This window comes from Meleagris gallopavo, chromosome 2, assembly GCF_905368555.1.
Source record: "Meleagris gallopavo chromosome 2, MGAL_WU_HG_1.1, whole genome shotgun sequence".
NCBI lineage: Eukaryota > Metazoa > Chordata > Aves > Galliformes > Phasianidae > Meleagris > Meleagris gallopavo.
In genome coordinates this window covers 53,346,710-53,902,482 of record NC_139405.1, presented here as the reverse complement: position 1 = coordinate 53,902,482, position 555,773 = coordinate 53,346,710, and the positions used below count along the sequence as shown (strand labels likewise).

At 40.7% G+C, this 555,773-nt stretch overlaps 10 protein-coding genes and 2 long non-coding RNA genes across 43 annotated transcripts; 5 read left to right on the top strand and 7 right to left on the bottom strand.

Annotated features, from left to right (window-relative positions):
* Nucleotides 1-4,872: 4,872 nt before the first annotated feature.
* LOC146544982 (uncharacterized) lies at nucleotides 4,873-14,122 on the bottom strand. Of its 2 annotated transcripts, none has more exons than XM_085217209.1 (2): nucleotides 13,855-14,122; nucleotides 4,873-6,656 (listed from the first exon to the last, which is right to left on the bottom strand). In XM_085217209.1, exons 1-2 carry the CDS (start codon nucleotides 13,892-13,894, stop codon nucleotides 5,710-5,712), a joined length of 987 nt encoding a protein of 328 aa, XP_085073335.1. In that variant the 5' UTR covers nucleotides 13,895-14,122; the 3' UTR covers nucleotides 4,873-5,709. The 2 variants fall into 2 exon arrangements, 1 of the variants encoding a protein (XP_085073335.1); XR_014881384.1 differs by lacking the exon at nucleotides 4,873-6,656 and adding an exon at nucleotides 6,995-10,271.
* A 41,976-nt stretch (nucleotides 14,123-56,098) lies between these two features.
* On the top strand, nucleotides 56,099-80,627 carry TNFAIP3 (TNF alpha induced protein 3). Of its 3 annotated transcripts, XR_002112116.3 has the most exons (11): nucleotides 56,099-56,239; nucleotides 58,543-58,855; nucleotides 62,922-63,112; nucleotides 63,335-63,482; nucleotides 63,609-63,779; nucleotides 64,486-64,666; nucleotides 66,120-67,045; nucleotides 68,371-68,603; nucleotides 69,367-69,586; nucleotides 77,310-77,479; nucleotides 78,226-80,627. XR_002112116.3 is itself a non-coding variant. In XM_085217208.1 (10 exons), the coding sequence occupies exons 2-10, from the start codon at nucleotides 58,558-58,560 to the stop codon at nucleotides 78,240-78,242; spliced, it is 2,385 nt and encodes a 794-aa protein (XP_085073334.1). In that variant the 5' UTR covers nucleotides 56,099-56,239; nucleotides 58,543-58,557; the 3' UTR covers nucleotides 78,243-80,627. The 3 variants fall into 3 exon arrangements, 2 of the variants coding, with proteins under 2 accessions (XP_085073334.1, XP_010705556.1); XM_085217208.1 differs by lacking the exon at nucleotides 77,310-77,479; XM_010707254.4 differs by lacking the exons at nucleotides 77,310-77,479; nucleotides 78,226-80,627 and having other exon boundaries at nucleotides 69,367-71,091.
* Nucleotides 80,628-107,492: 26,865 nt separating this feature from the next.
* LOC100550023 (p53 apoptosis effector related to PMP-22-like) lies at nucleotides 107,493-127,839 on the bottom strand. Its single transcript, XM_003204168.5, has 5 exons — nucleotides 127,698-127,839; nucleotides 127,052-127,238; nucleotides 123,899-124,228; nucleotides 109,702-109,845; nucleotides 107,493-109,448 (listed from the first exon to the last, which is right to left on the bottom strand). The coding sequence occupies exons 2-5, from the start codon at nucleotides 127,077-127,079 to the stop codon at nucleotides 109,234-109,236; spliced, it is 717 nt and encodes a 238-aa protein (XP_003204216.2). The 5' UTR covers nucleotides 127,080-127,238; nucleotides 127,698-127,839; the 3' UTR covers nucleotides 107,493-109,233.
* A 3,795-nt stretch (nucleotides 127,840-131,634) lies between these two features.
* PERP (p53 apoptosis effector related to PMP22) lies at nucleotides 131,635-141,864 on the bottom strand. The gene is made up of 3 exons (XM_085217207.1): nucleotides 141,527-141,864; nucleotides 134,562-134,705; nucleotides 131,635-133,986 (listed from the first exon to the last, which is right to left on the bottom strand). The coding sequence occupies exons 1-3, from the start codon at nucleotides 141,735-141,737 to the stop codon at nucleotides 133,751-133,753; spliced, it is 591 nt and encodes a 196-aa protein (XP_085073333.1). The 5' UTR covers nucleotides 141,738-141,864; the 3' UTR covers nucleotides 131,635-133,750.
* A 22,776-nt stretch (nucleotides 141,865-164,640) lies between these two features.
* Nucleotides 164,641-248,288, top strand: ARFGEF3 (ARFGEF family member 3). Of its 6 annotated transcripts, XM_085217198.1 has the most exons (36): nucleotides 164,642-165,184; nucleotides 166,297-166,348; nucleotides 181,281-181,362; nucleotides 184,120-184,251; nucleotides 198,393-198,461; nucleotides 200,997-201,128; nucleotides 202,381-202,503; nucleotides 203,967-204,009; nucleotides 205,022-205,100; nucleotides 207,523-207,627; nucleotides 209,662-209,986; nucleotides 211,310-211,422; nucleotides 212,158-213,068; nucleotides 216,375-216,458; nucleotides 217,773-217,939; nucleotides 218,844-219,009; nucleotides 221,161-221,268; nucleotides 221,558-221,773; nucleotides 222,023-222,133; nucleotides 223,398-223,548; nucleotides 224,019-224,333; nucleotides 225,363-225,496; nucleotides 226,744-226,889; nucleotides 227,404-227,583; nucleotides 228,253-228,397; nucleotides 229,540-229,662; nucleotides 229,949-230,052; nucleotides 230,428-230,572; nucleotides 232,851-232,979; nucleotides 233,528-233,704; nucleotides 234,257-234,371; nucleotides 234,971-235,073; nucleotides 235,671-235,802; nucleotides 237,213-237,343; nucleotides 240,317-241,544; nucleotides 242,274-248,288. In XM_085217198.1, the coding sequence occupies exons 1-36, from the start codon at nucleotides 165,100-165,102 to the stop codon at nucleotides 242,463-242,465; spliced, it is 6,753 nt and encodes a 2,250-aa protein (XP_085073324.1). In that variant the 5' UTR covers nucleotides 164,642-165,099; the 3' UTR covers nucleotides 242,466-248,288. The 6 variants fall into 6 exon arrangements, with proteins under 6 accessions (XP_085073329.1, XP_085073324.1, XP_085073328.1 ...); XM_085217203.1 differs by lacking the exon at nucleotides 235,671-235,802 and having other exon boundaries at nucleotides 164,641-165,184; XM_085217202.1 differs by lacking the exon at nucleotides 200,997-201,128.
* LOC109366073 (uncharacterized) lies at nucleotides 184,229-185,849 on the bottom strand. Its single transcript, XR_002112117.3, has 3 exons — nucleotides 185,763-185,849; nucleotides 185,570-185,674; nucleotides 184,229-184,420 (listed from the first exon to the last, which is right to left on the bottom strand). It is a non-coding gene; the product is annotated as an uncharacterized LOC109366073 (long non-coding RNA).
* Nucleotides 248,289-248,439: 151 nt separating the features above from the next.
* SMIM28 (small integral membrane protein 28) lies at nucleotides 248,440-267,185 on the top strand. The gene is given in 4 exon segments (XM_085217206.1): nucleotides 248,440-252,174; nucleotides 256,147-258,599; nucleotides 263,089-263,463; nucleotides 263,465-267,185. Coding segments are annotated over 3 exon segments (531 nt in total). The 5' UTR covers nucleotides 248,440-252,174; nucleotides 256,147-258,488; the 3' UTR covers nucleotides 263,510-267,185.
* An 8,220-nt stretch (nucleotides 267,186-275,405) lies between these two features.
* NHSL1 (NHS like 1) lies at nucleotides 275,406-437,555 on the bottom strand. Of its 13 annotated transcripts, none has more exons than XM_085217187.1 (9): nucleotides 437,446-437,555; nucleotides 436,594-437,003; nucleotides 321,585-321,737; nucleotides 306,673-306,800; nucleotides 299,519-299,711; nucleotides 294,535-294,666; nucleotides 281,765-285,190; nucleotides 281,175-281,304; nucleotides 275,406-277,676 (listed from the first exon to the last, which is right to left on the bottom strand). In XM_085217187.1, the coding sequence occupies exons 2-9, from the start codon at nucleotides 436,943-436,945 to the stop codon at nucleotides 276,953-276,955; spliced, it is 5,238 nt and encodes a 1,745-aa protein (XP_085073313.1). In that variant the 5' UTR covers nucleotides 436,946-437,003; nucleotides 437,446-437,555; the 3' UTR covers nucleotides 275,406-276,952. The 13 variants fall into 13 exon arrangements, with proteins under 13 accessions (XP_085073313.1, XP_085073316.1, XP_085073320.1 ...); XM_085217190.1 differs by lacking the exons at nucleotides 436,594-437,003; nucleotides 437,446-437,555 and adding exons at nucleotides 370,140-370,562; nucleotides 370,810-370,915; XM_085217194.1 differs by lacking the exons at nucleotides 436,594-437,003; nucleotides 437,446-437,555 and adding exons at nucleotides 354,924-354,995; nucleotides 356,320-356,350.
* A 14,368-nt stretch (nucleotides 437,556-451,923) lies between these two features.
* Nucleotides 451,924-453,944, bottom strand: LOC146544981 (uncharacterized). The gene is made up of 2 exons (XR_014881380.1): nucleotides 453,051-453,944; nucleotides 451,924-452,916 (listed from the first exon to the last, which is right to left on the bottom strand). It is a non-coding gene; the product is annotated as an uncharacterized LOC146544981 (long non-coding RNA).
* A 67-nt stretch (nucleotides 453,945-454,011) lies between these two features.
* On the top strand, nucleotides 454,012-463,060 carry CCDC28A (coiled-coil domain containing 28A). Its single transcript, XM_010707259.3, has 5 exons — nucleotides 454,012-454,494; nucleotides 456,992-457,155; nucleotides 457,523-457,677; nucleotides 458,366-458,388; nucleotides 459,386-463,060. Exons 1-5 carry the CDS (start codon nucleotides 454,337-454,339, stop codon nucleotides 459,438-459,440), a joined length of 555 nt encoding a protein of 184 aa, XP_010705561.1. The 5' UTR covers nucleotides 454,012-454,336; the 3' UTR covers nucleotides 459,441-463,060.
* Nucleotides 463,061-468,716: 5,656 nt separating this feature from the next.
* On the bottom strand, nucleotides 468,717-533,554 carry REPS1 (RALBP1 associated Eps domain containing 1). Of its 12 annotated transcripts, none has more exons than XM_085217179.1 (20): nucleotides 533,138-533,553; nucleotides 515,653-515,776; nucleotides 511,647-511,843; nucleotides 502,241-502,394; nucleotides 496,992-497,119; nucleotides 496,381-496,543; nucleotides 496,018-496,081; nucleotides 494,633-494,787; nucleotides 489,779-489,900; nucleotides 484,583-484,663; nucleotides 481,570-481,657; nucleotides 480,674-480,775; nucleotides 477,975-478,044; nucleotides 475,601-475,719; nucleotides 474,827-474,891; nucleotides 473,363-473,548; nucleotides 472,438-472,548; nucleotides 471,733-471,881; nucleotides 471,131-471,236; nucleotides 468,717-470,032 (listed from the first exon to the last, which is right to left on the bottom strand). In XM_085217179.1, exons 1-20 carry the CDS (start codon nucleotides 533,288-533,290, stop codon nucleotides 469,964-469,966), a joined length of 2,406 nt encoding a protein of 801 aa, XP_085073305.1. In that variant the 5' UTR covers nucleotides 533,291-533,553; the 3' UTR covers nucleotides 468,717-469,963. The 12 variants fall into 12 exon arrangements, 9 of the variants coding, with proteins under 9 accessions (XP_085073305.1, XP_085073303.1, XP_085073304.1 ...); XM_085217177.1 differs by having other exon boundaries at nucleotides 477,975-478,047; nucleotides 484,583-484,660; XM_085217178.1 differs by having other exon boundaries at nucleotides 477,975-478,047; nucleotides 489,779-489,897.
* An 18,610-nt stretch (nucleotides 533,555-552,164) lies between these two features.
* Nucleotides 552,165-555,517, top strand: ABRACL (ABRA C-terminal like). Its single transcript, XM_085217175.1, has 3 exons — nucleotides 552,165-552,306; nucleotides 553,892-553,958; nucleotides 554,964-555,517. Exons 2-3 carry the CDS (start codon nucleotides 553,898-553,900, stop codon nucleotides 555,146-555,148), a joined length of 246 nt encoding a protein of 81 aa, XP_085073301.1. The 5' UTR covers nucleotides 552,165-552,306; nucleotides 553,892-553,897; the 3' UTR covers nucleotides 555,149-555,517.
* The last annotated feature ends 256 nt before the right edge of the window (nucleotides 555,518-555,773 follow it).

Here is a 555,773-nt window from a genome sequence, read left to right as displayed (position 1 = left end):
TTCTTGAACAGCTCTGGGGACAATGACTCTACCACTTGACTGGGGATCCTGTTGTTTTTCCCACCAAGCAGGCAAATCTAGCACCACCTGCTCATGTCATCTCAGTGTAATCGCTCCCAAGAACAGTTGTCAGCAGACAATGCAGACCCAGGCTGCCTATGTCTAAGAACTGATGCTCTCTGGGAGTTGTTCATATCTGTAAAAACTGATGTGTTCCCAGGGGAGCTCAGAGGGCTGCTGGGCAACCCTGCAGGCCACTCTTAAAACCTCACAGAGAAGGGATAAGTAACTTGGTATGAGACATGCTTAAAGAAGAACAAAATTCAGGGTGAAGAAAGGGTGAGGGGTGCTCTCAGATGGGGGGCTACTGCCCAGGGCACAGGCTCACGTAGCAGTGGTCTTGCCAGCATCACAGAATCACAGAATGGTCGGGGTTGGAAGTGACCTCAAGGATCATGAATCTCCAATCCCCAGCCACAGGCAGGGCCACTAACTTCCACATTTAATACTAGACCAGGTTGCCCAGGGCCCCATGCAACCTGGCCTTGAACACCTCCAGGGACGGGGCATCCACAACCTCTCTGGGCAGCTGTTCCAGCACCTCACCACTCTCATAGTAAAGAACTATGAAGCAAAGCGGCTGCTGACATTTCTGGGAAACCTCTTGTGAACCTGCATTTTCTGCCAACATTTTTCCACCAAGAAAAGCCTCACAGCCCTGACGAGCTTCAGCATTTCCTAGATCCCTCTGGAGCCAGGTTTTCATCAGTGTGCCTCATGTTCCAGAGCAGAACATTTTACTGCCTCAGAAACCACATTTCTCTTTCAGTTCTCTGTTAGGCTAATTAATGCCACATTACTAGATTTCTGGATTTAATTACAGCTATTTACAAGTATATTTAGGGCTAGTCTGAGGAGGCCAGATCTTGTTTTGGTTGGATTTTTGTTCTGCAAACACAGGGATGATTTGGCTGGCATGGGAACAAAATAAATTGAGCAAGGATGAAGGGGAGGTGAAGGGTTAGAAAAATGGTTGTTTTTTAGGATGCAATTTAACTGAGAACTGAAGTACTGCGCTTTAGTCCATCCCTATTCAGGCCCACATTCTGAAAAGCAATTAGGCACTTAATTAACTTCAAGCACACGGGCTGTTAAGCATGTGTCTAAGTGGTTTGTTGAAAAGGGATAGCATTAAAAGCATGCTTAAAATTAAGCACATACGCTCAGCTAATTTCCTTGCCAGCTAAGCACACTTTCTAATCATAATGGACCAAATTCAGCAACAGCAGAATGTCATAATTCAGAATTACAGCAAGGTCAAACTTGGCTTGTGGATTCCTGTCCTTTGAGATCGTGGGGAACTGAGCTTGTGAGCAAATAAGAAATGAGGCAGGTACTGTGAACTGCCGCCCCAGCGCCCTGAGGTGGTGTTGTGGGGGGGTTTGCACAGGTATTTATGGGAGCAAGGTATGTCTTTCCCATCTCATTAACACTGTCAAGAAATTTAATATTTTCCTGCTTCAGGACAGAGATTAGAAGTATAAATGGGAATGTTTCTGCTCAAAAAAAAAAAAAAAAAATTGAGTTTTATAATTGCTCAAAATGAAGGTGTGTGTTTTTTTGTTTGGTTGGTTGGTTGGTTGGTTTTTTTTTGGTTTTTTTTTTTTTCCTAAGAAAGACATTAAAGGCAATGAAAAATTTTCCATCAAAGCTTATAATTTTCCTGAAAATTATACTGGGAGAAATTAATGTTTTTTGAATGAAGTGGGCATTCCATTAAACAGAAAACCACTAATTTTCATTAAGTTCTATTTTTCAGTTCTCTTCATTTATTAACTGAAAAGAGAAACATAAGAGCACTGGAACACACCATCCCTTTTGCCTTCTTATCCTAATTTGGGCACTGTAGCTCCCTGAAGAATTTTGCCAAGAAAAAAAATCCCAATTCACAAATCAAAATCAGGTCAGCTGAGGCACTGGATCCTATGCATTTTCTAAAATTATGTGCATACCTCCAGGCACCAAAGGAAAACGATCCCAGTTCCTGAAAATGTAGTGATGCCTTATCCTCTCTGCCCCAGGCACCACAGCAAGGCTGAGAGCAAGGCTTTCCTTTGATCCAGATCTGATCTGCTGGATGTGGAGGGGATGGAAGGCTTTGGATTTGTTTCTCTCTCTGTGGTCCCCAGAGAAGGAGGAGTTGTGGCCCTGTGCCCGGAGGGGGCCAGGGGATGCCTGGCATAAGGGTACTGGGAAAGAGAGTGATGATGGCGTGAAATAGGCCATGGATGCATGGAAAATGCATGGAAACCCTACCTGGCCCAGGGGCATCCTGAGGTGAAAGCAGCTCAATGACTTTTGCTGTTTGGTCATCAAAAATCTTGATGTTTTACCTCCACAAACAGGCCTGGGTTTTAGTAAATTCCCTGGTTGTAAGAACACTGATACTGCAACTCATAACTTTTGAGGATCTAGGAAACTTATTTCCCAAAATCTGCAAAAGCTTATTTCCCAAAACTTTGGTTGTAGACATTTGTAGCCATTTATTAAGGCCTCATGTGATTTCGCTATCACATTGAACCTGTGATGTTAGTAAACCACAGTTCTCAAGACAGACCTAGACTTTAGCGAAAGGCCATTTTGTTCATACCTGTTAGCAGGGTATCATAAAATGATAGAATCATTAAGGTTGGAAAAGACCACTAAGGGCACCTAGTCCAGCTATCAGCCCATCCCCACCATGCCCACTGTGTCATGTCCCTCAGTGCCACATCTACTCATTTCTTGAGCACCTCTAGGGACAGTGACTCCACCACCTCTCTGGGCAGCCTGTGCCTCACCACTCTGACAATAATTTTTTCCTAATATTGAACCTAAACATTCCCTGGCACAACTGGAGGCCATTCCCTCTCATTCTATCACTGTTACCTGGGAGAAGAGGCCGACCCTCACCTCGTCACAACCTCTTTTCAGACAGTTGTAGAGAATGATAAAGTCTCCCCTGAGCCTCCTCTTCTCCAGACTGAGCAATCTCAAACCCAGTGTTTGCATCTCACCTGCCATACCACTGCCTGCAGACTCACAGATCTGCATGAGAAAGCCAAAAGTGGGGCCCTGCAACTGTTCTCTAACCCTGTTCCCTGCAAACCTCTGCTGCCACTGCACACAAACACTATCCATGGGTACACAGGGAAGGTCAAAGCTGCGTGATGCACCCGCAGAAAGTGAAAGTACTTGACAGTGGCATTGCCATTCGTTGTTAGTATGATTATTTAAAGCATAAAAACAAGCAGAACCATTAACAAGAAGAGAATATGTATAGTCCCTGTTGGTCTCCAGAGGGTGAACGCTGTTTTTTGAGGTGTGCCATTGTGCTAGTGCTGTCCCAGTTGCTCACACTTGAAATCCCCTGGAGTCACTCAGCAATGTTGTGTGGCTATCAGGAATGTCAGGTAATTTCAGGACTCCTGAGACACATTTTACTGATATCTTGGCTTCTTCTGGGAAAATTTACAGGTCTGTTACATGTTTCCACAAACTTTTATGGAAAGCACAAGGCTAAAACTGAGTGAATAAGCATCATTCTAATTAAAAAAAAAAAAATTACTCAAAAGTATGTTTTCTTTTGTTAATAATTAACACAGGAAGCTTAATCTTCTCTCATGGCAAGCAATAAAGCCAGGAAGTAAATGATAACTCAGAACTGTGCAAGGACAAGGTCAGAAATCTGCTGACTATCATTATAATGTCTTCAGTTTCCTCTGGGCATTCCTGGGGGAATTCTTTGGATCATACACTTCTTGAAAAGTGCCAGAGTTCTGGTGGCATCAGACATGGCAGTTGTGTTTGGGTAGGAAAATCAGTTAATGGCTTATTTAATACGGTGTTGGTCATGTATGTGACTGGAGTATGAGGCAACTTTGAGTTAGAAGTGATTTTTCATATTTTTCCATGTGAATCTCAGACACACACGCATTTCTTCTTGAAGTTACTTTTTCTGCAAGTCAGGGTCTAATGAGAGTTTTAGACTCATGTGACAGTATAATCTTTTAGTGCTGTCAAATCATATTGATATTCAGACTAACACGATGGATTTACAGCCAGAACATGTCTATAAAATATGATTTATAAGGGAAGGGAAAGTGGTTTCCAACAGCTCCTTGAAACTTTCTGGACATCATTGCTCTAACGATGGTAAGGGGGGAATTCTTGAGACAAGCAATTGTCTTTCCCCTTTAAGCAGTGACATTTATTACAAAATTTCAGCAATGTGGAAAAAAAAAAAAAAAACAACTGTCTGTCTCTAAAGGAAATGCTGAAACAGAGGTTACATTTCCATCTGCTTGAAAAGCTAGCTGCACGTGTTCCATATTTAGATACTACAGATCTGCAGCTCACGCTGCAGTGACACACAGATATAGGACCACACTTTTTTCTTCCTTTTTGAGAGAGTTTACAGTGTGAAGATGGAAAGGGCATTCTCTCTTCCAAGTTTGTTTAAAACGTTCTTTTCTAGAGAGAAGTGAAAATACTCAGCGTATGGTGGAGACACATCTTGGTTTGGGGCTGTTTGGAAATCTGTGTGTTACAGCAGAAGGCCCCTGCTGGTTCATTCAAAGTCCTTTTTGTGACAGATGCAGCACAGAATGTCCCTGATGGTTTGCTGCCAGCCCCATGGGAGGTAAAGAAGTGTGGATGGCTGGGATTGTCCTGGAAGGCCTCCAGGAGAAATCCCCGTCAAATGTGTGCTACTATTCTGGTGTTAATTGTTTGCAGTGGAATCAAGAGTTTACCGTGTACTTTTGTGCTCTATTGTTGACATAAAAGGAAGTATCAAACTTCCACTACTTATTGGCAAACTAAATAGAAATATTAAAGGGGAAGTCCAAGATGCTTTATTTTCTCCTTCAAAGTCATTACTCCATAGCCCAAACAAACAGCTCTCTGAGACAGCTACAGATTTGCCCGAGGATAAAAGTACATCTCTTCCCAGAGCAAAAGCAGCAAGAGCTGGTGTGGATTTTAATGGTGCCCTGCAGTACTGGGATAGCCACCTTCCCACCCCTTCCAGCATGTGTGTGGCTATGTCTGGGCAGGCTGATGTCTGCTGCAACACTTCCTGTGGCTGCAGCAGGGTGGCACAGGTCTCCAGGTATGCCGTAAGCAGATGATATCTGTGACCGTAGGGCAACCACTTAGGCAATGAAAGATAAGAACCACTCCTAAGGCTGCAAACAGTCCCTCTGCAACCAGTCCCTTAAAAAGAAGAAAAGGATTATTATACCTTCAGGAAGAGCAGGATCAAGCTAGATAGCCTTATAAAGTCCTATGGACCCTGACAAGAAAGCACCAGAGAACCAGTCCTTGCCAGCACGCAGGGTCAGTGTGCAGTCACTCCCCGCTGTTCTGGTCCATGGCTGGTTCAAGAGCTCTTGCTGGCCGGTGTAATGGTTGGAGCCAGGCAAGGGGAAGCACAATTATCTGTCTGTGGGGAGGGAAGGAATGAATTTGGTGCTCATGTCCTGGAGCTGGGTGTGGACCAGACCTGTGTCCCTTGGCAGTTGCCTGCCTTTGCAGGATGGAAAGTTCTGGTTCAGATCCTTTCTCCTCAGTTCTACATAGCCTAAAGGGAGGCTGAAGAGAAGTGCTGGAATCAGAAAGCAGTCACATGAGGGCATCAGTCTTCTCCTGGACCTGCACCAGAGGAAGTTATCTCTTCTCCAAAAAATCCAATAATAGCTGTTGCAAAAGGCTGTGCTTTAGTATCCAGTAACTGGACACTTTTGTGTCTGCTTTGCCCTGTTTCCTTTGGCGCACCAAAAGGGTCACCATAATGAACCATTTGTGCCATTTGCACCAGTGGGTCTCTTCCAGCTCAGAGCATTTTGTGATTCCATGGCAGAGTGGCTGTGGTTTCTTCAGGAGCTGGCAATGCACGTGTGCTGATCTGCGTGTGCTGAGGGAGCTGGCGGAGGTCATTGCTGAACTGCTCTCCATCATTTTTAAAGGTCTTGGATAACAGGGGAGGTCCCTGAAGGCTGGAGGATAGCCAATGTCACTCCGGTCTTCAAAAAGGGCAAGAAGGAAGATCTGGGTAATTACAGGCCTGTCAGCCTCACCTCTGTCCCTGGAAAGGTGATGGAACAGCTTGTGCTGGATACCATCTCCAGACAGCTGGGAGAAAAGGAGGTTATCAGGAGTAGTCAGCATGGGTTCACCAAGGGGAGGTCGTGCTCGACCAACCTGGTGGCCTTCTATGATGCTGTCACATGCTGGGTGGATGGGGGAAGAGCGGTAGATGTAGTCTACCTTGATTTTAGAAAGGTATTTGATACTGTCTCCCATGACATCCTTATAACAAAGCTGAGGAAGTGTGGGATAGACGAGTGGACAGTGAGGTGGGTTGAGAACTGGCTGACTGGCAGAGCGCAGAGGGTCGTCGTTGGTGGTGCAGAGTCTGGCTGGAGACCTGTAAGCAGTGGTGTCCCCCAGGGGTCTGTGCTGGGTCCGGTCTTGTTCAACATCTTCATCAATGACCTTGATGAGGGAATAGTGGCCACCCTCAGCAAGTTTGCTGATGATACGAAGTTGGGAGGATTGGCTGACACGCCTGAAGGCTGTGCTGCCATTCAGCGAGACCTGGACAGGCTGGAGAGCTGGGCAGTAAGAAACCGGATGAGGTTCAACAAAAGCAAGTGTAGGGTCTTACACCTAGGGAGGAATAATTGCATGCACCAATACAGGCTGGGGGATGAGCTGCTGGAGAGGAGCTCTGCAGAGAGGGACCTGGGCGTCCTGGTGGACGACAGGTTGGCCGTGAGCCAGCAGTGTGCCCTCGTGGCCAAAAAGGCCAATGGCATTCTGGGGTGCATTAAGAAGAGCGTGTCCAGCAGGTCGAGGGAGGTGATCCTCCCCCTCTACTCTGCCCTGGTAAGGCCTCATCTGGAGTACTGTGTCCAGTTCTGGGCTCCCCAGTACAAAAAAAGCAGGGATCTCTTGGAAAGAGTCCAGCGGAGGGCCACAAAGATGGTGAAGGGCCTGAAGCATCTCCCCTATGAAGAAAGGCTAAGTGAACTGGGTCTGTTTAGCCTTGAGAAAAGACAACTGAGAGGGGACCTGATCCAGGTTAATAAATATCTGAGGTGTGGCGGCCATAGTGGTGAGGCCAGTCTCTTTTCAGTGGTACGTGGAGACAGGACGAGGGGAAACGGACATAAGCTGCAGCATAGGAAGTTTTGCACAAATGTGCGTAAGAACTTCTTCACGGTGAGGGTGACGGAGCACTGGAACAGGCTGCCCAGGCAGGTTGTGGAGTCTCCTTCTCTGGAGATATTCAAGTCTCGCCTGGACGCCTACCTGTGCGACCTGGTGTAGGGAACCTGCTTTGGCAGGGGGGTTGGTCTTGATGATCTCTAGAGGTCCCTTCCAACCCCTACAATTCTGTGATTCTGTGAAATGCCACAGCCACAGCACTGTTAAACACAGCTCAGCTGGCACCATCATCTCTTGCACTCATCCCCAGTATTGCTCTGCATGTTATGCTGTGCCCATGACATTTAGTTCTGAGCTTTCTAGGAAAAAGCAGCTGGCAGTGGTGAAGCCCCAGAATGCTGGGAGGCAGGCTGGCTGACTCTGTGTGGAGAGATAAGGGAGAGCTGATGTGGTTAACTCCCACAGCAGCTCTGGGAGGGGTTAATTCCAGGCTTCCATGCAGAAACTGTATTACATTCAGATGTGAGGCAAACTTAAGGATTCTGTTTTCCAAATCTCCCACAAGGCTGGGAAGGCCCAGCCAGGGAGAAAGGATTCAGCAAGCTCGCAAAGGGGCTCTGGGCTTCTCTTGACCTTGTTTAGGGGCTTGCCGTTTCACCTGAGCACCTTGAGGCTCAGTAAGGGTACAGCCATTTGACCTCCCTTGAGTCTAGGTGCAATGTTAGACACCAGGATTCAAGTCAAAGCTCACTCCAGAAACAGATCAGGCACCAGCGCAGAGCCTGCAGCCCTCACTGTAGAGAACATGGTAGTTGCCCTTCCCATGGCTAGTGTCTCTTGTTGCTTGGCACCCAGCACCGTAGGGGCAGCTTAGCTCATCCCAGCCATGCTGTTGCATAGGCTGGAATACCAAGAAGCCACCATCTGCCAACAAGCTGTGGCAAGCTAAAAAGTAAAGAGCATTTCTAATTTTTCTTTCTTTTCCCAAACCCAGCTTCTCCTGCAAGCATATGTATTTTGGTGCTGTATGGGCTGTTGTTTAGACACTTGTATTAAACTATGTGCGGAGGCTCATGTTTGATAACTGTGCATTTTCCCTATTTCTGCTTCCTTCTTCGTGTTACACAGCCAGAAATAAAATGGGAAAAGTGTAGTTCCTAATGGACTCATCCTGGGTCTGCTGACATCCAGACAAGTGTCAATCTGTGCGTAGGAAGAAGTTCCTGAGGCTCTCCAAGCTGTGCAGGTTTCTGCTGGATATGGCAATGGCCCTGGCTGCAACCACCTCTCCCCTGCAGAGCTGTGGGAACCAGGGTCAGACCCAAAAAAATGTCAGCTGAGTGCTGGTGTAGAATGCTGAGAGCATTAATGAAGCATCCACTGCATTCCCCAGGGACTTGCAGCCACAGGTGCTTGCCTTGGAGTATGTCCTGTTTCCCTATAGGGGCCGTATTTGTAAGGAAACAGCTACACTTTGTTAACATGTCCTGTAAACAAGATTGTGGGGAAGAACCATAAAACATCTTTCCCTTTGATATTATGGCTGTGGAGCATGTCAGCTATAGGCAACACAATAACAGTAGCAATGTTGAGTATGTGGGATACAGCTAGCAGACTAAAGGGTTCGGGCTACAGGCAATGCAGCCCCACAAGCTCAGCCAGGCGTGCCTGGCCAGCACCTGCGTTTTTGTTTTGTTGTTGTTATGACGAACCTGAGTTAGCCAAACTTGCAGGGAGCTGATCTGCAACTGGACAAGGGCTTTAGACCCTGCAGAAAGAGCCATCTCAGGTTACAGCAATCATGGCCTCCCCTCAGATGTGAGATGTTCAAAGCGCTGAGAGTCCTGGACTTTCCCAGCAGATTCCTCTGGAATGTAAATAATCTTCAGATCCCCAACCAGGTGCCAGCAGACTCCTTGGGGTAGCTGAAGGGGAAGTCCTCATGACATATTCATGCTAAATAATAATAATAATGATGATTACGGTGCTTTTTTGTGTTTTGGTGCTTTTGTTGTTGTACTTTTTTTTCTTTTATTTCTCAGGGGGGTGCTAGCTTGGGAAAAGCAGGAGCTGTCAGTAAAGAATGTTACTGTAAACAGGTCAACTTAGATCGGGATTTGTTGAGTATTAGTAACATAGAGGTCTGGGCTATGACACAGTGACAAAATGCAGGAATGTTTCCTTTGGCTTGGAATGGTGATGTGAAGCAAATGTTTCAAATGAAGGCCCTGGCACTGCAAGTAGTGAGCACCTCCAGCTACGTGAGTACGAACGCTAGAGATTAATGCAGCCACATGCAGAGCTTTGGCTCTGTTTTTACCCTTCACACAGAGAGGGGACTCAGCACCAGGGCTCTGCTCTCAGTTCTGTCTTTGCCTTCCTGGCTGACCTCGAGAAAAACATTTCACCACTTATGCTTCAGTTTCTCCAGAGGAAAAACTGAGGCCAATAGGCTGGGTCCAGAGAGCAGAGGCAGCACTGTGATCTTCATCAGCGTCTTCCACTGTGGCCATGAGTGTGCTTACACTGGCACTGCTGTCTGCTGGGTGTGACAGAGGCATGCTGTGAGTGACAAAACAGCAGGGATGGGGTAGGAGTCCCTGCCAGCTTCACTCCTGCGCCTGCTGCAAGGGCAATGGAAGTGCTGCCTGAAAGATGTGCTGGCTGGTGCTGAAATGTGCCTCAGGAAATTCTTTGAATGTCATTCTTTATAGTGAAACACACCAAGCCTCTGTGTCTTTAAATGATTTCTGTGTTGTTCATCTCTTCCTTTTTTTCATTTTCTTTCCCTCTCCGAGCATTTCCTGTGGGCCTCCTGGTTGCTTCTTAGTCTCTCTGTCCTGCTCTGAGTTTTCCTTTGTCCAGTCCTTCCCAGCTAGTAGCCCTTCATAGCCATATCCCACATTCTGCAGCCCATTGGCCAAGCGTGGTCCCTCATCTGTAAGGATGATTCAAGTCCTTCATGGCACTGGAGTGCCACCAGGAACACTTCTTGCCCCCTGTGGGACAGCAGGGTGGTGGCTGAGCGCCCACTCTGGGCAGCAGTGAAGAGCACAGTCCTATGGCACAGGGAAATCACAAAGAGGCTGCAGTGAGCTTGCCAGGCTTGGGTGTCTGCCCCCGGGCTGGGCATATTCCCTACTGTGCCAAAGATGCAGCTCCTACCTGGTGATGGAGAAGTGCAGGGGGAATGCTGCCAGTGCTGCTGTGGAGGTGGTGGGGAGGAGGGAAGTATCCAAACTGTGAAGCCGGGAGGTGACATCCAGATCCCAGAACTGAAAGGGTCTGAGGGATTGCTGCTACAGGGAGCTTGGGAGCTGCACCTGGTCATGTGGGAAAAATGTAGCTCCAGCCCTGGTATTCATGGGGATGGGGTAGTGCTGGACTGTTGCAGTGCATCAGACTCAGAAAAACTGCCAGTCATATGTTCTCATTTTTTTTTCCCCATTTTTTTTTTTTAAATATAAGCAAAAGAGTGATTTTCTACTGAAGAAAAACATTAAAAAACACTAAAAGACCCAAGGCACAAAACAAAAGAGGGCACAAAAGGGTGTAAGAGGAAACATGTGGCAAGGCATGATGGGCTTTGATGCAAAGTTTCTATTTTTGAAGGCACTTGATATAGTCCTTAAAAAAAAAAAAAAAAAAGTCCTCATTCTTGCTGTCCTTAAAGACATCCTGATTTCATGGGCAGCTGAGCAGGGTGATCCTCTGATACCTAACAATGGTATTTCACTACCAGATCCCAGATATATCCTGTTACAGCTGGGATCAGTCTGTCCCTGAGCAAAACTCTTTCTGCCTGTGCTACAGAACGTGTTTTCTTCTCCAGAGAAAAGGCAACCGAAGCAAAGGTTTCTTGCCAGCAGGAGAGCAATATTTTTAGGAATTTGGAATCGTGATTGCAGGAGCTGAAGGAAGTTAAGTTATTTCAGCGTGAGTCCACGCTGGAGCGTATCAGTTAAAGAACTGGTAAGTACATGCAGAGAGATCAAAGTTTCCTTCTCAGATGAATAATCATGATTCACACAGCTGGGAGGTGCAAATAAATGATTCTACTAGCTAGCTATCACTTGTTAGGTAGAAAGAAAGCATTCTTTTACACTTAAATTAAGGTGTCCCCTTTGTTCCAGCAATGTTTAAAGCATTACCCCATAGCAATCCAATGACAGGTGAAGTAGGAAGAGGAACAACGTGTTCTTGACAGAACAAATAAGTCACAGTTCCCTCCAACCGTCAGAAAGGGAAGTAAGCACAGCTGGAATCACAAACAGAACCAGGGGAAATCACCACTGTGTTTCTACCTCCCCCTATCCCGCTTCACACGGGAGCAGGCCTGTGTGTGCAGGCCAAAGGGGAGAACCATGCACATGGGCTTTCCAGTTCATTCCGACAGATCGGCTGCTTGGGAAGGCAAAGCCAGGTCAACTTAGCCTTTGCTGTGTCCCAGATCAAAATCCTGTGGTGTTTCCGAGCTGCCCAAGAGCTGGGAACTCAATTTTTCCTGCCAATCTGTATAGCTGTGAGATTTCCCAAACAGTAGGAGCCTGCAGTAGGAGCCACCAGGGTATGATGGCCCACTGGTGACCAAGTGCCTTGCACGAAGGAAAGCTGTCTCGGTAACAAAACAGTGTGGCCTCAGCAAAACAGACAGTTCTGCCTCTCAGAGCCCTGGGCAAGACTGTGGTGGCCACATCCTGAGCGATCCTCCCATCGCCCACACGGGGGTGGACATGGGGCTCCCTCCCTCCCACCTCCCCTCAACCCACTTCCCAGGTGCTTCTTCAGGGGCTTCCCGGAGCTCCTCTTGTCCCACATCTGCTTTCCAACCCTCCTTGCCCTCCAGCTTTCTTTCTCATCTCCTTCAGCTCTTCTTAGTATGGCAGAGAAAAACCATGTGGAAAGTTAACAGCGAAGATGAGCAGGGCTGTGCTTTGGTTGTTACTCTGCTAGGGAACAGCGGTGAATAGCCTTTGCACCTCTAATCTATGTAAGGAGATAGGAGGCCTTGATGAACAAATGTTCAGGCTTTCACGTATCCCTCATCCCTCTGCTTTCTGCTAATTTAATTCCCTTCCATGTGCAAAGGGACTGCGACTATTGCTGTGCAAATGCAGATGCCCAGAACTGGAGATGATGTCTGACACCTGAAACATCAACCCATGATCAGTTGAGCTGGCTGGGCTGCCAGGCCAGGGCAGGACAGGAGGGATGTTCCCAAGGCAGCAGTTTTTTGTTCTGGGCTCTGAATTGTAGAGTAAATCAAGGCACAGCCTGCGATGCTCTGCGCTGCCACACAGGGTCTCTGGAGGCCTGGGCAGCCCAGAGTGAGATATACAGTCATCCCCCTCATATACAAGCATCCTCAGCAGCTCTTTTGTAGGAAAAAAAGCCATGTTTTCACAGTTTTTCTATAGTGCCAGCTGCAAACCCCTTAGCTGGGTTCTGCACAGATTGGTGCCAAACTGAGGTGCTTCTCAGAACATTTCAGAGAAAAATGAAGATATGAGAAGATGTACAAATGGTCCCAGCTTTGGGGCCTCTCTGCCATAAAGCCCATTCCTGCTGCCCCCACATCTGCCCATGGATACCAGGCCATGTGAGGAGGCAAGGCCTTGGTGCCCTCCCCTCACCACTCTGTAGAGCAGAGCAGGCACATACAGGGACAGGAGCTGAAGAGAAAGGCATGCACACTATGAAGTGAGAGGCCAGCAGCTGGGCTGCCCTGTAATGGAACCAGGACTGGCTCTCATTCCTCACCCAAGCAGTGCCAATTCCCCAAGCCTCAGGCACCTTGGCCTCCTCAGCATGTAAATAAAGGTGTTTATTTTATGTTTATTTCATCCTCAACCACACACGCCCTGCTCAGCTACCATGCTCCCACCCCTGCAGCAGACAAGATGGAAGGTTACTGATAGCATCTTCTTTCAGGCACCTGGCTGATGCACCACCCCAAATGTGGGAGCCTCTATGCTCTTTGCCATTGGGGGAGAGGTGATGTTTTCTCCCCTTCTGAGCAGACTCTTGGTCCCCTAGACCAGGCTGTCACCACCACCATGTAATTTCTTAGAGGGTAACACAAACAGCCTTCCCTTCTCCACATTCCTCCAGAGTGGCTGCAAGTGGCATTTCCCATTAATGAAGAAGGGGAGAAAAGAACATTTCTTCTGCTTTCCAGTATAATTGATATAGGTCTCCTGGCATTATCTGCTGATACCCTGTTAATGGCACACACATATGCAGCAGCCTTCTCCTTGACTTTACAGCCTGGGATGAGTAGTTCCTACATGCCATGTGGGTGTGAGCATAGGATGAGAGACAGAAGCAAAGATCATCATTGGTGCACTGGGTAACCCAAGAAATTTTACATCAGGAACATGTACAGATCCCCTTTGTGCTCAACAGGAGGCTCACAAAAATCTGTTGGTGCTCCCGTTGTTGCGGAGCCAGCAAGGCCTGTGCCTTTTCTATGTGCCTTCATGTAGAAACCCAATAATTGTGTGCACTCTGGGGTGCAGGTTTGGGAAGGAAGAGATGCAGTGGGAGAGAGCCCTGATGGGAAGGAGGAGAGACTTCTGGCATTCAGAAGCATAGTGCAGCTATAAAGCGGTATGGGAAGACATCTGCAAAAATCAGTCCTACCTGACGCAAAACTTCCAGCTTTCAGGTCTGGTCTTTTCATGCCTACGTGATAGCTTTGAGATGAGTTAGGAGCAAGGAGAAAACTGCAGCAGAAACCATTTCCAAGAATGAGTTTGAGCAATGAATGCTGTTTAACCTAGAATTTTGGCAGATGTCTTATTTTGGAAAAGCTGCAGTGCCCCAACATGTTTCAGCAGGGCTTCATATCTACTGGCTTTCAGTCAGAGAAGTGAGTTTTGCTGCTTTGGGAACAATTTGCCCAAATTTGGTCAAGTTACAGAAGCTTTTGGAGAAATTTCAGATCACATGCCTTCAGGAAGAAATTCACAGGATTTTCACATCTCAGTTCCCCAGGGATTGCCTGTACTGAGCATGCTCAGGACTCAAGGCCAATGCAGACTAGCACCAGATTTAAGCTGAGAGAAGGGGTGCCCACATCCATAAGGTCCTTGGCTCCTTCTGCAAGGCCTGGAGAGTACAAAGAAGACATCTCTGAATGCAGGTAGATAATCTCTGAAGTAGGCAGGGAGATGGGTGGAACAGGTACGGATGAAAGCCTAGGTGCCAGGACCAGGTGTCAGACTGGGACCACATGCAGTGACCACTGTAACTTCTCATGTGACAAAGACTAAGACTATTAATGAGAATGCTACAGCCTTTCACATAACCAAGTAAACTGCATCTGTCTTCCCTTTCCACTTTATCTTCCATTGAATTCCATTATTCATATATAAGCATTTCTGCATTTCTAACTCACATTTTTTCTTGCTTCTGTCCTCAACCTGCATGCATTCAGCCATTAAACAAACTGCTTATAAGAGCAGATTTTAGCTGCCTTTTTTCACCTCTTACCAATGATCCCAGTCTACCTCTCTGTGTCCACAATACAAACACGTGTCATTACTTTGCAGTGTCTCAGGCTGCTACTTAAGGCATTGGAGACAACCTAACACCTCAGTACTGTGAGCAGGGGGAGTCTCATCTCAGCCTGTCCTCTCCAGCAACTGCTTCTCCCCTCTTGAGTGTCAGGAGTTGATATCTCCCTGGATTTCTCTGTGGACCAGTTCAACTTACTAATTTTACAGAAAATATCTCAAAGCTTTTTGCAAGGGATGGAATACCTCTCCTGTGAGGACAGGCAGAGAGAGCTGGGGCTGTTCAGCCTGGAGAAGAGGAGGTTTCAGGCTGACCTGAGAGCTTTCAGTATCTAAGGGGGATAAGATAAGATAAGAAAGGGGACAGATTCTTTAGCAGGGTCTGCTGCAATAGGACAAAGGGAAATGGTTTCAAACTAAAAGAAGGAAGATTTAGTCTAGGCATAAGTAAAAAAGTTTTAATGATAAAGGTAGTGAGGCACTGGAACAGGCTGCCCAAAGAGGTGATGAATGCCCCGATCCTGGAGACACTCAAGGTCAGGCTGGAGAGGGCACTGAGCAGTGTGATCTAGCTGCAGGTATCCCTATTCACTGTGGGGGAGTCAGACTAGGTGACCTTTAAACTTTCCTTCCAACTCAAATGATTCTATGATTCTATGATTTAGCTCGCCTTCTTCCTGTGGGGTTTTATCAGGTTGAATTTACAATAGTGATTTGAAAACCAGAGGAATGGGGGCAGGGGCAGCATCTGGCTAAGAAGGAAGGGAGAGAGTGGGTGGAGAAGTGGGACCTTCCTCTTTCAGTGGCCATAAGCTATACGATTGGCTCAAACCATCCACTGTAGCTTACTTTCCTCTGTCTCTTTCCTTCGCACTATGAGTGTGCCTCCCCCTCATAGAACAATGGCCTTAACCTCTTTTGCTTTTTCAGTTAACACCTCCAGCTTTCTTGCCCTTTCAGCTTACTGGCAAATGGATTTACATTTAGTCCAGTTTGGACTCTCCAAACCCTGAATGGTTTCTGACTGCTTCCCTTGTAGCTAAACCTCACAGCCAAATATTCCTTCATAGGTACCTTACCTGCCCACCTGTCTGCATTCAACCAGCAAGCAGCCCTTTCCTCCAGCCTTTGCCAGCGTTTGTCTTCTCTCCCCTCTCAATCTCAGACACCATGAGTGACATTCAAGCATGTGATGTAGAGGATGTCACCACTAGAATGCTGTCCCCATGTTTCCCCATCAAAGCTAAATATGGATTATAGTGTGTCAAAATAGATGAATACTTAAATTCTTTTGCACCACAGTTTTATCAAGAATATGTCGGGGTACCCAGATGGAGGCTCTCATAGAAACTTGGTCAAAGAGAGACACAGATTTTGCTAAAATTTCTTCTAGTAGACCAAGATGATCAAGGGTTCCTCAGTGGGAACTGTATCTTGTAATATTGTAGAGTATCAACATCTTATTTCATTATAGGAAGCAAATCTAAGTAAAAAGTAATTTATACCAACATAACAAAATCTATACTAATGCTTTAAGTGGCATAACTATGTTAGGAAAAATAATTTTATTTCTAAATGACAGTATTGCTGGAAAGGTTTTACATGTAAGTTGGTCCTACAGATTTATTTGCCTACGGATTTATACCCACGTTTCTGGTTCTTGCTACATTGCACCAAGTCAGGTACATAGCATACCAAATTGCCCTGTTGCTGGCCTATGAGCCCATCTGAATACTCAGACACTACTGGGCACTCTCAGCAGAGCTTTGAATTCAGGTTTGGAAACCCACAGCCCTCTCTGGCACTCCATGGGACAATGCTTCAGAGAGTATGAGTATTCTTGCAGGGAAGCATACAATTTCTATACAGCACCAGAGTATCACATGGGTTCATGTATGGGCCTGACATTTCCTTTTTTTTCATCCTTCATTTGCCTCCCATACTTTTGGACCATTTAAAAAAAAAAAGGTCTTTGTATTTCCTCTCTCCATCATCACTGTGAATCCTGCTTGGATCAGCAGAATTTACACATCTATTTTAGACCATCTGCATTATCCTTCCACAGCAGGTGAAAAACACTGGTGAGCTCAGAATAGCAGCAATGGCTGAAGATTGACACAGCATCTCTCAGGAAAAGGCTCACTGGAGGCGTGGGAAGCAGCAGAGATTCACTTCCACGTAAAAAGATGAGAAATGACGGCTATACATGCTTCTGAAAGGGCAGCAGTAATTCTTCATAGCTGGGCTGAACCTCAGATGAAACCCAACCTTTCCTGTTATTGCAGAGTGCTGGGTACCAGGGCCGCTGTCTGAGGCACAGGTGAAGTCCTGGCAGAGAGACAGCAGGGAGGCATCCTGCCTGCTGAACTTCAGCTTGAAGCACTAAATCCAATTACAGAGCTGTTCACCTAAGTGGGACTGTCAAAGCCAGTGCTGTGTCCTACATTGTGGTTCTTCTTGTTTTAAGAACAAATGGAAAAGAAAACAAACATACTGTTACTAAGATGATTAGAGGGCTGGAGCATCTCTCCTATGAAGAAAGGTTGAGGGAAATGGGCTTGTTTAGCTTGGAGAAGAGAAGGCTCCAGGGAGACCTCATTGTGGCCTTCCAGTACTTGAAGGGAGTGTATAAACAGGAGAGGGAACAGCTGTTTATGAGGGTGGATAGTGATAGGATGAGGGGGAATGGTCTTAAACTGAGGCAGGGGAGGTTTAGGTTAGACATTAGGAGGAAGTTTTCAGAGGTTGGTGACGCACTGGAACAGGTTGCCCAAGGAGGTTGTGGATGCCCCATCCCTGAAGGCATTCAAGGCCAGGCTGGATTTGGCTCTGGGCAGCCGGGTCTGGTGGTTGGTGACCCTGCACATAGCGGGGGGTTGAAACTAGATGATCATTGTGGTTTTTTCAACCCAGGCCATTCTATGATTCTATGATTCTATATCTATTCCCAAATGCACTGATTTGTTTTACATCTTGAGAGAGACACATTTTCCTGCAGTTAGGAGAAAGAATCAAAGTGTACTGACTCAAAGCAGGAGTTCTTTTCACTCGATGGGAAGTACGTTGAGGTTTCTGTGGAGGCAGGAGGCTCCAAGGATACATTTCCCCTTTCTTTTGAACCTTGATTTGGGTAACTGTTGCAAGACTCTGAAAGCTGACCTACCCCTGAATACTAGTATTAGTGGGAAGAAACTCAAAAAGACATTCATATTTCAGTGGATAACAAAAGAGATGTGGTAGGAGCTCACTATAAAATACTTGCAGAAAGTGGCTTACTTTGGGACAGCAGTATAGCTACCAAAATGGCTAGTACAAGGGTTCATACAGCCCATCGTTTTGAGTAGAGGAAGCTGATAGACATGGTCTCAACAAGGAGATGCAGCAGTAATTTTAAGTACGCTTGCATCGCTCTTGGAGGTGATGAAGACCTACAGGAGGCAGACACTGTCTGTGGCTCTGGAGACTGTTGATACACAGCAGCTCACAGGGATGGTCCCAACAGAGCTTATCACAAAAAGCCACAGTTTGCTGGAAGCAGCCAAGTGAACTTCTTCAGCATCACAGAGAAAAGACCTAAAAATATCTTCCAGGAAAGAATGAAAAGATAAGAAGGACAGAAGGAGTATTTTTGCACATTTGGATGAGACATTTTGCAAGAAAGCAAGGAGAAAAGCCCACACATTTAAAAAGAAATCAGATAGCACTGCAAATGGCTCCCTCCTTGCTTACATTAGCCTTAGGACAGTCCCATAGTGTTTGAAAGACATTTTGTGTCTCCATAAGCTTCGTGTGCTTGTTTCATCAGAGCATTTTTGCCCTCCTCTTCACTACAGCCTTCAGAGGTTGCTACCTTGGCTCATGCCAGGTTTTTTGCAGTGACAGGTGGAGGCCCAGTTCCCCACACCTATTTCCACCCTCACTTATAATTTGTGCTCCCTCAGTCCCTCACACTGCATCTCAGCACTCTGCTGCTGTTGGCTCATGTCCCCAACCTCAACACCTGTGACCTGTGTAGCCCTGTAGCTAGACTCCCTTAACTCTTTCCTTCTGCAGGCTGAGAAGACTGAGGACACTTCCTGGTTGAGGCAGAGAGAGGAAGTTTAGGCAGTGAACTCATATTTTCTGCCTTCTTGGAAAGCTGGGCAGCAACAGAGAGGTTTCCAAGTATTAGCAAGTCAAAAAGAGGGATTAAAGAAAATAGTAAAGTATCTTGGCTGAGGTAACTGTGACCAGAACAGTCAACACTGCATGAAAAGTGGACAGCAAGATTGTGGCTGGACAACTGTCTGTACAGGCATCAGTCTGATGTCTCTACCCTGGCACTGTGCTGATAGCCAAAGGGGAAGCTGCACTTGGTGTTTTCCTGGGGTGTTTTCCATCAGCTGGCAGAAAGGTATCATTTTTCCAGCAGAAAGAAAATGTAAAAGTATGTACAAATACTTGTGTAAGTATGTTTTCCCCCAGTTTATGGTGCATTGGGTTCAATTTAGATAAGCTCTGCTTCTTTTAGTCCCAGAGAGGAGCAGTGATCGGTACCCAGGCACAGCTGGAGCTAGAAATATTGGCCCATGGCCGAAGGTCTCTGGCCCAAGCCTAAAATGTAAGTTTCTAGACTACTTTTAATTTTGCCTTTTTTTCACGTTACAGTCCGGGCAGGACATTGTTCGTACTGACAAGCCTATTACATGGTGAATCTCCATACTATTCCTGATTTACTATGAAGAACAAAACTGAAATCTGTCCGTCCATTCCTACTAAGGCTGTGACCCTTAAGCGGCATTTCTTAGACATAAGATTATTTGTGAGTATCTATTTTTTTGCATATGGAAGTGTCTGTGCAGGAAGGTGACTGCTGTTCAGTGTCTTTTCACTTGAATTTGGTAGTCCCCATTCATTCAGGTTTCTTTGTCAAAAGGCACAAAGTGAAAATTCCCCTTTCAGCCAGTAGCTGAAGACATACCTTGTAAGCTGGAAGTTGCTGTGCACTTAGATGAGGTGCCTCTTGCCCTCATTTGCACAACAATTATCAGGCTTCTTGCCTTCCATGAGGAAATTACTGAAGGTTTCTCTAGCTAGGGCTAGCCTGACACAGGGGAGTTAAGAAGAGTGGTAAAGATGTGAGCTCTGTTTCTGCAAGTAAAAGCATGCTTGGTGCCTTCTGAAAGGGGTGGGGTGCAGCCGAGTCACTTTCATTTCTGCAGAGATTGCAGTTGTAGCTGAGTCACCCAAGTGCTCCCACTTGTCCTTGGGTGGTGGTCCAGGGATGGCCAATCTCCCCAGTCTCCCTGCTGCATCCCAATGCTTCCCCATGCCCGACAGCTATGAGACACCTACCACATACCACACTGCAGTGAGCTGAGAGGAGGGGAAATTCCAGGAGTGATGTGGGAGAGAGCAGGACGGGGCATGCAGCTGGGTCCCAGGACAACCCTTCTGGCTCATTTCCTCCTGTGACTGAGGATTGGGGGTTGCTCTGAAATGGGATAGCTTGGCACTTGCCAGCCTGGCAGTGTTTCATTGTTGGAGTCTCTTTTGGGAAGATGGCTCCAGCCCAGTGGATGGCTGTGGGATGCTAAGAGTGCAGCAGGAAGGCCAGACAGGGATGGGAAGAAGCAAGACCTCTCCTTCCAGCAGTGTCCCATGTGGATATGCTGCATTCAGAGCAATGTAAAATTCCTCTGGGCCTAAGCCAAATGCAGGCTTCTCTCACATCCCTAAGCCAGTGAGAATTGGGGTCACGGTGCTATTTCCAGGAAGCTTTCTTGATCTTGCCCTTTGATAGTGAGATAAGATCACCGACACGTATGACAAAATCAGTGAGATCGGACGGTGTTCTGGCTGTGCTGTCAGCCCCTCATCTAGCCTGCGAACCAGCTCAGCAACTTCCATGACTCCCAGTCACTGTGCAATCACCCCAGAGAAGCATCAGTTCATTTGCTTTTCCTCTGGGTATGGGACAAGTGGTTTCCTCTGACACAATCCCAGGTGTAGTGGAGAGAACGGCTCATCCTGGACAGCCTGAGAAGGTGATATGGGCAATCTGCTCCAGGACTGGCTTCCTTCAGCCCACTCCATCCTCCAGCACTGTCCCACACAGGCACCCTCCGGCACAAGTTTCTGCATGGCCTCATCTGATTGGCTTGGTGTGTAGGGTATCCTCAGCTTTATGCTATCAAAGTAACATCCCTCAGCTGCAATGTGGTCCTCTTGTTCCTTCACTTTGAACTGAGGAAACACAGAAGAAATATTAATCATGTCCAGTTCCAGCTGCATTGCATGGAGTTGGGAGGACAGTCATGGACAAGCTCTCTGTGTCCTGCATACGGTCACCATGCTTTGGCTCTGTGCAACGTGCACACAACCACTGGCACCAGCTGGCTGGAGTAGATATCACACGTGCTGACAAAAATGCATTTAGCAGAACATCACAACATTGTCCCCAGAGTTTTTCACTTCTCTTTAGGAGACAGAGCAAGAGTTGTCAATATTTCATGACATCACCAAGTGCAATGCTGCTGCCTTCCAGATATAATTGCTGGTTGCATCTTTATAACCTGTAGGAACATTAATTTGCAGTTATTGGCAAAACTTAGCTCCTGATGAAGGGTAATTTTGACTTTGTTTGCTTTCACAGCCGTTTGCTTGCCAAAATTAATTTACCTCAGTACTATCTTCATTAACAGAGAGAACTTTCAAGATGACTGTCTGGAAGGTAAATCACCATTTATGCCAAGGAATACTGTCAGGGGGCACACCTTCACTTTTTTCAATATTTACCACATAGAAAAGGGCAGAACTGGCAATGAAAATAAGGGTTTGTATGTTTTCTTTTAAAGAAGACATTCTGCCCTGCAAACAGCATTTAATGGTGCTTATTTTAAAGTGCAGCACATAATGCCTCTCTGTGTGCGCAGAACTGCTTCGTGAACAACAAGAGGTATTTGTGTACACATGTGATACAAAAGAAAGCATTGGGGAAAAAAAAGAAGAAAAAAAAGAGAAAGAAGAAGGAGGATAATATATACCAGCTATCCATATCCTTCTGGTCTCTTTGCTTACTGCTGTGTCTACCACTTTCTTCATATCCTCTTCATGATTAGGGAAGCTTCCTTAAAATGATTGACTGGCACTGTGCAGCAGGACCTTGTGGTTGAGGTGCTGGGCAGAAGGTGGGCATAGTGTGGTACAGCTGTCTGCTCATAGCTCACCTAGGGGCTCAGGAGTTGTCTGTGCTGCAGCACATCTAGCCCAACTGAAAGCCTTCACCTTGCATTGAAGCATTGGTTGATCCTGGCTGAGATGCACCCAGAGGACAAGCTGGATGCTGGCAGCTGCAGGACACTGGGGGAATCCTGGGCCACTACTTTTATAGGCCTTTTTCTACAGAAGCCTTAGACGAAGGCGCTAAATGCTCTTATCCCCACTGTACTTGTGTGTGCATAGGGAGGTTGCAGAAACACTGAGCTACAGTGAAGTGCAGGACAACTGAAGGGCATCACAGAATGCTCAGAAAGTGTGGAAAAATAAATGCTACGGATAATAATTAAGAAATCTGGTCAAAATATCGTAACTACAAAACTAAACAGCCCTGATAATTGTGTATAATGTGTTATATCTGGAAAGGAGACATGGATTTCCTTTCCATGAAACCACAGCAGAATCTTCTAAGTCAGAAGGAAAATTCCCACCAGAAAGAAGGAAAGGTTTCCTAATGTGGGGCCAGAAAAGCATCCAAGGAAATGATATCAGATGACTCACAGAAATGTTAATTTTAAGAGACAGAATGTGCAGCCCAGCATCACCTCAGCAAGTTCAGGGCTGCAGTAATTTGACACTCCAAATTCATTTGTTTCTCTGTCACACATCCAAATTCCTTTGCCTGGTTTAGGCAGAACTTCATTTCAGCTCACCAGACGACCTTTTCATCTTTGTTGGTAAGATCTCCAGATTTTCCTCCTTGATGCTAAGGCCTTTGGTCTCCAAATAAATTCATCTGTCTGCAGAATTAAACTGAATAGCTGGTGCATGAATTCCTATTACACCACAAAAATTCTGCTTTCTTGGAGCTTTTCTGGGCCCTAACAAATAAAGATAGTATTTTCTTCATTTTTTAAAATCCCTGTATTTTTTTTTCAGAAGCAGTTAGTCTCTTTTATCCAGGAGATCAACCAGAAAAGCAGTCTATTTCTCCAAGCAAATATGAACATTTTCAGAGGAAATCTGCTTACTTCATGTTCTTCATACTTTGTATGTCCTACTGCTTAGTTAGTGCCGTGATTGGTAGAAAAAGGCATAGCCTGGGGAGAAAGCCTGTATGAGCATCTGTATCTTTTGTTAATAAACAACTGTGTGGCAGAAACTGAAGGAAACCTGAAAAACATATTCATTTACAGCAGCTGCTCCATAACCACTACTTAATTCTTGCCTCTTAGGCACAACATCAGATCTGGAGCAGCTGTGCTGAGGCAAAATGTTCAGTGATCCTGCAGATGGCATGATCGTGCACAGTGGAGGAAAGGAGTGTTTTTGGTGGTGGAGGCCCAGATGCTTGCTGATGGTCTGGGTTCGGATCCAGAGCTCCCCTGGCAGGGAAGAAGCATGAGAGGGGTTCCCTGCTTCCATTGCTTCTTTGGGGCAGCAGGACAAATGTGGCCATAACATCATTTTGCCAATACAACCCAGAATTGCTGTTATCAGGAAATAAGGGTGGTGACTGCAACGCTCCCTGTTTCACAACCAGAGAGAAACATTTCCCCCCACCTCTGACTAAAGGAAAACATATTTTCTGCTCTTGGGTGTGAGGCTGAACCAACATAACACTTGAAGACACTTTTTTCTGATCTCTCTTTCTGTGTGGGAGCAAACATCCTTCTATCCCTGGTGTGCCCTGCTCTCATTGAGCAACTCTCATGGACATCACATAAAGGATGGTAGGAAAACATATCTGACAAGGAGCTAACAATGTACTCCTGACTGGAACTCCTGGTGCTGGCAATGAGTGGTGAAGTGGAAGCAAAGAGGATCATTCTTGAGCCTCCAATTTAAAGCAAATTCTTTCAATTTAAAACAAAAAGTATAAATGTGATGGGTTTTACCTGTGCAGCTCACAGGATGCCAACCTCAGCAGTGACAGCCTTCCCAGGCAGCTGGCAGTGCCCCTCATCTATCTGGTGACTGAGTTGGAGACATCAAAGGAGAAAACGGATCTACAAGGCTGCTCCAGCATAGGTGATACAACAGCAGGCAAAGCTTCTGTCTGAAAATGTGAAATGTTAAAGAAATAACCTCACCAGGGAGTAGAGTAACTAGGTCCTGAAAACATTGGCATTTCTGTCCTGTGACACAGCATGTTAGGCAACTGATTCACCAGTTTTGAACTAACTTCTTCTACATACATTTCCAATACCATTTTGCAAGCCTGGCAATTCCATGCAGGCATAGGTAGACCATGGAGTTGGACACATCAGGTGGTGACTCCAGGCTCAGCTATTCTAGGAAAATGAAAGGGATGGGTGAAATTCTGAATCTCACTGGTCCCATGGGGCTGGTTTTTCCTAGAAGGTCTAAGATCAAAAAAAAGCTACAGTGAATTATTTCCGTTTCCCAGTTCTTTCTCTTTCTGTTTTCTATTCTGAGATTTTCTTCCAGTTAGACGGTCCTTAGTCACTGGAGTTTAGAAGGAATAATTTCTTAATCAAAAGGAGGACTTCACCTTTTATGGTACCCCATTCATGACACAGAGAATGAGGTCCCTTTCCAAAGAAAAGTAAAATTATCTATCAGTCACCCAAAATTTCCTGCAAAGGACAGGGAAGTGAGGGCCAAGGAAACAGAAAGTGGAAGGAGTTACAGGAAAGACAAAAGACTCAAAACAAAACAAAAATTGATTTTGCTGTGACAGTCTGCCAAGAAACATCAAGGTTACAGAGAATGGAAATGTATTTGCTGCTTTTCATAATGAGGCAGTTTTCTCCATTGAAAATGTTTTCTACCAGCCTTGGCTCTGTCTTTTTAGTCAACTGAGAATTTCATGCTACCTAACAATCACATTTTAATACAAATCTCACTATAATCCTCATTCAGATACTCAAGTATTCCAAAGAATCAGTGTTTCTTATGCCAGTCTGGAACCATTCCCACTTCCTATGAAGTGTCAAAAAATCTACAAATAAACAGAAAATATAGTATCCGTTTTCCCCATGAAAAGATGTGCTTGGACTACTGTTGCAATGTATTATTCCTTACAACCTCAAACTACACTGATCTAGAACACGAGCATTTTTACTTTCATTTGTAAACCCTGACTATACATTGCTGCTTAATTCATCATAACTTTGAAATTTTTTTTCATAACCAGAAAGGGAAAAAAAATGAAATATATATGATATTTCAAATTTTATTTAAATATTTGCCTAGTAAAAATTCCCAAATGCAAGGACTGATGTTGTTAAAATCTCATTTCTTATCAGGTTTATTTTTATGTGGGTGTATTTTGAGCTTTTTCATGGTGATTTTGGAATCAGTCTGTTTTTGGGGAGCAGAGTTAGCTGTGGGTAATGAAACAATCCTGAACAATTTTTAAGAAATGCATAGAAGGCAAGGTAGTCAGTGCTGTAACCACAGTCCCAGCAAAAGATGGATTACTCCACCACAACTTGCTATGAACCATATTATTGACAGTGCTTGTTCAATGTTGATTTCCATGACTAACAGGTGTAGCAACTATGGCCAGCTGTCATAGTACATAGGCTGCACAAGCAGCCAAAACAAATGCTTCCTCTTCTGCTGCTATGCTCTTTCCGTGTACTCTTCTTTGAATCCTCCACACAGCTCCTGTACCATATTCAGAACAGATCATATTGTCTCTGTTTGCATTTCTGGTTTTCCTTTTCTGCGCTGCTCTCCTCCCAGATCTTTTCTGAGGTCTTACCTCTCTGCACGACACACGCTTTGTCCTCCCTCCCTCACCTGGTTAACTTCAATACTTATCATCAGGGCTGTTCCTCTGGCACTCTGATGACTGCCTGCCCAAATTGCCTTCTCCACTCCTGGAGCTGGGCTGGGCAGGCACAGTAATAGCGGTCAGCATACCAGAAATGAGTAGAGTTTTACTGTCAATTGCTTGGAGTAGCTACCTCTTCAATACTTGAGCCATGGAACTTCTTCTGGCATCTTGGCACCGCCTTGAAAAATTCAGCACAGACCACATTCTCTACCAGAAATAACATCTGGACTTTTCAACCCTCTTTTCTACTTTGCAAAAGAAAGGATTGAACTCTCAGGAAGTTTGACAGTATAAACTCAAAGATGGGAAAATCTAGTTTCAATTCCACATAAAGTGTGTCCTTTTCAGAAGAAACCAGAGACATTTTCCAGCTCTTCAAGAAAAAAAATGAGTACAGAGGACAGGGCTTTGTAGGAACTAGTGGAAATTCTAGACCTTGCTCCTGCTTCCTTTTTAGGTCAGTACTGTAAGAACCTCAGGCCACATCTATACAGGGAAATTGTTCTGCTTTAGCTGAAGTCCATTTTAAAATTATTTTTAAGCTTGGTAAGCTCTGGAAAAATCCAGCCAGAGCAGATTAAGATGTTACTGACCTTTCTGGTTTCACCAAGAACCAAATCCAGAAGTTCCTCTATTCCCATAAGGGAGTGGGCAGAAGACAACAGTGCCAAAATTTGAGCACAAAGCTATGGCTCTCCACCCTTTAAGTACACTGGTATGACAAACGGTGACTCTCTAGGTATCCTGGAATATCAAGCAGTGACCTAGGATGCCTAAGACAAAAGCAGGATGCAGATCTGCTATCTCTGTGGAGTGGGAGAAAGGTCTGCTGGCGAAGCAGCGCAGAGAGTGCCGGCATCTTACACTGTTATGATGAATGTCATCAAGACTCAGTTCTCAGAGACTTCACCTTATTTAAAGTAAGATTTCTTTCTCATTCTCTTCTTAGTAGGTTAAATGTGGCTTGCACCAGTTTGACTTGCAAATCCATTTCACTGCAAAATTAAGCCCAGACACTGCTAACAGCAATTACAGTGATCACAACATCAAAGATGGAGTTGTTTTTCCCAGGAGTTTTGCATGTGAGTATCATTTACTTCCATTCTCAATCAGGCACTAAATCAACTTGCCCAGGGGTCCATTCAGCCAGGCCTTGAAGGCCTCCATGGATGGGGCTTCTCTAAGCAGCCTGTGCCAGCACCTCACCACTCTCTTAGTGAAAAAGTTTCCTCCTAGCATTCAATCTAAATCTCTTCTCTCTTAGTTTAAAGCCATTTCCCCTTGTCCTATCACTATCTACCCATGTAAAAAGTTGATTTCCCTCCTGTTCATAAGCTCCATTTAAGTACTGGAAGGTTGAAATAAGGTCACTCCAGAGCCTTCTGTTCTCCAGACTTAACGTGCTCAAATCCCTCAGGCTGTTTCTGTAGTTCTCTGATCATCTTCACTGCCTCTTCTGGACCGAGCTCAGAAGCTCCATGTCTTTCCTGTGCTGGGAGCCCCAGGTCTGAATGTAGTACTGCAGATGGGATCCTCATGAGGGCAGAGCAGAGAGTAACAATCTCCTTCCTCATCCTGTTGGCCACCCCTCTTTTGATGCAGCCCAGAATACCATTGGCTTTCCAGGCTGCAAGAACAGGCTGCAGGCTTATGTTAAATATTTTATCTACCAGGACCCCTAAGTCTTTCTTGGCAAGCTCTCAAGAAGTTCCTCTTCCAGTCTGTATATATATCTAAGATTGGCCAGAACCGGGTGCAATACCTTGCACATGGCTTTGTTGAACCTCATTAGGTTCACACGAGCTCTAGCACTAAGGCACACTCAGCCCAGCAGGAGAACATTCCATTACAGTTTGCACCTTTATGTTTGTTTTGGTCTTTCACAAACCCCGATTGCATTAACTATAAGCAGAATGTCTGTGCTTAAGCAAAATATTGACCTTCTAAGCCTTCTTCATAGTTAATGTGCCCACAGTATTTTTCATATCTTCTTTCTTATTAAGAAGAAACCATATTTAGGTCAAAGAAGCTTATCTGCTAGCAGTACACATGTGGCCACAGTAGCTTATCTGCTATCACTGTACATTTCCTTACAAGAAGGTGGAATTGATGACAGTCTATCTAACAGAGCAAGAAGGAATATTTTAGGCCAGTGGTTCACACTTACTTCACAGGACAACTGCCACAGGTGGCAATGGAGCCCCTGACAGAAGCACAGCAATACAGCAGATGATTTAAGCTGTCTCCTGAAGTTCAGGCACCACTTGAAGAGGAACTGTGGAATCAGCATGAGGGAGTTTCCTTTGTTTCTACCTTTGGCTTCTCTTCAGTCACTGCTTAATATTTTGCTTTTGATTAATAGACCGTTATGCCCTTGCAATCCATAGGACTCAATGAAAATGAGGAACTCCACTTCACATCCTGTACCATAAGTATTTTAGCTCTTCCTCTTTAATCATCTGCATACGTATTAAGGAGAAGTTTGAATGTTGTTTGTTTTTTTTTTACTCCATCTTACCCATTTAGTAGGTTGACAAATGTAAGCCAGTATTGGAGTTTCTTTCTGGCTTTTTGAATTATGGTGAAATGTCACTCCTTTTCTTTGTTATTCTTCATGCATTCATATTATTTTCATTCATTCTCTTACAGAAGTAGACATATAAGGGAAACAGAAGCTGTATTTTTTCAATCTTCTCCCCAGAACTTCTGACATACTAATTAGAGGATGATACAGCTCCTTACCAGCATAAATCCTGATGCAAAGCCCCAGCATTCAGAACATCTGCTGGGACAAGAAGAAGAAGAAGAAGTAGGGAGAGGGCTAAGACCTGTAAATGAAGCTTTTCAGTATTTTGATGCTTAGCATAGCAGACTGCAAGCTGGTTTCACATATCACCCAGGCTGACATGGGAACTGTGAGCACTGCTGCAGGCTGGATACTCAGCCTTTCTCTGGGCACCAGTACAATGGAATCAATGCACTTTGGAAAGACTATTCCCAAACCCATCCTCCTGGCCAATTTATAGAGATTATCCTCCCCAGCACAACACCAGACTCATAGTGTGTTCCAGAGCTTCCCTGGAGCTGAATCATGACATATCAGTGATGATGGTGACATGTGTGTAGCTAACCATGACAGCACTGCAGCTTTCCACATTGCTGTCCTGGCAGCACAGGCAGACATGCCCTAAAGGGCTCATGCCAGCAGTTCTGGCAGGGTCAGGCCCTGGGTTTCCTCAGAATTCTAGTGTTACTGTCTTCCTGAATGTCACTCACTGCAGTCACAGACCTGTCTGTTGTCAAGTCTCTGTACTTTTGGATTAGGCTACAGAATTCTTGAGTGTTGTGCTTTTGTGTCTGAAAAGGGAAACTGGAAAACAAACCAAACCAAAAAAAATCAAACATACATCCAGACAAATAGAAATTCCAGTTAGTCCCAATAAATCCAAACCAGCTAGTCCCTGCTTTCCCATACAGCCACCTCCCTTCTGCTCTCTCCTTTGCCTTCCCTGGCCAAAAAGCAGAAGCTAAGTGCAGAACCAGCTCCATTGCTCAGCATAAGGAGGCTTGCACAGCGCCTGCTGCAAGCTGCCTCACTCACAGACCTATGCTACTAACTCTTGATTTGATGAAATGCTGGATGTCTGTAGAGGTCAGTTTATTTAGAGAGTTGTTTTTATTTTTTTTTTTCTCTTACACTCTACACAAAAAAAAGTCATTCTTAATAGTTTCTATAGCTTAAATGATCGTCATGTGATGTAAACCACAGAAAGTATATGCCTAATTCTAAAAAATCTCCCTCTTCATATTCACAGATCAGTTACTATCACTGAAAAAAAGGAACACTGGATTATTTTCATCCCTATAAACTAGTGTCAGTTCCTTCTTTAAACTCCAGAGTTTTATGTCCTGTCCATATTAGGACAACCACTCAAGTGATGATTTAATCCATCTCACCTGAAATGTCATGATGAAAACTTGCCCCATGGTAGACATGTCAATGGAGCAGAGTAAAAACATCTGTGGGCCTCCACTGTGCTTCCTTATCAGGGTCCCACTGTGGGAAATGGAAGCACCCTGACTTCCATGGAGTAACTGGCACCATATACATGTAATCTAAGCAGAGTTATGCCAGCTGAATAGCACCTTTCTGCTGGAGAGAAGTGAGGTGGGTTTGCTGGCTTTTCAATAAACTCCTCTCACAAAAGCTTCCCCGTACAGACTCTACAGGAAAGGGGAAAAGCATTCAAAACTTTCTGCGCTGTTACACTCGCATAGAACTGCCCTTCCAAGGAAAAGAGAGATAAAACAATCTGCCTATGTCCTTTTCAGAGGCTTTGAATCAAAACTGAATCACTGTTAGGTTTAAATTATACCATGCTGAAGCCAAGATTTGCCTCAGAGTTTCCCTCAAAGTTTGAAACCAGGAAGGCTTTTTCCTGCCTCTGATGAATAATGTCTTCATCAGCAGGATCTGGGGCTGCGGGATTGTCCTCTTTGGCAGACCACAGCTCACCTGTAGCTAGAGACAAGTTGCATCCCTTCAGCCTCCAGCAGACCGGAGATCCTTCATTCCTTCATTCCTTACTAATGGGCATCTTCCTCCTCCAGCATCCCAAGGCACGTTGTTTCCAGCCGATGGGCCTCCTGCGGCCAGCAAGGAACTGTCCAGGGTGCTACAGGGTCTGGGAACTGCGTTGGGTGCTCCTCAAATTGGGTACGACAGACTATCAGTCAGAGCTCTTCCCACCCCAGACAGAAGCAGGGGGTCCAGGGGCACCAGGGCATACGGTTTAGTAGCTTGTGGTAGCCACAGGCACCCACCATCTTCCTAGGGATGGAACTTTGGCCTGTGTGTGGACACTAGGCCTGGTGAGTGGGATCATGGTCAGATATAGCCCTGCGATGTCCAGGCAGGGCCATGGTAAGGCTTGTTAGTGGTTGTCACAATATTTTGTCTTTCCATTGCTCCACACAAGCTCATTTTCTATGTTCACTCAGGAGTTTTAAAGGGCTTCCTGCTTGGGACCTAGAATACCCTTGTTTCTGAACCACAATCCCACAGCTTGGCTCTGTGTTTCAGGGTGAGGAAGAGTGCTGTGGAGGTAGACAAGAACTGCAGGCACTTATCTCAGCTGCCTTACTTCTAATAAGTCCCACTGTGTGTGTCTGTCTGTCCCCTCCCGCCTTCCCCTCTCAGAAGCATCCTGCTATCTCATATAAAGCCTGCCAACGAATGCCAGGCACAGCTCTCAGGAGGAGGAATTGTGAAGAAAATTAATTCTGAGCAATTTGTGAGAAAAGACAGTTAGTCAGCATGATCTAAGGGGCAGAGGGAAGCTGTTTCAGAATGGTGAGCCTCCTCAAGCACCTTTGCACTTGTGGACAAGAGGCACCTTAAAAACAAGCCAGTCACAGGATGAGCTCAGGACAGAGCTTATGGCCACAAGATCTTGCATCCCTGTACGGAAGGAAGTGTCACAAGCTCCGGTGCTAATGCACAGAACTGGCTACTTTAGCTACCCTTGCTTGCCCTTCTGAGCCCTCATACCACTTTATAATCACCGCATTATCCCTCTGGGTCTCCACCTCTTGTCTGCCAGAAAGAGGAGAGTAGGTTTGATACTCTAGTACTTATAGATCCTCAAAGAACAATGTGTATGCGAAAGGATTTAATGTCACATTTGTCGTACAGAGTTCAAGCCTTCAGAGACACCGTAGTAGCTCGTCTTCTGCCCCAATGCCCTCATGCAAGAGTAAAGGTGACTTCCCAGCACCAAGTACCCCCAAATCCCACAAGGAATTCAGAGTCACCGGTTTTTCTAGCCTTGTGACAGACAGACTGCCACGTCACTGCATGTCATCTTCTTTTTCCGGCGCACACTCAATTCGCTCTGTACTTTCCAGTTTTGCCGGGGCTGTCAGGCTCCTGCGCGCACTCTGTCAGCTGACACTGAGTCAGTTCGGGAGGCTGGGCAGAACTTTCTGGGAACGCCCACCAAAGCCTTGGCTAACGGCGAGTCCGGGCTCGACCTGAGAAGCCATGCACCTTTCCTTCCCGAGCTGCAAACTTTCACTGAGGACACAGTGACAGGCGCTGCCAGCCCCTCCGAAGTACAGGAAAAAAAAACCGATGTCCTCCCCTCCCCCTCCCTCAATAACAACCAAACCAAAACAGAAACTGACTTAACCATTTCCAAGAAAAACAGAGAAGCACTTTTCTTTTTTAATTCATCATTTTCATGAATGAGTTATTCATGCACTTGTGGTAATTCTTGCATTCTTAAAACAAACAAACAAAAAAACAATACGGTGAAATCCATTTGCTTTCAGTGGCACTGGGATCTAAAGGGAGGGGACAGGGCAGCCAAGAGCTTCTGAGTAGTAAGGAAGAAGCATGATACAACTGCACTATTCAGCACAGCAGCTGCCCAATAGACAACCTAAGCATTTTACTCTCTGAGCTAAAATTAAAATAATTTGCACACAAATAATCTCAGGCTGGAAACTGAAATTACCACAAGTAAGAGCAATTATTTTAACACTGTGGTATAATACTCACTTGATATTTGGCACTTCTGCTTGGTTGACTCCTGTTTTCATTTAACAGCAACAGCTCTTCAGGAAGGAGCTGCAGCATCCACAGAAATGATCCAAGGAATGGAACACCTCAACTATGGGGACAGGCTGAGAGAGGTGGGGTGGTTCAGCCTGGAGAAGAGAAAGTTTCAGGCAAACCTAAGAGTGGCCTTTCAGTGTCTCAAGGGGAGCTATTTGAAAGAAGGGGATAGACTCTTTAGCAGGGTCTGTTGTGATAACACAATGGGGAAATAGTTTCAAACTAAAAAAAAAGAGAGATTTAGATTGGATAGAAAGAAGAAGTTTTTTACCTTAAGGGTGGTGAGGTACAAGAACGTGTTGCCCAGGGAGGTGGTAGATGCCCTGTCCTTGAAGACATCCAAGGTCAGGCTGAACAGGGCTGTGAGCAACCTGATCTAGCTGTAGGCATTCCTGTTCATTGCAGGGCAGTTGGACCAGATGACCTTTTAGGGTTTCTTCCAACTCAAACGATTCTATGATCTTCTTTGCCCAGTGCTCCTTTCCTCCATCTGGTGCCTTGTGGATAATCATTTTTGCCTTAAGGTGTTTTACAGTGCCTTTTCTGGCTTCAGATGCTTCTTCTACATGGCAGTGGTCTCCCTGCCCACCAGTACTACACACGGATATCCTTCTTCATATATGTAAAAAACCTCCAACCTCCTATGTCCCTCAGGTCTTCCAAATGTACGTTTGTCACTCAGAAACTTGCAGTCATCCCAGTCACTCCCGCTTGGTTTGCATCCCCGCCCAGAAAGGATCCAGCAAAACTCACCAGTAGTATGAAGATGTTTCTTAACAGACCAAACAGTAACACAGCACATAAAATACAGGATTCACAGTCAATGTCCTCCTCCCATTGTCATAAAAAGCATTCTCAAGTAAAAAGGAGACAGCTTAAGATACTAAGTTGCCAAGTCAACACTTATGCAAGCCCACTGCATGATCACAAGAAGAGAAATCAGAGGAATAACACTGGTGCTGGACAGGAATTAAATCAGCCAGTCAAAAGTGGAAACAGGGATCTTTTTATCTTTTTAACTTATTACCCACTTCTGAGATTTTTCATGATGCTCAGAGGATGGGATGCCAGTGGTTAAGTGAGGTAAAGAGCCATGTGATCAAGCACAGCTGTCTCCTCCAGCTGCTCTAGCACAGTACTGCTCCTGCCAGGCCACTGGGGCTTTGCACAGAGCCCAGAAACCTGAGGCCTCTGCCCAAGGAGAACATCGCTGCTACTTTTCATTTTGCACATACTTGACTGTTCTCATGATGAACTGTCTCCTTATACCCAGTTTGAACCTCTTGCTTCCTTTTCTGCCCCGTTTCTCATCTTCCCCCAATATACCTCTGTAAAGATCCTGGCACCATTTTCTTGCTGACTTCCCCATAGATGCTAGGGCTGCTGTTAGGTCCCCCAAAGACGTCTCTGCTACAAGCTGAACCACACCCTGTCCTCAGTTTAGTGGCCCTCCATGGAACGCACTCCAACTTATCAATATGTTTCATGAATTTAGGAGGGAGAAGAGCGTACAAAACTGGACACAGTATTCTAGATCGGTCTGATGAGCACTGAGTGTATCCCTCCCCTCCATTTACTGGTTCTTCTTTTAACACAATGCAGGATGCTATAGGCCTCCTTTGCTGTGAACACATGTTGCTGGCTTGAGTATTCAGTAAGAAAGAAGTTTTTGCAGAAGAATAAAATACATGCCCCATCCCTGGAGGCATTCAAGGCCAGGTTGAACGAGGACCTGGCCAGCCTGATGTAGTGGATAGCAACCCTGCCCATGGAAGAGGGCTAAAACTGCATGATCTTTAATGTCTCCTCCAACCTAAGCCATTCTATGATTCTATATATTTTTTTCTCTTGCTTCCAGTGACAAAACACAGCACTGTTTCTTAATTATAGACAGCAGTGTCTATAATTTTGCAAGCAGTGCAGTCCACAGTTAACTGAAAATACTATGATTTATTTGTGTTGGGGAATTCTACATGAGTTTGTTACTAAAGCAGGGGGTAGAGAAGGACAGGCATGGAACACAGGGAGAAGCACTGTCTGCCCTGGTTTCCTCTGTATAGGCCACCTCCTTAAGTAATATTTCAAAAATAAAAATGTGGGCAGATAAGTCCCTTGTTTGTGCTCTCAGCCATTCTCAGAGAGATTCCTGGCAAGTGCATGGTTATTATTCTTGTCTTGCACAGGAGAACAGCTCACGTGGGCATGACCTTTACTTGGTATGGCCGTCCAACACATGCAATAGACCACCAGCTCCAACAACACAGTGACATGTTCTAAGCCTTTCAGTCTGGACATAGGAACAGTTGATTATATTCTCTGTGTTTATCAGAAAGAGGAGTGATCTGATTTAGCCATGCTGCTGCCCCCTCACTGATAAACTATCCACCTCAGAAGTCTGTGTTTATTTTTATAACATGCTCAGGACCTGACAGGATTCAACCCACTTGAAACCTAAAAGTTTAATGGTGAAAATGTGGGTGGAAACAACACCCACTAAAGTATTTCACGGTAGCAAACAGTACCTGAAATTTACTCCCTCTCCTCCTGCACATACTGACTTCACCCACTCTCCTGTGACCAAAATGGCTGCAAGGGGACATTCCCTTCCCACAGACGCTTCACACTGTGATCATGACCAAACCATACGCACATGCACACAGGACTGGGGGGAACAAAGCCAGGGGTTGGGAGTCAGACAAGTTGCTGATTACTTCTAGAGTAGAAGATCTGAATGCAGCCTCACCGAACAGGAAGCCAAACAACGTCAGTAGAGTTGTACTGCTGTAAAAACAATGTAAATGAGATCAGCGCCTGGCATCAGCTGCAGCAAGTGAAACGAGCCTTCTGGTGTGCAATCACTTAAATCACACATATGTTTGTCAGTTTAAAATGTGATAATAAAAAAAAAAGAGAGAAAAATCTCTTTTCTGATTAGAGCTGACATCTATACAAGCAAAAGTACATTTCCTCAAATGACATGATTTTATGATACTGCTAGAAGCAGAGCTACAGAAAATTCTTGCAATTCAGCAATTGTGGAACATTTGTCAAAACTGTAGAAAAGACAGAAAATCAGTGTGAAGTAAAAATAAGCAAGCCAACAATGATTCATTAAAATTAGCCACTATATGTCCAATCAGTTGCCATCAATTGCAATCAATAGCCACTTTTGCAATAAAGCTGATGACTTTTCTTAGTGGAAATGACCCACTTTGATCTGCCCAGTGTTGCTGGTCTTATGGTAAAGTCACCAGGATTCTCTGGTAGAAAATATCTTCATTTCAGATATTACAAAATCGTAGTTTTGAACTCTTTGTTGTTGGGAAATGAAAAGCGGCAGTGGCTTTCCCTGGTCATACAACTAAAAATCACTTTCAGTAAAGTGTCAGTTGATTCTTGTGAAATTGCCACATTCTTGATACACGAGATCTAGATGTACTATGGGGTATTGGTAGAAATGTAATATGAACAATTCAAGTGGTTTTGTTCTTTTTTCTCCCATTAAGTAATTTCAAAAAAAGATGTTGACTAATGCAAAATTCTTGATAGTTTACAGAGAGATACGGGAATGAATGAATATGAAGTGGATATGCAATGCATGCATCTCTATTCAAAGCTGGCGCTTGAGGACAACATTTTGCAGGGTAGGGAGAAGGTAAGGTTGCCACTTTGGAAAGAAAAAATAAAGGAGTTGCAATGTGGGCAGTGGCTGCAGAATACCAGCCACAGCAGCAAAAGGCACTGGCATATTTACACTGCCAAGACAAACTAGTCTGCTGGAATCTTTATCAGGAAAGGACAGGGTGAGAAAGTGAGAACCTCCATCATGAATTTATAACCAGGCAGATAATAAACTCATTTTCCATTTGGGTTCAGAACCCATGTACTGGTAATAAAATAACATAGCTGTGCTATTCACTTCACTTGATTTATTGAGGATCAGACTCTTTGCTTAAATGTGGTTGATATATGAAATAAAATATACATCTATGGACTAGAAGGTATATGGGACTACATCTTTCAAAAGAAACACTAACCTCACTTGTGCTTGTTTTTGTAGCAAACTAAGTTCTAACACATTTTGCTGGTATCACTGTGGCAGGAATGTGACTTCCCTCGCACCACTCCCAGCCTCACTATCCTGCTGTCCTTGGCTGTGGCCCAAATCTGCCTGGCGTCACAATCATGGATCCTACATGCCATGGGGCATGCTTGGACATCACCAAGTAGCTTGAGTGAAACTGACTGACACCCAATAGGAATTACTGTTTCAGCAGTTTGGCACGCAGTCCAAATAAGGAATATGCCAGATGTGTACAGTTCTCATCACCCAGGGCACGACAGGAGTGTTCGGGGATTGGCAGATGAGGATAAGGTCACCAAATGGGACTGCTGCCCTGCCACCACCCTCACAGTGACTCAGCCATCCACGTAAACTCTAAACTGTGCCCATCACAATGGCCTCAAGCTTCCCTGCAGGTCTACGAACCATAACAGTGAGGTGTTCCTGGGCTTGCAGCTCTCATAGCAGCAGTGGCAGCAGGAATCAGTGCAGGGAGTATATGGCTTGGTGCTGCTACTGGTCCTAAGTGCAGAGCAGGTGCATAGGGACACTTGTGACATTCTGCCCGCCCTGGTAGTATTTCTAGGCTGGTTTTGCACTATAAAGACAGAAAGCAAAGTCTGAAACTAGGTATTTGCATAACAAATACCTGATTTCTCCACATTTCTTTAACTGGAAAGAGAATTCTTCACTTTCTTCCTAAAAAGTAGAAATACAAAGTGATGCTGATACTCCAACTGCAGAGCACACAGGTTGGAGCTGCAGGTAAACATGAGGAAACACCTCCTCCAGCTAATAAAACTAAGCAGACACTGGAACAGCTAAGCAAGAGTAGAAGTGTTTTACAGGTAATATGGGTATCTGGGAGGAACAACAGAAGTGTCGTGCATCCTGCCTCTGGGCTGGGGTCAGACATCTAGTCTCTGAGAGGCTATCTAGCCTTTGAGTGCTGGGCTTCTTACCTTGTTTCTTATGACTCAATAAAAATTCCTGGTAACCTGCTACTGCAGAGTGTGCTGCAGCCTCCACTGATGCTGAAAAGTGTCAAAACCTCAGTTTTAAATATCACATGAAAGACGGTAATAATGCAGCAACACAGTTTCTTTAACATCAGGCAGAGGTAAAGGATGGACAGTGACTCAGATAAAATAACGCTGCTTCCTGAATCATTGCTTCCATCGCTGCCACGTTACCACCTGCAGCTCCTTGAAATTTCTTTCTCATCTCCCACCCCTCAGCAATCCCAAGGCCTGCTGCTGTGCGGTAGTACGAGGATCTAAGGCTCGGGACAGCAAGAGACAGTAGATTTGGCAGGGGTTTATTTCCAGCTACAAGTACTGTGTTTAATTGCAAGGGAATGCAATTCTCTGGCATGCCAAGAAGCATTTTCACTTCTCTAGGCAATGGTCACTTCTCTCGACATCAACCACAGGGATAAAAGCTGTGGTTTCCTCAAGAAGGCAAGCAAAGCAAGGGTTGCTAAGGTAACTCAGATTATGTCTCTCCTTATCTAAGAAGAATTACAACTGTCACTACATGTGTGTTGTTGATCCCACCCCCGGTGCATAGTAACACAACACAACACTACACTACACGTCAGCATACTGAAGATCATGGTGTGCTAGTATTGTGTTCTGCCCTCAAAATGCCTGCCAGTTCCTCTTCCTTGTGCACTGCTGTCATCCTCATTGCTCAGAACTCTTGATGAAGAGAGCAGCATCAGTATTTTCATTCAACAGATGAGGAAATTGAGTCAGAGAGATGCCAAAGCAGATCCAAGAGCACAACAAAGGTCTTGGGCACCAAGAGCTAGCTAGCAGGAAGAGTCCTCATGAAGATACATTGCCATATCACCATGATATAACACTGTCCCACTTTGGTGAAGGGGTTGAGCTGAGGAAATACAGCCTAGGGTTTAAGAGATAAACTACTCCTGTTGAAGCAGCAACAACCTCCTGGGGTTCTGTGCCTGCTCTGGGCAAGCAGATATGCTCAGCCCTGGGTAGCTCACTCAAATGCAAAAGGCATCTTCTGGCAGAATAAGCTGCTACCTGCTTTCCTAGTAGTAGGAGGGTAGGATGTGGAAGAAGGGCACATTCCTGGGCAGCTCTCTGCTTACTAAATCTCAGCTGTGGCACACCCTCCTTAGGACCACTAGATGTTGTCCTATATAAAAGCACAGCCTCAGGGTGGTCTCTTACCGATGCTAGGCCAGGCACAGACAACATTCAGCTTGGACTATAAAAGACAACCTCACACACTCATCAAGACACTTTTCCCTCTCCCACAAAGTCCAATGGACACAACCATTTTCTGTGCCTCCTATTGAGAGAGAGGCAGTGGTTTAGGCAAGACAGCTTGGTATCAACACTCATTTGTTTCTAGGAAAGCCATTACAGTAGTTGTAGAGCCTCATAATTCAGTTGAACTGCTTCACATCTGTTAAGATTCCTTTTTACCATGAGGACTAGAGAACACAGCATGTAAACAGTGGCCCACCCCTCACTTATCACTTTTTCTGCTTTACCCTCTGATTGTATCTTCTTTCTGATTAAGGTCTAGACCAATTCGTACGTGCTTATCTTTACATGATGTGATTAACAACTAAAAGCATGAAGAAAGTAGACATAGGGATCCTAAGTCCAAGACAGAATAGTCTGAAGACAGAACAGGTCTTCCTAAAGTATGTGAAAAGAACAAGCAGTTAGAAAGTATCCTTGATCCAGGATTCTTGGAAATTATTTAACAATTATATTTATTTATGCAGATGCTCCAAGTAGTCAATCAAATATTAATTTTCTGACAACTGTAGTAAATGCCTTAATCTGAGAAACCATCACATTCCTGCAATGGATCTGCATTACTTCGCCTTTCTGCAGCCTGTCTTTGCTTCAAAGATCTTCCAACACTTTTCTCAAAAAGATGTTATACTCAGCTGAAATCAGACCAGACAGAAAAGGTGGAATAACACCTTGAATTCTTGGGAGATTGGAACACTTTCCTCCTCTCTTTAGATTTTTGTGGGGTGCTGCACAGTTTTCTCTACTGAGAGACCACAAACATCTTTTGGAAGTAACTGAGAGGCTCTATTTCCAGGTTTTCCCGGGGACATTCTCCCCAAAATTTTACTTGTGTGTGACTGAAATTTGCATAAGAAAGTTTGAACTGTTTTAAAGGCTTTCCCTCCCCACTTGCTAAGCGGAGAGCTAGTGGCTTCCTGTTAAGGAAACATTTAGTCTGCTCGTCTTTGTTAGTCAAGTCTGGCATTCCCCTTAAAAAAAAAAAAAAAAAAAAAAAAGACTGAGAGAGAAAAAAAAAAGAAGATAGTGCTTAAAAGAAAGAAAGCACTCAAACAATGCTAAATTATCCTATACCTATGCAGCAGTTACCCAGTGTGGGCACATCATTCCACTCACGTCTGGTGGTATAATAAGTGGGCTGAGATAGCTGACCACTGACACCATTTCCAGATGTCATTTCTAAGAACATATTGGCTTTTATAGTTGCAGGGGCTATTCATTCCAACCCGCATCTGTCTTCAGTGCAGTTTTAGTCCAGAGCAGCCCAGTAAGAATGGGCCTTTCCGCTGAATGCATAGCAGAAGACAATAAGCATAACACACCAGTGACTTCAATCTTCAACTGGCTACACCAGCAAGTGAACCAAATACGTCTATTTTGGGGTGAAACTGATCATGTAACTAGGGTGAAGAAAATAGATTGGATATCAACAGCTGTTCCTAGCAACAACTGGTCTGTTGTGGCAACTAACAGGTATGAAAAGGATAATGAGTTTAAGAGAATTAACATCTGCAGCTGCAGAATTGTTGTTTGTGGAGAAAGTCAGTCACCAATATTTTATCATGCCAGTGTGCTGTGGAAACAAAGGGAGACAACAGGAAAGGATGAAAGTGGTTTGACTTTCTTTCTTACATCAGCATCTCTTACTTAACTATTTTAATTCCGTATGAGCACACCTGCCAGAAGAGCACTGTTTCTTGAAGCCACATGGTAAGTAACTTTGCAGCCAAGCCCATGTCACCATGATGCAGCATCCCCAACTTAAACCACTGTTCTACTTCAGATACTTCAGCAGCATGCAACAATAGCAGACTCTCCCCACTAAGGAAATAACAGCAGGATAAATATATATGTTCTTCTTCCAACTATGGGCCAGAGACAACCCTCACAAGGTGTCTTGACTGCTGGGCAGGCAAATGCCAAAGGTAGTAGCATTAGACTGAACTTGTGTTTGTTGACCATGGAGAGCAAGTACCTCAGAGACCCAGAAATAATGCTTGCCAAGGCACACTCTTGTCTTCACGGGGCAAAATATCCAAAATGACTATTCATCTCATTTGCTTTCATTTGGCAGTGTGCATTTGAGAGATATACTCAGACCAGATTCTTCTATGGTCCTGCTTGAGTTTCTTTTGATGCCTCATCCTTCAGTTTCTTTTGGGCGGCTAATGTATGGTACACATAAAATAAGACTCCGCAAAATAATCAGTAAACTCTGAAGATCTCAGTGGCAAAGGCATCTGTTTAAAAATAATTACTAGTTACAGTATATTAAAAAAGAATGCTTCTATATACCTCCCTAAAATTGCTATCTTTGTGCATGCAAAATTCAGTTAAAACATAGCTTTTCAAAAATGCTTGTTATATGATTTGGTCATTCTGAGTGTTACTGAAAGCGCGTGCAGTTTTCTTATGATCCACAACTGTGGATAAGGAAGCTTACCTCCTTCTCTTTGGAGTGGGTTAACACCATGCTTTGCCCTACAGGTGTTAAGAAACTGTGTATGTCTGTAAAGAAACTTTATATTCAGTATATACTCATACAGGTCTATTCTACCTCAGTTTACTGGATTTCAGGATGCATTTGAAATTTCCACATTCTAACAGCCCTCCACCTGATTGGAGTCAGTTTCAGCTTAAAAAAGTAAACAAAGATGAAAAGTGTCACTTTGATCATCAGACAACCACAGATTTTTGTCCAGTAACTATAAATGAGGAGTGTGATTTTTTTTAACTTTTTTTTTTTTACCCGAACTAGTACAATTCTTGTGTCAGATACAGCTTGTCATGAAAAAGCTAGTTTTTCTCAACGGATTTTTTATCCTTTCATGCGCTACAGAAGCACACAGCACCATCAACCCCTTGTCAATTTATCTGCAATGGAAGTAGATGACTCCCTGCCCTTAGCTGTACTACTGTGTATATATGAAGAGGGAACTGTTTGGAAGCACCAGTATGATTTTAAAGCTTACACCACATTTTTAAAATAAATACTGAAGACCTCCATTTCCTTTTCTATGTGTACAAACATGCTGATGAAAGGTGATTTTCTGACAACACAGTTGTGCTGCTGAGAGTTCTGGTAGTTATGATAAATACTTTTCATTAATTATCAGCTACTCAATGTAAGCAAGTTACACTGGTATTAAAAATACATTCTGTATGCATTTATTTATGAATAGATTTGTGTGTGTTTATGTGTAATGGTACTATGTATTAATACCATCACACCACCCAGTAAATAGTGTTTTGGTAACAGATATTCTTGAACTGTATCACCATTTCTATGTTCTCTTCAAGAACTGAACATACCCAGGCTCCCCACTTTCCTGTCCAGCTCAGGAGCTACTCACACTCATCACCTCCTCCACGTCACAGGTCCCTGTCCTGATGAACAGAGCTTGTTGCAAGCAAATCCTAATGCATCACCACAGCAAATACAGGAGAGAATCAGTCATCCAAATGAGATGCATGTGTTTGTGGGGTAAAAAATCACATGCCAAAGCCCACAGCATTTTCTACTCACAGCTGATATCAGACATTTTCACATAGTTGATCTCAGCCCCACAATTTCAGCTTTTGTTAGAATTGCATCAAAAAAGAAGGTAAGAGAAGCTCATGCCTGAGTCCAAGAGAAGTCCCCATTGAACAGTCAAGAAGCAAATAATGTATACTGAATTTTAGATGTTACTGATGAATGTTCCACATGATGTCAAATTCATTACTCTGAATCTATAGACTAAGAACATTTAGAACAAGATTTACTCCAATCTTATTTTCATGCTAGAGAAGGAAGCACAATTCATTCAAAGCTGTGGGAACTTTTTCAGTCAGAAATTACATCTCTGTACCCCAAAGAGTGACTGGATTACAGACCTATACTTGGTTTGGGGCTTTTATTTTTTCTCCATTGACTTTTTGATAATTAGCGACCCACATTCATGCAGGGTTTCATTTACTCCCCCTGCTGCCAACTGGCCTCACAGATTCCTGTGACTCACAGAAATTTTTAAAAAACAAACCATCAGATGTGTGCTTTTAGAAGTATCAGTTATGGTTTCATTATCAGTTATTAGAGGGGATTCCACACACCCTCAGTGTGACAGAAAGGAGTACCCCTTTGCTCTAAGGCACAAGTAAACGTCAGTTCTAGGAAATTTTCTTTCATTCCAAAGCTAGACCCCCAATCCTTGTCTCAGACTTGAAGCTGTTGTATTGACACCATAAATTCTTTCGATTACATCAGATCAGACCCATGCAAACTCCACACGTTTTTGAAAAAAATCATTAAGATTTCCTTCAGCATCAGGCCTGGATTTCTCCTCTAACATGCTAAGTGTTCACAAACAGCTATTCATCACAGACCTTTCCCTAATTGTGTCAAATAGCAAGCAGTGACCGAACTCCAGTAAACTGAAGAGTTGTGTTTATCTATGCAGTGTCCCTAATCCAGTGTGACTGGAAGCAAATGCACATCTGGTTTGATCTTTAAGGGAAAGAGCAATATGGAGGGATCTCTGGTGTATCTCAATTCTTCAATGCTTATTTCAAATCTTGATAGTTGTGTAAAATGCTTGTGATACCTGCCCACTTTTCCCAAATCCTGCTGTGAAACAGCTTATTAAAGCCAAGAATATTTATTAAAATTACTACAATAACAACATAATTATTCACCAACAGACTACACTATATTATGAAGCAAGCCTCACTCATCTTGTATTATAGTCAGAGAGAAACATCTACCTCACCAGAGCTTGCTAGCACAAGTTTATGTTGTACACAAAAATGTTCATCTGACATTTACAAACCTAACACTCAAGGTAGGAAATCCCAGAATCTGTCACCTTTGCAAGTCAGTTTTAGTTGCTCTGTCCCTTAGAACAAAATTGTTTTACAATTTCATAATAACTTTTTCCACCCTGTGTCATCCCTGCTGCAGAGGTTGCAGCCAGTCATTTGATGAGCTGCTATTCGGTCTTTTGCCTAGCCTCGTGCTTTACCCACTATTCAAAATTGGCTCTGAAAATAAAATTACTTGGAGTTGCTTGGTCTGGCTTCATCGCTACAGCATCCGAGTATTTCTGCATATTGGCTAATCTTTGTTTGTAAGTCCTGCAATGTGAGGGGGTGGGACAATCAACGTTTTACACATAGGGAACTGAAGCATAAAGTGATTAAGGTCAGAAGTTTCCATTACTTCTGTGTATTCCCTGGGACCTGAATTCTCAGTTTACTTGATACTATACTTTCTGCCTTAAAAGCACAGTATATGTTACCTCAGCTACAGCTGTGAGAACTCCACACTCCTTCACGTCAGAGCTGAAATCTCCACCCACACACGTGTAGGACGAGGAGCACCCAGTCAGTCACCACCTCTAACAAGGTAGGTTTCAAAAATTTGCCTGGTACCACACAGAAATTTTGTGGCAAAGAAGAAAAGTGCAATTTCCCAGGGCAGCATACAGCCACCTTCACCATAAGGCTGTGGTTAACTTCCCTGCACCTCAGGTGATGCAGCAAGCAAGAGAAAGGTCCTGAGCGCACAGAGGACGATGACCTGTTCATTCTGCCTCACAACCCTGAATTCCCGGGACAGATGTTTTAAGCACAGTGAAGGAGACAAGCACTCTCATGGATTACACCTTGTGACTTTAGTTTCTTTAACCTTTAACTCTCCACCAGCACTGGGGAAGGGTGGGACAAGAAAAAAAAGAATTCCATCATTCAACTTATATCAATCCCACCCTCTGCTCCAGATGGCTCACTTGTATGATTGCAGCCACCAGCCCATTGTGCAGATCTCTGTCCCTCAGGCTATTGGCCAGACTATCTGCCTTCATTGGACATGTCATCATGTCATCACCCAGCTGGCACCATGGACGATCTCTGTTGTAGGAATGGCAGAGCTCAGGGAGCTTGAACACCAGACCAGGTTCAACCACATATTGCACAGGGGAACACGTTTTTCTTCCAACTCCCTCACTTTTCTCTTTTTTATTCCTCATTCTTCCTTATATTTCTTTCTTTTCCCTCTAGTTACCTTCTCTTAAAGTTTCAGTCTCTATCCTCAGACTTCTGATCTCTGATCGCCTTGCTTTATCAAATTCCAGCTTTTTTTTCTAGCCATTCTGGTTTTCATTTATGCATAATATCCGTCATTTTGCCAAAGCTTCCACTTTCCCTGTTCTGTTTTCTGACTCCTCATCTTAGTTTCTTCCCTGGGCTCCTCCAAACACTTCCCCACTCAGTTCCTTGCTTTACTTGATCTTTTTTTAATCCAGTCACCTTGGAAACTTATCCCATATTTTAGCTCCTAGGAAGAGTTTATTCTTTTTCCATCACTGATTTCCCAGAACTCATTCTGTTCTAGTATCACTGATTAGTGAGTTGGTTGACTGCATCTCTTCCCTTATGCAGCTTCTCAGCTCCAGATACCCCATCTGCCACAGAAACCATTCAGCGTTTCAATTCACTTTCTCTAACTCTGAAATTCAGTCTTCGACTTTGGATACTGTCAATCACCACCAAATCTCAGCTAAGGCTCCAATAACACCAGACTCATCCCAGATCACAGACAGATATTCCCCTCTTCTTGCGGGCTGGCTAGCAAGATGAAAGCCACTAAAAGCACAAGAGAGCTCCCTTGTCTCATCTACATTTTCTCCCAACTTGAGGTGGACTAGTTGGAGCAGTCACTACAGTAGGCCCAGCCTTGCTGTACTGCTCTGAGCTGCAGCAAATCCTCTGGATTGCCCTGCACGGTGGCACCTTCTGGGCGACATGGGACCCATGAGGAGATGGCATAGTTCTGTCACACTGTGGGGAGCACACTGTTGCAAGATGGCAACTTGCTCAAGTGGCGGTTAAAGCTGGTTTGGAGGAAGATCAATGGAAAGAAAAAACAAAGAAAAGTGATTTGATCCAGAGGAAAATGCAGATATTTCTGTTTCTTTTATTAACCTGAATATTTACATTTACCTGAAAACCTGGCAAAGGTTGCCTCTGCCCTCATCTAGCCTTCTATGGCAGATTGCCAAGCACATTCTACACACGTCATGTCCCCTTGGGGAAATCACCACTTCCACTTACGTTCACCCTGAAAGATTTTTCAGGTGCAAGTGTTTGATTTGGCTTCTGATGGTTTCATTTTGACTAGACAACATTTCTTGGATAGCAGGCAAGCATGCTGTTCCCAGAAAGCAATATGGACAAGTCAAAACATGCGGTGAGCTCTACAGCACACCAGTCCAGAGACAACTCCAACCAGGAGGGAGGGAGGCTCTGTGGACCTATTCAGGTTCTGCATAACACAGAGAGCAGTTAAGGGAAAGGCAAGGCCACCTGCAACTTGCGTCACTGGAGTTAAGGGGAATTTATGTGCGGTCCTTCATTACATAACCACCTGAAACTTGATCTTAAGAAGTCTTTACTACAAGTGCAAATTGCAGTTGTCAAGCAATAGGTTTGGATGGACATTTCCTTGAGGTGCAAATAGCACATCCCATCCCTATAGAGACACATAAGTCTCTATAGAATCATACAATCACTAAGGTTGTAAAAGACTTCCAAGTTCATCCAGCCCAACTGTCCAGCTGCCATCAATATTTCCCAATAAACCATGTCTCTCAGTACAACATCTAAACGTTCTTGAACACCTCCAGGGATGGTGACACAATCACTTCCCTGGGCAGCCCATTCCAGTGCCTGACGACTCTTTTGGAAAATTTTTCCTAATACCCAATGTGAATCTTCTCTGGCATAACTTGAAGCCATTCCCTCCAATCCTATCACTAGCTACGTGGGAGAAGAGGCCAACACTCATCTTGCCATAACCTCCTTTCAGGTACTTTTAGAAAGCTATAAGGTCTCCCCTGAGCCTAAGTCTTCCTATTGCCATCTGTTTCTGCTCCAAAGAATGAGTCATGAGAGCAATTTAAGGAAAAAGTTGCTGGATTTTCTTTTTAAACAGGCTAAATGACATTTTTTCCCCCAAAACTTTGCCCTACAAAAGAATGAATTACTCTTGAAGCTTTCCCGCTTTCTCAACTCCCTTCTCAAATTCAGTGCAGAGACCAAATCAGACACTTCGTTAAAAAAAAAAAAAAAAAAGTGTTTTAACAAACATGGGGAAAAAAAAGGAAAATGCATTTAAACACCAATGATATTAAGAACTTTGATAAACTATTTTTGCCTGATCTTACTGAAACACATGCTTTAATTTCAGTAGGTAGATGCTGCATCGGTTTTCTTTAAGTAATTATTATAACGGCTTAACCCCAAGGAAATATGCTGAGTACAGAACTCAGGCAGAAATGGATAAATGTGTAGATGCCTTTACTCTGCAAAAATGTTCATGAGACAGTGAGTGTTCAATTAGGGGATTTACCTTTGATGACAGTTAGTTAAATTAGCTATGGGCTACAACAGCAGTGTGGGTTTTTTTTACACACAGTTCAGTGGAACTAGGTAAACTGCTGCAGAGCTTTGTTAGGATCATGTAGGACTTCATCAGAAGGAGTCACCTTCTCAGTCTGAGATTGCTTCCATTCCAGGAAGTTTCTCTAGAATGTGCAAGCTCCCATTTTGAACTTCGAAGTAACAGTGTTGCTTTACTTTGGCCTGCTGTAAATCCTTCCCCTTCTAGTGCCACCTGTTCTCTGAAAAAGAGAAGGTCAAAGGTAATCCTAGCATCATTAATTCCCAATTATGATATACATGTCAAGCAACCAGTGAAGGAGAACAGATCTTCCTTCTACAGCCTCTAAAAGAATCTGACACAAAAGCAGAGAATAGAGATTACTTCCTCCCTGCATCCCTAGGGATTCAATTTAGAGAGAGAAAAGAGAGACACCAGATAAATACTGCTCCTACAGTAGGTCATGTGCCTACAGCCAGAAGAGTAAACAGTCATAGGATTACATGGACTCTAAGCAAACATCATTCCAGGAGCCCAGCCCTGCTCTATGGGTAAGCATTACTCATGACTGCTCTTCCAGATGGAGGAATTTACAACACAGAACTGTTCAGTGTACTCTGGCTCACACAGACCAGATGCTGTGACCACACCACAATGTACTGAGCCAGCCAGCCAGACACTAAGATATTATCCCTAGAAGTGATGATCTTAAAGCATTGTAAGAACAGACTGAGGCTTAAAGCTCCATTTCACTTTCCAGCACACTGGAGTGAAAAAAGATTGCTCGCCTCCCAGGATGTGGATTCTGAATCACGGTTGTAAGCTGATCTCTGATCTCTTGCTAGATCTGCATGACACGCTGGAAGAGATGCTTTCCTGTTTAGTAGGAGGAGGACTGTTTAAGGGCAGTGTAGACCCTGCTCATGCTCACAGCCAGGAGCTCAAGGGGTGTGCAGTGGATTAACCCAGCAGCAGGTCAGCACCAGGCAGCCACTTGTTCACCCCTGGTGAGATGTAATTTACTTTTCCTCCATCAGGCCTTTCTAAACACCTTGACACTTAATTGTTGATGTTATTCAGTGTTTCTCAGCAGATGATGTGACACAAGGCAATGTCTTTGATACTCATTCTCTTTTTCTTCAGTCTACAATGCAGCCATTTCTTCATAAGAATATCACAGCTGCTCCTCAGTGCACACCTAGCTTTATTTAGTCAAGGAAATGACAGGATGCCATAAACCCACTGAAACTGCAAGGAGAAATATATGTAGGCAGATATAATTGGCCTTATCAAAACATGTCAAGCCAGCATAGCTAGTGACCTTCACTGTGGTAACAAATTCCACGGAATATTTAATAACTACAAGCTCCTTGTGTTTCTGCCTCATGTTTTCATGAAACTTCATGAGAATTAGCAATGTAATTAGTGTTTCCCTTTAACCTATTTTTAAAATGAATGAGTTCAAACAATATATATACAACCATAGAAAGGGAAAATGGCAGAACCCTATAATGAAGAGGCCAAGGATATCTGGATCAGCTGTGCAGCAGTCTTTTTGGATTGATTGACTGCTGGTCCACATGTCAGACATGACCCAGCTAGGATAAATCAGTATTTAAATTTCAGATTGAACTTTCAGTCTTCATCTTGTCTACTGGAGGATATTGCCTTCAATCTATCTGTGAAAGTACTTTGCTAGTTTTCTTATATACAACATCTATTCCTCAACACAGAAAAGACTTGAAGGGTAAAACTTATTTTGATCACTAAGAATAGGAATTGTTTAGCATTTCAGCAGCATTCCCATTTGAAAAGAAAAAAAAAAAAAGTGGAAAAGACAACATTCTGTAAATCTGGTCCACCAAATAAACACCTCCTCTAAAGATGCAGCTAAAGATCAATGCATTTACAAAGCACAACATACTTTTGGACAACGAACAGTTACAATAACACGCCAGAAATCAAAAATCTACAACCCTTAGGAAGCTCACTTTCCTGCATATTCTGGAGTATGTGACTCCATCTTGGAAAGATATGAAGCAGGCCAGTACACAGAGAGATGCATTTACTTGGTGCAGGTGATTCAAGTCAGGCAGTCCTCCATTTCAGTGTTCCAGGATCAAGAGAAATGAAACAAAGTTGCTCAGATTAGAGATGAAAAGTCTGCTCTAGAATCTCCTAGATGTGATACGCTACTTCTGTCTCTACTATTCTCTGCATAGGACTATTCTTACTTAGAATCATAGAATCCTTTGAGTTGGAAGGGACATTTAAAGGTCATCTAGTCCAACTCCCCTGCAATGAACAGGGAGACCACAGCTAGATCAGATTGCTCAAAGGCTAGTCCAGCCCAGCCTTGAATGAACCCAGGGAAGGGGCATCCAGCAAATCTCTAGGCAATCTGTTCCAGTGCCTCATCACCCTCACTCACTGTGAAAGATTATTTCCTTATATCCAACCTAAATCTACTCTCTTTCAGTTTGAAATCATTTCCCCTTGTCCTGTCACCACAGACCCTGCTAAAGAGTCTGTCTTTTCTATAGCTCTCCTTTAGATACTAAAGGCCACTATCAGGTCACCTCGCAGCCTTCATTTCTCCAGGCTGAACAGCCCCAGCTCTTTCAGCCTGTCCTTGTAGGAGAGGTGTTCTATTCCATGGATCAGGACTCCACCTCTGGATGCAGTACTACAGGTGAAGCCTCACCAGCATAAAGTAGAGGGGCAGGATCACCTCCCTTGACCTGCTGGCTACACTTCCTTTGATGCAGGCTGTTGGATACAGTTGGCTTTCTGGGCTGCAAGGTCACATTACTGGCTCATGTCCAGCTTGTTATCCACCAGTATCCCCAAGTCGTTTTTCGACTGGGTACTCGTCCATTCAAATCAGTAGTCAACAGTAATTCATGGTAAGTAGTTTTGGGACTGCTTTCTACAGCTACAAAAATTACAGAAGTGGGGGCATGTGACATGAAAACACATTCCCTGATGCACATGCTGGAAATCTTACGAAGCTCTCTCTCCTATATATATATATAGGAATAAATGATTACATTAGTGTTACCAATAAGTGCTGTCACTGCAAAAATGGGGAATCCCTTCTCTGTGAAATCACTATGAGTCAGAAGAAATTCCATGGAAAACAAGATAGTTCTTGAACTAAAACTTATGGTCAGAGTCACTTCACAGATATGGACTAATATCCATGTTTACAGAGTAAATTACCATTTTCCTGCTGGCAGCCAATTGCTTCCTAAAAACTAATAATTCTATTGACTATTTAATTTAGTGAATGCCAGTAAATTCTCATGCATAACCAAACATCCTTCTTTGGAAGAGCTTTTCTTGGGGAAATTCAGGCACTGTTAGTACAGGACAAACTGATTTTTTTCCACTTGGAAAGCTACTTTGAATTTCTGACCACTCATACATAATAAAGCTCTTACGTTATTCCCCGTGCACAGAATTTGCACTGCACAGAGGAAATGCCTTTCCTCTGCTTTCGAAAGTCACAATGTATTGTAGAAATGGATATTCCTTGTACATTTCTCTTCTTTCCTTCATGTTCTGTGACTGGGGCAAATAAAAAAATTACACAGAGAAATGACTAAGAAGTTTCATGCTCTATGATTCACGACCAAAGACTACCTTCACACGATCACTTTTTATTCACTTAGCAGTCCCTACATAATCCCACTGTTGAGAGTTGAGTATAGAAAACAATGTCTACAGTTCTCCCATGTTAGTAAGGAGTGAAACAGTCATTCACTCACATATTCAAAAAGCACATTGAAGTTAACCACAGTTTAAAAGAGCTTTATTAATTTTGAAGAATGTAAGGTTGGCTTAATAAGTGGAAACATACATAAGAAAATACATTACTGGAAATATCTAGAATAAATGAGAAAATGTTGCACTGACTTTTACTATGTGGATTTTATTTTCTGGGAGAAAACAAAAACTTCCCTGGTGACTAGATTTCACTGGGAAAAGGAGCTAAGATAGAGTGGCATTTCAAGGACCTATAATATGGGCAAGTCTGCTGACCTGCAGGCTGACTTATGACTGCAACTATGTGTTGAAACTGCTCAGGGAACAAAGAATGGAGGAGTAAGGGCCTTAAACTGGTGAGCAAGCATTAGTTAGCTCCATTCCCCCAGCCCTCCTCATTTACTCCCAGAGGACACAGCTCTGTTAAATGCTTACTTTAAGTTAGAACAGATGTTTATGTGATCACAGCAGAAGGGAATCTACAAGAAAGGAAAACAACGGTAGTTCCAATCAAAATACACACGAGGCATTGACTATTTATTTGTTAACCAATTGCTGACTTATAGATGCTGAACTGTTGACTGAAACAATTTGGAAGTTCAGGCTTTGCTTCAGATCCCTCTGCAGTGGTGCACACTATACAATTAGGCAACGCAGTTATCTCAGGCAGATTAAGGTAATGGCTAAAATAAGTGAGCTTGCACTACCTAAAGACAGCCACACGCTTTAAGGCATGCTGACTACTATGTTTAGAGAGAAGACCATTTCTGTGCAGGACTCATTCCTTCAAAGCATTATCTGTGCAATGCTTTACGCTTACAACCCTCAACCTACATCAAAGGCCATTATGATATTAACAGTTCACATCCAAGAGACTTGGTCAATAACTTTCTTGAAGCAGGGAATATGCTTTCTAAATGTGTGTGGCATCCATGCATCTCAGTGTTAAGACACGGCAAACACAACAGAAGACTCCCCTGAAGAGTCTGTAGCCAAAACAATAATATACATAAAGCTGAGAAATAAAAACCAACATTCTTAAACTTACTGTACAAACAAGAAAATGAGGCACTAGAATAAAAAGCGACAGACCAAAATCCCAGAGAAAAACTGTGGCAAAGTGCAGGTTGGAAAATTATTAGGAACAACCCATGCCATTTCTTCATTCTTTCCTAGGCATCTTCTTAACCGCCGTGAGAAACAACTCTAAGCTAGATGGGCCTTTGATTTGGCCTACTACAGCTGTTCTAATTTTCTTCAATTCAGCCACAAGCCCTGTCTCAGCCTGTTTCAATATCCACTGAAAGCACTCTGCTCTCCTAGGCAAAAATATTTTTGGTCTCTGTTTATTTCTTGTTGTGGGCTTAATAGAATTCTCTGTATTATACACTGCAGAGGGTCAGTCGCACCGAGTTTTGCTGCTATCTTATACACGTACACAGCTTATTGCTTCTGCAGTTTTCACAGGCCCTGAGGCTTGATCCAGTAGATATCCAGATAGATATCAGAGGAATGTATTATAGAAAAGAATCAAGCTGGAGAGATATTTCTATCACCACTGCAAACTTTTTCACACTTATCACAGAATGTCACACAACAATGCTGGAAAAACACTTCAAGATTCCACCTTGCCCACTACCTTCATGCCACAAGGCAGATACTTCTAGCTAAAATAATGTCAAATGTTTGCCTCCACAGGTAATATACTGGAATGTGTCACCAGCCTTAATGGTACAATATTATTCTTGGTCTTTAACCTACAACTCAACAGAAGTCACTAAAGCAAGGTTTGAATGCTCAGCTTCTTTGGAATCCATTGCAATACCAGCATTGCTATTTCTGATATTTTTAGCATGCAGATGAACAAGAACACACGCACACACCCACTCACAAAGCAAAAGAAAAGCAAAGGAAAGCTTGGTCCAGCGACATAAGTAAGACAGCACTTCCAGAGCTGTTCCTTGCCACAAAATATACTAGAGGTCTCCCTGGGAATCTGGAGTTTTTCTTACTGTATTTAGATGAGTGTAATGGAAAATTAATAAAACCAGTTTGGCTCTTTCTAAGTGGCAGAGATGAGTTTGAGTAATTTTTTTTTTTTCTTTAACCATCACTACTTAATTCAGTAGTTAGCACTAGTTTTCTGCCTGCTACAGGTTTAAGGGATTTTCCTCTCTGTTTCTCCTCTATACCAGCAATACCTTCTCATCACTCCTCCACCAGGAAAAGAAGTAATAAAAGGGCTCCTGGAAGCCAGAAGTGCTGAACTCCAGTGTGACCTCAAGCATTGCTATTGCAATAGTAGGGATTTTCCTTTTATGATCCTTTTCCTCCCTTCAAAATGAATCACACATCTTATAGAATTACCTGACAGTAAAAGACCTCGCTGGTTATCAAACTATTAAAGCCTGAATGACACTATCTATAAATATTATCATAATCATCATCCTGTGATAGAGTATTATAGAACTACCATTATGACCATCTTTCCTAATGAAATTTCTAAAACATTTGGTGACAGTGTTCTGAACACACTGAAGGCTTTGTACAATTTAGTAAGTGTGAGTTCCTTCCTCTTGAACAATAAGAAGTAGAATAATAAAATAATATAAAGAAACAGAGCTGAATGAGGCCTCTTGAGAGATTAATTCCTCTTTCCAGGCACAATACTAATAGTTGACTGATGTGCAAACGAATTACTTTAATATTCTCCTACGATGGATATTCTGCAGCTTCTATGGATAGCCTGCTCTGGAGTTATACTAACTTTGCCACATGTAAGCATTTTTTTTCCCCTTATACCTTACCAGAATATAGGTAGCTGCAACTTAAGCTCACTGTTTCTTACCTGTCTTCAATGGCAAGAAGTTCCCCATTCCCTATGATAAACATGTATATGTATATAGATGCATAAAAATATGTATTAAATACATGTATATGTGTACATGAACACACTTCAAAGAAGAAAAACGTCCTTCTCTCATACATACATATGTTTATATTTTGATATAATGTTTATATTCAGCGAAATGATGGGATGAACTATGGAGTATAATTGCAGCTCACAGGATTAAATCTGAAAAGAAGAATGTTTATTCATGCATTATTCAATAATTATTGATGAAGTTGATGTTTTTATGTGTATTGCTATATTGCCTAGGAGATCTGGTTGATAAGACTGAGATTCGTTTTGTGCTGTGCAAACTCATCAAATGAATTCCTGCCATCCTGCTCAGACCTGCATGATAAACATTAGCCTTAGCCATGTGCAATCAGCATTTAGTTTATCAAGGTGTAGATAGTAATTGAATACTCATAGATGCTCAGAGCTTAGAATAACAAAAATAAGCTGTTGTCTTTTCAGTTTTTCCTTGGATTAGGTATTTCCCCCATAGGCTCACAGCTATTACCTGCAGAACTTTTTACTCACACTCATTTTCCTTTTATTATGCTCGTTGTTACAACAACCTCTCTCTCTCCCTCTCAAAAAAAAAAAAAAAAAAACCACCAGAAGGGTCTAGAACCACTTATTAATCTATTTGCTGCAGTTTTACGCACAAAGTAGCACATACATCAGCCCATTTTACATTTCTTACCCTAGCTCCTCATTCCCACTCCATGGTGAAACCCACCGTCACTTTAAATGCTCTCTGTAAAACTGCATGAGTGACCTGTCATTGAATCACCAGGGAAAATGGTTTGGTTAAGTTATATATATATGTGTGTACGTATTTATACATACGTAAATACATACATATAGCTAGTTTCTAATCGGATCACTTCAGTAATCCAGTACCTCAGCATACATGAAGGTTACAAAGAAAAACATCCAGGAACAGGGAATGGCAAGTTTTTTTTTAAACTGACTTCACTGCTGCAGGAAACATCCACTCGGTAAACCACACCCCAGATGCAGCCCCAGTTATGTAAGTAATCACTCAGACCCAGTTCCTCAGGCACCCAGCCTTCCTGGATCTCAGTCAGCCCCTCAGACTATCAGTAAGTGCAGAGCCTTCCTACTTCTTCTTAGGCAGAGAAAGGACAACAGCAGACCACAGCGCCAAACACATGGCTTTCAGCAGTGAGAAGGAGCACACTGTCACAGAGTTGCACAGATGCCACAAGGGCACAGGCTGAGCCAGCTAAAGGAGACAAGGAAGCTCAGGTGTGAGCTCTCTCCAGATCCACCTGTTCTGTGACAGGCCAGATTTCAAGGCATGGGGAAACTCCAGCTTCTCATCCAGTCAGTGGACCTATGGTATTGGCAGGCGTTAAGCATCTGTAGAAAGCCTTTTAGGACTGAAAAAAAACTTTGTTGTACTTTATTTCTGTCTGCCTTTAGGTTACAAGTCTTGTGGGCAAGGAGCTGCCCATTTGCACTTGAGATCACATATGTAGGTTTTATTTAGAGGCCCTAAGTAAAGTGTTTTGTTCAGACTTTTTCCATTGTACAGGCTTTAGGATGCTATTTAAAGGTGTAAATTATTATATGTTTGCAGTATATGTTTGCAGTCATTAAAGGTACAGATGCCAGGTGTGGCCAGCAGCTATAGGACAAAGACCTCCATAGCCTCAGTCTGCAGTTCTGACCCTTGCCTTGAGCAGGGCTGGATGAGAGCCTGCTAACACAGGCTAGTGTACAGAGCTATGTGATTATGTACCGAGAGTATAACCTTTAATTAAAGGAGAGAGAAGAAAGAACTGCAGGGCAACACTGAGCCTCTCTCACTGCCGTTACAGCGCGGTGCGATTGTAAGGGCACTGCCGCGGGCCCAGCATGGCGCCTGCCTCCCTTGCATTAGCGTCCCATGCCCGAGGGCCTTGCAGGCCACTTTGCTGGCCCAGCAGCCTGGCCTCGCTGCCGCATCCACAAGTAAGAAGCTGCCCCTCTTCCAGCGGTACCGCGCTGCAGCCCGGTTGTGCGCGGAGAGAGCGCTGCGGCGCCCCCTGCCGACGGCACGAGGATCCGGCAGTGCCGGCGCTGCTGTTGTCACATGTCGGAAAGTCCCAAGCGCTGACGGTGGAAATCCCCGCTGGGGTTTTTTTTGTTGTTGTCTTTTTTTTTTTTTTTTTTCTGTCCAGGCGCTGAAACAGAAAGGGGAAAGAAAACAAGAGGCTGAGCTCAGCCCTTCATTCCGCGGCGGAGGCAGCGGCGGCAGCAGCTCCGCACCGGGGAGGGGGGGCGGCGGACGGGAACGCGGCCAGGTCAACCCGGGCCTGCTGCCGGCCGCTCGTTGATGGCGGCCGAGCCCGGCTGCGTGCCCTCGCCGCGGCCTGGCTGCTGAACGACATTCACCGGCGGATCGATCCCGTGCCCGGAGGAGCTCGCCGGTCGAGAGGTGAGCGCTGCTCGGGCGGGAAGAGGCTGCCCGACGGATTTCGGGAGGTTTTGTTAGTTCTGCGGCGGGCGGTGGAATTGTGCCCTCTGTTGACTGGCGGTGGGCCGGGGTTGCAGGAAGAGCGTGGGGCGGCGGGCTGCGCTTAGCAGCGGCGCGTCCAGCCGGCTGGGAGGCCCGGCTGGGGCTGCTGGAACCCGCGCCTCCGAGTGACGGAGATTGGAGGCTGCAAGAGCCTCGTTGCAGGTCTCGGCCGGCAGGAGTTTACCTTTGGCTTCTTCAGTTAGGGGACATTGCTGGAGCGCGACTCTGCCACACCTCAGAACAGAACGCAGATTTCCTCGAGTCCAGCATCTTCCATATTATATGCTGCGGAATTGTATGCTGCGCTGTTCCCAGCTTTTTTTTTTCCCTTTTTTTTTTTTCCTCTGGGAACTCAGTAATTACATGTTAAAAGTCGATAGTAGGGTGGCCGTGCAGTGAAGCACAGTGCAGTGAAAGCCAGTACAGCTTCTAAAGTCTTAATGTGCTTTGAGTTGTTAGCTTCTGTGGCTGCTGAGCTGCTTCACTGCTCTGTTTCTCACAGTCAAGGTTGTTCTGTTTTTGCCTTGATTGATGTTCGGCGTAAGTGGCACAAACAGTAGTTTCCACTTTTGAAGGGGAAAATGTGCCCGTAGAATAGAACAGAACATTGAATTCACAGTTCCAGTGAACGCTTCTGTAAACTCAGTACTTTTTGTTACCTAAAGCTGGAAATAACCACTTCAAGGGTCTGTGCCAGTAGTGATTAATCATCTGATAAGTCTTTATTTGGGTAAAAAAAAACTCATTGACTCAATCACTCTACTTACGTAACTTAGGAATTCAGTACTCTGGCCATCTCTGTGCAAAGCAGAGCTGTGGTTATTAGGTTAATATGTTTATATGTCATTCCTCAATCTTATGTTTAAATGTATGGATGATTTATGTGAGTGGTGTGTATGAAAATATATTGGTTAAGACTAGATGAGAAGCAGCTGTTAAGAAGCTTTCTCTTGGTTCTGGTCACCCTATACTTGACGTGGCATGTATCAAGGTCTTGATATATACCTGTGATTTGGTATTTGTCCCTAAATTCATAATTCTCGCTCCTGGTGTAACCAACTGAATTCTAAATGTTATATATGCAAACCTTTATTTTGCTTGATAGAAATTTGGCTTTGTGAGCAGAGCAGTGGTCTATGTGGACAGCACGTACTCTCTCCATATAAAAACAAAAGCTCATGGTGTTACTGCAGTGCACAGGAGGATGTGTAAATGCGGTCCCTGCATCTGGCTGCAGCTAGCCACAGAGTTAGCGTGCCCAGAATGAGTATTTCAGACTACAGATACTTTGAGGTTATGGGTTTTTTTTTGTTGTTCTTCCTGCTGTAGCCCATCAAGCCAGAGATACTGAAGAAAGGGATACGGGGCATTAAACACTGCTTGTCCCGCTATGGAAAAATATTGGGGTTTTTGAGCCAAGTGGAAATGCTTTTTCAGCGATGTTGACTTATCGCTGAGTAATAGTGGCACCGCAGCTTGCACCCCCACACACTGCACGAGCACCTCTGCAGTGCTATTCTGCTCACAAAACAGAAGGAGCCTCCAGAAGAGTAACACAGGTCTGTCCTTGGGTGTTTGGTCTGCCACTAATACCTCCTTTACCATCTTCAGCCAATGTAAGTATAGGACAGAGTCTAGCACGGCGTGTGATATCCAGGCTCTTTTTATACTGTACCCAGCATCACTTAGCAGAATGCATGGGCTGCGGAAATCTGAAATGGACATTATCTGGTTTTTTGGCATGTCATCAAAACAAGAGTTTGGAACGTGCTGAAAGTTCAGCAAGTATGGTATTACACTGTGCAATTATCAATTAGTCAAGTTTCCAAGATAGTTTTCCCTTCTCTTGATCTTGCCTTTTTCTATCCTTGCTTTCATTTGACTGCCTTTTTTTGTACAGTGATGTAATCTCCTTAGTGATGAATGAACACTCTTCAGTAGTTAATAAATGATCACAATAAATGGGTGGGATAAGCTCTTCAGTAGTTATCTCTGAGTAATGCAGAGAGGCTGACGGAGGTGAACTTTAAAAATAATAGTCTATATAAGTCTCAGTGGATGGTATCCACTCTATGTACTTTACAGTCAAACCAGCAACTAGAATCCCACACATGAAAGTGTGTTCTCATTCTCTGCAGAACTGATTCTGCTCTGCAGAACAGTGCTGCAGAGCAAGGGCAATTAACAAGTGAATAAGAGAATACTTTTCTTTTTCATTTCAGATTTTGTCTAGGAACATGGCTGGCCAACACATCCTTCCTCAGGCTTTGTATCAGAGCAACATGCTGAAAGCTGTGAAGATTAGAGAGAGGACACCTGAAGATCTGATCAAACCTCCCAGTGGAATAATTCACCACTTCAGGACTATGCACAGATACACTATAGAAATGTTCAGAATGTGCCAGTTTTGCCCTCAATTCCGGGAAATGCTTCAGAAGGCCCTGACTGACCAAGCCACCCAGACTTCGCTGGAACGCCAGAGGAAGCTGAACTGGTGCATGGAGGTCAGGAGACTTGTGCCTTTGAAAACTAATGGTAAGTTGTGAGCAGGTCTTTGCACTCACTTTAAACTAGGTAATACAGATCTGCCGTTTTATCTTAGTTGTGTAAGCTAAAATTCTCTCCGGGTGGCATGCTGTCCAGAGTCTATAGTAATCACTCGCCCATCTCGTGGCATGATGAGTGGCCTGAAAAATTCTCAGGTATTTTCAAAACATCAGTAACTTCTGGTATGTCAGAGGAAAAATAGCATGTATGGACACTGTTCCGTCGTTGTTCCATGGACCTGACTCTTGATGGGTCAGCTCTCCTATTAGAAGCAGTGATCAGCCCTTAATGCTGGGCAGGTGGAGGTTTGGGATGCTTTGAGCAGCAGGGATTTGTTCTCTTCTATACAGGCCAGATGGTAGCAGCCTTGTGGAGCTCTGCCAAGCTGACCTCGCTTGCAGCAGGCTCAGCTCTACACGCAGCCAGCTCCCTGGTTTTCAGCTACCTAGCAGGGTCTGTGAGGTTCTGCCTTTCCTTAGGGCTTGACAGCCATTCCTCCACATGCCTCAGGCAGCAAAAATTGATGGCCTTTTCTCTCAAGGGTTGGTGCTGGCTATAGGACTTCTCTTCAGGGTTACTTTATGCTTTTTGTGTCAGGCGCTATAAATGAAATAGAGGTAGTACAAATATTTCTTTGTAGGGTACAAGAAGCCCTATTGTCACACAGGAAAATTTAGCACATGACTGTGAGAATTGCTAGGATTTCACATTCAGTGCAGGAAAGATTTGGTAACAGTTATGAGTTATGATCATGCAGCTGCAAACTCAGACTCAGGATTCTCTGCTATATAGAGTGCCCCAAACTGGGAATGTAGACTGGTAGAGTGATGAATCCAAGAACATGGGAAATAGGTATTTTTTGTTCAAGGAGCAGGTGACACTGGTGGTAGAAACACTGAGTGTGGTGGACCTTCAGCCTAGTTCAAGTCCCAGCATCATGCTCTTTGGGTGTTTGTTTTCTGATCTGTTTATATACACATAGTCCTTGTCTTTCTAGACCAGTCTTTTCTCCCCTGTCTGATTGTACACAGCTGTGCTTCACAAAAGCTATAAAAACAGAACCACCATGTAGATGCAACTGCTCTGACCTTGAAGAGCCCAATCCAGATGTACTCCTCTGTCATTGTAATAGAAGCATGAACTTTTGGTGGGCTTTGTGGGCTGCATCTGCATTTGGCTGTAGTTGAGCGCCCTCATAGGCTGCGTAATCTTGAACTTCCAGGAGGACTGGGAATTCTAGAACAGCCAGTGCTTGGCAAGTCCCAGGAGGGTGGCATTGCTCCATATGTGGAGCCTTCAAAGTTTTGCTCCAAGAGATATGCTTTAACAGATGTCCTATGAAAATGGTCAATGTACATAGGTTTTGTCTGCAGCAAAGTGCATAGGTTTTGGAATCCCACATCTGATAGTAGTAGGAATTCTGCAGGGTTCAATAACTGACTGGGCAGGCAGTGAATGGGGTCCGTTGTGTCAGGTCCTTGTGTCAGGAATGTACACCGGTGTTACAAATTTGTGGACTGGGATTCCATCTAGTGAGTAGGTGTTCCAGTATATAGGGTGCTGAAATATTGGGGCTGGCTTAGGAATGGCGAAGTCAAAGGGTTGATTTGTGTTCCCTCCCATACCTCACGCAGCCAGTGCAGTGCACACGGTGTGGGTTCGGTGCTGTAAGGTCGCTGAGGGCATGGAAAGGAGGGAGGAGTGGCTCTGAGAGCCTGTGGTTTATGCAAAGTAGTCACAGCTTTGCAGGAGGAGAAAGGTAAACTGGGCTGAAGGAGTGATCCCTGAAAAACAGGACAGAAGCCTGGAGAATCCCTGTGCTAGCCTATAAAATAATGTTATTCAAGTGGAAAAAAAATGTGAGCTTTTTTTTTTTTTCCCCTCCACGTGGTGTGAAGAATATTTTAAAAGCATTCAACTGCGTAACCTGAAGATGTGGGAGGAATGCTTTAGTTCCTTCAGTCACTGATCACTGACGGGTTTTTCTAAGAAAAATCTGTGTTCTTTCTTTCTGACAGTTTTGATTGTTCAAAACAAAGAAAGCGATTCTCCTGTAGGATCTTTTAACATATATTTTTACCTCATACGTACGTGAGCTTCTGGCGTAAGAAAAACCCCAACTTTCGAATCGCTACACGTTTATTTGCGGACGTGTGCAGGGAGAATAGAAGGGAAGGCGGTAGGTGGTACAAAAATGGAAACTGCTTTTTTAAAAACAACACACACAAAAAATTCCATCATCTATTGGCTGCGGCGATTTCACTTGTATAATGAATAGGCATTCATTCCAGTTCACCCAGCCACACCCCCGGGAAAGTCCGAAGGAGGCTTCGCTGTTCAGCTGTGCAGGCAGCAGAACAAAAAGTACGGCTGTTGCTCAACTGCTAGTCAAATAGTGCTGGGGAATTCCAAGTGCTGTGTAAGGAATTTGGTGTGGCGTGCTTCTCAATAAAGAACTGAAAGTCAGCTCTGAAAGAAAAAAAAAAAAAAAAAATCTTATCTTTGCTCTAGATTTTGCGAAGGGAAAATTTTACTGGGATTAATATCTCATCTCTCTTGTTCAGAAGGAAACCCAGACAGTTTTTCTATATTATATGTTGCTCCCTGAATTTTTTAGCTCAAACAGGCAGGCTGCAGACTTTAGGTAAGCTGTGCAAGATGTCATTCAGAAACCAGAAGGCAGTGTAAGGAACCTGGTGTGCAAGGAGTCCATAACAGTTTATAAAGTACCTCTCAAGTGATAGCTTTGGTGTTTGTTGCAGATCTTTCTCTGACATATCAGAAAAAATAGCAGAAGTGTTCATCCAATGACTTACTTGAGCCCGTTATGCATAATGCATGGTTTCAAGTGTGTGTGTGTGGTGGTGGTGTTTTTGTTTTTTTTTTTTAACTCCTATATGAGAAAAATCTTGCAGTTCTATGATAGTTAATGTCCTCTATTCCAAAGAAATCACTGTGGTTTCTTAACTTTTGATGAAACTGCTTCTCCCTGTATTAAACACCAGACCTAATTTTGCATCTGGGGCCATGACATGACCAGACTGGATGTGGCTCTAGGCAGCTTGGTCTAGTGGTTGGTGACCTGCACGTAGCAGGGGGGTGGAAACTAGATGATCATTGTGGTTCTTTTCAACCCAGGCCATTCTATGACAGTAATGATTCTTGGTATTTCCCTTTCAAAAGGCTATTGAAGAGGATGGGTAGAAGCAGAATTTGAACCCCAGCCATAGGCATGCTTAGTCACACCTTTCAATTAAGTTAATTAACCAATCTGATTCTCAGTTCCTCCCATCTGAAACTGCAGAACACTGTTTTTCTTCCTACATGTAGGGAGGACTTTCAATTGAAGGGATTGTCTGAATGGAAAATAAATCACTGTTTTTCATTTAGCTAATCTTAATTCTGTGTTTTAGGAAAGCAAACCTTAAACATTCAGCAGTGCAGCATACAGCTGTCAGTACTGAGAGGAAGGAAAGAGGTGTTCCTACAATTACTTTACATAAATCTCTTACTGTCTCTCAATCTTTGTAATTCCTCTACCAAGCAAAGCCTATCGCTGCAGCCCTTGTCAGAGGAAGTGAAGCTTGCTGTTACTATAGGATATTCTTAGTGTTTTCCATTATCTCAACCCTGTGCCATCGGGTGTATACATTAGTGTAAGCATTGGTGAAGGAGATTTACACATTCTGTTGTACTTTTAATGTGACTCAATTATGTTTAAAAGCTATTTCAAGTATGTTTGACATTTGCAGTCAACCCAAAATTTAGTTTGTGGTATCAGTCCAAGTTAAATAAAGAGCAGGTTTCCTGTCACTGCTGAGTGACAGCTTACCGAGCAGTGAAGGGACAACCAGAGGAAAGGAAACCACTTGCTTTATTCTCCTGAGCAGAGCATTCCTAGCTGTGATCTGCTTGTGAAAAGCCTTCTGGCAGAGCCTTAGAGGGAAGTGCACTTGGAATATGTGTATATGCTGCGTATTCCCAGATCTCATGCGTTGGTGAGATTGTATTTAAGTAGCCGTTTAAAAACAATTTTTATTTTTTTTTTATGCAGGTGATGGAAATTGCCTCATGCATGCTGCATCGCAGTACATGTGGGGTATTGAAGATGTTGACCTCGTCCTAAGGAAAACGTTGTTTAGTGCACTCAGGGAGATTGACACACAGAACTTCAAGCTGCGCTGGCAGCGGGAGGCTATTAAATCCCAGGAGTTTGTGCAAACGGGACTCCACTTTGACACCCGGGTAAGGAGGCCGGAGGGATCATGCTGGTTCCTGAATGCTTGTCAGTGTTGCCTTGCTGATTTTCTTTCATTTTTGGCTTCATGTATTTCACTGTTAGTGGAGAGCAGAAATATTGTTCTTTTGGAGAAAATGGGAAAACCTAAATATTTTGCGTGCTGCAGTTGGTTCCTGACCCCTGTGTCTTTGGACTGGTTTTGAACTGATGGATGTTTCTTTTCTCAGAACTGGGAGGAGGAGTGGGAGTATCTCATAGAAATGACCTCCCCAGAAACATCTGGGGCTCGAAACAGACTTCCTTATAATGCACTGGAAGAAATCCACATCTTTGTTCTTGCTAACATCCTCAGAAGACCAATCATTGTCCTTGCAGGTGAGTTGTCCAGCATGTCATCTCTCATTAAGAACTGCATTAGTCTGTGCTTTATTAGTAATCTGATCTTGAGTTTTTTTCTTTTTGCCAATTGCCCCGACTTAATAGATTTTCTTCCCTATGTAGATAAAGTTGTGAGAAGTTTAGAATCAGGCTCCAGTTTTGCTCCTCTGAACGTTGGTGGTGTTTACCTGCCACTCCTTTGGCCAGCTGAAGAGTGCTACAGATATCCAATTGTGCTCGGCTATGACAATATGCATTTTACACCACTTGTGACCCTGAAGGACAGTGGGCCAGGTATTTTTCAAGTACATTGTTTAGTATTTGCATAGGGTCTTCAATTTTGTTATGCTGCTAAAACATTTAAAATACAACCTGGTTTATATTTATCTTTTGAAAGTTAAAATTGGTGTAGAAGATTTCTTTGGAATACATTGTTAAAATTTAAACAGAAACAGTTGTGTCTGTAAATCTGAGTAGAAAACTAAAGATTGTCTTCAAAATGCCAGCTGAAAAGGGAACACAGCTCACCTGCATCAAGGCTTGGACAAGTCAGATGGTGGCCTCTGCTTTGCAGTGCTCTGGCCTCCTTTTCATGCCCCTCCATGAAGAGCTTTGAAGGACATGGTCTCACACCTGTGGGCTGCTGCCTAGTAGGTGTGATGAGATGCTTTAAAGATGGCAAAGTATGTATTTCTTCTGAATGGATAACAGTTCTCTAGGTTCAGGTTAGGGCATCATCCCATGAAAATATACAGTGAAATAAGATCTATGATACTTCCAACAGTGAGAAGACAATTATGCTGTGGGAACATTAAAATTGCAGTGGGATGGGGTTTGATCTGTAGTAGGGGCATGTCTGCCTCCTCTCTCAGTTGTGCTCTTTAGAAACCGACTGGTCTTGCCAGCTATTCTCTTGTCTCCCCAAAGTTCAGTAGCAGTGTTGTATCTCATACTCTCATCTGATAAAATATCTATGCTAAACCTTTATGTTTCCACACAGAAATCCGGGCTGTCCCTCTGGTCACCAGCGAACGAGGCAGATTCGAGGATTTGAACGTGCACTTTCTGACAGATGCAGAGGAGAGGGAGAAGGAGCAGCTGCTGAAGGACTACTTGATAGTCATAGAAATTCCAGTGCAAGGCTGGGATCATGGCACAACTCATTTAATTAATGCTGCAAAGTGAGTGTCATTCCTGTTTCCACAGTTAAGTTGTTTAAGGTAGTGGTAGGATCCAGATAGCCTTGTGTGCTTTTCATCTTTCCTTTCCTACTTTGGCAGTATACTTTATCCTCTGCAATAAAAAATACTTGGCATTTCTGTTGATACAGTTGTAAGTGGTATTGAGCTCTAACCACGTTCAAAGGCAAAAATATCTTCAGACTTAGCAGCTTGAGCCTAATATTTTAGAAAAGTAAAACCAATGGATTACTTTCTGACTTTCGTTGACTTTTTAGATTGCTCAGGAAGTGGCTGGAAAGCAGTTAAAACCAGGAACTGGTTACACAGAACCGCTGCACTTTATGCAAGGGAAAACTGCCTAAAGTGTACATAGTATAGTTCTGTCTATGCTAGCGAAAATATTTGGCAATCTTTTTGAAGCATAGATGCCTTGAAAGTTCCTGTTGTGGTGCAGCAGGCAAGAAGCTGTGGCCAACGAAGGAGCTGGCATCTGCCCTCGTGCCCCTGGCAGTCAGTAACATGTTGAGCAACTGACTGCAATCACCAGCTTCTTGCATGTGGGGATCACTGGCAGTGGTGTCTGCCTGCCCCTTTATGACTATCATTACTTCCATTGCAGCCTGCAGAGATATCTCTGTGCTGTCAAGTTCTGTTTTGGGGGCCTTCTATCCAAAGGTTAAATGCAGTAGTAATCGAGCTTCTCCTGTTGCCCCAATAGGTAATACAATAGGTAATAGTAATGCAAGCAACACTAGCTCCTCGTTCTCCAAAATATTGTATGGTAAAGCTGCAATGTGGGATTTTCCCTGCTGTCAGGGTTCGGGTAGGGATTCTGCTAGGAGTACTAGCAGTGCACATGGTGAACTGAAGCCACCTAGTTTGTTTGAATAATTTGACTAGTAGCTACAGACCCCAGAGAGCAAAAACAGGAGCAGGTTTTGTAATGAAGTTTATCATGAAGTACTGTGTCTAGAGTATGGAAGGTTTGTTTTTAGTAGGGGCTGGTAAAGAGGGAGATCTGACACTCTAGTTTCAACTCTACTGGGCACTGGTCTTCAGACAAATTTAGAATTTGGGGGATTTTCTTTTTATTTCTGAAAGATTATCCGATTATTCTTCCCACAAACAACTTTCAGAGACAGAAAAGCCTCACCTTGAAAATCCTTTCAAGAATACTTCCGTTTAGCACTGTGTGAGACCATTTCTTTAGATGTGAAAGTCTCTATTTGACATCACTGAACACCTGCTTTTCAAATTATTTCCATTTACAGCAACAGTTTAACATCCTGGATCTTCTAGCTGAGTAATATGGATGTATATTAAATCTCCATTTCCTCCCCATGTGGCTTATATTTGCCTCCACCCCTACTGTCTGCCCTTTTCAACCATATATATTTTTTGTGTATGTATATATTATTTATTTATTTATTTATTTATTTATTTTGTCTGTCAGGTTGGATGAAGGCAACCTGCCCAAAGAAATAAATCTTGTGGAAGACTACTTTCAGCTGGTGCAGCATGAGTACAAGAAATGGCAGGAGCATGCTGAGCCTGCCAGAAAAGAGGCCTGCTCCAGGAACAGACAGGAACTGTCTTTTTCCCAGCTCTCCCTCTTACAGGTGAAATGTGAAACTCCAAACTGCCCTTTCTATATGTCTGTGAACACCCAGCCCTACTGCCATGAGTGCTATGAACGGAGGACACAAGGAAGCAAAGGAAGAAAGCAGGTCTCTGAAGCAGCACCTGAGAAACTGAAGGCAGCTGGGTCAGGCTCCTCCTGTGGTAAAGCTTGTGAACCTGGGGGTTGGATGTCTGAGGAGGCTGTAACAGGGCCTCGCTCTGCACCCCCAACTGCTCCCAGCCTTTTCCTCTATAGTGAAACCACTGCCATGAAATGCCGGACTCCAGACTGCCCCTTCACCTTAAACGTGCAACACAACGGACTTTGTGAACGCTGCTACAATGCCAGACAGCTTGCTCCTTGTAACAATTTAGATGACCAGAGATGTTTGGACTATGCCACGTGTAAAGTCTGCCTTCAGAAGGCCAACAGGACATTTAATGGCATCTGCAGCACTTGTTTCAAAAGGACTACAGAGCGCTCCTCGAATGGCAGCCCTGGTTTTGTACCTACATGCCATCAGAGATCTACATCTGACCCATCTCAGATCCCACAGAGCCTCCTTCAGCATTCCTGCCAGCAAGCTCCTAACAACAACTGTGATGAGCTGCCGTTGGCTGCGCTGCCTCATGCCCCACACGCTTTGGAAGAGAAGAAGGGAAGTAAGCTCTGCAGGAAGCCTGGCTGCAAGTTTTTTGGAACAGCTCAGAATGAGGGCTTTTGCACGCTGTGCTTCTTTGAATACAGGGAAAACCATGGTAAGTGAAGATGTGAGGTTTGTCAGATGTGGTGCAGATGGTGAAACTGAAGTTTTGCACATGCTGTGCTCTAAAAGATCAAGAGGTGACAAACACTGTGTAGCAGAAGCATCAGTGTGAGGAAAATGTGCTTTATTGGCTGTTATTATTCCAAAAGGGAGGCGTGCAATAACAGTGTGGGATATGTGAAATCTTGTAAAACTTTCCATTGGCTTCCATGAAAGAAAAACTTGGTCAGTCAAGCACTATCTTTGATGCCTTCCAACCATACACTGCAGAAATGTTTAGATATAAGTCTTCTCAGATTAAACATCATCTTAACTAGACCAGTTGTAAGAACTGGTGATGGAAGTGATGTCGTATTGAAAACCAATTGTGTTTGGAACGCTTTTTAAAAACTTGGCATGAATTTGAAGATCTATATCCATTCTGGGTTTAACAGATGTAACACTGGAGTAATGACTGAAATCTCCATGATAAACAGAGCAAGCAGAATTTGTCTGTGGTTAATGTGCAAATATAATGTGTAGATAATCCAAAATAAGTATTTGATAGTAACATAGAAGTATACTGTTATAATGTACCTTGACATGTTTCTTGATAGTCTATACATATGCTTAAAATTAAGCCCTAAAATAGTCTGTAAATAAATCATGTTGTGAAATCTTCAACTTCTATGCTGCTGCTGTTACACAGGCAAGTGCCTTTGGATACAGGGGGTGGAAGGCATATGAGATAAGTGTTATTTTCCTCTCACAAGACAGTTTTGTTGCTGACAAGCATGTCAGTGCTACACTTTCCATGAACTTTTACATTAAGGACCTATTATGCTAGCTTGCAAAAGCTTATTTTTGAATGTTCACAAGGAAAACTGTTATGATTGCGGAATATATAAGATTGCCTCATTAGATTAAGAAGTATAGGGTGCATTAACCTATTAAGCTCTGTGCTACTGTACTTCCACTACCCCATGTGATTGAAATGAAGGAGGACAGAAGGGAAGAGTTGGGATATATCGCAGATGACATTCTAAAACCAGTGGTGATTTTCCTTGTCTTTAGTGAGATCCAGTTTCCATGCTGTGAGCAGGTTGTTCTTGAATCAGCTGTTTGATGTAAAGATCAGTCTGTACTAGCCCTTTGTTTATGTAAACTGAAGGAATGTGCTTTGACTGAGAGGTATCAGGGTTGTCAAAATTCAGTGTTTGAGGCGAGTCAATTTTTTGGTTTTTTTCTTTGCAAATTGAGGAGCTTCTTGTAGTTACTTTGGGCCGTAGCATCTGTTGGGTTCATTCACATTTCCCCTGTCCTTTCTTTGCATTACAGACAGTGCTTCACTACGCCATCAGAGGAGATCTCAGAGGAATTCCTCAGCAGCTGGTCAACAGGGGAGCTCAGCTGCCACTTTCCACAATACCATGTCCTGCCAACAGCAGAACTGTAGCACCCTGGGTAGCACCATGCTGGAGGGTTACTGCCAGAACTGTTTCATTAAAGCCCAGAGCCAGCGATTTCAGGAAGCCAGAAGGACAGAAGAACAGCTAGTGAGACAGCCTGAAGTAAGTATGAACTTTGAAAACCTTCCTTTTGTTTAGCATGTTTTTCCCTTGTGAGGGTGACTCAGAGCGTGTAATAGGATGCAGCAACATGAGAATTTTCTAAGTGTCATGGGAAGACCAGTGTAAGGTATCTCATGATTTCCACTTGTTACAACTGAGCAGTACTTCTGATGGTCATTTGCAATTTAGGATTATTGTGGCTATCAGTTCTTAGTTTTACCCACTTGGAATTTGACCAGCAATTTCAGTGGAAGCAGCTGGACCCACAGTTTGCTTTGTTTGCTGTTTGTACAAGGATTTTCATTCATCCCTTGAGAGCTATGTAATTGCATCAAGAGGTTTAGTCTGCTTCATGTTGCTTTTTTCATTGAGCGCATTACAGATTTTCTTTTGCGGGCTTTTTCACTTGGTTTGTTTTAGTTTTAGAATTGAGAATCACCAAAGATACAAAACTATTTTTCTAGGAGGTGACAGAACCTTGCTATTCCTGGGTAAAGCCTGAATTGTCTCTTGGTATTTTACTCTTCAGAAGAAGTATGTGTCGTTTTAGGATCTGGAAAGCCCAATAGCTTCAGTGTGAATTTTCTACTTTGCAAAGCAGTCTCCCAAAGCTCTTGCAATTTTTGCAGCGGTGTGTGTTGTTTGTGATTGCTAACAGCCTCCCAGTGGTCCCGTATACAATACATTAGCACAGGTGAAAGTAAATGAAATGCCACTTGTGCTACCAGCATGACAACTGACAGCATTTTTAATGTGTTTCAAGAGAACAGGACAGCGCAGAGATCTACAGCGAGCAGCACTGACTAGCCAGAAGAGACAATGTGCCGTGGCTTCATGTCGAAACAACCTGGCCTGCAGAAGCAGTGAGCTGTGCCAGCAGTGCCAGCGCCTTGGCCAGCTTGTGCAGCTGGGGGGTCCCAGGGAGCCAGCTGCAGATGAGCCCCCGAAGCAACGCTGTCGAGCCCCTGCTTGCGACCACTATGGTAATAACAAGTGCAATGGTTATTGCAATGAATGCTACCAGTTCAAACAGATCTACGGCTAGCAGAGAGGAAGAGTTGGTAAAGAAGAAGAAAGTGATACCAGCTCCTTCCTAAACTGAAATGGTGCTATGTCCAAAACACTTACCAGTCCTGGGAGCAGGGGCTAGGGGGGAAATGTAACCTGTCTGCCCTTGTTCCTGTTTATTCCCAAGAATGGGAATAAGTATGTACTTCCTCTAAACACTGCATACAAGAACTACTAAGGAGGGCCGGTTGCTTTCTGCACAGAGCTGTCTTTCATGAATAAGCTCCTGTCATGCTGTATTTAATTCTTGGACTTTCCAGTTGGAAGTTTGAAGCATTTCATTCCAAAGAGCTTCCTGGTTCTGCCTCTTTCTCAGTACCTCCCCAGCACCCATACAAGGAGGACTCACATCTCATCTCGCCAGTGTGGGAAATCTGTATTGATGTATACTGGTCAGAGGCGAGTCTTTGCTGAGAGAGATCCCCCAGGACAGACTGATGTGACTTGCAGTCAAAACAGAGTGAGGTTGTCTGAAGAAACTTGCTTTGGTTTGCTCACTTCCTTGCTTCTGTTTTTGTGGAGCTCAGCAAGGCTGGAGCTTGTGCGGGCATTTAGGATGATATCAGTGAGTGGTTCTGGGTTTGCAGAGCCCTTGGCAAACTGCAGTCTTAATGAACAAGACAAGTAGTGGTCAGCATTTAGATCCTTTCTCAAAATCAAAGATAGCTGGAAAGATAATGTGATTACAGAAGTAACTTTTACACGTATGTGATGGAAAGTCTGAATCCTGCAATTCCCCTCACGTATGGCAGGAATTGTCTTCAATAGAAGAAAAAACAGACACAAAAGGTGTTCATCTTAGGCTCCAGTTGAAGCCAAAGCAACTTTCTTCTCGTCCACTATCACTGTCAGAAATACACATGCTGCTGTTCACGCCCCCACTCCCTATTTCTCACTTTTTCTATCATCCTTAATGTGATTCTGACATCGTGCCTAACAGCTTGGAGCTTGGCAGTGGGGTGCGTTAGGATCAAGACTTCTGGAGTTCATGTATTTACTTCTCAATCTGCAGTACTTCAGCAAATTTACCTTTACTGTTGTGCCTGATACCCTCTTTTCTCCTTTCATACCTTTTAAGTTTTCAGTATCTGTTTTGCTGCTGCTGTTCTGGAGATGATACCTTTTCTAATTTCCTTGTCAAGTTCAGAATCTTTTTTTTCTAGATATTAAAAAAAAAAATTAAAAAGAAGCAAAAAGTTAAAATAACTCAACTTATTTCTGTTAAATTTTATATATTTTTAATGTTAATGTGAACATATGTTTATTAAAATATTTATATTATTTCAAACAATGCAACTTGAAATTTGCACATCTAGGATTTTTTTTACGTATATTTACTCTTGTGTTGAAATTTGCAAACTTAAATGTATGATGGAAAAACATTCTCAGATATAAAGAAATAAATTATTGAAGGATTGAATCTGGTTTTTTATACTGATGAGAGGGAGCACAGTTGAGCACATGGCACCCACTGCAAAAAAATTTCTATCCAGGATAACCATTGAGCATGCCACTGATGTCCTCTGTTTCAGGTTGTGTAGCCAAGCATTTTCAGAAGGCAGTAGATTGTTGTGAATCTCTGCAGTCTCTCAGTACCTCATTGTACTCTCAGGAAGAGCTCTTGGTACTTTGTGGGACACCATGCAGTCAGTGTACATCAGGACTGAGCTCCTGTGTGTACTCAGTCTTCTGTTCCCAGAGCTGAGTGCAGCCAAGTAAGGATGGGGCTGGACCAGGCTACAGGGGAAGCTAAGCCAGGCAGACCTGACTTTTCTTTCTTCATTCATCTCCAGTTACCCTAAGGATTCCCAGCTGGCTTGAGTGACACCTTGGGAGGTGGTGATGGTCATGAGAGCTCTCTATGTGTGCAGGAGCAAAGGCCCAGGCTGGCCCTATTACCTCCTCTCTCTGGAGAAGCAGGGAAGGCCTTCAGTTTTTTGCTCTTGGCATCTGGCTTGCTCAGAAGCTGCTGATAAGCAAGTTGCTAATTGCTCAGCTGAAAAATACCTGAAAGGGTTATTTTCTTGTCATCGCAAGTTCATACAAACCCAGCCAGGTTTCCAGGGGCTTTCTGAGCCGTACACTCCCTCAGCATAGCATGAGGATGCCTGCACTGGTGCTCCAATATTCCAGGCCTCTGCCTAAACAGGCAGCACTGCATCCCACCCTGAATTCTAGATGCTGCCCGCAGTCTGAAGGGAAAAGTAGAAGGGGCTGCAAGCCTCTCTGTGTGTGCTCTGACAGAGGAATCTCTCCTATGAGGTGATCCTGCCCACCCTGTCTCCTGGTTGGCTGCTCTCTATCCTAATTGACCCTTTCATTCTTCATTCAAGAGCATGCTTTAGCACATCACCTTCAGTACCTTCCTAGTTGAAGCCACATAGGTGCTATATTCTGAAGTATGTTTGTGATAGCTAGTGTTTGTAATTCTCACAGCTCGCTCACATACCTGAGTTCCTGCCAATCTTCCTCATACAGAGTTTAGCTCACCTCCCTTTGAATGGTGTGCCACATCCTTTCAAAGCAGAGAACCTGAAGTCTGTCTGCTCCCTCAAGGCAGAGCCTCTCAGGCCTACCAACCCAATCTCTACAGTGTATTCCTATTCTTCGGATTCTGACGGGGAGCTGGGAAGGGGGAGGTTGTTTAGCTCTGGTTGCCACTGACTGCAGCCTCTGCACAGAAAGGTTTCAGCTGAAATGCCTGAATCCCCTTGATTTTCTCTGCTGCTTTCTGGGCCTATTAGTCATAACTTTGAAGTCACATGTGGCTCATCTCATTCTGAAGCTGTATGTAAATGAGCGCCCAGCCTGTCTCTTGTGACTGACTCGTGTGGGAACTTTAAAGATATTAGTGCCTTTTTTTCTTTTTTTCTTTTTTTTTTTTTTTAATACTTTGGTATTTCCCTAATGCCCTGAGGGGATTTTGACCCTCTCATGCTTTCTGTTGTCTGCACAGCTCCTCAAGTATTTTTTTCCTTCCTGTTCCGTAAGACGGAACTTTCATTTGGATTCTCCCTTTTGGAGACCACTTACAGAAAGAAGCCTCTTTGCTGAGACACAAGGGTTTCCTAGATTCTTTTTTGAGTGGAAATTCCTTATAACATGGTGCAGGAATGGATCGTTTCGCAGGCTGTGCTTACATGTTCATTAATAAAATGAATCCCTAAATAAAGGAATACGTGTAGATAGACTCAGTAATTCTTCCTGACTGAGAAGACAGATGATCTAAATGTTATCTGTTAGGCAAAACATGGACCTTTGGAGCAGTTGTGCACCAGTGACACAGCCAGCAGGCTGTGATCTGAAGAGTGACAGGCCAGCTGAGGCCCTATTCTGGCCACAGATCTATATTAAAATGTTTCAAACTTCCCATGGGGAATGACCCTGGACTAGGCACCAGGGCAGTTCACAAGGACACAAACCAGTGAGTTGAAGTGGTTTTAGGACTCAGCACCCATAGCTTGGGTCAGCATCCCTAAGATATCTCAAATGCTTTTGGTTGCATAAAGCAAATTCTTGGGAATTGCTGTCATTTCTTCTGGGAGCAAGAAACAGCAGGTGCTCGACAGAATTGATATCCATCTCTTTTTTCCTGTAGTAGTTCCCAACGTTTTTGGATTATGGATCGGCGTGTCACTGGTACATTTTCAGTGCCTATAGTAAAGCATTTGTAACAATTTCTTTGGCTCACACATTGCTCAGTGTTGTAAATGCAGCTACACAGCTCTTCAGCTAAGTCTCAGTGACTTTATCTGGAGCTGTAGTTTGGCAACTTTTTGTTCCAAAAACCAGTTATAACATCCATATCTGGGATGGCCCATACACTGACTATGATAGGAATAGGAGAAAAGTCAGTTCAGCAATTTGGATACATACATTAAAAAGATCCCAGTGTGAGACTCAAGCTCTATGGATACATTTAGAGTCTTTCTCAACCAGGATTGGGTGAGAAAGCTCTAACTCCTCTTCCACGGAGGTGCAACAGGGACTTTCAAGTGGCTTTGTGAGGGAGGTCTACTTTACTGAAATAAGTAAACATGCTTGCACGCTTAATCCTTGTAAAATAAGTGGCTTAGCACAGTGATATGATGCAAGTTTTGCATGGGGGGAATAGCAATTACGTAATTTTATCCAGCATACTTGAGTAGGACTCAATAGTATAATATGCAAAACACCAAAAAAGAAAACCACAATGCTGAGCAGTTACGATTTCAGTTTATATTAAATGTAAAAAAAGAAATAACACTTTTCAGTTGCCTGTATTTAATGAGCAGTGCAGCAAACTTGTTCCAGATGGGAGCAGATTCAGTGTGCTCGCATGAGCTTGGTCAGTAATCTCTGTGCTGCTGCTGTCTCCCATATTGGTGATAAATGCTGGTAATACCAATGCTTGCCTTGTTCAGAAGAGTTGGAAGCACAGGAAGAAAGAGAAAATGCTCGGAAGTGGCTTAACTGAGCTGCCACTTTAATTCCCCTTGCCTGGGTCAGCTGTGGTTATTTTGGAGAAGCCCACCGTAGTCTTCCCAAGGAATAGTGGAGCTGAGCTGGTCAGTCCCCTGCAGTCCCCTACGTCCTCTGCCACTTCCCTCTGCCAGTGAGCTGCTGCTATAGACAACCTGATGAGCACAATCGAGCAGCAGCATCTCAAGTTACCACGACATTCATTTAAAAAAAAATCCTTTATGTACATATATTAGAATGTCTTTAATGTTGGTCAAACAGAAACCTGAAATAAGAGCAGGTAATTTTGCTTGGGAGTTTTATGATGACATCTTTTTGTACTGATGCTAATTTTCAAAAAACTCCCTGTGTCTAATATTGAAAGACAGCCTACGGCGTGCTACGCAGACTGCCCCCTCCTCCGGCCTCACTAAACTGAACACGGTGTACGTAATCTCGCCCCCTCCCACTGCCCTTGATCTCTGACAGCAATGATTCTTTATGTTATTTATTCGTGTTTTTCCCCCCCACCATCTTTTTTTTTTTTTTTTTTTTTTGTAAGGGCCTGGTACAAATACATGATGTTGGGCAGGAAGTAAGATTTCCCCTGGTGAATTACCATGGGGGAAACTTAGGTTTTATCCTCTGCTTATGGCTTCGTTTCAAGGGATTCATATGATCTAATACAACTGCATATGGTGAGTTCATCCAATTCCCACCCCATTCTTTTTTTCAAAGCTGCTGCTCAGTGGCATGTCACAAGGAGGGGTCAAAATTCCCTTCTCACTTACAATGTAAAGCCCAGCTGGTGAGCTGGGGCACTGCTCCAAGCATGGCAGCCCTGTGCAGTGTTCCTCACTTTGAAACAAGCACCTCTGCCACTGGCTGCTCTCAGGTACTGTGGGACACGGCCAGGCCGTAGCATGAAGTGCTGTGCAGCCTGAGAACATGTTGCCAGAATTCCCACTCACTAAAATTAATGACTGAAGCAATCATTTCATTTCCTCTTTTCTGATATTTGTGACAAAAGAGCATGCACCGAAGTGATGGCTGGTAAACATTTTGCTGTAAGATCTGATAACATTTATACTATATATGTCAAGCCTTAATAATTTGATGGACTTCAGCAACTTTACTCTAGATTTTCTGTAGGATAATTAGGATGGGAATTTGGCCAGGTATCTTACACAAACAGTCTCTAACTTCCTTTTATGTGTTCTGGAGTGAAAAAAAGAGGCATTCAGTTGCTGCTGTTGCAACCCACATGCCGCAAAGACATCCCTAAGTAAGCAGACCTCGCTGTTAAGTCCTCTTGTAAATAATGACACACCTTGCAGTAGCTGCTCATTACAACGTAATGGTAATTAGGCATCTCAGCCTTTTCTGTGGTCCTTAGTGCACAATCACTTAAAAAGCAGGAAAAGTAGCCTGACCGATGTCCCAGCAGGATAGGTTGTAGCTTACTTACCCTCTAACTTATAGCCTGCAATGAAGATAAAACATTTTTACCTGAGGGAACAGATCACATCATTTTTCAATTACATGTTATTGATACACAGCCAGCAAAAAAGATGATGTTGCACGCTGTTTCACAATCACGTGCATGTCTAGACCAGCCTACATCTACTGCCTAAAAGAAAAAAAAGTCATCATTTCCAGAGACTTTTTTTTTTCTTTTTTTTTTTTAAAAAGGGGAAGTTTTGGGGGTGGTAATGGAGCCACAAATGCTGACCCTCAGCAGAGCAGATCTCTTTGAAGGCTGGTGCTGGGGCAGGTGCTTGGATCCTCCAGTGCTTGCCAGTGCTCCTGTGCGTCTGAGTCATATCAGTCGTGTGCACCACAAAAGTTCACAATGCATTACTCAGAGCAGGCATGTAGCTTGGGCTCTGCCAAACCCGAGGCTACATGAATGTTAAATTTAACATGTTCATCATCAGAATTTTCTTTCTCTCACTCTTTTTTTTGGGCACTCAGCAGGGAAGACTTACTAAGGCAGAATTTCATATTGTTGGGATTTCATTATATAATTCACTGACTTTCAGTTTGCTTTGCTGTTACTTCAGACATTTGAGCTTTGCTTTTCTCTCCTGCACTGGGCTTAAGTCAGACATCCACTCTGGGCTAGACAGTGCGTTCAGTCCTCCTCGAGGCTTTGGTTTTCCTTGTGTCCTCACATTATAAGGCCACTACAATGTTAAGTTACCTCACTGTCACGTGTACTTTGATCCAGGCTGGCTTTCCTCTACCAGAATAGCAACCCACCAGCAGCTGTGACCAAGAACAAGCTGATCTGTGTTGTACAGAGCTTCATGATAATTTCCACCACAGCTACACGTGCACTTACAAAAGCGCCTACGCATGCTGTAGGTTTCCAGCTTCAGCTCCCCAGAGTGCTTCTGGTGGTCTCCCTTTGTCTCCTGGTGAATTCTGTCTTTTTGTCTCCCACCCCCACACCAGTCAGGGTGCTCCTGGGTCAGTTTTTGGGGAGGATGTGTTCCTCCACTCTGTCACTTTGGAGAAGGTGAGAGAGTGTGAAGTGCAGTTTGCTAGAAACGTCCAGCCTCTAAAACTCCTCCTTGCTTTTGCCTTCTTCATTTTGTACATGGCTTCTTCTGTAAAAATGCAGAAGTCTGGCTGAGCTCTGCTTTGGGTTGACCTTCCATATTTCAGTTTATACCTTTTTGAGTTGACAGTGCTTCCTAATTGGAAATAACTTTGAATTAAACTCATCAAATTCAGCTGCAAATAGAGATAGGCTTTATCTCTTTTTTTTTTTTTTTCTCCCCCACAATGAAGTTTCAGCTTGTACTAGTAACATCTATCGTACAGCTGCCAAAACAGTGTTTGTTCTTCACCTCTTTTTATTAGCATGCATTTTTTGTTATGTTTCAGGGTGTAACTAAACATTATCACTGCTAGGGAAAGCGTATCTAAACCATTTTGGTCATGATTTATTTTTGCTCGGTTAAAAAGGAACAAGATACTTGAAAGCACATGCTAATTTGTAAAAATTGAACAAACCTGTTTTAATACTGCAATAGGGGAAATATCATCAATATATAGCATGAATCCAGCAAAGCCTGTAATAAGTGGAAAATAATTGCAGGACATCAGAGAGGACAGCAAAAACAGGAGATGATTACTTCACAGGCATGTGGAACCAGAAAGTGTTTAATCTGTAAACTTTCTTGTTTTCAGCTGAGTGAAGCAGAGACAAGTAGACACAAGAAAAAGTACAAACAAGTTCTTTATTCTGCAACTCCATTTGAGCACTCTAAAGATAGCATCAAGGACTGCATGGAAATCCCCTGGATACACTTTGTAATTTTTTCCGGTGAATTTCGGGATAGCAAATATGAAAGGCGAGGGTAAGTGGATGACCACAGCTGGTGTAGGCTGCACTTTGGTATTCCGCTTTTGCAGTGCAGACACCCAGGGTGGAATTAATCTCAGCTGTCTTTCCCTCACTTGACTATCAGGGGCACCCAGATGACTAGCTCAGATGTAGATGTTTACTCTGCAAAGGTGACACTGGAGTAGGTGAATCCCACACACCATTTCGAAGTTGATGTTTCCTCTTGAAGAAAGCTATAAAATTAGGGCAATATGCAGATTATCTTTTACTTTGTAACTCACTAACTAATCAGATTTTGATGCTGAACAAGCCATGAAGATACTTACAACTTATAGCAACTAATGCCTCCCAAAATCAATGGGTATTAGGCAATTAAATGCCTTGTGTCTCTGAGGCACTTAACCATCTATGAATATATATTTGTTTTGCAAGAAATTAAAGAAGTAACACTCCTAACTCCTCTCAATAGTTATGACATTTAATTGATTAATGATTACAATATGCGCTGACATCACAGAATTACAGAATCATAGAATCACAGAATGGCCAGGGTTGGAAGGGACCTCAAGGATCATGAATCTCCAACTCCACCCAATCCTGGGGTGAAATGTCTGGTACTTAAATAATTATACTTAATGTTTCCATCTGTATTGATGATGTACTTGCTCCCCTCCAACAATGTAATTTTGGGACCAATTGAGGCTCAACTTTAGAAAATCTTTCATTTTTCTGAAGTTAAGTTGTTATGTTTTCTTCCAGATACTCTTTGGACATAGAAGAACCAGGATGAAACTTGCCCAGAGGAAGCACGTGGAGCAAGATACATGTCCCTGCACTAAACAGTTACCTAAATAAAAAGCTCACTATGTTACCATTTCCACAGTTACTTTGAGTGTTAAAGAAATGTATTTGAATTCCCAAAAAATTTCCAGCTCAGGCCCTGTATGTTTCCAGCGTAGAAAACCAGTGTAAGTGCAGTAATATGAAGGCAGGACTGTTTGGATGGAGTGTTAACTGCAAAACACTTGGCACTGTTACCAAGGACAATGTCTGCTTGCATTAATAATGCATTCCAAGAAACAGGCTTTCCCTTTGCAGTAGATGGAATTGCATCATAGAACCACCTGTCTCTATCATCAGTTCTCCTTCTAACAGAGTGTCAAACTACAAGCTAGAGCAGTGGGCATAGTTCTGCATATTACTTCTGGCTGGCTACTGATCGTTACGTTTAGCTTCTTTGAATCATAAAGATACAGACGTATGCAAGAGTTTGTATCCGGCTTACGCAGTGATAAGTGTTATGAATGGGGGGATATAATTGACCATTTATTTACTCTGAGGTTTTCAAAGTTATCAAGGGAGATGAAAATAAACCACTGTGGTGTGAACAAGGAAGCGAAGTGAGAAGTTCATCTCCTCTCTAGTTGGCTGTTACCTATTACTGTGGTGATATATTGCCATAATCAAGGAAGAAACACCCTCCTTGCAGTGGAAAAATGTTCCTAATAAAGATAAAATTGTGATCTCAGTGAGAATTGGGAAGTACCAGTAAAAGCTTACAATTATTACCATGGAAAAAAAATCTCAGCAATGAGAAATACAGGGGAAAAACTACTTCTAGCTTGTTTATACATCCACAAACTGCACAATTCTTTTTTACTTCTGCAACAAATGAACTCATGTTAAGATATTTGCCCGTTGTGCCCTCCTACCTTCTTTGTTGTTTTCAGGTTATAATTCTCCTGTATTAAATGTGTTTGTTTCAGTGGGTCTAGACTACTAATCCATCTACTTTATACTGTTTTACAGACTCTTCTGTCTCCTTAATTTTTAGCATTCTATTAGTCTTTCTCTTGTTTTGGTTTATCAGTAACTTCTTATTATTTTTTTCCAGGCCCACAGAAGAAAAAGCTGAATTAGATCAAATCTGGCACGGATCTCTGCAGAAAATAAGTAGAGAAGCCATGTGCTGAAGATTACTTACTGCCAACCTACTTACAATTTGTCCATTTCAAAGTGCACACTGTTTTTTGCAGCGAGAGTTTCTGTATTTTTCTGACACAACATTGTACATTATTGAAGCAAGTACCTCACAGAAGTCTACATTATTCCTTTTACAAATCATACTAGAAACTGATGTCAGAAAAGCATGGTTTTTATTAATTAACATGGACTCACATGAGCAATTGTCCTTCATCTTTAAGCAACTTTTGCAGGATTTGTGGGTGTAAGTTGGATTTGGGAAAAGTGATGTTATTTACTTATATCACGTAAGAACAGCACTTTCCATTACACTTATAGGTAAGACAAATTAAAAACAAAAACAAACAAACAAACAAAAAAACACAGGAAGTTTACAGAACACTTTTCACCTCTGCATTTAGAATTGTTTATCTCCAGAGGAGATGCTAACTACTTCTAAGTTGAATTTGATGCTAAAAAATCTTTATTGCCTTTAGCTTTGCTAACCTTTGATTTTCCCTCAGTGTGATTGCAAGTTGGACAAGTGAAGAAGTTCAAAATATTCCTAAGTTCCTCCTACAAACGTCCACGTGCTGTTTTTGTGAAATGAAATTGTATTGAAAAGATCTAATCATTTTACACAGATCAAAATTGACCTATAGTGGTATCACATGGTGTAAAAGTTCTCCAGTAACATTAACCTTTATTAGTCCCTCTATATCCACCTAAACCCCATGAAACATAAACAAAATTACCCTTAGAAAAGTTCCATACCAGGCAAATTTTTTTACCTATCTCTGTCCCAAACATGCAAACTACCATATCTTCTGCCATCCTGCACTAGTCTTTGGGGAGTTTCAATCCCTGTATGTGGGTGAGAAGTGGTCACACCATAAAAAACAACTCAGATGTCAAATGAACTAATGGATGACACATAGTGCGTACTGGCTTACAGTTTAACCTTCAGGTTTTGGCAATATGTGGTAATGCAGAAAGTTCTCTGCTCCTACATGTCTGCACAATTCATCCAGCTCCACTGCCATATTCCTGCTGCTGAGTTGTTCCCACATAGCAGAGAAAAGGTTCCTTTTCTCTCAGCCTGGAAAATGTGATGACTTTTATTTATAGTTCCACTCAATCACTGTGTTGTACCAAGGCTAAACAAACTACAAACATGATTAAAAGCAATTTTTATATTATTCTTTTCCTGTGTTAAATAAGAGAAAATGATGTGTTATGGATTTCCTCCACCAGGATGCTGAAAACTTTCAAGAGGAAAGCATTAATTTAAGAAATAGTAATTCATTTTTTGCACAGAGATTTACCTAGGAGCATAAGCAAAAGAGCGAGGGTTTTCTGCCTCCACTCCCATGTGGATAAAGCACAGAATAGTGCATCCCTAAAGTAGAAACAAAAACTACTACTTTTACACACATTCACTCTATTAACTTCTTGCGTAGTGGATATTTCTTTGGTTCTGCTCAGTGGTGGGGTTGTGTCAGATCTGTGATTGGAAACAACCCAAGGGAAGCCTTTTTTCAAGAGCAATGTCCATTTATCTGATTTCCCCGTCCCCCTCATCTCCAACATGACTCTGTGTTGGGGCTCTCAGGACTGAGGACATCCCAGGGCCATTTTTCCACCAGACTATTTATATCTAGTAGGTCTGAAGAGTAACTTTTGTCTCTTCATTCTTCTATTGGTCTCACGTGGCAAGGTTTTGTTATCAGGGGGGCTGCAGGGGTGGTCTCTGTAAAGAGAGCCCAGCAGATGCCCCATAGCAGACAAGAGCCTGTTACAGCTGGCTCCAAAGAGGCCCACTGCTGGTTTGGGCATTTGCAAAAAAAAAAAGGTTTGTATTTATGACTACATGAGATTAATGTGTTGTCTCTTTAAACAAAATTAATTGCCAAGAAGAACCACACAAGCTGACAAAAATAGTGATCAAAATGAAGAGAGAAAGCAGAGGGGTTTTGCTGACTTTTTTTTAAAGGGACGCTGCTTCTGCCCATTTGTAAAGTTACCAAAACAACATATGACTTTTTCAATATCATTGTACGTTATGTCAAAATCTTAACCTAGAATTGTTGTCTGGCACAATACAATGTTACTGAAAGCATAGGTAAAACAATGGACAGCATTTACTTACATTCTACCTTGCTTTCTTCTACAAATAACAGGTTACTTAACCAAAGCAAATAGTGAGGGGAAAATGAGATCTTGCTTGCAGCTATGTTTATTTTGTCACCAGAATTAAGTTTATCAAGTTAAGTTAATCACTGAAACTAGAAGACATCATCTCATTGAAAATGGTGAGAAACAGGAAAAGTCATACCACACCCAGAAACCATGCTTGCATTGTCACAGAATAACCTGACTTTCCTCAACAAGTGACAGGTGATTTTTTCCAACCTACAGATGATTATTTTTGTCCTCCCACTTCTGGCTTGATCAAAAACCACACATCTCAATAAAAGATCTTAATAATAAATCCACATTTAAATACTCACCTACACTGGATGAGTCTGGTCTTTATGCCAACTGGCAGTACAGGGGCTCTTCCTCTGTCTCTCTTCCTTCACTCCCCAGGGATGCTGTGGTGTACCACTGGGCCACCTAGCAGCACCTCCACTTCTTCTTCTTGGACCATGCCCATACTCTGCTATCCAGAGGAATGTGACCACAAAAACAGATTTGATGTCATTTGATCAATACCCCTGTGAAAGAAATCAAGGATGGTTTTGACAAATGTCTCCTAGTTGTCCTCAGCCTCGTAATTATACAGACTCCTCCTCCCCAGTGACATGAGGGAAACAAGCCACTTGTGCTGACTTATCTGCACAGATTTAATGTGGCTTATCATTACAAGACTGAGTTAAGCAGATCATACAGATGTTTTGCTAAACAAAGTGGTTTATTCAGACTTAGATAACTTTTTTTTTTTTTTTTTTTTTTTTTTCTGGTCCTGGGTATAGCATTTCCACAGACATGTTTCAAGAATAAATTCTACCAATTTACAGATGGTATCTCCCCTCTCTAAACTATCACTACTGTAAAATCTAAGTTGGAAGCATGGTGTGATTCATGCAACCTCTTCCTTTCCCATGTGAAAATAGTTCTTGCTCCTCAGATAACTTTATCTAAGAGTCTCTCACACATCCATATAGGCGAGGATCAAATGTTTGTACATAAATCTCAATTGTTCTTTATTTCAGTTCAGCTTGAGTTGACTCAGATGTAGCTCACATTTCCAACCACATCTTTCCAAGCAATGTGAAAATATTGTCATATTTTTCCAAAGTGTCACAGGGTACTTCCATCCATTTCTTAAGCAAAGAAAACATCAGACAGGAAGCAAGCCTGTGTCTGGAGTCAGCACACCATGCACATTCATCTGATATCCCCCCAAGGCACCTTTTGTTCCCACCACTCTATCATCTTCCAGGGGGTGACAGATCTCCACAGCTTCCCTGTACACATGGTCTCCCATCTGTTTTGGAGTCCTGATATCTTCACCTCTGTGCTTTCCAGCGTCAGAGGCTCATTGCTGCCTGTCCATGCTGGGAAGGTGTTGTGAGTGCTGTGGACCTCGAGTCACTAGTTTGTGGTTGCACAGCCGCCGTCTCACAGTGAGAGTGCTGTGACACTGCCAGCTGTGAAAAGTTTCCCTGTGGGCAGATTCCCCTTCCCAGTTCCTCTTTTAGCCACTTTTTGCCTCCTCCTCTCTCACCGCAGCCTACTGGCTGCTTGGCCAACAGCCGGCTGCCTGCTGTCATCTTTGCAAACAAGCACCACAATTGATTTGCGAAACTTGCAGGACTTCACAGCTCCCAAGGAATGAACCTAAATGTTTGAAAATATCTAACAGGGACACAGGGACAGACTTTTTTTGTGCCATGTCTTTTTTTTTTTTTTTTTTTTTTAATTTTAGTAATTTGCTAAGGTGCTTGGTGTAAGTATTTTTAAACACAGTTATACAGCAACAGCAGCATTTTGTCTTCAACTGACCACCATTCTGTACCAGATGAGAGACCAAGGATGAAATGTTGCAGATGCCCATGTTTCTGTTAATGTGCTGATGGGGACAAGTCACTATCAGTTGGAAAAGTGGTGGCACAGATGTGGCTGTTTGTCTGTGTTCTCTTGCATTGCTTCTCTGCCTCTAAGAAAGAGTGACACCAAGAGGGAAGAAGTTCTTGATTTTTTCTAGGAGGTTATTTAGGGCCACCTGTTGCAGATTTAAGAAATGTTTCCACCAAGAGATTAGCAGCCTACACAGCTGCAAGTAGCTTTAATCCACTTTGTGCTTGGGAGCACACCCAGGCACTGGGCTTTGTGCTGAGCTATTTTCACTTATTGCTGCATCTGTTTTCAGCGGAAAGTGGTGAAGACCTGCTTGTCCTCTGGGAAGAGCCAAGGGAGACTGCAGAAACAGCTGATCTGCATGAGCTGCACCCATCCCCTGCCTCACACAGTCAGACCCTCAGCTGGGTAAGGCAGATCTGGCATATGAGCTGTCTACATTTTGGAGAATGATGTGGGTGTACAGCCTAATCTTATCTCCTGCCAGTCAGAACAAGCTGCCCTGCTGCCACCCTGACACAAGCTAAGTTTGATTTGTAACTAACTAAAGAACACGACCAAATGGCCAATGACAAAAAGTACTCCTTATGTTTTCCAGAGAAACCACCCAGTCATCTTTGATACCTGTCTTTGCTGAGGAGGCACCTCCACAGAGGCATGCATTTCTGTCCCTCTAACTTGAACAGATGGCAGTGTGCCCCTATACTGTCCCACAGAGTTGTCAGCCCGTGAGGATTCTTCAAGACTTGCAGTGTTTTGCTTAGGTGAGCAAGGTTTAAAATGGCACAAGAGCCTGGGAAAATTGTTCCCTCAAGAACCACTTCCTGCCGTTACACTACACCGTTTTTGTTTTCAGCTTGAGATGTCACATAGGTACCATGTGTATATGTTGCCTCCCTTTTCAGTAATTTTCTGTTTTATAAAAGGAGATCCAGGTGAATCCAGTGTCTGTTGAAGGTGGAGAAAAGGCACAAGCTTCAGTAGCTGACTCTGCGTTATACAAATACCCCAAGAAGGACCAAAGCATAGAGTACTCTTCAGACCTTTGGGAGGGATTTGACCTATGTTTCTTTCTACAAGTGAAAAAGAGAGATAATGTAACTAGAATGAACCAAGTAAACAACTCATACTTTCCTGAGCACTGGAGGCAGTCAGTGACAGTTTTCTCTGTGAGCAGCATCCCTTGGCAGTGCACAGTTCTAAACCCTTTGCTGCGAAGGCTGAGTTACTAGCACAGCAGAGAAGGGTCTGTCTACTTAAGCATACTCACGAATTGATTAAAATAGCAAAAGAAGACCAGAGAAGAACCCCTTCTCAAGCTTCATGCAAATTACAGTGTTGTGACTGAAACTGACCTGAGCAGCCATTAAAATTCTTACCACTCTTGGGAGTATCACGAGTCAGGCAGGATGCTGGTCATCAATATCCTGCAATTCTCCCTTAAAGGAAGGCCCCAGAAAATTCCACTGCTATCTGCTGTATTTCTGCCACTTCCCTGAGGGAGGTGTCACCTCTACCTACTTGTGGAACACCATATAGATTTACGTGGCTTTGCATGTCTGCCAGAGGAGCACAGGGGTGCCCTGTGCCAGCAGCTTGAAATCTCTTGTTACCACCCCTGCAGATCTGAATGTGGGAGGTACGTCAGCATCTGGGTTAACACCACAAGCCTTCCAAGAGAGTTTCCTGGCAGCTCTTCACTTCGAAACTTTACTGATGCTGGGATTGCTGGTGAAAAAAATAAAAAAATCAAAAAACAACACACAAACCAATACCAAAGATAGAAAACTCTTGAAGCTAAAAATACAGAGTAACCATGGGTATTGTGTGCGGTTGAATAAGGGGAAGTACTTGACCTTGTGCCCTGGGTTCCAGATGAGCAGTCCTGAGCCTGTTGAATCAGTGTCTGACAGCTGGCTTTTTCATCTGTTTTAATCAATGATGTTAGTGCCACATCTTTAAAAAAAAAACCATACATAATTTCATACAAGAAAATGCCTATGGCAATTTGCTCCGGTTGCTAAAGGCACACACAACAGTCTGTATCTATGAGCAGCAAGGTACATTTTGTGTAGCACATTGAATGTGTACTACTTATAGCTACATAGACAGGAAGGAGGTGAACAAAATATTCAGTATGTGAAGAGAGGACTCAAGGGCATTAGAGTTCAATTACAACAACTTACTATTCATAGAATCATAGAATCACAGAATGTCTTGTGTTGGAAGGGACTGCAAAGATCATCTAGTTCCAACACCCCTGCCATGGGCAGTTGCCAACAACTAGACTGGACTGCCAAGGAACCCATCCAGCCTGGTTTTGAATACCTCCAGGCATCTACAACCCCTCTGGGCAGCCTGTGCAAGTGCCTCACCACCCTCTGAGTGAAGAATTTCTCACTAACATCTAATCTAAACCTCCCTCTTTCAGATTAAGTCTGTTCCCCCTGGTCCTACCACTATCTACTTGTGTAAAAAGTCAAACCCTTTCCTTCTTGTAAGCTCTTTTCAAGTATTGAAATATTGCGATGAGTTTCCCTAGATCCTTCTCTTCTCCAAGATGAGCAATCCCAATTCCCTCAACCTTTCATTATAGGAAGAGTGCTCCAGCCCTCTGATCATCTTTGTGGTCATCCTCTAGATCTACCCCAACACCTCCACATATTCAGATTGTCTGTGAATCTCTTCTGGAGTCTTGTAGCTGAATAAGAGAATTTTGTGGGTTATGTGGGAATTCCAGATAGATTAATTCTGTTCTTGAGCCTCCCACAAATTTCCCACATATCTTATACAAAACACGTGACCTATCAATGCCTCAGTTTGTTGGAGTATTTTGTTTGTTGATTTTATTTTCTTTTGTTTTTAAATAGTGTTCATAATGACACTGCTTTGTATAAGACTTTTGTATACTAGACCAGGTGTCTGAGACGTCACATAGAAGCACACATATCTAATGATGTCTCCTAGTGCTGGTGCGATGAACAAAAGACACCCTTATCCTTTGAAGGTAAGATATTTCCGTAAGAGAAAATGATGGTCAGAGCTAGGGTGATGATCAGCAAGCTCTAAAGAGACGCTCATAATCACAGCTCTCTTTCTATTTGTCATCACAACAGGCGGTTTCATCGAGTACTGACTAAACAGGGATGCAAGATTACCTTGGACTCTTAAGAAATCCCTCATTTCTCTATTTGAGAAAGCTGCAATCACGTGTTTTCTCCGAATTTGTATGAGTCCTGGTCATGTTATTAGAAAATACAAACAGGATTGAGACTTACTGGCAATCGATGTAAGTGCTCAAAAAGTTAGTAAATAAATCACTGTTCAGCATAAGAAAAGTCTCTGGAGTACGCTTGCGTAACTCTTTCTTTCATGGGAAATTTATACTCATTTCTATCACTATGACATTACGTCAAACAACAACAACAGAAAAAAAGAGTTTTACACACGAATTTATGAAGTTTTAAAAATAAATGTGCAGTCACCAATTTCACATGACTTACCCTAGAAGAACAGCCATACAGTTACTGAAAGACTAAGACGAAGGTATAAACTTGACTAAATCACTTCAGCCTCAGCTAAATCTCATCTCAGGTTCCCTCAGCTGACTCCAATAGTTTTGTTTTGGATGTATTATACAATATACAATATGCAATATACAATATACAATAATCAACATTCAAATTTCACTGCTGGAGTGGTGAAAAGCTGTAGAAAATTACCTAGACACTGTGTGAAAATTTGCTACAAGATTTTGAAGACAGCTGTCATGGTCAACAAGGTGAACCAATTCTCCCACTGAGGGCCAGTTATTTTGGTAGCTAGTGTGCAGCTTGGCTGCCACTCTCCATCACTGCTTTTTTCTTAATCCATGGCAGCACATAACAGATTTTCTAATCAGAAACCCAATCTGATTGGGCAGAGAGGTTTTTTGGTGCCACAGTACTGTTTCAGAATGCACCAGTGCTTAACCTGTCACTCTACCTAGTATTTACATTTAATTGCATTAGGTAAAGAAGTAACAACCTGTTTAAAAGTTTTTATCAGATATGGACACAGAAGTAAGAATTTCATATTGTTGTGTTCTGATAACAATGCTTAGTAACTGGGGTGCAGTAACACTTCAGAACTGCCTTGTACTTCTCCTCTTTTCAGATTTAGCCACAATTTTCACATTCTAAATGCACAGTGAACTGTTAAATACTTTCTATTTACAACAATAATAATAATAACAATAAAATTATCTAGTTATGTAGAAACAAATAAGCTGCTCTACAGAAAAACAGTAACAAAACAAAAAAATCACATCAATGGAAAAAAAAAAAAAAGTCCTTAAAACAAGCAATTTAATGGCCTAGCCAAAAAAAACAGGTGGAAAAAACTTGCTATACTCAAGAAAATAACAGATTTTCCTTGTCTGTTTGTAGAGGCAAGTTTCCCATTTCTGCCTGTAAAATCAGCCTGGATGTCATAGAGGCATGATGAAAACGCATTAAAAAAGGTAGTCACATCCAGACTGATTAAAAAAACAAACACTAACAGAACATTCTGAACTAAAAAAGCAGTGGTATCAAAGCAATATTTCACAATATCACATTCGTTTTGCCAAATACACTATTTTAGATAAAAAGGAGAGGAGAAATTCCTGATGATCTGATCTGAATTCCTGATCCAGATCAGATGATCTGTTGCAAGTCCAAGTTAGTCCAATTGCAGGTCTAATTTCTTTTGCCAAATTCCCATTGTTTGCCTAGTGACAATTCAAACATTCAGGTTTCAACAATTTCAGTATTCTTTACGAAAGTAGTTCTTAGCCCCTTTAAATGATTTTCAGTCTCCTTTCTTGAAGATTTTTTTAAAAAGTTTTGATTTCTAAGTGGCAAAAGAAACAAAACAGTATTTACTCTACAATGTTTCTTAGTAGATGAATATTATACGTAGATCACTCCAAAAGTAACACCTCCTATTTATTTCCATGGGAATCACAACAGTCTTCAGAAAATGCTAGATGGCAACACCTTGCACAGCCAAGATTGCATGCATGAGATTTTATTTTCATCCTGTTGTTCTGGGCCATGGTGTTCCTATTGTGCTTGGACTGCAGTACAGATGAGTGGGACCATCATAACTTATGGCCCTATTCTTGACAATGTGATCCTTACCCAACAGTCACTTCCTTTACTCTGGGATGCAGTGCTTCACACCGTGCTTGTCATTTGCTCAAAGTAGTATGGACACATTGCCAAGTCATGGGAAACCATTTAAGTAACTCACCTACAGGTAACTTGCATATGTTGTAGGCATAAGATTTCTTTTTTTTTTTTTCTTTTTTTTTTTTTTTACTTCCTATTTGCACAATTCACTGGATTCACTGCATCATTTCAAGTTTCACTGCAGATGTTTCAGGTTTCTAAGGTCCTAGTTCAGAAAGTACCTAGAATTGATGGCCTGACAGGATAAGTAACATTCAAAAGCATGTCATAGGCTTACTAAGTACAGACAATGTAAATGAACTGAAGTTGGACTTTCTAGGTTGTAGTGACCACAGATATTCTGATTCTGACTTTCACTGTAGTCTCAGTTGACCACAGTGGTACCTTTTTTGTTGGCAGAAAATATTTCTCCTTTTATTTGAGAACAAGAGTTTGCTGTGATTTTCTAGGCATGAGTCACTGGATTTTCTACACAGAAGAAGAGATATTACCTCACTGTAATATGCAGAAGCACCAAAAAGCTATCTTTACCTTGATTTGATAGTGAGACAAGGCCACAACCAGGCTTGGGAAATCAATGTTCCAAGATACAGCAACACTAAGGTGGCAAGTGAAATGTTATCCCATTCCCAAATTCCCTTTTGTCATCTTTGAAAAGACCATTCTATCATGCTAACCACATAGTATAACCACTATCCACATCATCAGAGATACACCGTGTCTCACAAAGCCCACCAGCTGCCTTCTCTGTTGTGATGGTGCGCAAAACTCAGGAACACAGAGCAAAGAAACATAGAGACCTTACTGTACAGATAGAAACAGCTACTAGCAAATAGAGATGCAACCCTGCCATTTTATCACTTGGACTATGAATCCATAGCTGCATGTAGCAAGAGATATAAGTCAGACACACCTTAAAATGTGGCTAACAAAGATCAACATGGGATTACTAAGTGAAATAAAATAATTTTTTGTTTACTCATGTCCGCAGAAGTACAATAAACAAATATACAGACAACCAGCCTTCTTTGACCTACCTTTCAGGAAACAAGTCTGCTTTTTGCATTGTTAAGCCATGCAAAATTTTTCTTGGTCACTATTTGCTAAAGCACACACACAGAGTGAAAGACAAAAAAGAGGCACTTCATATATACTGACTGTACAGTAGGGCCTCACTAAGAGATGTCCAGCAGCTCTCTTGCCCTGTTAGACATGCTGGATGAACTCCTCATCAGCTCAGGACTACCATCAGCAAGTGTGATCAGATAGCAGTTGTGGCAAACCACCCCAATGGCTCAGACTGTACCTCCCATGAGGAGTTCCACAGCTAGCTCCTGCTGGCATGATGCTTGGAGCTCCTGATCTGTGTACAATGGCCTTGCCAGGTTTCACACAAACCTAGATCTTCTAGTCTACTTCTTCCACATATTCTTTCAGAGATACTGAAGAGAGGTCAAAAGTGTACAGGATGCTCGCAGGGCAGTAGAAACTCTGGTAATTGACAGAACACTCGGGTGCCTTTTCCCAGCACAGCCAAGAACAGGCCCTTCCCAAATATTCATTGAAAGAAAACTCAAAGTTAGGTAGAAATAGTAAATATTTCATTTCTGTGATTTCTAGAGACTGAGGAAGAAGGAGAAAAGAGTGGGAAGCATCAGAGAGAACACCAAGGTCAGAGAAAGGAAGAGAAGGTGCTGGTCAGTGTATCAGATCTACACTGGAGCAGAGAGATATTCCTGAAATATTGCACCCCATGGAGAGCCCACGTCAGAAAAGATTTTCCTGATAGAATCAGCAGCCTGTGGGTAAACTCATGCTGGAGCAGAGGAAAAGTGTGAGGAAGAAGAAAGAGTGGAGAGTACTCACTGCATTGACCATGCTCCCCACCTGCCCTGCACCACTTATAGGGAGTAGAAGGGTCTGGAGTGAAGGAATAGAGCTGAACCTGGGAAAGGAGGGAGGAAATGTGTTCTTTTAATGTTTGTCATTTTGTTTCTTACTACTCAAATCTATTTTAACTGGCAATACATTTTCCCTAAGTTGAGTCAGTTTTGCCTGCTATAATAACTGGTAAGCAACCTTCCTGTCTTTACCTTGGCCCACAAGCTTTCTTATCCTATTGTGTTCAACTGTCCTCCCAGGGAAATGAGAAGGTAGAGAAGAGGGAGGAGGAGGCAGTGAAAGTCTCTGAGTGGACATGTAGCAGTTAGCCAAAGTTAACTCAGAACTGTCCTCTTTTGGTATCCATGGATTTCTCTTTGGTGGAAGGGATAGAGAGATGCTGCTTTTGCTCCAAGCCAAACAGCACGTCTGGACACAGCCACAGGCTGACCAGTAAGTATGCTGCAACTGAGAATCACAGCATCATCTCAAATGAGCCAAGAATGCCTCACTGTAGTCCAGCAGGGAATGCCTCGTTGAACACCTCAGCCTTCATTGTAATTAGTAAGGGTCTGGTACAAGAGGTCAGATGAAGATTTACTAGCTCAGGCTCAGTGCTGACCCAGCCATCCTGTTCAGCACAGTTTTGTGAAGAGCAGTTGCACAGAACTCTGCCCTGTGCTGCACCCCACAGCCCTCGTCATCTGCGGTACCCCAATACTAATACACAGAATAATCAAGACTGCTGATATAGACAATAATCCTGTCATGATAGGTTTTCCTGACTTATTATCCTGTCCACATGAATTTTTTCATGAAACAATCGATAGATCACGTAAAAATAACAATGTATTTTTGTGGATTTTAGCAGCCTAAGAGTGCATGAGCAGCCTTTTGTTACTAAATACGGCCATCTAGTGGTTCCTTCTTGTTTCTTGCTTACAATTTTTGAATTGAAATACAGTGTTGCTCTTTACTGTTGATGAGTAAAAGAGAGAAAGAGGATGCACAAACAAGAAAATTCCTTTCCTCCTTGTCCAGTGCACGAACATTAGTCTTATGTTTGACATGAAGAGGCCACTTGGCCATCTCAGCTTTTGGCTGTGGCTAAAGAGCAAGCATAGCGAGGCATGGATGCTGAACTCTCACCAGCACCTGATACCTAATTCCTGTTAGAATTGGCAGCAGTTACATTGCTCCTCATATTAATCCAGTGTTCATGTGCTTATGTGCCTACAGATATTCCGTACCCAAACAACCTCCTGGTGTATTTTTGGCAACTTTTTCTTCAGAAATCTATTTACATATGGGTTTATTTACTAAATAATATGTTTTTCTTCTTACTTTCTAAATAAGCTATTTTAGCATTTTTTTCTCTGGGTCAGAGAAAAGCTGATTCAAGCTGAAACAAAAATGAAGAACACACATATTTAAGGTTTCATTTAAATTGATTCATGTATCTGAAGGTTAGCACTTCTCAGAAAATGAATCGTCCAGTTTGGGAGAAAAGCTCACCTACCTCCATTATGAGGCAAGCAGTGCTGGTACATCCCTGCCTGGCACTGCCCGCACACCTCTGGCTGCCACCAGGGAGCAGGCGTGGGATGGCCTGATGTACTCCACAGCTTAGGAACTGCCCCAACAAAGGCTGAAAGCAGCACTTAATTCCAGCCTGGGGCACCCAAGACTGAGCTCACCACCTCAGTGCCACTCTGTGCTGGGTTGGCTGGCTGTATGCCCTCCAACCTGGGAGCTCCAAGGCATTACCTCTCCAGTAAATATGGCCGTCAGAACTAAGGGTGGCTGAGAAACTCTCCAAAAGCAAGTGAGGCCTTGCGTGGAGCAAAGTAATTCAGTTGGAATTGAGAAATAATCAATTTTACCCTGTTAGAGAATTGGCTGGAGTACTACGGGTTTAGCCAAGATAACTATTTTTCATGTAGTGTAAGCCCTCACGATCTCTGTCATATGTTTCTTAAGGTGAAAGAACTAATCTAGTTTTTTGTTGTTGTTGTTTTGTGGGGTTTTTTTTGTTGCTGTTGTTTTTTGCCAAATTCCAGTTTGGTGTCTAACTAGAAGTTACTCTGCAGGATCAAGCTGCTGCTAATGCAACAAATAAGTGCTTTCCAAACAGCTACGCACAACTGAGTGTGATGGAAATCAGCTCCTTTTTTAGGAACCAGGGAGTGAAATTATCATACAAAGAGGTGATACGGGGTTCTTTTGACAAAAAGCTATTAGAGATGGCACCTTTCTTTAAGTCCCTTTCCAAGAGATGTGCTGGTACAAAGTAGCCCTATTATGTGGTATAACTCCAGAGATTGCAGTGGAGCATGCCTTTCAGAATACAGGAGTAATCAAAAAGTATTTCAGGGCAGAATTGCAACGTTCTGTAATAATCCCTTTGATCTTGCCATCCTTCCCCTGTGTAGGCTGAGGCCACGCGCTATGAATGCAGCTTCAACAAAAGAAGACAGAAACTAATCTCAAATTGCTCAGCCACTTTACCTTTCCCTCCGTGCACAAACGTGCCTAACCAATTTGAGGAGACAGCAGCTTCCATCAAGTACCTAATCATGGGTAATTCCCTCGGTGCAAAACAGCTTAGCAGTTGGAGAGTTTTACACAATTTATGATTTTCCATGCATGCTGCGATGCAGGAAGGGCAGATTGGCAGGCACTGCCTGGCTGAAACCACCCAGTTTGGGTGGAGCAGGCTTCATGCAGCTCCAACTGACAGTTTCACTCTGTCACCACGCCAGGAGAAGAAAATTAAACTGCCTGGAGTTGCTACAATTAGGCATTAATCTCTGCCTCAATGCTGATTAACTCCTTAATGTCACCCTGCACACCAAGCTAGCTAGCTATTACTCAGCTGTTATCACGAATCTCCAGCAGAGATTACTGCCCCTCCTGCAAGCGTGCAAGCGGTGACTTCTTTTCCCAAATCCATAGGTTTCATTGTGGACTTGACAGACAAAAATGGGACCATCTCCTTATTCCTGGGTTCTCCCACCAGCAGAGCTTGCACGATGCTGCTGAGGACAAGAGCAGCAGCTGGAGAAAATGCCTGCTGCAAGAGAGAGGGAGCATTCAAAGACAGCATCTGAGTGTGATGGAAACTCCTATGGTGGACCTTAAAGCACTTTACAGAAAAAAGGTACTGTCAAAGTACTGATGACAATCCATGTTTCCTTTGTGTCTTCAGCAGGCCTCAGCAACAGCTAATCAAAATGCAGTTGTAATGCAGTGGCTGGATTGGAGCCAGAATGTATCTGTTCAAGCTAGAATTATTTGATTGTATATGATTAATGTTGGTCTTGCATTGGTTTGCAAGGAATCACATTGGTGACTACTTCATCCCTAACTCAGAGTACATGACCTGTTAAGCATTTTTCCCCATTATTCTAATATCTATAATCTCTTCATGTTTCAGTATATTTATGCCTGCAGTTTCCCGATAAATAGAGTATTCTCCTCCTTGCTTCCGTATTGGGCTTTCAGATAAAGATCTTGAAAAGACGCAGGGAATGAAATAGCGCACTGTCAAAATGAAACACAAAGTTCAGAACAAGCTCCTGCTCAGCTGCTGGCTGCTCCTGAATATTTCTAGGTGCCACAACTGCCTTGAACTTTGACAAATTCCAGCAAGCTGAGTAATCACAAGGCTATGGGTTCAGCTGCATCCCATAAAGACATGGCTATAGATCATTCTCTTCCCTCAGATAGAGTCTTATGGTTTTGCTTCTCACCGGGCTGTGGAGGTAGCATGCTTTTTGTGATAGAGAAGGGAGAAGACATGGGGAACTAGACTACAGCCTCCTCTATCAGTTACCATGAACACATACCTGTGTTTATATCATAGTTCTTAAAAGTGTATCTAGTACTTTAGGAAAAGGCAGAATCTCAGGACTCAACTCAGGTAACGTGTGCTAAGCTCTCAGCTCACGGCAATGATCCCTAGGTCTCTTGCTTTGCTCTTTTACTTACCTTTTCCTTTGTAGTCTCATACATCGTAATGGAGCACACAAGTGCCAGCGGGCAGAGAGAGCAGTGGGAGATCCAGGGTTTGAGCTCTTCAGGCAGCAGGGCAGATTGCAGATGGCTTCCCACCTTGGGAGCCATCAGCTCTCCTTCCTGCAGAATTAGTAAATGTAAGGGAGCTACCAGCTTCCTAAATGTCAGAATGACCACCACTGGGTAGCTCCTTGTATCTGTTAATGGACAGACTAGTATATAGGTCCCATGTGGAGAAAAATGCATTTCTCAGCCCCAAAGAATATCTAATGCTACAACAAAGGTAGTTTTTTAAGAACTGTTCTTGCCTTCAAACACTTCATACCTTGTTTACTTAAAAGTATAGCTGTCATTTACAGATCTACCCAAAGCAATTTCCCAAAGTGAAAAACAGTCAGAACAATTATCTTTCTCTTGGTCCTCTGAAGCCTAGGCTACTTGGCTGACTATACCTCTCTTCTCGTAGCTTTCTCAGAGAGAATATCTATTCCAGGACGTGAGACTTCTTTCTCAGTATGTTGCTGAGGGTTTATGATGGTGCAGTGCTGCAGTCGGTTGCAGCAGGCACTGAGCAGTGGGCACAGGGCACACCTCAACTGTGCTGGGGGCAGAACTTCATCAACAGGTACTGCAAGTGATGCAAACAACTCTGCCAGCACTTTGTCAGCCTTCTCCTAGTTACCTGGTTAGTGTTTTGGGACTGAGCTTCCTTTTCAACTAATCCTAATTTTTTATTTCTATTAATTCACTTTAGTGACACTGAATTATATCAGCCACTTATCTTCCTCCAGCAATTAGTATGCTTTAGTTGCTCCTATTGAGCATGATGCCCTATCAGCACCTAATGGACCATGATCATTAGCAGCACCAATCCAGTCACATCACTGTGTGTTTGTTCCCCCATAGGGCACTCTACTTGTACAATTACCTTCTGCATCAGCAGGTTTGGAAAATGGAACATTCTCTTCTCTTGTCTGCTAAATAAAAGCAGGTTGCTGAGGGGCTCTGTAGCTTTCCTCCCCAAGATTTTAACAGCTCCAAAAAAGCAGCAGCATCACTGCAATGTGACTCATGAGGGATCTCTGGTGTGCAACCCACAGTGCAAGTGACAGAGTCATCTTTCCTACCTCTTAGTCCCCTTTCCTAAAGGGTCATACACAGCTTGCTCCAGGAGGGGAAATCCTTGGCTTGCGTGGGCTTCCCTAGGTCAGGATGTCTCACAGAGATGCTCAGTCCTGACAGCAAAGTAGTAGGTAATATGGGCCCACATCTATATGGGAATTCAGACTCAAGCTTGTCAAATTTCAGAAGTACAAAAAATAGGGACTTAGTGGGAAAAAGTCTGAAATAATCCAACTGACTGTGCCTGGAACAAGTTTGGGAAAAATAACACAAATTATTCTGCAAATATGCCAGTGTAGTTATAAGATATGGCAGGAGACAGTGACAAAAAATGAAGGGGAGTAGTAAGAAATGAAATCAAAAGGGTATCCTCCACTGCAGGTCTGAATACAAAGACTACCATGGCTATTGCTAGGTCTGGGAAAGCAAGAGCTCTCATTGTGTCTTGTTTTCATGAGAGAAGTTTGATCAATGTTGATAAACGAGAAAACTTGAAAAACAGACAGACTCTAGTGTGAACAAAAATATTTGTGACTTAAGAAAGTTTTATTGAGAACAGGGATTCCTAGATGTTTAGGCTGAAGCTCAGTCAAATTTAAACTATGTCTGAAAAGAAACAGAAGGAATTGGCTGTTCAAGATACAGCCATTTTCCTTCGGGAAATGGACAAACTTTCAGTCTGTTACTTCAATATTCCCACCTGCATACTCCCTGATACTGAGGTTCGCCTTCCAAGTCAACTAAACCTACATAAAATGTATTGCTGTTTGCATAGCCTCTGGTTAGTAAAATTGTAGCTTTGCACACCTACTCACACAAGAACTGTTTTCATGGTTTGTTTTGCTTGTTTATTTACCAACCTTAGCAAACAGCATAGTTGATACAGCTTAGTCATTCATTATTACCTCTTTTACTAGTAGAAAATGCTAGCTATGGGACACAAAACTCTCATTAATCTGTTCAAAGTTAAAAGAAAACTTTACTGGGCAAGTCCATTCCTTAAGTCTGCCTATATTTTTGAATCTCAAAGGTGCTGGTTCTGTCGGAAGCAAGCACTAAAATCCATTCTCTCTCCTAAGCTGCTATCTTAATGCTGTTCATTTCTGTATTCACACTCATACAAGCATTAAGACCTTGCTTTTATACATACAAGACAGAGTAATCTTTGGGGGGAAAAATCAGAGTCAATGTAATTTGTTTTATGGTCATGAGGATCTCAAGATCGCTCAACTACCTGGCACCTCTGGAAGTGAAGGCAGGGTTTACTCTTGTACATCCTGCAATTTGTTACACATTTCAGTCCCTGAGAGGGACAGTGACAACATTAGTGTTTTCCTTGCTCTGTACTGGCTTTGTAAAGTTTCTTTGTTGAGGGCTTTCTCTGAGCTGAGGCCTGCTGAACCTGAACCAACACCCTCATGATTCATCATCCCCTCCGTGCAATAGTAATGTGTTGCTCAGCTACCAGAACAAACTGACATCTGCAGAAACAGCACCAAGGCACCTGAGCCAAGTGCTGCCACACCATAAACTGGGAGGAGAATCACAATGCCAGTACTGCTAATACAATGATCGCAGTTATCCCTGTGCCCTTGGCAGAGTGTAGTAACCCCCATTATGACAATGAATGGAAGGGAAGTGCCATCATTGCAGGTGACAGGGTGGTAGACTTTGTAGTCTCTAATATACAAACTTAAATTTGCAACTAGGCCTGCCAAAACAGCAAGAAAAAAATAGTGATGTTGTTTTCTGTTAGGACACATATGACTCCCTAATAGTTTGCAGGCTTTTCTGAATCATCAAAGTTAGTGAAAATATTCTGAGTATCCTGAATGTGCACCTACTGAAGTTATGTTGTACTGCCACAATTGCTCTTTCTCTAGGGCATGGGAAAGTACACAAAGAACAGTATTGCTTCATCTGCTTCAATCACAGTGGAGGCTGACGTGAGCAAATTGGGGTTTGGGGACACTGAGGAGTAAAAGGAAGGAAAACAGCTTCTTCATTTCTTTCCAGATCAGGGTGGTGGTGTTGCATTGGGTGTTGCCTTTGAGGAGTGGCTGCATTGGCATCCTGAAGAACAACAGGCTCAGATTATTTGCCAGTTTTAGCAATCAGTTATAGCTAGATGCAAAAACATCTGCAGACTCAATGTACCTTTCAAATATTCACACTCCCAACAACTCTACAAGACTTTATTTTACATGGAAACAGAAGCACTGAGGAGGTGAGAGGCTCTGAAGGATTACAGTGCTCCATACCAGTAACCTCTGGATTACTGGCCATGCTTGTAGGAAAAATTGAGGATTCCACTCAAGAAAATCACAGTTAAGCTCAACCCCATGTAGATTCCTTTTCCTCCTAACACTTCATACACAACAAACTATTAAAAGGTGGAGACTTTCATGAAGCAAATATTAACACTGAAGTACTTTTTGTACTTTTTCTGACACTACAGGTCACTAAAATCTTGCTCTGCTCTACTCTCAAATGCATTGCAAACTGCAGCAGTATCAAGATGTAACTGAAAAAGGAGAGCAATCCATTGCAGAACTTAGAATACTAGCATTTTGCATCAGGGTTAGTAGTCATTTCCAGCATCCTTAAGCTGCTTCCTTTCTGTCACTTCATCCTTTACAAATACTCCCCCAATGGCCATCTCCTCCTTCTCACCATTCACTACTTCCATAATTCGATTACCGACCTGGGCGTTCACAATCACTCAGCATTTCTTGAAAAAAGTAATACCTAATTTGTTTTATCTTTTGCATGGAAATTCAGGGTCTTCATTCCCTAGCATACCTAGCAAAAGCTTTCTTTGCACTATGGAAGAATGAGCTACCTTGAATTTCTGCCATCTAATGATTTCAAGAATAATCAGGTAGAAGCGGACAAAAATACATGTTAACACTAACTTGCTGAAGAGCAATGAAGAATCTTGTTTTGAGCATGCGTATTTGTTCTTTTCCCCTGCTTTCTCTTTGACTGCTTGATGGCTGGAAGATTTGCAGTTAGTGCAGCTGTTGGCCATTCCGACTGATCTTTGGTCCAGGGGAGCTTGGAAAAGCTTTAAAACCAACAGCTTTAAAACCAAAAACTGTTGAAGAGATAGGAACAGAAAGCTTGGTGTCTTCTATGTGAAACATGGCTGCTTGTTTATGCTGCAATAGAAGCTCTTACTAAATCAGTAATATTTCAGGTTAAATCATTTGCTAATTACATAATGAATAGCCTTCCCTTTGCTTGTAATCCAACTTGTACTACACAAGGAGCAAAGGAAATGTCATTGATGACTCTGGACCGAAGCAGAAGCCAATACTTTACAGTGCATTATCCTCAGTAATAGGAACTGCATTGGTCATAAAATAGTAAATGATTGTGATGCAACTTCTCCCAAACAAAAGAAAGAGGCAGACACCTGTCTCCAGTCCAGCAGAGCTTCCCTTGCAGTCTTGTACCAAGAATTTTCCTCAGGTAGGCCTAAGGAGGTCATAGAATCACAGAGTACAGGTTTGTTGGGAATTGAAAGGGACCCATAGGGATCACCATGTCCAACCCCTGGCTCCTCACACCACTACCCAAAATCCAAACCCCATGTCTGAGAGCACTATTCAAATGCTTCTTGAACTTTGGCAGCTTGGGGTGGTGCCCACCGCCCTCTGGTGAAGAACCTTTTCCTATCACCCAACCTGGCCTTCCCCTGACACAGCTCCATACCGTACCCTCAGCCCCTGTTGCTGTCACACAGAGCAGAGCTCAGCGCTGCCCCTCTGCTCCCTGTGAGGAGCTTCAGCCGCCATGAGGCTCCCCCTTCAGCTCCTCTGCTCTGGGCTGAACAAACCAAGGGACCTCAGCTGCTCTTCACATGTCCACCAAGTCCGTGACCATCCTCATAGCCCTCCTTTGGATGTTCTCTAATATTTTTATGTCCTCCTTATACTGTGGCAACCAAACCACACCCAGTGCTGGAGGTGAGGTCACACAGCGTAGAGCAGAGCGGGAGCACAACTACAGTGTCAATTTGAGTGTGGCTTCACACAAAGGCAGGTTCTAATCTATCCAAATAGGCTTTAGCCCCAGTTTTGCTTGAAAGACTTTATTAAATATAATTGACTCATAAAAATTGTTTTGACTTGGTTTTTTATAACTGTTTGTTTCCAGTGTGAGAGCTTTCCTAATGAAAATTTTTCACAATTCCTATTTCAGTGGTGAACCCAGTTGCAAAAACAAACAAGGAAACTGCTCAGTATAGAAAACAGAAACAGGTGGGGAAATGATTCAATGTAAGCCCATAAATCTCTAATTATATAAATTATATTTGTTGCTAGTAATACATTTTACTGGTGACAAATGCTAGAACAAGGACTATTAAAGTTAAAAGGAAACTATTACGCAGATGAAGGGAGAAACATCCTTTTAATATCATATTTGCACGTGTTTAATTCTTGTTATGAAGTTGGGTAAAGTTGTTGCTTTGAATTAACTCCATGTGGTTATGGTCTTTCCTTAATTTATGCCCACATGAAAAGAGTGGACCTCTGCAGAGTAAGGTCCTGTTGTTATGAAACCTTCTCATTCCACGAACAAATGAGCAGCAGACAGCTTCAGAGAAGGCATCTCTTGATAGACCAGTAGCATTTCCTTTACAGCTGCAACAGGCTGACCAAAAAACACAACCCAGCAAGGAAACCCTACCCATTCAGATTTGTTAAAAAGAGCACTTCTGGTAGTTACCTATACCTTTCTCATTAAAGTGGGTGGCAGCAACCTGCATCATGAAACCAATGTCATAGTTTCATTCATGCTGCTTGGCATTCAGAGCAGGTGAGCTGGTTATTTAAAGTTGTAAGAAAATATCTGTTGGCAAACCTTCAGAGTTGAAAATGGCCAAAAAATAAAAATCATAATTTCACATTTTTAATTTGAAATGGTAGATAAACTATTATTATACTGTTAATATATGTAAATAACATGTGCAAATAGCTTTGAATCATTTGTGTTCCACTACCATGCTGTTGCCATGTGTTTCCCTGCTCCTTCCATTCCCACCACATTAACCATTCCCCTCTGGCCATTTTCCCTCGTCGCTCTAACCATACCATCAGTATGATGAGACAAGAGACAATGAATTAAGACACACAGCTGAGAAACTGTGACTGGTGGTGACATAAAGTCATTTTTCCAGATTGTTGCCTGCTACTGACCCATGGGTAATGGTCCTTCCTGGCTTCCTTACCCTATTTGCAGGATGTTTGCAATCACCGTTTGTTTGGAAGGACACAACTGTTAATTGGAAATTAGAACAGGAGGGCGGAGGCTCCTAAAACATAATTACAAAGCACTGTGTGATGTCCCAGCACTGCCATGGGAAAGCAGCTTGTAACTTTAATTTCAGTGCTGCGATGGTACTCTGCCAGCTGTCTCATTGCCCTCAAGCAATCACAGAGGAGCTGCTCCCATATGAGTGGAAGATGGCTGCACAGCCTGTGCCTCATGCAGCCTCACCAAGGAGGCTTGGCGTGGCCCAGCCCTAGCCTGAGGTACATTTTCTGCCCAAGAACAGATACTGGATGTCTCATTGCCAGCATCTCAGCCCAGCGTTTTCTGCCGATTCAGCTTTACAGAGCTGTGCCGTGTATTTCTTAATCTATTGCGACAGGAGACATAAACTGGCTGCCCCATATCTGAAACAGAGGCTTTCTTTTGTTGCCTTGATTAACTCTTTCATGCTAAGCTTAACTTTTGAATTAATAGATATCAAAAACGCCTGGTATTTGCACCTACATGTTACTTTGCCAGTCCCAAACCCAGAGGGGAACTGGTATTTGAAGTATTTGATTTTTGTATTTGATTTTTATTTTTTACAAGAGTTGGATTATAGCACTGTCTATAATAGCAGTGAAGTGAGGAGGAAGCACGATGATGAAGTTCTGTAAGAAGGATGCCAACACTTCCTTTTAGGATAGTTCTTGCACGTTAGTTTTTTTCATTAACCTGCTAATTTTTATCAATAACTCACTGTACATCTTCATTTTATTAAAACAGATTAAGTGAGGCTTGATAAGTATTATATTTATAGCTGTAAATACCTGCAGAAGTACAGTGAGGCTTAAATTAAGCTTTCAGTGGCAAAAGTATGGCAGCAGCACTATAATTATTTGGCATTTATCTGCAGTTCCTCCCTGCCTTCAAAACTCTTTTCACAGGCTGTCAACAAGTCTTAGTGTTTGTATTTGGGTTGGCATTGACTCTCAAAACCAGGCGAGTGAGTGAGGAGGAGCTGCGTACAAGCCCAGTCATATGTAATTTTGCTCAGTCTTCTGTGATCTCTCAGCAGATAACCTTCAAAGCCCTGCCTTTCCCTATATTTCACTCAATTATCAGTATTGGCTGAAAGCAAGAGTTTGCATAGATTGCATTAGTTGTACTATTGTTTCTAGTAGCAAAACAGCTCCTATATTTACAACAGCAGAACCAGGGTGGTTTGGGGAAAAAGATTGCTCACTGAAAACAAATCAGATTTCAGTTTGACTTTAAACTCTCGGATTTGTTTCTTGTGAATATTTTCATCTATCATAGACAAAAATAAAATAGCTGAAATGTTGTACCTCCATACTTTTGAAATGATAAAATATTTCATTTCAAAATTGAATTATTCTGAACTCTGAAAACAATGTGCTGATAAAAGGAAATGAAAAAATAAATTTTGTTTTGGGCTGAACTCACAAAAGTAGCCAAGGGAAAAAAAAAAATCCAAAGAAGCAATAATTTGGGTTAATTTAGCATGAAATTTCTTGATTTTGTACATGTGGTTTAGTGGGAAATATTGGTAATAGGTGGACAGTTGGACTGGATCATCATGGAGGTCTTTTCCAACTTTGGTGATTCTATGATTCTATGACACAAAAAAAAAAAAAAAAAAAAAAAAAAGTGAAACTGTTTGGTAAATAATAATAACTGAGTTTGCTAAATATCAGTTCCCTTTTCCAAAGTTAATCCACAGTATCTGGAGCACTCTTAATGCCTCAGAATGAAGTAGCTTTCCCAAAACAGGCATAGTACATGATCTGTATGTGATCTGTAATATTCCATGCAAAATAACTTATCCAGGAGGGGACAGCCCACATTGCCACCTGAAGCAATCTTTACCCTTGGGAGATGTTCTGGTTTGATTGCTTTGTGTTATTTATACTTCCATTGCAATCTTTGAGTTTACTGCCAGGATGAGGTGGAAATGTGCGTGGAGAAACCCTCCTTCTTTCTTTGAACCTCTGGAGGACTCATTCCTGCAAGCACCACTGTTCCCCAGTGCCTCAGGGACTTGGGAGGTGAAAGCAGATTGTGTCATTTCAAGTCCACCGCTGCAAAAAGTGTTCTGGCAAGCAGTTCATCTGTCCTTATTTGTCTTGACTGCACAGATGGAAACTTAAAGAAGTTTGTTTTCACCTCATTCTTCATTTTCTTTCTGCAAAGCTCCCTCATGCTAACATAGATGCTGTTTAACCATACACTGCCAGAGATGAGCAAAGCTCCTCTCCAACCTGTTCAGTGATGAGGGCTGCTCCTTAAAAGGCTGCTGCATGGCCACTTCTCAAAACTTGTGCTCTAGACTGGGCAAGGGAAAGGAGGAACTCAAGGGACTGCCCAGGGGACTTCTCTAAATTATCCAGAGTGGCACTCATGACAAGCAAGGCAGAAGTCATGACAGGATTTGCTGATTTTATGAAAATATTTTCTGTCTTTGGCTAACCACCATCCATGAGTCATTAAGTCTCCAACATCTGTCTACCAACCACACAACCCTCTCAGCTGAGACTACACACTGATGTGAAGGTGTAGGCTGCAAGGGTAATTCGGCTGCTTATCACTCCAAACTACTCTACAGTCAGGACTGCAAATACACTTGAGGATACCATTTTCACACTAAACTGGGTTTTTTTCTTGAACCTTGATCCTTGCTATTGTGAGAGTCTAAAATGACTGGGAAAATATCCCTTTCTTCTAATTTGCCTAATGTCAGCAAGATTTTATTACTTCAAACCCTTATTTTTTAAGCAGAAAGGAGAAGGGTCTAGGGGATAAAACCTGGTTGCATTAATACTTCATATAGGCTTCAGATATGAGTGTGGAAAGCACAGATGTGCTTGCCATGACTGGGTATGGTAAAATAGACAGCTTACCAAGGAGTAGGAAAGTTTTAGAGAAGTGAGGTGAAAAAAAAAAGAACGAAAAACTGAAAATATCAGTGAAAGTCCAAGCATGTTTTACATACCACACATTGAGATTAACTTTAGAAAAGCTGGTGATACAAAGTATGTGTATATGTGTCAAACTTCATGTAATAATTTACCTTAACTAATTCCTTCATGAGAAATTGGGTGTTGGGCATGCAATCCAAGTCAAGAACTGATAATTGAGTGAATTTTCTTCCATTGGTTTTCCACTATTCTCTGGAAAAATCCTTCAAGGGACCTGCCACTCTCTCTGCTTGAACTGCATCTGAACAGTCAAGGGCAATTTAGAGTGATTTATGATGGGCCCTCCATGGATATCTAATGTAAGTTCATTATGATAGACTCATTAGAGTAGCCTTTTGCAAAACTGTTTTTACAGAAAAACAGATTGCTTAGGCAAACAGCAGCACAAGTAAAAGGATGTGTTATAAAGCTGTTCAGGAGAGGATATTTTGATCCAATCTCTTATCTTAAACAGTAAGGCTGTTTTGAAAGTTGTTCCTGTAAGCTCTCCTCACACCCAGAAGTTACACACAAAATTCTGTGATCCATCCACATTTTCATTCGGATTATATGAAAAAGAAAATTGAAAAGTGTTACTACACCATAGGCAGAAAATTTGTTGAGCATCCACCTCATTTGTTTTAGTGTGTATAGACAAGCACATGGGCCTTAATCTTTAAGTCACTTAAGGAACCATCTATGGAAGGATCAAGCAGAAATATCTGCAATCCTAAGGTTATCCATTTGTTTTCCTAGGTTTGGGCACTGAAGAACTTTGGAGGTAAAATTTAGGCCTAGTTGTTACAACACAGCTGTACCTGAATAGCAGCTTTTCCTCAAAACTAAAATTTCTGACAATAGCAGTAATTCACCAGCTGAGAAAATAGTAAGGGAAGATCTGTGTGACTTCCTCCCTCTTACTCCCTTATTAATTACATAGCAGTCTTTTGATTCAGTTGTCTTATTTTATCTTCCAATACAACTCAGAAGAAACTATGGTAGTTCTATTCAGTATCTCTAAAGCAAGAGCTTGATTCACTGCTTCCTGCCACAGTGTACAAATGGATCAGCTCACCTCCTAACCACGAGCTCTATTGTTTTATTCTTTTATTAAATCTACCCATCTTCAGAGCACAGAGAAGTTCACTATTAAAACATGCAAGGAAGTATTCTAAGAAATTAAATTATAAGAAGTAATAATTGTTGTAGAGCTAAAATCTGCCAATAAAGAAGATTCCTCTTTTTTACCGTGAACATGTGTATCTAAAAAATGTTATTCAATTATGATCAGATTTTGCAAGATTTGCACATATTAAATTGTCATTTTTCCTAGGAACCACCCTGCTTTCTGTAACTCCAGTTACTTACCTTGTACAGAACTGGTGTTGCACTCCAGAAGTGAACACAGCTGCTGAAATCAATGGAGCTGCCCACAGAGACGTTCATTTATTCCAAGCACATGTAAGAAATAGTGTTTGCTCTTCAAGAATGAAATGTCAGCCTCAAGAAAATCAATAATGGATTTGCAAGTGATGTCAACAGGGTCAAAATATCACTCATAGCATTAGTTCATACAACAAAATATGCACAACTTTAATACAGTCGCAAACTAGATTACATTTTAATTATTGATTAGGCAGGCTACATTTTAAGAGCAAATGGCAGGTGCCTGAAAAATGCATAGTGAAAGATGGAAATATCTGCAAAAGGAATCACAAAGACTAAGACACCGACATGCCACATATCCTCTGTAAGAAACACCATAAATTAAATGGAATATACTAACTTACCTTTAGAAAGATTTCATTAGTTCTTCTGCTTCAGTTTGTACATGGGAAGCTGCTTGACAATCTGCTTGTTTTCAGCACCATTTTTTCTTTCTTTTTTATTAGTAATATAGTTGAATTAAATGAAATGTGTTTGTTGGAGGTTGCTTTCCCAACAGTTAATTTGACAGGAGGAGCGGCAGTGCGTTTCACAGTCGTCTTTATTTCTGTTGCTGTAGCAGAGCTCGTGATCTCAAAAGACAAATCTTGCAGTCATCTATTCTTACTTGGTATCTCTTTAGCACTGTGATTGGGCACAAAGAAGTTCTAGGTCTTTCATTTTACTTATTTTAGTGGCTAGGAACCTTTTTTTTTTTCCTACAAGAGAGACATTAATTAAGAACCCTAACAAATGGAATCAGAACATCAGGGGTTCCTTCTCTTTCTCTTATTTCTACTTGGCTTCAAAATCCAGAGTCATATGTTGACTTTGTTCAAAATCATTCACCACTTTGCTTAGTTAATAATTTAGTTGACCTGGCTGAAGGTTAATTTAACTATTTAGTTGATAATTTAGCTAGATGATCACTTATCCAGTTTATAGTTACTAGATAATCTAGTTTAGCCACCCCCTTGGCTTCTGGATCCTGCACCTTCTTCTGTTAAAATCGATTGCATTTTGCATTCTGCTTGCACCATGCTCTCTCAAGTATCTGGTTCCACCATTGTGGCAGGGACACTTTGGACAGGGTACTATATAATCTTGTCTACATTCTCTTTTCCCATGAAAGACTGAAGTTTCGAGGTCCTTTTTAAACCAGACTATTCTATGATTCTATTCAATCACTGAAAACAAATTGTTTTAAATACAAGCACTTGAGCTCTACAACCTGTGGTGCTTCTGCATGTTGGATATCCACCTGCCCCCCCTCTTTTGTCTTGAATAAAGTCTTTCTCAATTTGGACATCGGGTTCTGTAGAGGGAACTGAGCTGGGCTCCCTCGGCTGTGCTAGGGTTGGCAATGCCACTTCAGCCCTCCTTAAAGTAGCAGTGGAGAATGGATGCTGGGACTGCATCCCACAGAGCCCTGATACTGCTTTGCTGCCTTTAGGGAGGAGGAGGGGGAGGAGGAGATGGTGAAGCTGCTGAGAGCAGCAAAGGAGAGAAGGGAGGAGGAGGAGGATCTGTCACTAAGATTTTCTTTGCCTTTTAATTACGCTCTGCTCTTACAGCAAGGTTGGAGTCATACTCCTAAACCTTGTTTTGTGCATCTTTCTCCACCTCCAGATATTGGGTCAACATTCAGCTAATGGGAAAGAAACTATAAATACAATCAGCGATTGCTCAAGTTCACCTTTGCTTCCTCAAGGGATTGACACATCCAGAAGCACTGAGCAGGACCAGAGTGCTTTCCTATTTGCTGAACACGAGAACATTGTCTCCCACACCAAAACAAGCTGTAACACACTGTAATACAGAACCATGCATATAGTTACTTGTCTCCATGTAGACCATAAACTCAACAGAGCAAAATCACTATTCTCGTATGAATATGAATGAGGCCCCAGGATACAGTCAACTGAAGAGCAGAACAAGATGGTCTTAATGTTAGATCTTTAAATTACTCTTCCCTCTCAAATCCAGCCAGTACACACAGATGCTCCAATATGGTGCCTTAGAAGAGAATACTTTGGGAGACTCCATGCTTTCTTCTTCTTGGCAGACAACAAAATTTAAGACTCAGTTTTGAAACAATGCATAGATACCATCATTTATTAGGTATAATAAGCATAATGAAAAGAGTTACGATTTTCTTTTCCTGGACAGGTAACATTACATAAAGAATTGAAAACCATTTTATACAAACTGTTATCCCAATTGTGTTTATTTTATTTTCATTTTCTTACGACTAGGAAATATCTTCTTAATGTATTTGCAAGCTTTTTTCTAGCCTTTCCCTGTCACATAGACACTCCATGTCAGCCTGATACATTTCTCATATTTATTGATCTAAGTTAGGAGTCACCCCATGAAATTAAATGGAGTTAATTGCATTAAAAAAAGAGGATGAATAAAATATATATTTTTAAAAAGATAAAAGAAGATTAAGGCCTGTGTCTTTATTAATTTTAGCTACCTAGAGGCTTTACTAAAAAAAAAATTCTATCTCATTCTTTGCAGTAAAGAACATTTGGCAGGACACTTTCCACAAAGTACAGTTACAAAATTGCACATGTATTACAAGATAATAATTCTATCTAGTTAAAGATTTCAGTAGGAGTTCTCTTTACAGAAAGCAAGATATTGAGTATTATAAAGCTAGGGTTAGCAATGCAGAAGCCATCAGTTTATTGAGTAAACCTAATTGCTTTCAATATACCAAGGCTTGCAGCACTGTAGAATATAAGATACAGAAGGGTATCTTATATGTGAGAGTCTTAGTATTAGTTGGTATTTACACACATTACAGTATACAATCTCTACTTTTAGAATACTTATAAACATCAAATTAATGAAAAAGGGCTTTTTGGCAAAAGTTCGATACCTAGAATCACACTGCTCCAGGCCCACACTTGATGTGTGCCCAGACTGCCGAGTGGCTTATACCTCTGCATAACTCCTTCCTGGCTCTTTTATCCTGGATAAAACATCTGAAACAGAGCTTCCTAAAGCCATAGATTTTGATACAGCTGATCAAAGGGTCAGAGGCCCATGAAAAAAAGTTGAACCAGGAGCCTCTTTAAACCAGATCTGTAGGTTGTAGAAATGTCTGGAAATCCCCTTTGCCTTTGCCTGCTCTGTGCTGGCACCAACAGAATGCCAGAATTTTTGAAGGTGCTTGGATTACTGATGGTCTTAGCTTACTGATGCTAACATTCAGAAATAAATACTTACATTCCAAATGGATGGGTGAAAATCAGGATGCTAGCTTTGGTAGTGGGTGTCTCTCCTGTAGCCCTACAGTTTAAGTGAATGAATGCAAAACTGGGAGTAAAGTCATGAAGTGCTGGCTGACTAATTTGCTGCTCCTGACAGTCAGTAGATTAAGGCATTTGGTTTCTTGAAAAATGCACAAAATCTTCAGGTTAGAGAAAATTGAAACATACAAAATGGGATTTCTGTGAGCTAATTTTCTTCAGAAAGACGGTATGTGTTGTTTTGTTTACTAATAGTTTCTTTCCTGAATTTAATTGGAAATGTAAAAGCATATAAGATTTAACGGAATCCATATGCACCAACATTCATGGGAATGAATGAGGAAACACAAGGATTTTTTAATTTTTAGAACTAATCTTCTAAGCAATCCACATCAGATACGAAGGTTCAGAAAATAGTAAATAACTTTATTGTAAAATGCCAGTACTGTTTTTCTATATGTATTTTAAAAGTTTCCAACTCTTTCTACTCCATCTGATGATACTATTCTGGAAAATGTAGATGGTCTGTCAGATATCTCTTGAATACAAATATATTTCTCTTGGTGTTTATGGGGAAGAGTAAAAATATGTGGGCTTCACATTACCCAAGATTTGATCTTCGTAGTTAGGAAGGCAGCAGAAGAAAAATCCCAAGCATATTTCCATAATGGCAGTGGTCCAGGCAAAGCCATAGGCCCAGCTGAACATATTGATTCCCGTCATTTCAATTTCACTGGAGAACTTCACTGGATAAATGACCAGGCCCATGACGGAGAACACAGCTGAAGAAACAGGAGGGAAAAAGTGGATTAACCTTACACCCATCACACTGCTCACCTCCATAACAGTTGCAGTTAAATCCTCCCACGTTTTGGAGGATTTAGAAACTGATCCACTGCCATGACTGATTTTATGTTATTTTTCATTGAGAGTTCAAATGCATGCTGACAGAGAACTGAGCATAGAAGCAGATAAGGAAAATACCAGTTCTAGTATATCTGCATGAGCTAAACTTTGCTTCACATATTGTCTTACCAGCAACAAAAAGCAAGCCTCCAATCCCTCTTATGAAGTTGAACCGAAGTGTATCAATGGCAAACGCTATGATGGCCAGAGCAAAACAGATGACAAGGAGAATGAAGCCAACAAGGTATGTGGCAGCTGCAGCTCTTCCCCAAGCTGAAATCAGAAGGAAAGCATATTAGAATGAATAAAAAGATGTGTTTTTCTCTAACTTATAATGAAAGGCTAATTTTAAACAAACACAAAAAAGAAGTCCCAAGAGGAAAAGCACGAAAACTTTCTTTCCTCTTGTAGATGAATATTTTAGACCCTACAGAAATCATTCATAAAGCACAAAGTCTGTAAGCACACCGTCTTTGACCTCTCTTACAGAAAGAAATGGGGCTTGTATATATGCTTCCTATAAAGGTTTAACAATTAAGAATTGAGCAAAAAATGACTGTAGAGATTAAATAGAGGACACTCCAAGAATAAATGTCATTACCTCAGCAGATGCTGTAAAACCAGCAGAATTCTGCATAAACCAGGAGAGTTAGACCATCCCTGAAATTAATTACGTTCTTCCTTAAAAAAATAAATACAAGCACTATCACTCTGGCATGAAAATTTAAAAGTATGGCAATACACCATAAATATCAAGATTCGGAAATTTCTGCCTTTTTATCCTTTATTTAACTCTGAGAAGCTAAGGATTTTGAGTCTGTTTTGTAGAAAACTTCAACCTCTCCTTTTGTTCCAAAATTAGAACTGTTCTATTTTCAAAAATCTGTTCAGGATAGAAATAACTTTGTTTTCAACTTATATATATTTATGTTACAACATGTCAGAGCTAAGCACATGGCTCTGGAATAACAACTGAAAAAAAAATTATTTTTTCACTATTTTAAATCTTGAGGGGTGATGACTGCTCAAAAAGATCCAAGTATCTTTTCATTGCACCAAGCCCACTTTGACACTTTTAAAATTGGGTATGTATATAGAATAAGCAGTTAAATTCTGCTGGGCATTTACGGACTTCATCCCCTCACCTACACTACGTGTTTGCAAGGTATTTGCTTCTAATCAAATGCATATAACATTAATGCTGTAAAATTACCACAACCGAAACAAGCCTGGTGATTGTTATAACTCAAATGTGGTGCTCATTGTTCACTAAAGATTAGTTATGGAACCAAGTTACTTGACATTTCTAGTATTCAAAAACTTACTAAGCTGACTGCTTCAATCAGAAGACTGTACTGAGTGTGCCAAACACTACCAGTTCACATTCTCAATACATACTCCATCAGTGCTGTTCATATTTCTGACATCAGAAGTACTGATCAGCAGCTTGACAGGCACCATTAGGCTGACAACGAAACAATAGTTTTGACTAATTCAACTTTCTAATGCACCGGTACTCTTTGAATCATGAATATACCATGTTGGAAGAGACCCACAAGGACCATTGAGTCCAACCCACAATCACTCAGCATTTCTTGAAAAAAGTAATACCTAATTTGTTTTATCTTTTGCATGGGAATTCAGGGTCTTCATTCCCTAGCATACCTAGCAAAAGCTTTCTTTGCACTATGGAAGAATGAGCTACCTTGAATTTCTGCCATCTAATGATTTCAAGAATAATCAGGTAGAAGTGGACAAAAATACATGTTAACACTAACTTGCTGAAGAGCAATGAAGAATCTTGTTTTGAGCATGCGTATTTGTTCTTTTCCCCTGCTTTCTCTTTGACTGCTTGATGGCTGGAAGATTTGCAGTTAGTGCAGCTGTTGGCCATTCCGTCTGATCTTTGGTCCAGGGGAGCTTGGAAAAGCTTTAAAACCAACAGCTTTAAAACCAAAAACTGTTGAAGAGATAGGAACAGAAAGCTTGGTGTCTTCTATGTGAAACATGGCTGCTTGTTTATGCTGCAATAGAAGCTCTTACTAAATCAGTAATATTTCAGGTTAAATCATTTGCTAATTACATAATGAATAGCCTTCCCTTTGCTTGTAATCCAACTTGTACTACACAAGGAGCAAAGGAAATGTCACTGATGACTCTGGACCGAAGCAGAAGCCAGTACTTTACAGTGTATTATCCTCAGTAATAGCAACTGCATTGGTCATAAAATAGTGATCATGGTGCAACTTCTCCCACACAAAAGATTGTCTCCAGGTCCAGCAGAGCTTCTCTTGCAGTCTTGTACCAAGAATTTTCCTCAGGTAGGCCTAAGGAGGTCATAGAATCACAGAGTACAGGTTTGTTGGGAGTTGAAAGGGACCCATAGGGACCACCATGTCCAACCCCTGGCTCCACACACCACTACCCAAAATCCAAACCCTATGTCTGAGAGCACTGTTCAAATGCTTCTTGAACTTTGGCAGCTTGGGGCCATGACCCCTGCCCTGGGCAGCCTGTTCCATGCCCACCGCCCTCTGGTGAAGAACCTTTTCCTAACACCCAACCTAGCCCTCCCCTAACACAGGTCCAGCAAGACAGGGGACCTTGGCTGCTCTTCACATCATATCCTCCAGACCCTTCGCTCTCTTCATAGCCCTCCTTTGGATGCTCTCTAATGTTTTTACATCTTTCATGTATGGTGGCACCAAAGCCTGAATCCAGTGTTGGAGGTGAGGTCAGATAGCATAAACCTGAGTGGGACAACAGCTTACCTCACCTGACTGGCAGCCCTTTTGGTTAAAGATTTTCCATCTTTACTTTTGTTTCCATTGACCCATCAAAACCAATTTATCTTTCTGTTGACTTTTCAACATTCTTTTCTACTCTATGACTTCCGTTCCCTTCTAGCCACTGCACTACATTTTCTGTTTTATGTTATGTCTCTTTTCTTCCTTATGCCAAAGGGTTTCCATCTGCTTTAGAAGACCTGTCAACTGTATTATTCTTCTCTTACACAGGCAGCTGCCTGAGAAAAAATGAAGAGATAGCAAAGCTGTGCCTGTATCTTAGTACCTAGCTTGGTGTTTTAGGTTAAACTCTTTACTTGGGGAATTTAGAGAAGGCACAGAGGTATAGCACACAGCATGGAAAAGGAGGGTCTAGCTTGGAAGAGGAGCACCTCAGCTGACCTATCAAAGCCTTGCTTCTTGAGCTGCTGACACTTACCATCCAGCAGCTGGCAGCATTCACCAGGCTAAGGACTCAGAGGGGACCTGATGGTGGCAGCAAAATGTGGTGGTACCATGCCCATGCTGTCATCTCACTCCTCTTTAGCCTTGCCCAGGTGTTTTTCCTGAAGTAGTATTACAAGTGCTGTGACTGTATGAAAGCACACTGGGTGTATGCCCAGCCTGCAGGGCACTGGATGTATTGTGTTTGCCACAGGATGCCTACATCTTTAAGACTCATTGCTTAATCATGTAACAGTCAATTTCATGACATTTTTTAAAAGAAAAAAAATGTAACTCAGAGTTGGAAGAAAACCAATATACAGCTCCTGTAAGGCAATAGGCTTCCATAGGAGATCCACAGTTATGGGTTGTTGTTGTTTTTTTATTGTTGTTGTTTTGTTTTTTGAGGAACCCGACTTCATATGGTCTTTTTAAGCAGTACTTTTTAGTAGTCTGACACCACAGTGTGCAAACACCTTACCTTCCTGAGGTAAAAGGTAGCAAAACTTTATGTGGGTACAGCTGCAACTGTTTTTGTTTTTGAGGTATTTATTTTTCCTTGTGTCAGACAGAACTACAGTACCTTAGTGTCTTTGCCAATATAGCTAGTAATTATAGTTCCTCAAAAATGCCAGAATTAGAAGAATTTCACTGATCAGAAAACACTGAAACAGACGGAGAATGTGCAATTCCAGCCATTACAACCACAAAATGTCTTCTGCATCTCCAGAGTAGTCTCAAAGCCTTAGCACAAGAATAGAATCCTTGTGACGCTGAGCAGCAACACCCTCCCCAAGCACTTTCTCCACGTGCTGCAAAATACTTTGTTCGGAATAGGCATTTTTAATAGGAATCACTTTTGAATGCATCTAGCAAATGATTTAATTGCAACCAAGCAGCTAAGCTGGTCCCAAATATTGACTTATTTTTCTTTATATTTTTCTTTAACATAAAGCAAAATTTAAAGCATAAATAATTTTTTATAACTGCAAATCTTTTTTCATGAAAATAAGAAATCCAGATCATAGAATTATCATGGATGCAATGTCAACTCAACGAACACTTGACTCTAGAGGGAGAGCACTTGAAAGCTTAAAGTCCCCGTCATAAAATCAGAAGGAGAGAGAAGGAACAGCAGGTTAAATGACATCAAGCTAGATCAGTGAACATATTCAGGAACTTGTGGGAACTGTTTTCTCATGTCCTCCAACTGGAAGTGACGATTTGGCAGTTTAATAGTTAAAACGTGCTAGTTAGAAAAGAAATGTGTATTTATGCAAGTGTCCCGGAAAACCTTCAGGATACTGCAACACTTGCATTTTCATCCTACTTCACCCTTTTTGCCTCCTCTGTCTGCTGAAAAAATGCAAATGAACACTGTGAGAGAGTTTGTGGGAGGTAATACACTATCCTCTCTTCAGCTCCTTTTAGTCGGCAATTTTCTGAGCAATTCTGTCTTACAGTAAAGGCCTTACAACAAGACCATGCAATCTAACACAGGCAAAACAGCCACCCATTTTCATGCCCATCTAAAGCAGAGGAAAAAGTGTTTCTGTGTACAGTGTCTTGTGCATGAGTCAGTAATGACTTCTGAGAGTCCAAACAACCCACCATGAATGCAACCATATGTGACTACTGGAAAATGAAAATAAGTGCCCTCCATCTAATACCCACTGCTGTGTGAGGAGAATCTCAGCTAATTTGGAGAACAGAAAGAGTCCACACATGCCCAAACAGATCTTGCTGTAGCTTATGAGCAAGATAATTAGCTGAGATTATTTAATAATTACTTTATTACAGTGCTATCAAAGCTAAGTTAGTTCAGAAGTAGCATGACTTCCTCTTGTATCCTTCCATCTAAACATATTTTGAATATCCTCTTGTTGATTGCAACCATATGGAAGCTGATGGACTATGAGAAATCCAGGACTAAGAGTGTCTCCAATTTCCTGTCTTCCTGATTTCACACTCTCATGCATTTTCCCAAAGTGCAAACACTACTCATGGTTTACACATAAAGTAGCAAACTTCCTTGCTCAGCAGTAAGCCAAGTCAAAACTTAGGACCACTAACTCTGCTCTTCTTAGCTTGCCATGTGTTTTGTGCTCCCAGCAGTGCCTTGAAAATAACATGTGCCTTGAAAACAAGCCCACTCATGATAACAACAAATTTCTCTGATTTCACTGTATATGCCTCATGAATGTGAGAAAACATTTACGATGTTGTTCTCATGTCTTTCTTGATTTGGTAACCCCCAGGTGACACAAACTACTGAGTGTCTCCGAGTTCATATTTTCTAAAAGGAACCTAGAAAGTTCAGGAGTACTTCTAGTCAAATCAGTAGGAATATGTTTATTCAAATTTTCCTCCTAGCTTGAATCTAAATACACAAATAGCATTAGAAAGAAAACCAGTTTGTTGTCAGCTTGCAGAGATCAACAAATTACTGACACATTCTTGCCAGCTGATCATGTTATCACATCAGCCTCTGCAGTGAATTGTGCAGAAATTTAAAAGATGACAGTTTCAATACAAAGGAGAGAAAAAAGCAAGATTGCCTTGAAAACAACAACATTTACTTTGTTATCCCTCACAGAATCAGGGAAGAGGAACACAAATCCTACTGTTCTAGCTCCAGTCTTACATAGCAATTCTACAAGAACTAAAATCTGCCATGCCGGTGACTCATCTCTGTGTTGTACGTAATGAGAATGTTTCTAGACTGAGTTTGTAGAGCTCAACCTGTTTTATGACTGTCTGATTAAAGGGAAAGAGCATTATTTTGAAAACAAAGCTGAACTCACTCGGATTTCTCAACCTGACATTTTTCATCAGGGTGTAGCGAACTCTGGACTCGTTGATTTGTTTCTATTGAAATGATAAATTAAATTGAAAGCGTTCTCCTAATTTATACCTCCTTAACTTCCATCTGACCCATCAAAGTCATTAATCCTAAACTCAGTTTATCAACTGAAGGGTTAAGAACTGTTGTTGTATATATAAACCACTGCCATATAGGACTCCAAGTTATGTGGCATGGTCAGAATTTCCTTTTAAAACTACACGGCACAAAATCTTGTCTTTTGACAGTTATAATCAGGCAAGCTGTAATAATCAAACTATAAGAAAAGTTGATGCTCTCTTTGAAAATGTTCTGCAAGCATCTGCTGATAACATGAGCTGATTATGAAATACTAGACTGTGTGTTTGTGTGTACGGCTAAAACTGAATCAAAAAGTTTTAAAAGTAGCTTCTTATAAATAAACAATATATGCAGACTGAAAGCTACTGACTGAATATAACTTAAAATAAAAACTATAAAAATGAAGAAAGTAACATATTAGCCAAGGATAATTTACAAATAGAATAAATGGGAAAAAAAAAAATCAAAGTATGATTGGATGTGTATTATTCTCTGAGCTTCTATCCTCTGGTGCTCTTCATTGCATCTGAACTGTTCTTAAAACAACTGATTTTTGTTGATCTTTCTCTCGGCAGGCCAGTACTGGTTGTTCTTCTTTGTTCTTTTGTGTGTGTGTTAAGTTTGAAGTAGAATACAAAATATGCAGTTTAGGTTCTTTTTGATACCCTTTTTAGTGACTCTGCTCTTTCCCTCAGCATTACTTCAGAATTTATTGGCAGTCAATACAGATTTCTCATTTAATAACAGAGTATTATCTTATGATATGCAAGCCATTTTTATGTGAGCAGGAACCATGTAAACCTTTGAGTTTGCCATTACTTAAGAGTCAACCATTGTGGCAGAGAATGACCTACTTAGATTCATTCTACATAATTCCATTGCTAAAGTTTCTCAATGGTTAGTAGCAGGTCCCATCATACAAATGGGAAAGAATATGGTCTTCCAATTATCATATAATAACATCTTTAAATGAAAACAGTAAGGTAAAGAACCTTCATGCACAGACCACACACCAGTAAAACACAATATATATTAGCAGAAGGCAGTATCTTAACCATAGCTTAGGGCTAAAGTAACATTTCAGTTTGGCTTGGTGGACTTTAACACATTTAAAGCAAATAACTATTAACTTCCAACCACTGACTTTGGTAATGAACATATACAGGCAAGACCTGTGTTCAAGGCTTTATGTACTTCTGAAAACCTCTTCTTTTACTGAGGAAAGCAATCCAGTTTAGGAGCTATCCTGACTTGGATTTTGAGGCGGGGAGTAGTTAGGCTTGAGGGAGTGGTTCAAATTCATCTTCTCATAAGATGAGACATGTACAAGCTTGACTTCGATGCTGGCTTCTGCAAATCCTATATTAATGAGTGTTTCTCCTCAGTGCTTACTTAGCGCTAGGGAGGCAGAAGTGGCAGAAGGTGTAGCACTGTCATCAAAGGAATCACCAAGTGAGTAAGTTAGCTATTAAATTAATGTGCACATAGTGTCTCAAAATTAAAGGTTTGACCAAGGGAGAGTCAGGGAATACCCCTAGCTCGCATTATCTTCAGAAGCAGTTGCATACGCTGCAAATATTTTGAGATCTCAGTTTAATTTTATACAGTTTAATACTACGATAGGTTTCCTCTTATTTTTCCTACTTATTTTAAACTAAAATAGGATGACTTAAACTTGAATGTGGGGTGGGTAAGGTCAAATAAATAATACAGGCAAGGTATTGATAAATCAGTACATATGCATAGCAAGATAAATCTGCTCCCTAACTACTCTTGAGCTATAATATGGGTTAAAAGATATAATGTGAGTTAAACAGAATAAATTTCTGTGACAACATAGGCTATGAACTAGAACTTGGAATTGAAACAGCAGGGTGGAACCTTTCCAAAAAGCTCCTTTTAGGTTTGATTGTCCCAAGACTATTTGAGGCTGAAAAACATTGAATTTATATCTCATTTCTATATGCACCAAGTATTGTTCTTCTTATGCTTAACCCCCATTTTTCATTGGACATGGTCAGAGACATCTGACAAAGACATAGACGTCCTCACCCCACAAACCAATTTGAATTCTGGGAATTTTTGACTGATGAGAGAGATCTTGTATTAGCGCTTAACAAAGAAGAAATGTGGCATTAAAACATTTTCTGACTGAACAAGTTCGAAATTGCTTAGAACAATACAAGCTGTCAGTGAGAAATGAAAATGTAAAAATAACAGTATTTAGAGAGGTTTGTTTCTTTTCCTGAGTAATTGCTTAAGTAATCTGGCTCTTTAATCCTACAGTAGAATTCATATTCAGCCTTGCAGCTCTTATCACCACTTAGACTACCGAGAGTACTTTAGCTTTGTTATATCAGATTACCTCAATAAGCTAAAGGAAGATATGTGCTGAAGAGAAATAAGAATATAGCCACAATTTTCAGCAGAGATACTTTGTGTGTGACTGAATGGTATGCACTCAATGACTTCAATCCTGACTACTCAAAACACTGAGGATTTTTGCAAAGTCCTCAACACCAGTAGTTCACTCCTCATGGGGAGATAAGAACCCTCCACACAACTGATATTTTCCCACCCAATTTAACTGTAATTGTTAAAGTGCAGGCTGGATGATAAACAGTGGGATGCCATCTGCAATTGCTTCTGTAGAGTTAATTGCTGAAGAGTATAAGTACTATTTAAAATGAGTCTGATTAAATGAATTCGCCACTAAATATATAAAAGAACAAACCCTAAAATTACAAGGGAAAGCATATTTGCAATTGCAGTTAAGGAATGAAAATAGTCATGCTAATTAAATGCTCTGGGGTTGATTCCTTTCTTTATACCTCTATAGTAACAATGGAGTCTCTCCTACAAACTGAGGAAAAATCAAACATTTTCTTTTGTTCTTCCATCAGAGTCACTTAAATATATTGCTGTTTAACACATTTAATTCATGTTGTATTTTCTAGCATTCTAAGTTTTGAATAACTATTGAATATTATGGGTTATTAAGTAACTAATCTTGTCATTGCCTTTTTCACTTGTTAGTCCAAAGTAATTAGTAGGAGATTGGTGATTTAGGAAGTGATGTGCTACCCTTCACACTGTCAGTAAAATTACTCACTATCAGTGTATGCAAATATAAGTGTTTCACACTCACGTGAAGTAGGAACATTTTCATTTTCCCCTGTACCAAAAGAGTGAAGACTTTACCCTGTAAATCAGATAATGCATAGAGAATATAGCTGGCTGCAGCTCTCTCATGGACTTTTTTGGACTGATCAGAAACCTCCCCAGCCTTTGTTTCCCATATTTAAGGGCACGTTGACAAATCTATCTGAATATCGCTGTCATCTAGAAGAGTTGAAGCGCAGAACTTTGGCTTCAGGGAAAGTTTGCAACAATGGCCCTTCGACTTGGAACAGGCCCTGCTTCAAAGCAAAGTTATATGCTTGCTTCACTCCTCTTCTACGTGCATACACCCCTGCCAAGCAACAATCGAGACAGGCAGCTTCTCCTCTCAGATCCTGCTAGGTGGGCTATGTCTCACTCCAGCTCTCTGGAAATGTCTCTGTACCATTCTCCTCAGGGTACCTGCTTGAGCCTGAGCCAAGCAAGGGCTTCCCTGTGCCTGGCTGTCAGCCCTGCTAGGCATGTGGGAGAAGGCAAAATAATTTCATGTAGGCAGTGCGGCAGCAGGGAAACTTCTGTCTGGTCTGTCCTGTGCCCTAGGTGTGATGAGTCACTGGCTGAAGAAGGTAATTTCCCAGAAGGAGATGTGGGACCAGGCCATGTACCTCATCGCTGTATCATTAGCTAGGGGGAGGTGGCAAGTAATTTCCACTCATGCATGCTGCCTCTGGAATACTAAATGGAGCTTCAGTGTGACAGAAGTTTCTCTGGATCCAACAGCTTGATACAGGCAAAACAGAGAAGAAAATCTACTTACCGGTATGGTCCTTGTGGATTACAGTAGAATATTTATTTCTTTGAGTGAAAATGCTGCCTTTTGCAGCATTCCCTTTCTTCACTTACACTGTAGACATAATCATCTCTTGTCATATTTGAACGAATGTTTTTCTATTATTATACTATACTAGCCATCCTATCTTGTAATATTGCACTAACATTCATAGTCCAAAATAATACTGGAGTGAGATAGAACACTGTTAATCGCTATCTAGGAAAACAAGCCAAAGAAATGTCTCCTCTCCAGATGGGAAAATCATTCAACCTTCTCCTACTCTCTACAGGCAATAAACTCCAAACATTGTAGGAAAAGGTTGGGTTTGGATACTATAATGTGAAAATGATTGATGATCTGGATTTCATTTGTCATGCAAAAATGCCTTTTTCTAACGTTTTTCCAAGACTTCTATTTGCACTATCCAAATGAGTCAACTACTTCAGAGGTCTGAGCTTGCAGTTATTTTGAGGGCAGCATCTGCACGCATACAAGGGCTGCAAGGACAAGTAAAATGTGAGATGGGACAAGTACCCCTAAGTTTTTCATCTTATTGTGCATCATACTGAGACTAATAAGATCAGTTATTCCTCCCAACCAAGAATGCACATGTTTAAACATCTTCAGAGCCTGCAGTGGAATAAATTACACACTGAAAAACGGTCTCAGGTCTGAGACACGCCTTGTACAAGAGAGGTACTGTAGCCAAAAAATCAAGAAAAACAAAGGAGTGCCATGGCAGCTTCATGAAGGGATTTAACTTCTGCACTTTCTTTGCAAGCTCAGCCACGTCCCAAATACTTACATTCCATAGTGTGCCTGTTACCAATCCACAAAGTCTAAGTCTTTGTAACAGTCTAGTGCACAGAAGCTTAATGCACCAATGAAGCAGTTACTCTGGCTTTCCAAAAAAGCACTATTGTGTAGGCCTCTTGTCCTCCCTGTGATGTTCTGAATTCTGTCAGCTTAAACAACTCAGGAGATTCCAAATGTTCCTGATGGTGCCACTGAAGTGACAATGAAACATTCAGCTTTTTTTTTTTTTTGTCTAAGCTAAACAGCAGAGATGCAGGGGAATTATAGACATTGTAGGTGGAAAATTTGATCTGAATTTGCACACTGTATTAACAACTTGCAAGACCTTTATGATTAGATCTAATTTTAATGAGATGAAGATGTCTGTGGTGGATTAAGATATCTTACTATCCAAGCCATGTTGGGCATATTCACTGACACTCACTGTTGTAGACATACATATCACGTATGTCAGTGAAACTAGCCCCACAGTAAGACTGAATTTCAGAACCTACCCAGCTTTGGAAGCTGAAAATAAAGCCCAGAGGAAAGCAAACAGGAACTGTGAGATAGAGGGGGGGGATGAAAGTATTAATCTCTAGAAAATGTAACATACTCCTGTCCTTGCTATTTACATCATGTCTTTTGTCTCCATGCTCAGGACGACGTGTAATTACATTTTGTTTATCAAGCATGGTGTTTAGCTTGGCACAAAAGAAAGATAAATATCCACAGAACATGACACTGAATGCTTATTTTCTGTGAATTTGTGGATAAATGGAACCCCAGAATTATTAGAAACCTATGTTCTAGCAGCAGGGCATACAAAATCAGTCTTAATGCAAAACAAGTGAGATGTATGCTTACAAGGTGTATGCTTCCAAGTGAGATGCTGTCACATGGTCTGGCCTTTTGAGTGGAATCCAAGATGAGCACCAGGTACTTGCATGCTACATGAGCAATGACAGGGCTCTCAGAAGAGATATCCCAACCCCACATCTACTGAGCAAGGACAGAATGATAGGAAGTACAGTGGGCAGAACTGGATCTGAACACTCCCCACCTCTGTAGATAAGATGCCTGAAGGAAATCTGCCTAGAAAGCAACTCCATCTGCTCAGGGCCCAGAGTTGAGACCAGTCCTTAGAGACATAAAACTGGCTACATTTGCTTTTCGATTAAAAAAAAAAGAAAAAAGAGAAAAGAAACTGCAATCCCTCCTTACTCTTCTGTGTTTCGTAAAGGTATCCTGAAGTAGTAAAGAAAATGGTGTTTCCAGATGCTACCACATCTGCTAGCACACCTGTGTGAGAAGGGAAGGACATCGATCCACTCCAGCCTGAGGGCTCAGCCCAGGTCTTCTTGTACTAGGTGCTGGTCCCCAGAAAATGGGTAGGAAAATCACATAACCAGAAGGACAAAACATAAGGAGGACAACAGCTCTACAGTACAGTGCTGCAGGCACCATGCTTGGATTAAGGAAGAGTAGAGACCTGCATCTGCAGGGCTGGAAAAGACCAGGATAGTGACTTTTCACCATGACAAGTTTACAGTTCTCCCACCACTCTGGGGTAACCACACCTGCAATGGCCTAGATTTACATTGGAAGGTCATCATCTTGAAAAGGGAAATTCACTGTCACTTGGCCTACATAATTATTTTTATTTTTATTTTTTACATCAAGTCTTACCTATTGTCCCATTGGCGAAATAACTATCTCAGCCATGTTCTTCTTCTCCACTTGGGATTTTTTTTCCAGGAAGATTTAGAGCATCCGCCTGGGCTTTCTGGGTCGTTAGTAGCCTTAATGAGGTAAAGTGGTAGATGCATGCCCATTGAGAGTGGGTGCCCATTGAGAGCATTTCTAATGATTTCAAAGGTGTCGGATGACTCCTCAGAGCATGTGCTGGAGCATATTCTGGAGAAATGCATGTCCTAAGTCCAGCATGTTAGAAAAATGGGACTTACTGAGGTTGTAATTTGTGGTAACTCCATAAATGGTGGGATAGTCCAAACTGAGAAGGATGACCTACCTGGCTTGTCTATAGATGCTTCCCAGTGGGAAACTGTGCATACAGCTGCAGAATCTAAGCATGTAAGAATGAGGTAGAATAAGGAAGGAAGTGAAATGCCAAACAACCATGTAGGACCTGGAAACATCTGTACTATCAAGAGAAGCATGGTGAAACTTCTGAAAATTTTCTGCTTAGGTAAAACTGGCATTCAGTGCCAGCTGGACATCAGGACGAGGACTCACCTTTTGGTGATACTAACCAAGAAAAGTCAGGCCTTTCTCTCTCCCTCCCTCCCCCCCACAATTCACAGTATGAGCACACATTTGGGGCAGGGCATCACCATCTCCTTCTCTGCAACCAACAAACTGCCTTGATCCATGCCCAGCCAAACAGCTGACACAGAAGGTCTGAGAATAAGCCTGCTACAGTTAACTCTTTACAGCTCAGTTTTGGGCACAGGAGGTAAAATTTGAAATAGACGATAAATTTTTAAAACAATTGTAAAAAGCTGTAATAAATAGCCTCTGAGACTGTTTCTACAAGTGGTTTTACATTAATTTTCAGCCAAAGCAGCTGAGATTCTAAGCTTTAGAGAAAATGTTCTTCCTTAATGTTTGAATTAGTATCAGCATAAATCATAAGCTCAAACGTTTCTCCTGGCTCAGGCTAACTGTCAATAACTTATTTTAGACTGTGACACATACCAGATATACAGAAAACAACTAAGAAACAGAGCATAATTAGAATGATCCTTCTCTTGGCTTAGTCTCCCAAACACAGCGGTTTAAAACTTTTCAGTTTGTGTCAACCTGTTTAATAGCGCACTTAGCCAAAGTTCAATGCAAGCATAAATCTTTTCTTCTCTCAGAGCTTTCTTTCATAATCATGGAAAGGCTTATTCACACGACCCACCTACTAGAGCAGCATTCTACAGGCTGACACTCCCTGGGGATATCTTTGTACCATACATTTTTACCTCCCAACTTCTTCCTGACACACAAGATTGTCTTACCCCACAACCTGCTGCTTGGACATTTGTTCAGCAGTAGTTAAGTTCTGGAAAGTTGTGATTAGTGAGAAAAGGTTATTGGCTTCTTCTAAAAGAGGAAGAAAGTCTTAAATGCCATAGCAGTTCCTGCACTCATACACTACCATGTGTGTTTATTGTACTACGCAAACCATGGTCTAAAGCACCCAGGTTTCTTTCTGCACAGAGGTGAGAACACATTGTTTTTGTTCTGTTTCTCAAAAGCATTGGTGTATTTCAGCACTGGTTCCCATCTCCCACAGCTTCTTAAACAAGGTCAGATATTAGATATTAGGAGAAATGTTTGGGAGAGCTTAGGGGAGATGTGCTTGGAAAGGTGACCCACTGCTTCAGAAACCTCCCCGCCGCCCTTGCCAATGCTTACCATAACCCATGAGAGACTCGCAGTTCCATTCCCCACCCTGTGAAGGCCTGCTGCAACTCTCCCATAGCGACGCTTGGTGCACATAGGGCAAGGTCTGTGATTCCAGCCAGCCCCTGCCCGCCAGTGCAATGATGCCAAAGATAACGCCAATGCCCAGGAGCAGGGGTAGGATCCATCTGCAACGAGTGTAGTCAAGGCCGTACTTCACCATCTTGCTGGCAGAGCACGGAGAGCTGACTCTGTTATTGACCCAGACGCACCAAGTAAAGGGTGCTTCTGCAAAACGCCTTGAGTAGGAGCACCCGTACCTGCCAGCCGCCGTGAAGCTGTCTGAAAAAAAGCTTTTTAATCAGGACAGACACGAGAGGGAGGGAGGTAGGCAGCTCCACCTAAATTCAAATGAGTAAGAGCCACTGCAGAGCAATAACCAGTTGGGCCGGGGGAGGCTGCAAGGCTGGGTTTGTCTGTGGGATCTGCACTGCTCTGCTGACTCGGTAACAAAGCGGGTGCTGCTCACCCTCGGCGTTTAACACTTTCCTTCCTGTCTCTCCCCAGCAGAAGGAGTATCTCATAGCTGAGCTCCTGAATCAGGGCAGGTGAATGCAGGAATCCAGGCAACTGTTTGCATTGGAGGGTGGTGGCTTCTTCTGAAACTTGCCATATACACGTTGAAAGCTGCCTTTCTTGGACTCTATTTAAAAATGAATGATACCTATCTTTGACAATCAATTAAAAAAAAAACCTTTAGCTTCTATTAAACAGAAACAAGAAAGACCTTCTAAATGTCCTCTCTATCCTTTATGGACATAGCTGGGAGGGAAAACACCATGGGAATTAATCATTAAAAATATAGTACTGTAAGGGTATAGCCATTGTGGGAGAATGAATCTGAGGCTTTGGTTTGACTGTGCCTTGGGAAGTCTGCACGTGGATCCATCCATGCACATGCTGCTCAGGGCCTGCCTGAGCCTGCCTGTGATGTGCTGGAAGCGCAACACAGAGATGAACCACAGCCTCCCTGCGACCTGCTCCAGGTTTGTCTGTCAGGCAGCTCACAAGCAACACAGCGCACAGAGCTCTCCCTTTGAACTAATATATGCCTCAGCCCAGTATTTTGGTTACCCGTACATCTGAAAGCAGCTGCACTACTTGCAGACTGAAGCTGTTTTCTGTGAAACATGTTGAAGCACAGAGGATGCAAAGTGTCCTTTGTTCCCCTTGTGGATTTTGTCAGCCAGGTCTGAATCCAAGCCCAGACCTGATGTATTCATGAAGATTTGTAATTATACTGCAGCTTTCTTGGTGAAATGTGACATCAATGCTAAATCACAAATTTCACATAATTTTGCTGAATTAATATTAATAAATTAATAATGAACTAATATGAAGTAAATTCATAACTTACATTGAATTAATGCACTGTACAGAAGTGTGCACAAAAAGGTCTTGAGCTTGCATAGACCCAAACTGCAACATCCACACCAGTGAACTGCAGCACAGTGAAGAAGCATTAGCTCCATCATGAAAGCAATTTGAATGTGTCAGTGTGACACCATGTCGTATCTACAAGTGGAGATATCTGATTAGCCTGGTGGTAGATCAGCAGTGGTGCAGCTACTTTGCCCCTCTTTCTCCAACTGGTGCTGATCGGGCTAGCTGAGGCCTTCTGGCTCTGGCTTCCTGCAATACAGTCCTGGACCGTGTTCTTGAGGTTGTGAGGTGTCCGTAAAGGGAGTCTGACAGGTCTCTGTTAGAGCAGGAGATGTCTCTACAGACTTGACATTTGAATTTGAGTATCACTTAAAGCAAAAGCCAACTATCATGACATCTCAGCTGCTGTTTTGGGAAAGAAAGAAGGGACAATCTCAAGAAAAATGGAACTTTTTATGAAGGACACTTTAGGAAGCCCTTGAGGGCTGTGTTTTTACAAGCCACAAATTCAGTTATCTTTAATCTAAACATAATGCTTAAAAGGTTAATTATCAGTTCTAACACACTACAATACATCTGTTTTTGTGCACAGAATTTTTATATATACGTTAAAAAAGCTACTATTTGAAGCTCAGCCATAGTGCAACATGCTGGTACCTGCAACCTGTCCACATCTGTTTATACATTCCTTCTGTTACCATAGCTGAAGTAGAGACGGTCGCAAAATCTCCAAAAGAGACAACAAAGATTTGGATTTGGATGATAGATGGGTTCTGAATGATGACTTCAAAAGCACTCATGCATGTGACAGTAGACTGCTCAGCTATCTGTATCTTGTCTCTTGTCAAGTCTCAATCTTTCAAGAATAGTATCAGTTTTCTATAAACTTGGCCTTTTTTTCTCAGATAAAGCAACATTGCAAAATAAAATGATTTTCCCTTATTTACTGAGTGCTCAGCCATCTTTTAGATAGCTGTTTATGACTGAAGGATTTGTCATTACTTTTTGTCATAACGCACCTTCATATGAAGGCATATTGTCAGAAAAGTTAACATTTGCAGGATGATACCACAGAATGCATTTATCACACTGAAAGAAAGATGAGTAGCGTTCAGTCACAGAGGGTGTTCCCACGCCCTGCCCATCTTTGTCATCCTTAAGTATCTTAAAATGACAAGCAATGCTCACGTTCAGTACAAGAGTAATTTGTGACAAAAGAGATTAAATGTATTAAAAGCTGGCAAAACGACGTATCACATATAATTCTGATACTCCTGTGGCAAACAGGGAAAAATGATTGAAAACTTCTGTTGCATAGTCTGTGATTTGAAGTGATGACTTGTCCACAACAGGCTTTGTATTTTGCAGTGTATGAGCTGTGTAAAACCACATGGTTCTTCTGTTTTTCGACTGCCTGTAATAGTCCCTCAGAGAAAACACCAGCGTCATCTATTGAAAATAAAGATGTACTAGCAATGATAAAGTTGTTAGAGTATAGGGCACTTTCTGCACCTCAAAATATTCTTAACAAATTCTCACTGCTGTTGAAGTAATCAAGTAAGAAGGAAAATATTGGTAATACAAACAATTTAAAGACATTAAAGCTAAAAAAACCAATACGTCCCTTTCAGCTAAACACAGATGATCTTCTCAGTTGAAGGAGAAGCTAACAAAGAACTGAGAGAACATTTCCATCCATGTTTCATATAAAATTATCTATACCTGTGACTGTGGAATGACATGGACTCATCAGCCTTGGGACACGTTCGCGACTTTCGCAGCAAGCATTTTCATTCCATGGTATTCACACTTCCTATGAACAACTCTCCAGACCTGTTTCTTTCAAAAGCTTGATGAAATTATTTTATGAGGCATTCCCTCATGTGCTGTCTTATATCTGACAAGTTACCTAGAGCAACAGGAAAACATTTTCTGTATGAACTATTATAAATCATATGGCAATTGTTGTTATTGTTATTGATCCATTCACAACCCTGGTTCCTTCTTTTGTGATAACGCCCATCTGCTGTTACTCTTCAGAGACAAGCACATCTTGCCTTAAAGCACAGTTATTTTTATAAAATCAACTCATAGACTGATGTAACTTGGCAAAATAATACTTAGGCTAAAGCATCCCTTGTGGTCCTCTTTCTGCATCACCTCTATACCAAAGCAATAGACATAGGCTCTTTCCTCAGTATGGCTTATACTTCATCCATGATAAGGACATGCAGAAAAATACCTTTAGACATGAAAGTGTTCACAGGGTAATCCAAAGCAAATTTTCCTTTCCTTTTTAGAAGAATACTGAAAACGTATTTTTTGAACAGGACTAAACTTTACTTTATTGTAAAATAAGAATACTCACTTTAAAAGTTGAAGACAGCTGAAATCTTGTCGTTTTGAAGGTGTTGCCCGAAGGCTAGCACTTATTTAAGTACACAGAACTCAAACCGAAACAAGAAGAGCACTGAGGAAATGACTGAACCCCTAGCAAAGAGAGGTTCAGATCTATTCTTAACTGCCCTTCTTGGGGAAAAGCTGCTGGTTGCTCCTCTCAGACATGCTGTCTGACCTCCCAAGCCTGCCCCACACATGATGCTTGCTAGGCCTTTCTCAACAAGACAGATGCACAGAATTAACAGACTCTTTCTTCTCTGAGCAAGGTTATACACGCAAGAACACTATGGTAATAAGAGTTTTTAACAGCAGATTTGTGAACATGAGGCTGCACCCATGTTTGTTATTTTTGTTGGTAATTTACAAATGTAAAATCTCTGTCTGAGCATGCCTTTTGATCTCAGTTTTTGTTAAACAACTTGCTTTCTTTAGGGAAGGCTCTGTGCTGGAGTGTCATCTCAGCCCAGAGCAGAGGCCTCATGGTGGCCTCCTCGCAGGGAGTGGAGGGACAGTGCTGAGCTCTGCTCTCTGCTGGCAGTGACAGGGCCCGAGGGAACGGCATGGAGCTGTGTCAGGGGAGGGTCACGCTGGATGTTAGGAAAAAGTTCTTCACCAGAAGGTGATGAGCATGGCACAGGCTCCCCAGGGCAGCGGTTGTGGCCCCAGGCTGCCACAGTTCAAGAAGTATTTGGACAGCGCTCTCAGATATAGGGTTTAAATTTTGAGTGGTGCTATGTAAAGCCAGGGGTTGGAAGTGGTGATCCTTAAAGGTCCCGTCCAACATGGGATATTCTGTGATTCTGAGTCTTCATCCATAGTTACTTCCTATCAATGCTCTGCAGAGGTTAGATGAGCATAGCTTTCCTCCCACAACACCAGCTATAATCAATGATGTGATGTAAAACAACCACACAACTACAGTCAGGTCCTAAGGATTTATAACCATGTGGGGGGCGTCTGCAGATTCTTAGCGTGGCTGTCAGGAGTCAGCTCTTTTACATTAATAATTTTACTTAAGTGATTGCTTTGGGACCACAGCTTCCCTGCGTCATACCAAGACAAACTAAATAACTGTCCCAACATAGTACATCATAACTGTAACTGCTTACAGATCATATAGGTCAGCTGCCTTAGGAGAGAAGTAAAACCAGCCTCATACAGATAATTCCCAGGCGCCACTCCCTTGCTACTTACATTTCTCTGACAAAGAAATGGCTTCATTTACGGTGCCTTATAGGTCAGTGGGAAACAGCACCAGCTATTTCTGTAAGTACTCAGCCCCACAGATAAGACATGCATACCAAACATACTTTGAAGAGTGTCAGCTGTGAATTTTCACTTTGAAATTTTTAGTCAAAAGTAAGGCTTTACTGAAAACAAAATGTTACATAGAAATGACTATTTCATTTTCAAGTACTTGATATGGAGCGTCCTTGGGAAGCAGGCTGAAAAGAAAACACTGGTCTGTTACCAGCATTTTCATATTTGCACGCTGTCTTCATACAAAATGCCTGTTATAGTTGTTTTGATCTGCATGTGCAGCTGCTCCAGGCATGAAGAGACACAAGCTCTTGGGCTCACAGTTTCCCATGTGAGATCTCATCTTGAACCTGTCTGAGCTCCCTCAGCTGCCTGTGTCTCAGGGAACTCTGATTTCCAGTGTACACACCCAATGCTCTGCAATTTTCAATACTGACAAGACATTTCCATATTCACAAAGACTTATGGAAAATAGTATGCGTTGGCCTCATTGCCATAAATAAATAAAAGGCAACAGTCATACCAATCCTTCTGGTAAATATTATCCAATCCTGAAAAGACATACCCATGAGAAATACTGTTCAGGGAGAAGTTAACATTCATTATTTATGTCAGATAATGCATATTTCTTATCATACTTTATCATTTATTTATATTATTTGCATTTATATTATTTATATTATAGAGCCCTAGACACTTCTGCATTTTTTCCACTACAATGTTTATTACAAATTCAGCCTTATGAAATTTAGCTATTCAAAAATCATAGTAAAAAAAGAATCTTTTGATTATTTGACAATTCCTAAGACATTTAAATATAATTGCATACAAGAAAAATTTGAAGGCATTGTTTTTTCCCTGAAATTTCTGGATGTGGAGCTCCATAGCCAGAAGCAGCTAGGCCCACAGCTTTGGATACCAGCAAATTGCATACAAATGCTGCTTACTGCACTGCTGCAGACCTGCACAGGGAATGTATTGCCGCACATGCATAGCTAAGTCAATGTATCCTTGGTCCATCAAATCTACACAAATGACTGCTGCACCTGCGCTGTGATGCTGGCACATCCCAGGTGCACTGAACCCAGATTTCATTACACCTGCACACGTACTTGCTACAGGAATCTCAGCCAGAAATCCCTGCGTTTGGGAATCACATTTGATTGTGCTTCATTCTGGTTGTATCAGCTTACAGTTTCATTTCAAAATCTACACCAACTCACCCACTGGCACTGAAAATCCCATATTTTCAGATTACTATTCCTTATTGCCAGCAACCTCTCCTGCTCTGTGCTGTGGCACCAATCCTCAGCTCTTTTGCCTTTTTACCTGTGAACATTCTAAAGCGTGATGGTTTCTACTGGTGTACATCTGTGCTTGGTTCATCATTAATTTATAAATGCATCATGTTCTCAGCAACTCTTTTTAATTTTTTTTCCTTTTTTCCCCCTTTTTTTCCTTTTTTTTTTTTTTTTTTTTTTGGCGAGAAGTAAATGGCAGGTGAATATTTCTTGAGAATTCCATCTCATCAAGTAATTGCCTAAAAGGTAACTCACCTGTTTCATCAACTGAAAATACAAAATCTTAGTGAGGTGTGGTGGGTGTTTCCCACATCCATGAGATTTAATCATTCCCATCACCCCACTCAGGTGAGTTCACCTTCTCTTGCAGCCAGTCATACTAATTGTGGAGTGTTTTTCATTCTCCTGAGAGTCATGTGTGTTGGGCTGGAAGGACAGATTACAACCTGGGAAGTTAGTGTTTGGGTGTGTTTTTTTTTTCTACTTTTATAGACTACAGACTTCTAGGTAAGCAAGGGTAAAAGTGTTCTTTGTGTTAAATAATGGGTATTGTATAAACTAGTTATTTTTAGGGTATTTGGGAAAATCTGAAGTAAGAAAGCAAGTATTTTCTCGAACTGGGTCTGTAAAACTAAGAGACATTATAGATGGGAAAGGAAGTAACTAGAATCCAGAGTGAGTAGATGTGTTTTAAAATTAAGATATATAAGGAAAAGGGCACCCAAAACTTTAGGAGGATGGTGTGCCTGTTTTTTTCCAGAGATGAGAAGCCCCACGTTGGTTTGATGAAGTAGCGGCCAGCACTGGGTTTGCGATCTGTATAAAGACAAAGGGAAGGTTCTTTGTGATCAGTATTTGTAGTATAGGGCTACTTATGGGCCGTGCGTAATGTGAGGTTAGAAATAAGAAGGTTTCTAGTTGCAAGAGAGGTGCAGCTTTCCACTAAAAATGCTAGGTGAGCATTTCATCTCTGTCTTCCTACTGACAGAGCTAGATCAATGTACAGAAGTTATTTGTCAGTTTCGGTTACAAAGGACAAGCTGACCACATGTAATTTTTATTTTTTTCTCTTTTGCACCATAACATGCTTAAAGCGTTTGGTGTTCCTCCTGAAGCTTTTGGCTAAGCCAAGAATTATCTATGCCAGGTGTGTCTGATGAAAGCACACATGCATTTTGCAGAGCATACTCAAGCTCATTTGACTGGAAATGTTATTGTTGCCTCCTGGATAGATATGGTCTTTCAAAGCCAATGGTTCATAGGTTTTGGAGTTCACACTGAGAGAAGAAAAGAATGGCTGTTTTCTTAAGTTCATGAGGTGAATTCATGAGACAGAAACAATGCTGAGTTTTTACATCTATCAATTAAAACAGTTTTAATTAAGCCACCACAGTTGAAAGGAATGTGACATACATTAGTATCACTTTAGTTACATCTAAATTGCACAACGTGCTGCTTATGCTTCCACCCACTACATTCAGAACCAAGTTTATTTTACACTTGTGCTTTTTTTTTTTTAAAATGAGATATGACAGTGCTATTAAAAAAAAAAAAACATGCAAAAGGCTGAAATTATGCTAAACCCTATTCCCATATAATTGTCCTTCTCATTAGGGTGTCTGTTTCCTTATGTCTTTTCTCCTTCTCAGCTTCAGCTGTGCGAGGACTTTCCAGACCTGAAATTCTCTCCAGTGTTTTGGATTCACTGGAAAGGTGCTATTATTATTTGTAACGCAGACATCTATCCAGTATACCCCCTCCTGTATTTACAGAAAGAGTAGGGGGAGGGGAGATTGGAGAGAACAAAAAGACACATTTCTTACAGGTTGTCTTGTTCAGCAGAAATTGCTAACACAATTGATTCTGTAAATGCATGACTGAGCATTTAACATAGTTCCAAAGTCTGGAGATATTTATGCTCTGTAAAATTATAAAATACAGGCCTGCAGGGGACCTTAAGACATACACATACAAAATGCAGAGTTATGAAATCACAAAAGTGTTATGAAGTGGAGTATTAAACAAAGTATAATACCAAGACATACAGAGCACTGAAAAAGCTTAGTTCTAAATGCCTTAGTTTTACAGGATGCTGATTAGCACTTTGTAAGTTCTATTTTGTACGTGTGTATGAACATATACCCATACATTCTCTCGGAAGTGCTGGGGTCACAATAAGGGGAAAGCAGTCCTGTAACATCGCATTTACCTTCCACCACACCTACAGCCTTTTCAGAAACCTATCTCTGCCCCCACAGCTGGCAGAGGAACTGTTGCCTTCCCCAGCCTAGGAAAGCCCTGACAGAGATGACAGATCTCAATTAATTATGTCATAAGCTGCTGCCAGTCCATGGTAGATGCAGCCATGGCTCTGTCTCACTGGAAAATTTACTTGGAGTCACTGGCTCCAAAAAGACAAGCAGGTTACTCCCTAAAACGTGTCTGTATGAAGCTTTCATACAGATATTGCTCACAGGCTGCTTTTCTATTTATATCAGTTATCTCTAGTGACTCGCAAAGCGCTCCCAGGTTTAAAAGTCCTCAGGCCCCTCAGTCAATTTTAGAAACTTCTAGAGGTTTTCAACAGCACATGCTAAGATTTCCTTCCAAGCCATGTCTGATAATTAAAATTGCAATTTTAAAAGGGCAGGCATAAAAAACAATGAAAAGTGTTTTTTAAACAAGCATCTTCCAAATATCACATAATAATGCACACAGTTTAACATCTGAAGATTTATTTGTTCTCTCTGTGACAATGTATATTTAATTACGTATGTCTTTGTAGCATGTCTTGCAGTGGCTACAAAAACTCCAGTATGTTAGCCACCATTATACACACTGGCTCCATTTAACTGCAACAGATGGTGGAAAAAATAAATTTTATTTTCCGCTTAGTTCATACACTTAATAGTCAACACTGGTCCAGTAACAGGAACAAGAAGTGATTCTTAGGCAGCATATGACTGTAAAAGACTCAGCAAAGTTCCTTCCTTTGGACTGATTTTTGGCAGAAGAAAAAGCTTTCTTTGGAAGGATTTTATTTTTCCCTAATGTAAAGCCATTTTGTCACAGGTGAAAAAAATAAAATAACTTGCAGGTCCCCCTCGTGGGTTGTTTAAAATCTCTCCTCCTTTCCAGCTTGAAAAGCTACATCTTTATTTGTAAGGATATATTTGAATAAAATAAGGATGACTCAGTTGGGAGGGAAAGGAATAAGTAAACCACCAAAACAGAACTGACATGAGAATATGTAAATAATACTTTAGGTAAAAGTTATTTGCTTACGGATGCCAATGTTTTTTAATTTATTTTTTTTTAACCAGTGCTTGTAAGAAACATACTGAAGAAATAAGGTAGAGTTTGGGTTTTTTTTTTTTCCCCAGTCTCTTATAATTGCACCATTTGCAGCAAAGGTGCTCTTCTATTGCTCTGACAGTTGATTGCTGTTGGATTAAACTTTTCAATTTAAGTATGGTGCTCTATCTGGGGAGGAGTAGTAGTATGTCGGCTTGATGTTTCCCAGGACTTCATCTTCCCAATTGGGGAGGCAGCAGAAGAAGAAAGCACAACCTATCACAACAACAGTGCTGGCCCAACCGAAACCGTAGGCCCAGCTGAACATATTAGCTCCGATCAGTGGAATTTCTTCTGTGAATTTCACTGGATAGATGACCAACCCTATGATTTGGAATGCAGCTAAGGAAAGAAAGCAAAGAAAGCCAAGAGTAAATGACAGTGAATGTTGTTACCTTCCCCACTAAAAAAAGATACATTGAGATAACTGCATTGCCCCTTCACATACATAAGGATTAGCTACAGTCCCATTCTTGCAGCAGTGCATGATTCCTGGTCTGGGCAGGTCCCCAGCTGCCTAGTGGCAGCTGCAGCTGGCACTGCTGCCTTGCTGAGGTACTCACCTGTGCCCAGAACAGCCCTTCCTACAGCCAGGTGTCTGTCCTGGTGGGGCAGTCACCTCCTGCTTTTACCATACCCACAGCTCCTCCCTCCCTCGGGAAAGTGGGAGGCCTGGGTCTCCCAGCTTCGAAGCCTTAGTACGTGACTTGCAGGATCAGAGTTGTTGGTTGCCCCCATGCACTGTTTTTGGGAACTCGCTGACTCCTCTCAGGGCATAGGTCAAATTTCTCATTTTCCATGAAAATGAGTCATAAACCAAAGACACGTTATTTCACAAGAGAGGCTCCATCTAGCACGTTTTTCTGCTCATGCCTGTTTTACATTTAATACAACCTTATCTTTGCACCCAGCCTTACCAACAACAAAAAGCAAGCCTCCGATTCCTCGCACAAAGTTGAAGCGAAGTATTTCAATTGAGAATGCGATGACTGCGAGGGCGAAACAGATGACCAGGATCACAAAGCCAACGAGGTATGTGGCAGCTGCTGCTCTCCCCCATCCTTGAAAAGAAAAGAGGAAAGGTGTCACAGGCAGCAGTGCACTGAGCTGTAGGTCACTGCAGGTCTTCTGTTTCTTTTAGTCATTCTTTGTTGAAATGCTTTACTGTAAAAAGCACACTCCATGTCAAAGCAACATTGAATGTCTTCAAGGTGCACAGCTGCAGAGAGACGATCATCAGAGAAGCAGCACTGAACTCTCTGCCTGCTAATTTGTCCTGCTGAAAAGAGAGACATAGCAGCGTGGTAGTGGCAATAACACCTCCAAACTCAGTATGTGTGGGAGACCCGTAGATCTCTGAGCAGAAAGTGCACATAACCTGTCAGAATGTGCTTTATCATCATCACTCCATTTTGACATGCAAATTTAGAAAACCACTTCCATGCACAGGGAAGTCTGAGAGCAGACAAGAGAGTACAACTGTAGAGAGAATTGCTGGGAAATAATAGTGTTGTCACCATACAGCTTCCTGTCTGCTTGCTTATGACAAGAACTCTGTATGTGAATTAACATTAGCATGACCAAAAACAGACGTGGAGTAGTCGAACTGAGACACAACGACAAAGAGAATGCTCTTGAAGATAAATATCTAAATGACTTAGTAATAGGTAAAATATCATGGGTGGAGAAGGAGTGGAGTCAGAGGTAAAGTGAAAGAGTCCTCTGAATCATTACTTTGAGACTTGGTGGGGCTGAGCACTGCACAGAGTCCTTGGGAAACAGCCAGAAATTTAAATTTCACGGTGATGCAGACTTATGAAAGGTACCCACTGTGGCAGACCTCATTCTCTTTAAAAATGAACCAGGAGTTGGACTGTGAATGCCAAAATACACAGGTGTTTCCTGCCCTAGAGGCAGGACACCTACCCACAGGGGTAACCATATCCAACTCAGTCCTTGGGTTCCGCTGAGTTGTCACCACAGCTCCCGTTCCAAGTCTACATAACATGGGTTCTGACTTTCATACATTCAGACATAGGTAGGACCAGATCCTGAAATCCTTTTAACATAGGAATAAAGGGAACAGTGAGATCTAGGCCAGAGTATTTTCCAAAAAATCTCCCTTTCATCAGAGTTGTCTGTCCCAGCATGACTGAAATGGTTCTGGAGAAACACTGTTTTTCACATAACCTCTGTAAGTTAAATCATTTCCCTGTAAAAGATTAAAAAAAAAAAAAAAAAAAAGAGAACTTTTTCCTGAAGAGCTGAAGTCCTCCGCCTTAGCCCAATCCAATTCCAATTAGCCCATTTGTTCTGCTGTTACATAAAAGAAAAAGTAGTAATTTGAGGCAGAGAATACAGTAAAACTATCACAGACACTTCTATTCCATACAGCAATTTCCTATTTGAAAGCAAAGCATTATTTTACAGCTGTTTTCATGAGACCAGTCTGATTTTGTTTCTCTTGCTCCCATTCAGAAGTGAAACACAGCAGTTCCCTACCAGAGAGTTTTCAGCCCCAAGCCCTCAGCCGCCACCTCCTCCTGAGTGAAGTCAAGCTGGAATGGAAAGGGTAAACAAAAGGCTTTTCTTGGAGCTACTTAAGACAGTAAAATCTTTTCAAACCAGTTCTTATCAGCCTCCTGCCAGCCAGTCCTGTGTGCTTTGTCTCCCTTCCCCAGGAGAGTGCCACAGGAGGAGGAGGAGGGAGGGAGGACACCTCACTGGCCTTTGGAGATGACAGTAGTGTCAGTGGTCCTGTAACAGCTTTTCCTTCAAAATATTATCTGACATGCCTAATGCAGGTACTGGGTATCATCTCCACAGAAGGATTTATTTAGGGATAAGGAATGTAAAGGAATATTCAGCCACTACACACAGCCAGCCCAGGAAAAGTAATTCAAACTAAAACTAGGAATGCTATTTATTGCTATCTCCTCAATTAGGAGAAAAACAATAACAAGGGCAACCAGGAACTCTTAGTTATCAAAGTGCTTTCCCCTACAGATGCATTATGTACGCTGGCACAGTGCAGAGAGCCAGGCTTGGCATCTGTCTCATGCAGGTTCGATTGCAAACCCAAAACTGCCAGCAAGCTGGATGCCTTGATGTTTGCTGCAGAACAAACAGGACTGCAAGAGATACAGGCTGCAAAACCCCCAGTACTATCTCTGCTCTTTCCAGGCTCTGTGAGCTTAGTTTACAAGTATAACAAGCTTTGGGATACATCAGCCCTGGCCTCACTCAGAGTGACTTATTTGCTTGTCTCTGACAGTATGAAAGTGATAACCCACATAGTTACAGGAGATACCTAGTCAGGAAGATTATTCTCAAACCCAGCTTTTTTCAGATCTTCAGGAACAGAGCAGTAGCGAGTACCATCGCTGGAACATGTGGAGTAGTTTTTGTGCTCAAATGCAACAAAATTCAGTGCTGGGGAGCACATACCTTTCACCCTCCCACTGGGTTATCTGCTCCAGCAGCACTTATCAGTACATAATACTGATAAGGGGAGATAAGATGAGCCTTTGGCACTGGCCTGTGATGGACTGATCTGCTCAGGGCACAAGAAGATAACAGCTGCAGAACAGCCAGCCCACCACATTAGCACTGAAGGGAATTCCAGGAAGAGCAGGAACGTGTGGCTATATACAGTGGAAGGGAAATCTCAAAAAAGTTAACCCCATCATCTCCATGCCTAGGGGAAAGATAGGCTTTCTGGCTCTGCGTCCTCCAAAGAGCTGCTGAGCCTCTGCTCCAGTTCTTCACCTGTGGCACCCAACTGCCAGGGGCAGAGGTAGGTATCATGTCTCTGCCTTAATTGTGGGAGAGATCTGCTCACAGTCTGAGAAGGACAAATCAGCCCCAACATTTGGATGGCTTGTGCTCAGAGAACTTTGTAACCACAAGAGAGTTAGCCAGAATTTATATATGCCATAGAAATAAAAAAATCTCTGGTTCCTTTATTTAATACAATTTCTAACTCAAAACAGGTATAAATATGACATCTGTCTATGAAATCAAACAACAAAGTAATTTGGGGCTGTATAAATAGAGAGTCAGAAGAATGGGAGAACAGAAAGGCGATCAGTCTGAGGTATTTCTGTTACCCAGGTCAGCTCTACTCAAAGAAGAGTTTTTTGCATCCAAGCAGCAGTGAAGTATTTAATGAACTTTTTTTGGGGGGGGGTCGGAGAGAAGAAAAAAAAGCCTATACGAGAGCTATAGTTGATGGAAATGATTAAGACTTTTATTATACAACTTAATTAATAATGACTATGCAAAAGAACTAAGCTGCAAATGTTAGCATGCAAATAACTAGGAGGGCTCAGGACTACTTGAAGTTAATGGTGAGCATCATTAATAGGATGAAATTAAAAACAAAACACAATGACATACAAAACAGAAGTCCCAGTTTTAGCTGTACTTCCTGATTTTATTTGGCTCAGCCTCAGTTGGGAAGAAATGGGAGCTCTACAGGAGATTTCCCTGCAGAAATGAATAAAAGGACTGAGAAAGTAGTCTAGCAGGAAGATAAAGCACTACAGGATATGAAGTAACAAATCCTTCTCATCTTGGTTCACTTATTTAACAAATTGGAAGCTGGTTTATCAGCTTGTGGATAACTGGAATCTTCAGGTAGAAGTTTTTACTATGACATGTTTAGTTGAGACAGAGTTTTACGCTGTAGTTGTAATAGTTTTCTGTATATAAATGACAGTGGCAATTTTTCTTTGGTGTTGAGAGCTCATAACATGAAAAGTCCAGAAAATATGTCTTTGTTGACAGAACAAAAGAGTAGCGGACTGCCAGCAAGAGAGCACTGCCAGCAATATTTTCTTGCTTTCATAACATTCAAATTTCCATGACGCCATAAGCAGTGAGGGAAAAGTATGTGCACACCCTTCACAAGCCCAGGGCAGCCCAGAACTGAGGGACTGCCTGAAGAGTCTGCTAGGAATTAACACTAGGCATCCCAGCTTTCCCTTGGTTTTAGCAGTCTGGAAATTCCAATCGCTATACTACCAAAACGCTAACTGAAAATCTGGTTGCAGCCCTTTGACAGCAAGTCAGGAGAGGCAAAATCTTGTTTGTTTCCAGCCTTCATTGCCTCACTGCTGCTTGCAGTAAAGGTGTGCCTGCTCACTGGCAGGAGACAAGCCCGTCCTGCTGGCTGCACTCTTGTGCTGGGGAGTTTCAAGACACATCTGCTTGGTGTAGCTAGGCATGCCGACTGCTGCTTCTCTATTAGTGTCCTCTGAGTGCCTTCACCCTGCACATTTGTTTGCTAGGACACATCCTGCCACCATACATCAGACTAAACTATGCTTGAACAGAGGCAAGGGCATGGTGAATGTACCTGTAATGTTCCTCCTTTATTTACCTGGCCCCTTGGTGAAGGTGGCACATGCACACAGTTCCACTAATGACCTGTGGTATCGAAGTCCAGTTCTTTGAGCCATGGGCACAGTGTCACAGCAGCAGGGAAAGGTGATTCACAGAGGCAGGCTCCTATTCCTAAGTCCCACCTCTTTTTTTTTTTTTTTTTTTTTTTTCTTTTTCTCCTTTTGGCACTTCCTGAGGATGCAGATGAATGCCTCCATTTTTCTAAGTCAGCTATTGTGTACTTAATGAATACCAACCAGCTGTTAGGAATGTAAGAAGGAGTTAACCACTTTTACTGCACGTGTACACACCCATCCCTCACTGTGACAACTCAAACCAAAGTCCCTGGGAGCAGATGTTGAGGTCTTGGAAGATGCTGTCGCCCACTAACACTGTCCCTAAACATATAGGGTCATCACTGTTTAGACAAAGGTAACCGCCCTCTCTATGCAACCATGCTGCAAACAATCTTCCTCATATCTCATGGCTTACTGTTATGTTTCAAACAGAGTCACCAGTTTTATAGTGCACTGGGCCAAACAAAGTCATTTTGAGTCATACATTATGAAGTATGGCAGCTCTGTGTTGCAACATATTAATAAATACGCAGATACTGCCAGGCAGATACTTGCCAGATGCAAACCAGTAGAGATATCAAATCAAAATCCATTCTCCTCCTTCCTACTAAAGGATATTCCACTCTTATTTTTCCCTTTTTATTTCTTCTATCTTATGTGGACTGTAAAATGTTCACTAAGAAGCAATTCAGTGTAGGAGACATTCTTATTTGCAAAACTTTGTTCGTCTGTTCCTGCTCCTCTTTCCTATTTAAAGTAAGTGACCAAACTGCTTTTTTTCTCCCTCTCCCAGCATACATGCCACAGCTCAATTAAGAAAATGTCTAATGCGGCTTTCTACTAATGGGGACCACTCTGAAATTATGTTTTCATCCGGAGGAGCAAGATGATTAGTCTGGAGTAGTTATCATATGCAAAACACAAGTTGTGCATCTCAATTAATTTACTTTCCTGCAGCAGTGCTGTGAAGGCCTGCTAGGCATTCCTTCTTTTGCAAATGCCCTCACCTACTTGGAGCCTAATTGCATTAGCATAGAAAGATGGAAACAAATCAAACCCAAACTCATATTACATCCTGTCTCTAGATGCAAATAGACATAAAGCAGACAGTGGCCCTGATTTCCTCAAAGCTAGAGAAGAGACGAAGCCAAGTTAATCAGACTAAGCCGAGGATTTGAATGAGCCTTGGTTTAAGGTTAAATAAGTGAAGTCAGGGATACCATTCTCCTTTGACAGAACGGTTGAAAACTTCATAAAGTCATTCTTGCCCTAGAAGACACAAGGCTGAAACAAGGCACACACCCATCATCACTCATGGACGAGAGACAGGGACACTGCAGGGGAAAGCAAACCTCAGCAGCTCTACTGCACAGACACTTCATGCAAAGCAGATTTCAGCCACTCTCCTGTACTAGTTTTTTGGCTCTGGGTAGTGGGACAACCAGATTTCTGCCACCTACAGTAAAGCCTACAGCAATCACCAGGCTGGTCAATGATAGCAATGCTTTTGCAAAACATTCCAGATTTCACTGAGTTGCAATGGCAAGCACAGTGCTGGGAAGAAGCCTCCCTGCCGCCCTTGTGCAGGCTGGAACCCTCCCTTCCAGCTTCCAGATGCAGTCCCCAAAGTACCCTCATCCAGGACTATAGGGCGTGTCTGTTTGTTTGTCCCGAAACATTCTGTCTGTGAGAAAAGCAGATGCAAAACAGACCACAGCTAGAAAAAAAAAAGATAAAAACAGAAAGTCCCTGAGAAAGACAAACTAAGACTATGTGGTAAGAATATTACGCTGGCAATGCCAGATATAAAGAAGTTAAGTAAGATAAAGCCAAGGCACAGTTACTCCCTGATTTATGACTTAGTGCAATAGGGAGATATATACAGGAAGCTGCACGTTTTCTATTTGCAAACCCAAGCTGCAGGTCGGGAGGCATTCTCCAGCCAGGCAGAGTTAAGGGCCCCCTGCCCCTAGTAAGGAGGCAGCTTGCCTGTTGCCCAGGTGTAGGGAAGCCCAGTGCGAACTCTCCTGCAGTAGGTCAGTAAGGGAGTTGCGTGCTGTAGGGTGAGGCTGCCTGCACTGCAACACACATAGAACTGCTGAAAGCAGACTTGTGGCCAATTGGCTCTCTTACTTCAGTTAGAAAAGAAAATAAAAAGCAAGCCTTGTTCCTTACTCCTGATAGGAAGGATGCCTAAAGCAGTCCGAGGTTCTGTCTCTTGTTCATTAAGGCTCTGAAACAGCACCGGTTCTGTCATGGAAAACCCCATCCCAGCCAGCAGCTACACCACCACAGAAGGGCTGACAGCCTTTGCTTTGCCAGTGCGTGCTGGACAAATTTTTCCAGCTTTATCTCCGCTGAGATGCAGCCACCAGAGGACGGGATCCCAGAGGGGCAGGGACAGGCGTTTCCCCGCTTACCATAGTCCATGAGAGATTCACAGTTCCAGTTGAGGTCCTGCTCCCCCCGCGTGCAGCTCTCCCACAGCGACGCTTGGTGCACGTAGGGCTCCGATTCGGACTCCAGCCAGCCCCGGCCTGCCAGTGCGATGATACCCATGATGATGGCCAGGCCCAGCAGCAGGGGCAGGAGCCAACGGCACCGCCAGCAAGCGAGGCTGCACGCCACCATCCCGCCGGGCTGTTGGGGCACCTGTGAGCCCGAGCTGCTCGGGGAGGGAAGGGTGGGTGAAGCAAGGACTGCTTCTCCAAGCAGAGTCTGGCTGGCTGGCTGTCGGAACTGAGCTTTAAAGCGCGCTGGGAGGAGGGAGTCCCACCCACATTCCTGGGAGTGAGCGTGGCAGCGGCAACCTGTGGGGCTGGCGGAATGGAAAGTGCGGTGCTAGGTCCTGCTCCTCACCCTGACCCTTATCCATCTGTGCAAAGTAAATGTCCAGTTACATTCCTGTCCCACACTTAACTCCTTACTAGCTGCTCTCCTCCCGTGTCAAACTCCGCTTCTTGGTCATGGTCGTGGTGTAGCCCTGTGTCCTTGCTTGTGACAGCTCTGTCACAGGGAAAAAGCCACAACTGCCATGAAACCCCCAAACCACCTGGATGGACATCTCTAACATCAGGGTGTATCACCATGCCTAATCCAAACATCTCTGTCCTAAAACATGCAGTTCTGCGTGTTTGCTAGGGGCATCCTCACAATTCTGCCTGTCAGGTCCTCGGTACACACGAGCCTTCTTTTACCTTCATTTGGCTGCATGACCTCTGCATGATACCCCTACATTAAACCCACAGATGCTCTCAAGTCTATCTGACTTTCTCCCCACCTTTGCAGATGTTCTGTCAGCAACTGTGACAAACCACGGCAAAAATTTTTGGCCCTCACTGTGCTTCACAAGCCCTGCCTATTCTCCTGGTATTTGGCTCATCTTTCTCCTCTCCGTTCACCAGATAAAGAAAGATCATTATTACCTAAACTCAACAACACTAATTATGTCAGCCACTTTAGGCACTAAACACTTATAATATTATATGTTGTTTCATGATTGAAATAGTCAATTCCTTGCCCAGTTTTTGAACAATTTTAATGCTAATGAGAAGAAGAAAGAAAGGTGTTATTTGAGAATGGGAATATGACATTATTCACAAGGAAACTGCATCATGGTATGAAGGTTAGCATTAAACAAATGTGTGGTTTTGAAATGCTTGATGGCTATTGTACTCTGTCATTCAACCAGGTTGTGCCAGACACAGTACAGGAGTGGTACTCAGGACCTCTATGCCCATTCCATGTCTGGAAATGTACCCCAAAGGTGTGCAAAATTAAGGTTTCCCTGTTATATGACACGAATGCTCACTGAATATCACAATCACAGGAGAAATACTTCTCCACAGTAAGATCAACACGCATCCCATTGTGTTATCCCATTGTCTAGCACCAGTGCAAACTCTATTCATATGGGCAGATGTGCTGATCACATGGGATGCATGCATGTTGGGCTTATAACACACACATTTGTTAAAGTCTTAAGAGCAGCTTCAAGGTTTCAACAAAGAGGTTAGTAGGACAGCAAATGTTTGAGGTCTGAAGGGCTGAAAGCAATTACTAGGTATGGCGAATTACTTGGGATTCAAGGAGGATGTGGGGCTATAAGTTCATTCTGGACTGCACCAAATGGGATTTTGTCACAGCCATGTGGAATGTGTTCAAGCTGACTGATGTCATAGAATTGCAGAATATTCTGTGTTGGAAGGGACTCATGAAGATCACTGAGTCCAACCCCTGGCTCCATACAGGACCACTCAACAATCAAACCCTATATCTGAGGGTGCTGTCTAAATGCTCCTTGAACTCTGACAGATTGGGCCTATGCCCACTGCCCTGGGCAGCCTGTTCCATGCCCACTGCTCTCTGGTGAAGAACATTTTCCTAACACTCAGACTGATCCTCCCCTGATGCAGCTCCATGCTATTCTAGGGAGGAGAAACAGTGAAATTCATTTGAGTGTTGTGATACCAAAAGCAGAACAACAAGATGGTATCACCATGAAGAAGTTGCAAAAATCTCAGACAAGTTACTTCAAACCAGGTGAAGTTTCACCAGACCTCTCAGCATTCTCCTCAAAGTTCCCACCAGAAAAATCTATGAAGAAGGTATGTGTGTCTGGGTATGATATGTTCTTATGTGCTTGTTTGAGAGAAAAAATGGGACAGTGTGAAGTTTTTGTTCTGTCAGTGACATTTAAAATACATAATTTTCATTACAAAGTAGCTTTAAAAGACCATTTGCATATATTTTGTATAGTGTGTAAATGAAAAGCTATAGCTATGGACTATAGTAATACTTAGTGGAAACTGCAGAAAGGCATTTATAAGTTGATGATTTTAAGATTATCCATTTCTGAATAGTGTGGAGGGACTAGTTACTACAGTCTCAAGGGCTTTTGCCTATCAAGCTCATTTTGGCTGACAAAATAATGAAGGGCTAACTTTAAAATCTAATCTGTTTTTAAGTCACCTATCTGGAAGATTTAATGACCTTTTTATTCTGGCATACTGAGATTGCAATATATGTATATGCTTATACACATATATGTACACATATATCTGCCTTTTCCTTATCCTCAGTGGTCACATTCCCAGCCTCATCCAGTAAAGAATGGAGATTCTCCTTAGTCCTCCTCATACTGTTGATATATTTGTAAAAGAGTTTCTTGTTCCTTTTTACCCCAGTGGCCAGGTTGAGCCTTATGAGGAGCAGCTGAAGGAGCTGGGATTGTTCGGTCTGGAGAAGAAGAGGTTCCAGGGGAGACCTTATTGCTCTCTATAACTACCTGAAGGGAGGTTGTAGTGAGCTGGGTGTCGACCTCTTCTCTTGTGTAACTAATGATAGTACTAGAGGGAATGGCTTCAAGCTGTGCCAGGGGAGATTCAGGCTGGACGTTAGGAAATTCTACTTTTCTGAAAGAGTGGTCAGGCACTGGAATGGGCTGCCCAGGGAGGTGGTGGAGTCACCGACCCTGGAGGTGTTCAAGGAACGTTTAGATGTTGTGTTGAGGGACATGGTTTAGTGAGAACTATTGGTGATAGGTGGATGGTTGGACTGATGATCTTGTGGGTCTTTTCCAACCTTGGTGATTCTGTGATTCTGTGATATCTGTGCACATGTATATGTCTGTGTGTATACTTCTTGTTTCTAACTCCTCTTCCACCCTTCAGTTCCTGCCACCCTTCTTCTATGATACCAATTTAAATTGTTACCAGTTTTTTTTATCATTTTTGAAGCCTTGATTACCACAACTTGGTCCTTTTCACATCCTATCAGATCATCGGCACCACACTGCAACCAAAATAGTCTTCTTCATTCATTCCTTATTTCTATACTTGCTGTTAAGATTTCATTCTGAGTTGACAATTTTTGCTTGAACTACTAGCTTGCATGCTTGATATGTCAATATGTAATTTTTGCATAGAGGAGAGGGAAGAATTAAGTTTTTTGGCTGTAGAGAGAACTTTGTGTGCTCAGTGCTGAGAGTCGTTTTTCCAGCAGCTCATTGCCAGCACTGAAGTCACCTCGAAGTAGGTACAGAAGCTGTTTGCTTTAGCAGAAAACATAGGAGCTGTTGTATATTGCTGGAAGAGAAGTGGAGTTAAATTTCATCGATTTTGTGAGAAATATAGCAAGGATACACAGCTCAGAAAATTGCTCACTTTGTTAGAAGGTCAGACATTAGAGAGTTTCCCCTGTTCAGAAAGGCAGATATGGCTGGTTACTGTTTATTAATTGCATTAATGGGTTTCCTAAAACATGGCATGCGCTGCAGTGATATCCAGAGAGGCAAGAAGCCCACTGGGGTGCTGGGGCAGTATGACCCTACAGTGTCACACCATACCAAGCCCACCAAAGCCCTCCTTTGGCATCAACAGTCCTCATGGCATGCCCAGCACTCCTTGGTGACTGCATGAGGAGGGAGATGAGTCCCCTCTTAGTTGTAAACATGGGGCTTTGTCAATGGAGATCCAAGGATGTCCTCCTATCTACAGCCTTGTGCTTCACGTCTTGCCTGCTAGTGGCACTACGCTCTGTACACCAGCAGCGCCTGCAGTTAAGCACAGCATTACATTTGCAGAGCAGGAATAGTTTAAGGTAAAAATTCCCCTTACAATTCCTTGCATTTCTGGGTACTATTGATGAAAATGTCATTCCCTATGGAAGGCTGTATACCAAAATGCTATACAGATGACATGCAAGAAAAAGACAAAGCAACTGGGAAATCCATCTGAAGTAAAAAGATAACACACCAAAGATTTCCTTTTGTGTGACCAAGGACCTAAAGCACAGAGAAGTCATCTGCATTCAGTTCCAAAGTTACTTTGATTTAATAGTGAGAAAAGCTAGAAAACCAATAAACCAGTGCCTCCTGCAAGCTAAATAGGCAACTCCAGCAGCATATGTAGTTTCTGTCACCTCCAGCTTGTGTAGCCAGCACAAACACAGGGACCAGATGGTAGTAGTCTGGGGGCTGCAAAAATATGTGCATGAAAAGCACGGAGTGCTATGATCATGAGGAAAAGATGCCCAGTATTTAATTACATGAAAACCCAATTGGAAAACCCAACTGAAGGTTTGCTTTACTACATTACTGGAAATGCCTGATTCTATCTGGGCATTTTGGATCATGCTCCTCTGTCAAATGGATGTTACTTTCAGCTGTGAACATAGTTACTGTGGTCATTATGAAAATCTAAACTTCTGCTTCAAATTCTTCTTTTACCATGGGAAAAAAGGAACTGTATACCTCTTTCACCACCACTATCCTTACTTTTAGTTATTTATTATGCCAATAATTAGATCATTTAATAATCTTTCGGGCTCAATAGCTGTATTTTTCTCTTCAGTATAACAAGGGATGTGCTTCTCCTGCAGACGGTGCCGTACATAGAGTAAATCATTTACCACTGCCAGCAATTACTCACCAAGATATCAGAGAGAGCAAGGCAGTGCTGAGTGAAGGTCAGCCATCAGCCCCAGCCCAGATGGGCACAGCAGGATTCTCAGGTACAGCATTGCAGAGAGTAAGGGTGGGAACCTGCAGGCTGATTCCCAGGGGTGCATTTGGGGGACATAGTGAGCAACAGAGAGCCAAGATCACAGCTCAACCCCCACACCAGAGGCCATGGGGCAGGGCAGGGTTCTCCTTGGGATCTCTTTGGGGCTGGAGCTCTCCTCCTTTTCCCATTTTACCTGAAGACATTTTTTTCCGTCCTGTTTACATCTTGTTTGAAGCCTTTAGGAAAAAAACAATGTTCACAGACTGAACACCTGCTGTAAATCCAATTATTTTTAACTCATGGGTGTTGTCCTTCTGCAGCATCTTATGCTCACTTTCCTCAGTGTTCAAGTGCCCTAATTCTACTTAATCTTTCTTCAGGCATCATGGTAGTAAGATCTCTATTTAGACACTAACAAGCATCACCAAAACAAGGTAGTCACTCAAGCCATAAAACAGAATTGAGATGGGAGGTAGTGCAACCCCCATCGAACACTCCAGCAGTTTCCAAATCAAATTTCTGCTTCCTTATCTGTGCTAAGACTTTGCCATTATCTGAATTTAAAAGCAATCTATTTTTTTCCTGACTAGCTTTTGTCAGGTGTTCTTAGTTGAATTCAGCTTATGTTAGAAACTCATCAACCCCTGGATGTGCTCTTTGCAATTGATGTGCTGCTGAGACTGCTTCAAGAGCCGTGCAAAAATACCAGGTTGGATGACCAACACAAGAGCATCAGCACGGCCTAAGAGGCTGACTAATTCTTTCTGTTCCAGCATATCCTTGTATAAATACAAAGAGGGTGAAGAGCTCTCCTTCTTCTGCACACAGTGTGCCTATGGTGTCTGTGAAGAGAGGCATTAAGGTGCATGTGAGGGCACTGACTCAGCTACTGAAGTTTTCTGCATTTTAATTGTGTAGAAGTCTCTGTTCTATCCTGGAAGTGAATGAAAATGAAATGAAATTCTGCCTCTAATGAAGGAAATGACAGAATCCCTGATGGAAGAGATTTTAACCTAGAGCTCTTTAGAGGCCTCAAAATCACTTAGATCAAGATTGTACCATATCCATGGTATGACCATCTTCATGCACAATGCTAAACGGTAGTAACAGAGTCCTCAGTATTGCCCAACTGACCCTGAAACTACTGCTTCAGAGATGGGAGCTGAGTGCAGCATGTAAATCTTATTTTCTCAAACTGAGAATATTTCTTTTTGATCCCTCCTTCCCCCCTCAAAGAAAACCTAAGTATTCTTATGCGTGAGAGTTTGTAGGTTTTCCTGGATTGTAGTTTGTGTATTTGTTTGCTTATTTTTCCATTTTCTAGTTATTCACAGAGATCCAGGGAAGAGTTACTAATTCTTAGATAGCAGCGTGAACATATTTGTTCTAAATTATGTGTTCACTTCAGATAAGTTGAGAGAATCTGTATTTTGGAAAACCTAGAAACGGAAGCTTGGCATGATCTATGGAGATACTGTCCACTTCGTGTGCCATTCTGAGAACTCTCCTCAGATGTGTTTAAACGAGACGTAAGACTCCTGCTGCGGTTCCAGCACTCTGATAGAAGAGGTGATGTACTCACTGATGGTTGCAATGCTCGAAGCCTGGAGGAGCCAGCGTTCCTGCCTCCGGCTGCAGGCAGCTTTCACCCCATGGAGCAGCGTCCCGGGAACGGCTGCTACCAGCAGGGGGCAGGAAACACCTCAGAAACTGGGGACATTTACAGTAGCTTTCTTTTATAGTATATTTGCATTTCCTTGCTTCAATCCATATTTCCTGTCTCGGTTCCACTTTTCCCTCTGTAAAGCCACCTACATCTCAAATCTGCTCACACAGCATTGTAGAAGATTGTCAGCTTTTTGCTCTTTTTAGCTCTTTTAAAATGATGTCTTGGTTCCCAGCAATGGGAGGAACTTTTGAGATACATTTAGTCTCCACACGCATACGCAGAACCAGACAGGGTGCATTTTGCTGCACAGCTCTACATTGAAGACCCTGATTAGCTTTTATAAATGACTCATGCAATAGCTCAGTCCACTGAAGCCTGATTTCCAAGTGACAATCTGGTCTTTAAGTACATGCTCAAATGAGGGATCACAAAACCAAATTAATAGTGCATGTGAATGTGGTAATGAATTCACTCAGTGTGCATGAACATCAGGACACTGAGTCATTATTTGAGGAGCAAATCAGGGTCTGTCTCTTACACATCCTCTCCCAAGCCTTGTTACAGCAGGAGCTGCTTCTGTGTTCCTCTCTGGCATTGACCCATTTTGCTGTTCTATTATGCAAAACAGTGGTTATAAATAATGCCATTTTCTCTCCCACAGCACTGGACAGACAGAGAAATCTCTATTTGTTCTACTGCCAAATCTTCTTCAATTCAGCTTGGCCACACTTTCAGGATCATCTTTCCCTCACAGAAACAACACTGTGCCTCTGGTTTTAAAAGTTTCTTCCTTGAGCATCTTGCTGTGATGGAAACAGAAATAGCTGAATGCAGGTGGACAAAAAGGGACTTTGCAGAAGATAGTGTCTGTAAATTACCAAAAACTTAGATGAAAAACAAATTTTAAATTACACAGATATGCAGTTAGAACAACCATGTGCAAGCAAGAGTAACAGTTCTCAGAAGGAGAAGACTGGGAGATGAAAAACAAGGAGAAAAGGGAAACACTGTGCTCAGAGGGAAGATTTCTGTCTTGGTAAGGTTGTGTTTCATTTGATCATAGAGTGGGACATTGTCTGCATATTACTCTCAAGTGTTGGCGAGCATATTCTGTAAACACTTTTGTTCTTTTGAGTAGTAAACACTGAGCTGGAAGCAACAGATTTGAGTAGAAAAGAGAGTAGATGAGGGATTTAGTTTAAACGCTGTCACCAATAATAAGTAAGCACTGACGATGTATGCTTATAAAGGAAGAGAGGAATGGTAGACAGGGGAAAAATACTCTCATCTTTCTGTTCCTCTCTTTCTAGTTTATACATCATATGGTAGTTAGCAATTAAATTGAAATATAACCTGCAGTGCAGTTTGATCAGTTGGAAAAGTGAGACCACGAGAGATTTCAAGTGATCACACAACAACAGATGGAGTAATAAAACCTGGGACAATAAAGGATATTTGCGGAACAAATGAAAGATCAACTTCCCTTCTGTTACAGAAGCAAGAAAATAGGCAAGTGTTAAAAAACAATCTAAAAGGCAAATTGATGAGAAGAGGAACATATGGCCAAGATGTAAAGTGTTAAATACACGCAGAGGAAAATGTATGCTTTCAAACCATCATTGCAGGATGCTTGTTTCTCATTTTTGCATGCTTTTCCTTGCCCCCATTTTTGAAGAAACAGTTCCTTGGATCTCTGTAGTACAAAGTATGATGGAACTAGGACCAAAATGTAGGTTCATCAAAAGCTTAGAGGAAAGCAAAACAGGCAGAGGAAAGAGACTTTATCACAGCTGATCTGAATAAAAATGCTACCAGGATCTTTTTTTCTCCACACATGCTGCGGTAAAGAGAGTGGTGCCATGTACAGAAAGTGAATGCAATCAGAAACTGGAGAGGAATCAGCTCTGTTTTGGGCTCCAGTGCTATAATTTTCAGTGGCACCCAAACAATGACATCCAGTGAATTCCATCATTCACATGGCTGGGAAAAAATAAAGAAGAAACAATAATCATGAGATGAACTTCTCAAATACTGGCAACTCTTTCAGCTACCCGGAGTCTGGTTTCAGTAAGAACACCAGGCACTCCTCTTACACTCTGAGCCAAGCTCTTAGCTAACCAGGCCCCACTGAGCTCAGTGGGACTGCTCTTCTTGTTAGACCTGTGAGTTATCTGCCAGCTGCAGGGATTGCAGAGTGTGGCGGAGCACTGCCCACCCATGTAACAGGCTCAGTAGCACAGATGGATGAATGTTCTCTGGGCCTCAGATTTGGATTTCACCTTGTGCAGTTCTTTGTTGAGGTGAAAATCCTAAATTTAACAATAATAACACGTTTTCTATATTCCTGTGTCTGTTTTAAACAAGTACATATTTCTCTTTATGCTTTATTTCTGCTTTCTTCTGTCAGTACGGAAAAGACAAAAATAAGAAAATGAAATGGAGATATCCCTACTTACAGCCTCATTTGAATAAATCACAGTGAATCTTGTCATTCCTGGTGGTATGAGACTGACAACATGAAGACAATAACAGCATGATTGTGCTTATCACCTGGGCAATGCTGCAAAGCACTATAATCTGCATTCCTGGCAGAAACTTTTTCTGGTTATGACTCACACAGAGCCCTGCTTTTCCACTCCAGTGCAACCTGCTTTGACAAACAAGAGATTTACAGGTAAATAAATAAATAACCAGCTCTCATCATCAACCAGAATTTAATGTAGAAATTCAAGAGACTAGTGCATCTGTTGTGTGCAGATACACCTGGATCCTGAATCCAGCACTGCACCTGTGCTGCCTGGAGCCTTGTCCCCCTCCTGCTCTGAAGACCTAGGCAGAGTTCTTTTTCAGATCTTCTTATTTACAGTCACCTGCCTGTAGTGAGCAAGAAATGGAGGTTTCTGCAGAAGAGTAGGTGGAGAGTTGAGGGGAAGAAATGAAAAGACCAGGTGATGCAAGCAGTAAGGTAACGCAAAGACAAGTCTGGGCAGTGGGTGAGAGCTTGCTAACAGTAGCTCTATCACTGATTAAGATCTTTCTTATGATAAAGATAGCGTTTGGAATTCGTAAAGGTTTCACATTTGAAGGATGGCACATCTGCCTCTCAGCACAGTTAAAAGTAACCAAATGGAAAGTACAAGAGTGGGTGGAAGTGTATCCAGGTGAGGTGAGACTGCTCTTCACCTTGTGGCAGTAACAAAGTAGAGCCTGCAGAGCTGTCAGCAGCTGAATGCTTGGTAGTGGAACAAGTGGTCCAATACCATCTGGGTAACTTGGGCAAAGAGAATTAATACAGGGGGCATCCTACAGCTGTGAGTAAAGCACAGGTGCCCACTTTGTCTGCACTGCATATTGTCTTTTGGGCAGTTTAGTGAAGGAGCAAAACCTTGACATGATCCTAAAATCCTAACTACGAAAAAGTCAGAACTGCCGTTATGAGGCTCACGGGAAAAGGTCCTTGGTGTCTGCTTCAGAGAACTAGGCACACTAATCACTATATGAATGTTCCTGTATGACACGTTAGGATGCAAACAGCTTGACAACCAAGTGACTTAATCCTTTATGAAGATATTTTTATCGGGAGCCCATTAAAAAGCTGCCATAAATTCATCCCTTTGGCTGAACTGATGTATTAGCACCTCAGAACATAGCAACAGCATTCTGTTTTCTTGAGCATTAGGCTTTTGTGCTCATCTTTTTGAAACACTTAACAGTTTCCCCCCAGTCACTTTGTGTTTGTTTTTGTTTTTTGCCTTTTTTTTTTTTTAAGTGGAAAAGACTTGTGTGTGTGTGTGCTAATACTACAGAAGTGAAGGTCTTCCCTCAGGCCGGTTTATTCTGAGGACATTAGTAACATTTGGGATTGGATTACATACTAGCAAGTAGGACAGTGGCACTGCCATGATGAACCCGAGGCTAATTTCTAGGCTTTGCAGCTGTGAATGCATTAGCATGCAAATCATGAACAGCCTCCACCTGTAAATAAAAGAACTTACCTTCACAAAGAGATGGCTGTCCCCAAAATATAATAAGTATTATAAATTATAGATGAGTCAGATTTCAGCTTCCTTTGTATTCTTGTACATATTTCTCTAAAGGAGAATTTAGTAACACAGTGCACAGCACAGGCAGTTATAATGTTTTCTGCCCAGTGCTGTTATTACCTTTTGACGCTCCTTCATTTATAAGGAAAAGAGCCATTCTGATTTGTCAGTAGCTTTGAATAATATGTTATTACATGCTAGTATTCTGAAAAGCTAGGATAGCTGTGGCTCAAGAGATCTCTGCTCACAGCTTTGCCTCAGGCAGAGCACTTCCTCAAATTGTGTGTGGCTTTAGGTGAGTAATTTAAGCAATCTATTCCTTAATTTCTTTAGAGAAGAAATAAACTAAACTGAACTTTGTTTAACCTGTGTTCTCTCTTTAAATAGTATTTGGGACAAAACTGTTTACTGTCTGTGTATAAAGGATTGTGTATGTTGGTACACTGGGCATTTCTGGTAGCAGAAATAATAAATCTCCATCGTCCCTAGGCTTTAGTTACATTTTTGTAAGACAATTAGAAATTACCTCAGATCCCAAGGGAATAGAAATCTAAGGCGTTTTGTTTGTTTGTGGGTTTGTGTGTATGCATGTGCTCTTCAAAGTTCTGGGAGTTTTTTGAAACTTGATGAGAAGAACTTAATGAGGCAGCACTTACATCACTGGCTCTGGCAAGTCCCGAACACACGCAGTGCTGATGTCTATATGATGGCTTCCTGCCACTCCACACTTCTCAAACATATTTTTAATGATAAAAGAGCAAAAGCAGCAAAATTGAGGAACTCCTATAAGTGTTCTCAGAACACATTACCTGGTGGATGAGAGAATCCCAAAGTAGCACTTTCCTAGGGGAGAAGGTCTATAGGGAACTCAAAGAGAACTTTTATTTCCTGCTACTCCTTTCTGCCTACAGTCACAGTTTATTGAGGTTCATTCCAGCTAAGAAAAAATCCTCCTAAAAGTGAAATGAACTTCTGACAGAGAGAAGGCTCACTGATAGCTTTGTTTATTTTATGGACATGTTACACCAAGCTGAGCCCCTGACATCTGCTCTGTCCGCAATCGTAAATGCATTTAAAAAAACAAACAAACAAACAAAAAAACAACCCAACAACCAACCCCAAACTAAATCAAAAGTGCAACCAGGAAATAAAAGTTATTTATCTGCCTGTACATGCTCCCCTGCCAATGCAGTTTACACTGAAGATGGTTGTTTTTGTGGTTCAGAAACAAATCATAAGAAAAACAGTACACACATGACACAGTAAATTTCCTTCTGAGCTGGAGTTTTCTTGAAGCAAACCTCCACAAGACTGTTCAACTGTACGTATATGAAATTATGTGAGTTTTATGTAAAGACTGCCCTTAAATATCTTGTATGCAGCTTTTATGCAAAAAATATCTTTTCTGATGTTTGCAGCTCAGGCAGTAAGGCACAATGGACTGTGAATTATTTAAGGAATAATGCCCATGGTAGAGGAATGCATGAGATGATAAATGTTTTTCATACGTAACTGAATACCACAGCAAGGCTCTGAGATATCTGAGGAGCACAGAAGGCATTCACTGAAAATATGTCCCAGTGCCATGTTCAACAAGGAGAAAGTTAAACAAACACAAATGTGGCTTTCTGATCTTGCGAGGATTTGAGAAACCTTTGCAACTACTTTTCTAGGGAATTATCATCAGAAAGCACTGAGTGCTGAGGTGAATAGATTAAGGGGGAAAGTAATTGGAAGTGGAAAATAACTGATGAGACACATGTAGGTGATGCGCCATCCATAGGAAGCATACATCTTGCAGTTTGAGACAAATCCTCATCTAGACGTGCAGCTTTGTTACATGGTATTTTTGCTTCTTTCTAAACATAAAGACAAAGGACATGAACCATCCATGCAACATAACCTGAATCACTATAATGCCTATATAAGGGCTTTCCCTCGCTAAATGAAATTATAATCTAATGTCTCGCATTCACGTGTGGAATGCAAATTACTGTAGAATTGGTTTCACTGCTAACTTAATGGGCAAAGATCATTAATGAAAAGATTAACAAGCAGTATGTCTATTCCTTGAATTTCTCTTAACAAGCAGTATGTCTATTCCTTGAATTTCTCTTCAAGTTAATAAAATATAACTAGCATCAAGATATTTTATTTTCTCTTTGGATTACGAGACTAGAGACTTTAAACTGTGGTGTATATATACTGAAGTATAAAACAGGATAGACCTAGTTCTTCTGTTGGTGTAACTCTACTGGATTATCTTCTGTGACTTCTAATGTGTCAGATCATAGCATCTGAGAAATTGATTCTTTACGGTACATTTTAGGGATGTGCATTGAATTTCCTTCTCAGAAGTGCATTTTGATCAATTATGAGACACATACAGAAAATATACAGCCTTGCAAATACAGACACCAGCTATCCTCTGTGTAAAGCAGCAGTCTTTGGGAATGAAGGCAGAGAGTACAGGAATTACTTTTGCCTTCCCAAGAGAGTACATGAACTGAAGCATCTAGCCAGCTGCATACGTGAAATATGTGAAGTATGTTAACTCATGTTGCTGGGGAAGACTGTGATAATTACTGGACTTACCTCCATTGCTGAAGAGAAATCCTAATGGTGGTTGGCCTTCATCTTGATTCATTGGCCAACATTTTGCACAAGGCTGAACCAAAACAAGTTCATGTTGAATATTAGGAAAAAATTCATCTCAGAAAAAGTGGTAATGCATTGGAACAGGCTGACAAGGAAGGTGGTGGAGTCACTGTCCCTGGAGGTGTTTGAGAAACATGTAGATGCGGCACTGAGGGACGTGGTTAGTGGGCACAGTGGGGATAAGCTGACAGTTGGACTAGGTGACCTTAGAGGTCTTTTGCAATCTTAAGGCTTCTATGATTCTGTGGTTCTATGAAATGGATAATTAAGAGATAGAAAGGATTATTTATATTTCATATATGCTGCATTTGTGTATCTGTAAACAACGTGACTAAATCCTTCTATTCTGATATCTGCATTGCTGTTTGTAATGAGACAACAATGCTCTGCTTTCTAAACTATAAAGACCAGCTTTTCCTCGATGTGGGCAACCATAGGACTAATTTGTTCTTGAAGAAATCATTGAAGTTAGGCACTTGGTATTTGTTATCATTCTACAAACAGATCATAAATGCACTAGTAAATGAAATGAACGATATTGTTGTGGCTGTATGAAACAAAGATTGTGTTTGTAAAACATATGCGTGTCTCCAGTTGGCTGGTGTTCAGATGGGACAGTTTGAAGTTTACCTAGCAGCTGCCACAGTACGATCTCATTTTCATTAGCTTTGCCAAACATTAACTGGGGATGAAGTCTTCCATCTGGATAGGAGTGGGGGTGACTGCTCAGATTATTTTCACTAGGCAAAAGAAAGAAGGTGTTTTGTCAATGTCAACACAATGTGATAATCTTTCTATGAGAAGATGTGCTGCCACTGGTAGTTGGCATGAAGAATTAAAATAAAATTTACATGCAACTTGTGCATTAGAGTTATGCTTCTTGCTGCATGTTTGAAAACTTGTCCAAATCCTGCCAAATTTTGTAGTATCTGTCTACGTAGGTTTTTATCAGCTGAAACTCTGGAGAGTCTTTTTATGTTTAAATACACTGTAAGGGACTAAATACAAATTTCCTTGTATTTGTAAGCCTGCACACCTGTGGGCTGTTATGAGTATGTGATAAGCTGAGAGCAATCAGATTTGATTCTATTGTACCCTAATGGTGTCCAGGTCAAGGCCCAAGACATAACTTGTCTCAAAGGAGACTACAGAAGAAACATGCAATTCTGCCCAAGTTAATCTAACCTAATTCAGAGTAGAGCTGTCCCAGTTACTGGAATATGCCATCTAACTTTAAGGATCTAACTTTAAGGAACTTTAAGGATTAAGGTATAGAATTTTTTTTTCCCCTGAAAAAAGACAGAAGGGCTGTCTGAGATTAGGCATTGGCAAGGGGCAAGGCAGAGTAGGCTTCATCTGTTGTGGAGAGTAGCGTGGGAAAAGAAGGCAATAAGGATAGCTGAAAGTGTCTGCACATACAGAGGAGGAAGAAGCCATGGCAAAAGTGGGAAAAAAGAACAAAGAGGCTGAAACTGTGTGGAGGTATGAAACTGGATGAATATCTAGACTTCATCATGATGCACAAGATGTACCTCAATGTCAACGGTTTAGGGGCTGGTTCCGCCCAGTTCCGTTACTAGCGGCGTGGAGGGATGTCGCAAAATCTGCGCCTCTGGAAAAAGGGAAGAGGGGACTCCAAAATAATTAAATGAGTGGCAACGATCTGAGGAGAAGCAAACTAATTTACTAAATATAGTATCAGAATGCAAGATAACACACCATAATACAATATAATTAGAATTGAAGCTAATAAATCAAATATAATGAGAGAGAGAATGTCCGAAAGGTGGATAGGCCTCACCATAATGCTGAGGTGAGATGCACAGTCCAGTTGAGCAGCAGAGAGACGAAGAAGAGCGGATGAAAAAAAAAGCTGACCTAGCCAGGAGTTATATCTCCTCTCTGACCACAAAGCCCCCTGGGGAATGTAGTTCTTCTCTTCCAGACAGGTACCCAGAACTTGAGCATTAACAGTTAAACCCCCAGTGCACTACATGATGTTATGATGTGGAATACCGATAACCAAAAATCATAAAACCATGACACTCAATGTTCTTTCAATAATTGTACTTTCAGATCTATATTCTAACTAAATACTAATACTAGAACATGAAGTAGTTGGACAGAATTGCAAAGAGACGAAAAAGAAAAGAGGGCAGACTCATCATTACCTTTTGTTTAACTAGCTGTCCGGAAATCATGGTGTTATTAATTGAGAACATCATGAACTCAAACTAGAACTCAAAGATTATTGTACATATGTACAATATATTGTACATTCATTGGTTTTTAAATTTTAGACAGGAGAATTTCCATGTTACAATCTAATGTCTTCTCTTAAAATTTTTTTTTTTTTTAAAGTTTTTAAATTTTAGACAGGAGAATTTCCATGTTACAATCTAATGTCTTCTCTTAAAATATGCCATATACACAAAATTATTCTGAGGAATTAAACACTAAAAAGGCAAAAAGATGCCTTATCCTCAATTAAAAGAGCAGGCCTCCTCTGTCCAATGTCTGACTTCTTTGTCTTTGCTATCTCCCTATTCCCAGGTGTCCAGGAGACAAAAAGGGCAAATCAGTGTGGCTACTGTGCAGCAATCTAAGCTCTTACAGATCAAATGACAGAGAGTATATTACAAAAGCAAAGGGCTAAGTCAGAAAAGGTCCTGTTTTTTCATATCAGCAAGACTTTAAATCAGACAGTTCTGCTGGCTGCAATTGTGGCAGTAACCTGAGGTAAAAGAGTTACATAGGTCCAATCATGTAAGACTGCAATCAGTGAGACTTACAACAGTAATGAAGCCAGGCTTCTGCTGTGTACAAATATGTTTAAGATCAAGCCAATTAAATAAATTCTGACTGTATCCCTTTAATTGTTCTTTAAAGGGCCATCAGTCTAATAACATCCCAATCATCTGTTTTTATGTCTGGTTACCCTCAAGTGCACCACAGATAGGAAAGAATCCAATTTGACTTCTATAAACTGAAGCATCTGTAGACTTGTTTATTAGACCCCTATTTCCTCAAGTTTTTTTCTTTTATATCTTGAGTGTAGCTGAGCTGTAAGCTACAGAAATTGCAGCACAGAAGTCTGCAATGACATTCTTTGAAATCCCCTTTCAAACTACATGTTAGTAAACACTGTCTTTCTGCTACATTTTCCAATTAAATTAAGACCAATTTTCAAAAGCTTGTAGAAATGCACATTTGGATATCATAGTCCTCCTCTACCCTAAAAGGCTGTGTGCTTATGTGCCTGTTGTTGTAATAAGAGATCTTGTCAATAACCACTTAACATTGGATTTTCAGATCATGACTTCAAGGCAATTACTGTCTATTCTAGGGAAACTGAATGCTATATTGCCTTGATTGCAATTCCAGAAAGGATATGCCAATAGTAATCAGAGCATTGATTTCATATTGGTTAATAGAAGTAGTGAAATATAAAAGGGCATCACTCAATGTGCAAAATCACGGGTCAGTTTACAGCAGCCTGCTCTCCTGAATGTCCTAAGAAGAACCTCCAAGCCAGTCACTATACTACAGGTTCTACTTAGAGATCAACCTTTCTGCTAATATGCAGATTTAAATGTCAAATTCAAGAATTTAGTCCTGAGCCCAGTCACATGGCAGAGACAGATGTATAAACAATTGATAGTCTTCTGATGCATGTTGGAAGTATTGAACATGATTTACTTTGAGATAAGGAGAAGTAATGTCTGTGAGGATGAAAGCATATGGGGCATAACAGATCTTTTGGAAGAGATTTTGGATGCCAAGGTTTACCTTCCTTGAGATAAATTTCTGTGAAGAAAAAAAGTATACTAAATAGGAACCAAAGTATGTTCAGAAGCTAATCTACTCTCTTAAATCAGAACATTTTTGCTTTTAAATCTTCTAAGTTGGTCTTTAAAATTGGGCAAATAAGCATTGTTAAATAACAAAGCCAAACCACATCTCTGAGCTTTTATCATGTTTAACCTTTATATGTGAATAATAGATGAATGCATAAAAAGAAGACTGATTTAAATTTTGTCACTGCTGCACTGTAGAACTGGCGACATTCCACTGAAACCAGGGGATTCGTTACAAACCAATCTGTTTGTGGCAGAACAGAATCAGTAAATCCAAACTATCAAATAAATTTCTATTTAATCTATCTCTTTGTACTTCTGTTGACTTGTTTCTAAATGTAACAAACATGGGGATCTGTGTCAGTGGAGACATATATTAAAATTAAAAATAGTGACGTGAGAATCTACTTATCTATTTTTAAAAATCGCATTAGATAGAATCCTAGCACAAATTGAGTTTTTCTGGGAATATTTCTAGCACTTCAACACATTTATTTACACGTTTAACACAAGCAGAGTATGTAAATAACAACCCATTTCTGTCCTGGTAGAGAGATATACTTAGGTCTCACTGCCCTTTCTCGACGGTGCTTCACAAGCATCTGTCAGATGTAGATGCTATGAAGTCCTTTTTTCCTTGGAGTGAGAGAGATCTTTCTCAATCAAAGGCCTCAAATGTATACGACCCCAAATATGTTTAATGCATTTGTAATTTTGAATGACCTACATTTCATACAGCATCATGACAAATTATCAATTCAGTGTCCTTCTAGACACAGCTTCAGACAGTGTTTTTTTTACCATTTTGAATATATGACGGTCAGATGGTACAGTCCTTGCTTTTACATTCAATCAAAGAATGTACTGTTGTTACCATTTAGAATAGAATCATAGAATATCCCAAGTTGGAAGGGACCTATAAGTATCACTGACTCCCATTTTTATTTATCTTTCCATAGATTAAAATTTTGGGAACCCTCTGGATTAAAGCAAGAATAGTGGGACACAGCAAGTCCTCTGAAATTTATCTTTATGGCCACTTTTCTGGAACTTTTGTGATATTAAGTTTAACTCTATAGTTGCTTCTAATTTCCTTTCCTCTTGAAGCCTTTTAGTTTCCTGCCCCCTTTTCAGCAGTCTGACAAAGAAAGAGCTTTAGTTCAAATCTCCATGCTACCTTTTCCCCATGTATTTACTCTTTTCTCCAAGCTCTTTCAGGGTTGAACAGAACTGGATATGGTACAGAGAAGGGCAATTAGTATTACCAAAGATGATATATGAAAAAAATTGACAATAGTCTCCTGTCGACTGGAAAGAAAACAGCTGAGAAAGTATATGATCAATGCATAAGGAATAATAAATGGTATGGAAAAAATTAATAGGGAAATGCTAACACAGTATTTCTCACAGTACAAAAGTTTGGCAGCATTAGCAGAAAAAAAGGAAAAAGCTAAAACTGTACAAAAATATTTCTTTCGTTTGTGTGCCATTCATCTACAGAACTGGCTGCCAAAAAATGGCTGTGAAGGTCAAAAGATTCAAAAGGATTAGATACATTCACAAAGAAAAATCTGCCAGGTACTGCTGAATACATAAAGATAAAACCCATCTCAGAAACTGCTTAGTCTGCAAATGAACAGAAATTGTGGGGGTTTACCAGAGAAAGGGGCAGTCTTTCCATCCTCTCCAAGAATACACAACAAAATCTGTCACAAATTAGTCTGTGGATAGTAAGGACATTGATCTGACCCAGAATGGCTGTTTTGCATTTCTGATACCTTGTTGACTGCCTTTGTAATTCTGTGGGGGAGATAAGAAAATTATGGTAGATTGAAGGCAGTTAGGAGAATTTTTGCTTTTCATTTGTCTTTGAACAAAGTACATCAACAGGGCCAGATTCTTGTCTCACATTTCTATCCTGATATGGATCTCATGACTTTATTTTTGCTTCACGTGTTCTTTACAGAATAAACAGTGTATAGTTATACTGAACAGGCATTGCTGAATATATTCTAGCTTTGTTCACAGCTTCCAATCCTTGCTCTCAGCAGCACCCTTTGTCACTGCACTTCACAGTGCTTTGCCTTTGCTCTGCAAGGTCATGTTGTGGAGGTGCAGGAAGCAGCACCTGCTCAGGAACAACTTGATTGAGCATTCAGACAGCCTCTAGTAACTCTGGGTAATCAAGCAAAAAAATGTCATCAGTGACATAGTTACAATCTCTACAAGCAAAACTAAAAGCAAAACCCAGCAAAGATTTTGTTTGTCAAAGTCTTGCTGCCTTTCAGGAGAAGTAAGGAAGGGTATCTTCATCTGATGTAAGCTGTCTGGTATCTAGCTGGTGCTAGCTAGCCCACGTTGCAGCTACACCCATTTTACTGATTATTTTGAACAATATGTTCAGCAAAAGTAAAGCTACATGTACAGAGAGCTCCCAGAGGAAAACTGAGCCCAAGGATTTTTGCAAGTCTGGTCAATCCAGTCAGTGGAGGAGAGAGTAAGGCAGGACGTCTAGAAAAGTAATTTTGAGAAATTTGGTTCTATATCTTTTCAAAGGCATGGAACTAGGTGTTTTTTCATGGCATTGGAGGGTATTTCTTTATATTTTCTAATCAGACTGGATTTTTAAGGGACGCAGCCCACCTCGTTGGCCCACACTGCCCAATGTCTATAGAGTGTAATGAGATCCTGACCAATGTTGTTGACCCTGACATTGTTAAAAAGGCTAAAGAACAGTAATATGTGAATGATAATGACTAATAGCAAATATATGACTATTTCACATTCTAACAAACCTTTCCTCCTGCTTTTCAACTGTATGTTCTATTCATTTTTAGAATCTCAAAAACTACAGTGACCAATCAGATGCGTGCATGGACAATATGGACATATGCTATAGTGATTTAAACCAGCACCACATATTCTTCCTTAGCTACTGGAAGCAGCAGAGCTGTAGTAGCATCAAGGCAAGCATACACTGTTCCATAATTCTGCTTACAAGCCTAATGGAGTTGTTCTAATATGATTCTAGTGCTTTGAATATGTTAAGTAGGTTGGTTTTGTTCACACACTTCTAAGCTTTTTCTTCACTAATAAAAGGACATCTGCATTTTAACAGCACCCCATTCTTTTAATAGAGACCCAGTCACCTGGCCTCACTGGGTGCTATGTAGGGCATGCAGAGGTTCAGGCTGGATGTGGCTCTGGGCAGCCTGGTCTACTAGTTGGTGACCCTACGACCCAGGGGTTTGAAACTAGGTGATCACTGTGGTCCTTTTCAACCTAGGCCATTCTATGATTCTATGATAACCCGCATTCACATATTGCAGTAGATCAGCAGCATCACCAGATGAGTCTCAGAAATGTCCTGCATATCTGTCAGTGTTAGTAATATATAACCACAGCATCCTGCAGTTATGAGATCTGCATAGATTCTTCTGGCTTCCAATTGGACAACCCTGGAACTGTGCAAGGAGTCAAAGACAATTCTGTAGCTTCTACCACTGCAGAAGGTTGCTGGCTTTTGAGAGCCAGGCCATGGCAAAGGAGTACTTAGAGCTATAAGAATGACCATACTTTTCCATTCTCCCTACTCTGTAGCTAGACTTACATATCTTGTGACATTCCAGACCACCTTCCTTGGAGAGGAGCCCAAAGCACGTAAATAAACGTGACATCCTGTCTGCACAAAATGCATTCAGTAAAAGAGTTCTAGCAGGACATGGTTACTCAGTATTTATGCTTTTACTGTAGATAAGAGACAAGGACTGATGAACTGCTGTTCATGGAGATGGCAAACCTTACATGAACAGTGTCAACAAACAGACTCGTGGTATTCTGAAATGAATTTGCTTGAGAAGAGTCGTCATGGCTTACTTGTTTTTCCATCTGCATAATCTTATAGACATATCTTAAGATGCTCTAAAGAGCACCTTCGGTCCTCTCACTCTCTTGAGAACTGTGAAGAAAAGTGTTTAGGAGCAGCACGGATAGAATAAGGGGAAATGGCTTCAAGGTTAAAGAGGATAGATTTAGGTTAGATATAAGGAAAAAGCCTTTTACAGTAAAGGTGGTGAGGCATTGGAACAGATTGCTGAGAGATGTGGCCCCATCCCTGGAGACTTTCAAGGTGAGGCTGGATTAAGCCTGGGCAAGCTAATTTTGCTGTCCATGTCCCTGTTCACTGCAGGGGAGTTAACTAGATGACCTTTAAATGTCCCTTCCAACTCTAAGGATTCTATGATTCTAAGTGCAAGTCTTGATTCCATGACATCAGCACCCTCTCATGTGGATTTCAGCTGCAAAGGGTTTCCTGTAGAGACCTTGGTGAAATTAACTACTGAATTTTTGTTGCATGTATCTAGAAAATAATCTAGAATTCAAAATTAACTTAATCTAGAATTCAAAATTAACTTAATCAACTGCTTCCTGAAAATAAGCAGTTAGTTATTTACAATGAATAGACAAATACATATTTATTAGTGTTCTATGGGTCTCAGTGATCTCTGGCATATCTTATCTACATTAAAAATACCTCAAACACTACCACAGTCTTCCCCCTCTTTCACCCTCCCCCCCCCCCCACCAGGAAAAAACATGAAAGATCTAAAAAGGTAGAAATTGACTCCTATGCTTATTCCACTAAGTGCATCACAAAATAAAGAAGACAGACACGTAAGGAGGGAATAATTCATCCCCACTTCAGCCAGATCCTTGACTTAGAGCACCAGGGTACATGAACAGCCCTGGTCACTAGATACTGCCAGTAGCTACTGCAGGTTGCTCATTCCAAGGAAGGTGGTGGAGCTTGGCCAGAGATAAGATACTCTGGAAAACTACTTCCAGTTGCTTAGAGGCTGGTTTGCACCCTGGAATCTGAAATATAATTGTTTTTCTACCAGAGCATGTTTTTTTAATCCTTAGGTGCTGTAATTCTAGACATTCCTTGTCCACCTACAGACCTTGCTGGCATCATTTTTAATCCTTTTCTTCAAACATAAGTTTTACACTCTGGCTTTAAAACACAACTATGGATTATGCATTCATTATACTTCCTGACACAAGCGGGATCAGCCCTTGTAAGAATTTGGATAAGGGACAGCCTTTGAAAGCTCGGTCCCCTATGGGAAACGCTATGGCTGATTCACCACGTGCCAATATTCTGTCTGGTGATTTACAATTGGTACTCTTCCAATTAGTGGTCAGAGACAACCACTAACACAGCCAGCTGCTGCACAGGCTGCCTCTCTGATCTGTTGTCTTTTTCTTTTCTTATCTTGTTTGTCCTCTTGCACCTTTTGAGGGAGTTTATTCTCCAACAAGACAAAGGCAATAAAACAGTCAATTAACGTGATGTAGTCACAGAAAGGGCGAGTTGCGTTTCCTAGCAGTACGGTACGGCAGGGAACAAGATACTGAAAAAGCGTTTTGCGGGGCAGAAAGCATTCGGGGACACAAGGAGGCAGATCTGAGCTAGCAGTGCAAGGGCCGGTTGGTAGGCTGGGGACAGGAAAGTGCATGCTTAGGGCACAGGTGAAGGCAAGCAGACTGTGCTGCCTGCTCCTCAGCATACTCCACATGGGAGAAGCAGTGCAGATCCTGCTGGGCACGCGGCCATTTATTTCATTTCAGAGGTTGATATGCCCTGAGCACACGCCGCTAGGCAGGTCTGGCTGCCCTGCTCCGTGGCTCCGCGCCATCGGCTGCCTCCCGGGGCAGGGCCGACGGCAAGACCCGTGTTTCAGCTCTGCAAAGCCGACGCGGAGCCGCAGGCAGGCTGCGGGCACACCTGCGTCCTGCGGGCAGGAGCCGCCGGTCGTCATGGCGACCGGCCGGGCTGCAGCCTCCCCGGCCCCGTTGCACTGCCCGGCCGTGGGCAGCTGCCGCCACCTCTCCCCCCACCCCCTGTGCCGGAGAAACACCCCGCACCACCGCGAGCAGCGAGGCCGCAGCCGCCGGGCTCTGAATGCGGCGGGCGGGGCCAGGCGCGGCCCCAGCCCGGCTGCGCCACAGGAGCCTGCCCGGGGTGGGAGGAGGAGGAGGAGGAGGAGGGACTCCGCCGCGGCAACAACTGACGTGTCCCCGCCATGGAGCTCGGCGTGATTCATCAGCGGCGGCAAGCAGGCTGCGAGGTGCCGCGTACCGTCCCCGCATAGGCACGGCCGCTTCGCGGACAGCCTCAGTGCCGCATCACGCTGCTCTTCCGTCTCCTCCATCGCTGCCTGCACCTGTGCCCCCGCGGCGACGCGACGGGAAGGCAAGATGGAAGAAATCCTACGGAAGCTGCAGAAGGAGGCGTCGGGGAGCAAGCACAGGGCCATCAAGGAGAGCTGCACCTGGGCTATCGGTAAGAGCGGGGGGCGCGGGGCGCTGGGGGCTCGGGTGGGCGCAGCGGAGGTGCGGAGCAGTGCGGGGCGGGTTCTGTACCGCCGACGGCAGCGAGACCTCGGCAAAACTTGCTCTGCCGCCGGCGGGACCGGAGCGCCTCCAGCGGCTCGAGGGGTCGGGCGGCTCGGTGCTGTGATACCGGTTCGGCGGTCCGAGGAGCAGCCGTCTTGCCCCTTCGTCCCGCGCTCGGTGTTGGCTTCGAGGGTCTTCGAGGCAGATACGGGTGTCAGTGGCAACCAGATCCCTTCTGTGTGGGGCTGTGTTATCTCAACCCCTTCCCTCCTCCCCATTTCATCAATCACGGTAAACGAACGCCCTAGTGCAGTTTTTTCTGCTAACTTACGTTCGGATTTCTATTTCCACAGCTGGATTATTGTTACTTTACATTTATTTTCCTGGATTCCGTGAACTCTGTGATCCTTGCTGTATGATGGAATGCACAGTTGCTAAAATGTGTTCTTTTATGTGAATATGAGGTTATGTGAATATGAGGTTAGGTAAATTTCAGGGTTTGTTGGCTGTGATTTGAGGTTCTTTTGGCAGTAACTGCTTGGAGCTCTGGTCAGTGTGACCCGAAACAAGGTATATCAAGATAACTGTGCACCTAGTGTTGCTTTAGGTTTTGAGAGATGGCAATCTTTGTTTTTAACGGTACACTGTTACAGCAGAGTCTGTGATAGACCATACCTGTTGCTGTCTCATTACTGGCCTTTCAGTTTGGTATTCTGTATGCTTCATTAATTGATGCCGTGTTTATGCAGCAGCCATGCTGATATCCTCTGTACTGTTCCAGTTTTGTGCTGCTGAAATGCTTGTATGTGAAAGGGAATTTACCGAGGAAAGGCTATTATTTCGTAGAATCGGAGAATCACAGAATTGTTGGTGCCTTCTCATTGATACCCAGTGTGCTGGTAGAGCCATGTCGATCTATGGAGAATTGGAGCGCTTGTGACAGTTATTCTGTCAGCTGGAGTAGGTGTAAGCTTTGGGGATCATTGGTTCAGAGATTCTATTACTAACGTGGAAGTCGGAGTTTATTTTAAAGTCTTACTGTTTCCTTTTGTTATACAGAAACCTTGGATTCTCCTGATGCTGCTATCAAGATACCTCCTTATCAGCTAAGGTAAGAATATGCAATGTTGACACTGGTAGAACTGTGAGCATTTGTTAAATTAAAGTAAAAATTCAACAACAACAACAAAAGTGAGGTAGATAAGAAGAGGCTGAATCTGTGTTTTTTCATTAGTTCATACACGCATCTCTAAGTTAACCCTAATGAATAATTTTTTTTTATATACCCTTGGCCTTCATACATGAATAAAATGTAAGAAAAATTGCAATAATGGGAAGAAGTATGTATTGCTGTGTCTTTTCACTTAAAAAATAGGGCTGTTTTATGGTCTGATACAGTTTGCTTTCAGTATGGTGATGCTTCTCAATTCTCTTTGTGTCTGTATTTTCTTTTAAATCTAGATCTGTTCCTACTTATTGAAAAAAAATATTCTAGAAACATAGTTGTATAGCTAGGACACTGTCTAGGAACTTAAATAATACAGTTCCTATGCCAGCTTCCTCTAGCCTGCTGAATTATCTTGAGTAAGCCTCATCCTTTTTTCTTGTCTTCATTTGGCCACACCTCACAATGGAGGTGCTGTTTAAGATCTCCTTTTATAAATCAATGCTGTGGAGGAAGTAAATAGGCAAAATTATTTGCTACCATAGAATGACTTGTATTGGAAAGGACCTTAAAGATCGTCCAGTTCCAACCACCTTGTCATAGGTAGGTTTACCACCCAGAAGATGAGGCTGCTCAGGACTCCATCCAGCCTGGCCCTGAACACCTCCAAGGATAGAACATCCACAGCTGTCCCTTCCGACAGAACAACTAGGAAGCATCAGATGAGAATGTTGAAAACCTTAGGGTATATATTATGTCACGTAGGTTATAATTAAGATGCGAAATGTTTCCTTATTAGAAAACATTATGAATGCTAAAAAAGTTTGCGTTAGTTCAAAAAGCCTCTCAACAGATCCATAGAAGAAGTCAGAAACCTTTAATAATGCAGAAGTACCCTTTCTTATTCAGAAGTATTTGGCGGTACATAATTGAGCTTGTAAGAGAGTATGTAGAAGCATTGCTATGAAGTTATCCTGTCCTGGATATCTTTCTGGACAACAACCACTAATAACTGCAGACAAAAATGACCTTTTTTTTTTTTTTTTTTCTTTCTTTTTTTTTTTAAACCACAATGATAATACTCTCCTGGGAGTATTTTTATTGCCTAATTTCTCTCCACTCATTTTGGCTTTGCACAAGGAAATTATGGAATTGGAGAGCTCATTTTTCTAGACCAGTCACTAAACAGGGAAGGAATAAGAGCGGTATTTTTGCTACTCTTGGATGCCTGTCAGCTGCAGTCCATAAGTGGCCTCCAGTCAATAAGGAATGGATATAGCACAGGTCTGACACAGCCAATTCTGGATACATGCACATCCAACACAGTTAGATGAGTAATTCCCAGGAGATCCATTAGATTGTTTACTGTGCAGTGTGGTTGCAGAAAATTTAGCTTTTTACCCTCCAATTTGACAGCCTTTGTCTTTTATAAAGGGTATGGTCTCTTTATTTTAAGTACTGTTTTCATTCTGTATGATTTAGCTGTATGATTTATTTTAAGTACTGTTTTCATTCTGTATGATTAGCTAATTTTTCACTTGCCTAATGCTTCTTTAGAGATATGCCTATTTTCTTCTTCTTTTAATGTTTTTGCTGTATTTGTTTAGTTTTACTGTAGAATCTTGGTTGTTTTTTCTGTTTTTGTTTTTTTTTTTTTATAATTAAAGCTAGTATCTTGACAAGTGTCAATGTGGAGGCAGTGTGTGGGTTTTTTGTTGCTGTTTATCGTTTCTTAAAAAATGAAAGGTACGATGGAGAACTGGAATAACAGCTTTGGTAGTGAGATCTTCAATATGGCACTGCTGCACGACCTGAGACCGTCCCTGAGAAATACTCTCAGAGAAATTCTCTGCTAACAAGTTCCTATTAGACTCCAGGTGATCGTCTTGGGCTGGAGTCCCCTTTGTGATGTACCAATGAAACTATGATAAAAGCTCATTTTTGCTAGTTATTTGTTAAAGAACAGCATTGTGACAAGTTGATTCCTATCCCTGTAAAAAGATAGCCTTGAAAATGAGGCAATGGCCAGAAATACAACTAAGACTGATGCATCATGGAAGATCCTGACTGTACTCCTTAACTTTTTTTCATCTTGAACAGCAGTGGATTGCATCATCTGCTTCAACACATATCAGCCTTTGGCTGCTTATCCACTTTGAATCTTCTGTTCACCCTTTCTACTATAATGCTACTGGATGTAGCAGCAAAGAGGCTGGGATGTAGTCTGGAATATTCTGTAATATTAGAGTTGGTGGGGAAAAATGGTGTGCATTTTCACTCTAAGTGACCCTAGTCCGTAATTTGGATCTGAAATCCTTAGTTGCAACATACTGGCAATGCTAAGAGCAGATTGGAAAATAGTTCAGGAGAAAAATATATATTTTTTGAGTTCTATTCCAAGTACAACAGATAAATGAGTATTTTGAGTACTCTCTGTGCAGAGGGAATGTTTAAGCTTGGTTAGTAGGAAATTTTCACTAGGATATACTGAATGCAAGAAAAATACATCAGTACTTTCCTCTGTTATATTTTGGCAAGTTCACAGTTTAGAGCATATCTATACTGTAGGAGGATGTGGGATAGAGATTTGTCAGCTGTCATGCCCAGTTGAGGTAGATACTGGCTTAGTTCCAGAAACAACAAATCTAGTAAGTACCCCAGTCAGTGTTGTTTCTCTTTCTTTACAACACAGTATTTGGCTTCTGCTGGTGTTAGTGCTTTTAAATGGAGAGGCTGTGCTGTTACTCAAATCCTTGTTTTTCTGTTGGAACAGAGCAATGATTTCTGCTCAAAAGGAGGAGAAGGTATAAACTGTTACTCTTTCCATACCTCCCCTCTTACCCCCTTTTTTTTTTCCTTAAGATATAAAAGGCCATTGGCTGCTTTTGAAACCACAGTTCTGGATAAGAAGAGATTCTTCAAATTTATATTTTGAGACAGTGGTCCTAGTGTGAGAAAGGGGAAGATGAGAAATTGAGTTCAGATGTTTTGTATATGTTAAACTAACTATGTACTTGTCTACACCATGATGCTGGGGCTGAATTTTTCATTGTCTTGGTTTGCTTCTGACTTGTCCCCAGATTTTGCTTTAGTGCTTAGTCCCTGTTACTGAGCCATAGGGCAGGTTGTGCAGTACTGTTTCCTGAAGTGCAGGTAGGTATCTGGCTCAGCTGTAACATTTGTATCAGAGCTGTTTCCAGCACCAGCAGCTTAGACAGCATGTAACCTGCTGTGTTCGGGAGCACCTGGGATGCTTTTTCTCCAAGGAAGTGCAATGATTGGACATTCGGTCTGAAATGTCATTCTTTAATTAGTTTAATAGAGATCTATTGGGCATATTTTCAGACGGCTAAATGAGACTATTTCACTGTTCAGCTTCCTTTGGTGTTAATTGAACTTATGAACTCAGTTGATGACCTTGAATATTAATTCTGTGAGGGGCATGATTTAAGTGATTCATTTCCTAAAGAGATTCAAATCTCAAACAAATATAGTCTTCCCCACTGAGTCCTGCCAGCTCTGCCTTGAGGTAGAAATACGAATGTGTTTTTCAGCACTTCAACTTGTGATCAGAGTGTTGAACAAAATGTAAAAGATTAGAGAGAAAAATGGGATGAAAATGAGCTTGTCAGTTCAAGGCTTTGCATTGATGCCTGCTGAATTTTTGGGAAGGGAGAGTCATGTAACCCTACTCTGGCCTGAATAGAATCATAGAATAGAATGAGTACCATAGAATGGCCTGGATTGAAAAGAGCCACAATGATCATTGAGTTCCAACCCCCCTGCTATGTGCAGGGTCACCAACCTCTAGATCAGGCTGCCCAGAGCCACGTCCAGCCTGGCCTTGAATGTCTCCAGGGATGGGGCATCCACAACTTCCTTGGGCAAATGGTGGTGTTTACGTCTCCGATGAACAGGTGTTGTGAAAATTAAATATGTACTAAATGCTTAAGGAGACTGGATGAATGACTTATAAATAATGAATTAGATAAAAGGAATTGATCACGTGGATGTTAGCTTAAGAGAGAGCTTAATGCTGTCTGCCGACCAACAATTATTTGCTACTTACTTGGGCCACATTCGTTTCACTGTTTTTCAGCTGGCAAGTTCTGTCCTAAGGCCAACCACCTACACTGAGCTAGTTTCTCTTCTTGGCTAATTCCTGGCAAGGTTCTCCATTACAGTTTTAGAGGCTGAAATGTGTTTGGTGAAAGGTAACTCCACAGACATGGAAAAATGAGCCTTTAAGAAGAACTAATGAAGACAGATTAATATTCATGAAATTGGGATTTTTTTCTTCCAACCAAAATAATGGCCAAATGCATACTGTGCCTAATAGCTGGTTGTAGTAGAAGCATTGCCACAAACCTGAGTTTGATCCTGGAGGGGTGTGATTGAGTGCAGAAATGCATAGGCAAGACTCTTGATAGTATTGGTTACTGTCTGTGCCAGCTCAGACTTTCCCCTGTGGATGTTAAAGTAATGGTTGTGAGACATGATGAGTGAAGCACTTTTGCACTGTAAGTAACGTAGCTTGCATTCCTTCTTCAAAGAAGATGCAGAAAAGTCTTCCAAATGCTTACTTTTCCCTTCAACATATTGATTGCAGGAAATAATTAAATGAAATGAAGGTACATGCTCAGGCTTTCGAGACGCCTATTTTGTGTGCCTAATCAGGGAGATACAGACTGTGGCTTTCACAGGTGCTGAGTGTTTATAAGCCTGTTTCTGTCAGAAGCTGTTTCTTCATTTATTTCTGCAAAAGCTTGCATCCCTCTGGTATTTCACATCTATCTCTCAAAACTAGCCAGTGTTTCTGGGGATTAGAGCTGGAAAGATGAAAGGTTGGTGATAAGTAAGTTCTCCTGTAATAACCAGCTTATTTCCAGTTCTGTCTCTCCTGTTTGTGTCCATGCGCTCATCTTGGTGCTAGTTTTTAAGGGTTATTGTGAAGTCTGGGAAGTCAGTGCAATAAGAGCAGTCAGGAACAGAATTCAGTCTTATTTTTAGGTAACCTCTGAAATACCTACCCTACTCGTGATTTTTCTGCAGTCATGGGAATTTGGAGATGCAATAGGAGGTTCTACTCTAACATTTATTTTTACATCTACAGTTTTACATCTGGCAAGCTGAGAAGTAGCTGTGGCTTATGAACTCTTAAATAAAACAGCATTCCAATTCTATCATGTATGTGCTCAACAAATAATAAAAACTGTAAACGTGGTATGATCATGACCAAACGTGAAATACCAGGGAGACTTCCATCCACTTAACTTTGCAGACAGTTCATCCATTTAAAGAATACCGAGGCTTAGGATCCATTTTGGCTTCTGTATTTTGAAGAAATATTTGTAATTTCATCACATCATTTTTCTTTTACCTGCTTTATCTTGTGCATTGTTTCTCATAGTTTCTACTGGGTGAGGATGGATAGGGAAGATGATTAGTTGTTATGATTATTTTCTAAGTCTGATTTAAAAAAACAGGTTATCTTTTTAAAATACATTATAGAAGGTCTTCTTTCCATCCAGCACCCCTAATTTTCTTTTTCCTAACTACAAGGAGACTTTTAACTTATCTGTGACCTGTTGAAAATTCTTACTTCAGAATTTTTAAGCAAACCTTAAATGGATGGTGAATAGTGAACAGTTACTACTTATCTGATGAACAATACTGCTAAAATATGGAGGTTTACATGTGCTTATTATGGGAATGTATAAACAGAGGGGAGGATCTATCAGGAGTACAAGCAGATGTCATTTCTCACTCGAGAAGTATGTCATCTATCATCTCTTGTGGCTGGTAGGGAAGTGTGATAGTCTGCTGATTGTTCTGTTTTGTTATCCATTGCATGCTGTCCCATCTGATAAGTGGACATATCTGATAATGGTTTTGTGAGTTACAAAGCAGATAATCTGAATAATATTTGTACATAAACTTAGCTGTCATTTGTGATATCCTATTAACATTTGTAGTTCAAGAGTTTGTCCACAGCATCACTTGAGACTGTGATCTTTGAGTGCTATAGGCTAAGATAATAATGTAGAGCATGCGTCTTTCTGTAGGAACTTGAAAACAGCAAAATAAATACTTCAAGTTTGTAAAGTAGTGTATTAGCATAGCTGGTTGGTAAAACATTGTAGTTCATGATTTATTTCATTGTACATCTATTTTAAATCACGTAGAACCTTTTGGATAACTAAATTGGGAAAAAAATAATGGATACATAAATGAGCAACTTAATTAGTATTCATTTAGCCATTTTTTCCCCTTCTGTATGCTAATTTTACTTTGGTATCTTGTTAAAATCTATGGATAGCAGTACACTGAATTTCTTATTGCTTTGTTTGGGAGTGTTTTATGAGTATAGCAGTTTGTCTGGCCAGGAGAAATGAGTGGAGAGGGAGTAATGACTGTCACTGAGGTTGGTTTTTGTAGGTTTTTTGGGGGGGATGGGAATGGGTTGTTTTGAACATACATCTGTCTTATTCTTTATTAAAACATTGCTTCCTGTTCTTACTGCCACAACAACCTGGCATTTACTGTTCCTAGGTTTTCCTCTTGAACCTGACTGCTAAGTACATGACTCATCTGCTCAGCCACTACAGAGTTGCTTCCTAGCATTCACCAAGTGTGCAGTGAGTTGCCTGGAAGGCCTCTGAACAAGAAGTTCTAGTGGCAGTGTGGATTGCTGAGCTGCATCTCCCTGTGCTATTGGTTTACATACTGTATCCAGAGTTTGGGGGCATTTATGTAACCCACATTGTGTATATAAGTGATGTATATGCTCTGGTCTCGATTAAAAAGTTGCATTCCTAATGCATGTATGACCAATATTGAGAAAGGCAGTGCAGTGCTGTGCAATACAAGATTTTGGTCAATCTGTATGTTTATTCAGAGATCTGTAACTTGCCATACTTCTTGTGCAATGAGCATGTATTTCTGTCTCAGCAGAGCTTTGTGTCTGTTCTGGGATCACAAAAGTGACACAACAACACTGGGGAGGGAAGGAGTGTACAGGGTCAGTTTCCATTTTGCATATCTGAATTCTTGCTGTCAAGACATGATTCCAGGAATGTTGTAAGGCCCCTTGATCTAGCAGTCCCTGAATACCTGTCAGCCAGGGTTTTGGCTCTTGAAGGTAATAAAGTTGGTAAAACGTGGGAAGAAGTATGTGGGTTTTGAAAGATTATTTCTGTTACTCTTAGAAATCACGCAGTAGTTTGAGGTGAAAGGGGCCTTACAAAGTCATCTAGTCCAACTCCTCTGCAGTGAACAGGGACGTCTGCAGCTCTTGTTTGTGTGGTGATATTGGTTGGTTGGTTGGTTTGTTTGTTTTGGTGTTTTTAAAGAACTATGCTGTTTAAAAGTTTTTGCTATTTCACAAACCAGCTTTTTGCCCTTCCTGACATTCTTTGTAGCAGTGAAAATTTATATTCACCACTGCTTTGGCTCTTTGTTCCTTTTATGGATTTTCTTGAACGTCTGTTCTGGATTTGTGGCCAAAGCCTGCAGTTACTGTGGGATTTACGTAATCTATTCAGTATAGGAATAGCACCAATGAAAGATTAGAGCTGTCATAGTTTTGAGCATTTGTCCAATTTGTAACAACTGAAACTTTGCCCTCAGGATGATAATAGGATAGCAGCATGTGTGTGTTAAACATCTGATTGCTTTGAGTACTTGCAAAGGAGAAGAAAGTGAGAAAATCAGGAGTCTGTTTGTAATTGCCCTAGATAATAAACCATGGCTGAGGTTGTGGAAGAAGAGTTGTGGCACTGAAATTGTGTGAACTGTTTTCCTTGATAAGCTTTTAGAATTGCAGGCTCAGGTAGTTCAGTGAGTGCTCTGCCCTTGGGCAGGAGGTATTCTCTGAGAATGAGTATCTGAACCTCACCTCATCTTTATGCTTATTCAAATGCTAATAAATAAGATCGGCTAAAGGATACAGATTATTTTATAATGAAGACGTGTGTCATCAGAGTTAAGAACAGTGTCTCCCATACCTCATGCACAAAGGGCAATAATCTTTTTTTTAGGGAGAGTGGTGCTGTATCACAGAGATTACGTGATATCTTCGGAGACTGGCAGCACCCTGATTATTATTTCAGCCTTGTGCACTCCAATATTGTGTACAATCTGGTTGTCTCTCTTCTTCTTTCATTGAAGGTACACAGTGTGCTTATATTTGTTGGGTTGTTTTTTTTCTTTTCCTATTGAGAATGGTATCAAGCTACTATCTGGGAACATTGTGTTGAAATCAAAATGTTATTAGCAAGTATAGCAGGGAAGCGAATAACCTTAAAAGCACCGTGTAGCTGAGTAACAGTTCTGAGCTATTTAATTACTATAGCTGGTATGAGTTCTGTTGTCTCAGCTGAACGGGAGATCTAATTGTTTATGTTTGCCTTTTCCATGAATAGACCTATACTTCTGCTGTTTGGGCAAATCCATTAATCTTGGAAAATATGTAGATAATAAAAACTAACCTTTCTAATACCAATATATCTTCACTTATAATCTCATTCAGCATTTCAAATTGAATAATTGTTGAAGTTCTAACTAATGAACTACATGAAGTCAAGTTTAGACATTATCCCTCTTTTCTTTTCCCCTCCATCATAGTTTTCTTTAATATGTAACATGCTTCACTCCAGAGACGTGTTCACTTCATCACGGGGTGGTTATGCTATGCCTTGGTTTGTAATGCAAAAGGAGGGTTCTCATCAGAAGGATTCAGCTTTTGTCTTTTATCCTATTGCTCTAAGATTCCTACAAATACTATCAAAAATATTGTATCTGAGTAGAAATGTTTGTTGCAGTCATCTGATCTGCCTTGCTGCATTGTGGAGGCATGTACTTATATGCTGCAAGCTCCAAACCTCTGTCTAAGCTTGACTATTATTCTCTTTGTGAATGGGATATCCATATTTCTTCAGTGGAAAAAAACAAATGCCTTGAGTGCAAGCAAGGATTTAGAATCCGTTTTCTTCACTAAGAGTTGTTGCTTGAAAAAATGGGTTAATTTTCCACTCCTCCTCCAGATTTGTAGTACTTCTATTATGAACAATGAAGTTGTTCTTGGAGTCTTTTGTCGAGGTTCTTCAAGCAATCACATGGAGAGAAGTGTTACAGATGTTTCTACTTCTATATGCACATCTGTTCATATTGACACTGCTGGAGCTTTATACAAAATCATGTTTTTTTCTATGGGGATAATATTTGTTTCTCTTTACTGTATTTAATGGTAACAGCTGGGAGTATGTCCAGAATTTTGAGAATTTATATTTACCATTTATTTTCTCATGGTGGGCCAAATTTTCTGCTTGAGTAAGTGAGGTTAATGGTGTTGCATGCTGTGATTGTTCATTTTAAGCTGTCAGGGCTGAGAAGCTCTTCTCGACTGTCAGTGTTACTCTGACCAAAAAACGTCAGACTCTGGCTATGATTGTTCTGCTGCTTAGCAAACAGCTTATCAGAAAATGGCAACAGCAGTGAATCAAGTCATTATCTTTTCTTTGACAGGGTAGTGAATTATTCTATGGAATGCAAATTGCATGCTGATAACTAAGGTTATCAGCCCCGAGGTTCTGAATTTTTCTTCTCCTATGTAATTTTCAAGGGGGAGATAATGCAGAGTGATGTTTTATTTTTAATCTCTTTTTAATCCATTTTCCAAAAGCTAATATGATTACACCATTTGAATGAAAGGAAATAACTTCTATGGTAGTAACAAATACTTGATTTGTAGTGCCCATGCCCCTCTGTCAATATGGTGGAGGTTAGGTGAGCTCTGGGACTAATTCAGACCCTCACAAGAAAGAGTTAAGTGTGCCTTTTCTTATTTTCATTACAATTTTCATCATGAGATTGAATTAATGAGCCATTATTCTCTTCTCACTGAAGGCTTTTTCCACTACAATGAGGATAAAAAGATTTTTATGATCTCTTATTTAAAACAGTCATCTGTTTTGTTCTGACCTTTTTGGCAGTCTATTTTGACTGGCCTGTTGTATCATCCCTTGTGACAGACCTGCAGGGAAAGAAGTGGGTTGATGAGCCATGGCAAACTCAGACTGTTAGAAAGGTCGTTTTAACCCAGCGTGCTGAATGTAAAGGCTATTTATGTTCTCATGACTCATTCTGCAGTTTGTGAAGCTGACAGTGGTGGAGTGGGGCAGCTCAAGCAGAACCCACCTGTGCTTTTCCAGGTACTGGTTGTGGATTACGCACCTGTTCTTGTCACAGCCTTCCTGCTTGACTGTGGGCAGGCCTCTTGAGATTCAGTCCCACACCATGGAGGTCTAGTGGCAAAACTCCAGATGGCCAAAGTAGGAGCAGGACTGAATCTTCATCCTTGGATCTCTCTGCTCATTCTGTTCTGTGTGTTGCAAGGTCCACACTTAAAAATGCTGCTGTCTCTCGTGAAGGAGTGTCTGTTAGTGCAAATAGTTCGTGTTTGAAGCTCTTATTTATTTATTGGGCTTCAGAGTCAGGGAAAGAGAGTGGGTGGCACTCTTTATTTTCAAGGGAGGAGGCTGGCTTCATGCTATACTCATTTATGCTTATGTGCTATACCAGATTTTAATGAGAACATTGGGATTAGGAAAGCTGCTTTGTTTCTCCGCAACTACTTTATCTTGAGAAATCATAATTCCAAACCCTTCTTCTGGAGTAACTCTTGCCACATCCTTTACATCCTTTGTGTAACCTAAGAGGTTAAGAATGATCAAAAGTGCCCCTTTGTGTTCATAACCCCCTCTGTGTTGTACCTGACTCATCTCATTCAGATTTAAGGTGGTACATGCACCTATATGTATATGCACACTTGTGTACATCAGTAAGTAAATTTGGGCATTCCAGTGTGAAACTAGTTTCTCCACGGTAACATAAACAGAAAACATTTATATGTTTTAAAGTTTGAAGTCCATCAATGTGCACTTGTTTATTCTGAAAACTTCATGTAAATGAAGTGTCTTACATGTGTAGCACCATGCAAGCTGAATGTATCGTCAACTTGATGCAGTATTGCAGACACTGGAGTAAGCAATGTGATCCAATGACAGGATTCCATGGGACCACTCAAAACAGGCTGCAATTATAAGATAGTTAGAAGGTGTAAGGGGAAGCCTCAATCCCTTTCTTAATTGCATTCTGAGACTGAATTATGGCTTACATTATCCCTTGCACAACATTATTGAAACCAGTTCTTAAAGGATACACTTTAATGAGGAGCAACCGTGTTTATTTACGTCATCATCTCCTGTTCTGAGGATTGTCTTCCTTGTCCTTCCGTGTTCTCGTACTAGCAGGTGATGCATTTAAAGAGCAGATCAAACTGAAGTGTGGGAGATAGTCAAGCTAATCAAACACTATGAGATATCTCTGCAGGTTTTTTGTTGCTATAGCATGGAAATGCTGAAGGTTTTATAGACAGAGTGTATAACAAGAACAGGAAATGACAGTGCAGTTTGTTTTCTCGAAGAACACAATGGGAACAGAGGCTGCAGCTACCTTAATTAGATTTTTTTTCAATTAAACATTTTTAGCAAGGATGAGAAGTTCTGCTAATTGAATCTGTTCTAATTTCCATTCCCCTGTTTGTCATGTTTTGCTCTTCAGTTTGGGAAATATCTCAAGAAACAGCTCTTGTTGTTCTCTGCTGATTACAGTATGTGGTGACAGATGGCAGGCAACATGCTGATGTGCAGAGTAGCTACACATAAGCCATAGGAACTCCCACCTGTCTTCATTATAATGAAACTAAACTGGATCCAGTCCAGTGACTTAGGACTGCATTGACTTTCTCCTCTACTACCAGTCTCATCCACTTTAATACAAGAAGAAGTTAGTAATGCTCACAAATATTTATATACTGTTGCAGTGAACTGTAGAAAGTCTAAAAGAAATGTGATATTTAGACCTGCACCTCTTCAGGACACAGCCATTGTTAATTTTTAGCATTTCTGCAGTTAGTACTATACACTATTGAGATTTCTTTTTGTGTGTTTCTGGCTCTTTGAATACCACTTAATGCATTTAATGTTTTGGCACCTGTCAATCTATTGATTTCAAATGTGAGTTTGCCCAGAGGGTGATATTGATGAATTTTAAAGTAGACTTTGATGTGCTTTGTGTTGGAGATGATTTCCTGGTTTAGAGACATGCCACAACAGGACTTCTTAGAATTTACCTACATGCTACATGTGTTCCCAAATCTGGGCAAAGCAGACAATAGATGCACAGGCGATACTCAGTTCTGTACTGGCTGAAGGATTGCTGTCTGAACCATGGACCAGATGTTTTGACAGTTTCTGTATATCTCAGTGACTGAACTCTTGAGGAAATGTTGCCCACATGTAAGATAGTTTTAGCTGGCTTAGGTGTGAAACTTATGGTTTTTTAAATGGTCTTTCTAGCTAAAGTGATTCAAGAAAGGATTTTGTGAGGAAATTGGCTTTGTGCCTACCCATTTCTCAGAGTGTTCTGAGTGAAGCAAATTGACTATCTTTTTGTTACAAACCTCTTTTGAGATGCACACAGAGTCTACTCAAGGGTTCTTTAGAAATCTGTGCCATTGAGGATTATTTTAAAAACTGCTTTTGGTGTTATGCCAGATGGTCTTTTACAAGTTCCCATAACTGGGAAGAACTTACAAACACAGAAAGACTGCAGGTTTGTCTCAAGAGATCTTTGCCAAGTACAGAAGCTTTCTAGATTGCTTAACTGAGCCATGCCTGTGACTCTAGTCTTTAATTAGTCGTTAAAGAGGGGGGAGCTGCATTTCAAGGAGCGTACAGCAGTTCTCTGCTCCTTAAGGGTAGCCTTAGTGATTTGTGTCCCTTTCGGGGCAAGGTGGAGGGAAAGAAAGGATTACTAACTGGATCCACACAATATAAAGTTGATTTTCAGAGTGGATATTCAGTCTCTGCTGTAAACAGGATCTGCTGAAGGAGTTTCAAGCCGAGTTCCCCAAAGCTGAAATAGCCAGTGTTTCGTAACCCCATCTTTATTCAATCAAAACAAAACAAAAAGGCAATTTCAGGTTGTAGACTGCCAGTTTGTAGGGAGATTAGTAGGTTATGGGCAGACAGTGGCAAGGCATGATTTTTAGGTAGCTTTGGCAATTGTCTGAAACTGCAGCAATTACTGCTCTAACCTAGAACTTCCTAGTTAGTTATGAAGGGGGAACTTACAAAAGAATCAGATTATACACCATGCCATAGTGTGTTTTAATTTATCAGAATTTGTTCCTTAAGAATTCTAAGAGAGTTGATCAATTTTAATTTTGTATACTTTTTGACAGATAACTCAACATTTGGTCAACTGAAACTAAGTGAATTCAGGTCAAAGGCAGCTCATAGAAAGAAATGTTTTCCCTCATTTACTCTTCATTTTGGTATTCTCAGATATCGTTCTGACTCTGTTTTAAGAATACCAGGGTGGGTGAGTTTGAATACATTGAGATTTTAAAACAGAAGTATGCTCCAGATGGTCAGGACTTTTTAGTTTGCATTGAGGCAAGAAAATAGGTAACTGGATATCTTCTTTTCCTTCTTGCCCTCCATACACTTGTATCTAAGAGTGGAAAATTCATGCAGGTGATTCCAAAGGGACTCTTTGGGATATTATGCTGACATTTGGAGAGCTAAGACTCTCAAGGGTTGGCACAGGATGGTTTGCCATATGCAAACCTTGTTATACAAGTGCAAAACTAGACTCTGTGGGTACGGATAAGTGCCTTTATGATATATGATTTAATGAAGTGTTGCAGATCTTCAGGGAGACTGCAGTCAGACACGGGCTAAGTATCTCTTATTGGGAATGTATTTCCTGCCAATGAGCAAGATTAGCTTAAAAGGGCTTATGGTTGCTGAGTGTACTCCAGATGCTACAAGCCCTCTCTGATGTAGAACAAGGAATAAAGAGAGAAGTCGCAGTAGTCACAGCTCCAGGTAATGTTGGTTTGGTCTTCAGACAAGAAAAATCCAGTGAGTTCTGAGTCAAAAGCATCTAAACTACTACCTGGGTTTCAACATGCAAAAGTTTGTGTTATTCTATAGTCAAAGTACAGCTTAATTATAGATCTCGTACATGCTATTTCACGTGTAAGCATTTGTGTACGCATTTCATAGAATCATAGAATCACCAAGGTTGGAAAAGAACTTTAAGATCATCCAGTCCAACCGTCCACTTATCACCAATATCTCTCACTAAACCATGTCCCTCAGTACAACATCCAAATGTTTCTTGAGCACCTCCAGAGATGGTGACACCACTACCTCCCTTGGCAACCCATTCCAGTGTCTGACCACAGTCTTGGAGAAGTATTTCCTAACATCCAACCTGAATCCCCCATTATTTTTTATTTTTTTTTCCTCCATTTGCTTGTGTCTACACTAGTTATGGTTGTGGACTGCTAATATGGCAGGGCACGCTGTACTATGAAGGAGGCCATAGACCAAAACTTCACCAGTAAGAAGTTGGATCTCAAACAACTTTTCTGGCAGTCTGAATATGAAATAGAAGTCAAGTGACTGAAGTACTTATGCTTATAATGCTGAGATGAAGAATCAGTAGTGATCTGTGAATCTTCTTTTTGTGCTTCACACATTCATTTATGCACACAAAAGGCTAACAATTGAGAAGTATTTTGTGGAATTTCACTTTAAAAGGCATTCTTAAAAGTACATGAGGACATATGCTAGCTTTCTTTAGAGGGAAAGGTGCCTCATGGAGTTGTGAAGCTCTCCTTGTATGTAACTACTATCTTATGGACAGAGATACAGACCTTCTGGAACTTTTTTTTTTTTTCTAATACTATTTTTAATTCCATTGTTCCCATTCACATTTATTTGCTTATTTATTTTTACTTCAGGGAGAAGTGTCTCCTTCCTCTCCAACTGGCTCTGGAATCGAAGAGCATGAAGTTGGCCCAGCAGGCTCTTGCAGGGATGCAGGTATGGCTTATGAGTGGGGTGTTTATGTTAGTAGGTAGTGAGCATCAAGGATGTGTCTGTTTTCTGGTGGATGTAACAATGATGTTCATTTTTCTGTAACAGTGTTCAGAATTTAGGGTGCAAGTGAAGGCTGTTGATTCTGTAGAAGCTTGAAATGTTCTGCACATAGGTGGGACTTCCTGACTTTCAACATGAGATGGAGAGGTAGTCTTCCTCACGTGGCCCTGTGCCCTCTGTGTGGTCCTCAAAAAGCCTTACCTTACAGCTGCTTAGTTTCTTAGAAACTAGAGTGAAGTGATGAAGAAATTAATAAAAGATCCTGAAGCTGTATTGTCTACTTGCAGGGTTTTTTTTTCCACGTTTTTTTTCAATATCACTGGATGTGAATGTTTTTGAAATTGCAGAAGAAAACAGCAGCATAGCATGAGAAACAAAAAGGCACTATAGTATTTGACAGTATAAAATTAAAACAGTTTACCTTTCTTTTAATTGGACAAATAGCTATGCATCAGTAAATTCTTACCACTTGAGATATGCTAGCTGTGTAAGAAATTGGTACCCTGCTGAATTGTGAAATGCCTGCTACTGTTTTTCAATAAGAAGCTTCTCTCTCAAAGAGTAAACATAGACTTGTTTGGGGAATGTAAGGATGTAAGTTCAAATTCACTTAACTCTGCATATGAGATATCAGGCATACTGCTAGAGGAAGTGATCCATATGGAGGCACAACATGGTGGTGTGGGGCTTTATCTAGGAAAAAAAATGTATTTTCTTTAAGGTTACTATAATTGAGCTTTGGCTTAAGAGTACTTGGGAAGATAAATGCTATAGTTCTTTCCTCTGCTCCCTTTCTCCTTCTTTCCCCCCAGCTTTTCCTGCATAGCACAACACCATATGGTAGGGAATATTGCTTTGGTCAGCTGCGATCAACTGTATTGGCTGTGTTCCCTCGTAACTTCTTCTGCACCCCTAGCCTACCCACTGGCAGGGCAACAAGAGAAACAGAAAAGACCTTGATGCTGTTCAAGTACTGTTCATTAATTGCTAAAACATTGGTTTACATATTATTTATATTATCAATGCTGTTTTGCTCACAAACCCCAAACACAACACCATGTGATCTACTATGAAGGAAATTAGCTCTATCCCAGAAAAAAAAAAATCAGTATAAACATAGAAAATAGCACTACTTCATTTCTACTTCTACAGACTTGAAGCTGGGAGGAAGCTTTAGGACGGAAGTCATGCAGAAAGTACAGGGTAAAGTGGACTATTCAAAAAGTGTTCTGGGGCAGAGCAAGGTTTTGTTCCTGGAAAATAAGACAAGGTAGTTTTGCTCTGCAGTTGGAGCATCTAGGAGAGACAGTTCTGGAAAAATATCTGCCTGAGTACATTTGTTGCAAGAGGCTGTCACTAATAGGAGGTACCAATAAAGATGGTTCTAGACTATGTAGAAGGAAAGTTTACAGTAGAATCCTGAGGAAATTGTTTCAATGGCCATGTCCTCTTGATGTGTTACCTAACGTGTGATTCTGATTTAATTTTTTGTTCTTCATGAGAGTACATTAAAAATAACTTGGAGCAGTTATGGTCTTGGAAATATTTTCAGTCTGATAGAGCCTGGTTTGCTCAGGTTCAGTAAACAAAAGCAGAGGGGTTTGATTTTTGATTCTTTGTTTTTAAACGAAACCAACAACAACAACAACCCCACAAACCTTTAGGGAAAACAGCAAGAGTAAACAGTATTTTATTTGGGTAGAAAAAGAACTTATGGATATGAACTGGTTGTGAATAAATTGAGGCCGGAATGTGAGATGAAGTTATTTTTAGAAACTTGTTGATTTTTATGGGAGAAGTGTGAAATAACTGAAATCTCCTTGAAATGGGACATGGTTAGCTCAGGGAAGTGAGAATGTAACACGAAGAGCTCAGTTAAGTATTGCTGTCTATCAGTCCCACTTTCAAGCATGAAAATAGACTCTCGCAAAATCCTAGTGATAATCTTTGATGTTCCACTAATATTTTTCATGTTGATTCCCTCAATCTCACACATCTCCTGTTGTTGGAAGATGCTGACTCTGATGCAGCTTTTTCAAGACAAAGCCAGTCTGATTGGTCTGAAATATTTAGCCTGAAGTTCAATCATTCTGAATTGAACCCATACCATATTTGTGATTCCTATGCCAGTTATTTGCTAGCAGATCTCTCCTTCTGAGAGCATTCGTGATAAGTCAGCTTTTGAATGACACTAAACGTGTCTTGTCAGTGGTCAGAAATGCTATATCCACTGTGCTTGTGTTCTGTGTCTTTCAGAATTAGAAGACAGCTGAATCTTTTGTCTCCCACCAAGCAGGGTATCTGCTAGCACTAGTTTGAGGTCAGGGCACTAACCTATTTGGGGATTTTTTATTTTTTGTTCCCACTTTGTTTTGGAGGGATGGAAAGCATTACTTCAAATGGTTTGTGATCTCACATCAGTTGCTGATAACTGCTTTCTTCTGGATGCTCCAGAGGCAGGGTGGGAAAGACACTGCTGGAATGGCAGCAGGTTCAAAAAATATGAATTCTTCCTTCATTGTAGCTTGGGTTTCCCAGTTTTTGCTGTACTTCCTTATATTATTGGATCACTTTGAATTTTGTATATAGAGCATAGCCACTGTAGTACCAACATTACTAGGCTTGGTATAGTAGTTAATGGCAGCATTAGTCAGAGGCAGTATTGTGTTCAATCTGTGCACTGCCATTTTCTCTCTACAGAAGCTGCTGTCTGATGAGAGGTTTGTATCCGTGGAAACAGATTCGGATGAGAAACAGTTGCTTAATCAGATGCTGAATGCCGTCAAAGTGACTCCTTCACTCAACGAAGATCTGCAGGTTGAAGTGATGAAGGTTAGTGTTTCCCACATGTCAGTTCTTGCAGCAGAGACTGCATAACTGCTGGGATTAGCAAACAAATTAGATGTTGTCTTGGAAATCTTCACCATACGGACAGTATTTGATTCCTTCCTTCCTGTTGGCAGATGTCAGTTGCTTTCATTTCTGCTTGGTTTGTGTTTTCCTGGGTAAAGGGGATAGTTTGAAAAAACTGTGACCGCTACTGTTAATACAATGTGAAACGGGACAAACAATTCACTCCATGGTAATTCACAGGTAAACGACTTGCAGCTTTGGAAGTTTGTATTTGGTATTAGTGCTCGTGAGTTGGACTGTACAGTTTTGTAATTTTGAAACGTGTGGATAGGTCCTTACCAGTTTGTGTTCCCTTTGTAAAATGCTGATGATGGAGCATGATGTGTCTAGGCACCAAAATGTTCTTGGACTAATTCATAAGAGAGGTTATGTTCTGTATACTCAGTGAACTCTACTCTAGAAATGCTTTAGCATTCTCCTGCTTGTGTGTTAGGAAGCCTAGATGCCAAGAGATATGGTTTTGGAAGGGAGGTGCTGTGAATTTTCCCTGCTGTGTTGGAGTTGGTATGTTATAACCTTCTAGTACTGCTGTGAAAATAGTGACTTCTAATACTTGCATTGTTCACCGTGTGGTGGTGGCAGGTTGCCACGTGTTTGGATGTAAAATTTGTACATCGAGGTTTTATGTGCAATTGCTGTTCTCTTGTAGAAAAAAAATACTCTTCTGGTGGTCTTCTTGTGTCTTCTCCATACCTAGTACTGATTTATGTGTTTGAATGTACTTATTTGACTGTTGTTTACTTCCAAGTGCATAGATTAAGTGTCTTTATTTTTTACATATATGTGATATCCTTGTACTAAAGAATATATGTTACTTGCTCTGAAACTTCTCTGTACTAGCTGTACTCTGCCAATGAGGCTGGTTGCTTGCCTGCAGTATGCACTCTGTGCCAGAACATGCATAAGGTTGAGCCTAGCAAGAGAGAAAGAGGATCATAGAATCATAGAATGGCCTGGGTTGAAAAAAACCACAATGATCATCTAGTTTCAACCCCCTGCTATGTGCACGGTCACAAACCACCAGACCAGGCTGCCCAGAGCCACATCCAGCCTGGCCTTGAATGCTTCCAGGGATGGGGCATCCACAACCTCCTTGGGCAACCTGTTCCAGTGCGTCACTACATCTTATGGAAGCAGGATTTTGCCTATAAACAGACTTAACTTGAGGCATTCAGATTCTGCAGCTCTAACCCAGCATGCTTCTTTCCTGCCTGCGATGAGAAAGGTGAAGGGCTACCTGGCAGCACTCCTGAACTGGCACCTTCTTACTTTATGTTTTTTCTTCATTTGTTTTTATCCTCCTGAGTATTGCAGATTCAGGGTCTTCATGTACATTGTTTCTCTGAAACAATGGTGCAATAAGCAAAATAAATAAATAAAATATTTACGTACTGTCTTTTAAAAGCAAGTTTCACCAAAGCAATGCTCACCTCTCATTTTGTGCAAAAGAGAAAGGAAAACATTGTCTTCATTCTACTGAGTGAAATTTTAATGTATAAATCCTTTCCTAAAGTTCTGGATAAATGAGAGGTAAAAATCAGATTTCATATATACATCCCAAGAACAATGCAAAACATTTATTTTTATTCTTTGAGGAGGAGCAGAGGGCCGAAGATTTAAACAGCATTTAATGCTCAGGAAACTTTGTATCTGAGACTTACCTAAAAGCCAATTCAAGCAGTAAATCTTTTTACATTGTAGCCTGAAGGTTGCAGATGCAGTTGCTTCTGCCTCTGGGAGTTGAGATCTGGGAATGTGGCAAAGTCCTCAGGATTTCAGGCAGCTTCTCTCAGCGATGCATTTTTATCCCTGGGTCTGCTAAATAGTGTCGTAAAGTCAGCGTACAAGCACACATTAGACCGGGTTACTCCATCCAGAGGATCTCAATTACATTTTTATGCATTGCAGATATTAGTTGCTCCTGAATGTGAGGTCTGTATGAAACTGAAACTGGGTCAGCAGTGTTTCCAGCCTGGTTCTTTGTGGCTTGCTGCATGGTCGCAGTAATCTCACAGGTATTGACAATGCAACTAAAAGCTTTTAGTCATGTAAAATAGATTCTACAATGGAAGTTCAGGAGTGTAAAATCTCACTGTAAGTTGCTGGCACTTAAGCTCCCGAATCACTTCAAAGCTTATTTGGGAAATCATATCCAAAATATCTTCCATCGCTTCCAGCAAGTGTCCATCAGAAATTCACACTTTGCTAATTATTCATAGCAAATGCTTTGGATATTTATCTATATGGTTCTTTGTCATTCATCTGTTTTGTAAATGTGTGTGAAGGGATTTGATGAGCTTGGGAAAGTGTAAAGTTTTTACATTCAGGTGTCTGCAAATTGGGATTGGTAGTAGAAGAAGGAACACAAGGTAGAGGCATAAGTGCAGGTAGTTGCTTTGATACACTTTTTGGAACTATTAATTATTATTATTACTCAAATATTATATATTGTTTTTATGTAAGTAATCAAATATTATTTAAAAGGGACAGTGTTAGGCATAAATAGAACAGGAAAACTGTAGTGGTTGCTGTAAGTGAATGAAAAGGAATACTAGCTGGATGTCTTTCAGCACTGAGGAAACTGAACGGCTGAGGCCATTGTTGTAGAAGTGGAACAGCACTCAGCAGTTTATGGCTAGGTACCAGATCCTCCTTATTTTTAAGAGTGAGTGTTGAGGCATGCTCCACAGATTCCTGTATTGGAGGATCACAGAAACGGCACAGTGGCAGTGTTGAGGGCAAGGCTGGAGACCGGCTGAATTACATCTTGAGGAGCAAGAGAAGATTAATACTGCCGAAATACAGCAGTCAAGTAATGCTCAAAGCCTTCAAAGACACTGTAACAGGTTGCCCAGAGAGGTTATGAATGCCCCATGCCTGAAAGCATTCAAGGCCAGGCTGGATGGGACTTTGAGCAACCTGATTTAAAGGGAGGTGTCCCTGCCTGTAGCAGGGGGTTGGAACTAGATGATCTTAAAGGTCCCTTCCAACCCAAACCGTTCTGTGATTCTGTGATCTCTCACAATATCTCTTCTGTGATAGGTGAAGGTGATTTTGGCCTTTCTATAAACTGTTCAGAAGTGGAATCTTACTTTGTGTAATAAGCAAATACTAAATTTGAACTACAGATTAGAGATTGCTGGCATTATCATCAGTTCTTCTGGATATAAGCCACGGATTGCATCTCTCCCTTAGGTGTTTCATTCATGGCAATTCTGTGGGAGAAAGTTCTAGCATAGTTACTCTGAAGTTCATGCTCATCTTTTTGCAGAACATTTAGCATTAGTAAGTATGGGCAATTTCTATGTGAACAGAAATAGTATGCCCAAAAGAAGTCTGGTCTTCTGGTCTTCTCTGTGAGGAAGGGGAAAAGGCTAAAACTTCCTGGCATGAATGTGCAGTAGTAACAAACAGAGGCATACTGGCTGCATTGGATTTCCTGTATACTAATGAAAGGTGTCAATGGTGTATCAGATTTGCATGCTGTTTAAGTGCCAAGCATTGTATGTCTTTAGAGTACCTCTGTACCTCTAATATATTTTGACAGTGATTTATTAGTATTCTCACACTGAGAACTAAATTGAGCTTATTTATGTGTTTTAAATCATGTTTAAAGATGCTAAGAAACCAAGTAATCAGAAAAGCGTGATCAGCAGAAACAATGGACGTGATGCAAGGCCACTTCAACATTTACCTTGTTGCCATGATACTTCATTGTCATGCTGAAAAACCTCATATATGCTGAACCTGTTTGTGCTTTTCCTACGCTCATCTGGCTGTGTCAGGGGAATGGAAAAATCACACAGTTGTACCGTATCTTGTTGATCTTCCTGTAATCCATTAGTAAGTTGATTGCAGTTAAAAACGGAATAATATGAGTATTTTTACTTGCATATTTACATTATAGTATTTGTGTAAGCTGGGAGGGAGAGCTCTGTTATCACTAATCAAATGTTATCAGTTTTATTCGTGATGCACCAAAGTGCCTCAGTGATCTATTGATACGTTTGCAGATTTATAAGGCAAAATGGGGGTGGGAGGGAAGAGGGAGTAATTCACCCTTCACAACAGACCAACGGTATGGCTGGCTCAGGTGTAGGAATAATTTTGTGACACAGGGCTGCATTTTAACTGAGTGAAACTCAAGGCTGTGTCTTGTGTTGAAGAATAGTGACATTTTGCTGGCCTTAGCACTAGATGAGCAAGCAAGTAATCTACAGCAGAAAGAATTTCTGGAGAAATTCTTGTCTGAAGATAAATATGGGTTTGGGTATGGCTGTGGGGTATGGAGGATCTTGCTTTCTTTTTTGGTTAGCTGCTTTTAAATTCTGGTTTCAGGTGCTTTAAAATGGCTGAAGTACTTCTGCTTTGTTTAATTAGACCTTTGTTTGCCAGAGCACATGCAATATTGACAAAAGCACTACTGGTTATGGCCACATCAGCAGAAGAAAATGAAACTAATGTATAGCTGAGCATTTTTCTTTTCTCTCTTTGATTTTTTTTGGTAATTCTTCAGCTAGGGGAGCTAGAATTTAGCTTTGAACACAACTCTGGTGCCAAAGCAGGTGAAACATAGCATGAAGGAAGAGGCTAGGATAGAAAGACTCCAAAGCCACAATTTTTTTTTCTCCTTTTCACTGAAGTTACAGTGACTTTCACTTACAATTTGGCAGCTGCCTTAACAGTGCAATGCCTTTTTCTGTCTATTTATCTGTCTGTGATAGTATCTTTCTAAAATAACAAAAAGATATTAAAAAAAAAAAAAAAAAAAAGCTCAATGAGTAATTGCAAGATAGTGGATGAGTGCTCAGAAATAAGCTCTGCAGATAAGAAGGATATACCACCAAATAATAGGCATTGGCAGAAAACAAGAAAAGCATAATTCAGCTTTGAAATTTCTGGGAAGATTTATTGACATGGTAATTCTGCTACTCTACTTGTGGTGTTTTTTGAAATAGACTTGTGGATTTCCTGGAACAAGAATCTGTTCTTCTATATTTGCTTGAGGGAGGACTCTTCTAATCCCTCTATTTACCTATTACGCACAGTGAACAGCAATTTCATTTAGGAAAGGTTAGTTTGTTCCCAGTGACTCTTACTTGCATTTGTTAGTGGCTTAGGTGTACTATTTGCTGATGAGTGTGATTTTTCTGTTTTTATTCTGTAGACTTTCAGTGAACACTCAGCCAAAACTCTTTCTAAGCTTTGAATGAGATTTAATGAACCCTTGCTAAATATGTTGTGTTACAGCAATCTTTTCTCTGTACCTCTTCACTGCATTAATACAGCATTTGGGAGCTCTCCAGCAACAATATTAGACAGCTCTTTCTGGGACTTCAGTTCTCGGTTTTGGCTACAGTCAGAAATGAAATCTGAATTAGAGTTCTGCGATGAAAATTAGCTTCAGTAAGGGCAGGTGGAATGGAAAATAGTTCTGCCTCTGAAATGCTGGTTTTAGATTGAATGCTTGTAATTATTTTTTCCAAGACAGGAAGGAAGAAGAAGAGCTGATTGGTTGGTTTTTGCTTTGGCCATTTGTGATAGAGAAAAACTTACTATACATTTGAAAAGTAGTTCTAAAGAGTTTGATCTGAAATGTTGACTGAGCATAAGTCTAGAACCTTGGTCTCTCTGGATGGTTATATTTACTTTGGATGCTGGTAAGTGAGCTGATCAACATAATAAGCTCTCACAAACATGGATATCTTCCCACTGTTTTAAGCTTAAATGTTTATGAAATATATCTCTCCACATACATCTTGATTTTTTGCTTAGTAGAATATTATTTGCAACTGTTTTGCTTTTTGTTGACTTGTGCGATCAAATGGACAGGATAGCTGGACTGAAACAACTTGGATTTAAGAATGTATATATACACTAAGTTCTCTATGCTGCCTCTTTGTAACATGGCATGCAAAATGGTTTTATTTAGGAATAAAAAGAGTGATTCTGGGGCACATTTGAAAATAAGCATTCACTGGTGCAGCAGTAAAATTATGACTGGTGAATGTGAATCAGCAACCTAATTACTAATAGTTGCTGTTAATTAATACATTTTAATAAATAACTCTGTGATTACAGGTAATTTTTTCCCTCTCGATACATTTTCTGCACTACATTATTGGGAACATTTTTCAACATCACTTGCAATACAAATTGCATTCTACTCTCTTTATGAGCAGGGAGGGCCCTGTTTCATGTGCAGCAGTAAAAAAATTAATGTCCATCTTTATTCTCATGCTTTAATGCAGAACTGGCTTAAAGTGCATATTAATAAGAACAACGACAACAACAAAATAATAATAAAAAGGAAAAAAGAAAATGCTGAAAACTTGCAGATGAAAGTTTCACCAGAATGTGTTCATTATTTCTTGTAACAGTGGTGCCTGACATGAGCAGTATACAATAACTGTTTTTTTTGTACAGTCCATAATTCAGAGATGTGTTAAGTCTGCATCCTTAAAAGAGAGGAGTCTGCAAAAACCTGCATAACGTTGTGCACACAGGATTCTTGTCTGCAGTCAGTCCCATCTTGCTATGCCAGGCTTTTTAGTGGCTCCCCTGCTCAATCTTTCCGTAATTTTAATTGTTGCAATATAGGCCAACTGCAAATCTAGACTCTCTTGGGTTCACTTCTTTCTCTCTCTCTCTTTTTTTTTTTTTAATTCTTAATTTTAGGTAACCAGGTTAATTCCAGTGAACTGGGTAACCTACCTTGTGTATTTCGAGATAAGCTCATTCTTTCCTGAATTAATTAGGACTGTAGCGAATGCTTAGTACTCATAATTAAGATTGTGATATTCCTTTGAAGTCATAACCCTCCTTCCCCCAATTTTTAGGTGCCTGACCATCATAGTGAAATCCACAGTCTTGAGTTAAATACCTGAGCTTTCTCCATAAAGGTTGCAAAAGAGTGGAAGGATAAGAGGGCAGGGTTTTTGGCCCTTTGTGGTCACTCCTCATGGTTAAGACAGAAGGGGCAAAATTTGATCAAAAATACTTTAGATCAAATACTGCATAGGTTTTGCTGTCTGTGCAGGTTTGTTTGTTATTTTGGAGTGCTCGTGACTGGCATCTTTTTTCATGAGTGCTGATTTTGAAGAAAAACTGTCTCAGAAAGGAGAAATGGTGAAAGTTCAACAGTGCTGGAGTCTTATCAGTGAGCTGTTCTGTGCCAGGCCACATATGCAAGCAGTGTGTGGCTGAGTCATACCTGCAGATTTCCCTGTGCTATATGGAAAGCAGCAAGTCTCCAGCACTGGAAACTAACAGCTGTTCAGCATGGAAGGCAAGCACAAGTTCCTACAGACTTTAGTCTTAGATGTATATCAGGAACTTGGGGATCAGTTAGCTGTTAAGGAAGTAAACCATAATGACACTGCACGATCACAAAACCAAGTAGAAAAACCTTTTAACTTTCCTATATTGCCATTTCATCTTTCCCCTGCAGCTGGCCATTATTGTTTATAGATTATACTGCCAAGCAACCACGAAGACAGCTTATCTGGCTTTTTAATCATTTCTTTCCTGGATGCAGGTCAGGAGATGGCCTGGTTCATGGTGAAGTGCTCTGAAAGGCTAGACAACCTGTGTGTTTTTTAGGTTGTCTTCAGGCTATCTTCTTATTAATAAATAAATAAATAAATAAAAAATCTAGTGACTTGAAACAGTGAGCTCAAATTGGCTGTCCTGAAGTACATTGTCACACAAAAGTTCTCTTGGTGTAATTTTGCTGAAACCTTGCATGTATCCCATGTATCTGCGCATCTGAGTGTAAGGAAATTCGCAACTCCCTTTCCTACCAAAAAAATTAATAAATGGCAAAATCTTCCAGCCGGGGAATACATTTCTCCTTGTTTCCTTCTTGGCTGTGGGTGGATACAAGTAACTTCATTTTTGGGGGGGGAAGTGAGTTCAGTGGGAAGGTATTGCAGCTGAGAAGCAGAAGCTTCAATGTTTCTTTTCTTTGTCTAGGTAATACTTAGGGCAGTCAGAGTAATTTGCAATGTGGTTAAACAAAGTACTCTAGTGCAAGGGAAAAAAAAGCCTCTATGCTGTGTCAAAAAAAATAGCAAAATTGCTATTGCATATGCATGCAGATTATGTTAGTCTCTACGAATGGGTGGTCGCTAACTTCCTTTCTTTGGCTTTTCCTTTTCTTACAGTTTCTAGGCAGTTATGCTGTAATCATTTAATTTTTTTTAATACTAGCATAAATTGTAGCAAGGAAAGAATACTCAAACATGTAATTACTTATGCGTATATAAAGTGGTTGCCTTAAGAATATTTGTTATATAATTACATGGAACAGATCGATGCTTTGACTTACTTCCTTTGTTTTTAGATGCCCCACATATAACTTCCTTACTATAATTCTCTTTCTTTTGGGTTTTACTGGTTAATTGCTTTTTTCCTTTTTTTTTTTTTCCCCTAATGGTGATAGTCTTTTTCATTCTTCTACACTTTCCCCTTAGTTTTTTTTCCATTTTTTGCCTCCTTTTTTCCATTTTTTGCCTCATATATTATACTACCTCTTCTATTTTAAGGGAGTTTCCAGCACCATGAGCAAGCAGACCAAAAAACACTTATTTCATGAATGAACTTCCTGAATCTCTCTTTAAAATGTCATTCTTCACTTCGACATCTTTCAATTCTTTTTTTTTTTTTTTTTTTTTGCTCGCTTAAACTGTCTTCTAGGTCATGAAGTACTGCAGTATGCCTAAATACATTGTAACCTGTGAAGTACAAAATGCAAGCCTAGCAATGCTGCTCAGCCTTCTCGTTTTTTTCAAAAACCTTCCCTTCTCTTAAGTGTTACAGTTCTAAAGACAAAGTCACTCTCAGAGCTATTAAGAAAGCCAGTGAAATATCTGTTAAGCAACTGCTTTAAATCACTTCTTTCCTTCCTACATCTGTACTACGTATGCAGAAGTTTCAGTTGGTTACATATCACCATAAATAGTGCTCAGCAGTAGTTCTGTTCTTGTCTAGCAAACTAATGAGCACGGTCATCTGGGAGCATTCAGCGTGTCACCACTGATAATTTGTGAGGCTCTTCTATAGCAGATACTACCCTTTTGTTTGAAGCCCTGGTGCATGCCCAATGCTGAGCACCAGTTGCTGGTGATAGCAAGGTCTTTCACGGGTTTACTGATTCATGGGAGACACTGCCTCCTTTCCCTTCATAATTAAAAACTTACTGTGTTTTGTATGGTGGTACATGATGGCACTGTGTGCATAAGTTCATTAATGCACTTCATTTCTTCAGCCCTTGTTTTCCTTCAGAGCCAAAGAATGTAACATGGCCAGGTTAGTAGTTATTGTGCCAAATACAAAGACATCTGCTGTTCTATTTTGCAGAAATACTGTATGACTGTTTTAAATGTCAAATTATTAAACAAGACGAGCAGTCCTACTTTGTGTTCTGGCTGTTTTTACTCTTCTAGGGGAGAAAGTTTTGAGAATCATTCAAGCATATAATGCATAATAGTTTACTAAACTGCATGTAAAGTAAGTCAGGAAAATCCCATAAGGAGATTAGAAATGGCTGCAAGATTCAGCTCTCTCAGGTCTAAAGTGACTGCATGCATCCCAGATATAAGAAACACAGATGTTCAAATAGGACTTTGCTGGAAGAGTAAAATGGTGTCACTGGTGTGTCAGTATTGGACTTGCACGCTTAAATGCGGTGAATTGATGAAGCATCCGTTCGTCATCATAGATTACAATTATTTTTAAGATTTGTACCTTTGCCCTCCTTCACTGTCTTGGGGACACTGCTTGCTTGCTTCCACACCTTGTTGAGTTCATATGATTCCATCATAGGCTCTTCAGTGTTACAATTGCCTTTCACTACAAATATGTACTAAGCACTTGGGGAATTTGGCTGGCAGCACTTAGGACTCTCATAACCTAAAATGATCCCTCTGTAAGAGATCTCCTTAAAATAGACACTGTAATATAAGTTAAATTTCACCTCAGTTTGAATACTGTAAGTCATTTTGTGTCTACTGACTTTCAGTGTAGAAGCACTTTTTTTTCATTCTTACTTATTGTGAAAACTGCCTGTGTGTGCAATCTTGTACTACAATTGGTATCCTGGGACTTCAGGGAGTGGGAATCGTATTTCTTGTTCTATGACAGGCAGAGCTTCAACAGTAATTAAAATTAATGTTTTCATTATGGGTAGGCCATTTACGGAAATCTGATCTCATCCAGGCATTTGCAAGATAATATAAACCAGTTATAACATCCTAGAGGTTGTGTGATTTTTGAAACTATCTCTACAGTTATCTAAGCTCCTCTAAAAACAAAAGGTTGTTTTAAAGTCCATACCAATTAAGATTTCACCACAGTAATGCAAAGCAGAAGCTGATTTTCAACTTTGTTTTGTAGTGAAAGTAGTACTAGGAAATGCTTTGTAATATATATATTTTTTTCACCTCCAGTACAAGTGGTTATGAAAACAAAATGTCACTGCATAAGAAAGTCTCTTTTCTTAACTTTTTAAATATAGACTGCTTGAATTAGTATTGTGACCAGTTAAGCAGCCTCTGGGATTGCATAGGACTTGCATTGGTAGTAGGGCAATGCAGTGGTGGCCTCTGTGTGAAGGACCTGGAAGCTGCCCCTTTTCACATAAAAGCCAGTTCCAAAACAAGCCAGCTGCTGCCCCAAACTGAGCTAGTGGGTGATGCTGGTTCTGCCTCATTGATAACATATTTATAGAAAGGGCAAAAAATGTTGCACAGCAACTGTGAAAGGGAGGAATGAGATGTGAGGAAACAGCCCTGCAGCCCCCAAGGTCAGCACAGAGGAAAGCAGGTGGTGTTCCAGGAGTGGAGCAGAAGCTCCTTGCAGCCCAGGAGAGGCCCATGGAGAAGCAGGCTGTCCCCCTGCAGCCCACAGGCACCATGTAGAGATCTCCCCATGCAGCCATGGAGGAATCTGCGGTGCAGCAGTGGATGTGTCCTGAAGGGCATACAGCCTAAGGAGAGCTCTGCAGGAGCAGCCTGGGCCCGAGTTGCAGCTTGTGGAATGGAGCCCGTGATGGGAAAGGGCTGAGGGATCTCTGCCCTTGGGCATTCATGCTGGAACAGTGCCTGAAGGGTGGGCCCCATAGTACGGAGCTGTGTTGGAGCAGTGCATGGAAAGCTGCAGCCTGTGGGGAAACCCACACAGGATTGGTTCAAGAAGGACAGCATCCCATGGGAAGGACCCCACTTGGAGCAGAGGCAGAGAGTGACCGTGAAGGAGCTGTAGAGATAAAGCATTACGGACTGACTACAGCCTCCATTTCTTGTTCCCCTGAACTGCTTGGGGGAGTTGAGTCTGGGAAGAAGAGCGGGGAGGAAAGGTGGGAAGGTAGTTTGAATTTTGTTTGTTTTTTTTTCAGTATCCTACTCTGTTACTAATTTGCAAACAATTAAATTACTTAACAGTAATTGGTGAGCAAACTCCCTTCTTTATCATGGCCGTGAGTTTTTTCATCACGTATTCTCTCCATCGTGATGAGGAGGAGGAATGAGAGCAACATGGTAGGCACCTGGGTGCCAGCCAAGGTTAACCCACCACAGGGATATACTGTCTGGAGGATCAGTGTCTGTAGTGCATCTGAATGATTAAGGATTGTTTGTTTGTTTAATCCCATCTTTCATCCAGTAATCTCAGAAAAAACTGCTGTCATCCTGTTCCATTGAAATGGGAAAACATGAGTTAAGTGCCTGGAACGTTGCCGAGACTGTAAATGAGCTCTGCAGCAGTGCTGACAGCAATCATAGCTGATGGCAGTCTTGTGCATGGTCAGAGACCATCTTCCAGATCTTAGAAACAATTTGTAAGGGAGGATGGGAACAAGTGAAGTAAGCCAAGAATACACAAAGAGTCTGGCAGATAACTTTGTATGTTTCTGTGATTTTGAAAAATGTAAAGAAAGTTGGCTTAGAAACTGTTTACAGCTAAATGCTAGATATGTTAAAAAAAAAAAAAAAAAGAAAAAAAAAAGAGACAAATTTCACAAGAGTAGCATGTCCTTTTCATTTCTCACTACCTCTAGTGTTTGTCCAAATCTGCCAGCATCTACTTATAAAGAACTGAGTGTGAATCAGGGCTGGATATCATATATAAACTATATAAAGCTGCTGTTACATAATGGTGTTCTTGGAACACTTCTGGTTGTATAATCATCTTTCCTAGGAATAGGAACAAGGCCCTGGCTGGTATTTTCTTATAATATAAAAATGCAATCAAATCAATTGTGGATAAGGTGTGATAACCTGTCATGAAATACAGTTCTTCTGCTGGAAAAAGTAAAGAATTAAAAAATAAATAAATGTAAAGATACCATGTATTTCAGTGGGTAGAAGCTTTTCATACTGACTGTCAAAATGTGAAGGAGGTTATTTATGTTCTATAGAAAAATGATGCACTCATCTATGGGCAGGCACTTTGTCTGCACATGTAAGAGCAAACAGATAATGCTCAGAGCTTCTCTTGTATGTAGTGTTCAAATTACCCTAAAATTATTAAATGCTTGTTTCCTAGTAATGGATTTTTCTCCTATGGTGCAAAATAACCATGTGGAGGAAAACTCTCCCAGAGATTAAGTTGTACAGATGAGGATTCAGGGGCTTCAGCTTGCTTAAGCAGTACTAGAGTTGTCTTGGTTCTTTTGTTGTTCTTTTTGAAGACTTTGAGATGGTTGTAGAGATCATCGCGATCTACAGAGGTGATACGATTTGCAAATGAGAGGTGATCCAGCTTGCTCCCTCAAACTGTTACGGTAATTTTCCAACTTACTGTGGAAAGGGCAACACAGTGAAATCAGAAAAATGATGCTCTGCAGGGACCTGAAGGAAATAATCTCCCCAGATATGCCACTTTGCTTCCTTTTTTTTTTTTTTTTTTTTTGTTTGTTCAATTCATAAGATCTGATCAGATGTACTGTGGTGAAGTTTGTTTTGCATTCTAGGCTGAGGAGATTACCCTAGGAAATACTGACGCAGTAGCTGTCAAGGAACCAAACCTAAGAAAAGAAAACCTAGTTCCACTAGGAAGCATATAATAGATGAGAGAAACGATTAACAGTCAGTAATGCTAACTTGTCTGATGCCCTGAGTTTCCTTTTGAAACAGAGAATGATAGTACCTAGGGCTGAGGAAGTTCTAGGGACCAAGGTATTGTTGTTAGTGTGATTGATGTTTTTCTGGTACGCTTATCCTAAGAAACTCAGGCTGTTTCAGGCCAAGCAAAGCATAACTTTTGACACTGGGGAAATCTTAAATTTGTAAAGAAAGAGGACAGTAGATTAGACTCTATCAGTCTTCCATAGTGCTGGAGGGATTGGAAAGGGAGATGAGGGAGAGAGTAAGATGGAAGGAAGGAAGGACATTGCCAGATGGTGAAAACATCGTACGACACTATTCTGTGGTGGATCACATCACATTTTTACTCCCCTTCCCTTCAAAGTAAGATGAATGGCTTTTCATTCCTACTCCCTTGTGAACTGGAGTCTGAGAATTACTTTTTATTGTGCATTATCAAGTGGCTGCAGTATACTTACTGGAAATATCCTAAGGCTTGGAAGTCCTTTCCATGCCAAGTGGCAATTGATGGCTTATTTCACATAATACATGTGTCTGTGTAATAATAATTTGTATTTTATACATTTTTTTCTCCCTCATTTGTCACACTAACAGTAATAAATGAATGGACTGATTATAAGTCATGGAAAGCTTGTGGGTGAAGTATAAATGGATTTTGGCTATCAACTGGTTTTCAAGGCTGAGATTGATCACAGATTCCTTGGCCAGATGTGGGAGACTGATAAATAGTCTATTGGGCTACACCTCTGGTGCCAACTGTTGCAACTTTTCAGGAGGAAGCAACTAAGTTCCTTGATACTGCCAACCCCTTTATTCCAGTAGCATGGTGCTAAAAAGCTTCTGATATCTACTCTAAAAATGAAAAAAGAGGTAGCTGAAAATGCATGAATGGGGAAGAGAAGCGATAACAGATGAAATTTAAATTTTCTTTCTTTCTTCCCTCTCTTTTGATTCAAGGTCTTGCTCTGTATAACATATACCTCCACATTTGAGCTGAATGGGAGCTCAGTGTTGAAGATTGCTGAGGTAAGTGCCTCAGTTGTACCACTATTGCAGCCATTTAATGTTTCCCCTCCAGCTAGACTGTGTCTTCTGTGTGTATCCTGCCTGAATCTGAAGTAGTCCAAATCACAGCTGCCATCTTAAGGGCTCATACTACTTTGTCTAGTATGAAAATATAACTGCAAATTGTACAGAACTGGTGGGCTTGCATGAGAAGGCGTACTTTTTGAAATTGACTGATGATAGTGAACTTGCAATGCTATAGCATACAAGTCCTCATATTTATTTTGCTTTGCATTTTGCAATGGGAAAACATCCTTGTGTTCTCAATAATATAGTATTGTGCTAATTCTGGTGCAACTTTAATACAACTGAGTTTCAATAAAGAGTGATGTGTAGACTATAACATGCCTTCCCAGCAGATGTGCCACAATATGCCCCGCTAGTTTTGTGTTTATTTTTCCTAATACTTCCAAGTAAAGGATTTATTATGCCTCTGGATATGTGGTGTTATTGAAGTGCTACTAGACATGTCTCCCCTTTTTTCCAATCAGATTTCAGTCTGAAGGTCTTAAGTTGTAGATGAGCTTTGGCTGTAGAAAAACATACGTGCAGTTCTACTAAGCGAGCATTTCTGTATGAATTGTGTAGCAAACCACTGGACTGTAGACTCAAGTTAGAGAAGGGACACAGAAATACTTCATTCTCCCGCACAGCACACACAGTTATGTACAGAATGTTTTCTGTACTGGACTGTTAATGTAGGGGAGAGCTAATGCCCATGAAGCAATATAAGGATGACGTACATGTCCTTGCAGTTTTTACATACCATCTATTTCCTCCCAATGTATATGCTAACTATTCTTTTTGAAAATAAAGACTTACTAGTTCTTAATTTTGCCATATTTCAGCCCCGACCACAGCAAGAGGGTTCTTTAAATGTTCCTTGCTAGACTCCCAGTGAAATTTGTGCATGCAAAACCTCAGAGATGAGTTCCTTCTCAGTTTTTACCATTTGTGGGGGGAGGTTTTTTTGTTAAACAGATATTCTGCCCAACTCATCCCTTGGTTTCTTTTTGCTATGTGAGGTTTCCATTTCCATGAAATGTGGCTGTTTTTGGAAGTCTTTGTAAGCCCACCTGTCAAAGTTGCAGCAAGATTGAGCTGAACTGATATTTAGAGCCATTCAAACCATTTTAAGTTTTATAAACCCTCCCTAAGTTAACATCCCAAACAGAAGAAAACAGATTGTTTCCTTTCCGCACTTTTTCTCAGCAAACTTTCCAACATGCAGGGCATGAGATGATTAATTCAGCTCAGTCCATCTCTGCTGCTGGGAAAAGCATTTAATGCCTCTAAACCCTTCTGATTTCAGCACAAGACTAGAGGAAAATGGTCCATCAGTCATGATCTGTGTGCTATGAACTGTATCAGAAATCATATTTTCTGTTTTCTCTGTAAATCTGGATAACAATGGACCTGCTGTTCATTTAAAACATCCTAAAAATATTTTTTCTTATATTGAAGTTGAACCCTGCTGTTGTAGGTACTTGCAGTTCACTTCCCAAAAGTCCATCCCAGCTCTTAAAAATCCTTGCTAATATAGTGGTATGAGTTACCACAATGACAGTTTTCTTTTTCTTTTAAAATGGGTCAGATCCATGATGAGCGCTGATAATAACTGCCTTAAAAACAAACAAAACTTTTACATCCCCTAGGGAATTAGAATGAACCATGATAGAGAACACAAATGTTTTTATTTGGTATGTTTGGAGGTACAGGTATTTTGCCTACAATCCCTGAGAAAATATTGTTTCACTGAATGCTTACCTCTTTCTAATTAGCAAATCCCTTCAAGCACATACGTGCTTCCTCAGGTTCTGTTCAGCCAGGTTTTAGGTAAGGCAAAGACTTTATCAGTTGGACTCAGTATTCCTTTCTAACTGAATTCTGCAGTGTATAAGCGGTAGGAAACAGATAATGATTTCTGAGTTCAGCATTTGCTTAGCCCCAGCATTTATTGTTCTGACTTGCTCTAATGGAAAGATGGCAGAGAGCAGCTATGCACTTCACTATCCCTGCTATTTGGCATTTCTTTTCAGGTCCCTTACTTTTCCTAGCCTGCCCTCTGTAGCAAAGCAGGAGCTACTGCAGGATTGGAAAGATGCTGCCTGTGTTACTGGTGGACCACTCTCTGGGGCCTCACTGTGACAAACAGGGCTACCACCTGGTTGTTTTGCACTGTCTAGTCATTCTCAATTAATATGTACAAATCAATAGCGCCATGAATCTTACTGAATATTTTCAGCCTAAAATGAATGAAGCATCCAACAAGAAGAGTACTACATTGTATGGTTTAAGCATTACTAGTAATGAAAACAGATTAAATCTTGCTGTGTGCAACTTCTCATGCTTGCCTGGACCACTACAAGAAAGTGTAATGTGTGTTCTAACTGTTGTTTGTCATGTGTATATTTGTTACTGCCATCTACATTTTGAAAGTTTGTTTTGTTTGATTCTGTTGTTTCATTAGCTAACCCTTCTGTGTTTTGCTCTTAGTTGTGTTTTGCATGCAATAGAGCTGGAAGTCCCCGAATGCATGAAATGATCAAAATGTCCATTGCATACCTCCTTGGGGCCCTGAGCTCTCGAATTTTTACTGGCAATCCTTCATCAGTGGCTTTTAAAAAGGTACCTTGCCCAGCCATTTTAGAACACACACTTTCCATAAGATCAGAGCTCACGTGGACAGTACTGCTGCTCTTTAGCAGGCATGGGGAGGGGGGAGAAAAAGATGATATCAACCATGCTCTTACCAGAAAGTCAGCCTATCTCTGAGAATGGCATTCCATGGATCAATTCAGAAACTCTAGAAAAAGAGATCGAGAACAATTGTTCCTCCATGTCCAGCAGCTCAGCAGCATTTGGGAATGGTATGGCCTCTCTGACTCTTTGTGCTTAATTGGCTTTAGGATTCTTTGTTCACTGGAGTTTGGTGGTAACTGAATGATGGGAATAGTTGGTCCTTTCTTTTAACTTGCAAAATCACCTTCTCATGCCAATTGCTCTCAATATCAATAAAATCCTTTGTTTAGGGAGGGGATTGGAATCTTGAGAAAGAGCAATAAGAACTGAGAGTCTGCCATTTGTAATGTCCTATCCCCTGGATCCCAGCTGTATTATGCTTTGGTAGCTATTTGTGTAACATCTTGAGGCAAGAGTCCAGCAGAATTTTGGTCACAACGCAATGTCAAAAAACTGCAAACATCTAGCTGGGAACTAGATGATACACTGATGTTCTTTCATTGTAGGCTTCTCACTGGGGTTCTCCCAGCTAAGGAAACTTTAGGCTGATTGCCAGCAAAAATATTGGCAAAAATATTTGCCAGAAGTCCAGGTGGGTAACATCAGTTGATCTTCCCTTGTCAACTGATATAGTCACTGTGTCATAGAAGGCTACTAGGCTCATGAGGCACTATTTGCCCTTACGCTAATTACAGAAAAAAAATGGGCAAATACTTATTACTAAAACAACTTTTAAGGATTGGAGTGTATTTACGTCATACAAAATACAGACTTGCCGAATGATAGCTGCAAATAAATCTCTAGAAAAGATCAATCAAACTAACATTTAAAGATATATTTTTTTTAAGAGCAAAGCAAGTGCCAAACTCAGTTGGGCTTGACAGAAGGGGAAGATTTTTGCCAATTTTGCCTTACCATTCCTGCAGCTGTGAGACTTATTAACTAATGAGCTGTGTATTACTTGGTGCTGTTTACTCAGTTACCCATATTGTTGAAAGCTTTTCATGTGCTAATAAAGCAATATGGAATAACAAGGAAGGCTGACTATCTGCATGCAAGAGACTTTGATATCCTCTTGAAGTGTGTTACCGGTAAGTTACAGTTAATATCTGCATATTGCTATCTTGTTTCTCATCAGGTTTGCATTGAGACATATGTATCTAGCTGTCACCAGCGGAGCATTAACACCGCTGTGCGGGCAACCCTCAGCCAAATGTTGAGTGACTTGACTTTACAGTTACGACAAAAGCAAGAAAATATGGTGAGCCTTCTGGCATCGACAAATGGTTCCATATCCGTAGCTGTGTACCGTTTAGTTTCTCTGAATGCAGTGCACTGTAATGGCTTATTGTGCCTTATGGATTTTATTTCAGCCTTCCACAACTAATCCCATTTGGAAGCTTTGTTGGGCTCTGACTTTGTACCTGTCATAGAGCAATCTATCAGGAAGGCAACTCTCACACTGGCAGCCCTACTTGGCTGCATTTTGTTCTCATGCTGTTAAGCAAAAGAGGCTTTGTTCTGATGTCAGACTGCTTTGACCTTTTCCTTTTCTGTTTTTTATTTTGTTTGCTTGTTTACCTGAGATTTGTGGAAATCCTTTCACCAAAATATCCTCCGTTACAGATATCAACCGAACAAATTCTCAGCTGTTGAAAGTGTAATTGAGTTTTTTATTGCTACTCTTTTTTAGTGAAGGTAATTTAATGGAATCTTTTGTCTGCTCAGTTGTTAGCAAAAATATTACTTCTGTTTATTGCATTATTAAAATCCATGAGAGCTGCTTGAGTGAAATCCCAACACACTGTCAACAAAATTGTAAATGTTCTGGGCATATATGAAATGTCATTGGCTTCTTACATCTGTTTATGCGTGTTTGTATATAAAGAAAGAGGTACTATTTGTAAAGGTCAATAACTGTTTATTAGAAAACTTTGAGGACTGTATTTGAGCAGATTATTTTCCCTGTACTTGTTTTGGATTAAGGTGACCACTTCTGTTTTGGATTGCTGGACTAGATTATTTTTATCCTAATAAGTACCTGCAGAACTGAATTCATAGGTTTACTTATAGTTATCTTCTCTGTGTGCTAAGTAGGTTCATTTTACTAGCCATAATACTTGGGGGGGAGGAGGGAGGAAAGAAGGAAAATTTTTGTTTTCGAAGTTAGTTGAGTTTGGATTTGAAATTTGAATTTTTTTAGTTCTGCTCTAAATGCAGAGTAGGTGAAGATATGTGAAAACTGCATTAATAGGAGGAATCCTATACCGCAGCTGAGCCAAATGATGTAAGAGGTCATTTCCAATTCCCGACTGTCATTAATTTGTGTATTGGCACTGCAATATTAATGATGATGATGTGATAAACTCTCCAATACTCAGAGGATTTTGGCTTCTGAGTAGCTTGTGAAGTCTAAACTATGCTTTTTTCTCAGTTATTTTTATTGAGACCTATATACCTAGTTATTACTGTATTTTTGTAGATGTAGGAAATCCCTTAAGAATTTACAAATCCCAGTTCAGCTAAATGAGATATGAATTTCTTAAATCTAAGTAATTATTTAAACATTTCTTAAGGTATTAAGCTTCACTTAAACAACAACAACAAAAAAATAAAGATAGAGGACGTGGATTTGTTAAGAAAGCTCTGCTGTTAAAGCATTGCTTGTACATTGGCTTTTCTGCTACATGCACTGATTATACCACATCTGTCTTTTCTCAACAGACAATTGAAAATAATGAGGCCCTGCAGAAATTCAAAAGTCAAGGTATCTGTACAACTTTTTTAGTCACTCCTTCCAATCCAGCTTATTAATTCTTCACTTTCCATTCATCAGCACACGGCTGTTGAAATCACAGAAATTACATCTTCAGGATCTTTTACCTTCTTCATAGCTTGTTACTGTTTGTGTTACTTGTGGTAAGAACTGAAACAGCCCTGTTAGCTCCTGATATTGCCAGTAGTGTCTTCATTCGAGCCATGTTAACAGCGCTGCTCTCCACATAGTTATAAATGGTTGTTTCACAGTGCTAACTTCTGTAATTAAGGTGTTTCAGAGCTCTGGAGAAAGAGTTAATAAGTGGATTCCCAAATTCAACCAGACTCATAGAGCAGGATGGTAGAATCTGGAAATGGCCGTGTTTACTGTATTTTGGGCCAGGGATGGCATTTGTATAATGGCAGCTTTTGAAAGCACATTACTAGCAAAGTTCATACTTGCCAAATTATAAACTTACAAGAGTTTTTCTGCTCTCATTCTGGCTTACTATCCACCGTCTTCCCTGAGAATTCAAAATATTCCCTACTTTTGAATTTTTTCACTGGATTTCTGCAGGAGAACTTGTATGGGTGGAGGCTAAAGTATTGAAAGTGAACAACAATCCCCTTTTAAGATCTGTGGATGAGAGAGAAACTCTTGTTGTGAGATGGAGTATGGAGTATGGAGAGCTGCAGTGATGGTTAGCTCCCCAGAGAAGTACTGGAGCTAGTCCTTTTTTTATTGTTATTATTTGCTTATTCTATTACCTCAATTGAATTTCAGCTAACCTTTTCTAAATGCACGTAAGCATCAATGCTCTCTCTGGATTTAATACTACTGCTTTGTCATTGTATGGAGATCAGTTTCCAATCCAGGACTTTTTCTTCTGTGTCTTGTCTGAATTTTGACTGACTTGCCTATTGTTTATGTGCTTTGACCAAATCTGAAAGTCCATGCAGTGATTTGCAGTTGTAATCCCACTGCAAATATGTAATGCCTCTGATCTTTTTCCTTTTTGGAGGTACTTCAGCTGAGTCTCTTTGTGACGATGTTGTATCTGTCCTCACTGTGCTCTGTGAGAAGCTCCAGGCTGTCATAAAGTGAGTTATTTCAGTTTATAATTTGAACTTGTTACCTGGAGATTGGGAGTTTCACTGCTACATGTGATCGTATTGTCATAGTTCTGAGATTATGGAATAAAACTGTGATTAAATTGTTTGTGATAAGAAGTATTGTTCATAATGCATTAATTTAATTCTCACTTGAGATGAGAAGCTAATTTCACTGGTTAGTGCTGTTTAGCTTTAAAGAGCTTCCAACAAATCTAATCTGTAGATAACTTCCATACAGTAGTGAAGAGCTTGTCAAAGGACAAGTTTTCTTTTTTTGGCTTGCTGAATGTCATGAAAGCAATCATTGTAAAGAGAACAATTACAGCGCACATGGTGACATGTAGTAGAAATTGTAATAGCTAGGTGAACAAAATACATTGAGACAGACAGTGACAGAAAATTTAATTTCATTTAAAATACATACATTCTACACAGATTTCTTTACGTACTGTCATGCATAGATTGCTCTGAAAGTAATGCCTCCTATTTATTTCCATGGAAACTGCAACAGATGCACAAAGAGCACAACACTATTTGATAGAGAAAATTCTCAGCTACAAAAAACTATTTTTCAACATGGTCACTGCCATTAGCTATGCATTTTTGCCAGTGATGGACAAGAGCATGTATGCTGTGCTTCTAAAAATCTGCACCAGCAGAGGTGACTCACTGTTTCACAGCTGCTGTGATGGCATTGTTGCTAGGAAAATGTTGTCCACACAGTCCATCTTTCATCAGCTTGAGTGGATGTAAGTCAGAGGGTGCCAAGTCTGGGCTATATGATAGGTGTGGTAGGTCAGTGTGGCTAGGATTGGCAGTCCACAGTTTTCAAACTGGTATGGGGCCTGGGCATTATCATGTTGCAAGAGAAAGGCTGTCTTCTTCTCTGGCCTGACTCTGGAAATTCAAGCCTTGTATTTTCTCTTCCATGGGGAATTTACTCTGCCACTCCATGGACAGCCCTTTTGACTCTGTCTCATAGTGGTAACGTCACATCTTGTCACCAGTAATGATGTGATCCAGGAAGCTGTCACCTTCTATCTCACATTGGTTCAACAGGTCCTGACAAACTCACGTGTTGTGTTCTTTCTATTCCTGTTTGAGCATTTGTAGGACCCACTTGGTGCAAACTTTTTGACATTCCAGTGTTGCCAGTTGTTTCCAATACAGTGAAGCTGATATTGAGCTCCGTACATAGTTCCCTGATCATCATCTGCCAGTTCATTTGGATGAGCTGATTAAGGTGCTCTCATTTTCTGGTGTAACAGCAGTGCATGGCCCTCTGGAATGTGGCTTGTCTTATAGCTTGCTGTTGCCACTGCTGAAATGCACTACCCACTACCTCCACTGTTCTCCATAAACATTCAGCAAGCATTAATGAATATCAGTGGGTGCCATTTTTGCCACACAAAGAAATGCAATGCCGACGTTGGCTTCCGACACCATTTTGCAGGCTGCTACCGTCTGTCACACAGCAAAAAAAAATAATGGAATGGAATGTTGCTGGGAAGTTTAAACCTCTGCTGCCATGCTACCAACATTCACCTCTGATGTCGTGGCCAGTGTAATAAAATCGGAGGCATTACTTTCAGAGCTGCCCTCACACATCATGAGATACATTCCTCCAGTTCTTATTTTGGACCAACAAAACGCAGCAAAAAACAGTTTACGAAATGTAAACCAGAATGTGACTGCTGTGGGAAGCTACCTTCTTTTGGCAGACCTCAACTTCTCTTGTCTGCTGAATCCTGCAGCTAATTCTGAGAATAAGTACAAGTACATTGTACATTACAAGCACATTGATACCAAGTGACTACAGGATCTTTCACGTTCTTCCTCTGTAAGCTCAATTTGTGTTTGATTTATAGAGTATAACTGACAAGGCTCTGAAAGGGGGCTGTGTGATCATGTAAGATTTTGCCTATAGACATTGACTTGCGACTGTTGTGGTTTTCATCAAGGAAACAGAAAAGATAACCAGAAGAAAGTAGTCTAAATGCCCTTCAGATTGCATGAAGAAATTGTTGATAATTCCAACATCTTCTGGTCGTTCCTTTTTCTTCTTCTTAAGAGTTTCTTCAAGTTTTCAGATCAAATTTGAAAAATTACTGCTATTTTCCTTCGTCATCTTTTGCATCAATTTCTTATTCCTTACTGTGAAATTCGATGAATTAAATCTATTTTCCTTACATTACCTACGAGAAATAGTAATAGATTGCTACACATGAGCTGTACAAATTAAGTGGGGTGATAAAAGCAATTGTACCACTGTAAATCCATAGGAAGTAGCAAAATATATCACTGCTGTAAATTGTGGTGTGGTTTTCAAGCAAACTAATGTAGTTACTTGAAAATAAGTAAATAGTCTTTGTTTCAATGTGACATGATTGGCATCTTTTCTTTTTGCCAGCGACAATCGACAACTTCAGCTTCTTTATTTGGAGTGCATCCTCTCCATGTTAAACAGCTCCTCTCCAAGCATGCACCAGCACAAAGGATTCACTGATCTAATATGGTGAGTAGATCTGAAGACTAATACAAATAGTCAGTTTATAAGTAACTGTAGAAGGGCCTTTCCCCACCACCACCCATGCAAACAAGCCTGCAGGAAGTCATCGGATAAGAGCAGAGCTCTCTATTAACCCTCTGCTGGTTTGTTTTGTACTTCATACAGGATTTCACAGGACCTCGTGCTCAACTTTTACCCTAAGATTTTGAAGTTGAATTGTATAATTCTGGCCCAGTTCTAAAGATGCAGTGTACAGCAGCACTCAGAGCTTCCTTTGCTGTCCCCCAAAAAAATTGCGTAACCTGGTGCTCAGTGTCTGCAAGTCAGGAAGGTCTTCTAGGCTGATAACACTTGGCAGCATTGCATGCGGACTCCGTACTGAAGCCTCTGGGAGCTTCAGTGTAAAATCATCATTCTCTCTTTCATGGCATTTTGGAAGTTTCTTCCCTTGTATTTCAAACAACCCTTTGTTTATGCTCCTGTGTCTGTTTTTGGGGTCATCCTGTAAGCAAGGTCACTGAAATGATCACAGTTAAAAGAAAACACTTCCTGTTTTATTTAAGTTTATATTATTTTGATGATCCAGTTTACAAATCTGCAGAGATTTGTGTTTATGCATGTATATCATGAGGGCAAGTGACGAGGGGCAGGACTTTTTAAACCTGCTTTGATGCCAAATAGTATGTATCCTCCAGGTACATGCTTAAGCTGAATAAAATTAACACAAGGAAGACATGAAACGGTTTATAGTTAGGGTGATGTCTGCAGTTTTTAGCAGCATAAGCATTCCCTAATCCATTAACTGTCTAGTGAAGTTGTGAGCCAGACTGATAATCGCCTTTGTTCTTCGGAAGATAAAGAAGATTTAGTGCTCTGTTCGTCTGTCAGAGTGTTCTCCATAGTTTGATACAGAAACACTTTGATGGAACTAACGTGGGGAATATGTTGCTGTTGCTACCTGTACTTGTGCCTGCTCTGAGGCAGTGAATTAATAAATTTTAAAATATCCCTAACTGTTTACATTTTAAAAAAATGGAATAAGCAGACCAAATATCATTATCTGATATCTGTTTTAAAAAATGATTTTTATACTGTGACTTTAGGGAGCCGAACAGTTTTAGCAAAGACTTTTAAGAGAGGCAGTGAAAATTAAGGGCAGCATGAAAAGCTTGGGAAATAAGATGTATGTAACTGTTTACTTTTGATGCTGAAGCATTACTTGTCACTGGGTGTTTGCACTAAATGCCAGCTGAGCCTCTGAGGCACATGGTTGAAAATTGGGTTTGGGATTGCTTTCTCTGCATTTAAGTTTTATAAGTTATGATATTGCAAGCTAGAGTAAAATGGCAAGTGTCTGAAGACAAGGCTGACGTAACAGCTAAATGAACAGAGGGCAGAATTGGTTTTGACTCTGATTCCTCCTCTTCATGAGGAGGATGAAGAGGAAGAGAAGGGATTGGCTGATGTGGAATCATTTGAAAGACAGTTTAAGGAAGGATGGTGTGTTTACTGGCATGTGAGAATTTACACTGCATACTTGGAGTTACTGTAGAGGACTTTAATTGCATTCTCAAAAGCCCACAGCTAGGGATGCTTAGTGACATACATGCATGTTCAGAGTAGCGATGGAACATCAAGCCATGCGGTTAGCAGAGATTGTTTTCCATTTGGTCAGGTTTTTTTTAGGTTCCCAAGTTGGACAGAAGAAACACTTGCCAGCAGAAACCTGGTCTTCCTACCTTGAGGTATGTTGTAGCTAATTAAAGAGGGAGGTATGCTATTCTGTGAAGACACAGCATGGTGCAGTAATATTGCAACTTGCAAAATTAGTATCATCTTTATTAAACACCCAGAAGTATTTGTGTATGTGCCAGTATGCTGGTGCCTGGAAGTTTAAGAGAGCCTCGTGCAGTTTGTTATTCAATCTAACCACTGCTGTTCACTGATTATTAAAACAAGAGTATGTGCTATGGGCTATTTTCATTCTGTTCCTGTGAGATTTTTCTGGTTACCATCTGCTGCTTTTTCTCTTTTTCTCAGGAAGCAACTGTGTCCAGCCCTAGTAGTAATCCTGGGAAATCCAATCCATGACAAAACTATCACCTCTGCCCACAGCAGCATCTGTCTAGAAGCTGATTCACCTTCCTCAGGGGTCTCTGATCATGGCCGGGGTTCAGGCTGTTCATCCACAGCGCCTGCCCTTAGTGGGCCTGTTGCACGGACCATATACTACATTGCTGCAGAACTGGTTCGACTGGTGGGGACAGTGGAATCAATGAAGCCTGTGCTGCAATCTCTCTATCACCGGATATTGCTCTACCCACCACCTCAGCACCGAGTAGAAGCCATCAAAATTATGAAAGAGGTAAGATATAAAGTCCAGGTACAAATCCATGCAAATAAAGCAAAATGTTAATTTCACAGTAAATATTGCTGAGATGTGCATACTTGTCCGTTCCATACTTTAGCACTAGTGGTGCTGTAGTTGCCCCTTTCGTACAGTTTTTACATCAAAGCTACTCTGATAAATATTTTTAGTTTTACAAAATTGTAATAGTTATATTTGTCTCCATAATGCAAGCTGCTATGGCAACTCTGTGTTCATGCTGGGAGTGGGTATTATCACTGAGTCATGACTGCTCTTTTGGATAGGATGCAGTGTAGTGATTCTGTTCTCAGCTCCTTTGGCATCTTTCCCCACTCTCTGCTCTTGCTAGAAGACATTCATCCTCACACTGCAGTGTTCCTGACGTTAAGGCAAATGTATGCTTTGAATATATGCCAGATTTTTGAAATGTTGTTTCCTTGAGCTGTATTAGAGTAGCCAAAAGGAAGCTTCCAGTGTCACAAGATGCTGTCAAGGCCAGTCCTTTATGGCCTGTCACTCTGTACCTGTGAGAGTGCTTGTGAGACTTCTTCGAACAGCACATTTACATCGACTGGATTCTTCTCATATTGTGGACTGCAAAGCAGCATCCATAATTTGTTTGAACAATGGTTTCTTTAGAGGATTTTTGTTCTAGCTTGCGTGTAGAGAGGCTGTCTGAAGATCCCTCCTAACACCATACAACCACCCACAGGGTTGCTGTCAGAACGCCCAGTCATTCTGGCACTTACCTTCCTATAATTTTAAACAATAGCAAGATGACAATCTGCATTTCATTTTTAAGATATTTTAGGAAAATATTAGTTCAATATTTCTACCTTCAGGATCTCTCTGTTACCTCTTTCTGCTCATTAATACGTACATTTTCTCCCTGAATCACTTCACAGAACGAATCACTTTGTGTGTTTTTTCCATAACTACCTTTTTGTAGTGGGTGACTGAAGAGCAGAACTTCCTTCAGTATATAATATAATACAATATACTTGTATATTTAGGCATTTGAGATTGTCTTGGTTGCAGTTCAGTTGGAAATATGTTCAGTCAGTAATGTAAAGCACTAGAGAACAACCTGTATGTGATGCGTGTTGTATATGTCATTTTTCTCTATAAGCATTTCTCCTTTTAAAAAGAGGAAAGATAGCTTTAATAAATAGAACTTTAGTGTGCTGTTATAGTTTGCTGAGAGAATTTGCAGTACAGCTAGGCTTCAGGTTCTAGCATTTGACCAAACTATGACTCATTTATGGTATTTAAATAACACTTAAATTACCCTCTAGTAACTTATGTTTCCTTTCCTTTCAGATACTTGGCAGTCCTCGGAGGCTTTGTGATTTGGCAGGGCCCTGCTCTTCTGAGTCAGAATCCAGGAAGAGATCTATTTCTAAAAGGAAGTCCCATCTGGATCTTCTCAAGCTGTATGCTTTGTTTCCTCCTTTATCCTCTTTAACCTGTGTGCACAAGACACTTAAATACTTGCACCTTCAGAAGCATACCCATGTATGAGCAAGTCAGGGTATCTCCCAAGTGAAATAAGCTGTGAAACAATATGATGGGTAAAAGTTTTTACTGATTTTTAGTAAGTCTGGGCTTGTTTGTAAAAGTAACCGCCTTTGAGGAGTTTACAAAAATACCCATATAAATTGTTTTACAGCTGGAAATTCTTAGGTATGGGTCATAACATTGCAGTGAAGTGATTGTGCTTATTTGGAAGTACATTTCCAAGATGAAGTCAAAGGAGGTAATCCAGAATTGAAACATTGTCAGATTGAGCACAAAGCATTCTTCATTCTCATAAAGAGCATATCTTGCTGATTATTTTCAGGACACATAAGTTAACTTCAGTTGGGGGAGGGAGCATTGTTTGTTTGTTTCGTTTTTCAGTACAGCTTGTCTGTAAGGGAAAATGCACTGTGCATGCTAGTAAAAATGCACAGTAACTATTTCCTTGGTTGGCACTCCCTTTACAGATTGGCCATGTCCACACGGGAGATGTAATTACTTGCTGTAATTCTAGTTGTCTTTTTCCAGAAGTAGTATTACAGGACAATTTCACTTCCGTTTTTCCTAGTTCTGGAAGGGTAGTGTTGGATGATAATGACAGGCTCGCTATATATGCTGCATTACTTAGATAAACTCTGTTTTAATTGTAGTATCATGGATGGGATGACAGAAGCGTGCATCAAGGGTGGTATTGAAGCATGTTATGCTTCAGTGTCCTGCGTATTTGCCCTGCTGGGAGCACTGGATGAGCTAAGCCATGGCAGGGGTCTTAGTGAGGAACAGGTCCATCTGCTCCTCCGGCGCCTGGAAGAATTGAAGGATGGGACTGAGACAAGCAGGGACTCCATGGAGATCAATGATGCTGACTTTAGGTGGCAGAGGCGCATTCTTTCCTCAGAAAATCCTGCTTGGGAATCAGGAAATGAGAAAAGTCCTGATATTAGCATTAGTGTTACCACAGACACTGGTCAGACCACTTTGGAAGGAGATATGGGACAGACAACTCCAGAGGATAATCTGGAAAGTCAAAAAAACTCACTGCCATCTCCAGCTGGACATGAAAGCAAAGAGATTCATTATAGAGAACCAGAGTCAGAAACCATTGACCAGCCAGATGTTGTTCAGAGAAGCCACAACATAGTCTATCCAGATATAACTAACTTCTTATCAGTTGACTGCAAGACCCGGTCTTATGGATCCAGGTACAGTGAAAGTAACTTCAGTGTAGATGACCAGGATCTTTCTAGGACTGAGTTTGATTCATGTGACCAGTATTCCATGGCAGCAGAGAAGGACTCTGGCCGGTCAGATGTTTCGGACATAGGCTCTGACAATTGCTCCCTGGCTGATGAGGAGCAGACACCACGAGACTGTCCAGGTACCAGGTCCTTACGTACTGCTGCTCTCTCTCTAAAGTTGCTGAAAAACCAGGAAGCAGACCAGCACAGCGCACAGCTCTTCATCCAATCTCTTGAAGCTCTTCTTCCTCGGCTCATAGCTCTCCCCAGCATAGAGGAGGTGGATGCAGCACTACAGAACTTCTCTTCAGCTTTTTGCTCAGGTTTGCAAGCAAATATTTACTGTCCAACCAACATGCACGCTGTAAGATTCTCTTGTAGGAGCTCATCTTCAGAGAATGTGTCCAGAATAAGAAGGTTTGTGCTCTACAAAGCACATTCCTCTGCAGCAGCATGTTTCCTTTAGAGTGGGGCAAACTGAATATGCAGGTTAATCCATGAGCACTTAACAGACTCTGGATTATGTCCTCAATCAATAGTAAGATCAAATTTTCTGTAGTACGATACCTCTTCAAAGGCCTGTGAAGATCTGTTGAGAAAATTTGCATGTGCTGATGTTAAGGAAAGGCTGCCCATTAGCAGAAAACTGGGGATGTGGGGAGAACTGTCACCTGTTTTGAAAGGGATTCAAGTAGCTTAATATATTACCTCAGTACTATTAATAATGCCAAGCCTTGCAGAGAAGATAATAGAAATCTCACTACAGTAAGCTATTGAAAAGATAAGAAAAGAGGATCAACTCCTCTTTCTCACTCTTTTTTTTATATATTGCAATTTATCATGACAGGAAATTGAAAGCTCAAGTTCAGACCAACTGAAAAATAGTTAAAAGATCTTACCTTGTAAGAGGTAGAATGCTTACTCTTCTCTCAGGGTTAGATTTGGGATTTAGACTTGGTTAATCAAACAAAAAAAAGACTATGCAAAGGCAAGTTTGTCCTGTTGATAGTATAACTAACATATGCACATATTGTTAGAGAGGTTTCTTTCTCCTGGCAGTAGCAGAGGTGGAAATGTTCATGAAAATATATTTCTCTGTTTCTTAAATTTAATTCACCACAATTGCCTTTTCCATCACTTCTCTTCTAAGCATTGCTTCATTCACTTGTGCTCTCAAACACATTACTCATACAGAGTAAGAAGGGATGCCTCTGCTGTCCTACGGCAGAATTTTTATATGAAGCTGGGTGAATGTGTTAACACCACACAAATAAGCTGATATTCCTGATTTTCTGTTTAAATGCTGCCCAAATAAGCCTGATTCAGGAAGATAGTAATAAGACATTCCTAAAAAAGGAGTTGTCTTTAAAAGGACATTGATTTTATTCTGAATCGAGGTGCTTTAAAGCATTCTTCCTGTCACAAAGAATTCATTTTCCTGTAAGATAATGAAATTGTAGCATAAGTCCAGGGTTAGAATTCTAACTCCTCTGTGCCTTGTTAGGTCATATGTAGATGAGCATACAACGTCTTTCTCCTAACCTTTTGTCTATCAGATCCCTGTAGAAGGTTCTGAAGTGTTGGAAGAGGTATACCTAGCCAAATTCCAGATTTTAAAGTTAAATATGACTTTTGTTGTCATTCAGTATGACTAAAACAGTGAAAAAGATAGAAGGATAATAGTCCATTTTTGCATTAAGTCTATATTTTCTGGTCTGCACATTACTCTTAGAAAGATAGCCCGTCTTAGACTCAGACTGTTGAGTTGAGGAAGACCCTTCGCATTTCTAAGAAAGCTAGCCTCGTGATGTGAGGTATTTTAGTGATTTCATAGGGCATTTCCCTTACTTTTGTACACAAGGCCTGTGCAGTTCATGTCTCAGTAGGAAATCTGGAACAGGGCTCAGTCCAACTGAAACAGTCCTTTAATGTGTACCTCTGATCTTAAACAAAAGTCCATCAGTATTTCTGAGGTGAGGACACGTGTAGATGAGAGGCATGACCCTGAAGGCCTATTTAAAATGTGTCCATGGGTAGGAACTCTCTCCTGGAGAGCTTCTGACACACCAATTCTGCCTCTGAAGGGAATATTAAATTATTATTTCAGAACTCCTTCATTAGCACCAGAAATTCAAGGCACAGAGTAGGTGATGAAGTTAAAGGAACTGATATGACTTCTTGGATGTATAGCATCTGTACATGTATAATTCCTGAGGACTACATTAGGAAATTTGAATATCAGTTAAGATTCAAGTTGAGAAGAAGAGACAGATGCAGTTCTGAGATCAACCCATGCAGAAATAGTATTTTTGTTTCTGAGTCTTTATTTACGTGCTTTGGTTCATTCATTAATTTTTCTTACACTAGGGAGCAGTGAAATATGTTAGTATAGAGTTTAGCAGCCTTTCCTACCAGCTAGATCCTTAAATATCATTGTAACATTGTTTTGTTTTTGTAGGACTGAAAACAATGAAAGGACGTAGGAATTTGAGGTGTTAACACAGGAATTTAAGCATGGAATTGGCAAAGAAAGCTAGGCAGAATTTAAAGGAAAGTAAGATTTGAAAGTCAGTTGGTTAAAAGCTGGTTATAATGTTCCTTCAGAAGGATTTCCCTTGCTTGTTGCTAGATAAAATCAATGCTAAAAAGATCCTAGTGACATTGGAGTGTGATGTCTATCTAAAAAATACTAAATTGTCTAGAAATGGTCAATATTGTCTTGGCTTGAATAAAACATTGTATTTTATGTGGGCTCTCTTTGACCTTGCCAATTTAAACGAACTGTTTCTTTTAGGGCAATGTACTAAGCTTGCTGTTTGCTATGGCTGGCAAATTTTTATAAGTAAAATTAATGATCAATATTATCTTAATTCAGACATCACTATTCTCATGAATTACTGTTTCAAGGAATTAATTCTAATAATTGTGTGCCATTGTGTTAATAATCATAGCAAGCATTTTAGCACCAGATTTTGATTGCACAGCTTTTAGTGGCAAGGTTTTTGCTTTGTTAAGCATCAGTGCAAGTTGTTTATCTATCAGTTCATCCTCTCTTTTTGAGAGGATGAGCTTCTGTCAAATGTAGTTAGATGTTTTCTGATATTTTAGAAGGAGTTAGGGATCAGATTTTTTCCAAACACTCACATACATGCCCTATTTGTTATTAGCCTCTTTTATGTGCAGCTATACACAAGTGTGCTTTTATAAGCAGTTCAGCCCACGTTTTCATTTACGTAACACTTTACATTGAGTTGATATTACTCTAGCTTATTCTAGGTCCACAAGTACTTATTTAAGATACCACACATTAAATTAGTATGTACTAACTACATCAAGATTCAGCACTCAGCAAAGTGTGAAGATCCATCTTTAGCTTTAGTGATGGAGTCATTGGAGCTACATACAGGCCTACTGCTAAGCACAGGGTTATGATTTTGGGACAAGCTAAAGATTCTTTGTTAACATTCACCACAGGAAACCTACCACAAACACGTGGAAATCCGTGTTGGTATAATGTGTGGCCAGCCCTATCACCCCTCTTCCACAAAGGTTGCTCCCTTGAAAGAGTTGTTCATTTTTTAGACCCACCCTGGAACAGTTATTCTCTCTCTAAATCCACCCTCAAACAGTTATTCACCTTATCCACGCCCCCAAAGTGACGTCAGTGGAAAGTCCGAGAAGGCAGCAGCACAGAACTTTCAAACCCTCACGAGGCAAGAAAAACATTTGCTTTTTTTTCTGTGTGTGGATTTTTTTTTTTTAATTATTATTATTTTTTATTTTTTAATGTTGATGATTTGTTGTATTTTGTCTAAGAACAGGCATGAGATTTGTGGCGGGAGGAATATGTTCACAGTCAACCACTTCAGCAGTTAACTAAGCGACGCAGCTGTGCTTCTTCATGTAACAAACCTTGGAAGCTCTTTTGTTTTGTTACAAGTGTTCCTCTAGGAGAAAACTTACTCCTTAATTTCCCCTAATCAATGTCATATGAATGGATTTCACAGTTGATGTGAAAACCATGAAATATTGTGGTTCATGGTGGGAGGGGAGTCAAACATTCTGGATTTTTCATGGCTCAGACGATAGCTCAGAGGAATTTGATTAAGTATTGCTCATACTTGATTTGTTATTTTCTACCAGTAGGCCAGCTAACTCAGAGGAAAATGTATGTACTGCCCATCCTACCTAGGAAGAAGAGATTACACCCTATAGTCATGCCCAGTGGTACAGCTTCATACAGATAGTGTTTTCAGGAGTACTGAGTGCTTACAGATAATGGCTTACAGGACTGGCAAGTACTCAGCTGTCTAAAAATCAGGTGTTGTATGAACTAAACAGGGCTTGGAGTTGTAATGAAGTCCTAGCCTGTTTGACTCCAAATATTTGTACACACACCTCCAGGTCGTGGAAAGAATGCCTTGACAGCCTGATCTAGTGGGTGGCAACCGTGCATATGGCAGGGGGTTTGGAACTGGATAGACTTTAAGGTCCCTTCCAACCTAGGCCATTCTTTGATTACAGCCTGACCCTGCAAGGTGCTGGGCACTCCAGTCCCCATCCAGCAACTCATTTAGCTGGAACAAGTTTACTGGGATGTTAAAAGGTCTGTGTCCCTCATTAGCACCATTTGTGCCAAGTATGCTCAATTTCCTGTAAGAACACAGGCTTTGCCTCTGTCCCTGCCCACCTCACCTTTGTGGTTACCACTGTAGATGTATCCTGCCCTTTGCTTTGTACCTGGCAGACATCCTAATGAATACTGGTGCTCCTTATGCGCTTCAAATTAAGCGTATTTCTTTGCTGGACTGTGACTGGACTATTCTGTGTGCTGCAGCACTGCATTATGGATGGACTGTTTAGTTCTCTACTCCCTACTCTAGTACATTAAATAGAGCAACTTCTGCTGATGATTCATTAACTATTCTAGCAATCTGTTGCTGCTGGAATGCTAGGGTTAGTTTCTGATCTTTTTTTCCAGGCAAAATCTGTGTAAAATGTGAGAGCTCACATGGTGTTTTTGTTAGGTATGATGCACTCACCAGGATTTGAAGGAAACCCAAATTTCAGCTTCCAAACTCTGATGAATGCAGACAGTCTCTACATGGTCTCTCATTATACTCTGCTGCTGAACCTAAAATTGGCCAACTCAGATTACTACAGGAAGAAGCCTCCCCAAGCTCCTGTGTTGCTGGTGAGTTGGTGAATACAGAGAAAATACTTGAAAAGAGATTGTTTCATTTCCTTTCACATAAAGCAGCCCGCATGTAAGTGTCCTTCGTGATACTTGCTGAGTGGAGAAATAATAATTGCAAATGAAGCAAGCTACTTATAAATTTTGCATGATAAACATCATGCATCTGAATTACACAGCTTCTCTGTAATTCACGGAGGAATGAATGCTGCCTACTGATTATCATTAAAGAAGCAGTCATTTTGATGGATGCTGCATCTTTGTAACAAATCTTCACTACCAATGTGTTATATTATTTTTAGTCCCTACTATAAAGGTGTGTGCCTTCATCTTGCAGATACTTCTGAGCATATTAACAAATGTCTTGCTTAATACCAGCTTTGCATTTATACAGATGAAGGAATCAGTTGTCTGAGTGAAAGATAATTAGGTTTTAATACCTAATTCAGTAATACTATTACTGAAAATAGTTCAGATGTATCTAATTGGACCCCAGTTTGTCTGTGACAACTGTTCAATGCAATAGGCCTGACTGCTGGACAAGCAGCATTAGGTGCCCCAAATTTGTTTTTAATGGAGTTGAGATTCTATCCCCACCCTGTGGAAATGGTAAAAGATCAACTTGTGCCTTTGTTGCTTTATGAGAACAGTCATTATTATTTGTATCTTGCATGATTTACAGTAAGAGAAGGGAAAGCACATCATTTATGTAATTCTCTATCGAGAATTATGTTCATGTCACTTTCACCATAGAGACACGCTATGATTCTCTGTTAGTTCTTAGTTTTTTATAACTTCATTTGTACTTCTGCATCACCTTATGCTCAGGAATGGATCTAGTGCTAGAAACTCATGCTGTAGAACTTACTGTTGTTTTACTTCTGGCTTTTGTGGTTGCCTGCAGAAAGAGTTCATGAAACAGGTACAGTCCAGTGGAGTGTTGATGATATTTTCCCAAGCCTGGGTTGAAGAACTGTACCACCAGGTACTAGAAAGGAACATGCTAGGGGAAGCTGGATACTGGGGGAGCCCTGAAGAACACAGCCTTCCACTTATTACCATGCTGACTGGTTAGTACAATGTTATGATGGCAGGAACTAACTTCCAATTGTGTCTAAAACAAGCTACAATAACACTGCTTTGGTCCATTACATACCAAACTGTGTAATCAGGCAATGAGTGGTGTTTCACTAATGTGCACCACTCAGTGGTGGCAGATACCTAAGTGCTTGTTCTGGGTCAGACAGGAAACTTTAAAGCCTGGGTTTAAAAACAAACAAATCCACTGAAACTTAGTAGTAGTCTTGACTCTCTCTGGTCAGTGTGACCCAAAGCTAAATAGACTGGAATGACTTGTTTGCTCAACTTGTGGATTATCATCTGTGTGGTGGCAGTGTCCCAAAGTTACAGTTATCAGGATCCAGAGGAACAGAGACTCCTCCTTATTGCCTCCAGAGAAATGCTTGCTAATTAGGATAAATGATGAGGATATGGAATTAAAAAAAAAAAAAAAAAAAAAAAAAAGCACTTATTTTCTCTGAATGGTGGCTGCCTTTTGCTTCAGGAGGTACTGATAGACTTCAGGAGTTGTAAGGAAGAAATACACTTCTTTAAATGCTACTGGACTCAGTATCCTACTGATATGCCTATTATTTAGGCATGTGTAAAATCATGTGAATTTTGGTTACCTTTAGAAAATATATTATGTTTGTTTAAATGACTTGTAATCTGGACCCTGATGTATATAATGAATATACCTGAATCGCACAGCTGCTAGGCTCTCCATTCAGTTATAAGCTAGGTCACTCACTGAACTTCTCTGAACTACTTCAGTTTATACAACATGAAAATGTGATCTGCAGCTTTCTGTTTCCATAGGATGACTTTAGCAGTACCACTGTGCTTCATAAAGTTGAAATTTTAAAAATCTGTCCAAGGATACATTTAAGTGTATGCATAAAGGAGAGTTTTGCATATTCTGGCCAAATGAATATAGAAGAATGTTTGACTCCTGACAGTGTGGTGGGAATGGGAAGGGTAGATTTGTGTACTGAACCAGAGCATATTTTAATCCTCTCAACTTCAGTTACAGCAGGTTTGGTACCTCTTAATGATGAGTAGTAAGACTGCTGTTTTCTTGATGTCATAGCAAAGCCATTTCCATATGCCTTTGGTACAAACAAATATAAATAGTGGATTCTGGTCCTGGAAGCTTTCCACAGATTTTTCCCCCTTTGGTTCAGATTTGCCCTATGCTAGGGATATGCCAAATGGCAGTAGTGAGAAGCTGAAAACCCAGAGCATCTCTAACAAGTACTGAAAAACAATCCTTAGCTTCATTTGAGAGAAAAAAAAATATCTTATATGATCTGCTGAAAGACAACAGGATGCCTATGATACTATGGTGGTATAAAATACACTGTCTTTCTGAATGTACGTACTATATGATTGCAAAGAAGTAATTAGAACAGTGTACGTATGGAGAACACTGCTTCAGCTGAGCCATTAGTTAGTAATCAGAGAGCAGTGTTCTGAGGTTTTTGCTGACTGTGTTGAGACCAGCGTTTCCTTTTAATATTGTATGATGAGTGATCAGTTGGGAAGCTGAAATAAACACTTTTGGAAAAATAATAGCCATGTGAAAAAGAGACAGCCGGGCTTCTAGGAAGCAAGTCAGGCCAGTGTCCTTAATATTAAACTCTATGTTGCAAACTAGTCTTCTGTTGGAGTAAATGTTGACATTGAACATGTGGGTCTAACCCACTAACAATTCCATTTAGAAAACAGAATCCCAGTGTGTCAGGGGGACTGTGAGATATGGGAACACCCCGTTACAAGATTTAGCAAGATTGAAAGGAGATACTCAGAAATGCAGAGATTGTGCATAAGTGTGCAGGAGGTCCAAAACTATAAGAAATACCATGTAATCTTTACCAGAATTTCCACTGACTGTGTAATTTCAGGGAGCTCTTGGGAGTAGGGGTATTTCCGCTCTATGAGGAAAAAGCTGGTGATACCAGACAAAGCATATAAAGTGCCACAGCTTATGTTTATACCAAGGCTTCACCAGGCTGCCAGAAAAGAGAATCTAAAAAGCATACGTGAGAAATCAGGGACTAAAACCTGCTTGAACATGGAGCCAGTAAGAGAGACTTTTTTTTTTTTTGCCATCTGTTTGTTGAGTAGTAAGTAATCTGTTGTTTTCTTTAATATTCTGTCAGACATCGATGGCTTGGGAAGCAGTACGGTTGGTGGCCAGTTGATGGCATCTGCTTCAGCTCAATCTCCTCTTTCCCAGAATCAGAAGACAGATGATTCTGTTGTTGCAGGTATTGAGAATATATTGTAAGCACAAGTGTATCTACCAATGGTGAATTGTTCTATACCATGAACACACTTGGGTTTAAGAACAGCAGTTTAAGATTTGAAGGAAGTGTATCAGTGTATCCTGCATATGAACTTCTTTTGTAGCTTTCAGGCTGTATACCTTTATTACACCGTGAAGTCCAGTATGCAGGGGACATTTATGACTTCTTTTTTTGCATTTTTTAACTGTTGATAATAGAGATGCTGTTATGTCATTTTCCAGCAGTGATAGTAACGTATTTCTCACTCCAGGAGTTGCTTTTGCCCGATACCTCTTAATTGGCTGTTGGAAGAACTTGATTGACACTTTGTCCACACCGCTGACTGGTCGCATGGCAGGCAGCTCCAAGGGGCTGGCATTCATCTTGGGAGCAGAAGGAGCCAAAGAACAGAACCAAAAGGAGAAGGACTCCATATGTTTGAGCCTGGATGGACTGAGGAGGGCAGCCCGCCTGAGCTGTGCCCTAGGTACTGCTGTGTTTTATGTTGTCGTGGCACACTCACAAAATAGGACGATAACTCTATTATTCTACATGAATTTGGAAGAGAAAGCAGTATTCTTTTCTAGTCTGGGATGATCAAGGAACTTGTAGAACTTCCCATAGAACCCATCTTACCTACAACATAGACATGCATCCATTTTGACTTGACTCAACCTGTCATTCAGATTGTTTGGGGTTAAGAGGAAAAGCTAGTTAAACATTCTGCTGTTTACAGGAGTTGCTGCTAACTGTGCATCTGCTCTTGCCCAAATGGCTGCTGCATCCTGTGTCCAAGAAGAGAAAGAGGAAAAAGAAATCCAAGAGCCCAGTGATGCTATAGCTCAAGGTAACAATGTGATTAAATGATCTACCTTATCTCATATTGTTTGCAGAGATGCAGCTGGCAGGTACTTTGCTATACACAAAAGAACGACAGAGAGGGATGTCACCATTATTTTTTTTATAGACATACGGGAAGTAAGTCTAGAGGTTTCAATAAATGTCTTGCTGTTGTAGGTTCTTAATATGTCACGTTAATTGTAATTTATATGGAACTGAAATCAGCTAAGCAGCAAGTAAGGTTAACTGCTTTTTGGTTTTTTTTTAATGTGCACTTCCCAAGTTTTGTGACACTTTTACAATGAGAGGGCATCGGAAAAACAGTATTTTATTGCTGTGTTGTGTGAGAACATAAACTGAACCTGACTTGTTTTGAATCATGTTAAAGGAAGTTGGAATGGTAATTAAAGAAAAGGTATAGCAGCTAAAATGTTTTGCACCCCTGTGCAGAAGTTCCTCACGCGGTGAAAGTCAATAGGGTCTTTGGCTGGTTGGAGATCAGGTAACATCTGATTTCTAATGGCAAGAAACCCATAACAAAGTATACAGTTGCACTGATGATCTAACTTGGCACTTATTTCAGTGTCTCAGTAGAGAAAACAAACATGAGGTCTGAGGGTAAACTATCTTTTAACCACTCCGCTCAATATAACTGAATTGAGTTGGCCAGGCTGCATAGAAGCAAAAAAGAGGTAGTAGTAGTGGCCAGAGGCCAACAGACCTGTTTTATGGAAGTTGGAAAGTTTCAGAATTTGTTTCAGAGCAGCATGAAAACTAATCTTTTTGGAGATTTTCATGAAAAAGAAAATCCAAATGCTTGTAGTTCAGAATAGGATTAGTTTTGCTTTTACAAGAGTATCCATTATCAAATGCTCTTTGTTGGGACTTTTATATGGAAATAATGTGAAATCCGTAAACCCTTTTTTCTATTGGAAAAGAGATTTTAGTAAAAAAAATAAATAAATAAAAATCCAGCCAGCACAGAATAGAAACCAAGCTGGCAATGTTCTGTGGGCAATAAGACGTGAATTTGAGGCTAGAGGGTGTCAATCTCAGACTGATTTTTCATAAAATCAATCCAAAGGGATTTTCATTTTAAAAGTGCCTTATGTTTATGTGGAAAAAATGAGATTCTGTAGTTTGTTTTTTGTCTAAATTCAAACTTCTTTTGTAGTTTTCAGGCTGTATACCTTTATTACCACCATATGAAAAAGCAGATGTTTGTTTAAAAGCTGGAGATGGCAATGTTCTTTTTGTTTTTTGTGCTGCAGTGAAACAGAAAGTGGAGCAGAAACTGGAGCAGATGGGAAAAGTGCAGGGTGTCTGCCTACACACTGCTCATGTTTTGTGTATGGATGCAGTCCTAAATGTGGGCCTGGAGATGGGAAGCCACAATCAAGACTGCTGGCCTCATGTGTTCAGGTACTTAGCAGCTTTCCCAAAAGAAACATAATTTACAATATCTTGCCATGAAGTACCAGTCTGAAAAAAAGGACTTTACATACTCTGGGAGTCTTCTCCATAGCCAATAACAGAGTGAATTAACTGTAATTTATCTGAATTAAATATCTGTAAGAGAAAAATCACTTCTTTCCACATCTGTTTGGAGACAAAATCAATGCTTAGAAAATTCAGTGTTGTCAGAAGACTCTGTCAGATCCTGAAAACTAAATAGCCATTCAAGTTCCTCAGCTAGACTGTTTGCTATATGAGGACATGGGAGGCCAAGGGATGTAAGATGACAGACTATCTGTGATGTGTCTGAGAGTTTTGCTTACACTATGCTTCTGACTTAAGTAGAGATTCAAGCATTTCTTCAGTGAGCCCTTGGATTTAGGGACACAAGAGCTGTTGTTCCTTGGCATTAATCCTTCTTTTCCTTCTGTTCTCAGGGTGTGTGAGTACATCAGCACTCTGGAGCACACCCACTTCAGTGATGGCACCTCCCAGCCCTGCCTTACCATCACCCAGTCACAGCAGGCACCTGGAGGCCCACACTCAGACACTGAGCTGGGAGAGGCTTCTCAAGAACAGACCCCTGAGCAGGAGACCACCCTCAGCAGTAATCCTGTCATTCAGCCAGTTTCCATCCAGGAACTTGTCAAGGAGAGCAGTAAAGGCAGAGCTTTCGACTTCCGTGGAGGCAGCCTGCTGTGTGGGACCAGTGCTGCTAAGGCTGTTCTCACACTCTCCACACAAGCAGACAGGTAAAAGTGTCACTAGATTCTCTGCTCCTAAAACAAGACCAACATAGACCTTTCTGTGATGCAGTGGGCCCTGATCTTTACATCTATTGCAGCCACTTGCTTCAGTTGAGCTTCACAAGGGAGCTACATATCACAGCCAGCAGCTCTTAAAAGACTTGGTTTTCTGTACCTTTGCTATACTTGCCCTGCTTTTTGGAAGCGCTGGGCTGGGTATGTCTGAATCCACCTGTGAATCAGATGCATCCTAGGAGTGGTAGTTTTATTGCTTGCATGTAAATTAATCTATTTTGTTTGCTCATTAAAGCAGACCAAAAAAAATATGTGTCGTGCCTTGACAGGATGGGACTGAGTCACAAGACCAGTGTCAGTTGGAAAGCAGTTCCTACTGTCAGAACAACAGAAAGTTTTTCATGAAAAGCAGAATCAGGGAATCATGATTGTGTTAACTTCTGGCTGTACCATGTGAAATTTTTTTGTGATTCTGCAGAAACTTGCCTCCAATCTGTGCAAAATTTTAAGGGTACAGGTTTATCTCTTAAATCTTAAGAGCTCATTACAATTGAAAATAACGGCTCTTGTTTATATTCCTACATAGCAATTCAGATACAGCAGCTTTAGATCTAAGACTTAAATTCATTTCTTTGTCATGTTAAGGGCCTTTTCAGATGGAGCAAACTGCTATGATCAGTGAAGCTCTGATGTAAGTTGGGAGAGCTGAGCATATTAGTTTTTGTAATTATTGTTTATGAACTGTTTATGCGATTAAGATACACTTAAGGGGCACTGGTGATTCCTTGAAAAAGTGCCTTTTTGTTACAGTACTGCATTTGTATCTTGGAAGGGTTCTGTTTGGTCCTACAACACTCTACCACCCTCCAATTAATAATATTTCTGGATCAAGGTCTTCCTGTGTGTGTTGCCAGAGGCAACGCACAGCAGTTATGTACATGTAAAGGTTTTCCTCTTGCAAACACATTTAAGTCTCCATATCATGAATTTTTCAGTTGATTTCTATTCTTTTATTTGCAGGCTCTTTGAAGATGCTGCTGATAAGTTAAATTTGATGGCACTGGCAGGCTTCCTTTACCAGCTCAAGAAGGCTTCTCAGGCCCAACTTTTCCATTCTGTCACAGATACAGTTGATTACTCCCTAGCAATGCCAGGTAGAAGAAAAAAAAAAAAGAAAAAAGAAAAAAAAAAAAAAACAAACACACAGATTTCTTTGTACATACAACTGTACTGCTTGCAAGATTAGCTTTGTATTCTTAAGATTTTAATTTTTCCACTTAAATTTCAGGGTATAAAGAAAACAATATTTATTCTAATAAGATCTTTCTGTAGGAGTACTGCAAAGTCTTTAGAAAAGATGGAAAACTTTTTTTAGACAACCTGCTGTGAGACATTTCGAAGGACATTTGCTTAGAAGCGTTCATAAAATGAGTGATAACAAATGAAGCATGCAATTGAAAAATGAAAAATTCAGCAGTGGGAGTTGTCTGCTTACTCTTCCCAGCGAAATGAAGCATATACCTTACAGTACAAAACCTGTAAAAAGTCGTCTGTCCTGTGGCAGACATGAAAACCAACTTAATTGGTTTCTCCTTTCCCTGAGGTGCTACTTAACATTATCTCAGTATAAAAATTAGTAGTTCTTTTTTGGTTCCTCCTTGTCTCCAATCACTTTTTTTTTTTTTAATAAAAAAAGGTATGGCATTATATGTAGAAGTAAGTCAACAGTAGCTAGTAATAATTATATTTACATTAAGTTAGGGCAATTAATTGGATATATATTTTTACATTGAAAGTGGCATATCATATTTTAAAATAGCATATTCTAATGAGACAATGAAGTGTATTTTCAAATATTGTAAGAGGAAAGGAAGATGAGTTGTTTTCAGTAGGAAGTAAAAGTATTAGTGGCTGTAGAACACATGATCCTTTTCTCAAATTCTCTGCTTCTTACCAATTGTGTAGTAATAAGTACAAAAGACAAAGCAAGGCAAAATAATCTGCAGTCTATATTCTTTCCTGTAGATGTCACCAAATGTTTTTACAACTGCTATTTTGGCTCTCAGTATCAATTGTTTACTTCCTTGCTTAACTTGTCTGCTCTTATCCATACTGGATATCATAATTGAATTATAATGCATTATTTTCCTAGTCCTTATGTTTTAAAAATGTTCCCAAAAAATCTTCATTCAAAGAAAAATGAAGTGTTTTTATTGCATTGTTCATAAAGCTTGGGTCTATCTCCTGTTCTTTTACCTACCCAGGTATAAGCTGTGTTTTACTGATTTCTTTCTGGCTGAGTATTATAAATTTCGAACCTGATTTACATTTCTCTTTAGACATCCAGAGATGAAGGAGCAGCTTTTTGTTTATGCTTCTATTTTGTTTTACTCCCCCATAGGAGAAGTAAAATCCACCCAGGACAGGAGAAGTGCACTTCACTTGTTCCGACTTGGTGATGCCATGCTCAGAATTGTGAGGAGTAAATCCCGCCCACTGCTCCACCTCATGCGCTGCTGGAGCCTGGTGGCACCTCACCTGGTGGAGGTAGGATTGGGGAGAAAATGGGAATGTGTGCGAGGGATGGCAAAGCTGAAACAGCTGAAGAAGGCTTGATGGTCTTCTTGAAATATGTAACAGCCCTTAACATTATGTCCTATTTGATCTGTTCTCTTCACTTTTAACTTCCATAAATGGCCAAATATAAGCATGATCAAATGCCACTTTTATGTATATACATCATATTTGATAAAAAACTTTTAAAAGGGAAAATTGGTCGCCTGGTAGCAACAAAAGGTAGTACTTAACATGAGATCTGTTCTGTGAGGTTTATTCTTTAGTTTATTTTTAGCTGTCTGCTCCTTCAATTTTCATCAAATCTTTAGGCATCTGTGAGACCCCAAGCAGCTCATAGTCTCAGTCACCCAATTCCATAGCAGTACTTTCCCATTTTCTTGGCAATGGACTCCCTAGTTACAGTCATGATGAAGCTCTCAAGAGTTCAGCATCATGAAGTGCTTTTGTGGTTGGGCGAAGTCTTACACTCTTCCTCTGCCTGCAGGCTGCCTGTCACAAGGAGAGGCATGTGTCTCGGAAGGCTGTCTCCTTCATCCATGACATCCTTACCGAAGTGCTGACGGACTGGAATGAGCCTTCTCATTTTCATTTTAATGAGTCACTTTTCCGCCCCTTTGAGCGTATCATGCAGCTGGAGCTGTGTGATGAGGATGTGCAAGACCAGGCAAGTCAGCCCTGACTAGGGTGTCTGTATCTGACCTACCATGCCCATAAGAAGGATGGTCAGCAGAGCGCACTTGATCCACTTGAATATTTCCCAAATGCCCTTCAAATGGTATCCCTCAGTTATCTTCAGGAATTCAGGAGGGCCCTGCCTACCTAAATCAGCATTATGGTAGCATACAGATATCCTTCTGTACTTCAAAGGAGCCTTGACATTGTTGTTCAGTGCAGCTTACTATTTTTCTTCCGTAAAGCAGTTGTAAATGATATATGTGTGACCCTATTCCAGTCAGGTCTTCCCTCAGAAGCAGACCCAAATGTGATGCTTGAACCTACCAAATTATTGTTATATTTCCCAAGATTCTAGCACACCAGGTATTAGAACAGTACCTCTAGAGAATAATGTTGTACAATGCAGAAGCACTGTGTTTTCAGAACTCTGCCCCTGTCCACTTACCTGTTTATTGCTTAGCCTAGCTCTTTAGAAGAAGTGCATCTGGTTTTAAAGCGATTTAATTAAATTATCTAACAAAAAAAAAGCCTAGATTTTGAAATCCAGATAAAAGAGTATATCTAGAAACGTGTTTAAAGCCTTCCTCATTCCTTCTGCAGGTCCAGCTTTGTATCAGTTCTGGTTTTATTCTTTGAGCCTTTCCTACACTGTTTGCAGGTGGTCACCTCCATAGGAGAGTTGGTGGAAATGTGTTCTACCCAGATCCAGTCAGGATGGAGACCCCTGTTCAGTGCCCTGGAAACAGTTCACAGCGGCAATAAGTCAGAGGTTAAAGAGTACCTTGTAGGAGAATACTCTATGGGTAAGGACTTAAGCACTGACTGTTTTGTGTGTTCTTTTGTTTTCCAATCTAATTCCTTGAGGTCTCAAGAAATAACTCAGAACATTTTAAACGCCTGACCTGAATAGATGCTCTGAAACACTATAACTCACATTGGCACTGTAATACTCTAAGACTGTACTAACGTATCTGATTTACTAGGTTGGGAGTGAAAACGAGCATAATTTCCTTTTTATCCTTTCAGTTCTGGCAGATGAGTAGAATAAGAAAAAAATGCTTCAAACCTACTTGAATATTTTTGAGCAAAATGATAGTTTGTGAGTGCTGAGCATAGTTGAGTTCTTGTCACTGCCCTGCTGCAGTGACTGCATACAGTCACCGCCTCTCATGTCGACTGTCTTTCTTACCATGTGAAACCTCCTGCTCTTACACATCAAAGTCAGTTGGTGAGATACTCCAGGCAGGTACTTGTCCAAGCACTCGATCACAGGGATTCTAATTACTAGTGCTGTTACAAATCATATTTGCTTTACAATTGATCCTACGTCTCTCTCAGAGATGATTGCTAGTATGGAAGCTGGGCAGTAAGGACAAATAATTTTAATCTGTCCTTTTGTCACATTTACAGGTTAATAAATGTTACAAGCCATGCATGAAGGATATGGCTTGCCTCCTAAATTTTGTCTTTCAGATCTGTTATGATCAGTGACAAAATGTGAGTGTATACAGCTTTTGAAGACTGATTAGTTACGTAGGAAAAACAAAGCTATTTTGTCACTGTATCAGAAGAGTCAGAATAGTTTTCAGTGTGACTGCTGTATTGTCTTGACAGTTAGGACTAAGGCTCCACCAAACAAAAATGTTACTCAACTGCTGAGTGCATGTACCTGCTCTTACCATATGGGCACTGGTAAGCTGATATTTTTTATAGATGTTGTGAAGAAGGAAGTCAGCATTACTTTCAGCGTAGGGTTATGCAAGTTGCCTTGGGAGCAAAAGAGGAGAAAGCATGTTAGTTTTTACTTCTAAGATGACTGGAGCATTTCTGTCTCTTCCCAGAACAGAACTGATCCTACAGATTCAGTTAAATTGTTGAGAAACTGTTGGAAATTCATCTTTATGGGGCATGGGGAAAAAAAGTCCTCATCTTGTTATTTCTACAGGGAAACGCCAGGCCCCAGTGTTCGATGTCTTTGAAGCATTTCTAAACACTGACAGCATCCAGGTCTTTGCCAATGCCGCCACCAGTTATATTATGTGCCTTATGAAGTTTGTGAAAGGACTGGGTAAATACTTCTATTTTCTTTATATTTCATTAACCTACAGTATGTTAAACTTGATTCTGCCAGAAATGAGAATCTTGCTTTGTAATACAGAACATTGCAGGGAAAAGAGAGGCAGTGTCCAAAATGCTTTTAAAAAAAAAAACAAAAACATGATCAAAAGAGAACTTCAGAAACATTTTGAACGCTATCAATGAAAAACAAAGTGCATGAAAAACAAAGCTAATCCTGTTTGTTTCTCTTCTGTCCCTCCCATCCTGTCCTCCCATGCTGCCTTTCCCATCCCTAGGGGAAGTAGATTGTAAGGAGATGGGTGACTGTGTGCCAGGATCAGGATCAGCATCTACAGACTTGTGCCTTCCCGCGCTTGATTACCTCAGGAGATGTTCTCAGGTATAGTGAACAATCTTGCACAGGTACTAACATGGCCTAGGAGACGGTCCTGACCTCGAGGCTTTGCATCACTGGTTAGGTAATATGCATGAATACAACAGAATTTGCTACAGGGCTGTTGGTAAGAGGTCGCACTGCCAGATAGAGACTGGCAATCTGAAGGATCCTCATATGTTGTGAGCCAGCTAATAGCAGGAAAACTGAGGAGGTAACAGCACTCAGAACTGAAGGGCATGTGGGGAAAAAACATTCAAAACCTAACAGTAGCATATCCAGAGTGACATAAATTCTTATTTTACAGGATTACTGTAAAACAGAGCTAAAATAGTGACATTTCTCTTATGTATTTTTTTCTCTCTTTTTTTTTTTTTTTAGTTGTTAGCCAAAATCTACAAAATGCCCTTGAAACCTATTTTCCTCAGTGGCCGGCTGATTAATATGCCCCGAAGAGTGCAGGAGCAGTCAGCCAGCAGTGAGGATGGTATTGAGTGCATCCTTTCTGACTTTGATGATGACACTGGTAAGTGCACTGAAAGCAGGAAATGTAGGATTAATCAATTGTTTCTTTTACATGTCACTGTAAATTTTGCCAACTGCTGAAAGCAAAAAGGAGGGGAAAAACTTCACAGAGTTTATTGTGTCTGTTGTCTGTATACACATACAACTTAGAGTTCAGATCCTGTCCATTTCTATATGTTAAAAGCTACAGCTCATGTATGAGAAAAATGCAATCAGCGTCAAGGGAGAAGGCAATAATATTGTAATTAAATGACTAAATATCAGGGTACTTAACTTGTTATAATACAGCAAATACATATGTCTGAGAGCAAACACAAAAGTACTTTCTGGAACGACAGCTACAGTAAAGGAATGAAAACCTTTTGAGGTTGATGCTGACAGCCCTTCCTTTCACAGAAAAATTATCAGTGTTGAGTTAAAGTTTACAAAGGTAAAGAATACTTACTTAAATATGTTTCCAAATGTAAGTGCTGTGGTCTGTTGAATCAAACAAACTAAAATCCGTAGGAAATGCTGTGACCTCCAGGAAAACGACGCACATTATTCTCCTAGTTATCTGTGTTGCTTTTGTGGGTTGTGGATTAACCAGGTGTTTGAACAACACCGGAACCAGCTGTGCATGGAGCCAAGCAATAGAGAAACGCAGACATAGTGCTTTTGAATCCACGCTGGCCCCTTGAAGCAGTAGCTGGTAATGTATTAGAACAATATTAGATAAACCGACTTTATAAAAACAGAAGGCAGTGCCTCACTGGGCGCTGTTGTCCCTGAGAAAAGGGCTGTTGACAGCATCTACCTAGACTTCAGCAAAGTCTTTGACACTGTCTCCCACAGTATTCTCCTAGAGAAGCTGGCAGCCCATGGCTTGGGCACTCTCTGCTGGGTAAAGAACAGGCTGGAGGGTCAGGCCCAGAGAGTGGTGGTGAATAGAGTTAAATCCAGCTTTCTCTTCAAGAAAGATGTCCATCAAGGCCCTGGAAAGTGTCCAGAGAATGGCAGCAAAGCTGGTGAAGGGTCTGGAGCACAAGCCTTATGAGGAGCACCTGAGGAGACTATAATCATTTAGTCTGGAGAAGAGAAGGCTCAGGGGAGACTCTACAGCTCTCTACAACTCCCTGAAAGGTTTATTTTATATAATTAATGATAGGACTGAAGGGAATGGCTTCAAGTTGCATCAGGGGGGATTCAGGTTCGTTGTTAGGAAAAATTTCTTCTTCAAAAGAGTGGTCAGGTACTGGAACAGGCTGTCCACAGAGGTGTTTAAGAAACATTTAGATGCTGTACTAAAGAATGTGGTTTAGTGGGGAAGTATCGGTGGTAGGTGGATGGTTGGTTTGGATGGTCTTGGAGGTGTTATCCAACCTTGGCGATTCTGTGATTCTATGAAAAGTCAGTTCCAAGATCTTGCAGAATGTTTTAGCCTTCTTTGCCTTAGGATAGTGTAATGTATTTTCATAGCGTCTTTTATTCCATGCCAAATTATTCAAGAAGTTGCTAAAAGAGAATGTTTTTAGCTCTTCCAGATTTGAAGATAGCCAGACTTAGTGCTGAGTGAGTTGTGCTGTTTCCTTACTTAGAAAGATAATTAAATAATTCTGTACAAAACAGGTACAAACCGTTCTGGGCAAATTTGCAATACTAGTAGATCTCTTAGGATTATGTAGCTCACATACAACTGTACTGCTTGCAGGATTTCCTGTGCATTCTTACAGTTTTAATTTTTCCAGCTGAAATTTCAAGGTGTAAATAAAACACATCTAGTCTAGTTGAATCTTTTTGTAGGGGCAATTCAAAGCCTTTAGAAGGGGCTGAGCATTTTCTTTGGACATGTACCATATCTGCACCTTTTGTAAAACCTTTCAGAGGACATTCATTTCATTACTGGACTTTACATTTTATGTGCTTTTTAAGAAAAGAACTAGAAGATTCAATTTTCATTGGCTAACTTGTCAATCAAGACTTGAAAATACATTAAAAACAAACAAACAAACAAACAAGAACTGGACTAATGGGAATGGCAAACTTAGACCAGAAAAAGGTATGTGGAGGAGAAAGAGTGGGACAAAACATGAAACTTAATTAAAGGGAAAGAAAAGGAGACAATCTTTTCAAAAACTGATATTGCCCTCTGCAATTATACCACAGCAGTGAAATGAGAAAGTACTTACGATCCTTTAAGTTATTTAATTGCTTAGTCTCCATCACTTTCAGAGGGCACGTTCCACCTTTGGTCAGTGCAATGTCAGACTGATTTTTAACGTTTGTTTTCTTACTTGTAGGCCTTATCAATGTCTGGATTATTCTGCTGGAAGAATTAACAACTGCCATATCCAACTGTCCCCGCCAGCACCAACCTCCAACTCTAGATCTGCTCTTTGAATTGCTGCGGGATGTTGCCAAGACACCTGGTAATTAAAGGATAAACTCTGAGCTACTGGAGCCCTGGCTTGTCCCTTCTAGAATACTAACCCACCTCTATAAACTGCAATACTCTTCATGCCAGAGCTGCACAGACATGCTCAAATGGAATTTTCTCAGAATGGGATTTGTGGTTCCAGTTAGTTAACCTATTGTTCTATGGTGACAGAAGGCATGTTGTAGGAGTATGTTGAAGTCCTGCATGCACAAATAAAGAGGTGCAGTACTCTGGCAGTGTCCTGGCTACAGAAAACATTTGCTTGAAGTCCAGGAAACTCATAAAATTATACAGTCCTATAGACCTCCTGAGCAGCACAGGAGATTCTCAGTTGAGTAAACATTCCTGAACTCAGAACTAAAACTAATCTCATAATGAAATCTACAACTGCACCCTTCTCTTAACCTATAAAAAAAGAGTTTCAGAAACTGCCTTCTCTAGAATCTCCCCTAGCTTCAAGCTTGGAATGAATTAAGAAACGTATCTTAAATGTAGGCTGTGTAAGCAAAAATATACAACCATCGTTGTGTTTATTTTAAGGCCCAGGATTTGGCATTTACGCAGTTGTACATCTTCTTCTTCCTACAATGTCCCTTTGGCTCCATCGCAGCCATGGTGACCATTCTTACTGGGATGTGGCATCTGCTAATTTCAAGCACGCCATTGGCCTTTCTTGTGAACTCGTAGTGGAGCACATTCAAAACTTCATACACTCAGGTATGTTCTAACACTATCAAATCTCCTGACAGTTTAATGGCATGTTACTGAATAGCTACCTGGGGAGGTGATTTCCTTGCTTTTTTGGTTGCTCAAGTGTAAAACAAGAGGAGGAGGGTTAAGAATTTGTTTTCTTTTTTATTAACAAATAGAAAAAATATAACTTGAAAAGAGACTTGTGGAGGTTATTTAGTCCACGCTGTTGCTCAGACAAGGGCTAACTTCAAAATTAAAAAAATCACAGTGTTCATTACGCTTTCCAAAAGAAGACAACGAGACTTCAATCTTGAATTATAACATTCAGAAACAGAAGCTAACAATTTCTCTAGTACAACTGAAGTCTACACATTTTAAATCATTAACCACAAAAGGACTGTTCTCATTTCAATAGGGTGTACTGCATGTTTCAAAACTGAACTCTACTGATATCTACATAAAAAGAATTGGTTTTGCAAAGTTTCTGAATTGCAAAAAGCATATCAAGACTGTCTTTAATTGCAAGGCAAAGGCAATGATGCTAAATAAAAACCAGTCCGTGTCTTTTCCTTACAGATATTGGTTATGAAAATATGATCAATACTATGCTAAAAGATCTTTTCAAGTTGCTGGTCGCCTGTGTAGCAGAACCAACAGAAATTATTTCCAGAGTTGGCTGCTCTTGTATCAGGTAACAATCTCTTCACTCTTTTAGTATATTAAAAAAATAAAAAAGGTACTTGTGGGCAGACTAAGTTGGCTAGCATATCAGAAGTCGTCTGCAATATATCTCCATTTAAAAAAAAAAAAAAAGTTTAACTGTTTTGTCTGCTTCAGAATCTGTAGTTTTGCACATTGCTGTGTGTGTCATTCCTGTAAAATATGTACAATACATATATACAGTTAGTCAATAATTAATCCTTAGGAAAAATAATTAAGGGGCTTTCTATGGGGATTCACAGGTCTTTGAGTGCAGTGGTTATCTTTACAGTCTTCAGTTTATTGCAATCACAGTCAAAATAAACACTCCATTATATACTTACAGAACATATAGTTCTTCTTCAGGAGAGATGATTGTTTAAGGAGGAAAACTGAAGGAAAAGCAGTCAGAAATTCAGTGTTATATCAAAAAAAATGGGTCAGGATAACAACTACTAATTCTTAGGAGACTGAATATTATTAGCTAGTTACTAAAAGGATCTTTTCTTTAGTTTTCCACCTTCTCCCATTACAGGTGAGAACTGTTCAGTTATTTCTTACGGTAATGTTTTCCTGTGTGCCTACTTTTAGGTATGTATTAGTGACAGCAGGACCTGTTTTTACTGAAGAGATGTGGAGGCTTGCATGTTGTGCCTTGCAGGATGCATTCTCTGCCACTCTGGAGCCAGTAAAGGTAAACTGTCTTTTTGCTGACAGTCAAAACTAATTATACTCTAACTTTTGACAAGCTGTCTCACACATGCACGCACACAAACAAGGTTTTGGATACAGAGGCTGGAAAACAAGATTATGTTTTAGTTTTCATTGTTTATTAATTTAATCACAATGAAAGGCATTGGATCAACAATAGAGACTCAAATCTTTTTTTTTTTTTCTTTTTTGAAGCACGTTACAGACAACAGTGGTTACTAACTTTAAATTGCCCCACTAGCAAGGAATCAGAAGATCCTTACCTTTTGTTCCAGTTCTTCTGAATTGGTTAAAAGTAGACAGAAAACAAAGTTGTTTACTTGTTCCAGTTGCTGCATGCTCCATATAGATTATTTTTCAAATCACCACAAAAATTCCCTTTAATTCACTACTATATAAGTTCTTGTAATGCATTCGCATCAAATACACCAAATACTGAATAGCAGGTGGCCCACTGATAGTACTGGGAGAGATCCCTCCCATTCCGAATTTTGTATTAAACATGAACAAGTTCAACAGTTCTACAGTCACTGATTTAATTTAACGCACAGTGAAAGTCTGATGTTGTGTTTCTCTATAGAACCTATTGGGCTATTTCCACAGTGGTTCTGAAAGCTTTAGTGGAGACGCCTGTGAAGTGAAGGTGGCAGCCCCCTCCCTCTCGCCGAGTGCTGAGGCTGAATATTGGAGAATCAGAGCCATGGCACAACAGGTAGAGACTGATATTTCAGTGAAAGTTGGAGAAGCCTTTAAACTTGGGGCTTTTCTTTGAGTACATTTTTAGCACAGCTGTCCTCAAACCCTATGAGCAAATTGAATGAGACTTTCTCATCACTAGGCTGTCATGTATCTAACAGTAGTAGTGAGAAAAAGTAATGAAAACTAGAAACAAAAACATTAAAACTTACCCTGTATGTGGGCATTAGGGGGAATGCTTGGCTGGGGGTAGATGCATAGGCATTTGATCAGGATTACAACCCTGGTATGTAGTATAGCTTTAAAAAAAAAAAGGCAATACTAACATAAATCAGTGGAAACCTTTCTGACAGAGAAAGGGAAATAGCATCACAATGAATACTCATCTAGAACATCATATGCATTTCTGACTGTTTTGTTAAAGAGTGATAAATTCAAAAGGCAAGAAAAATAAATTAAAACAGATACTGTGATATTACACTAGAAAAACTAGGTTTATTCAACTCCTCAAATCAGAGCTTGAAGAGGAATATGCATTTCCTGTGTGTCTAAAAGTACATGGCTATAGATTGGAGAGAAGAAAGTTATTAAGAATTAGAAGGTAATGCTAACATTGAACTAATGATTTAAAAATCATCACTAACTCCTAATCAGCTAAGTAGTTTGGGAGAAAACCTTTTCAGGGTTCTTTTGTCTACAGTGAATGTTGTTCATTTTGAGAAAGTGTTTGTATGAAACCAGTTCCTTAAAATACAGCAAACTAAACTTAATGACCTGCAGTTATTATATGGCAATTTCTGCATGGGTAAGCAGCTGGATTAGAAGAGACAACAGATGTTTGGTGTCAATTTCTGACTTAATCGTATCCTTAATCATATCCTGATGCTGCTTGAAAATCTGAGATGTCTCAGATGTTCAGGATTGGTGATCACAAACAACATGGCAGTGGCAGATTTTGTTTGAACAGAAAAAGTGTTTTAGAAGTAAATTTCTAGAGAGGCAAAGCTCATTAAGTAGGAAATGGAGCAGTTAGGCTTCTCTAAGAGACACCCCTCAGAGGCATTGCCTGAGTTCTTCTCAGCAAGGATTTGACACATCAACTAAGCTATGAAACAAAGCTACAGTAATGAGAGTCGTTTCCTACTTTCCTCCCAAGTAACTACAAATTAGGTCCATTGTCCTCCTTGTGGCTGAAAACTATCCTTCCAATAACAAACCTTTCAAGGAGGAATGGGCTAACTGTGTAAGCAGGTCTTCTATACATGGTACTTACAGGTAGTAGCTTCCTCTCATCACTGTAAAAAAAAAAAAAAAAAAAAAAGTTGTAATAGATCTTTCACAATTCATGAAATTCTGCTGTCAGGCCCTCCATGGACCCGTTAGACATGCTAAACCTAATTGTTTTATGTAATTTGTCATTTTCTAGGTCTTCATGCTGGAGACTCAGTGCTCCCCAAAGACCCCTAGCAACAAGGAGGGGTTTGAACATGCCCAATCATGTGTGCTTGTCATTGACCTGCCACCAGATAAGAAACCAAATGGGCATACCCAGAGAAGGTAAAATATCTTCTCAGGAGAACACTATGTTGTTAAAAACAAGGTAAAATTATTGTCAGGCTGGCAGAGATGGGAACAGAGGCTGTGCCTTTCTACAGGTCTCTAAAAAAAAAAAAAAAAAAAGCTTCTAATAGATAGTAAGAGTTGGTAGGTTGCAAATACCTGAAGGAGGTGACACAAAGCTTTAAAGTAAAGGAAAGTAGATGCAACAAGGAAAAGAATTCTCATGGGAAATATTAGGAGATGTTTTTTCTTAGAGGTGTAAAAATACCAGTGTGAAGAAAGCTTTCAAAGTGCTGTTACATTTGTAATGATACCTAGCAAATGAAATAATTTCTGCTACATTTACTGGTCTTTTAAATTCAGTATTATTGGATTAAGAAGGTTGAAATAGGTTAATGGGTAATCTGGAGCAGTATAAAGAGGCTACATGAAAATCTGTAAAGCTGTCAACATACTAATCTAGGGAACTTTTGTTTTTGCTTGGCACTTTTTATTTTTAAAGAAAACCTTTTATATTTTACCACCTCAGAAAACCATGTGTCTGCATGACTCTTAGTCTTATCCTGCCAAAGAAAATTTCTCTTCGCTTGCACTTGGTTGTTTGAACAACCACGATAGTATCACAGGGCCAAGAATTAGTGCTGCATTCAGGGTTTGTGTTTATATTGCAAGGTATTTAATACATTATATAAAATAGTCTTATACCAGATACCAAACTTGCTTCTGGACCACTTCAGGATTCTCATTCAAAATTGAACTATTGCATGTAACCAGGAGTCAGAATGCGATGGCCCTTGTGTAGTTGGTCAGGAGGAAGGACCATGCAAGCAAGAAGTTAGTCTTTAAATAAATACAGCTTGCAATTAATACAAACTCTGAATGATCTCATACTGCTCTTTGTCTAACTGCAAATGCATTTTCCCTTATGGGGAAATATTACCCAGCAATACTCATTTTTTGCCAAAACAGGGCTGAAAATTGACTGTGTCACTGCTTTTCATATTACTTGCTTAGCAGCACAGTAATATGCCAGTCTTGCACGCTAGTTAACTGTGGCCTTTGAAGTTTTACTTTAACCTTAGTGGAGTTTTCTCTTTTCCCTTTTGCTTTTGTTTCCCTGATGCTGCATCGTTTCACAGGAAGCTGGGGTAAGGGAGCTCTTCCTCCTAAAAAGTAGTCAGAATAAGAAAATAGTGTCCTTAACCAGCTTTGGCATCGTGTTTTCACCTATAGTTCTGTTCAAGTTTTTTGGTTTTTGTTGTTGTTGTTTTGTTGTTGTTTTTTTTTTTTAATTGAGTAGTACTTTAAATTGTCCTTGTAAGTTGCCTTAATGGCTGTTACAAAGAAAGCAGATCTCCTTCATACTGCTCTTGCTTTTGGAATGGGGTTAGTCTCTCGAAATCAAGTACACATTTAATTCTATATGCACTCTTTAGAGGTTTTCTGAGCCAGAGCCTTTAATGATTTTTTTACAGCAGAAAACTACTTTCCCACAAGGAGCTCCAGTGTATGTATTAATCATCAAGACTGTACTGCTGTCAGATAATAAGACTTAGTTTTAACCACCATATCAGCACTGACAGCTACAGCTATAGTAAGTAAGTGAGCTGATATAGATAAGCTAAACCTAGGACTGTTCTCTCTGACCCATAGCTTCTATATGTGTCAGGCCCTCAAAAGTCTCAGGACTGTCTTTTTTAGTTTTGGGATTTTTTTTTTTTTTTTTTTAAATCAGGACCATTTGTTTGGCTTTACCAGTCAATTAACATAAGGAAAAAGATTTTTAGAAGTCTCAAATTGAGCATCTTACGTTACATGAAAGTTTACTTTAACTTAAACCTAAAACTTCAATATCGCAAGCAAAGTGAAAAGTCTTTTCCTCACCTGGTAATAATGCTACTTAAACTGTGATCCCTCACAGTTCTCTAAATCTAAACAAGTACGTGCAATGCATCAACTCTATTTGAAATATCACAGCTTTAATCTGATGCAGACTTGTTTACAATTATTAACTTAAGATGGGCTTCACAGTTTATAATTTTTAATTTGCAAGCCGTCAACGTTTTGCTTTAACTATAATCCACCCCTTCTTCTTAACTTCCCCTGCCTGTAAGCCTGACAACATTATTAGTGAATTACCTGAAAACTTCATCTGGGAGAGATTGCCATTCATATGTTCCCTGTGCAAATAAAATCAGTGAGATCTAGAACAGCTCACAATGTCCAACAGGAGAGAATCACCCAGTATTGCATGTAAGAAACAGGGCTAGGACCTCACTATTCAAGTTGAAATCTTAAGCGCAAACATTCATCAGGACTTAAGCTTCTTTGCATGTTCCATTGCACTGCTGATGATTTTGACGATTTTTTTTTTTATTGGTTGGTTCTCTGCATTTTATTTTTGAGATAAATACCACTGACTTTATTGGAAATTGGAAAGCAAATTGCAAATCAGCTTAAGCCTTAATTTGTCATAGCAAAGTTAAGGTTTGCTGAAATGCCAGTGGAGAAGTTTTAAGAACAATTCTTAGCTTTGAGTTCAGTAACAGCAAAAATAAAAAATGTACCTAGGGTCCAAGGACAAAAGTGCTCCATGATTTGTGTTAAAAAATTCCTTAATTATAGCAGTCTGAAAATACTAAGGGTACCTGTAGCTATAGTGTATTTTATATATCTATATATAAAATACACAATAGAGTTTTTTTTAATACTGCCTCTGCAAAGTTCCATTAATGCTTTTGCTGTGGTCATTTTATTTAACGCATGGAAGCATCATCCCTTCTAAGAAGGCTGAAAGACCATTCTAGATAACTTGACCTTCGTTCAATTCTTTGTAACAAGGCCCTAAAATTTTGGCCTTTAACCCATATCCTTCATGTCAGATTCTAAAACATGAAATACTCCCATACTTCTACTAAAAACATAACATACAATTATATTTTTTTTCCTTCCTATACTTGGTTCACCAAGTATTCCTTTTAGGACAATAGTGGTGAGCTTGCTGTCACACCAAGTACTGCTCCAGAATTTATATGACATCTTACTGGAAGAATTTGTTAAAGGCCCTTCTAACTTAGAGGAGAAAATGACAATACAAGTACCAGAAAACAAGTTGGCTGGTTTCCTCCGGTACATCTCCATGCAGAACTTAGCTGTCATCTTTGACTTACTGCTGGACTCCTATAGAACAGCCAGAGAGTTTGACACCAGGCCTGGGTTGAAGTGCTTGCTAAAAAAAGTGTCTGGCATTAGTGGAGCTGCCAACCTGTATCGCCAGTCAGCAATGAGCTTCAATATTTACTTCCATGCTTTGATTTGTGCTATCCTGACAAACCAGGAGAACATCACTGCAGAGCAAGTGAAGAAGATCCTCTTTGAGGACGATGAGAGAAGCACTGACTCATCACAACAGTGCTCTTCAGAAGATGAAGACATTTTTGAAGAAACTGCCCAGGTCAGTCCTCCTCGGGGAAAAGAGAAGAGACAGTGGAGGGCTCGAATACCATCTCTGAGTGTACAGCCTGTCAGCAATGCAGACTGGGGATGGCTGATCAAGCGGCTTCATAAGCTCTGCATGGAACTGTGCAACAACTATATCCAGATGCACCTAGACCTGGAGAATAACACAGAGGAGCCTCCAGTGTTCAAAGGCGACCCGTTCTTCATTTTACCATCTTTTCATTCAGAAACCTCCACCCCATCAACTGGAGGGCAGTCTGGGAAGGACACTCCATCAGAAGATGACCGGAGTCAAATAAGGGACCAACTGGGAGACAGCCTAACACCACGAAGTGGAGAAATGCTGCTATTACCCCCACTCTCAAGTCCTAAACCAGAGAAAAAAGAACAAAACAGGAAAAAAGAATGGTGGGAGAGTGCTGGCAACAAGATCTACACCATAGCCACTGACAAAACCATCTCTAAGTTCATGATGGAATACAAAAAAAGAAAGCAGCAGCAGCAGGCCATGACATCCTTCACCAAAGAGGTCAAAGTGGAAAAGAAAGGGGAGCTCCTGGGCTCCAGAGGGCAGGACTCACCCATACTCCAGAGGCCACAACATCTTATAGACCAAGGTCAAATGAGGCATTCATTCAGTGCTGGCCCAGAGATTCTAAGACAAGAGAAGAGACCACGCTCAGGATCCACAGTCAGCTCCCTGAATATATCTGTTAGGGACGCAGAGGCCCAGATACAGGTAGGACACTTAAAGAATGCTAACAATGGCAATAATTTAAAATACACCTAAAATATTTTTCTGTTGCTTTTATCACAATAATAATAGTCTCTTCATAAGATGTCTTCCTTACCTAAAGAAATCATCATGATGAGGACTGAATATTTCAGCAGCTAGCACTGGTAAAAATCTCGATCTGTTCCATCAAAAGAAAATCAATCTTATGGGAAGGTGTTATCAGGTATATACCAGTACAGCTTCCAAGAGTTTTTCTGTGACTGAGGCCAAAACTGCACTTTCCTAAAAACAACCAACAATGAACTCTGCTTATTGCTATGGGCTCCAGCCTACTTAGGGCTTTTGAAAATGTGAGGGTACTTGTTGTAATGCTATTTTATTTAATAAGCTTTTTGTAATTCCAAAGCAGAAATATTGGGCTCTGTTGATAAATAGGAACTTATTTGCATGTCCGAGTAAGCAAATCAGTAAAAGCATTAAATCTTTTTTCACTATGGGATGAAATAATAGGTGATGAAGAGTGATCTCGATACATGAAATACAAAGTCAAACAGCAACATACAGTACTGAATTGTGCAGACAGTCAAGGATAAATTAATATGCTGATATTGCTGAGCCCTCTTCATGAAGCTGAAGTGATAAGATGCCTTTTCTGTTTAATCTGAGAGACTTCTCTATATAAAAAGGTATTCTAAAGAGTCTTTTTTTGTGTGTGTGTATCCAATTTTATAGGCATGGACAAACATGGTGCTGACAGTTCTCAACCAGATTCAGGCCCTACCAGACCAAACTTTCACAGCCCTCCAGCCAGCAGTGTTCCCATGTATCAGCCAGCTGACTTGCCATGTGACTGATATCCGTGTTCGTCAGGCAGTACGGGAATGGCTAGGAAGAGTGGGCCGTGTGTATGATATCATCATTTAAACTAGCTGTGCTCTGTTGCAAAGGGGAGAAGACAGCCAGGATATACAGCAAAGAGGTATTCGGGGTTCATTAACCGCCTATTTGTTGGTGATAAATTAAGAAACAACGAGCTTGTTGATATATTTCCCCTATCCACTTGAGACTGTGTGTTCCTCACTCATACTACCAGAGGAGGTGAAGCATGAATGTGTCCAGGGGGTATGGAATGACCCCGGAATCTGCCAGTAAATCAGGCTGGTACCTAAAGTCAAAATACATTTCAGTAACCTTCATTTAAATTCAAATTTACAACAGTGGGAGCCACATCAAACTCTAGGTAAACATCCATACTTGTAATTATCTATGAATGAAACCATCAAACCAGGCAAGCAAGGCCTGTATAACAAATCATAAATAAAAATGTGGCACTTGTTCAGAGTAACTTTTTCCATTCAGAAATTGGCATGAGAGAGGAAAGCCAAATAAAGATTACTACAATACTATATGCCTTGCTAACTGAAGAAAGTTGAAATTTATTTTGCTCTGAGAAGAGCCTTTGAAATCTGGTGATATTCAGAGTAGCTAGTGAGTGATTATTAAAGTATTCCAGGTCTTAAACTGGTGAACCAAGCACAGGCTATTCATCCTTTCATAACCCTTGTGAAGTAATGCTTGAGGAAAAAAGGCACTGTCAACCTGCCCTCTTCTACACATCACCCTGGCTACTTCAGCTATGACCACAGGTGATCATTTTTCCACATATATAATTTCACCAAAATGCTACAGGGAAGTTTGTTTTGCTGTTTTCTCTGAAGCCAGAGGGGAAAATACACCACAGAGCAAAGCTACAGCCAGTCTACATGCCAGTATCCAGCACTCACAACAGAACAAAGTGTTCCTCCAGTTCAAGCAACACTGCAGCTAAGCTGACTTTAGCATCTATTCTAACTACTGCAGTCAGGACCCTTACACTAAACTTAGCCTATCACTCTACATTGAAGTTAATCAAGATGGAAAATAGTCTGAAAAGAATGTAACTAACTTTTCTCTTTCTCTCTCCTTTCTCATCTGCTGCAGTAAACAGGGAGGGAACAGAGTCATATGTAGGTACATTCTCCCTCTGTGCAGCGCTTCTATAAGGACTACTACTATCTGCCAATATTATTAGCAGGGGGAGAGGTGGAAGGATTGACTACTGTATTGTCAAATATTCACAGTGGACACAGCAAAGGGTTACTTTTGCTTCACAAATTATGTCACAGCCCCTGGGACTTGTACTCGTATGCTACATCATTTGTTGATTAGATGTTTAAATAATTCATCAGAACTGATTTACTCTTGGGTGATCCCTTAATGATGTTCTTCCAAGACTTTTAAAACGTTCATACCAAGTAAATATACATCTTTGGTATCTGCATCCTCAAAAAATGTCATCTTTTTACATCAGTTCTGGACTTTGCTCAACTAACCGTTTTTAGCATCTTGAACCTAAAAAAATAGAGGGTCAGTAAAAAAAAAAAAACTGCTGAATAGCCTTCACCCTAGCTGATCGTTTACTAAGAGTCTGCCGTTGTCATCCTGTCTTTGCCCTCCATCACCCACTCCCCACTTGCCAACTGCTAGATTTTTGTGGAGGGCATACTTTGTCCTATACCATTCTGCAGAGCCAGTCACACTGTCAGAACTTCACCTGCAGAATTATTCCAGGAACACCAAAAATTCCATAAAAACAGCTTGTTCTTACCATGCACATTGACTTTATAAATAAGCAATTTAATAATAATATCAATTTTCCCAACAGTTGGAATACTTCCTTGGGGACAGGTGAGATTATATACCAAGCCCTTAGCATATTGTTAGATTTCTGTTGCCATGTTTTTCTTACACGTCTTTAGGTTGAGTAAAGAAGTGGCTATTTTTTTTAATTTTTTTATTTGGCATCTATGTAGAACTGTTTTTAAAGCAGGACATTAATTAGGCAATAGCCAGAATCAGAGTAAACACCTGCATGCCAGGACACTCAAATGTGCTATTTTTCATTATACATTCATTTCAGGGATTGAGATTTTCACTGTGCTTACCTAAAACTAAAGCAAATCCTTAATTTATGTTGGAGAAGTAAAACTGATAGCAGTACCAACGGAGTCACTCAGGATTCCAGAATGGGGCCTGTTATTTAGGAAACACCATGGTTATACACTATCTGTAAATCAGAAAGAGAAGCTCTAGGAATGAACATGCCTGCCCCCAGTCAAGCACCTGAACACAGCCCAGCCCAGTGTAACCTGCTTAGCAAGCTGCTCAACCAAAGCACTGCTGTATTGCAATGCATTTTAAACTTCTCCTTCCAAATTATACACTAAGTGCCCATTGTCACCCTCAGTGCCTCTCTTTGACCATACCCCTCCCTTAGGAAACCATATGAGGACATAAGTAACTGCATCATTCCAGAAATATCATGAAAAAGGATGGGAGGAGCACAAAGGAGTCTTTGTAGCAGCAGGCTTTAGGTGAGCAACCTTTAGCAGGTGTTGCTCTTCCTTTTCCTTCTGTGCGAAGTGGTAAGCAGGTGAGGACAGCTTACACCACTTCAGGAGCTATTAATCTGAGTGCAACATGTGGAGCTGGTTCATCAGGCTTTTTTTTGCTAGTTTAGCCATAGACATTAGCGAGTCCCAAAGTAGTAAAATACTGAGTGTGAAGTCACCATTTTGTAGGCCTGTGTGCTTTGTTCCATTCATTCTTCAGACCATTTGGCCTAAAGCTGGCAGCACAGTGCCTGCAGGCCTCACAGTGCAAGCTTTGTGCCCAGAAAAGGAACTTGCACAGAATGGTCCCAGGGAAGAGTATTGGCACTAGCCCCTAGCTCTGACCACCCCAACACATCCAGCAGTACAAAGCAGCCCTCCATGCATCTTTCTCACATAACACATTCAGATTCTTACAGCCCTGTAGCCCAATGTGCAAGGTAACAGCAGCATAGAATCAACTACTGTTGAATCAGAACATTTATCTCCTGGTGAACATGCTTTCATCAGGATGCTAGGATTTAATTCTCTCCTAGAATAGACATTTACTTTATAATAATTGACTTCACTCAGCATCCAGAAAAAACAATTAGGGAAAGGGTTACATAGACCCAGGCAGAATTTTTCTTGTAAAATGCCAAACACAGCTTTTGTCTCATCACAGCTAAAACAATACACTTCATCTGGAGTATAGCTGGCTTCTGTTGAGGACAAGCAGAATTTTCACCCATGGCTTGACCAGCAAGGTACTTTGCCTTGAATTTGAGCTTCAAGTTCTGTTTAATTTTACTGTAAAATTTGCCGATGAGTTCTCATTTGCCCAAGAGGTAATTCCCACCTCTAAATACCATATGTTACCATATGTAATCTCCATTTGCTCTGAATATAGTGGTATCTCGGTGCTGATATCTCCACTTCAGAACTCAGTGCAGGACCGGTATGAAACTTGAATGTCAAACAGGCTAACAAGTAGAGAGGTCCGGCTGTGCTGCCTGCATTTACCATCTCCTGCTACAGCTTAGGCCCACTCTCAGACTGCCCAAGCCATTGTTATTAGTGGGAATATTTGTACTCTGGACTAAGTCCTTGAATCCTTCAACTTCTGCATACAAGTCAACAAGTTCTCAGGAAGGGGAAAGTCCTGTATAATTCCTGATATCACTTTCTCTGTTGTGGTCCTTTATACACCTCATTCCTGAAATTCCACAAAAAAAACAGCACGCATTCCTGTGCATCAAAGATGCCCCCAGACTAGGACTAGAACCTTCACTCTTGCACAGATCCAGTTTTAATGTGCAAGAAGCCAACCATAGCAAGCCTTCATTTCTAACCAGCTCTTGTATATAAGCTTAGTTGGAAAATGAGCATGCAGAATTTAACCATTTTCACTTTTAGCAACTAGAAATGCTATTAGTCAGTGATAAACTGTTTTTAATTCAACAAATTCAACCAATTTTTTTCTTCCCGTATCTTATTTTTGTGGAGGTATGATAAGATTATGCTTAAGCAAGCAATTTAATCAATATTCTGGTTATAATCACTCCTGGGAAGATCTGTTTATAGTGGTAAGCGTGGCATATGAAATTAGACAGATAGATTGATCTCTTTTTCCTCAATTTCTGATAATTCCACAATTCTTTGAAGAAATGATGCAATATCATCAATTTTAAAAATATATATACCTTCTCCTTCAGTATAAAAGGACCAACGTAACACAGCACAGAAGCACAAATGTTGGATTTTATGCAATGTAGATAACATCTGGCAGCTATTGACTCCTCTTCTCTGAGTCTCCCCATTTTGAGCAGAGCTTCTGTAGGGATACAACATAAGGGTCTATCAGCAGCACTCACCAGCAACATGCCTGGCTCTCCAGGAAGTTGTACAGTTGCATGGAAGAAATCTCACCTCCTCTTTGTGTTTCTTTCCACTACTGCCCCTTTATATGTGATACTAACTACAGTTTCATTTCATACTAAACAGCTTTGGACAAACATGACAGGCTGGCTATTTAAAAAGAAAATAACAAAGCACCTAGCATACGTATGTACTGTTCTTTTCACTTAATGTTGAGAGGTCCAATTCAAGAACCAGAAGCAGAGGGAAGGGGAAATGCCCTAATTCTGAATGTGGATATCATTGGAGCTACACTGCACGATCCTGGATTAATGCAATAATGAGCTTGCCTGTGGGACCAGATCCTCAAATCCTCTTTATTTTTGGCAAATTCACAAGCAAAGGTTTGCTTACTCTCCCCTGCCACATCATTTAGGGATCTGGGGTTATGGAAGGCATTTTTTGTTAAGAAAAAGTGGCAGGAGGATCTATTTCAATTCTTGCAACTCAACATCCCACTAATCAAAAAGTAGTTACGTACTTCCACCCATGGAGCATTAAGGCCTTATTCCTCATTTCCTTTCCACACCTTTGCTTAGCATAGTCTGTGGTGAAATGCCATGCTTCCCCAGGAAGCAAAGGGAAGCAGAAGAGCTGCAGGGACAAATACCACCTCCCCAGTTAGGCCATGGCTCCTGAGCCCTCAGATCTGTGGAAGAAAGCACGATTTGATATCAAAGTGAGAGCAGCGAGGAAGGGCTGAGCCATGTCATAGCAGAGCCCTGCGCTGCACACCATTTCAAGGAGCAGATGGGAGTAAGAGGTGTGAAAGTATGAAGTGACAGCAGGGAGCAACTTCATTTAGTTCCCCTCACCTTCCCCTTCCCCACCTCCATTTTTGTCATTATTTATGATTCTGTGAACTTACTCCATGAGCCCTCTGACCAGAGCTGAAAACTGATAGAAAGCCAAAGGGAGTAGACACTCCATTTTGCCAAAGATCTGATTATTCCTATTCCAAAATAAAAAGCAAATTCTATTTCCATGATGATGGCTGGCATAGAAAGCATTTTATTACAAAGCATTATTCCCAGGATTTCATCTCTATAACTGTATATTCAGGAGGAGCCACTAATCTTTTTAAGAGAGACTATAAATGTCTAGAGTTCTTACGCTGGATTTACCTTCTACGGAGTTCATACCTAGCAGTTCCCCAGTTTCATTCAAGTTTCCTCCCTCTACCTTTCTCCTATTCTTTAGAATAACACCTTCCTATATCTGCTGCGTTCCGTTGTGCTGCTTTGTTTGGTTCTTCAGTGTCCATTGGTCAGGAAGTCACTGTAAGCTGGCTTGCAAATTGTATTTTGTGTATATTTTGTTCAGACTGAATTCTGAAATGGAAATATTTTAAAACAAAAAAAAAAATTATAAACTATTTATGTTGCTTGTGTTGTAGAATAAAGAAGCAAATGCAAAATAATCTGGTGTTTGTTTTGTCTAAAGGTAGTTTAGTTATTTTGCAGTTCGTAATCAAGCAAAACATTTCAGCACTGAGAAGGACTGAAATGCTGCAGGACTGCAGGTGACCTGGGGAGTTCAGTGGCTTGGAACTGATCTTGGTTTTTATTTTTCAAGGAGAGCTGAGATCTACACAGTGTAACAAATGACTCCACACCACTCCACACCAGAGTTTGGGCTGGGAAAGAGCAGGAGGTGGGGAAAAAAAAGGATTAAGCTACCGAGATGTCTAAAAAGTTCAAGTAGAATGTGTGGAATTTGACAAAACAAGTGATTTCACCCCTCATTAATTAATAACTAGCAAAAATACTTCTGGCTGTGATTCCATTGGAGATGGTATTTTTGGAGAACAACAAAACAAAGCAAAACACTGTAGCAGGAAGGACATTATTTTCCTTCATAAAGGTGTAACCTTTGGGGTTGAACTCTAACGTCCCACTTAGACACAGACATACACCACTTTACTACCACTGAAGTCCAGACAGTGCCTCTCCCCTGCTCCATGCTCCCAGTGTCAGAGCTGCTGTAGATACACCAGGGACAAGCAGAGATCCACAGATTCTCAGCGAAATGGTGTTGGATTTGCAAGCCCACTCTCCAGCTGTATTTCTCTCTAACACAGAGTATAGCTGGCACTCAAAGCGTTACCATTCTAGAAGTGCATACCAACAGCAAGAACTATGCAGCGCTTCTCTCCTTGTCACTGCTATGCTAGGCCACCCTCTGCCACCCAAATCTCTCATTCTGATCCAAGTTGGATCAGTAATTTCTCCTGTTTAATTTGAAGGAACCATTATATGAAAGCATGTCCTGCCCAATCACCATGCAGACTTTCAAATGCAGTTACAGAGAAAGAAATTATCAACCAGGACTCTAAAAGAGAAGGGTTACGGTGCTTCCTGAAAGCAGGAGTGCTTTAGTGACAAGACAGCAGCCCATGTAACATTCATGGTACACTCCTGTGCACTTGGGGCTTTCCGTAGGGTCTCAAGAGTGAAAATTCTGCTGACAGCTATCCCACTGAGGCTTACTGCCATCTCTAGGCACAGCCTTGTGGAATCAGAGCTTGAACCTCCATGGCCAGATTCCTGTTGTTACTCCATCCTGCTAACTACATTAAAAAGCCAGTAATGGGCATCTCTGCTCATGCAAACACCTCACCTCTGTCCCTCTGAACAGATACTTCCTTTGACTACCCCCCATCATAGTATTACTCCCAGCAGTAACTTAAGCACTGAAGCAACACAAGCTCTGGCCTTCAATGTTTGTTACACAACAAGCCCATCAGGAGGAAGGTTAAAAGAAATGTATTAGAGCAGATTACAAAGCAACTAAATGAAGCTGTGATGCTTTAATAGCCTTACAGCAATTTCTAGTGAAACAAGAGTGTTAATCCCAACAGTCTGATCTAATTTAATTCCAGGAAACTACCTTCTGCTGCTCTACATATCTCACTCAGATACCATTCAAAAGATTTTCTTTTCCTCCTAAACAGCATTCTTTAATGTAAAGCAGCAACTGGGTACATATAGAAAATACCATTCCACTATTTCCTTAACTCTTGACATGTATGAGGTCCTGTCTGTCTCCACAGAGTGGGGTCAGATCAGCCTGGCTTCTGCTGCCACTGGGTGGGAGAGGAAGAGGTCCACATATGGTACAAGTTGTGAAGTTCATCTGTAGTTGCATTGATAAGACACTTGTACTTCTCTCATTTGTTGGCTCACCAAAGAAAACAGCTGTCATTAAATATATATATATATTATATGAATATGTAATTTTTTTTTTTTAAAAGCCAATTGAATCTCAAGTTTTCTCTCTCCTTCAGTGGAGTCACCGAACTTATGCACCAGACTCCTGAGCAAGGTGCAAGAAAGGCAGTGGCCACTGAGTGCACTGTTATGTAGGCAAAATTCAACAGATTGCATTTGGTACAGTTAATTAACTGGTGGGGAGACATTCCCATAGGAGCTTTCACCAAACATGTTCATCAGCAAAAATAGATAATGGTTCAGTTTTAACAGGCTAACTTTTTGGTGTAGGAAGGTCAAGTCTTCCAACTCCATCTACAGGCCAGCAAGAGACAGTCACCTTAAAGGCTCAGAGGAGGAAAAACTGCCACCAAACCATACAAACTCGCACATTCCCCCAGTAGCTTTGGTAAAGCTCTCCTTTCTCTGCCATTACAAGAAGTGCCAAAGATTGATCTTTCTTTTGGTCCACTGAATATGCCCAAGAAGGAGGTAGAAATAAAAGGTAGAATCAGGCTTGGGTACACTGCTGGCTCATGGCCAACTTGTCGTCCACCAGGACGCCCAGGTCCCTCTCTGCAGAACTCCTCTCCAGCAGCTCATCCCCCAGCCTGTATTGGTGCATGCAATTATTCCTCCCTAGGTGTAAGACTCTACACTTGCTTTTGTTGAACCTCATCCGGTTTCTTACTGCCCAGCTCTCCAGCCTGTCCAGGTCTCGCTGAATGGCAGCACAGCCTTCAGGCGTGTCAGCCAATCCTCCCAACTTCGTATCATCAGCAAACTTGCTGAGGGTGGCCACTATCCCCTCATCAAGGTCATTGATGAAGATGTTGAACAAGACCGGACCCAGCACAGACCCCTGGGGGACACCACTGGTTACAGGTCTCCAGCCAGACTCTGCACCACCAACGACGACCCTCTGCGCTCTGCCAGTCAGCCAGTTCTCAACCCACCTCACTGTCCACTCGTCTATCCCACACTTCCTCAGCTTTGTTATAAGGATGTCGTGGGAGACAGTATCAAATGCCTTTCTAAAAATCAAGGTAGACTACATCTACCGCTCTTCCCCCATCCACCCAGCATGTGACAGCATCATAGAAGGCCACCAGGTTGGTCGAGCACGACCTCCCCTTGGTGAACCCATGCTGACTACTCCTGATAACCTCCTTTTCTCCCAGTTGTCTGGAGATGGTATCCAGCACAAGCTGTTCCATCACCTTTCCAGGGACAGAGGTGAGGCTGACAGGCCTATAATTACCTGGGTCTTCCTTCTTGCCCTTTTTGAAGGCCGGAGTGACATTGACTATCCTCCAGTCTTCAGGGACCTCCCCTGTTATCCAAGACCTCTCAAAAAATGATGGAGAGCGGTTCGGCAATGACCTCCGCCAGCTCCCTCAGCACACGTTAAGATGTTATTAGATGTTATCCACATCTTATCTAATAACATCTTAACATCTAATATCACTGATATCACTGTAAACAAACAGAAGTTGAACTCTTTATCCAAATGGCTGATATATTGTCCTAGAACAGTGCACTCAGCATCCAGATTTCAAAAACTCAAAGAACCCCAAATAAATCAAAGCCAGGCTGTATACGTCATTTTCTGGCTCCTCATAAAAAATCTGTGAGAATAAATTCATTTGTTTTGTTCTGCTTTGTTTTGGCTTGGATTTAATTGTTCAGAGGATTTTGTTTGTTGAGGGGAGCTGTTTTGAAACTGGTAGATATGTACCCTTGAAGTAGAGACAATATCTATGGATCGCTATCTCTAAGGAAACTGTTGGTGAAGCTGTTTGTTTGTTGTAGTTAGCATCAACATCTAAGGAGGTGTCTCAACATCCTCATCTCCCACCACAGTCAAATAAAATGACTAAGATTTAAAATAGTTTAGAATATTTATTCAAGGTAACATTTCTCAGTTATTTTCTTTACTACATTTTTGATTGTTACATTACATTTCTGGCCTTTTTTTTTTTTTTTTTTTTTTTTTTTTTGTACTTCAAATCAGAATCTCCTTTGTGCCAGAGACTAAGAGGACACCAACAGACCAAAAACAAAACTGGATAACATGCTGTATTTAAATCTGTCCCTGTAAGTATGCCCAGGAGGTCAGAAACAGACAAACCTTCAAGCTTGGAAAATGAGAATGTCAAACATAATGAGAAAGTGAAAAATGGTTTTGTAAATGCATTGCAGTAACTTGTGTAAGGAGAGGAGGGTGATGAGGATCTTGGTTGGTTTGAAACCCTTACCTGCAAAAGCAATTAATCTTCTCTTGAGAAAACATGGGAAACTCTTTCTATGTAGAAATGCAATGATTGTGCATAAAAACAAGGAGGAAGTTTGTGTGCCCTGATAAAAATGTTCTTTCAAAGTCCCAACTGCAGGGTTGTTCATCAGAGCAGATCTTACATTTCCCTCTCACATAATTCCTTCCCTTTTAAAAGGACACTAAATAATTGAAGATCTCAATGTGCGCTCTTGTGATCAGCCCCAAACCCAGGAGAGTAAAGATTATTAGTTCACAAAGCCAGTCATGGGGAAAAGAAAAAAAAAGTTAAAGTTAAAATGTAGTTTGCTAATACGTTTTTTTCTTGCAAACTTCCAATCAAATCATGGAATCAGAGAATGGTCTGGGCTGAAAAGGACCTCAAAGATCATCTAGTTTCAACCCCTTGCTATGTGCAGGGTCACCAACCACCAGACCAGGCTGCCCAGAGCCACATCCAGCCTGGCCTTGAATGCCTCCAGGGATGGGGCATCCACAACCTCCTTGGGCAACTTGTTCAAGTGCGTCACCACCCTTTGTGTGAAAAACTTGCTCCTAAATATCTAACCTAAACCTCCCGTCTCAGTTTAAAACCATTTCCCCTTGTCCAAATCTCCTTTAGTATTTCATGGGAACAAAAGCAGTGAAATCAATGAAAAGTAAATGCAGCATAACAGCCTGCCACAGGATGTTTTAGGCAGAGCTGTGCTGAGTGTAGGACAAGAAGGATGACCACCATTAGGTGTGGGTCTCTGGTAAGCACCTCCTTATCCTTCCCTGCTGTGCTCACAGACTACAGAGCAGTGACTGCTGAAGTAAGACAGAGAAAGAAGATAGTGTGGCGCTTGGTGTGACCCATCATGTCATTTCTCTCTAGCTTTCACATCTTCTGCTTGAGTATGAGCCCTGATTAATGAACTGTACTGAATGGGCAAGTATCCCTTTCAAAGAGGCATCATCCTACATATGGTGAAAAGTAACATTTGGAGCCAAATGAAGCAAAAAAACTGAGCTGTAACAGCAATACACAAATGCCTCTAACCAGTCAGGTTTAGTTGTGCTTGCAGCCTCAGAAACTCTCCCTTTCCCCCAGCAGATGCCTGTTTCCTCTTCCATAATACACCCTAATACCAGACCTAATATTCAGACCTGGACAAAGGATGAGGAGATTTCCATTTTGCTGTAGAAGTTACATACCTGCCTAAGCAGCTGACTCAGCACATCAATGCCCCAGGTAGAATCTAGCTTCCACATTATCTTGGACCCAAGTCTTCACCACTACACATCTCACTACACTCAATTACATACAAGGCTATCCACACTGAACAATGGTTCTCAGCACCTTCCCAGACCAATTATTTTTAACTTGTAATTATTTCCCTCCAAACATTCAGACATGCCTCATACAAGATACCCATTATGCTGTGAGGTACCTCCTGCACTTGAGGGGACACCCCAGGAAGGACACCTCTCTAGGACTCCCCCTTTTCTCCTCCCAGTTGACTGGTGAGGAAAGTTTTCCCTTTTCGCTCTCTTTTTTTTTTTTTTTTTTTTTTTTTTTTAGAAACCTGTCCCTTTAGATAACTTTGAGGTCAGTGTATGCCACCAGCCCTGTTTGTAAAGCGTTGTGCATTTAAGGCTATCCCACCCGCCTTTGTGCAACAAAGGTCACATCCCTGATTCAAGGCCTGAGTGCAGCTTTGCCCGCAAGCCCAACCAACAACAACTGCATTTGAGAAAATAAAACTTTTGCTATGTCTTTAGATTTGTCACTTTCCTATATATAAGATTTTCTGCACATATTTCAATTCTGTAGCAAACTTTAGTGCACAGCCCCCTGCAGCCTGTGCAATTTCTCCATAAGCTGGAAGTAGGAATCTTCAGGTTCAGAACAGATTCATTTTCAGGGTGCAAACTCTAAATTGAAACATACATGTGTTATTGCAGAGTGTGCGCGCTAATTGAAACAAATTGCGTGTTAATTCAAGCAAAGCACCGTTCCTGTTCACCTAAATGAAAACAGCGCAAAATTGCCAAAAGCCTTTCATCCGATGCCCTGATAAATAATGCACACTTCAATTCAAAAAGTTTCACATGGATTCAGAAGTCCATGGATTGGAATCATTTTCTCCCTGAAGGAAAGCCTTTCCTTGACAGCAGGGCACAAAGTCAAACACTCATCTAACTCAGTCTCACACAGATGGGATCTGCAGCTTCAAGAAAGCTACTCAACCAGTCATAAAAGGGGGTTAAGGAAAAGCAAGTAACAGTGCCTTCACAGACCCCAAAGACCATCTACAATTGAACACAAGCCAGCAGCACGTACTTGCTGGAAGGCCAGCAGTAACTTGGGCTGCAGCAGAAGAGAGGTGGCCAGCAGGGAGAGGGAGGTAATTGTCTCTCCTTTACCCTGCCCTCATGAGACCCCATCTGGAGTACTGCATCCAGGCCTAGGGCCCCCAGTATAGAAAGGATGTGGAGCTGTTGGAGCAGGTGCAAAGGAGGGCCACAAAGATGATCAGAGAGCTGGACCACCTCTCCTAGGAAGACAGGCTGAAGGAGTTGGGCTTTTTTGACCCAGAGAAGAGAAGATTCTCAGGAGATCCTGCCCCTGTTCTCAGCATTGGTGAAGCCCCACCTCGAGTACTGTTACCAGTTTTGGCACTTCAGTACAGAAAGGACATTGAGGTGCTGGAGCAGGCCCAAACAAGGGCAACAAGGCTGGTGAAAGGCTTGGAGAATATGCCCTATGAGGAGAGACTGAAGGAACTGGGGCTGTTCAGTCTGGGGAAAAGGAGGCTGAGGGGAGACCTTATTGCTCTCTTCCAATATCTGAAAGGTGATTGCAGAGAGAGCAGAGCTGATCTCTTCTCACTGATGACAGGATGAGGGCAAATAGCCTTAAGTTGCACCAGGCTAAGTTTAGGTTGGTATCAGGAAACACTTCTTTACAAAAAGGGTTGTTAAGCACTGGAATAGGCTGCCCAGGGAGGTGGTTGAGTCACCATCCCTGGATGTGTTTAAAAACCATTTGGATGTGGTGCTCAGGGACATGATTTAGCAGAGGGTTGTTAGAGTTAGGGTAGTATGGTTAGGTTGTGGTTAGACTCTATGATCTTTAAGGTCTTTTCTAACCAGAGTGATTCTATGACTTCACTGTGACCTCCCAGTACTTGAATGGAGCTTAGAAGCAGGAAGGGGACCAGTATTTTACACAATCTGATAGTGACAAGACAAAGGGTATGGGTTTATACTAAAAGAGAAGATCTAGGGTAGATATTAGGAAGAAATTCTTTATTCAGAGGGTGGTGAGGCACAGGCTGCCCAGGGAGATCGTGGCCATTCCATCCTTGGAGGTGTTCAAGGCCAGGTTGGATAGGGCCTGGGAAGCCTAATTTGGTGGGTGGTAGCCCTGCCCACAGCAGGGGGTTGGGACTGGGTGGGCTTTAAGGTCTATTCCAACCCAAGCCATTCTGTGATTTAGGGCACAATGGATATTCTACTCCCTATTAATATCAGAGGCAATACAGCATAGAGTTACACCCCTTGTCTCTAATGTCTCAGCACATCAGAAATAGGAATTATTTATAATTATTTATTACCAAATATTACCTCTGAGAGTTGGGAAGGTGCCCATTTTCTGCACTGGCTTCCTAAGAAAGTCTCTCTGTTCTTGAACATTAGAAGTAGTATTAACAACACTGACTGATAATTTTCAACATCCTTTTATAAATCTTTAAGAAAAACTTTAAATCACTCAGGTGTAACCATTCCACCTTAACTATTTTCTCCAGGTTGACAGGATCAATCAAAATGGGTCAATGAATTACTTCCAAGAACAAAGGCAGGAGAAAAGAAGAAAAAAAAAAAGACTGTTTGATTCATGCTAAAGTCTGAAGAGCTCCAAAGTTCTGCCTCCTGCTCATCTCAAAGCATCAAGCCTGACACCTGGCTGAGAGGCTTGGACTAGAGGATGCTCCTCCCCTGAGTCTCCACAGAAAAGCATGCCCAACCTATTGGCATGAACTCCATGAGAAATAGGTCTCAAGTGATCCACAGAGTTGCTAGAAACCTCTCTGATGTGTTACCACAGATTCAATGTGGAGTGGCAGCACTTCAGTTTTGCACAAGCAGATCTATACAGATGCAGTGTATTACACAAGCTGCAGAACCCCTGGCAGCAGAAAGACTGGCTCAAGTGCTCTCGTAGCCTTCCTAACAGGTCCACTGGTTGTAAAGCCAAAGAGACAACCATTGTTGTATATTCCAATTACCTGCATGACAAAGGACTATGTTTCCCCAAATTTCCACTTGGCCTCAGCTCTACAATGTTAAATCACTCTTGAAGATGTTCCAGAGGCCAAGAATTCACAGCACTTGTCAGTCTTTAAAATGCACACCTTATTTTGGCTAAAATTCATCAAACAGAGCAAGGATACCATAAGCAGACATCATCTTTCTCTTCTCCTCATTATTCATGGCAGTCCCAAAGCAAATTTACAGTAAGGTTTTAAAAATAGCATTCATAATCTTAGGGGTTGTATTAAGACCTTAATTAAGATGGTATGTGAACATTTCATGCTTGCACGTGAAATGACAGATTTAAACCACAAGCCTCCCAAAGGAATTTATTTTAACACTGCGGTTTAGGATGGATAGTTGTCATTGCTGCTTCTGCACACAGTCCTGGAACACCAAGCAGAGGAATTTGGCTGTCTCAGTGTGACATGTTGAGTCAGAACCCAGCTGCTCGGAGGACACAGCAGTTCACACCTGGGTTGTCTGACTGCTCTGAACAAGGTCTACAGTTTTCTGGGACCAGTGACCTCAAAAGAACAGTTGAAGAAAGAAGTCCAAACAAGAAATACAACTTAAAAATCTTGACCCTCTGATTTTGTGTTATCAGACCTGAACAGAAATTTTGCTTAAACAGACTGACCTTGAGATACCATACAAGCCACATTGCAGTTGAATTGGGTATTCCCCACAGCCTCCCTCTGCTCAGAGGAAAAAAGAAAAAGACACCTTCAACTTTGAGAGTAATGAAGCACTGGAATAGGTTGCCCAGAGAGCTGGTGGATGCCCCATCCCTGGAGAGACTCAAGGTCAGGCTGGAGGGGCTCTGAGCACCCTGATCTAGCTGTAGGTGTCCCTGTTTATTGCAGAGGCATTGGACCAGAGGAATTTTAAAGGTCCATTCCAACTCAGACAATTTTATGATTCTACTAACTTCTTTCTCAGTAAGAGTAAAATCCTGAACCACTCAGATTAAATATTGCTCCCATTAGAGGTTAATATACATCCCCGACATTTTATTTGCTTGAAGAACACAGCAAAGGCTTCTCACTCAAAACAACCTCTACTTAATAACTCACACCCTAGAAGCTAGTAAGCGAGCCCTGAGTCAAATACACTGACAACTCACTGCTGGAAGCGTTTGTATACTCACAGTGACCAAACCTGCCCTGGCAGCTTTCTCTCTCTGGATTTACCATTAACGTTTGCATTCTCATGCTGCTAAATAATTCAGCATAGCATTTAGCCTTCTATCCTTGTCTCTCTATGCAGCAGATGCTCTCACTGTTTACTGTAGGCATGAGCCACAGGGAACAAAAACCTGCCTAGATCCTTGGTTCTTCTGGCGCTCTGTAACAGAGAGGGAACTTTCACTCTTGGTATAGGAGCTTTTTATTATTATTTTGTTGGAAAAGCATTTGCTAGATCCCTAAATATAGTCGGTTATTTATCTGCATGGAGTCAGGACCATGTGGTCTCAGCTTCACATGCAAATTCCCTTTTTAATAATCCTAATGCGGGGAGCCCTCCAATCAGAGCACTATCAGCCACGGGTCCCTGATACCTGATGCCAGCTTTACTGGTAATGTAGGCCACTGAAGCAAATCCAGGGAGATTGACTTGGAAGTGAAGAGAGAAGAGGAGATCCGCCTGCTTGGCTTCCTTACACGGGGGTTTCTATTTGTTTTCTCCCTTTGCTCGGGACTCAGAAGGGGACACAATTTCCACACGAGCATTTGTGGAGAGCAGCCCACGGGGTCAAGGCTGGGAGGAGGGGACGCAGCCACAAGCAGTCAAGCAAGGTGGAGGCACGAAGGCAGAAGAGCGGGTGGACGAAAGCATGAGGCGGCTCCTGGGCAGCAGCTGGAGGAAATTTGGACACGCTGACAGGGGGAACTACGACTGGCTGAACACTGAACCAGGTGGGCCACTTCTGGAAACAGAGCTCCAGGTCTGTACCTGCCAGCATCTGTGGCACCTCCTTTGACTTTGCATGTGTGTATGCATTTGTACAGTGCCTCAGTGTATAGCACAGATTCAGAGTGGGGGTACTGAGCTATCAAAGCAGTAATGCTCAATTACATAGAGCGAAAGCACGTATGTACTGTTGTGGTTTTAAATGCATCTGTGGTGAAGGAAAAATCATTAGAAGAAAAATCTTGCTGGAGCAGCTGCTAAATAAGTTTCTTTAAAGCAGAATGCATTGCTCTATTCCTTGATTTCCTTTCTTTTAAATACATGTTTATGCTTTGGGTCTGGTCCCGTGAAGCCTTTCTGCAGATGTTAAGAGTGAGTATCAGGCAACGATGAACTCCTGTTCTCTAAGCTGCGCACTGATTACTTCTGAGAGAGGATCACAGGCAGGCGAGTGGGGAGGAGGGGAGGGAGTAGCTGTCAGAGTAGAAAACACAGTCTGCCTGCTTGTGCTTCTCTGTGCTTTTGTGTAGGGAGATGGCTTCTCTGAGGGGAAACTAATTTCAAGTGCACATGTACCCCTAGTAAACACCTATGCCAAGTAGCACTAGTAAGTACACTGGCCATGCTACTTAGCTATCAAGTGTACTACTGTAAAAGAAAAGCGTAGGTGTGTGGGGATGTCAAAACTGGAGGAAAAGCAGCTTTAAAAACAACCCTATGATTTTAAGAGTCTACCTCATCAGTAGGACTGCTGGCTTATGAATTGCAATGACTTTGTACCTTGAAACTGGTTCTGTCCGACTGTGGACAAAACACATTCTAACAAGTATTTAACACTTGAGTGTAAATCTAGGCTCACCTCAAAGTTGTGCGTCACTGTTGATGTATACAAAAACTCATCAAAATGTTTTCCTGTTTGTCAGAGTTTGGCTTTTGACAAGCAGTAATGCTTTAAGCAGTAGGGTGGAACATAGAAAAACACCTGGGCATGGGCCACCGTTATTGACTTCAAAGCAGACTGTTCCAAATCCACTGAAAACATTTCAGAAGTACCTGTTTCCTGATTCAATTTCAAGCGCCTTATCAAAAACATTAGTATGAACATAGGCTCTATTTAAAAAATCATTTCAATGTTTTAAGAACTCAAGCAAATCATTAGCAACACAATGAATTTTAGCACCAGCCACTTCAATGGGAATTTAAGGAAGTCAAATAAACTTTCCTTTTTCTATCTTTATAAGAAAGCTTCCTTTAAACTCATTTTGCCTTATGAGGTCCTTCCCTTCTAAAGTAGCAGGTTTCTTTTGCCTAAACAGCGTTCAGGGCTAACCTCATTTAATTCATTATGGAAATGCCACACAACAACTCATCTGTGCTCTCCATTTCGCTCCTTTACCAACAGGCATGAGTAAGAGCTCATCTTAACTCATATGGTTCACATAATCTGTAAGCCAGCAACTGTACATGCTCAGCACAGTAAAAAATGTAAGCAGGCAGATTACCAATGAAAGGCTTTACTATTTCTGTGCTGTTCTCCATGTTTTGGAAAACTGACCCTTTGCTTCACTCCCCATAAGGCTGTAAGTGAAAAGAATTAATGTGGCAGGAACTAATCCACATTGCCCAGACCACCCAACTAAAAATCAGTTCTAGGAAAAAAAAAAAAAAAAAAACCAGGTCTTTTTAGAACATTAATCCCTTTTACTGCTGCACATTTTCCTGCCTATCTCTCGTTATGAGGGCTATTTTCCTTGCATTTTTGTGGCTTATCTCATGCTGGAAGTCCAAGTCTTATTGTTGTCAATTACAGAATCCATGGTAGCTACCCATGGTAACACAGGCAGAGTATTTTTAATTACTGAAGATGCAGCTTCATTTCTAGGGCATTTTGTTTTCCAGTTCCAGCAGTTGTTTGCCACCATACATACTGGCCCGCTGTTTCATTTTTAGCTTTAGAACTCCAGAAAAAAAAGATTTAGTTTTATTATAGTTTTTGGTGTATGTATTATGGCTATAATTTTTTCCAAGAATTTATGTCAAGATCTCTGCAACATTCTTCATAGCCACTCATCTCAGAAACGGGCACAAAATTGCAACTGAAGTACTGGGATCAACACCACTCAGTTTTTTCCCCAGTACTTTAGTTGTGTTTAGATATATCTATAAGCTATTAATCAGTTGCAGTGAAAGTTTCTTGAATCACATCTCCATGCAAAACCAGACTGAAAAATGTTTAGCAGTAGGCTGTGTCACAATGGACAGTAACTCACTGTGATTTATGCTTAAGGCCCTGAGCATCTGTAAATTCACATCCAGTCCCTCAGTCCATTCTTATCTGCTCGCCACGCTATGTATTCTCCATGTCTCAGACCCTATGTGAGGCCACGTCCCAGACCAGGCAGCACCAGGCAACTGTAACACCAGGCTGTGCTTCCATCAGCACAGGAATGAAATGACAACAGTCCTCAGCCATTATTCAGAACTGCACTTGCACTTTTTTCAGTGCAATTCATACAGTCATAAAGGTTGGAAAATACCTCTAAGACCATCTAGTCCAACAACCAGCCCACCCCACCATGCCTACTAACCATGTCCCTCAGTGCCACATCTACACATTTCTTGAACATCCCCAGGGATGGTGCCTCCATCACCTCCCTGGGCAGCCTGTTCCCACGCATTATTCCTCCTTCCAAGAAGAATTTTTTCCTAATATCCAACCTAAGAAAGAAAAAGAAGAAGAAAAAAAAAAAAAACACCACATTCATAGTGGTGATGCATTTGGCTGGAACTGGGACTCAATATACCTTTTACTAGTCTCAAGTGTCTAACACTTATTTAGGACAGAAGGTAAGACTGCCAAACACAGCTGCACACAACTCACAAATATTTTTAAAAAGTATTTGAAACTGACAGTTTGCTCCCTACAAATTAAATCTCAAACCTGAAAAATGTGTTCTTCACTGATAGCAAAAAACGCTATCCCATAAAAGCTCAGCTCTTCCAAGTAACCATTAAGAAAGTACTGCAAGCACTACAGGCTCAGAGAATCTCAATAATCATAGCATACAAACTAAAACAATTTTTTCCTCACTTCTTGTGTGTAGTGTTTTAAGAACCAAGTAAGATAAAGAAAAAACAACCAGCAGCAAAGTTTTTAAAACAAATCTCCCATATTTATTAAATATTTTAATATCTGCTTTAGAATAATAGCTAAATGTTTTCTTTGAACTTCTTATAGCTCACTTGACGGTGAGGTAAGACAACAGCATGTACTGCCAGAAGCTCATTAATAAGAAATGATCAGTAAATATGAGATAATTCTTTAGTACGCATTTCTGTGGTTAAAAGACAGCTGAGAAAAAAAAAAAAAGCTTAATAGCTAATCCATGATAGTTTTTATGTATTTTAAAATGACTTCAGTGGGTTTAGCCTCAGACCCACAGCAATTCAGAGGGAAAAAACAGAAGGCAGAAATCTGCTCTGTTTTGCTGTGACAAGTAAAAAACAATTTACATTCTTTTTCCTAAGCATTACCACATACAAATAATAATATGACTATGAAATGGAGAGGTAACAAAAGCATGGCAGATAATCAGTTGAACATAGTTACAGCATGTTTATGTATCTACCAGAACAACCACAGTTCTTGAAGGATGAGCAGAGAAAGTTTTCATAGACTCTAGACTAAATCTGAATGAGATCCAGTTATCAGAAGCTAGAGTTAGATAGACTTAGACTGGAAATAAGTGCTATTCAATTTTAAAAGTGAAGCAAATACAACAGAAAAAAAAACATGCGTCGCTGATGAAAAAAAACACCATAGCTTGAAACTTCTGACATACTACAACACAATTCAAAAGCTTGGTGCAAAGGTCTTTTGTCCGTACTTTTAAACAGGAAAATGATTCTGGGATAGCTGGCAGAACAGGCTCAAGGATGTTCTGGCTGTCCCAACAAACCAAGTTTTATTTGGGGCTGACTCGTAAGGAATAAAGCAGCCAAAGTCCAGGTATTGCTGGTGGTTGGTCCTGATGGAAGGGGCAGCTGTTATGATGTTTGTACTTTAAAGTTAACAGTAGAGATTTCCAAACAGAAATGACACTATCCAGGGATTACTAGCCCTTTTCCTCTGCAATTTAGTGTTGTCTGAAGATTTAAAAGCTTAACCAGCCTCTCACAAGAGAACAGGTTCCAGCTAATCCAAGAGCAGTAACAGCACATACCAAAATACACACAGTTCCAGGCTGTTGATATATTTCCTCACTCACAAAAAATGATTTTCCTAGAAACCCAGCTCTCTTAGCTACTTTGTCATTTATATTGCCTCTTGTTGTCGCAAATAGAATTTGACAAACCAGTAGCCTGCAAAACACACTGTGTTAGTGGCACTAATACAGACAGAAAAGAATTCGGGAATGAAACTGCTAGGTCATTCTTGGGAGAATATGGTGTGGTTTTTTTTTCCCTCTGTGATTAAGAGATCTCCATGCATCCAACACACTACCTATTTGCTTTTATTACAGAGTAGACAACAGATAAGTTCAACCAAAGACGACATAGAGCCATTTCTGTGCATCATTTTGCCTGCCACCATGATGCTCTTCTTGGCATTCCTGCTGCTCTTCCTGTACCGCCGCTGCCAGCGCCCCATCCCACAAGGGCAGATCTTCAGCATTGACCTCCCTGAGGCCCTGCCTGAGCACGACGTGTCCAATTTCCTTTCTGTGCTGCCCTGGAACAGCGAGCAGAGTTTTCATTACTCCACTCTCCTCCCGGATGCCACATTCCTCTCCATGTGCTTGCCTCCATCCTACGAGGAGGCCACGACAAAGACTGCCCTGGATGAGGCTCACATTGAGCTCTCTCCAGACCCAGTGCCTCCTTACGAAGAGAGCACACAGCCATCCAGCAGCACCAAATAAGCTTCCTACGGAAGTACCTTAGCTGAAGCATGCTGCCCCTCAAGGCGCAAATACGGATCTGCTATGGCCTTTAAAATTAGCACAAATAATCCAAACAAGGCAAAAACCAACGAACTGCGAAGGAGCAAACTTAAAGGAACAAGAAATCAGAATATTCTAGAACAAGGTGAAGAATATCTTCCACCTGTAGCAAAGCTAAACACCACATCAGTTCTAGACCGGTAATGAGGAAATCTGAGAGAATGGAGTATGTTGTATGAGGATTAAATTTACAGATGGATGTGAATCTGCCCATCTGCAATCCCAAAGAAATGTAACAACACTGATGGCTGGACTTGATGATCTTGAAGATCTTTTCCAGCCTAGATGACTCTATGATAAATTATACTACAGATTTACCAGTTGCAAAAAGGGCTTTTAGCATGAATCTATGCCACTTTAGCTTTTTCTACTTTATGCGTTTATTTTTCATTGAGTTCCTGAAAAGTTGATTTATTTAGTCAGCATGTCTTAACATCGCATCATTCTTCAGTGCTCTGGAACGATCGATCACAGCACTCAGGAATGCAAATAAACTCTAAGGAAGTTTTCCAATTGTCCCAAAAAGTACAAACCATGCATCTTTTCTGAAGGCTGACTTCTAACACTACTGAACAGTGAGAGCAACCAGAGAAGACCAGATCATTCTGGATGAGGAAGACTCCAACACCATCACACACAAACACACGCATTTGCTATAAGGCCTACAAAATCCCGAAGTTCTAGGCTACTGGCTTGACTTATTTTCCAGTGTACAGATTAAAACAATAAATTCTGTGACCTTTTAGGTACCATGTGTTAAAGAGATAGGGAAAAAAAAAAAATCAAATGCACAAAGGGAAAAATTTGGTTGGTATTTCAAAACAGCATTGCAGTCACTTAACCACTAGAGAGAAGTAAACATCATTTAAACGTGTTGGTGCATGTGGTTCTCATGAGGGCTGGCATATCGTTGCTTTTAGAGAGTGACATATCTTTACTTTCTTCTTACAGAACAGCACTTTCACCATACTGACAGATGCTCTTGTTGACAGATAAAATTCAGCCTCCGTTCTTTCAAATGTAACATTTTGCCTTAAAATATCTGCTATGTTCTGCAATTATTTACACTGTTCTTTAGCAGCTTATCCTTGCCATTCTAGTGCCTGAAAGCTATCCTGGGCTCAATATTCTAAGCTGCTCTCCTGTTATCTACATTACGAGTCAGGTAAATTCTTGAGTGATATTTCCAGAGGTCGAAACTGATGTTCTAGTTCTAGAACCAACCAAAGAATAGGTATTCCCTCCAAGAACAGAGTGATCATCTCCTACATAGTATTTATTGGGTAACTCAAATCCTGCATTAGAAAAATCGTTTGTTTGCATTACTATAGAAAAATTAAGAACAGATAATTTCTCATGTCCAAATTGACAATAATATATATCCCTTTACTTCAGTTCCTTTCTCTAATAGACTGCTTTTAATTTCATCTAGAATTAGCGTCTTGTACTTCATTCCAACACTGTTTTATCTGGTCTTGCATGTTAATTGTCCCTAGAGGGTTTTAACCTACCCAGCATCTCATTCTTAAATCTTCACTGCAACTCAAAGGTCCAGTTGATAAATTACTCTCCATAGTGTAGCAACTGCCACTGATCATATCAGCCCATGTAACCACAGTGACACTGTCATTACTACTGCTTGATCATGTCCTCTGTAGCAAACATAGCTCAGAGTCCAAAAGGAACTCATGCTCAGCTCTGCTCATCTGAAAGGGAAAGGCTTACAGCACACCATCTAAAAAAAGAGTAATTGGTATTTCAGCATTAAATGAGATGACTGAGGCATTTAACTTTCAAATACAGAAAAAGTAACTGCAAACAGAACAAAATGACTCTTTGTACTTCAAGCAGTCTAGTCTTGTGCCGGAAAGATTAAGCTGCAAGAAAAAAATTCTAAAAGCAAACTACAGTCTAAAAGAGCAGTAAAGCACTGAGAGCATCGTCTCTGGTCATAGTAAGAAGTTGAACAATCATCTGTCATCAGTGAAGGACGCTAGTTGGGATCAGGAATGCTTAGATGTCTTCCCTGGGCTCTTCCCTGCTCCTACATCATAAGGCTGTGTAAAAAATAAGGTCTGTTCATTGTTTCTAAGTTTTATAAGAAAATAAATGACTCTGTGAACACCAGACACCGTGAATTTTCACATACGTACATAGATCACTGTAAGCCTGTGCTTTATAACCGCAAGGTGCACATAGTTTTTTTTGTTTAAATCCAGTGAAGATTAGAACTTATTAAAATATTATTTTAAATATAATTATTATTATTAATAATAATAAATATAATAATATTTATAATATTTTAATATTATTAAAATATAAAAACCTGCTAATACACACACGTGGTCTTCTGAGTTGTGGGCTCACTGTGACATGCTGGGTAACACTGCTTCAGTTTTTTAGTAAGATAACGCCAACAGCCAGGAATGCCATTACGTAATACTAACTATAAACAAGTGGTTGTAAGAAACTGTGGAATAGTAGAGGCACCCTCTTACTAAAAAAAGTTTCAAAGGCTTAGAGGGCAATCTCTATGCTCGACCTCTCTGAGAGCTGTCAGAGTCCCTTACTGCCCACTGCTTTGCGGGCTGAGATGCACACACACCATGTACAGACGAAAGCCTTGTGCTCAAAATGCATTTAGAGGAAAAGAGCACCAATAGTTTATACAAAGTAGTTCTATTAAATATGCACTGAAAGAATAAAGACCACATTTCCTACATAATATAATGGTTTAATATTAATGGAATATCCTAAGCACAGTAGAAGCTCATAAAATGAAGTATTCAATGAAACTGATTCATGGTTACATACAGACCAAGCATCTGGCACCTATTCATTACTACGCTGAAAACTAGCTCAGGACTCACTTGTCTGTACTTGCTAGTGGTGAAATGTGCTTTCAAAACAAGACAGCCAATGCTTAATCTTCTGAAATAACCACTTTCCACTCTCAGTATAGAACATAATCATTGTCACTGGTGTGCAAAGGGAGAAGTAGTATTTCAGTGCACACCTATCCCTGAGGACAGATGCTCATTTGTAATAAATATTTTGATTAATAATTCAGTCCTGGTTTCAATGAAGTGGAAGAAAATGAAAAAGAAAGATACGACATCAAGTCAGCGTGTCTTTGTAATAGTTCAACAACACTACAGTGGCCCTGATAATAAAAGAAATGGCTTAATCTACAGTGACAAGGATTTTACTTGGGTTCCTAAGCCCTCAAAACATCTGTATAAAGACACACAACGGCACACTTTTGCCAGTGCCAACTCCACTAGCAATAACTACATACATTCTAGTAGTAGAAGAACTCTTATGAATGTAATTCATAACCAAATCCATGTTTTTAAGTCAACTGATAATTAAATGAATTCCTCTAATAGACGTCCAAGCACGGAGAGTGTAAAATGGAGAAATACTATTCTTGCTCCATCTAAGGAACATGCAAAAGAATATACTCACTGCAAAAATAATTAGAGAAAATGCACATCCAGAAATATACCTCTCACGAACTTGCTTTTCTCTCCCTTATTTCCCATTTTTCACTTCTCTCTCATTTGGTTTATTTCACTTTCATACCAGATTAAAAAAAAAAAAAAAAAAAAAAAAAAGGCAACACAGAAAGGGAAACAAATGCTATGGGCTGACCCAAAGTCACAGAGATCAAAACTAAATGTCAGATGTCACGTTCTACCCACAATCTGGAATTTATGATGAGTTTCTCATCATAAAGTACATTGCACGAAACCGGTTTTTTCTACAGGCTAAACAAAAACATTCAAGTATATTTCTACAAACACACTTCACTACCTGTGTAGGCAACAATATGTCAAATCGTTTAAGAAGAGTGTCTAAAAATACAGTACGTGTTTCAGCACTGCAATATTTGTCTCTTGTCTTTTTCTTCCAGTTTAGGAAACACACAGTTGACAAAATCCTCCTAAATCACTGGGTCCTCAAGTTCATTCAGACAGAATGTACATTTGTCTTTTAGACATGAAAGTCAACTTGAGGAGAACTACCTTGTGCTGTATCTTTCCCCCCTTAGCAGTCCTGGTGCTGCAGCTTACACCCACCCACAAGGCAGCAAGTCTCTGTAATTTTCTGGTAATGTGAGTATAAACTCCTTTTGTTATAGTGCTTTTATTCTTTGGTTGTAAACCCTGATTTTCCTTAAGCCTAGGAATTAATTCCACTTGAAGTCTAATCATCCTTCTTTTCCCAATCTCCTCCTGTTTTCTTTTTAAAGGAAAAAAAAAAAAAAAAAAGGAAAAAGAAAGAAATCCATACAAAATGGCTTGATATCTCAAAGAGGTACTTATTTCTGTTTCTAATTTCCCATCTTTCCTCTTTAAACAATTAATCATTTCTCTTGCTCTTTATCTATGATATGAGATTGACGCTCATGAAGAATTTCAACATGTTGTTACAGTTTGTGTATTTCATTGTATTTTTTTTTCCCCCTTTAAGACTTCCGAGATTTGTTCTGGGATTACCTGCTTTGAGAGCTATGTATAACCACTTCATTCACTACCCACACACACATAGCTTGAGGGCTCATGAAACAAGGTTGTGTCTCTACCACATTGCAGAAGAACAAGAAAGTTTATGAACACTCTGATTCTGTACCTCTAATTTTCAGTTTATAGACTAGAGATACCAGGGGTCTGCACACTGCTCTTAAGCAACCATAATTGGTGTCTAGGAAAGCTGGTTCACACACATGCAAAGTAACCACATCAGTACATTAGAACTGCAGAAATGTTGACATCCCTAGAGAAAAGGTTACATTAAAATGATTTTTCTTCTCAATGTTTATCTTGTGCATATCATTTTAAGAGTTGCAGTATCCAAAACATCACCTGGAATAAATAAAGTCTTCCAAGTTCTCTCTACTGCCTACTAGCATGACATATAATGGAATACAGTACCTTTCATTTCAGATCACAGGTTCCGAGTCACAGGAAGACAAAGGCTTGCTCTGTCCCAAGCCTGGTATCACTCTGCTGCCTGCTGTGGGGAGGACGCTGTCAGTCAACTCCATGTGATTGCAAAGATTCCAGACTCAGGAAAGCCCAAGACAAGAGGTCACAGTTATCCCTCTTGGCACCTCTGAGATAGACCAAAGAATACAGAGGTTCCTGCTCACACTGTGTCAGCCCTCATCTTCCCCATGCCAAAATGCACGGGGGTACCTTGGCCACACCTCCTGCATTGTGAAAGGAGAGAGGAAGCCGGAAAAGTTCACAGGCTGACCCCAGCAGTTTTCAGAGCAGGTGAAACAGATCTTCCATCAGCACCTAACGAACTTGCCTAGCCACTCCCAGCACTGCACATTTCTTTGCAGGCATAGAATTGGAGGAAAACTCACCTCAGCGTTCTTTGCTTGTTCTGTGAACAAAGCAAATTAGTAATTAGTAAGTCCTGGGGATTTTCTGTAAGACTTACTTTTAACATAAGATCTCTATTATTAATTCTCTTCCCAACAATCAAGACCTAGGCCATCAGAATATATTTTTATTAGAAAAGAGGCAAGTTAACATGCTGATAACATCTAGATTTGTGTGCCAGTGGTCGTGGCCTTTATGAACCAGGACTTGAGTGAGCACCTCTTCTTTTTCCTAAAAATTTGACCTGGTGTAAACTACAGCACAATGGAAGCGCTGCTGCTTGATACTGCATTTTATGCTTTGCAGGGCAGCCAGAAAAGAAGGCTCCTTTTCTGATTATTCCTTATCTAGTTTACTTATACCTTATTTTAAATGCAAAATCTGAAGAGATTTTAGTGACAGGGCCACCCCCTGTGGAGGGACAGCACCTGGCTCAGGCAAAAGCAGCTGAAGGTGATGGCAGCAGGTGGCAATGGTGGCACAGGGCTGGCAGCAGCCATTTCACCCTCCTCCCCACACACACGCCCGCTGAGTTAATCACATTAATCCGCTTGTGCAGCCTGCACCACTGGGATCATCCCAGGTTTGTGAGAGCTGGCCAAGAGGCTCTCTGTCCTCGAGCACTGAGACAACTGCTGAGAACCAAGAAGTCACCGGCACCTTGTGTTCACTGAGACCTGGTCAAATGCTCTCAGTGGTACAAGTGCTTCCCCCCTGTTTTAAGCTTAGTTTCTGATCTTCCTCCCCTGTTGCCATCAGGTGCCTGCAGAGCTTGCATCTGCATTCTCCTACTTTATACCTTTCTCTAGGAGTGTCCATGCTGGTAGCCAGCCTTGGCCCACAGGTACCCTAAGGAGGGACTGGCTGGAGATGTCACAAGGCAGTACAGGCAGCAAGAAGGAAGCAGGGTGCATGCTGATTGTTGGATGTGTCTAATAGCTGTACCAACATGACTGTTAGGTGGGAAATAACACAGCTGAGAAATATCACAGGGAGTGGGGAAGGCAGCAGAAATGGAGAGGAAGGCAGAAGTTACTTCACAAAAACCATGCTACCTTCTAAGAGTTACCTTCTAAGACCTTTTCAAAGCTCACATCAACAATAACTGTAGATCTTAAGGTTGCACATGTGACCTTATCAGAAATTAAAGCAACTTTTAAACAATCATTGTACAGCCAAAAATGTTCTTGGCTAGTTTCAATTAGATCCTAGTGCTGGTCTTGAGAATTGGTTAGATGCTTCCACCTGGCCTAGCTTTTCCAGTCCCACAGGCAGCTGTGCTCTTTTTTCATGCCCCACTGTGAGTATATTTAACTCTTTCTAATCTTCAGAGTCTCTAAAATAAGCACTTTACAGGGATCAGAACAGTCTTTTTTGCTAGATCTTCAGAGTGCTCTGCCTATAGGGAGCTAACCCCATTCCTAACAGGCTTCCCAAAACCTAAACAGTCAGGACCAGTACCAGTCCTTCAGGCATACTCACATCAATCCCAATGCTAGGAGTCTCCCACATAACTGAAGAAAAAGATTGTATTGTTTAGTAAGGAAGGTTTCTTCAGGAAATTAGTCTAACATAATGATTGTTGCATGTGAGATCAGTCCTTCCTTCTCCTCTTACTGGTTTTTACACCTTTTTACACCTCTCACTGCGAAATCCATATGAATTACCTAATTTCAAAAAAAAAAAAAAAAAAAAAATTAAGTTTCATTGAAGTAGGAAAGGGGAGGTAGTAGTGACTCCACTAAGGGCAAGACTGTAGTATTAGTTATCTCTTGAAGGTAGTAAAAAATCTGCAGAGAGGAAAGACTCCATAAATATTGTGAGCATATTATTCTAGCATGCACTGTGTGATATGGCAGAGTATCCAACAGGAAAGGTACAGAAAAACAGGCACTTGTACTTTGCTCTCAGAATTATGGCAAGACAATGAACCTATATCAGATTTATTTGCTTTACTGCCCGTTGTCCAGAATTAAAAGAGTCAGTGGAGCCTATGAAGATGCCACCAAGATAGAAGCGTACTTGAACTCCATACTCTTTAGCTGATCTGCTAGTTTCTGTGTGCCATTGAGCTATTTTAACTTATCTGGTCTTCTGCAGGGATAAAAATATAGATGATTCCCCCATCGATCCTGGTGCAGTTCTACCCTGCATCCATCTTTGCAGTATTTTGTCAATTTCATATGAAAACAAGGCTGATATAAGCTTGTAATACAGAAGTCATTATCCACCAACCACGCACATTAACTGGGTTGATGCTTTGCCAGAAACACAGAAAGTAATTTTGAGTTTCTTTGTTCCCAAAATCCAGCCTGGCTCTACAGAACTTGACACATCACACAAGAAATTCATTCTGTGAATTCAATGATTAATTTGTTACATTCTCAAAAGTGGTTCTGAAGCCTGGGACTTCCAAAAAGAACAGTCTAGATACAAAGTAGTGCTGGTGATTTTTTAATCTCAGAAAAATAACTTACCAACTTCTCTTCATGTCCCAGAGTCTTCACTTCTGTCCGAACATTTCACCAAAAGCTGCATCAGTAAATGGACTAAAGCAATACTGTCAAAGTAGGGCTGCTTCTCAGCTGATGCTGTTGCACACTGACACTGACCACACCTGTTGCTTTACAGCTCCATCACCAAGTTTAAACCGGCCCAGAAATCAACTTGCTTGTTCCAAAGGCAAATAGTAGCTATGTTTCTAAAACTCTTCTCACACTGGGCTGTAGAGAAACAGGCACAAAAATCCCTGCCTTCAGGAGATTGCAAAGCATATTCGACTGGGTTGACAATATTTAACTAAACAAAGGTGTTAATTTTCCAAAAATATGTGAATTAAACCACTTAAGTACTGCTACAGTGGAAGCATTCTTCTTCAGATGGCAGATAAGGCATTTTGTTCTCTCATTCATTGCCAGAACTTACCTGATTGTTGCTGTAATTCATCTATTTATGGAAAAGAACATTTGTTTTGTTTTTCCAAATAATTTATTCATGACTTATTGAAGCCATGGTGAACATGCAGAAGCTTCTGCAGCCTGTCTTTTCTCACAGATTTTCACTTTTTTGTTCCTCCAGTAGTTAGCATTTCTGTTTTTATACCACCTGGTGCACAGAGCTTTGCACTACAGACAGAAGAAACTCCTGTGTGTTGGGACTGGGCTTTCTTTCTTCAATATACACTCCCATACTACATGCATATATGCACACGTTTGGATTCATCATTAACAGGCGATTTCCTACTCAAAATCAACGGCACTTTGCATTATCGTTGTTGGGAGAAGAACTGACTGGCTCTTAAAAGGCTGATGACTCATTATGTGAAATCAACTAACTGCAGAGCTACACTGGCAATGCAAGGTGTACTCATTCTGCTGCTGAGGCACTTACCCTGTCTCTCAGAAAAGCACACGACATTGCACTTCTTTATTAAGCATCTCTGTAGCTTACTGTCTTCAATGCACATTAATTCCAACTTAGTCATGAAAGGAGTAACTTCTGAAATTGATTCAGCAAATAAAGTATAACAGAGAAAACCAGAAAGATAACATAATATATGTCTTTGTGAGTACTCACGTATGCACTTAAGAGTACTGAAGTTCATTTAAATAAAACAGATAAAATAATTCCTCATTACCACTCCAATTTTTTTAACACTTTATTGTTGGAGAAATCCATCCTTTTAATCTTCTCTTATAGAAGCAGGCAAATACATCATTTTGAACCACTTAATGCACTGAAGCAAATGTTTGGTTGGAGCAGTGACTGCTGCTATAAATGGCTTTTCCAGAACTCTGTGGGATCTGAAGAATACCTGACAAGATATATTAGTTTGCATTACTATGAAGACATTTATTCCTGTGCACAAATAACCTCTCTTCAGTCCAGGAACTGATAATGTTTAGCAAGTACTGGAGTACAGTGATTCTGGAGAACCGCAGCCAGTCTGTGGGAACCATGGACATGGGGATGTTGGTAGACCTGAATGTGAGCATTAGCCTCTCTGATCCCATATTCTTTCCCTCTTGTACACGGAGCCCTCTCAACTGTTGAGCTCGAGCCTGCAGCTGCCTGCCCAGTATTGTCTGATGTTTCCTCACTTCAGCCTATTACTTCTCTAAGCTCACACAACTTCGCCTTTTCCTTTTCTGAAACGCTTATCCACGTTTGACTGACTTTGCCTTCCATGCCCTTCATACTGTGAATAAAGACTTAAGGCTACATTTTTTCTTTCCCCTTATTGCAACTATCCAACTGTTAATTTGCCCTTTTATCTCTCCTGCACTACCTGAAACTTTATATCTGCATTAGCCTGTCTGCCTAATATCTCACCATCACTCCTTGCATTCGCTGCACTTCTCAGAAATCTCCCTACTTCACCTTTTCAGCCATTATTCTGTGCCTTCTTTCCAACAGCCTTACACATGAACCAGCATCCTGGTTCCTCAAAACCACCTCTTCATCAAATCCACCTCTTTCTGAATTCTTTTCACTGGGTTCCAGTAGCCTTCCAAGCCTCCTCTCACCAAGCTATTGCTCCTTGCACAACCATCCTTCATTTCAATTAATCAATTCCCCTCTCTTCACTGTATATACAGTGAAAACTTGTAAATACCACACAGCCTTATGGATGTAATACCTTTTAATAATTTAAGGGCTTAAATACTAAGGGGAGTTTGGGCTGCATACATTCGATATGAGTAAGAATGAACTTTGAACATAGTGAAGGGAAGCAAAATATAGGAAAATGGTGAAGTAAACATTCACAATAGAAGGAAAAACATATTAATCTCAGCTCTACCTTCAATAACAATTCTTATTTTAGAGGAGAACTGTAAACCGACTGTGAACTATGAACAAGCCTGGTAATAGTATGATTACTCATCAGGATGACACCAGACTTCTTTAGCATGGCAGAAGTTTCCCTAGTCTTTCTCCACTCCAAGGGCTCTGGATGTCTTTAGCAGAAGTTTCCCAAACTTAATCTATACTTGTTGACCACCAGGATCACCACAATTGCAAATCCTTCCTATACATGAAGACTATAATAGAAGAAATTAACTCTGAAGTTGGATATATGACATAAAATACATTTTCCTTACCATAATTACATACATGCCAGAGTTGCTGCCAGTTCTGTAAGCACAGCCTAAAGCTGCTGTGCTCTGAGGCTGAGTTCAGCAGCAAACACTGGAGTTGAGAACAACATAGCTGGAAAAATCTGAGGTACCAATTCTGAACTGGCTGCAAAGGATAGATGATGTGGTGACAGTTACATCAATTGCCTATATGAATATAATTATAAGCACTAGTAAATATATTTTAGTGCACTGTACACATTTTACATCCTATACTATGTTAAATGTAGTCCTGTAGCAACTTCAGTAGGGTTACATAAACGCTGCCTTCTGCACACTAGTCAGAGCCTGAGCCTCAGATCAAACACACACCAAATGTGAGCTTTACATGAGCACTGAGGCAAGCTGCAGTAGAAGAAGAAATTCAGCTCATGCTACATTTAACTTTAATCCCACCTACCTGCATCTACACGTAAGCCACAACTTTCCAAAGTTTCCCATTTCACCTATAAGAACTTATCAAATGGCCAGCATCTGGCAAACAAAAAGGCCAGGCTCCTTCCCAGGGGCACTTAAAAAAATGTATTTTTGGTTAAATGCTGCAAAGCATTGCAGAAGTTGCAGACAACAGAATCACAGCTTTCTCCAATACTGCACGTTTGCACTCAGACTATTTCCCTAATTGCAAACAACAAAGCAAAGCCTGAGTACTTTCCCATCGAGTTGGAGGCATGAGGACAAAACAACAAGCACACACAGCTTTGAGAAGGGAAGTACCTACTTAAAAGTGCTCCATGCACTCTCCTGTGCTCTCTGTTTAATGTGATCACAGCTCTGAGAAAAACACCAAAGGATGTCAGTAGACATCTAGCAGTTGTATCTAATTCAGATTATTAATAATAGCTGAAATACTCTATTTTGCCCAGTTAGGTTTTTATTTAGCTCCAAAAATCCAATGGTTCCAATAGCATGTACGAACGGTAGAAAGTTTGCTGTGCACCAGTTAGTCCCACCCTTGCTGTGCAGCCGGATTCACTTTCCACCTCTCTCTCACTCTGCTTATAATCTGGTTCTCCAACAGTTTTAGTTTTCTGGGACAGGTTGCAAGTAAGAAGTAGTAGATACCTCACAAATGATACTGGAAAAAGCTTATTATTTCAGGTTTTTTAGTCTCAGCATTGACATGCCAAAATGGGATGGATATGTAAGTATTCTTTAGTTATGCTTCTAAATGGAGTTAGTAACTTTTGCAATGAAAACTGTAGATTAGTAGTTGGATGCATGGTCTGTGGCATTCAATGTGTTGCCATACACCGCTGGACACATCTTTTGAAGGAGATTTTAATCAACTCAAAAGACAATATGGCAACTGGCAGCCGCCTTCTTTATTGAAGCAAAGTCACAGCATTTTCATCACTATTCCCCTCTTGAGAAGGGAAGAGTTAAACAAAGGCCCCTGAAATTTACATTACTAACAAGTAAAGGAATGAAGAAAGAGATTACAAGCATATTTCTCTAAAATAAATAATCTACAAAGAGTGCTTTTTCTTTTTAAAAGCAATCTAAAAATGTATAAATTCTACAGTAGGGAGATCAAAAGATATTTTAACAACTTTCAATATTTACAAACAATACAAAACTGCTCACGCCATCAAACGATGCAGAATTCTTCTTACAAGTTAAAACCTTAATTCCTACTAAGAACCAAAAACTCCAGCCAATATTTCAGTTTCAATTAATGGTCTTCTTTACAATTGGAAAACCGTTAAATGTTTTTATTATCTGTAAAATACACAATAAAAACGAACTTCACTAAATTATTAAGGTTAAAAAAAGAAAAGAAATACTGCAGGCAAATCAAAAAGGAAAATAACTGTAACTTATTCTTTGGTAACCAAAAGTTAGCAAGTATTCATATTTCAAGTGATGAAAAGTAATAGCTCTTCCGTTTTGACAAATGGAAGAAAGACTTCTGGCAAAACGTAACTCCCAAGTTTCAATTCTGAAAGATAGGCTTCACCTACAGACCTGTAGTGCAAGTTCTCAAATTCCATTTTAGAATTCAGAAGCTTAACCGTTCCAAACTCTGGCAGTATACTGCTTAATTCCTTTCCCACTTCCCTTGTCTGCTCATATCCTCTGCACATATCCAGTTTTTCCAGTTCTCTAAGGGAATACTCCGGCCAAGGAAGCAGTTCACCTGGAAATGAGTGTTTCCCCAAGTGTATGTGTGTGGCTGCATAGCAGCCAGTGCTGAGTTAGAAAACTTGGCTCCCTTTATCTACGTCAACTTGTGTTCCATTTTCCCTCAGGAAAAAACAAAGTACCCTGGACCAATTCTAACATGGTGACCTACTGGCATTAGCAGGACACACTTCATCTAATGCTGGGACATACCTGGATAAGAAGCCACGTGGCCCCAGCACCAACCCTACTACCTTCCACAGGATCCTCATCCTACCTCTCTGCTTAACAAATGCACTACACTGCACTAACAATACTTTTCAAGCAGATGTCCATCTTATACCACAGAAGCCTTCCTCTTCCTCTTTAGCAGGCTTACTTTTAAATTTTACTTGCACAATTGCAGTCTCAAGAAAAAGAAAAACTTCACACCCCTACAGGCTCTGAGAAAACTCCCCTACTCCCGCCCCCAAGAGGACTTCTAAGGCTTCACACAACAGTTTCAGCTGTTAATTTCTTTAAGCCACAGACCACTCATTCAAAGCAAGTCCTCCCCACCCCACCCCAACCATGCAGAACTACCGTTGCTTCAGCATTTAAACACACACATGCAGTTCATGGAGTAAATGCTCAGCGAAGTAAACTTGTCCTGATCTGGGCTTTCTTCTGGAATCTAGTCCTTTGTCATTTTCTAGACTAATATCCAACGCCATCTGTCACTGCCTCTTAACTTTCTTCAGCTGAAGGACTTAGGTACTTCCTCGAAGTACCCGGCTGAGTCATTAAGTCCAGATGAGTTGGATCCAAGGTCTCCTTGCAGTCTGGCTCCTCAGAATACGAAAAGTCACTCATGTCTATTTCATCACTGTTAAATACATCAAGCTGCCTCTCTTGCTGCTCATCCAAAGTCCTTTGGGCCCTGCTCTCTGACTGCTCCACCACTTCCCCATCTCCTTCGCTAATCACAGTCATGGGGCTGCTCTGGATGCGGTTGCGAACATTGTACTTGCTGCTGGCAGCAGAGGGTGGTGTTCGTGATCGGCCGTACCTAGTGCTGGAGAGGGACATGCTCCTCGGCATCAGGCCTTCACTCTTGGCCCACTCCTCTTGGGCCCGTTTGCTCTTGCTGGGTGAGCAGCTGGCAGGGCTGTCGGAAAGGTCAGGAGAGGCATCCGCCTTGGCTCGATGGAACCGTGGATCCGTGTGCTTCAACATCTCTGCTGCTGACATGCGGGAACTGGTGTCACAGCGACTCCCTTTCTTCAGCAGCAGGGCTTTGAAGTTGTCGTTGCTGGTGCTGCTCTTGCGAACGCTTCTCTGAATAGATCCTGCCTGTTTGAGGGTAGATAAGGTTGGGGAAGCACCAGTGGGTGTTACGGGGGGTGAAGGAGAATGGTTGCGGGTACGATCGTCCTCAGAATCTTTACGGCCAAGGACTTTCCTTTTGGATCTGAGTTTGAAAAACAAACAAGAAAAACAAAACAAAAACATGAAATTTTTTACCACTCCTAATTAAACTCGGCTTAGAGGGATGACAATGAATTAAGCTACAGGCGAGAGAGGGAAAGGGGAGAAGTAATCTAAATCTAAAATATGAGGAAGAACACCACCAAAACTGCATCGCCTTTAATGCAAGTATGGGAGGTAAAGCTACATTTATTATTCTTTTTCTGCAAATCTGCAACAATGAAACTATAGAAGTCTGATGTCTAAACACTGAATCTGTTTAGCAAATTAGGCTTTTTGGAGTCAGTACCGAAACTGCTAAGATTAATTAATTATGAAGATAATCCTCAATGTGATTTCTCTTGATTAAAAATATGCCATCAAATATCTTGGGCTTTTTTTGTGGGGATTTTTTTTTTTTTTTTGTGGGTTGTTGTGGGGTTTGTTTTGCTTTGTTTTTGCTTTTTGTTGTTGTTGGCCTGTTTTGCTGTTTCATTTATCTTCCCTGGAGAACTGGCAGTGTAGTTCAGTGCACCTGCCTTTACAAAAAGATGTTGCAATGCCTTATTCCTACAGATAAGGTCAAATAAACAAAGCAGATCCTAACTATCCATCCATAAACCCAAACATGAAGAGTGAAAACTGAGCCTTCCAGTTTCTAAATAAGATACACAGAAAAAAAATTACAGTCCTGTTGGTGCTTTACCAACTTTTTGATTAAATGAAGAAGAGGTGAAGTTCCTGACTGAATTTTATTTTCCCAAATGAAGGTGGCCCAGTGGTTTTAGTTTAATGAAAACAAAAGTAACAAAAATAAAATTAAGAAACAATCATAGAACTGGAAATAAGTGGAAACTGGAGTTCTATTTCCACATTTTTCCATAGTTAGAATAATATCTTAAAGAAAGGAATGTATTACATGCCTCCTATCTGTACTAATGCTGCTTATCTGTAGTAATGCTGCTTATTTTTATGTTTATTCTCTCTCTTGTAGACTAAACAAGAATAAGTTAAAAAAGATTGAATAAATGCTATTTTTACCCATACTTTTTTGCCAAAAATTTAAAGCAAGTTAGCAGACTTGATACAAAAACAAGATTGTCATGCTATAATTCCATATTAATTTTTATCCAGCATATTCAATGCTGACTGTTCCCCTGGTGAAACGAGTTCCTACTTCATGTGATTTTTAGCCATACTTTCTCTTAAAGAGTTTGAGGTTTTGCCAAGGCAAGCTCAAATGTCTTTATGCATTGCAGCTTACTGAGAGAAAAGTACAAAACAAAGGAACAGAATCCATCAGCTAAGTGGGTGGCAGCAACAGTCATTGCCATGAACTGCCAAGACTTAGGAAGCATTCTGTTTCTCTAAGAGGTGAAGTTCACAAATAGATCACTTGTGGTACTTCCCACAGGCAACTACAACAGCTGCAATTTTCAGCTGCCACCCCTGCCACCACTTTTCTTTCTGAAAGAAGAGTGTAAAACTGACATGCTCAGGCTGAAAGGACAACAGAAGATAACATAAGGATAGAACTGTTATTTTGGTAGTGGCAAACATTAGCATATTGCATGGATTTAACCGTGTGTCAGTACCACAGGTAGCAAGTGGATTTGTTGCTTGGATGCTCTGTAAAGCTGTGTGTGAACGTATACTTGTGTTACATGGCACAGACTTCCCTTCAGTAGGATTCTGGCTGCCTATGGGTATCTTTAAACACTCCAGAACTGAGGTTGTGTTGCTGCCAAAAATTAAATTAAATTCCAAAGAAATATAGAGCAAAACTCAATTTCAAAGATCTGCGGGGAAAAAATTGGTTATTCTGACTTGAAGTAACTCAACAACACAGTGAATGCAGAGCGGAATGGTCAGTTTGCTGTCCCCACCTAAGCAATTTTTCTCAGCATGTATAAATTATGGCAGACTTAAAATTAAGAACCAAATTTGGTTTTGGTGGCTTTTCAGACATAGATAGGAGACGTATTTGAACAAAACTGTTTCTTAAACTTAGATTTTTCTTCCTACCTTTGACGTACATACAACTAAATTTCTTGTCCTACTCCAAAGCACACATTCAGGAGTGCCAATTACTGAAATGAGACCTTTTAGAAATAAGGTGGAGAGGGAACATTTTTCAACCAAGAAGGGTAGTGGTTCAAGTCTAAAGCCAACAAAAGCAAGGTCTTTACAACAAATGTGTCAAGCAGTTTCAACTAAGTCACATCCAGTTCCATTGTCCATTTCCCCATAAAATCAGGAATTCCAAGTATGTGCACACACACACACACAGATCCACTCTCTATCTGCATACATAATGGAAAAGATCAGTGGCCAGAACACTTCATTCTAAAAACAGACATGTCGCAGTCCTAGTGAACGCCATGCAGCATGATTGCAACAAGCCATTTTTAGAACAGCTCCACAAGGCCAAATCCTAAGAGATAACAGTAAGTTATAAAAGGTCAGTATTATACATATGTAAACTTTATGTAATATTATATATACGTAATTTTGGTAACATTTCCTAAATCCCAGCTGCGTTCTCACAAAAAGACTTTTTCCATCCCTTACTATTCCTGATGCAGAAGTCATGCACATATGTGCAAACTGACTAGAAACACAGCTAAACATATATGGATTCCACTGAGCACTTCTGCGACCAAGAGAATGGCCCCTCCAGATTTTGAAGTAAAAGAAAGAGCCACAAGATGGCACTACCACTACACTCATTCTACTCTAAATGCAAGCTCAGTAGTTCAGAGAGCGGTAACGGTCTTCTGTGTGTACTGTTTAAATGGTGCACACGTTTCATTTTGTATTTTGTAGCTTTTTTTTTTTTCCAAGCCTAACGAGAACAGCACAGGAAATGAGTTGCCTATTTTGTTTTTAAGGGAAATGAATAATGACATTAATAAGAGCCAGTTTTGCACATTTCATTCATGAACCAGTTTGACACAAAACACCCGACTTCAGGCTGGATTATGGCAAACTATAATCCAGCGTTTGCCATATGTTTTGCCATATGACTGACATGTTGTGTTACTTGCCAGTTTCAGCCACGCTTGCCATGAAGCATTAGCGTTGAGCCTCTGTCCCAAACTGCACCATATAAGCAGCGGAGAGTAAAAAGAGATGGAGAACAAGAATGAAAACAAAAAGCTACACAGAAAAAGCAACAGTAGAGTTAATATGGCAGGTTGAGAACAGTACAATAAATATTAGATGTAACTTGATATTTAAAGGGCAGGATATTCATTATGCAATCTGTATTGATTTAATCAGGTAGCTTTTAGTTCAGAATAGATCAAATACATTTGTAAAGCAATAAAACACAAGCTCTTTTCCATACGTTTTTTGTCTACAGTCTTAGTAGAAAGCCGATAAATATGTGCTTTCAGTTAAAGCAATGCCATGTAATGGGGTGTTTTAGTAAAACAACGTCAATTAATTTTTGAGAGAAATAATGGACCAGACAGTATGGAATGGGCAATTTCTGCAGTACCTGTGAATGGCTGCGAAAAGATCCTCAGTAGTCCTCGGTCTCGCTGGTGTTGCCACTCCGTCCGTCTCTTCCCCATAATTATTGCTTGGCAGGAATGAACTACTTGCTGTTTCTGATTCAAACACCTCGGCTGCACAGAAATAATGAACAATATTGTCAGTCTGCCTTGGGAACCAACTGGTTTATAATCTTGAAACCACCCTTCTTTGCTTCAGAAATTGCACTGCATGAAATGCCTTTGCTTGTACAGACACACGCAGAATACAATACTGAAAGAGTATTTTTATCATTTGCATTAAAATGCAAACAAAATTAACAAAGCTAACCATTTCTTCATAGGATGTTTTATTGCTAGCACAGTTAAATAAAGCATCCTTTTTATTTCCCTGTCTGCAATAGGGAGAAGACAGAATAGAATTGGAACAAGTATTAATCCTGCAACTTCCCTTAGGCTTTCAGCTCTAACTATTGCAAGAGCTCCTTGTCTCTACAGAAGACTAGATGAATGCTACAACAGCTATCCTCACTCCCCATCTTCTTTAGCACAGTTATTGTTACGTCGGAAGAAGAGTCAGAGAAAGCAGACTCACCACTTTCGTTCTCCTGAGACAGGTGTACTTCAGTATTACTGCCACTGTCTTGGCTGCTGCCTGAGCTGCTTCCTTCATCAAAAGCCGATTGCTCCTCTTGCCTGGGCTCCTCTTGAACTGGTGATGCAGCGGGCTGTACCACAAAGGCACCAGCTCCCACTGCTTCAGAGAAGGTGACTCCGGCAGCTCCTCCCTCAGGAACCAGGCTGCCAGAGTCCATCTTGCTGGAGCTGAGTCCATCTGTAAGGCAATTTCTCGCCTCCTCGCAGTGTGTAAGTACAGCGTCTCTCTTAGTCGGGCTTGATGTGCATCTGACAGTATCACTCACTTCAGCTATTTTCTCCACTGTGAGATCTAACTGTGGAGGTGGTACAACGAGGAACAGTTTGGGTTTCTTTGAAATGGGAGGTGGCTTCTTGTTTGGCAAAACGACCTGAGTCTTGTCTGGAGATGCTGGTGACCCCTGCAGTGGCATGCCAGAATGGAAGTCTTCACTCCGCACTGGGGACCTAGGTGTGGCTTCTGGAGCTGACCCTAGGGAATCCGGTTCCAAAGACTTGTTTAGACCTGTGGTAACTGCAGAATTTTGATCGCTCTCAAGCTTGGGCATGTTGTCAGAGAGCATCAGAGGAGAAGTCTGAGCCAGTGTTTGAGGTGAGTTTTTAAATGAATTGCCATGAATCTTCATCTCCTCTTCACCTAAGCTGTTACTGAGTCTTAGTGAGAGTGATGGCCTTAGGGAAGACTGCGATGATGAACTTACAACACCCTTTTCCTGAGAAATGGTTTCAGAAGCAGATTCAGGTGACGAGTCCCCTTCTGTTGCTTTTTTGATAGACCTCAGCTGCACCATTTGCAATGCTTTGGTGGTTACTAAGGGCATCACAGGTCTTGATGCATCTTGCTTGCTGAATGGCTGTTTCACAGCATTGTAGCAAGAATCTTCCTGATCGTATTTCTTAAATGAATACTGCGGGCATATCATTGCACCTTTTGTCAGTTTGGGATCAAGAGGTGGTGCTGGTGGTGGGACAACTAAAGGGAAAATAGGAGGAGGAGGAACAGGGGAGGAGTATGAACTGATGGAAGCTTCTTGGGGTAACCACTGGACACTGTGAGCAAAGGAAGAATTTACGTCGGCTTCTGGTGGAGGGGGGGGAAATGTGGGAGAAGCTGGCAATGGTGATAGATCCACAGCTTCTGCTGGAGGAGGAGGAGGGGAAGAGGGAGGAGAGAGCTCAAGGCAGTGTGGAGGAGGTGCTGGAAGAGGAGGTGGAGGAGGAGGTGCACCAGAATCTGGAGGAGAACTTGGGGGTTCCAATTTCTTCACACTCACACTCCCTTCAGTAGAAGTATTTGAAGAAAGAGAAGTGGAGGATGAAGAAATGGAGACTGAAGACAGAAGAGAAGATTTCCTTTCAGGCACTTTAGGTTTCAGCTTGGATTTCCCATTTCCTGATGACGCAGATTTTAGAAACACAGGCACTGGAGTAAGTGCAGTGGGTGTATTGGATTGGCTGGAATACCCACTGGATGGTGATGTGACTCGGTGGGACTTCTCTGGAGAAGTGCTCTTTGGTTTGGCCAGTCCAGTGGGCACTTGTGGCACAGAAGCCCTTGAGCCATCACTGAAGTGGCTGATGCTGTAATCACTGAGAGCAGAAGAGGTACTGGCAGAATGGGTCACTGGAGACTTCATCTGGTCATCTGCCACTGCACCATAGTCACTGTAGTAACCCCACTGGTCAGCATACTCCGACTTGATGCTGCTTGTTTCACTCTGAGAGGGAGTGACTGTGCAAATGGAGTACAGGTTTGGGGCAGTAGTGGACATCATGCTGCTGCTTGCACTGACTGAGCTTTGGCTGCGAGAGCGCAACACCCAGGGATCTTCATAGTCACTGCAGGGGCTCTGGGAAGGGGAGCTGCCATTTTTGCACTTGAGATTCAACTGAAGAGAATGCTGGAGGGTGGCAATGAGGGTTTCATCAAGTACCTGTCCATTGGACTGAGCTTTCTTCTTGGGTACCCTTCTGAGTGAGTCTGTTCTAGATGGTGGTAAAGGCGGCTTCTTTGCCTTCTTTAGAGAGATGTTTCTTGCAAGGGATTTTTCACCTTGGCCTGGCTGGTCATCTTGATGTTTCTTCTCCTTTGCCTCAAAGACATTAATCACACTGTCTCTGGGATTCCCAAAACCATTAGTACTATAGCATGGCATGTCTGACTTCAGTCCAGAGTCCATGCTCATAGAACTGTAATAACCATCATGGTCTACAGAATACAGAGAAGTGGAATCTTCTTTGACTGACGTCCTCTCCAGGCTGCTGCTGCTAAGGTTGCTGCCAGGAGTGGCACAGCCTGGTGTGGTACAAGCTACCTTGCATGATGCAGTCTCACTATTTTCTGCAGACTTGTATAGCCAGTGCTCTGAGCTGCTCACTGCACCTTGCATTCGCTCCCCTGAGTAGCTAGATTCACTCCTACCATCACTGTCCTGGGACTGGTTTGGTAAAGCAAGATTGCTTCTACAGCTGTAGTTCACACTCTGAGAACCAGCCTCTACGTTTCCAGGAGTGCTCAGAGAGACAGCAGAGTCACCAAGAGAAAGAAACATGACAGTATTAGATGGGATAGTATCTGAAGTCTGTGAGTGACGTGTGGAGCTACTCTCACTCCAGTTACCACTTGAAGAATGGTGATCTTCTTTCCCACTTATTGCATTGTTGGCAACAGGATTGTCTCTTGGCTTTGCGTACACAGTAGAACTGCTCATTTTGTTATCCAGCGATCCAGTGCTCTGGGCAGTGTGAATAGCAATAACTTCTGAGGAGGATGACAGTGTTGCATTGGGTATGACGCTTGTTGAGTAGGTGGCATGAGGAGAGACTACACATGCTGGGCTAGTAGACTTTTCGCTGTCATAACTTCTTACCTCTTGAGACTTTGGCCTCGAAAGAGTTCCTGTTGTGGCATTATTTCTCAGATGCACAACATCATCATCCACTTGCAGTTTACTTATCTGGTGGGGCAAAGTGCCAGCAATGTCTTCTGTCTGTCTGGAGATGCTCTGGGTCTGTTCTAAGGACTGCAGAGACACTCTTGCACCAGCCCGAGGCAAGCTGTGAAAACCTATGTCACTATTCTGGCGAGAAGCAAATATAACTGCAGCAGAATCACTCATCACAGACATGTTTCCAGATGAGCTGGAGAACTGAGACATCTGAGCTGCAATGCCTTGTCCTTTCTGTGCTCGTATTCTTCTCATTGAAGGAGGCACAACTTTAACTTCTTCAGTTTGGCAGCTGGTGTCCTTGGTTTCAGACCGCTGCATAGCAGAGCGATAGCTGTCTAGTCGCCCTAGTGTGGAACTGTGATCTGGGACATACATCGAGTGCCCTCGGAAATCACTTTGGCCAGTGCCAACTGCTGGAGTCAAAATAAAATAATTATTCCTTGAAGCACAAATTCACATTTATGTTCTTAGTGATTTAAAAAAAAAAGAAGAAAAAAAACCCAGCAATCTGCTTGCTCCCCAATCTCTTGAAGGCTGTGCCTTCTGAAGAAGAATCTGCAACAACGGATTTTGCACAGCTATTTTCTGCATTTCTCTTCCCTTCTTCTTTATTACTGGGAACCTTCTGCTTACAGAACCGTCTGCATTCGCACAGCACATTCGACACATGAAATCCTCTCTTTATGACATGGTAATAATTTCCATAGTAATCAGTTGTGTCAGAAACCAAGTAGCACTGTTTGACTTCCAGGAGGCAAAGCAGCAGGAACAGACAAAAGCCTGAGAAATGTGAAGTGTGCTTTCATGCTAATGCCTCATGCAATAAAGAAAAGGGGAAGGAAATCTGAAAACTAATGTGAATAATCAAATCTGCCTTTTAAAAGCATTACGCTTCAGAAAAACCACTTAGCAGACAGGGAGAGCTATCCATGCCATTCTACAAAGAGGCTAACACACTGAAACATGTATTGTTTTACCACAAATAATGTGTCTGATTTAGCAACGTTGATAAAAAAAAACACTGCCATTAAATAACACTTCTCCACATGACTGCTTTCTATTTATCATAAAGAAAAATCTCCAGTACTTGTAACTGTCCCAGTCTCGGCACCATCAGAAAACCAAAAATAACTGTACTTTATTTAATGATGTAATAATCACATATTGGCATAAACAAACCGAGGACAATGGAAAGAAAAGAAAAAAAAAAAAAAAGCTTTAATTCAAGATACAATTATTCCTGGGTCAGCAGAAAGAATCCTCAGGTTCTTTTAAATTTACATTTGTGTTGGTACCTTTTAAAATCAGGAATCAGAGAACAGCTTTAAAATCAGTCTGCATAAAGCTCTTGCTTCCCAATTCAGTTGCACTACTTTATAAATAGCAAACACAAGAGGCAGCCATACTGCTGGAGATGCTTGTAAGGATATGTTCCCTGCATATGTCACTGCAGGGAAAACTGGTTATTTCAAATCTCTGCCTTAATGCTACTCTCAGAAGCAATGTAGTAGCATACTCAACAGGACTGCACTCCTTTCGTATTTACTATACAGAACTGGATCAGGAGGATAGGTATTCCTATCATGCAGCTTTAAACACTACTTAAAAGACATTTAATTATCCTTATTCTAGCCAGGCACAAGAGGCATTTAGGATAAGGAAAAGAGGGCTCTGGAAAGACTGCAATGAAAGAAGCACACACAAAAAGATTGTTTACTTCTTTTCCCTAGGCACATAAGAAGTCTCTTAGCAGCTTGAAGCCCATTTAGTTTGCTTTGTGTAGGTTTCTCTTGCTCTCATGAAAATGTAGCCTCTTTCTGCTTCTTGTAGAGATTTAGAGCAAAGCTAGATACTCAGATGCTGGCAAACGTCTTGGATAATCTAATATGAGATACTGTCAGAACAGATGGACTACTGCAGCCAATCAAAATAGGTATTTGCATATTCTGTACAGTCATTAAGAACTGCACAGTAAGAAAAATAATTTATTTTTGCTTTCCATCTTTTTTTTTCTTTTTTTTTTAAGTATCAGTGTCTCCCTTGGGTTAAGAGAGAGGAAACCATCAAAGCAGACATTACGCATGTCTAATTTTGATATGCATACATAGGAGCTGTGACATCCTCAATGACAACTGTTAGCCAATGAGTAACATCTGGTGATAAACAATTGCGTACTAAGTTACATAAATAACCACAAAGGTGGGGTACTTTTCCTCCTGTGTACCTAATAAATACTGACCTGAGGCCGAGAGAACCTCATTTCAGCACATCATCTATTTGTATTCACAAGGGAAGCTAAAAGCAGTCCACTTCACAAGCAGCTTAACATACATGGATACCTTATGCTTGTTTAAAAAGTTACTGCTATGGAAGGCAACTGGCAAAGCAGGACAACACTGAACTTGCAAAACTCCTCCTTCTTTCTTCCAAACCCAATTTTAGAATGCACTATTGGGACATACTGTTGATTGCAAATATGAATTATACTTTAAAACGTGTGAAATACGAGATTAAACACGGTGTTATATCTAAAACCCCTATGCTACTAAATAAGAGACCAAAGTCTCCTCATGCCAATCCAAGCCAAGCTTTGTTCCCATATGCATGACTATACCCACACTCCTGCTGTGCCTGAGCAGCTTGCTAATGAGGAAGCAACATGAGCGAGCGCAGGATGCTGCTGAGCACCAGTCCTTACCCTGTGCTTAATACCGGCATAGATGTAGCCTGGGTCCAGTCTAATGCAAGCATGGAAACATAAATTGCCTCAACAGCACAAAAACTTGACAACCCTGGTTGCCAAGAGAGGGCAAAAGAGCCCAGAGGTACAAACTACAGGCCAGATCCTGTCATTATTTGGATGTGTTTAGGGAAGGGGCTTTTCATGGTTGGCACTATTTTACTTTACAGTAACTAGAAAGTAAGTTGTTTTTGTTTGTTTGTTTTCCAAAAATTCTTGAAATCAAACTGCCTTTGGTGGCACTGCAGTTAGAAGACAGACAAACCAATTACATGAAGCAGCTCACTCTCTTAACTCAATATTACATCAAAATTGCTACCTTTATGACTAAGTAACACAGAAGTTACCAGATTTCCATAACACCAAAGTGCTGGAATTCACTCAGAGCTTTTAAAAAAATATAATCCACAAAGCCATCTAGTTGGAACAGACAGCAACAACAAACAAACAAACAAAACCCTGCAGAAACAGACATCAGGATGCAGATGCTAAACACGACAAAGTCAGAACTGGCTGCAAGACGGTAGTGTATGGGAACTGCTGAGTCGTGGCCTGAACCCCTGATTGAACACCCAGAGAAAAGACCTTGGAAGCACAGGTGAAGGCAATTCAAGAACCTGGCTTCACCCCTTAGTATCCCATTTTAAGGATGGACTGCAATGATGAAGGATCTCTTGCTAGAGATCCCTCATGTGTGGAGTCTTCCTGTGAGCCTTGATTTTCAGATACAGGTGAACATCCTTTGTTTCCGTAACACCTTCTCATTATATATATCTAAGACTGGTCCTTGCTGCCTTTGTAGGCGGTATGATAAATATGGCTGAAAACTGTTAATGTACTACTTGTCTGCATTTTATCTTGTGTCCATTAGCACTGCAGTCAGCACTATGTCCATCATAGGAGACCTAAATCTAGATTCCTTTCTTCTTCCTGCTATACTGAAAATGTTGAAGTAATATCTCAAGTGTAAATGCTCTTCCCTAACACATGTTCAATATAGAGCCTGGCAGCAAACAAAGGGCATCCAGTATCTAGAATAAGCAAAGCATACAATATATTTAACTTCTCTTGCATGAGAACACAGAGAAGAGGTTCAAATGCATACCACAACTCCAAGCACTCGATTCAAAATAGGGAAAATTGGTGCAACCTGCATGTGCCTGACTGGTGGTAAATGGATATGATAGGGACTGAGACCAATTGTACAAACTCAATGGAAAAAAGAACAGGCCTACATGTAATCCCCAGGGGTGGGTACAGCTAAGGAAGGCTCCCTGTGACTCTAGCAGACCTAGTGGCATCAGCAGCTTGCTACAGCAGAAAGGTCCTGTGCATTGAAAGGAGGAGAAAACTGAGGATTTGAGAGGTTAAAGTGGGTGCTGGTATCACAGTTTGTATCACTTGTTTCAACTAGTATATAGAAGCAATTCCTCTTCCCAGACTACTTCTGACTAATCATTTCTACTACACGCATTTGTCTTTTGTGCCACAGGCACATTCCTAGATTTGTTCCTTTCTTCTCATGCCCCACCTTGCAATCTTCCAGACTGGCCAAGTTACTATTCAGGCACCACTACTTCACAGAATCATAGGGTTGGAAGGGACATCAAGGATCATGAATCTCCAACCCCCCTTCCACAGGGCAGGGCCACCAACCTCCCCATTTAATACCAGACCAGGCTGCCCAGGGCCCCATCCAATCTGGCTTTGAACACCTCCAGGGACGGGGCATCCAAACCTCTCTGGGCAGCCTGTTCCAGTACCTCACCGCTCTCTCTGTAAAGAACTTCCCCCTGACATCCAACTTAATCTTCCCTCCCCCAACTTAAAACCATTTCCCTTATCTTGCAGTTATCAACCCTTTCAAAGAGTTGATTCCCCTCCTGTTTGTAGGCTCCCTTTAGGTACTGAAAGGCTGCAATCAGGTCACCCCTCGGCCTTCTTTTTCTCCAAACTGAACAAGCCCAGCTCCCCCAGCCTATCTTCACAGGGGAGGTGCTCCAGTCCTCTGATCACCTTTGTGGCTCTCCTCTGGACTCTCTCTAACAGCTCTTTGTCTTTCTTGTACTGGGGGCTCCAGACCTGGACACAGTATTCTAGATGGGGCTTCACAAGAGCAAAGTGGAGAGGGACAATCACCTCCTGTCCCTGCTGGCCACCCCTCTTCTGATGGAGTCCAGGATACCATTTGCTCTCCAAGCTGCAAGAGCACACTGCTGGACTGCTGGCTCATGTTAAGCTTTTCATCTATCAAGATCCCCAGGTCCTTCTCTGCAGGGCTGCTCTCAAGGACTGCTCCTTCCAGTCTGTATAAATGCCTGGGATTCCTCCGGCCCAAGTGGAAAACCTTGCACTTCGCTGTTTTGAACCTCACTACGTTCACCTGGGCCCACCTTTCAAGTCTGTTGAGGTCCCTCTGAACAGCATCCCTTTCTTCCACCATGTCAACTGCAAACTTGCTGAGGGTGCACTCGATTCCATCATCGATGTCATTGATAAAGATGTTAAAGAGCACCGGTCCCAAGACAGACCCCTGGGGGACATCACTCGTTCCCGGTCTCCACCTGGACATAGAGCCATTAATCACCACCCTCTGTCTGCGGCCTTTCAGCTAATTTCTTATCCATCGAGTGGTCCACCCATCAAACCCACATTCCTCCAATCTGGAAATAAGGATGTGGTGGGGGACCAATTTTTTTTTTTCATGAGGCATGATTACTGGAAGATGAACTGCACGCGTGGCAGAATAGATACTGTACTGTGGGACCTGCCTGTCCTGCAAGAAAGTGAGTTCTGATCAGCAGAAGCCATTCAACGCTATCTTGGACTGCACAGATGCAGATCTCTGGAGAAACACCTGCAAGATGACTTGGTAGCTTCACAAACTGAAAGTTAGTCTGGGACAGATCCTAGAATACTAAATACAGAAAAGGGACCAGAGAAACAGGAAGGCAGTTGGCTGCTTTTATTTCGGTCTGGAGAGCTGGAACACCTAAGGGAAGCTAAAAGATTATCAGGAGTTGAGAAATGAGCAAGGCCTGTGATAGGTTCTCCCATACAGCTGCTCATCTGTACCAAAGAGAAAGGAAACACCTTGACTGAAGGGAGAACACTGTTTGTATTAAAAGTAACACCTGAAGAAGAGAGCTAGAGGTGATGGATAATGCAAACAAAGCAGACAAACTGAGATTGCATAAAAATGTAAACTAAAACATTAAAAAATAGCAAAGAAAGCTTCTTGGCCTTTCTGAAGCTTTGATCCAACACTGACTCCATTGACTCATTTATATAATTGAATGTGTTCTATTGAACACTGAATACATATGTTCTATAAGACAAGATAATTCAGAAATAGGCAAAACTACTTTTTTTTTAATTTCCTGTATTAGACAGGAAAGGGATACTTTACTCTTTCCTCTTATTTTGGTGTTGCTCTGCTAAATAGCACTGAGATGCTCCTGCTGTTAGACAATAACTCTTCAGAGAGTAACTGGCATCTTGAAACGAGGAGGCATCTACTACTTATAATCTGCCTCAAAACCCCATCCATCATGGTGCCTTTTATTGACATAGCATTTTTTGTGTTCAGCAGAGAGAATGGTTCATTGCTGGAACACTCTTATGACACCATGGCTAAATGTTGTACCAACACCTAAAACTAAGAATTTTTAAAGATATTTTCAGCATGTGTTTCATGAGTACTATTCATGATCCCTTTTGGTATGTTTGGCTAAATTCTGTGAGGGTACTGTGGCCACTGAGCTCATGCCAGCAATCAGCACACAGTTTCTCTTCTGTTTGGTCTTTCCTGTTCCAAAGGGGCCAAAGCAGCTAGGGGAGAACCCCAGCAGCTTGACCCAGCAGAAGTGTCTCCAGGCCCTCTAGCAAGAAAGAAAAATATTTCAGGCTTGGTTGAAGCTTTGAGGTTCTCTCAAGTTTCTGCTTCCTTCTGAAGAATAAACAAGAGGTAACAAGAATCTGCTGTATGTGTTGGTTATTCAGCCTGTGCACAGCAACAACTCTGATGTACCAAGGGATTTTAATCTTTGTGTAAATATTATAGCCATTCACAGCAATGCTTTAGAGGAGAAACAAAGAGATTTATTCAGCTGAAACCACAGGGAGAATGTCAATAGGCACAATGCAATTGCTTGATTTGGAGTTTAGTCCGGATCCTTGTTCCGATCAAATGAACTGTGGAATGTTTTAAAACAACTTGATGTTTGTTTTGGGACAGTGTAAGAGAAACAAGGAATGGACAGCTACAGAAATATTTGGGGAGTGACAGGAGAGGAAAGGCAGATAGAGCACTGAACAAGGATGAGAGAGATGTAATTTATTCCCAGCCTTGCCAGTTCCCTGGTGGGTGATTCCAGCAAAGACCCTTTGCTGCAGCATTCCTAGTTTCCCCATGAAGACTCTGATAACTGTTCTCTTTCCAAATACACTTTGTTTGTAGTGATAGAAATCAATATGCTAACAGGATGCAAACTACCATCAGAAAGATTTCCTGGCATATATTTTGTATTTTGCTGTCTGGACACTATACAGACACCACAGAAGCAACATGAAACTACTCCAGGCCAACTTCCACAGTAGGGCAGATGGCTAAAGCACTGTGTGCATGCCGGTTGTGGGCCAGTGAACTGGACAGAGAGAGCTCCTACAGTGAGTTATTGTCAGCCCTAGTATTTCCACAACTTCGAATAGGAGCCAAGGAAAACCTTCAAACAGTGCTACATGAAATGTGCTCAGTATGAAATGAAAGAACAAAATCAAGACCACAGAACCTGTCACTCTTTGAAAATAGACTGGCAAAAGTCACAAATTCTTAAGATATTCACTGAAGATTTCTTTTTAACACGGAAGCCAACTGCATTTTCAGTTCATTCCACCAGATGATCTTTTCAAGCACTGTCAGTCTGAAGTGGTCACAAACATAACCTCCAAGCTTCAGAAACACTGTCAGCACGAAGCATTCTCCTCACCACAGAAGTATAGCTGTTGGTCATTTCCAAATTCACATGCCTGAAAGAGCATTAGGAATCCCTACAAGTGACAAAAGGTAGTTTGGAACAAAGAACTCTCTGCTCTGCTTTTCTCTGCTTTCTGCCCTCAAGGTAGGTCCTACATATGTCATGGATAATCTCTACTGAAAAGTGAAAACTATGACCGTGGTATGTACATCACTTTCAGAATACCATGCTGGCCTCAGTAAGACTGCAACAATCCTGAAAATCTATAGTTCAAGGTATGCTCAATGTCAATTTGGCACAAAGGTTTTTAAGGAACACAAGAGAAGTCATTTCATCTCAGCTCTAGATAAAGAGCAAAGAAACTGAGTTGAAAATGGGAAAATGGAATATCAAAAGTATTCATCCTGAACAGACAAGGGAAGATCAGGACTGCCTCTGCTATTCCTTAGCTAGCTGTAAACATGCTGAGAAATTACCTCATCAGAAGACCTAAAAGAGGAAAAAGCGATCTTTCAGTAAGAATAATCTTATGTTTCATGTAGTGTTGTTTGCTTAGAACAAGCCTACTTTAGCTCTTGAGATTGCTTATAGCTGACTGCAAGGCTGATAAAATGCTGTTCTCTCAGGGAAGAAATTCAAATTTCAACCTGAAGGAGGACTCTCGGTTTGGAAAGTGTCTCCTGCCAGGTGGCAAGGTCAACTGAGGGCAGCCACATAGCAAGGTCCACTATGGACAGGAGGAGGGACTTCCACATTTCCAGGAAGCATCCATCCCATAAGAAGATATGGACAAAGACACCTCATAACTTTGGACAGGTCTCAGAGCAGCAGTTAGATACAAGATCATTACGTGAGATCCATTGGTAGCAACATTTAAAGCTGCCACATGAAGATTTAATACAGAGTTAAGTGAATTTTCTCTCCAGAGACAGAAGATTCTCGTGGCAGGGGACTGTTCATTACAGATGCTGATGGAGCATAGTTCAAGACACAAACTGCTCTTCATGTACTTGCTTATTTTCAGTCTCACTCTATGTTTAGCTCTCTATCTTATTCAAACCCATCCAGAAACGTTACATACTTTTTCTTTCGTTTCTGAAAAGTTTAGACAAAGAACCAGAAAAGCAAAATGTAATTTAGAGATGCAAAATGCAAAGTAGTGAAATATATTGAAAGAGTCAATACATGACATCACATGTAAAAAAAAAAAAAAAAAAAAGATAAAAAAATTAAAGTTATATTCTGCCAGGCTATTTTAAGATATTCTTTCTCTACTGCAGAAAGAGAGAAGGAGGGAGGGGATGCAGAAGGTCATCATTGTATCTATAAAGTCATCATTTGGGTAAAATGGAATATCTCAAAAAAAAAAAAAAAAAAAGCTAATATCAGACTTCTGCAAAAAATGTGTGAAAGGCTGCCCAGACTATTTCATCAGCTCTGAATGTCTTGTACACTATTAACTGTGAAAAGATTACAGACTGAGGTAGTGTAAATGTGACTGATTCAGCATTTTTCCTTTGATATATATGAAATAGATAATGGTAACATGTAAATTATCTGAAATCAAATAATGTTGACATTTAAGTGGTTGCCAATTAGATCTAAACTAAACTGGAAGTTTTACAGATTTTCACTGTTGATGCAACTCTCAGCAGATCCAAGAAGGCATCAATGAATTGGTTTATCCCACTGGATAACTCTGCAAGCTGAAACACCTACCCACTTCAATTTTGCTTCCATTAACATCTTAGGGGAGTGGACCAATTCTCCAGAAAGGCATTAAAGACCACAAAAAATTACATCACTGTAGATTTCTATTGCACCAGTAAACCATTTTCCAAATACCACATTCCCTTCAGCAGAAGGAAGCTCACAGATAAAAGGCCCTTATTTCCAGGTGGCGAGGAGGCACCTGCTTATTTGGAACTGTAATTGGCTATCAGACTGTATTGGTTTCATGAGCACTGGTAATGTTATTAGTCGAGTAATGATAAGCAGTGACAATGAACAGTGGATGGAATACAGTTCTGATGAGCCATACCTAGCTCCTTTTGTATGTTGTCAGGGATTCCTGTTATAGTCTTTCTCCTTTTGACTTTCTTCGGCCGTCTTACCACCGTGTCTGTGTAAATTAGAGACCGCCGAATGCTGGCTTGGCGGTCGAAATTCTCCCCTAATACATGGTAAAATAAGCAAAGCAACATTACTTCCAAGCACGCTGACATCATGCACTTTCTTCCACTAGCTTTGTTGTAGAAATGAAAAAAAGGCATTAATAAATGATGTTAGCTTGATCCTACAGTGAAGGTTTACACTGAAGGAAAAGATACAGCACACTGTCACAGTAAGGTTTTAGACATGCGTACATATTGCTCAGTACTGCAGGTTTCAAAAGGAATTTGACTTCCCCTGAGTCCAATTCACAGATGAAAGAAGCTGTAATTCTATAGGCGAACAGAATACTTGCTTTAATTTGGCCCTCTAATTTGTGGGATTTGTGGGTTTGCTGGCTACTTTTGTTTTTGTCTTTTTTTTGGTAGCTGCAGGAGATGGAAGTTTTTTTTGTTTTTGTTTTTGTTTTGAGCTGTGGAAAAAGCAAATCTGTTCATGAAAATGAAAGACTGCAATGGTTTATACAGGAACAGACATTGCTATTGGCAACAGCTATTACAATTTCCTTGCAGACCTCCATCATTAAATCAAATTCGTTTTCGTACCAAGTTGCTCTGAACCTGTCAAGTGTACCATATTTCTGGTGATGATCTCTTAACACAAATACAAATAAGTTCTATGGAGCATGCAGAGATCAAACTGGTTTTAGGAGCTCATGAATATTTCTGTTAGAGTGGAAGCTGCTTATAAATGAAATTTTATAAATGACTATACATATATGAAATGGTAAGAGCTGAAAAAAAATGTGTAAATGCACGTTGCCAGATAAAACCTTATGATGACCATGGGCTGTATCCTAATGGGACCCAGAAGCACCACTATCATTAAGGTTGAGCAGCTTTTCTTTAGGAATTCACTTTTGTTGAGAGGTTTATAGTTTGGCCATTTTACAAGTAGCAAAATAAAATTTGCCCTCTAGTCTGAGCTCAAACAATTCTCTACATCTCTAAAAATATTCCCATCCCCAATCTCACACATAAGTTTCCTTACTAGAAGTTAAACATTTTAAAGCAGTGACAAAACATCTAAAGTGTCCTTTAGATGACCTACTTAAAATTTAAATGCAGAAAAAGTTTGATACGCATGTATATATTTTTGCCTTTTATGCTTTCTTGAAATTCATGACCAAATTATTTACCTCTTAAAAGTGATGAATGCACAGTAACTAATATGTCATAAATATTATCCCTGGTAGACTACACATCAGTATGATGTGTGTTATGCAGATAGTGTAGAAAACCACTAAAACAGTTAAAGACACAGTCATAAGGTAAAGCATAGCACATGGAATAATGAAAATACAAGGAAAAATACAAAGCAGTTTCAATCACCATATTGTAAATATAAAGACTGGCTCTTTTTTAATGGGTCTTGTTCTCCAATGAAGCGCACTTATGCTGGGCAGAATCCTTGCATCTACAAAGAAGTGTCACTTTCATCTGAGTTTCTGATTGACTGAAATGAGGGCAGATTAAGGGAGGAGGAATCTCATGGGATCTGTGAGATATCAAGCTATGAATCCCATGGGCTATGAATCCCCAAAACACTGAGACAAAATATCCAATGTCTGGGGCATTACTGCTATTATGATATTATCACCCATATGGAGTCTGAGTTGGGACTGTTAGATAATCCTTCTATATAGGATAATAACTGGCCACATTATAATGAATTTAAAGAATTCAAAAGCCAATGTTTGGCATCTCTAAACATATCTTGATCCATTCAAAGCCAGCGATTATGCCTGAGGCAGTAAGGGGCAAGAAAATTAAAATTTGGCTTTGAATACTCCCAACTAAAATACCATGCAAAATGCTAAGTAAAAGGGGTGCAAACAGGAAGAGGGTCTTTTATGCATAGTTTGAGGCACACCAACAGGATGACCTTGGGAAAAGTTATTGTGCCAGCTGATCTACACTAACTTCTCCCCCTGTGCTAACAAAGAGCTAACTCAACCAACCCTTCTTCAGATGGTTTCAAAATAGCTTTTTCAAAGACACTGCAAATTTATAGAATTTCAAAGTAGTTGCTTCAATAAACTCTAAGTCAACAATCAAAATAAAAACATTTCAGCCTTTTCTACTCTTCACTGTTGATCTTGTTTTTAGAAAATACTGATCTTAACATATTATTTAAAGATACTTTTCTTCCACTGGGTTTGTAACAAATCGTCTAAACATTCCTCATCTAGTTTACTCAGTTCTCCCTCACATTTAGTCAGTTTTCTTGGATTCACTGGAAATATTTAAGTATGTGTTTAAATCTCACTGAAGCCAATCAAGCAGGACATAAGCAAACGCTTAAACGTTTTCCAGGATCCAGCCTGCTGCCTATCAGCTCCACCACCACCAGACTTCTCCATCTGGAAAGAAAGTTAGTTCCAGAAAACCCAGTACAGGAGACACCAGTAAACATCCTTTAACCACAGGATATGTAAAAGCAAAGACTGGCCACCGCTGAAAATTCAGCCCAACTCCTTCAGGCCAGAATAAGCTCAGCCCAGCCACCCTCAAAGACTGATCCTACAAATTGAATGTCTAGTCAGCAGCTTGTCAGCCTAATGCAATGCTCCTGCACCTTCAGGCTGTCCAACAGATTTTTACTACCCCTGCATTAGCTGCAATCTGCTTAGCAAGGAGCCCCAAAAGCCAAAGTAGCGGAGCATTTGTTGCACAGCCACGTGACAGGCCATTGGTAGCAGGATCATTACTAATGGACTGCTGAAAATGCTGTCACCTCTTCTGAGGTTAACGTTTTATTTAATGCCAGGAGTAATAAATGGAAATGTTTTGACCTCTTTTCTGGGAGAGTAAGAAAAAGAGCAAGCAAAGGAAAAAGCCGAATCAAAACAAAAACCAGCTATGGTTTGTTCCTCAGCACATTTAACAAATGGCACAGAATTTTTGGTCTTTTTTTTTTTTCCTGCCTCACATAGTAACATAAGGAACTTCACAAAATAGAACTACTCACAGTGTGGGAGGGCAGAGGAGGGGAGCAGATTGTGACTTTTTAAAGGGGAAGAAGGACAGCAGCTTTTTTTGTATGTGTGTGGGGCTCGGTCTGTTTTTCTCACTTGTCTTGATGCAAAGCAGCAATACAGCTATTTCAAGGCAAAAGGAAACTGCTTTCCAGAGACCGGCTCACATACTGAAAGAATAGTCTCCCTTCCCCATCCTTGCTTTGTATGCCTTCCTACTATCTTGATCTTAAGGAATGAATGCCACGCAACACATTCCAGGAAGTGTAATAAACGTGTACTATTTTCATCAGAAAAGTTGAGAACTGCTGCACTTGCTGGGGGCAAGCCAACTCATGCAAGTGGCACAAGGTTTGCCACAACATTTGAATTAATCTGGTTGAAATTGTAAGTGTAACTTATGCAAATGTATTCATGTTTCCTGGATGTTTCCTGTGACACTCAAATTCAGGACAGCTATTTGATCTTTTTTACCCCATTTTTCTTTCCATCTATTTACCTCACCCATATATTTTCAGTACACAAGGTCATTAAAGTAAATGGCAGATTACCCATTCTGTAAATAAACCGTCTTCTTGCTGTTGCAATATCAAAACCATGCTCATGTTCCCACAGCTTTGCCTTCTACACCCGTATCCTACATTTCCTAGATAACACGAACAACTCTAGTTACATTTCAGCACTGCATGTTTTCCTTCTATTCATTTTCCACAGGTGGAGTGTTCATAATCTTCTGCTGCTCTCAAGTATTTCCTACTGCCTATTTAAGTAAACATTTCTTACTGATTTCTCAGAGCTCTCTGATGTTTATCACTGGCCTTAAACTACATCTTAAAACTTAATCAGACACCTTCAGTATGAGAAGTAGTGCTCCACTGCTACAAAACAATTAAAAAAAAAGATAATCACATAGAGAAAGAGAATTCCTAACTTACTTTCAAACAAAACTGAACATAGCAAGCTATTGATTATAAGAGTGAGCATGGAGCCAGAGAATGCCATCTGGCATTTGAATTAAACTGGATATTGAATACCATCCCAGTTTTGGCAGGCAAATGGTCAGTTATTTGAATTAACTAATAATAAACAATCTTGATACTGTACAGAGACAGAGGGATTATTAAATCAAAGTGATTATTCAATCTTTCACACAAATTCTATTTACACACATCAAAATATCTATGCAACATTAGACTTCATTGTAATTTAAGTTTCACTGAGTAGGAATTCTGCAACAGGGAAACCAAAGAGCATTTTGAAAATGGAGAATCAACATACAGCCTGCATACAGAAAATGTGGGCTACTGTCATGTAAGTTGATTGTCACACCAAGTGTCTCAATTGAGGACAGCCTCATTAACCTTCTATTCTTTCCCTGCTTTCCTTGACACCTCAGCCTCTTATTGTTGATGAAAACGAGGCTCAAGAATTCTTTTCTCAAATTTTGTAACATTTAGTTTTCAAGATACAGAAGTCTCTGATAACCTTCCTTAAGTAAAGATCCTAGCAGAAAATCTTGAATATCATTAATATTTTACAAAACATGATTTTCCATTATTTATCTTTAATGAAGCCTACGGTAACAGTGATTTGTCAATCATCTTATATTTAATGAATATCTAATTTTGTTTCAAGCCCACACTGTGTAGACTAACTTCATTAATGTCCATTTTAAGGAATTTTGAGTCTTTCTCATTAAGTGCAGACAAAGACTATTAAATGCAAAATACTGTATTCACAGAAAGATGCAAGAAGTAACATCAAATTCGTGCATCAAATATATAACATTTGAGTGTTAAAATACCACCTAATGGGTCTCCCATAATCCCTCCCCTCCCTAACCAGCATAATACAATTTCTGAAGTTAAAAGCCTACCAGTCACATTAATAGGAACCACATCTGTTTGGACTGCCTGTGCTTGCTGTCGCATCTTCTCTTCTGGTGTTGGCAGTGGAAGCGACTTAGTCCAGTTGGTTTGTGTGTTGATATCTGATAACTCACTTGAAACTGGGGTTTTAGGCCTTTTGATGGTGATAAGCTTTTCTTCTTCTGGGGAAGAGACAGAACACTGCAAATAGACATACATACAACAGTGTTAGTTCTCTACTAGAAAAACAGAGGACTAAGTACTAAGGTACTGCTGCTGCAGTCAGCATGATGGCTTGTGGATACACCCTCACAAATAACACACACTAATTTACAAGTGACTTTTTAAAACAAACGAAAAACCAACAACCACCAAAAATCCAACAGCAACCAAAAAATAAAAACAAAACAGAGGAAAAACAACTCTAGACTGGATTTACCCATGACACCTGATGAGGTTTAGAACCATATAAATGAAAGAGGAGCAAAGCACAGTAAATAATTATCTTACACATTTGTTCCTTCAGCAACCAACCCCTCTCACTTTTAGAAATAATGGATAGAGGTTTATCTCCCCTCCCTCTCTTCTCCGCAGTGTCCCATTGAGAAGATGAGGTTGAGCCCTGCTTTGATGTAACTATACTAAGCTATGAGGTGGGTAAGGAAGATATTTATTAGGAAAAGATACATCTGGGGAGAGCTCTGTAAATGACTCAGCCAATACACTTAACATAAGCATCAGCCAGGGATCAGTATGGAAGTTGGCTTTGGAGAAACTCATGCTTTGCTTGTTTATAAAGGGTGAAGTGGTTAAAAGTATTAGCATACCAACAATGGTCATTTTTAAAGTTGTTCCTTATCAAAAGTGTCAGATATCACATCTATGATGGACATTTTTCTTCAAATAAATGAATAAAACCTCTCTGCGTCAGAAAAAGAGGTTGCAACAACTTGTAGAAATCCTTTCACCAGCCAAACTTATAATGCCAAAAAAGACATTTCTAGGGGAACAAATCTGTTTTCACTGCAAGGGACCTGAGGTTATCCCAAGAGCAGGAGAGGAAGAAAGACTTGGAGGAAAAAGAAGCTCCTCTTCCTCCTGCCTACAGATACAACAAGGAAGAGGACAAACACTTCTGAGTGTAGAGGCTGTAGGGACAGCACAGACCTCTGAAGCTGTTAATCATGCCCATTTCAGAGCTGGTTGCCTTGGCTGCCCTGCAAGGTGGACTCTGCTCTCTGCCCCCAAAACCAGTTCCTCACCACCACCCTCTCTTTGTTCCTCCCACTGTCTGCAGAATACCACCCAAAATGGGACTGCTGGGCACTGGATTGCCACTCTCCCTACAGTTATTCCCTGGCTGCTTAAGAGAGGTGTAACTGTTGTTTATAACAGATGGACTTTCTCTGCCATTATTAAGTCTAAGTGATTTGCTCTCCCTTGAAGCTGAGTGGCACACAAAGGCATGACAAAACACCACACTGCAACCACTGTTTATCATTTCTGATTTTAATTTTCTCCTTGTCATCATGAGAAGTTCCCACTGTTTATAAAAACACATTTATTCATACCACTGTGCGCTGTCAATTCATTCAGACAGGACCCAACATTTCATTACAGATCAATAAATTAAAGCAGATTCCAGGCAAAAAGTAAATTAAAAAAAAAAAAGGAATCCCTTCAGGTAATAATAATAATACACAAATATAATGTGAATGTTACTTTTTTTTTTTTTATGTGTCTGTGTCCATACACTGTTTATAAATGTACATGGTGCAGGCATACCTAAAGTAACCTGCACACAAATGGAAGTGCTTTCCCATTTCAAATCACTCACATTTATAAAAACCTCCGCTAACTTGAGCAATGTGGGAGAGAAACGCCACTGCAGATGGGAAAGTTGCCTCCAGGCTGTGCCTCCTCCAGTTTGTTCCATAACAGCTCAGAGCAAAAAAGGCACTGCAATCCACATCTGCGGGTAGCCCATATGGGGCATCACTGGTGTTGGAGGTGTGCGTGGAAGCACTCAAAGGACTAATCAGAGGATGGAGAGGAGAAATACCATCTTCCCTCTTGTACAAATAGCTCTGGCTGCATCGGCACAGCAAGGGAGGCACTGCAAGCCTGGCTTTGCAGTTTGTGTGGCAAGTCTGAGCTGCAGCCAGCTGCGGATGCTCTGCTTTGGGTGACAGCATCAGCACCAGTGACGGTCACGTTCAGACAGTGCCAGTGCAATGCCAGGTCTCAGCTGTCAGTCACAGTCACCAGGGGCTGCTCCAAAATGTCAGGTGACAGAGATACGGGTTACAAAGCTACCCTTCCTTCCCCAGCAGAAAAGCAGGACACTTCTGTTACAGAATACTAATAGAAAAACTGGGGGACTGAAGCATTGACTATGAGGGAATCCTAATTATACAAAAAAAGCATGGAACAACCATCAGAAATCTTACAAAATTAAAAGGCCAGAAAACTGAGGAAGGACAGAGGAAAGAGGACAGAAACTGATTGGGTACAGTAAGCACATAAAGAATGAAAAGCAATTGATAACTCAACTGTGCAGCTGTGGCCAAGCACTGGTTCTGGAAACATTACTACTTTTGGACAGCAGTGCATATTTCTGCAAAAAGAGTTCAGTAGAAGAGCTGCTGGTTTTGAGTGTAGGAAGGAGTTTCATGAAGTGTTTCATCTGCAGATACGCTTTCTGTGGTTTCTGGATAAACACGACTATCTCTACCTAAATACCTTCTTCCAAAGCACTCACAGTGATAGTGGTACATTTACTTGCTTTTTGATGTAAAGATTCTTTCAAAGGGCAAGATAGGTCAAAAGCCATACTTAACTGTCCTGTGCAGAGTAGAAAGCAGCTCATTTTTCAACTTTCTTCACACAAATTTCTTATCTAATTTTCTAGTTATGACAAAATTAGAGAAGAGAGGAAAAGTATGTTTTATATTTTATGTTCCTTTGTGAAAATTACATATTTTTAGAAAACGTATCCAGATTTACAATACAGAATTTTGCAGGAAGATTCAACAGATTGCTGCTGTACAGACAGAAATATCTTTTGAAGTGAGGTCTGCTATATGAGAAATAGCACTGGACAATGCTTCGAGATCACACTATCTGCTCAGCAAATCTCAGCATAAACACTGCTTATAAGAGAACAGTTCGCACCCCTCTCATTTTTAAAGCTCTGACTCAAAACAATTTTATGGTTTGATTTATATGATCAAATTTCTATGCAGTTTCCAAATGGGATGCTACACCCAGCTCCTCTAAAAAATCCATTGGATTTGCGCTCTTTAATGGATCAGGGAAGAAGGGAAGACAGTAGGTGGAAAGGACAACATTGGACCTCTCTGTCTTTCCATAAATGTGCTCTAGAGGGGAAAAAGCCAGAACTTTCTAAAGGGAATCTGAAATGAGAATGCAGGGGAGAACGGCTCATGAATACACCACAGTCAGAGGGGAGCTACTTGGCTCACATAGCTAGATCCCCTCCACTTGCTGACTTCTCGTCCTCTGTCCACTCAGGCACTGCGACACATAACAGCTTCACTGCCTGAGCAACTCATGCTGCTTGAGAGGTCCCAGCTGACAAGTGATGCCACGCTGCGCATCTCACAGCATGTCCTGCCCCAGGTTCCTGTTTATTCTTAGTCTTTGTATATTGCAATGGTTTGTACTACACTGTTTGAAAAGACAGGACCTCCACAAGAAAAACCAATCCATATAAATCTCACTTTTAAGCAAAGGACCTTAAAACTTGTAGGCATGTCACTTATCTCACTGTCCACCACAACCATTCACACTCATTTCAATTAGAAATTTTCTGAAAAATAAAGTTGAGAAAAAATTCCATGCTGCTGTGGATGAGAGCCATACCAATTGAGTCATCTATTCATATCTCTCAACACCCTATTTCTTCTCCAGCCTTTCATTAGCTTTGATGGCTTTGAGCTCTTTTTCTCACAAACACATTTTCTTCTTTGAACTGCTGTCTCAACCCAGCAAATTGATCAGCATTAAAAAAAAAAAAATATGCAAAGCAGTATAAAATACCTGTGCTGATTACACGTGTACTCACACACAATCATAACCAAGGGGTGGGGGAACCAGTTGAGGGCATCACGGTCTGGAGGCATCTCCAGGTGCGCCAGCAACAGCAAGGCTTGTAGACATTCACACTTCCAACCTAAAGCACCCCACTTCTCCAGCCCCTCTCAACACTAAGCCAAATTTTACATCAGATCTCTTCAAGACCGTCAAGCCAATACAGTTAATGCATTTGTTTTCACTTTACATTCTAAGCAGTTTCTTGCAGATAATAAAGGAACAACTTGGTATGGCTGAAGACAGTGTCAAAAGTACACTTTTTTTGCCCCATAAATAAGCAAAGGAGCTGTTTTGTTAACCAGAATTAAAAGACTATCAAAACAAAGTTCATAACTCAAATAACAGGATCTAGGGAAAAATACCACGAGATTTTTCATAGTTGGAATAAAGACAGGATACAGCACGTGCCTGCAAGCAAGTACTCTATAGCTCACGTTCATCATTTAGAAGTTATATTACTCCAATTAGGAAACTTTCTCCTTGGCTAATTAAAAAAACAACCACACAGCCAAATAAATAAAACAGTGTTCACTGGAGAAGGAGTTTCAAAGGAGGCAAATGTTAATAGACCAAAAGTAATTAAAAGCAACTAAAAGATATAGGACTGCAGACAAAAAGGGAATAATGAGGAAAAATGCAGGAAACAAACCTGGCATGGCATTTTTCTGTTGAGCAGTTGATTTTTCTATGTTTAATCAATTTTTAACAGAAAACAGAAGCTGGTAACAACTGAAGGCTAAGGGCAGAATGTAAAGATTGCTGATGTGCTAAATGCTACAAGTAACATCAAGCTGCAAATGAGACAGCTGGATGGTCCCACTTGTGGGCAAAGTACCTTGTTGCTCCGGGGAACCAAGTTACAGCAGGCGCTAATGCAAGACTGAGAGATGCAGTCTAACAGACTAGACTGTTGAGTGAGACAAAAAAAAAGAAAGAAAATGAGTGATAAAAAGGCAAGGAAGGAAGAATGAGGGAGAAAAAACACACACACACACACAAAAGACAAATACACTTAAAATACACAATTATATATTTCAGAACGTAAAGGAACCAGAATTTGAAAGTGACATCTTAGTATATCCCTGACACTAGGAAAACAGACCAGTACTGAAGGACAGCAACACTTTTCAAGTCACCAATGGTGGTACGTAAGAGGTGACAAAGGAGGACACTGGTTACAGTACTGAGATGTAAAATCCAGGTAAACCAATTTAATCACCAACAAACTCAATTAGGATCAGCAGAAATACACTGAAATGGGGATTGGATTGTGCTCCATTAATGCAACTAACATGAATCAACCTAAGAGTAAAAAGGAAGTTCCAAGAACTTTGCTTTATATAAACTAACACTCAAGGCATTTCAAGTTTCCATGTTTTCTCCTTCTGTCTGCTTGCTTTTGGGGTTGGGCTAACTAGCCTGTTTTACCGTATGGGCTTTGTTTTGAAACAGTAACACTTAAACATCTTTTAAGAACTGTGTGTTTTGTATGAATATCACCCTCTGGTAACTGGCACTCACCTCCACAAAAGAACATTTGTGAATGTAGGTCTTCTCTTGTGTGATCTAAGCCATGGTTTCATATTATGTCTCCAGTGAAGACAGACAAGTGGAATATTTGTCTTTTTTTTTTTTTTTTTTTTTTTTTGAGTAGATAAAAAGAGTGTGGAAAGACAGCTTCCTTTGTGAAAGCACAACGCAGTAAAACGGAGGTTTTATGAAACATAGCAAATAGGTCAACTTAGAAGTAAATTTACAAGCAGTAAATAGCTATTCAGTCATCTATGATTATTCTGTTATTCTCAAATTTCAGCTGGTGCTGCATTCACAGAATTTAAATGTTGGCTTTCTTGCTTTGAATTGACAACAAAGCCACAAAGCTTTCATCTACCGGTAAGGAGTTCACATTCTGAATCATGGGATTTGGTGACCTGAGCTTCACATTGTTACTGAAGAACTTTCCTAACATCTGAAAAATGACTGTCTCAAGGCATAAGTTATCAGAAGTATTCTGTATTTTACCAGTGGGACTATAATTCAAGTTCAGAGACCTGTTAAGTGTTCATTTTTAAAAAAATTAGTAAAACTTTATGTCATTACATAATGTAAAGCCAAATAAAATGATGCTGGTCAAAGGTCATCATAAAGCACTAGTTTTACAACAAGAAGGGAGTATGTTGCACTTTGTAAGGGATCAGCTTTCGATTACAGAGCTGCAGAAGAGTGTCAGGGTTATGGTTTAAGTTTTGAGATAATCATTAAGACCTTACGCTGTCATTTTGACCACTTTTTCATCAGCTAAGAATCATGCCTACAGCTAAAAAATACCTAAGGGAAACTATTCTAATTTGAAGTGCTATCCTTTCCCTGAAGCATAACTAGCTGCAGTAAAATTTTTCAAACAGTTAATGCTGACACCAGCGCAAATCATAATTCCAGTGATTTCAGTAAGGTTTTGCAAATTGTCATTGTTTTACATTTGCTGCTTGATGCCAGTACATATCACAAAGAACTCAATGGGGTGCAGCAACATTCCCTGCCAATACGCAGATATAAAGCAATCAAATACTGGATGAGGGACTGTACATGTTCTATGATAATTTTTATTACGTGATTTAAAAGCACGGAAGACAGCACTCAAACCACTGTATCCTTTAAACTGAGTTCTAAGGATCTGCACACTTGGTATACAGGCAGGATTATTTGGTCTGTGCTACAAAAGTGCATATGGCTTAGTAACACTTCAAAAAAAATCAAACTTTACAAGCAACACTTCATAAGCAACATTTTGGGGCAAAGTATTCTAGAATACGTGTCTTGAAAGTCCCAGAAGCTCCAGCACTTCAGGTTCGGATAGCCAGGCTCCAGAGTATCTTGCTGTCTATCCCAGCACTACTATCTTAGCTCACAGCACTGAAGCTAGCCACAGCTTGTCTTTGGAGCCCACAGACACAAGAGGCGAAGATGAAGACAGAGGGGCAATATTGCAGGCAATTAAACTGTAGCAGACATATATTCATTCCAGCACTTTACTCTTCACCATTACCTTTTGTTCAATTTCTTCATAATCATCCTGGTAACTTCCACAGATTGCACTGGAGGACGAGGAGAAGGTGGGGCCCTGAGAGTAATACTGAGAGCTCCGATAGCCATCTCTCCGCAGCTTGTCACACTCTGCCAAAAGATGGGGAAAAAGGAAATCAGTTTATTACCAGAGCATTTACTGTTTACACTCATAAAAATATATTGTGTTTTACTGAAAGCGGTTGCCGTGCACTAACACTGTCTATCCTAAGGAATAAAACAGAGTTGCATTTCTCATCTTTTTAATCTATATTTCAGCCTCCCCCTCTTTATTTATACACGTTTGCCCATGCATAGCATGTACACACGTGGTTTTTATTCAAATCAAGAGATGGTGAAAGATTTGAGGATGGAAATTGATTTATTTGTTGGTTTTTAAGTGAGGTCTGGCTCAGTATCTTGACAGATGGCAGCATCTTGCAGGACAGGAGACAGTAGCATGCAAGTAACACCAGGGTCTCATTTGCCAGGCCGGTAGACACCCATTATGTGCCTTGCACTCGAAATGATGATGTTACTCACTACTCAAGCACCATCTGCTAAGTAACTTTGGCACTGACCGCTCATCTTGTCTTCATGCCTACAGAACAGACCATTTACTGTGATTTTGTAGAGAGGAATGCAAAGCACAGGGATTTTAAAATCTCTTGTTGACACAAAGCATACATAGGTTTATAAAAGAAGAATTTTCAAAGTTCGGAAAGAATTCAGAGCAAACATGCATCTCCACTCAAACGGCCAAAATCAGAGTCAGCACCTTCTCCCTCCCCATCCAAGTCTTCTGTAACTGTCCTCCTGCCTCTTAATTGATATTCAGTGTGACTGTGCTAAAGAACAGACGCCACAACATAAGGAAAAATTAAACGTTCAAGATGTGGCAACCAAATTCATCAGCCCAGTCAAACTGTTAGCTTTACACTTTCAGAGACAGATATGTGAATCTGCTGAGAGATGAGGAATGCAAAAAGAAAATTATTTGTTAGATTTCTATCCAAGGAACTGAGATTTCAGCACAATATATAGGCTGACACAAAGTGCTTTTGTCATCACTTGCTAGGGAAAGTGATTCTGAGACCATACTATCTGTCCCCCTAACTTGATCTCTTTAGTACTCCTTAAAATGGAAAATATGCAATGTTTATACTGAGGGAAACATTTTATAGAGGCTTTGGCTTGTCAAACGATTAACTGGAGTTATGACTTGCAACTTCAGCACGTTTCCTAGGTTATATCAGACGTTTTTAAAACTGGGTTCTGTAGGACTCCATGGGGATAGTTTAACTGACCTTGAGCAACCACAGCTCTGCAATCATTTAATCAACACGGACTCCTTTTCACACGCACACACATATCAACAGTAAGAGTATGCAACTGACAATTAGCCATTTTCATTAGAGCCAGATGCAAGTCCCGGCCTGTTGCGTGCCTCTGCATGAGATCAAAAAGGGCACAAACCCATCACTCTCTCAGTCCAAGGCCCTAAGCTGGCAGCAGTGGGTTCTGAGACCCAGATCAATTCTGATAGCTCAGTCAGCAAGTCTGCTTACCAGTCCCACACGGTGAGCGCACCGGCACTGTACGCATCTGGCAAACAGCTGCTGAGCCTCAGAGGGGGCTGAGAAGAGGATGCCAGCAACCACAGGAAAACAAATTCCTCCCCCACCACTCCAGATCTGGCACCAGATCTAGGCAAACCCACCACACAAAGCTCACAAAGACAAGCACCCCGATGGGCCAGTTAGTTGGTGTGAGCTACAACCAGCAGCAGTAAGCAGGCTGTGGCAAAATGGAACAGCATGAAAACTTGTGTCAAACTGCAGCAGAGGTTAATGCCCAAATTGTCGACTTCGGCACCGTAAGTCTTGCCTTCAGATCAGTCACTCATCACTTCAAACCAACACAGAGGCAACACAAGATGTACATAGGAGTGAAGTTAGTTTTCCTTCTGCTCCTGGGATGAAGCCTTGGGCCCTGACCAACCGCTACTGTGGCTCTCCAACACCAGGCAATCACTGGACGAATGTCTCAAGAACCACAGGTTTTATGGAGTGCAATAGATGCGTGCTCTGGTATCAACTGCTTAGCTTTACTTATTCTTCTAACTAAGGAGATGAAGACAATGAATAGTGTGCTTCAGGAGGTCTGAAAAGAACTCCCTGAACTCTTGAAGAAGACAGAACCAAAGCTTCAAAAGTCCACAGCAAGTTCAGCAAGTGAAATGACAATAAAAGCGGCAGTTAATCAAGCTCAAAATCTCTGTTGGTCCACAATGCAATACCCAAGTAATATCAGAAGTCACTGCAGTGATGTGGCTGAGGAAGCCAAGAGAATTGCTCAAATTGCTGAAACTCACCCAGAAAAAAGTGACCAGTCCCAAGGAACAGTTTGTTTGTTTACTGTCACAGCACATTTTACAGTTCTGGACAGCACCTGAGGCCAGCATACTTCTGCAGAGGTTTCAGGCAGGTATCTGCAACTTCACATTGTAACAGCCCAACAGGAGGTCAGCTACTGTCACTGTCAGATCAAACCTCATAACTTCTGTCTGAAAAGTGTTCTAGATAGGAAGCACACATCTCATCTGAGTGCCTCCTTAAGTTTCACATGGTCTTCTGTAAGCAATTAACTTTGAATTTTTCAGCAAAAGGCTTTATATATATATCACTTTAAAAAAAAATATATATATACATATATATATTAGAAAGAAGTACATTACGAAAACTTCCAGACGTGGATCTTTTCTCCCAGAGGAGCAATACCGCAACCTGACTATCCAAGCAGGGAGGAGCACTAGACAGAGTTAGTGAAAAACTTCCTACAAATATTCATGTTATTTCAGAGATGTCTGAATAGGTTTAAAAAAAAAAAAAAAAAGAGAGAGACAGGCAGCTTCAGTTATTAATAACCTTCAGTTTTAAGAATGCACCAGTACATGAGTGCTATCTGAGCCATGGATACACACACACTCTTGAACCTCATGTCAAGGCTGATATATCCATGCTATCCAGTACACAAAAATATGCACAGCCTAAAAATCTCTGCCTAAAAATTGCTGAAGCAAAATATAGGAGACTGCATCAGGCAGAACACAAACACTGATTCGTTGGATACACTTGCTTGAGATCAACTCTGCAGCATATGCACAGCTAGTTCAAAGCATGCTCTATGTGCTGTATTACTTAGAATCTATCTGATCTGAACAGTGCAACAGTATTACTGTGTCCCAAATGAAACAGTTTTCTTCCCCCAACAGCTGCCACTTGCCTGCAAAAACTAGGAAAATGCCTCTCTGTGGCTGAGTGACTGCAATAGATGGAAGCACTGGGAAGTGCCCCAGCACAACAGCCAAACTACACCCTCACCGCTTCCCCTTCATTAGCTCCTGGGGATAACCACGGAGAGGTGCTGTGTACCATCTTCTACTGCCTTTCAAGTGCTTCTTTAACTAAATAAAGTCATAAAATAGTTTTTTGTCCTTTTCATTCTATACTAGTGATACATTATTTCAAAACTTATTTTATATTATAATTATTGCTTAAAAATGGCTCTAGTCGCATTATGTTATAATTTTTCCTCACTTACATGGCTAAGTTAACTCTTCCTAGAGAAGGAAATTTTGCCTGAGGAGAGTTTTGCTGCTCACAGGGTGAGTTTTAGTAAGGCATAAAGAAAGTGGTTGGGAAATGTGGTCTAAAGACTTTTAAAGGTTTCCCATCACTGTCACAGTTTAGTAGAGTAGAGTAGATTCAGGGGATGTATGACAGAAAAAAAAATGTGTTAGTGCTGTCAGTGGCCATACAGTAATATCTGTGTTGCTGCCATTTAACCAACCTCTCATATATCTGCTCAGTGTTTCATTATTGCAGTTTGCTAAATCCTGGTCTAAGACAGCAGCTTACTAAAGATGCTCTGCTTCTCACCAGCAACACAATGACCTAATCACAGTTCCGACTTCCAAAAGGAGAATTTACAGGCAATGGAGCTGAGTGCAATCCTGCATCAAAATTTTGAGCCACGAACACTGAATTCTGCACTACTCTGCAGCCTACTGAGCTTTACTAATTCTTACGTTTTACAATGTTTTGGCAATAATTCCATAGGGTAAGGTCTGAAGATCAGGCTCCAGCTTAATAGCTTAAGCTCTCCAAGTAAAACCTTATTGGCCTCTGTGGCATGCAGTGAGGCCATGGGTACAAAATATCATCAAGGCCACTCAATCCCACATAGATCTCTTCATTTTACACTAAGAACTCACACGTAATTCCACTTGACCCTGAGCTGATAACACACAGTAGCAAACCTTGCATATCCAAGCGATTTACAGCTTTACAAACAATCTGAAACCATATTGTTACATGAGAATTTGAGACACAAATCACCTGGGTGAACAGAAGGCACAGCACTGATACCTCATTAATTCATTTGACATGGTATTACTGTGGAAAACCAGGATTAACATTAACTTGTCCGCTTAGTTCAACATCCACATCACACTGCTCTGTGGCACAAGAAATGCTTGGTTTTCTAGTACGCATTGGATCTTTCCCTCTCCTCTGGTACCATTTTATACACTCTGAAATTTTCCACTGAAATTAATCATGGAGTCTTGGAAATTTACATGAAGCAAAATGCTCTGCCTTGCCAGCAACAGAGTTGTCAGAGAGAAAGAAGAGAGAAGTACTGCTCTGTAATGCTTCCTATTTCATTGAATTCCTCCATGCAGAAAAAAATTGTACCCATTGATATCATTGACACTTACTGAATGTTTATGGAGAAGCAAACAGTGGATGTGAGGTGATGGGTGGTATATTTCAGCAGTGACAACACAGCAAATCACTTCTGCTCTGGTACAGATTTTTATAAGTGTGGTATGCAGACTCTAGTTCGTAGCTGGTGAAAATGCATAGGACGATGTTGAAATACAGATTCTGTAGCTGTGAATTTGTTCTATCAAATAGTGTTATTGTGCTCTTTGTATCAGTTGCAGTTTCCATGGAAATAAATAGGAGGCATTACTTTTGGAGCAACCCACATACCACGGTCATTTTCAGAAGCTTTCTAGAAAATGATTTCTTTTCATTGTAACGTAACTGTTCAAGGCTGTCATTTTTCAGGGGCCCCTTCACAGAAGAGCTCCCTGGTTGCAAGCAGACAGGCACGCAGTACCGGTTTTCAGGACAGGCCCCACTTGAGCCTGGCTCCCTGCAAGGAGCAGCCAGGCCATGGCACAGTCTCCACAGCCAGCACCAGGCCCCACTGCCTCAGGCCTCAATATACAGCTGCCACTTACTAAATTAGTCCTAATGAGATTACACGTGTAAGCAAACATTGCTCACGTGACTGTTGCAGAATCAGGCCTTAAGCTCTGCAGTGCAGTTGTCCACACGTATACACTCAAATGCATGCTTGAGAGAGCATGTAAGAGCTCAATACAAATAATCCACCCGTCTGCATTTCTAAGCGTTCATTCGCAACCACTGTTGTCGTGAATTTTAAACTAATGTGATATTTACAGTTAAGAGATACGGCATATGAGTTATTCAAATATCCAAGGAGCCTGTCTTGCTTGAAATAAGAAGCTGTGAAAGCAATCATCAGATGGCTTGAGCAAGCAGGGCTAAATGTCTCAGAAACACTCAAGCTTGCCTTGCACCAAAGAACAGAGTCTGCACCTCAGGACTAGCTGCTAAAACCCAGAAAGAAAACATCTACCAAGTCAGGGGCAATTTCACAGGGGAAAGGATGAACCAGACAGAGCCGCCCCAGGCTGCAGAAACAGAAGGGCTGTAGTGCAGAGAGGAGGAGCAGAGAGCAGCAGGCGCTCCGTGTGCCTCACTCCCTGCTGCTTTGGGAGCAAGAATGGACAAGCGACAAGCTGACAGCTGCGTCGGCATGCTCAAGAAATTCTCTCAGCTCTACTCAGGGTGACTTCTTGGCAGAGCCTTTCATGTAATAACTTGTGTTTTGTAGTGTGGGGATTTTCCTTTTTTTTTTTTTTTTTTTTTTTTTTTTTTTTTTGGTACTACAGAGAGAGGCTATTAACTGCAGGAGTCAGCTAAACTGTCAACTATAGAAATAAATCTGCTGACTAGCATATTAAAGCACGTTTATCCACTCACTGAGCATATCACTGGAAAACTGCTTTATTCCCTCAGGTCAGATTCTTTTTTTTTTTTCTGTTTAGCTTTAAACATTGTAGCTAACCCCTTCTTATCTGTAAATATAAACAAATCTCCTTCCTCCGTAAGTCAGGACCACGAACTCTATCTTATGAGTACTGACAGACCACAGCACAACATATACTTGTCTCATTAAACTTTTCCAACAGAGTGAAAACCATACTGTGAAAGTAAACTTTTAAAAGTGACACATTACTTCATACACCATGCTTTTTTAATCACGACTATAATATAACACATTGCTTTCTGCTTTAGAATAAGACCTGTTTCAAAGACAGTAAATAATTGCATTAGTTTTCAGACACTCTTTGAATTTGCTTTTCCAGATGAGCTGAGAGAACGAAGGTATCACAACTTTACGGCAAACAGGACTGAGTGAAGGAAGACTTGGTATTGCTGCTATCCAAGCAAATCCACTCAGGTTAGGTCCAGGCAAGAACTTTACACCTGTAGTCATAACACAATCTAAATTTTACCAGTATGCCTCCTAAAGTCAAACCCGCAGTGGTTATCTGTGCTTTGCCTGCAACATGTGGATATGAGAATGCACCTTGAGGTAAAGGCAGCTAAAAGGCCAAGCTGCCTTCGCTCTTGTCCTCTCCATCATATAAGCAGCAACCAGTGCCAGGTCCAGCACTATGGACAACCTTCTCTAAGGAGCAGAAGAATTTAATGGAATTCAATGTCTCTATTTCTGAAGATTGTGTGCTTTTTACGAGGTTTTTGGCACCAGTCAAACTTGTAGCTTTCTAACTGCATGCTCTAACTATGAGGCAAAAGGGCTGCTACCTTAAACACAACTGCCACCTCTCTATTTTGTGTGGGACTGGTCACACTGGTGTTATATTGGGATGCACTCTGAGCACATCTATCAAACTGGACCTTCCTCAGATGCTGCTTCCTGGTCTGCTTTCTGCATAACAGTGTGACAAAGACAAGGACAGGGTGACTCTGGAGTCTAGATGTGATGCAGAAGCAGTTAATGGGAATTTCAGGAGGTAATTTTCCAAGATAAAAAGCTTGAGAAGAATAATAAAGCCTGAAATCGTAATTAAAACAGACACTCTAGTTCAAAGGTCTCTTTAAGTTGGTAAAGCTAGCTAAAGTCACCAGCTTTCACTTTGGGCCTCCTTATGAGTGTATCATCTGCAATGTGCAGATAAGAATGCACAGCTTTCCTTGTGTGGATGAAACAGGCTGTATATGTGCAGAGCTGTACAAAGGCAATCTGGTGTTCAACAAAGATCTCACACTAAATGTGACTTAAAAAAAAAAAATAAAAAAAAATAACAGAACAGCTCAATTTAATTCCAATGCAGCATCTATTTTTGTTGCAGGATCTAAATGAGGCAGACAGCTTGCCTCTACCACTTTATATTCATTCCTCCCAAAAATTCACTCAGCTTGGATCAAATCCTATTTCCCTCAAATGTATAAATCCCCATATCATCCGCAGAACTTGATTATCACAGGGAGTGCTCTATATCAAAGCTTTAAAATATGTTGTAAAGCCACAGCAATGATGCACTTGTGTAACAACTGAACTGTGACCAATTCTAACTGTAAAGCAAGTTCATGAACTTCAGCTGTGATATATTCAGTGTGCTGTTCTGTTCAGACTCCCATTTTTAATGAGTCCAGAATTTCAACAGATGTACTACCATGACAGCCCAGTTGAAAAACACTCGACAGCTCTTTCTAGATGCTTTGGGTAATACCAGCCTATGCCAACCTAGCCACTTGCCCTGTTACCACATCTCCTTCTCCAAAATGCAATTTTATATTGCTATTTCTTCCTCCGTTTTTTTTTGTTTTGTTTTTACAGAATCACAGGGCAGTAGAGGAACCTCTGGGCCCTTCTGCTCCAAACCCTAACTAAGCAAGGAGACTCAGAGCAGGATGCTTAGCATCATGTCCAGGCAGCTTTCGAACATCTCTGAAGAGAAGACCCTACAGCTTATCTGGACAAACTGTGCCAGCGCTCCATCACCTGAACAGCACAGAAGTGCTTCCTGGTGTACAGAGGGAACATCCTCTGTTTCAGCTTGTGACCGCTCCCCTAGTGCTGGCACTGGGTACCTCATAAACGAGCTGGGCTCTTCACTGGGAAGAGGCTCCTGACACAACAACAGGTCACCCCTCCGGACCAGTTTCCCCAGGCTACTTCAGGGCTCAGCTGAGCAAATGTTTGTACAAGGGCAAGGATGGGTCATGAAGTGCAACATTAAAGTAAAGCAAGCATGCAGTTAGATTTATTTTTCAAAGGTCCAGACCAGGTGCAAGCCTTTAGAAAGGATTCAAAGTAACGGGAACTCTGAAATGTGAAAATACCTTTTACAGATTTAGTAAATGCAAACTTTGACCATTCCTTTTTTCATTAAGCTTTTCAAAAACAAATTAATGCAGTCCCACTCCCAGCTTCCCAGGTGGTCTGTATGATTTAGCCAGAAAGAAAAAATTTCTAATGGCACCAAAATGCTACAGCCATTACAGATGATATTTGTTAACAGGCTGTCACTGGAGAGCGCTCAAAATCACTGTTTGCCTTGAGTTAATTTCTGCAAGTGTTATACCACTACATTTACTGGTGACAAGATATCTTAAGTTTTAAGACATTTAAGGTGGCATTAAAAAAAATCATCTTTTCCTCTTGTATTGTTATGAATATTTGCTGTTTCTTAGACTACTGGACATGGTTGATATGAAAATAGAGATTTCTATTACTTTTTCTCCTACAACACTCTATGTTCAACTTTTAAAGCTATCTAAAATGCTTCACGTATACATGCTTCTTCTATACATGTTATAACTCCAATCTAAGAGAGGAAGGAGGAAAAAATACATACAGGAAAACAACTGAAATTCTGATGTTCCTTGTGATGGAAGTTGCTTACCTAGCACTGAAGCTATGGCAGCAACAGACTAAATTTCTTCTCTCCTCTGAAGACACTTTTGAAATGGGATTAAGTTAATTATCTTTCACCTGTATCTTTTTACTGACTGACTCACCTTAGAAAATACTCAGGAAACACATTAATCTGGTTTAAGAGAATACATTATCATTAGTGTACCGAAACAAACACTAAGACTTCTTAAGACTTTCACTAGAACAGCTATCACTTTATAATGCATATAGGAAACCAATCAATATGACCTACCTGTTTGTTTTTACACTCAGCATAGTGCTATGCAATTAAACCTAAAAATAGGCAAATACAAGTAACTCATTTTTTCAGCATAAGAGCAGCATTCAAGTGCTTAGTTTAATTTGAATAACCTTTTTTTTTTTTTTTTTTTTTAAACTCTCCATTAGAGGGGGTGGTTAGAGTATGGAATCTGGCCAAAACCATCAACAGATGTACTGTGAATTAATTCAGAAACAGTAAAAAGAACAGAATATATGAGCAGAATCACTGGCACAAATTTGGCTACTGAAACGAAAATAATTAGAAATAAGTTGATTTCTCTCTTTTTTTTTTTTTTTTAATTTTAATTTTATTTTACAGCTACAAGGCCTTTCCGGAACATATGGTCTACCCCTAGCCCTTAATAGTCTTTTACCTCATTAAGGTTTCCATTTGGTAGGGAGCTCACATATTGGCATCTCTCTGAACCTGAGCTAGGCCTATTGTTATTATGAAGTGGTTCCCCACTACTTTGCAGCTCTTTAATGAAATGTAAGATTATTTTAAGTCCATAATCTTCTCAGCAGGATTATCGACTAGTAAGGCTGACCCTAATATTGCTCATCTGAACAGTGATCTGGCAGATGCCCTGAGAAAACAAAGGGTAAACATACCTGTCTGGAGGGTCTTGCAGCAAGACACAATAGAGGCTTTATGAGTAACTACTTAAATCCGGTTTTATTTGACAATGCTAACCAGATGTCTTCTGGAAAACAAATCGAGTGTTTCAATCACTGCTGCTTAAATACATTCCTTGAATTTGGCCAACAAAGCTAAACAGAAGCTACACTCAGCCAAATCCAGCTCTTCTGAAGATGAGATAATAAATGAATCATCACAGACATAGGAACAACGAGCACTATACTACATACAAAGTCCGAGTCAACACAATTACACTGGGAAAAAAGACACAAAGTGCAGTCACTTGTGCAGAAAACCTTTGCAGCTGTAGCCTGAAAGCCAGTATGAAAGTTAGAATATCCGACTGTGCACACTATTTACAGGTTTATATTTCTCAGTACAGATTTGCCTCCTTAATCCATTGTAAACAACAACCAGTCCAAGCAATCAACAGCAGCATGCAACAAAAATTATCCCTAATCTGCAACTTGATCTGAGCAGCATGGGCCTTCCCAAGATCCTTGAGGAACAGGCCATCACCTTCAAGCCTGATCACTTTCCAGAGTTCGCTATGTTTCCCCTTGAGCACTAACATGTTTATTTCATTTCTTCCTTTTATTATTGCCAGCTCCCAACTCATGGCCAAGCAGCAACAAGTGACAGTCTTTCCAGCCTTTTTTAAATTTATTTTTATATCAAAAGGATGCTACATGGCAAATTGCTAGAAGTGGAAGACAACTGCTCCTTGGAAATCAGGCCTTAAATGTCCTCTTCCGTTTCCCATCATTCCAGCTGACACATTTGTTGGAGAGCACAAGGTAATTCAAAAGAAGCAGAAGTCAAGTCAGTTCTGGCAAGTAACAGGTTCACTTCATCACTGTTTGCAAAACTATCAGAGACAAGCGCAGTTTGGATTAGATTTTCCTTTTAGGACACTGGGTAAACCCAGGTGAACACACTGCAAACCTGTCTGGAATGCAGACACACTTATCACCCACTTCTGGTAGTGAAATAAAGACACATTACAACTGCGGTGGGCCTCCTCACATCTTCATGTTCAATGACTTGCTCATCGACATTTTTAGACTATATCACAGAAAAATAAGAATTATTCTCCATTTACTCTTATTCAAATATTTGCATCATTGCTATGTGTTGATGTATCTGTGCTCCTAGCTAAAGACCACTATACCTGAGACACTTTCCCAGACAGCAGTCCTTTAAGCACTACTGCACTGTAGAGCAAGCCAGATCTGCTAGTGCCCAGTGACAGACATACAGGCTGTATTGCAGTGCTACCCCTTTGACTCCAGTAAAACACCTGCTCGGCCCCTTGGCCTGGAACGTGGACCAAGGAAACATAAGCAAGAGTCCACCTCAGGCCAGTTGGAGCCCAAGGGGCAGGGAAGCATGTGCCATGAGCAGAATGCATTTGACACTGAATGTGTCACCCCAACTACTCCACTGGGTGCTCCAATGCTCTGGCTGCTTCCCCTGAGAAAGGGAGAGTTTCTTTTATTGAGTGGAAACACGGTATTTAAAATAATGGGATTTACCATCACAAGCAAAAAGCTGGATCATTTTGTAAAACATTTAAAAACATTTAGCAATGGTACCTTGATGATGATTTGTAGCTGAGCTTGTTATTCTGCTCTAGCTACTATGCTAAGTCTTGAAGACACTGCAGAGACATTAAAGGCCTTCATTTTAAAACAAATGCAAATAATGAAGTTTGGGTTTAACGTTTTTCAAGCCATTGCTTTTAGTCAACAGCAACTTTAGATTTTAATAAAAGCCCAATAAAATCACTTCAGTTGTTGAGAACAGACATAAGAACTATGCATTACCAACTTTCCAAGTTCCTGGTGCTTCATTTTCTAATTCAGATTACTGGAAAATATTGCCTTTTTTTTTTTAAACTGCAGATGATACATGAACATGTGCACAACTAAATAAGAATAAAGTTCTATCTCGCTTACTTATGAAGAAATTTGAACATAAAATCTCACCATTTATCTTGAAAGTAGTTTTGTAAAGAAAAAGCACAGTAGAAGTCTAGTTCATAAGTCAAAAATTTGAAAAAAAAGAAAATCCCACCATGTAATATCTATTATCATAGGCTGCATGTGACCTCATAGCACAATAAGCAAATGATATTTCAATATATAATATACTAAACCAAGTAATAGCAGCAGCATTTAAAAAAAAAAACAAAAACAACCCACCTCTCCAAACACAGCACTGCTTTTGCTAAAGGTACAAAGAGTTCACAGAGATCACCAACCAAAGAACTTGATTGCTCTTGGCAAAGTTTTGTAATATCTCTATCCTCAACATTTTAATTTTAAACCAGCTTAAGAAAAGGCAGTGGTAATAGTTTTTTGCCCCTTAAGCAGTGCTCATAAATTTCTTCTATATGACAGACAGCTTCAGCAGGTTTTTTTTGGCTACACCCATGCTATCAAAAAAAACTGCTGAACTTTTCAAATTGTATCAGAGTAAATACGTTTGACCTTCTATTATTTTAAAAGTTACTCAGGATTTTATCTGGTTAGTGCTAGAGGTGAATCTAGATGGATAAGAACATCTTGGCAGAAAGGATACCTTCACTGAATTGTTTTGAATGATTTTATACATTCAATATCTTTCCAGGTGGTTTAAATAATGTCATGCTCTACAAGTGAATTACTATCAGTAGTCCAAGCTTTATACCTCTCTTTATACCACTTTATACCACTGGGGCAGCGACAAGTGCAATAACAAAGTAATAGCCAGCAATCAAGTTGCTACGGACCATTACTTTTCCTTACAGTCTTCCATGCTACAATCACATAGCTCTAGGCAACTTATTTTCTACCCATTAAGAAACTTCGGAAAAATGTGCCTTTTCTGAAACAGCAAGTGGAATAAGAGTTCAGTAGCAGTCACAACTACATTAGAATTTCTATAACACTTATATGTTGAATGAAACTCAACCTTAGGTACAGAACTTTTGAGCTAATCAGCTAAAGGTGCTCAGTAGCATCAACGTCCTCCTTCTTTCACTGAAGAGTAAAACTGATAAAACTTCAAGCAGCACCCCTCTTATTACTTGGACCCCCTACAGACGTTAATGGAATTACTGACGATGGTGCTAAATTCACACTGCAGCTAATCAGGGCAGCTAAAGGCCACAGCAAGGTACTGCTCTTAGGAAAGAAACATGGCCTGGGAAAGAGCATGAGGCAAAACATAAATAAATGAAAGCAGAATTCTGTTGACTATGTCAGGAGCTTGAGGTCTGCTGAAAGCATCGTGGTTTCATCCCTCTATCTCAACTACTACCCTGAAAGTAAGAAAGTGAAGTTCAGCTCAGTCAGTGGAGTCTTACACCATGGGCACATGCCAGTTTTCTTTAATACAAATGTCTAATTGGTTAATTCTAGTAGCACTGAATAGCTTTTGTTTCTATAAAGAGAACCAGATCTAGAGAAAAACCTCATCAGACAGAAGTAATTTCAGATGTGTAAGCTGGGCTAAGCAGCATACGATAATCAGTTTCAAAAAATATATTGGATCCAAATTTATTGAAGTAGAAGATGCAGATAAAGTACAAAAAATAAAGTACAAAAAAAATTAGAACAGCATTTTAGCCTGGACTTAAGCAGAGAATAAAAAATAAATGAATGAGTAGTTAATGCATACAAAAAGCTAAGTGCAAGTAGTAGTATTTTTAATCTAAAAGAGGAAAATATCTTTTTTTTTTTTTTTTTTTTTTGAAAGAACTCGCACATCTGTAAGGGAACAGTAAATGTTTCAAGGCTAAAGCACTGCACAAATGCATTAATCCAATAATAAGTACAGAGGACACACAGGCTATCTGCTGAGCCATGCGTGAGCTAATAACTCCAGCTGTCAAGACTGCCCTATTAAATGATAACAAAAGGCAACTAGTAAGAGATGGTGAAAAATTAATTAACCGGAGAAACAGCAAGTGAAATAAAACATAGCAGCCAAACACTTCCCCATTCACACGTACAGAATGAAGTTTTCTCCATGTTTAAAAAGCAGAAATGTAGTGTTAAGCAAACAAAATTACACCATTCCTTTAAATCAAGTTAACTCTGTAAGCTATCAAATACCTGTGGTTCCAGCTGAAATGAAAAGGGACTCAATATGAGCTGGCTCTTAGCCGGAAAATCCTCTTTGTCAAATAACCAACGTAAAGAAAACTCTTGTGTTAACAATTTCCCGAACATGGATGTTAAGCTCTACTTTCCAATTTCCCTTTCAGTCCATAGACAGCTGTTCCTACAGCCATCTCCATGCACACTCCCAGCCTGCCCATGTTCGCAAGGCTGCACGAACATAACACCGCGTCTTCTGCACCACAGAGTGCAGGCACATCCCACAACAAAGGTGAGAAATTGGTCCTCAGAAAAGCACTGCACCCTTCTGCAAGGAATAAGATACACTAGTCAGTGATTCCTTGCAAGTGCCCTATTCCCTACTTCTCCGCCCTCAATCCCTTTCCCAACTTTTCACAGTCAAAAAATGGCACAGCATGGCAACAGAAGTTACTGAATGACATACGTCTGATTTGGTTTTTACACTGAAGCATAAATAGAAGGCATCAGTCTGAAGCAATTCAAAGACTCAGTGGAAATGGCAAAAAAAAAAAAAAACCCTTAAGTTTTCCACTTCTCCATTCTACAGTACCACCCTACCAGGTAACAAACTTCCTTGTTGTTTGATAGAGGAAAAATACTTAAGCTATTGGTAAACCCCACTCAGTGCTCTTGCTGTGCTGCAGAAAAACAAGACAAGTTTCTTCTGAAGTCTACAACTTGGATAAGTTTGCAAAGATTGTGGCAAAAACTACCATGTTTTTAGTATCAGCAGTATCTCACCTCTCAGTACTGACTTGAGGTTCAGCTTTGCTTGCCGGTGCAAGTCCTCCACACAAGGTGGTCTTGAGGAAGGCAGAAACACATTTTCCTGCTGGTGCCATGGAGCAGTGTAATGAACGGTCCACCTGCTCTCTTCGTCTAAGTTGGAAACAGCTGCAGACAGAGAGAAAAAGAAGTAAGTGCTACTGCAGACAGGTCTATCATGTAACTTCATACACATGTTTTGTCACACATCGTCTTGAAATTGAGAAGGCCATTTATCACCATGGTCCTATCAAAACATTATTTAGACCCTTACTTCGTTAACAGTCAAAAGACCTCTCACTTCTGGAATTATAAATGCGTTAGGCTGGAAGGGATCTTAAAGCCCATCCAGTTCCAAGCCCCCTTCCACCCACCAGCTCAGGCTGTTCAGGGCCCCATCCAACCTGGACTTAAACACCTTCAGGAATGGGGCAGCCATAATTTCTCTGGGCAACCTGTTCCACTGCCTCATTACCCTATGAGTAAAGAATATCTTCCTAACAGCAACAAATTTCCCTTCTTTTAGTTTAAAGTTATTCCTCCTCATCCTATCAGTATTAGAACAAGTAGAAAGTCAGCCCTTTCCTTCTTATAAACTCCTCTGAAGTAATGGAAAGCTGCAATGAGGTGTCCCCAGAACCTTCTTGTCCCCAAGCTAAACAAGTCCCAGTACCTCAACCTTCTTTCACATAGGAGAGGTAAATGTATTCTCTCGAGAGCATGTAGGAAACACCCTTCCATCCTCCTGTGTATTCACTTGCTAATGCAATTACTGTGGACCTGTGAGACTATTTTTCTGCCCACAAACTCCCAGTCGCTGCAAATGAAATCATGAAATCAGTTTTCTTGTCCCTGATCCTGCCAGGAGCCTCCTCCAGCTCAAGGGTGACCCTGAAAATGTGACAGCCACCATGAGAGATTAGGACAGGTTTATTTGTATTGTGAAATAACCTTCTCTGACCTCACACTCACACAAGCCAGGAACTCAAATTCAACTGAAGTCAACAAATCAGTTTCTTTACATTTCCATGAGTGAAAAGCAGGCTTGGACAACAGCAACTCAACAGGCAAACACTGCTCAGAGCACAGCAGGAATGAGTAGGGATGGCATCAGTCACCTCTTCCCAACCAGCACATCTATGAAAACACCACAATGACATTGCTCAGGTTCAAAGTTCCCTACAGACCGCCAGTAACAAATCAGCCATAAACAAATCTTAGACTTATGCACTATCATTCATCTTTCCTGAGAAAGAGCCATTACCTTTTGTTTAAAGTTTATCATCAATAAAAACTTTTACAGTTGAATGGTCTTATCCCCCCACCCCTTAATAAGAAGAAAAGGGCACTTGGGGGTCATATTTTACAATCCCCCAGGCACTGTTTGGCCTTCAGCCAGCATGCTACATATCCTTGCTTTTAGCTCTCTGAAGCAGGAAAAAACCAAACCACTACAGCTGCGTCTCCTTCAGAGCACCTGCTCTGCTGGCTCAGCCCTATGGCACTGGCCTTGCTAGCAGCCCCACATCTTCCCTTGCTCTGCTGGCTGCCTGCAGCACCCACCAGCGATGTTCCTGCAGTGTGCAGAAGCTGGGAAGTAATAGGAGCCACAGTCTACTGGTGCCTGAGAAATGGCTCTGCCTCTAATGCAGTGCATCTGCCGGGATGAGCTTGGATGGAAATAATCTGGGCTCATTAGAGATCATAAGCTATGCCTTAAACTTCAAAACCTATCTAAAACACAATGCTGCTTTGTCCTAAAAGGATGTGGGGATCAGGAAAGTCCTTAAAAAAAAAAAAAAAGAAAAAAAGTGTGGAAATTCATTTAAGATTAGTGTCAGAGTTCAGAAAGTTTCTGAAGAATGGTTCTTGGTCACTCCATCCATAGGACAGCCTGATCCCACACCCCGCCCATCCCTTAGCAATGGGTGCAGGTGTCCTTGTAACCAGAGGGCACATCTATCACCACCCACCCAGACACCACCCCTTCTCTTACGGCAGCGCCCGGCCCTGCCCTAGGGCAGACAGCAGGTTTATTCAGCGCCCTGCCATAAAATCATGGACTCATCGCGGTTGAGAAAGGCCTTCAGGATCACCCAGTCCAACCACAGACTGACGTACCCATTCCAGACTGTGGGAGGAGGGAGGGGGCAGCCAGGCCTGCCACACCAAAACTCACGGCTCCTGCTCACCACAAGTGCCCAACAAACCCGCTGCACAGAAACGCAGAGTATGTTCCCAAACTTCGCTCCCTCGTGCAATTCGTACACCTTCACGAATTAAATAAAGAACTGCAATTCACCTGAAATCCATCCCGTCGCTAGGTCAGGTGTTAAAGACGTTCCCAGCAGAAGCAGCGGGGCAGTGCAGGGCAAGTGGGAGACCGCCCCAAACATCGCTCCCCACACCCTGCACCCACGGGCAACCCCCGCGAGTCCGGCTGCTGCCCCCACCACACAAAGAGCCTCACGGGAACTGACCCAGAAGCCCTAAGCAGACATCCTATAAGGCTGCCTCTACACATACCCAAGTATTCAACAAAGTGGCATAAATCACAACAGCACAGCACAGAAGCCAGAGCCGCGCTCTCCTGCGAGGCTCTGCTGCTCCCCACAAGGACCGCCAGCACGCACAGCTACTTACTCTTCCTCTTGAAAAGTTTCATGAGAGATTTAAGCTTTGTGTTGATGAACACCACCATTTTCAAGGTGTTTTGCTGCGATCTCGGAGCTTAAAATCAGTAAGAAGCCGGAGCCGCAGAAAGGTGACTGGTTTCCGGACCGATCCTGGTGAAACCGCACCGATTTCTCCTCTTCAGAGTTCCCCCTCCTCCCTTTTTTCCCCGCTAAATCCCAACTTTAGATATGTCTGGATCTAAACGCACGGAACCATTTCCAATTCTTCAGCCTCAAAGCCTCCTCTTCAAGTGCAATCCCGTGGGCTGGCGACAGCCACTTTCCATATGCAAAACGGGGAGGGGGGAAGTTAATTATTATTCACAACCAAAAAAAAAAAAAAAAAAAAATCCGGCTTTGGGGCTCACTGCGCGCTCCTCATCCCCTCCAAGATGGGTGGCTGCGGAAAGGAAGGGTTTGGGAGGCGATCCCTTTGCTGCCCATAGCTGCGGCGGCCGTGCCCGGTGTGCCCAGGGGAGGGAACGGGGCCGGGGGCGGCGGGGAGGGGCCGGGCGGAGCGGCCGCTCCGCCCGGCCCCTCCCCGCCACCCCCGGCCCAAGGCTTTTATTTTTTGCATCAATGTGCTCAGCAGGGCGTGCCCTTCGCACAATGTTAAGGCTCGAGGAGCGAGCCCTCCATCACAATGTAAGCTGCCTCGCGTTAACAATGGCAAGGATTTTTCCTTAGGGAGAAGAAAACAGCCGGCAGCGGGGGTCTGGGGCTGACCCCAAAGCTGCAGCAGGACACGCAGCCTCTGCAGCGTGAAAAGCAGATGCTCTTCAAGAACTCAATCCAAGCTTCACCATATCCCCGATATTCAGTACTACTCAGCAAATAACACAGTGCCTCCACCGGCATCTGAACACTACTGGTGTTAGCAGCATTTCCCCAATTCCATAGGATGTGCACTCACAACATGGGTTTGATAGATGAACTGCCATGAGCAGTAGGACCTTCCAGCTGCTCCCATAGACTGCCTCACTGTGCCATGGTGCCTTTACGTTGCTAGATTTCCATCACACAACTTACACAAAAACTGCTCCTGACATCAAAACCCCGATAACAAGATGGCTATTCATTCATATATTACCTTGTTTCACACATCAAAGACTTGAAACTGTCACCTCCCCCTGCGCAAATGCTCTGTAAATCTTTTCCTGACTTGTAGACTTCATCCTAAATGAAGCAGGTGCTGCCTCTCAGGATGAAGCACTGGAATAGGCTCCTCAGGGAGGTGGCTGAGTCACCATCCCTGAATGCGTTCAAAGACCATTTGGATATGGTGCTCAGGAACATGATTGAGCAGAGGGTTATTAGAGTTAGGATAGTATAGTCAGGTTGCGGTTGGACTTGATGATCTTTCCAACCTTGAGCAATTCTATGAACTCTTGTAGATATCCCGCTTCATAGAATCAGTCAGGTTGGAAAAGACCTTAACGATCATTGAGTCCAACCATGACCTAACCATACTATCCTAACTAACAACCTTCCACTAAATCATGTCCCCATGGACTTGTGAGCATTCCGCTTTGGGAGCAGGTCCAAAAGTATCACTGCAGAGAGGTTGGACTAAGTGACCTTTAAGGATACTTTCCACATAATCACAGAATTGTCTGAGTTGAACTTAAATCATCTTTGTTACGTGCTAGAAACTGGATTACCCAAGTACGTGGCAAGCTGGTGGGGTCCTGGCAATCACTTCTTTTAAGGATTTTGGTAATGTTTAAACAGTTAACACCTGACAAAGCAATTAATTGTTTTCTTCTCTGAAATCACACAACACTATCCCCCTTAGCGTTTTACCATTACCCATTCATCATTAAACCCATCTGAGATGCACTCTCACTGGACACATCGTGAAGGTGGGTCCAGAATGCCTCCGTTCGTATCTCCAGCAGCACTGCCATGCAGTGGCTCACGTGGGAGGTGAGGACTCCTTTCCTAATGTGGCATTGATCTTTTGGGGAATGTAGTGTCTCTAAGTTGTAGAAGAACTACAGTCCATTTGCAAAGGAAAAGGCAAACATTTCAAGCTGTCAAGTGTGGGACATTGTGCTTCTGGAAGTGACACAGGTTGTCTCCAGGGCCTTTATGCATTTCTCAGAGGTTTCCAAGTCCCATGGATGGGCTTCATCCCCATTTCAGGCTCAGGTCCCTGTGTACTGACATGTTTTAAGGCTACTTTGAACTTTCTCTTTTCACCATGGGCTGCAGCTTATCCAACCTGAGGGTTGCTCTCGATCATTCTCTAGCCAGAAGCATTCTGAAAACAAGCACTTAATGGCAGTCATCAAGCCCTGATCTCCAGACAAAGTTATTCAAAACCAGTAAGAAACATAGGATGTTGTCTGCCTTTCATCTTCCCTCCATCTTCCCTGTGGCCAATGCTGGTAAAGTGGCCAACCATCAAAAATCAGTACCAGGAGGTGATTCCTCAAGAGAAATGCCAGTTGGTGCTGGCACTCACATCTTTCAGCCCGCCCTGGGTAAACAATCATCAAAAACTCTTTTCCACTGGATGCAAATCCAGTGGCTTCCATGAAATTCAGCATGTTGTCTCAATGCAACCCTTTAAAAAAACTTCATGGCGTAACAGTTGGCTCTGATGATAGTTCTCTCAGAGCACAAAGCATGCACTAAGTGGGCTTCTCTATAAGACTGTTAAAGAAAATATATATTGCCAACCCAACAGTAAAAATCAGATACACACAAGCAAAACAAAATAACAATTAAACCACCCTGGCAGAAAGACTGTTAGTTTGTTCTGGGGGGATAACACCAGCCCCAGCAGCAGGTGTGCACATGCTGTACTACCAGTTCTTTACAAGCAGTGACTCAGGGGCTGCTGGCACACCTGCTAGCTCACCTTGGTCTAGTTAATATTAACCTACCACCTCCCTTCCCGTATCCTCAGAAAAATGGTGACGCTCATTTGCCATCTCACATGGATACAAGCACAAGCAACACAAAGTCTGCTGGAAGATTCCAGCAAATGCTAATTCTGGAGGGATCATTTAGTTTAGAAGTTTAGCCTAGAAGAAGCTCCATCCTAACAAACAAGTCAGAGACCAGGGCAAATAGGAGAGGCAAACAGGAGTCGCTTCAAATCGTGAACACACTGTCATTGGCAAAACTGTGTTTTCGGTTCATGCATAGCAGCTTTCAAGCCCTGATCAGCTTAACTGTGCTTCCTTTTCTCCTACCAAAATGATTTTTATTGGTTTTGCTTTTAAGCCTCATTTATAGTAAAGACCATCAATGTCCTCGATAGGCATATGAGAACAGATGAGTGTCTGTGTCTGCAGGGATTGCCTGGAACATTGCAGCCCCCCACCCTCTGCCCCTCTCCCCTCTTTGGAGGGAGGTTTCCAGCTGACCTGTTCCACGGCAGCCATCTGGGACTGCCACCCCTTGACATTCCCATTAACACAAAACATTAGCAACCAAGAAACAATCTGTACATATGCAGCTTCCACAGAAATATTTCACACCACCCACCGGGGCCTGGAAGAGAGGGCCCTGGCCCCTGCCCTATTTGTAACTCAATACTCTGCACCTTGCACCACTGCACCTGATGTGCTGAGGATGCTGAGAAATGTTACCACTACTTTTTTTAAGAAGTGATGAGCGCAACAGATATGAAATTCATGAAATAACACTACCAGACAGATGTATCACCATCTCAAACTGTAAGCTGTCAGCCTTAGAAATTTATTCGGGCAACAGAAAAATCCTCCACTAAACAAATATGTAGCATCAGTGATGTTTTAGGCAGGGGAATAAAGTAAGAATGTGCAACTGAGCTGGGAACTGCATGTGAGAGCTGTTCCACTGCATCTCTTCACAATAACCAAAGGGGAAAGATAAAATGCTGCTAAGCAGATGTGCTCTAAAGAATGAGATAGGCTTGCAGCGAGTTCCCACCATGCTGCTCTGGCAGCACGCAAGGAACACTGCTGGTAAAGCCACTGTCACTGTGTTCCTGCAGGGCTGGGCCAGATGCTCAGGATTGCTCCCCATCACCTTTGTCTGTCCCTCCACACAGCTACAGATGCCAGGGCAAGCAGCTGCCAGACTGAGCCAGCACCTCACCAGCTCGCTGGGCAAGCCTGAGCAAAGATTAAGCACTTCCTGCAAGTTACAAGGCTCTGTCTGGTTCCAGATAAACACCAAGTCACCCTAAAAACCATGCCTTGACTTCTACTTGAGAGCTCTGTGATCAGGAGAAGAAGCATAAAGCGCCTGTAATAAGAAATGCTGAATGCAGCTTTGCCCAAACTTTACTCCTGCTCTGGCCACCTTCACCCATGATATCATTTGTTTTTTAGGCCCCTTTAGACTACAGGAATCAATAATTTATGATTATAAAGGCTTTTTCCCCTCCTCTCAGAGCCAATCGTGTCTGGCCATCTCCCGGTACTTTTCAGGAGAACAAAAGTGTTCCCCCAGAGGCCATCCGCCCACCCCAGGCAGGGCCATCAGCCACCCTCCTCTCCCCAACTCACAATGGCCTCTTTCAAGGCACCCTCGGCCTCGTGAAGCACGATACTTCCCCAGCCAGCAAGAAATCGCCATTCATCGACTCATCGGGAGGAAGAGGAGGACACGACTGCAAGGCGAGAGGGAACAAAGGAGGAGGAGTATTTCACCCCAAAGCAGCCACAAGGGACGAGAGGGACTCGTGGCTCGCTGAATCACAGAATCGTTAAAGTTGGAAAAGATCACTAAGATCATCCAGTGCAACCATCGAAGTCGCAGGGACGCCGAGTGTCTCCAAGCAGGCAACAACGGGGAAGGTATTGCCCCTGAAGAGAGCCCCCACCCCCGATATGTTCATCCAACGGGGGCTGCCCGGGGAAGGCGAGACAGAGAAGCAGCATAGCCTAAGCCGGAGAGGACAGAAAAGCAGCAGACTGATTGATCTGATGATCCTATTTAGGTCACAGCACAATAAAGCTAATTCATTCCTTTTACAATTCAAAACATCTTGCCACAGATCCTCTGTCATGCAAACACATCACCAGAGTGAAAAGGGAGAATTCTGGCAGAGCTGCATGCAGACAAAAGAGAAACTTCTTGTGGTTAGAGCATCTCCCGACACTGTATCTGCAGACAGGAGCACAGATAATGGTAGTGAATGTGCGATTTTGTTCAATGTCTTTGTTTTGAATTGCAGGGCACAATCCTCTTTCCTTTGGCCATTTCTGAACTAAGACAACATCAGCTCCCAGACGAGTACTTTGCTCTCTCTCCATAGGAACACTCCTTTAAAATTTCACCGGAAAGTATTCTGATTTTAAATTCCAAACCCACCTTAATGCTCCTCAAGAACTGAGCAAAAGTGACTCCAGCAAGTAAACTCATCTTTACAAAATCTCATCTTTACAAAATCTCGACTTTTATTTGCTCTAGAAATGCATAGTAAGGATACTTCTCTGAGTAAGTGATGGAAAAAACATCATCACCACGTGAAACCAACAAAACCAGACTGCACAAACTTCTGCCCTGTGCTGTCTCCTGGTTGGGTCTGTAATTCCATCTTCAGCAGCTGCACACTTGTGGACCCACACTAATATCCAACAGATTTCTTAAATTAATCTCAGTCTGCATTCTCTTTAGGAGTGTCCCAAAGGGGACACACTCCCCACTCATTTCACTTATTTAAAGTCACAGAAAGAATTCTTGCAGCATACCTCAATCCCCCTCCCAACATTTCACTTTGCAACATATGTAGTTATATATGGATTATCCTGGGACAAGGAAACAGCAGATATATATACACACATATTTTTAAGCTCTGAGACACTTATAAAATTAGAGTGGCAAGTCCTTCAGCTTCTTAAGAAGTTTGCAATCTATACATGAAAAAAATCTAAAATCCTTCCAACCTAGCAGCCTTCAGACAAATGTTAATTCAAAAATCAAGCAAGGCTTGCTCTGTCTCACACAGCAACTTGAGAAGAAGTTTTGCATTTTAGTTAGAAACTTGCAAAAATTCCCCCAAAAGTGCATATGTACAGTGCAGTAGAATAATGACAACTAAAAGCTAAGGTTCACAAACAACTGATGGATTTTGGTACTTTCCCTGAAGTTGTTAATATTGACAAAATCTGAAAAGCTGAGCACGTTTCAATTAAATATAGGCACAATCTACCTTGAAAAACAACATCCTCCAACTAAACTGATCCTGCCTATGTAATAGTCATCTAATAATGGTGTTGCAGAGTCAGTGGTCTACTTCAAGCTGCTAAGGAAAATAATGAGCCAACATCCATGCCATAGCATCTCCAGAGGATGGCTCTGGCTGCCCATGCCATCTGTCCACCCCAGACATCATCAAATACCAATAGATCTGACCTGGAGAACAAATTTTAAGATGACCTTTGTGTAGCCAGCATCTTCTTTTTAGAAACTCTCAACAAATACTTTAAATTGAAAGGGAAGTCTCACCAGTTCATGCTTCTAATTGGTAGCATTTTCAAAATTTATAATGTGGATGATAACTTAAAGATTAAGAGAGGCAGAGATGGAAATACCCTTCCTATTCATCATACAAAATCCAGCAAACCTCCCAAAGTGCTGTGTTCGGTCAGCATTCACAGCTGAAGAGCTACTCTTCATTTGCTCGCTAGCAAAATGTACCTGGTGGTTTAAGTGATGCTTCTGTGAAAAAGTGCCTTACACCAAACATCTTCAGAGTGGACCTGTGGGAACACCAGCTATCAAGGTTTTTAATACCATGGCAATGGTTTCAATAAATAAATATGCGGAGGCATTATTCAAACGGAAGCCTCACCATCTACTTCACCAAAAGATTATATACAAAAAGACAAAAAAAAAAAAACAAAACCAAAAACACAGAGATTCTCTCTACTCCTGAATTAGGCCCACCATTTCTGCCTCCACATCCTTCCAGAAAGGGAAAAGAAAGTGCCCCCTTTCTCATACAGGACCCCTATTATAGATCTCTACAGTTCTTGTTTTGGAGAAGCTAGTTATTCCTTGCTATGGGCAGAGAATGCCAGAAAACTGAAAAATCAGTCAAGTTTTAACATCAAGGGGTTTAATGTGCAGAAATATCATCAGTTTTCTGGCCTAGAGAACAAGCTTTCAACAAACACCTGTCTTCTCCAGCTCAGCTTTTCTTAAAACATACCAGTATCTGGCATTTAGGAGAAAGTAGCAAAGAAATATCAGTACTTAACTACTGCTATGCAAATGACTATGAACAAGCCCTGGCATCTCCAGACAGTTGATAAAACTATCGTGCTTACCAGTGGCTACATTTTTTTTAACTATTTACAATTATCCAAATTCAACTTTGGGTTACAAATTTGTCTAAAGAATTATTCATTACTTACGGCTTGAGCTACTGCAGAACGGGACCTGGACAGCATTTTGCATTGCAAGCTATTGGGGAGAGAAGAGAGGAGTGACTTGGAAGGACCAGGTGAGAAACCTTTGGGAGCAGTCCCAGGGCAGGTTCCAGCCTGGAAAGGAGATGACTTGAATGTAAAGGAGAAGGTGGGGCTCAATAACAGTTGATGTGAATAAAGTTTACACCTCAGGAAAACAAATCAATAAAACTAAAGCTATCTTTTTCTCAAAAATATTCTGCAAAATGTATTATGTATGAAGATCCTCTTCCTTATTTTTGTCTTTACGGATTATGATAAAAGTAGGTCTAGCCTATCATAACTTTTATGGACACTGCAATAGAGCACTAAGCAAACTTTGGTCCAAAATGAAGACATTAAAGCATTGTATTCACATTAGCCCTAGAAGTGCTTTTTCTGTCAGGGCAATTAGCATCCTGCTCCTCTTCTGATTACTTAAGCCCTGACAGGACAAGGAAGTATCACACATGGGGAAAAAGCCTGCACTCACCTTCAGCTACTGGGAATAAAGCAGTGTATTTTCTCTAATGCTATCAATTATTTACCCTAAAGATGGCTCCCACCATCTGTCTGGGGACTTGCTCACACTGTCCCTTGCTCTGGCTGCACCGCCAGGCTCACTGTGGCAAACGAAAGTACAGCAGCCCACTGAAGGCAGGTGCTGGAAAAGCCATGAGGGGTCATTCAGCAGGCAGAGGTGGCAACCTCCCTTTGGAAGTGCTGCCCAATTGCAAGGTTAAATAGAGACAGGTCATAAAGGTGTAGAAAGACATTTATGTAACGTGTTCAGGCAGTAACAAACATGCTCAGGGAGGAGTGTGACACTTTCCCATTCAAAAGCAGCAGAGGGCCTCTGCAGCCGTTTGTATCAAACCTCCCTGTTCCTAAATTCCTTGCTGAAATGCCTGAAAGACAGCTGGCCAGCCTGAGCACTACAGCAGAGGAGTATGAGCAGTCAGTACGGCTCAGATCAGAAATCAAAAGAATGGGGAGTCAAGATGCCCAGGTTGGGCAGTGAGTGACCACCGCAGTATGTACACATTTTTCTGCCTTCTCCCAAAGTTCTGTTCCAAGCAATGCCTGTTCATATTCCCCTAGTGAGGACAAGACGAAGCTACCAACTGATGTGGCTGCCAGCAAATTGAAGGACAGTTTCCAAACAGAAGAGAGGACCTGCAGCCCAACAGCTCTAAGCAATACTCTGAGGAATTCTGCCTTTAAATTAGTAATGCTCAGCCCCCTGCATGTCTGCGTGTGCTCAGAAGATGTGCTGAGGCTGATTAAGTACCATTCGGTTGCGGCTGCAGAAGTGGCATCCTGGGGTTTCAGATTTATTCTCTCCCAACGACTCCAGGTCAGTCGACAAGTGAGATGCTGTGTTTGTAACTGCTGTAGCTGCAAGCACCACAGGCAATCCAAAATTCAAGCTGCGTCTTTCCAATCATGCATCATCCCCACAATCCAGATCCCATTGCACTGTATTACAGCATCAATTGAGATGTAGCTGTGATGAGCCACGTAAGGCACTCCTCTGATGAAAAAGATAACCAGCCTCTGTGTCCCAATTTCTGGGTAGGCACAAGAATACGATTTTTATTGTTTGGCGCCACATATCCTTACAATAGATAGAATACTTTTCAATTGTTTGTCATTAATTTATTAACTGTGCAATCCTTGTGCCTTTACAGTAGAATTTGAATACTGTATTTTCTGCACGAGATGTAAATTAAAACAACAAATTGCCCCTCCTCTTTTTTTTTTTTAAATAACCAATCTCTCCCAATTGCAGCTCTTCAGAGAGACTTTGCAATGCAAGGAAAATACCATCTGTTGGTAAAGAGGTGAGACTAAGCTCATCCTTTTCTACAGGAAATACTCATTTTACATTACCCAAGTGGACACATTTAAGCAACCAGCAACTCTGAGTCCCTAAATCAGCGCATACAGAACACAAAAGGCATGTAACCTGCCTCCGAAGGAGATCTGTAGTGTTAGTGAAAAAAATAAAACATAACAGTATCTTCTATAACAAAGGAAGTGAAGTTGATCGTTTTCCCCTTTTTACTATATACTGCTTAGATGGCAGTCTAAAATGAGCTAATACTCAAATAACAAGAGCTGTATATTGGTTATTTCCTCCAGTGCACTGTTTAAATTCCCCAAAAAATAAAGATAGTTGATGTGTACAAGGGAGAGGAGAGCAGCCCACCACTGCACACAGAGGCTGCCATCTGCAGCGCTGACCCCACTTTCTCAGCACACCGGGACCCACCAGACCATGCTAATACAGTCTGGGGGTGGGAGAGGAGAGGAGTCACCACTTGGGCACTCGTAACCTACATTTTCTGCCTGACAGAACCACCACACATCCTGGAGTCACCCAGCACTACAAGGGAGCATAGAGCAGCTTCTGAAGTCTCACTTTCAGAAGGAACTACATCATTCAATACTCTGCAAGATAAGGCAATGTCAGATATCAACAGTAGCCAGCTCATTGCTGTGGGTACTGTGCACAAGTAACCCCACAGCTTCAAGGTTTTTATCTTTTACTCCATCTTAACAAGATGGAAAACACTGCTCTAGGAAGCCCAGCTCAGCTCAAAGCTTGACACTGCTAGACAAAGAGACTACGGGTTCGCAATAAAATTGCAAGAAGTACAAGTTTTTGTGCCTTGTTTGGCTCTTTCAGCCCTGCTCCTGTGGCAGACTGTTCCCAGCAGAGTGCATATCCCCATAGGGACAGACACAGATGGCCTGGTGCCTGCAGGCCTGGCTCCAGCAGAGTACCCCATGAATCCAAAGCCAACCTGCAGAGTGCTTCCGTGAATACGCAGCTGTCATTTCAGGCACAATCCTTACTACTCAAACCTCTTTTAAACATAATAATTAAAAATCTCATAAATTTGTTCTAAAAATCAGATCCCAGTTGCAAACTCCACAGACCCTATCACTCTGAGATTCATCTCCTGATGACTCTACTCCGGTAGTTCCTTTTCTCCTCTCCACGACTAAGTAGCCTTCCCTCCTTTCTGCTGTTTCCCATATGGTTACATGAATGCAGCAATTAATATGCAATTAATAAAATGGTGCGATCAACTGCTTTTGTTCACACAAGCAGCTGCTCTGCATGTTACAACATAATTAGACAAATTAAGACATACAGCTTTTGTCTGCAGCATCACTCACGCTTAAATGTCACTAAGCCTATTGGCATTTGGGATTATTTTAAACACGTCTTGTTTTATTAACACTACAATGTATCACAGAGCCAGATTTATAAGCTGCCAGCTGTGGGGACAGCCAAGTGCACGTCTGCTTCACCTCCAAAATGCCTGCACAAGCCACTCAAGGGTTAATGGCAGAATGGAGCTCTTACAGAGAATATGGGAGAGGCATTTCTCCAAAGGGTTGTTACTGAAGATTTTGGATTCCCGATAGCGTGGGGGGGGAAACAAGGGAAGGGGCACTCTATGAAGAGGGGATGGCATGGAAAAAATAAGGGAGCAGCAAAGAAGATTTCTGTTGCAGGAGTACCGCAGATGAGTCCGGCAGTACAGGAGCCCTGACCAGCACAGGGCAGGCATGCAGCCGTTCTCAGAACAAGGAGGCAGTCGCTGATCTGCAGAGCCCTGAGCCTACAGTGCACACCAGAACAAGCAACTCCCAGTGAGATGTGCAAATACACTGTACCTGCCATCCCAAGAGATTTTCACTCAGAGGGTGCTGATACACTGGAAAGGTTTCCCAAGGAGGTTGTGGATGCCCCTGGATGCATTTAAGGCCAGGCTGGATGTGGCTCTAGGCACCTGGTCTAGTGGTTGGTGAAACTAGATGATCTCTGAGGTCCTTTTCAATCCAGGCCATTCTATGATTCTATGATTTAATCAAATGAAGCACTGAGGAGCTTTCTGAGCCCATATTAGCCACCAGCTAACCTCACCATCCTCAGCCACACCAGCTTCACACAGGACCCTGTGTCACCCAACAGAAAGGCTGTTATTTAATCAAGACGAGAAATAACTTTCCAGAAATAAATAAGTTCCTTTGCTTTGTGAGGTATTCGTGGATTTTTCTGGCCAAATGAACAAAATTTCCAGGAAAACCCAAAGAACACCAAGAGAAAAGGAGAACAAAAAAAAAAAAAAAAAAAAAAAACCTTCTTTAAGACGTGCAAGGACAATTATATTCAAGTTCCTCCTTCCCTTAGAAACAAACCATCCTTGTTTGCGCTGTGTGTGCCAGCTGCAGGGCACAGGCGTGGAGCACCAGCTGAAGCTGGGCACTGGGCTGGCCAACCAGTTGCATCGTGCTTTGTGAGCAGCCACCACGGCCACTCGCTAGCAGAGACTGAGCCCCACTGTCACTTACGACATGGGAGACCACAAAGACGTGCTCAGTGCTCCGCAAGGCCGGGTTCAGGAGGGACGCAGAGCGATGTAGTCTTTGTTTCACTGCGCTCAATGAGATGGCAAAGAATGAAGCCTCCCAAGCCACAAGGGTTTTGGCATTTTATGAATATGATATCCTTTAATTGGAAAATTTAAATCTCATAGCTGTGGGAACAAAAACTGGGGGGAAAAAAAACATAAATACTGAAGAATAAAATACCTGACTTGGTTCAGAACACCCTATCAATTTATAAATAGATTTAGTCATTATCCTTTCAAATTCTGTATGGTTTTCCACACAATACACATCATGCAGAAAGGTCTCAGATTCACAGCTAAGACAGAACTGTTGTCCCTCAAAAGGGTAATGAATAAAAAAGAATAGAGCATTCTTTCATGAGCTACTGGGCAACAAAACATGAGGAAAAAGTTCCAATAACTGACGCTACTGTTCAACAAACATTAAAAGTAATCCAATACTGCAGTTGGTTCCCTCTCATGCTTGCAGAAGAAGGAAAGAAAAAGCCTCCAAAACTCTTAGCAAAACGTCATTAAAAAAAAACAAGACTGATGCAACAGTTTAGCTATGTTAGCATAAAATGCCTTTAAACATAGGAAGTTGGATAAAGCACGTAGCAGAGATGCTGAGCACAAGAGGCAGGCGATGCTCTGAGCAGGAGGTGGCAGCATTTGGAGGCAGCAGGCTCTGCCAGCAGGTTCTCACCCAGTCCAGCTAACATTGAAAACAGAATCACCTTAGCAGTTCTGCTAGGCCTGGTCAGCCCAAAGCTTCAGATCAGCTTTGCTGCAGGAAAACTAACCACAGACACACAACAGTGCTGGAGTTGTTCCACAGTCCTGGATGCTGTTAGTCCCGTCCACTACTGTAAGGCAGTTCTTCCTCCAAGTAGGAAGGCTCTGAGAAGCTGTATTCCAGAATTCTGGCTTGTTTCAATCGTGCATTGCCTACTTTCAATGAATACTGCAGTGATAGCAGAGGAACAACATCACAGACGCTGAAACAAGACCAAGTTGGTAATGCTCAATCTTCACGTCATGCACCCCCTTACTTGACATTTTCAGTGGATCAACTGCTAACAGCTGAACGAAGCCACCAAACCTTAACCTGGTCCTTTGGTGGCTGTGGCTGCAGCACCCCAACCTGAACGCACACGTGAATAATAATAATAATAATAATAAAAAGAAATAAAACTGAATAAGATGCATAATAAAATAAGCCCCAAGCTCCCTATCCCAGCTCTCCCCACATCAGCCCATGTCCGACAGCAGCACTGCAGTGAGAAGGAGTACCAGAGACTAAACACTTCTCGATGAGGAAACTGCCCCCAGGCACGGAGCTCAATACTTGGGCCGCTGTTGTGTTTGCAAACGACCCCAATGCTGCCCAGGGCATTTTCTGCCTGTGAAACCTCTACGATGGGGTTCCCATGGAGGCCGTTATCACCAGAGATAATGCTAGCCAATGAGCACCTGCTGTGCTTAGCAGCTATCACTTGACCCATTCCCAGAAAGCACTTCCACTCTGAAACACTTTTGTTCCTTAAAATAAACATTAACAGAGGTTAAAAGCAGCACAGGTCTCCCTATCTCAAAGAGAAATAGGACCTGTCCAACCAATAACACTTAACTGATGGCTTAATTGCATTTCCATTCTTTTGTCTCCATGGGCTGAGGAGGAACACAAAGGAAGGCAGCCAGGGGGCAGGGCTGGCACCTCGGCACAAGCGTGGGCACTGGTACTGGCATGGCCAAGGCAGAAACCACTTAGCTGATCTTACAGTGCACAGTTTAGAGGACTCAGCATTACATACAGAAGCTTCAGTGGTCCATAATGCATACAGAATCACAGAATGGTTTAAGTTGGAAGGGATCTCCAAAGATCATCGATCTCCAACTCCCACACTGTGGGCAGGATTGCCAATCACTAGATCAGGCTGCCCAGGATTGTACCAGACACCAGTGAAACTCAACCCATGAGAATCAACTATAAATTCTTCAATATGTAAAAGTTTATCACTGGGGGACAGAAACTACTTTTAAAAGCTTTGGTAGGTCACAACTAAATCACTGAATTGCCTATATATGTGCTATATTACAGATCATCCAAACTATAGAAGTAGTTTGCACAGTTTTTAAAATAGTCAATAGTACTTAAAGGAATTCTTCTCTCTTCATTAGGAAAACACTGAAGCAATGCCAACAAAATGAATGCACTTGGACAAGGAGAGCAGACACTCCCACTGCATACCTGGGATCTCAATCCCGTTATTTAGATGCAAAAAAATTTCCTAGGCACTTCTCCACACAGCTGTTTGTATTATTTAAACTCCGAAGCCACCAAGTTCTCACCCACGAAGAAGCTGAAAGGTGCCTTGAAGAGACTCAACTATTTACATGCAAAACCAACTACTTCAGTCTCCAACCTTTTATAATACAATGCAACAGCAGCCACCAAAGGCCTCCCCCTGGTTGGCATAGTACTGAGGGGGTCATGTCCCACTCTGCAGCATCACTGGGGTGGCTTCCCATCACCTCTGGGTGCCTCTCTAATAGCTCTCCCAGAATACAGAGGCCATGAAATTGTACGTGGAGCATAACAGAAAGCAGACATGTGGTATTTCACTGATCAGTGTTAGCACTGTGTGGCTAGATTTATCGATCTGGCAGTAATTAGACATTGTCAGATGACCAGCATAACATTAATGAGGAAAAGAAAATCAACACAGTTGTGCACGTATCAATACATTTCAAAAAAAAAAAAAAAAAGTCTAGTGTAAGAAAGCCAGCCAGCTGTTTTTCTTTTTTTTTTTTTTTTTTCCAGGAAAAAGTTCCTTTGTCTTGTGAAATTTTGCCCTCATCACTCTAAAACACTTTTTAGAGCAACCATTCCATGAACAGCTGGGTGCCTTTGCTTAGGTGGTCAGAAAGAAACGAAGGCAGGCAATAAGGCTAAAAGTGAAACAGCTGAGCATTACCATTGTCTATCCTAGGCTCTCTCCTTTTCCCCATCTGTATTTGCTAATGAAACAAGAAACTATACAGATTTGAAAAAGAGAGAGTCATCACAATTCAGGAATTCTTTCTTCTCACATTCAGGAGGAAAACAACTTTAGAGACCCAAGGTTATTCAAGCAGGTTTCTTTAAGTACTCATCAGCTACTTTAAAGATCTTTGAGTTTCAGACCTTTTTCTTATTTCTCCTGGTCCTTTCATCCACCAATTATTTCTATGGCTTTCAATTAGAGCACCATGTCAACAGCTCCACTCAACTAAACCAGTAATTTTGCTAAGGAGGAGCACTACTGAGCTGAAAGCAAACGCTCAACACCTCTCAGACACAATCAGAACGCATGCATGAGGGCAATACCATGCAGCTCTAACTTCGCTGGCACACCTGTGTATTTACACACATTTTCTAAGTCAAAATATGTTCTTTTCAGAGCAAGATTCTTCCCAATTTCCTCATTCTCTAAAAGAGTAAGAAAAACATGGATGTTTTCCTCACTTGCAGATACATTTTACCTATTTAGTCCTTTAATAATAACCACAATACCCAACAAAAAGGATCCAAACTTCCTTACTCGGCCAGAAGCTGTCATCCTCCTTTCTCAGCAGCTTCCTCTTGAGGCGCCCGGGCAACTTGGGGTACACATTGCCCATCTTTCCAGCATGCAGTGGGATGAGTTCCTCCTCATCCTCATCCTTGCAACCCGGCTGCCACTTGCTGCTGCTGAGGCACCCGACCATCGGCTCTGCAGGCAGGCAGCGCACATAGGCAATCATTGTGCTGTGCTGCTCTCGAGGATGGTCCCGCTGTCCCCAGTGGCTAGTTCAGTGCAACAGGGAGTGGCCAGCTCAGAACCCGTGAGCAGCCACATTCAAAGCACTATGAAGGAGAAGATTTTCTCCTCCTATACTTAAGAGAAGATAAACTATTTGGTTGCGCCCAAACCGTTTTGAGCAAGGTTCTACTATCCCTTAAAAAAAAAAAAAAAAGAAAAGAAAAAAAAAAAGAAAAAAAACAACAATAAAAATCAATTGTCTAATGAACAGCTTGCCCTAGCTGCTGGGTTCCTATCCGCTGCCCCTGTCTCACAGCACAGAGCCAGAAATTATCGGCTGCGCAGAGCTGTGACACTGAGTTGTCTCCCCAGGCTTCTCCTTTCCTGCTCCCGCTCAAGCCTGCAGCTCCTCTTAAGCCTTATCCCTGATTATTCACCGCCCTCTGACCAGCAGGTACTGGGGCCATACACAGATGGCCACATCCAAGAAGCTTATTTAAAGCTAACCGGCTGTAATCACTAGGACGCTGACAGCCAGAGAACCATCACTACTGGGGCACGGGTCTGCCAAGAGCAGGAGCATTTGCACTCCTCTTGGATGTGACAGCAGAAAAGACATATATCAAATAAAATAAATGAAGTATTGCAAATTCTGTATTTGGATGTTAGGAAGAACACTCCCTTTCAAAGTCAGAATCATTGTAATCATCAAGCAGCAGGTATCCAGGTATCTTTCAGGGTAAGCCACAGCAGCAAGCACAAAACACAAGCAGTTCTCACTTTGCACTCAGTTAGTACTGCATAAATAAATATATCCCTCAACATCTCTAGAAGAGAGGCATTATTCCTATTTAAAGACAAAGACAGTCTCAATGAGATTTAGGAACCTGCCTACAGAGAGGAAAAGCCAGGATTACAATTGAGGTCCCCTCGGTTCCCTCATCTACAAGCCAACAGCCTCTGGGGCCTCACCCAGAGGTAAGGAAGTTTCCATGCTGGTTTCCACACCAACCCTAATCTCGCATCCTACACACTATCTTCCTTCAGGGCTCAGGAAGCATGCCTTTCCTGGGCTTTGCAGTCAGCCCACAGCATGCTCACTTCAGGACTGCAAGAAAAACAGCACAGAAAGGCGCACACAATCCCCATGTAACCTTTTGTCATCAGCAGCTTTTCAAAGTTTGATTTTAAAGTTTGATTGTTTGAGAGGCAACACGAGAGGATATGCATTTTTACAAAAGGGACAACACTAGTGGTCTACACAAAGTACAACTAACTGAGCCCAGTTCTGGGTCTGCCTCCTTAACTCCCCACGAATGCTATAGTCACAACCCATACCATTCATGAAAGGCCCAGGCTCTGTACAGAGACACAAAGAAATGTCAGGAAAGTTAGTTATGTACTTTAAAAAAAGACTTTTTTGCTTTCTAGTTGATAGCTAGAATAAAACGTTTGGACAGAAAAGCCATTGGTTAAGAAAAAAAGCAACAGCGCATCAGGTGAGACACAGCTCCTGTGCCTTCCTGACATTGCGCACGTCGCCTGCTGCTGCCTGCAGCTCTGGCCCAGTCTGGGAACAGTGTGTGCTCATAGATGGCCTGTGGCATTGCACCATGCAAAATGCACCACCCAGCAGAAGGTGTCTGCAGCATTGAGCCAGCAGTGCTGGCAATGGAGAAGCGAGCAAGATGCTTCCTAGTTTGGTAATTGTTTTGTTTTGTTTTTAAATGTTCTGCTACTTTGCAGAATGATCTGAAGAAGTAATTGTCTCTGTATAATGATTTATAGATACCTTACGTGGTTGAATCTCAGCAAACTTGCAAACAGAAGAAAGCAGGTCTTTGAATGAAAAGTACCAGAAAACTTCAGTGAATAGGGATGAAATAAGCCTTGCCTATAACCTAATACTTTTTGGCAGGCATTTCAAGCGTTGGCACCAATAGGGATGGAAAGAAGTGAACGTACCAACAGGAACGGCAAGAACTGCCAGCACAGTGGCTCTTCCACATGCATAGAGGGAACCCAAGGGCACCAGCTGAATGCTGGTCACGGGGCATTGAGGCAAAGACAAATACGCAAAGCCAAGTAAATTTACTCATCAGACTATGAGAAAGAAACTGTGATGAACACTGTCTGAGTTCAGCTCTCCCATAAACCACACGTATCCTTGTGTCCATCAGAATGAATGGGTGTCTAGACAGCCTTCCTAAGGGGGTGAATCTCCATGGGTGCTGCTAGCAAACCAGCTCAAACATACAATGCACAAGAGCTCCTGAATGGAGCAATAACTCTGTAACCCGCTGAGCTGGCACAGTGCTCACTGCCTCACCTCTTCCACCCTGATGCTAGGAGGGTCCTGGGAAAAGTCTATTTATTGGAGATGAACAAAATTTCTGATATCAGTGTTACTATGTAGTATGCAATGAAAACAAGGATGCAATAAGATAGAGGAAAAAGGCAAAACTCAATGTTGAGCTGACTGAGATGTTCCAAGCACTTAACAAGATGTTAACAGGATAACATATTGGCCTGAAGACCCAATAACATTTAACATCCACTTTTCTGGACTACAGATAAAGCCCATTAGCCACGTTCTCAATGCGTGCTCACGCAGTAAGGCTGATGCACGATAATGGGATCAGGGCTGAAATCCAGTTTAACAAGTATATTTACCATACGGCAGGCACTAATGTCCACACAAATTTTTCACAGAATAAATCTGTTCTTCTCTGACACCTGGAAGACCTTGGCAACATATACAATAAGTAACACATACGACACATGACCTGATGACAGTTATCTTAGCTATTAGAAAATACAAAATCATAAACAGTTGGGAAGAGGATGCCCTATTGGATGTACTGTTCTCATGTGAGAAAGACACTGTGTATCTTGTGAACTTTACCTTTTGCCACCTTCTCCAAAAAAGCTATTAAAAAGTTACTTTATCCTATGCATATATGGAACAATAATCTAAGTGAAAATTTCACCTAAAATCTTTCCATAAAACTTCTGAATAGACTTCACAATTCTACCTCAGCTAAAGTACTGTTTTATTTTTTAAACAGATAGAAGTGAAGCTGTTCATTTTTCTCAGCCTTGAGCTATTATTAATAAAGAGACTTTCCCAAATAGCATTTCCTTTATTACTCTTTTTCACACCATTTAAACACTGAACTATTAGTAATCCAAGTATGAATGCTCTGAGGAGCTTGTTAGACATGCGTATTCATCCTTTTATCAGCATATTTCATTTTTGCTAAACCATCTCTTTACAGGCTTATTAGGGAGAGCTTGAATAATTGGGGAGGAAAATGATTACATTGTACTGGAAACAACATTTGGTCTAAAGAAAGAACATTGTTAAGAGTTTGATGGATGCCTCAAATTGTGACTAACTCCATGATTACAAGAAACAAAATAAAAATACAACCAAAGAAAACATCAGCACTTTTATCAGACATGCCTACGCGTTCCTGGCCTCGGAAAACAGCAGTGGTACTGATAACTTACTACATGTAGGAGTTTTAAAAGCCTGCAGGATATACATAATGGAAACAGGGGATTAAGAATCACAAAGTATGGGTGTGTCAGTCCTACTCGGTTATCAACATAAGCTTCAAAAATACACATAAGAAATTCTATCATGGGTCTTTATGCACAATTTGTAGATCCCCTGCCTAGAAAAAAAAAGATGATATATACAGCATACTAAAATAATGCCACAAAAACATATATAACAATGCACAGCAAAACCATGAAATGAAGTTAATTTCCAATGCAAGCCCAAGAGTCACATTTGAAATTAAAGGGAGCTGGTAGAAATCCACAGGGATAAACTTTGCCCTCATTAGACAGCGATTCTATTTTTAGCAGTAAAGGGCTGATGTACCCTGGGCTTTTTGGCTGATCAGATGAGGGTTCAAATTGTAGGTTATTACAAATAATTACAGCTATTTGTAAAGCAAACAAGTAAAAAAAAATATATTATTTATGCATTAAACACAGAATCATAGAATGGTTTGGGTTGGAAAGGATCTTTAAGATTATCTAGTTCCAATGTATTTCATTGGAGCCATATAACATGAAGTAAACCTCAAAACAATGCTCCCAGAGGGCAAGGATCCCCAGACTGCACAAGGACAACAGGTATCACAGTGGGACCGCAGCTTGCCTGACTGCAGTGCCCCATTGTCTCTGTTCTAGCTGCTGCCAGCTCGTGGTTTGGGACACGTTGTTCTCTCAGCCCCTTCCTCGTTTTGTGCATTAAACATTCAGTGCATCTCAAGTCCTGATTCACATTCATCAAACACACAAGCAGCAAACAAAGGAATTTCAAAAGCAAAGAAAAAAAAAAAAACAGCAACCTCGAGGTATTGTAATTCCTTTTTAACTGAAAATCAGTAACTCAAACAGGAAGAGAGCAGGATGTACCAGCTTTACAGTTTCTGAAGCAAATCAAACATTGGAAGAGCTCTTATAATACCAAGAGACATCAATGAGCACTGGTGATGAAAGGGCTGAGGCAGGGCAGCTGTGCCACAGCTGGGTGTGCTTGGAGTTCCATGCTGTTACCCCTAAGCACTCTCATGGAATTGTTTTCATCAGCTGCTTGTGACCATACAACACATATCTAGCTTTTATCTTCCTTTTTCTTTTTTCTTGTTCAAAGACTTAAGAAACTAAAATCAACATAATACACTGTGTAAAAAACTACAGCAAGCAGTATTGGCAACTGTGCATGTAACAATCTGGATGCAACCCCCTGAAGGTAATGGTGTTCTGCCACTATGGCTCCTGGAGCCAAGGCTGCCAATCCTGGGCACCCCTACACCACATGGAACCTGCAGACCTGCCAACGCAGCAGGCACACGTATCACCTGGACACAACAGAAAGACAGGAAAAAAAAGTGAAAATAAACCAAGAGCAGTGTGAATAATCAACGTCTTATTGGAAAGATAAAACACCTTTACAAATTCTAAATTTCTTCCTTTCTGGCATTCTCAATCAACTCTATCCCTATTTGCAAAACAGCTTCTCCAGTCTCATATTTACTGTGAGCTCAACACTAACACTCTTCCAATAAAACCATGCAGAGATTGCTGCAAATCTTTGCTTCCATCAACAGCTCTTTTCTGCCTCTTCATACATGTATCTCTTGCACTGAGACTGCATCATGATCTGAAACTATCTTCCCATATCTTCCTGCCTCATCAACTCTAAGAATACCCATTACTTTCTCTTCCATATCTTAATTTCATTTTTTTCCTTTGCTGTTATGTAATAGCCCTCTGTAATTACTTTTAATCCAATAATTGTTTTGAGATACAGCATGTAAGTAAGATATTGGAGGAGAAAAAATACACTTTGCATTACATTATTGACAGAACCCAGGAAATTAAAAATACACTTGTGTGTTGCAAGTATTAATCTTCACTTTCAATTTGAAAGCCTTCTTAGGAGCAACAAACAGTGCCTGATGCTCAATATCAAATCTTGATTGTTGCTTTGGAATATTCAAATGAGTCAAATAAGAAAGCAAGTAAAGCCAGCATTATAAGCAGCAGGTAGACCAGAAAAATCTTTCTGTGCTTTTCTATTTCAGCTCTGTTGCCATACAGAAATAAGACTTGATAAGATGAAGAGATTTGTTGGCGCTTTTTACAAACCAGACTGCCTTTGTGAAGGGGGTGTTGCATATTTGGGAGAGAAGACAGAATCATCAGAGAGATGACACTTCTGAGGAGAAGCTGTTACTAGTGGCAGTCTCAACAGCAGCCACCCTTGCTGCCTTGCTTCAGGAGCTTGGCCCCATTTGTCACTTAGGACAGGACAACCCTGGGGCACAGACTGGAGCGATGAGAGGCTGTAAGCAGCCCCATGGAATGAAATCTGGTAGCTCTGGTTGACGGCAAGCTGAATTTGAGACAGTAGTGTGCCCTGGGAGTCCAAAGGGCCAATTGTATCCTGGAGCACATCAGGCCCAGCACTGACACTAGGCGAGGAATGGGTTATCCCACACTGCTCTGCACAGTGCAGCCTCACCTCCAGCATTGAATTCAAGTCTGGGTACCACAATACAAGGACATAAAACTATAAGAGAGTGTCCAAAGGAGGGCAAAAAGAACGATGAGTGACTGAGGTCCCTTTGTTTGTTCAGCCCAGAGCAGAAGAGGCTGAGCGGACACCTCATGGCAGCTGCAACTCCTCATGAGGGGAACAGAGTGGCAGCTCTGAGCTCTGGTCTCTACTGACAGCGCCTGAGGAAACGGCATGAAGCTGTGTCAGGGAAGGGGCAGGGTGGGTCTCAGGCAAAGGTTCTTCACCAGAGGGCAGTGGGCATGGAACAAGCTGCCCAGAGCTGTGGTCACGGCCCCAAGCTGCCAGAGTTCAAAGGGAATTTGAACAGCATTCTCAGACATAGGGCTTGAATATGGGTGGTCCCGCACAGAATCATGAGGTAGACTTGATGATCCTTGTGGGTCCCTTCCAACTCAGGATATTCTGTGATTATGAAAATACAGAGTAAAAGACAATTCATTAGAAGCAGGGTGAGAGGACAGCTGCCCATCTGGAGCCACAACAGGTAGCCGAGCGGGCTACTACAGCACAAACACACAACACGAAATGAAGGAGTTGCACCTCTAACAGCTTATTTCACAACTCGTATTAATTGATGACAGGGAGTTGTAGGAGGATTGCCCAGAGCAGATCTGCTTATTAAACTCATTACCATGGCAACAGAAAAAGAAAGAAGTCATCTCCCTACTCCCATTGTATGCCTGAAGAGGGAAGCATCCTTCTGACTCGAAGCAGCAGCAATTTCCCTTCAACCCAAGAAGCTTATCACGGGACTTAATGCCTGGGAGGGCTTCAATATAAAAACAAAGCAACTTACACTACTCTACAAACACTGTTATCAAAAACATCCACCAAAAGGCTGCCGCCCCAAGCCCGTGTCCTTCTGTGCAGGAAGTTCTGGCCAGCTTCTCTGCTGGAACTGACACCACTGAGAATCAAAGGGGCCCTCAAGAGTAAAACAATGGAAAAGACTTAAAGGATTCAAATTCATATCAAGTGAGGTCATTTTTTTGCCACGTATTTCTAGAAGTGCTTCAATGTTGTATGTCAGAATGTCTCTTTCAGAATGTTTGGCATAAAGTACTGCCCTTAATCTTTACATTAAAAAAAAGAAACTAATGCAATAATACTTATATGCTGGTGAAGGAGCAAGGATGGTGATGTAACATTAAAAAAATAATTCAATAATCACATTTTTCACTGCACAGCCTGCTATCGCCAAGTTGACACACAGGTTTTGGTCAAACATCTGCTCAGCTCCTGAATGCCCCTCCTGGCACCCCATTGCCACCTCCCTGTCCTACAGCTCTGAGCAATGCCACAGACACTGGGATCTCACAGTCACCACTCCCAGCTATGAAGTCCATTTCCCCTAATACTCACTAATGTAGATTTTCCTAATCGCTGATGTATGTAATGCACTTCTGCCAGCAGACTGAGGAAAGATTCTCTCTCAGCAAAGTATACTGAAAGATTAGTTCTTTCAATATTTTATATCAAATATACTAAATTTTTAATCTAAATTGTCACAGTTTGATGAAAATCTTACTTATGCAAGGTAAGCCAGCTTGGAATCCATTTCTTAAGAGTTATGGCTAGATATAGTCTGCATACTTTATAACAGATCACAAAATCGTTTTTTTTTTCTTAAAAAAGTAAGTAAATTCTGGGATTTGTAGATCAGGCATCAAATTCCAGTAGAAAGAGTAACGACAAAAATATGTGGCCACTACCACGGAAAGATTAGTCTAATGAGGAGCAGTACAAAGTTATAGTACTTCAATCCAGGACAAAAATCACATTCTAAGAACGCTCGTGACTCCAGGGATCAATAATATAACCATATGGTGTGTAACTTTTAGTATCCTTTACATAAGCCCTGATTTTTACAAAAAAAAAAAACCTACACGGATTTGTTCTTCTCATACCTTTAACATGAACCTTTCTGGACTGCTGCTTTATGCAGAATACCAAATTAATGGTTGAAGTGAACTGTTCTTACAATTACAGCATTGGATTTTGCTACAAAATTATTTGAACACATGTGGTAGAGCTGCTCCAGTCTACCAGTAACTTTTCCTTCTTGGCACCTGAAACTACAGCCCTGCAAAAAGAAAAAAAAGGAAAAAAAAACACCACCAAAAAACAAATAAAATGGATGGACTTCACAAAGCCACTTGAGAAGAACACCTATCTGAATACTTGCCACATGGAAACACACAAATTAATAAATCCCATTGTTTATGGGTTTCAATATCAGCCTGTTCACTAGAAGAAAATGAAAAAAAAAATCTGAAATTTCGAGCAATGCTGTAAAAAAATAAGTCCCCCTTTAGATTACACTCCCCATATGCTGACATCCTTGTGCCAGGGAAAGATTTTCCCATAAGCAGCCCTGACTGAGCAATGCAAAAGACCTCATGGGCTATATCAAAAACATAAATGAAGACACGGAAAATTGACATAACTTTCCAAGTCTACACTTCTGGTGATTTCAGAATTACATATCCAGAAATTACAGATTTTGACAGAATGTATCTTCTTCAGACTACAGATCAAGATAAATTTGAGGCTGAACAGATCATTATAGACTTTTTTGTACTCTGAAGTCGCTCTATCCCCTTAGACTTCTTTTTAAAGGAAAAAATGACAGTAAAGTTACAGAAATGAGGATGATAATTCAAGACTAGACTTCAAAACAATGAAACTGTGGCACTTCAAATACTATTTGTAAATCTCCCAGAGCACATGGCCTTTCCATGCATGAAATGATTTACATACATATCCACATGAGCATGTACTTATGGAGGATCTGAAAACAAGAGCAATCTCTGATCAGGAGAACAACACAAGAATATCTTAGATCTCCAGTAAAGATCCAAGCTGTTCAACCCAACGGGGTCACATACACCTCATGGCAGCAATTCCATGACAGCCACGAGGCGGTGGCATGTCCTTGGAGTCATGCTGCTGCAGAGCATGCCAAGGGTCACAACAATACCAGTAGACAGGCCAAGGGCTGAGGAAAGACAAGGCTTTGAAAAGAAATCAAAATCTGTTTATGCAGGAAAAACAGGGTGTTTCAGGGGTGAAACTCCATGGCACAGAGAAGTGTTGTTCTGAAGCCTTCAAAAAGCAACAAAAAAACCAAGACGACAACTTCAATTCACCTTTTCAAATTTTCCTTAAAAAAAAAAAAAAAAAAGAGGAAAGAACAAAAAGAATCTTATTCCTCATAAAATTCTCTGAAGATAACTGAGATAACTGTATAACAGGCATGAGAAAAAGAAGTATTTCATTTCTAAATTCTAATTAAGGTCCTAAGCACATACTACTACTACTACTACTACTACTACTTCTTCCACAGCCTTCATCACTTCACACATCTTCCCAGTTCCCACCTTAACCCCCTCTTAGAATACTTCCTGCCAGGACAGAAGTTTAAAACCAACCTGTGCCTCAGGAAGGCATTGGTGTTGCCACAGTCTGTTTTCCAGCAGACACCTGGTTTGAATGGGGAAATAGCCACAGACTGCCGCACAAGTGAAATCTCATGGTTGCCAGCATCTACAAAAACCTCCAGAGTTCATCTGATATCAAACTGTGACAAAAAATAAACCTGACTGTCTAAAGAAGGATGCGTGTGTGCATTTGGACAGCAGGAAGTTTTTATCCAACATACTGAAATATATATATATATATAAAACCCCTTTGCAAATTAAACCTTCAGGCAAGAGTGTCCAGCTGGTTGACCTCAATAATGAAGGCAGGAAAAACCTGGGCTTTCCTCATTACTTAAGCTTCATGCTTCTTTATCTCACATACGCATGTTAAAGAGGCAGCAATTCTCCTAAGACTAAAAAATGCACAAGATAATCCAAGCCTCTGTGGCTGAGGTACAGAGAGCATGTGCCCCTCCTGGAGAGTGGGCTCTGGGCTGTGCTGAAGCTTCAGCACCACAAGCATTAGCCCCCGTCTTCACTATCAGGTATGGCTACAATTGCCATTGTATCTTTTCATTTTAGCAGTTACTGATGAGTTTAAAGTAGAGTAAGCATGAACTAAAACTTAGAAACAGAAAGGAACCAGGATGCCACGTTGGGAAGGGATTCCCAACAGATTTCTCAGTTAGGAGGATTTCCAGGTCAAGAAAGCCCTGGTAACAAGCGGCCTGCAGAAAGATATTGCAGTACCTTGCCACACATGTAACTGCAGGGCAGCACGGGGAAAGAGAAAGAGAAGGATGTCAGCAAGGTCTGAGGTCCCTATGAGAGCAGGAACCTTTTAAAATAAAACTTACAACTGGAGTGCACCCGATGCTAGAAGGGGACAGGAGAAGCCCAGGAGTCCCAACCAGCCCAAGCCTACAAGATTTCTGTACCAGCAGAGTCTGTTGCTCAGTTTAAATGGAAGGTTAGAGAGTGGAGCACACTTGCAAGCCTGTGTGGTGCCAGGATGACCTGCAGGGCACCTGTTCCTCACCCTGTCTTTCCCTGCAGCAGAATAAAAGAGAAAAATATCAGATGGTGCAACTAAGTAAGTAAAAGGATAATTCTTCCTGGTTCTCACAGACAGACCACCAGAAGCACTTAAACGTGAGATGACTGCATCATACAGTACAAATGCAGTCCAGTGTCCAGACCTCCACTTAGCCCAAAAGACCACTGCTACAAACCTCATTTACTTCCTATAGAAATTCTGACTGAAACTACGAAAACTTATCAAGAGCCATCTTAAAAACCTCTTTGTCCACATTATCCTGTTTGGAAGCCTGTTCCACAACTTCCCTCCTCAGATGGTTTGGGATCTTTTAATGTCAGACTTCAATTAATTCACAGCTTGCTCAAAACCATTCATCTTGTGCCAATACTGTACTTTAACTTCAACAAGTTTCCTCTCTCATCGTGATTTCCCTCTCAAGCTACCAGCTAGACTAAATAAGCCATGCTTTTGTAACCTCTCTGCATCAGATCAGCAATTAAGCTTAAACTATTTTCAAGTCTCAAGTTCCAGATAAGTAGTTACACAAGAGTTTTAAATGCCAGGAACATTTTCTGAATTTTTTAAAATACAGACAGAAAGAGTGGGATGCTCTAGAGGACTGGGAGTCAGACAGCACTAGGACAGCATTAAAATAAGATGCCTGGGGTAATTATAGGCTGTTCCACCAGACATTAACCACAGGCAGGACCGCAGCTGTGACAGGACTCTGAATAGAAGAATTAATAAAATTTCCATCTCTTAATGCCAGGCAATGTGCTTTCACAGGAAGCAGATCTCCTATTTGACCAAATTTTATGGCATTTCCCCAGAAGCACATCAGTCTCCTGCACAAATGCTGCTGGGAAAGAAAAAAAAGCTATTGTAGACGAGTGACAAGCATAGATAGTACAAATCTGGTAAATCTGCTAATGCCATACTTAAGCAAGACCATTACTAAGCTTAAACAACTGAAAAATGTGTGAAGATATTTATAGGTTTCAAGTATGTGTACGCTGTTTCAAAGACTACTTCAATGTGAAATTCTTTCAATACTTATGCATCCCATCAGCTGTGCATGCTACTTTCTACTTATGTTTTCATATTCTTTAATCTCCACGGATTTACTGTTTAAAATTAACAGTGTTGGCTTCTTGCTGCACTTTGGCACAAATTCACTGCCCTCTCCTATTGCAATGCACAGCAATCACCATCTGTATGTACTGTGGTCACAAGCCTCCAGGTGACAGTGGGTTGGTATTGTTTAAAAATCAAACATTAGCAGGTCAAGGAAAACAGCAGATGATCGTTCTACCAATGATTCATTTGCCATTAGTCCCTCTTCAAGATTACAGCAGTGTGAATTGTGCAAAGGAGTCCTACTGCAGCCTGCAGTGAAGCAGACAAGGAGCAGAAAGAGAGGTAATGCATTAAATGCCCATGTGAAAGTAAAATTAGAGGCAAAGATGCGTGTTAATTATATGGTTGTGACAGCAGACAAGTCAATTTTCATAAACTCTTTAAGACTAAAGAACAACACCTGAATAGACCACGTCAGGTGTTTCTGTCTGTGTGCTTACCTGCGGCTGCATTTAAAAAGCACAAGCTACATTCAAATACTGAAAGCTCTCCCGATCTCCTCGTTTCTGATTATCTGCTAAAGATCTGCTGAAGGTGAGGTTGTGTACTAATCGCTTTCACAGCTAACCCCATCCAGCCCGCTTTGTTTCCACGCCAATTTAGGGTAGCAGAGTAAAAGACCCGTGTGCCCCGGGAAGGGCTGGCATGCCTACCGGAGGAGATGTTTATCTAACACCTGATTACATTCAGCCCAGCTTCACCCACTGCCATCGGCCTCCTTAAAATCTTAACGGAAAAAATACATGCCCACACCCTGTTCTGTTACCAAAATAAGAAAAAAGCAAACACACCAAACAAAAGGCATTCATTTGGTAGGTCCTGAGCCAGTGCCGTTTTGTGGCCCGCCTGGGCAGTCAAATGAAGCAGCCCCAAGGAGCGTAACGCATTTCACCAACAAGATGAGCAAACATCATTAGGGGCCAAGAGCTAGGGAGCAGCTCCCTCCGCTCAGCCCTCACTGCAGAAGCATCCCTGGGCTTCCATTTGCCCCTTCAGCCGCACGCAGACCCAAGGAACAGGTGGAGCTGAGGGACGCTGCCTCAGTGCTCAGCTGCCCTGGAAGCTCGCTTCACTTCTACACATGCTGCCCTCCTTCCCACGTGACCCTTTCCAATTTAGTTAGCTGCTTAAGAGACAAAATATAACTACATAATCATCTTCAACACTCCCTAACACCTGACTAACATCAGGGAGAAATTTCCTATTCAAACTTGCCATCTTCCTTTCACTATACTCAATTTTATATTTCAGGCACAGTTGGAAGCAATCTGTTCATTGCTCTCTGATACAAAGAGGACAGACCTGCATCGGGTGGTACAAACATACACAGCCACGTACGGATCTCTTTACCTGTGCTCCTTCCCTCAGCACAGGACAAAAGAGTTGTTTAATCAACAAAAAATTCAAACTTCAGGCAACCCTAACCTCTAAAATCCCTTCTTGATGTAAAAATCGATTTGTTTCATGGAACGAGCATAGATACGAACATAGCGTATCTGACAGATCTCTCCATTACTGTCGTGCCACGCAAAGAATTCTGGCAGATGTAGCTGTTAAGACCAAGTTATGTGAAGACTTCCCTCAGTGACAGCCCACAGCTGCCTCACAGGTGAACCGGGCAGCAATGGCATGGATGGGAACGGGAAAAGAAGTGGCACATAAAACAGCTTGGAAACAGCATAGCAAAAAGAGTAATTCCATGGAGTAGAGGAGAAATGAAGAACAGAGCAGAGAGCTTCTTACAGCCACAGGCTCACCAGCTTAAACAGTCACATACCTAAAATTTAATTCTTTAATTTGCTTGTATTAATTCCACATGTTTTCAAATTGCTTTTATATTTTGAAGATTTGCAGGTAAGAAGCATCCTCAAAGTTGTTTTCACTATTGAAATCATGCATATGACAAAGAAATAACCACAAAAAGAATGGATCTGACTCACAGGCCCAACTGTGGTTACACACAGTTGAGACCGGATTAAAAATCCAAAATGAAGTCAGGGGAACAAATACCACACGATCAATCAGTTCTTTTCTTAGATTTAAGCTAAATCCTAAATTCTAAAAAGGATCTTCACTTAGACAGATTCTTCCATCTAGGTGACTGCAAGTCCCTTCCCTCATTTGGGATTGCTGCACATGAAAAAAAAAAAATATTAAAAGACAGAAAGAAGAAAGGAAGTTTTACAAAATTTTGCTTGCCCAGTTCAACTTGGAAAATGTATTTCTTTAAAGAGAAAATCTGTTTCTGATTTCAAACATTGGATATTTTATGAGAACACTGCCAAGAAAAGAATCCAAGGAATGCCTTTACATGCACAGAACACATGAGACAACTGGTGAGCAGGCCTGTGATCCTTTAAACAAATAAATAATAAAACAAAATCTCCATTTCTACCATGAAGCCCTTCTCTAGGGAGCAAGCAGCACATGCCTGGGATTTTTCGTGGATAACTTCTATCATAACTTCTTGCTATTATTAGTATAAAAGACTTCCCTCTCAAATCCACAGCTGTAAGACAAGCAATGATGGAAAATACTTCCCATGCACAGGCCAGCACTAAGCACAAATGTCTGCTTCACAGTGTTTCTTGGCACTACTTTCCTTCAACCAGAACTATAAACCAAAGAGAAACTCCAGGCAAATATCACAGGAACGTGACCTCATTTTTAGCACATGCCAACAAATTGCAGCTTATGAACCTTCTAGGAATCGAGCTTTTTGGAAGAAAAGAGGTTTCAATCTTCCATTTATCTCTGTCTAATTCCAAATTGTAACAATCATGTTACATTGCACTATGGGTGCCCAGCTCTGACCAAGCACTGATGCAACTCCTGTTGTGCGTACCAGGGTGAGCTCAGCAGCCGTGCCACGGAACTGAGAAGCACAGGGCCACCTTGGTGGAGAGGCAGAGGCACGCACCACTCATCTCATTCTCTCTATCTCATGGATAATGGAGAAGGGGGCTGCAAGAACAGGCTCTGTGCCACTGTGCCACCACTAGGGACTGTGCAAAGAGAGTAGAAAAAGCTACAAGAAGGAAAATTAAGAGGCAGCTCCATGGCCAGGCCCCTGAAGATACGAGGAGATGTGGTTTTAGAGAAGGGATTTCATCAACTGATCCTACACAAAGAGCACAGCCACACCACCAAGCTCACCAACTTCGTCACTCCACAAACTCACCACCCACAACTTGTCATATCAAGGCTGCTCATCATAAGACTGAAAAAAAACAACAAAAAACAAAAAAAAAAAAACAAAACAAGGTGGGAGCCAGGGCAGTGTATAAACAACTTCACCACCCCTCCCAGAGCCTTCAGAGCCTAAACAAAAACAGTATCTGAGAGACAGACCTGCTGTGCAGCTCCGAAGACAAACAAATCCTCCCCCTCGATGAGTTCCCAAGCACTTCTCTCCAACACATGCTGAGGTTAACAGAAAGAAATCAATATTAATACCCCAGCTGATTATTTCAGGATCCTCATTTTCAAACCAAAATTTAATAATGTACTGCATGGTAACCAGTGCTCTTCAAGGTAGGGAGAAGCCTACTGTAAACTAATAAAATAGTAGGTTAGAGAATACAGTATGTAAGGGCATACAAAGAGGAAAAACACTCCAAATACATGGCTATTCAACACAGCTTCCCAGTACCTTGGCGAGTTTGAAGCACGGTCCTACAGTAAGCTCTGTGTCTCACAACTAACAGCTTGCCTTACAAACACAACCTGAACAATTTGACAACAGTTCATCTGGAGATACATTAAAAAGCACGGCTACTTCTGCTTTATTCTGAATTTCACCGTACAGAATTATTGCTGGACGTAAGACTTCTCTGAAAACTTTGCTCCTGGGTTCATTTTCAACCAGGTGCTCAAAAATACAGAAGAGCGAGTCCTACCAGCTGCCTAGTTACCCAAAATGGTTTATCTGCTACGCTCTTTATTTAAACAACTTCTGGTCCGTATCTCTAAGTTAATGCTTTAAAAGGTTTCCACTGTCACTGTTTCTAAATTCCAGTGATCCGCTGAATTATGTCATGGACTGAAAACGCCTTGCTCTGCAGTTTAAATAGAGCTGTTTTGTTTTGGTTGGTTGGTTGGTGCTTGGTACACAGCAGCAATTTCATTTAAGATAAACCCATACGCAGCAAAATCGCGCCATTACATTAATTAAGGTTTTGCCTAGAAACGCGGGTTCACTACTCCAAAATCGGCCGGAAAGAAACTTCGTTTCTGCTTTTTCATTAACGGTTGGCAAGCCTACCGAGATCCTTAGCGCAAATAGAAGCCATTGGGAGAGCGAAAGTAATCGGCGTTTTGAACAGCTCCGACAGAGGAGCGAAATACTCAGAGCACGGTCTGACAAGCAGCCAAGCATTGAACCCGACCGGCTATTCTTTCATTGGAAAAGGGTATGTTTTACAGCTCCTAAACTCCTCCTTACAACAGCTCCGCGCTGTCGGCTTCCAACCACCGCACCTCGGTAACAAAAAGCTTCAACAACGCCGATTTTGAATAAAAACATTAACAGAACGTTCTCAGGAATACCAGTTAAAACCCTCGATCCCTCCCTCCCTCCTTGGCCGAGCACACCCCCGTTCCCCGAGGCTCCCCAGCAGCCCCTCTCCCTCCTCCTCCCGGGCCCTGAGACCCCCGGGAGCCGAGCCCCCACTCCGCCACACGCCCGTCCTTTTGTCTGCCGGCACTGCGGCATCCCAGCGGGCTGCCCGTCCCGCTCCCTGCTCACAAAAGAAGCAACACATCCGCGTTCTTCTCGGTAAAGCGTTGAATAATCAACTTTTTTTTTTTTTTTTCTCTCTCTCCCCCCCCAAAGGATAACGTCTCAGCGCCCCTCCTCCATCCCACACACAACCCAGCCGGAAACGAGCGCGGGGCTCGGCCCCGCTCACCCTTCAGGCAGAACATCCCGCACCGCTTCGAGCCGCGCCGAGCTGAGCTCCCGAAGCCGCCGCCGCCCGGCCCCGCCCGGCCCCGGCCGGCAGATGCAAGGCGGCTCGGGAAAGGGGGAGATGAAAGGGCCGCGGTCAGCTTCCGTCCATCCCAGCTGCTCTCTGCATGTGCCAATTAACGGGCAGGCATTGAATCGTATCACCAAAGCTGGAAAAGACCTCCAAGTTCACCCAGTCCAACCGCCCACCAATATTTATCGCTAAACCGTGTCCCTCAGTGCAACATCTAAACGCGTCTTAAACACCTCTAGGAGTGCCTTAGCCACCTCCATGGGCAGCCCATTCCAGTGCCTGACCACTCTTTTGGAGAAGAAATTTCTCCTAATATCCAACCTGAACCTCCCCTGGTGTAGCTTGAAGCCATTCCCTCTGGTCCTATGACTTGTCACACAGACCCCCCCCCACCTCGCCACAGCCTCCCTTCAGGTAGTTATAGAGAGAACAATAAGGTCTCCCCAAACCTCCTCCAGATTGAACAATTCCAGTTCCCTCAGCAGCTCCTCTTAAGACCTGAGCTCCAGACCCTCACCAGCATGGAAATCACACTTGTGGGTCTCTTCCAACTCACGGTATGTTGTGATGTGACTCTAAAAATCACAGAGGATGCAGCTCAAAGAATTTCTTGCATACTCCCCTTTTCTGCACAGGAGACCTAAAGGAAGACGAGTGCTCAACCTTGGGCTTTTGTTTTTATACGGGACACAAATTACAGCCCTGTGTGGAGTTCACTTTTATAGGGCCTGACGCTAAACTGCAAAGTAATGTGGGAACAATGCAAGGTAAGGGTCAGGGTAACTCCCTCGCTAACAACTGAGAACTGCAGCCCTCTGCAAAAGCATTACTTGTCCTAAAATTCCTCAGTAAAGCCACATTCTGATAAAGGACATAAGTAAACACAGTGTCTTTGGGAAGGGCTCCAGAGAAAAACCCTGGTGCAGACACCTTAAGAACAGGAGTGTAGACTATAGATGGTGAGGCAGAGTTCATGAGATGCTGAGTACTGTTAGGCATGCTTAGGTCTGAAAGTAGCACTTTTCAGTGATCTGTCATAGTGCAAGAAAAGTGGCTTCATTTTATAGCAGGCTAAGAGTAGGATTCTGCATCCAAAACATGGGGAAATTGCCGCAGAGCAGCCCCAAACCCAGAAGAGGTTTTTATACAGCTCAGCCTACGTGTACTTTTCCAAATTCTGACAGAAAGGTTCCAGACTAATTTCAGGACTTCCCTATGCTCAAAGAAACAAAAGGCCTTTTTCTCTTAATTCTGTTTTGTGGTGTTCCAGGCATACACGCACAACTTCCTCTCATAACTCTTCAGTGGGTTCCAGGAACAAACACTCCATATAGGCAAAACAAACACAACCATATTGTAGCTGGAGGAAGGTTACTTGGATACCAGAGGGATTTAAAGGTTCAATCTTGTTAAATCTACTCATTAATTACCTGGAAGGGGAAGCAAGCAATGCATCAGTGCTACTCACAGGGGACTGGGAGCAGCTGCAACACTCTGGTGGGGATTGAGAAATACCATAGGGATCACAGACATGAGCAAAAATGCACTAAAAAGAGGCAAAACCAGCAATCAAGCAGCATAAACACAGTGGGGAAAAAATGTAAATTCAACAAGCAGTCACTCTTCAGTACTCTGTTCTATCCACCATCTCTCTGCCTTACCAGTAGCAGAGAAGCTTGCATGGGATCCCCTTGTCTGGAATTCTGATATCTGTGGGAAAGAGGGAAGGCTTCAAACAAAAACTGAATAAAATAAAATACAAATGTGCAGATTTGAAGAGGGGAGCGGATTACAAACAGGCAAACAGCAGTCCAGCATCTATTCCCCAAACACCTGAGGGGATAGAAATGATGGTGTGCTGAAAAATCAGAAGGGAGCACAGGAGGTCACACATGCCCTCTTTCCTCAGAAAACTGAGCTAAGACCATCCTTAGAAGACAAGTCAATACACCTTTGGTGTGACACTGATGCATGTGGCTGCTGTGCTCCAGATTCTCTGCAGCTTTACTCTGTCTTCTAAAAGCTGCCATGGCCATTCTGATCAACTAACTGGATGCTATAGAGGACTGGCTTCATAGAGGAGACCATGGCTGGCACAGAGAATTGTGCATTCCCTGCCTATCTGTACAAGTGGTCATGGTCATCTGAAGAGGAGAGTTCCAATCACATGAAGTCAGGAGTCTTGACGTATCAAAGCTTGTCCTTCCAGCACAAGAAAGACATGGAGCTGTTGGAGCAGGTCAAGAGGAGGGCCACAAGGATGATCAGAGAGGTGGAGCGTATGAGGAAAGGTGAGGGAGCTGTGCTTCTTCAACCTGGAGAAGAGAAGGCAGAAGGCTCTGGGGAAACCTCTGTGGACCTCCAGTACTGAAAGGGAGCTTACAAACAGGAGGGGGAATGACTTTTTTATGGGGGCAGATAGTGATAGGACAAGGGGGAATGGCTTTAAACATTAAAAAAGGAAATTAAGGTTTGATGTTAGGGGGAAATTCTTTACTCAGAGAGTGGTGGAGCACTTGCCCAAGCTGCCTGGAGAAGCTGTGGGTGCCCCATCCCTGGAGGTGTTCAAGGCCAGGCTGGATGGGGCCCTGGGAAGCCTGATCTCACGGGACATCTGATTAAACACTTTTTCCTTTCAAACCAAAGTCCATAGAGATGCACATTTCTGATACCATGGATGAATGCCAGCCAGCTTTTGAAGGAGATTTTCTAAAGCCTGAATCATTCTGACATATTTCCCTTTCAAACTGTGTGTAAAATACACAAACAAACAACCCCTCCCCAAAAAACCCTGAAAAACTATCCAAAGAAAACAGCTGGAGTCAAAATACCATTTTGGACTTGAAGGCTCTCACAGCCCAACAACACTGCCTGTCTGCAGCCAGCTCGGGCCCCCCCAAAAAAATCAGTGTCAGAGCTTGCCGGGCTGAGTGGTGGCCACAGGATGGTAAAAGAGGAGAGATGGAGAAGTTCAGCTCCAGGATGGGCTGAAAGGAACGGTCTCAGCCCCAGAACTAAGCACCAGCTGACAGGACATTAATTTATACTCTGATACTCTGATAAGTAACACTGAGTAGTCTCCTAACTGCAACACAAGAGAAAATATTTGCTGCTCTCTTTTATATTTCATATTATTACATTACCAGTTCCACCTGAGGAATTTTTCACTGATCAGGGTGGACTTTCCTCACACAGTGGGGAAGGCAAAGAAATATTTTAAAAATTATTGTAGAAGAAGAAATGTATTTGGAGAAGCTCACAGCCTAGCAAGACAGCAGGAGACAACAAGGCTGTGTCCTGTCCTGCAGAAAGTAACCTGTGGGAATGATTTGCAGTGAATGGACCTTCCCAAACTATCAGTGCTCTAGCTATAGCACGAGCTACTCACACACTCTTGAACTTGCAGAAACAGGAGTTGGCCATACTTCTCAAGAATGGCATCAGAAGCTGAATTTTCTAAATATCAAAGCAAGAAGAGAATTGAATCTTGAAGACTTAGGAGCAATAGAGAGGAACTAAACCATATAAATATCTGAAAGTGCTGCCCATCATTAAAACCATCCTTTTCCACTAAAACTTATGAAACAATTTCAAACTATTTTCTTTCTTTAAACCTAAAACACTGTCGTTTTCTTTGAAGGAGGCACCTAGATCTACTTCAGCTGTATGTAAATCCAGGAGCCAAATGCCAAATTTAAGTCTTTTATATAAAAAACAGGTTTTCAAAAGACATCTTTATTTCTGTTCCTACAATATCTATAGCTATAACTGGTAGAGTTTACCAGTAGATATTACACACGCATATGAAATTATGGCTTCAGGCTACTACTACAAAAAAAGTTAATCTGTAATAAACCCAGCAGTCCCTAAAGGTGAAAAGTACTTGGCATTAAAAACAGTGAAATGAATGAGTTTCAGAATGGGCTATCTTCTGCCTTAAGTGAGGAAGAAAACAAATAAAATGAAGCCACGAATCAGTTTGCCTTATCTTTTGTTTGCTTTACTCTTCAGAGCAAGGGCACAGAAAGGACAAAATCTTTTTAAGAGTTGCCGCATGTCAAGGAAGGAATCTGCAACCAAGTTCTCCAAATTCATTCAAATAAGAAAATCATCCTTTTGCCAGGGCTATGTTTCAAATTATCTTTGATTAATCGATACAGCAGAGCTTCACCAATAATGTTTACTAGTAAAATAAAACAAGATATGACAGAACAAAGAAAAACCCGTAAGCACCTTCATTTGCTCAGTCATCCATGCACAGCTCCAGCAGGTCACCACAGGGATACCACATGGGTTTCCCTTAGGTTGGTCCTTCAGACTGGCAGGGAATTTCACCAGGGCTGCCGAAGAATGTTTCAAGGCACTGGGGAACATGAAAATCAAGGGTGGCAGTAAGGACACCTGGAATTACCTGCATTATTGCTCTCTTTTTAGTCTAGAAGGCAAATCACACCTTAACAGGTCAGAGCGACAAAGGCATACCCTTGTGCACTGTCCTACAAGGAGGAGAACAGGCTGTCTCCCTACATGTAGAATTATAACATGGCACAACCTAATACAGAGCAACCATCCTTTCTCTACAAGCTCCCCGAGGCTGTCAAACACAGGACAAACACAAATAAAGAAGCAGAAAAATCAGTTTCTATTCTTGTCTAAGGAGCTCAACTGTGCAGGCAAGCCATCAGTACAGACTGGGAGCAGTTTTCATTCATACTGTCAGAAGTGCTCATCTAACAAACCACAAATAGCTCACTGAAATATGAGGCTTGATAAAACCTGCACTACTTCAAGCAGTTCTCTTTAGGGACAACCAAGTAATTGAATATGAACACAAAAGTATTTGCGCTTTGGCACTCGCTGTCCTTGAGCTGCAAACTGAGGCAGTGCCTTCATCTGGAGCTGGGTGCAAAGGGACACAGCAGCGGTGCGTGGGTTACTACAGCACCACGTCAGGAAACACTACTGGACCCCTACCTGTCCTTGTTCCTTCCTGAACCAGCCCCCAGTGTGTGCTGTGACTCCTCCTGGGACAGAAGCGCTCTGCCTCTTCATGGAGGTGCCTGCATTGTGTGTATGAAGCACAGAGCAGGGAGAACTAAATGAGCTACTTCTCATTTGACCTGATTAATTTAATGGGTTTGCTGCTTTCCTCTCATCCCAGGTGAACGCCTGCTAGAGATGACAGAGGAACTGCAATCTCCTCGGTGTCAGGCTCAGCTCACCATGCCCCTGGCTGTGCCACCCGCTGCTCTCCCTTCACAAACATGGGCCAAGCTGGCTACAAGTCAAATGTATAATGCTATACCTGCTTCTGCCATTGAGTATCACAATGACCTCTTCTTCATTCGAAAATGCTGTATTTATCATATATAGCACTACATGCATTACTCAAGGTTAATAAAATGGAGCTAACAACCCCTGGATGAAAGTTTCCATGTAAGTGTACACCATGCTATAACCATCCTGACTCATCTGCTCTTAGCACTGTTGACAGCAATGGAGAAAAGAAGGTTTAAAAGAATCAGTGGAAATTACAAGCAAGTACAGCCTCTACTTCATCGGCCTCTCTACCTGTTACAAGCACTGAAATTAGGCATGGCTGACTGAAGTTACAAGTATGTTTTTTCTATAGGCCCCTCTTTCATTAATATAGTCACTGAGGAGCTGTAGCTGCCAGTGTCACGTCAGACCTGCATGTGTGGCTAATGGACATAGCCATGGTTTGCACTGTACCCTGTGATTCAATCTGCTTCGGTGTTTGGTTTGACAACTTCTGAGCAACTTTGTCAAAAGCCTTCCGTGCAGTTCTCGCATCTTTTCGTTTTGAGTGATTCATCTGCAAACTGTACACCAATTGCAATGCATTTCATTCACAGCTCATAGCTCCCTTTGGTGCACTGCAAGGCTCAATGTCCAGGGAAGCCATCTGCCTCGAGAAGACACAGTGCCAAGTAGGAGTTGCCGCACCATATGTAAGGGAAGCTCCAGAAGGAGCAGAGAGTATACATATTAATTACCTTTCTCTGAGATAGAAAATGCGCTGTACTCTCAGGTGTCCAAAATACATCCTCACGTTGATAATACACTTTGCACAGATATCACAAGCACTTAAGCCTCACATTTTAACAGACCACTTCAGTTTTAACTTTGAGCAGCAAGCTACACATAAGGTTATAGTTGAGTTTTCCTTTCAATTCACCAGAAACAGACAACATAAGCCTTCTAGCTATGAGAGGGAAAGAATGAACAGATAAATGTCAGCAAAGGAGCAGGTGGATGGATAAATGGCTGGAAAATCTAGAGCTTAATTAGCTTTATTTTGTTTGAGATTCTGGGGATAAAAGACAAGAAGAAAACATGTTTCACAGTTTAAATTACAAGCTGTCAAATCCCCTTTTTTACTAGTTCCAAATAGTGCAATAGAAACTAAATACACTCTTGCAAAATTCATTAGCTTCAGTCATTAAACCACACTCTTATATTTCAAATTCACTTCTTTTTTTTTTTTTTTTTTTTTTCCCCATGTGTAATAGAGATCAGAAAAGAAAAACAAGGAGCTATAATATTTGCAATGTCCTGCCAGAGTGGTGAACTCTGACCACTCTGAAGACAAAAGCTCCCTCAGTTTTAGGGGACAATTCATGAGCAGTTGAATAACAACTGCATGAAAACAGAAGATTTCAAATATGCTAGCATTTTATTAGCAGGGAGTAGGAAAGCACATACAGTGCATTGTTTCCTCTCAAATGCTGCATACAGCGTCCTGCAGAAAAACACTCTGTTTTATAAAATACAGAGAGCTAAGAGGAAAATATGAAAGTCAGGCAAAACTGATGTCTCCTCTCTATTGATAGGGAGTTATCCAAATTTTTTAGCCTAAGGATTCACTGAATTTAGGAGAGAGGTATCCAGGGAAGAAGAAAAAAGCTGTGTGTGAATCATGAAATACAACTTGAAAATATTCATAAAGCTCAAAACCACACCCTTAGGAAGAAAAATCACAGCACCCTGTTCGTTTCTCAATTGCTCAAAGAAGTAAGCAAATGCTCTTCTGCGAAGAGCACTGCTCTAGCTACTGCTCTAATTCAAGCATCACGTTAAGCTAACCTGCACAATGAGCTGGATTGTGATGTCCTTTTCACTTTGGAAATGCACAGCTAGCACTGGTGCTACTGTATTTGTTTGATTTGCATTTCCCAAGATTGTGCTCTGCTATAGAGACCAAGAAATGTCCCACTGGGAGCTACACTGCAAGTGAGATTCAAATTGAGCCACGGAAGATAAAAGTGGTGTCACTTCAGAGATTAAGATGCAAGTCCATAATAACAGGTGCCATAAATGAACACCTAAAGGAACATCAACAGCACAAAGCTGCTAAAAGGAATCAGCATCTTCCCTGGGAGCTGCAGCCACCAGTTCATTTTGGGGGATAAGAGTTATTTATACTATAGAAATAGCAAGGGATTGAAATTTGGCAAGGATTTTATGAAAGAAAAAGCAACAATGGCTGGATCCATGTGTTTTTTTTATAAAACAGAAGTAGGTGTGCTCTTGATTAGATGATTCTGTGACGCCTATCAACATTTCTTACTTGAACTCTGTTTCCGTCGCTTGCAAATTTTTGTCCAACAAACCCACTTTCAGATCCCACGTACAGCAATGTTTACCAGAAGACACAGGAATGAAGGAAACGTTTTGATTAAATTTGCAATTACATACAACCATGCAAAAGTTGCTACTTCCAGCTGTAGTTAAATAGTGGACTTTCAAATAGCTCCAGCTGTTTTATCAGCAGGAAGAGTTTTGAGTGCCACCGTACATCACTAAAGTTTTAAACAACCCTCTGCTGCACAACCACACAAAAACACTAAGACAAATAGTGCATGCCTCGGTAATTTAAGCAGTATCTCTGCTCCCAGCTGAGAACTGTTTCCACAAATGCATAATGTCCAATAGTTTCAGCTACAGAACCATCAGCCTTAAATACAAAGACACAAACCAAGACATACAGGTTAATTGCTACAAAGGCTGCAAATACATATGAATACAACCAGTTTTATCTTTGCGTGTAGAACTTACATGTGGAAGAAAAATCTATTACAAGATGAATAACTGAGCTTTATATCAAATCACTCACTTTTTCCACTTAAGTGTTTAGATTTTTATATGCTTACTTGTATATAAAATTGTCTATAAAACATTCATTTCTTTTTCCAAAAGACAAAAAAAAAAAAAAAGTTCCATTAAAAGAATATAAACCGTGCAGTATTTATTTTGGAGTTATTCCAGTCTTTTACACAAATGCTTTTTGAGGTTTCCATAAATGCTTATTTATGAAGTTGCCAGAAGTTTGAAGAACCATTTTCACAGACACACACACACACCCCACCACTAAATCCATCACATCTTCTGACTTCTAAAAACACCACCAGTTCCCTCAGGTTTATAGGCCTTTATCTATGTTTTAGTTGATAAATTTTCTTCCTCTTGAGCACAAGATCTCCTGCAAAAAGCATACAGAAAGAATCCCCACTAAATAATTTTACATTAGAATAGTATGGATTAAGTGATCTTGCTTAAAGAGATTTACCATTCTTGTTACTTCTACATCTCTTTACCAAGGAAAACATGATTACTGCTCTTCTGCAAAATCACCTCAGTTGAACTGGAATACATCAGAATTGTGTTCATGACTTAAAAGCAAAATTTTTAAATCCATTTGGACTTTATAAAAAGACCATCCCTACGCTTTGAGACTCGAGATCTACAGTGATGTTAGATGATGTCAGAGCTGCAAATCCCAAAACTGTGCTTTCTCCAAGAAGCACTGAAAACACAAACTCCCCAGCGTTAAAAAAATTCATGGCCTAGAGTCCTGACTTTGAGTTCCATGGCCTTTGGAACACTGAGGAAAACTTATCATCTGATACTACCAAACTTGTTTGATTTTACCAAACACTGAACACTACAGATGGCATAGATGGGACAACGGGGAATGGTTTTAAACTCCCTGAGACAGGGGAGATTTAGGTTAGATATTAGGAGGAAGTTTTGCACTCAGAGAGTGGTGATATTTCTAAGGTCAGAGCTGTCATCGGGATGATAGAATTCCCTCTATCAGACACACTACAGTGGCACCAAGGGCTGAGCCCACAAGGAGCATGAATTTAAAGAAATTCCCACATTAAAAGCAAGTTTGAAGTTTATACTGGTTTTGGAAGGAGAAAAAAAAAGCTATGTCAAACAGTTTAATATTAAGACTTGGCCAACAGACAATAAAATGTTAGTGGCTGCCACCTTTTGAACTCTGTTTGAATTAGCCTTTAAAAGACCACAGTTACAGGAGAAAAGAAATTTCTCTAACTAATGAGTCCAAAGAAGTTTTTCAGGTAGAGCAGCCTGAGGTAAAAAGCAGCCAAGTCTTTTGATTTTCTTGTGGTGCTGAAGGGCTGGAAATCGACCAATTGAAACGGTGGCAGCGGGTGAAAAAAACAGAGAAATAAGGACAGACAGGAGCTGGGAGGAGAGGAGAAAGCATGTGCTGGTGAAAATCTCCTTTCCACCCATTGCCACCTATGGACAGACCTCACAGGGGATACAATGCAAAGGAAATCACACAACAAATATAGTCAGCCCAAGTGAATGCAGGGTTCCAGAGGAAAGTCCTGCCTTTCACACAGCCCCATGGGTCATCTCTGTGTTGATAAGAAAAAGGAAGGACAACCAAACTCAGACTTGGCGAGGTGTTCTGGGACTGCATTGTGACCTGTCTTACTTTCTGCCAAGTCAAGGTAAACACGGTGAGATTTTTGCCACAGAGTGACTCGGGTGTTATCTCTGAAGTTAATTTGCTATGTCATGCTTGCAATAACAGTAAAGGTCTGGAGGGGAAAAATGTTCACATGAATGACTTTTATATACTTCCTTATGCCAGAAATAATTCTTCATGCACTCAAGTGCCTTCTATCCAGTTTCAAAAAACAACTCCATCAGTACTTTGCAATACAGTATTATTTTTTTTTTTAAGGAAAAATCTGCTGTGAGCTACAGTTTGAGGATACCTGGCAGCAGGAGCAGCAGCATGCCTCCATTCTCCTATACCTGCCTCTTCAAAGTTCTCCCAAGAGTAGTATTTTCTGTGAGGGAGACCAGGCTTTAATCCCTCACAAAGAGAGCTACCTTGTGCTCACAGAAATGCCTTACAAAGCCACAAGACACAGGTCAGCAGCACCAGCCACGGAAGGCAGTAACAACCAGGCAAGTTGACTCAAGGAAGGAAGGTTCAAATTAGATGTCAGGGGGAAGTTCTTTACAGAGAAAGTGGTGAGGTGCTGGCATAGGCTGCACAGATCCTCCCTCCCTGGAGGTGTTCAATACCAGGTTGGATGGAGCCCTGAGCAATCTGGTCTAGCACCAGATCTGGAGGTCAGTGGCCCTGCCTATGGCAGAGGTGCTGGAACCTGATGATCCCCGGGGTCCCTTCCAGCTCGAACCATTCTATGATTCTATGCCTCAGTGACTTCCACAAGCTGGGAAGGCACCTCCAGACTTTGCTTTACCGACAACTCATGTGCAGCCATGTGTGATTTTGCCGGCTCAACCTGTGGGTAAGGAGCTGACTGAGGCTCACCTCTGGCTCACCAGATCGTTCATTTCTCCAGTGAAAAATGAAAAAACACCTCTCAAATAGACCCTCGCCAGCATAAAGAAATATTATACTTCCCCAAATATTGTTGCATATTTAAAAAAAAAAAAAACAACACCAAAAAACATATTAAAGAAGAGAAGCACAGAAGCAACAATTTGCTCTCATTTCAAGTCCTTCAGCTTAGAGGGCTGAGGAAGTAGAAGGATCCGTGAGATCAAATAACCAATCTTTATTTTGCTATCGACTTTCATTGTCTCACTTAGTAACTGCTTCATCAGATGTGAAGTCTAATTGCTACCATGGGTTCCAAAATGCACTCTGCTATTCTGAGGGTTTGAACAATGAAGCATGAACCATCAGACCTGAACTGCCTTCCGTGCAAACAGAGTTCAGCAGAGCAGGACATCAGGGTGTGCCCCATATTTGCAGTTAGCATTTACTTTTTGTTTCTCTCGCTCGTTTTAAATTGACAAATCCAACCAATCTCACTGCCTGCTACTGTTTGCAAGTCTCAATCTGCAGCCAATGCAGATTAGCCATTTTGCTGGTGAAATACCAAGCAACACATGCTGCCTTGTGCTTGTCACCTAGCAGCCTCACGGGAATGCAACATGAGACGGGAAGAGCAATGAAGCGGCAGAAGAATAAGAGGTTTAAAAAGACAGGAAGAGAAACAGCTCAGAAAGAAATTGAAATTAAATGAATTGCTTTTCTATTAACCCTCCTTCCTGTACGTGTACAGTTAGCCAAGGGAAAAGGTAGAAGAGCCGGTGATTTGCCAGGCTCTGTCAAGGAACACTGGAGGCAAAATTATTTTGACAGATATAATTTTAATAGGCTTTCCGCTATCTTGAAACAAACAGTCCAATTTCCTATACAGCAGTATTCACTCTCCCAGGCTGCTACACATTTCACTTTTTTCTAGTCTGCTTTTGCCTCAAACCATGCAGGTTAATTTGAGTACTAAGGACAATACTGTTTGGAGTCCTCAGTTTTACAAAGGCTGGCAAGCAACAGTCCAATGGAGCAAAGCTAAGCATTCATTTATCAGACATTTTTGCTCTTGCAAACAAAGCCAGGACAACTCAGCCAGGTACAAACACTCAAACCACTCCAGTGCCACGTGAGCCTGACCTGCAGCACTGTGTGAAACATTTGCAGCTGTGAGAATATGGCTGATACAGCCCAAACTCCCTACAGCCTTGGCATCCCCTGCCAGTTTGTCAGCTCCTTCCATCCAGAGAGTCAGTCAGCAGCACACAGAACAGATTTTACAATCAAGTCACATGGTAACCTATAACCCTGTACAGGGGAAATGAGCCCCTCATAATCATTACCTCCCTCTACCTTCCTTTCAAAAATAATGTATTATCATCCCAATAGGAGAAGGCACATAAGCTTTCGTAGCTTGCTGCCCAATTACGGAAGGAATTCTGCCCTCCCCCTACAGCCTGCACAATGGTTTCTCTATGTAAATCACACATCCAATAACGCTCTCAGAAAAATTAGTACACCATTAATCCATCAGTAAAGCTTCCTTCCTCATCTCTGCCTTGTGGCGTGAGTTCTGGGTAAGGAATGCAGCATGAGAAACTTTACAGAAGTTAGGCAGCAACTGGCAGCAGATCTGACCTGCTTGCCAGGTCTCAAACATGCTGAAAGCAGAGCTGATGATGCTGCACAGCAGAAATATGACAACAAAGTAAAAAATACAGCAACCAACTGCAAATGAAAGCTCCTGTTGTAGAAGTTTGTCAGCAGTGGTGAAAGGGGTTAAAAAACAACCTTCAAAGCACAGATGAAATCGTCTCCTAGTGTACTGAGAGCAAAGCACAAGTGTATACATCCTGTGTTAGTGTTCTTGCTTCCAAACTATTTACTAAAGCCACAATTTATTCTGACTCAGAACTAAAATTCTGGTCAAATAGCTACTAACTGCTCCCAGAAGTAAAAAGAAATAAAAATCACTTTGAAGTTCAAACGTCCTCACAGAGCCTGCCTGCTCTTACAAAGGAAACCTTACAGCAGAATTGAATCAGCCTTACACTTTCCACTAACAAGCCAGTGCTTTGGCAGCAATAGGGGGATTACAATCAAGTCATCAAGTCATTTTGTCAAGTATTTTTAAAAACACACATGCACATATATGCGCATTACAGTTTGCCAGCCAGTAAATGCCCAGGTAACAGTAACTCATCATAATATCAAAGCTGCAAAGTTCTGAAATTTGTTTTGATTTATGGAAGCATGAGGCACATTTGGATAAGAACCTGACGATCTCTACTCCAAAAAAAGTCAAAACAAACATAAAAGCAGTTGTTTAAGGTTTCTGATAAGATATGCTCCATGCTGTGCATTTCCAGGGTTCCTTCAGAGGTGTCTATCCCGCATCCTAGATGTTTCTCCTCTTCTCTGTACAGCAATTACCATTACCATCCCACCATCAACTTTACTTTGCATCTCTGATTTTTTTCTCAATCAACTCTCATAAAACAAAATACATTAAAATTTTCCAGCAGGACCACAAAACAATCCTCAAAAAACCACCTGGTGTGTCACAAGAGGAGTCTTAAGCGGCTCATGGTATCACAGAGAGAAGAGAGCTGAACCTGCCCAGAAGATCTGCCACTAGCCACTACTGGCCACAAGAAGCATCAACAAAACTTACCCACACACCACCACACTCAGCACCTTTATGTTTCCTACACAGGAAATCAAAGTTATTTCCAGATTACTTTAAGTTTCGCAGTTTCAACCTGAGGGGAAAAAAAAACAACAACTAGGCAAAGCACCGCTACGTCTCAGCTTTTGTGCTGCCTTCCTCCTCCTGCTCCCACCCCACCTGCAGCTCCCAAGTGAGCAGCTCCGGGCTCCCGGCAGGACCTGGGTGGCTGATCACCGGCACCGACCACGAGGGTGAAAGAGAAAGCGAGTCACCTTTTCTGCGTGGGCTCCTGTAGGTCCAGTTCTCATCATCCTCGTCTACCTGCTGCACGCAAATGGAGGAGAGCTCACCATCGCTGCGAAATAATCTCTTTGTCTGCCTTGACAAGGAGGAGAAATTTATCCAGCTTACAGCACGCGAGAGGGAGCCTGTGTTTTGTTTGAGTTTGAAAGATCTCGAAACGCACTCCTTTTTCATTTTCCTTTAAGCCAGCTACCGGCCTTGGTTCCAAAACGACCTTTCTTTAACTGTTCCCGTCCGCTTTCTCAGGGCTTTTTGTGGAAAGCTAACCAATTTCAAAGTGACTTCCATCCAGGTCTCCCCTCGCTGCGCTTACAGCAGCAGCAGTAGTGCGGAGGCAGGTCACCGTGCCAGCGCAGCTCCCCCGGAGCTGTTTGGATACAGCGCTTCGTGAGCTGCCAAAGAAAACAAAGGGGTTGGAAAGCAGCAGAAAGTGGCACCTTGCAGCGGCTCAGGCAAGCATGTAACGGCTGAGCAGAATATAGCACCGAGGCACGTGTTTTCTCCATTCTCCACTCAACAGCAGAAGCTGCAGCTTCGCTCTGTTCCCTGGCATCGCTCTGTAGGAGCGCACACGATCCAACCCCCTGCCCTGGTGCATCAGCAACACCCCATGGCAGCAGGCAGGGCTGGCAGACCCACCGTGCTTCCACTCTGAATGCTGGCTGCCCCGCTCTCTTGCGATGAAAAGCCTGACTGAAGAGCTCCAGGAAGACCCTCCTCACAACACAACAGGCTGCATGGCTATCACTTAGGATTAGAGTGAAATACGATCGGCTCGCTTTCCTAAAAGCACAACCTCAGGAGCAAAACTCCTCCTTTCCTCAGGCAGCTCAGTGGCAGTGCAAACTTCTGAACCTTGCGTGCAGAATAGGAAAGCACTTGTGTGCCTCTGAGGATTTGGAGAGAAGGGAAATAATATTCTGGGACTTGTAAGCTGCACAAGCATCCTGAATAGAGAGTGTTGAAAACATTTGTGCCCATGTTCCTAGTGGTAACATTTAAAAAATAAGGAGAAAAAAAAAAAAAAAAGACAAATGCACAGAACACAAAAACCACAAGACACTGCCAGAGATCAGATTCCCACTGGTGTGACAACTGCTCAGAAACAGGTTTCCCAGCTGTGCCATGTTTTGTCACTGTCTCTTTAAACAAGCATCTGGAAAAAGCGCTCCACATTGTGAAGGTTTGAAAGAATTAGACTCCACCAGCAGCTGCTGCAACACCAGTCCTTGTCCTGCACACCAACACCACTGGAGGGACCGAGCCTGGGAGTAAAAGACAATGTTTTAAAGGAACTCTCTGCTTTACAAAGCATTCAGACATCCCCCATACCAGGTTCATTGATGGGATTTTTCCACCAAAATCATTCAAGTTTGTGTCTGGTCATAAAAGAATACACCTGAATGTATGAAGCACCCAATAAAACCAGCTCAAGGAGAAACTGGTAGATGGGAACCCAGAAAACTAAACTAAAAAATGCTATCTATCTGAAGAATAAACATGAATGCCTTAGCATCCTAGTGCTAGCACAAGAACTGTCAGCTTAAGAAAATGAGAGTACAGTTTCAGCTATCATGTTGTCAGCCAGGTTTTTGCTATTGCAGAACATGCCCTGATCCCCCAGTAGATGCTCTCATGGCCTTCTGGATTATGCTGCATGGCCTCTTCAAAAATCATTTAAAAACAAAGGCTTTGGCTTCTTCTGAAAGTTATGGTTCTCTGACTCATAATAAGAGGATAAGGTTTAACCCACTGACTGGGAGGCAAAGAGCTAAGTAGTGTATCAGATTACCCTATGAATCAACCAGGCACACCAAAGTGACCTTTGGCTTCTACAACACGGTACAATGGGTTGGCCAACTGTCTTCTGTAAATAATTTAATAGGCTGCATTTAAATTGAGCTCGTCTGGCGAAGTAATAGTATATGTATGTACAGTGGTCTTCCACCACTCCCCAAAGTGATGGTGGGACTGAGTGGATGGGGAAATGGGAGTACATAATGATTGTTAACAAGTGCTCTTCTCGCTACATCACTTCTGAGCCCTTCTATCTTGAGTTTTTCTTCTTAAAAATACACCTCTTGTGTTGTTAGTTTATTTATTTATTTATGTTTCTTGATGAGACAAGAGGGTTCTGGAGAGGGAGTTCTTTTGATTTTACTCTTTAGACCTTTTGCTTAACAGAAAAACTTGAGAATGCGGTTGAGACATTCAACCACTGGAATATCCACTTTCAGACAGTCCATGATCAAACAGGCCGGATTTCATGTAAAAATCAAAGAAAGTGTTTTAAGTCAACTTACTGTTTCTTTTGAGAAAAAGCAATCATTGAAATTGCCAACACTGCAACAGACAGGGAACTGCTAACTACCACAGCTATTATTGTCTGAATTATACAAACCCAGACATATAAAAATTTGGCAGGAAATGCAGGATCACAGATATCCCCTCTTCCCTGTGCCTCTTAGGAGCAGATTAGAGAAAGCAACATTCAATTTAACCCGAACTGCCAGAGTAAATCCCACAGATCTGCCCAGAGTCTTGGAAGCAATTTGATTTTAAGAATTTTCCTAACCTGTCTGAAGCTCTGGCTTTATACTATGCTGCTGAGTCACAACTCCAAGAGGCAAGGGAGAAAACACTGCTTTAGGTGATAGACCATAACTATTCTACTGTTACTTTAAAGACAAATTGGTGACACTTTGTTCAGAGTTTGTGTATTATTACATTTCATTGCAGGAAAAGATTGGGATACTAGCACAGAATGTTTTTTTTTATCTGCAGGTGATGAAGGATCATAGAATCAATCATAGAATCACAGAATCACAAGGTTGGAAAGGGCCTGCAAGATCGTCTAGTCCAACCATCAAACTTATCAGCATACAAGGTTGCAAAGTTGGATCAAAGTAAGTTTCCCAAGATCAAGAGAAACAGTATTAACAGTTTGAAAAACAATATATAGTCGTTAACATAAATGGAATTACAGGTTAATCCATGCTTTAATCAGTAGCTAAGCACAAGGTTTTGTGAGTCAAAAACTTTAGCATCTTACACACTTTGGATTCAATTTAATTGTGTAATACCCTTTGTAAAGCCCTTTGAGAGAAACAAGATACACATCCAATAAGCTTCGACTATTTTCTCCCTAACGAAGTTATCATACATTTAAATAGGTTTCATATTTTCCAGGCTATGCAAGTAAAGATGAAGGCATTATTTTGGACTTACTTAATACAAACCCATCTTGGTAAAGACTGCAAAGCAATCACAGAAGAGAAAAACTAGAGCTTGAAGCAGAAATCTAAAATAGTAGAAATCTAAATTAGTCCTCCCCCTAATTTTTTTTTAAACACAAGCAAAAGCAAATATGCATACATCATCAGGATTTTCACCATTTATTACAAAGTTGTTCTTCAAAGAATTCTCTATAAATTGTTAAGCAAACATATATATGGCTCACAGCCACCATGCTTCCATAAGGCCAGCTAAAAAAAAAAGAAAAAATAAAAATAAAAAAATTTGCAAGGAAAAGGTTTTGGTTCAGTGTAAAAATTCCATCAAAACAGAAAAAAACAAAAGACAACAAACCACCACTAACCAAACACCGCAGAAGTGCTCTGTTTTTGGTTGGGCTGTGGCTTTTGGCACAATTCATGTGTTAATTTAATTTTTACATTTCCTAGTCTATCATTTATGATGACTCAACCAGATGGCAACAGCAGTGACTCACAATGCAGCTCCCTGGGGTAGCAACTGCTCCAACCACCAAGAGGACACCTCCTGCTGAGGCTTCCTGGGTGTTTTCCTTAAGGTGATAACAACTCATCACCAATCAGTCATAAAACCACTGGGATTAAGCGCAGACAAATACCTCACTGAAAGCATCCTTCCCATAGACTCAACTGCTCATCACACAGTTCTAGCTGTGGATGGTACAAGGCATAGGGTCCTCGAAAGAGGCCCCAGTGCCACCACATCACCCATGCATGATCACCTCCCCAGTGCTGCTGATCATCTCCAGGCAGAGATGTGGGGGAAACTCAATGGCTACAGGAAGCTCGTGAATCTGACATCTGTCAGTGCTCTCACAGGCATCCTATAACGTGGTCACAGCGCAAACCCACAAAATAATCCATATTTATAAATTATATCCACAGAGACAGAGCACACTTGAGCATTACAACAGGGTCTGAGCCATCTGGTTAAGATGCTGGTCCTTTCTGTACAAAGCAGAGAGCAAGAAACTCTTTCCCTTCCAGTCTGAATGGGCCAGAGGAATAAATAAATAAATAAATAAATAGCGAGCAAAGAAGGAAAAAGGAACAAAATCAAATTACTTGCCCCAGATTGCAGAAAGGATCAGCAGCAAAGCTACAAGAAAAAAAACTAGGTCTCCTGGCGACTGGCCTCATGACCTACTTCAGTATCAGCCCGGTCTCACAGAGAGCAACGCCTATTCATTGCTCTTGTCACAACTACTACAGGGCCTTTGAAGGGCAGAATTGCAAATCAAAAACTCATCTTTTGCTACTGATTTCGCCATTTTCTTAAAAGCAATGTATACATATATACACTATACCATAAATGAGCAGCTAAAAGAGAGGCCTCCATACAGTCATGTTGAATCACCCAGTACCTCAGGCTTTGCTGAGGCTACAGTCAGCCTGCAGATGGCCACGGACAGAACGAGAGCTCTTAAACACCTTTTCACAAGGCACTGAGAAGCAGCATCCCTCCTTCCCACTGCTGTAACCCTGCAAGGAGTCCCAAATCACGCAGATCCCAGATAGCCGGGACTCGGGCAGCTCCCCCAGGCCGCAGCCCGGGAGTGGGAGCAGGCAGCCGCCAGGTGGCAGCAGCAGGCAGCAAGGTGCTGCTTCACCCGTGAAGGCGAGGCAACGTGATCTAGCTGTTAGCAGTTTATTTAGACAAAGCCGATGCTATCGCTGCTTAAAATGCAATTAACAGTTCTAGTGCTTTTTCACTCAGGCATGAGTAGCCACTAAACAAAATCGCCGAACCAAAAGCTCCCGCCCTGACTGCGGTCGCTACCTCCGCTTCAGTTCAGAGCCACCCCGAGCTCTGATTTTACAACACAAAATCTCTTTCAAAAGCAAAACATCAAAAAATCTCCCAACCCCAGGGTCACTCCCTCTCCCAAGTCGCAGCTTGGCTGCCTGAGTCCACTCACAACTGCTAGCTGATAAATCCCAAGTGCTGACAGTCCACAAAGATTAACTATCAGAAGTATTGCATTTTTAAGGAGGGATTATGTTTTCTGCCTAGAGAATTATTATTATTATTATTTTCTTTTCTCCAGCCACTCAGCTACTCGTTGAGTCACAAAAGGTGATCAGTAACAGTTCTTATCAACACGAAGTCACTTGTACAGCCCCGGAGCCAGTTCTCAGGCTGCTGTCCCCACTCACAGGAAGGATGCTCCGGATAAATCTTCTTGTTGTGCTCCTGACTCCCAGGGAAAGCTGTGTCCTTGTATAAAATCTTTTCCTGCTTCACTTATATTCCTCTCTGCCTCCGTTTACTTACCCTCCCCAAACACTGCTATGAACGCATGCACTAAAACCACTTCTGAACTTATAAATGTAACTTGCATGCCCTGTTTTAAACTAAACTATAAGATGTTTACCCTCTACAGTAATTGAGAAATAAGAGATTTTGATGAAGCACAAGAAACTTGTAAGAGGTTATCCAAGTTTCCTGTGGAAATGCTGACAGCCCTATTAAAAACAACTCGGAACTACTTAAAAAAAAAAACCTGTATAAAAAACCCCACTTATTTTAAAAAAACCCCACATATTACTGAGAACCATTATGCTAGCAGGAAAGTACCCTGGACAATTAAATAAAGGTCTTTATTTCCCACTTCTCTTATTAAGAGAATATCAGAGAAACAGAAGAGAGGACGTGTCTTTGGCTTTGAGGTAGAAAAGCCCTCTGCTGGTTAACATAGACTAATTAGCACACAAATCCAAATGTTTTTATTTTTTATAGATAACAGAACCACAAAAAAAGGGGGGGGATGGGGGAGAAGGTGGGGGAATGTGAGTAAGGAAGAAGCAGAGAAAAAAATTATCAGCGATCTCAGAAATGCTCATTCTGCAGCTTATTTACTAGATCCATAAATGTAAACGGTGTTGTGTTGCACTTTTCTGTTTGTGTTTTATACACTCTTTGGCTTACAAAATATGCACTTTAATAAATCTTATTAGGTATTTGCAATAATAGAATACAAAAAAGGGAACCTCAGAAGCCAGTGAGATGCATGGGCAGACTTGAGGTCTTCAACACCAAAAAAGCAGTTCGTTTACATTCTATAACCAAGTGTCACCATTTGCAAAGGAAACAGTTTCTTCCTACAAATATGAATGCTGTTTGTGCACATCTTTTTGTCCCAAGTGCTCTCTGTTTAAAACATATTTCAAAATTAAGTCACAGCCAAAACAGTGAAATGACTTGATTTTACTGACACTGCACTTATTTCTTTTCCAGGAGGCAAGCTGGGAGCTTATTATTTCAGTAAACAATGTATTAATATTGAGAGAAAGACTGGAGAGTCACTTTTACATGCATATGCCTATGTGCAGGATGGTTGTTGCACACTTTCAGTGCATTTGTACGTTTGCATGTCTGCTTAGCCTGGTAAGCATAGAGGAAGTGTTGCAACTCTGGAGAGAATTTGTAAATGCAACCCAGCCCTGCCACGCCCAGAGGAATGCTGCAATCCCCTTTCTTCCCCCAACAGCCTCTAGGTTAAAAGAAACTCATTTCTAGGCGGGGGATGAGCACAAGGAATGTTGCTGACATGCAGACAGCAGGGAGGAAAACATGAAGTTTGTGTCTCGGTTACTGTCCTGCATACATAGTTCAATTTAATTCCAATTAAAACAGCCCTGTTAAAAGCTGGATAAAAATGCAAGAGAAAATTTCTAAAATAGCATATGGCCTCTATACGCACTCCCTCTATATGGAGTGTTTGCGTATGTGCTCACTCCATATGTGCACATCCATGTATTCAGCACGAGCACCAACTGTGACAAACGAGAAAAATTCCCCCCTGCCACTTCCCCTTCTGCCACATCCAGACCTGGAAGCAACTCGAATTCTCTTTTGCAATCCTGAAAAGCTTTAATATTTTCCTCTATTAATAGCAGTTTCCAGGTGGAACAAGAACCAGGAATACAGAAGACTGGGAGGTAAAGTCACTCTTGCTGGGCTACGGGTGCTCCCAAGTGGGCAGTATAGAAAACATACAGATGCACAAGAAGAATTCCTATTCATCAGCTGCCAAAAGAAGGTGAGGACAGAAGGGAAAATGAAAACCCTGAGCTATCCAGTAGAGAAGAACACAGATAAATCAGGACATTCACACTAGCAGCAGAAGTAATGTTAAGATGCCGCTCAACCGCTGGTGTGTGAAACAAAAAGCCTCAATAGAATAGCTGTTAATTCCAGTTGCTGTTTAATTCCAATAGATGGGGTTAAAAAATGAAAAGTGGCAATTCCTACATTGTTGCCCTTTTCTGAGCAGAGACAGCCAAAATGTGGATTCGCACTCTGCAGTTTGCACCGCAGCACCTTGTTCATAAATCTGAAGAAAGTGCATCTTCAAGCATAGCACTGAGTGAAATACAGGGTGGGAGGAGTAAAAAGCGAAAGAGAAATCATATATTATTGAAATTACAGGTGTACAAAAATGTTTGTTCATCAGATTCTAATCTATTGAGAGCACAGAAGATGTCTGCCACAATACTACCATCCCAAATCAGCTTCTCCCAAGGAAGAAAGCAGAATTACTGACTTATCAAAAGCTGTATTCCAATCACTGCTTGCTGTTTTGGGCAGTTACATAAAGGCAAAGTTTCATGCCTTGATACTCATTTTCAAATGAAGCCTCCCTGACATTTCACTATTAACCAGCGGATTAAATTACACACTTAGTGTTCACCTAGGGCTTTTTTCTGCCCACAGTGCAATCTGCTTGCAATACTGTGCTGGCCTGAAAGCAACTGCAAGCTCTTCATCGCACAAGATCTTCAGAACCTGCCTCTTTAGGTGCCTTGGAAGCCGAGTATCACTTCTGATGAATCATTAACCCCCAAACACCTCCTTCAGCATGACTTTTATGACCAATGATAAAATATTATTCCTACCTATATATTTTGTTTCTTTTTTTTACTAAATGAGGTAATGCAATAGGCTCAACTTCAGTCCATGTGTATCTCATGAGGTCTTTCACCTTCTCCTTCATGGAAACAAGGACTGAGGCTCAAGCTTAGTACCTGAGCTTGCATGCAGTCACAGGAAGAAGTGGTGGAGCAAGATATCCCGGAGCATGCATGGAAGCCAGTCCAGGTCCCAGAGCAGTATATCACAACAGCAATATATTTACATGTCTTTTCAGGGAGTGACGAAGAGGAGGAGGACCCAGCATGGAAGCTAACTCCTTTCTTTCTGTACTCTCCATGTAGGCAGAAGTTGAAGCCACTAGACACAAAAGAAAAAAACATCAAGCTAATCTAAATAAAACATCAAAAGAACATGTATGTCTTATAGAGGATAGATTTTTATTGTAAAGAAATCAAAATAAAGATTGAATCTGCGTATGCTCCCAGTTCTGCCTGCAAAGTGATTGACACGAGCCCTACTGAACTAAACTCAAACAGAAAACAAATGACGAGAAGTTACTTATTATTTAACTTGCAGTAGGACTCTCTTATTTACAGGCATCTGGCAAACTACCAGTAGTAGAAACAGATGCCCATATAGATATTCCTAAAGAAATACGAGTACAGACACATGAGATTACATACAAAAGAAGTTTATGCAGAAATACTTATTATCTAATCATGTGCTCTATCACACCACATTCTTGTTATGCAACCAATTTTACTCATTCAGAGGAGTACACTGACAAATAAGGAGCATGTTTTATATGCATTTATTCATCAAATAAAAATAACAATGATTTCTAGATGGGAACCACCACATTCTTTTGATTCACATGCCTCCTATACTACTTGTTCTGAACTCATTAGGTTGTCAAGATTATCAAGATTGCTTAAAGAGACAGTATTTCTCCACAGTATTTTTTTCCCTGAAATTCCAAAGTGGAAAATACATCAGCTTTCTCAGCCTGCTTTGGCACAGAGATAATAGCATGCTCTGTGGTTAATTGCTAACTCTCCTTCCTCCAAGGCATTGTGAGTCATCTCTACTTTTCACACTGGTGTCTTCCAAACAATTCTGGGTAAAACTGTGCTACTTCATTCTCACCAAAGACACCATATGAGAGCACAATTACACCAAAGAGATCACGTTAAACAATTTTTTAAAGAATTCCATTAAAAATGTGCAAGGCAAATATTGCAGTAACTATTAGTCTAGTCTAACAATAAATTAAAATTAGCTTCATGAAAGACATCCTGGCATTTGCTGGCACTTACAGGATTTCCTTCAAGTATGAGCATGGCCAGAGCAAGATTTGCTCTTTTCATCCAACAGCACCTTTTCCCAAGCTTAGACAAACAAATGTTGGGAGACGCTTTCAATCTTTCCTCACAGACAGTATTGTTTTCTCATTATGACAAAGCATTACTGAGCTTGGTAGGAGAAACCACCCACTTTCAGGAACTCTCAGCATAGTTAATATTTCTCTGCTTAACAAAAGACCTTCATATATTAGGAGCTGTGCTGTTACCCAATCCCAGGCTATTCTGTTTGGTTTAGGGCCAGGAAAAGGCAACAGACTGACAGCTCTAAAGATAACCTCACCAAAACAAACAAACAAAAAACAAATAAATAAATAAACACAACTTGGCTACAGTACATAGTATTGCCAGCAACTTTTATCAGTGAATAAGTAACAATAGGAGATAAAACACAGTTTTAGCCACTTTAAAGCTATATATGAAACAACAAAATGAACAGCCTCGACAGCTCCTTAAGGCTCCCACATTCTGGCCTGCTTTAGATATACTGTGAGTATCTCAAGAAAAGCAACAGTCCAGAGACTGCTTGCAACCCCTTCCCTTCCCAGGTATTCAGTGGGAGCTGCCTCCAGGTGTGGCTGTAACATCGTGCCTTTTCTTTTTGTTCTCAAGAAAAGATGGAAAATAAAAGTTCCCTTCTGGACAATCCCAGGCACTGATGAAGAGAAGGTGGTGGGAGCAGTCTTTTCCTGGAACTTCAACAAACGCGTTGGCTTTCAAACAAACTTTTCTTCAATGGAAAATCTGTTTGTGGGGGTGAGGTGAAATCTTATTTTCCTCTTTTTTTCTTCTTACATCATTCTTTATTTTCACTGTGTGTGGGAAAAGGATGCCTGAAGTCTTTGGCAGGAAAAAACAAAAACAGTAACAACAACAACAAAAAACAAAGCAGCTTCATAGTGGAGTGAAAGCAGGGTTAAGGGAAGAGAGCACTGAGAGTTTTTATCTGAATGAGGTCACAAAAAAAAACCTCAAGTCACTTGATATACTCTGAAAGACAGTGTCAAAGGAATATGGCATCAGAGATCACAGGAAGTTCATTACTGGATGCAGACAATTTTTAACACACACACATATGTGTGTGTGTACATATATGTATGTGTATATATATATATATAGTTTGGCAATCACTTCTGCTATGATGGAAGTTCTCTACTGTATTTAGAAAGTTTCATTATATCCAAAAGCATTTCAGCAACTAGCCAAGAGAGGAAAACATTGTTATGTTCTCCTCAGTTCAAGGGAGGACCAAGCCAAGGCAAATAATTTAAGAGAGCTGTCTTCTGAAGTAAACTTTTCTTTTGGTTCATGGGTTATTTTTACATTGCCAGCCAAACAGACATTACAACTTGTTAGGGCAACCTGTTGAAATTAAGTGAAAATATATTTCCACCCTCATTCCAGGGAACCTTATTTCCTTTACAAATGTTTAACTGTAGGCTCTCTTGGCAATGTTGTTGCCTGCTGCTTGGCTTTCAACACTTTTTTTCCCCCCCTTCTGACTGGGAATTGCACCATCAGAGCTTAGTGCACGAGGCAGCTACAAAACATGGAGAAAATACATTTCTGTGACGGAGAGAAAAGAAAAAAAGGATGAGTGATTGCTGGCAGAGGAGGTGAATCCAGGTGTCCTCTGGCCCTCCAGCTCTGACTGGAAAAGAGCTGTCGCTGCTTGGTGGCTGAGGTGAGGAGACGTACTTGCTCCTCCTCCTTCTGCAAACAGAGAAACATTTCTTCTGAGAGTGGCAGCTTCAGGTGCCTTCCAAAACCCTCTCCTTCCTATCAGCAGCAGGTCCACTGGCAGGCCCAGATGCTCATCTTTCAGGCACCGCCAGCTCACTTTGAGCTTGCAGAGGGCCGCTGCCTTTGCACGTCTTCAGCAGAGGTTCCTCTGGCTGCCCTGCAGGTTCTTCCTGTAAAACTGGGCCAGCAGTCTCCTGGCAGGGAGGCAGGCCTCCTTCCTATCTTCTCCTCTCATCCCACGGCCTCTCCGTAATGACTGCTTTCTTCTCAGGTGATGGACACAGTTAGTCAGTCACACACTCACACATGAGAAACTCTCTCTAACCTCATCAAACATTTTCCACGTAATCGTGCCAGCTCCATGCACTGCTTCCTGGGATAAGCAAGTGGGAACTGCGCAGAGGCAGGCAAAGTACCATGGAGCAACCAGGCTGCTGCTCCATGTGTGGGGGGAAAACACCTTGCGCATGCATCGTCTGCCTCCCACCTTCTATACAGCTGCCAATTTCTGCAAAACCCAGGGTGAATGATATTTGTGCTGCTTCTTCCCACAGCCCCATCCTTGGGAATTACAGATCTGGACAAGATGCTCGCCTTTTATCTTCAGAGAAACAGAAAAAGTCTTAGCTTCATTTGAGGGATGAGAGAAAACTCACATAACCTAAACATCACAGAAGTTCAAACCTCAAGATATATATATATATATATATATATATATTTAAATCCTTTCTATTTTCATAGCTTGTGACTTTTTCAAGTAAGCTCGCAAATGCTTTGGTTAAGCACACTTCCACAGGGGGAAGGCCTTAGCCAAGCTGTGCACAGTGGCAGCAGTTAGGCTGCAGGAATGCTGTTGCATCAAGATATGGGATGCTTTCCCAGGGAGGGTGCTGAGTGTTTGCATTCAGTCATTTCAACTGACAGCAATTTCAGTGTCACTCCCATCAAGGAGATGCCCCATCAGGGTGGAAACAATGAAAAGCCTGTATTTTTCTTACTGGATAATGGGGTACACATCCTTGCTAAGGCAAGAGGTTGACTAAGTAACTGCTCACTTCAAACTAACTAGAACAAGAGTATTAAAAAATACTTTGAGATCCAAAGCATCAGAAGAGAAGCAGCAACAGTTTTCCTGTGAGAGCTTGATCAATGGTATAGACATTAACTGGTACAAACCAATGACACACACTCCTCTGAGAAGACATACAGCCAAATGGACACACAGGTGATTAAAATCATTTTTGTCAAAAACTAAGTAAATGTAACTTAAATTCTTGTCCTACAATATGTATTTTCTTCAAAACGTAATGCCTGAAAATCTGATCTTTAATCTTAAAAAAGAAACAACTGCCATCATTGATTATATACTGCTGTTAAATTATCTAGTGTTAAAAAAACAAAAGGTTCAACCCTTCAAAAGCTCTAATTCTGAAAAGGGTGTGGTTTGGTTTCTTTTGTTGTTGCTGTTTTGTTTTTTTAAGTTATTTCAGCACAAAGTAAACCCTGCTTGAGATGACCATCCCCCTCCCATTCTTTGCTTAGCCCTGTGTAGAAGAAGCCTCTTTCTGAATCACAAGAAGCTGGGTGTGTTCAAACATAGCTCTGGACAGTCACCTCCACCTTACAATCAATTACTGTCACAAGATTTATAATTCAACTGTCCTCCTCCATCTTGTTTCCTTTTCTATGCATCAGTAATGAATTTAGGCCAAAGGCATGAGACTAAAAATCCAATCACTGCCTCTACTAAAGCCAGTTCACCACTAAATTCATAACTAATTTTTATATTGCAAGGTGTGAAATATTAAACCACAAGTTTCTATTGCAAATTCCTTGTTTGTATTTCCTATTTTCAGTTTACTACTGTGTTGGCAAATCTGCCTCAAAATAAAAACTGTATTTATTCTCAGAAAAATGCAAGAGTGGCCCAAACAGATATTGAATACTTTGGATATAAATATAAATAAACACATCTACTAATTTTCAGCCATGTATCTGTATCTGTTATCATCTGACATATTCTTCCTTCCATGAAGATCATTTTTTAGAGAAAATTAAGTCAGAATATTGAGAAGTGAGAAAGAAGTAGCATCAATGACTGATTAGATAAATTAGAGTATACAAAAAATGTTTTCATTGAGATTTAATAAACTAAGACCCCAAGTGATAGGTGTGCCTTGAAAGTACGAGTGCTCAACCCAGATTGCTTTTTCTGTTTTTATGATCCAACAAAAGGCAGCTGATATAAGATACGGTGTGTAACGCAGAAGACTCAGTTACTAAAAACTAATCACAATACTTTGGAACCTGCTAGCATTTTAGAACTGGAAATTAATAATACTTTAGAGAATATTACAAACACTGCATTGTACTGGCATGCAGAAGAAGAGAATGTTGAGAGTGCTTGACAACAAAGGAACTTACTGCTAGGGATTTGAAAAAATAATCAGCAGAATGAGAGCTGATGTTTCCATCACAAAAATGGAGATGACCTATTGCTCAAGACAGGGCACCGCAATCTACCTAGAATTTGGGGATGAAAGAGGCTGAGTATTTTCCTCACCCACATAAGTCTTAAAGCTTCTTTGGATGGACAAGATTTTGGCATTTGGGGTATTTGACCATCATTTTTTGGCTTACTTTGGGTTGGGGGGGGGGAGGGGTGTCTACTTTAATTGTGTGTTTTTTTTAATAACTTTGTTCAGTCTTCTTCACATGATATAAAATGAACAAATTCTTCTTATTGATCTCTTTCACTGGTCTGAACTACAAATTTCCTGTGAAGAAAAAAACTGCTGTCCTCTAAATCACAGTTGGTCTGCTGCTGAAGCAGCCTGCTACAGCTACCATCTCCTATATTTATGTTACTGCTTAATTCCCCCTTCTTCTTGATTTATAGCATTTCTGTATCATCAACATAAAAGACCAAAATAGTGTCCTGATCGTTTGATCAGGAAGCTCTCAGGAAACTTGGGGATAATATTAAAGAACAGGAACTTTAGGAAATAAGAGAAAACACACACAAGAAAAAATAAACTCAGTTTAGTAGGATTATATGGTCAAACTGAAAAATGATTTTTTTATTTGATCTATGGCTTGTTAGCCCTTTGTTAAAGCAGACACACATATGTTGAATGTCTACTTAAAAGCAGAATACAGTAACTAAACCATTCTAAGAGCTAGGAAACTATTTCTAACTGAGACCATAAAAGGGAGAAACCTATGGCATGTGTTACAATAATTTAGCAAAGCTGTTCCCTAGTAATCATCAGATTCATGCAGCGTATATCAATCCTGCTCTTAGACACAATAGAATTCTAGTCTGGAATACAAGAATAAACTAAGACAAACTATTAGAAAATTCTCCAGAGATTTCTTCTTCTTCTTTTTTTTTTTTAAATTTTATTTTGCTTTTGCATCAGACATTGTTGGCAGGAAAGTCTGATGGCAAGAAACATGCATTCAAATTTTACTGCTCTGACTTTCTAGCAAGAGGACGAAATCAAAACACCTCCACATGTATTATGCTTTAAAGAAAAAAAAAATGAAAAGACAAAAAAAAGGAAGAAAAGGAAAAAACATTAGAGGTCTTCAACATACTGAAAATAATGTCTGGAAACAATTATCAAATTTAAAAAGAAAAAAATTAGTAAATATTAAAGTAGTTAATTTTTCTGACTAAAGCACCGTAAACATTTCAGAGATGTAACTCAACATCTGATGCCTGCTTACAGAGGATCTCATGAAGTTCAAAATACAGCCAACCTCTTTAATTACTGATTTTCTGCGGCCATAAACCTACACAGCAAGTTATCAAAGCGAAACATCTGTGCACTGTCCACACATGCAGCACATGCTTATGAAACAGCAAAGAATGATGTCATTTCACAGCCTGTTTTTTATTATACTCTGTCTTCTAAATTCTGGGCAAAACAGCTCTGGCTCTGCCTCTATGGAGCAGCCCAACACTACTTCCACATGATCTGGGGCAAATTTACAGGGGAAACCACTCACAGTGCCCCTGGGTGCAAATGCAACCCATTACATACTAGGGAAGATGCTGCCCAGTTGCATTTTCCCACTGGAGCTGCAAGCAAGGCCCTGTCCAGAAGTGGATTTGCAGCAATCCCAAGCATGCCAGCACATCACCAGCCACCAGCTCAGCCAGCAGCATGCTCTCCAAACGGCATGGGCCTTCAATGAGGGGAAGCTCTGCAAGCCTGGCCTCAGCACCAGCCCCATCTCCTGCCAAAATATTTCAGCCAACCGATTGAGTCCTTACAAAACATATGGGCTCGAGGCAGCACCCTGAAGATCTGTCAACACTGAGGCTGGTATTTAGAGGAAAAGCTACCAAGCCAAGCCCTCTCAAGCAGGGCCGCATGGAGCCACCTGCTCAGGCCCAACAGGCACTGCAGGCTACATCTGTGTACGAAGGATCCTGTAGCAATTTTTTTTTTTTTTTTGTCTTTTATACATGATATATCTCCTGCACCTACAGAGTGACTGACAGCATGGTAACAAAGTACCGGATGGAAAACCCTCCTCCCACTTGCACCAACCTTTTTGCAGAAAATCCTCCAAGCTGAGTCTCCTTTTTACCTCCTGTTCATCTCTGCAAGGCTCCCATCCTCTGCTCACTAAATACCAGGATTTTTGCTCTTTGGTCAAACTAGCATTCCTGCTACCATTTCTCCTGCCCTTCCTTCACCGTTCTTCCTCATCTGTTGCTCCTCTTGGAGGCAACCTCTCATGTTACTGGCATGTTTTCTACAGGGAAGTAAGGAGGAGTATTGCTATTGCAAACTGCAAAATGCCGGTAAGCGTAGCTGTGCTAACATAGCAGTACACAGCCAATTTCTTCTCTTTTGGGGAAGTTCATGTAACTAAAATGAACACAGTCCTGATAATGAAAGCCTAGAAAATTCCTAGAAACTGTAAACTGGACAGGCTGCTGTATTCTTATTTTTCACATTTGCCATGCTAAACAGAAAGTGTTGTCGAGCAGAGTATATGCTTTTCTAAGCTTGGTGATTCATTTCTCATTTGTAGTAACTTGAAAAGGACTGCCACATTTCAAGGAGGACTCTGTAACCATGGATGCTCAATAGTTTTGGGAAGGCGTACCAAGTACATGTGTTTCTCTCAGAGAGTTACAGGAGACAGTGGAAAAAAGCCATAGCCCTTGATTCAAATGAAGTCACTCCTGTTTTCCTTCCAAAAACCACAATAGCACTATATAAGAAACTCACCAGTAACTGGAGAATCTTGGAGTTCATTATTTAATCCTGAACTCAATGCAATATGAACTCTTTCTTAAGAGCAACTTTTCACATAAATGCATTAGTTTTAGCACAGTCATATGTATGTTTTTTTATGCATACCAACACTTTCTTGTAATACTTCTGGATTGTACAGTTTTGGCCTTATACTCAGCATGTAAAAATAGTTTGTCCTCTTACCAAACCATGGGCTCAAGGGACTCCAGGCTATTTAAATTTGGACACAGTGTGGTAGAAACACAGAATCGGCTGATGGCCTCCAGGTGGGAAGCAAAAACCTCTCCAGGCACTGCAAAAGTGAGCCTCATTGCATGGAGGCCAGCCCGGCCTCCCCTCTCATCGCAGGGGAAGAAGTCACCTTCCTCGTTGGCATCACTGCAGCCACAGTGGTCACCCTCCATCCCTGCCATCTCCTCTCACCATTATCTGGTCTGAGACGCACATTGTCAAGGTCATGAATATGTCTGATCAGACCTGGCTGAATTACACAGCCATACAACCTCCTCCTCAGAAACCCACACAGTAATGAAAAGTCTTGCAAGTACTGTATTAATTCAGAAATTAACAAATTAATTAAAAAGTAGTAATTTCCTGATATAAAACAGCCTTTGTGTATACAGTGATTTAAGCCAGCTAAAAGTCACAAATACGTGAAAATCTCCTTATGGAAGAATTGAGGGAAAGAGGTGAAATATTTTGAGACTCTACAATCAAAACCCAAAAATTTATGTTCACTCCAATTCAAAACATACAGTGGAAGAGTTATTAGAAACAGATAACAAATCTACAATTTCACATTTTTACTATTATTAAAGGAAATGTTTTAACTGTCACTAAGATAATGTATCTGACAGCTCGCCATCCTTGTGATTGATAAAAGTTCTACAAAATAGTTTAAATTAATATAAAAGAAATCAACGGCCAGATCATTTCATTAAAGGTTCATGCTGTTATATATAACACACACTCAGAAATCAAGGCGCAAGACTGAAGTGTATTTAGTTGGCACCTTCTCTCTGCAGGAAATTACTTCAATCAGATATCTGCTTATATCTATTTATACATACACACTTTCCTTTTATTTACTGCGTGCTATTTAAATCTACTCATGTGAAGTCCTATATACAAAGCTGCTAACCAAGAAGTCGTTCAAAAGGAGATGCTGAACACAAAGCTTTCAATCCTACTTTTACAAACACCCCAACATACACTTCAAGCAATAAATCTCCTCCATCTAGAGCAAGGTAGTGTGAGAACACTGAAACTAATTTGACTAATTTGTATTGCAAATCTGAATTTTGAAGACCTGCTTCACTAGCACTGTTTAAAAAACAAGGAGTTAGAGCCTCCGTGTGGTTTTACTGTTCACTTCCTTAGAGCAGTTCTTCCAAACATTTATTGAATTAAGTTACTTAGCATTCTCTGTTGTTGTTCATGCTTGATTTAAAACATGTTATGAAATCAAAAGGACACATACTTAGGTTTGAATCTGTTCTCCTGGACTCTGACTTGGCTTTTACACACAAAGAAGTATGAAGTTTTCATCCATAAACTAAAGTGCAGCCTTCATCTGCATAATGACAAATGCTAAACTACTGTAATAAAAAAACCCTTGGTTGCTCCTGCTATATTTAATTGTTCCCTTCTAAATATAGAATAACTCTAGGCCTAGAGACTCAGGTCACCAGGTAAGACTTTACAGAGCATAAATCTGTCACTACCTTTGCTCAAAGCATCTCTTTAATTTATTATAAATTCATTTACTGTGACAGTGAAAAGAGGCTCATTTAGACAGCACAGACAGATAATTTTGAACCCGTTTTTCCTGTTTTCAAAGGAAGCAGATCACAGTGGAAACTCAGAGGAGTCAGCAGAAACTCCAGAAAAGTTGTCAGCCTGCCAAGCAACATTTTATCTTTTTATTTGTCTACCTAGTCTTCTTCAAAAAATGCAGGTTCGTTGCAATTGTTACTGATTGCCAACAAATTTCATGTATAGTCAGAAAAATGTGTTTCTGTTTTACTTCTTTGTAACAGTTGTAATTACTAGATATACTGGTAGCCAACCACTGCCTCAGATAAAATCATGTATTTCCCACAGTTATAAGGGGAAACATTAGGATCATTTCCATTCAGTTTCTCCACTTAGTATAGTTACTGCTGAATTCTAATTTGCTTCATCCGTGTCAAAATTAGCAGATAGCAACAGATTCATTTGCAAATGGAGTGTGTCTCAGTTACTAGTGTTTAAGACTTAAATGCCCTTGTAGTAGACTTTTTCAAAGCCAGATCAACTATACAGTATTAATGTATTTCTTGTCTCCTTTCATACTAGAAATTCCGTCATTGATCTACAACTGAAAATGAGGACGTTCACTTTGAAAAAAATGGGAGGCACCTTTCTAAAGCTACTTGTATTTTGTGAGACCTTCTGCACTGTCAAAATTCACTACCATGCTGAAAGACATTGACTCAAAGCACATCCAATTTTGTGATAGTTCTGGCAAAATCTTGCCCCAAGAATACAGATGGTGGCAATGAGCTTTTATGCAACAATATAACAATAAAGATCTGTTTAAAGTATTTTAAATTATTTAGGTGTTCCTATTAAAACTGACTGGAAATGAACATTTTTTATGCCTTGAATGTCCATTTCAATGCAGGCTACTAAAACGCAGAGGCACCTCAGCATGACAGGTTCCTGAGATCCTGCAAATAGGCTCATCCAGCTCAAGCAACTCTCCATTCCCTATTACACATCACATGGTTAATGAGGCAGGAATTAGTCAAGCTATGTTATTACATTTACATTTTCATAACAAATGACATTCTTCAGGGAGGCCAAAATTCATTAAGCTAAGTATTAGAGCTACATGCAAGCCATGACGCGATGTATGCCAGCAGCACAGCAGCTTCAGCAGCCACCACTCTGCTGCTCTGCCTGCACTCTCTGCCAAGTGGCACAAGGACCATTACCCAAACATTCATGGGCTATTTTTCAGGGTTTGTTTGTTTGTTTGTTTGTTTTTGTCATCGCAGCATGGTTAAAAACAAGCAATCAACACGATGCAAGATTTTGCTGGTGGTTCTACTCGCACTTTAATTCACAGATCTGTACAGAAAAATCTGTCATGGCTTCCCCTCAACATGGCCTTGCACGTCTTCCTAAAGTCACAGAGAAACAACCCAAACAGCTGATCTCTGAGCTCTGCCCATTCCTTGTGAAGGCACTGATCTCTAAATCCCCAGCTCCCATGAGTACACTGCCTGACCTCTGCAATGTCAGCTGCACCTCTGGTCTTCCTTTCCTCTGGAACAGATCCAGTGCAATCAGACTAACACAACCTGTTGCTGTCGACACGCGACAGCATGGTTTTCTACAAAGAAGTGCATCCTATGCCATGCATTCATGCTATGAAAGTAGAACCGTGGTTCTTAAATTTCCTGCAGTACATGGAAAGTACAAAACAAATCACCACGAAGATCACCAAGAAAGAAGATACTACTGCCAGAAACCACCACCCAGTCACAAATACCTCAGCAGAATTAATTGGTATCTGCTTAAATACATCTTCACCTAACAAAGAGGATTTCTTTTTGCTGTGTTTCCATTACCGAATTAGTATTTAGGGAACAATTTTATTATTAGAGTACAACAGACTCAATAATCTATCTACATGTCCACACCATGCTTCAATCAAAACAACCCAACACCCCATTAGAGATTATTAATAAACGAAGACCCATGAGCACTTTGTGATTTATGCTATCATTTCCTCCACATTACAAACAGAACACTAAAGAACAATAGTTATCTCCACTCACTAGGTTATTAAAATACTCTGTGAGGAAACCCACAATACAAGTCAATTAATTTCTACAGGGCTGAAGTTTCATGTCTGTTTTTCCAACTCTCCGCCTGTGCTTCAGGTTTGCAATTACTGCCAAACTGCAGTGAAGCGAAGCTCAACTAATTAGAGCCAGAGCTTACATCCATTCAAGCCAGTGGCAATACTCTCATTAATTTTAACAGAGCCAACACTAGACTATTTACGAAGCACTAGAATCACTGGAGAAACTCCCCAGTTCTCAATATTATTAGCTACAAGACCTTGTCCATTTAAGGGCAATTTGTGTTTTTAAACATTGAAAAATTGGTCTCAAAAGCTACTCATTTTTCCAAAGAGCATCACCGAAGGAGCACCAAATGGATACTATTCATACTGAAGATTTTGATATTAATAATTGAAATATGTTGTTAAAAGTGTCTCCAGAAAGGGCCAGAGAGCCTCTGAGGATTCTTTCTTTCATATCTGTTTTTGCCTCTGGTTATAATAGTCAGATTTTCATTCATTTTCCAATTAAAATGGTAATCTAATGAGATTTGGAAATTCATCCAATCACAGCGCTTATTGTTGTATTCATTGGAAAAAATCATGAAATACCTCAAAGTGGAGGAAGGAAAGGATTTCACAGCCTTTTAGATCACGTTCTTAAAATGAAATTGTTTAGATTACAAAGCATACCAGGCATACAGTTTCTTGCACCTGGCTGACCTCTGCTTTTTTTCTTGTTTGTGAACTCGTCTCTAGAGGGACAGTATCCCACATAGAAACAAATATATTCCTAAAGGTCATGAATAAAGAGATTTACAACATTTCCTTGCTCAGCTATAAAACAGGAGTACTAAGATGGGTCTAATGTGAGGAAATACACTTCTCAAGCTTCAAACCTTTTGGGGCAGAAAGTGAGCACGACTTCATTACACTTCAGCTATGGCCAAATCAATGCAGCTGAGGACTCTGCCAAAAGTATCAAAAGCCCTAACTTTATTAAACATGAGCAAGAACTACACTAACAAACAGGAGCATAAGGAAAGGGCACAGGCAAGTCACTACTGTGAGCCACAGCAGGAAGCAAGAAAGAAGCCAGCACAGCACCACTCTGCAAGGAAAGTGATAACCAGGCAGCTCTGCTCTGCTCTGATCTTGCTGTATCTATCACAGGAGCCAAGAAAGCGTAGCTAACAGAAACAAGATTCATACAGAGGAGAAATGCCACAATTATTATATCAAACAGAGGACTCCCCAGGAAACAAGGCATGCAGCAGCATTCCGAAACCACACACACCTGTATGTCAAATAAATCTGAAATAATTGATTTCTTTTTTTCATATGTTTTCCTTTACTTTGCTGCACAATGTAAACATTTGGATGATGACTGCCATGTCAGAGTAGTTGTTTAGACATATTCACCCAGATTAAAGATAATGGAAGTGAAAGCCCAGAGTGCAGCTTCTTAACAGAAATTCCAACATTTCAAATGTTTGCACTTTTCACAACAAAAACATGCCAGGCCATGACAAGGCAAAGCACATGGATTCATTCTATCCTATCATGGAACTAGTATTAGAGGATCACAGGAGACTTCAAGTATAGCAGAAGCTGAGACAGCTCTTAAACAAGGATACCTACAAACACTTTAAACTTTTGATTATTATTAGTGTTAACAAACATAAAAAAATACTTCTGCAAATCTGAAGTAAAAGCATCCTTTGTTCTTTTTTTTGGGGGGGGGGTGGGTATTTGGTTGGGTGGGTGGGTAGTTGGGTGTGTGAGTGGATGGGTGCTTTTTTTTTTTTTTTTTTGCTAGTTTGCAGTCTTTATGAACTTACTGGTAGCAGGAAGCTTCAGTTCTCATATTCTCAGTTGCACTTCCAGGATTCATTACATCAAAGCCCCTTACAGCTTCATCACATTTTAATTCCTACACTTTTACTGAAGATAAATCAGTGAATACATTTGTTTAAAGGCAAGAATGCACAGGTTTCTTTGAATAGATCTTGTGTACTGCGTATGCTTTGACAATTTTTTTTTTTTGAATGACTTCATTTTCAGATGAAAAAGCTCGATTATTCAGAACAGCAAGGACAACTTGTTCTTTTGCAAGCTTGAAAGCACACTAAACTTCTGCTTAGTCAGCTAAAAATTAAAAATGTATCCCCTATTTAAATCTACCTGCAATAAGCATGGACTAGCAATGTGCCCATGTTATTTCCAGATGTGAAACCTCATTCGCACAGACGCAAAATTACTTCTTTCACAACAAATAACTGCAACCAGAAACTTGTGCTAAGACATATGGAAATCAGCACCTTTTCCCTGTGCCCTCCTCAGTTCCAACAAATGGGAAGCCGATCAGACAAACTCATAGCATGGTCACAGCAAGCACTACCTGCAGCTTCCTCTGAGGAACATCTCCAAACTCAGCTTTCCATACAGCAACCTGAATCTACTCTGCTCTTTGTAACAGGGAGGGTTCCCATACCCTACAGGAAGGATGCACAGCATGCAAGCACTGAGTAAGCAATTTCTGTTATCTAAGCTATCCGCACCACTGCATCCCTTTGATTTGGACTAGTTTGAATAATCTCATTCCTGTCTTTCCACTCCAGCCCATATGTCTCCTTGCAGATAAGGGGACATCGGTGCCAGCTCCTTATATCAGTCACTCACCAACGTTCCCTGCTCTTCCTGGCCCCTTCCTAAATCTCAGGCATTAGCATTTAGCTGCCTCAGAGTACACACTAGGCTCATGCTGCCCCACCATGAGCTACTGTCATCACACACTACTAGATATATAAGTATATAATACACATATATAGAAAAAAGGATATATACAAAGGATGTAAAGGACTGACAACTGAAGCCCCTTTTTAATATTTACAGTCTTGAAAAATAAAAGGATAAAAAAGCCTTTAATTTTTACACTACCATTCATTCTATTTCAACTGTAGTATTAAGCTGTACATGCAAAAAAAAAAAAAAAAAGGCAGAAATCTACTTATCAAAAGGGTAATCCCTTGCTTTATAGACTCAGAAACAGATAGGGAGATTAAACTACATATTATATTTGATATGAAAGAGAATTAAAGAAAAAAAGAAAAAGAAACTGGTAGAAGATCTAATTTCACACTCAGGGGATTACAATGTAGGGAATATGCATGCATTCCTCACTGACAACAGCACTGTGCAATGCTCAGTACATTGCCACCACTCTTAGGATTTAGAAGATTTAATGTTCTGCTTCGTTACTTCACAGCATGCAGAAGTTTGGAGTTCGATGGAATAGCAAGCAGCTTAGCAGGGAAGAAAAATACAAGAAAAGGGCCTCATCAGAGTTAAGGGATCCTGATAGACCTTATTTGACAGCATTTTACTGTGCTTAAATTGCGGAAAATAAAAAACAAAGTGCTTCTGTTCCCCTAACTGCCTTATCAAAGCCATGCACTGGGTGCCATACCCACTTCTCCAAAAGCAGACTGTACATGTCCCATTTTTACTTAACATAGTAAAAAAAAAAAAACTTCAATCTACATCCCTGCTTTAAAAACCACGAGGATTTGCAACGGCCAACCCAGAAATGAATTGACAGCATTTACATCTAGAGCAGCTATGTTAGAAATGATGCTTGCACCTGAATAGGGGTCTTTTTTCCACCTGGACCTCCAGGAATGCACACTTTGCAAATAAGTGCTTTTCATGCATAAAGGTGAACTGCTGCTCCTCCATGAAGAATAATAATTAGGGCAAAAGCATCTCTGCAAGCTGCTGTGATTTCTCCCTTTTCTCCACCGTGCAGTCAGGCAGGAGCAGCCCCGCAGGGCAGATGACAGCACTACAAAAGCTGATCCCAACAACTGACATTCCAAGCTGAGAACTGTGCTCTGAAAATGCAATATTTATTCTGGGGAGATGAGACTGTTGAGAAAACAGAAAGCCCCAGTAATTAGTCCTCTGGACTAGAAGGTATAGCTCTTTCTCCTAAGAAATCCAATCTGGGATATTGGGTTTAGCTCAGCAAAACAAGCATTTTTTATTAAGCAAATATCTAAACATCTGGAAATTTTTGGAGACACACATACAACTTTCATGAAAACCATCTACAAACAACTGAACTTTGTACTTAAGGCGCATGCTAAATCATCCGTGTAGCACCAAAGGCTTTGAGGTTGTTTTTACACCTTCTACCAAAAAAAAAAAAAAAAAAAAGTCATTCGGGGACAGGTTTTGTTCCTCTTGTTGCCTTTAGGAAGGGCCTAAGGGGAATGTGGAAACTCACAAAAATCTCCTGCAGAGGTGGAAGCCAAGTAAGGAACAGGCCAGCCAGAACGGAGCATGTGCCACAGGGGCAGACCATCCCCTCCACGTGTTTTGCTCCCCTTCTTGCAAACCCATGCACAGACACACATCCAGGCACACCTTGTCCTATTTTTATCCCTGATGAAGGTGACTGGAGCTGGGAAGAGCTCATCCCAAAAGGAACTTCCCTCCTGATCCCTGTTTGTGAAACCAGCCCAACAGTTTCCATCAGTGGAAAGCACGGCATTGCATGTAGGAGATAGCTGCTTTGGAAAAGAACAATGACAGGTGAAATGAGAGTTAAGATTGGAGCCAGGAGCAAATAGGAAGAGCTAATTTGCAAAAGAAAGATACTTGAATTAAAAATATTTTTAATTAAGGAGTCTGTCTTCCTAAGTAAACGTAACATCAGTGGGCAATGCATGTGTGTTTTTCCCAAGTATAAGGCAGGTATAAATGCAGCTGTAAAACAGCTGCTGCTTGCAGGAAATTATTACAGCCATACAATACAGTGTTTCATTTTGAAAGCTTACAGGATTTAAACCGGACTGGATAGACAAAACAGAGCATTACGTATTATTTAAGAAGCACTCATCTTAGAAGGATATTATGTTTATAGCCCAATGCTGCTTACTCATAACACAGTCTAATTAAAGCCTAACAAGCACACCCACAAACTTCAATGGGACTAGCCAGAGAACAGGGCAGACTCTACCATAAGTCAGGTTTGGCAGCTTCCTGATGAAGTTCTCCAGAGGAAGCAAACTATTCAGGTAGTTAATAGAGGAAACTATTTCACACAGAAACCCGAGCAGAAGTGATGCAACTTGCTTACCACCATGGCGGTTGCTGTCGAAGACAAGAGGAGGACTTGGGAGCTTCACAGCTCTCACGTATGTGCACAAGACCACCAGATCTTCACACAGACAACTACTGCCTTCAGGAGATCTTTAATGTTGTTGCTTATTTGCAGTTTTGAGAAAAAGTTTCCTGGTTTTATTATACTGGCAATTGCACAGGGACAAGAGTTATGCATAGGTTACTATATTTGATTGGAAGAATGTACACTTTTGCAGGTGCAGCAAAATGCATGAGGGCAGTAAAGGAAAACTAACTGGGGGATCAGCTCAGGACTAGATACCTGACTGTTGTCTTCGAGCTCCATCTCTCCCCATGAGCCAAACACCAAGTAGCACCAAGTGCTGTGTTTCTGCTTGGCATCCTACCACACACCCAAAAGACAGTCACCCAACTGATATCTCTGCTTCAGAACACCAACTAGTCAACGCCAGCAACATCAGCCTAGATAACAGCATCACTCCAAGCACAATCACCGTGTGTGTGTAGGCTGCTCTGCTCTGCTTCTCAAAACACATTCTGCATTGACTGCACCACTGACCAAAACCCCAAATCTGCTCAAAGAACCTTGCTCAAACAAGTAAGTGGCTGTGAGCTGCGTCTGTTACCAAATCAGCTGAGACTGCTGAATGCCATCTTCTGAAGAGCAGACTAAAAAGATATGCTGCTGGTGCTGTAGGAGATGGTGAAGCATCACGGAGGCCTCATGGCGGTCCCCTACTGCTCCTCACGAGGGAAGCAGAGGGCAGCAACAGGACCTGAGGCAACAGTGTAGAGCTGTGTCAGGAGAGGGTCAGGCTGGGTGTTAGGGAAAGGTTCTTTGGCAGAGTGTGGTGGGTATGGAACATGCTGCCCAGGGATGCGGTCGCAGCAACAAGCTGCCGAAGTTCAAGGAGCATTTGGACAGCATTCTGAGACATACAGTTTGAATGCTGGGTGGTCCTGTGCGGAGCCAGGGATTGGACTCCGTGATCCTTGTGGGCCCCTTGCAAATTGAGATAGAAATTCTGTGATTCTATGATCATGGGAAAGTTGTGCCAAACTGACTAAATGTGGATTTCCTAAATAACTTCTTGCATTGTTTATTTATATGGAGTCACGTTCACGTTATGACTGAATGTGGATTTGGTTACACAATTATTCCAAATGAAAGATTTAAATATTTATACTTGGATTGGTAACTCTGTGATACAGTCTGCACACTCACACTTCACACACCATATCCATCCCTCCCTCCTTTGTTTCCCCCATTCCCATGGGTGTCACAGGGCTCCTGGCCACCAAGAGAGTGAGGTCCAGCTCTGCAACGTCCCCACGCCAGCTGCGCCCCACTTTGCTGCAGGCCGGCTCCAGCCAGCAGAGCTGATGTAAGCAGGATGAACACAGCTTTGGCCACGCAGGCAGAGTTCAGCGCCTGGTCAGTCTACAACAATGTCTCTGGTGCCTGTCAGACACAGCCAGGCTGTCTGGAGCAGCAGAGGCTCACAGGGAAGTCGAGCATGCCTGCACCCAGGTGCTGGCAATTTATAGGGGAATTACCTACCTTACAATCATCACAAACCACCTCTTATTTGCTCCTATAGTTGAATAATAACCTAAATTAAGAGCATATCCACAGCAGTTGTGTTCTTGAGTTATCACAGCACTGGAACAGTCTTAAAATAACCAAGGAGGAGTCAAGCATTTGTATTTTTGAAAAATGACCAAAAAAACTCACTGTGGAGGAAGGTGGGAGCTGAGTATGGCATGCATCTCCATCAACAAATTACAGCTTAATTCTCTCTAGTCAAAAGCATTCAAACAAACGAAACAACACCTATTTGATCTACCAGAAAAACACGCTGGCTTCTGAGATGCCTTTAAAGCCCTTCTGGCGGACCTGGTTTGTTCTGTGCAGTAAGCAAAGGGGAAAATGAAGTCAGGTTATTCAAAAGGCACTGAAGCCCAACATGACAAGACAATATTGGGTATGTTCTAGCTGGTGAATCAGACGTTTTTCACTTCCCTTTTTCTCTTCAATTAACTGAATAGTCAAACTAATCCTGCCCCTTTGAAACTGTAATATTCAGATCACAGGTGTAAAAGCAGGCTGGGGTTGATCTTTAATTAGAACTTCTAAATATCATTTGATTGCAGGCTTAAGAAGGACATGGTAAAGGCCCTTGGGTCTTGTTTCCTCTTGATTTTATCTTGCCTCATTCAAGTTACTGTATGACTCTACACAATTTACCAGTTTCAAACTGAGCACGGGAAGAATCAGACCACCCCCAACTCCTAGGGCTAAGCCACCTCATTTCCAAGCCAATCCCACAGCTGCAGATACCCCGGTGGTTTCAAGCATGCACGGCTTTGCTGCTCCTCAGTGAGCTGGGGGAGCAGAAGGAAAACAGGAAAAGGAAAACCAAAGCAGTGTGGCCATTATGTCACTGCATCCATACTTTAGGATGCAGTCCTAAGGAGAAGCTCTCGGGTTCATACATCAGCAGGGACAACCAGTTTGGGTTCCTTCCTCACTGCAGAGAAAGAACTTCAAAAAGTGCACACAACTGGTTCTCAAACCCTTCAAAGAGCTCCAGACGCAGGAAAGTACCCGACTGCAGCATATTCAAAACTCAGTAATAACAGCATCAGCTTCTGCCACCTTCTCACATTAGAAACATCTGCAACGTACCCCAGCAGCTAAGTGAGATAAAGAACAAAACACTGCCATCAGCCCATGGGACGTGAAAGCCAAGCAGAGGGAGGAGACAGGCTCCCAAAGTATCTAAATTTAATTATTTTGGTCAGCTGCCGCACAGCAGGTTTAATAGACTAACTTGGAGGGTAAGCTGCAAAGAAGTAGAAAAATGCTTATTTTAATCAGTGTTGTCAGAGGATCTCTTCAACTTGTACCACTGTGAAGAGAGAACTTGTACCACCATGTGAAGAGAGAACACGCAAAGGAAGCTAAAGAGAAGTTGCTGCGCTTCTGAACAAAAAACAAACAAACAAAAAAAAAAACAAATAAGCAGTGTCTCAAAGATAGAGCTTCAAAAGGAACTGACACTGCCAGCACCATTAACAGAGAGACTGCCTGCATAAACCCACCCACATTTGAATGCGTTATTTTCCCAAAGCCTACAAATGACTCAAAGGATATTTCATATCTCAAGGAAAAGGAAGAGGTCTGAACGAAGCAGGAAAAAAAAATAAAAATAAAAAATCAGCAGGAGCATGCCAGCAGCTGGAGGGCAGCCTGAGTGTCTCACAGATGTGATTTCAGCTGCGGGAGACTCCCATGGCCACATTCGGTGAGATGCTGCTGCCTACTCTATAGTGATGCCAGTACCACTGTTAGCACAGCCACACTGGGGATCAGGATCAGATCTGGCTTCACAGAATGAAACACAACCCAGAATGCGTGGGTTCTTTTCATTCTTTTTTTTTTTTTTTTTTTTTTTTTTTTTCCCCCACCCTCTCCTTTTACTTTATAAGTGAGATTGGCTCCCCAATCAGGGTCACAGCAGAGCTGCAGCATTGTGCTGGAACAACTGTGAGGGATGTGCACACAAGCACAGGGTGGGAACGAGGGAGATGAATTCATCTTTGTGAAAACAAAGTTCAAGCCAGTTCTCCCTGCCAGAGACAGATTTATCTAGGCTTAGAGGAATTTATAAATGAGCAAGTAAAACCCAGCCACATAAGCCTTTCTGGAGACAAAGCTACATCTCGTGCCGTACTACACTGTGTCTCCGACACATTTTCAAAGGATGAATGAGTAACACCACATTTCAAAGATGCTGACTCCCAATCACCAACCACGTGTGTTGTCACAAGACTGCAAAGAGTCCCCTACAGCGTGAGTGTACAACACGAGCTGCCTGCTGCAGCCACTGCCTGCAGCTGGCACTCCCCAGCTGTAAGCCAGGTTTTAGGTCACAAAAGGACAAATTGCGAAAGCGCATCCCAGGAGAGGTGACTGCTGCCTGTCACTGCATTCAGGGAGCACCTGCGTGCAGGAAAACGCACGTAGCTAGGCTGCACTTGCAACATCGAATACAACACTGATGCATCTATGAACTGTACTTTCATTTCTGTGCTAATAAAAGGCTTAAGTTTGCTTTTCTTGTCTACAGTAATTGTGAAGTTTGTTGAGAGCCATTGCAATATCCGTGTTCAAACAGAGCTCTGATTTCAAAGAAGGATCTGTTTCTAAAACACTTGCTAGTGTTACAACCAAGATTCTCACTGCAGCAAAACACCTGTTAATTTTCTTTATTCCCTATCAGTTCCAAACACCCCGACTTTAACTTAGAAAATGACAAACTTTCTCATTTATTCACATTATTTCCACAGTCTGCTTCACAACTGCTTAAATGAGAGTGGATTTGAGAAACTATTGAACTCTTCCATGGAAGGCAAGGAACGTTCCATGACCCACACACAAAAAATTATACACACCGCTTTTAGTCAAATCTAAAAGCCTTTCCATCTTTTCAGGTGCTTGATTCCTCTTCTCCTGGGCATTAGAACTTCAGTTACAACAGCAAACTCAAACAGACCCTTTCTGCCATGAGAGCAAGAAAACATTCAGACGGTCACTCCTGCTTTGAAACAGAAGAAAAAAATTGGCAGACTTCTGTGGAACGTGCAGGCAGCCTGACGTGCAAGAAACATCATGTGTGCAGGGGGAAAACTAGCAAGGGTCTTGGGTTAGATTAATTCTTGCATAGAGAAATTTCCTAGAAAGTTCCCGAACACGTTGAGTATGTGCTTCTCATTTCCTTGGGCTCTGACAACAGTGAGAGGAGCTGGGACTCTCTGGCATTACACCAGCACATAAATACTCTGCAGGTGCTGCAAGAAACTCGTGCTGCTTGTGAAAACTTCCCAGAGTGCACGTATTCTGCACAGCCACCAAACTTCTGCACAAAGATGCGTTCTACATAAATCTAACAAAATTGTTTACAGTGGTTGCAAAATAAAAGGAATGCAGCAATGAGGGATTTTTTTTGCCTGCTTCTCGGAAAGTCATCACTGACACCACACATACTGTAGATCCTGCCTGTCCGGCAGAAAGCATTAGCATTAGAAAATTCTCCATTGTGAGGGTGCAAACTTCGTATGTTCAATCAAAAGTTACATAGCTGACAAAATCACAGAGCTGAAGGCACCTTTTTTAGCATAAGAGCTGATGGGTTTTGGAGTTCTCCACACTGTGTTTTTGCTTACTATGTGACCTCTTGGTGTCCTATCTTGAAATGTTGCATACAGATGGGAAACTTGACACTACTTTCCCACAGATCAGGAATTACACAAATAATGCCAGAGGAACACAGAGACTAGAAAAAAATATTACTTAAACTCAAATATTTTCTAGTTATTTATTCCCTTCAGAAAGTTATTTGAATTTGTACTTCTTACGTATGTCGCAGAGGGCAAGCCGTCAGGTAAGAGGTATTTGAGGCGTGCTTTGAGAAAGAGCATCTCTAAGAGTGAAAAACATTTTTTGTGTTTTATAATTTCCAGTTGTCAAAAGGATTTCTAAAAGAGGTGACTGGCAGGGATGGGTGTCACCAAGCCTGGTGCAGGGATTTCAGGCTGAAGCTGCAGGAGTTCTGAAGACAGAGGTCTGGCTGAGTGCCTCCAGAGACTCTGCTTGGGAAAAAAAAAGCACAGTATGAAGCTGACTGCAGCAGAACAGCAAAATAGGCCACCTGAGTTTTGCATCCAGATCCTAATTTGGAGCTTATGCTCATTTTAAAGCTGGCCCCACCTCTTCACTTTAATGTCAGTGCCAGAAGTGCCTTCCACCTGCACCACTCCCATGGAAACCTCCCCTTGTTTACAGTAAGAGACTCCAATCTGAGCTGTACAAACACATCAGAAAAAGCAATGTTTTCTTCGGACATTTGCAGCCTAAGAGAAAAAAAAAACAACAAATGGGGATAACAAACAATGATGGGCTTGATGAATGGAACAAATGGAAATAGAGGAAAGAGCACATGCAGCATCATAACACTATTACAAGCAAGGTAGTTGGAATGAAGCCCGTGGATTTGTACTGTTTATTTTGAGTGACAAGATACAAATAAAGTGCTGCAGCTTAAACAACTGCTTCCTTACTCACTAGACTCAGGTATGTATTAAGCCTCTGTGAATTTACATGATGAATAATTCTGCAAGTATCACTCAGCAAAAGCTCACATATACTGTATGAAATGAAGGAAAAATAAAACATCAAGGAAGTCAGGGGAAGACAGAATGACAGCACCATTACTATTGGCAAGGGCAGCAACAATAACACAAGAACTTTACCAACAAGCAAGGAACAACACCGAGAACATGAACCAAAGAGCCTGAGCATCAGAAGGTAGCAAAGCCTAGGAGAACAGGCTGAGAGCAAACATTTAGGAAGCCTGGTGTGCCTGCTGCCTCCCTTGAAGGCAGGCAGGGGTAGCAATGGTCCAGACAGAGGGAAATTCTGTAAGGCAAAAGCACAGAGCACAAGGAACTGGAAATATGGTTATCATAAAATCATAGAATCGTTTGAATTGGAAGGGGCCCTTAAAAACCATCTGGTCCAACTCCTCTGTTCATACAGGGACTCCCACAGCTAGATCAGGTTGCTCAGAGCTCAGTCCAGTATGACCTTGTTTGTCTCCAGGAATGAGGCATCCATCACATATCCAAGCAAAGTTTGCTCTTTTAAAAACCTTTGTCTGCCTAACATTAGCAAAAGCTTCTTGGACATTCATCTGTGAATTCCAATGTGTAATTCACTAAGGACCTCCAAAATACAGTGAAGTGGTAAAAGATGTAAAAGGTTAGGCACACATTAATTACAAAATAATAAATATGGACTGGCTAATGCTTTTAAGGAAGGCTGATACTCTCTGGAAAGGACAAATTTTCAAAAGGTACAATGATATCTGTTTTGAATTTTTACTATCTTGCAGTTTCTTATAATAAACAGTGGTTTAGAAGAATTTGTAAAAATAAAAACAGGTTGCAGAGAAGTGAACTATTTCTCGATCTATAAGGGAACATGCAAATATTCTGCCTTATTTACATCTTTATTACATAAAAACCTCAAAGTAGAATGAAATCAACTGTTAAAAGAAGTTTAATGACAAAGCACTTGACAGATAAGCTTTGGAAGATTTGGCTGCCAGAGCATTAATCTGCAGCAGAGAGCTGGGGGCAGGAACTTGCTGAGCATTGTGGTCACTCCTTCCTCAGAGGCACCAAAACTCACTTCAGGTTTCTTTACCGGTTGGTAAAAATCAGACAAGTGAGGTTGTTCCTATCTCTAACCCTCCACCATGTCCCAGGGCAAAGGTAGCTAATCTGCACATGAATCAGCAATGAAGAAATGCACTTTTCCTCACAGAAACCAGACTCTGTTTACCGCAGGATGTGCCCCATGCAGATTCCTGCGTGTGAGCAAGTAGGCAAGCCTGTCAACTGTAGCCTCTGCGTGAACCTCTATTTTCAACTTTCCCATCATTTCCCATCACAGGAGCCAGACACCAGCACCAGGAAATAGCTGCACAGCCCTGCCATGCAGCTGTATGGGATCACACAGAATACTGAAGGGTATCTGATTCTGTCACCGACTCTCTCTGGCACTACTTTCAGCAGTACTCCATCTGCTGAAACTTACAATTCCTTCTATTGGGCATTAATCAACTTAAATGCTTTTGAAAACCTATTTGATACCTGAGTAACATTCGAATCATGTGGTGTGTTAACATTAATGTTTGACTTCAACGTTACCTATACACTCAGGAGAAAAGAACAGAAGGAAACCCCCAAAAAGATGAGAACTGTGAGCAACATAATTAAACATAACAGTGAGCTATAATCACAAGACTATAGCCAAAACCAACTTCCAAATTTTTCGTTATCCCCAAAGCAAGTATTGTGAAGCCAACCTGTTTGTATCAACTACCAAGCGCACAAGGATGCTGATCTTCATTATGGTCTTTTACCACAAGTGCTACACCACACCAAAATCTAGGTGTTACCAAAAAAACATCACCACAATTTTCCTATGTTCATCATTACCTATAATCAAGATTTGTTACAAGGTTTATGCCAAACTCATATTGATTTCAATGATACGTAGCTCACTGAATGATGACAAGACAAACTATGGTATACCTGATAAATACAGATACGAAGTTCTATATGGAAAAGGTGAATATCAGCAAGCTCTCAATCTTCAATTTATTGTTTTCATCAACCCAGCCCCAGCTCTAATTTGAAAGCATTAGTTTGGTCGAAGAGCTCATCTAGTAGAACAAGTCACTCTCTGTTGGTTCTTGCCCAGGGGATAGGTGTGTTTTTTAAATTATATTCTCGCAGACTAGGTATAAAGATGGATAGGTTGAGAGAAGAAAACCATGATAGAGCTGGGCGTCAGTTCAGTTGGAGAGTGTGGAAAAGAACATAAGGGCAATGATTCAGTCTCGAACCTTATGACCCTGTGCAAGATCCTGAACAAACTCTGTATATATTTTCTACATGGCTATTTCTATTCTAGAAAAGGCAGATTTTATATTAAAGCTACAAAATTTAATCCTCAAGCATAAGTAATTCTTTCTATTCTAAAATAATACTAAAAATCTGTAGATACTACAGATTTCATGGAGATTTACTGCCACTGAAGTTTCATTGTTAGTTTTGAGTAAATTAATTAGCATTCACAAGAAGGGGACATGATAATACCACTGGAGAATCTTTGTGCACTTTTGTTCTGTATTGATTTGTAAAAACAGTATGGTTTTGTATTAGAAATTCAGATCTTGCCTACCCTGGAAAATCAAAAGCTTGAAAAATCATGACACTGAAAGAGGAACAAAATCAAGAATGCAGAAAACAAAATGAATGCCAGGAAGTTTTTCTGTGAACGTCTCAGTTCCACAGGAGCAAAACTGAAACTGAGGCTGAGGAAAACTATGCTTCCCTCACCATTAGAAACCAATTTCATGTGAGATTCCCAGAAGCTTTTAGATATTTTTTAAGAAATAAAGCAGCAGAACTAAAGGAACTTCATTCATTTTTGTTAGCAGCAAGGTTGCTTAACTTATAGATCACAGGAAGGATCAGCCCCATCTACATAGCACAGAGAGCAAGAGGCTCCCAACGGATTCTGCTTCTGAGTTACCCATGGGCAAATACGAAGGATCTGAAAATGGTCACGGAAGTCTTAAATTTCAGCTTTAGCCCATCTGATTCCAAACACAAATATTTTTCTTGTTGTTGTAAAAATTCAGATGAGAAGAACAGAATGGATAAAATTGGCTATTATATCTCTGTAGTTTAACTTGGTACTACTTTGCCTATAATGAACATGCTCGTGGATAAAGAGTTCAAATTCTATATAAAAATCTGTACCATTGTATTCCCAAATATAAGATGTTTAAATATTTAATTTAACTAGGAAGCCCACACACAACTACTAAGCAATTTGACTGCAGTTTACTCAGATGTACACCCAAACATCCCTATGTTCCATTTTTCACTTACTTTGGTTCTTCTGTCATTTACAGCCTCTGAATTTTGCAGCTCCAGGCAATATACAAATCTTCGTTCCTCAGTTATTAAGGAAAAAAAAAAAAAAAAAGAAAAAAGGGCTTACTTGCATGTCTGTTGACATCAAATAATGGTGATCTTTCCCTCAACACTTCCGAGATCTCACTTCCGCCTACACACCATGAGGAGGGGCACATTTGTGCATTCATGCTCTTCCAAAACAAATACAAACCTAGAACTTCTCCCAGTGGGTAACACCAATTTAAAAACAACAAGGAAAAGCTATATAAACCAGGAGTGAACAAAAAATGGTTTAATAATGACATCAAGAACAGCAGTGACACAGCAGAGTTGGCAGGCCATTGTACTCTTAAGCAGCTACCTTCAGCTTTAGCAAGTGGAAAACCCAGTGCCATGATTTAATCACAGTTTATTTCTCTTTCAGATCAAAGTGCCAGGCTGATCCACCTCTGCCTGAGAGAACAATCAGGTACAGCCATTCCGCCAGAACCAACCTTAGGGAGAGGACAAAGGCAAATTGAGCAATCAATGCGATTCATGCACTGGCTGCCCCTGGGTGCCAACAGGCACATCCTCACTCCTGTGATGGCCAGCTGTGTGGCTGTCCCCAAACCCAACGGGCCATCCAGGGCTGCTCTTTCTTCCCCTGTTGCTGCATCTGCCTTTCTGATGTTCCATTTCTAAGAGAAAAATCAACCTGACAATGAAGCAGGGCCAAACCACTAATCAGAGACCATTCAAAATAAATTTCCTTAAAAATGTAAAATATAAACATGTGCACAGTAGGAAGAGGAACAAAAGCTCTTTAACATCAAAATTTTAAAAAGTTTTTTTTTTTTTTTTTTTTTTTTTAAAGTATGATCTCACTGGTGCTCCTCGAAACTTTTAGAAGTGTATAACTTTGAGATTGTTATGTTAGAAAAACACCTCAAAGGAGTCCAAAGGAGAGGGAGAAACAGGAAAGAAAGAACAAATGTTGGCTTTCCACTGCAGAAATTATGCTAGCACAAAATTCTGAGATAAAATCCCAACTCCGTATATGCATTAAAAGCTTTTAAAAGCATAAGAATATTTTAAGGATCTTTTCTTTTTTTTTAGACCACTTAAGACTTTATCCTCCAAACGCTCTCAAATTTGACTGACTCACATATGCAGTTTTGTTTAGGTGATAGAGGAAAAGACACAGAATTGGCAGAACGGTGCTCTAAGAAAGCTTATAGAAACACATCAGAAAGGTTTCTTTATCCATCAGAAAGGTGTCTGGCATGACATTGAGCAGAAATTCCTTTAGTAAGTTAAAAATGCAGAGAACACAAAATGCAGTACACAGCCTACTGTGCATCTCTTCCAACTATGCCTTTAGGTTTTTGTGACACCTTTTCCATAAACTTTGCACTCACCCTACACCCATTGTTTCAGGCTTTTCTACATTTTTTCCCTTCTCACCAGGAAAGACATTCCAAGTTTCTTCTTCCAGTTCCTTCTCAATTCTTGCTATTTAGCCTTGAAGGGACAATAAAGTCAAATTTAATAGGAGACCCTGATCCACTACCAAACAGTGTTATAATCATATATATTTTCTAATTTTTATTATTTCAGAAACAGTCGAAGACAAAATTCCTCCTTCATTATCACAGCAAATGAAAAACAGTTGTTTTTTTCCCACTGGTTGCCTGTATTTGTTTAACATATTTACATCCATAGGATTTTGCTGATATTCAGAGCTGCAAACAGTATAGTGACCTTTCCACATTCAATCATGGTCATAAAGCAGGTGCTAGTTTCAGATAAAATCAATATATCTAAAAGCAGCCTCATAAGTTGAAGACTCATATTTACCACTAGGCTCAGAATATTCTGTGTCCATCACCAGGCACCAGCTGCAGCAGCAAATGAGCTGCTCCAACCGAATCATTTGGATGCAGTTTTACAACAAAAATACGTTTTAAAAACAGAAAACAAGCAGCCAACAGCAAGCTGAATAGTGGATGGAAAGCACTAGAAAGCACATTCTGTAGCACACGCTGCTGCAAATCACAATAGGCTATTCTACTTGCCTCTCAATGAGTGACCTAAAGTTAAAACAACCCAGAAACAGTAAATATAATGTTGGTGACCTGGTCCATATTTATCAGACATTTTAACTGAATTATTTAGTTGACACCATTTGGTGTCCAAAAGATCCTCTGAAACAAATTGCATCGACTCACTATTAAACATAAAACAGGAATCAAAGGCCCCAAAGTTTAAATCCTACTTCAACCAGTAAGCCAAAGGAATTGTTACTGCAGCAGATTTTGTTAAAACACAAAAAATAGCTCTTTATCATAAAACAAATGCTTAGCAGCATGAAGCAGTGATATTCCCAGCATTTGAACTAGGTAGAAGACCGTGCAGATGGTTTATTCAATATCACTTTTTCTCCAACAGAAGAATCAATGTTGTCCATTTACATTAGAACAGCCAGACAAAATCACTGTGTGGGATAATTTGCTGCAGCTAGAGAGAATTTGCAATGAGGGCTTGAAAGTTTTCACAGCAACACACAGTCTCCTTGTGTGCACGAGGGATTAGAAACGAGGCACTTGCATCTCTCGCAGACCTAAAGCAGGCCTGCAGGGCACAATCCCAAAGCCACACACCTCAAGCTTAATCCAGGCTGAATCTAAAGCTTCCTTCTTGACCTTCCCCTGTGAGTTTTACTTTTTAAGCTCCTTCTCTTCACTGAATGAACTACAGATCTTCTTCCATTCCTTCAACTCCCCATTTGAAGTCAACAGACTGCAGTGCCAATGGGAGGTCCCATGTAGGAACTGCAGTTTTTATGACTGCCTAAGACCCACTGAAAGCTATACACATTAAAAAATGCAAACATAAAAGACAGAACTGCAATTTTCTAAAACTACTCTGTCTGACTCCAACAAGGGCACCTGGCCACACACAGGCAGGTATGACACACAGCTATAACAGAGCCTTGCAGCCATTCATGAAGGCTCTGGAGAAAGCAGGCTACACAGGCTAATAATAGAGCGCTTCAGTGCTTGTTACCAAGCAAAGTTTTCCTGAAGAGATGGAAAAACTCCATTGTGTGTCCAACTCTCACTCAAACTAGCTTAACTCAAGATCCATAAATACGTGGTAATGATACACACATTGAACAGCTGATGCCACGTATCCTTCACAAAGGAGAGAAATCCTTTCACAGATGCATGATAAGGGCAAAATGAAAGAAAACTTATGAGAAGCAGCTACAAAGATAATAAAGAAAATGCAAGTCTGCACTGGAGATCAGAAATCTTACTTAACAGCACACCAAGGAAGAGAAATAGTTGAACATTGAACATGATGTTCCCTAGAAAGAGGTGGAAAAGCAACTTTGCTAACTTCAGGGACACAGAGTAGCAAAAAACAAATAAAATTAAAACTACAAAAAAATTAAAGCCTGCAAACTCCTCTAAATTTTGTCATATTTTATTCTCTGTTACTACAAACAAGGCAACTGTTACTTACAAAGCAGAATGTGGCCACAGAGCAAGAGATTCAGCAGAGAAGCAGCTTGAATTGCTCATTATTGTTAACTATTGCTAATATTTTCCATGCGTGGAAGAGATCTTGCATGATATCATGAGAAAAAAAAGCATTTCAGCAGTCCAAGTGACAATCAAAGCTGGCAACATTACCTTTATTGTCTCGAAAAAGAAAAAAAAAAAAAGTTGGAGAAAATTAAACGTGATGCTGAGAAAAATTCAGCATATTATCAACTGTGTCCATGGAGCTTGCTGGCCTATGACTGAGAGAAGAACAGGAGTCAATTGCTCATCCTCTATCCTCATCCCAGGAAGAAAAGGAAAATGTGTCTAGATGTTCTGACCTGCCTGCCACTGGATGCATTACACTGACTCTAATATACAGTTATCCAGATGAAGGAGACTGCCAGCAAGAAGGTACATACCTCCACATCAGAAAGTACTTAAATGACAAAAAGCGACTATTTGAATTTCAATCAGAAAAACCTATTCCTCATTGCAACTTATTTACTGTCACGTAACATGTATCTCATCTTTCCGTTTTTGAATTATAGGCATCACTTACACACCGTAACACATTTCATTTGTAGCATTGCTTCCTGTTCCTGATAGGGAAAGGAAAATTCATGAGGCAAATATTTAGCTCCAGGCAACAGGCCAGTATAGCAACAGAAAGTTTTACACTTGTGCCAAGATTTCTTGGTTTCCTTTTAAAATGAAAATCGTGACAATTATCTTGATGCTTTCTGATGAATCAGATCTGTCTATAGGAAGAAAAGACTTCTTTTGTTTCCAACACACTATTTTACAAGCTTATTCACTTTTTCTTTCTTAAAAAAAGCAGCTTATGTACCAACTTAAAAGCTAATGTGCTTGCATGAAAACATTTGTAACCAGTCAAGTCACAGGGATTTTCAGTCAGTAAACCCGAAATGCCAATTGAAAGAGAGAGAATTTCACCAAGAGAGCGAATTTCACCAGAGACACTTTTCAAAAAATAGAGTTAGTGTCTGCTTTATTTAATGTCTTCCAATCCACATGATGCATCTGCTGGCCTTGTAATGCTTATACTTGATAATGTATATTAAAGCATTTAAAAAGGCCCACAAAACTATCTCACCCAAATTAAAACTTCAATTTAATTTGGAAAAGAAACAAAAACAAATTACACCCACATGCCATGCCCATACTGCTTATCACCACTCTTCTAACTTTGCCTCTGTTTATGAACTAAGCAACAGTTTAAAAACAGCAAAGGCCATTCAATCTTGCAAAAAGTACCAGTTCATCTTCAAAAGCCTTTTAAAGCTAAAATTACTATGTGATTTTTCAGTTTGCAAGGATTCAAGAAACTTCAGTGTTCCTAACACGTGCTGGTTCCCTTGCTTTGTAGCTCTGCCTCAGCTGCCTTCCCCACTGATGCAGCCGAACTTAAGAGCTCTGCAGATACAGTAGTCCAGAGCAAAAAGCAGCATCTACATTCAGGCATGAATCTACCATTTTCTGGGACTCCTGCCTCTCCCTCCCCTCTGCTGTGCGCTTTCTGCCCCCTAGTCCTCACAATCCACCATCTGCAAACTCTTGATCAACATAACATCATGCACAGACCCCATAATGCACAAACCTCAGTCCCTTGGGCAATCCAAATTGCCACTGTGAATAACCAAAATTCATGACTGCTGGTCTGTGAGACAAAACACAGGTAAGTAAATAAGTACAGAAACTTGACAGTAAGCAGGGAAACCTTCACTGTCTAGTAGCAGCTTCTCAGCTTTCAGTCCATCTCTTGGCTGCAGACACAACACATCTCCTCTACCACTCTTTGCTTACACAGTTACCACACAGAAATGTTATTTCCAGCATAGGAGGAAAATCTCTGAAACCAATTTTCCACAGCTCTTCAACATGTGCTTGTAAATCTTCAGTTTGTGAGTCCATCCACATAGGACAGAACCCAGTGCCCTGAAGAAGCATTCCAAGCCCATTTCCAAAAGAACTGGACATTGTGGAATGGATGGGGCCCTGGGCAGCCTAGTCTAGTATTAAATGTGGGAGTTGGTAGCCCTACCTGCGGTGGGGGAGGTGGAGCTTGATGATCCATGAGGTCCCTTTCAACCCAAGTCATTCTATGATTCTGTGCTCAGCTCCTTCTTGCAACAGTCACAAAGACGCAGCATGACCGCAGAATTCTGAGTCCCATTTTCGAAACACAGTGAAGCACAATGCTCATTGGAAAAAACAGAAACAATCTGGTTGCTAAAACCAATAGTTTACATATTATGATTAAATTGGAATACATTTTCTCTTTCATCCAGTACGCCACATTTTTCAAAAGTTTCAGCCTTCTACACACGAGGACCTATCACTCTACAAATGAGTGGTAAATCTATTTAACTGCTGTCTTAGATATATGGCCATTGCAGAAAGTCAAGAGGTGTAAAAATAAAGCACTAAACCAGGACTCGTGGCACTGACTTCTGTATTATTCTCAGCCATTCACTTTTCAAGGCCTCCAAACTGCGGTGTCTTGCCCTTAACAGTACTTGCTCATCTATACACACAAACATGGTTCACATGACCCTAAACTTGAAATACTTGAAGCAATTACAACAGCAGGTAATTTAAACTGTTATTTTTTCTATGCAGCTGGTTAGTCTAATCACTGCAAAAATATCCAGTAACTAGATTCCTTTTCATCATAAAAGCTTTAAGGGGTTGTAAATGATGAACCTGAATTCCAGAAAAGAAAACTTCAAATCATTTTGGATTTCCTTGATGAAAACGTATCTTAAATCAGTTTTGCCCAACCAGAGCTTCTGACTTAAAATAAGAATCTTTGTGTTGGAGCACACCCTGCAGAGATCTGTTGTGGTAAAAGCCTCTGTTCTCCCTCAGAGCATGCTCCATCTGAAGCTGGACAAGGTTGATGCCCAAAACCAAACTACCAGGAATTGTACACAGGGAAGCACATAAAAGAAGAGAGGAAAAAAAACAAAAAAACAAAAAAACCCAACAGAATATAGTCTACTATTACTGTTGCAGCATTATATTATTTGTGGCTGCCTTCTATTTTTGTTAGCTTTTAAGTAGACTCATGTTAAACAGTTAAGTATAATTTCTATTCTCGACCTCCCCTGGGATTGCCCATTGCAATTTTTTGGAGTTTGTGTATTTCACACAGCAAAGATGAACTTCATGAGACTTTCATTGACAATGTACTGCAGAGGACAGGGATTTTCTTTTCTCTTCTGGTTTTAATCATATTCATTATTTTGTAAAAAAGACTCAATCTATTGTAAGGATATGTAAATGTCTGAAGAAAAATGGTTATTCCTCTCCAAACATACAGCAACAATTTATAGGAGAGGGCAGTAAGCAAGGTTGGGCATGTTAAAATAATCATAATTATATTTCAAGTCTTGGGAATTTAGTCCTTGAGGAGGATCAAGAAGCAAAGGTTTCGTTGTTAATGGGTTATATTTCAATTCTATGCTCTGCTGCAAGATCTTACACAACCTCAGGCATGACAATGAACTGAGAGGGCAGCACAGAAAACCTCTGCTATCAGGAGACACATCCTCCTGCACAGCAGAACATTTGTTTTCTTTTTTTTTTTTTTTTCCTTCTTCAATACCACAAAACCCAAAGTCCAAACCAGAAATCTCTGACATAGTCTGCAAGTATCAGATTTGGAACTGAGGACACTCATTCCCATGCATAACAAAATAGCTGACACACCAACACCATCTCAACCAGGCTCTAAGCCTCTGTCAGCCTCCCCAATTCCATTTCTTGACAGTTTTTGTGCTTGTTTGTTTAAAATCAGACCAAACAACACTCTCCTCTTCCTTCTCTCCCCTCTTGCCACTCTCATTTGGATCTTTCTTTCATCCCTCAGCTGCAGTCACCTTCCAGCACTCCCTGGCACCTCAGTGCCAGCTGCCCCAAGTATCATTTACTTCTATCTCTGCTTGCAGCTGGATTTCTCTTTCCCTCCAGGCTTCCTGCAGCTCCACAGAGCCCTCCTCCCCATGGTTCCCCAGGCTCTCTGTCTTCACAGTTTACAGTGAACAAGCAGCTCAGGACGCAAGGATCAAAGCATGACACGGGCTTCTCGTTTATTTACTGTTGCTTTTACAGTACCATATTTAAAACCCCAAATTTGGGGCATGGTGGGGAATACAGTAACAAGAGAAGCAGCTGAAGGGCTCACGTTGAGCTGAATTCAGCATTACAGACAGAAAGGGTGGGCCTCAACCTTGCCCCATGTCCCTGCTCTGTGACTTAACTCGTTCTCTCAGGCAGCCACAGCTTTCAGCTGGATCAGAAAACTCGGCATTGCAGCACTGACTTTGGAGGAATTATTAATGGTAACAAGGCTAGAATAGGAAATGGAGAGAGGCCTTGATTTCAACAGGAAGGGCTGAAGAAATGTGCTCTTCACTGAATTGTTCAATGCTTCCTATTAGCTCACTAGAATTAGATTTCCTAGTGAATATGGGGATACAGGAGCGTTTTCCCTGCTTCTGTGCGTGACTAATGGTAGAGCTTGAATTAAAGTTCAAGCCTTGTCAGCCTACTCCAGTGCTTATTTAACTAGACAACAATCTGCATATGCAAGTTTAAAATACAAGAGTGACATGCTTCTTTCTTGCTTACAAGATGTCCCCACTTTTACTTTAGATGTACCCAGAAAGCTACGGAAGGTGAAAAGCCTGAACTCTAAAACCAGAGCTCTCTGCATTTTGGTTTTGCATTTTATATAAAAGTAGAAAAGCCAAAAATATTGCTAGCACTGCAAAACCTGTAACACCTTTCATCGTGTAGAAGGAGCCACGGGTAACAAGCCATGAACTTCACAAAAGCCAAGGCTCCAACACCTTATAGTGGCCTTCCAGTACATAAAGGGGGCCTACAGGAAAGCAGGGGAGGGACCTATTGTAAGGGCATGTAGTAACAGGACAAGGGGAAATGGCTTTAAACTGGAAAAGGGTAGATTTAGACTAGATATTAGGAAGAAATTCTTTACCGTGAAAGAAGCTGGAACAGGCTGCCCAGTGAGGTTGTGGATGCCATCTCCCTGGAAGTGTTCAAGGCCAGACTGGATGGGGCTGTGGGGCTGTGAGCAACCTGGTCTAAAGGGAGGTGTCTCTGCCTATAGCAGGGGGGTTGGAACTAGATGACCTTAAAAGTCCTTCCCAACTCAAATCATTCTATGACATCAACAGCTTGACCAACCCTCAAATGTCGTAACGTTAGTTTGTAACCAATACAAATCATAAAGGATGAAAAACGCTTCAATTTTAGCTAGACAGTCCTCAAAACTTTTAGAGAGGTGATATTTGATTAGTCTGCTCACTAGTACTGTGACTAGAATTACAGACTGGCCAGTTATAGTAAAGTCACACTTACCCAACAAAAGCAAAAAAGATTTACTTGACACTGATGATGCTGATACCAAAGAAGTCCATACCATGCTAAAACTCCAGACGTCCTGGCTCAGACTACTTTACTGACAGACTACAATTTGAGTGCTTGGGATCAATGCCACATTATGGCTAAGCACTAGGGAGAAGGAAAAGAACAACTGTGAATTTTATATATTTTCGTTCAATGAAGTTTTCCATTAGTGACACTGTAAACAAAGTAAGCACTTACCACACTTTGGATTGTGTTTTGGGACTGGTTTTGAGAAATGCCTTCTTCATGTGGATAGACAAAGTACTGAAAGATGATCATAAACCAAAACACCCTGGATAGATAATCCCCAGAGTGTCACTAGGTTGGCAGTCTTACAAAAGTTCATCAAACTTTTTAAGGCTACCCAGTGAAATGAACACATCCATAGAGGTAGAACCCGATAAAAAAAACATCACCACCACTAATGAGAAGTAATTAAGCAATAATTGCTGGGCATTAAATAGCTACTCACCATAAACAACAATATGCCTGCTCATACCTGGCACATCTATTACGTATCATACAGCATTGAGATCTAAATTGTGTAAGCAGCTGTGCTTACACACACCATACAGGGAATGCCTGCTGAACAATAACAAACTCCTGCCTCCAGGGGAATTTCAAAATCAGGCACCAAAAAAACAACAGAACTAATTCTAAGGGACGTGTTTGTTACAACCAGAACTTTTCCAGAACAGATGAGGTTTTTAGGAAGCATCAATACTAAATGGAAATGTATATAAGAAGTGAAAACAGGATAACAGTGTGCAAGGGGAAAAAAACATCAAGCAGGAACAGGAAACATCATCTTAATGCAAAAGGAGAGAAGAAACCAATGACTGCAAGAAGAGCTCAGCAGGGCTGGACAGGAAGGAGCAGCCCTCCCACTCCAGCTTCAGGGAAGCAGGATTCCAGGGCATCCTAAAAGCTCTGAGTTTCCAGAAAAATGAAAGAGAATAACAACAACAACAAAAAGACAAGCGTGGACCTGCTTGTTTGGACACAAGCACTAGTTTCTAGTAGCATGATGTGCACCATGGGTGAACAAACTCCTAAAAAACCCTTCCCCATACCTAAAAAGGCAGCTGCAAACAGGAAGGGGTAACATCCTGTCTCCTACATATTTAGTATCTGGGAGGCATCTGTGCTGCTGTGCTCTGATCTCCAAAGCAGTTGCTTTCTGCCCCTGCAACATTAAGTTACAGACTCTTGTAACAGGCTAAGGAGTTCAGTGACTCAAGTTTTTCCAAGACATTGGGCATTTTTAATCATTGAGTTGCAGTACAGACTAACATTGAGCAAAACTGGTTTAATTTACATTTAATAGCAGCAGTAGATCAAGCTGCACAGGTCTGGCATCAATTTCAATAGATGAAACTAATGAATACACAAGGTGTGTGAGAGAAACAGGATTTTCAGCTGAGAGAAAATTCCAGCCCATACAGACAAAGACAAGTGATGGCAAGGGAGGGGAAGTGTACTCTAGAGAAATTCAAGGAGTAAAGCTTTCCACTTTGACATGCCAAAAACACTTGGCTATCTAGGTGAAGGAATTAGACTTCCAAGCTACATGGAACTGAGAACTCAAAACTGGAAACACAGGACTTTCTATTAGTAATTGTTGGTGTTATTATTATTAAACATAGGGGGGAAAAAAAAAACCAAAAAAAAAAAACAAAACCACTGGACAAAAGCAGAAAAAACTCTGGAGACCAAGTCTCTTATTAATCCAATCAAGTGTCCTACCTCCAGGGTTATTATGCTTTGGAGGCTTCTTACCTGATCTTATATTTTCTGGTCCCGAGAATCTTAGCTTCAAAAGGAGCGACAGATAGAGCTGCTATTTCAACACCAGCCCAGTGCCTGAAGCTTATGCACACAGATAGGCTTCAGTCTGAAGAGACCACTTAATGAAAAGTATTGATAGTTGTCCTTATAGAATTAAACATCAAGGAGGAAGGCACAAGTTGAGTTCAGGCATTCAGGTTTAGCTTGCAAGGTAAGTTGGACGTCAAGTTCAAACTCCACGTCTTAGCATCCTCCCAAGGATACGGCTGTGCATGCATAGCTTTGTAGTAAGCAGTGGCAGATGAAGAGCTCCTACAAGGCTCTTTTCACAGTTATCTCAGCTTGGCTCACTGCCCTAAGCTGTCATAGTGGAGAGAGGAAAGAAGCCATGAAGGAGAGCTGCTACCTCCCTGACACACACCACGCCAAGCTCTTCTGGCATATTACAGATGGTTAGACAGGTTATGCCAGGTTATAACTTATGCACTCCGAAGACTGAAACTTACTGAAAAGACGCAGAAGAGGCTTGAAATAAAAATCAGCATAGATTAAAGCACACTGCAGTTTTATACAGAGCAGCACTCCAACAGAAAGGCACACACACGGTGCGTGACTGTTGCTTTTACATCAGATTAGGCAAAGAAGACCTGTTCATATAGTGAAATAACTATTCTGTTTGGGAACAAGCAGCAACCATTCTACTTTGGGTGAAAACAGTAAACACTGAAGTACAAGACCCTCTCACTATGACAGCACAAATTCTGTTTGTCATTGCTCTTAAAATCTCAACTGAAGTTCATCACTGTGTTAGATCCTTGCAGGCAGCTGCTGACGCCAGCAGTGACAACTCTCAAGCTTGTCCCAGTGAGCAGTCAGTGCCAGCTCCCTCTGCATTGGTTCAACGCAGCTCCAATCTCAATGCTTCCTGTGCCACTGTGCATTAGAAATTAAAAGCCATCAAAAGAAAAGCACGATAAGAATCACAGCTAGAAAACAAACAAGCAACAACAAATAAACACAACATCACAAGCTATGGGAAAACAAACAAAAAGAAAACCAAGAATTTTCAAAGCTTTCTACTGATACATGCAGGATCTGAACACAATCAAAGCACCTGCGAGCAGCAGGCACACTTCATTTAACAGATGATGAAAGGACTTTGCATTATTTGTATGAAGGCACAAGGTCTCCGTGGCAGCACAGAAACCAGAAATGGAGCATTTGTTATCAATTCTGTGCTCTAAACTGATACTTCACTGTTTTTCTCCCTCATATATTTTTCCTACTGCTTTATTTTTAAACAAAGTATAATGACTAACAGATGGTATGGCAGCACAGCCCTCAATGAATGGGTAATTAGCAGATGCAAGTTCAGCGGTCAGTCCCAGTTCGTTAGAGGAGCTGGACACTGCCCAGTTTTGCAAGGGGGAGGGATGCACAGAACCGAAGAATTCCACTTACATTACTGACTTTGCTAACAGCTTAAGAATACTCACTATACTTCGTAAAGCTGATATTGACCACTGAGATACACAGACCAATTCTTAACCTTTTTTTTTTTTTTTTTTTTGTAAATACTTCTAGCTTTTCTATTGTAAATACAGCTTGTGAGTAAATGACTTCTGAAGCTCTGCTGATCTTCAGATTTATTTCCTCCAGCTTAAACAAATGCACAGCCTTACATGCTGAATCTGAGGAACTGCCACGTATGAGTGAACATTGCATATGGCTTCGAATTACCCTAGCTCACTGTACTTGCTGCTCCCACTGCTCAATAGCTGTCACAGTTTTAGTTGCTAAACTCAGTAATATGACAACTGCGGCTTGGTTGCCATTTCCGCTTCAGGGTTTGGTATTTGAAAGAAAAAGGCAACAACCATAAAAACAAGCAAACAATGCATAAAGGACAAGCTTGGCTGGCCTTCAGAATAATTCAACTGAACTTCAATTACTGCAGGAATAAGTACCTCAAGAGATTACAAAGAGTGTAGTTGCAGGCATGTAAATTAGAGACAGACTGCTATGGTTGAGAACACCACTCTTGTCACAAACACAAGGTGCAGAGATGACATTCAGTGTTTCAAAAAAATAAAAAAAGCATTACTTAGGAGAATTAAATTACCCAGAACCAATCTTAGCTGGCAATGTTGTAAATGGCTCCATACAAGAGATCAGGCCACACATGCTAATAAGTAGCAGGGGAGTAGAAGGAGGTAAGTAAGACTTAACCTGTAATTTCTGTATTACTTTTGAGCTAAAAATAATGTTTTAAAATATTTTATACCGGGAGAAGCAGGAGCTGGGACAGAGTACAGGGTACTTTAAGGACTGAGAGATCAGAAGATTGAACCAGGAAACTAGAGGCCAATCAGCCTCACCTCTGCACCTGGGGAAGTGACGGAACAGCTTATTCTGAATGTCATCTCCAAGCAAGTGGAAGAAAATGAGGTTATCAAGAGTAGTCAACATGGATTCACCAAGGCGAAATTATGCTTGATCAGTATGTTAGTTTTCTTCGGTGTCACGACCGGCTGGGTAGAAGAGGGGAGCGCAGTGGGTGTTGTGTACCTTGACTTCGGCATGGCTTTAGACACGTCTCCTACAGCATCCTTGTAATGTAGTTTAGGAAGTGTGGGATGGGTGAGTGAACAGTGAGTGGACTGAGAGCTGGCTGACTGGCAGAGCTCAGAAGGTTGTCATCAGTGGCACAAGGTCTAGTTGGAGGCCTGCAGATAGATAGCAATGATCCCCAGATCATTTACTGTGAAGGTGACTGAGCACTGGAACAGGCTGCCCATAGAGGTTGTAGAGTCTCCTTCTCAGGAAATATTCAAAACTCACTTTCCTATGCAATCTACTGTAGGGAACCTGCTTTAGCAGAGGGGTTGGACTCAGTGATGTCTAGAGATCCCTTCCAATACCTATAATGCTGTGATTTATTTTTTATTTTTTATTTTTTAAAGAAGCCCTAAAAACATCACCACTGTAGATCTGAGCTTAAGGTGATAAATGACTATCTAATGGTATTTGGAAAAAAAAAAAAAAAAGAAAAAAAACAAACAAAAAACTATTTTAATCTTAATGTACTTTAAAAAATGGAATCTTTGTTTGCAGTATTCTATTAAGCCAGAAGCTGAGCAAAAATCCTGAAAATAAATGCCATTAACCACTCCATAGAATTAACAATATAGGTCAGGTCAAATTCAAAACCATTTATTAAAGAAAATACAAGGCCTTACACTTAAACAGCATTTACTATATACTTTGGGAGTGGTTACATAAACTACATACCAACTTATACCAAAATAACAAAATCTGTTTTAATTTCACACTTTGTGCTACTTCTCAGCAAGTTTGCATGTGCACATTTATTTTGGAATAGGATACTTTTTTAAAACGTTGCCACTGGCTTTGAGGAGGTGGAAAAAGGTAGTGCCAACACCACAAGGTCATAAAGCAATGGAGATCTGGCCAAGAAAATACCAGAGCTGGCTCCCATTCAGTGCTTTTCTCCCAAGCGCCACTGTAACCTGGGGCTGCTCTAACTCACATTAACTGGCAACAGTTCCAAATGGCAGCATTTGGCCATACTTCCTCAAATTGTTCAGCGCATTTGCTCACCAGGAGCTGCCAGGTGCCCCACACTTGTACTTAGCCACTTCTGTGTGAGCCAGTGATTTTGCCTATTTTGTTGAAGCAAGACAGCACCTCATTTTGCCACTTCCTCTTGATTTGATATGCACACACCAAGCCAAAATGGCAAAAAGTAACTTCTTAAGTGAATGAACGTGTGGACTAAAGTGTATTTTCTCAGAACAAAAAATAAATCCATTTGATTTTTAGATCTTTATAAATTCCAGTTCTGTTAGACATTTGCTTCCCCTGTTGGATATTGAGACACAACCTGATATCCACATCTCAAGCCAGCTTGAGGTGCCTGGAGCTACCAATATTTATTACTTCAAATACAGCAAGTTCTCCTTGCTTCACATTACGTTTCCACATATCTAATCATCAAGTTTTGATATGGACCAAGTACAGACCAAGTAAGCCACTACTACAATGAGAAGGTAGTGGTCACCAGCTGAAGCACTGCAGAAGATCTATCTTTCCTGCAACAGAAATGGCAGTGCATCCTTGCCTGACAGCCTCTGGATGTGGAGATCCAAAATAAAACAAAAACACTGCACTGCATTCTTACATCAGCAAAAGTTCTCATTGTTTCTAATTATGCAAGCCTGATTACCACAGCATCCCCATGTCTGGAAACAATTCCTGTCCCTGCAAAATCTCCTGCTATGGGAAGCAGGGCAGCCTGCACTGCCAGGCAGAATACCATGTCAGCAAGTGACTCACCTGTGCTCAGTACTGCTCATCTCAGTCACAGTAGTCTGATTTTATTTTTATTCACACCAACACTTACTTCTTCTTAGCATCAGAGAAGATATTAGTCTGCAATTGCAGCAGGAGTGGTCCCACCCATGGCCCACCCATTGCTTTTTGGCAGGCAAAACTGCAGCTGGACACAGGCCTGTGAAACCTGAAAGCCACTAATGCCATGTAAACAGGGCAGAAAACATGATTGGCATGGTACCAGTCAAGATGTTGACCAATGAGTGATGGACAAACAGAGCTCAACAGAAGAGAACACAACCATGGCAGTGTACACCGTGTGGGGCAATATTGGCACACCAGCGGCCTCATCATTCAAAGCTTTTTCTGAAGCAGCAAGAAGGATGAGCAACACAGGCAAGATAAGAACAGGCTGTATGCCTATCTGGATTGGAGATCTCACTTGTGCATGCATTCAGGTATGTTTTCTTTTACCACAACAAATGCTTTACTCTATTTCCTTTCCACCTAACCACTGAAACTGTTGATTTTACTCATCTCCTGCACCCAGCAGGCACACGATGCAAGGTCTCCTGAGTCAACTCCAGCCCCAGTGCTCCAGGACAAGAAGCAACCTGCTCTACCTGCAGCCATCTAGGGAAGCCTACACTGCTTGGAGCTGCAACCTCCATTTTCAGTCAAAACTAAATAAAATTCCAACTTTTCTGATGCTTTTAGGATCTTGTTATTAGTACAGGTGCCATCATCTTTCAAATTCCACTTCAAATTTTCTGAACATAACTGAAAATTTTTCCACGGTCAGATCAGAGACACTGTCCTCAATGCTCTTTAAGTGTTTGTTCATTTCCAATTTCTGAGCTGCAAGTGAAAGCACTGCAAAATTTAGGACCAGTGTAACCAAGAAAAAAAAGTGTTAATCATCCTGCTGCTAAAAAATAAAAAAATAATGAATCCCACGCTGAGGTACTAAGAAATAGCACCCTATCATACAATCTGACGTGTTTTATAGCTTATTTTCACGTGCAGCAGTTAGAATGAGGCACACACCTTTCCATTTGTTATTTTTTACTTCTCAGCCTTAATCTAATTTCCTTGAATATGTTCAATTTTTACTCTGCCAGAAGCATGAGGAACGATTTATAGGAAAACCTCTAAGTTTAACTCCCACTGATTTAAAACTCAAGGCCTTAAAAAATTCTGGACCCTATCTTTACCTTAGGAGCTATGTAAAATATTTTTCCCATTAGCGCTTTCCACATATAAAATTTCAAAAGCCACTGCAGACATTTAATGTCTACCATTCACAAACTTTTTACTAGGAATTCTTCAGAGATTCATATTGTATAAGTTAGCAAGGGTGAGTATTTGAGAGCTATTAATCATTCGGGATATCATATATACATCTTTTGTGAAATTTACTTAGCTGAAGTCAAAAAGCATTTGACTCTCTCCAAAGAAATTCCCAGACACCCAGACCGAAACTACTTCATGAGGTATGTGTACATTATAATCCTTAACCAATTCCTGTGGTAAAAACATCCTTTAAGTTGTTTGCAAAGGGGTGTTAGAATTAATCAAAGTGGGGATTTTTGAGGAAGGCTTCTGAGGACTGTTGAAGCAGAAAGAAAAATTTCAGCACAGGAATTAATCAACAGACTAGTGAGGGGACTGCCAGCACAAGCTGGATTTGAAGGAGCAAGCATTAATCACATTGTGGCAGAGAGTGTCTTTGGGCATATGCATAGCTGAGCAAGTGAACAGGTAACTCACAGCAGCTTTGAACCAATCCAGTATTGATCAATTGAGAAGTTACTGATGTGGTGAACTTCTTCAAGGCACCAAAATGAGATGTTATAACAATCACAAAAATATTAATTTTCACATAACACTGGGATGAAATTCTATGAAAAACAATGCCTTGTATTTACAAATGTATGGAATACATAGAAAATAATGTAATTACTTTCATTTTCCATTATTAGTTCTCAAAAACAGCACAAAAAGTCTGCAAAATATGAGGCATTCAGAGGGAAGTTGTGGAGTCTCCTCCTTGGAGATCTTCAGAAGCTGCCTGGACATGGTGCTGGGCACGCTGCACTGGGAGGCCTTGTTTGAGCAAGGCTACCAACCTCAACACTGCCAACCACTCTGTGATCATGAGATCCCTAACCCTTCCTCCTCAGATCTAGTGGATAAATTTGGCCACTGATGTACTGAGCATGAAAGCCAAACTGATTAAAGCCTTTCTGAATTCTCATAGCCTTCCTGAATTTCTCAAATGAAAATGACTAAACTCCCATGGTAGAGGAAGACCCTAGCCTTCAGGCAAGTCTTAAATCATTATATTAGAGGAGATTCTGCAAGCTTACAATAAAAGAAGGCTGGTCATTATTAGATGTTTCATGGGAATGCTGGCAACCCTGAGCACTCTAGCATCAATAGTATTCATGGGATTTCACTCACAGCATTTTAACTTTTATGGATTTTTCACTATTTTTCCCCCTAAAATTCCTTCCAGCAAAACAAAATGAGCAGCACCTTTTCTCCTCCCATTCCTGTGGTTTATACATACGAAAACTGCACTGACAACAGTAAGACAACACTTGTGTTAATCTAACTTAGCTGCAGGATGGCTGAACCTCATTAATTCAATGTCATTGACGTCCACCTCCCAAGATAATCTTTTTTTCTTTCCTTTTCAATCTGTGCCTTCTGCTCTAACCACTTTATTTTCTCCATCCACTTACACACACACACGAAAGTAATAATAATTAAACGCAAAGGAAACATCAACTAACTACAGCAGCACAGGCAGCCACAAGCCCCCACTTTCTGACTTCAGGACACCCCAGACTGCTGGCAGAAATCCACGCTATTTTTTTCACTGCTGACGATTCCCTCTCCTCTCAAACTAACCCCTTTTCTGTTTTTACAACATTTCAGTGAGGAAGAATGATGGGTAAGCTGAGCAATTTTGCTGAAACATGAACCTGCTATAACTAGAACTACTGAATTAAATGTGGAAAAACTGGAAAGAGATAGGGCAAAAAAAGATCTTTTTATGGTAGGGTTTTTTTTTTTTTTTTCAAATGTATCACAACCCACATACAAAGTGTTTGCAAGGAGAAGGTAAAAGCAATATAAAGGGAATATAAAAACATTTTGCATACCATAGATAGACATCAATCCAAAACAACTATTGTATTAGGAAACTTTGGAGGAAATAATCACTTTCCCCCACAAAAAAAATAAAAAGGTACCTACATTCCCTTCACCTCCTTTTTTTTTCCCCCATCTCTTACCTCTTCATTATTACAGACACTCACAAAATGCAAACCTCAGCATTTTTTAACTCCTCCTGAAGCAAGCAGGATTTTGAATATGAAGACAAGGCTCCAATTTAACCAGGAACTGAGCTCCCAGGATGTGAACATGGGAGGAGAACTTCACTGTTATAACCCATCCATCAGCCACTTAGATATAGCTCTTCGTTCCAAGTTAATACTTAGCATCTCAAGGCCAAAGCTGATGTTGGAAAATGTAAATCACAATTCAAAGCAAGCTTTCAGCACTCTGTGTCCTCCTGACCTTAAATGCAAACAAAAAACACACAAAATGAGATTTTTTGCTACACCACCTCTTTATATAAAAATGTGTATCAAGGAATATTATCAACTTAAAAATGACCGCAGATTAAGTTCTTGATTTAACGATACAAATCAGAAAAAATGAAATGAGAATATATGCACCTAGGATACAGTGCCTTTATTTATAGTTGGCTTCCTTATAGTTTGGACAATTAAAGTCAATTAGTTGTTTTGTTGTTGTATTTTGTTCGTGCTTTGTTATGCTTTCTCCACAGAGTCTCAATGTTTGATTGAAAACACCACAGGGAATACTAGCTGGTTTTTACAAATCTTTTCCTCCATGGTGAAAACAAAGGAGCACCTCTCAATTAGCCTTTGGCTTTAAGGAGCCCCAGGTCAGATGCAGGTGGCCTTGGTAAAGAAGGAAAAACAGTAACTATTATGAATAAAAGCAAGAGTTTCACAGCAGCAGAGAAAACAGGATGTATTCCACAGGCTACAACTATTTGTGTCCTTAGACACAAAATAAGGGGGGAGGGAGGGAAAGAAGTTTCCTTATGTTCCAATATTTACAGCCAGACTTCTCAGTGAACCCCATTTTTGCGAGAGTTTACAGCAGAAAGCAGCTGAGGTGCCAAATACCTGAAATTACAAGCTTATCCAATGCATATTTCCCGGAGGTGTTGTAACAAAAATCAAGTTAAATGTACAATACAAAAAGTAGGAAAACAGAACTCCAATGGAAAAGTGTGATGTAATATTTAAATCCCCTAAGTTTAGGATGATCTGCTAGTCTTTTGAATTAGAATCTCCAATTTAAAGCTTTATTTCAAGAACTTACATATAACATCTTTCATATGGCAGAAATCCTTCCAAGATTTTTAAATACAGCTTTATCAGATGCCAGTTTGGCTTCCTTCACATGAATACTTTAAGTAGAGCTTATATACTTTCATTGAGAGGGAAAAAAAAAAAAAGAAAAAAGAAAAAAGGCATAGTAATAGTTTACCATCCATGTGTGTAAGTAACATTTTATGTAAGACATCCTGCAGTCTGACATATATACATTATATATATATATGTATATGTATATATACATAAAGCTATTTTTTTTCCCACAACGGATTTTATTTAGCACTTAAATCACAGATTTCATTTAAAAGGGTACTTAGTTTGGGGAAGGATAAGAAAATGCATCAATTAAAAGCAACTCAGGCTTCTGGGAGACTACTTCATTGAACCAGATGCTGTTGTGGATGATGAAAAAGGTGTTTCCTGTAATTCTCAATGGGGTTCTCTTGCTTGTCCCCAGCAAAATGAAGAACAGAACTATATGGTATCCTTTCTAACCTACTTAATAAAGCGCCTGGTGACAAGCAAAAAAAGAAGGTATTGTTTTAATGTAACCTAGATCCTAGACAGTTTCCAAAAACCTAGCCAAGAATCTTTGTCAGAATTTCAAAAAGGAAGCTGGTACTGAAATTCTTGGGCATGCATAAGGGTTGTTCAGGATTCCTCCTGCAAACACTGAATGCTTTCCGCTTTGGAAGAGATATTGCCAACAGCATCTGTAAGGTGAGACACTGGAAACGGCCTCCACTGTATCTACTGCTGGTAGTTTCCATCTTTCTGATATCATTAAGCGTATTCTTTTGTCCTCCAACAGAAACAGGAAGAACTTTTCCTGAGACTAAAGTTATCCCACAGGCCAACCTTCCAGAAAGGAAGAGTATACTAGCACTCCTGCTTATAATGCTTTGACAAGAGATAATTGGAACAAACTGAAACACAAGACATTCCACTTAAACATAAGAAAGAACTGTAACTGTGAGGGTAGTCAGACGCTGGCACAGGCTGCAGATTGGTTACGTACACCTCACCTAGAAGATCCTCACAACCCAACTGGGCACAGCTCTCATCACTGAGATCTGAGCCTACTGTGAGTAGTGGGTAAGACTTCCCACTTCTGGGGAAATATTCATATTTTATTTTTATAAGCCACTACCAATAACCTAAAATAGAAATACGTTATGTGTATAGCGTGGCAAAACTGGCGACAAAACCAATTAAGCACAAACATGCCAAACTGACAAGTTCAAATGAAGAAATGCTTTTTACCATTGTGATCTAACTCATTTTTCTACCAGTTGTAGTGCATAATGTATTTCAATTATCAAGTATTTGATGTGTTAACCTGTAGCATATTATATGGAAAGCTGAATTACGTATACTTCATCCTGCTGCCGAGAAGCTGTATCTATTTCCAGACTGTTTCACAGCTGGTTAGTAACCAGCAAGGTTACTAACAGTAACAAAATGGCTAGTAAGGAAAAAGTACTGTATTGTGTGTGTTAGAAAAAGGGAAGGGAGAGGAGAACATGCTCTCTTGGAGCAGGAGGGCCAGAACAACGTGTCTCAAAGCACACTCTCCCATCCCATACACCATGCTCTACAGAGGGGACACTGCAAACTGCAGAATTGGAGCCAGCCCCAGCAGTGAGAAAAAAGATAACGAGAGAAAGCAAGATAACGAGTACTGCAGATGGCTTTGGTCTTCATTTCCATCAAGCAAATGCAGTGTCTCTGTAACAGATTCAGAACAAACAGAGGCTTTTGTAATGTAACAAACTAAAGGAATACCAAGAGCTCCATGTGTTTGTGGTATTCGCCTAAGGCAGACAGTCAGTGGATTTCTAATTACCTGCTCTTCCTCTAGACTTCAAGAAGGCCCGTAACTATCACGAAATGTTGGTTTCTTCAACACAAATCTTTTCAAACCACACAAATGCCATCTTCTAGCTCGCTTTGTATGTGTTAAGACTAGACTTTCCCAATGCAATGAGCATTGTGTTCACAGCTAAATCCGTGTTGTGGCTGTACTACATAAGCTCTTTTTAACGTTTTAAGGAAATCTGCGATCATAAGGAGGCCAAGGCTATGGCTTCACCACCCCCCAGGATGAGCACAGCACCCATCCTCCTCACGTTGGGCCTTCCTGCTGAGCTAAGCCCTGTCTCACCACAGCCTGCCACCGGGACAAGGCAGGGCAAGAAACCTACCTCATCTCTTCAGATCCTACTTTCTCTGGCTGTGACGATGATTATCAATTATTACCCTGCACACTATGTATTACAATCATTATATAATCATAACTGGGACTACAATTTCAAAATCAGCTGCAATAATCTATTTACTTTAACCACCACTGACGCATGCCTCCCTGTGACAAGGTAAACCCTATACAATGCCAGGGGGGATTTTGGTGAGCACAGAGGCAGGGCCGCAGCAGCATACCTCACACCTCCAGGGCAAGAGAGTTTAGCAAGAGCTTTCTCATATTTAAAATGCAAAGTTCCCAGCAGATGTATGCTACATAGTATCTTTCCAATAGTACCAATCAAAATAGTATCAAATAGAGCACAACCATATAGTAGGACTCTCCAAAATAAATGCCTCCTATTTGTTTTCATGGAAACTACAATAGATACAAAGAGCACAATAACACTATTTGATAAAGCAAATTCTCAGTTACGAAACACTCTTTTTCAACATCATTAGCCATGTGTGTTTACCAGCGATGAACAAGAGCCTGCATGACATACTCATAAAAATCTGCACCAGTGAGATGACCCACTGCTGAAACACACCATTCACCACCTCACTGAGCTTCATCCACTGGATGGTCTCCATCAATGTTCAGCAGGTGTCAGTAAATGTCAGGGGGTGTCACTGTTCCTGCATGAAGGAATTTGTTGACACCCCTTTGCTTCATACACACTTCCATGCCAGATGCCATTCTGTCAGACTGCTCCTCTACTGCTATCTGTCACACAGCAACAACATGTAACAGAATTTTGTTGGGAAGTTCAGCCTCTACTGCCATACCACCACCATCCACGTCTGACGTTGTGGGCCAAAATAATAAAATAGGAGGCATTACTTTCAGAGCAGCACTTGGACTTCATTGTGTTATTGTTTGCACATACATTAACATAAAAGTCAATCTTACAGTCATTATTTCCAGAAATTCAGATTCTTTGATTTCTACTAAGTAATATTTTCAGTGTATGAAATGTATAATGTATATGAAGGAGAAGGGGAAAAAAATGAGAAAAAGATTATTTTATTTGCAAGAATAAAAGGAGGGTGGGAAAAGGCAGATCTTGCTGTGTAATCAATCAAGTTTGGCTTGCCTTATATTTCTTCTAAACTGAAAGTCAATTGCCACAGCTAATGAAATTCAATATTCTACTTACACTTCGTAAGAGCTTATTCCCATTTCCTGGTAGTTGGCCTCCTTTTTTCTTATTCAATGCTTTTAAAGCCTGTTAAAGGAGCACGTGGCTAACAACATTTTGAGATTTGATTTTTAACATTTAAAGATTCCATATTAGCCAAAACCAATCAGTTGGTTTTTCAAGCCATTTTCAAGTCATTCAAGCAGATCCAGTTACTTAGCTCCAACTATATATTGAATAGGAAGGAAAAGCCAACACCATTCACTTGGAAGCTCTTTCCTTCCATACAACAAGAACAAAAGGTGCCACTAGAGATAACCTACAGAGCACTTCTCTCAAGTCCTGCTGAGCATCCCTTACAAGAATTCCATCTGTTGCCAAAAGCCAAAGTAGAAAACAGAATACAAATGTCTTTTTGCCAGGAGAAAGGCTGGTCTTGCTTTCTTACGCAACTCAAAACTGCTGGGAAAACTTATCAATGTGACAACCAACCCAGAATAATATATGTAGCAAGCCAATGCATGACAATATTTATCCCAGTACATAGAAGTTGATGAGAGCTCTTCTGCAGCCAGCATTTTGATTAGGAAAGGAAAAAAAAAAAAAAAAAAAAAGGGAAGAATTAGAAGAAAGAAAGAATATACACGTATTACACATTATTACCATGTACAATACTCTGGAGAAGCCTCTTGTTTTCATTTTCAACTTGGCAATTTATCCAGAAAAAGAAATTTTAAACAATAAAAAAATAAGAAACACGTTGTCGCTATTATTCAATATGCTTGGAATCCCTACTTAATATTTTTTTCATTATAACTTACATTATTACTTATCGCTGGTAGAAAAATTAAGTGGCCAAAATTTACAACTACAGTGAGCAATCATAGTTCCAGTTTACTTCAAGAGGCATCTGTTACAGTCCTAATGTCTGAAATGTGGGAGCTAAGTCAATTTAAGAAATTACAATCTTAGATGAATCAGAATGTACTTAACTAAACTGAAGCCTGATTACAGTAAAAGGAATATCCAATCAGCTAACTTAACTGGTTGTCAAGATACTAAATTCCAGACTAAAGCAGGCCTGTTGCTCACACATAGGTTAGGGAAATTAAACATTCTGAAACATTAAAATGTCATTTAAGCTCAAAAAGCCTTACGCTGAGGTGAACGCCGAGGGATACAAAATGGCTCCACCAAACGTCGCCCCATTTGTCACCATATCCCAAACCTTCAATTCCTTCCTCTCAAACTCTGCCAGCTATCAGACATGCAGAACGTTGTATCTCGGGATGGAGAGATGCAGCTGGGGATCAGGCACAACGTGGGCAGCAAAGAGCAGGTGTTATCACAGGCTGCCCATGCTCAGAGTAGGCAGGATGGGCACTGGAGATGGAGGGGCAGCTCAGTGTGCTCATGGGGTGGGAAGCCTGGCCTACTACGAAAAGAAAAGGATGGAAAATGAAAAACAAAACAAAACAAAACAAACAAACAAAAAAAAAACACCAATCAGGCCTTAACCTAAAACAAAAGTGTGTAGACCAGTGACTTTATTAGGGAAATTATCCTGAGGAGCTATGGCAAAGTAATTACTCTATGCCGACTCTCTGCTGGCCTAACTACCCTGCTTTGAGATGGAGAGGTGATGCAAGCTAAACCACATTAAGCAGGACCTTAAATGCTCATATTCTAAGTACTCCTAATTCCCAAAGAGCAACAAAGTCTCATACATACCCCACTGATTAAAGGACAAGAGACCAATAAGTAAATAAATAAAGCCTAACATAAAGCACTGTAACTCAGAAATGACAAAGGAAAAAAAAACACCCATGACAGCCCAAAGGTAGAAGAAGCCCTGCCCTACTAAAACGCAGCACAATATAAATACAAACAACTTGCCAAGTCCTCCCACATTAATCTGTGCTTCACCCACAGGTACAAAGACATTTTTTCCAGTCTCTTAACTGGCATGTCACCCTGGCTCTCCGGCACTACCATCCAATCAGCAGGTTTCACATCAAGCCTAACGCCGAGAACAACATTTAATTACCATGTTTAATTGATCTCATTAACTCTTAGGGTGGACAGCTTTGATCTTCTCTTCTGATAACTAGTTTATGACTACAGAAGAAACTGGGACTTTGCATAATTGCCGAGCCCTCGATGTGCATTTTTACATTCCTCCTATTTCTCAATCTGCCTTCATGCTTGCACTGTGCTAATACCAGCTCTTCAGAGGCAGCCATTGAGGCAGTTTAGGAAAAACAGGAATTCAAAAGGCCAAGTAACACATGATAGCTTCATCATTGCCTATCACAAAAATACACGACAACCCGTCTGTCAGACCACAGAGGGCAACCTCATTTCAAAGTCGCACGAAAAAAGAGTTCTCCAGGAGCAAATGCAGGCTGATCATTACAGTAACTAGACCATTTCTCTGTATGCTTCAACTGCTCTCATTAGCTAAGGTACAGGGCAAGCTTCACAAAACTCTCAGCACTGACTGAGTTCCAACCAAAACACAGGCCTTTATTCTAGTATCACTGACTTGAACATGTAAGGGGAAGGGGGGGGGAAAGGATACAGAAGAAAGGAAAATTTTCTCTCCTTCACCCAGAAATATGGCAACAGCTGAGAGTTATTGCAGTGAACATGGCCTTAGACATGCCGGGTGCAGCATCCCATGGCTGATGGCAGCCAGCACAAAATGCTTCATATGGCATCATCTGTTCTTCATCCCCCTTGGAAACCTCACATGAATTCCACCAGTTAGAGGTCAGATCGAGTTCCAAGGCAGAGGTTTTGAGGAATTTCAGTAGCTTCCACTGTGTTCTTTTATGTTTGTTAATAGGTTAATCAAAAAAAAAAAAAAAAGCCTCTTCTGCAGGAACTTCATATTAGCAGCTTAGGAGAGAAGCCCACAAGACCAAGATTACTAACTCTCCCTGAACCAAACTGAGACTGTGCCAATGTTAATAAGAGAAACTTCTGAGGACATTTTATTGTATCCTAAAATATCTAGAAATGTTCATAATAGATTCCAATAAAAAACAACTAAACACAGGAACGTTTAATTCATTAACTACCTCTCCTAAACACTGCTTTCCTGAATGATCCAGCCAAACATAAGATCTACGGAAATAAACGTTCATAGGTGTTGTATAAAAGGTTCTGAGCCATGCACAAAGCCGCTCTAGATTTCAGCCAAGGAGCGTCAACTGTTTTCAAAACAGCAAGCCAAATCCTCATCAGACTGAATTCAACTGGAGCTTTGCCACTCTGCAGGACAGCGACTTGGCCCACTGTCCCCATGGGAAATCTGTCCCTAACAGGCTTTCTTCCTGCTTATTTCAAATGAAATCTCCTTTGGATCAGGTTGAATTTCCACAGATAATTAGTCTTGCACTAGCTAAATAAAGCAAGAGTTATATTGCCTCTGAGCAGCAATCTAAATAATTACAATGGGGTAAAAGAGAAGATTTCTTCCTTTCAAGAACTTAGCAATTCACTGTTCCTCATGGAATGAACTTCGTTGCTGAATCTTCCTATTGTGCAGGAACAGAGAGAATACCACAGCGCATGGTCATGTGAAAAATCTGAACAATATATTGTTAGAACAGAATTTTGTTGAAAAGGAGGCTCTTCTGCCAAAGCATCCTCAACAGCACACACTACGGGGTTTGCTTTTTTTTCCCCTCTATATTTCCTTTGTGTGTGTGTGTGTGTGTGTGGTTGTGTTTTCTCAAGGTCTCTTCTCACTATACCAAGATGATGGATGTCTTGTACCCACTCTCCTTATACCAAACACTACGGGAAGCCCAGCAAGTCAGCAGCCAGATCATGTCCTGCCTGCTGCAGATCCCATCCTAAATAGCGCTCACTTTTAAGGCAAGGGATGGAGGAGGGGTTTCCCTAGGAATAAGCTGAATAAAGCTTCCTGTTCAGCTAAAGCAGGAAATGTGCTCCAGGACTGCCTTACACACACAGAGTGGAAAATACTTACTAAACAAAATAGCAGGAGATGAAGCGTAAACTGGATTGTCCTTACATCATGCAGACAAATGGAAAGCCATCCTTCCCAACCTCCCTGCTCTCTTTCATTAATGTGTTAAACATGAAGAATGTGCGTACAGATATCTGTTTTTTCATGAACATCAAATGAGCAAGCTGTGCCTTTAAAACCAAACACTGAAAGATTTCAAACAACGGCGCTAATTAGCAGGCAGCATTTCCTCCCTCCCACAGGATCAGTTTCTTCTTATTAGAAGAGGAGGCAAAACTGACCAAACCCTGCCCTACTAACTGGCGGAGCTGAACCAGAAGCTGTCATTAGGTTAACCTCCGAGCATATCTCCCAAAACATCTCTCCAGAAAGACTAAAATAAATAGCACAGACAACAGAAGAACAGCCTTCCAGTCTGCCCAACCATTAGGACTCACAGAAAACAGCAGCAATATTATTTTTTGCATAATCTGATGATGGAGGACGAATAGTAATGGAAAAATGTCCTTCTTTGTTCATTATAAAAACAATGGCTGTTGAAGGCCTCACAACATTTCCCAAGAGCTGACCTTGTAATTCATGCCAGGCTTTTCTGCTGCCATCACACACCTTTTAACAAGCTCTGATCACTTCAAAGAGGCACTTGTCCTCACCCACCCTGACATTTAGGAATGGAAAGTAAGGAAAACAACATCACTTAATGTGAGGTCACAGATACAGACGCACAGTGCCTAGAAAACACAAAGCTGCTAGGCAAGCTCTATGATGCAAACCATGTTGCTGCGCTTGCGTGCTGGAAACATGTAACAAAGTACCAGGCACAACAACGATGTACACAAACTTAATGAAAACCTGATGAAAGAGTGTCAAAAATGTACTGAATCTAATTAATTCTGCAGGATGCATACAGCACTGAAATGTCATAAGCCACCTTGAGTCCTCAGTGCCTCCCACTGCCTTGAGTTACAAACCAGTCATCAGCCCCACAGGGACGCATCTCATATTTTGACTTTCCTTCTGATGGCACAACAGCCAGCTCATCATGCAAAGCTCAAATAAGTGTCAGGAAGTCATTTTATCAAATGGCCTTAAAAATATCCTCAAATCAAAGTAAGAGAGTCAAGCATCAGTCTCTAAGTCATGGACGATAAACAGAGATATCTCAGCCATCATGAATATAAAGGTTAGGACAGCCAAACCCAACCAGAGAGAGATGGACCTTCTCAATGTATCCCATTGGTGAACCCTGGAAAAAGCAATCATCACTGACATCACGTACAGTTGAAAGCTGCCTTCAGTATCCCAAAACACAGGTGAAACTGCTACCTACACACAGACAGTACACCAGTATAGAACACTTGGAAAATGGTCTCCCAGTTGATGGGCAATACAGAAACCCAGTTACTCTTGAGGCAATTTTCACCTCGTGAGGGCTACAAGTATGTAGCACCTACTGCAACAGAGGATATTTATCAACGTTGTTGTGAAATCATAAAATTCTTCTGCACATGGCAGAGTGAAGACTTCAATGCTTTCACTAAAGTATACCAAAGAGCAAGTAACAGAAGAGAAACAGCAGAGATCGTTCAAGACGTAGTTGACAACTACTGGTCTAATACCCAGTACCACCCATCGGATAGCAGCATTGAGGAGCATGTGGATCCTACACACATGTACTGTGCAGCCGGACACACAGGTAGCATGCATGAGTGTACGGAGTGACTCACTGAAGACAAAGGTTTGTTGTGCCTGCTCCCCGTGTCATGTGCACATCATGGTTCCATGGTGAACACTCACAGACCCATGCTACTGTAGGACACTGCATGGGAGCTCTGTTTTGAAACAGAATTATGATAACACGCGCAAAAAAACCCTCATATTGTTAAAGTATGCACTTTCCCAACCATCAGGAACACAAAGGCTGCCAGCCCACAGCTACTGCCTAAGGAATGATTGGGGTCCATATGTGAAGTTTGCTTGTCCTCTGGTCCTTGCCATAAAAAAATCATGCTGGGACCACCCCAGGAACTTCAGCTTTAAGAGGAAATTATTGCCTGGGCCCCACAAAGAGAACACAAACCATTTTTTCAAGTGGAAATTGCCCATGATCTAAAAAGCAGGTGTACGATCTCCTATCCCCTCATTTCAGTAAAAAGCCAGACTGGGATACTTAAATCATCTGACACAACATCGTGTTTCAGCTGCCTGTATGCCACAAAAGGTACAGTAGATAATATTTTTGTCTGCACAAGAAAACATTTATGAGCAAGAGCCTGTTAAATGTGAACGTAGTTTATTTTGTCTTATAATCCTTGGCCCTCTTATAGTCCCACTTCATGAAGTTTCTGTGTCTTCAAATACCTAAGTGTGAAAAAAAAAAATTAAAAACAACCCCTGTCATTGTTTCCAAACAAAGCCCACATAACTTAACTTTTCTCACCATTTTTGAGATATTTACCTTTAAAGCCAGCAACATGGTTACATTTGCAGACATCTTGTGACAGCTTCCATTACAAACGAGTTCACAATGCTCACTACAGCTGTTCATCCCACTCCATCTCTGTAGTCAGAATCACAAAATCATCGAGTATGTTGAGCTGGAAGGGACCCACAGGGATCACCACATCCAACCCCTGGCTCCACACAGCACTATCCAAAATCCAAACCCTATGTCTGACAGCCCTGTCCAAACGCTCCTTGAACTCCAGCACGTGGGGCCATGATCACTCTCCTGTTCCATGCCCACCACCCTCTGGTGAAGAGCCTTTCCCTGATATCCATATTGCCAGACTGCAATATGGATAAGCATGCAACAAGAGAACTGACAGGTCTTTATGTGCAACTCTATGTCAACATGGTTAGCCTATGGATCAATTCTTCGTGACTGATATGTGTACTTTATGAGAAGCTTGCATTTCACACAACTTTAACAAGGTTAGAAATATCTAATTTATTAAAGCCTTTGAGAAATAATGATTTCTTTGCAAAGTAAATGCTAGCAGCAACACAACTGCTAAGTAGCAACATTAAATTTGACAGCAGAGACACTCCCTAATGAAGAATTTAAACCAAATGGGGAAAGCCAAACAGGAACTGCACCCAGCTTGGGTGCAATGACCATCAAATTAAAAGCAACAACAGACTTAGCTCAAAGAACTGAGTTATAATAAAAACTATAAGTAGCAAATAAATGGCTTGTGCCAACTGATGACCAAGAGAGAATACAACAACCAAACATCTGACACATACAAAAATGTCAGGGTTTGCACGGTGCCTCATCTCACCCTTCCCTATGGATGGGTTGCACAGTGCTTAGCAATACGCTCCCTGTTTACAGCAGAGAAATAAAGCTGAATGTATTTATCTGGGCATTGATGTAATGCAGCACCCTCCTGCAGGTATTCCCAGTAGGAAACAACCTCCTCACTTTCTGTCTGAATGCACCATACCATGTCAAGATAACAACACTGCCAGAAGAAAATGTCCCTGTCTTGGTGAGGAAGAAAAGCACCTGAAGTTTATCAGACAGCTACAAAGCACCAAAAAGTCAAATTTTATCACAGAACTGTCACTTAAAGGTCACAAATCTTAGAAATAGCCTTCTGTTAAGAGCAATGGGAGCTTCCTCCTCTGGAAGCAAGAGGGAATCAGCTGAAGTGCAGCACAAGGAATAGCAGAAGGAATAACTCTGCAATGCAACAGGTGAGTTACAGGTCTACACTCTTTGAACTTTATCTGCAAAAGGAGTTCATGACCAAATTTGCTCACAAGCACGCCACGTGCAAAACAGGCTTCCAACCCTCATTTCAGTGGAGCCAGTTGGTCTCAGAGCACCAGTCTCACTGAGGCTGGGCTTACACCCCGGGCATCTACTGCAGTTGCTGGAACTCAGTTCTTAGGATTTATGACCGCTTCCAACACAGTGAGAATGCCATGCTGATGCTGAGAGCCATCTTGCACTTCTGCAGGGTCAAGGACACACACCGAAACCACAGGGAGCAGATATCATTTTCACATGATCCTTTCCCCAAAGCCAGACCAAACTGGGAAAATACACCGTTTTTCTATAACTCCGTGCAGTCACACAGCCCCTCGCTCCTAAGGGCCAGCGTCAGGTTCATACGGGAATCTAAGAAACACCTCCCCGGCCCGTCAGCCCCGGACCCGTGCTATGTAAGAAGCTGCACACGCAGACTTGGGATGTGCCTGCACGCAGCGGAGCCTTCTCACCAAGAGACGAGCTCGGGAGAACTACAGAAGTAGCTGGACACTGCACCCAGGTTTCCATTTACCGAGCTGTGCCCGCACACACCCAGCAGAGCTAAGCAGTGGCCGCGCTGTCAGGCGCCCGGCTGAGCCCGAACCCGGCGCACCCGCCCGCTCCCCACAGTCACTCACGGATCTTCACTTTGCGGTGGTCGAGGCGTGCGAGCAGAGCTTCGAGGGCTCCCAGGCGGCGCTGGAGCCTGGCGTTGCGGTGGCACAGCGTGTCCGCCTCGCTCAGGATCCCGCCGAAGATGTCTCCGGCGCAGCGGAACAGGTCGGAGAGCTGCATGAGCAGCGATACCAGCGCGTACGAGCTGACCTGTTCCAGCGCCCCGAACTGCGGCACCGCGCCGCGCCGCCGCCCGCCGCCCCCTTCGGCCGCTCCGGCGTGGTCCCCCGGCGCCGGGCCGCCCCGCTCCGCGCCGTCGCCTTCCTCCAACCTGCACAGCTTCAGAGGCTCCAGGGTCCGCAGGGGGAACGGCATCGCGGCCGGGGACGGCGGGCTGGAGGGGGAGAAGCTGGGCGTCCCCGGCGCGGAAAGTCTTCGCCCGCCAAGCGGCCGCGGCGACGAAAGTTCAGAAAGAGGAGGGAGAGGGAGAAGAGAGAGAGAGGGAGGGAGCACAACAACAACAAATGAATCAGAGCGGGCGGGCGCCGCGCTACGCGCGCCGGGACTGGGGCTCGGGGAGAGCCGCCGCCGCCCGCCGAGCGGAGGGGGGGCCCCGCGCGGCACCCATGTGTGGGAGCGGCACCGGAGGACGAGAGGGAGCGGAGCGGCCGTCGGCGCGGGGAGAGCCCGCTGCGCTGCCCTGCAGCCGGGAGACAGGAAAGAGCCCGGGTTTGTGTCCCCGGAGTGGAGAGGAGGAAGCGTGGGAGGGGGGCTGAGCGCTCTGGATGAGGCCACAAAGGAGGGAAAGCGGCCAGGGAGAAAGGGAGGAGAGGAAGAGAAGGAGGAGGGGAGAGAAAAGCCCGGAGCAGCCCCACCTGGGGAACCCCGCGCCGCTGCAGGCACTTTTGTGAGCGCACCGAACTCCCAACCCGGAAAGCGAGAGCTGGAGCGAGAGGAGGAGAGAGGGGGGAAAGCCTCCGCGAACCTGGGAAGAGAACAAGAGGCCGCCGCCTACCTGTGACTCCCCGAACTGGAGCCTCTTCCAGAGCCTCACCCTTCCCGGCCAACTCACGGCCGAGGTACGGGCCCGGCCCTGCCGTTGCCCCCGGCTCCAGAGGCTTCCCGGGGCGGCCGCCTCTTGCCCGGCGCGGGGGAACGGGGAAAGAGCTACGATCCTCCGCTTCCCTACCCGCTGGTGCTCGGGGGGAAATGGGCTGGAGAGCGGGGCTGCGGATGGTGGTTACTTGTAGTGTGGCTGACCCCAAGGTGGGAAAAGTAAAGTCTGAAGCGTGACGGTGAGCTCACAGCTCCCACTGCGTCGCCCCAGCATGTAACTGTGGTGTGAGTGGAAATGGGCTCAACCCTCCCGAGAGGCAAGCAAGTCTTCATCAGGACAGGTACTCCTCAGAGAACCAATTCAGCCAACGTGTAACTGCCGACAGCCACTATGTAACTGGGCCTGGAGGCTCCGTGCCCGCTGCGTGATAAAGAGAGGAGCACGGTCCCACACTTTTCGTGGAAAGGCCTCTGGGGAAAAGGGGCAGCAGGGACCCTGTCTGCCCTGCAGCAGCTCCATCCCCTCCACAGCTGATGAAAGAAACAGGAGGGGTCCTGGGAGAGGCCTGCTGTGCCCTCTCTGAGCGCCTTGGGGTGGCAAGACTGGGAACAAAACATTCTGAATCACAGTAGTTCTCACATGTGGCTTTAGCCTGGGCACGGAGGGAAGTCGGAAGGAAACCACACCACTCGTAGTTCTTCTGAAGCTCCTTGGTGCGCCTTGCAGGAGCTGGGGACAAGTCTGCAGACAGCAGGGCACAAAGCAAAGACTGAGTGGCACACACAGGAATTAAGAGCTGCAGGAAGTGCTTTTAGTGATGATGCTCGAGCAAAAATTGCAAGTCACTAATTCTTCTCATTTGTGAAGCAAAGAAAAAGTTTTCCATGAAAGCTATGTGCGTGTATATATATATATATACATACACACAAAAAAGCAACTCAACCTGGTGTTTTAAAGAACCAAGGCACCTTTCTTCAAACCTCAGCCCAAACAAGTAACCGATGGATGACTCCACAACCTAGGCTACAGTTGATTTCTGCTGCAGACAGGACAGCTGAGTGTATGAATGCCATGTGAACAGAAACCAGTGGGAAGAACGTGGTGCCAACAGGTCTCATGGGGCCTAATGAGGGCTGAACACAAAAGGAATCTCAGGTGTCAACACTGATTAACACCAGAGGGAAAGCAGCATTCTCTCCAATTAAATTATTCTGGTTTTATTTGGGAGCATCATGTCTCCATTAGCTCTGAGTTCTTTGGGACAATCAGTTGTCCAGTTGGCCCTCTTAGCAGGCTGTTTGATGGAGGAGCACAACTTCCTCATATCTGCTTTGTTTAAACTGTAAAGAATTGAGGGGAACTGAGTGCCACATGAGCTTACATAGAAAGCACAGCAGGAAGAAAACAAGCAAAGAGCTCAGCTCAGGTGGCAGCTGAAGGAAACCAACGGCAGGGTGCCTTCTCTACCAGTGCCAACAGTGCCTGTGTTTGCAGGCTGCAGAATGCACTGCTGCACCAGCCTGAGTGCTGCTAGCAGAAACAGTATCTGCTTAGGGCTGATAGCTGGACTAAGTTAAGAAATAAACCTGAATTGAAATGCATTCTTGAAAAATTCAAAGGCTGTATGTTTATTTCAGAACAATACTTTTCTTTCTTATTAATTTACTTGGTTTTGTTTTCCTGGCACTGCTAGAGAGAAAGCTTTTCTCCCAGCAGTATGGGGGATGCCCGTACCCTCCTACACTCTGTACTCCCCTTGCTGTGGCACAGGGGCTCCTTGGCTGGGGGCTCTGGGTCAGTGTGGCAAATGCCTGCAGTCAGCAGTGGGAGGAGGTGTGAGGAGGAGAGGAGCAGAGCCTGGGGAGCAGGAGGTGCAAAGGAGGAGGGCAGGGAGAAGGACAGCAGAAACCTGTAGCAGATTTTTCCTTTCAATGCCAATTTCATTTCTAATGCTGGAAATAACTGGAAAGTTAATTCCATCTGAATTACAGCTGACTTACTTCAAGATTTTAAGCCTTAAGTTCAATGTCCAAATTAAGCGTTTAATAAAGTTCATGTTCTGTTTCAAGAAGCAGAAGACAAGACTGGTGGAAGTTACTCATCCACCACGGTGGAACACCACCCTTCCCTCAGCTCACTTCTGCAATCCCTTTGGGCTCTCAGAAGCTGAGTGGTGGTGCAAGAGCCATGTGGCCAACCATCAAACATCAGGAAGACCTTCCTGAAACTGTAGAAACTGTAGCTATGTGGTATTTTAGATGCAGTCATATAGGGTCACTGGGCTCATTTGTTATAGCTCAGCCCACAGCTTCAAGCTACTTGCCTGCAGATGCCAGCAAAACCCGACCACGTCGATAAGCAGAAATAAACAGTGGTATAGCGTGGGAGGAGATGGGGTGCTTCTCAGTTGTTCCCAGAGCAGTGCTAATGAGTAGTGTAATTTAAAAAGCAAGCTCAATGTTGCAAGCACATAGTCGGCTTCTGTATTTTTGAGTTACTTTGGCTGTTGCACTATAGAATTTTAGTGAAGGCTTAAAATAGAGCCATTCTACAAGAGAAGGATGTTTTCTGACATTTTATTCTTTCCTGGTTAACCAAAAGTATGTGGATGTTCTCAGTCTTGTTGGGGCACTGGGCTCTTTCAATCACACACTTTATAACTGTCTTCAATTGAAAACCTTTTCCAAAGCAGCCTGTATGAGATATACATTAAATGAGAGTAAATCTGACTCATGACAACGTTGAGTGGTATCAGAATTGTAACCATTTTTCCGGTGATCTGTCTTTCATGACTGCATGTACTTTGTGTTATATATGAATACAAACAAATAAATTGACCACAAGAGAAACAGTGCCACTGTGTTAGACTGAAGATCATCTTTGGTAGATGATGCAGCAGGACTTCAAATCACTACCTTTTTTTCCAGCCTACAAGTGTCAGGAATGGGTATTTTTGCTTACTGGAACCCAAAAGAGCCCAGACTATTCCCCCCTTGTCCCAAAACAGAATCTAGTGGATACTCTTTTAAAACTAGCAATTTGACAATGAGAGGTGTTTCCCTGATACAGGCTGCTTACAAAGCCCTGCATCCCTGAACAGCGTTTCCAGCAACCATACTGTCATTCACTGGCAAAGGGCTGTCAGCTCCAAGCTTTCTTTTTCTGGCTTATCCCTGGGTCAGTTTGAAGCCTGGAGCTGAGCTCCCTTCTTTACTTATTTCTGTAATATTTTTGCTCATTATCATCGTGTTATCTTCACGGTTAAACAAAGGTAGCAGTGTAACTCCAGCACCTCCATCCCTGCTATTCTCTATATTTAGCAGATGCACCCACACTTTTGTAGCAGAAGACTTTAATATTGAGTGCTGTCTGGTGCACCAGTCCCAGTGGATTTTCTGGCCCTGCTCTTTTCGCAGCCCCTACATCAAGCTAAGACACATTCTTCCAAGCCTGTGGTTTAGACTTCAGGTTGTTCTGCTCTTCAGAACTCTACAAAGCTCTATATATGTCTACACAAGTGCAAGAATCAGCACTGTTTTCTGCCAGTGCACAAACTCTCAAACCCTTTTTCATTTTCTTGCCTTTACGCAGCTATATTTGGATATAAAAGAAATGCTAGCCATGGTGCCATGGAACAATCAGAGCTCACTGCATAGGAATGATACCATGGAGGAAGCCATAGCTGTGGTGGCCTAAGGATATGAATCAACAGCTCCAACCAGATGCAGCAGCTCTGCCACTACAAGAGGAGCTCTTCCACCCACCCCTGCTTCCTTCCTTCTGTTCTCACTCACAGATGCATGCTCTGCAGCTTACTCTGCAGGCATCTGAAGACCTCACTGACCAGCTGCAGTTCAGCTGCGTGACATGAGGTGCTGTGAAGAAGTTGCAGGGAAACCTGCTCTCAGTTTCTGCTTTTCAAGCCACAACAGTACTTAACATCATTCTCAGGGGAGCAGAGTGTTGGAGAAAAAGCTAGGCTGTGAATAGAAAAAATGTTCAAGAAATCACAGAGCCTGTGAAAACACAAGTATAGCATTACAGCTGCTCCAGAGCACACGGTGATCATCAGAGGATTTTGGTCTCTGTTCCAGTGACTGCAGTACAAACAGGAGACTGCCAGCCCCTTGGATAGGGTGGGACTCAGCAACAGCTGACAACAGTGATGAAAATGGAAGCAGCTCCAAGCCAAATCTCCCAACCAAGAAGAGAAACCAAGTTGCCAAGTGTTTATCTCCATGAGTTGGTAGTGCTTGCTCCTAGAGTTGCCATACCAGTTTCCTTCATTTGGTTGAGGCATTTCTTTGTCTTAACAAAGTGCATTCCTCACTTCCACTTCCTCTGTGGTAGAAAAAACTTCTGTCATAAGAATACTTAGCACTTTTTAAAATTGATAAAGTGTTTAGGTTTTTGCTTCACAGGGACTTAGTTACGCAAATACTATGTGTAATTAGTAATTACTGAGTTGGTTGTTTAGATACAGTGCTGCAAGCGACTGTAGGACAGGAATAGGGGTGTCATTTGTGAGAGAAAAACTTCATCTGGAAAATTAAAGACTGGAAGAATTATCAGCTGAAAATCAGACTTAACATATGGAGATACTGTAAGTGCTGAGCAAAGTCTTTTCTCGTCTCTAGCTTTAATGAGAACAGTTTGTGTTGAAAGCATTCATAAATTCCATAGGAAATTTTTATTTATCTAATACACTGACCGCATTTATGTCTTCTCTAATTGTGTTACATGTGCTCTCCTTTGAAGTAATTGCACAGTTTACATTTTGATTCATTAACAACATACCGTAACAAAACTAAAACAAAAAACTAAAATAGTTTCAGTCAAATAACACTTGGAAATGTATTATTTTAGCAAGGCTGATAATGTTCTCAATTGAATGCCTCAAGACTTGGAACAAACAATGTATCTGGTGGATGGAGCCTCCTCAGTTGCCCCCCAGCATGCAGACTGTGCTGTTCACTACAGCAGAACTTCTCATTTGGTATTGCCTTCCCACAATCAGTCATTGCATATACAGCAAAGTATTTGTGTCCATAGAATCACTACGGTTGGAAAAGACCACTATTAGTCCAATCGCCAACCCATCCCCACCATGCTCACCAACCACGTCCCTCAGTGCCACACCTACCCTCTTCTCGAACACCTCCAGGGATGGTGACTCCACCACCTCCCTGGGCAGCCCATTCCGGTGCCTCACCTCTCTTTCTGAGACTAAATTCTTCCTAGCGTTCAACCTGAGCCTCCCCTGGGGGAACATGAAGACATTCCCACTCGTCCTAGTTTTGACTGTGTCTATAATACTTTCTGAAAAAATATGCAGCCTTGCTTTGTTTTAATTCAGAATACAGATCAATGTATGTCAGTGAGCCACAAATGATTTTTGATGCTCTGCAGTGGCCTCATAAACAGAACACTGGTTTCGGTCATCGAAAAAAGGCAGAGTATGCTAAACTGCCTATCAGCCAATGCAGATTTTCCAACTCCCTTCCTTGCAAATGAGCACAGTCATCTGCATAACTTCCCCTGATGGCTGGCTGGGATGAGGCTCAATGTGTTGTGCCGCAAAGTTCAGTGTTTCTGCTTATATTATAGAATCACCAAGGTTGGAAAAGACCTCTAAGACATCCCCAGTTAGTCTCTGAGACTGCATGCTACCAATAAATAAAGCCTAATGAAATACTTTAAAACTCCAAAATAATCATCTGGAAGAATGACAGTAAGGGAAAAACTATTTTATGGCTATCCCGAAATTACTCTGATCATCAAAGTCTACTCTAGCTGGAGTAGCAGCTGAGTAGCTATACACCTCCATACCTTTGCTGGCACATTTGTATATTTTAGCATCTGCGTGGTTGTTGTAGCTCTGCTTTAAAACATGTATAAAGGATCTGAATTACAGATATTGCAGAAACATTATTATTAAAATTTCCAATTTGTACAAACAACAGCTTACATTAAATTAAAAATAAACTGAAGGTTGTAGCACTAGGGAAAGTAAGGAAAATTAGGATTTTTAGAATATACCGTCTGAATATTCCCAAAAGTTTGTGGGCATCAAATATGTGACTATGCAATTAGTGTAATAAATGCAGATGTGTTTCTTTCACTGCATATATCAGACAAACTGTAAAGCTAAGCGTCGGCATGTCGCTCATAAATCAGTACCAACACGTAGCACAGCCTGCAAGATTCACTGTGACCTTCTTTCCGTTCCAAGCATTTTCAAACTTGGCAGAGTACACATTCCTCAAAGGACTATGAATATGCCATCTTTCAGGCATTTCTGGCAAAATCATTTTTTAGTTAGCTAAGAAAAAAATCAATATGTAAACACTTGGATTAATAACACTGGAAACAACTTCTAAATGCAGTGAAATATACCTTAAAAAGTTCCGTTCAGCTTTCTTAAAAGTAGAGTGAAAGAAAGTGCTAAAGAAGTTCAGCCCAAGAAACAACTTGTTTAGAAGGGGGAAAAAAAGAAAAAAAAAAAAAAAAGCTGATTGCTTTTGAGCCTCCATCCAGGAGATTCCCTTATGGTCTCTTTCAAAAATGTTTGCAAATTTAATCCTTGGTTGTATGCACAGAGAAAAAAATCTAAACACTCTTTCACAGTGATGCCACTTTTTGGTTCCTCGATGCGTTAGCTTTTCTATGCTTTATATTTTATGACAGTTATAAGTACAGTTTGGATCACCAGTTATCGTGACCCACAACTAAAACCTGTAAGTATGAGTTTAGTAGAGTAATAGAGCGAGTTATTTTACTTCCAGGACTGTAACTTACAAGTAACCTACATTTCTATATAGCTGTTTTTAAGGCACTTTATAAGGAGTTTTCACTTAAACCTATTACTCTGCTAAGATAAATTCAAGAAAATCTTAAAACCTTAGTTTAATAAGTCCCTCACCATACTCTAATTAATATTAGGCTACAAACATTAATGGAATAGTGCTACTCTCACAGCCATGATATTCAATCACGCATTCACTCTCAATCACTTTGTGACACAGACCATCTATCACACAGGAATACAGCACACACACCACAGGTGATCCGTTTGGACCTGAGACCTCTTGCTGCTATTTTTGTTTGGTACTTCCAATGCAAAGGTCAATGCTTTAAATCTTCAACTTCTTTCCTAATTACAGTTATTGGAGCAAAATAACATTAAACTCTAGTATACACTATATACACACTACACTGTGTAGTGTATGCACTGCTTAGAAACAGTTTTCTATACAAATACTTCTGTGTATGTGTATTCTCTTGAGGATGAGATGTTTATTTTTAGTTCTGCATTTGTGTATATCTAAGAAAACAGAGTCTAAAATTACAAACACGACTTCCATCGTCTGTCTGGGAGAAGATTTCACATAGTTAGCAGAGCTTCTCAGCAATATGTCTTCTAGCCTGGAAAAAAATAGTCATCCAATGCTTTTAAGACATGGTGGTCGTATTTATCTGGAGCCAGCAAGCTACAGAGGGGGAAGAGGGCTCCTTTTAACAAGCAACACAAAGAAGCGACTTGAGGCCAACTACACATCTGACCAGGAAATTCTGCAGACTGTGAACAACTCATTGTCCTACTTTGATCTTAAGATAATAATCTGAGTTTGGAAGTGAAATTTCACACTCTTAGCACATTCAATAAAAGAAGTCTACCTTCCTGCTTTCACAGTTCTTTGCAGGCAAAATCTTCACAAATCTGTTAGAAACTGGATTTTCTTGAGTTTAATTGAAGTTTCTAAGTCAGGCCTATCATTTTGCACATGGAATTTACCATTGAAAAAAAAAATGCGACTCCAGAATAAAACGATAACTTCAGCTATTTTTCCCTTTAGTCCAAAGAGTGTTAACAAACTAGCCTACAGTTTTTTTCCCTGCAGCTTACTAAGTCACCCGTGCCCATGGTGCCTACAGAACAAAAATTGCTTGTTGCTGTCCTTAAACTTAGGATGTTGGATCACACACATCCAGATTGCCTAATTATTTCCTTTCCTTTTTCTCTTTTGTCCTGTACCCATCTGTTTCATGATCTTTGTGATAAGAACAACCTTTATGTGCTCCCTGAGTTTGGTACCATTGGGATTATTGGCCTAACTGAAGATTCAGGGCTGTGGTCAGATGACTACGTCCATAATCCTTTGTTTGTGCACACTAGAGCTGAGGCTGAAATAGCTTTGAAAAGTTAAATTTCATTTACTGGACCTTCCCCAGCATCCCTGAGTTATGCTGTACTAGCAGTATTACTCAGTGGCAGGCAGCAATACCGTACCAGCAACACTGCTCTGTTCATAGAGTAGTAGTCTATCCTATTGTCAGTAAGTGTAAACAATGGGAAAGAAAATAAAACATTTTTGTAGGTTCTTAGCCAAGCTATTAAAACAATTGAGCAAGTATTTTATTTTCAATTGCTACCTTGACTTGTTTCTTTTGCTGCAATGTCTTGCTCCACTATAATCATCATGATAAATTACTGAACAGTTCAAAAAACCAGGCTGCAGAAAACAAAAGATGACACCTTCTTGTGATATGAGCTGCATGTTCTATCTTGCTGTACTGAATTAATCATAAACCACATTCAATATTTAAACAATATTTCAATATTTAAAAGGGGGAAAGAGCAGGTGCCTGCAAAGGGCAGATGCTACGAATTTTAGGTTAAATAAAAGTGCAACAATTCTTATCACGTATCATTTCTATTATATATAGCAGAAAGCACAGCCTGCACCTCTCCAGTTGTATACAAGAAAAGCCTTCTTTCCACATTTTCTGATCTGTTCCCGTTTCCAGAATTTACTTCCTATTTTCATTTATAAGAGTTCAGTTTTTAAGAGTTCAGTTTTTCTGACCTTGATGAGATTCTGTAGATTCCACGTTGCTGATCTTGGAGTAATTGTGGATATTGTTACATTTAAAATTAGTGGTGAAACTGCAAAACTAATCCAGCAAGTTGCCCAAGGAAAAGGACTTACCCGAAACTTATTTTATTTTAGAAGCACATATGAAATTCGTCCTCATCTAATATTTAACAGGCAAGCATTTCCAAGTTTTTTTCTCAAGTCTATCAACAAGCCATTTGATTTCTGTGTGAAAGTCTATTTATGATTGAATTAGTAAATGTGGAAACAGTTTGGTAGATGGAATCAGTTAATTGTAAAGTACGAGTATTTTAAAAAGTCAGCAAGCCCTGCCCAAGGCAGACAGGGAAGGAGATGGAGATTAGCAATCTTCTCGTGCAAAAAGTATTTTCCTTACCTGCTTTCCTTCTACAACATTTCCTTTCCTCGTGGCCTTATCTGGTACTGGTTGTGCTGTTAGAACAAATGAGAGACTTTCTCCTTTCCAGCTGGAGTGTTAGTGAGCAACTAATTTACAGTTGCAAATTGCTTTTGCCTCAGACGATATCTTAATGAATGCTACAAATATTTAAACCAAATACCTACAGAAAAGCAAATGTGGATGTACAATAGCTTCCATATTCACTGAACAAAAGTAGATGAGGTGTAAAATTAGTATGTTGTTACATAACTAAAAATTACTTTGTGATATATATCCAGAAGGTGATCAAATCAATTTTGGGTAAAGAAAAACATCTTCACTAGAGCTATAGTGCAGTACTGGACCAAGTTATCCATGCAGGTGGTGGAATCTCCATCGTTGAAGGTTTCAAGACAAAACTGTAACAGATTTGATGTGTCAATAGCTCTGGTCTGAGCAGGATGCTGTGCTACAGAACACATGTACAACTTCCGTCCTTGGAGGATTTCAAGACAGGCTGGATAAAACCTTGGACAATCAGTTTGAGCTCAAAGCCCCCATTCTGACTTGAAGATCTCCTGAGAACCTTTCCCTATCTTATGATGCTGTTATCTCAAGAGTTACTTCCCAGCAGCTATTTCCACAATTCTGTGAATATTAAATCCAGACTAGCCAGGGAACATATTAATAACACTTTCTTTTCCAATGCGATTTTCCAGGCATATAAGAGAAGGAAACAGCGTAGCTTCTCCTCCTCCACAAAGATATACTATATTGCTACCTACCTGCATCATCAGCTAGCATCAGACTGCTAGATCCTCTGCAGAGACCTCTTGCATTTGAGGTAATGAAGGAACTGATCTGATATCTACACTAGCATCATCGATGGGAAACCAGCGAACAGGACTGAGATGTTACCAGGGAATTTCAGGACTCTGGAGCCCACCATTAGTTTCTAGAGTTTTTTTTGTTTGTTTGTTTCTGTTTTTTTTTTTCCCCTGAAATATTTTAACAAGTGCAATATGGAAAGAATGTTAGCAGTCTCTTTTTCTTCTCTTCAGTCTTCCACTCCTGCTCCAAAGATTCCAGTAGTAATATCAGTAGCACCAAATAGAAGATTTATCACCTTCTCCTTTCATTTTTATCTGTTTAAAACATAGAATGGAGTGTTATTTGTTGACGCTTCCCTTTGTGAATGGCACAGGCAAGAAAATTTCACTAGCAATCACGTTTTTGGTATATTTAGGACCACTTTTGGTTATCTTTAGCAACCAAAAAAAAACCTCTTTGACTTCAAGGAAGACAACTTACTGTTTGAGTTAGGCAGTAGATAGTTGTTCCTATTCAGGAACAGAGGGGTCTTGGGAAAGAAAGCTGAGATTTTCCAGAGGCTCAGAGAACTCTTTAGAAAAAAATGCTGAGACCCAGAAGACATTGGGAAGCAAGGCCTGGAGAGCATGAGGGAAAGTTTCCACAAGTAAAAATAACAGAGGAAAACTTCCGGTGTTCTGAAAGGAGGATAGACTTCATTTGCTCAGAAGACATAGCTGGGAAAACTTTGGTGTCTTCTGAAGTGGACAGGTTAAAGAACAAGATGAATGGAACTGGAATGTGAACATCTGATGATGTTTAGTCAAAAACCACTGTGTGCGCAGCCTTGGAACCAAATATTATGAATCCTTTCTTCCGAACAATCTAAGAGTTACATAAACTCCCAAAATAACTGGGAATAGCGTTATGATGTTACCACATGCCACTGCTGGATCTGTCTCCCACATGATCAAGTCTAGATAAGTAAAGACCATCTCCTCTACACCTTTCTGTATAAATCCAAGGCTGAGTAGGAAGATTAAGTTTTGTGACCAAGCCTATATCTATAAAAGATATCAAGAATTCCCCAATCAAATATTGTTATTTGTTTGCAATTTGAAAAGGCAATATCATCTACTGATTCAGAGAAGAGCAGTGTAGGCTGGTGTCAGAGAGCAGTAAGGCCCATCTGCTCGCCAGAATGGCCAGTGGCCCTCAGCAACGGGGCACCATCCCACTGGTTCTGAGCACGGTCAGCAGCACCAGGTGCCCATAACAGTGTCCACCAACAGCCCCAAGCACAGCAAGCCCTGAACCAGGGAGTCCAGTGAGGAGCAACAGGAGGCAGAGCTGGAGACAGGTTGCCCAAGGTGGCTGTGCACGCCCCATCCCTGGAGGATGTGCTGAAATGGGGCTTCTGGCACTACAAGCAGCAGGTCACAGGCCAGAGTCATTTGAGCCTTTAAGAGCCTAGAGCCCTCAACCACAAACATGTTGAGGACTAAAAAGCATTCAGAAGCAATACCATATATGTCTGCCAGCTTTTTTGCAGGTACCTGCAAGTGGCTGCTGCTTTGGGTTTAGGACGCTGAGCTATATGGACCTCTGCTCTGACTAGCAGAGCTGCCTTTATGATTGGTGGCATTCATCAAAGCTGCCAGCATGAACAGAATCAATTTCCACTCCCAGAGAGTTCCCAAATCCTAGGGAGATCACCTCAGTCTTTGAGGGACTCCCTTCAAGCAAGGGGCCAGAGCAAGGCTGGAGAGAATGGAGGATTTATTTAGACAAAGAGAAGGGACTGGGGCACAACTCAAGCAGATCGCTCCAGAAGTGAGGAAGGCTGGAACAAAACTTCCTAAGGAAGTCCTGAGAGAATATTGGTGTGGAGCTAAAGAGGTTGGCTTACTTACTTACTAGGACACTGGGGCAAACTGGAACAAAAAAAGCACAGAGCCTCAGAGGCAGACTTACCCATAACCTAGAAGATTCTGCTTTCAGAACAGAAATTGCAGAACAATTCTGCAAGTGTCTTCTGTTTGCCTCCCTTCTCCCCTTGTTACTCCATTGTAGTTACATGAATCACTACGCTGCTGACCCAAGGAGATTGTTTATACAACATGTACATTCTGGCATTAGACTTCTGCTGTTTCTAAACAGGTCACACATTTGATGCTTTGGTAAGTAAGTATTGATTTTCTTGCAGTAAGCTAACATTGGATACACACATAATAGGGATGGATTTGTTACGCTACTCATTCCCTTATGTAACAGTACTGACTTCAGAGGGACTGTTCATGTTTGAGATGCAGGAACTGATAAGTAATAACACAGAAATCTAAATATTTCTCTGCTCTAGTAACCATTCATTTAAATAGCCAAATCATAGTGGGAAGAGAGAAAGAATACAAAAACACACGTTGACACTTTTTCAGTGACATTTCTACAGGGTGTATCACCATTCTGCAAAGCACTGTGTGCCTAACACACACAGTTCTACATCCATGCTATTTCCAGTGTTAATTCATTTTCTTTGTATATCATTTTACCTTTACTGCCTTTTTTGCACACAGATGGCTGATAAATAGAATCGTAGAATTGCTGAGGTTGGAAAAGACCTTAAAGATCATCGAGTCCAACCGCAACCTAATCATACTACCCTAACTCTAACAACCCTCTGCTAAATTATGTCCCTGAGCACTGCATCCAAATGGTTTTTAAACAGACTTTGTCATGCTGCTCGCTGTAAAAAAAAAAAAAAGAGAAAAGAAATAAGTGCTTCCCCTCACATGAAGAGGTTATGTTCCATGGTGTGGTTTTTGTGGGTTTTTCGGAAGGTGACACTACAGCAGTGTCATGCTTCTAAGAGAACAAGGTACCACCCTGTGAAATACATCTAAGATGAATTACATACGCCAAAGAACAACATGCTTTCATCACTCTTTTGGAAGCCTCTAGAACTCACCACCTCATGTTAACTGCATAGGGCTTTCAAAAAGAAGAATATGATTTTATTTGCATGCATATCTCAAAACAAAACACAGACCTTTTTCTTTGAAGTTCTTCTTCAAAGCATCTTCAAAGGTAGTCTCTAGTTTGCAAGGAGATATACATGTAAATAAATTCAGATTCAATGAACTTTTTAATTTGTTTCTTTAACATGAAAATTATTCCTATTAACACATTCACCCTTGCATCACTTCAGACAGTAAGTACACACAAACACTACCATTGCAATGCTTGCTGATGTTGCCAGGGAAAAAAACAAAACTAACATTGTAAAGGAAGAGGAAAAAAAAAAAAAAAAATTCTAAACTGTGAATCATTACTACAATACAAAATTATGCAAAAGTTCAGCTAAATGGAGATAATCCAAAACATGCTTTTCATCCCCTCCTGGTTCACGTGTGATATCTTTATTTGATTTCAGGTAACGGTGTTATCTGCAATTGGGTTTTTAGTAACAATTCAAGATGATACTATCTTTGATTTTTTGCTCAGAACTTAATATTATCTTTTATCAGAAATTAATTATTCACTATAAAATTGCTTCCACTATGAGAACATTGAATAAAGTCTGATGCCTTCCTGATTATGTGCACCTGTAGGCTTCAATAAACCAGATGTAGAAGTGAAGAATAGACATTTTAATAGCAATTCTAGTGTAATGTATTGAGCAGTGATAACAAATGTACTTCAAGGAAAACATTACCTGCATACTAAAATTTGTGGGTCATTCCTGGGGTGTCTGAGGGAACTTATACACTGTATACACTCTGTTTTTAAGAACAGCTATGTAAGTATTTGATCCTTCATACTAATAGATTAAATCGCAGTAAGTTTGTGGAACCCAAATGCTTTCTGAATATATAAAAGTAATTTAAAAAAAATGTTTACATTTGAGATGTAGAAATCCCTTTTATTAAAATAAATAAATAAATATATATATATATATATATATATATATATATAATATATATATATATATATACATACACACACACAGAATACATTCTATTTCAACTGCTTTGGAAGAAATAGAGAATACTTAGTCATCCTGCAATGTCATAGTCAAGCCTCTTTGCCTCATTCTGTACACACAGAACACCATTAATCACAGGACAAAAAAATCCCTCTCTACACAAACTGCAAGGAAGGCACATTTACTTGCTTACACACCACATAAGAAATGAGAGGAAGGAACACAAACTCTTCAGAAGTTACTTTACTGAAACAGTATTTATCTTATACAAATCTCCCAAATAGTTATAAAAATGTATTTGCAGAACTTGCTTTTTCCATTTTCTATAACCCTCATAAATATGTGGATATGTGTACATACATATATACATATATGTATAAGTGAATGAGGATTCTACTTGGGCAGAGAACTGATGATTGGATTACTGCCTACATGAGTTTTGCCAGCTCTTGTATTTCTGCCACGCACACCAAGCCAGATATTAGAAGCCTTTTTTGTTAAGTAATCAAAAAGATCATAAACATTCGTGCTTTTCTACCTTTCCCTTAAGTCTTGCACTACCACATTTTTATTTAATGTATATGCAGTGTTAAAGACCTTCTTTCTTTTCATGTGTGCTTTTTTTTTTTTTTCCAACGAGACACGTAGTTTTCATGTAAAACCCCCAGACAGCATTTCCATTAGTAAACTTCCAGTTTATCAGCAATAATCTCTGATTCAGATCTCTTGAAACAAAACTGTTGAAAATATATCAGAACTGATTCAGCATCTCAGATCCAAACTGTATGCAGTACTCAGGAATTACTTCTACTATAGAATTGTCTCCAGAAGACCTTTGGTCTCTGTCCTTCACCTGGCAGTCACTGCAAATGCAACCTCCCTTTGGCAGCACCACTTCTGAGACTCAAAGTGGCCACTGAATCTCACAACTGCAACGTCCAATAGAAGCCTTGCTGAGGCTCTGTTAGAGCTACTGGTGCCTTGAAACAAATTCAAGAACTATAAGAAGGTTCAGTATCAGTGCACAACCAGAGAACCAGTTTTTTGATAATAAAGCTGAGACAGAAGCAGGGATACATCTTACCTACACACCCATCAAGCTTCCCAATAGCTCTGAGACACACCATGCAAACACCAGCAGACACTGGGCAATGTTTCCACTCAGAGTGGTGCAGATTTTGCCACCCTTCAGAAATGGTGTGTAAACAACGCCTGAGAGTTCTGGCCAGAAAACATACAGTTATGAATACATGTCTTAGGTGGAAACCAAAATCTCAGTGCAAACAGATGAAATTCAAGTTGATAAATAACTTAGAGATGAACTGCTAAGTTCATTTCTCCAGAAGAAAACTTACCGCCGCAGTGCCAAGCTGCAAGCCATAGCAATGAAGGATGTGCAAAGCATTCAGCAAAGCCATCGATGTCAGGGAGCCCTGACGGCATAAGCAGCGCTTGGAAATGCCGCCGTTTGAGCTCCTCTACAACGAGGGCAGCACCAGGAAACGGACTCTGGGACCTGAACTCAGGAATCTTGTGGGCAGCAGGCACATCCCGCTAACGTCACCTGCAATGATACTTAAAGTCCTGTAAGACAGCTGTGTAAGGTTGGAACTGAGGTCAGAGAAGATAGAAGAGCACGAACTAAATGCAGCCACACGGTCCTCTTCATTCACATTCAAGCAGTAACTGCCCTGGGAGCGCCTACCGAGCTGCATGAGAGAGCAAGGACCTTCTCCGTCCATTGAGTGTCACTTGCGTTAAAAGCGAACGCGACGGGCACGGCACGAGTCACCCCAGCTGTAAGGACACGACTAGTGCGAAACGATGCTGCCCCCAGGAGCACAGAGCCTGCTACTGACAAGAGCCCAGCACCGATAGCAGAGAGATAGCACCAAGCGTGCACAGATAACCTCGTTCCAGTTCTTCTGCAGATGACAACCCCGCAACCAGACGTTCGTGCACGGATAGCCGCACGCCCCGAGCGCAGCCCCCTTCACACCGCACTGAAGCTCCATCTCACCCCTTCCTCACAACACCCGCAGCACTAACGGCCGCCAGGCTCCACTCTCCTCGCAAGCCTCACGCCTGCACGCATGCGCAAAGCCCTCTCACGCGTCCCGTCCCGCCCCGCCCCCGCCCCCGCCCTGTACGGGCAAGCTCCTGCCGCGGGGCACTCTGGAGGCGGTAGTTCTCCTTCCCGCCACGGAGGAGGCGGGGCTCCCACGATGCCTCGCGCGGCCACGTGACCTCGCGCCGAGCTCGCCGCTTCCGTGGGGGCGGGGTGAGGGCCGGGGCCGTCCGCAGGTAGCGGGGCGGGGCTGGCGCGGGGCGACCGATCAGCGGTGGCCGCTGGCTGCTAATGGGGTTGTGCTCTTCGGGGTGGCTGTGGTCAGTCGGGAGTGACGCTGCGGGCTGTCCGGCGCTGGCCTGGGACTAGATGCGTCCTGCCCTGAGCTTTGGAGGAGGTGTTCTTCCACGTGAGGAGCGGCGCCCGGCTGTTGGATCCCGCTTGGAGAAATAAGCGACTGCTCGGCCTTGAAGGGACTGAAGCCCCGTTGAGGTGCAGTGTGATGTTTCTGTGCCTCGTTTTCCTTCCTTTCGGAGGATAAGAAATCGGTCTGCAGGCTGTAAGTCAGAGGAAATGGAAGAGAGGAAAATCAAGAGGAGAAGCCCCAAGTCATCCACCGCCCACCCCGTGCAGGTTGCTAACTCCAAGAAGAGCTCTGTGCCGGTCAGCAAAAGCACCGCCTTTTCCAATCCCGCCCCACAGCCGCCGGGGCAGAAACCAAAGCTAAAACGGTAAGCCTTGCAGGCTCGATGGAAACGAGCCACAGCCCTGCCAGTGCAAGGCAGCCTTAAGGGTGTGTAGGCTGACAGAGAATGAGAAACGAGAGGTTCAGGCTTGTGAAAATAACCCATTGTGTCTTTAACTAAGCAGATTGAAAAAATAACTGTGCTGTTGTATTAAAAACAAAGGAGGAAGCTGTGCCATGCTTCTCTTGTACACTTTCTATAATTTTATGTAATGTTGTAGGCTCATACTGATAATTATTTAGTTGGAGATTTGATAGTCTGGTGTGATTGGTCAGATACAAGAACTGGGTGAAAAAAATTGATAAATATGTACCTCATTATGGAGATAGCAGAGCCCCAATCATACAGGTATGAGGAGCAAATAAAGTATTTGATGACTGCAAGATTGGAACTAGGTAATAGGGCAGGAAATGAAGGACATGAGTTGAACAGGATGAGCTGGAATAGGAATTTGCAGATGCTTTTGTTTGGGGATCTGTCAAAGACAGCACTAGTATTTAGGCCTCGTGCTTACAGAGGGAGGCATTCGGTTTTAGTAAAGTACAATTTTGGAATAGTTTGTGTGTTATTGATGCTGTGTGTATTTCCATTTGAGCGTGTTAATTTTGTTGCTTGTTAGAAAAATACATTTGTTGGCCATGACAGAAACAGTAGATTAATGAGTGATGAGAAGTTTTTAAAGTGAAGTACTAGCTGGAGGGGGGCAGGGGAACTTACTGAGCTGTAAGCACCGGGAAACACTGGGGATATTTCTACCATAAGCACTTCAAAGATGACATGATTCAGAGCCCGTTGTATTTCCACGGATAGTACAGTTTCATCAATTACCCGTGAGATAACTAACATATACACGCCTATCTCTAATATCTAAAAGGTATTATAGTTCTGCAGGCAAGAACTAATCACATAATACAACAATTCAACAGGTGTATTTCCTGAAAACATGCTACTATTGTTGATTTATTTCTTCAAATCACTCTTCTGGAACGTGCTACCAATGTGGTTCTTGTAGTACGGGCTGGAGATTCTACCTGCTTTGGAAATAGCTTCTAGGTTCTGGAAGATGTCAGCGCTCAAGTAATCACACCATTTCTCAGACTTTCCAAGTGGGAATGGTAATTGACATAGCAATGTGAGGACAGATTGTTGCTACAGTAGTGATATAGGGGTACTTTCGTTTCATCTGCAAGAATGTAAATGAAATACTTTTCCTGGGAATAGTACTATATTGTATTAAACTTAAGATGTATTTGGAAAAAATAGGTGGCCTTTCTGGCATACAGACATTTCTATAACTCTGAAACTGAAGTAGAAATATCCAAAGATAAATCTCAGTTGAGATCTTTACAGAGAGAGTGGTGAGGTGCTGAAACAGGCTGCCCAGAGAGGTTGTGGATGCCCATCCCTGGAGGTGCTCAAAGCCAGACTGGATGGGGCCCTGGGCAGCCTGGTCTGGTATTAAATGGGGAGGTTGGTGGCCCTGCATGTGGCAGGGGGTTGGAGATTCATGATCCTTGAGGTCCCTTCCAAACCTGGCCATTCTGTGATTCTGTGACCTGTTGCCCAGAGATGAACCAGCATGGATAACTATTGGATCATCACTTAGTTCAGCATATAGGCAATGTCTATATGACATTTACAGACATACAAGCTGTTATTCTCAAAACATGGGAAGGAATGGGTTTACTATGCCGTAAACCCTTTGTCTTTGCTAATTAAAGCCTCTTCACTAAGCCTGCAACTTTCTTCTTTTTTTCTTCTTTTTTTCTTCTTTTTTTCTTCTTTTTTTCTTCTTTTTTTCTTCTTTTTTTCTTCTTTTTTTCTTCTTTTTTTCTTCTTTTTTTCTTCTTTTTTTCTTCTTTTTTTCTTCTTTTTTCTTCTTTTTTTTTCTTTTTTTCTTCTTTTTTCAACTGTCCCATGGAGTTCTGAATTTTACTTCTTAAGCTCAGCTTTTCACTGAATCAGATTCTGAACTGGCTCACCATGAGTCTGCAGAAACACTCAGCCTAATGTGAGAAAGGCTGTCTGCACACATGCATGGACAAATGAGGGATGAAAACAGCCTCCTACCTGAACTGCATTAGCATAGGATGCAATCTAGAGATAGAATGTGCCACTTCTCACTGGTAATTGCATTTAGTTGCCATATTCATTGCATGTTCATTTGTGTTTATGCTGCAATATAATCTTTAAGTTAAGATGGCTATTACGTACGTGTGCCTTTCTTTTTTGATGTTTTCCACCTTTAACAGGAAAGCAGACTGGAAAAAATCCTTATTTTACAGTATCAAACTATCGAGATAGTGATTTTTTTTTCTTTATTCTCAGTACAAACTTGTGATCCATTTTTTAATTTGAATGGAATAATTGAAATATGCATTTTCATTTCACAGCCCAGTTGTCAAATTATCCTACATTTCAGATTCTCAAAGAAAGTGAAAGCAGGAAGTAACGTTATTGTTTAACCCCTTCATTTCTTCAGAGTAATAAAAGAGAAAGCCAAACCTCCAGGAGGAGAAGCAAAAGGGGCACAGGCAGCACCAATCCAGCATTCGTTCCTCACAGATGTATCGGATGTCCAGGAAATGGAAAGGGGACTTCTCAGCCTCTTAAATGACTTCCACTCTGGCAAACTTCAAGCATTTGGTAAGTGCATGAATTGCCTACGTATAATGGTTGCCTTTACGTGATGGTAACATTTGCAAATAAATGTGCTATACGGACAAACTGCTGGTTTAATATTAGCCTCTGCTATATGAAACCAAGTTTAACGTAACTTAATAGGTCATACCAGTAAAGTGTATATTCTAAAAAAGCTGTTAAGTGGTTCTCAGAAATTCAGGACACCATAACACCAGACAGAATAACAGAAGCTTCAGTAGTGAAAAAGGAAGAAATAAGCTTATAAATTTGAACACCAGAGTTACCTTCTGCAATGTAAAAAGCTGTTGACTTCACGTTTCCATTTGATCTTTCAGGTTTCTTTCTCTAATGCTGTCATTTGTCCTCTTAGGAAATGAATGTTCCATAGAGCAAATGGAGCACGTGCGGAGCATGCAGGAGAAACTCGCCCGCCTCAATCTGGAGCTGTATGGGGAGCTGGAAGAACTCCCTGAAGATAAAAGAAAACTAGCCAGTGACTCCAATCTGGATAGGCTGCTATCAGATGTAAGTACAGAGAAAGCAGGAGACGCGGAACTTGGTCCCCAGGCTTAGGCTCAGGAATAGAACAGTAGCGGAAGGACAGTGATTCTGTGCACAGGTTATAGCCTAAGAAACTTACAGTTGAGGAAAAGATAGTTTTGTAATAAGTCAAGACATAAGCCTTACCTACTTCATCTTCATTTTGAGAAAATATGCTGTGTTGTGGTGTTCTTTTTGTATACTACTGCTTGATTTAGCGAGTGGAGCATTCTGGTTCCACTGTCTGATGCCAGTGTCTTTAGGGACTGCTTATGGATCGGAGAATGATGATCATTTTCCTGTGGCCCTTCTTCTTACATCTGTAGAAGGCCACGCAAGGAACTCAGATCTACATATTCTACACTTTCACTTTCTCCTTTCTGTAGTGTGCTTAATTGCTAAAACGTAATTCTCATTAACAACTAAATTTCAAATGTTATTGTTGAAATTGTTAACATTTCTTGAGATAAGCAAATTTAAATTTCATTCTGGGATTTATAGAATTCTGTATTTATAGAATTCAGCGCAGGTCAGTTTTGTACAAGAAAGTAATCCATTTCAGCCCAAACCGTTAATGATTTCCATTGTTGTTTTAATATATTTATTTCATTATATCAGCATCATCATGGTGTCTGAAATGCCATTTCTGATCATTTTAACATTTACATTGCAGCTGGAAGAACTGAATTCATCTATGTATCCTTTTCCTTACATACTTATTGTGCATTATAATTATTAACTATAAAGTTACACCCTATTTCTTGAGTAACTGGTGTCTGTCTTGGAGACAAATCATCTCAAAAATGGCCCTTTTTCAAAATTAGTACCATAACTTAGCTTGGATTTTAGGTTCCTCCTATATCTAAGTTACTGGATTTTAACACTTAATTACAGGACTTTTTTTGTATAGTGATTTATTTCGCTAGAATTCAGCGCTTTAGACAATGTGTTGATTGTAGATGACAAAGCCAACAGTGTCTTTTCACTGAGAAACTCTGGACCAAACACACACACACAATCATGTTTCTTTTGTATTATTCAGAAACGTTCTGTCCCACTGATGACTGAATTCTATTACCTTTTTTTTTCTTTCTTTCCCCCCCCATAGAAACATTATCACTGATTTTACTGTGAACATTGGGCTAATTGTTATTTCTAGAGCTGGACTACAGTTGCATTGATTACCTAGCTGAGCTTTGGTAACAAATGCATGCTCTTAGTCCATTAAAAAGATAAAGCTAATTGTCTTGGCTTGCATTTGACACTGTGTTTTCAATAAGCTGAGAATACATACAGGTGAGAAGTGTTGCATTCAGTCTAGTTATTTCTGATTTTACAATGCTTTGTTTGCATTAAGTGGGACTTGAGATACAGAGAATATATCAGTGCAGTATCTGGTGAGAAGCTGTACAAGGCTAGATCTCATGAACATTGCAAATAAATACAATACCATGGAATAACAATAAGACTCATCTGCCATCCCCCCTTCATCTGCCAGCTAAAGCTGGAGGTAAGCAATGCTTAAATCTCAACGAGGAAGATTAACAGTTAGCTAGTAGAACTCAGTAGAATTGAATTAATCTGTTCTGGTGCATGCCTGTTACAGGACTAAGTGTAGCATAGCTTGATGTAACGTTGTTATCTTATATTGTATCTATATGTGAAAACATTATTCCTTAATGGCGTGCTTCAGCCAAAAACTACATTTAGCAGATGCTCAAGATATTCCAAATAGCACCACGGGCTGAAGAAACAGCTTTCTCAGTTTGGGTTCTCGCATAAGCTTTTCTTTTGTGTTGTTTTTTTTTTTCCTTGCCACTGGAATCTGGAATTGGTAGCTTTTAATTATTTATTATTTTACACAATGAAGAATGAAAGTGCAAATCCAGGTGTTTACTTTTGCACATTCCTTTGAAGACTGCATTATGTCAGGACTCGGTTCTAGAGATTTAAGCAGGCTGTTGTGATGGCATGCTTTATATCATTGCCTTATTTAATAGGAAAACACTGGGAAACACAGAAGTAAATTTATTCTGCTGTATTGTTCATATTGTTGCAAATGATGTATAAGTTCATTAGCATTTCTCCAAATTTTGTGAAGGTAATGCTGTTGTTGCCTTTCTGATCAGTTCAGAGACAATCTGCACACTACACTTAGTGTGTTTTGTTGACCAGTGCTGCCACTGAGATTTTATTGTTAATAAAGACATTTTAAAAATATATAAGGTTTTATTTGGAGAAGTTATCTATTCAGCTGTGTTAAGAAAGAGTTCTTGCATGGTCTGAATATTTGCAGGGTTTACTTTTTTCATTACTGTGAATAAATATTATTAGTTCTGTCACTAAACAGAACTAGCATGCATGCTAGAATACATATAATTTAATTAAGTCCTGTCACATTCAGAAATTCAGTAAGGTCATTGTTCAATAAATCTGTTATATGTAATTTTGCAGTTGTTCCTATATTATAAATGATCTGGTAGAAGTAAATATCATATTCACAGCCAGGGGAAAAAAAGCCTGTATTAGTGTAAAATAATGCTGTCTTTAGATCCAGAATTTCTATCTTCACTCAAACTATGCCTTTGGTTTTAAATTTTTTACATTGTTCTTAAATAATACACCGAGATTCTATATTGTACATACTTACAATATGAGGATAAAAATCATTATTCTTCTACTTAAGAACAAAGCATCTGTCTTTTGTAGGCAAGCCAACAGTGAATAAAAGATACCAAACTGGAGAAGATGCTTCAGCTTTAAGACAGTTGAAAATTCCATTAGCTGCAGCTCCACACAAGGCACCAAGTCTGCACTGTGAAGCTGAAGAGAGGAAGGTTTTTTGAACACCAGTGTGCTGTGGCTTTAGCTCCAAATTCAGCTTTAAATACTTATATTTCCTACCTCATCTTACAAGCATATCTCAACGGTGAGCCAGTACGATCCCAAGAGACTCTTCCTTTAGGATATTCTTGTTCTCTTCACTATTTACCTCCTTTTTTTAAGATTCTTTAGGGGTTTTGCATACTGCTTAAACTACCTCCAAGTCCCGGACCGATACTGGATACATACTCGTGATGTTCTGAAGAACAATTTAGAACTAGAATATAACATGCAAAATGAGACCTAGTTATTTGTCTTTCCTCCTCTTCAGCTAGGAACTTTTCACTGTCAGTGCTATCACCTTGTGTTTGCGTACTTCAAAACATCAAGCAAAATTTGCAGCATTAGTTTTAGCTTCATACCTCAAGAGATATTAAGACCTGATACTAGTTAGGGTGGCAGAAGTCATTATAGCTGCATTTAAACAAGCAAAATTACATTCCCACTGCTAACTTCGATTCAGGAAGAGAGGAAAGCAAAGCCCTTGGAGACTGAGCATATCTTCACGTGGTAACAAACTGATCACATTTCTAAGCTCTTGAGTTACTTAGTGTAACATATCTGCATCTGCACACAGCCTCTTGCAATTATAAAATTACATAAATTGTAAGTGGCTACAGAAAGTTAATTTGTTACCTTGTTTCCTGAAGAGTTGTTTATGGAGATAAAAATGTATTAATCTTGAATGTTTCCTACTCAGAACATATACAGACAGTGGAAATGATAGTCAAAAAGAGACACCATTTCCTGCATTGCCAGTCTAGATTACCTTACTCCAAGAGACTTCTGTTGAACACCAATGAGCCAAAAAAAGAAAATAGTAGTTAAGAAAGATTAAGAAAAAGACGTCTCCTCCAAATCCCCTTTTCTTAGACAAGTCAGCATTATTAACTGCCTCTTTCTTCAAAAGTAGTGAGACAAAATGTTTAGACAGATCTTCTCTTCAGCAGATAAGCAGGACACTAAAAATAATGCTTATGTTTTGACCTAGGCAGATAATCACTGATTTTAATTTTTCTGAGCAAGTTTGTTAAGATGTCCTGTGCTGTCTCCCCGCAGAGTTATGTTTAGAAATTCTTGTGTGAAGTAAAGGCAGCAAATTCTTCAAGGCATGATTCTACTAGCATTCTGCACATTTGATTTTACAACTATAGAAATGCAAGGGTACAAAAATCAAAGGTATAAGAGCAAGGTCACCTGAAAAGGTGAAAAAGCTCAGCTGGTTAAAAAATTGGATCATTATCTTAGATAGATTTAGTCTCCCAGGGGTCCTGTCTCGGGACTGGTGCTCTTCATCAAGAGCTTAGACAGCAGGATTGAGTGCATCCTTAGCAAGTTTGCTGATGATGCCAAGCTGAGCGATGCAGTTGATGCAACAGAAGGAAAGGACGCCATCCACAGGGACCTTGAGAGGCCTGAAAAGTGGGCCCATGTGAACCTAATGCGTTTCAACAAGGCCAAGTGCAAGGTGTTGCACTTGGGCTGGGTAATCAGACTGGGAGAACTCATTGAGAGCAGCCCTGTAGAAAAGCACTTGGAGGCGCTGGTGTGAAAAAGCTAGACGTGAGCCTGCAGCGTGTGCTTGCAGTCCAGAAGGTCAGCTGTATCCTGGGCTGCATCAAAAGGGGTGGCGTGATAAGTTCACTGTCAGTGATCCGTGCCTCATGCAATCACTCTGTCATCATCACAGAACATGAAATTTCCTACCAAAGATAGCCTGACTTGCTATAAAAAGACTTGCTATAAAAAGTGAGAATATTAAATAGGAACAAATACATACCAAATGCTCTGTTCACTTCCTAGAAGTATCAAACAGCACACAGTATGAAACTTAGCAGTAGGATCAAGAGATCAGACCAGGCCAAACTGCACAGTAAATGGAAAGATGTTTTAATATATAAGCATCAATAAAGCAGAACAATCTAAACACAATCCTAGGTTTCAGCTGGCTCATGGCAAGGGACTGTCACACTTTACCAGTTGTTGTGCTCATGAAGCAGCAAAACTTCATCTGATGTGTTCTTGGCAATAGCAGGCAAAGCATTTACAGGAAAGCCAATAGTCATATCTAGAAGAAAGAGTTGAACACACCCAACTGGTGAGAGGACTTTTTAGCTATGCAGCACTCCTCAGGAAATAGCCTAGGTCCAGGAGATGCTCTCCCTCCAGTGGGGGGCCTTATATGAGCCCAAGGTGACTTAACCCTGGGTCCACCCCTTCTGGTCAGGTGGGGAGCACAGGTGCAAACAATTTGCCTGGGTCAGACACACCCCTTCACCAGTTCAAGCCCTGACCTAGCAGTTTCCCTACACGAATTGGTTGGAGTAAATGCAAACAAGCTGCAGATCACTGTTTTCATTTGTACATTCCACTCTAGAAAGATTTTGTATTGTGGCTAACAGGTTGGTTGCACGTTTGCTCCTTTGTTTTTTGTGAATGCGCTAGTATTACATGAAGTTAGTTTGTAATAAAAAATTTCAAACTACGACTGTTGCATATCATCTCTACATTGTTACACCATATTATATCATTAAAAATTGTTAAAAGCTTGTAGGACAACAACAGCAAAATACTGTGCCAAACCATGCCTCTTCAGAATCGCTTCAGAAGAAATAAAAGGGTGCTTCTGTTTTAATCTTGCAGACAGACCAAATTGAATCAGTCTCTTTAAAAAACTGTGTTAGGTGTTCAAAATACAGGAGATAATTTCAACACAAAATACAGAATGACTCAGAATGCAATAATTAGTAAGGGTGACAGAATGCACTGCACACCAAAAATGCGGATGTCTGTGCTCACCTGATGAGGCTTTCGTGCACAAACACCTCAACAGAGGATCTCAGCTTCTTTCTTCATCCTAATGAATTAACACGTCTTTGCCTTCTGAAGCAGTTGTAATCACCATCTTCTGTGCCAGAAGTCCTTGCAGTTGATGGGTTGTAAAATCCAATGTGCTTTAATGGAAACCACGAGGGTTTTACCCACAGAATGTGACTGAAATCTGAAGTTCGCTATAGACTTGTTTCCTAAGGCAAGGCTGCTTGTCTGTAATTGAGTTTGATATCTATTCATTACTCTTTGTCACTCACATTTGAAAGCTTTACCACCCTGGGAAGAGATCAAAGTGTGCAAAGTACGGATTTACAAGGAAAGTGACCACTAGTCACTTATGCTTTGCAAACATGAAAATTCTAAACTTCCTGCTTCCCATATGATGACAGCACTGTACGGCTCTCCATTCTTAAACCTATTAAAATATAATATTAAAACAGATTGGCTGAACTGTGCCAATATTCATAAATCTGAAGTATCACTTTGTTAGGTATTGAATCTGTCCTTCTGCCAGAACAGCCAGGTCTTCGATAGCAAACCGAACATTTTACAGAACGCTCCATTACTTCCATAAACGTATTTAGTGAAGTGTTGGTGAGCTGGATCCCGAGTAAGAGGACCCCCACCACAAAGACTCTCTGGGGAGGGTTTTCAGAAAAATTTTCAGAGCGTGCATTGGAAAGCGCAACAAAACCTGACCACCATCAGGCTTGGCAGGATTGCAACCTCACAAATTAAAATGCTTCTCACTCTTCGCTGTCTCTCCCAAGTGCAAGAAGCCTAACAAATAGCAGCAGGGTGCAGCAGTGGGAGATTCAAACATATTTACCACATCACTTGGAAAGGCAATAATGGCACACACTTAGAAGAGCAAGGAAGGCAGGTTCTTCTCATTAATACCCAACTTTTTAACATGATTTAGCAAGCACTGTCTCCACATAGAATTTGGGAAATATGAAAAAGATGCAAACTTTAAAATGGCTCCTCTCAAGCAGGGTAGTATCAGGGAGATTATTTTTTTCTTTAATCTCCAGCATTTGTATGTGCTGTGCCTGCATTAGCTGAGGCTTTGCCCGTTCTGTGAAACACTGAGCGAGCTATGTCAAGGCAAGCGGGCTGGGAGGGGATGGAGCCAGCACAGCCTACAGAAGTATCCCCACTGCACAGTGTTCTGCTCAGCAGTGTGAGCTCAGGGAAGGGCGGAGGAAGGTCATTACTGGTCATAAACAGTTAAAGCAGCTCGACATTTATTTTGTAGGGTCAGGCCAGTTCACCTTTGATGCCATCAGCTAAAATAAAATAAACACTGTTTGAGAGTTGGAATAGACTTCAGCTGATAGGTTAACGAACTTTTTCAGATAAAATGACACAAGTAAAACAGTACTACTCAACACCTGGAGGGAATAACAGCCTAGAGTTACAACATTTGTTCTCATGTTAACAACTGTGATGTGCTAAAATATTTATGCAGCGTTCAGTCAGGTGATTCTCCTGTATCTAATACCATTGTGTTCCTCTTTTCATCTCCCCTGATTGGAACCCTTATTCGCTGTGTCTCCTGAAGAGCAGCTGCTGAATGCACTTTGTATTGCCAAGGTGAAATATAGGAGAAATCAAGGGATTCTCTGCGCTGATCTTATAACCTTATATGCCTTATAACCTTAAGTAAAACTGAGCTTCCTCTCCTGCAATCTCCAGCACAAAGGCAGATTTTTTCCTTTCAAAACTACCGATATGGTTAAATATTTGAAAAGACATCTGTTCGCTCTGCCATGATTGGTATATTCCCAGCATATTCTTTAGTTATTGACTAAATGCAAATCTGGATCCCGAGAAGCATTTTTGAGATATGAATTTCTGCATACATTGTAGCAGATGAAAACAAGCAGGAAAACAGACAGAGAAATGCACGTATTTCTGGAGTAATTGCTACTTTTTCCTAAGCAGGTGCCTACAGAATTCTTATTTTTGAATATGTAAAGCCGAATTCAAAGCTGAATGCCTAGATTCCTCAATGAGTACATCATTTTGATTCACAGACTTTTAGCACCAAATAATCCTTCAATCCTCTGTTGTCCTTTGATTTAAAAACAAACAAACAACTAAATCTACCTTTTCAACGAAGTCTGAAACAGCCTAGTATGCAATCTTGAAGTAAAGTCTTTTAATCCCATTAGCTAACCATAAGAACTTCAGTAAGAATACACTGCAGTAATGACAAATGATTCCCAATCAGGCATGTTGAGCAGTCAGGAGACCCTAGCAAGTGTTCGTATACACAAATGTTCACAATTCACAGCAACTGTTGTAGCACTCATTCCACTCCCACCTCCAACTGTATGCCAGGAGTATATCACTCATGTTGGTGTCTCCTTTCTCAGAAGGCAGCTGTTCTTTCAGATGTAGTCTCTTATTTATCTTTTGAATGGATACAAGAGGCAACAGATTCCTTGTAGAAGAAATTCCTGATTCCAAGTGTAGTTCCCTACTGCAATATATACATTGAATGCATTCTGCTGCATGAACCATCTATAACCTCTTCTATCAGTTTAAATGCAGTCTTACTTGAGCCAAAAAGAGAAACAGTCAGATCTTCAATGTTAGATGAAAAAAAACCCCATAAGTCAGTATTAAACCCTCTCCTGAAATAATCAAATTTCAAAGAGCAGTTATTTCAAAGGAACCTGTGGAAAAAAGAGTCTGTGCTTTCCACTGGTACTGTGTACGAGGATAACACCATACATTCTCCTTTGGCTGTTGACAAAGAAACCTTTTTAACATTGTTCCCATACAACAGCTACAGTTAGTAGCTTCCACTTCAACGAATATTAACAGAACGCAACCATTTAAATTATTTTAATAGAGAAACAAGTATTAGACTTTCATGTGCTTTATTTCTAGATAGCTGTACTATTAGTTCATCAACTGCATTCCAGCTAAACATGCTGGAATTCTGCTTATGTTCATTAAGTTGCATGGCTCTAAAAATGGAATTCTGAAGAGTAAAACTGAATATTCAACAGCACATGAATTGCTTTATGAAGTACTTAAACTACTTAAACATGAAGGTATGTTGAAAAGACTTTTTAATTAAAAATCTTCCAAAGAGTAAGAACTGCACTGCTATTTCTCACTGGGGAAAATAAGACTGTTTCCTGTTTTGTTCAACTAGAAACAATCAGGAGAACACCGATACTTTTTTCTTTCAGGTAGAAATTATTTTGAAAACATAAAATTGCTTTTAGACATCAACTCTGAGCATAGATGAATCCAGGATAAGCAACTCAACTTGTCTTTGCCCTAAACAGAAGACAGCAACACAAGACAGCCCACTCATAAGGGACAGAGACAGAGAAACAATGTCGAAAATTTATTTTCTTTTCTTTATCCCACGTACAACATTTGTAGCGTTAAAAGATCCCTCAGCTCAGGTAGTAAACAACTGCAAGTAAAGTGAGGGCCAAATGAAGTACAAAGAGCCTCAGAACACCTAACTTAAATTGGGTCTACTTAAACATACTGCATTAATAAAAGCGGCTTTTCTGTTTCGCATTTCGGAAATCATCTCTGCAGTTCAAAGATGAACAATGGAGAGAAGAAGCAATTGAAAAGCAACTGGAAAAAGCAGGTGGAATGAAGTAACAGGCACATCTGTAGCAGAAAAAGGCAAATCAAATGAGAAAGCAGATATTCCTCCAATCTCAAAATCCAAAGTAAATCATTTTGCAGGTGTTTAAGGAATGCACGTTATTAAATACTAAAGACTATTTAATAATCTACGTTCACTTGTGCAGTACAGAGAACATCTCTTGCACTGTACATAATTCCTTGCCCCGAAGAATTTACAATCTAAGTTCATAAATAATGCCATCAAGTAGTTGGATCAAGAATAAACAAATGGAGAAGACAAGTAATTTCCTAAGGTATTAAAGCTGGATTACATTACTTAGCGAGGTATCTTCTGAGCACTGTCGGCATTGATGTTCTTAAAATCTAAGTTATTTTGCAGTTAGAAGCTCTTCCAATCAGAAAAAATCTTTTAAAAATGTACTAAATGATGCATTAAAAATAATCCACAAAATCTTGTAAAATAGATTTGTTGGAAAGATACAAAAATGTTCAATTTTCCTAAATTCTTCACTTAAGACACTACATAACATAGCATCTGCTAAAGATACAGACAAGAAGACTGCGTACACATATTAGAATGTAAAAGGCTCTTTACCCTTTAGCTTAAAATGTCAAACTCTTGATTAATGAGTCTCGCTGTTACAAACGTAGGCTTAATACTAAAAAACACTATTATAAAAATAGCTCTATTTTCAAAGTGCATTTAACTTTAAACTTGATTTAAAAATCAATGCATTTTGATTACAGTGAAGTGACCCACTTTGCATTCTTTTAAAAACAAACAGTGTACTTGCTACCTGACAAAATGCAACAGATATGAATAATCCATTACCTTCAAGGTTCTGGTTGTCTTGCTTTTTTTGTCTGTAACATAACCCTGGTTATATCTGTTTTTTTGTTGTTGTTGCTTTTTCTTGCAATCAAAGGTTTGCACTTAATCTATTAGCTCACAAGATGCAGTTGAAACAATCTTCGCATCCATTTAGGTACCATTTCTTAACCCATTTACATAGAAGCAGAAAATATCTTCTTTACATGCAACTAACATACTCTTGGTTTTCATATCAGGGAATCTTGCGTGGGATGGCACGATGATATAAGCCACTGGTAACATTTTGTCTGAAGTGTTGGAATAATTTTAGTAATAAAGAATTAATCAGTCGCAGATGGTAACAAAAAAAGGAAATAGCTCATTTTCATGGGAACAAATTGCATTTCCAGCAAAAAAAAAAATCTAACTAGAGCCATCCTTTCACAACAGAAGCAAATGTTAAGAGAATTTCATTTAAGTGTTAGAGTGAGACAGTGAAGATAAAGACTTCTAACATGTAATTCATTCAGTTTTAATTTTCAAAAGTACTCTCAAGGAAATCAAACTAGAAAAATAAAGACTAGGGAAGTATACAATTCTTTGACCCAAGTCAATACCAGCATTTACTTTTTAAAAGTTACAGCTACATTTAATTTGGTGATGAGAGGATACAAAAGGAATATAGCCACAGATTACCAACAGAAGTCAATTGCTTCTGACCAACAGCTGGAGATACATGGGGAAAGAAAATGGTCAAGAAATTACGCAACTATCTTGTCGTACATGCCACAAAACTACAAAAAGTCCCTGCAAAGCCCCACCCCATTTGAATGAGTTCCAATTCCCACGTAAAGATGAATCAACAAAATTAAAATATTGTGCTGTTTTATTGGTGTAAAAATCACACAATTGCTAGTTCTGATTCTGCAGAGATACATCCATGCAGTTAAACATCTATGATCCCACAGCCAGAAGAAGCCATTAAATAGAATATCTGCTGTTAGTCAGCAATTAATGCAAATTTACATATGAGATCAAAAGGTGTGTATCATACAATATACAACAAATCCTAATACAGTACATCAACCTGAATAGCAGGATACACTCAGAGAACTCAGTTAATAGTGAAGCCTGTCTATATGCCAGAGAAATAAGGCCGGTATCCCAGAATTCCTAAGAAGCAAACCGTTCTTTAAAAAAAAAAGTTTTTTTTTTTTTTGCTGGGAATTGACACATTACTCGACAATACATTTTGTTATAGTGAAGACTGGTGGATGTGATCTGTTATTAAAAGGTAATGTGTGAAACATGCAATTACAGGTGGTGCTTAGGAAATGTGTAATTATTATGTCAGGGATTTACACCCACCTCCTTCACAAAAAGGTCTGAAAAGAGTTTGTTTGAGAGACCACCAATTGTACCATAAGTCTTCATATGCATGCAGCTGAATCAGGGTCATGAACAGATAAAATGTGAACATCTGGCAAACTGTGTTTAGGTACTCTATAATGTATACAACAGAAATATGAACCCAAATCCAGTTGATACTGAGAACAGCCTGCAAGAACTCTGACAACCTGTTTAAACTGGCTTATTGCAAAGAGGCAGGCTTTCTAGAATTGTGAACATCTTTCAAATTGTGGAAGGCAGTTTGGGAGGTAATATTGGCTGATGACAGATTTTTTTTCTCTTTTCTGGCATACTAAAATAAATGCCACAGCAAAGGAAGAATTTGTGTGTTGTTTCAAGTCAACTGATCAGCAATCCTCCTCTGCAAGATGTTTCAACAGGAAAGAAAAGAAACCACTAAGAAGTTCCAGTTGGAAATTTTGGCGACAAACTCTGCAAACTCAAGTCCAACAAAGGTCACAGATGTCCACAGAAAACGATGTGAGAGGCAGTGTCACATTGAAGGAAAAAGGTTTTTCTTTTTTTTTTTTTTTTCCTGTACTGAAATTAAAATACTTAAATACAAAAGTGGACAAATTGACAAAACAGAACTACAACATTTAATGTAGAATAGAGTGCACCGAGCTAGACGCATGGATTTTTAAATAGGCTTTGAGACCAATACCCCTTTCGAAGTTAGGAAATTCACAGTTAACGGCAGTAGGCTTAGAGGTGAGAGAAAGGTCGAAGTTGTTCCAGTTGGACTTCCAGGGAGATTCTCTCTTCAAGAACATCCTACAAAAGAAATATTTTCTACCGACTGTCCACAGAGAACTGATGTTAAAAATTTCCTCACACGATCAAAACTGGTAAACGTTAGCTCCGGTTTTGAGAACTAATATCAAGTCTTTTATATAATCTGGAGAACTGTTCCCCAAAATCTGGATAGTACTGTTAGCCCTTAGCTAGTTAGTACTCTTAACTGAAAAAAAAAACAAAAACAAAAACAAAACAAGTGTTTTCCTCAGAAGTGAAGCCAATCAATACTTCTTCATTCTTTTCAAATCACCCCAAACCAAGTTTGAAACCAGCTGCAAATTTAACTATGACATTTTCAAAGAGAGTGTCTTATGTTCAGAGAGGTAAACTCTCATTTCAAATAAAGAATTTGAAACTAACAATTTTTTTTTTTTTTAGTTTTTCTTATGTGACGTACTCTTTAGCAAACAGTAACAAACAGTCACGCACAACTGTTTTTTAAATCAGCCTATCTTCCAATTGAGACAATACCTCTTTAAATCATGTTTGTTTTTAAGAGCTTTTTAATGACTTTGGTACTTAGTTTTAGATATCATAAGGTAAAGAAGATGGGACAAGATGTTAAGAAAAATGGTGCCTACATTTCCAGTAAGATAATCACTAACCCAGAGATATAGATGGCTATAACAATTCTTATTGAGTACATGTTTTGTATCTCATATACCTATGTGGATATGTTTAAAAATATATATATATTATAATTGAAGACTTTAAGGTTTGTATTTTGCTTCAGAAGCAACAAGTTATTTCAGCTGCTCCTCTCAGCACTGCTTTTTCAAAGTACCTGAAATCCACATCAGCTACTCTGAATTAATGATAACTTAAGTTTTCTGCATTTTTATTTTTAAAGTAGCTGAAAGCAAACAAATGCATTAAAAATGTGTTTAGTAGTAGTGTAAGCATCCTCTGCAATTTCACGAGCCTGTCACAATACCTATGAAAACAACTAAATATTTTAAACTGGTGACTTCTATGTATATTCTCTATATATCGCTAATCTGCTGAAATGTCAGCTATTATTCTCAGGGTTTGTTTGTTTGTTTTTGCTTTTTTAAACAAAGTTTACTACATTACCTTTAGTTGCTGCTGTAGCTCGCTGTTCAATCTGGCCAAAACAGTGTTGGTTTCCTTGTTGCGTCTGATTGATGCCTGAATTGCCTTCTTGTCCTTTCCTATCGATCTGCGAATATATTACAAGTATTTTAATGTCATTTCATTACTTAAATGAACATCTCATTTACAGTCCCTCTCATTCAAATGAACAAAAACTTTCTTTCAGAATTTAACTGTTAATTTTCTCTCTTTTGCCTGGCTTGATTAATCTTCCTTGTCTGTGCAGAAGACACATATACTTGGTTTCAATGAAACAACGAGAAGCACATTTCAAATTCTTAGAACTAATCCTCTGCAAACCCAACATACAGTCCAACATTCATTTACCTCAAACTGACACTTGTGCAAGTTAAAAGTTCACACTCCAAAATTCAAGATCTCTACAAGGTCTACAAATAGCCACTTCAGGATTGTCTCATTTAAAAACAAAAATCTTTAAATTATTAATTGATTCTAATTCAAACACATTGAAGCTGTTTGCAATGCCTAGAATACAAAGTGTGTATTGCTGTTTCAATGTAAACTCCCCAATAACAGATGTATTTATACACTTCTTGGGTTACCTAGGAATAGATGGCTGTGAAGCAAGAACAGCAGCTATGACACCTGTTTTCTGTGTATGTTCCTCAGCTTCAGGTCTCAGCTCATCTTCTGATTTTAATCTTCTGCGAATAGGCTTTGGTGGTGGAGCAAGTGGGGTAGTGCCTTTACCCTACAGGGGAAAAAAAACAGCTTATTAGTTCTCAGAAACTGCTTTTTTTACTTGGATTATGTCATATTTGTTACACACTCCTATAATCAGTTATCTAGCTAAATTAATTTACAACCCATCACATATTTTCTGAGGAACATCTAGCTGTATCTTCATATTGTACAGATTAAAAAAGTTCTGAAGTTGACAGATGCAAACACATCTGAGTGAATCCTTTTCCTCCCCTCCAATAACTGCATCTAAGTCATAAAAAAGTTACTGTCACAAAGCTCTGCTCTAAAAGTTTTGCTCCTTTTCAAACACATTCATGAATACTTTTAAGTACCTTAATACTTAATTTAATTCATATTTTTTAAGTATCTTAAATATTTTAGTATATGTATTTACAGTAATGCTGATCATAAACCTTATGACAAGAATTTACCAAATGTTTGCCTATTTCCAGCACATATTGAGCCTAAGGAAACAGGGTTTAAGTGGGGGCGCATGAAGTTGGCACAGCAAATCAAAAGAGCCATGCAATTTCAGATAAATGAGAACTGTGCTCTCTTTCCACCTGTATGTTGCATACCGCGCTACTGGGGACATTAGCAGGTACTTTCTCGTCAACTCTTCCATCTGCTTTGGCAACTCTAAGAGAACTTGCAGAATCAGAGGGCTTTTCAACCTAAAGAAATATAAACTACACTTAGAAAATTACTGCTCAACAAATATTTGATTCAGCAAGTTGGAAAAAGTTGAATCAAAATGCAGAATTATGATGTGTTTCTGATATAAGGATACAATCGACATTTAAAATTCAAGTTCAAGTCTTTTTTAGAGGCACAGACTGGAATACAATAATGATACAGACTTTGGAGCAGAATTATCTTGATCGTGTAATTCTGAACTGGAAGCAGCTTACAGAAAAGGCACATAGTAGTAAAAAGCTGAGTTTTATGGAAGTCCTCTGTCTTGAGGAAGGAAATGCAGCTCTATAAACAACTCAATCTATTTAGAAATAAGTTAAAGCTCTATTCGTTTCTGCTATTTGTTCAACAGCACTGCACAAAAACAAAGTACTAGGGTTTTAGCAGATATTTCTAACACCTGCCAACTATCTCATTTACTGGGGTGACTATTTTAAAACTTCCCATTTGGTAAGCCATTTGGGAAGCAAAAAATGAGCCTATTTTTATGAGAATATAAATTTTGCCTGTGTTAATCTTAAACGAGCAAACAATTCTGTTTGTTTCCATCTATGCTGGTAAGCAGAAAATCTTCTTGAGGTACAATCAAGAACTGAGAGGAAAATAAAATTTTCTGCCTAAGTGCCAGGTAGTTACTGAAGAAGCACAGCAATGCATAATATAACTGCTTTCTACCACTGGATTGGAGTAACATAAAATCCCCACTGGTTCAAAAAACAGAAGGTGGTTTCAACAAAATCATGTAACTGTTGGTAGTACTGAACAGTTGTCAACATCTTCATTTTCACTCACCTGCAAGGCTTCTGAGTGTGTTTCAATTTCATCATCTTCCTCCTTGTTTACACCTGATGCAGCAAATGCCTCAAACTGACTGAAGTCTGCAAAATTTGGCTGTTCTGGTATTTGTTGAGGTGAGGTACTGGAATGAGATATTAGGCCATCAGCATCTACTGGGCGATGCACGTGAGGACCTGCACCCTGCAATAAAGGGAAAAAAGAATATTTAGTAATAATGCTCTTAGCAGTTATCTGATGCAAAGCCTCTCAATAAGCAACAGTTTGTGACACAGAATTAAAGATTATTTGCTTTCTTAGCAGACTTAGTTATTAGTAAAACTAAATGCATCCTTAAGACAACTCACTCTGTGTGAGTGAGTGATAGTGAAAATAGTGAAATAGTTAACAAAAAAGGGAGCCCTGTCAGATGTTCTGTCATCCAGTGGATGAGGCCAAAGATGCATGCAGAGTAGGACTAGTTAGACTCACTGGGCAGTACATATGCTTCTGCTGTACCACAGTGCAGCTTGGCTCTGTTAGACTGAATACGTGTTTTAATTTAGTTCCTCAGGGAAATTTGATTGTGAGATCATACTCCATGGAACATATCTGTCATTGCTGACTGACTTCAACACGTTTAGTGAAAACAGAAAGCCAACTAAAGGGACACATAAACAATCTAAGTGAGGAGAATGCACCATCAACTCAGACATTATTATGTATCAGAGAAAACATACAAGAGAGCACCCTTCAATATTTTCACTGTATAATCAGTTTCAAGGACAAGAAAAATCCAGAAGAAATACTAGGCTTTATTTCTGATTTTGTGTTCTAAATGACTCAGAAATAAGTCTGAGGGACTCAGATTCTAACAAGTAGCTGCTGCTGAAAAACAACTGAAAAGCAATTCTACTTGTTCCATGCAAGATCTACAAAACAGTTGAATGAATAATCTGGTTGAGGCAAAGAAAAAAAATTTTTGTAACATTTGTTTTCCACTAAATTGGCTAATTGAAGTGACTCTGGCTGAGACTAAAAAGTCACCACATTCTTGAAAGGGAAGTAGAAGTATCATGCCTTTTGGGAGTAAACATTCTGTATAAAACCAAAATCTGTGCCAGAGACATGGATCTAAAGATAAGCATTTACTGTGAAACACTTTAAAAGATCTCTGTGTTGTGGTTTTACAGGGACAGGTAAATGAATGCAAAAGTGTAACATCCCTCCTTTTCTTACAAGTTAGAGCTCCAAAACTATTCAATTCCTCCTCAGTCTCTAATTTAATTCCTTTGCATGGTTCCACCAGAAGCAATTCAGAAAAGGCCAGCATTTGCCTACAGTTTCACCTTTGAAATCATTCACACTCCTGTCATTTCAAACAAACAAAAATTTTTGAGAAGTTCAAACACAGAGGTTAGATAGAAGGATCAGTCTAATGCATTAAGTTAGAGTATGATTTTACTGAAGGGATATTGTCACCTGTGAAGGCTGTGGTCTTGGAGGCACTGCAGGGGGATAGGCAACAACTCCAGCCTGTTGCTGTCCTGTAAGAGGCATCACATTTAGCTAAGATTGTTACTTCTTACTACTTGATTCTTCTCAGTATCTTGTGTTTTGACTTTTCAAAAATAAAGAAATTCAACTTTGCATAAATATAAGCCTGTCCTTTGGGAACACTGCTGCAACTTAATCTTTCAAATTTTTAAAGAGATAAAACAAGGAATCAGGACATCAGTCTTGTCCTTATCCTCCTGTTCTATGTATGCACAGTCATACTTCCCTGATCTGTTTTCTTCTTTTACTCCCATTATACATTGTCAACATTTCCTCTTTGTGATATTGAGCTGAAAAGTACTGCAAATCATTAACAATATTATCAAAAGTGATCTTTAATCATTTCCTCAAGACATTTAACACCTATCTTTTTAATACATTCAATGCAAAAAGAACTCTTCTTGAAAATTTACTGGCAGATGCAATCCACTGCATATGGATGCACTACCAAAATGTATTTCCTGAATTTGTTTTTCACATTCATCCAGAGAGATGCACTGACATCACTTAACATTTAGTCTTAAGTTATCTGTTTTAGCAAAATAGTGTACAAATTTCAATACAAACTGTAAGAATGACAACATTTTCAACTTTTTCTTCAGAAGCAGTGTTTTAAAAACACATTCTAATCCCTCTTCAGATGAAAAAAAAACAAGTCTGCTTCAGAAATAAAGTACACTAGGAACACAAAGTATCTACCTGGGGTAACTGAAAAGGATCTGTTCATATCTAAAGATGACGACCGAGAGTGAGAAGGGTGAGGTCTTGGCGGGGGTGGTGGTGGTGCTGTGTTATCTGGAGATGTTCCTGAATGGGATCTGCAAAACATAGAAAGCTCTGTAATGATTTTAGGTAGCTACAACAGAATTAAAATTCAAGATTTTTTTTTTTTTAAGTATTTAATTAAAAACACTTGGCAGACAGAAAAGAGCCTGATAATTGCCATTGATTCTGAGGAATGCAAAATCAATTTTAAAATTCTGGTAATCTTTGATTTCACATTTGTTTTCGCATTTCTATTTACTTAAATCTCAATTTTCCAAATTATTCTCATAGTACTGCTAGCAATTCACATTAGGGCAACCAATAGTTTCTGATACACACTTCAAATAATGACAGCTCAGAAATACAGAATCTCAGATATGGTAAATTTCATCCAGGTGGCAGTCATTATGATTTGCAAAGCATGTTAAGATGTAGTCAACATCATAATTCAGTTTTACACTTAAGTTCAGTATCACTGAAAAATAATGTTTCTGTTGGATCTGCCTGCAGATATATCAAAGTTAAGCAGTATAACAGTGCATGAAGTAGATATCCCAACTTCCTCCATGAGATTTTCCAAATCTATTTACTAGGTAGCATCTTCAGGAATTGCAACTTGTTCTTAGATAGCATCACCATCTAGCGGACATCTGTTGCAAGTTCATCAAACAATCAGAAAGATCGGAAGGATGAAGTAGTGTGCTACTCAACTGGAACTTCAGTGGGATAATGGGGTTTACTGTATGCAGTATTTTTCTGCATTTTCCATTTAAAAATAGCTTGAAGAAACTTCCTAACTACTTCACTCTGAGCAAGACAGATTTACTGGATCACTGGTCTGACACAGCTACTACTTTCCTGAACTCATACATGAGTGATAAATTCTCTGGAGGATGGACTTCTGTAACATTCTACAAACGAAATAAAGCCAGGAGAGATAACAGGTACTCTAAGTTTCATAAAACACCTAAAATCCCTGAATGTGTTAAGTCCAGAAAAAAAAACAAATTATCAGAATAAAAAAACTCTGCTTTTAAAACATTCTCTCCAGGAAGATACTTTTGTAATATTATGTAACCCTCCAGTCAATGAAATACAAACCTAAACCACCTCCTAGCACTAGCTAACCTGATAGTAAGTGCAATAGTAGGATAAAAAAAAGGGAAAAAGTTGTTTACAAATACTCCTGGTGTAGCCTTTTCAGTTATTGCTTTTTGAGAACACATTATGTACTCTGGACTTAGGGTAGTATTAAGGACAATGTAATATTTATAAACAGAGCTGCAATTGGTAGAAAAAGTATAAATGGAAGGAAGGAAGAGTGACTGAGATAACAATTTTCCTGAGTGGATGTTGCCAGATTTGGCAGAGCTAACTAGTAGCTACCTGTGCCAGAAAACAGTAGCTCATCAGAATGCTTCACTCACCTACACAAGCCAGCAAAAAAACTCACCCCCAAATCAAATAATATGGAAAACAATCAAGAAATCATCATCTTAATAATGCCAAAAATGTACACAGAAGCAGGACAGAGAATCAGTGTTGCCATTAGGTAACAACGGGGTAAAGAAGTTTTCAAGCTGCCGTACTGAAAGCTAACTGTAAATCTTTCCTTGTTATTGAAATCATGATAATTTTGTTTTGAAACTTACCTCCAAACTGATTGTAAGATGGTTAATGGTGTAGCTGGTTTTTAATCCTATTCAGGCACAGATTTAATGGGGACAATTAGCACCAGCTGTTACAGCACATTCTCTTTTGTCATATGATACAGTTGTTGGTTATACATTTGTACAGCTTTACCCAGTCCCTTAATTTATGTTGGGCCTCTCGCTGTCTTTCATTACATGGAAGCTTATTATTAAAAGAGATTGATTTATTGTCATGATTTATTATTTTTTTTTTTACACAGTAAGTAATCAGAAGGTCGTTCTCCATTAATGCCTAATGGATATCTTAAATACCAAAAATTGGTCTCAAGCAACATTACGATCACCTACATTTATTTTCCCTCCCTTGTTCTTATGGAGGTAGTCTTTTTGAATTTATCTGAGTGAACACAGAGTTTCATTTCATTGGCAAATCCTATGCAACTCTGTAGACTTCACTGTTTTTTTTAAGTTTCATTTTACACATTAAAAGGAACAGCATACATTATAGTGTGTGAAAACACAGCCTGCCTCTAGATTTCTCACTGTTCAAGTCAGACCTGGCCCCATTTTATAAGTGTGCTGTCAATCAACCAGAAGAGCTTAGCACAGGCTTCTTTAAACATTTTATTTACTTCTTTAGTTGTCATTCTACTGACCGTTGCCGTGTTACAGCACTTCCAATTTGCTCTGGATCTGAAGTATAGGAGTCTGAACTGCTGTAACCATCTGCTGGTAAAAGAAAGTACAGTTTCATATTTGTTCTGCACCATCAATATCATCTAACAGACACAGATAATATATTGTATTCTAAATATGAAAAGTTAAGTTTCATGAGAAACTTAAGAAAAAGTATCTGCAAATATTTAAACAACCACACAACTGACTACCACGAGATGACATTTAAGTTTCCAGGGACCACTTAAGAAAATTAAGCTTAAAGCAGAAGTTGGCAGATGTGGTGTATGAAATAATCTCTCCTCAAACATCTCTAGTAACACAGCCATGCAGGCTGTTATGCCACCTAGTGGAAAAGCACAATCACTCTTCTAAGAAGAAAAGAACAAGATCTTTGGACCAAGAAGTTTTACATCAGCTCACTATGAAATTACTGGTTTTCTGCTGGCAGCAGAATGTGGTTTTCTGAACTACTTTCAAAGCTGTTTTGGAGAGTAAACAATGTTAATGGTTATATAACATTGAGGACAGTCATTCAGAAAAAGTAATCTTCAGATGCCGCTTAGTCTAATTCATGAATTTGACCATAATCTCAAAGAGAATCCTTTTTGAGTGTTTCCAGTTACTTGACAGTCAGGTACAGTTCCTATTTGGAATGATACTGAAAACTATGCAATATTATTTTTCACCTCAGGACTGTGGTTTCTGCTAGTAGCACAAATTAGTCTCTAGTTTTGTTGGTATTTCATTATGAAGGCAGGTAATGTACATCACCCTTCCATTCTAACTGCAGTATTCCACAATCCAGTTTATGTCATTTAATGGAGTTTAAGACAAAATTAACTTGTTCTTAATCACATGCTGAAGCAGTACATTGCTATCAAGTTAACACAATCTGGAAACACAGTAATTATTTTTGCTGCTTTTAGTTTTACTTGGGTAAGAACACTTTTGACACTGTGGGTGCCTGCTAAGAACCTTCTGAATTACCACTTTTAATATATACTTTATATCAGAATTGTTTCTATTCTCAGGATAAGTTTATCTCATTTAAGAGCTTCTGCTCTGGGACTGGATGGGCTACACCCTTGGGTGCTGAGAGAGCTGGCGGAGTTGACTGCCAATCCCCTCTCGGCCATCTATCAGCGCTCCTGGTTAACTGGAGAGGTCCCGGAGGACTGGAGACTTGCTGATGTGACTCCCATCTTCAAGAAGGGCCATAAGGAAGATCTGGGGAACTATAGGCCTGGTAGCCTGATCTCGATACCAGGGAAAGTAATGGAGCAAATTATCTCGGGTGAGATCGCACAGCACATGCGTGGTGTCCACGGGATCAGGCCCAGCCAGCATGGGTTCATGAAGGGCAGGTTGCGCTTGACCAACCTCATCTCCTTCTATGACTGGGTGACCAGTTGGGTGGATGAGGGAAGGGCTGTTGTTGTAGTCTACCTAGACTTCAGCAAAGCCTATCACACGGTCTCTCATAGGCTTCTGCTGGGGAAACTGGCTGCCCGTGGTCTGGACAGGCATACACTTCTTTGGATAAGGAACTGGCTAGAGGGCCGTGCCCAATAGGTAGTGGTTAATGGAGTTAAGTCCAGCTGGCGACCCGTTACGAGTGGTGTCCCCCAGGGTACGGTACCGGGGCCCATCTTGTTTAATATATTTATTGACGACCTAAATGAGGGGACTGAGTGCACCCTCGGAAAGTTTACAGATGACACCAAGTTGGGAGGTGGTGTGGATCTGCCTGAGGGTAGGGAGGCCCTACAGAGGGATCTAGATAAGCTGGATTGCTGGCTGAGGTGAATGGGATGAGGTTCAACAAGGCCAAGTGTCTCAGATTCTGCACTTTGGCTGCAACAACACCATGCAGTGTTATAGGCTTGGGGATGAGTGGCTAGATGATTGTGAAGAAGAAAGAGACCTGGAGGTGCTGGTTGATGCTAGGCTGAACATGAGCCGACAGTGTGCCCGGGTGGCCAAGAGTGCCAACGGCATCCTGGCCTGCATTAGAAATAGTGTGGCCAGCAGGAGCAGGGAGGTAATCATCCCTCTCCACTCAGCACTGGTGAGGCCGCACCTCGAGTATTGTGTTCAGTTTTGGGCCCCTCACTACAGGAAAGATGTTGAGGCCCTGGAGCGTGTCCAGAGAAGGGCAATGAAACTGGTGAGGGGTCTGGAGCACAGGTCTTGTGAGGAGCAACTGAGGGAGCTGGGATTGTTTAGTCTGGAGAAGAGGAGGCTCAGGAGAGACCTCATTGCACTCTACAACTTCCTGAAGGGAGGTTGGGGTGAAGAGGGGTTTGGCCTCTTCTCCCAGGCAACAAACAGGACTCGGGGAAATGGCCGCAAGTTGTATCAGAGGAGGTTTAGGTTAGACACGACAAAAAACTTTTTCTCTCAGAGAGTGGTCAGTCACTGGAATGGCCTTGCCCAGGGAGGTGGTGGAGTTGCTGTCCCTGGAAGTGTTCAAGAGGCGTCTGGATGAGGAGCTGTGAGATATGGTTTAGTAACATGTGGTAGCTGTTGTAATGAGAAGATGGTTGGACTAGATGATCTTATAGGTCTTTTCCAACCTTGTGATTCTTGTGATTCATTTAGTAAGTTTTCATTCACTGATGAAAAATCTACATTTTGCTTAACATTAAAATGAGATCAAAAGGTATTTGATACTTACTAACTGTATTTCCAGATGTGTATTTTACAGATGAACTCATTTTGTTTTCTTCTGGGAGATCAGATGGTTTCACAAGTAGTGGGCTAGTAGGGTTAGTATGATCTGAACAGAAAAATAAGTTTAAATAAACAAGTGTTCTCAAACTAGCCTTTACTTCTAACATTAAAATGTTGCAATTGCTTTCTATGTCCTTATCTGAAATGCTATTTTGAAGACTAAAATCATTGCACTTTAAAATTCATACATCAAGTGATACTTTAACTGTGCACATTTTTCAGTGCTGACAGTTGTGAATCTTCACCTATTAATAAGGCTAAAGAAAAGTTAAAAGAAATGTACTGTGAATCATTTCTTACTCCTCACATACTGAAAGCTGCATGTGAGTAACACAAATACAAAAAAGTATTGGCCAAATCTATAATTGAGACTGTAGACTCCACTGATAAGTAAAATTATCAAAGACTGAATTTATTCTTGACTAGAGGATAAAGTAGGCCTATGAATACTTTAAAATGCATCAGCCTTCAAGACAATAAGCAATATTTCTGACTATGGGGTAATAAGATGTTTCTCCAAAGCTCTATTTCCTACTAAACGCAGGATTTGCCAAATCCGTGTTCTCCATTTCCATAGCTAGCTCTAGAATTTAATAAAGAAACCCAAATGAAATCTATACCATGATGCTCCAGAACTACTCCAAGCAATTTCGTAAATGGCTAATCTAAACTCTGCATCTATCTGGACAACATTCTAATTCCTAACTCGAGAGCCTCATCAACTGTTATGTTGCTTACAATTTCAGATAGTTTCAATTACAAGAAAACAAAGTCAGGATTATTTAAGGAAGCAAGTTAAGTTTACAAAACTTTCTTGTTTAACAAGAGAAAATGTCCTACCACTTCCAGTTCTTTTAAGCTCCATTTCTTGCATGTGTATTTTACTTGGAGTCATCCTTATAGGAACTGGGTGCACAATTGCAGTATCCTGTGGAAGAAATGGATTAAGTTGTGTTAATGTAGTTTTAAATTGTTCTATTAAGAGTTTCTGACACCTTGTGAAATGACATTTCTAAGGAAAAAAAAAAATCATAAATCTAATTTTACACAGTTCCAGGGTATTTAATGTACCTATGAAACCAAAGCTGTATGAGCTGAAGTTCCTCTAACCATGTATAAAGTATAATATAGCATTCAATTTAAAGAGGGAATTCTAAACATTCTGCAAGGTAACTGTGACTATGACTCAAATTTTGACAAATTTCCATCATTTTTGAAATACTAGTTAATATCTGCTATTCCAAGTGCACCTGCAAAAAATTCTTTTCCAATCAATTTATGATGCCTCAGAAAATTAAAGACTTTAAAATAGTATGACTGATTTGCAACCAGATAGGGACTTCGTAGTATATGTGTATCTAAATGAAGACCAACAGCTTCAAAAGTCTTTAAAACAGTAAAATCTTTGAAGTTTTAGTATAAGTAATGCATTGGAATAGATCTTTTGATAGATTTGATTTTACAACTTCCATGTTTTCTTTGCAGTTCAAACAAGTGACTGGAAAGGACATCAAGTTTCAAAACTGCTCTAGTATGAGAATCTGATTTTGACAACTCAAGTATATCATTTCACCAAGAACAGTTATGTTTACATGATTAATTCTAGAACTGTTTAAATTGACTTGCACTACCTGTTGCAAATATAAACTTTTAAAACCACTTTTTAGATACAGCTCAAACACTTAACCCAAATGGTTAGGACTCTATGCTCAACCCTGTAGGGTAACCATCAACCCTTAACCATAACCCAAAGGGTGTAATGCTTAACTCTAACATGAATTGGTAACCTTAACCATAGTACAAATGTGTACCCATAACCCTAACAAAAAAGAGTAAGGTTTAACCTCAAACTAAAAGCAACTGCAAAAGTAATCTGCAACCCTTAATGCTAACACAAAAAGGTAACCAATAACCCTAACCCAAAATTTAAATCTCCTGAAATGTAAAGCTCCTTAAATTAACCCCAAATTGTAACTCCTAACCCCTAACACTAGCCCAAAATACTAACCCTTACCCCTAACCCAAAGAAGTAAACCTTATTCCTCTTTAATGGTATTAGTCAAAAATCATTCCTGCTGTAGTTCAGTTCTTTACTCTAATGTGTGGCTTCTACAAAATAATTTGTTTCAAACAATTAAATGAACTTTTATAGAAGTATTAATTCAGATCAATAATCTAACTTTATACAAAGCAACTTAACACGTTACCAACTTTCCCTTAGAGAAATCGCCTTAACATAACAGGAGATGAATGTCTATGAATTTACTCTTTAGTCTGTCATGAAATACTCAAGAAAGCTAATTAGCTAATTCTCCCCTTTGGGAAAGCAAGATTAGTTTGAAGAAAAAAACAAAACAAAACAAACAATTACTCCTGTGCATCACTGTTGAGATTTAAAATAAGTAGTCTGAATACTGCCAGTGAAAATTTGCTCTCAGTTATTCTTATTTCAGTCAAAAAAAAGCTATCAAACATGAAAGATGCTCACCATTCTTCACACAAATCTTATCAAGTCCAAGCATCATAAGTAAAAAAAAAAAATAATCATTTTCCAATATAAATTTATTTGAATTTCTATTTATACACGCATGCATACACACACACACACACACACACACACACACACACACACACAAACATGAGCTACATGAGTTTTCTACACGTTACATTTCTACTTTCAATATTAACCGCATGTGGGAAAATGTCAAACTTCAGATTTCTGTCCTTGAATAATTATGTGCAGGAATAAGCTATCATCTTACTGGGGAAACAAGGCAGTGGTAGCTTTATACTGTTAACTAATTATATTCAATAAGAAAACTATAAACTGATTTCCATCACGTTTACTTAATTACAACTTCAAAAATAGAGTCTTAAATGTTCTATATTTTTGAGATGAAAAGAAGCTGGTAAGTAATATTCTGCTTTGTTCAAAGTACTCTGGGCACCAGAGATAGTGCAGGCTGAATTCTAGCTTTCAGCATCTAGAAATGCTATTTCCACATTAATAGCAGTGATATCTCAGAGTAGAGTTCTGATATATTTGCATATAGTTACTAATTATATATGTACTTGATATTTTCAGAAGGGACCACTTTGAGATTAAAAGCATTTAAAAGTCTACTATGCACATCTGTTATGTAATGAAGTTTAAAACAGCAGTAACAGCAATAATTTTTGTAAGAAAAGCGGGAGGAAAAGCAACTGCTAAATAAATAATTTTTCTGAACCATTTCAATGTTACATGCAAAACACTGTAGCAGATCTTTAGCGTCAATCCATCACCATTCAAAGCGTTCCTCCTTAAGTCATTATAAGAGCAAAAGTTTAGCCAGAAAGATAATAAATATAGTAACTAAAAAAAAAAAAATTAAATTGGTGAAAACACTGGGGTTTGATACATTACATCCGTGAAAGTCTGACAGATTTTTCAGTTAAGTAAGAGTGTTGCCAACACCTATGATTATGTATTTTGAAGCTTGAAAAAATACTAAAGATAGAATCTGAAAAAGAAACTAATAAGTAATTGGGAGTGGCTCGAATTACATCGTATTTTCAAAAAACAGTATGTTTAAGTATTTCCTCTAATACAGCTTTTGAAAACAGTGTTGCATCAAAACCAAGAAAACAAACATTCACTGCACTCAGATATTAAATGTGAGAATTACGAGAAAAACTCTATTCCTAGAAATAAGCAAAATTATTAATAAGGTTGTTACCATTCCCCCACTAAAAAAAAAAAAAAAAGGAATTTATGGAATCATGCATAACAGCTATATAGCTATATACAATGAATAGAAATTTAGTGTTAATAAAATTAATTTCAAACAAGCAAGCTAAGTGATTGACTTACAGGATCAGCTGGTGCAATGTTAGAATCAAATTGGGTCAGAGTTTGTGAGCTTGAAGAGCGTTCGCTAAATGTCTCCCACTGCTGAACAGACAGAGGAGAGAAATCAGCATGATGAGAAAGATGGGAGTAAAAGATCACCGAGGAGACTTAGCATAGTAGTTTGGAGGTTGCACTGGAAAGCACTGTATTTGCACTGGGCAGTACTTAGAAGCTACACTAACGCGTGTCAAATCTTTCACTTTGAGACTGCACTGCAATCAAGTTTGTTACCTGTCAGTATTCATCTTTTACTTTCATACTTCACAGTGAACACACAGGCGCACAGTTAACTCAAATACTTTCAGAGTTCTTGTAAAAATTACACAAGTAGAAAAAAACTGTTAAGCTAATCAAATATTGTTGAGATTCAGTGCCACATGTCTGTAAATATGAAATCCACAGAAAGATTCCTCAGCTTTGTAGTTGCCCAGTTTCAAATATATTTAGAAGGCACTGATTTTCTTAGAAAATCTCAGACAAATGAACACTGAGCAGAGTGCTCTAATTATACCAGTCCAGCTTGCTAGTGCAACCCCTAAGAAATGATTCTATTCAGCAAGAGTATTTTTACAAGTCTGAATCACTGACAAGGCAAAGAATTAAATTCAAACATACCAGTGATTGTTAAATGCAAATTAAGTACAGTTTTACAAGATATAGGCAAGCTGTATCAACACATAGTTGTCAAGAGTTCTCATGCTTAATAAGTTAAAATACTGTCACAACTGGATCAACGAAGTAGGAAAATACATAAAATTAATCTGATCCAGAAACTAAATGACAAATCACTACAGAATCGTTAAACATATCTTAGCATTACAACAAATATTAGCCAAGTTTCAAACAAGATTTTTAGAAGATTTTTAGCACTCAGAGACTAAAATATTAGTATGGTCATGAAAACAAATCAATATTCTTGTCCCACCTCAACGTGTATGTTTTCAGATGATACAGAGCACAGTATATTTTGTTAGTCAACCTAATATCATGCTTTCCCCTACATGAAACCATAGTGAATGAATGAGTGAGCCATATTCAGGCACACACAGTCTGGTTCCTGCAGTGCTTGGAAGGTAACTTTCTGACAGGCGGTGGAGGAGCCAATGAGGAAAGATATGCTGCTGGACCTTGTTCATACAAATAAGAAAGGCCTGGTTGGGAATGCAAAGGCTACGATCAGCCTTGGATGTAGCAAACATGAGACAGCGGAGTTCAGGAACTTACTGCCTTCTTTCTTCCATGTAGGATTGCAATGCTGGACTTTTGGAGAACCAACTTTGACCTCTTCAGGGACCTACTTGGAGGCATCCAGTGGGTTGAGACATTGCAAGGTAAGAGGGCATGCAGGTCAAGGAAAGTGATCCTCCCCCTCTCCTCTGCCCTGGTGAGGCCACATCTAAAGTGCTGTGTCCAACTCTTGGCTCCTCAGTTTGAGAACAAACTCTCCTCTGCCCTGGTGAGGCCTCATCTAAAGTGCTGTGTCCAACTCTTGGCTCCTCAGTTTGAGAATGAATGGGAATTTCTAGTGAAGGGTCACAAAGATTACGGGACTGGAGCGTCTCCTATATGAGAAAAGGCTGAGAGACCTGGGACTGTTCAGCCCAGAGAAGAGAAGACTGAGGTGGAATCTTATCAGTGTTTAATAAACATTTAGTGGGTGGGAGTGGATGAGGCCAGGCTATAGGCTATGAGGGGCTCTGGGCACAATCTGGAACACAGGAAGTTCCATATAACATGAGGAAAAGTATCTTCACTGTGAGTGTGACAGAGCATTGGAACAGACTGCCCAAAGAGCTTGTGAAGTCTCCTTCCCTGGAAATATTAAACAACTGCCCAGATGCTCTCCTATGTAAGCGACTATAGGGAAACCTGCTTTAGTAGGGGGCTGGACTAGATGACCTCCAAAGATGCCTCCCAACCCTCACACATTCTGTGAATGGCCAATATGTGAAAGTAGCCTAAAGTAGTACTTTAGAAATAGGTCTTCATGGAAATTCCTAAATAACTGTTTTCAGTCAGCTGAAATGAATTGAACGTAATCAGAACAAGACTCACTAAAGTTTTAAGACCCTTCATGTGTGGTGCTGTTCCTTGCAGAGGAGTCCTATTTTGTAACAAAGGCAAAGACTATGACATGTCATTCAGCTGGTATTTTTCCACAAAACTACCCCTTTTTAGCAAGAATGTAAGCTTTTCCCTTCCTAAATGCTGCATCCCACTCCATATAGTAATCAACTCATTTTTGCAGTACTCCACCCAATCATGAAGAAGTGGCACTGCAAGAAGTGCTACAAAGTTTTTCTTAAACCAAAAAATCTAGCAGCCAAATTCTGTCAGCCTTTTCCACATTTTGGTTTCTTGCTTTTACACAGCTGCTCATCATCATGAAACATACAGTAATATATTTTAAACTGCCCTTTAAACTTGACTTTGCCATTGTCCTCAATATTACTAGTTATACAGACAGACGTTTTGTTTACAGCAATCTTGCTGCTTAATTTTTCAAAACTTCCATAAAGGCATACAGCATTTATGTTATACCTAAAACAAATGCTTAAATATTTATGTGCACGTAAAAAAATAAATAAAATGAATGCTACATTTACTTCTTATTTTACTCCTCTGAAAACATACTGCAGGGCATTTACTATTTGCCCTTGGGGTCTGTAGCTAGACACAGATGAACATCAACACCTACTAAACCAAGGACCATGCTGTTAATGCTTCATTCATCCATCTTGAGATACTACCAGAAACAAGTCACTGCAAACTCCCTGCTACATTGTAAACTATATTAAGTGCCTACTGGACTATATCTGAAATAGTAAGATCAAAGAGCAATAATTAGCTAGGATAAATGTCCCGTTAGTTGAAACTAAAATGCCTGTCTTTGAGACTCACAAAGGTCTTTCAAAAATACCACAAAATTGTTAATTACTAAAAAGCAGAACTCACAACAAGCTGAACTACTACTGAAAGAACATCTAAATATTTGAAACATTTGTGAACTCCAAAGACACTACATCTGTGTCAAAGCTAATATGACACCTGCTTTCAATGAAAATTTAATAGGCTTTCCAGTTTTTTAAACTCTCAGAAGTGTCTGCAGCACCAGCACTGAAACTGGAAGGAAAAGTTTCCTGAAGTGAGAAACAACAGATCAGTAGATTGTAGAGACAAGACTGTTAAGCAAGCATCTATCTAATCTATATAATTTTTATAATGTTCTTTATTTTAAAGTTTTAAGTTGGTCCATACTTTGTGAGCTTACACTACCTGAACTTGAGAATTGGAGTATAAAAATCAATTGTGAGCTAGAAAAAACAGAGTAACCCATGTTTTTAGAACTAACTGGGACACAGATTTCTTGGAGAGGTAGTTCATCCAAAGCTGCATAGCTTTGCAAGCAACTCATTTGTTGATGACAGTCATAAGAGATTGAAACAGACAACAGACTGGTGCCTGCTGTAATACCAGAAATTTTTTCATGGCAATAAAACCTTGAGGACTTTGACCTGATTCATGCTGGAAAGAAAATGTTGCAAAGCAAGCATGCATAGCAATACAGCTAAGAAATCAGAACAATTAGAACAAAAAATTCTCAACATTTAACTCCTAGTATAGTTAATGTTTGGTAATATATTTATTCTGAAAATTTTTCCAAACTTCTTACGAGTTTGAATTGGTTTTCAAAAGAAAATATCACATTGTCTAGCAGAACAGATAAAGTCAGTTTTGTAAAGAAGATTTTGGCTGACAACCAATATCAGCAACTTTGTTCTGCTACTGCAATTCTCTTATTCAACTGGTTTGAATTGCAGATACAAAATCTGTTCAACTATGATGCAGCTTACCAAATTAGGACTCTTCATTGTAAGCATGATGGAATACATCATGCAAGTTTAAATATATTTGCAGACATTTTCTCCTTGCTAGCAACGACTGACTATCTGTTCACTTGACTAGAAAGCATATCTTCTACAAGCAGTCTAAGAGTCATTCTGTCAAACAGAACAAAGAATCATTATATGTTGTATTTTTTATCTGGTAAAGGCACCACTGTGAGGCTTGCATTTGTCCTTAAAAGGAAAGGTAGACTCTTACTAAGTCCTTCCTCCTGATAGATGCAGGAAATTTCCTCAGCTTTTAATCATTAAAATCATTAAATCATATAATCATTTTTAATCATTAAAAAAAATGTTTATTTTCTGTTTCACATCAATTCTGTTTTGATTTGTCTACGTTTCTTACTACTAATCTTCTATGCATTTTAAGTCTAACCATGAAATGAAGTCACAAAAAGTTCTATCATAGCCAAGTATTATCATGTTTCTTACTGAAAAGGCTATTTTAGATGTTAAAGTTTTAGATACTTCTTAAGAGTTGCAGAGTATTAAATCATCAAAGTGGCTTTCATATTTTTCTTTTTTTTTTTTTCCATATAATCAAAAACAAACTCTAGGAGTTAAACCCTTACGGGCTTTGTAAACAGTGGGCATCTGTGAATAAATCTTCTTCGGTAACTTTCAAATTTTGACAAAATACAACCCCCTACCATCTAAGTAATCATATATAGTAAATACAGACACAAATAACAATTAAGAGAATAACCGTAGAAAGGAACAGCAAACATTGTAAATTAAAATTTAATTTTAAAATTATTGGCTTGAGATCCAACTTCGCTTCTGAAGGAAACCCAGAGCCTCTGTATTACTGGTGAGATATTTTATATTTCAGGGTAAAACTAGCTCAATGTCCTGATAAAGTCAGAAGCTTATTCTGAAGTTTGTGCAAGTTTTGATCATAAGATCCTTCAGAGTTACAAAAAAGAAAGCACCCAGAGAAATTAAAAAAAAAAAAAATCAACTGAAGTTGAAGTATGAGAAGAGATCACTTAGTGATGAATATGAAGCTTAATTGCTATTAATTACATTTTAAAAATTCTCACCTCCCAATGAGGCAGAAAAATTGTAAAGGTAACATTTTTACAATTTAAAATGTACAGAACCTTTCTGTGTTTTAGCGTCCATTGTCCTCCTTGAGTTTTTGTCAATGCATTCACAACTGGTGATAAACAATCCACTTACGAACTAAATATGTTCACACAACTTAAGATATTGACAGCGGCAATTAAATAACGTGGATGGAAGTGCTAACCTCACTGCTCTGATTCAATTCTGGCCAGGTCTGATTTAGGGATGGCATTGATGGAGACTTGCTTGGAGGTGCTTCTGCTGGAGAGCTGGAGTAACCAACCTCACCGGTTTGTTCCCCAACTTCTGAAATGAAAGTAATCACTGTAAGTCAAAAATCATTAATAGCATTCACTTTATTCTCAAAAAGGCTGTTTGTATCTTATTCGAAAGTGCCCCTTATTTCCACTTTTTCCGCAGACAAAACAGACTGATTTGAATTAAAGGTGCTACACCCCCTTATGATGTTTTCTTTCACAGCATCTCGCAAATTGAACCGGCTTGACAGCTGTTCCTTGCAAGCGTATGTTGTTATTGTAATTCTAGTTTTCTCTGGGCTTTCAGCAAATAGAATTCCTTGCAGAAAGCCTCCCCTCTTTGAAGTTGCACAGTTTTTCATAATGCAGCACACATTTGTTCTAATTAAAAGAGAACTGGGTAACCTAATGGTAAATAGCAGATTAAAAATTCTCATGACAATGAAATGCTGCTTACAGCATCAACTAATTTGCTACATCTCACAATACAAACTGCAAGCAATGCCTTGGAAGCCTCAAAAACTGAAGTTCAGATTACAAATTGAAACTGTAACAGGAATAGGTGAAAAAACAACTGATAAGTAGCTAGATATACTAACAGAATGTCTGTAGACAAAATAATTAAGAACTCTGAACAAGGTAATATACAATACAAAAGAAATCAGTGAAAATCAACTGCACCATCAAAAACCAACAACAGCCTATTGTCTTCAAAGCGCTGCTGGGGAAAGCAATAAGCACAGCCTAAAAGGAATATCTGAAACATAGAAAAAAGTTTAGAGGCCATTAGAGGCTAAAGTGTTACTGATATACAAAACAAAACCAATAGCAACACAGAAATTAGTAACCTGCTGAAGCTTCAAACGTCTCAAACTTTCTGTAAATAGCAGACACAATGTTGAGACTCAACGTTTCCAAAATTATACCCAGTGCCTACCCAACATCTTGTACTACTGTCCTGCAGGAAAAATTGCTTTACAATTTTTTCAAGATAGAAGCTGTATCTAATACTTTTTTTTAGGAAAAAAAAAAACTTCTGGCAATAAAAAAACACCAAGGTTATACCAAGATGATCTTTAAAAGCAGCATGATGTCAGCAATTCAAGATGACACACTGTAACCACTACACAGAATTAACATGCTAAATTTAACATGCCAGTGGTAATGTTTGGGGAATGTATGTTGCATGTTCAGTGCTTTGAAGCATGAAGTGAACAGCGAGTTGAAAAACACTCCAAATTCTCATTCAACAGTGGTATGCTAGATAACTGAACTACAGTTAAATGTAAGTTCAAAAGATAAAGGTGGAAAACTGCTGTGGACAGGGTGTATGGCTATTCAATTTATTCAATATTGCAATTCAAGGCATTTACAGATATCTACATGAAAAACTGATCGGACATTTCTGAAAAGTAAATAGGTAACTAAATATGAAAATGCATGTCAGATTCCTTATGAATGATAATCCGAAAGCATCAAATTAATTCATATACAGTATTTTTTTTTTAAGTTCTATTTTCTATAAAAATAAGGAAAACAAATCTTTTTATTTAGACATAATTATGAAATTATTTTTAACCTTAAGAAAAATATCCTGTAGAAATTAAGTATTCTTGCAAAAACTGGGTTTATTTTCTGTTAATGAGGAAAATATCAGATCTAACAGAAGGAAAATTTGTTTTTCCGTAGAAAGAAATGGCATTGTTAGAGCAGACTGAACAGAAAAAAAAACACACCACAAATTTACAGGAAAGCAAAAACTTCTAAGTTTTGTAATTGATTGTTAATTTTTATAAACTGAGATAAAATTGATTTAACTGGAAAACAGTTCATGTCAGCTGCAGATCATAAATTTCATCAAGACGGGTGCTATAACACATAAAATACATGTTTAAGGACTTAGAGAGAAGCATCTGTACAACTGACTTCATTCTCCTATTTCAGTGCAGTTTCCTTCTACAGGTTGTTTTCACACAGACATTTGACTCATTCTGAAAAGTGGACATAACTTACTTAGAAATACCACACCACAATGTTAAATCTTAAGTGGAGCTGTTGCAATCAGAGATTTCTTTGTATAATATGATCCAATTCAAAATACTAACCCCAATTCAAGTCTATTGTGGAATTACCAAAGTGTTCTAAGAACTTCAAGTCTCATTTATTTCCCCAGGTCAGCATAGATATAACCACCTCGTTGGAAAATTGTTCTTTTACAATTCCATAGGGGCGCAGACAAATGTAATATTGCATAACAGCTCTATGCCATGTGAGAGAAATGCATCTCTGGTCACAAAAGCAGATGTCAGACAAGACCAACATAGTAAAGGATTTGAAACACCTGCACTTGGTCACAGATTCACATAAGCAGGAGCAGCTGCCAGAACTAAGTGGCAAGAGTCTTCCGTGCCAGTCCAAACAGAAGAGTATTAGAGAGAGCACTGTTACTTCTCTTCCTCTTAGCCACTGGTTCAAAATCAAAATGGAAAGAGACAGCATTTCTAGCACAGAAGTGAAGTGATTAAGGAAAGAGTTTCTAACAAAAGGACACTGTTTACACTCTGAAAAGTTTAAACTTCTATCAAAATAAAGAAAACAAAAATCAAGTAATTGCCCTTCTAAAACAGTCTGAAAGCATGATATGCACATTGATACCTCCATTGTAGATGAGGATTACTACACCAACAATTTCTTTTCTGTGTGTGAAAGTTGTATCACATGAAAAAAATACAACACTCAAAAAGCTATTCCAGTGCCTTGCTTTACACTTCCTGAGAAGGCTGTCCAGATGCAAGCATTATCAAAATATACCTTCTATGGGAAAAAAAAAGCATCATAAAAACAGGTTGATCTTCCTAGGCTTAAACTGCAGTCTTTATGTTGAGCAGACAGCTTAACATATACAATAACCTGCACTTAGACCTATTAGTAACTTATAGATTAAAATAGTAAAATTGGAATTTGAACTGTTGTAATTAAAAGTGAAGTTATAGCCAAATTAGTAACCTCCCCTTAAATAATTAATTCAATGTACATGTACTGGTGACAAATCCATGTCAGGTACTAGAAAAGATTAGTTGTTTCCAAAACTAGAGGCCCTAATAAAGAAGAAATAAATTGATAGCATAGAATGCAACAAGTTTGCAGATTATTTTTCATCAATGCCTTTAAAATCATCAGAAGAATCAAGTATCAGTTATATTTCTGTATTTTTATTTTTAAGCGCAGTATACACAGCATAATAATCTTTCAGTGCTCATCAGAACAAAGCAAAATTCCTTTAAGATAAGAGGGAAAAACATTCAGTACTTTTAGAAGTAGTTTTTCTTCACACTTAAAGACAACTCTGCACTTCCTGAAATTTTATCACAGCTGCCTGTGCAATAAAAATGGACGCTTAACACTTTTTGGTTTCATGTCTGATTAATAAAACTTTCAATGCACTTCAGCCATATGACAAAATCCTCAATGCTGTCTATGTCAATCAAAGCAGTAGAAAACCAGATATGAATTTAGACATTTTTGTAACTATAGGTTTTTTGTTCCTTTATTTCCTACCGAGAAGTTGCTTGGCAATCACCTGGACATAACAAGAGAGTGGTTAGTTTTTAGATAACTGTTGATAATTCTTATGAATGTCTTTGCCATAGTAATGTGCTTACTCATACTGAAAACACTACAGCTGACGTTGGCTGCTGCTGAAAGGCTGAGGAGCTGAGTGAAAAAAACATGGTTTAATTATTAAAGCAGAGCCACACTATCTAGTTTAAGAGCTTCTCAATAATTGCCAAGTGAAAGTCTCTGACATCCTACACACACAGTAGGAAGGGACTCCTCTCTGTTGAAATATTTAGTAAGAAGATAAAGTGCTAGAAAACCACAATACTTGTGCGCCCAGCTGTGCACCTTCCAGAGCCAAGATTGCTTAATGTTTGTTTTTTTTCTAGTCATTAAATTTTGACTTTTTGAAAAAATGTAACAGAATTCATCAATAATGAATGGCACCTAAAAATAAACTTCCTCTAAACATAAGCTGGTAAGAGACAGCAAAGTAAAAAGGCTTCAAGTTTTATTAACTAATAAAAATTGAATGACTCAACATTTTCAAGAATGATAACAATGGAATTTTGAGGAATCATTTGTATTTCAAGTTAATTTCAGTAGAAGTTAATTTATTTCAAGTTCTATAAAAATTCAATGTTCATTGCAAATACCGTATTTACAAAGTAGATTATAGGTATTCTGCTTCCTTTATCTGTTTAAAAATAAAAATGAAAGATGGTCAAAACCATTCCACTTTTAAATGGCACTTTTACATGTGCTTTCGTCCTACCTCTGACATTATATCTCAGAATATTTTTAAGTAGTTTCAAGACTTAGAAACAAACGCCCTGTTTTTAGAAATTAGGGCAGACAAAACATTCATTTGAAATCAAATCTGAAGTACATTGGGATTGGGAATTTGGAATAAAGTGTCTAATTGTGAATATAGCTAAGGAAAATAAGACTGCCACAATATAAACTATAAAGGAAACAGGCTGTATGTCAAAATGAGACCACACATATACTATTCTTAAATAACATCTCCCTAGAGAAACATTCGCTTAGATTAGTTCTGAAGACCAATTATGGTTTCTAAAAAACTGCACACTGATTCATCTTCTACCAAGTACAGCAATATGCTTGTTCACTTATAAACCCCCAAGTATCTCCTGAAATACTGTAACTTTAATTATGCTATCAATTGCAAATAGCAAAATTGGTGCTGAAATGTATCTTACCTGTTGAGTCTTCCAAATCAATCAGTTTGGGCATTAAGCTTTCAGGTAACTTTTCTGGCAAATCATATCCATTCTTCCTAGCTACTACCAGATGAAAGGCAGCACAGAACTCATCCAACGTCAGTGCACCATCTTTATCAAAATCCGAAAGTTCCCTAGAAAGGAGAACTTACTATAAATGAAACCAAATTTGTTTCCAAAAGACATATTTCTGTTGTGCTACTTGGAAGAAGAAAGAATGCAGCCTATAGTTGATTTTTGCCTATTAAGCACTCCATATTAGCCCTCCATGCTCTATTCTCCAAAGTTTTTACTATCAGTACTTAGAGGTTAAAGAGCAGATCCAAACCCACTTATCTCTCTCCAATTTTTTGTTTGTTTTTTTTTAACCATTTCTCTGCATTTAAGATAGTATTATAACATTATTGGTATCAGATTTTGGTATGCTAGTACTTTCTTACAGTGATAGTGCCAAAGCATCATAATTTATTTTCAATTAAATTGGAAAATATCTGAATTAGAAATCACTGTGCTGATGAAAGTTCAATTCTTTCAAGGTAAGTCAATTAACATTAGCATGCAATGATATATATATATATATATATATATATATTTTCCAGAACAGAATGAAAGAAAAGATTAGTACCTGAAAGGGGCCTACAGGAAAGCTGGGGGAGGAGCGGAGGGGACGGGACTTATTGTAAGGGCATGTAGTGACAGGACAAGAGGAAACAGCTTTAAATTGGAAGAGGGTGGATTTAGACTAGATATTAGGAAGAAATTCTTTACTGTGAGGGTGGAAGACACTGGAACAGGTTGCCCATTGAGGCTGTTGATGCCCTCTCCCTGAAGGCATGCAAGGCCAGGCTGGATGGGACTTTGAGCAACCTGGTCTAGAGGGAGGTGTCCCTGCCTATAGCAGGGAGTTGGAACTACATGACCTTAAATGTCCCTTCCAACCCAATTCACTCTATGATTCTAAGATCTATACCAAACCAAAGCTCAATCATGAAGTACTTCTAAATGCATTTCAAAATATTCACATCTGTATATTTTATTTAACTTCCGTCCTGAGACTCAAATAAACGTAGGAATAAGGAATTTATAATTTATATTCAAATGCATCTTTAAAAATATAAAATTTCAAACCAAGTACTTCTTACTCTGAAGTGTTTAATTTTTTTTTTTTAAGAAGCTCAGAATGCTGCTTAAAGTATCAACCTAGACCCATTGAAAACCACTAAAATATTGGCATAAATGTGAATAGAAATGAACACAGTATAATAGTGAAACTTTACTTAACACCTTCTAGTAAGGAGATGGTTAGATAACAACAGATAGCTGTGATCTTTCAAAACAGCTATCCCAAAACACACCACACTTACCAAATGTGGGACAGTTCAAGAATAGGTAGCTTCGACTTAGTGAAAAATTCCTTAGCTGCAGATCCTGAAAAATTACAATAAGTTTTTAATGCTTGAACTATTTTAAATCATCAGAAGACTTACAGATTCATGGTAAAGGACATAAGCTATTTAGCAAAGGTTTAGAGAAAAATGGCACTAATTTCCAGAGGTGAAGTGAAAAGTGGTTTCAAGTCCTTTCTTGAATTACACTGCAGTTTACCAGAATGTTATCACTAAAATGCAATACTTTCTTTGAAATGGTATGCAAACCTAAGTACCCAACAAAGTCTTTGTACCAGAACTGCTGCACCCACAATTATATTTTTTTAAAGAGTAACTTACCTGGTATAAATCCATTTAGATCAGGTTGAATGGTTTTAAACTGATTAACATAATACTGCCTTTGTTCATCAGTTATTTTCCAGGGGTCATCATAACTACTTGATTGCCTACGAATTTCATTTGTTGTTGTAGCTGATGCTACAGTTCGTACTGTTGTCTGGTCCTGAAATGAAATATTTTTTCCTCAGTATTATCTACCTAAAGTGCTCTTATGAATTCTCAACTTCTTGCCTTCAAAAAGTAAAGCATAGTTAAATCTCACAGTAGTTTAAAAACTACAAGAAACTATCAGCATAGTGCATCTACAGGACAGTGACAGGGTATTTTTGCACATGGATACAAATGGGTAGGAATGATTGCAGTTATGTAAGCAAAGAAAACAACATGGCACATACACAAAGAAGCTAAGCACAAATATTTCATAATTGCTGACATTTTAAAAAATTAGTAACTTGCAACTACATCACTCATATGAAGTATCTTTTGAGTAAATAGCATTGAACAGACTACAGCACAGCTACACAGTAAACATCTGCAGTGAAAAATATATATAAAAAAATGAATTGCAACCACTTGAATGACGCAAATTAAATACCAATAAAGTGTCACACCTGGACAGAAGCAGGATGCATGGCTAAAAGAGCACTGGTTGGTGGGGTATCAGCAAAACTGACCCAATTTTCTTGGTGAGGTGGTGGTGAATGACCAGACCATATGGGATCACTAGAAGTAGATGAGCCTGAAAGTAGAAGAAACATTTCTTTTTTCAAATAAACAGAAACAAAAAACAGAAACCTGAAAAACTGAGTAAGAACTACAGATACAGAAAGCAGCCCAAAAAATTCCAACCATGAAACACAGGTTCCCACCAGGAAGACACGCTTGTAAAATGGTGAAGAAAACTGAAACCAAATTGCATAAGGTGATGCTGTTGACCTCCTGACAACTCTTTTAGACTTCTGTATTTGGACAAGTTAAATCTGTACTAAAAAGACAGAAGTGAGGAATGAGCTTATTGCACATATGCAAAATTTAAACTTTTATACATTTGATGCATCTTAAATAATACTCAGTGCTTTCTCCTCATTGAAATAAGCTTTTGTACTGACAGTTATTTAAAAGTGGCACAAGATTTCAGAATGCAAGTTTTTTTTTTTTGTTTGTTTGTTTGTTTAAGCTTTTAGTTACTCAAAGAATATATCCTTGGAAATTCTTCTTAAAAAAAAAAAAAAAAATCAGGCTTTTCAGCATAGATCTTTTTTCTCTAATTCATTCTTAAATGAAGTCAGTTGCTTTAATACAGTCCAATAATAATAAAAGGCACCCATACAGTTCCTTAACAAAACTTGACTTGTAACCAAAACTCCTGAGAACAGAGGTAATAAGACTGACAGTTCTTTTTGCCTCGGAGTTTTTCCGCAGCTAGTCTAACTCTAACACTTCACAAAGAAGCATACCAAAAAGCTTTGGAGTTTCTTTCCACTTGCTCTCTAAGCACAGAGCAAGCAGACAATGAGAATCAGGCAAATCCCTCCCATTCCTCCTATGAAAATGCTACACTCCAAGTTTACTTGTGTTAAAACAGCTTTCCTCCTCTGCCCCTCAGCCACTGACATTATTACCAAAATGTTGTTTTTGGATTTTATTCCTGCCTTGATTTGTTCAAACAACTTTACTGCAGTTAAGTTTGTACCCCTATTTGCACAGTACTTTCTCCATGGTAGTACTAGCACAGCAACAGGGATACCAGTAGTACCAAATTGTTATAACTTCCAAGTACTTCATACATACTACAAGAGCTATTTCCTTTCTCCTTCCCCCTTCAATCATCCCAAGAACACTTGTTTTACTGTTCTTGTTATGTAGATTTTTTACGACATAGGGTGGGAAGGCTGAAGAACACACACATAAAAAGACTATTACTAACTGTGGACACCTAGATGTATACATAGTTATGAAATAAAAACAGCCAATAACTCAATTCTCACTCATCAAAACAACATCTATTTCACATTTGAATTAGATATAATCATGCCCCAGTTTCTTCTCAAACTAGAAAAACCAGATTGGGAACCACTGAGGTAGAGGTGAAAGTGGAAGAAAATAGTCACAGGGAAGACTCAGAACAGTCAGCACTTATGAGCTGTTAGCCAATCACTTCAAAAGCCTGCGTGCTTTTATCAGAGAACACCACTGAAAGTGCTCTGAATAGAGAGCATGCCTAAAACTGACTATCAGATATCAGATTAGGACTAGTTGAAGAAACACTATGTTTACTATGGAGACATAACTTGAATTCCTGTGGCTGCTCTTCATCCTTCTGCTGTAGCTTGAATGCCACCACATCGTTAAATTCGGAAGATGATCTAATCTCCTGTGGGATAAAAGTTACCCCTTCACTTTAAACTACAAACATAAATATAATAAGTGGTCTATCTAAACAACAAGCTGCTTGTACTTTTAAATAAAGTATGAGTTTATCTTATAAGAGCTCATTTTTCAAGTAACCTTGTGAGCTACCAAGTGCACTCCTTACCACTAATTTGTGATGGAATAAAACCAATACAAGCACAATAATAAAATGCTTTAGAGCTCTTCCCTCCCTTAATAACCGTGTCTGCCTTAAACAAGGCCAAGTATCAGTAATTACTGAAGTATTAAGTAGGAGACAGAGGACCATTCAGTGCCTTAGGACTCTAAAGAGAGAAATGAACTGTTATGCAATAGATATTCTCCATTTCTGTCCATGAAGTTTCTAGACTGCCGATTCCATGAGTCATACCAAAACTGCCCCCAATGAGGAAAATAAATCAGCACGGCTTGAAGCTGCAAATTCTCACGCATATTCAAGACATTGAAATAAAACTTGAAGGTAACACCAAAAAAAGCTGGCAGAGGTCCCATGACTGAACAGAAGATTTAATCTTTTTGACTAGTTTAAAATCATACTACAAGCATAAACTACACACAAATGCTCCGCTCTGCTTCCAGTCCAAACAAATTACAAGATGATGAAACTTAAAATAATTTTTAGCCTCTATTCTGACACACCACTCAACAACCATTTGAAGTTAAGCCAGGAGAAAGGATTCTTTCTCCCAGGTTTCTCATGGTCAGCACACTTCTAGATACTGAAGCTGGAATGTAAGATGAGTTGAAATGAACATAATTTTATCCTCTTCTGTAACTCCAGGAACAGGAGATTCTCATTTCACATTAATTCTGTTTACTTATGTATTGGGTCTGCTTGGAATTGAATTCATTTTCTTCATAGCAGCTCATATGGTGCTATGCTCTAAATATGCACCCAGAACAACACTGATTAATGCACCAATATTTTAGCTACAGGTGAACAGTGTTTGCACAGCCTCAAGCCTCTTGTTTCTTACTCTGCTCCCCTCATTGAACAGACTGGGGAGTATGTCAAAGACTGAGAGGGGACACAAGACAGATGACTCAAACTAATCAAGGAGATATTCCATACCATGTAGCATCATGCTCAGCAATAAAACATTAAAAAGGACAGGTAGTTTAGCATCAGCCATCTTTTGCTTGGGAACTGTCTGGTTGGTGACTGTCTTTGAATAATTTCTCTTTTCTTTCACTTCTTTCACTTACTAAACGTTTTTTTCTTGAACCATAAAGCTATTTTTTTTTCTTTTTTTTTTCTGCTTTTACTCTTCCTTTCCTCTTCCTCACCCCACTGAGAGAATGTGAAGGTGTATGCTGCTTAGGCATCTACCAAGGTTAACCCACAACACCTTATAATATGAAGGGTTCAGTTACCCACTTCATCGTTCCATGAAAACTAATCTAGGAGAAGAACCAGACAGATCAGACACAAGTCAGAACCAAGACATAATGTGATTTTTAGCAGCTTTACCTTAAATGCAAATTAAACAATTGGAAGACTTGAGAGACGTGGGTTTTAATAGAATTGACAGACATTCAAAGGTGAGACCTAACCTAACCATAAACTTCATTTCATGCTATGTATTAATTAGATCTAACAGAATCACGCTCACACTTGAGAGCCTCATGCTTTGAAATGGGACCTCTGTTATCTACCATTATTCTCAGTGTTTTACAGACTATGAAATAGAAGCAGAGAGACCTGGGTTCTTATGTTTCTTGGATCACAAGTGAAATGAGATAGTCCTGCCGTAAGTCCCCTAGTGAAATAATGTAATGTCACCTGCAAATTATCTGATTATTCAAAAACATCTTATTTCAAAATAAAGATGAGTTCACAGAACTGATTTTAAGGTAAGTAACCAAAAATCTGTCTTGTTCTGCACCTTAATGTTAGAACAGCTGTTTTTCTGCAAAAACAGCTCTTTAAAATGTAGGCTGAAGAGGGAAAAAGAATGAAGAACTGTCTGCAACAGCTGAAAATCAACAAAATACAGTGTGATAGAATCATCCAGTGAACAAGGATGCCAATTTTTATTAAATATGTAAATCCAGTCCACCCTTAGCATTGGCAGAACAGACAATCATTCTTATACAGTATTTCTATATGACTTTAAACACACTGAGAATATGTTTAAATATGGAATATAAAACTCAAGTATGTTGAGCTAATTCAGTATGATATTTTCAGACTTCTGAAAATATTATCTAATAGACATCACAGGGAAAGCCCAGCCAAAAAGAAATATTAACATGGTATTACAACTTTACTTTTGAAGGGCAGTACTGAACACTTCAATGGAGTAGTTTCCATGCCTTCCAGTAGTACTTGATTGTGCACATGAGAAAAAGGCTACCAAAGAAACTTCTATTTCACCTTGCAATAAAACCAGATCAACTAAACTTTGCAAAGGAAAATAAAAAAAATCAAATAAAGAAACTGCTGAAAAATCACTAACAGCATGTTTAAACACCTGGGCTAATGCCTTAGAAGTGCTTGCATATGCAATGAGCAAACTAATAATATTTATTTTTATTCTAAATTGACTAACATGTACTTGAAAATATTAAAAACAGCTACATCAACTCATGCATAAAACCAATTTAATTTCTAAATGTCACTGAAGATACATTTCGTTTCTTTATTCAGTCAATTATAACAACAGAATACCTGGTTCTATGAATGCTTATAACAATTAAAAGGGGATATACTGAATGATCAACCTGGAAATACCAAGACTGAAATAAATAAACCAGTAAACCACACCTCAATCTGAAATTACAATTTATAAAATGTTTCATTTTTGATAGTCATAAATGTCACATTAATTACTATTACTCCACTATTCCCAAGTGTTTTAAATTGAGCAGATTATCAGAAAAAGAAACAGAACTTCTTCATATTTAAGATTTTAAGGGAAAAAACTTTTTGCCACCAGAGCACAGTGATACAATAGCGAAAGTCTTCACCTTAAATGAAGAGAACAAAAAAGGTTAACCTACAGAGAAAACAAATGATTTTACTTTGATACATTTGAGATACAGTAGCTTCAGCTACATTTACATGAACTTTAAAGAAAACGTTAAGAGAATTAATTTTTTCAACAAATCATCTGATCCATCAGAAACAATTCAAATAATACATTATCTGCCTCCTTCCTTTGAGCTGCTCGTATCTCTGGGCGTGCTGGCATCTCCTGTCAATAGGACATCAGCTTCATATTACAACTTTTCACTTTAATACTCTTCCCTCTCTCCAAACTAAGCATTTTCTGTACTACGCTGAAAAACAGATCTGTCACAAATAAAGCCACAGATTCCACAATGCTGACACCAGCATGAAGATTTGAATCTACAACCAAGTTTCCAGAATTGGAAAACAGAAATGCACCATCTTAAATTCTACAACTTTGGGTTATGGTCAAAGCATGACAGAAGACATTTATACCTGGTTGTGCTTCACTAAATGGAGCCCAAAAAGGCCCAGGTCCAGCAAGAGGTCGTTCATTATTCCCTCCGCTGGGATGGCGATTGTGCTTCCTCCATGTGTGTGGAGAGGTTGGTGGGGATTGCTGTGGTGAAACAACTGGAGATGTGGACTCCTAATAAAACAAAGGAACTTTTTAAGTTTTGTACTGTATAGCTAAATATATAAAAGCCTATCCATAACCATAATTTCTAGAAACAATCATCAATATAGTTAAAATATACTTGGATAAAGACAAATCTCAGCACTTATTAAAATGAGGGAACAGATGTCAGGTACAGCATAAGTAGCACCAGACACATTCATTTAAAAAAAAAAAACAAAAAAAACACACAACTAAGCAGGCATTCTCAGGACAACAGCAATGCCAAGTTAAATGACTTAGTTTCAAAAGAAACTTATTCAAAAAACTCATTTTCACTTGTGATAAAAGTTGCATTTGAACCCAGATCTCAAAAGAAAGTTATTTATTATACAAGCAATGATCATACCTAACTGTCATCAAGTGACTCATAATCCAAATTATCTTCTTTTAAAAAAGAAATCCAAATTAAACACTGAAAAACATAGCAGACATTATTTTTAAATGTGCAAAAAATGTAGATGTATTTTTTTTCCAAATAATTATGCCCATTATGATATATTTCTTTGTTGCACAGGTTAGAAGGTAGTTCTGTCCTAATTTTAAGGCTTTTCTTTACCACTGTATTCTTCTATTTCATCCCTTAACAGACAGGAAAATAGAATCACATATGTATCAGTTCTCATGAGACATTCAGATCAACAGATAATTCCACTTGGAAGAAAATAACAAAAGAAATAAATTGAACAAAGTGAAGTATTCACAGCATAGAAGTTTGCTATGCCTCTCAACTTTAGCTAAATGGGTAGGTGAAAACCAGTACAAGCAGTACAGCAAGATAGCAAGATTCAGCTCTGAATTTCCTGGGAAGTAAATGTGCTAAAAATCTCAATATCTTTTTCAGCAGTAGACAAAAATATATGTTTGGAACTCTTTTGCCTGATTATATTAAGTGATATAACCTTTATTTACCTTTCCAATTCACCCACAAGATACACACTGTAAATAATTTCAAGGATTTACTAACACATGTGAATGTATACGATAACATAACTCCTATTAGTTTCAAAGACAGCTATCCAAATAAACTAAAAGCCACACAAATATACCCAGGAAATAGCTTCCTAACAACTGCTAATGTGCTATCAAATACTACAGACAGATTGACTGTAGGTTTCCACATGATTCCCAAAACCTGATTTACTTTGCTAAATATTCAAAGGCCATTTTGTCTTATAACAACAACATTACATCTATAAAAAACTAAAAGTCAAAGTGCCATAAAACTAGCTTTTTTCCAAGCAACATACATTCTAAAACAACACACATTTAACAAAGTTTAAAGATCATGATGACAGGTTAGGTTCTAATGTGTTGATGTAACCTCTCTCTCCCATTTCTTTTCTTTTGATTTCTGTCTTCCCAGGGATACGGGGCCAGCACGGTCGATTCTGCAATTGAGGTATTTGCTAAAAATCAGGACCATTGAGTCAGATTTCTTCAATTAAAGCTCCTAGACCACATCATTTCCAGTATTTCACTGAGAGTATTTAAACTGACGCCTACATATATTTGCAAACAGTGTTACAGAGTGGCTGAGAGCAGTAAAAACTCATTTACATTTTTAATTCATGGACCATCCAATGGCATAGTCACCATTTTCCACAATATCTCTACCAGTCAAGATTATTATGGCAGTTACTCACTGCTCTGAAATTTGCCTGAAGTTGCTGCTTCTTAGCATCTTACTTGACAAGAAATTATAAGTGATAGTACATGGGACAGTGATCAGAAGGAGCCAGGGTACGGTTAGAGGAATAACCATTCAATCTCATTTCTAGCTTCCAAGCTGCAAATGGCATTCTGGAAGCTAGAAATGAGGTTGAATGGTTAGTCCACTCAGAACAACAGAGCAATAGGTTTTTGGAGAGCCATGATGATACATCACTGATGATAATGACAAGCTCCCTCTTTCCACTGGTATAGAAGATATTTTTTTAAATCAAAAAAGTTTTTAAAGATATTTGAATTTTTAGACTAAAGACCATGAGTAAACCTAGGGACTGCTATGCTTGGTCACAGACATTTTTCATTTGCTCTGGTATTTTTATTCCAGAAAGTTAGATGGTCCAAAAGGACACAGAAGAAATCCTGAAGCAGACAGATGCACGATAGCCTACATAAAGGAAACCCATTCAGTACTTCTAGTAACTGGATGTGAACATCTACTTTTCACACACTGCCCTCGTGAAGCAGCCTTGCCTTGAGGAAGGTGACAACTGTCACTATTCAGTCATAATGTTCAAGCTGTTGTAAATATGATCTTCAGCTTATTCTTCCAAACACTTGCTTTCCATGCAATTCTATAAAGTAGGTAATGAAGGTAAACAGATCACAAAGAGCAAGAGAAGCATAATGGTTAACCTTGTTCTCAATGTACCAGTCAATGTTATATCAGAATTATAAACATCTACAGATTTCCCACAATTAATCTGGAGCTTCAGCTTATGGACTTCAAAATTATTAAACAGAAGAAAATATGCAAATCTGATGTCAAAAAGCTTCTGGAAGGACTTGCCACATCTTCAACTTCATTATGAGACATTTCCAAAACATTTTCAACCCATTTAACATAGCATTACTGTGGCAACATCTTATCCCCGTGTAACCCCAGTCCTTCCCTCCCACCACTCCTCACAGCTATTGAGCTAGCCTACTAGAAGCCGCAGGCATTTGAACATCTTTAAAATGTATATTATATATATAAATGGCTTAGCCAAAATACTGATGGTTAGATGCAAGTGTAAAGGAGGAAGATGCAGGCCAGGAAAGACTGAGAACTGTAGAAACATCGACTCAAACACAGTAATAATCATGGAAAAGATTTACTGAAATGAACTACATATAGGTTAATTCAGCACGTGTGTGTGTGTGTGTATATACGTGAGCTACTAGGTGCATACATGCCTCTTCAGTTGATAAAAAGAAGTTACAACTTTAATACACTCATGCCTAAGAAAGTGGGGTTTGTTGTACAAAGTTTTTGCTTTGATTTTGCACCAGGGTTCCAGCTTTAATAAACAGGCTTCATTTAAACAACCTTTGTTTCTCAATTGTACAAACTCACAAAATATGCTGTTTATGAGAGCATAAGCTGCAGTTGAGAAGATGGTATGTTCATTCTCATCCATCCAATCTATTACTAAAGGAACTAACCTTAAAAGCCTGAAATATCCATGACTAAATTTTCGTAAGAGCATTAGGATACAGTACCCACCTGGAGCACTATTCCAAATCCTAATATGTAACAATTGCAACAGATCTGTAACTTCAGGACAATGATAACTCAGTAGTTCAATATCATCATATTTAACAGAAGTTACCCACCTAATCTCTTTGAGAACTTTAGCAATTTTACCCATCTGCATACTGTAGTCAATGTATCATTTATTAAATTAGCTACTATTAAAATCCTATTTTGCTAAACTGTTTTAACACTTTCATAGCAATTCCATTAAAACATTTAGAACAAGATTTAATTTCTATCCAAGCAGAACTCAATAAAAGCAATAGTAATTGTAACATTCTTCTTTCTACTATCTTATTCATTGCTACGTCATTGCGGAAAAGATAAAGAGATGTAAATAAAAGCAAGCTGAGATAGATAGTTAACCAACATCTTAACCTTAAATCAATCCAGCAACTAATTATAAAAAAAATACAGTTACAGTTAACAGGCAAAAATCAAGTAATTCATCTTAAAAAAAAAATTACATTTAAAATAATAAATTTAACCTTAGTTGTTAAAAAAAAATCATGACTTTTGTTAAATTGGAATTACTAAACACTATGAAAGGCTTGAACTTGGACCTTTTTGGAATGATGAGCAGTAACTAAAAACAAGGTGCTAATCAAAAAAAGGTGTTATATGGTTCCAAAAGAAGAACTGTAGTGAATGTAAGTCAAACTGGTGTAAGGCAACACAATACCGTACTAAAGCAACACTGGAGTGATCTCAACCTCAAAAGGAAATTGCAAGCATACATGAGTCAAAAGGGATTATAAACCTTTTCCTGGATCTCACACCTCAGGCCAGAAGAAAGCCTCCTAAGGAGAACTCCAGAGACAATGAAGCCAGACATGGTATCCGAAGGGTAGCTCTAAGGGTGTTGTGGTCCAGGTCCTGACACCACACAGCCTGCATAAGAGTCAGGGAACAGATCCATTATGAAGAAAGATTGTGCTAGAGATGGTAATTGCATTGCAGAACCCGTGGTTTTGTAATCAACTAGTACTCATATTGAAGAATAAAATAGTTCAAGATTCAATGTGAGCTTCTCTACATGAAGCACTATACATTTTTTAGATTGGGAGGTGTGGTTCAGCCAACTGGAAACTTGTTGGACCTCAACAGTCTTACAAGTTTTAGTTTTGAAGAAGGCAACTAAAAACCCAGAGATAAATGGAGAGGAGATAAATCACAGCACCGGAAATTTTACTCAAGTTTCTTCAAAAATTTTGAGACAAGGAATTGTGCTGAATTTAACCTGAACTTTGCTATACTTCACTGTGGTGCCATACAAGATAATTCCAATAATCTGGAGTTTAATACAAGAATCTAATTTGCAAAAGAAATGGCTAAAGAATGAACCACAGTAGCATGAGAACCATATGACAAGTGAATTTTCTAATAATGCTGCTGAAAGACTGTTTTGGGGAGTCACCAAACTTGATACTGCAGGTAAATGCTTATGCACACAAGCACACTAATGAACTTTGACAGTAAATGTGAAGGAGGCATTATAAGAATAGATTATTTTGAGGACAAAGATAACTACACTATCAAAATATCAAGTACAAAATAGTTTTTCAAAGAATAGAAATTAATAGTGAAACGAATAATGAGAAGCAACCAATTGAAAGTAGAAGACTGGATGCATAGCTCAACTGTCAGACCACTATTATGTCAATATGACAGATCCGCTTTCTCCACAGCTGCTAAGACGTATGAGGTGAGAAACTCATAGGAAGTAATTTATGAAATAATACTAATACTGGTGAGATCTCATTTGAAACTAGAACTGTAAGTCTGGTCAGGCAATTTCAATGAGAATAAACTCAAACTGGATCAAGGGCAAAGAAGGATTACAAGGATTACCGTGAGCTATTTTGTTAAACAAAACAGATTACAGATTTTGTCAAGCAAAATGAATAGTAAATACTGGTGGCGTTCTGCAAGAAACACAAAAGACAAAGTTGTTAAAATAACAAGTAATACCTGACCTGAGGAGAGTTAAGTGGGAATTCTAAATTCCCACTAATATTCCACCATATTCCCATTAAGATGCAGGAACAGTTTTCCCCAACACTGACAGTGCAGATAAAATGTCTGTTTTAAAAGAGAATCCTGATTGTTTTTTAAAAATAATTATCTATTACAATTGCACATGACAACAGAGGAACGGTGATTTTCTAGACAAGGAATTGCACAACATTTGACCTGAACTTCAGTATATTTCAGTGTGGTGCCAAAAGAGAGAATTCCAACATTTGGAATACTAATACATAAATCCAAGTTGCAAAATAACAACTCAGACTCAGTGACAAAAGAGGTTTTTCTCAGCTTTATGTTCCTAAGCAATTTATTTAATACCATATATTTTTATCTGGAATTACCTGTTCAATCTACTAAACAAAATTTAAGAGAAATGCTATATTGGCAAACCTTAGAAAAATACCCCACAACTTCCCATGTAGTTACAAATGTTGAAGTGATCCAGTATCCATGTGTACCAATTTTGAGCTGCACTGATATAGCAATAGTTCAACACAATCTGGCTTTTTAAGTGTTATGCTTAATGCACATATAAGAAAAATGCATACCTTCAATTTTACATTTTATTTTCATCTGGACACAGCAATGTTTCACCTTATAGCATTTGCTACGTAGTTTTTACCTGCTAGAGCCTTTACCAATTCAATCTAGTTCCTGTCCCTTTCCTGAAAAAGGCTGTAAACTAAGTAAAAGTATCCTAAAGTGGTACCTGGCTCACTATCTGGATCACATTTAAAGACACTAAAAAATCATCTGCTTGTTGATTTTAACAACAAAATGCAAAGCATGCAAAGATAGCATCTAACAGACTGATACCGAAAGCTTTTAGTCATAGGTAAATTAGTTTTAGAAGAAGGAAGCAGCCAGCAACATTTTGATTAGGGAGTATTTCCTATGAAATGAGTTTCAGAACATTTATTAGTCCCTTAAAAATGTTTTAAAAGGATCAAAAGGTCCTAAACTTACTAGGAGGTTTAAAAAAAAAATAAAAATGCACAAGAACTCGGCAGAATCCTGTTTCTCAAGATTGGCCTAATTTAAAAGTTTAGTAGTATAGCTGCCATTACCCACATACAAAACTATGTATACAGTCCATGACTAAAATAACCATGTGAACAAAACTGCTCATACAGATGTCACAATGACAGCAGAAGTTTTGATCTGCTTATTGTCTATTTGGCAACAAGAAATGACACCAGTAGAAAAACCTATTTCCTCCCAGTGTTTTATGTCCAGTAAGGTGTGCAGTCAACACACCGTTTAGTTAGTAAAGGTTTCTTAGTTGCCTTTACTCTTAAAATCAGTTCAGTAGCTTCCTGAGTGTGACTTCTGTTATCTACTATGCATACCAGCAATATTAGAGAAGATAGAAACTTCTGACTAGTGCTCCATTTACATAACACCATTATAAACTAAAAATCTCACCACAGAAATAGCAACAGAAAAAAACAATATTCCTGCATTTGCCCTGTACTTACTGTAAAAGAAACCTCATTTGTAGCTGCTGTCTGGAAACAGAACTTGATTTCAATTTCCTGATACCTTGCTGTATCTGAGTGAAGCTCCAAATAATCAATGATAATAATAACACTGTCAAAATAATATATCAAAGTTTTTTATATTTCAGCACACAACACCCTAAATGAAGTTCTTTTACATAGGCTACTTGTAATTATGAAATATTAATCCGTGTGACATTTCACAACATAGAAAATGGCACATGGATGTAACCATCCTTTAAAGATCAGGGCCAAGACAGTACATGATTTCACTTAAATATTTTAGTCAGAGTACTTCATGAAATCAAAGCACTTTGAAGTGGCAGGTATATTGCCAAAGTCAGTATATAGTTTAAGGAAAAAAAATAAATCATATTTCAGAGTCACTACTAGAGTATCTAACAACTAAGTGACAAGCTCTGGTAGTGAAGTATATAATCACAAGACACTTTAATTCCTCCAGAAATAAAAGTGACCTCTAGGAAAATGATGTGCTATAATTTGCTTCTCAACCTTCAGTAACTTTGATCTTGAAAAAGATGGCATGTAACATTGTCTGGACCTCCTTCTACATATAACAAATCTAAGCATTATCTCCAGGTAAAGACAACTTGATCAGCAATTTCTAGGAAAAAAAAATGTCCTCTAGTCATTTATTATCTATTTGGGGTAAAAAAAAACAACAAAAAAAAAACCAACCCACTCAAACAATTAGTATTTATATGGTTAAGTGAGAAACCTGGGGGGGTACCAATCCCATTCTCAGTCTAAGGGGATTCAAATCCTCTGTACCACTCTAACATAATGTCCCAAAAATAAACATTAGACCAAGATGGGCAGCTTGAACAGACTTGTTATACAGTCAGAAACGTAAGAACCAACAACAGAAGAGGTAGTTTTATAACTGGGTACAAAATCTGACAGTACTTCCCTGATGTTCTGAACCATAAATACAACTTAAAACTGTTGGACTCAATGCTGTATTGAGCTACATTTACTTCAAGAGACTATTTTCTGGTATAGATCTCTCAAAGCACTTGTACACAGGGCTCCTTTATTTTGCACAGAGATACCAGGCTGCTTAAAAAAGCCAAGTCAGCAAACTGAAATTTGGATCCTCATATGCCTTTGTGAATACGCGGCTTCTGTCAGAACTTGGAGATCCCAAATACTAGACTTTGTTGCTTTGAAGTTAGACCAGGACAGATTCCTGTATTAAATTTCAGTCATTCACTAGAACTCAAAAATGAATAGAAGTATACAAATCAACCAAAAATCAACCAAAAAAAAAAACCCTCAAAAATCCAATCAACCTAAAATCCCATCATCAGATAAATGGATCATAGACCTCTCTAGAACTGTATTTCAAACACACCTCCTCAAAGCCAAACAAAAACAAGCTATCTTCAAATCTACTGTAAGAGCTCATTTCATTACTGTCTCCACTTCCAGTCTAGAAGGAAGTGACCATCACTGATTATGGATGGCCTCTGCCAATTTATGTTTTGGTTTTCAATTGGGTTAGCCTGGACTACTCCAAAGAGATTAATAAATGAGAGAACATAAGAAACATTTCAAAGTTCCTTGATTCTCTATAAAATCTGCCCAGGAAAGAGCATACCACAGCAGAAAAGAAACAGGGCATTCAACAGCTACACACAGATACAAAATTCCAGGAAAACACAGTATTCAAATGTAGTGTTCTTGCTTTGGTAAAAAGAACTGTCACAAAAAAAATTTCCCCATGGAAAGCGAACATAAAGACTAAATAACAAAGAATTGTGAGGAAGCACAAAGCCACAAGCCTGTACAGTTTTCTTTTATTCAGATTCCTGAAGATGAAGTAGCTGAACATGAGAGAACCAGTGAGCAAAAGGAAATCAGTTTTCTCATCATTATAATACAATGAAAAACTACACAAAAACTTCTGTGCGTTTGTTATTTCTGGCTCTCACCTTCTCTAATTAACAATCAAAATCCTGAACAATAGCGTGTAAGGCAGAGAGAAGTCACTGTGAGATTTTTCTAAACAAAGTAGTTCAGGTTTAAAGGTATGACAGCATATTGAAGGACTAGACATCCAGTCTTCCATGGCACTCAGTAACACTGTTGTGAAGACCAGGAAGCTGATGTGAACTCTGACAAACTAGGCAATAGTATCTCAATGATTACAACTTGATAGTTATCACATCCTACACATTACTTCTTTTTTTCCTGTCTCAATTATCACCAATATTTCAAACATACAAGAACGCATTAAACCCTCCTACACGCAAATATTACAGATGTGTACTATTTACACACACACACAATATGTTTCTAATTATTATTATTATTTTTTTTTTTTTAAAGGAACTACATTGGAAGTAACAGAGTTAAAAAACACTATCAGACTGATACCTACGCAGCAGATTAGTGGTTAAGGGTCTCATTTAATTTAAGTTTATTTACCTGTTGATCACTTGATGTACGTTGCTGAACTGCATCATGGCTCACAGAGCCTTTTTTGACTTGTATCCTGCCAGGTGGAGGAGGAATCACACCTGAATAAGAAGCTGGGTTATCAGCATCTGAAGAATACAAGGCCGTGTGTCTTGATTCTTGTTCATTTTTTGACACAACAAATCTGGGAAGAGGGAGATCCTTCACTGTTTAAAAAAAAAAAAAAAAGAGAGAGCAGGCCATTTACTATATACAAGTATGAATTATAAAAATAAAATATGCACTTTATTTTGTAGTTGAAATTTCACGCATGCCTCAATTATTTAGACATTGAGACTGTTGTTATCACCAACCCCTTCAAGTCAGAAAACAGCAAGTGCCTTTTCTGCACCATACTTCATGATTCTGCTACCCAAGTTCTAATACAAGACTTCACACAGCTCCATTAACTTAACACTTTCCACTATAAGTCTGCACAAAATGCAGTAGCAATCATACAATCTAGACTTAGCTCTTTTCTGAGTTACATCAACATTCATTACTCAAGTTTGATTAGCAATATTTTTAGAAATTGCCATTTCTAGATATTTATCATTTATATATAAATATTTAAAATTAGGTTGTTTTCATTAAAAAATGGTTCATCAGCAAAACAAATGCTAAAGTATAGCAGTGTTCACCATCATCTTTAGTGAGCTGCTGTCACAGTTGCATTTATAGTAGATAATACAATTTAGCCTTATTAAAAAGATGTGTGTGTACACCTTTCTATATGAGAAGCTAAACTAGTTGTTTTAATGGAATACAACTGGGAATATTCTACTATGAATTTCTTTTTTTTAAATGAACACCTAACCTTCCACAAAAACTTTCTACCAAAAAAAAAACAAAAACCAAAACCAAAACCAGAAGGTCCTTAGCTTTATGGTTTACAACTATGTAAGTGTTCTATTTCTCACTGCAAAACTTGTACCATTTTTCTGAATCCCAATCAGATTTCTCACTAGTCCACTGTGAATCAAAATAAACTGAATTTGCCACACACATTACTCATCTTTGCTGTGTTGGAAAAGCAGTTTACAGTATGGGTCGAGTTCGATTCCTCCCAGGGGTTGCTATATGTAGATTACATAAGAACACTAGAACTTCTTCTGATACAAGGGAATTCTATTTTGAGTCTACTGCTTGCTCCAACATAAGGTTTTGGCATGAGGTATCTAGCACTATTTCACAAAATAGCATCCAAAGCTCACCAGGAACAGAAAACACAGCACTGTCATCTTTAAAAACAAGACTAGAAAATGCAGATTTATTCTTACTGTACTACTAAACTTTTATGTGGCAACTGAAAAAAATGCAGTTTTTTACTTCTCTTCTGATTTTTCCCCCATAACAGCAGAAAAATCACATTTTAACATTACTTTTGTTATAATTCAGAAATCACTGAATTATAAATGTTACAGTAGTTATTAATGGAAATACGATATTAAATTAGAAAAATTTATAAAAGTTCTCTGTATTTCTCAAGCCCACATCTTTATTAACATTTTCTTCCACCAAAACCAGCATTCTATACTTAGAAAACAAACACTACTTCTGAACAGATACTGCACATTAATATCTCAATTTTTAGCTTACTGGAAGGAAAATTTGCTGGGATAGCAAAAATAAAAAACAAACCAAGCAGTCAGACTTAGAAGCCTGTAGTATAATAAAGCCAGTATTTTTAGTAAGTTTACTTTTTTTTTTTATTTTTAGTAAGTTTTTACACCTGTGTAATCATGAAAGCACTTGGTTAATTGAAAATCAACTGGATAATAATTATATTAAATGGACTTAGAACCCCAAATCTGACTGTAGTCTGCACTCAGTAATTCACATAAAACCAGCCTCCTGCTTGCTGAAGAGGAACGCAGGGAACCAAAGAGCAAAAGGAAAGGGAAGGGGAGAGAACACACAGAATAGTGAAAAAGACAACCACTAAATAAAAAATATGCATAGTATACAGGAATAAAAAGTCGTCTTGAAGTAAAATCTTTAAATATTTCACTTTGAAGAGAAAAAGAGCATAAAGGATGGCTCTAACAATTCCTCTTCAAGCTTCCTCAGATGGACTGTGGATAGAGCCCTGCTGACCAGGCTACTGAACCATAATTTTCAAAGGAAGATAACCCAAGCTCAGAATCATTATGAATCTTTCAGCCTGCTATATTTTAGCTATTTAGTAGCTGCAGCAAAATTTCTTGAACTACTCTAGGAGCAGGGACTTCATAGAGAAGACTAGAACCACTGCAACCAAGGCAACAGACAACCAAAGCTAAAAACAGCTAGGGTAAAAATAAATGTTCTGTCGATTATACTTGTTGTATTTAGTAGGTTTGGAACGAGCTACAGAAAATTACTCCTAGAAGTCTAGAAAACATGACAAGTATTTCTGGCTCTGCAATAAATCAAGGAAACATATTCCATCACAAATTCCAATTTTCATTTTTTGGAATTCTGTACTTCATTTTGATTCTTTCCTTCAAATTTCTTCTGATACAACCCAAGCTTTTTTTTTTTTTTTTTGTATTAAAAAACTCAATTAAGGTATCTTATATTAAAATAAATCAAGCACACGAAAGCACTGAAATAAGTTACATACGGAGATTGTAGTATTTGTCTTCTTTCATGGGCGTTTGATGAGAAATCCCACCATTGTTTATCAAGTTAGTTTAACCAGATATTAGGAATTGAAGGTCCCTTTTCCAACTCACTGATTCTAGGGCATTCTGCTATAATTTGCCAAAGCTTTAGAACTCCGGAACATTCAGCTCAAGAACTAGTGAAACAGCTTATAAGCATGGTGATATATGAGCAGAAAGGAACTTCAATACTAGCAAAGTGTTGAATAAAACCATGCACTTTTTCAAAAAGCTACAGGAAACATAGAAGTAGTATAAACTGTTTGTAGAAGCCTATAATAAAAATAACTGTAAAGCATGTGATGATTCTTTACTCCTTCATAGGACTGAAGTATTTGACAAAGCTATTAGATTGTTTTTACTGTATTCTCCTTACTTACTTGGCTTAACCTATACTCTTCAGAATAAAAGAAAGCTTAGGAGCTTTTAATATTATCAGTATACACAAATTCTACTGTAGAATTCTACATGAAATCTACACGAATTCTACACTAAAATCCACTACAGTAATCACTCAAATTCAAAGCTGCATTCGAAAACTAAAACCTGGATTGCGTACTTGCTGCAAAAGGCTGCAGTGGCTTACAACCCTGTACATCACCTTCCCAAATCTCTTTTCATCTCACATAGCAACATGGACACATGGATTTGCTTACATCACTCAGAAAGCTACAGCAGAGCCTCAAGGCACTTTGTGCTGCTCTGAACATTCATCCTAAAAATGAGTCTCTCCTATTCTTGTTACCCACATCATACCTGATCTTGAGAAAACAACAGCTGTTCTGTTTGATAAAGGAACTTTTCACAGATGAGGTCTTTTAATTAAAATATCTTAAGCTATTAATCTTGATATTTGGGCTACAGAAGGGAAAAAACTCAGAGCAAGTGCAAAGGAATGTAGCTTTGGAAAAGTAAAGTTTGCATTTGTTACTATCGACGTTCCAAAAACTCAGCATGTACAAAAGTATGCAAATGTTACACTCCCCTTCTCCTTCAAATTCTCATTGCTCCAATTAATACTTTATTCAGTGGGTACAGTCACAAGTTATCACATATTCGTCTATAGAATTAACTTGTACTTAACACAAAAGTCAGTAGAATTTGTCCACTTGGCCCATGATAACAGTACTTACCTCAATGAACAGGAGGTAAGGTACCTCACCTTACATTTACTGCTTAAGAATAGACTGCCTCAGTCTCTCCATAACTGGTATTTTTAGATTATCAACATGTACAGAAAGACAAACCACATTAATTTACAAGATTGCTCTCCCAGATTCTGTAAGCAAAGTACAACTCAAAACCAACCCACTCTCCCTCCTTTGCTTTACCTGTATTTAAGCTTTCCACTCTTAGAGGGAGACCTGACTGGGCCACAGCAACGAGTTTCAAAGCAATATAAAATTGACTTCTTCCAAAATAGCCAAGTCTTGTTGCACCACAGAGCTCCATAATCTGCAACAAAACACAGTTACTTCTATGAGGAAACTTAAAAATACAAATTGTTCTAACGAGGCAATTTCATACATTCAAAAGCAGTAGATCTTGCGTTAAATGCATTAAACAACTTTATATGGAATCCCTATACAGTAGATGGCAAGACTTAAAGCATATGATATTCTTTACAGCCAGCAAAAGTTCCAAGTCTAAAACTGAAGTTTCCTTCAATTTTCTTTTTCCTTTCACCTCTTTTTGTGGTTCTACACATTTGATGGAAAAGAACAGAACATGCTAGCTGCCAAGGGCCTTCAGAAAAAAGAAAATTCCAAAAAACCCACACAACTAGAAAGCCCATAAGAATCCTACTTCACCACTAACTATTCTATTAGCAGCTATACTGTCTTTGTTTCTTAAGCAACTGCTACAGAAAATCTACTTTTAAGAATGTTCAACATTTTTAGAATTATGCTGATTGCTAGATGTAATTCAGAAACTAAATGAGGATTTTCAAGTAATCACCATACAAAATTGAAAAGCACATTACTGATCATATCGGAGAAATGGTCCTGCCCCTTATTTCTGCCTGAAAATTTCCATAACTTTAGAATTTATAAAAAGTGAACAAATGTTCATAATTTCAAATGCTATCTTCTATCCTATTCTGATATGTTTGAAACAGCTCAACTTCTAACTTGTAAGGTTAACCTATAAAGCATTCATTCAGAACACAAAGGACTATTTACCACCATTCACAGTATTTTCCATTCAGAGAGATCTAGACAGGTCCCAGTTGTGGGTCCAGGAGAACCTCATGAGATTAAAAGAAAAAACAAAAAAACAAGGGCACCCAGGTCACAACATCCCCCACTATCCCAGTAAGCTGGTAGACAAGAAGATTGAGCACAGCCCCACTGAAAGTGACTTAGAGGTACTGGTGGATGGCAGGTTGGATGTGAGCCAGCAATGTGCCCTCACAGTCCAGAAATCCAACCATATCCTGGGCTGCATAAAAAGAGGCATGGCCAGCAGGTTAAGGAAGGTAATCCTGCCCCTCTGCTCTGTGCTGGAGAGACTTCACCAGAGGTACTGCATCCATCCAGACGTGGAATTCTCAGAACAAGAGAGAGACAGACCTATTGAAGTATATACAGAGGAGGGTCACAAAAATGATTCTGGTGTGGAACATCTCTACAAGGACAAGCTGAGAGCTGGAGACGTTGAGCTTGGAGAAGAGAAGGCTCTAGGAAGACCCAATGCCCTTGGTGATACTCAGAGTCAGGCTGGACAGGTCTCTGAGCAGTTTCATCTAGCTGGAGATATTCCTCTTCATTGTAGGAGAGTTGGTCTCATGGGCCTTTAAAGGTCCCTTCCAAAACACACATACACCAGGACAGGCAGAGAACGCAGAACTTCAGTTTCTTCAAACAATGAGACCATATGTTCTATTTAATTTAAGAAATACAGCACAAAAGTGAAGTTATCCTATTCCTTTCTTCCCTTTGTGCTATGTAATGCAAAGGCGATCCTATATCTTTTGTTATGAAATTATACAAATGTTGGTCCTTCCCAATGGCAGCCATGTATTCAAACATGCTGACTGCACTCCCCCAACTTCCGGGGCCTGCAAATTTGATACAGGTACACTCCTGCTTCTGAAAGTCGTTGGCAAGATGACACATCCCAAATCTGACTAAGTTCAATAATCCACTCTTTAACACATAGAGCAGTCTCATCTAGACTGTAATGACTCAAACGAGATACAATGATCCTGTTGGACACCATCATGAAAGCCTTGCTGAAGTCAAGGCAAATGATATTAGTGCTCTTCTCCCCTCACCTAGTTCTATTGTCTTTCCATCACAGCAGGCCATTTGCTTGACAAGTATCCTTGGTGAATCCACACTTGCCAATCCCAATCACTACTTTTGCCTTCCTCTTCTGAGAAATGGCTTCCAAGTGGACTTGTTCCATAATTTTCCCAGGGACTAAAGTGTAGCTGATCAGAATGAAGTTCCCTGAACCCTTGCTCTTCCTGAAGATGGCTGCAATCCGTCTTTCTTCTGTCACCAAGGCCCTCTAATCTTCACAACAGTTCAAAGCTAAAGCAGGCTTGCGATGACATTCACTTGCTCTCACAGTATTTTTGGAATCATCTGGTCCTATGAACTTGATATGTAACCAAGCTACTCTAGGGAACCTGCTTTAGCAGAGGGGTTCGACTAGATGATCTCCAAAGGTCCCTTCCAACCCCTATGATACTGTGATATTTTTTGAGACATCCATCTTCTTACATTACTACAAGTTTCTTCTTTTGAAACCATTTCCAGGATCAAAAGTCCGTAAGAAGTTGACTGTGATGATAATTCAGAGAAGACACAGAGAATCTCAGCACCACCTACCATCAAGTGGCACTAACTCCCCCCTCACATCTCAGCAGTCACATTTCCAGTTTAGCAAATCTAGTGTCTTGATGTATCTTCTCAGTTTCCTAACTACTGGAATGAAAATTTACTAGGCTTAAAGAAAGTTGTCCAGAAAGAACTCCCTGCTCTCATGAGAAACAGTTCTGAAGGACAGATGAGCTCACAGTTACTTTTTGTTGGCAAACTGCAACTGAGAAACAGTCAACATTTTCACATAGCAGAAAATGAACCACAAGGTCCATGAGACGTTAGATTTTATGCTGCACCACTGCTAAAACAGAAAAGACTTGTGCAATCAAGCACAGGTTTATTAACTAAAGCAGAGTTGCAAAAGGCCCAACAAAAGGTTTCTTAGGTATTTCCTTACCATGCATCAGGATTCTAGGACCTCATGAAAGTTGTTGTAAAGCCTGTCACAGAAAGGATTGGGAAGTTGTCAAAGACTCAGTTCCAAAGCAGTTCCTGGAGGATCAGGAGGTCTATTGCTCTGCATAGAGCTTATAAATCCTTCGGACAGAAGCTAGTAGCATTAATTAACATGGATACATCTGCTTCACACATTGTCCTACAACACCTGTGTTATTTGTGTTTTCCCAATGTGGCATTCATGCAGGGTGATATCTGGACAGAAGTCAACAGATTTTTTTAAGGTTCATTAATTAAAAGAAAATAGTTTGTATTTCAATACAATACATTAGTGTCGGTACACATTAGACTACCAGAAATTTCATATGGAAACAAATTACAGTAAACTGACAGGTGAGAGCTCAAAGAATAAAAATTTTGAGGAATTAACTATAGAAATAGCCCATACTTAGCCAAAGGCTGAAAAAACACTATTTTTTAGTTTTTTAACTACTTTTTAGTTAGCCAGTTTAAATAACTGGCTGAATTAAAGCAGCAGAGTTTCAGTAAGAGGTAGCACAAACAAAACCAATACAATAATAAATTACTGTATTGTTTTGTAAGCATATTTTGGAAGACTGTTGATTACCCATGTACTTGACTATACCTAAAAAAAGCTCATTGATCCTGTGATCTAACATTAACAGATGAATAACTGAGCAGAATCTGGAAAAGCTTTTTATGACAGGAAGCAGTGACACAGGTATTTGGAGCCTATGCAATCACTGGGTAGTATTGGCTTTTGGCAGTTTGAAGTCAGTGCTGGACTAGAAACAGTTGTCTTTGGAGCAGGTCAGTATTGCCAGGTTGAAGAAAAACACTTCAGCTGAAGACTGGATTAATAATTAAGCTACAATGGCAGTAAGTACTAGAGAGGAAAGACAACCATGAATTCAAAGGAGAGAAGTGTAGGAGAATACATTTAAATATCATGAAAACTGAAAAACACTGAGGATACAGAAAAATGGAACACCTTCACGCTGCTGAAGAAGGAGCTGTCAAATCCTCTCAAAGAAAGCCAAAGGAGACCTCCCTTTCAAAAAGACTGTAAAACCCAATCAGACACGTGACTGATAGTTGAGTAAAATCATTAAATGCAAAGATCTGCTGAAGACCCCTGAGCTCACTGACGATACGCCTGAACAAACCCCAGTCTACCTATAATCTCCTCAAAGGAGGATTTAAATACTCAACAGGCAGTAAGCTACAGTGACAGGAAAAAAATAAATCGAGGGATTGCTTCTGAGATTTGTTTTATTTTCAGGAATTTCATCTTCTAAGGACTATAGAGGATAAGGATTTTCCTAAAACACTCCAAGGAATGCAAAGTCATCTTCAAGACAAAATGCTCTATTATTGTTTTCATCTCCTTAGGTAAGAAGATCCCAACACGGCGCTGTTGCAATTAAGCACATTAGTGATGACAACTTTTTAAACTCCAGAACTACTAGAAACTGTTGACACAAAAAAAACAGTATTGTTTTTTTTTTTTTTTAATTATGAAATTGCACACACAGGCCTTTCCCATACTGCAAAGAAATAACACCAACATCAGTAGCATTAGGAGTTGACACAGATCAGACATACATAGGAAATGGTAGGTTGACAAAGAACCTCTTTCCAGGCACTTATCTTCTAGAACTTTTACAGATATAAAATAAGAGGTCCTTGGACTTGGAGATGTTTGTTAACAAAAAAAAACCCTAAAAGTTTTAAAATTCCAAGTAAAGCGGAACAAATCACATCTCTATCAAATGTGTTAAAATGTACTTTTCACAAGTCAGACAAGCTTTCTCGAAAAGTCTTCAAGATTATCACGCTGCCTTGTCCTTAGGCTCTTTTGCAAGGCAAATCAAGCCCACAATCTGCAAACATTATGTATATAAAAGCACAACCATTTATAACTTGTTCAATGGTAAGGAATAAAGGAAGTAAGATACATGCCACCTACACAGTAAAGATTTAAAAACATCTTTCAGCTGCTTGGACAGAGTTACTAATGTACTAACCATTCCTTAAAAGAAACTTATAAGGAGCAAGACTGAGGCAACTTTTCAAGATTGACAGTGACAACACAAACAGTGGATGGAGAGGGAGTGAACGAGCTCATTGCTGGGCTTCTGTATCACATCAACTAAACTAGGATAACTCAAGTTTACTATCCACTAAAAATATACACATAAATACATAATAACTTTGTATTTGTATACATAAATCACATACTGATATAAAGAAAGAAGCAGAACTGGGATCCCAAATACACATTTTGATCTCAATTTTATAAGCAGATTCTTAATTTGAGGTATTCTAGTAGTCCAATTATTGGTATAAAGCTTTATTTTTTAAATTATACGTCCAGAGAAGCCTTGTCTAGAACCAGCGTAGCTGAGCTTGGAGACAGCCTCTGGAGATCACCCAGACCAATCACCTTGGCTCAAAGCTACCGCATTTTGCTTAGGACCATGTACAGTTGGGTTCTGAGTACAACCAAGGATGTGCAAGGAGACTCTACAGAGTCCACCTCTTCCCTTCTTCAATTACCCTTACAGCAAGTTTTCTCATGTGTTTAAATAAAGCAAGGATCAGGAATTATATCATATGAACCATGCACCAGAGTTGCAAAACAAGTTTTCACATAAGTTTGAAAACTACAGTTAAAGACCATATGAATACACTTCTGCTTCAGTACTTTTCACACAATTTTCCAGTTTCGCTGTGCATACTGACCATAATGTTTTAATGAAAAACAAGCAATGAAAAAGAAACTAAGGGTCTATTTTAGATTAAAAAGTTGAGGAAAAGTAGAAAGAATAACCTGTATTCTGTTGTCAGGTAATTTGATGAAATATAACTATGATTAGAGATTAATTTTCATTCACAGTTTAAGATGAAAAATATTATGTCAATAACATTACTTCTGTGTCCCATTTGCAGTCATTCACCGATATGAATCCTAAACATTTATCGCAGATAAATGTTAAGCAGAAAATTCTATATGGTGTCTAAAGTAAGTTTACTGCACAACAGATTCATACTGGGTACTAAAACGTGCTTCATAAAAAGGTGCTCTTCTGAAGTCAGGAATCCACTCGTCTCAGCTACAATAAAAATTAACTGCAACTTTACAGGGTAATGTAATTTGGTATAAAGGCAGTTGAAAAAATATTTCTCAGGAATGTAGATTCCAGCAGAAAAAGATTACAGAAAACCCATGAAAATCTCCATCCTGTTTCTTTTCTAAATTGAATATATCTTTCCTCACAATTCATTACCTTCATCATTCCGTAGCCATCTGTTAGTAGATCAATTCCTGCCACTCCACTGAATTGGATCTATTTCACTAACTGCAGACCACTGTCCTCCAGGCTGACAGTTCTGTAACTACTCTCTCACCTACCGCTGGCTAGACAAAGAAATATTGATCAATCATTAATCAAGAATTTTGCAGTTTTCTGCAGAAAAATCTCACTTGACAGGTAGCTCCTGAGATGCGACAGTTGTTTATGGCACTGTATTGTAGCAACAAGACAGAACTGACAAAGATCCTTCTTTCGATGGGTTATTTTTAACCAAGACAAGTCTCTGACCTAGTTCCCTGCAGGGCTCCACAGACCTTGGCACGTGGAGGCACTCGGGAAGAAATAAAAAAAATGGAGACAGGACAAACTGCCGCTAAAAGAAATGGCCCAAGTATTGCTCAGGATTTTATGTTTCGCCACTACTGGCAATATCTGACAAATGTTTTAACAGTCTTAAACCCACCCCAAGTTTATTTGCAAAATGCATTTATGAAGGATAAAGAGCAGCTATATTTAATCCAGTTAAGTGTGAAGTAGAAAACTCATATGCTGAACAGCAAGGCTAATAGTACCTAGATCTAATACAGAGTTACCTTACTAGATACTTCAGATATATAGTACTAACTAGTTGAATGAATTTACTACTAAGAATGTGCAAACACAAGACATATATTTGGGACACTGATGTGCTTTTTTAAGTCTTGCTGACTGTTCCAGAAAGACTGATCTCAGACAAAGCCACAAATCTGGCTTCAGAATACAAGTCTTTAAAGAAATAAAATCAATAGCACTGAAGTACTTACAAGAGGACACATACTCTTGGGAACAAACTATTAAGAGTCTCTCACTGCCTGTATATACGGAGCATATACTTACCCACCCTTGGTTTTCACACACTGCATGTATCCACTGCTAAAATATCACTGGGAGAAATCCTAATTGATAGCTCCAAGTATAACAATTTTCTACATACTCAAGAGTTAAGCTCCTCTATTACACAGGTCATTTCAGGTTCAAACACGCACACAAATCAAGCATTTCAGAACTAATCACCTCAAAAATAAATAAAGTTAATTAGTTGTTAAAAAAAAAAAATGACCCATTATTTTTAACTCTCGGATAAATGATTCTGCTCTGGTATTTTAGAATTTGTTTCACAGGGGTGTCCATTCTCTCAGTCAGTCCACAGTAAGGGTTGGCAGATTTGGAGTCAAGCTTTCATTCTGTTAATAGAAAAGCAGCAAAAACATATGAAAAGCTGCTATGACACATGCACAAAATAAATGCTTCTTTTAATAACTGAATGCACTGAATACTACAATTAAAAAAATGAATTCACAATATTTCCACCACTTTTTGAGCTAGTTATATTTTAAATATTTTACTTCAAAAGGAGTATTTTTTCCCCCACAGATATCACATATAAAATCTTATTTCCATAAATATATAATACACTATCTCTGTGCAATAGCTCAGTATCACAACATTTCTCACACTCTCTCCAAAAAAACAGGAGGAAAAAAATAAGATGAAAAAAAGCTCACCGGTTGAGGCAAGGGCAGGGAGATCACTCACCCATTACCATCAGCGGTACAAACAGACTCAGAGTAAGGAAGATTAACCTAACTTATTGTCTATTGATAACAGACAAGGACAGTGAGAACTAAAACCTAATACCTTACTCCCCACATACCCTCTTATGCCTCCTCATCCCAAACAGTGGAAGGGAAAAAGGAATGGGGCCACGGTCAGTCCATAATGCTTCATTTCTTCTTCACAGTCCTTAAAGTACATGGGGTTTCTCCCACGGGATGACATCCCAAACTAATCCCGGTTGAGTTTCCCACAGACTGCAGCTCTTCGAGCACTGCTCCAACGCAGATCCATACTAAAGTGCCCACCCTTCAGGAGTGTCCCTCATGGGCAGCAGCTCCCCTAGACTTCCTGCTCCACCTTAGGCTCCTCCATGGCTGCACGTGGAGGTCTGCTCTACACAGTGCCTGCAGGCTGCACAGGGACAGCCTTCTCCTCCATGGGCCTCTCCTCGACTGTAGGCAACTTCTGCTCCATGCCCGGAGCGCTTCCCGCCCTCCTTCTGTGCTGACCTTGGAGGCTGCAGGGCCACTTACTCACATTTTCCTCACTCCTCTCCCAGCTGCTGCTGCCCAGCAGTTTTTCCCTTTCCTTAAATCTGCACTCCCTGAGGCACAACCAGCACTTCTCATAACTCAACTCAAAAAACACCCAAAACAGATTAAAGTTCATTGTAAGGAGTAATCCACACCATTAGATAAAAGGGCCTCTAAAGCGGGAAGCTCTTCACTTGAGACAACATATCAGTAAGGTAGTAGGAGAACTTTACAAGTCTGCAGGGAGTAGTAAATCCTGCAAATTGAACTGACAAGGCAAATCCACATACCCAAACTGTTGTGTCCTGACACATCTGACCCCCAAGTTCAGAAAGAAAGCAGCACAGAACAGCTTTTTCCAAACAAAAAATATATTCAGGAGACATTCCTGACCCCAACCCATTCCAGAAGTGGTCTGCAACATCTCCTGTTGTTCCTGGCAGCACATATGTCAATGGTGTGTTACAGACTCATTCATGGGTGACGCTTCCTAATGCAGTAGCTTCAATTTTTCCATTTCCAGTCAAAGCTTTTGGTCCTGCTAACAGCTCCTGTAAAAGCTGTAGCAGGCATACACAAGAATCTCTTCACTATTAGCCTCTCATACAATCCTCCAAAGTTCTCTTATTGCTTTGATTACTCATTGTAAAGGCTGCATCATCTATACACACAGATGAACATAAGGCGTACGCTTATCATAAAGGTGAGGCAGATATATCCTGCATGTATTTGAACTGCCCACAAGATCATGACAGTGATTTGGATAGGCCCTTTCTCCAAAGATTACTGATCTGGAGCCAAGGATTTTCCCCACCAGATCCTAACTCTTAAACAAATTATGGCCAAATATCTTCAAAAGTGAGGTAAAATTAAAAAAAAAAAAAAAGCATATCCTTTCTGACATACCTAATAGCACCAACAAAGGAAAATCCAGATAGCCAGATGAACAATCACAAAGCAATTACTGTTCTCCTAACTAAACTCTACAAAATGCTAGCTGGAATAACTCAAGGTAAAGTTGCTCTCTGCTCGCATCAAGAAGCTGTCTAACTGCTGTTTTTCTGGTAGAGTAGGTGCTCATGTGAAAGATAATAGCAAAAGGCAGCAAAGAAGAATGGGGAGGAAAAGAACTGGAAGCAGCAAAAGACAGTCTGGAGACCTAGGGATGCAGAAAAGGTTCTTTTAAAAGAGGATATACCACATACCTGTCTCCTCTTCCTATGCAATTTTACATTACTGCTTAACCTAAATAGCTCTTTGCTCAGTCACACCGTTGTTATGTTACTCCTCCTTCCTCAGCTCTCAGTTGCACAATTCCCCACTCCTGAGCAATAGCTGGTTCTCATGTATCTGATCACACAGTATGATTACTCCGCTCAGTAAGCCTGCAAAAAGTGACTTATCTACTGTTTCATTACACTGAATCCTTCTACTGTTCAGCCAATGAACACTTCAGTAACTACAAGGAAGCATGTGGTTGGTGGCAATATTTGTTCTCTAAACCTCTTGCAAGGCTGCAGCCTCAAGAAAGTTTTAATGCTTTGCATTTTAGAGGTGTGGAAAAGGTAGAAATGAGGCAACTGAACAGAACATCACATCAAAAGTAGTTGCAAATCCACAAAGTACATCTGTCCAAATTAATCCTCTGTAGATCAGAAAGATAAGTGAATATATCAGGCCACTAAGAATTCCCTTCAAAACAAAGCATGTCTCCTTTCCATGATGGTGCCATGAAGAATTCAAGCAATAGGAGGAGGAAACACTTCAGCACCAACTCCCAATGACTGAATCAGCCAATTTCAGACTCCCAGGATGATTCCATCGTACTCACGTGATTGTATTTTCCAGAACAAATGGTAACAGCCATAGCAGCCATGCAATCACTGAGAAGGCATCTAAGTTCAGTTTTGTATAGAAGAGGCATTTTAAAGCAATAATATTTAGCACTTCAAATTATTAATATAACAATAAATCATGCAAGTTTCTTCGGGGGAGGTCATGTGAATATCCTAACTCTGGATGTTCCTGCCATGCTACGCTGAGGATTTTTCCTGCAAATTCCTTCTTCATTGCTAAATGTTGAACAGAACACCGAGCACATTTTGACTCCTTTCAGACCTTCTACATGATTGATATTCCTTGCTGATTTATTTTCTTACTTTTAGGATTTTAGTATTTTCACCAAAAGTCAACTTTCATCACTACACCAGAACAAACGTAAGACTGAAAAGCTCCAAAGAATGAACGAGTTACTGGCTGCTTACTAACATACAGTGAAAATTAAGGCATTCCCTGATCTCAGAATTAGTCATCACACCACGGCATGGCCAAAAGGACTCTGATAACAAGGTCAGATCTGCCTTTTTATTCCTGAACACTTCCATACACGTTCACAAGAAGCTCCTGTACTTACTGTTTTATACTGCTCTCCCACCTACGTCTGTTCTCAGAGTTAAGCTGATCAAACAGCCCTCATCAGCTACTTTGCACTGCTTTCCTCCTCTCAATAAGGTCTACAAGTCTCCAAGTCTATCAAAGTCAAAACAAAATTCTAGTCAAAATTCTAAAAAAATGTGCATATAAAGACTATATTTTGGACTTAGAGTTACTTGCATTAGGTTCTTAAACAATCTCAGACATTTTAATTCAGAAAAACAAGTTGTACACATTGTGGCCACAAGAAGAGACTTTCCTACAACATGTATGAAGCAGGATTAATGCTAAATTTTTGTACAGCCCAGTGCTGGTCAACCTCTTGCAGAATTACTGGAGAAAAAGAGACTTGTTTAAGGTTGAGTCTGCTAACTGCTCTGTTAATATACTTTGGAAGCATGTTAGAGCTCAAAAGTTAATCATTCTAAAAATTCAGGTCAAGCTGTCATCTTTCCCAAGCCCTTTAATCTATCAAAGCACTGTTTTATACACAAACAGGCAGTTTATACACAGTTTTAATGTACTTTTTCTATAGCAAATGCAGAGGATGGTCTATTTAGACAACAACCCCAGTTGGAAAAACACACACATCACAAACACTGAGTACTGATTTTGTAAATTAAAATAATAAATAAATTAAGCACTGCTGGTTTAATACTCCATCTAGAGAAACAGTGAAGGAAAAAGAGCAAGTGGGAAATGTATCTTCCTACAATAATCACTACACAAACTGAAGTGAAAAAAGTCTGACAGACAATCTATTGCTTACATCCTTTGAACTCGTGTAGGCAAAGAGCTGCTGAATTCTCTTAAGGTCCAGAAATTCTTAAGGAGGTCTAATTTAAAGGGCAAATATTTATGACCAAATACAAGCAAAACTTGTCTGTAAGAGCTAGGATTTCAAAAACTAGCAAACAGAATTGAAAAGTCACGGAGACTGCCAGTGAAGTCCTACAACTTCCACACTATCGTAGAATGGTTTGAGTTGGAAGGGACCTTTAAGATCATCTAGTTTCAAGCCCCCTAATATCTAAAGTAATATTTATTGAAGATTAGACTAAGATGAAGGCATGTTTGCAGCTTTTCTAGGAATGAAGTGCTCAACAGTTTAACACAAAAGAATTATACCAAGTTTACAGCACAAGTTTGTAACTTGATTCTAAGACAGCTGCGTTTCTCACAGAATTGATATTGCTGAACAGACTTTGCCATGTCAGAATGGGTATTATTTGTCCCCTACTGTCCTCTGATGACACATGAAAAAAACCCACAACTGTTTTCAAACAAAACTGAGCTGTGATACTTGAAATTTTCTGAATGCTGTGCTGGCACATGGAATTATGAAGGGATTATGTACTATGAATTATGAATTCCGGTCAATTTCAAAGGCTGAAAAACAATTACAATGAGAAATCAGCTGAAAATAAATATAAGTCTAATAGAGCTTATCTACAGCACTAAAGTTTTGCCATCAGCTTCCTGCTTTTGGTTTAAAAAACAATGATTATTCTCTGAGTAAATGCTGCTGAGATATGAGACTGCTCAAACTAATTAACTGTGAAGAGAAAACAATTTGCAGCCTAGCAGTCTCTGTGAAAGTAACATCATTTGTGTAAAATATTTGTACCAGAATTCTGAAGAAAATGCTAAGCACAATTCTCAGGATACAAAGACTAAGCACAGTTTCTGGCACTAACAGAAAGCAGGCTGTTTAAATATCTCATCTTTACAAGAAAGAAGTTTAACTTACTGCTCAGCTGACATGAAAGAAAAATGCTCTACACTTGCATTTTAGGAAAGAGTGGGCAATTCACAAACTGAATATTTGCAGCTTTAGACCTAGGAACTGTTTGTATTTACAGCAGATTCCTAAAAACTCATTTCCTAAATGAGAACTGGGATACAGCATGAAGTGAAGACAAGCATCCCTATAATATATAACAAGTGTTATATAGATTTACATATACAGACTACTTATGATTGCAATTATAAAGAGCTACTTACTCATCAGCTTTATGGTGCTCAAGCTAACAAAATAGTACGAATAAGAAAAATACAGTTACACATTTCTGCACTAGAATGCCTTAATAATCAGCTGTTACAAACTCTAAACTAATTTTAAAATGTAGAAAAGCTTATAGCTTTTAAAGTAAAACAAACAAACCACATATATATGCTGGATATAATTAATGAGCTATATAAAAATTGGGCCTGTTTGCAGTTTATGCAGAAGTTATAATTAGAAGAAAGTTTTTTGTTTTTTTTTTTTCCTATAAACACAGCACACATTTTTTGAGAGCTAGAAGTGCTAAGACCACATACATCTGCACCTCGGCTCACTTCCTGCACTGCCCAGAAAGCATAGCTAGTGGACAGGGCTCTCTGCTCAGGGTCTGGACCTTCCAGTGAAGAAGCTGCATCACAGGTATGATAGGCACTCTTACAATCATGATGTTAAGGCAGAAAACTCTGATAGAGTTTGAAGAAAACGAGCAGTGGTAGCCATTTCTACATCAGTAACAAGAAGGATCAAAATTAATTTGTCCCTACAGACTCCTTAGAAATGAAATAGATTTCAAATTCAATAACAAGACCAAAAATAGGCTTTACATTAGGTTTTAAATGGGCTACTGTGAGCACATCTGTAATTAAAACAAGAGGGTAATTGTACGATTTATCTATCATTTCCAAGAATTTGTAGCAGAAAAACACAACTAACTAAGGTGCACACTGTCAACACTTAAGACGGTAACTCACTACTGTTAGAGAAATTCATGTAAATTCTTGTACATTGTTTGTTCAGTAGTATTGCTGTATTTTTAAAGCAAGATGCTTCGACTCCTTAATTTCAGGTGAGTATCATACGCACAGCTGATTTTATTCTCGTCTTGTAAAGTTTCTGGAATTCATACTCAAAGTGATAGATAGTTCATAAAGTTTGGCGATTCAGTCAGACAAATCAGAATTACACAGATTGAACAAATAGGACAACTACTACAGTAATTTCACATGTAGGCAATAAACTTTTGCTGTTATTCCATCCAACGATAGCTTTTACAAGCAACTTCACCAGCAGCACAGAGGGACCAAGAACTGACTTAACCAGCACGTCTACATTAGCGTTTTAGGTCAGACATAGAAAGTGTGTTTGAAGCAAATCTTCTGTGCATCCCACTGTTCCAGGTCATACTATGGAAGCACCTCACAACAGGCTACTATGTTTTTTTTTTCTACAAAGCTGACCTAGAAGATGCACTCTAGGAACACACCTAATGCTAACACAGGCCAGAAGACCGTGCCAGAATTTTGTCGAAGCAGAATTTGTGAAATGCACATACAGTGTCAACATCAGGTCCTCAGCTTCACTTGTGCTGTGTTACATTACTTGCTGATACAAACAACAACAAACAGGTAACTGAGTTATGAAAAAAAATAACTTGACCAAAAAAGCCCAACCACCCAGCTTTTGGCTAAACAAGCTTCCTCAACCAGCACACCGTGTGTTCAAATGAATGACAGTGCCAGCATAAGGCAGCTCCAACTTCCCATGGTTGAAGTAACAATGAGATCTATGATAGGTGACAAGTAAAATACCTGGTCACCCTAAAAGGGGAAGGCCCTCCTTTCTTCTTCCAGCAAAAAGGTTTTCATGCCTCTTTCCTTATGCCAGTGCTGACATTCATTCAGCCTCCTAGTTAACTCATACAGAGATAAAAATCAACAAAAAATTGGAATTTTCTACTTGCATAGCCCCTGGAACCAGTACAGCACAAAAGAATCAGACAAGTGGAAGAAGTTGCAAATAGGAGCACGTGGCTGGGGGAAGACTGAGCCACCTCCATCAGTAGCTTCTCATCATTAGAACAGTTTAACTGCAGAATGAAACCATGCCCTGAGAGCAATTTAAATACTCACATACTGTTAGTACCCAAATACTAACTGCTATGAAGTAGCTGGACTTATCTCAACACATATACTTCTATTCACTATTTTATGCATATCTTCTACCTTAATGCTAATTTCAACGATGTGTACCAAAAAAAAGCAAAAGTGAAGGTGAACGAAGGCTGGTGTTACCACGAGCAGTTTAGGCTCTAAGACAGTCTGTGCCGCTGTCACTGTGGTACTGCTAAGGCCGTCCCTTTTTAGGTATATACTACGTATCACGTGCAGGTTTTTATTCTGAGTTTTTGTTGCCTTGCGATGTATACAATTTACATACATCAAACGCAACTGTTTCAGTCTTCTGTGTGTTCATTCCTTCTCCTTCAACAGGCAGCTGAGAGAACCCCCTTACAGCCAGAAAGGAAAATGATTAAGAGGTTATTAACTTTTCATGTCATAAGACATAAAAATCTCAAATAAACATAACCCTTTGCAGGAAAGGCTGCTTGTATATCCACCCCCAAAGACAGACATGGGAACAAAACAAGTTATGGGCCCAGAAATGCAATTAAGTCACACATGCTCATTTTCAACAGAGTCAACTCTGGATTATACAGAGGTTATTTACAGACGCACACGACTGAAGAGCAAAATCTCAGGTAGCTCCTCAGGACTACGTGGTGCCTGTGAATTTGAAGAACAACAATTTTGTACTGTTTTGCATTTCACATGACTACTGCTACAACTGCATTCCAGGATTATATAAGATTTGAGAAACTGAATCGAGTTCCTTTCCGCCACAAACATCAGGTGCTTCAAATGAACAGGTAAGGGCACAGTACTGTGTGGTTAAAGGAAAATCCCACCTCCATCACACAGTTTCATTATCTCATAAGCTCTATCATTTGGAGTTTTTAGTTTTGTATTTATAGCTTCGAAGCAGCAAATACAATTTCCCTTGGAAATACAATGTCTTGGTGCAAGCATCAAGCAGAGGCATATTTTGCTGAGACCAAGAGCAGCTAAGCAACTGGAGTCTGTCCTTAAATACAAGGTACTTCACAGGTGACCCACAGTGATTGCACAAGCCATCTGAAATGAGTCACACTGCTAAGGGCATTTTGACTTTCTTTGTATTATTTACAGTTTCATACCTCATGCAATCTAACATCTCCTTTGCTGTTTTAACTGCGAGGTTTTCCTTGCGATCTCTACAGAGATAAGCTAGGTCTGCTCCTTAAGTTTGCTTATTTAGAAACCATGGAATGATGCCCGAGTAGTTTAATCTTTCCTTCAGATGTGCTCTACTTTGCAAGAAAACACTTCACCTCCTCTGCAAAAGATAAGGACTTAATCTGTGGCCACTTGCATTCAAAATTCCAAGTCTCTCCAAGTTCTTGTACCCAGTACTCACACAACGCAAGCTCCAGAATAGTCTGGATCCCTGTGTAGATAAAACAGGCAAGTTTTATGGAAAAAGAGATTTTAAATGGAACAAACCTGCAAACATTCACTTTCCTGGGATGATTCTTCTGAAACATGCTGGCCACATGTAAAAAATAGCAGTGGGTGGCCCTTGAGAAAGCTCGTTCACAAAACACCGAGCACACAGACTCTAACCATTCAGTCCTGTCTGACAAGTCATCAAATAAAAGATTACTAGTTTTACCAGTAAGAAGTTTTTCTTATTCAGCCCTCTCCTGCTCCTTTATTTCTATTTAAAAACGACCACTGCCAACTATCACCTTTCCTACTGAGCTGGAGCACATGATTCAAGGCATCTGAAGCCCTTTTAACTAACCCACTCGCACTTACATGCCTAGAACAAATCAGTAATCCTCGTTAAGCATAAGTATTCTCCTGAAATCTGGTAATAAAGTGCTGAACGCTGACAGTCGTGCGCTGTATTTCTGACTACAGTAGCCGCTGCTTTGTTAGAAGGGGCTGCTCATCTAGTTGAGAAGAGGATGTAAGTGCAAAGAAGACAGAACGGCTTTTGGGCACAGTTCTACCAAAAGCATTCTTTCAAGGTAGATCAAAACGCTACCTAAGTATGGAACGGGGAACGCCAAAAGCAGGAAACTGCTACAAACAGGTGTCGATGAGAACGATTCACTGGGAATGCTTTCCTCAAGCGATCGCAAGAGGCACATCAAAGCTGACTGCTACGGCGGTAGCTCTGTCCTACTGCTACCAGCTTTTAGATGTTACTCGCTCACGGAAGCAGTGCTAAAACTCTTCTTATACACATTGTAAGCATAGACCTACATCGTTCTTAATACGGCATTTTCCAGCGGTAGAAGTATTTTGTTAACCACAGCCGGTATCTGCCACGAACCCTCATAAAAAACCGTGTGACTTGGATGAAGCAGACCAGCCTCACTAACACCCAATGGCAGAAATCCATAGTCCCTCCTCGTTCTCCATCCACACGCTACAGGAAGGACCCTTCCCACACCCCGGTGCTTTTCAGGCTTCTCTGGACGGCCTCAAACACGGCAACACCCCACAAGCCACTGTACTGGAGGAGCCCCGTCCCGCCCCGCAGGCCCCACACACCCAGCAGCGGTGCCGTATGCGAGAACGCGGCACGCCACAGTCTCCCCTCGCTCCATCCCACTCCCAGGGCTCAGGTGGCCGCCGCCGGCCCGGACAAAAGCTCCGCACCCCGCGTGGGCTGCGGGAGGATCGGGCCGGGCCGGGCGCGGCGGCGGGGAGGAGCGGCAGGGCGGACCGAGGCCGTCTCCCCGCCGCGGGTAGGAGGCGCGGGGCGGTGCCCGGGCCGGGGTCCGGCACGGCTACCTGCATCACCACGTCGTTGGGCAGCTGCGCGGCGCGGAACAGCTCCAAGACGCGCCCGTTGGACGCCACCTTCTTGGTGCTCTCGGTGTCGCAGTAGGAGAAGAGGTCGCAGTAGTAGCGCTGCTCCGCCTCGCTCAGCGTCAGGCCCTCCATTTTACGCCCCGGTTTCGCGCAGCGCTGCTGCTGCCGCCGCCCCGCATCCAGCGGCGGCGGCGAGAAGGAAGGGGGAGCGCGCGGGGCAGCCCCGCGCACGGCCCGGCCCGACGGGGAGGAGGAGGGTGGACGCCGCCGCGCGCCCCAACCAACCGCCGCGCGCGAGCGATAACTCGCACCGTCCCCTCCACCAACCGCCCGCCCGGCCGCCCACACGGCGGCGCGCCTGCGCGCCTCCCTCCGCGCCTGCGCACAACCGCCTGAAGAGCGCGCGCCCCGGCGAGACAGGCGGGGCGGGGGCAGAGGCGGCGGAAGCGGCGGCCCCGGAGCCGGGGTAGGGAGGGGGTTGCGACCCAAGGCCCGGATGTGGGGGATGCCGGTAGCGCCCCCTTCGGTCTGGCAGCGGCGCTTCCCCGCGTGGGGCGGTGTAAGGGGTGGGTGATGGTGCCTCCCGTGCGGCCCGCGCAGCCGTCCTGGCCTCGAGCGGTTAACCGCCTTTCTCGCTCAGCAGTGTTGGCATCTTAGGAGCAGTGTAAGCAGCGTGGTGCCCCACAGGCAGACTTCCGTGCGGCCTCGAGGCTTGGCGGTCTGCCCCACGCCTTCTTGATAATGAAGAGTTACACCTTTCACGACATATGCTGTGTCATGAGAGATTGCTTTACTCAGTGCGCTCTTTCCAGTGCCATAGAATCACAGAGTCGCTTCCTGAGAAGGAAGGAACCCACAGGACCATCGAGTCCAACCGCTGGCTCCACACAGCACCACCCCAAATCCAACCCCAGTGTCTTGAGAGTGTTCTCCAAACACCACTTGAACCCCAGCAGTGTGGGGCTGTGACAGCAGCCCTGGGCAGCCTCTTCCATGCTCACTGCCCTCTGATGAAGAACCAGAGTTGGATGAGCTCAATTACCCCTTCAGCCAGATCTCCTGTTCTGCGTGTCTCTCACTTATGCCTTTCCATGATGCCAGGTGTTCACTACGTAAATGTGGTCTTGCTGCAGTGCAACAAAGGTCTTTCCAGCTTGCTTGCCTTCTGGAAGGAGCCCAGCATCTTTGACACATTCATCATCATCATAGAATCATTATAGAATCATTATAGAATCATTCGAGTTGGAAAGGATCTTTAAAGATCATCTGCTACAACTCCCCTGCAATGAACAGGGACATCTGAGCCTAGAAATTAAATGTTGTCGTCCCCTGGTGGGCCCTTCCTATGGCTTGATCTAAATCCAGTACTTGGTATACAGAGGCATCTTCTCTTTTCTTTATAATTCATCCTTCTTCCACTTTTCCATTTCACCTTCCTTCACAGCTCGCCCATTTCTTCCCCTTCCAGATTGCCATGACTGTCTGATCTACTGCTCTTAAGCACCTCATCCTTTCACAGAATCACAGAATTACAGAATGGCCAGGCTTGGAAGGGACCTCAGGGATCATGAATCTTCAACCCCCCCTGCCATGCGGGACCACCAACCTCCACATTTAATACTAGACCAGGCTGCCCACGGCCCCATCCAGTCTGGCCTTGAACACCTCTAGGGACGGGGCATAACCTCTATGGGCAGCCTGTTCCAGCACCTCACCACTCTCACAGTAAAGAACTTAATTCCTTTTTGCCTAATTAACTTAAATCTTTTCTGCCTATCTGCTGAAGATGGTTATGTTCTTCTCTTAAACCAGCGATTCATCTTCCCTGCTGTTTGAAATACTCGGTCCTTTTGCTGATAACTAAAGTTTGTGATACATTAGCTTATAGTTAAAATAACAAAGACAAAATGATCTCCCAGAAAATGAATAATTGTCCAATTTTTGCAACCTGAAATGATAATGTTGAAACCACATTTCTCAGTTAGTTAAAATCCTTCAATATAGGCTATGCTGAAGACATAATTAACTTTTTGATATTATACCTAGTTATTATGATTTTACAATCTGAGATAAGGTCAACTTATCATCATAGGTCACTTAATTTGAGCTATTTTCACATCAGAATCTCTGTAAGTATAATGAATGTAACCTTACCCTCACTGCTAAATTGCATGCTGCAATTCTATTAGTTACACAGAGTTGCTTGTAGAAGAGATTGTTCAAGTACTTATTAGGAGGTGACTGAGTTCCAAGTGCCTTTGCTTCTTGCAAGTTCAGTGACTGTATGCTAGTGTGGGCCCTGGCAGTTAAAGATTAATACGTGCATCTGTAGCCATAAAGTCCCTTACAAGATGGTGTAAGGACACCAAAATTATTGTATTTGTCAAAATAATTTTGCATTGTGAGTTTTAAGTCTAAAAATAGTCTGTACAACTTATTATTTTAATTAAGCTGCTATTTTATTATTAGCATTTTTTGCAGCGGGACCAGTCTTTTCACATTAATTACTTGGCTGCAACAGCATGTGTAAGACACAAAGAATGCAGGGAGGAGATTCCCTAGAATGGACTACTGCTAGTGTGTCGATGCCAAACAATGCTGATGTTTAATAAGCACATATCTCACTAAAATCATGATTTGCCAATCGAAGTGTAAGGGAGGTTATACTGAGCTATTCACCATGTATAGCACCACACTGGAGGCGTTGAAGTAACAATTTTGGAGAACAGATTGATGGATCTCATTTCCAGTTTTCATGCTATAAACTTACCTTCTTCCTTTGTGCTAGTTCAATGACTTAGCAGAAAGAATAAGAACAAAATGCCATGCAGCAAATTAATTTCTAATTCCTACGGAAGGATCTTTTCCTCCAAGTCCCAGTACAGTGTTTGTCTTTGCTAGAGGATCTTCTTTCCCCCCAGATTTGTTGCTCACTAATCTCCAGGCTGAAGAGAGTTCTGCTTTTCAGAACAGTACCTGTTCCCACCAGGGCAGAGTCAGCATGTACGAGAAAATACATACATAGAATTTCAGTGAACTATCAATGAGAGTTTCTGCCCTGCTTTGTTTTGCTGGAGAATATGTTACGATATGTTACGATATATGGGAAGATACTGCATGTTTCTAAGTTACATTAATTTCTCCATAACTGCATTTCTCAGTGCACCATGAAACCACATTTCTATTATTAGCTCATTTGGTTTGCAAAGATCTGTATCACAGCATTTCCCAGAGTTCATGCTAGATATGCAAAGAAAGAGGTTTATGGAATAATACCCATCAAAGTATATAATCAGAAATACTTTCATACTTCATATGGTAGATCATGTTTACAGAACATGAAAAACTTGATTAACTGCCTTAAATTACAATTTAACGATAGCAAGGGGAGGAACTCCCCTTTAGCTTTTAAAATATTGTACTTTTTATACTCTCTTTTTAATACATCTTCTTAGAATTCGGAGTTGTGATGAGCTAAGAGTTCGGCTATTCTCCACCTGGTCCCTAATTTTACTGTCTTTTATTTTCCATGAAGCAACTATTAAATGACTTATTAGTACTGAAGCAATCATCCTTTTAAGAGATCAAAGTTGGAGAGAATCATCATCATCATCATAGGAAGGTCAAGTTCTAATGACCCAGATGGAAGGAAGGGAAAGGTTATTCTGCTGACTGTAACAACTCTTAGAGCCAAATTATATACATCAATAAAACATTAGGTTTTTTTCCAGAAAGGATGCATTTCCAACACTACTAAAGAGAAAAAAGTGAAAGTAGCATTTTATTCATTTAAGGGAAGTGCCAGTTAAAACACTTCTCAGGTTTCAGTATATTTTATCAGCTGTGAAATTAATAGTGGTTTCTAGAATCTAGCTGCTACACATGCTGAGACTCGTTTCTCAATATAAGCACAACTCAGGCGTACACATATGCAGAGTCTAGTCCTCACCAGGTACAGTGGGAATGCAGTGTTTTGGATCTGCCCTGTTTTGATGGTCCTCTAAATCTCTGAGCTGTTCTAACAGTGGGTCTCACACACAACTACCCTTATTTGCAATGAGGTCTACTATAAGCTCAGATATTATGTGTGGTTTTTATTATTATTATTTAAACATCTTTAAAGAGCTTCCAACCTTTTAAAACATGTACTCAGGTCCACTTTCCATCTTACATCTTGTTCCTCAAGTCTGTAAAAATGACCCTGAGGTTATTTGTCATTGCATTTCTAAGTTCTTTCAAGAGCACAATGCTGTGCAGCAGGTTTTACAGTCTTTGTCAATAAGCTCCTTTACTTACAGCTCATAAGGAGTTACAGGAACTTGTTCTATCCTGATCCTTCAGTGGAAAGACAAGTACATTAAGGCTAGAAATGAATGGGAGGTGTTTTAAAAAAACTTGCTACCTCTGACTTCAGAGCTGTTTGTTGGTTTTTTGGGTATTGTTGTTTTTTTTTTTCTACTGCCTGCTCTTTTAAAAAAGAAGATACCTTTGGAGGTGGCATATTTTATCCACAAGCAGAAAAATATTTTCACAATATCAACATTTATAAATGAAGGAAGCTTTGTTCTGCTTTCTTAAAAGCCTCCTTTTTATCTCTGTGTAGAAGCTACATTTTAATGCAAAAATAGTCACTTTACAGATATCTGTACTTACACTTTTTCTGCATGTATATTACAGTTTGCAACCTCTTTACATCCACGATGGAAGTGGATTCCTTCTATTCTTGACATACTGAAAAACATCAGTTTTGTCCTACGCTCATTTTGTTTTCTGTGAACTAGCATCCATGTTTCATGGAATACACCCTTTTTTCTGCCCGTCTTGCTAGGGTTGTTTCTCCATCAGAAGAATGTCCCACATTTGAGGCTATGTGATTTTAAGTGGTGAATGAAAAAATTCCTTCTACAGAGAATGACAGAGCAGACAGCCCAGGACAGGTGTTGCTTTTACTTCCTGTACAGGGAAAGTGCCTTTCCAAGGAGTGTTCAGCAAGTATAGAGTGGACCTGAAGTGATTTTGTAACTACAATGTGGTCATTCTGGTGTCTTCTGCATCTCTGCACAGGCACATCCCATAAGGACAAATACTGTTTCTCAGCTGCCTCTCTACACTGTTGTGTCACCATTGAAATATGTATGGGATCCTGGCTGGAGATGTCTATCTGTGGAGTATTTAGTAATATTTCTTGATGAAAATTTCCACAATTGAGAATGAATAATACCTTTTGTATAGCACTCGCCATTGCTCCTGCTCGTATACCATAGCCTTTATGAAAGTTGCACGTATTTTAGAAACTAGCTCTTTTCTCTTTCATCTAACATGCCAAATGATCAAAAGGAGCAAGGAGTTAAATAAAAGCCTTGAAAGGAAAACTTGGTTGATTTTAAAAACAAAAAACAAATTTGAAGAGGGAGATACTGGAAAAGAGACACCTCTACTTCTTTTTGATGGTGGCAGACCTCTTCCTAAGATTTCATATCCACTTCTCAAAAGGTGGTAGGCATCTACCCAAGTTTGTGCTTGGTATTTCACAGAGAGGAACTCCTGCAGAGCGTGAGGAAAGGGAGGTTGCCTTTTCTATTTACCCCAGGACCTAAAAAGCAACTGGTCAAATACCACTTCTCTTCATATTTTAAAACTCTCTTTGTTTCTTCCAAAAGGAGAGGATAACTCCTGTTTGCATTAAATTATCAAGACTCTTATTAGAGGAATTGAAAGTCCTTTCAGAGCCTTTCAACATTTAACTCGAAAGCCATCTGGTCTTGCTGCAGTATTTTTCTACAGATTATTCATACCAGTATCTACATCCTCCTTTAAAATACAGCCTCTATTTAGTAATTTAGTAACATCAGGAGGATAAGTTAGTTTAACTTTTCTTTGTGCTTTATGGTATTATCTAATGTATGTAATTATAGAATTCTTTATACATTGATAATGTCTACCTTTGAGTTTGATAAGTTAAATTCAAATGTGTTTCTCTTCACTATATTTGAGTCTCTTTTGTAATCCCTCTCTATTCTTTCTTTTTACTGAAACCCCAGTAATTTACATTACTGAAGCCACAGCTTCTCTGAACGCATTCTTATACCTCCTTAGCTACCTATATAATTTACTTGGCTCCCATGTCCTTGGGTTCTTAGGTAGTTCCCATTGTTCTCATACTTTTTTCTCTTTCCTCTTTCTCTCTGAATGTGGAAGTGCACTCCTACTTGCTGATGGAAGAGGATGTTATCCCTCCCTACCTTAAATAATGACCTCCATTGAGGAGGATTGTTAATGGCTACTTCAGGAAACTTCTGGCACATTGCTGAATTTCTCAGAAAGTGTTATAGGGTGGAAAGAAGAGCTGAAAGCTAAATTTCATGTCTATATTTGTTTCCTATGTTACGCATATACTCCTCTTCCTCTGCTTATTACTGTATTGCTGTACGTGTAAGTGAAATATTCCTTTTCCGTCAAACATTTCAGTTTCCATCTTACTGTTTTTCTTCCTTAACCATTTTTTAGTCAAAGTCATTTACTCAAGCATTTTAGTTTCCCCCTTTCTCCCTTCTTTATATACCTTTCTTCCTTCCAGTGGATAGTCTTGTCATTTGTACACAACTTATCTTTTTCCTGTGCCTCTGTACCTACTCTCTTCAAGGGTCACCAGCTTGTTATTTCACAGTGGGATTCTTTCTGCATTTTGGTCAGAACTTCATTAGCCTGTTCTTTGAGCTGTTTTCCATTAAAATCAGTTTCCCAAGGATTTTAGTCCCTTCCTTTTTCTACATGGTGATGTGAGTTGTTCTTGATATGTTAAGATAAATACAAACCAAAACTCCCACTAAGTCTTGTATTTGTTTAAGATAGCAATGATCCAGTCTGTTTCCGGTTCTTAAAGTCCTCTAGATCAAAACCACCCCAACCTTCTTTTAAATCTGCTTCATTTGTTAACAACCCAGTTATTATGACTTTTCTCTGATCTTTTTGTCACAGATAGAAAGAATATTAAGAATGCTGTGTGCTCCATCTGTGGTGATTGTAGGAAGGAGTCTAATACTTAAAGGTCATCCTCTCTCTCTAGCTTTGCTTTAATATATTTTACAGCCTAATTTCTTCACAAAGCAAGGTGAATAAAACATGTACAGAACTGAAACTTTTTTGCATTGAGTGACTCAAGATGACAGAGACAGAGAAGAAAGATGCAGTTTTCCTTTATAAATAATTCCTAAAGCAAAGCTCTTACCATCATACCTTCCTGCTAAACGTGACTCAGTTAGCAAATGCTAATGAGTATACTGTAATGTGAAATCAATGTTTTTTGAACTGATCCTATTATTTGATCAAATGGGAATACTCCTAATTATCACATATCTCAATATTTTAAAGAAATTACATTTCTTTATTTTTGAAACATCATGTTCTGTTCCAGTTATTTTTGAAGGACTCTATTTTGTAGAATGGGTATTAAATCTACACAGTGCTAAGGCTCTGAATTGAAGAGGAATTATTGCCAAGTACTTTATTTCTGCCTGTGCCTTCTAGAAAAAAGGTTTAGATCTTACAGTTCTTCCAATTAATCATAGAATGAGTACATTAGGAACTGGCAGGATGGAATGGATGTACATGTATAAATGCAGGGAAAAAATTGCATCTTTTCTATCCACACATTTTTTTCATATAACTGCTAATTTGTGTGTGTCCATGTGCACACTTCCCTCCAAAGTCCTTTGAGAGGACTTGTTTCTGAGACAGAGGAGGAAACCACCCTGAGCACATGAAGCACATCTCTCTATTCTGCAGGGTGAAATAAGAGAAGCAGCAGCTCTTTGCACCATTCCTTTTCCCAGGTGCCTTTTCATTCAGACTAGGGGCAATTTGGCTCTCTTACAGAGAAAATACTTTCATTTGGAAGGGACTAGAATGTGTCATCAGCTCTCTGATTGAAAGGCTGTGTCTCAAATTGGTATCTCTTCTGCACTCGGCAGCAGACTAGACAACTACTGTGCTAAAGGTGAGGCTGCTGCTTTGCAGGAATACAAGCTCTAGAGCCGTCTGGCTGAGGTGGCAACATCCAGCAGGTTATCTTTAAGAGATGCTACAAAGTGGCACCTTCCAATACAAAGGGTGATGTACTAGCTGTTCAGGCCAGTTCTGGAAAAGGTCTGGGTACTGCGTCTTTTTAGAGGTCTCTTACAAATGGCTGAGAGATTGAGAGAGGAAAAGCCAAGAGTATGATTGCTGCAGTTACTTTGTGGGAGATCTTGTATGGGCAAAACTAGCACTGGGCAGCAAGCAGGGCCTGTGGGGAGCATGCTGTGAGATCATGCGTGCTTTCACGGCTCTCCAGTTACAGCTCCTAGCTGGGAGAGAACAGAAATCTCTTGAACCGTTTCCCAGCTCATTCCAATGAGAATTGTTGTGCCCTTGGCCATCAGCCCAGGATGAGGGTAGCCAACAGTGGGCCAAGTGTTCTTCATCACTTAGAACTTTCTCTTGTTTGTATTTGATCGTCGTACTTCAAATATACTTCAAATGAAAAAATACTGAGAAAAAAGAACAAAAAAGTAGTTTATTGAGGTTTCAGAGGGCAGGATATATATTTGTGCATCTTCATCTTTCTGTCTTGGAAAAGCTAGAACTCATTTTGGGGGAAGAGCTGCAATATTTAATATGAAAGCAAAACAGAAACAGCAGCTACCTAGAGCCTTTATATCAAATAACAGTTCTTCTGATGTAGTCTGCAGCACGAGGGCCATTTATTTATTATTAAATATCCAAATGCTCTAAATGGAGATGATGCACTCTGAGTGGCTGAGCCCTGCTTTTTTAAGTGAGGCATAGTGAAAAAGGAGACAGGAAACTGTAAGAACAATAGGTCTGGTCCCACTTTCCTCTTCTCTTTATATAGAGATGTTGAAGGAAGTGAAATGGCTCTGTTTCCTCACATCTGACCTGTGAGAAAAATAGCATTTTTAGCTTGGTCAGTTTTTAGCTTGGGAACACATCCAAACTGCATTTCCCTGTAATGAAATAAAAGAGGTATATTCCTTACAAAGTGAATGAAAAAACGTATGCACTTCTTCTCTAGTGAGGTACTAGAGTTACCATATTTTGTTTGACTTCCTCTGTGATGGGAACACTCTGAGATATAGCAACTAATTAACAGATATAGCAAGTCTTTATTGGTGACAATTTGCTATTGGGAGAAGCTGCTAGCACTGAGGATCATCTGTGTACTTTCTTAAAGGATCTTTGGTAATCAATAGAAAGGGATCAACAATATTCAGTTATCACATTATGAGTTATGTTTTACTTAACCAACAACTATAACCAAAGAGCCTTTATTTGTTCCATGTGTCTTTAGCTATCTGAAAGTTAGGAAATAGCTCTAAGCTATTTATCAAAACTCTCTTCATAGCAGTGCTCTTCAGAAGGTGAGATTCATATATATCTTCTTTGCCATAGTAACACAACTAAATATACATAGAGAGTCAAGTATCTAAATTAAAACAGACACCTTACTTTCAGGCAGCTAGTCTGGTGAGACAGACATTAGTGTAGGTTTATTCACAGGAAATACAGTTTAAAAGCCTGACTGAAAAACAGGGATCTTTCAATTTCTACCCAAAATCTTAGACACTGTACTTTATCCAAGGTTTAAATTATGTTTCCTGAAAAAATCTTGACTTTTCAGGAAGGACATTAGTCGTATGCACTGTGTTCTCTATGCATAGACATAGATCTGACACAGAACAAATAATATTTACTTCAACATATTGTGTTACAACACTTCGAGATGCATATATTACTAATGCATATGTAACAGAATTATGTAAGGTGTCCATGAACCAAAGAAGAAGGTGATTACGCTTAATTTTCTTAACTATGTTTTTAATTTTAATCTCCACCAGTGCATTAGTGATGCTTGGGGAAAAAAAAAAATCCCTTGAGGTTAAAAAAAAAGAATGGTAAGATTTATCCCAGAAGTTTAGGTTAGATATTAGGAGGAAGTTTTTTAGGAGGAAGTTTTTCACTCAGAGGGTGGTGAAGCACTGGAACAGGTTGCCCAAGGAGGTTGTGGATGCCCCACCCCTGGAGGCATTCAAGGTCAGGCTGGATGTGGCTCTGGGCAGCCTGGTCTGATGGTTGGCCACCCTGCACATAGCAGAGGGCTTGAAAAGGACCACAATGATCATCGAGTTTCAACCCTGCACATAGCAGGGTTTCAACCCAGACCATTCTATGATTCTATGATTCTATGGTTCTATGATTCTATGATTCTATGATTCTGAGTTTTGGATTCACAATTACAATTAACTTTGGAGATGAAAAATTCATGCAAGATCATAAAACTTAGGTGTTAGATGAAGGGAAAAGCTGGCACATCATTAGTAAGCAACCCATATGTTATGTTCAACAGCATAAATTTCATGTTCTCATAGTACTTCAGTGGTTGATATTTGTATACCATTTGAAATCAACACACAGTTTGACAGAAATTCTTCCCAGAATATTAGGTCCAGAGATGAGACCATTAGCAGTGCTCTATGACAAGATGCATTTGGAGCTGGAGTTTGATCACAGTTCTGTGTTGTGGTTTCAAACAACATCAGATGATTTTGGACCACATGACTTGCAGCTGCAGTGGCAGTGAAATTAATAAAGCTTGAATAGTTGGTAACTTGAATGTAAGTTGGTTTTCAGAGCAGGTATTGCATTTTGAAGCCAAAAAATAATTGTTAGAATGCAGTTTATATATCAACTTGACTTATTCATAAGCAGAAACCAATGGAGTCCTGTAGTTGTCTTCAAAGGATAAATACAGTGAAATTGCAGAGATTATTGAAGTCCAATGATCTTTCATCTTGTATAGTAAGCACAGTTCTTGAGCTGAGAACCTTGAATATGAATGACCAAAATTACAGGTTTTATTCATAAAAACAATGCTTATAAATTGGATTATTATATTAAATGATTATTAATTGTCATTAGTACCTCAGTGGAGAAAAATATTGGTTTGTGGATGGTTGGTTGTGGGTTTTTTGGCTTTTCTTTTTTTTTTTTTTTTTGGCCAACTATGAACTTCGACAGACCATACATACTTCCTTGGCTAGAAGGTCTTACCATTTCATTAAAAAATTAACATAGCAACTTCTGCCATGATAAGTTTTCATGTGTTAAATAAATGTAACTTGACAAATGTCAATCCACAATCCTATTTCAATGCGATTTCCTTCAGGAAATGGTTTGATGTCCTTCTGTCATGAGTCATTATGAATGTTTGAGCTTTAGGAAGGAAATTTGTATGAAACTAATAAATAAAGATAATCCACCTAGAGCTGTATTTGAAGTGTATGTGAATAGTAATTGTATATTAACGTAACTGTCATCTCTGCTACTGTTAGCTGACAACCTCATGCAAAGCCAGTTTTCTGGAAAAGTCCATGAAATGTCAGTAATGTGTGTATTTCTGTAGAGGGAAGGGGAGGTGAGTTTTTTTCACGATGCATGCTAAACAGGAGGACAAACAACTGGATGATTCACCTGTTACCATGCTATGTGGACATCAGCTGTTTCCTTGCTACAAGAGCTGTTTCAACAAACGGAATCTGAGAAAGTAATTAACCTTCATGTTGCTCTCTCTCTAATATTAATTTGCTACAGCAAAGAATACCGTATAACACATGAAACATAGTCAGTTATTAATAAACTTTCTTCTTGTAAACTGTCTCCAAACACCTTTTTATACTCTTCTCCCTCAACATATAAGGGGTGCTCTGAAAGTAATGCCTATTTTACCAGGTTGACATCAGAGGCAGATGTTGGTAATATGGCAGTAGAGGTTGAACTTTCCCACCAGTATCCCATTACATGTTTTTGCTGTGTGACAGATGGCAGCAGAGAAGCAGTCTGACAAAACAGCGTCTGACATGGTGTATGAATGTCTTGCTGAATGTTTATGAAGACCAAAGAGTGGATGTAAGCACAGTGAGGTGGTGGGTGGTATGTTTCAGCAACAGCAATGTAAAAGACAAGTCATGTTCTGGACAGCCACACACAGCTGTCACACCACAAAATGAAGAGTGTCTCAATCAGCTCATCCATGTGAATTGGCGGATTATGACCAGGGTACAGTGTATGGAGCTGAATATCAGCTTCAGTATGTTGGAAACAATGGTGGCAACATCAAACATCACAACGTTTGCACGAAGTGGGTCCTATGAATTCTCACACAGGAGCAGACAAATCATCAACTGACCACTACATTGCAACATTAACTAAGCTGATAAAGGCTCAGACTTTCAGAGTCAGTCTAGAGAAGACAACCTTTCTCTTACAATATGATAATGCCAGGCTCCATACCTGTTTGAAGTCAGTGGAGCACATTGCCAATCTTGGCTGGACTGTCCTACCCCACTCACCACAGTGTCCAGTTTTGCTGCCTTCTGACTTTCATCCAGGCTGTGGGCAACGTTTTCTTAGCAATTATACCATCATTGCAGCTGTGAAACACTGGGTCACCTCCGCTGGTGCAAATTTTTACAAGCGTGGTATGAAGGCTCTGGTTCATTGCAGGCAAAAAGGCATGGTTAATGGTGATGGCTATGTTGAAAAATATTTTTTTTTGTAGCTTAGAATTTGTTCTATCAAATAGGGTTATTCTGCTCTTTGTATCTGTAGTTTCCACATAAGTAAATAGGAGGTACTACTTTTTGAGCAACTTACATATTTCTGCACATAGTCTTTGCTTTACATCCTCCTGAATGGAATACCATGACCAAGTTCAGTATATATCTTGTATTAGTTCTGACTTTGTGCATGTTTTGAGAATTATTTGAGCATGCTTTGAGTTCTGTCTTACAGTTCTCAGGTAACTGCTATCAGAAAAATGACAGGTCATCTTGTAGTTCTTTTTGCAGCTTTTGCTGTAGTGATAACAATATGGGTGCACTGTTTTAGCCTGTACTGTTTTAACATATTTCTGTCATTCCCCAGAGGTTTACTCTTGAGTTAACTGTAGGGCAAATCATTCAGTCATTTATGTCAAGATTTTAAGTACTCCACTTTTCTGTTCAACTGTGGTAAAGACTTACATGCTTACTCTAGGGAGAAGAGGCACTGCATTGTTTGAGGCTTCTAGTGGATAAGAAGAAGAGTATGATGTCCTATGGCCATTTCTGAAATAAGGCCTTAGAGCTAGATACAGGTGAATAATAGCACAAGTGAATCATCCAATTGAACCCCCATGGAAGCGTCCATTAGAATGCCAAGACCGTCAGCTGTAACTCTGTGTAGTCTGTCTTGTTCTGAGGCTGATCTGTTGTGTTTGCTTCGTGCTTAAATAAATGCTTCTGTTTTGCTAGGTTAATTTTTCAGTTCACCAAAAGATTAAAAAAAAAAAAAAATAGAAAGTTCTTATTTTGCTTTATTTTTGTTTGGTTTATTGTTGTTTGTTTGGTTTTTTTTTCCCCTTATAGAAGAAGCAAAGGTAAGAGCCCATGTGATTAATCTTTTCAAATTGGACTTTACAGTAGAATTCTTATAAGGTTTTAAAGAGAATCACTGATTTTTGTTTAGGAAAAAATAGTTTTCTCCCTTGAAACAACTGATAAATTTAAACAGAGAGAAAAGCCAAATAAAAGTAATAATTGGACCAAGAATGATGGAGTTGCTTTAGACCTGGAGTCAGTAAAGAACATAGTATTATTTTCCTGGTTGACTGGCTTGTCTCAAACAATATAGTTGTTCTTCTGACTGTCCCTAAAAACAGTCATGCTTTCTGACTATTGTTTATTCCCCTCAGAATTCTACGCCAGCACTGAGTTGCTGTGATTGTATCTTTCTCAGCGCAGTCAGTGACTCTATCTTGTTCAAAGAAAAGATCTTATTTTTTTCTGGGTGTTACAAAGTCCATGGGAATTATAAATGTAGTCAGTCCTCTGCCACTTGATATCTATAAATCATGCGAAAACACATTTTTAAAGATCTGCTTTAGCAGCCAGGGTGTGAGTAGATTTTCTACTTAGGTTGAGTCACAACCCTACAGTGGGTTGCAAGGCATGGCACACCCATGTAGAGAAGTGACTCATGACTGGCCAACTGCATAGATATGTGATGGGACTGGGCTAAGACAAGGCATATATACATGCTCCTGGTTGAAACACTATAGCTTTTGTCCAGATTCGGAAACAGTGGGGAGAATTTGTGTCACCTTGCACAGGTGTGAGCTGCTGGTATGATAGCAGAAGGATGGGTGGCAGGAGCATCCAGCAAGAACTCATGTCTCTACTGAATCAACAAATCAAAGAAAAATTTGTTGAAAGAACAAAATGAGACCTAGGTTACTCGAGAAGGCAGATAACATGATCATTCTTAGCAGTAAAATCTGCAAATCATGGTGTCAGTTCTAGTGTTTTCCAGCTAGTGGCAATCTCAACAGACTTCTGCATGTGCATGTGGTACATGTGTTGGCCAATTCAAAAATATGTTGTATAATGTAATAAAAATTCAAGAGAACAATATTGTAGAATACAAGAACTGTCTAGGCTACCTACTAAAAAGATAGTACCAGTAAAACAAGAATATTTAGTTAATGTATGGTCAAAAATGGACAAAATGACTATTAGTTAGCAAACAACTTTGTCACTCTCTTCTGCATGCCTTTTTCAGGCTCAGACTGTGCTGCCTCTCTCTGGAGAAACCTGTCAAACAACATGTTTACAGCAAGTTTTGTGCAAACACTAAACATTTTTGCAAAACTAACTTGTCACAGAGTAGGAAGACAGGCTTCATTCACAATCAGTAAACACTTCAAATTTAAGAGGAGATGAACAGAGCTGGTGGCTAATGTTCATGAGGAAGAGATGTTGTGAGTACACTTAGCAGTATCTCTGGATTTGTGTTATTCACTGCTGTCATTGATTACAGAGGAAAAGAAGTGACAAAGTGTGTGTATGATCCTATTTCAAATCACACAATAGAACAGACAACAGTACTAAACAACGCAAAGTAATACGGTGGAGGTGGAATAATCCTGATGATCTGTAACAGAACAATTAATCACTACCACTTTGGAAATACCCTTGGAAATCACTGGGTGGTACTCAGCAGTTTTCAAAAAGGCAAGTGAGATGCAGGAAATTATTAGGACTGAGAAAAAAACAGAAAACATCATTATGTCCTTATATATACTTTATTCACCCACTGAATAATGCTAGCAATTCCAGTAATTCAATCTCAAAAAAGAACAAGGAATGATGTGCAAAAATTATACAGAACAACAAGATGGATCGGCGCTTGGGAAAGCATTCATCTTACAGGAGATTAACTGAAGCTGGAAAATAAAATGAATGGTGGGAGAGCTGTAGTCATGAACACGATGGAGAAAGGTGAAGATGAAATAGTTTCCTGGTCATGGTATAGGACATTGGGAGCATTTCATGAGTTCTCAGTAAGAAAAGAAAAGCTCAGCAAAATTAATTATTTTTCCACATCATTCCATAAATTTATTAAGCAATAATTGCCATAGAATAACATGAAATCAAAAGCTTGAGTTTAAGAAATTAGACAAATTCACAGACAAATGTCCATTTCTGACTGAACTGTGATAATTAGGGTGCAACATTCATCTTAGCAAATCCTTTACCTAATCATTAAGTCCTAGGAGCCCAGGAGCGGAGAGAAACCAGGGGATCAAATGATATTTATTGTATTCTTTTGCCAAACTTCTGCTCTTGGCCACTTCTCTAGGCATAATACTGGATTAAACTGATTGCTTGTTCAGATCCAGCATATCTGCTTTGGTGTTCACAAGCTATGCTTTAAATCTTGCGTTGTGTATTTTCTTGTTTTGGCTGCCTTGATGTAAAATTTTGAATCTGTGAAAACAGAAACTACAGCGAGATGCCAATGAAGATCAAATTAGAATAGTCTGCTTTAAGGCAGAATCTCATGACCTTTGAGGACCATTCTCAGAAACGCAGAAAGGGGAATCTGAATCATTAATCCAATGATGACCTAAACCAGGGATATGAAATATGCATGAGCAGTATCTCCATGTCTGTGTGCTTGCAAAGGACTACTTCACTCCTTTGTTGTTGTTGTTTGTTTGCATGCTTGTTTTTAAATATAATTCTGTGGGAACAGAGCAATAAGAAATCTCCATCTCCACCATTTTCACATTTCCTACTCTCTGCTGCTGCCAGTGTAAAAGCATACCCAGCCACTTGACCCTTATGCTGTTCAGCTCATTTACTTTCCTTGGCAGATCACTGTCACCTTGATTGTTATGATAACATATGCTTTAGATTACCGATTTATCTATAATTATTTTAACATCACATGACAATGAAGAGCCATGAATAAAGTAGCGAAAGCAAACCATGTTTTGGTAGACTCCTGGGGTCTTCTTTAGAGCCAACAGTCGGGCTTACATTGTTTATTTTCAAAAGATAGAATTAAAATAATAATAATAATATTTTTTTACTTCCAGAGTTAAAAGGATTAAAAGAAAATAAGGAATTATATTTCTCTTTTGGTCTCACTCAGACGTATAGTTGATATACTTCTAATAAGTCAGAGTCTATGATTCAAAACATATTTAGAGAAGAATTTCTAACACGGATTTCATAATAATAATACCTTTAGTATGAAATGTCTGAAACTATTGCTTGATGAAACAAAAATCATTCCATACTAACCATTACATTACTCAGTGCAAAGGCCTATGTTATTTGTGTATACATAAAGCTGTTCTGATGACTATGCTTGTGATGCAACTGAAGGCATATTGTTAAAAATAAAAATGTGAAATGAACACTTTTATTTTTTACTGCTATGTAACTGGAACATTTCCACACTTGCTAACATGCTAACTAGATTCTGTTTTAGCAGGATTCTCTTGGATCTTTCTTAAAAATCTATCAATTTTATTGTGTTGGACAACAAATCCAAGATCTTTAGAAAAGCAGTATAATATAATAATATAAGCATGTATGCCAGGATATGCACAGATACAACAGTCTCCTGATAATACATTTTTCTGATAACCTACTCCTTTCTTTTGATTCAATATTTACATTTCATTAATGTCTTTACTGACTTAGCAATATAGCCCTTAACTTGTTTACTTGTTTTCTCAATTATCAGTTCCTGTTTTTTTTAAAGGGCACCTTTGCTGATGCTAAATACAGCCCATCTGTTTGCGATTACATATTCTGCAGCTATCACCTGTTGAATATATAGATCCTTGTGCAGAAAACATTTATTTTATTTTTGTGTATTCTGTTACATGTGAATTGTGGTTTTTCTAATGAAAATATTTTAATAAAAATATCAAATTGCAAAATATCTCTTGAAAAAGGAAGGGGCGTGGTCTCCAGCTTTGTATCCCCGGAGTGATAAAAATGGATCTTCTTGGCATCACTTCCAGTGTGCAAATCAATTCATCTTGCTGCAGTTTCTGCCAAATGAACCCTAACGGAGCTTGCCATTGCAGTTTAAGATGCCTTCAGCAATTTATCTTTGCACCAGGGATGAGAGAGCATAGCGAAGGACCAGAGCTAGCTGGCACAGCGTGTGTGCTGTGTGAGTATCTCGATTTCCCCTTTATAGGCTGATGCATGAAATGTGAATTGTAAGAACTGGAGGCAGCCACTGACACCTGCATTGCTCTGGGGCAGCTATGCTTGATGAAGAGGTGGGAGAGGCAGCTAGGATGGCAGTGCCTTAAGTAAATAAATTAAGTTTAAAAAAAAAGTAGAAATGAGAGTTTTCTGAAGAAATTTGGTGTGAACCTGGCTATTAGTAGCAAGATGATGGTGGTCTCTCTGCTGTAGAGGAGTTCATTTTGTTCCCAGTTTTAATGTCAATGTATCTGGGAGAAGATGCACCTATTTCTAGGAGCTAAAGTGGATGCAGGAATTGGAAAAAGCAGTAGCAAATACAGAGATACAAGACAGAAGAAATAAAACTGCACTGTCTCTACAAGGTAGAGTGGAAGGACATGGCACTGAATGAATGATCAGAACATGACATGATTTTATCACAGCTAAATGATGTTATCCTAGCTCATTAGTTTTCTCTGGAAAGAGAACTGTTTTTCTGTGTTATGAGAGTTTGGCAACACCATGCTATCAATACAAGTTGGGGGACAAAAGAACAGAGCACAGCCTTTCTGAGAAGGACTTGGAGGTACTGCTGTATGGGAAGCTAGAAATGAGCCAGCAATGTGCCCTTGCGGCCCAGAAAGCCAACCATATCCTGGGTTGCATCAAAAGAAGCGAGTCCAGCAGAGCAAGAGAGGTGATCCTGTCCCTCTACTCTGCACTGGTGAGGCCTCACCTGGAGTACTGCATCCAGAGGTGGAGTCCTCAGTACGGGAGAGACATGGACCTGTTGGAGCACGTCCAGAGGAAGGCCACAAAAATGATCCAAGGGACGGAAAACACCTCACCTGTGAGGATAGGCTGAGAGAGCTGGGGCTGTTCAGCCTGTGGGAGAGAAGGCTCCTGGCAGAGCAAAGAGTGGCTTTTCAACATCTAAAAGGGGTCTATAAGAAAGTGGACAGACTTTAACAGGAACCATCGTGATAGGACAAGCGAAATGATTTCAAACTAAAACAGAGCAGATTTAGATTGGATATAAATTACTTTTTTACACTGAGAGTGGTGAGGCACTGGAACAGGTTGCCTAGTGATGTGGTGGATGCCCTGTCCCTGCAGACACTCAAGGTCAGGCTGGACGGGGCTCTGAGAACTGATTCAGCTGTAGGTGAATACATGTTCATTGTATGGGGATCGAACTAGATGGCCTTTAAAGGTCCCTTCCAACTCAAGCAATTCTATGATTCTATGATCTTTGTGGGCCCCTTCCAGCTCGGGGTATTCTATCACTCTGTGATTTGCAGGTGACACCAGTCTGACTGTAACCAACGACGCACGCAGCCTTAACGGCCCCCTTCTCGTCACACAGCACCGCACCGCCACAGCGCGCAGCAAGCCGTGCACGCAGGGAGGGGAGGTCCTGACTCCCGCTGCTCCTCCTCTTCCCCGCTGCCGACCGGGCGGGGCTCAGCCGCGTAACCACCGCCGTCGCCCCGTCCTCGGTGCCGGGCGGTACTTGTGCCTGCGTCTTCCGGCAGTAGAGAGCGGCGGTGGGAGCGGGTGAGTGGCGGAGCCTGGCGGCGGTGTCGGGGTGGGCGTCGCATCGGCACCCGGCGCTGGTTCCCGGGCGCCCGGCTGAGGGGAACGCTCTGTGGGCGGGAGATTGGCACGCGGAGCGCCGCGGTGAAGCCGGGCTGCTCCCAGCGGCGGCTGCGGGGCTGTGCGGGCAGCGGACGGGCTCGGCCGCCGGGTCGCCATCTTCTTTAAACATTAGTACCTAAATTGACAGAGTATAGGCGGTACTGGGGAAGAGAATTTTAAGCTGATGTGAATTCGGAGAGCTAAAAGTTACGGGGGGGAGGAGAGGGGGGGGAAATTATCTTTAAAGGTGTTGAAAGTGCATCATTAAAAAGCTGACAGTGCCGTCACAGTACCAGATTGTAAAATTGGCAGTTTGAGGAAATTATTAATGGTCGCGTCAGCATTTTGGTACGTGGGCCCTATTTTCCCTGGTGACTTAACGGCAGCATCTTTAGTGCTTTGGTTTATCTGTGAGATTCACCTCCTGCCTGCTTTAACACAGTGAAAAAGTAGCTCTTGTATGAGGAAGAGTTTGTGACGCGCCCGGATGCTGATGAGTAACTCCGAGTACTCACAGGTCTGCACAGCAGCGTTGTTTCCTGGAACAATAGAGCTGGTCCTCATAGGCAGCTGCTGTCTGACAGAGGCTCAGGACTGTCTGAGACCTTTTTGGACCTGCTCGGCTCCAGCTGCTGTCTCTGCAGCCCTTATTCAAGTGGAAACTGCTTTTGGTGCTTTGCTTTCTCCATGTCCTTGCTTCGATGTCTGTGTTTGCTGGAAAAGTTGTACACTGTTGTGTTGGTGCCTCTTTGTATAGTGTTGGTCCCCAAGTGCCTTCTGGGTGCCTGCAGTTTTTAGGGATGCTCTGTATGCAAGTCGTATGTTGTGTGTTTGTGTTGAGAGGTGCTGAGGTGTTAGCATCTTTTGGTTCCGTCATGCTTGTTGGGGGTGTAGAGGCCCTTTATATCTTCAGGACTGAAATCTCAGATTATCCTCTAATCACAGAATCATAGGATTATTCAGGTTGGAAAAGACCTTAGAGATCATCAAGTCTAACCACAACCTAACCATACTACCCTAACTCTAACAACCCTCTGCTAAATCACGTCCCTGAGCACCACATCCAAATGGTTTTTAAACACATCCAGGGATGGTGACTCAACCACCTCTCTGGGGAGCCTATTCCAGTGCTTAACAACCCTTGCTGTAAAGTTTTTCCTGATATCAAACCTAAACTTACCCTGGCGCAACTTGAGGCCATTTCCCCTCGTCCTGTCACCAGTGAGAAGAGACCAACCCCGCTCTTGCTGAAATCACCTTTCAATAAGCAATAAGGTCTCCCCTCAGCCTCCTCTTCCCCAAACTAAACAGCCCCAATTCCTTCAGTCTCTCCTCATAGGGTATATTCTCCAAGCTCTTCACAAGCCTTGTTGCCCTTCAGGCTGCTGGGTTTTGCAAAATGTTGTGATGTTTCTGATGAATTGAAAATATGCTGGGATGAAGATGTGCAAAGGATGTACAGGTCTCCTAATAACTTTGTTAAAAATTGTGTTTTGTGTTTTAGACCACAATGAACGTGGAACATGAAATTAGCCTCTTAGTTGAGGAGATTCGGCGGCTGGGGACCAAAAGTAAGCATTGTAATGTCTCTGATCATACAGATACAGTCATGTTATACCACCCTATGGACCTGTCAAATTTAACTAATTGGGCTCAGATAATGTGTCACACATATGTTTAATATGGGATTGCATGGTATTCCCTATGACCCACATGTATTTGGAGCAGAGAGGAAGCAGGCCTGAAGTCCTGCCCCCAATAAAAGGTAACTTGGCTGTCGATTTTAAGTCCCAACATACTTGCTGTGACTGTCAAATAAACAGCACCATTACCTTTCACATCCTTCCATGGTAACTTCTGAATTTCACAAGTCATATTCTTCAATTCATCACTGTTGGAAGGAATTCATCCATGTGCCTGAACCTCTAATCAGGAGGAATAGTCCCAGCATTTGGTTGGATTTGCTTAGAATGTGGACTTCTCTCTTAAGATGGCTCTTCATTGTTAAAACTCCACTTTACAAATATTTATGCAATTTGTGGGTGTGGGACCGGCTCATATATTTTAGTTCTGATGCAGTTTCTTTTGTTTTGCAAAACCTGATACATACCTCTTGCATGCTTAAGAATAGCTTATCTAACATTAGTATATATTTTAAAATTATTGTTTAAACAAGAACTTTCTAACATTTTAAACATTCCAAAATATTTTTGTTCATTAAAACAATTTTATTCTTTATGCTTTGAAGAAGTAAAATAGCCTGAGTTAGCTGTAGGTTTCAGAAAGGCATCAATAAAAAATAAACATGGCAGATACATGGACGCTGATGTGATCCTAAGAAAAAAGATAAGTCTTAGCAAGCAGAACCTTTGTCTACTACTTTATATCTGGCTTTCACAACATGGTTCCCTTTAAAAAGTCAAATCTCATGGAAGTGAAGTCAGACACCAGGTGCTGGCAGCTGGGAAATACCATGGGACTTACCTTCAGTACTCTGCCTATAACTTCTGTATCCTCAGGAATCTCCGGACTGAAGGAACATCTGCAAATGCTTTCATGTTTTATCTTTGATTTAGATGCCGATGGACAAGTGAGCGTGAAATTTGGTGTGCTCTTCTCTGATGAAAAGTGTGCCAACCTCTTTGAAGCCCTAGTGGGAACTCTTAAGGCTGCAAAACGACGAAAGATTGTCACTTATCAAGGAGAGCTGCTTTTACAAGGTGTTCATGACAATGTTGATATCATGCTACTGCAAGACTGATGCAATGTGCATTTCAGCAGTGTTAATTGTATTGTTGGAGACGGTGACTTCCAACATCCTCTGAATCAGACTGATCATTCTTATGTGTTTTGATGCATTTTCTATATCTTTATAGTTGAAAGGAAATTTTCCTATTTTGGAAAAACATTCCCTTTTGTAATTCTTCCTAAAACAGTACTGTACATGATCAAGGTATAAAGATGCCAGTTCTTTTTATTTTATTTTATTTTATTTTTTTAAATCTCAGGTAATACTTTTTAATGGTGGTTATTTTCAACATATGAAGAATGGAACTGGTATTTTAATGTTTACAAATCAAAACGTGCCATGAAAGTAAAAAATAAAGGAACATACATTATATAATTCTTACTAGTTGTTTCTCTCTTCTTATTTGCAAGTGGAAATAAAAGCAAGCAGAATTTCTGTAAGCAGCATGGTTAAGTGACAGAAAGCATGGCAGTGAGATAGAAATGATTTTACTGCATGATGCAGTCAAAGAATGCCCATTCTTTGGAGTGGGGAACAGCAGTAAAAGCATTCTAAGAGCTAGATATGTAAGTCTGCTGTGTAAGTAGGGTCCTTCAGAGCAACTATATAAGAATAAATCAAGCACCACTCTCGGAAC

Excerpts from the sequence above, each read along its gene's own strand:
- LOC146544982 (XM_085217209.1), bottom strand. The coding sequence starts at position 13,894 with ATGAAAAGACCAGACCTGAAAGCTGGAAGTTTTGCGTCAG. Across the intron at positions 6,657-13,854 it reads AGCTGGAAGTTTTGCGTCAG|CTCTCCAGCCTGTCCAGGTC; the intron begins GTAGGACTGATT and ends CTTACTGCCCAG.
- TNFAIP3 (XM_010707254.4), top strand. The coding sequence starts at position 58,558 with ATGGCTGGCCAACACATCCTTCCTCAGGCTTTGTATCAGAGCAACATG. Across the intron at positions 58,856-62,921 it reads TGTGCCTTTGAAAACTAATG|GTGATGGAAATTGCCTCATG; the intron begins GTAAGTTGTGAG and ends TTTTTTATGCAG. Across the intron at positions 68,604-69,366 it reads AGCTAGTGAGACAGCCTGAA|AGAACAGGACAGCGCAGAGA; the intron begins GTAAGTATGAAC and ends ATGTGTTTCAAG.
- LOC100550023 (XM_003204168.5), bottom strand. The coding sequence starts at position 127,079 with ATGAGTCCATGTCATTCCACAGTCACAG. Across the intron at positions 124,229-127,051 it reads ATGTCATTCCACAGTCACAG|ACAGCTTCACGGCGGCTGGC; the intron begins GTATAGATAATT and ends GCTTTTTTTCAG. Across the intron at positions 109,449-109,701 it reads AGGCTTGCTTTTTGTTGCTG|CTGTGTTCTCCGTCATGGGC; the intron begins GTAAGACAATAT and ends CTGTTTCTTCAG.
- PERP (XM_085217207.1), bottom strand. The coding sequence starts at position 141,737 with ATGGTGGCGTGCAGCCTCGCTTGCTGGCGGTGCCGTTGGCTCCTGCCC. Across the intron at positions 134,706-141,526 it reads TGAATCTCTCATGGACTATG|GATGGGGGAGAGCAGCAGCT; the intron begins GTAAGCGGGGAA and ends TTTCTTTTCAAG. Across the intron at positions 133,987-134,561 it reads AGGCTTGCTTTTTGTTGTTG|CTGCATTCCAAATCATAGGG; the intron begins GTAAGGCTGGGT and ends TTCTTTCCTTAG.
- ARFGEF3 (XM_085217198.1), top strand. The coding sequence starts at position 165,100 with ATGGAAGAAATCCTACGGAAGCTGCAGAAGGAGGCGTCGGGGAGCAAG. Across the intron at positions 221,269-221,557 it reads AGATGATTCTGTTGTTGCAG|GAGTTGCTTTTGCCCGATAC; the intron begins GTATTGAGAATA and ends TTCTCACTCCAG. Across the intron at positions 227,584-228,252 it reads ATGAGGATGTGCAAGACCAG|GTGGTCACCTCCATAGGAGA; the intron begins GCAAGTCAGCCC and ends CACTGTTTGCAG.
- NHSL1 (XM_085217187.1), bottom strand. The coding sequence starts at position 436,945 with ATGCCGTTCCCCCTGCGGACCCTGGAGCCTCTGAAGCTGTGCAGGTTG. Across the intron at positions 294,667-299,518 it reads GGTTCCTATTAATGTGACTG|GGGAGAATTTCGACCGCCAA; the intron begins GTAGGCTTTTAA and ends ACCATGTATTAG. Across the intron at positions 281,305-281,764 it reads GTCTCAGGAGAACGAAAGTG|CCGAGGTGTTTGAATCAGAA; the intron begins GTGAGTCTGCTT and ends ATTTCTGTGCAG.
- CCDC28A (XM_010707259.3), top strand. The coding sequence starts at position 454,337 with ATGGAAGAGAGGAAAATCAAGAGGAGAAGCCCCAAGTCATCCACCGCC. Across the intron at positions 457,678-458,365 it reads TGGATAGGCTGCTATCAGAT|CTGGAAGAACTGAATTCATC; the intron begins GTAAGTACAGAG and ends TTTACATTGCAG. Across the intron at positions 458,389-459,385 it reads GAAGAACTGAATTCATCTAT|CCAAAAACTACATTTAGCAG; the intron begins GTATCCTTTTCC and ends GGCGTGCTTCAG.
- REPS1 (XM_085217176.1), bottom strand. The coding sequence starts at position 533,290 with ATGGAGGGCCTGACGCTGAGCGAGGCGGAGCAGCGCTACTACTGCGAC. Across the intron at positions 489,901-494,632 it reads TGATTTGGAAGACTCAACAG|AAGTTGGGGAACAAACCGGT; the intron begins GTAAGATACATT and ends CTTTCATTTCAG. Across the intron at positions 474,892-475,600 it reads ATCCTTTTCAGTTACCCCAG|GACAGCAACAGGCTGGAGTT; the intron begins GTAGATACTTTG and ends TGCCTCTTACAG.
- ABRACL (XM_085217175.1), top strand. The coding sequence starts at position 553,898 with ATGAACGTGGAACATGAAATTAGCCTCTTAGTTGAGGAGATTCGGCGG. Across the intron at positions 553,959-554,963 it reads TCGGCGGCTGGGGACCAAAA|ATGCCGATGGACAAGTGAGC; the intron begins GTAAGCATTGTA and ends TCTTTGATTTAG.